At 39.7% G+C, this 530,724-nt stretch overlaps 2 protein-coding genes across 3 annotated transcripts; one reads left to right on the forward strand and one right to left on the reverse strand.

The window, feature by feature from the left end:
• The first annotated feature begins 3,500 nt into the window (after nt 1-3,500).
• COL9A1 (collagen type IX alpha 1 chain) lies at nt 3,501-87,271 on the forward strand. Of its 2 annotated transcripts, XM_060030641.1 has the most exons (38): nt 3,501-3,514; nt 3,986-4,059; nt 5,249-5,326; nt 5,462-5,594; nt 11,484-11,880; nt 25,547-25,630; nt 26,338-26,358; nt 27,811-27,885; nt 28,147-28,182; nt 28,318-28,380; nt 34,451-34,504; nt 34,769-34,804; nt 37,509-37,532; nt 37,896-37,949; nt 39,390-39,443; nt 40,086-40,118; nt 40,855-40,911; nt 42,321-42,374; nt 46,766-46,819; nt 48,119-48,172; nt 50,778-50,831; nt 52,218-52,271; nt 52,392-52,445; nt 52,569-52,622; nt 53,428-53,481; nt 54,509-54,553; nt 55,624-55,677; nt 55,782-55,835; nt 63,605-63,658; nt 64,273-64,344; nt 64,855-64,890; nt 65,578-65,622; nt 67,115-67,147; nt 70,203-70,349; nt 70,564-70,618; nt 72,047-72,235; nt 78,153-78,230; nt 86,355-87,271. In XM_060030641.1, the coding sequence occupies exons 1-38, from the start codon at nt 3,501-3,503 to the stop codon at nt 86,549-86,551; spliced, it is 2,778 nt and encodes a 925-aa protein (XP_059886624.1). In that variant the 3' UTR covers nt 86,552-87,271. The 2 variants fall into 2 exon arrangements, with proteins under 2 accessions (XP_059886624.1, XP_059886625.1); XM_060030642.1 differs by lacking the exons at nt 3,501-3,514; nt 3,986-4,059; nt 5,249-5,326; ... (2 more) ...; nt 25,547-25,630; nt 26,338-26,358 and adding an exon at nt 26,143-26,275.
• Nucleotides 87,272-94,313: 7,042 nt separating this feature from the next.
• Nucleotides 94,314-445,788, reverse strand: COL19A1 (collagen type XIX alpha 1 chain). The gene is made up of 51 exons (XM_060030452.1): nt 445,698-445,788; nt 432,592-432,666; nt 431,645-431,744; nt 401,059-401,182; nt 398,513-398,788; nt 394,334-394,414; nt 390,494-390,619; nt 389,385-389,447; nt 358,713-358,757; nt 356,071-356,115; nt 304,720-304,773; nt 288,035-288,088; nt 286,015-286,050; nt 248,530-248,583; nt 201,529-201,582; nt 183,535-183,588; nt 171,013-171,057; nt 165,126-165,188; nt 160,217-160,252; nt 159,272-159,307; nt 159,122-159,175; nt 158,384-158,437; nt 153,180-153,233; nt 152,391-152,480; nt 151,571-151,615; nt 151,387-151,464; nt 149,784-149,819; nt 149,615-149,668; nt 149,461-149,514; nt 148,360-148,401; nt 144,128-144,232; nt 143,993-144,046; nt 143,691-143,744; nt 138,904-138,957; nt 137,449-137,502; nt 135,104-135,148; nt 132,076-132,126; nt 131,946-131,990; nt 131,420-131,446; nt 128,319-128,372; nt 123,164-123,208; nt 120,023-120,067; nt 119,857-119,919; nt 115,624-115,659; nt 115,444-115,488; nt 112,676-112,846; nt 111,090-111,156; nt 100,856-100,984; nt 96,035-96,112; nt 95,738-95,854; nt 94,314-94,744 (listed from the first exon to the last, which is right to left on the reverse strand). Exons 1-51 carry the CDS (start codon nt 445,786-445,788, stop codon nt 94,314-94,316), a joined length of 3,843 nt encoding a protein of 1,280 aa, XP_059886435.1.
• Between the last annotated feature and the right edge of the window lie 84,936 nt (nt 445,789-530,724).

The following is a 530,724-nucleotide window of genomic DNA, read 5'->3' on the forward strand; positions in this document are numbered from 1 at the left end:
ATTCTCAAAGACAAGAAGTAACAAGTGTTGGCAAGGATGTGGGGACACGGGAACCCTCTAATACTGTTGGTGGGACTATAAATTGGTGCAGCCACTAATTCAAAAATATATATGTACCCTTATGTTTGTTGCAGCATTATTTACAATAGTCAAGATTTGAAAATAACCCATGTCCATCAATGGATGGATGGATAAAGAAGATGTGATATATATATATATTCCATTGTGTATATATATATATATATATATATATATATACACACACACACACACACAGAGAAGGAAAAAGACAAATACTGTACAATTTCACTCATATGTAGAATCTAAAACAAACAAAGAAACAAACAAATGAACAAAGAAAACAGAACAAAAACGAACTCGCAGATACAGAGACCAAATTAGTGATTACCAACGGGGTAGGGGGTTCGGGGGTCAGCCAAATGGGTGAAGGATCAGTTGTGTGGTGACGGATGGTAACTAGACCTTCATTGTTGATCATTTTGTAGTGTATACAGATGCCAAATTATAAAGCTGTGCACCTGAAACTTCTATAACGTTACATGCCAATTTTACTTCAATTAAAAAAAGAAAAGGTTTTTTAAATGAAAAATTTCCCAGTGTTCCTGGACTGAGTCCATACTTGTTTTCAGTGATGCTGCAGCCTCTTTCACTCGCTATCTTGCAGTCATTTTTATATTGGATTCCCCACTGGGCCATGGGCTTCCTCAGGGCAAGGTTGTGTTTATTCATCCTTTTGTCTCTTCAACTCCTAGCCCTTGGTAGCAGTGGCATATACTCGGGATACATAGTGATTCAAGAAGTGTTTGTTGAATGACTGAGTAAACTGAGTAAAAGAAAGCAGATGATCAAGGCATATGATTATTTGTGGTGATGTTCCCTGATTTAAACTGTAAATAAATAAAATTCTGGGTTTATAGAAGGGAAAATATTAGTATATATGTATGTTGTGTAGAGGACAGTGTGTCTGGGTGGGGAGGGAGTAAAGAAGGGTAAAAACCCAGTTACTCTGTATCAAATACTTTCATTTACAAAATGGATCATTTAAAATATCAAGCTGTCAGTGCATTTACAGTCTGATATGATTGACCAGATTTCATTTCCACATGGTTTTTCAGGATCTGTTAAGTAAGGTGAGGGAACAGAGTTAATGGTAAAAAATCTTGTGTGCCTATGATTTTAAGATGCAACCTGACCCAGACAGGAATAGCTTGGGGTTTGCACTGTTCCCTGTGAGACTCTAATGTCATATTAGGAAATATGATTAAGAGAAAATGGGGGTGGGGGGAGGAGAAAAACTGTCCTAAATATGTGTGTGAGACGAAAATATCTTGTTTTCTCTGGATTTACATTCTTCCTTAATAGAGTTGTTACTTGCTCTTTACCACCTTAAATAAAACTGCCAAGCTGGAAAGAAGCCCAACTACTTATAAACAAACCCATTTTCTTCTCTATTCTTTTATCTTTTATTAAAGTCTCTCCCTCACTTGTCTTCAGATCGTAGCTGGAGAGGATTCTTCAAAGTGGGGGGGGGGAGGCGAAAGCAGAGGTGAGATCTCTAAAACACTTAACAAAAAGATTTCTCGAACACTTAATTCCATAGGGAAATCTGCCTCTTCTTTCCTAGAGTATTAATATTAGAGGATCTGTATCGCAAATAGAGAACTTCAGTGGAGAGGGTCCCTTTGGAAAAGACCCTTTTCCCTGTGGAGTTAGGGCTGGCTTACCCTGTGTGATTTCAGGATGTCAGGAGGTCCCCAGCTGCACAATTTTTCCTCTGATGTCCTACCAGTAGAGGGTCAGTTCTTTGGGCTAATAAACTGCTCCATTTATGTAAGATAAGCTCTGGCTGACTTATAAGAATAAGCTAAGACCCTCTGTAATTCTGTGACTCAGCCAGAATGGCTGCCCTAGGAAACTGCAACTTTGATAGATGAAAGAAGAATGACAGGGCCGTGTGGAAAGCCCCAGACAACGTGACGAAATGGATGTCCCAACGCTGGGGGGAGACAGGGGTCCAACAGATAGGTCATGAACAGAAAAGCAATGGGGCACAAATGGACAGTGGAGTTTGCCTAGCTCCCAACTTGTCAGGCCAAACCCTCCAGTGAGCTGAGAGAGGCAGAAGAGGAAAGGATTTTTTGGGGGGGGGGGGGCACCAAACAAAACATAAGAAGCAACACTGCTTATTTTGCAGTGAAATAGAAAGTTTAATTAATTTAAAAATTAAAGAAACGTCAAGGAAGCAAAGCAACTTCATGCTAGATACCATGGACTTATTAGGATCATTGGATGCTCCGACCCTGAAAGTCCTTGATTTTGGGCTCGACCGTCCTGAGTGGGTGGCATAGGGACTTGCTCTCAAGCTGCTCAGGTTCTGGGAGAGGGTGGGTATGTGTGACACGGGGCTGATACAAATCTCTTTCTCCAGGTCTGTGCTCCTTGTAACTGGAACTCAACTTGTTTTTAGAGCATAATATGTTGCTGACTTCCGAGGATATTCTGCTCGGCTCTGGTGCTGTAACTATAGAGTTTAAGAAGAAATAAGACCTGGGCTTGATGTTCCATTTTATCAAGATTTCCAGCCATCAAGTACAGAGAGCTTGCAGTGTATTGAGTAACTTAGCTGTGCAACTTTGAAGTTACAAGTTACTTCATTTTCTGTGCCCCAGTTGTCTCATTTCTAGAATAGAGATCCTTTTAGTCTTACCTTATAGTGCAATGAGAATTAAATTGTTATCAGGCGTCAAGTACTTTCAATAGAGCGGCACACATGGTGAAGTGTTAGCTACAATGACAATGATTATGGGGAATAATGATGGTTTTCAAAGGCCAGGTGTGAGGCTCTTCTATTTTGTTTAATTCTTTAACAATCGTTTGGGGTAACTATGTTCAACTTGTATTGCAGTTAAGGCAACTAAGTTACAGGCAGATTAACTACTTTGCCTGAGGCCAACAGCTGAAGAGCTTCAGAACAAACCGGGATTCAAACCTAGGTTGGCTGGGCACCAGGGCCCCTGTGAATTCCCACATCCCTGCCTTCCAGGGAGCCCCTCTTTACCCAAGTCCTCCAAAAGCTTGCAGTGTATTCCTAGAGCAGTTCTCAAAGCTTCCACTGTATTCCTATAGCAGCTTGTCTGGATTTTTTCTGGTGAATTTCTCCACATCCTGATTTTTTTTTTTTCTTTTCAGCAAACGTTCCCTTGCTAATCCCTCCTTCAGTGTAACCTTGTTAGCTTTGGGGACACACCCCTGGCTAGGCCTGGCCTTACAGGGCGGCCTCTTCCCACCCCTTCCCTCTGCTTTGGCTTAAAGTGTCACCAGATGCCTCTGGTTCACTCCCTTTGCTTTAAGCCCTCACAGGGGCAGGAGGGACCAAGGCCGGCCTGGGGTGGCACTGAAGGGGTCTTGGGGGGGCACTGACTCCCCACAACCCCTTCTTCATTGGGACTGTTGGCAACAAAGGAAAACCAGTCGGGAAAATGAAGAACTTCTGGTAAGACCTTGACGCAGAAAAGAGTCGTGGGGAGACTGGGCTGGGGATCCTTGGAACCCAAGGTCTGTGTTTTTGCAGTGGTGGTAGGAGGGGAGAGGGGAGAGCAGAGAGACAGAGAGACAGATGACAGAGTGAGACAGAAAAGAGCAAAAATGAGAGACAGGAGAGAGCCAGAGAAAGAGGGAGAAAGAGACAGCCACCCAAATGGAGATGCAGAAAAAGGAAGATAAACGAAAGCAGAGACAAGGATATGGGTGTAGAAAGAGTGAGACAGGTAGGTATGGAGAAAGCGAGACAGAAATGTGAGAACTCGTTAAATCTCTTCGTCGGATTTAATAAAGAAAATGGAAAAAGTAAACTAGACTGAGGGCCGGTCACCTGCAGTCATCAGGTGAGCCATATCTAAAACAGTGACGCAGTCCCCATGTGGAAGGACTCCTGTTTGAGTCATTTTTCTTCTCTTCTCTTTAGGAAAATCCCATTTCTCTTCTTTGTATGCAGCTTTGTGGGACCTTGGGCATCCGCAACTGTCAAGCGCCGCCCAAGTAAGGGCCACAGTTTCTAGATTTCACAATGTTACTCGTTCTGGAAAGGATCAAGCAGGGCTGTGGCTGAGTGAGGCATCCAGGACCCTTCACACCCTCCTTCTTCAACCCTGCCTTGGCCGTGGGTGTGCTCTATAGCTTGTTTTCCGTGGTCAGTATTGCACATGGAAAAGTCCTGGCTGTGATCACAGATGGGCAGGAGACCTAATCTGTGGGCTGCAGTGCCTCACCCAGCGCCTCCCTGGTTCAGATGGTGATTGGTAATGATGGATGGATAGATGGATGGAAGCCAATAATCTGGGGTCAGGGGGCATATAAAGAGTATGTTTGATGTACTGAAATGGCCAGGCCAAAGCTGTGTAACTGGAAAACGCTTTTTCTGAAATCTAGGACGTGTCTGTCACCAGGTGAGGACCAGCAGGGCACCGGGGTTGGACAGTTACAAGAAGCCTTCTGTGTTGTTGAAAAAACTGTCCCCCCCTACAACATTTCACTTGAGTAAGGAGCACCCAATTTCATTCTAGGATTTCTCATCCTTCTTGTGATTGAGGGTTTAATTCTCACAATTCTTTTGTCTTGTCACTCTTCCTTATTCTAAGATGCTGGTCATAGTCTAGTTGGAATGCTTATTTGATCTCAGAATAAATTTATGAAATTAAGTGCATCCTCTATATTTTGTTTAGGGTTAATGAATCCTAAGACATCCTCAACTCCTTTCTCAACTTGACAAAGATTCTTAAGAACTTCACTTTTCAGAAGTCCCATTGAACTGGCTCTCTGGCTTCTCTCAGAATTTCTAAAATTTGTGGTGTTAAAGGAATATCTTCTAGCCCAAACCACCAGAAGTTTTCCAAACAGTCTTCTGACACTGTGCCATTCAGAACATCATGCAGCTCTGGTTCCAAAAAGAACAAATTCTGAACTTCCCCAAAGGGAACATTTTCCCAACACAAATTATTAAAACAACTTTGTGCCTTGCCTCACTTCCAGGATGGGTTGAAGATGAATAAATTATAATCATAGAGTCATAGAGTTAAAGCCAAATACACTACTTGTAAGTAAATATAGCATAGTTTAGTATGTTTTGTATAACTTTGTACTTTAAACAGTTGCCCAGCTCATTATTATTGATATATCCCCATGATCCCTGTAGGGGTTGAGGTAGGATGACATGTTATCTCTTTTGCAGGGTTCCCTGTTAATTCAAATGCTAATGGTGAAAATGAACTCTGTCCAAAGGTCAGGATTGGACAAGATGATTTACCAGGTGAGTATCAGTGTATCATATTGACAATGCATGTTTTCTATAAACCTACCTGATACATGTTTTATTTGGGAAAGTTGTGGAAAGGAATGAAACCAATCTCATTTTAGACTTTTATTTCGTGTTCTCTTTCTGTAGGGTTTGACCTGATTTCTCAGTTCCAGATAGATAAAGCCGCATCTAGAAAAGCTATCCAGAGGGTAGTGGGGTCCACTGCATTACAAGTGGCTTACAAACTGGGAAAGAAGGTAGACTTCAGGATTCCAACCAGGTAACGTAAAAAAAATACTTGATCTAATTGTCTGCCTCAAGCGCAACTTAAAAAATGAAAATCTAATCAGTCTTGAGAGTCATCTCCTGCTCAGTGTTTCTTGGATCATGATTTTATTTAAAGAGGAAGGAATTTATTTACCTACCTATCTTTAGTACCTGAATATGTGAATGCTCTTCATGTTTTCAGTACGTAATTTACTTTCCATTCCAGGAAAAAAGGATCACTGAGGCTATTATACATTGATTCAGGACATGTTCTTATTACTTTGCTCTCTGTTTTTCTAAAATTTGTCTGGTTTTGCCTGAAAGGACCCTCTGTGAAAAGTGCCAGAGGTTAAGCATAAAATTTTTTTAAGCATCTTTATTGGAGTATAATTGCTTTAGAATGGTGTGTTAGTTTCTGCTTTATAACAAAGTGAATCAGCTATGCATATACATATATCCTCATAACTCCTCGCTCTTGCAGCTCCCCATAAATTTAACTAGAAACCGCTGAGCGGTTAGAAGGCTCACGATGGCGCTGTTCAAGCATCCTGGTGCTGAAATAGATCCACACATCTAGTGCTTGGCTCCTGGCAGGAACCAAACAAAAGCAAAACTAGAATAATGATAACAGAAACAATGGTAGTGATAATACTTTAAAAATCCTGCATCTCCTTCTCTGGAACTAAGCCTTTTCTTCTAAATTATTATAACTGAGGTGGTTTAGTGCATGTGTAAGTTTTGAATCATGCCATTGTTAGGAATAAGCTTCAGTTTTATATCACCTAAAAACCTTAAATGTAAGGATGATGATGATGATTGACTGTTTTAGGGCACTGTAAAAAATGTAACTAAGATTCCTTTGGTATATGAATGAGAAAATTAGGGCTTTGATAGAAATTAAGATGTAAAGGTAAAGAATAATTTATAAGAGCACTAAAAGGATATCATGAGATTCTAAATGTTTATAATAATGAACATTTTGTTAAAATTAGAATATTCTGATATAGTGCCAGATTGCAGATAGAAATTCATGTTTTGAACATACTATATTTTATAAAACAAAATAGTGTACTGTGTAAGCTCTTTTTATAGATTTACTAATTAACATCTTCATTACAATTTTGTGGTGGGGACATTATTATCCACATTTCATGGAGGAGAAAACCGAGGCCAGAAAGTTTGTTACTTGCATAAGGCCACAGGGTTAGGAGGTGCTGGGGGGATTGAAACCCAGGGAGAATCATTTCAGAAGCTGAGCTTCTAACCACTATCCCATACTGACCCTGGAAACCAGTCACATTTGGAAAGATTAAAGGCATGATAGCAGCCATTGACTTTTTTCTTATATTGTCTTTTCATGTGCTAGATGTGTTCTTAAATAAGCTTTAGAATACTTTGGTTTTTCTTTCTTCAATAAAATAACTAAACATGACACGAGACCCTCAATGTTGACCTTTCTTCTCTATAATTTAAGGTACAATCTGGACTGTCATTAACTCTAAGTTCAGAGGTCGATAAACTTGAGGCCATGGAGCCTTCCTACCTCCTGCTCATCTTTGTTGTTGTTTTTCTCTAGGTGCCTAGAGTGATCATGAAATATTTTTCACAGGTGAAAACGTCCCAGGACATTTTTACTAATGTCCCGTATTTTCTGTCTCCTTGACTCCTTGCTCCCACAAGGACTAAAGGCTCTTGCTTTACTGGCAAGGTTTATTAAGATATGAAGAAAGAAGGAGGAAGAAATAGAAGAAGAGAGTAGCAGAAAGAAATAAAAAAGGAAGGAGGAGAGCCAGAGGGCTGAGATAGGTGGAGTCCCTTGGGCAAGTTGCTTAGATGGTCTTTGATTCTGTTCCCTCAGTTTAAAAGTAGGAATGATAATAATGATGCCATTGGGTTGCCATAAAGAGAAAACGTTAGTACACGGAGATGACGAATAAAGCCTGGTACACGGGTATTGGTGAAATGTTTATTGTAAGTGGTGGAGAGCAGCAGAAGAGAGAGGTGCAGATGGGGGTGGTTTCACCTTAGTGGATTCTTTCTTTGCGAGCTGCCCTCCAAGTCCTATTCACTCAAGAAAGGCAGGGACCTGAACTGCTCTCAAACCATGCATGCAGTAGACTGTCTTGGTTTTTAAGGGAATCTGTGCAGGAGAATATAGGCTCCGAAGGAGTGAAAGAAACTATTAGCAGGATCTTTTTGGGAGGGAGAGTATGGCATATGGAGCTAATGTGATAGAGTCACGATTCATCCTTATTTATGTTTCAATTTTTTAGAAATATTAGGAGCCACATAATTTTGGTGCTTTTTATTCTTTTTTTTAGGCATAAGAGTGTCACAATCTCAACTTGTACTTCAAATATATTACGTTTGTTTGCAGTAACAGTCCGTAGCTTTTCTTTGGGTTAAGGTCCTAAACAAATGTTCCAAGGTTCAAAGATTTCTTATGTTTTATTCAAACCCTATGGTTCTCCTTTTAAGGTATTCTGTGCAGATTGTAACATAATGAAGTAAATCATTTATAGATTCAGCTTCTTTTAAATTATGTATCCTGTCAAGTTTACTTATCGATGTGTAGAGCATAGTTGCCAGAAAAGAATCTCAGTTGTTCAAAAAAGAAAATGAGACTGACTGTTCTATAACTTAAACTTTTTTTTTTTTTTTTGGGGGGGTACGCGGGCCTCGCACTGCTGTGGCCTCTCGCGTTGCGGAGCACAGGCTCCGGACGCGCAGGCTCAGCAGCCATGGCTCACGGGCCCAGCCGCTCCGCGGCATGTGGGATCTTCCCGGACCGGAGCACGAACCCGTGTCCCCTGCATCAGCAGGCGGACCCTCAACCACTGCACCACCAGGGAAGCCCTATAACTTAAACTTATGAGGACTTTTAAATGGCCTTAGGTGTACACAAATAAACACACACACACATATATTTTATTAACTTGAACACTAAAATGAATTTTCTCTTCTCACCATGTTTTTCCTCTTACCATTCTCCTCTTCCCTTTTACTGCATTAACCTAGTTCGAAAGAGTAATAGCATGATAATCCTGATGACATTTGTGTGGACATACAAACACACATATTATACTCATATATATGGAGAAAGAGAGATGGCCGCTCTTGACTTAGCCACATGTTTATCATGAATTATTCTTCCAGCAACCTCAACCACCTCCCATTTTTAAAAAGTTTTTGGCATTACGTGAACAAGTCAGAAGTAAATGAAGACATTTTGTCATATCTTACCTTCAACACAATCACTTTGTTCACTTAGCAGGAGAGATTGGATGAAGCAAAAATTGGGAGAGATCCCTCTCTTAACCTCATAATGTCTTTGCAAAGGAGTCATGAGAAGTTACTGTGACTTCTAATATCAAAACACCTAGACTTGTTTTTCCTAGAGACTGATGAAATTCTGCAGGCTTGCTCAGTACATCTTTAAACAATATATAGGTGACACAGATAAGTTTCTTATGTTTTGATATTTTTTATTATTATTATTTTTTACACAGATATGTTTTTAAAAGCCTAGGAAATTAATGCTTTAAGGCAGAGAAGATAAAATATTAGGATTATCGTCCTTCTTGGAAAAACTCACACCTCAACAATAACTATCTTGGGCTCCCCCTAAAACTCTTTAAGTATCTAGTTAAATTCAGGTCATTGGTTGGAAAGAATAATAAAAAAAATTATAATTTAAATGGAGACTTGCCAAATTTCACCATTGAATAAGACTTTTAAGTTACCTCCTAGCTCCAAATTAATCAAGGTTGGTTAAATGAGATGTATAAACTTCCATAAGGTTTTACAATTACACAATAGGCAATATCTTTTTTTCACTGTTTACAATTACTATTTTATTGAACATTTACATTATTTCCAACTTTTTGTTATTACAAATGATGCAATACATGTTTTGTAAATAAAACTGTTTCACCGTTTTGTGATTACTTTCTTAAGTTTCCAAAATGAAAAGTATTGGATCAAAGGGCATGAATATTTTAAGGATGTGTGTATGGATCTAGTATTATCAATACTAACATATCAATATTAATTTAAAGTAGGCAATGTCTTATACTGTCATTAGTGAACCTTAGTTTCTTCTCTAGAAGATTCTGGAATAGGTGTAATCTGAGAAATCTAAAGTCAAAATGACAAACAGAATCTATATTAAAAACAAATATCAAAATAGATATGTTAGACATCCTTTTTCTGGGAAGATAGGATAGTAAATAGTTCTTGCATACGTTTTTTTCTTCTTTAGTTCCAAACTGAATCTTCTAAAATGTACATATTTAAACCTCCTGTACACTTGACAGACGTAAAATATATTTAGCAAATTGAAAGCTTTGCAATAAGAATAATAAACATCACCAGTAATCAATTAAAAATATGAACTGAAAATTGAATTCACCCAATGTTATAAATAAAAACTAAAGTCATCTTAGAAAATAATGGCTAAAGAAGTACTTGGATGATAAAAGAATACTCAGATGAAGCTTTCACATTTTTGTTATTTTTATAAAACTAACAAAGCAATGACATTTGTTGACATAGTTGACAGCTAGCTATGACATCTAAACATTTGGGGCTGAGGAAAATTTTGGTTTAGAACTTTTTGACCCCAGCAATATATTTTAAAGTAACGGGCAGAGTGCATATGCTAATACAATGAATTTTTATGTTATTCATATTAGGTTGTAACAAATTAAACCAGTACACACTTAGCTGTTTCTTCTTGCCTTTTCTTCTTTACACAAGAAGAGGGCCGTAAAACAGGAGTTTGACCTGAAGGAAGGTTATTTAGGACTTTGGATCCTGGTCCGTAATTGTTCAAACAAAATTAATTGGCATCTAGTTTTCCTAGGATTTCTCCTTTGCTTAGGAAATTTTCTATGCTTATAAGGAGGAAGGTAGAAGGAAACAACCTTCAAGCCCCTGAAGGTAAAGATGTAACGGTGATGTTTACATTTACTGTGTCCTGATTTTTTAAAGTTCGGTCTTCAGCTTTTAGCCACTTGGCATCAACAGAAGACCCAGGTAGCTGGTGCAGCTCCAGATGGCTACCTCACAGAGATGGGGGATGCAGGAGGAACAATGAAGTCTTATGCAGCCATTTAGAGCAGTAAAGGAAGTTGACATGATACAGATTTAACTGGCAGATTGAGGAACAACTGGGTTGGAGTAGAGAATTAATAACTGGTCACCTTTCCCTTGTCACGTGTCCAGTGACAAGCAACCAGCTGCCACTTTAACACACTGAAGTCCTTGGAAAAGACAGACACGCTCAGTGTGAAGGGGCTTCTCACGTCTGCAAGTGACCGATTCTCAAAGTACTTATGAGTCTAGGTTATACTTGGGGAGGGGAAAATCCAAGCAATTATGGAAATAACAAAAAATCCTAACATGTTACGTTAAAATAAAATTTCAAGAACCCGCTTTAATTAAAGGGTGTCCTAAACTGGTAGAGCTGCTTTGGATTCCAAATGATCTCTTCTCTCATTTGTGGAAGAATGTTGCCCAGAACTTTGCAAGAATGTGTTTTTGGCGGAATGTGTTTTTTGAGGTGGAATTGCTGAATAGTAGCTCTTTAGGTAGCATAAATAGTAATACTGTTGGGATTATGTGACATTTGGGAACACTCCTCAGCTATGAGGGAGGGTTTTTTTTTTAATGTGTATTTTAAGATTTTAAGATGTGTATTTTAAGATGAAACATTAATGTACATGAAGGAACTTCAGTGAAGGTCTTTATGAACAGTCATGAAAGAACAACTTGTACATGGTTTTTCACACTGGAGCCTTTCTGTAGGTCTAGAATCTAAAACAGCATAATTAGGAAATATGGTAATATGCTTGGGTACAGAAAACAAGCTTTATATTTACTGTCTTAAAATTTTGCTCAGGCAATTATATCCCAGTGGGCTGCCTGAAGAATACTCCTTTCTAACCACTTTTCGGATGACTGGAAGCACACTTGAAAAGAACTGGAGCGTTTGGCAGATTCAAGATTCCTCGGGGAAGGAGCAAGTTGGCGTGAAGATTAATGGCGAAACAAAATCTGTTGCGTTTTCGTACAAGGGACTGGACGGAAGTCTCCAAACTGTGACCTTTTCGAATTTGCCCTCCTTGTTTGATTCCCAGTGGCATAAGATCATGATTGGCGTGGAAAGGAGCAGTGCGACTCTTTTTGTTGACTGCAACAGGATCGAGTCCTTACCTATAAAGCCAAGAGGCCAGATCGATGTCGATGGCTTTGCTGTGCTGGGAAAACTTGTGGATAATCCTCAAGTTTCTGTTCCGGTAAGTATACAAACGTACATTGTGGGAGATTAAAACAAACCCAGATTGGTGAAAATTAATACCTCAGACATCTTTAAAAATCATTCAAATATCTTAAACAATGGACAGTTATTCGTCTTTAAAAGTCATCCAAGCAGTTTTGCAAAATGCCTTCAGTGCCTCTTTTGAGCAGAAACACTTGCCAGATGGAATGGGGAATCAGAGCAAGTTGAGTAGACGTTTCCTCATCCTAAGGAGCTTGAGGTCTACTTGGGAGATGCTACATGCCCCCCTGGAGCACCCAGAATCCTTTGAGGCAACTTGAAAGAAACCCATACTTGTGTGGTACATATTGCTTATAAATAATCAATGAGCATATTCAAAGTAAGGTTAAGATGAGTGGTGGATTCAGTTAGTCAAGAATCCCATGCTTCTCAGAAGCAATGAAACCTTGAAATGGAAGGATTTGAATTGGTAAAAAGAAGAGAAAGTATATTCTAGCTGAGAGAAAGAGCATTAAAGGAAAAAGAAGTAAGAGAGTAAGTAGGCACATTCAAAGATCTGGAGCCTGGCTGGTTTGGATGAAATGTGTGTGTGAAAATGTGAGTGAGTGTGTGTGATGGGGGGTGGTGAGGGCAGGTGAGAGGCAAGGTTAGGAGGCTCTATGGTATCTGACCCACAAGAATGAAAATCATGCAGACGGCACAGTATTTCTTTATTTAGAAGTAGGTCTCGCATGACATATTATGAAAATAAAGGATTTTAGAGCTCTGTTCGTGACTTTGCTGTAGAGACCCATGGATATAAAGGTAAGGAATTGTATGATGACACAATAATTGTGCCAACTAGTACCATATAGTTCTATCATTTTGAATCGTTAAACTTTCACTGAGCTATCCTTTAAAAGGATATTTCATAATATTGTTACAGGAATTTAAAAACTATATCTTACTGGGCAAGTGATCTGTTGGAAAAAACAAAAGAATTTAGAGCTCAATAAATAAACTATTGACTTCCCCCCCACCACCCCACTTCTGTCTCTCGTACAGAGCTGTTAAATTGTAGTCACAGAACTCATATCATGGAGGGTAGCAGAGGTGACACAATGATTTTGAATGGTTCCTGTGCACTTGTCCAAAGAAAGAAAGGTTATCGGGCATCTCAGTAATGGAATTGTTCAAATAACTTATTTTCAAGGGAAGAAGTGTGACTAGTGTGAAGGATAGTGTGAAATTTCTATATTCTGTGATGGACAGGAAGCAATTTTTAACTGCCACATTACTGCTCTGACTTGTAGACACTTGAGAAAGTATTCCTCCAAATAGTGAGTTATCACACTCAAGTGGCTGGGTTAGAAAGCCAGTGGGCCATCGTGATGCCATCTTGAAATTTTGTGCAGCAAGACCTTTGCAGTGGCACTGGGGTGGCTTTCAGACCACACAACCTCTGCCATGTCTGTGTCACTTCTGGACCATAGGTGAGGGAAGGAGACCTGGGGGTATGTCCTCACTGTGATGGATAGCAGTCAAGTACTTGTATAATTGATTTACTAATTCATTGCTCTTGAAAAACATTTCAAGTCATTATAATTCTGAATTCTGCATGCTAGGATGCTATTAAGTTGACTGATGGCCAGAGCAGTAACGTCTCAGTATTACTTCGTTATATTATAGTCTAGCCGATCACGTAACAGCTGACTGTAGGTTGTCTGCCAAGTGTGGTCTTACATCTCAGTGGAGACCAGTTGGGACAGTTATCTTCAATTTTATTCTGCCGTGTGCAGGAATGCAACTAAGATGCCGGCAGCTGGTGTTACATTTCACTTTTGTTCCACCAAGGAGCTTTTCAAAGTCAGCACACTGTCCATGTTAAAAGTATTTGGAACAGGCATGAACGATTTTTTTCTTTTGTACTGAATTCTGACTCTACCACGAGGAAACACAAAAGAGACTTGGGTCTAACGTGTCATTAAAGTTCTGTATTTGATGATGTGGTTGGTGGTGGTAACCATAACTAAAATAGATCAAGGTTATAGGTCCAAAAGTATCCTACTTACGTCCAAGGACAGACTGTGACAATGTCAAACTCAAACTTGTCACCAAAACATATTCCTCGACTTTCACCCTGTATAAGACAAAGAAGTAGAAAACTCTACGTAATTAAATCCCATTTATGCCTTTTTAGCATCTTAATACCCCTAATATACCAATGTAAAAGTTTTAAAAATACTTCTATTCCCATTAACTTACTTTATCCTTTCAACAATTTCATAAGAGAGCAAACACAGATTGGATTCTCTCTATTTTTCAGTTGAAGACATGGCTTCATGTAGGTTTCTTGGCTTGTAAGAAACAGTGTTAGGCATAAAATTTCTAATCTACCTTATTTTGTCTATGCCAACTAACTTTCCTTTGAGAAAAATAGAAACATATGTAATAACCACATATCTTTTCTTATAAAGGATCTCATCATTCTCATTTTGGAAGGTATTTGTGATTTGCATAGATTTTTCAGAATTTACTTTGCAGGACAAAATAAAATACATGTTTTTAAAAGAAGAAAAACTGTGCAGTATAAAACATCTCCTCAGACATTGGTCCTACTTGTTATTCACTTAGTGAGCTTTTGTTTTTGTTTTTTATTTACTTGTTGGCTGTACCGCAGGGCATGCGGGATCTTAGTTCCCCAGCCAGGGATCAAACCCATGCCCCCTGCATTGGGAGGGCAGAATCTTAACCACCAGACCACCAGGGAAGTCCCTAGTGAGCTTTCAGTTTTTGCCTCTATACTGGGTGTACAGAATTAAACAAGTCACAGGTCTTGTACTCCCAGTTCCTGGGAGGGTGAGTGGTTGAGATAAGTAAACGATGACAAAATAACACGATAAGGATCAGGAAAGTGGAGGGAGGCACAGGGAAAAGGCTCTTCACTCAGATGGGGGCAGGGAGGCATGGGAGTGAAGTCCAAGGAGGTTTCCTGTGGGAGGTGGCCTTTGAGAGGAATCCTAGGGGGAGAGGAGAGTTACCCAGGAGAAGATACAGTCCAGTGTTCTAGGAAAAGGAATTCTCATGTGGGAATTCCCATATCTGTGAATTCTTACCTTTTCTAGCTTTATTAGTTTTCCGCCACTGCTCTTTACTTTTCTAGACTAAGAATAGTCAAGTGCTCATACGAGTCCCCAGACAAACCCAAATGCCCATGAATTGTCCCTACGCCCTTGTTTTTATTTTGTGGCCTATGATCTCACGTTGGCTGAAATCTCAAGTTGCCATCAATGACTGAAGTGACTGTCTCTTGGAAGACTTACAGAGTGGTGAACAGCGGAATCTGTGTATTCTGAGTGGTAGAGGACGTATCCTGATAGGGCACTTTTCTCTTGATTTGGAGACAGCAAGTCTTCAGTATTCCTTGTGAGAGATTTTAGATTAAAATGAAATGTGCTGCTAACATGAAAGCAACAAGTAACAGTGTCGTTTTCTATTTTCTTTCATGAAATCAGATTCATTCTAATCTTTGACACTCCACATTAATTAAATACTTTTTTCAGGATCAGCACTTGCTTTTCTTTAGTAAAGCAAACGCCCCTTTTAAAGGTATTAACAGATGTCAAAAGGTAACCCTAGGAACTGCATAATAAAAAGGCAGTGGAACACAACATTTGATGGGGCGCTAACACTAAGAGACTCATTTATATTGTGCTTGTTTGTGATTTCTCCCGATCTAGCCCATCTTTTGTCTCTTTCCCTTTTCTAAATTGGAAAAGGAAACCAATTGCAAGAGGTTTACATAAGACTTGCAGAGCAGCTGCTCCCGTGCTGCACAGCTCAAACACCTTCGCATCATTCCTGGTTAGTTAATGGGCTCAGAGTATTTATATTTTCCCCAAAATACTGCTATAATACATAGTTTGACTCCAAAGCCATAAATTCCATATTTTCTATTCGTCTTTGTGCCCGTATTTTAGGCAAAGCTCAGTTTCTTGGCAGTATACCATAAAAACGTGACTTTATGGCAGGTTCTTTATTGTTCGTTGGCAACGTGGTTGGCCGGGAGAGTTATTTGGTACAGCTCCATTAGAAAACAAAGTAAGGCTTTCTACCTTTTCAGGGATGTACATGAGGGCTTGGGGCTTGTTTGAGGGAGGATGAAAGTATATATGGCTTTACAAATACATGATTCAAACCCTTTATCTTTTTTTTTACATTTGAATTTTATTTTATATTTTCTTATACAGCAGGTTCTTATTAGTTATCCATTTTATACGTATTAGTGTATACATGTCAATCCCAATCTCCCAATGCATCCCACCACCACCACCCCCGCTTTCCCCCCTTGGCGTCCATACGTTTGTTCTCTACTTCTATGTCTCTATTTCTGCCTTGCAAACTGGTTCATCTGTACCATTTTTCTAGATTCCACATATGTGTGTTAATATACGATATTTGTTTTTCTCTTTCTGACTTACTTCACTCTGTATGACAGTCTCTAGGTCCATCCATGTCTCTACAAATGACTCAATTTTGTTCCTCTTTATGGCTGAGTAATATTCCACTGTATATAGATAGCACACCTTTTTTATCCATTTTTCTGTGGATTAGCATTTAGGTTGCTTCCACATCCTGGCTATTGTAAACAGTGCTGCAATGAACATTGGGGTGCATGTGTCTTTTTGAATTATGGTTTTCTCTGGGTATGTGCCAAGTAGTGGGATTCCTGGGTCATACAGTAATTCTATTTGTAGTTTTTTAAGGAACCTCCATACTGTTCTCCACAGTGGCTGTATCAATTTACATTCCCACCAACAGTGCATGAGGAAAACCCTTTATCTTTTTACCTATGCATATTCTGAATAAACTAAGGCAGAACATGATTAATCAGACAGATATAATGCTTTTAAAAATTATATTTCAACCGTGTTGCTCTATGTTATTTTTTTCAAATTCAGAGAAAATGTGAGAGCAAATATTATAGAAAGAACCAGCAAAACCCAGGATGGAGAAGCTATGTCTTTCTCTCTATCCCACAGAATTGTCATACTAACTTCCCAGTGTACAAAGAACGTTTCATGAATGATAACATGGGAAAGATAAATTATGAGGTTGTGATTAATATTATTTCTGGTATTTGAGAAATGTTATAGGAAAGTTATGTTTTCAGTCATTTAAGAAATGCATATCTACTGTGCAAAATATCTAAACTATTGTTTGCTTATTACGTTGCTTTTGACAAGTGCTTTTTACAAATACTCTTTCACTAGGAAGTATTAAATAAATATGAAAGAAATGGTAGTGTTATCTGTACATATCCATAGAAAATACTTTTTATAACACTTTGGTGTGATTTGATCAGGTTATTTTTGAACGTTGACTGTTAGTCTTTCAGAGATAAAACCTAGCTTGCTACATCCGCTGGATCTTGCACTAGGTGGCAATAAAACAAGAAGAGCACAGAAAATAGAGCTGCTATCACAGGAGGAGCCATGATGGGGGAAGGTGCTAAGGACAACCAGAGTGAAAACTAAATGACGGCCAAACTTGCTTTTAATGGAAAATAGAAAGTACGAAAACTTCTATTGGCTTCAGCTGTGCCCAGACTGTTGCAATGAAAAAAAAAATCATTGCTATTAGTATTCTAGTTTTCCTAAAATGTATACAGACTAAGATCATAAAGAATCTTTGTTATGTAGACTGGGTGACTAGAAAGCAAGAGATTCATTCAACGGCATTTTCCCTTCTCTTCATGTTAATTTCTCTATTGTTAGTTTCTTTGGTTACAACATGGTATCCATAGAATCATGGGCTTTCAGAGCTATAGGAAACTAAGTCTATGTAGTTCCAACCTCTCAGTCTATACATGAAGAAATTAAAACCCAGACAGGGGAAGGGGCTTGCCCTGAGTTGTAATCAAACAAGAAGGCAAATACTAACAATACTTTCTTCATTATATTTCTTATCCATTTCTATGTATTCATTTATTAACACTCAGTAACTATTTACTAAACATCTGCTAAGTTATAGACAGAAATCAAAGCTGCAATGGTGCTTACATTCTTTCTAGGGAGAGGTGATGAACACAGATGAGTAAATCAATAGGTTTATAGTATGACAGGTGGTCATAACTGCTGTAGAGAAAAAAGAAGACAACTGGAGTGCCTGGAGAGAGAGCCTCCTTGAGAAAACAAAACAAAACAAAACATGAAGGAGTCGGGGGAATTAGCACGTATATACTATCTGGGGGAGGAGGATTCCACAAAGAGAGAGTGAGTCAAAGGGACTGTGTTAGTGTTGTCAGCTGTCTTTGAGGAAAGCATGGAGACCAGTGTAGCTGGGATGAGACGGAGAGAAGCAGGCTCTGAGGCTGGAGAGGGACCATGATGTGAAGGTGAGAGACACTGTCAGCACCCTGGCTTTCCTGTCATTGTGAGATAGAAAGCTATCAGATAATTGGGCTAGATAAACAACATGTTTTCTTTTTAAAGCATCTCTTTGGCTGAGTTTTGACAGTATATTGGAGGGGGAGATAAGGACAGAGCATTTAGGAGCATCTTAAGAGGAGACCTTTTTTTTTTTTTGAAGTATAGTTGATTTGCAATATTGCATTAGTTTCAGGTGTACAGCGTAATGATGATTCAGTCTTTTTTCAGATTATATTCCATTATAGGTTATTGTAAGATATTGGGTATAGTTCCCTGTGCTATACAGTAAATCCTTGTTGCTTATCTATTTTATGTATAGTAGTTTGTATCTGTTAATCCCATACTCCTAATTTGTGCCTCCTTTCCTCCTTCTCCCCTTTGGTAATCATAAGTTTGTTTTCTATGTCTTTGAGTCTGTTTCTGTTTTGTATATAGCTTCATTCGTATTATTTTTTAGATTCCACATAAGAGTTATGTCATATAATATATATTTGTCTGTCTCTGTCTGGCTAACTTCAGTTAGTATGACAATCTCTAGGTCCATCCATGTTGCTGCAAATGGCAAAATTTCATTTTTTAAAAGACTGAGTGATATTGCCTTGTATATATGTACCATATCTTCTTTGTCTAGTCATCTGTTGATGGACATTTAGGATGCTTCCATGTCTTGGCTATTGTAAATAGTGCTGCTAGGAACATTGAGGTGCATGTGTTTTTTCAAATTAGGGTTTTCATTTTTTTCTGGATATATACCCAGGAGTGGGATTGCTGGATCATATGGTAGGTTTTATTTTTTTTTAATTTTAATTTTTGTTTTTTAAAGGAACCTCCATACTGTTTTCCTTAGTGGCTGTATCAGTTTACATTCCCACCAACAGTGTAGGAGGGTTCCCTTTTCTCCACACCCTCTCCAGCATATATTACTTGTAGACTTTTTGATGGTAGCCATTCTGACTAGTGTGAGGTGATAGCTCATTGTAGTTTTGATTTGCATTTCCTCTAATAATTAGTGATATTGAGTTTCTTTTCACGTGCTTATTGGCCATCTGTATGTCTTCTTTGGAAAAATGCCTATTTAGTCTTCTGTCCATTTTTCAATTGCATTGTTTGTTTTTCCATACTGTATTGAGTTATATGAACTGTTTGTATATTTTGGATATCAATCCCTTGTCAGTTGCATTCTTTGACAATGTTCTTTCCCATTCTGTAGGTTGTCATTTCATTTTGTTGATGGTTTCCTTTGCTGTGCAAAAGGTTTTAAGTTTGATTAGGTCCCATTTGTTTATTTTTGCTTTTATTTCTTTTGCCTTGGGAGAATGTTCTAAGAAAATACTGTTATGATTTATGTCAAAGAATGTTTTGCCTATGTCCTCTTCTAGGAGCTTCATGGTATCATGCCTTATATTTAGGTTTTTAAGCCATTCTGAGTCTATTTTTGTGTATGGTGTGAGGGTGTGTTCGAATTTCACTGATTTACATGTAGCTGTCCAGCTTCCCCAGCACCACTTGTTGAAGAGACTGTCTTTTCTCCACTGTATATTCTTGCTTTCCTTGTCATAGATTAATTGACCATTAATTGGTTTATTTCTGGGCTGTCTATTCTGTTCCATTGATCTATGTGTCTGTTTTTGTGCTGATACTGTACCACACTGTTTTGATTACTGTAGCTTTGTAGTATAGTCTGAAGTCTGGAAGGGTTATATCTCCAACTTTGTTCTTTTTCCTCAAGACTGACTTGGCAATTCTGTGTCTTTTATGGTTCCATATAAATTTTAGGATTATTTGTTTTAGTGCTGTGAAAAATGTGATGGGCATTTTGATAGAGATTGCATTAAATATGTAGATTGCTTTGGGTATTATGGCCGTCTTAACAATATTAATTCTCCCAATCCAAGAACATGGGATGTCTTTCCATTTCTTTGTATCATCTTCAATTTCCTTCATCAATGTTTTATAGTTTTCAGAGTGTAGATCTTTCACCTTCTTGGTTAAGTTTATTCTTAGGTATTTTATTCTTTTAATGCAATTTTAAACAGGATTTTTTTTCTCTTTCTGATATCTCATTATTAGTGTAAAGAAACACAACAGATTTCTGTATATTAATCTTGTATCCTGCTACATTGCTGAATTGATTTATTAGTTCTAATAGTTTTGTGTAGAGACTTTATGGTTCTCTATACAGAGTATCATATCCTCTGCAAATAGTGACAGTTTTACCTCTTCCTTTCCAAATTAGATATACTTTATTTCTTTTTCTTGTTTGATTGCTGTGGCTAGGACTTACAATACTATGTTGAATAAAAGTGGTGAGAGTGGACATCCTTGTCTTGCTCCTGATTTTAGAGGAAAGGCTTTCAGCTTTTCACTCTTGAGTATTATGTTGGCTGTGGTTTGTCATAAATGGCCTTTATTATGTTGAGATATGTTCCCTCTATACCCAGCTTGGTGAGCATTTTATCATGAATGGATGCCAAAGTTTGTCAAATGCTTTTTCTGCATCTGTTGAGATGATCATGTGATTTTTATCCTTTGTTTTCTTAATGTAGTGTATCACATTGATTGATTTGTGTATGTTGAACCATCTTTGTGGCACTGGAATGACTCCAACTTGATAATGGTGTCTGATTCTTTTTATGTATTATTGGATTTGGTTTGTTAATATTTTGTTAAGGATTTTTGCATCTATATTCATCCAAGATATGGGCCTGTAATTTTGTTTTTTCATAGTGTCTTTGTCTGGTTTTGGTATCAGGGTGATGGTAGCCTCATAGAATGAATTTGGGAGTGTTCCCTCCTCTTCAATTTTTGGGAATAGTTTGAGAAGGATAGGTATAAGTTCTTCTTTGTATGTTTGGTAGAATTCCCCAGTGAAGACATCTGGTCCTGGACTTTTGTTTGTAAGGATTTTTAAAAAATTACAGATTCTATTTCACTTCTAGTGATCTGTTTGTTCAAATTATCTGTTTCTTCTTGACCCGGTCTTGTCAGTCTGTATGTTTCTGGAAACGTGTTCATTTATTCTAGGTTCAATTTGTTGGTGTTATTGTCACCTCCTCTCTTCAGAACTCTATCCTTCAACCTCCCCATCTTTGCTTATGAAAACCTTAAATGCCTTCAGGTCCCTCCTTATGTATTCCATGTTATATGATCCCCTTGTTGATGACCTTAGCCAGAAGTATATCTTTCTCATCTCAACTGCTGTCGTATTTATTTTCAAAAACATTTTTCAGCTTAGATACTGTCCTATACACTAAACATTTTTGTATCTTCCGTACTATCTTTCTTGAAGCACATGAATGTGCTGTACAAAGATATGCTGACTTAAAAAATGAGTAAATGACTAGTTGCCAGTCTGCTAACTCCAAGTCCACTGCTTTCCCCTTTCACCATTCTGCCTCTGCCTTTGGTGTGATTTGGATGAGTGTTGCCCACTCATATTTAACCACATTCTTGGCACTAAGTCTGGAACTGCATGGCCTAGTCTACACAAAGTTAGGGGAATTTCTGATTTTGTCACAGCTCAGAACCTCCAGCTCAGCAACCAGGAAGCTTCACCTAGAGGAGGTCCCTTATGATGGTAGAGAACAACATGTCATCATAAACTGAAAAGAAGGACGAGATCTGTGAATTCAAGTATTTCTTTAAATCTTTGTTGCTACTGACTAGACAAAAAGCTTAATGAATCACCTCTCCTATTAAAGAATTTATATTTGAAGGGCTAGTTTTTAGGCAATGTATATAAAATTTAATCATAATTCAGTTTGCAAAATATTAAGCCTTGTGCCATTCTCCTTAACATAGAGTCAAGTTCCATAGTTTGTCATTAAAATTCTCTCTCGGAGGAAAAGGTAGTTGTCTGCTATTAGTTTTTGTTTAGTTCTTCTGAATGGCTTAAGTACCTTATTAATATTTGTCAATAACCTAGCAAAGTAAGTAGAAATCTCTAGCCCTACTAAAAGAGTAGAGAGTTGGGGCCAAAATTCCTTGGTTTAATGTGTTGTCAGCTGGACCCTACTCTAGCTTAGGGGATAGAATTATACCTCAGAGTCCTATTGAAAAGAATTGGATAATGATGAATCTAGGCAGATGTAAGACAACTTATACTCACACAACTCAGTTTGCCTTGAAACAATGCAGAGGTATTTTACGTTGAGAAATATGGATTGTCCTAGGGCCTTTCATGTTCTGCTTAACAGATTAAAAAAAACCTTTAACTTTTTATTTCTCTGCTTGTATTTTTTTTTTCGTGTCACATACTGTAAGCCCATTATGGGGAGGAGAATATCTGGTTCCCGTAGAATATTTCCTTAGTGCTTGGCTTATATTGGGACTTGAAAAATGTTTGCTGACGGACTAAATTAAAACATTAGTCACATATGTTTTGTTCACAGGTATTCAAAGTGAAGAATGATTCCAGGTATGAAAATGAGAGATGTGTGGAAATCAGCATTTTAGATGTATAACGAGAGTGACTTTTACCAGGGAACTCTGCCAATCTTCCTTCAAAATAATTAGCATGGAAATTAGAATTCATATTGTATGCCCCCAAACGGTTGTCGTATAGATGATTATTAGTGCATAGGTGGTGTTTATGTGGAAGCACAGATGTGTTCAGAAACCTCTGATCTGGGTGACACTCTGTCACAACCCAGCCTGTATTCACAAGTGAATTCCATTCCATTCCCCCTTATCCTGCACCACAACTGCATCGTGCGTACTTACACAGGTGTACATATTTATCCAGACAGAATTACATTTTTGAGAAAATAGCTTAATGAATTACTTTGCATTTGCAATAAGTAACTTTAATGAACTATCTAAACAAAGGATATAGGTTTCCTGGTTAGCCATATAATTAAAATTTCTCAAGGCGGTTAAGGTATGAATTATTTTTGAGAATCAAAGAATCACCCACATACAATGCATGCCTAGTTTGATACCAGTTCACAAAGGACTTAGTGAATAACATTGTATGAGTGGTCTCTTTTATTTTGAGAGTCAGGGAAGGGGAGGCACCTTTTCTTATTCTGGTAAAACTTTTATCTGGTCACTGAGGAAAAAAAATCACATTTCCTATGTGATATTTTGTCATACACATGAATATGTAACTGCATATAGAAACGGCTGCCAGTTTTGGGAGGAACAGTAGAAAGTTTGCTTCTGGATCTGTTTCTATAACAAGCATGCAAGTAGGGTAAGTTTTGAGTTCTTATGAAAATTTATTAGTCGAGTTCTGAAGTTTTCTAGTACATGTAGGAAGTGAGTTTATGCAGTTTTAATTTCTAGGTCTGTCTTCTTTTCTATTCATCTTTAGTACAAATGTTCAATCACCACATGCATGGGTTACCTGCTTAGAAAATAATGATTCATTCTGGAGAGATGCTGCATTCTCCAAGGAGGCTGACCGGGATAGCAGAGAAAGTCCTTATTTTAGAGTCAGGAACATTGGGAATGTCAGCTCTGACGTTTACTAGCTGTGCGACCTGGCAAATGATTTAACCCCTCTGAGCCCCTTTACCCGTGTGTGACTGGCCTCCAAGAGCTGTTGGGGGCATGCCAGGTACTTAGTAGTCATTAAGGAAAAGGTTGTTCCATTCTTTCATTTCCTTTTACAGTTTCCTCTGCAGGTTGGAACAGAACCAAGATAAAATCCCTCCCAAGCAAACAAGACTATTATGATGCAAAACAAAGTGTTTGATTAAAGTGATTTCCTTAGCTGCAAGCTATTGTGTGGTTTGGAAAGCAGTTCTTTTGTAGGATGTCAATATGCAATTGTTAAATAATTCACACCAAGAACACGCAGATCAGCATAGTTTTCATACAATTTGTAGATAACTTTCCACCCTAAAATATGTCTTGATTTAGCTGCTCACTTTCTTTTCATCTCTCTGAATTCATTTTTCCAGTGTCCACATTTTCTGGAGAAAAGGCATAGTAGGGTTGAGGGAAACAAGAAAAATGGAGGAAGAGGAGAATTCCAGGGCCTGTGAGAAGGGGCACCAATGCAGGAATGTCAAAGCTTGATGTCTTATTTTCACCCCTTTATAAAATTTTGGTTAACTTTCCCTTCGTCTGTGGGGAGAAGGAAAGGACTTCATCTTTCATTCCTTCCAACTCTGACCTTCCATCCAGTAACTTCAACTCTGGTTGCTTCTGTAACAATGGGAAAAATGTGTCTAACTTGATTCTAGATCCAGTAGATGGAGTCATTTTGGCAGGAGGGATGGAGTGCAAATCACCATTGGATGAAAGAAAAGAGATTACCTTACATTAAGCTACTTTATATTTAGATGACATTATGTTTAGATTTGGGAACTGGACATGTGCAGAATGTCAGGAGAATCAACTGACCAAGAAACATGGATCCAAATAGAAATGCCTGACAAGGAACTTCCTCATCGAAGAGGGGCCAGAGTGGCACGTGGTGGCAGGCTTCCTGTGGGGTACATCTTTTTTTTTTTTTTTTTTTAACCTTCTCACCTGAGGCTTTCAGATTCAGACCTGGCCACTATTCCTTTGTTCTGTTTCTCTCCTGTTCTTCTTTCTCCCTTAACACCTGCTAAAAGGTAAGAAGTTGTCAAGACACACCTGACTTTCAATTGTCTAGGAATTTTATATCTCTTCAACCAATGAATTAGTTAAACTGAAATATTTTTTATTACCTTGTTTTTTCCTGAGTCCTAAATTTCTCTCATTCCCTCCAGTTCCAGACCTTCCTATTTCCATTTTAAGCTGTGACACTCCGTGGCAAATGTCTAGCGCGCATATTCTCCCAGGACCCAATTTTCCTTTCTCTGCTTTATTCCTGGTGCCGCCTCTGTTTCTAATCTTTTCCCGTGTGAAGTGTCAGTGCATATGTCCTCTGGGATCCCATCCAGACTCTGACACTTATTGGCTTGTGCCTAGGACAGTTTCCTGTTCTCTCTGAGACTCATTTTAACAGAATCTACCTCTTGAACGTTGTGGTGAGGACAGAAATAGAAAGTCAGTGCCAGTGATGGGTTTCCTGCCCAGGGCTGTGCTGGAGCAGTGCAGAGCTAAAGTCATCTACATCCAATGATAGGAGAAAAGTGGGAAGGGTTTGCAGCCCGTTTCTATTGGAAAAAAAATGGTATTCAGGAACAAAAGTCCTGGTCCGCTGAGGTCAACCAGTTCAAGTTGGTGACCAGACACTTAACCATTGGACCACACTTACAAACTCATCTCCTTTTTAAGCGACCTGCTTCTGTGCTCCAAAGAGACCTGAACTGACTGGCTGCTGTCTTTCCCCAGTTTGAACTCCAGTGGATGCTGATTCATTGTGACCCACTGCGACCCAGGAGAGAAACTTGCCAGGAGCTGCCAACGAGGGTAACAGCGAGTCCCTGGACCACCTGCAAAGACCACTTCCACCCCGCGTAGCTCTCGCCACCTCCTCAAAATCCCCCCCTCCCCACTCTCTTTCTCTAAAGAATCCAGGCTTTGCAGCAGAGACCAGATAGACAGTAAGGAAGCACCGGTCCCACCCACAGCTGGGCGGGTAGAAACCACCTTGGGGCGGGGGTGTCTGTTTCTACCTTGGGTGGCTTACGACCCTCCCTCCTCCCCTCGCAAACATCTCCGCAAGAACACTGCCGGTCGCAGCCCTCAGTGGCACGCAGGCCGTCGCCTTGGCTCCTAGGACAGCAGGATGCTGCCCTGGGGCGGGAGGGGCGCGTGCAGAACCGGCCTGAGCGGCCGCGGGGAAGGGGTTAAAAGGGACTGTTGTCATTCTATCCGTCCTGCCGGCCCCGCAAGCTCTCCTCCAATCCCCAGGACCCTCTCCGGGGCCACTCACAAACAGGAGGAATTTAGGCCTCTCTGTCTGGGGGCGCTCTTTGTGGGGACAAGCGCCACTGTGCGCGCGTGGAGGGCGGGCCCGGGGATTAGCGGCGCGCGGCGGGGATGGCCTGGTCGGCGCGGGACCGCGGGGCCCTCGGGCTGGGACTGCTGCTGTCGGGGCTCTGCCTGTGCGTGGCTCAAGTAAGTTGCGCGCGGGTTTAGGGGGACGCCTTCCCACTGTCTCCCCATCTTTTCTTCTCCAGCCCAGCGAGACCACCGACCTGGTAAGCCAGGGGGCGCAGCCGTCGGGGGAGCCTCAGGGAAGGTGCCGAGCACCCCGTGGGCTGCCGGGCCCCGCGCATCCTGCGGCGAGCACGGTGGGAGGCGGGGGCCCTAGGTGACCCCTACGGTCCCGGAAAGGGCGCCCCCTCGCCCACCGGGCCCCCATACTGCAGGCTCAGGCGGTGGAGGCCGGCGGAGGCTGGAGGCCGGGGTTTAATTTTCAGCCTGACTGCCCCTCCCCCCTTCCCCTGCCCCTTCCCCCTCCCCCCTTCCCTCCCCTCCCTCCTTCCCCTCCCTTCCCCTCCCCTCCCCTTTCCCCTTCCATCCCCTCCCCCTTTCCCTCCCCCGCTCCTCCCCCGTCCCCTCCCCCTCTCCTCCCCCGTCCCCTCCCCCTCCTGGCGCGGTCCAGGGCAGCCCAGCGTGAGTAGGCGGTGTTCCAGCAAACTTTGCATCCCGCCCACTGTGCCCGCTGGTCAGGGTGGACCCGCGGCCCGGACTCGCCTCGAAATTTCGGCAGCTTCCCGAAGGCTCGGCGTCTCCTCCCTCCGCCCAGGACAGGACCCCGCGGGGGCAGGGGAGCCAGCGCCGTTTGAGGTTTCACTTACAAAGACCCCATTGTAACCTGTCTGGTCCCCGGAGTTTAGAAAAACCAAGTTTCCTTTCATCAGAATGAAGCTTTTTTCTTTCTTTCTTTTTTTAAATTTAGAAGAGAGACAGAGAAAAAAAATCTCACATTCCCTAAGCAACGTGTGCAAACTATTTCAGAGGCCAGCCTTCCCTCTAACACCATCAAAGCTGAGCTGTTTGCAGCCGATAAAAGGGGTCACACCCTAGGGTCAGCCTGAAATTTGGGGTGTTTTTGAAGCGAGGTGCCCAGACCTCCTGCAAGAGAATCGCTGCAGGCGGATCTGAAAGAAGGCCAGGCGCTCGCTGGGTTCCACCGCTTTCCCCACCCACCCCCATCCTCTCTTGTCTTTCCCTGAGAGGATTCCCCCAGCTTTCTCCTGAGCACAGGAAGGTCTACAGAATGACACGGTAGTTGATCTGGGCTGGAGCGCCTCCGCTCCCACCTGTTCCACTTTGGCCAAAACACTGACCCGCAATCAACGATTAAATCGAGGTATTCAGTGACCACCAGCTTCAAGATCGAATCCCTTGAGGAAGAGGCCCCCTCTTCCTCACAAGCCCCCTTCGGTTGAATGCTCTGTAGACGTGAGGACTCCACCCTGGGGGCCTGGACTGTGCTCTAACCTCACTGTCAGCCTCACTGAGAACCTTGAGGAGGGGAAGAAGTTCCCTTGGAAGTTCGATCCCCCCGTGTTATGTTGGGTTCAAACCCCGGCCTCTGCAGGGCAATGCCTTTACCGGGCCACGCGGGGGGCCTTGGGCCCTGGTGTCCAGTTTTGCGTCGTTGCCCCACGTACTCCACTAATCCATGTGCGCTCTCTTGTCAGAGGGGACCCCCGGGTGAGCAGGGTCCTCCGGGGCCGCCGGGCCCCCCTGGAGTCCCGGGCATCGACGGCATCGACGTAAGTGTCACCTTCCCCCAGCGGCTCGGGTGGGTTCTTTGAGAGCGCACGGAGCCCCCCACCCAAAGGCGGGATGGGACGTGGGTGAGCCTGGAAGCCTGGGAATTTCGGAGGGAGGAGGTCACGTGTCCTGTGACCCCAGTTGGTCATGGACCAGCACCGTTTAGCCCGTCCCCGTCCCCGATTTGTGAGGGATTCTCCCGGAGGGGTCCCCAGCGCCCCCCTCTCACGGACTGCTCTCCCTTTCCTCCTGTCCTCCAGGGTGACCGAGGTCCGAAGGGTCCCCCGGGCCCCCCGGTAAGTGGATCAGCGCCTTGGCCCTCCACTTCCTTCCTTCCGACGTGGTCTGCAGCCACGTGCGTTAGAAGAGTCTCAACTCTGCCCCCTTTTCTCTCCTTTTTTCTCTCCCTGCCTCGCGACCTCCCTGCCCAGGGCCCCCCGGGAGAGCCGGGAAAGCCGGGAGCTCCGGGCAAACCTGGCACGCCGGGCGCAGACGTGAGTAGTGGGAACTGGGGGCGCGCATCCGGGCCCAAGGCGTGTGTGTGTGCGTGTGTGTGTGTGTGTGTGTGTGCGTGTAGAGAGGCGCAGGCTGCAGGGATGGGGGTGACCGTGGTCCCAGATGCAGCAGGGCTGTGGCCCTGAACTTGGCCTTGCGCGCGGGCTTGGCACGGACGTGGCCGTTTCTGCGCATGGGTCTTCGAGGGTGGAGGCTCCGCGCAGCTCCCTGGGGAGAGCACGCAGCGCTGGCATTTCCTGCTCTCGGAAAACATAGGTGGGTACCGGTTCCTGCCTCTAACCGTCCACTCCCCTGCTCAGCCGGTGCCGGGGAGGAGGGATCCGACTGGCCTCTGCAGGGGCTTCCCAGCAAGCCGTCTCTGCCCTTGCCTTCCGGCACCCCCTAAATGCATTTAGAAAAGGAACCTGCAGGGGAAGGTTCTTCTAAATCCCAAGGAAAAGAGAAGAGAAAGATGTTCTTGAGGGGAGGGTCTGAAGTGAGTGGGGGTGGGTGGAAGCAGGGCTGGGGCAGGGAACTGGTCAGTACACGTGGACACGTGGAAGAGGAAATTCAAAACTAGTCTTCTGTCTTTCCACGGGTGTTTTCTTGGCTGACATCACTGACAGGAATAAGCTGACTAGGGTTGCCTGAAGACCGGGAAGCAGCAGCCTCTCCGCAGCCTACCCCCCAGCACACCTGCCTCCCCCGCATAGGAGGGACGCTCAGATGCTGAGCTGTGTGATAAACCTAACACTAAGTAACATTTCTTCAGAGTAAAAGGACTTCAGGCCTCTCGGCTTCTCTGTCCGTACACTGGACTAATATTTATTGAGGTCTCACTGCAGGCCACTCCTTGACTTTGCCGCTGGATACGAAGTGACGTAAGACCCAGCACCTGCTCTCAGAGAACAGACAAGGCTGGGTCCCTCAAGTTGTCCTTCCAGTTACCATTTCATGTGGTTTCCCCGAACTAAGGACTTTTCTAAATCAAAAAAAAAGCACCCGAAAACCTATGATTATAGATTCCGAGAAGTTTTGACTGGAGTTTAAGACAGAGCCTTCATTTTGAGAAAAAGAAAAACCACACAGCTAGATGTTAGTGGTTATTAAGATGTGCTTTCTTTATCGAGATTAGCATAATGAAAATATTTGTCTATGCTATTCATCGCCTTAGGAGATATCGACTTTGTTTTATGCTTCAAAGGCCCTAGTTTGAACTTTCTAGGTATGCAAAGTGGCACTGCATGAGGTTCCCAGGGACCAATATTCGTATAATACAAACTGAAATGATATAACTCGTTGGCTATCAAGCTTTTCTTTGAAACTCCGTGAATTACTTATGACACATGATAACAAAAACGTCTGATAAATACAAGGCCACTAAGTAAACCAGTAGCCCAATACAGGTTGGATTTATTTCTGCATTCCTTTGAAACGTGGACCTTGTTTTATGTGAAAAGAAAATTGATGATTAAATGGCTATCATTATTATTGATTGTTGTGGCGGTTGAAGCATAAACCAATGGCCTGAAGTCTTGTCTCACTATTGAGTTGCCATAATTTCAGACAGAGGACTAGAATGATGGTGCTTTTGTAGCAGGTGCAACAAATTCTTCACCTGTAAAGAAGAATAAAGACAGTGCCTGGTTTTGCTTTATAAAGTAATTTCCACACTTAAACAGAAACTTGGGATAAACAAATGAAAGGTCTTCAAAATCTTCAGAAGTACAATGTAAATAACACCTACAAATAGTTTTTTTTTTCTCCTTTGTCTATAGTTGCAGTACCACAGTGCAGATTTCCAAAGTTAAAAAGTGTAAAATAGTAAGGTTTCTTATATCATAGAACTTTGACCCTGGAAGGTCCTCAGGGAGACACTGATGAGGACATTGAATCAATCTTCTGGGATTGCAAAGGAAAGCAAGAGAAAAAGAGAAAGGAAGGAGAGATAAAGTAAGAAAGTCGTGTATGTGCCAGTATTTTGGGCATTTTTAGAACTGAGCAAAAATGAACCGTACTAATTATGAGGACAAGTAGTTCCCCCAGGGGCCCAGAGTTATTCAGTGGCTGAGGTGGTGAAAGAAACCAGATTTCTTGATTTTTCGAGTCACTTTCTTTCCAGATAGCTTTGCCTCATGCAGATAGGAATGAGGTTCTTAAATAGATGAATATTTGGAGAAAATAGGGAGAAAAAGAATGATAGTGAATTTTTGTTATCTGAATTACCAACCAAGAAATATGATATTAAAAATTCAATGGATAGTAAAAATATTTTAATTGATAGTTTATAATTACTTGTAAATATTGGTATAAATTTCATGTTCACCACATTTTGAAATGGAACCACATGCAGCTTACAAACTCCTGACCTGAAAGTTTTTTTTATTCCACTCTTTGACACATTTGACATTTTAAACAGACCTTTTACCCTAAATTGAGAATAGACCTTGAGACTAATGAAATACCAGAAACTGGATCAGAGTTTGCTGTTTGTCTGTGGGCTTGAGAGCTAAGTAAGTGGGAAAGCGTAAGTTATCTTTCTTGGTAGGTGAACCTAAGTGTAGTGGTGGGACCTGAACCCTCCAACCTTGGTTCATGGCAAAGCTGTATTTTTTGGTAATGTTAACAAATGGTTAATCGATGGTGTTTGGAAGGATCTGAAAGGAACGTGGCTTCAAGGTAATTATCCTGAATCAAGTGGATTCGTGACAGAAAAGGTAAACGAGTCATGGCAGCTAATCTTGTGGGATTATGTGTTGGGTCTCTTGAGCTGAGTGGTTGGAATGTGGGAAGGAAATTACTGTTGATGGCTGGTGTGTTCCGCCAGACAGAGGCAGGAAGTTTCAGAACACAGTTGGCTTTAATATCGGCCCGTATAGAACTTAATCTGCATAAGCATTCATATGAAAGCAATTCTTTCTGCCGCTGGCAGTATTTTCCTCTAGTCATTTCTCTGACAAATAAGAATGATTGCAAGTTGGAGTTGTATGCGTGCATCTGTAAATGTGAATTGTAGGAGACTTATGTACATCCATATAAAATCCCTCCTATCCTGCTAAGACTTTAGTAAGTTGATTCTTTTCCCTTATAGACGTGTAAAATTAAAGAGGTCAGAGCTTGGTTGTAAGCTCTGCTCCCAAAGGACAGCTGTGCTGTTATCATTCATAACTTATATTCTTATAGGCACTTTTGCTGTGGCATGCTTAGTGAGCTCTGTAAAGCAGTATTTTTTTTTCATTCGTATAGCATCCGTCTCAGATACAGAGAAGAGGAATTAGAATGAAGTACAGGAATTATAGTTAAGCCATGCTACTTTTTACAGGAAAGAGGTTAGAACATCCTCTGAATGTATACAGCGATCATCCCTGATAGATGTTATATGATTAGGATAGTGAGTAATAAAGAAACTACTCTGAAAGGTCAGTGTAAGTGGAACTAGTCAGGCAGCAAAAAGAAAATGTGAGGGGCGCTGTGAAGCACAGTGCCCGTGGCTAATACCTAGAACTTTTTGCTTGTTTATTTGCAGAACCCCTTCTGAATGAGGTTTTAAGCTCCCAGAGGGCAGGAAACATCACTTCATGTGAACTCTTCGTTAGCATCTAGTGTAGTCTGACCACACAATGATGATGATGATAAGAGCAGCTAACATTAACTCAGTGTCCGCTCTGCCAGGCACTGTTGTAAACACGCTGTGTGTAATATCCCAATGAATGTTCAAAATTACCATATGAGGTAGATATTAGCATTATACCTATTTTACAGATTAGGAAACTGAGGCTACATACAGTTGAGCAACTTGACCATGGTTGCACAGCAATTAAGTGCCAGAGTTGGGATTTGAACCGAAAGTAAAGATGATGTGGAAGGACAGGTGTGAAATCCCTCCACCCAACACCCAAAGTAATTTATTCAGTAGTCGTGTACTGAGTGTGTGTTAGATGTTGGGACAATGTGCTAGGATTGTAATGGACACAGTCCTGTCCTCATGGAGCTTATGCTTTTCTACATGGCTATTTCATAAAAGAGTTCACTGGATCATCAGACACCAGAATATATTTTCATTCATTCAAAGAGCCTCCTAGTGTTTAGACATAGTTTATCATGTCTATGGAAGACAGTATAAATAAGAAGCGACTGGAAGCAGCCTCCAGGGTATCCAGCCATTCTGCTTCCTTATTATGGAGCTGAAGTTCTACCATATACAGTAGCTACTGTCCTCCAACCTTGTCAGTTATTTCAATCACTGAGTGAAGATGGTTAGCTGGCTGTATGTGTGGGAATTGACCAGGATTGGTCTTGGAGGGTATATGCATAGAGTGGACATCAGACGTCCCATTCGTCAGACATGCCCTGAGGTTTATACAACCCATGTGCCATATGTGTTACCAGAGTGCCCCTGCAGGAATGGTTTGTTTGCTGAAATACAAAAGCCAACGTTCCATTACCATAGGTGCTCAGCAACTAAGATGCTGGGACCTGTTCCCAAGTTACCAGCGTTACAGTTATACTGGGGAGATTGAAAATCTCAGCCTGTCAAAAACTCTTCTGTGTGTGTTTGATAACTTTATTCTTTGGTAAATTTCCAGTAATTAACATTTTCAACTCATTCTTTTCTGCTTCCTTTGATTCACTCTTTGGAGTTATGAGGGAAAATAATTGATGTAGAGAAATGTAAAAGTGGTGATCAGTGAAATAGTTTTCTATATAAGCTACGTGAATGCATCTTACTGATATTTATGCAGACTAGGACAGATTAAATATGGATTTTGGTGATTATTTTTAAGTAGGGCTTTCATATTTTCAAGGAATCCATCCCTCAATTAATATCATTTTAGCCTTTTTCAAAATCTTGATAATGTATAGGTTTTATAAGGTATTTATATTGTATATGCATGCATATATGTACATATATGTATGTATACATCTATAGATACACATACACATATTTGTCTTTAGCAAGGTATTCCCTTCAAGATTACATTATAAATGACAACATCTAAAAGTAAAGAAAAAATTACAAAGATAAAAATGCAGGCTTCCCTGGTGGTGCAATGCTTGAGAGTCCGCCTGCCGATGCAGGGGACATGGGTTCATGCCCTGGTCTGGGAGGATCCCACATGCCGCGGAGCGGCTGGGCCCGTGAGCCATGGCGCTGAGCCTGCGCGTCCGGAGCCTGTGCTCCGCAAGGGGAGAGGCCACAACAGTGAGAGGCCCGCGTACCGCAAAAAAAAGAAACAAAAAATGCATCCTTACCTGATGTGGAAATTTGGATGTACACGTGGTGTTATCATGCTTTGATATCTATTAAGTCGATTACTGTGAAACACAGTTATCACCATCATATGTAAAGCTAACGCGGCTATTAAAGCATCACTTCCAAACATTGTCATTTTCCCTACTAATTTTCAGTAACTGACTTAAATTCTACATACTGAGTGGCACACATGAAAATGTATACTTAATAATAGCCGTTTTACTAAGGGAGATCACCTAGAAACATACATGCTCTCAAGTGATTCAAAATTAAAAGTTAATGTATTCCATAAGCAGTCATCATTGCTAAGATGACTAGAGAGCTTTCGACGGTTCTAAGGCAATAATGCGATGGATTAGTTTTAATTACTATTGAAGGAACATTTTAACTCTCAAGACGTGATTCAAAAGCTACAGAGACATACAGTGTTTTTGTTTTATAAACGAAGTCAAGGAGGTACATAAATATGGCTAAATGGCAGAGACAAGATCCGTCATCGTATCAGACTTACCTGTTAGAACACTGTAACTATTAGTTTGCATTTTTCAAAGCAGAGGCAAAAGTACTAAATTATTGAACCCTGTGAGAAACAATGCATTTAGCAGGAAGTTAGAAATAGGATAGAATTTATATCAACAGAAAGTAACTAACAGGCAGATCTTAAACATTAGCTTTCAGAAAGAATATGCAAAGGTATTTCTTTACAAATATTTAGGCATCCATCCTGTATATAATTAACAAATTAAGCAAAATTATCCACTTAGTGGTTTGCCTAAGGATGCTGTATTAGTTCTAACATCATCTTGCTTTATTAGGGATTAACGGGACCTAATGGATCTCCTGGCTCTGTTGGACCGAGAGGACAGAAAGTAAGTTAGCCACCTGGTATTAATTGCTGGTATTAATTAAGTGTGGAAGCATAATTTCATTGTGGTGTTTCCATATCAACTAACAGATTAGTTGTGAAGTAGCTGAAATACACTTGTTCAACTAAAATCGTGTTTCAGTTGAATTAAATTACATCCGAAACACCAAGATGGAGTGTTGTAATGATCTCAATATTTACCCAGTTTGCATACTTACATATTCATTCTGCTAAAAGCTAAGTACAATGGAGCTATTTTTATTTTTAGGGAGAACCTGGCCTGCCGGGACCTCGTGGATTTCCAGTAAGTAAATGTAAAGTGACGTGGTTGATAATCTCCTATACTTAGGTAAAATTCTGCCACTGTGAAATTTTTCAATGTAGTTTTCTACATAATACACATCACAAAGGAGTTTATGACTTATCTGCTGTGATGAGCATTCTGACTCTGAGTAGAGAAATTTTAGAGCAATTTGAATGTATGGTGTAAAATACATACATCTGTTTGCAGGTAGCGTTTCCCAGTAGACATCCCCCTCTCTGTCCCCACTGATGGAAAATGTTTCTTGCATAACAACAGCAAATCTAAGTATTCAGTGTTTAGACCTGGGCATCACACCACTTTCTTCACAACTGGTTTTATCCCTAATGAAATATTGGCTGTCAGATATGTCAGATATTATCACCCACCTGGTTCCCTGGCAAGTCTTTTTCTACATTGCACAATCTGGCAGACTTGTGTTATTTCAGTCTACAAGAGAACTGGGTTCTCAGGCTGCTACCTTTTTTTCTATTCTGCTCTTCATTCCTCTTTTGTTCTTGTCATGAATCTGTATTTTTCCTCCTTGTTTTCTATTCTCACTGTTTTCTTTGCCTTATTTCAGTGTCTGTCAACTTTTCCATTATAAGTCTACCTGCAGAAGTGAATATCTTGCTGGCCTTTCTCCCATATTTTCAGCTCAGAGCTCAACATCTTATAGAGATGTCTTTTTGTTTTAGATTTAGTGAAATTTATCAAACCTCTAGGTCTCTGATAATGAAATAACTTATTGATTACTTTGGTTTTGCCAAGCAGAACATTTATTCCCCAAATTGATCCACATATTAAAATGTTCAAATAGAAGTAATTTTTCAAAGAATGGCTTAAAAAAAGTCCCACTTATCATTAAAACATACTGCTCATGTGAAATTCATACTTGTTGTGGCTGCCTAGATAATTAGAAATAATAGAGAACAGACTTGAGGATATGGGGAGGGGGAAGGGTAAGCTGTGACAAAACGAGAGAGAGGCATGGACATATAGACACTACCAAACGTAAGGTAGATAGCTAGTGGGAAGCAGCCGCATAGCACAGGGAGATCAGCTCGGTGCTTTGTGACAGCCTGGAGGGGTGGGATAGGGAGGGTGGGAGGGAGGGAGACGCAAGAGGGAAGAGATATGGGAACATATGTATATGTATAACTGATTCACTTTGTTATAAAGCAGAGACTAACACACCATTGTAAAGCAATTATACCCCAATAAAGATTAAAAAAATAATAATTAAATAATTAAAATTATTTATTTAATTAAATAATTAAAAAAATAATATCATTATCAGAGGATGTACACTGATTCCACTGGGTGCTTCATATAAGGATATTTTAGAGAAGGAGGTCTGGAAGTATAAGCTATCAGGAATATGGTATCAGAGACAGTTATGAATACAAGGGATTCAAGCCAACAGAGGAGAGGAAACCCAAGGCCGGGAGACTGACCCCGGAAAGCATAGAGAGAATAGGGGCTCTAGGTTGCTGACGCTCAGTTTTATTAAGTTCAACAAGCGTAGAATTAGAGCTTCTTATGTACTAGGCCCTGTGCTTGGAATCCAGGCTGCGAGGCTGCGGAAGGCGTGGTTTCAACCCTTGATTACACGCAGTTCGGTGTTGCTCAAGAGATAGAAAATGTAAAGGAGTGTGAGATGGGGTGACCAGCTCTAAAATAAAATTCAGCATACTAAATTAGGATCCATTGGAGGTTATTTCATGAGTGACACCGTTTCATTTTCAGTATCTAATGGATTTGGTGTCTGCATATAGCCCTACCTGTCGAAGGGTGTGTTTCTAAACCCTTTTCTTCTCCCCCGCCTCTCTGTGCTAAAGGGAGAGAACTTTAGGAAGTTCTCCCCTAAACTAGGGAGAGGAAGTTTGGGGAACTTCCAAATATCACATTAGAAACTTTAAAGCAGTATTGTATTGCTTTTAATGTAGGTTTCTTATAAAACATGACAAGTGATAACACTTATATGCAGAATTTAAAACATGATACAAGTGAACTCATTTACAAAACAGAAATAGGCCCACAGACATAGAAAACAAACTTATGGTTACTAAAGGGGGAAGAGGGGGAGGGATAAATTAGGAGTTTGGGATTAGTGTATACAAACTACTACATACAAAATAGAAAAGCAACACGGACCTACTGTATAGCACAGGGAGCTGTATTCATCATCTTGTAATAACCTACAATGGAAAAGAATATGAAAAAGTCTGGTTGTGCCTCTTTGTGAGTGACGGTATCTTGGTTTTCTTTAAAAAAAAGTTTTTAAATATTTAAAAAATATTACTGGTTAGCTTAGACATCAAAAGAATATCTGAGGAGCTGAAGCAAATTTCTTCCTTTAGAAGTAGAGCCGTGTTTGCTTTTCTTTACCCAGTCCTTTCTGTAGAATGAACATCTTATGTTTATTTAGTGATAAACTTTATTTATTTTTTTAAATTAATTAATTAATTAATTAATTTTGGCTGCTTTGGGTCTTAGTTGCGGCACATGGGCTCTTCGTTGCGGCACTCAGGCTTCTCTAGCTGTGGCATGCGGGCTCTCTAATTGTGGCGCGTGGGCTTAGTTGCCCTGTGGCATGCGGGATCTTAGTTCCCTATTGTTTATTTTTGAACTGAGTTATTTCTGTGTCTGTATTTACACTAAGTATGGGTCACGTACCGTAACAACTTTTATTTTCATCTTTTAGGGCCGTGGTATCCCTGGACCTCCTGTAAGTATTATCTCTTGGTTTGTTTTACATAGTCTACAAAAATGGCCCATTCCTCAGATCCCGACCCTACTCTCCAGCTAACACTGTACCCAGTGGCGTTTATAGTGTCCTACCTGAATGATCTTACGGGGCTACTATGACAGCACCCCTATTCTGCTAAAAGTATTTTATTAATTTAAGGAATTTCTGTTAATTTAATTAATTTCTATATAAGTAATTAAAATTTGGTCCAAATTTCTCGTTGGAAACCAAATCTTAGCCCAGATACGTAATTCTAAGTCAGCTTATCATACTTGATATCACTTGTCATAGATTGTAAAGGCATCCGTAAATCACCGTGTCCCTTTAATTTGTTGACTGCAGGGTCCTCCTGGGGGAGCAGGCCTCCCCGGAGAGCTTGGCCGTGTTGGACCAATTGTGAGTACACACACACACACACAGCGCATTGACAGACATTTGCTGATTTAACGGAAGATGTTACTAGGGAAGGCTCATCGCCCTAGCTGTATGCTTCCCCCTGCAAATCCAAGAAACGGCAGATGAATTTCATTCTGGTTTATAATATTGATGAAGACCAGGGTGATAATGCCCCCTCATTTTTGTAGAGTGATTTAAATTTTTTCCCTTAAGTTTTCAGCTAAACTTTTCTTCCCAACTTCTAGAATTAGTGATCAAGTGGAGAAGTGTCACCTTCGCTTTACAGACTCTCAGCCAGGATTGGGGTCCAGTGTCTCTTTTATTAGTCTCTCTGCAGGAAATGAAGTGAATAGTCTAAAATTACTACCATGTACACGTATGTTAGGATCATGAAATCATAATCGAACTGACAGAACTTAACTTTAGTCAGTAAAGAGCTGAACTGCATGGAAGAAATTGCTGGTGATGTGTTTGATGTTCATATTCAATAAATATTCAAAAAACGTTGAATCATTGACGTTCTCTGAACGATAGGTAATAGTAAATCCACGGAGAGGCTGTAGGTGCTGCTGTTTGACAAATTTATTTAGTGAATGATGAATGAATATGAAATGATTGTAAAATTGATTGTCAGATGCCTTTGACTTCTTATGATAGAACATTAGGAAGGAAAAGATGCGCCAGGAGTCAACTCTGGATAATAAGTCTAACTGGAGTCCATTTTCATCTGAATGGCTTATTTGAATTCAGCCATCTTGACCTTCCGTCCCAATGGCAAGAGCGTGCAGTGACAGACCGAGGGATAGCTTCTGGGTGAAGAGCCCCAGGGGTAGCTGGCCCTGCAGAGGTGACGACCTTCCCTGTTGCAGCTTCAGGCAGGCGCAAGCCTTCCTTGCTGCTGTTAGCTGGGCAGCATCAGCAGTGTCGGCTGTTCTGGTTCCCCTGAAAATCAACTAGAGAAATACGTAGTGTTTCCAGTTTGTTGGCTGTCCTGGTTCCCCTGATAATCAACTAGAGAAATACGTAGTGTTTCCAGTTTGTTCGCTGTCCTGGTTCCCCTGAAAATCAACTATAGAAATACGTAGTGTTTCCAGTTTGTTCGCTGTCCTGGTTCCCCTGAAAATCAACTAGAGAAATATGTAGTGTTTCCAGTTTGTTTGCAGAGTAGATAAAGTGATCATCCTATAGAGAAGGACTGGCTTTTTCCCCCAAGTCTCCCTCTGCCTTGTCTTACTACTTTGGTGAGACCGGAACTCCTTTATTCTTCTGGCTTTGTGGAGGTAGTTGGGTTGTGGGTCCCCCATCGATTTTGGTGGCAGGTCCATGCAGGCTGAGCTCTGCAGTGTTTCTAGGAATGTCAGTTTCTCATGCCTCGCCAGTTTTACGCACTACGTTTTGACATGTGTATAACCACTGTGTCACAATTTTCAAATAACTTAGGGTGACCCTGGGAGAAGAGGACCACCGGGCCCCCCTGGTCCCCCGGGACCCAGCGTAAGTTCTTTGAAGATTGAATTTCTCTGTGCCTGAGGGTTGGGATTAAAGAAACCTAAGAACCAAAAATGGAAGTACCTTTAAGTCAAGTCATTGTCCTAAAATTCCAGAATGGCTATGATTTTTTCACTCATTCAGAGCATGGTCTTTTTAGGCCAGAATAGTAGAGAAATCACAATAATTTAAAAGATGGTTTTCACGGGGACTGGTTTACTGATTGTATTTGAAGTGCTTTGAGGCTTGTGGTTTCTCAAATGTTCAAACCTTGGACATATAAAGGGAACATTTTCAAAGGAACTCGTTTTTACGAAGGATTTACAGTTAAGTACTTTTAAAAATGCAGTTAATTAGGAGATTATCCTTATTTTTAATTTACGATTTAGAGTTCTCCATATTTTCTATTCTCTCATTTTATTTCCCTTCAGTCCCCTGAAAGAAATAATCTACTGCAATTTAGTTTTCTCCAAACAGAAGAGGCCAAGTCAAGTTTTTAGAGTGTTAGCGTATTATATGCTATTTATTCCGTATAGGTTATTGAACAAATACATTGATTGTATTTTTGTCCAATGAACTTTCTGTTGTTAGTAGTTTGAATTAAAATGTTTCACTATATTCTTAACTTTAGTATTTTCTTTACTTTAGGGAACAATTGGCTTTCATGACGGAGATCCATTGGTAAGACGTTTTCCTTTGAACAAAGTACAGTTTAGGTCAAAGACCAGGAATTCTCTTTAAAAGGTGAATTCTCTTTAAAATGACCTCACTGGAATATGTTGTATTTCTGTCTTTTACTTTACTCAGATAGCAGAGCAGTCGGCCGAACTGGTGAACTGGTCGCTTGTGTACACTCAGAAAAACCGTTTTTCATTATAGAAATATCTTTTTTTCCATAATCTTTTTACTTTATGACTAAGACATGCTTTTTCACCAGAAGTCAAACAATCCGCTCTGAGACTTGTTTTCCTTATAGACTAATATTCAAACGATGTAGGAAAACTGCACTAAATGCAAGTTTGGTCCATTTGTTGGGGGGACGTGACCCTCAGGACAGAGCTGTTGGAGTGGGGGGCGGGTGGGAGGGGACAGAGGTCAGGTCCTGGGACAGTGGCCCGTCTGCAATCATTTTATTTCTTTAACAAGTTAAATCTGAAGTAAATATGGCAAAATAGTGACATTCATTAAATCTGGGTGGCAGATACGTGGGGAAAGGGTTTGTTATGTTCTCTGTACTTTTCTGTAAGCTAGGAATATTTCCAAGTTTAAAAATAAAAGAATAAAAAAGGAAAGGGGTTAGTCAGAGTTATTTCATTTTTATAATTGAATTGGGGTTCTGTAGCTGGACTCCTAAAGGATGTACCATTTTGTCATAAAGTAGCAGCTCTGGTTCACTGTCTCTCTGTCTCTCGGGCAGTGTCCCAGTTCCTGTCCACCGGGCCGCTCTGGATATCCAGGCCTGCCGGGCATGAGGGTAAGAGAATAGTTTCCATGCTGTATTCTGGTTTCTGTTTTCAAGAGTATTATCCACAGGAAAAGGAGAGCCTTTCCTTGAAGCACTGGCCTTTCTGGTGCGGAGTGCCCACTTTGATGGACTGGGCAAGTCTGTGTCGCTTATTCTGTGGTCCTTATACAGTCCTGGAGATTCCCGCTGGTACCCTGACAGACACAGATGCTTGATTATTCAGTGCTGTTCAGGGAAGAAATACCAGTGAAATGTATTGAATGGAGGGACCCTACAACACCAAATGAAGGTTCAGAAGTTTGCTCCAGTGATGAGAGATGCGGGCCAGGGACGGTACACATGATGTATGTGAAACTGGTTTAGTTAAAAAGAATTGGAAAAACTGTGCAAAATAGAGAAGAAAAGAGACTTTCCAAAAGTGTTTTTCTCTCACTCTGCCATCATAACTACTTCAAAATTGCCCATAAAAATAAGAGAATAAATACCAAAAGCTGGGGTTAAATGGCTTTCTCTCTCTAGTCCAGACCCGGGAAGTTCTGCCAAAGATCTCAAAGGCTCAAAGGCCTTGGGTTTCCCACTGTGATTTTCGTGGAGGTTAGCTTTGGGGGGTTCCCATAACTGCAGAGGACTTGGGCCTGGCTTGGTGTCTTGTTTTTCACAGAGACTTGCACCCTTGGTACAAGAAAGGTTCTGAGGAAGGAAGCTCTGACAGACTTAATTTCAGAATGTTTATTTCACACTTGCCCCATGTCCCTGACCCGAAGCGCACATATGCTTAGAACAGGTGGCTTGACAGTGAAAGATGAGGATTTCTGCACATGTTCTGCAACCTTCACGGGCTGCCGCTTATAGCTTGTCACCTGCACTTAAACTGTGTACAAGAAGAGGCAGAAAGTCGTGTGTCTGGGGAAGCCCTTCTTCTGCTTCCAGGAAGGAGATGGGCACAGAGGAAGCAGAGGGTTTTCAGGGGAGCCTCCAGAGAGCAGAGAGTAGCCCGTTGGGTGTGTCAGCCGTCACCTGTGGCGAGCGAGTTACTGATGCTGGAGAAGACTCCATGCCCTTCGCCCAACTGTGGGAGGGAGCTGAGGGGGGACGGTTAGGGACCGGCTGGCAGTGAGTCATTGCCCAGTGGCTGAACTAGGTAACGGGGTGTTTGCTATTCTCGAACAGAGTTTGTCTATTAACTGAAACTGATATTTATTATATACTGTGGTCATGTAGCCCACATGGTGTTATTAAGGTCTTCTAAGGCTGTCATTTCTCTGACATAACCTTTCGGTTAGCAGCCTATGGACATAGATTTGGGGGGAGCAAGGTCATTTCGTGAGCCTTCTGACCACTTTCTGTGCCAAACTCAACACGTTTGTTTGCTTGTCTATTTATTTATTTCTGTACTTATGTACTTTTGCATTTGTTAGGGTCATAAAGGGGCTAAAGGAGAGATTGGTGAACCTGGAAGACAAGGTCACAAGGTAAGGACAATGAATATTTAGTGGGAAAATTGTGATTAGGAGGTCGTGATCACTTTCATTATAAATAATTATAAGGGGGCTTCCCTGGTGGCGCAGTGGTTGAGAGTCCACCTGCCGATGCAGGGGACGCGGGTTCGTGCCCCGGTCCGGGAAGATCCCACATGCCGCGGAGCGGCTGGGCCCATGAGCCATGGCCGCTGAGCCTGCGCATCCGGAGCCTGTGCTCTGCAATGGGAGAGGCCACAACAGTGAGAGGCCCGTGTACCGGAAAAAAAAAAAAAAAAAAGAATTATAAGGGATAATAAAGGCATACTATTTTACCCTTCCTTTTCCAGTGATGATTAACAAGTTCTCAGTGGATGCAAGAATATTCTGATTAAGCATCATATTCTATCATTGTTCAGTTACAAAAAAAAGAACAAAGAAAGCGCCATACACTTTCATTCTTTCCTGTGTTGCTGCCCCTTGTACCCCTTGCTTTCCTTTTCAAATCAGTCACACTCAGCTCTTTTCCTTGATGGTTTTGATAGTCAAGTGTTATTCTAGCTGGTTGTTCCACTCCACTAAGCAAAATTTTTATGACAGGAGTAAAATTTCATGACAAGTGTTGCTGAGACTAGCAAACAGGGAAGTTGGTAATTGGCTCATAGCCTCTCATCTTAAGTTCTGAAATAATTTATCTGTTTCTGACCTAATTTCAGTGTAACTTAGATTTTGAGTAATCTGGAAGTTAGCAATTGGCACTTATATTATATTCTGGGTAGAAACTGAAATCCACAGCACAACTTGCATTGGGGCTGGCATGTCCTACGGAAAATCCAAGGCTGAAATTTAAAGTAAGGTGACCTATTTGCCTTTTCTTTTCATCCATTAGGATGAAATCTCTTTAGAGTAACTAAGAATTTGACTTCTTGTACGGTAGAATTTTAGTTCCGGTTAATTCCATAATATTTTACAAAGTCAAACTGTTCTTATCAATGTGGGTCTTCTAGACTTTGTTGAATATGTCCTTCTACACCATTATTGGATGGCAGAAGTCTTTTTCTTTAGAAGTTAAGAGCTTGAGAGGCAATTTATTAATACCTTCAGGCAGGCATTAATATTCCTTATTTTTTGGCCATGCCGCAGGGCTTGTAGGATCTTATTGCCCCGGCCAGGGATCGAACCTGGGCCCTCGGCAGTGAAAGCACGGAGTCCTAACCACTGGACCGCCAGGGAATTCCCAGGCATTAATATTCTTGAACTCCTTAGGTAAAGCTGTTGAACAATCTCAGATAATGAGGATAAATAAGCCAATTTCCAGTACCTTATTACAGTATGAACATTCATTTAAAAAGTCTTTTATTACTTAGGCTCTGAACAGTTAAGGCATTTTATTTATCTGGCATATAACAGCTGGATTCTTGATGTCAAATTGGAGAAAATAGAAAAAAAAATCAAGTACTTTGGAAATTTCTCTGTGTGCTCATTCCTCCATTGAATTTTTCAATTCGTAATTTAAAAAAACCAACAAATATTTATTAAGTACCCACTATGTGCCAGGGTTTATTCTAAGCGCTAACGGCACAGAAATGAAAAATGTCCAATATGGCTAAATTAAGTATGACATACCCATATAATAGACTATCATCTAACCTCAAAAACAAGTGTGTAGGAATATTAAATCACACCAAATATTCAGGAGGTAATATGCATAATAAAGCAGATTTAGTAGACTTCTGCTATTTTTGATGCCCTGCATCCCTTTCTTTTTTTTGGGGTGACCTCTTTTCTTTGGGGAACTTCCACTTCCCCATCCCATGGGATTTGGGAATGGACCTGTCAGTCAGAGTGTCTCTCCACTCTCCCGCGAAACTAGCATTTTTGAGACCTATACAAGTTAGTGATCTGGACTTTCAAATTTGGTTTGGTCTTCATTGGGGAACCTGCAAATTGTTTGGTGTGTTAGGTAACTGGCCAAAATTTTCATTAAAAGTTGTTGAAAACTCCTTTAATTTATTTCACATGTTTATGTCACTTAACACTTTCAGTGGTGTCTTTGAAAATCGGCCTATGAAGATAAGATAGCTCCTTGAACAATGAAACTTGAAAGGACTAATAGATGCTTTTAGCTGTAAACTGAAAGCAGAAAGATAAGAATTATGAGACTATAGGGGCCTGAAGTTTGCTTTCAGATTCACAGTTCTGCCTTGAGTTTACTCTACAAATTAATTAATGAAGATTTTAAAAATTGTTTATAAAGATAAGAATGAATAGTCAAAAATCTTTCAGTAAAACGGTAATAAGTTGCTATTCCTAAATTTGTCATTTAGCTTTGTGGTTATTGATTAGTTATTGTGTGCTATTCATCTGCTGGTGAAATATTTCAGTCAAATACATTACTCCAAGGTTTATCAAGAATCTATGGGAAAATACCCCAAAACCTGCTAATGAAAAATTACAATCACTGTTGTTTTTGTACTTACATGGGGAAATACAAGTAGTATTTAACCATACACATGTGTTGATTATCCGCTCCATAAACTAGCTTATTCACTGGCTTTCCCATTAGGACCATCTCCCTCCACTGTCAATCTTATGTTCTGATGGAATGTAATCTGAATATAATTACGAGACAAAGATACACTATGTAAGACTCTCAGAGTTCATTCAAACATCAAGTGTAAATTATTTAGGTATAGCCTAGTTCTTTGCACTAGATGCCCAAATGTTCTATATTAACACTGCTACTAAATTTTTTGTATTTCTTTGTGTGTGTGTGTGTGTGTGTGTGTGTGTGTGTGTGTGCAAAAACCTCTATGTATAAAGTATAGCATGTGGAGTAGGAAAATGGGTGAATTGACACATGTAATAAACAATAGAACTGGATTTTAATCTACCATTATAAACAAACATCAAAAACTAAGAATGTTTCTCATGATGAATTTCACAATTTAAGTTATTCATTACCATAGAAAATGTAGAACAGTATATCTATTGTGAAAAGCAAAACCTTTGTCAGAGAGAAAATAACTTTTTTCCCAGAGTCCATAAAGGAATCTTTCTGTAAGAAACAGTAGTTGGATTTCTGTTTAGAATATCCTAACATTTTAAAGTATATCAGAGATTATAAAATTAGTATCAAAAAGTTAAACCAATAATTAGTTAAAAAACATAATGGAAGAAGATTCCATTGGCAATAGCCACCAGGTAGTCTAAATACTTTAGAACAAACTTAAGAAGTATTCAACAAAATGAAAAGAAAAAAACTTTACTGGTGGAAAGAAAAAGAAAACGTTTTGACTAAATATGAAGATACACTGAGTTCTGAGATGGAAAGACTCAGTATTGTGAATATTCTAACTCTCTCTATATAATCTATTAATTTAATGAAGTCCTAATACAAAGCAAGCAGTGTTTTTGTGAAGATCTGCCCAACAATTCCAAAGTTAATGTGGAAGGGTAAACATTTAAGAAAATCTGAAAATAAGAGTAACTATAAATGAAAAATAAAGGTAAAGGAATTCTCCCAACCTGAGATTAAAATGTATTATAGAATTTCGATAATTAAAACATTATGGTATTGACAACATCATACAGCAGAACAGTATAGCTGAATAGGAAGGAAGTCCAGAAACAAGTATATTTATCAATTTAACATACATTAAAGATGAATTTTGCAGCCTGGGTGGAGAGAATCTATTATTCAATAAGTGATATTGGATAGAGTGCCAGTTATCAGGAAAAAAATAGATTTCTACTCTATATTTACATAAAAATAAATTACTGATAACTAAAAATTTCTATGTAAGAAATGAACTATAAAATTACTAGAAGAAAAATATAGATGAATATTCATATATTTTGGGGGTGTCAGAGAAGGCTTTTCCGAGCACCATCAAAGGTAGAAGCCATGGAAGAAAAGACAGATTTAGATTTAAGTACAATTAAAAAAAAAAAAACTGTGCATGGTACAAAAACTATAAAGAAAAAGTTAAAATGAAAACCATAATTTAAAATATTATAGTTTAAGGAAAAGTTTGCATAGTGTGATCACACTTTCTTAATAATACACCCACAACACACATACTTAGAACATGAATGCATACACTCCCTCTCTCTCTCCCCCTCTTCCTCTTTCCCTCCCCTCCTCTCTCTCTCTTTAGAAAAGCTTTGAAAGGATAGCATCCAAAATGTTACTGGTGTTTATAGTGGAAAGGTGGGATTTGGGTGACTTTATATGCATCTCTGTATTTTCTGAATGTTCTGCAATTAATATGGACTACTCCTATAAAATAATTTAAGCAAGTATAGTAGACTAATTCAGGAGATGCCAGATGAACTTACCACGTGCCAAGTTAGACCGAGTCCATTTCAGTGTCCATTTGGTGCCCTTCTCTCTGTTTTTTCAGGGTGAAGAAGGAGACCAGGGCGGAATTGGACAGGTTGGAGCTCAAGGACCTCCGGTGAAGTATTTTTAGAAACATATTTAACTATGTTGCGGGACACTGGTGATCTTTGGAGGATATCATTACTGCTTGCTGAACTTCTGGGGTTTGGGAGAGGATATGCCAAAATATTTCTGTAAAATTCACAGTTTTTCATTTTTTAAATATACAGCATCTGTCAAGGAATGCAAGATTTGTAAAAAGTATGCTTTTTGGAACACTTATGCACGAGCTCGGGAGACAACACATGTCATTCTCATGTCTCCGCTATTGACCCAAATATTTCTGGAATTCTTTTTTGAATTACCTTCAGAGTCAGAAAATAAGCCCCACAAGAATGAGCGGCTTTATTCTGATTTGGCCAGATCTCACTTTGTGTCCTGACTGGATCACCCTGGCCATGTGTATTTCAGGCCATTCCTAATTGATCTACAGAGAACCGGGACTGACCTGGATGTAAAACAAACAGTTGGAGATGCCCCCTTTTCTGCAGTGAGAGCATGGGGAAATGACTGGCCTAGAGCTACTTTATCCTAAGCCATTGTGGACAGTTAGCAAGTTGCCCAGAAGTGACTACCCCGCTTTCCTGATGGGGCGTCTGCCCGCTGCTTCTCCCCAGGGAGCATCTCTACGGCATCTGCTGCTGTGGGTCCAGACAGTCAAGAATGACAACACTCAGTGTTGAAGGGGGTCCTAGGATCGACGCCCTGCACCCTCATTTTGAGGATTACCCCCTCCTGTGCCCGAGAAGGGAGGAGATGGCTTCCTCCTGCCCCAGATTGGGATTCAGAATGCCTTTTATCGTAGAAATGGTGTAATGTAGAGTGATGGCAAGTGAATGATGGAGACCCCAGCTACACTTATAGGAAGAAGCTTTTGTGGGGACCTGTTGCCTTGGATGGCACACACTGGTGGGGAAAAATTAGTCCAAGGTTTAAAATCACGATCATGTGACCCGTAACCACGTTACAAACCACGAAGGAGGCAAAAGTGGCAGTGTATTCTGTGTGAGTTAAAAGTCAAAGGCTTTATCGTGATTCTTTGAGGCTAATGATACCTACTCTTTTGCCATCAGTCATTGTTCCGATTCCAGATTTGTGTAAGTCTTCAGAATTTTTAAAAAGGGTTTTAACATCAGAAGAATTCCTTTTGGATTTTTCTTGTAAACCAGGAAAGTTTGTCTGCAATATAATGTCACTTTTTCTCAGTGTTACCTTTGGTTATGATAACATCCTTCTTCTCGATCAGCATTTGTGATGACATCAAGGAATGTGCGCTTCAACTAAGAGAATTTACTTCTCTTTTTTACATTTCCAGGGAGCTCAAGGTTTGAGAGGCATCGCTGGCATAACTGGGGCCAAAGGGGAAAAAGTAAGATGATGATGGTGACGATACACTACGAAAATGCATAAATGTTTAAGCTTGGGGCCATTTCAAATATCTTCTTATCTTTAACAACGTCACTTTTTATTTCTTACTTGGTGCTTTGTAGATGTTTGGTTGGGTTCTTACTTTCTGTTATAAACGTAGATGATAGAAATGAGTCATACACAGGATACTTGTTATTATTATATATTTTAAATTATTTTGGGTAAATAGGAGTAAGCAGGGCTGTTACGCTTAGTCTCTTTTCTTTATCAGTAGTTGACACTGATAACACTGACACAGCACCTGGAGTGCCCGGCAAAAGCAGAGGAGGATGGAGAGGTGGAGCTGAGGATGACGCGTTGCCCTTGGTGGGGAGGGCAGGGCAGGGCAGGGATGGCTTGTCTGAGTGAATAGAAGAAGCAATAACAAGGCAAGCTTGAGCATTCATGATGAGCTCAGAAATATTTTTCTTGCTGTGCGTGTGTGTGTGTGTGTGTGTGTATGTGTGTGTGTGTGTGTGTGTGTATGAGTAGAGGGGGCGTGTCTAGCTTCTCTCAGATGTTAAGGAAATGGTCAGCACTTTGTATAAAGTTTGTTAGGAAAGCCCATTTGTAGGCTCCAGAGAATTAAAAACGGGGCTCTTTGCCCACCACCCCTCCTGACCCTCGCCTCACCCTCTGCAGAACCTCTGAGGCTAATTCATGTTGTTCTGCACAGAAGCACAGAGTCTTTCATTAGCAACCGGACAAGGATAACGGGCACATTGTAGGTGCTCAGTAAATGAAATTCAACCTTTTCAATAAAGAGATGCACACTTTTGTGGATCGAAGGAATTGCTTCATGAATAATTCCATCACTTTCATTTTTTCAGCTGCTTTCTCTGTCTGTCTAGGTTTTCTCATTGTGCCCGTCTCCCTCTTCTGTTTCCTATAGAATGCGGTTTCTTTTCTAAAAACACTGTATTTTTAAAAACATATTTTGCATTTCTGTACTCATGTTTCCTTAAGGAACATTCTGTGTGTACTCTTCTGTTATTAAAAAATAAATCCCATTTATTTTGAAGTTGCTGATACACAGGCTTTTGCTTTTTCTGGGTTTAAATCACTTCCTAAAATACGTGACCCTCACTTTGAAACCAATTACTGTTCTTGATATGCTCTTTATTTGAGGTATTTTGCTACTTGGTAGTTTTCAAAATTTCTCATTTCCTCTGATTTTTGTCCAATTGCTTTCATTAAAAAGAAAAAAGCTCTTCCGGTGAATTCAGACCTGCGGAATGGTTACCTAGTAACAGCAGTTAGGGTCTGAGCTGGTGCTGAACAGCAATAAGAGAGAGAGAGAGAGAGAGAGAGAGAGGGAAAGGGAGAGAGATGGGCAGCGTCCAAGCCATTTCTATAACTCGAAGGCTGGCTCTCCTTCCACCAGGCAACGTGAGTGACGACTTCAAGGGCTTTTTCAGGTCTCCCAAACCTCTTCTTCACTGGTGGAAGGAGAACGCCTTCTGCTCTATTCTAGTTTTAGGGATCAGAGGTTTTCAAGGCTCTGTGGTGCCTCTGCTTCTTTCTTTGATTCCACCCACGTCTGAACCTTCTAGCAAAGGTTTTCTAATTTTTAATTCTTACTGCAGACACCGTCCACCTGGTTTTCTTGGCCTGACATTTACCCAAAACCCTTTTGACTGTTTTCCATTTCTTTTATCATCTCCTCCTTGCAAGCCTGTTTGTCAGGAGATGGCTTGTTCGCTTCAGGTGCCCATCTGTCTTCTCGTTCCCCTGGTAGAGGAGAAGAAGTTTTAAACAGGGGAGTGTGTCTTGTCATGCAGCATATGTAGAGAGCACTGAAAACCCCATATTCTTGTTTTCAAATCACATTTTCATTCTTATAATGAAAATAGGGAGGCGATATGTGCAATAGATAACAAAGACAGAGATAGTTTCACGATGATTAGATGTATAAAACTCTGTAGTTTTTAGCCATCATCACTCAGCAGGGTAAATCTCTTGTGGAGAAAATAGATCAATCACTTTATACATACTGAACCTACCATCTATCCAGGATGGAAGAGGAGATGCTTAAATCCTTATTACAATTCGTTCCTCTGAATCACACGGCTGGACTCCTGATTCTAGGTCTGGGTGGGGATCTTGAGTCCCAGAAATCCCTCCCACTGGTGTGGTGGCTGTGGAGTCCACAGCAGCTACTGTTTGGGTGGCCCCTTCGTCTTCACCATCAATGAATTCCTGTAGGGATCCTGAGAACCCTGGAGTGTGATGACCAAACCTTTTCCAGTAGGCTTGCCAAGTTCTCTAAACAGGTAGCTCATATCAGCAATCAGGAATGGACGCAGTGTTTGTTAACTTAAAATATTCAGGGTGGTATCAAAGATTGGGTGTAGGTACTTTTGGTGGGATGAGAGAATGTAAACCAGTGTTTTAACATCTGAGGTTTCTGATTAAATACTCCTCGGGTTCACTGATGAATAGAGTGTATATTACAAAACACAAAACCTCCTTTTTATCTGGCTATTGAAGTTCTTTAGAAAGACTGGTGTGCCCTTTAGCATACATGGCTGATCTCAAGTTCATTTCTTTGTCTCGTTTATTTCCAGGGCGCTCGGGGCTTAGATGGAGAACCCGGACCACAAGGTCTCCCTGGTGCACCTGTGAGTAGTTTTCCTTTCATGGGATCCACTGATAGATTTTTTCGCAATGATCAATGATAGATTTTTTTGCTATATGTGTGTGTGTGTGTGCAAGTGTCTTTACGTGTGAATAAAGTGGAAAAATGGGCAATAGTTTCTATATTTATTTAAAATTTTAAAATTAAGACAAGCATCTCTTTTTTGTACAGAGAAACGTTCTTCTGACTTGTTATGGGTTTTGTTTTTCTCATAAGTATAGTCAAATTGTTAAGTTTTTATGCTTTTGCTGCGTTTTCCTTTTGCTTTGGTTGCTAGGACGCACAGAGTCACAGAAACTCTCTCACTTGAAGTTCCTGGGTAGTTCTGTCATTTTTCTCTCCTGTGATTTCTGATCTCATTATCTGATCTTCTGACGGCCGTGTGCACACGTGTCCTTATTGTGGACGGCCTCACACCTGTTTTGGAAGTAAATAAACCAAAGAGCTGTTCATTAATATCTCTCACACCACATTGAAAAGAAGAAAAGGTATAGTAAAGTAGAATTTCCAACTATCGAGGTCCAGTGGGAAGGACAGAATGTAACTGAAGGATGACATTTTAAGATCCACCTCCAGAACGTGTGGTGGAGGTAGTGCACCAAGCGGGCCTGAGAGGAAGGAGGGCCTGCAAAGCCGTGCTGGGGGGGAGGCGGGGCACAGGCGGGAAGAGGCCCTGTCGGGGTGATGGGGGTGTGTGCTGCCGTAGGCCCGGCACGGCCTGGGTGCAGAGCTCCTTTTGAGAAGATGAACTTGAATAGATAAGGTCGAAGCACATGATGGAGAGTGTGTGATGCCAATCTGGGCGATGCGAAGTGATCCAGTAGGAACAGGAAGCCATTTGAGGTCTCAGAGCAGTTAAGCAATTCAACAAAAGCTATATTTTAGGAAGACACCTCTTCTCGTCTATTACCGCCTGTACCGTATATCAACATTAGTTGGGTAATTGTGACAGAAATCATTATTATTGACTGGGGGAGCAAGTAATATGGAGAAAAGGTTGGCAACTCGTCCAAACCTCGACCCACCACGATAGTCAATGAGGCTAGAGGATGTGTAGATATAGTTACGGATGTCAAGGTTACCTGCAGTGCGGACCTTAATTTTATTATACTTATTCATCCAAAGAGCACAGAGCATTATGCCTTGACAATGAAATCAATAGACATGTACGTCTCAATTATCTTTATGGTAATATCAATTTTGAGGACCATATAATTTTTATAAAAAGATTTCTTGAGGCATCCATGATAGAGCAAAGCCATTGGGATGAAAGGGCAATAGTAAGGCAGTGTAGATGGTGTTTTATAATTTCGAAAGTCTATCAAAAAGTTACTTTGGTTTACTTAAACGCAATTTTATTTTCATACAGGGTGATCAAGGGCGGCGAGGACCTCTAGGAGAAACAGGTCCCAAGGGAGACAGAGTGAGTTTGAATTCGCGTTCATCACCGCGAGCATGCAGGTTGTGCTGGTCTCTTTGATGTGACCTAAGTACACGTGGTAATTGACTGTGTCTTGTCTGTCTTCTCCCTTCTACCCTGCAGGGGGCTCAAGGTTCTCGAGGAATTCCTGGTCTCCCTGGGTCCAAGGGCGACACGGTACGTGAGCTGTAGTCATCAAGCCCATTTTTCAAAGTGCTTATTTTAATAAAACTTTAGAAAGTGTTGAAGGGAAGAAGAATGTGTTTCTAAGAGACAGTGTGTTTCTTTGTGCGTCTTTAGGGCTTGCCAGGTGTGGACGGCCGGGATGGGATACCTGGAATGCCGGGAACAAAGGTAGCTGTGTGATTTAGTCTAAAGGTGGTGGAGTCGTCCCTGCCCGGGGCCAGCCAAGCACAGGGTTTCCATTACTACGTCATTGGGACTTTTATGGAGCTGGTTTTGGCTTTTTTCCTCCTTCTAATTTTTTCATCAAGTGTCAGTTCAAGATACTTATTAGAAGTCAGAAAGAGAAAGACAAATACCATATGATATCAGTTACAAGTGGAATCTGAAACATGGCACAAATGAACCTATCTACAAAACACAAAACAGCCTCACAGACGTAGAGAACAGACTTGTGGTTGCCAAGGGGAGGAGTTTGGGGAGGGACAGACTGGGAGGTTGGGATTAGCAAATGCAAACTATTATATATAGGATGGATAAACAACAAGGTCCTACTGTACAGCACAAGGAACTATATCCAGTGTCCTGAGATAAACCATAATGGAAAAGAATAATGAAAAGAAGGTATCTGTGTGTATAGCTGAGTCACTTTTCTGTACAGCAGAAATTAACACCACATTCTAAATCAACCACACTTCAATAAAAAAAAATTATTAGAATAGAATGTTTGTTTGCTTGGTTTCAGAAAGTCAGTAAAATTGCCCCATTGATGAAAGTAGGCAGAAGGAAATTATGTATTTTGATTGCATTTCTGTCCTAAGTCCTATCCCATCTCCCCGCCCTGAACTGGGTCATGCTATAAAAGTGCGAGTAAGGTCAGCTGTGCGGATACTCCTTTTACTTAGAAGGTCTTGGTCTTTCCTTTTCTTTAAAGAAGGATGGCAGTTCATACAGATTCAACAAAAATTTTTTTCAGGGTGAACTAGGGAAACCTGGACCTCCTGGGGAAGCAGGGTTGCAGGGGTTACCTGTAAGTATTTGAGTATTTAAATGTTGATTGGTTTATATACATATTTGGAAGATATGCACTTGGGGGAGAAACATGTTTTGTATGTAATTTGATAAGTTCTGGAGAAGAAATGATGCTTTCATTTTATATTTTTACAATTTTACATTGACATTTCTGTACTTTTTCTCTGAATAACTAGTTATTTCTCTGGTAACCACCCTGAGCTTTAACTTTATATTTTGCATCCCTCCTCTCTCTAGAGTTCACTAAACCTTCCTTATGTCGTTTCACTAACCCTGAGCTGTGGTCCAGGCTTTATACTTCCTCCTACTTTTAACCAGTTCTGAAGCTCTTGTACCAGGGTTGAGCCATAAGAGGTTGAGAGGATGTTCAGGGAACGATGTGAGATAATAAGATTTCATTGTTTGATCGTGTGCTATTTTGAATTATTCAAATTGGTGTTTTCCTGCATTAATGTGGCTGGAAGTTCACGTGGGTTATACCACGTGTATTCTTGGCCCTTTGGAGGCAAGTATTTCAAGTTAAAAGGGATACTTGGCAATGATGAGGGCTGCCCTCGGTTTATTATGATATCTGACACCTTAAAATAATCAGAGAAATCCGGCCTCCCAGTGGCACCAAATCTCAGACCCAGCATTCTCCTGCCATTCTCTCTTTCTACTTAAGGCTTAGAGTTTTTGATAGGTCCTTGCTTTGTATTCCACACATGAAATCATGCCAGGAAGAGCTCCTGTTGATCTGAAAATAGGATTCTAATTTGGAAGTTCATCCTTGAGAAGTAACTTTAGTTTAGAGCTAGAATTTGCTCTAAGGGTATTCAGACATAACAAGCCAGTTACAGTAAAGTTGCCTTCTCCACTGTGGGTAGGTCTATAACTGTTCAAACTGGGGAACTAGGAAGAATCTCCCTCTAAAGCTTTGAGGTTGTCACGACGCCCCCAGCCCCTCGGCAGTACGCAGTGGGCTTGGCATCTCACGGATTCTCAGAGGAGGTGATTAAACCTAAGTTCTCTGTGCATGCTTTCAGGGTATACCTGGAATTCCTGGCGCAAAGGGTGTTGCCGGTGAAAAGGTAAAAGATGCAAACTTTGTAATTAATATTTTTATCTATTTCTTTATTCTTTTACTAATATATTTTATTTATCATTTTATATATTTCCAACCTGCCTTTTATTTTATGTTTGACCTTAAGGAGAAATCAAAAAGGCCTTAAGGCTTCAGAAGCTAATCTCTTTCCCAGTTGCAGAAATAGTACTTTGACAAAGCGTTGCTGATCAGACTACCTTCTTGAAAGAGTCATCCTCTGCCAGTGTAAAACAGAGACAGTTTGATTGCTCTTTATGATTTACTATGAGGACGATATTAAGCCATAGAAAATGTCCGTGCATATTATTAAGATGACTTATCTTAAGCTAAAAGATACTAAGCATTTTGTTCACATAATGATCAGTTCTAAGTGCTATATCCTAGCACTTAAGAACAATAGTTGAAAGAAAAAGTTAAAGGGATAAAATATAGCGTTACTTTAAATAAAACAGATAAACTGTGAATAACGTAGAAATTGATTACTGTTAGATTACACAGCTCCAGGCCTCCGATCGTAGTGGCTCATGGAGTCTTGCGCAGAGATGTGCCCTAGTAAGCAGACCATGAGCCACTGATGGTGGGGTGGGGTCCCAGACACCTGCTTTCCCTGGAGCTTCCTGGCGCACCCCTTATTTCCTCATGTTGGCATGACCTTTTACAATTTTAATGGTGTCCGTGTCAGGTATCAATAAAAAGGCTCCAAGAACTGTATTAGAGGTGGAAACGATGAAGAAAGACATATACAATTCACATTGTAAAGAAAGAAAAATCCTCTCTTATTCTTGTCTGTCTAAAGACCTTCATTTCTGGACATCTGACCTTCGCTTTTAAACATTTTTGACATCTATATTATGCCTCTGGAAGTGACAAAACAGTATCCTAACCTAAATCTGAAGAACGTGGATGTACCCACCAAGAAAGAGAGTTTACATCTCAATGTAAAATCCGGAAAGTGACGCTATTTAAGTGTAAGAAATACCCAGCCTGGGTAAGACAGGTTGATCATTATGCTTATTTACTGCCTGAATTACTCTAAATATTGTATTTTACCTTCAGGGTAACACAGGTGCTCCAGGGAAGCCCGGTCAACTGGGGAATTCAGGCAAACCGGTAAGTTGCCATAGGTTACCTTTTCATACCTTGTAACCTGTTGTAATCACTAAGCAAAGGATTAGGGAGTTTAACTTTTTCTTCACCTGCCTTCCTTATAACAGGGCCGCCAGGGGCCACCAGGAGAGGTGGGACTCCGAGGACCTCGGGGCCTCCCTGTGAGTATTCCTTTTCTGTGGACCCCTCCCAAAGTGCCTTCCCCAGGCTTTGCTGGGTCTTCCTTCCCGCCTCTCCCTCCCTCCCTCCCTCCCTCCCTTCCTTCCTTCCTTTATTCATTCATCCATTAACTCATCCAGGAATGCCTTCTGACGTTTTAACATGTGATAATCCAGGTAAACAATGGAACAGGAATGCTACTTAGATATACAATATGCTTTTTGTCCCCTAGAAAGTAGAAACAAAAATGAAGTATTTAAAAAAAAAAAAACATGCTGACCCTTTCTGCTCTCATCCCATGATGTAGGAAATATTTTAGTGTGATTAAAAAAAACAACCTTATTGAGGTATAATTCACATACTATATAATTCACCCATTTAAAATATACAATCCACTGAGTTTTAGTGCATTTGCAGAATTGTGCAATTGTCACCACAGTCCACTTTAAAACATTTTCATCACCTCAAAAAGAAACTCTAGATCCACTTGCAATTCAACATTTCCCTGCCCCCACCCACCCACCCACCCACCCAGTCCTCTCAAACCTAGGAAACCACTCATCCACTTTCTATAGATTTGCCCATTCTGGAAATTTCATATAAATGGAATCATGCAGTATGTGGGGTTTTTAATGATTGGCTTCTCTCACTTAGCATAATGTTTCAAGGTTCTTCTATGCTGTACCATGTATCAGTACTTCATTCCTTTTTATCGCCAAATAGTATTCAATTGTATGGATGTACCACGTTTTATTCATCCATTCATGCATCGATGGGCGTGGGGGCTGTTTCCACTTTTTGGCCATTATGATTAATGCTGCTGTGGACGTTTTTCTACAAGTTTTTGTGTTGACTTGTTTCATTTCACTTGAGTACATACCTACGAGGGGATCGTGTGATAACTCTATTTTAATCTTTTGAGAACCTGCCAGACTTCTTTTAGTGTGAATTTATAAATGTGTCTATTTTGCAGCAAATATAGCTATGTATATTTTCTCACTAGATACACTTTAACCCTTAGAGAGAAACTGATTTGGAAATGAAACATGATGCACTCAAACTTAACTTTAAAAAAATTCTCCCTGGTCTTGATTTTAAGTTCTTATCTTCAAAGCCTGCCGGGTAACACAAAGAACTCCAAGTGAGAACACAGAAACGTTCCCAAATATCATTGTTACTTTTTAAAGAGCGTCTCTTGAGTATGTCGAGTGAGGATTTTCACGCTTCGGAAAAGTGAAATATCCCAGGTGTCTCGCGATATGAGAGTGGAGTGTGGAGTTTTCCCACCTCTCACCGCTGTCCGTCAGCTGACCTGTACCAGGCGGTGTCCAATACTTTCCCTCGACTGTCAGAGCAGTGAGGTCATAGCTGGATCCTATTTCTGAAGCAACAGAAAGACTGATCGGTGTGGAGGAAGGGCGCTGGAGCTTTGAGAAAATTGCCTATTTCATCTCGTACTCACGTTATAGAGCAGAAAGCAGTACAGTTGTAGGTCCCCCTGCTGATGGCAGGACCAGGTACAGAGCACAAGCCGAACGCGTGCAGTGGGCCCGGCCCATCCCCAGCTCAGGACTCGAGGCCGGCCTTCGCAAGCGATGGCGTGCGGTGGAGGCGGTGTTGACTTCGCTCACGGGAGGGCGGCGGATCCGAGGAAGTTACGCCTGCGCAGGGTTTTGGGCCTGATTCCGGTTTTGCTTGTTAGTTTCTGTAAGCGTCCGCGTTCTTCCCACTGTTGCCGTCACCGAGGCTCAAAGCCTTGGTGTCTCTTCTCCATCACGTTCCTGCCCCCAGGTGGACCTGCTCATCCTACCACGTCCTCTCTAAAGCCTCCTGTCTGACCCTTCTTTCTAAGCCCACGTCCACCCCCTGGCTCAGGTGGTTCACTGCTGCTTGCTGGTTGCAGTCATTTCCTGATTTGCCTTCCCTGCTCCCATCTTTCCTTCTGCTGCGGCTCGCAGCAGGGTACTCTCGGTATTCTGGCTGGGATAGCTCTCCGTTCTCCAGGACTCTTGCACACCGCAGGGTGTCCTGCATCCAGAACTCCAGCAGTGTCCCCGCAGTCCTGGTGACAAACGTAAATGCCTGGGGAACGGTAGGGCTCCAAGTCTGCACGTGCCTCCATACTGGTCTTTGCAAAGCACAGCATCCAGCATCATTTCTCGTCTTCATTTAAAAATCTTCAGTGGATTTCCACTGACAATAAAGGAAAGCCTGAAATCCTAAACTGTCTGTTTATCCCCTAGTTTTACTTCCCATTTCTGCCGTGCTAAGAGCCTGTGTTCCAGCCAAGCTAGACTTCATGCTAATTCCCAAACACTCTCTGCACTTCTCAGGCTGCCTGTTTTCTTTGTGATGCCCTGCAGCTGAGATGGCTTTTTCCTCTATTTCTGACTGGACATCCCATGTGCCCTCCTAGATACAATTGAAGTGTTAATTCTGCAATGGAACCATCTCTGATGACGCCCTACCCCCCAGATAGAAGTGATCTCTCCTTATTCTGAACCTGTAACCCTTGGTCCCTTTTTGCCCTGTGGTGTGGAAACTGCAGGAAGTCAGGAACACGTCTGATCCACATTTGTGTTCCCTACATCTCTTTCCTCGGGGCCTGCCGTAAGGTCGTGCTCAATAAATATTCCTTGAAATGCATTGGATGGGAGGTACAGTAAATCTTGCTATGCTGCCTCTGTTCATAATTGACTTTTCACCTACTATAAATTTTTCAGAAGAGTATCATGTGTGGTTATAAATATTATAGTTCTGGATCAGAGTTTTTACACCAAATGTACTTACTGAAAGATACATTTGTTCTTTCATTTTCCATCATTAAATTCATTTTCTTGGTACATTCACACATTGTCACCTATTCCCCACAAGTTTGATCAGTTCTTCCTGCAAATCTTAAATTGAGAAGCTGAGTAGAAGGAATGAAACCTATTTCTAATGTGTCCTGTGGAAGAATCAAGGTTAACCGTAGTCTGTCTTTGAAATTAAATTCTCCCCTTTCCTCACCGTTGTTCCGTCAACTTTCGCCAACGCCACGGCAAAAAATATTGGAGTTTTGGCATCTCTAGGGATTACGTATGAGCACGTATCTTTACCACTTGGCTTGTGCTTCCGGCTTTCTCTGTCACATTCCCCTGTGTTTACACCTGCGTCTGGGTGACTCCTGGTTTAGAGCCAGCAGGTGGCTGGGGCCTCTGATTTGGTCCTACCGTGTAGTCGCTCCGGTCCGGCTTCCTCTTCCAGGCTTCCCAGAACTTGCCAGGGCTTTTGTTGAGTGGGTTGTGTTTGCTCTGCTCTCGTGATTTCGACTGGGATGAGTGCCACACCGATCTACCCCCAGTTTTCTGAAGACTCTACACTCGTGGAATGTGGAAGTCTGTCTCCTCTCTCTTGAAGACTTCTAACCTGACCCCATCACCAGCAGCTTCAGCACAGAGGTCCCACATGCTGTGCAGTTGAGTGACCTAAGCTACCTTCCTACCCCATCAGACTCTGGAATATTCTTCCAGTCAACACTTCGTGAAGCAGCTGTGATGGTTATAGTGTAAACAGATTGTCATCTGCTTCTGTGTGAGGGGATATTTAAACCTACACTGGAGAGAAATACAAAGTACACAATGTTGTAAAATTGAATGAATCTTAAAAAATATTTCTGTGGCAAGCCTAAAAATCACCCCTGTAGTAGGACTAATATGCTCTGCCAATGTTAATATGAAAATGGGTTTGTAAAAGCAGCAATCTTTAGCAATCATAACTCATCTTCTGGGTTGAACATCCTTTTTGCCAGAAAGAGGAATTTAGTGTATACTACAGACTGAGTAGAGTGATTTATAATTTCCCAGTTCTGAAACTGGCAAGGTACTAAGGATAATGTTTGTTCTTCAGCTAGTTAGCACTTGGGGTTATCAGGCAAATACAACAACCACCACAATCTAGAGCACAGTGGAGTAAAGTCCATTTTTTTGGTAAAATAATTATGACAACCCAAGTATGATAAAATGCATTTTTCGGTGGTATTTTAGAAGTCTAACAGTTCCATTTTGAAAGGGAGACTTCCATATTGAAGTATTTGGATTTATTAAAATGAGTTTTACAAAATAGCTGCTAGGATTTCTTTATAAAAAAGGCGCCTTCTTAGTGATCTGACAGAAACTCGAGAAATGAGGACTAAAGACTTGTTTTTTCCAAGCATAACTCATGCTTTTAAAGAAATTTGGAAGATTTGAAGTGAAAAGAACATTTAATGGAACATTTGATTGAAAACCATCATTTTGACTGATGTCTTTATTCCTTGGATAAACATAATAACTAGCACGTCTGCAGTGCTTACTGTGAGCTGGACATTGTTCTAAGTACTTCATGTATCTATTCAATCCTCCCCAAAGCCCATTTTACAGATGAGGAGACGAGGCACACAGGGGTTGGGTTGCCTGCCTGGAGTCAGCTGGTGCCTGGCGGAGCCAAACTTCAGACCTGGCCTTGGGGCTTAGTGTCCAGGTCCCCATCTCCACCCTCTAATGCCTCCAACGTCAAGGTTCTGCTGCATGGTTTGTTTTTTTTTTTTTTTTTTTTTTTTTTTTGCGGTACGCGGGCCTCTCACTGTTGTGGCCTCTCCCGCCACGGAGCACAGGCTCCGGACGCGCAGGCTCAGCGGCCATGGCTCACGGGCCCAGCTGCTCCGCGGCACGTGGGATCTTCCCGGACCGGGGCACGAACCCGCGTCCCCTGCCTCGGCAGGCGGACTCTCAACCACTGCGCCACCAGGGAAGCCCCGCTGCATGTTTTTATTTGAAGTTAGCCTGGCAAATTCTAACGGCACAAAACACATTCAGCAAATTTTAGTATTTATGGAGCTTTCGCAGTGAGCATTTAACAAGAATCTAAGTCAAGCTGGTGAAGACAAACGAACAGAACACAAGCCCCAGTAATTTCCTGGGTCTTACCCCAGACCTACAGAATCAGGACCTGGGGGAGAGGGGTGGAATGCGGAGGGGAGAGGGGAGGTGGGGTGGTGAAGACACCACTGAAATATATTTCTCAAACCTCCTCAGGGGATTCTGATGCACAGCCAGGGTTCGGAATCATTGGTAGAGGGTCTGCATCTTTTGTTTTCTTTAAGCCTTGATTGGCTTCTTAGATAGAGACGAATTGGAAGATGTGTCTTAACATGTTGGAGATAAATATGGTGGCACAGAGCACCCAAGAGAAAAATAGAGCATTTTCTTATGGTCTTCGCATTTTCAGTGGTAGGATGTTGCCTTTTTCTCTGGTTCCTTCCAATTCTCTTGTTAAAACCCATAACTTCTGTCAAGAGGTTTGTAAATATCAGCCACGGGACAGAAGAGCCATTTCCCCACCAGCCTCCCTGGCCCACATCCGAGAATGTGGTTTCACCGTAGCTGTTGAAACAGAAGAGATTTATCATTTTTCTAGCACTCTTGTTGTTACCAGGTTAGGGTGAATTGCTCCCTGCAGGATGTATTTAGTTTAACCTGTGTTTTTTTTAGAGATTACTATTTATATCTCAATTTCTCATGTTCATCTTAGTTACAGGTGAAATTAAAGAACTCAGAGGAAGAATATGCTTGTTTTTAGAACACATAGAAATCATAAGAATGGCCATGAGAAAATCTCGCCCTTTCTTTTTTTTTTTTGGTAGCTGTTTGGTCCTTGTGAAAATAAACATTACCTTTTCGCACAGTGGGATGATTTCTATAGAAATACCTAAGTTCAGAATAGCCGAGGATTTATAAGCTAGACGTGAAATGAAAATGAGGACCCACACGCTGTCTATTTGTGCAGGGACAGAAAAGTGAATGCCCGTAATTTCACCCATCCCTCCCCTGGTCCTACATGTGTTGCCCTGTCATGGCTATAGGTCAGCAGAGCAGGCTGCGTACACTGGGTTCTGAGCCGTTCGTAGGTATTACCAAGGGCTGCCGGGGCTTGGAAAAGACTTCTGAACTGAATAATGAGAGCTCATGAAAGACAGAGAAAATAAGATTCCAGCAGAGAAAATCTTTGTCTTTGACTGAAAAGATAATTAATCTCTCCAAAAGTAAATGAAAGGTTATAGAGTCCTTTATTTTCATTTAGCCTTTTGGTTTGTGGAAGAGGAAAAGAGTATATTAATCATCTTTGTTTTGGATAAGATGGCATAATGGTTCATTTATTTAGACATGAATACTTGAGGTTGTGTCAAGAACTTTGCTTTCCCTTTCTGACACGATTAATTATGTTTCCCACCAATGACTGTTAATCGTTCTCTGAATTAAAGTCATTTTAGCTCAATGACATTTAGGATCTCAATCAGGATGCAGTTCAGAAATAATTTGAAAATGCCAGCAGAGCAGATGTACTGAAGAAAATCTATCTTGAACTTGGAAGTACTGGGTTGTATTAATGGAGTGAAACCCCATCTTTATGTGTAGAGACACATAGAAGAATCTCTCGTAAGGGCTGGTTTTCACCTGATTTATCAACATATCCTTCTAACATCCGTCCACATGGGGCACTGCTTCTGTCTTCCAAGCTGCTCACAAGCGTTACGTACCAATGTATTATTCAAACTCATGCATTAGACAGAACATTTATATAAAAGTTTTTGAAAAGCATTTACGAGTATTTTGTTTAAATCACCTGTAAGTCATGTGAAATTATAGCTAGAGACTTGTAATTTGGTATACAATTCTCAGTCCTCTAGAACAACTGAAAATGCAGAAGGTTTATAGACCTTGACATTTTGTTCTTTTTATAGATGAATGAATAACATATGGGTCAGATCAGGATAATCTTATCAGAAGCACTTATAAATATTAAACATTAATATGAAGTTGTCATGTCATTTGAAAGAAAAACAAACTCAAAAGACTGCCTTCATTTTGTGTACACCATCCAGGAAATGTGATTATTTATCCAGCAACCTCAGTGTTCAGCTTAGTGGAACTTGAGTTAGAAATGAAACAAGCTTTTGTCAGACTGCATTAAAGTGTATGAAGTTCTCAGAGAAAGAAACTGAAGAGTTCGTGGTGTTTCCTTTTCTCAAAGGGCTTCCAGTTTCAAATAAATTGATATTGGCTCACAAAATGAAACGAGAGTGTTGCTTTTGGTGTATCTACATTATAAATTGTACTTTCTAAAGTCTATGTAATCTTTTAAGACATGTTTAGAATGAGTAGAACAAAGACTTTTTCAGAAACTTTATACATTTCTACTATTTATGTCTTTTTGAAGTTACAGTAGTAATTTGAAGGCGAACATCTCTGTCCTGTGTCTTTTTCACTCTTTCGAGGTTCAAGATCACTTGCCAGATGCTGCTTTAAAATGTACTGTAGACCTGAAATTTACTCTGTGTTTTACACATTTATGTGGAATTCAAAATTTGACTATACCTATACCTCAAGAACATGTAGTCTAAATGAGAGGATAAAGCATGTACGCAAGTCACCATAATCTAATTTGGATGGTGAAGTAGATGCTGAAAATTCCTAATTGCCATTTCTTGTAGATGTATCAGGTATCATGTCCATCGAACAGTCTGTATTCACAACGAACAGCGTTAGGACTGTTAGAACTTGGGATGAACACTGACGAGGCTGCAGGCATTTAATATAAAGGTCTCTGCCTTCAGTTGAAGATGGGGAGAATACTTTGGTGACCTTTATATTTAAACAAAAACCTAGGTAGCATGTTACTTCATTGAAATAGTGATTAAACATTTACATTTCGGCAGACTGTCTGGTTGACCATCATGTTTGTGTGTTTCTAGGGCAGTAGAGGTGAAGAAGGACCAGTAGGACCCCCAGGACTACCAGGTAAACTGGTAAGTAATAGTTCTGGTCCCGCAGTTTATTTGCTTCATACAAAGCACAATACGTTTTTTAAAAGCAGCAAGGAGAGAAAAATAATTTACAAAGGGTAATTGCATCATCCTTACTTGATTTCTATTCCTATGTGAATGTGTGAAAATGTAAATGAGGAATTTCAAATTAAATCTAGGAGACCCTTAAAGGGTATTTTAATCAGTGTGGCTTGTAGCATTTATTTGAAAACTGGGAGAGATACAAAGTGCTACATTTGGCTCCTGGTTGTTCTTGGACTTGGAGAGCAAGTGCATGAATGCCGCCCTTTTACTTCTCCAGCCGTGCTTGTTTACACAGCCAGCGAGGCGGGGACTCAGCTCAAAGAGCCCACTGTTGGGAAGGGGTGCTAGCCCTGGAACTGGGGACCTCAGAGGTGGGATGGAGTCCGGGGTGGGGGTAGGGACTGGCTCTCTTCTCCTGGGAGTTGGGAGAGTGACAAATTTGAGAAGCAGAGTTAAACCAACACAGCACATTTATTCTAGACAGGAGTCCACACGCCCAAGGTTGTGTCTGGCTTATGTGCTTTCAGTGTTGCGGTAGCAGTGGTTCTGGGGACTCTGTGTTTGTCTTTCAGGGTTCTCTCGGCAGACCTGGCTTCCCCGGCTTGCCTGGCCCCCCTGGACTTCCTGGAATGAAAGGTGACAGGGTAAGATACCTAGCTGTCCAGAAAGTTCCTTATTTGGAAGGATGATTTCTACTATGTTGAGAAACCAAGGTCGCTTTTGGCCCAATGGAGAATTTTTCTAGAAATGACCATAGAGAGCTATCAAGAAAGATATCTTAAATTACTGAGAGTTGAGATTAAGAAACAACAACAAAAAATCTATTAATATAGTAATTTATCAGAAGGGAAAAATAAAAGCTGAGTAAAGTAAACATTTCAGCTGTAATCACACATCCTATGTAGTTCTAAACTTCCAGTCCTACTAGTTACATTTTACATGGATGTGATCAGAGGACACTTCAGGTTGCCAGTGACTTTTTTGGACAGCTGTCAGTTTCTCCAGGTCTGACCTGACTCTTTCTAGGTGGTGAGGTGATGAGGATTATTCATACTTGTTCCTATTCATCAGCCCAGTAAGGGGAGTTGGTTCGTTTTGAAATTATATAGTTAAAAACCTCAAAACACTGAAAAAGTATATTTTTTTCATTACAGGGCGTAGTTGGTGAACCTGGTCCAAAGGGTGAACAGGTAGGTGCCATGTGTGAAATGCAGCGCTTAATGTGCATTAATGTGCCTTACCAGCAGGGGGCACTGGCTGACCTGCGGTGTGGGTAAAATGTGGAGGCTCAATGTACTTCACAGTGAGTGAAACGCAGGGTTTAATTTGGTCTGTAGCCTTATCTACCATTTTAATAAGCCGGAGCGAATGATGGCTCTGCCTTCAAGAATACACATTGTCCTTCCTTTGAAAAGAATGGCCCTGTCTCTCTTACGCAACAGATTGCTTTACTCCAGTCTGATGAGGCCTTCCATAGCCGCATCATAATGTTTTGTTTTTTCTTTACCAAGACCTTAGCAAATAAACAATGCATGTGAATTAGAGTTAGTCCTTGCCCTGGTGTTTTTTTGTTTGTTTGTTTGTTTTTTTCTCAACTCTAAGAACCCTTTTTAAATATTACCTAATTATAAAATTGGTGGATATAGTCATTAATCCTTACCTTTAGCAGAAACTCAGCTTCACCTTCTGGCTTTTCTCTGGGCTGTTTTCTGGGTTGGACAAGCCCCTGACAGCTAGATAGGAAAACCACTGAGATCATTTCATATTTCTGCATGATCTTGGGGGCACTGCAGGGACTTTTGAATACTTCTCAATGTTGACTGGTTAAAATTGAGCCAAGGAACTAAGAACTTAAAAAATGTGATTTTAACTTTTAGGGTGCCTCTGGTGAAGAGGGAGAACTGGGAGGAAGGGGTGAACTGGTAAGACCCTTTTTTTTTCTGGTTATTGATGGAGACTCACTGATTTTTGGACTGTATTAGAAACATACGTACTTTTTCTTTTCTCTGACCTTGCTATCCTTGCTGACTTCTTTAAAGGTAATATGTTTCTTACATAAGCTAAAAAACAATCCCCGAGAATCGCACCCAAGATCAAGTAAAGTGGAGGGGAAACACAGCAACATCGATAGACGTGGCCTTAAGTGTTGGGAGGACAAAGCGTTCCCTATGGAGGGCATGTTTTCTTGTGGTTTTCCATGTAGACATTCAAGGTGATTCTTAGGTGGCTGTAGACAAGTCTATGAATAGTGCCCATCACGGAAACAAAATTAAAGCTTTATTATAGTTGGTATTATAGATTATTGTAGTTAGAGAATTGAGGCTCCCAAGTTTGACCGTGGGTATTCTCCACGGCCTTTTGGAGTCTAAGACCCTCCAAAGAAGTGATTCCGGGTCCAGGGGAGCCTTCTGCTAGATCTCCAGGAAGGCAGGGAGCAGAGCAAGTCATCACCTCCACAGCACTGCTAGGTCTGCTGGCGCATCCTTTATGGTCATGACACAACGTAAGAGGACCTTGTGTGGAAACTTATGCTTGGTCCTTTGGGGGGGTGTGTGCGTGACAGAATTCTCAGAAGATAGTTTCAGAGAGCTTTCAGTACAGGAGAAAATGCTGATAGTGTTTTATTCAGAGTTTTAGGATTTCAGTTAACATCTGAATGAGGCAAATCTTCCTAACTATTAAGTAAATTAGTAAAAGGGGGATTTCAATTTTATTTTCTGTTGAAACTGTTCATTTTATAAGCTAAGAGGATGTTTTGGTTTTTAATTTATTTATTTTTAAATTTTCGTTATTTATTTTTGGCCACACTGTGCAGCTTGTGGGATCTTAGCTCCCCTACAAGGGATCGAACCCGTGCCCCCTGCATCGGAAGCGTGGAGTCTTAACCAATGGACCTCCAGGGAGGTCCTTAAGGGGATGTTTTAAGTCGTCCTGTTTTGTAGTGGACATGCATTGACGTGCTAAGATGAGCCGAATTCATACCTAGAACTAGTGGTGGGAGATAGTCAGGGTTTTTTTTTAAGCATAAGAGCATTCATATTTGGTTTGATAAGAGTTTTGGGGTTGAGTTTAAAAATATTGTTAGAGTTTCAGAAATGAAGTCATCTGGTTTAAATGTCTATTATGTTTTATACCAGCATGCTAGCTTAATGTCTTTTGACTTGCACATTTCAGTTCTCCACACCTAGCATTTTAAATCTGAATGCAGCCTTGGAGAGCTGTGATTCAACCCTATTATTTAACAGACAAGTTAGCCAAAGGCTGGGAGGGGACCAGAATCCAAATTGTGAATCTAATTTTTTTCTGTGGTGTCATGGTTCTGTTCATGGTTTTCTATTGAGTTTGGCAGCATGATAAGCTTTTTAGAGTTTTTAGTAAACATTGTTCTAATATAATTTTGTTTTATTGATTTAGGGAGATATAGGATTACCTGGCCCAAAGGGATCTGTAAGTATAATGGACAGTAACGGTATAAAAAATAAAAATATGAATAAAGCTATAGAAAATGCAATGCTCTGCTTTATGAAAACATTCTAGAAAATTCAATTCTAAAAGGATTTACCTTTAAGGAAATTAACACCTACATTTATTCTCTGAGTAGTGGATTAGTCCAAAGAAAAAACCTCACAACAGTGTAAATGGATCTGCCTTTTGACCTAATCAGTCTAAAGGAAGTTTTTTTTTTCATATTAAAGTGGCTCACTGAATATACGTCGTAATTTCTTCCACAAATGGTTTACTTTATAAGAACCGACCTGTGCTTTGCAGTGACAAGAACATAAGTGAATTTCATTGTCAGTCATAGCATTGCAAATATTTCAGCAATTTTCCTAATCTTCTGTGTGTTCTCGTCGGGGAAGTAAGATATAGGCACGATACCTAAGAAAATACAGATAATTATTAGAGCGAGAAAATAACCATCTCATTCAATTTATCATTTTACAGAAACGAAACTGATGTCCTTAGAGATTAGATGCATTCAGAATTATAGAAACAATTAATAGCAAATCTAGAATGGCTTGCTAATTTGAAAGGAACACACGTCTAATAAAATAAGAAATTTAAGATAATACAAACAGAAAGGAGGAAGCTCAGACTTCAATCTCAAGTGCATCTATCACCAGTTTCCATGAATCTCCAAGTCTTCTTGTTTCTGGAATCCCCGCCCCTGACTTCTCTCTGTCCTGGTCCAATGTGTTATCCTCGTGACAGCCAATGTCATCTAGATGAGAAGATAAAGCCTACTATCTATTCCTCCTCTGCTTAAAACCCTTGAAGAACATTTTGTAGAATAATTCAGACTCTTAGCAAATGTATGCAGAGCCTTCGATGAGCCTCACCAGCCTCATCTCCGACCTCTCTGGAACGTCATCTGTCTGTGGTTCTTTTTGCTTGGCGCGTGCTGTTCAATGCCTTGTGCACTTCTTCTAGTCCTGGACACTTTCTCTTTCCTTAGAATAGCACCTCCTACCTAAGCTTTTAGCCCCATCCTCAGCTCAGCGTTCTCCGGGAGGACCCACCCAGCCTTGGTTACAGTGCCCTGCCCTGGGCTCTTCACACAGCACTGAGATGGAAATTGTTACGTTATATTATCTTACCTGTTTACATACTGCCTCTAAACACCATGTGACAGTCTCAAGCTTCAAATAACATCTTTATGCCTAAGAATCTTTGACAGAAATCGTTTAGGATTGAGAACAATGTAAAGAGTAAACCTTGATAGAATTCGGTAATGGAAATCCTCCTTCACTGTCTAGAAATAATCAGTAATGTTCAAAGGTGAGAATTCAAGTTATAAAAGAAAAAAGTAGATGAACAATGCAGGTGTGAAAATGAGTTAATTTCATTTAAATTTGGATATAATACGAGGAATTAGCTCTTGATTCATCACCTCCCTTCCTACCCCTGTCTTTCCTGACATTACCCAAGTAATACAGATGAAATTGAAGTGCACCGTCCCAGAATCAGGGGACAGAGTTACTAACAGAAAAGCTTTTCCTTTTCTGAGTGATTTCAGCAAGACAAAGCTGGTAAGTGGGTGAGGTCTGCACGCTGGTCTCTACATCAGCGTATCCCTCCTCAAGTGAGGAATTCTTTCCCAAAGACCCAGGGCCCTTGTGACGTCCTGGTCATGTTGGCCCTTGATCTCTTCATCAAAAATGCCCTGCTCCTTGTTCTAGCAACATTTCAGATGTTGCCAGCAAGGTAATACACTCCGATTCGGCCTCCTTTGTCTTCCACCAGCTCTTAGCGCATTCTGAATTCATCTTGGCTTCTCCTCTGGGTTTTTTTAGAAGTTGCTATGGTCTTGCATACCAGTCACCCGACAGTTCCCCAACCTTCGTTCCATAACACGTGCTTAGCTTTCCCCCTTGACCCTGACTCTGGAAATCTTTTAAGCCATAATTTCTTCATAGAGGCAATTTGGACAGGTTGACTAAGATGAATATCAATTTTTGTGTGTATAAAGCACACTCCGTGAGCTTTCTTTAGATGTGTCTAGCGAAAGCCTTGCTTCATCGCCTTCATTTCTTCAGTTTAAAACATTTGAGCTTTTGAACAAGTCGGCTTTTCCTAGATAAATGTTGCATATGAAAAAGAAGCAGACTTGAGCTGCCTTATGAACATTCAGATCTTGAGCAGTGGTGTTCCCTCAATGTCTCCTGTGCATTTATCTTCTTGTTTTTACTCTGAAAACAGCAGTCCACTGAAACTACTTTGCCACAAATTCCACCAGAGGTCGTTTAAGAAAAAGTGAATTAATTTAGTCTCTCTTTAAAGCAGTTTTTGTAGATGAGGACTTTAAAGATGCTTTTAGTGGTCTGCTTTCAGAAGAAAAATTTAATTGGTATACGCTTTTGTGCCAAGGAAATAATTGGTTTATTTTTAACATCTCTAATGTTTAGATTTTTAACTTCCTCAATACTTAGATAAACTGTGGACTCACTTTTCTTGTTCTGGCATTTTAAATGCATTGATTTAGTTTTATGTTAGTATTTTATAATTCCTGGATTCATCTGGCTTCTTCAAACTCTCCAAAGAATGTTATAAAGGCTAAATAACTTATGTTCTTGGAAATATCTTTATTTTATGCTCTCTATATCGGTGATATAGAAGGTGACGTGTCTTGTGAACTCAGTGGCCTTTCTGTGGCCAGAAAAAGTTAACACGTTTTATTAAAAATTAACGTGCTCTTAGAAGTGACTTAAAGTGTGAAGAATGTGGTTTTAAAATATATTCTTCCCATTAACATTTTGAAATAATAACTATACCCCAAAGAAAGATCTTTAAAACGTTTACTTGAGCTGGAATTCTAAGAGACTGGAGAGCTGCTGTGTGGTATTACGTGTGTTTACCTTGAGGCTTTGTAAGCTCTGAGCAAACACGGCTTGGGAGGCAGAACGTAAGTAAACCCACAATTTCATGGCAGCGCTTGTAGTAACATGAAGCAGACGCATTCCTTGTGTCTAGCCTGGACTAACAGTGTGCCCTTGTGTTCCAGGCAGGTAGCCCCGGGGAGCCTGGCTTGAGGGGACCCGAAGGAAGCCGGGGGCTTCCTGGGGTGGAAGGACCACAAGGACCCCCTGGCCCGCGAGGCGTGCAGGGAGAACAGGGCGCCACCGGCCTGCCTGGGATCCAGGGCCCTCCCGTGAGTGCTGGGCAGCCCCTGGGGTTTCCCTTTGGAGACTCCATCCCACGGCAGGGAGCGCGGGGGTAGGGCCAGACCTCAGCTCCTCAGCAGCATGGGGCCAGCTCTTCTGGTTCCAGCCACCTGTTTCCTTGCCCAGCCTGTCGGTTTACCATTGAACAATGTCCTCTTTGTGGTTCTGTGTACAAACTGGCTTTTGTCTTTTCTGTCTCAGGGCAGAGCACCCACCGATCAGCACATTAAGCAGGTTTGCATGAGAGTCATTCGAGGTAAATACATCATCGCCGCTTGACTTTTTGTGTGCTTTAAAGGCGGGGGATTTTGAATACTAGTAATTTCACATCTGTTCTATACAATTTGTCGCCATGTGCAATAGCTTATAGCCTCAAGGAAAAATAGTACCTTTCTGGGCTCGCCAGGATTTTTTTTTTTTTGCCAGTGTGGTTAATTTACAAGAAAGCATGCACACACACACACACACACACACAGATACAGACACCTTTTTTCCCCCTTTGGAACACAAATTCTCAGGCTCTTTCCCCTCTTACTATCCTACCACTTGGTGTGTACCTGGCACTGACCTAGGCTCTCTCTATAGATTATATGAGAAGTAACTGGCAGACTTCTGCCCATAAGAAGCCTATGCCGATTTGTTTATTATTTGTTTATTATTTGATTCTGGTTGGAACCAATTCTCTCATGAAGAAACACTCATCTTTTGTGTGTTCAGGAGATAGTATAATTTGTCTAGTAGAATCATAGAGTTTTTCAGCATGAAATGGTCCCCTCTATATTTGAAACCCAATATCGCAGACATCTTATCTTGAAAGGATATTTCCAGTTTAAACATTAAGTGTTGAGAAAATTATGACTTTATGTTAACTCTCACTTAAATAAGGCCAACTTAGGATACCTGCATTTGAACAATTTAAAAATCTTGTTGAGAAATGTGTTTCCAATTCATTTTCTCCTTCACACCCTAAATTAAAAAAAAAATTACACTAAAATATTTCCCCTATTTTAATGGGAGAATGTTTTGTTCTCCACGGTTTTAGTGGATGTTTCTTAATCTATTTAATGCTTCCTGAAAGAGCCTACACAGTTATGAGATTTTAAGACAGGCAGTGACCATTTCTAAGAAGCAGGCTTTCTTTAATGTCTGGTGTCTCTTCCAAGCGTGAAAAAACTTTTGAGAAGGAGAATGAATAGAAAGTCATGAATCCTCAGGGTATTTCATATTACTTAATATCTTCAAACTAAAACCGTGAGCCTAGGTCTCAAACGGTATCTCAGTACTAATTCTGGACAATGTCCTTGCATTTGAGAAGCTTCTGGGTGTCCACTTCTTCCTGTGTTGAGAAGCTCACTTTCTTTTCGTCCCGGGTTTTCAGGTAACCAGCCAGGTTCAGGTGACACACTCATCTCTTTGGACACCGCTCAGCCCTGAAGTTTAAGGTCTTTTATCCTCTTGTCTCAGAGCAGCAGGGTCCATCCAGGGAGGGCTGAACAAAGCAGCACCAGTGAAACCTCCTGGCAGAAAGCCCGTGGACAATGACCCAGCTCTATTCAGGCCTCACCAGCAGTTTGGAAGCTCTGGTGACACATTTAGAAAAAAGGCGCTTGAAATAGTTCTTTTTTCGTTCGAATCGCTTTCATATTTCTGACTCACTGGGACTGTTCTGTTTATTATCTTTTAGAGCATTTTGCTGAGATGGCTGCAAGTCTCAAGCGTCCGGACTTCGGAGCCTCGGGCCTCCCCGGGCGGCCTGGCCCCCCTGGTCCCCCAGGCCCCCCTGGAGAGAACGGCTTCCCAGGCCAGATGGGACTTCGAGGCCTCCCGGGCATGAAGGGCCCCCCCGGGGCTCTTGGTTTGAGGGGAGCGAAAGGTAAGGCATTTTGTCCACGTGGAACCAGGAACACACACTGGCTTTTTTTCAGATGGATTCACTTGTCCTAAAGTGCCAGGTGTCTAGGAGACAAGAAGACGGATTGTTCTCTTACTGTGGTGACGGTAAAGATTAGAAAACTATCGTTTGACATTTTCTTGGCCTTGGTGTGTGACGACAATAGACCCAATACTGGAATTAAGGTCCCTTGACTTGTGGTACCAATCTTTTACAGTTATACTGCTTTAATCATAGTTCAAGGTAAACTTTACAGGATCTGGTAAAGGATCTTTAAAGTTTTGTTTTTTGTTTTTTTTTTTTTGAGACCTTAATATCATTGTAGAACTCTTCTAAGATGGCAACTGGCCCTTGAATGTTATCTGTTACTTCAAGTAACAAAATTTGTTAGCAGGACATCAGAAAAATCACAGCATGCATCAAAGCCGCCTCCCTCTTCTTTTAAAGAGTGACATTGGATATCAGTTTTGCTGGTTTTTTCTTTTCGGCTCTGAGGTACAACTTTATTTCTTATTTAACATGTGAGAGGGTGTGAGGGAGTTTGTTTCTTCTCCTTTTATTTAAAGCAAGTTAAGCCCTGGAAACCAGTATTTTGTAGGCCAGCAGGATTGTGAGTGTGTTAGGTATTCTGCAGGATTTGCAGAAGAACTGGCTGCCTCTGATGGTGTTTGCTAGATGAGGTGAGTATGTCAGCATGGGGGCTGGTGGGCCTGGGATAATCGACAGAAGGGACTAAAAGTGCAGAGTTTCTGCATCATGATGAGTGACTGACAGCTCTCTGGGGAACTTCAGAAAAGTGTGGCATCAAGAACAAGAGAGGGACTGTTGTTTTTAGGCAGTGGTGCTCCAATTAGGGATAAATATTATGGTGCTAACGGTCAGAGGTCAAACAAGATGCCTTTCGGGATCTGTAGATGAATGCCTGATGTGTTTGGTTCACGACACTCTCAGCTGGAACAGTGTTGTTAATTACGTTTTTTGTTTTTGTTTTTTTGGCATGTGCAGAGCTGCATGTTAAAAAAAAAAAAAGAGCCCTAATTGGGGCCTCCTGTAAATCTGGCACGATTTTCATGTTTTTGGAGGCTGGACAAAATCATATGGAGAGAGCTCCGAGTTCACCTTAAAGAGAACTGGACCTCTTCTCTGAAAGAACCCCTTAGCCATTCATTCATCTTGGTCCTGCTTTGAGCTTGCATTCAGGAATCCATAGCGGAGGTGCTCTCCCTGTGGTCGGGCCCCGTTCACTCTGTAAACCATTCTAGGGAACTCCGTGCTGTGGGCGGACTGCTGGCTGAGCTCGCCCTGTTGTGCCCCAGCCCACGGATGACTCCTCTGCCTTGGTGAGTTCACTGAAGTGAACTAAAGTACAACGGTTCCGAAAGAGTGGTCCCTGCAGCATCAACATCACCAGAGACCCCCTGAGTCAGCAACTCTGGAGAGGGGCCCGCAGTGGAAATGCACAAGTGTAGGGTGGTCCTTACCCTACAGGCAAGGTCCCGCCTTCCCAGGGAAGGACCACCTTGTAGGGCTAAGAGGATCACAGCCCTGTTTTCTCTGGCCAAAAGGAAGTCTCCATATTTGGGGCTGATCTTGACTTTGAGTTAGTAAGAGCCCGCTCCTGAAGTCCCATCTTATTTCCTAAGACAGGAAAATGTCTGTGTACTCGCTCCACCAGGGGAGCCTGCCAAGGGCTGCCTTCTCCAGCCTGGGCTCCACATGGGACTGACCCAAGGAGCTTTAAACACTGCTCACGTCTGGGTCCCGTGCCCAGAGATTTTGATTGACTTGGTCTAGGCCCCAGGCTTTGAAAATATTCCCCAGGTTATCTGAACAAGCCATCAGGGCTGAGAAGCTCTGGAAACAAAGGTGACGTGATCTGGACACTTTCCGGGAAGCTGGGAATCGCAGTGTGGAATTGTGTCTGGGTTGCGCTGGGTTGACTCCAGCAGTGAACCTTATTTTGAAGGGAAGAAAAATATATTCCTATATTTGGAACCTGAGAAGTGTCTCTGGCACTAAGTTCATTCATCAAGCAGAGTTCGATGTTATAAGGGGCTTCCTTGTATTTTTTCTGCGGTGTTTATGACATAGCCTATAATCTAGAAGTGAGATAGTTATTTTCTTTTTTCTAAAGAGCTTTCTCACCCCGCCCTCCTCCATACCTTTCTTGGCATTGGGTTCCTTTAAAGCAGCATCTCCTCCGAGTTCTACTTCTTAAGATTTGGGGTGTGGGCAGAAAGGAATAATCAGATTTTCTATTTCAGTTGCTGCTGTCATATATTTGGAGATGTATGGTTTTAGGTCATTGGACTTGACCTTTCTTGTCCACCACATACATTAGCAGCCCTACTTAGTAGAAAACACATAGTGTTCTACTACCCAAAGGTAGTAAAACAAATATTCCTTGAGAATAAACACTCCACCATTTGAAACTTAACTGTTCCACCAATCAGAGAAGAGACGTGTTTCATTGTCACCTGTTGCTTTTTTGTTTTCATGCTTAACAAAGAAGGGATGGTGGAAGTCTTGGTTTGCCATAGAGTTGCTTTGAGGGTCTTTTTCCAGAGAAATTCCTATGTAGATAAGTTTTATTAAAACAAATAAGTTTTACTAAAGCTTTTAACAGTTCAGGCTATGTCTTAATCAAATCATTGTTTTCTTCCTAAAAAGTTACTTTGAAAAACACAGTGGAACATTTTTAACAGGAGCTAGTAGAAAAAAGCCTCAGACCGTACTGAAAGCTTCCATCATGTTTGTGTAGTTTTTGGTTTTCACCCACATGTTTTGCACACTTTTACACAAACGCATTAGAGCTGTGTGTTCATTTCATGTGACGCTTGAGCAGAAACATGAAAGGCACCTGACTGGCCCTGGGTCCACTTTACTTAGGATTAAGTCAGTCTTTCATGTCATAAATACTCTTTGTAAATGTTCATGGTTTGTTAATTTTAAGTCCCTTTGAGGAAGGCTGTGTGTATTTTTAGATCTTTTAGTGGGGGTCAAGCAGACGTGTCCCTGTGTTAACGCAGGCTGGGGAAAGTACACCGGGCATATCTGAGACTCACCTTTTCCAGTGTTAATCTGCTCACCTGGAGGTAGAGCATCAATTATAGCTTCCAAATAGATGAAATCGAGAGCAATTTTGGAGCAATGAGAATTTCTCTAGTTTCCCCAACTCTGTTTGTAAAAAGCTATTTTTTGATTCAAACTGCCTATTCCCTTCCTACCTTATCCAAAGCTTATTTTACAAGCTTTTTATATGTCTTTTCTGACAATAGGCTAACAAAGGTGGACTTGAGTTCCCTGAGCCAGGTTTCCTATGTCTTGAAGGAAGACGTGACCAGTGTTTGAAGAAGTAGATTAACCCTGGGGGTAGCAGAGCCGACACACGACGGCCGCTGCAGGTTGCAGTGTGGCTCTGTCCCGGGGCTTGTCGAAAATGTGTTTCCCCATGACTGATCACCAAAAAACAGTTTCAAAGTTAAGGCAGGGGTCTTTTTTTTTAATTTGGAGAAAATGTTATTCCATATATCATACAGTGCTGTTTATTACTGTCACCGTGCTGTCTGTCTTCCCTTTATTCTGCAGTATCCAGATATGCTGGCAATGCCATCCAATGAATTTTTACTTTCAGATCTTGTATTTTTCAGTTCTAGAAATACCATTGTTTTCCTTAAGAGTTCTCATATCTCTCCGGAAATTTCACATCACTTCGCCCATTATTTCCATCTTTTCCTATACGTTTGGTAACATATATTGATATATAAAATAGTCCTTTTAAAGAGACCGCGGTCTTATTCCTTGCAAACAACATTTTGAAGTTGGTGCGGCTTCATGCTAGAGCGCGCTTAACTGTCACTATCGCTGTGAAAGTTGCATTTTAATTTATAATCTTCACCTCATGTCTTCAGAAAATGTGGCACATTCTCACTGCCAGCCTCAAAAATTACGAGGTGACACATTTAAATTGCTAAGTTAACAAGAGAGCTTAAGCTGTTAGTTTTAAAAATGTTAATTGTCATATCTTCCTAATACAGTAAGGCCATACTGACAATGAGTGTAAGAAACAACTAGTTTATGTATGAGTTCAAGCTGAGCTGTGCATCCTTTCACAGTATTTATAAAATTTAAATTGATTTCAAAATGTAGTTCATTCACCATAAAAATGTTCACACAAGGACATTCACAGCTAAAGTTAAAGTATGGTAACTTTTAAACATTCATGTCACAATTTGAGATTTTTGACTATTTGACAAATGCACAGATGGTTGTATAGATATTCTTCCTATTTTTGTTGTGCACTTGTGACTTTGTTTTTTAAATTGTAACAAACCTGTCGATATTCAATGAGGTTGGACGAATATTTGGAAAAAGTGATTATGTATAGAATTTGTTGCAAAATGCTATTGCATCTTGTAACAATGTAGTAAAATAATGATATACTACTGTACTAATGGGATAGTAGAACTGGTCTTGTACCAGAAGCAGCGTACGTCATTTAGGACCAGTTAACTAAGGTATTAGGTCATCTTGTTAATGAGGCCAAGTTTCTAAGTTTGGTCTCTGCAGGGCCAGGATAATTCATGTAACTTTGTTCTGTGGCTGCCGAATCCCTGAATTCGATCAACTGTCTTGCAAACACACATGGTTGGTTGCAATCCAAAGTACATTCCCTATAAATAATGAGAAGTGAAATGGAGGCACTGATGACAACACACTTTAAATTTTGAAACTTCATTAATTTATTTTTGGTGATACTAAATTTACATTGTTCAAGAAATTAAAATGTCTAAAAAGATATTTAGTGAAGAGTGTCTCTCCCACCCCTGTCTCCCATCTGTCTGGTTTCCTTTATCCTTCTCATTAGGGAATCTCTATTATTAGTTTCCTACATACCCTTACCAGTGACGCTATAAAGGATCTATGAATATATTTATTTTCCCTACATCCTTTTAACAACAAATCATGCTGTCCTTTAGTAAGTGATCTGGGCCTTGCTTTTTTCACTTAACAATATCTGGGGATCATTTCAAAGACCTTTCTGGTTCTTCTTCACCTGTGCATAGTATTCTGCTCTGTGGAAGTACCATAGTGTATTTAACCCTTTAATGGATACTTAGATCGTTTTCAATCTTCTGTTCAATTTTTTTTATGTTGGATTTGCATATTTCTGATTAAACTTATTCCTAGTTATTTAGTAAGTTAGTTGCTATTACAAAGGGGATCTGTTTTCATGTTGGATCTGCATATTTCTGATTAAACCTATTTTCCTAGTTATTTGATAATTTAGTTGCTATTACAAGTGGGATCTTTGTTCACTACATCTTATCACTGATTGTTGTTTGTATATATGAAAATGATTGATTCCCATGTATTTTGTACCTTGCTAGTTTACTGAATTCTTTTATTGCTTTTAGTAGATTTTGAGTTGATTTTCTAGGGTTTAAGATAAGCAGTCATATCATCTGAAACTAGGGATGGCTCAAACCAAATAATAAATAATAATGATAAAGTGGGCATCTTTGTAATGTTCTGACTATAATGGAGCTGCTCTGTGTTTCTCGTTAAGCATTATGCCAGCTTCAGTGCTGAGATAGATATACTTTGTCATGTTAAGGAAATAGCCTGAGTCTTATTTTATTGACTGTTGTATCAGGGATGCATGTTTAATTGTCAAATATCTTTCCAGCATCTACAGATATGATCATTTGATTTTTTTCCCCCTTAGATCTCAATGTAATTAACTTGATTTTTGCCTTGCTACCTACTTACTACGACCTACATTGGGGCAACTTCCTACTTTTTGGTTTCTGAATGTAGGCTTTGCTTTAAGTTTAAAAATATGGAAGTTTATTTTTATAGACATATAGAAAAATAACATTTCTCTAATGAAACGCAGGTGACATGGGGGAAAGAGGTGATCGTGGACCCCCAGGAAGAGGTCCCAAAGGTTTGCCCGGGACTTCAGGTCTCCCAGGTAAGAATAAGCAGGCTGAGGTGGGAACTTGGCAGCCAGCGGGTGGTCTGAATTGGATCACATCTTAAAGAACTGCTCTTTGTTTGCCTCTGTTCATCATGTGATGTGCAGTGATGGCTGGCATGGCTCTTTCAGGACCAACTTTAATGAGGAGTTAAACAGTCTGTAAATCACGTCTGTATTCTTTGAGAGAAAATACATGTCAGGGCTTGAAATATTACTTTCTTTTTTTTTTTTACCTCTTTATTGGAGTATAATTGCTTTACCATGGTGTGTTAGTTTCTGCTTTATAACAAAGTGAATCAGTTATACATATACATATGTTCCCATATCTCTTCCCTCTTGCGTCTCCCTCCCTGAAATATTACTTTCTTGAATAAGTACTTTAAAAAATAGTGTCAAGGTCCAACCACAATGCACTCGTTATAAAATTCTGAATGAATGGGGTCCTGTCCACTTCTAGCCCAGTTGAGAGTTCCCTCTTCTTTTCCTTTAAACCAAAAAGTCAGAGCAGCAGGAAAACGAATCCACGTCTTCAGCTATTCGTGACGCATGGGGAGTAACTGACATCTTATTCTAAAAGCTTCTCCTTCAAACATCCAGACCCTCCAGAGGCCCACATCCCCAAATAAATAAACCTGAAACATTCCTACTCACGAAAGTCATGCCCAAGGATGCATCCCAGCTGGGTCGACCGAGGGGACAAAGTGGCCTCTGTGTGAGAGCCCGGGTCCTCTCACTGGCCGTCTGTTCTCTTTACACACTGGCTACTCTGTGGCCAGAGTCCAGGCTGCTGCACGTTGGGAATGACTGCCAGGTCCAACCACAGAAGCAGCCTCGCGGGCCGAAAGCCAGTTCAGTTGAAGAGCATGAATGGCCTGCAGTCTCCCAGCAAACGCTCTGATCACTGCTGGGCCAGGGCTCAGGAAGGGCCCCAAAGCTCTGGGGACACCAGTCGGGGGAGGGGGGCTTGTGCAGGGATGTGCCCCACACTCCCACAGTGGATTTGGAAAACTTGGTTGAGGGAAATCTAGCAAAAGAAATGATCGTTTTCTAATTCTGCCACAGGCTTACATAGCGGTTTGTGGCTATAATTGCAGCCTGAAGCATCATTGCTTTCTAATTATCCATTGCATTGCTTCTGGGTTTGGCTTTCTCATTTAAAAGAATTTTTAAAAAATGCGTTTGGAGATAGCTCAAACACTGCCTTTCTAAAACGGTGATTCATGGGCTGTCGAGATGTTTTCACAAACTGATGAATTTTTGTGATTGGAAAAGGAAGCCTTTATGATTGGAAAAGGACAGAAGACCTGGATGGAGTTCAATGGGACCCAGACAAGAAGATTTTGGTAAACAATAAAGTCTGGATTCACTGATGGATGTTTAGAAGAGAGAAAAGGAAAATAGAATTTACCGAGTGCGCTTCTCCTTTATCAATGGTAGGAATAGGAGGTTTGAAAGCTGATAAAATATCATCTTCACCATTTACTTAGTTATCTATGTATTTATAGGAGAGACTGACAATTTCTCCTTTGCGCATTTGGTTGACAAATAACAGTTCTTGGATAAGCAACTTGCACTATTAGCACGATTTTCCTTTAACAAAAATACATGATCATTTCTGGTGACTCTTATTTTTAAAAAATCTGTTCATAAACCCCATTTTGAGTTTAAAAATGGGAAGATCGAGAAAGACCAGCTTGGATTTGTGCAGTGTCCCGGGCTGCCACGAGGGGGCGCGTCATGCCTCACCTCGGGCTTGCCTGGTGCTCCGGAGCCCTTGCTCTGCCCCAGGGGGCTCCACAGGTTCGCTTGTTAGCACACCTGTCATCTGTGCGGGCGAGTGGTAAGGTAGGGCAAGGCGTCTCTGGCATCTCTGCCAGGCCTTCATTGCATTTCCTTTATGACAATGGTTCGATTTGTCGCAGCTGGTCTTGGAATTAATACTTAAATCTGATTTCTTAAAAAGCTTCGTGGGCTCCCCAGTTCAGGACCCTGAAACCTGCCCTTTTCCATTTCCTTTCTGCCGTTTCCCAGCCCTTGCCCCTCCCTTCCTGGTACCACTTGGAAATCTGGTCTTTCTTTTCCTGTGCTTTTGTTACATTTTTCACTGAGAGGATATTTGACATTATTTAGTGAAAAATCGGAGTTACAGATTATTCTTGAAAAAATTAAGGCCAGCTTTCTGAAGCGTGCTTTACCACACAGGCTCAAAGGGTCCAAATTTATCAGCCTCCTTGAGGCACCAGCTGAGCTGGGGCTTTGGTTTTGAGTCAGCTCACATCCCCTTGTCTACACCTAAACGTACTCAGATGACAGTTTCCCAAATCCATCAAGTCCCTGAACAAGAGCTTTTAGGGCCATTCCGCCTCTAAAGTGAGTCCTCTGAAAGTGGACTCTTGGGAGTGTGGGTTCCATAAATCAGACATCTGGGCTCAAATCCTGACTCTCACTTACTAGCTTTATGACATCGGGCAAGTTCTTGACTGCCCAGTGCCTGTTTCCCCACTTACGAAAGAGTGATATAGTCAATAATCACATCTCTCGGAGAGGCTAATTCTGAGAATTAAAGAAAAATCAATCCATGTAGCGTGCTTACGACAGCTTCTGGCTACAGTGGGTGCTCAAGAAATGTTAGCTATTGGTACTATTATTAACGTAACAAATGCACTTTTGCGTTTTGAGGTAGATGAAGGTCAGAGGTGGACCCTAGCTCAGTCCCTGTGGCTTCTCCCCTGGCTCTCAGTAAGAAGACGCTACTCTTCTGTCATCCGGCACCACCTCTGACACCTCGGACCTTCCCTCCGTGAAATCTACTTCAACTCCAAATCACAAATGCAAAGTGCTGGGTCACAGTAAATCATGTCATTAGTTCATTATCCACTGAGAGGCTGGGCCATTTTTCATTTCCCCCGTAGAGCACGGAATGTGATTAGGAATGTGATTTCTGGTCTCTCACAAACATGACCTTACGAGGACTTCAGGACCTGGGGGGACCTTCACCAGGGCTGTGTTCAGGAACTCGTCCGAAACCTTCTAGGTAAATATACGTCTTATGTAAAGGAAGGAGCCTGCAGAACAGGATACTCTGTGACCCCCTTTGTTGTCCCGATTGTTGGATTTGGGACTCGAATTCTCCTGAATGGAAAGGAGATCCTTTGGTCATTCTTGGTGCTAACACATCTGATATCCTTGGAAAAATGTTAACTAATACCTTCATGATCTATCAGTTGTCAGGATTGCTTTATTCTTTCTGGACTCTTTTAGTTCTCGGTCTCCCCTCCTTCTCTCAGCTTGTTCAGTGTTAAGTATTATGTGCCCTTCGGGTTTGTGATGGTACATCGCCTAATATGGACCATGGGTTATTATTATGACCGTGACATGGACTGTCATTTTGGCTGTAGTGCTCTGTTGTCTGAACGTAGACCTAAATCGTCTAGCTTGCTTCTCGCCTGCAGCCAGAAGCCGGCAGGGCAGGTGTGTAAGAAGGATGGGCTCCGAACGAGGCTGCCCTAGGGTGGGTTCTGCTGTGTCACTCCTTTTCAGCTCTGCCATCTCCGTGTGCTCAGCTTGTCCCCTGCACATGGGGGGTTCTACCCCTACCTGCCCTATGGACTCATCTAGGAGGGTCTGTGGATGTGTTCATACGTGGAAAGCACTTAGGTTAGTGCGTGGCTTATGGCAAACATTCTGCAATTTTAGCTCATTACTATTATTATTATTTTTCTTCCTTTTGTATTTGAAGAAATACAGACTTACAAAGGTCACAGGCCCTGACAAAGGTCTCCCAGGTAGTAAGTGACAGAGGCCAGTGTTCACACGTCCAGGTTCACGTCGTGGACAAAATGATTCACTGGTGGTCCGGGTGTATGCTGAGTCTATCTCGCCATCCTGGCATCTGACTTCGGCACGATCCCCTTTCTGCCTCTCTCGTGGAGCTGTGGGGACCACATTGAGCGAGACCCCTGGGGCCTTAGACCCCATCCCTGCCCCTACCTCCCGTCTCTTACCAGAACCCTTCGGTGGGTTGTTGGATGGGGCTGTCTCATCACCAGTATCTTTTTGCCTGCCTGGTCCACTGGGGACTAGTTCCTTGGCACTCTGGGGATTTGAAGAAAAAATATTTGAGAGTGGGTCTTCACTTCCTCTTTGTGCATCTAAACGCACTGGGGGAAGGAGGAAGTTAAATGATGGTCGTGTGTGAATGTGCCCGGGAGGTTAGAGCTGACCTGCGCTCATCATGCCAGGTTTCTTGTGCAAGATTTGCAGATAGGTGAGATTCACTTGTGAATACTGGGTGGAAAAAGTCCCCAGGCGCAAGGGGCACACCTGTTTTAGGCTTATGTGTAGCAGTGGTCATTTCTCCTCTATTTCCACTGCTGTCCTGTTTCCACTATTTTATTCGGTCTTGGGCATCTTATGTAAACAGGCCACTGTATACACCACATCCTTAAACATATGTGCTTTGTCAAACACCACGAAAGTTAGCTCGGTACGAGGTGAGAAATGTAAGAAATTCCCTATTTAATGCTGAAAATTATTTCCAGGTTTTGTTTTGTTTTTAAAGCCTGCCATGTACAGCCCCTTTTATTCCGTAGCAGGTATTATTTATTAGGTCCCAAAGAATGTTCCAGCCAGGTTGCGCCTCTGTCAGTGTAACACGACTGCCCTCTCCTGTCAGCTCAGAGAATGGCACAGACATTCATTTAAAAAAAAAAATCATGAAAAGTTTGGCAATAACATTTTACAGGTCCTTGAAATTTCAGAAAACGGTGTAATGATTAGGCAGTTAGTGTAGCTACAGACCTGTGAGGTAGGCAAAGCAGAATGAGAACCCTTCAGATCCGTGCTTTCTCTTCCTCATAAGAGTTGGAAAGTGGTTTATAAATATTTGCTAACGCAGCCGCTGGACTTCCTGAACGACTTGGTGTCACCCCCAAATTTGGCTCCCACATAATAGTCTTAGAGCACCTTGGAGGGTAGATGCCCAAGGTCAGGGCTCACCAAAAACTCATAAGCTGTTATGGGAAGGCTGTTTTCCTTTTCCTCTGGCCATTTCACCTCAGAAAAATAGCTTTAGTCACTTGTGATAGTTACAGAGTTGCAGAAGAATCGTTAGTCATGCTTGGCTATCGTGTCTCTTTCTGCCTCTCAGTCAATTCAGGCTCAATGAATTAAACCACACACACACACACACACACACACACACACACACACACGCACACATGCACTCATGGATACACCTTGTCAGAGTTAGCAAATCAGTAGGTGTGGAAGCACAGTTAGGATGGAGGAGGGGTCCAGGGCCCTCATTTCTAACTCCAGCGCTTTCTAGCCACGTGACTGTGTGACTCTGGATTTCACCTTCACTCTCTCAGTTTACACACCAGGAAAGTGGGATTGCCAGGGAGTGGCACAGGGTAAAGGGAATGCTGGTGGGCTGGTGAAGACTTACCCAACGCTCCAAAGGGCAACTTGCTGTGTTTGCCAGAGGAAGACTTGGGCTCCATGTGCTTAGAATAAATCCAGGGGAGACAGGACGGTTTCATCAACTCTTTCCTTGGAGGATACGCAGGAATCTGGAATAAACTCAGTCATTGAAAACACCCTCTCCTGGATTGTGTTAAAATGGGGGAGCTCAACTTGAAAAAAAGTTCTCCTTCTGCTTTTTCATACTGCTTGTGTAGTAGAAAAGAAACTCCCTGAAGTTTTAGGTCTTAGGCAGGAGGCTGGCGTTACACATGTTAAAAAAGTAAATTAGTGGCTAAAATAGGAAAGCTGTTTATTTAAAAACTCAGCTTCTGAGTTGCCCTTGAAATGACCAGAGGTCTGGCAGCCCTGGCCCGTGTTCGCCATGGCAGCGGGGACAGGCTGGCGTCCACTCTCCAGGTCACCGCATGCCTCAGTCCTTCCTGCTGTCTCCATAACCCTGATGTGTTACAGCTTCCATTACGTCTGTGGTCTCCCGTGTAGACAGAGGGCGGATTTCTTAATCCAGGGCAGTTTCTTTACTACATCAGGAGTCAGCAAACTTTTTGGGTAAAGGACCACATTCTTTGAGCTCTGCAGGCCAGGTGGCTTCTGTTGCCGCCGACACCTGTGCCCTTGTAGTGCCAAAGCAGCTGGGGCAACGTGGAAACTAATGGCCATGCTGTGTGGAGCTGCCCATCCCAACCTACACTCCCTGCCCCTGTGGTCACTGCGTGTGCCACCTCTCCTTTGGGCGTTTTCTCCCCCTAATCTTGATTTGATTTTTGTTAAGGCATCCTGGAATGTCTCAGTGGGAGCTCTGCAAATCAGCTTTCAAATGCATTTATATCTGACCTCTCTTTTTAATCCTTAAAAGATCAACTTAACCTTCAACTGTCCCAGCGCCCGGAGATCTGAACAGGCTCTGCTAGAGGCACGGTTCTGCCGAAGCCTTGTTGATGGGTGCTGCGGGTTAGAGGGAGACTTTCTCAGGTGCCTTGTCTTGAGAGGGAAACAGAATCATCTGCTTCATCACAACTTATTATAGTCAAGTGAAAGCTCATGGGATCAATGAAGGGAAATGACTTACATCTGCTTGTCTACAGCCTTGCGATGTATAGAATCAAAGATAATTATTCTCTGAAAACTTAGTAATGTTTTGTCCTGTAATGTTGCTTTGTGTGGGTCTAATTGTAGATAAAGCAGGAAAAACGAGGTGTTATAGCCAGAGCAGGATCTCTAACCTAGTTCCCTTCTGAAAGTGTGCGGGCTATGTAATAAGACAGCTTAATAAGACCAGGTCACTGTAATAAGACCAACAAAAACCACATGTAACAAGACCGCTAAAATAGGAAAAGAAAACTAAAAACCACCAAGAGAGAAGGAAAGGAAGTAAACCTACGTAAATATATAGCTGAACGTATAGATTTGGGTTTCAACTTTTTGGTTGAACAGCCAAGTTAAAACAGTTGACACCAATGAGGATCTGTGTCAGACCGTGTTATCCTGGCACAGACGATTCCTTTTACACGGCCGTCTTATTGCCCCCTTTGCAGTAATAGTATGTCAGCGCTGCTGGTGCGATGAAGTACACGTTCAGCAGAAATGTCTCTCGGTTACGGGAGCCGTGCCGCCGGGCCTCACTGGTTCGTGGGTGAACCAAACAACCTCTGGACTTGACAAAAGAAAGCGACGCCCCCGAGAAACCTAGGACACCGTGTAGTTCCGGCTGCGGTAAAGCCCCCGATGAGAGGACTTTCCGGCAGCTTTGCAGGGTGCATTGCACAGTCTTCTAAGAGACGTGAATCCTTAGCATTCTAATAGTCATTTATCGGGTGCATTCAGGCTCGGAACTTTATTATCAGGCAAGCATCATCTGTCCTGTAGAGGAAGAGACGGGGAGGTGAGTGCCTTGCTGACGTCACCTGACTCATAAATGGCAGAGCGAGAACTTCCAGCCACCTGTTTGCCTCTGCCCACCACCGAGCTGTACCTCTCCCTGCCCGGAAATTGGGAACCCGCTAGAAATAAGGGCAGCTGCTAGCGGAGTGCTGTTCAAAGAAACCCAACGTGAACCACATGAGTTGAGTGTATAATTTTAAATCTGCTAGTCGCCACGTTAGAAAAGTCCAAAGAATCAGGTGAAATTCATTTAAATAATATTTAATATGTATACTTAGAGTAGGATTTAATAATTATTTAACCCAGGGTCCAAAATATTATAATTTCATCGTGTAATAAGTACCAAAGTTATTAATGAATTATTAAAAAATCGAAGTCCAGACGTGTTTGGCACTTACGGTTCACCCCCCATTTGACATGGCCACGTTCCCAGGATCGGTAGGTGTCTGTGTAGAGAGGCTACCATACTGTGCAGTTCAGCTCCTCTGATGGAAATGGGGGTGAGAGAGGTGAGGTCTCCTAACACTTTTAATTTTGAAGCAACCCGGCTGCAATGAAGGAGTTTTATTATATCATCATTATCTTCATCATCATCGTCGTCTGCTTTAATCATCCTCTGTCATTTCTAAAAGCGTTTGTCAAGGGCCTCTGTACACGCTGCCGGGCAGTGGGCAGGGTGGAGGGTCCATTGCCTTCTGTGTCTCTAGCCGTGAGGGCACTCCTGCTTACACGTGCATCTTCTGTGTGTTTCAGGTGACCCAGGTCCTGCCAGCTACGGGAGGAATGGCCGGGATGGTGAGCGAGGCCCCCCAGGGGTGGCAGGCATCCCTGGTGTACCCGGCCCCCCGGGACCTCCTGGCCCTCCTGGTTTCTGCGAGCCAGCCTCCTGCACCGTACAGGCTGGGCAGCGGGCATTTAATAGCAAAGGTCCAGATCCATCAAAGGCTTAGTGCGGCACGGCTGTCTGCACAAACCACGCCTGGCGAAGGGCTTGGAGGAGAAACACCCCCAGGAGCCAGGGCCCAGGTGACGGTGCCTTACCTTCAATGTTATTCTATTGATAGAAGTCCCACCTGACCATCAGGTTTAGAACAATGGTGCTATTCAATAAATCCTCTTTCCTTTTCCTTGGAGAGGAGCCACAGGGTCATCGATCAAACTAACAAATAGAACTGACAGTAGTCCTGTTCCCAGGATTTTGAACTTCCACGTGCTATCCGTGTGTGTTACGTCATGGGCCACGGAGCCAATAAACAAAAACAGCTGTTTGGTTTACCTCAGTTGCGGCAGTTCTTTTCATTTTTTATTGAGAGCTTGTTCTCAGATGATAGTTTCAGCCCTATGATTACCAGACTGGTTATGAAGAAACCCCACTACCGTCAATAGAACTGGTGCTCAGAATCCCCCCATATCCCGGGGGGGCCAGGGGTGCTGTGCCGCTCGGCGCGGTTTCCATGCTGCACGTGTGGGTCCGCAGCATCAGCTTGCATTGTTGTGGAACTGTACTGTATCCCAAACCCGCTAATATTTGGGGCTCTTCTGTGTGAAAGCAAAGAAGGAATCTTAATATCCTGCCATTCGTAAGTTTTATCGATGAGATTATTTATTTTAAAGGTTTGAGGTAACGTCTCTGGTTGTACCAAAGAAGCAATAAATACGGTTTCTTGATCTCTTGCCATGTTTTCTTATAGTCATGTTCAATGAAAAAAAGTCACTGAGATTATTTAGATACTTAAAACTTTCCTCATTTCTGTAGGCTTATGTTTATAATGTTAGTGATTTCTTCTACAGAGACATTAAAATGCCCTTACTGCTCCCCAGAGGGTGTTGTTTTGTGACAGAGTTCTTCGTATGTATGTGTTCGGTGGGGGACTGGGGGGAGATGGGGAGGGCTTCACGGACCTTTCTGAAATGAAATGAAAACTATGAACCCATACCCCAGAAGGATGCACAAACGCATGTATGCAAATCTGCTCGCATGCTATGTCAGAGATTTCACGGGGCCCCTAAGCCTGGCCTTGCTTGGTTTCTAGGAGTGGAACCGCTGACTTCAATGGTGCGTTAGCGCCCTCCTGGTTAGAACTTCACTGATGCAAAAATGATTTGTATTTTGCCGTTTTTCTTATAAAGGCAGCTCAGCTGAAGCACTGTATTCTTATCAATAAGATAGGTATTGCCTGACCACTCAAGCCCTTTATTTCTACTTACGTAATCACATTGGCCTGCTGTTTCATCAACAACATCATGTTAACTATCGATCAGACTTAATATATTCATTTTATGTCACAGTGCCTACGACTGACTTATCCCAGGCCATAGCACTGCGCTCTGAACAGCCAATATCTTTTTAGTTTATGGCACTCAGTTCTCTCACGTCAAGGGGAGTGAGCCCCAATAGGATCTTTGATGCCATTTTTTTTCCCTCAGGTGTACTTTCTCTACATTTAAAAACTTTAGCCTGATTCGTTTGGTGAAATCAATCATTATATAGTCTGTACTCGGGATTCTTTTAAACTGCTCACGGCATCTAGTTCTGTGCTTCTGGTATGGACTGTGTTCAAGGGAAATAATTCCAACTTGGCCGCAATAGATCAGGGCCATTGACACCCTGGGAAGGATGGTCTTCCTTCTTGGGGAAGAGAGAATCTTTGGAAGCAGAGATATCTGTCGTAACTACTTAAAATTGTCTTCATATGAATGGCAAACCTTTTCAGGTACAGTGGCGTATAGTCAAATAAATGCAAAGAAACTGCCTTGTCTTTTCACCAAGGTGGTTTTATTTTAACTGGAGTAACATTGCCAAATACAACAAAAGAAAAATTAGATAACCAAATAAATACATTTCTCAGTTCTATACTTTCAGGTTCATAAGAAAATTAAAAAAAAATAAAATTTCAAAGAAAAGTTGAATCAACTGTTTTCCAAACTTGATATACGAAAGGCAGTACAGCAAGCTTCCCAGATACAGCAAGACCGGAAACAACCACTTACAGAGAGATTGGGCAAAATGAGCACATTCCAAATGGTGGGAACAATCCACTGTAAATCCAGTTCGGTCACATAGTTTACAGAAGCAGTAAATACTTGACTGAGAAATTGCGAAGAAAAGCATCTCACAGATCGTCTCCATGAAAGAGAGTTGATGAATACTGAATTAGACCAAATCTCTCTCTCTAGCAAAACAGAAATCTTCAAAACCTTTGGGATTATTTTTCAAAGTTGGATGAAGTGTCAGAGTTGCTGAGAAGAGCATGTGAATAATTACAGGTGGTTAGAAACGGGCATGTCACTTACCCAAGGGCAAATGATTTATTTCCAGTCAGTGCTTCTATGGCATCCTGACCTGGTTTTCATCCCAAAGATCTGACAGGTTGATTAAAAACTACGGACATCACTTCCCGGGGTGACTGAGCACATCAATTGCCTGGCATAGTTTGGGATAATTGACTTTGTCTAGCAGAGGAGTATGAATGAGTCCCATCAGTTTCATGACTGATTTGATTATTTATGGACACAATACTTCAAGCTGACTAAACGAATATTGCTATTCTTAAACATCATAAATCAAATCTGATTTACTTGCAGCCTGAAATAAGCTGAATGTAAATCCCTGCTTTAGAAGATCACCTCTGATTATAGTATCTAATTTTTTGGCTATTACAGCCTCTCTGATATCCAACATCTCTGGGTTTAGAAATAGATCAGTATGGGGCGAAGATCACTAGAAATACATAAAATCACACCAAATCTCAAGAAAATTGCTTTTAAACATTTTCTGGGAGCCCTGGCAAAAGGTGTGAAAAAGCAATATTAAGAAAAAAAAAAACTAGCCAACTAGTAATCCTGCCGTTTACAAACAGGGAATGGACATAAATTATTGAAAATATCTTTTTAGAAGGTTTGTGTTCAATAAATATAGGTCAAGTCTCTTTGTTTTTTTCCTAGAGTAAAATAGATACTTTTCAGTGGTGTACTGAATCTTTGTTAGCGAGCTTGTGATCTAGGACATGGCAGCATTAATGCACATGGCTCGGTAAATATTAAATCAAAATTGGTTTACCATAAGAATGTATGGCTATAAATACACATGCCCAAGTGCTCTTGAAATGATTAACTAGAGGAACTGTAATGTATTTGTTAGATCTGGTTATCAGAAAGAGGATGCTGACTGAACCTATTTTTAATCGTAATAAATGGGAATCCATGCTAACTTCCCCCTTAACAATGCCTTCACATCCTGCTCTTGACGCCAAGTTTTCTAAGAAAACCTACAGAGAGAACAAATGATGGAAACTGGCTCCAAGAAACTAACTTTTTTAAAGATTTATTTGAAATTGTCTCTGACCTCCAAGTTGAAAATTCTTGTATGAAAAGATCTGAAAATATCTTAGAGATATCTTAGCACACGGTCAATTTATATACTATGTCATAAGGGGACCTGAGGGTGAGGACAGTGAAGAACTACATAAATCATTTCCCAGTCTAAGCGGACATCTAAATCCACTGGCATGTTTTCGTGTGATTCATCTCAGTGAAGGAAACATGCTGTGTATTTAACCTTTCGTCGCCTATTGGCCTGTCACTCATGATGGAAGAGCTTATGTTTATGAGAAAAGTTAACTGTGACATTCTCGTCTCGCTCAAGCCCACGTGATTTAGTGAGCAGATCACTCTGTGGGACAGAAGTCACAAAGGCCTGGCTACTCGCTGACCTTTATTTCTGCTTTTAATTCTCATCTGAAATCATTAGACCAAGCTTTTTATGAGCTGCCCTGGAGATGGGCTATAAACTTAATTATTACGACCTAAGCATTGATTCATGTGACAAACATAAGTGTAATTACCAGCATGGTGTCGAGCCAAACCCTGCAACAGGCCCATTTGCTGGTTCCTCGGGCATCCGTGTGGCTCACACGGGGCATGTGAGTGCTTCCGCAGTTGCCCTGTGGTTGAGACCCATCAGAATGACGGAAATGTGAGCCTTCGGCCAAAGAAGAGATGCTGTTAGCAACGGCACCTCGGAATTCCCCGATTTAGGGTCAAATCCTTTATTGCTGAGATCACGGACAAGCTCATTATGCATCATGAACATACAGGAATCTAGGCCTCAAAGCATTATATCCATGTGGGATCTAGCAAAAAACGAGCGCCATTCCACTTCACATCAGTAGGTTGAATTAAAGAGCTTGATGAGGTAAGATAGGGAACAAACAAAATGGGCAAAAAATGCATCCTAAATCTTAAAAATAGTTATAAAATATGCCATAAAACAATCTGAATTTAAATACATTAATACACCAAAAAATATTTTTCCCTAAAATGTACTTTAAATAATACAGCCAGATAAAAAGTTGTCATGTAATTAGCATCTTTATAACCATATGCTTCTAATCGTCAAGCGACACACACCCTCCTGATAAACTCAAAGCTTATTGAACTACCCCCAAGTTTAGTGAAACCTCCTACTTTATTAGTATTCTCTTTTGACAAGTTCGTGAAGCAAGTAGGTAACTCTTTGAGTTGTAACCTGTATCACTCACTGCTGGCTCTGAACACGACATTTTTTCCATTTAGATTTTCTTAGACTTAGCTTGGTTTTATAAGCCTGCCTTATCTTCGAGGTAAGTTTTTGCTATTCTGGGTCTGCTTCTCTGGATGAGGTCTCTGTGCTCATCTGGTTCTTCATTCAATGTAACGAGCTTGACCAGTTACCCTGGCATGATTTTGCTGAGTGAAATGTTTTGGTCACAGCTCCAGCTATACCGCACAATAAAACTGAAGTTATCAATTTGTCTTGTTTCCTGAGACTGCTAGTAGTTAAACACACTTAATGTCATTAATGCTACCTTTACCTGGCAACTAATGAATGAATACAATTCAATGGGCTAAGTTGTTTTGAAGTAATAGGCATAAAAGACACAAATTCAATTCTGTCTGCACCTCCCCCTCTTGGAAGGCCGTGTAACCCGTGAGAGAGAGAGAGATAGGGGTATAAAAAGGGGTCTGATCCTTCACACTAGAGTACTGGGAAAGAACACGGGAAGCAGTGACACTTGTGTGTCTTAAGAAGGTGGACACGGACAAATGTGAAAAATAATTTAAAAACGAGAGCAATGAACAAACCTGCAAAACTATTCTGAGACTTCATTGGAAAAAACTTAAGCATATAACTTGACCTGGAGGTTCTCAGTATCAGGATATTATTACCAGTGTTAGGAAAATTTAAATGGTATTTTGAAAAATAGTGTTCCTTATCTTGCTTTTGTAAACAGTGATACATTTCTAGAAAAATATAATTATACAAATCTAATTGTAAAATTTTAAGTACTTTGAACAATGTGGAGATTTGGACATTGTCTGAGTCTGTAAATGGTCTACTTCTTGTGATAAGCCAGATTCTTTTTATTTGCCAAAAGAGACTTTCTCTTCTGTTTAGAAGGTAAGATGATTCCTCGAGGGTTTTCATGTTAATCACTAAAATAGGAGGGTAGCGTACAAACTAAAGTTACAAATAGTAACTTTGCAAGTTAACTAGGCATATAAATCCCCTGACGAAATAAAATTGAAATAGTCAACAAATCAAGAGTTACTGTGCCTGCTTCATAAAGATACTTAAAATGAAGAAAAATATAAATGAACAAAACAAGATAACAAAAGATAAATTAACAAGAAATTATTTACAAAAAGTAAAAAAGAATAAGTGCAAAAGCAAAGGTTCTGATTGAGTTGTTGCCCACTAAACTGTTTCTAGATTTGTATTTCTGCAAGTCTGTTCAGTTCTTCTGATACAAATTGCTTTAAACACCATCTTGTGGACAACAGGAGGTATATCACAGGTTCTCAACAGATTAGAAAGACTGCAGAAAGGCTAAATCTTATTTAACTCCTAAAACATATTCATAAAACATTATTTTATAACCCAAACATCAAATGGCATCTTTTACAGATAACACATCTTAAGATAATCACTGAAGTTCTATAATAAAAGTGACTACAATTTTAAAGTTTCAACAATGTCATGAAACATAGAAATAAGCTTATGGGATTATCAATACTTTAAAGTCATTAATCAAATTACTTTGATCATGAGGTGAAAAATTTCAAAGGTTAAGACTGGCTGTGTTTCTGTTATGAAAAAATGGTTAATGTCTTCAGTAGGAAAGAACAATGAACAAACTCATGAATTATTCTTCCTTTTTCCTTTAGGTTCCAAAGGCCATAAATATTAATTGAAGTCATATCTTGTTCTTTGCATAGAAGGATTTCTATCTGACAGTGTTAACTGACCTTGGTATAAAATGTTAGACTGGAAATCAAACATATAGGGTAAACACAATTTTAATATTTAATAGCCATCATGGCCAAAATTCTTTTGTATTTGAACACTTATGTTGTCTGGAGTCCAAAGAAGAGATAATTCAGGAAATGTGGTCATTCTTCTTCCCTGCTGTGGACACTACTGACATCTGTGTGAAAGTAAACAAAGGTTTTGGAATGGAAAAAACAAAAACAATACAAGAGAACTGGCAACCACCGAGCCAGTCAGGGGAAATTTTCACACCCGACTTTGGGGCCTTAATTATCCCCTTTCTTTTTGTTAAAAGAATCAGGCAACTGCCAACTCTCCGCTTTATTTGGTGTTGTGTTAGCTGGACTCAGGCTTTCTTGCTGCTTTTGGCCGCATCTCGTGTACAGAGATGAGACGGTGGACACACAGGTGGCTGAGCAGAGACTTGCTCCACGTGACACAGCCTGTTCCCCTGGGTACGCCCCAGGTAGATTGAGTCACGTGTGTCGGTTGTTAAAAAACAGGCTGTGTCATTGTGACAGCTCTACCTTGTAATGTGCACCAGCTCCTCAAACCAGCTGAATAAATCCAGATTCTTGAAGCAGGAATAAACCAGCCCGGCCTTAATGGAATTTAGAACAAGAAAGGTTCCTAAATATACCATTTGTAGGAAAGGATACATGACATATTCTCTGGAATTAAAATAAGCAGAAGTTATAAAACAAGAAAGTGAAGCGAGTCTTCTTATGTCTGAAGGGATCGACTCAAAGAAAACAAAAATACATTGATCACCAATAGCAAAAAAGTTCATGAAAACAGTAAAATGCTAAAATAAATACTTCCGGATTAGCGAAGAGGCAAAAGGAGAACCAAACTATTAACTAATTTGAAAAAATAATCTTTGAAAGCATATAAAATGTTGAGCTTTATGACAAGTTCAAGTAAATTTATGAGTGGCAGAGGAGTTGTAAAGCTTTCAGAAAATTCAACAAATTAAAGTTCCACAAATTAAAAGCTCAAGATATACACATAGCACCAGATTTTAGATCTCTGTACATTTTTTGGGGGCGGAGTGATACATGATCATTTTACTAAGAAAATGTGTATGTATATTCTGATGTGTCAAGTCTAAAACACAGCACCATTGTAGGTATTGCACAGGAAAGAAAGTGAAGAAGAAAATCAATTTAAAGTTAACAACACTTGAAATAAATAAAATGACCTTGGAAAAGAAAATAAATAAACTTGGAAGTGAAATATACAGCATCAGTCAACATGAAATAATGAAAAGGTTGCATGTACGCACAGCCACGTAGACAGTACCTGACCAGCAGTTCATCCGTCTACAGTGAAACCCAGTTCAAACCCTGGGTGCGTTTGAACGAAGCCGCCTTCATGTAGCAACGCTCCCCACGAGACCCTGCTCACAGCTTTCCCCAGCTTGCCCCGACGGCCTCAGGATGGGATGTCTGCAGCGGGAGGGCTCTGGGCGCTCTCGGCATCCCTGGGACCCACCACTTAGACGTCAGCGATATCCTCATGCTCGGTGCCCTAGGAAATCCATTGTTTTCAACCAACAGTTTCTCAAAATAATGTAGAGCCAGGCAATAGAAGAAGCGTTTAGCCCTGTGGTTGGCAATCGCACATTCTCGTTCCTGGCCAGAGGACGTGGTCCGGGCAGTGCCTGTTTCCCTGCAGTGCGTGGACTCTCTGCTCTCAGCGCCGGCTGCATGTTGGGTCTCGTGGCTTTCCTTCTCTGCCCCGCACCTCTTGCTGCAGCTTCTGAGAAACATCCTTCTCCACCAGAGCTTCTGGGCTTGGCAGTATGCGTCTGCTGACACCACACATTCATCTTCTAGGTCAAGGGGGTTTCTTTTCCAGTTGCTACAAGTCCCATCCTTTGTTCTGATGGCTGGTTCTTAAACTCTGAGAGTGATGAGGTCAGAAGGATAATGGATACAGGGGCCCAAAGATCTTGCGAGGCCCTTTAAGCTTCGAGAGTACCGAAGACAGCTTGGTGCCTTCACTACCAGATACCTTCTAGGGAAAACAGCTTTCTGTTTCCCAAATGAGAAACTCAGTGCAGGGCCACAGTGCTGGGCTTTGACTTCTTGCCTCCCTTCTTATGCAGGACATACTCATGCCGGTGGGATTGCTTTGAACGGAGCTCATTACACAGAATCGACAAAATCATTTCAGCAGTTGGCTATGGTAGGATTTTGGGCTCCCTGATAAAACGGCCGCCTGGGTTTTCTTCCAAAATATAAGTTATGAAGTGAAGGTCTTATTGCCTATCTATTTCTCTGCATAAGTAGAATGGATACAGGATGGTATAAGAATTCTTAAGCTATAAAAAGTAGTCAAAAAATATTCAGCAGGAACAATGCACTATATCAAAAAAGGTGATGAGATTTTTAGCAATGCTAGTAAATTTAAACACCAAGAAAACTTTCAGGTAAGTCTGAAACTGTAAAATTCAGAAATCAAAGGCCAGATACAAGTCGATGGGATTATAAGACGTACATCGCCGTCAGTCTAAATCATAAGATGTCATTTCCTCTTGAAGAAGAACTAATGATATGATTTGCTTGCATATTTCATAGAAAACTCTGAATAAAAATCATAATAATGGTGAAACAAGACACATGGAATGAATTTGGAAAAATTCTAAAAAGACTGATCTCACCATTACTATAGGAATAGGATTCCAATTTTTGCTCTTAATGTCTGGCCTACATCAAAAAAAAAGTCACCCATGAATCATGAGGGTCTGACAGTACTAAGAAAGCTCCAACAGCAGGAGGGATGGCTGGGAATCAAGTCGTCCTCAGGTACGGTTATTTCCCACCTGTCTGCTGACGGGCGTGAGAGACGGGATACAGGCAGTCTCCTGGGTTACACCTTCCACTGGGTCCTGGGGGGCCCTGGGGCCCTGGGGCACCTGGTGAGCCTGGCAGGCCCGGAGCTAATGAAATAAAAGACCCCATCAGAACATGGGTCAACATATGGCATTTGCTCCCTCCCTCCAACCAATGTGGGTCATTCAGTGTCACCTGCAGCGATACCTAAGGGCCATCGGGGAGCAGGCATGGCTTCTATTTTGGGAGGTTTGCTCATGTTGTGAAGATGATAATATCACTATTACCTGAGGTCCCGGGAAGTCCTGGGCTCCCTGGAAGCCCCATTCCCGGTTCCCCTCTTTCTCCCTTCTGTCCTCGGTAGCCTAAATGGGAGATATACAAAAAGAGAGACAAAAAAGTAAGCGTGTTCTCTGGCAACAGACTGATATACGTTCAGGAAATATTTTGAGGTGTATATTGAAAATCCACCCAGTGGACTATCTTCACACATTTATATCTGAAAACTATGTTACAGAGATTCAATACAATCCTAGATCCTAGAGAGAACAGTGGAGTGAACACTAAATAGATACATATTCAAGTTTAAAATATCACCAGGATTTCTTTTATGTAAGTGACCTTCATTTAACAAACGTGAGCAGTAAGGAGAAATGTTTGGACTTAGGGTCATTTGAAAGCACCCTTCCAAATCTATATCTAAACATTTCTGCAGGAAAATGACATTTACCACCTGAGGTATATTTAATAGTTCAACCCAGCTCCTGCTATTACAGACACCTCGTTAAGGTGGCTCTCAAGTCATCTCAGTGAGGGTTTAAGATCATAGGCTAAAAAAATGAGGAGGAACGAAAAATAAGTGAAGATACATGAACTTCCCATTAACAAGAGGGTTAACGACACTGAATGCAATTCCAAGCGAACAACGTAGGTGCTAAAGCTACGTATTTAACCTCAGTTCTCAGATTTCAATATAATGCAAAATATATCATTCCATATGGAGTTCAGTGCCTACGGCATCACAAAACAAGAAACAATAACTTGTGTATTTGTATAATAAGGTAACATTGACACGTGTCCTGTCAAATGTAACAACTCGTTTGTACAGATCTCTCACATCATTAGGTAAATACGGACCCACTTTTAACAGATAAAGATGTTGAAGTGGACAAAGCACATGAGAACTTTCTACTCTTAACTTTCCTAAAAAGGTCCCAAGCTCATTCCTTATGAAGTCTCCCCAGAAGCCTTAGGGTCTTATGTATTTCTTATTTATTTATTTTTGGCTGTGTTGGGTCTTCGTTGCTGCGCGCAGGAAATGTGGAAAATGCTGCTTTCTCTAGTTGCGGCGAGCAGGGGCTACCCTTCGTTGTGGTGCGCGGGTTTCTCACTGTGGTAGCTTCTCTTCTTGCGGAGCACGGGCTTTAGGCGCGCGGGCTTCAGTAGTTGTGGCGCACGGGCTTAGCTGCTCCGCGGCATGTGGGATCTTCCTGCACCAGGGATCAAATCCGTGTCGCCTGCACTGGCAGGTGGATTCTTTACCACTGCGCCACCGGGGAAGTCCAGGGTCTTATTATTATTATTATTTTTTAACATCTTCATTGGAGTATAATTGCTTTACAATGGTGTGTTAGTTTCTGCTTTATAACAAAGGGAATCAGCTATACATATTTTTTCCACAACAACACTTCAGGTAGGAACGCTAAAAAGGTCAAAAACAACGTCCCCATTCTCTAGAATTAAGCTTTTCACCCTTTGGGGTAGGCCTCTCTCGAAATTTGGAAAAGACTAAAAGGCTGGTCTATCTGCAAACAGACATGTGTTTTCTTGGCCCCTAGGTACAGGATGAGAGTTTGATATCAGTGTAGCTTACGTAGGAAAAAGTATAAAACAACAGCAGTGTCCTAATCCAAAGCACCTAGAGCTTCTCATCACTGAAGAACTGTGCTTGCTGGAGTTTTTAAGGTGTTAGACTTTATTTCCCTTTCAACACAAGGGATTTACTTCTAAAGCTGTAAATCAGGGCATTTATCTGCACGCTGGAAAAATGAGGTCAGAAAAAGAGTGTTACTGGCATTTGGGAGGATGACTCTTCATGTGGGACCTTACAAGCTGTCTGCAAGCCTTCCACATTGTCTGGCCTGCTTGTTCTGGCCCACTAATTGGCCACTGAACCTGTCACCATACTGACACACATATGCCTCCCATTTCCTAAGGCCCCTACTGCTAACAGATCTGAAGGGTCAAATTTATCTCAGTCACGTCAACTAGTCTATGGGCCACTGGCTTATACATAACAGGTGGTTTCTTTCATTACAAACCAATAACAGCTGAACTTTAGAAGTTCAAAAGTAAGAACCATCATTCCCAATACCACCCCTCCAAAATTGATGTGGGATAGAATGGCTGGATCCCTTTTCTCCTAGTAACCCCCCCAAAGCAACTCCCACTCTTGGGGGCTGGGAATAAAGGACCTCAAGGAAAGCACTCCTCCCACAGCACAGTGGGAAGGCAATAATCCGAAACCCAAAGGATGGTTAAAATCGAAAACTGTCTGGAAATGCTTTTGAATTAAAAAAAAGGCATCAACAATTGCCCTTTGGGGAATTTAGGAAAAGTGCAAACAAGGTGACCCAACTCAGAATCATATTGGCATCTATTCTCGCTACAAGAAGAGCAGGTGCTGAAAGGATGTTCAACAAGATTCATGTTGTTTTCATGCCTGCTAACACTACATCCATTCTGCAGCCCACGGATCAAGGAGTCATTCTGACTTTCAAGTCTTATTATAAACTCCCATATTTCATGAGTTTTATTTTTTGGCTGCATTTCTGGCATGTAACAAATCCTGAAAAGGAGATATGCAAACGTTGAGGAGACACCTGAGTTATAATCAAGATATGTCTGTTGTCAGAACCCTCTGGTGGGACAAGAGTTTTGTTAATTTTACTAAACATTCTTTTTAAAAACGTTGGAGGGCTTCCCTGGTGGCGCAGTGGTTGAGAGTCCGCCTGCCGATGCAGGGGACGTGGGTTCGTGCCCCGGTCCGGGAAGACCCCACATGCCGCGGAGCGGCAGGGCCCGTGGGCCATGGCCGCTGGGTCTGCGCGTCCGGAGCCTGTGCTCTGCAACGGGAGAGGCCACAACAGTGAGAGGCCCGCATATTGCAAAACAAACAAAAAAAAGAACTGGATCCGAAGCCCCATCAGGAGTGGAAACAGTAGATAAGGTCTCCTCGGCAGCACAGCAGATAAAACCCATAGAAATCTTTTGCGGAAGTGAAGGCCAATGAGTGGTGAACAGAGGTCTTGTTTCCAAAAGCTGCACGAACACTGCTGACCTGGCACGGCCTCTGCCCAAGAGCCTTCCAGATGGGCCTTCCAGGTGGGCCTTCCCTGCATGGGAGGGAGCCCGAGACAGGGGTTTGTGTGGACAGGTGACTCTAGTTCCAGAAGGGTTTTCTTTGCTATCCTGACCATGCATTGCTCTTGTCCCCTTAGATGGCCACTGTGTGAAGCATCTGTCCAAGATCTTTCTCCTATTGGTGTTAACAGTCCTGGTTCTTCACATGGTTTGAGGCATCCAACATCTTCAGATGGGCTATCAAGGTCTTCCTTCCCGTCTCCTACACTCTGAATTCACAACAGACCCAACTAGCAGAAGATGGTAATTAACCACCCTTTACACAATGGTACACACACAAGGCTACACCTGCTTCTACACTTGCTTCCAATTCCCTGCCAAAACTCTCTGTGACCTAAGAGAAACTAGGTAGAAAAGACAGTTCAGGGAAACTAGAGTGATTCACTGCCGTTGTTTTACACTGTGCTATAGCTAAACCAGAAGCCTTGTCAGTCTCAGTGGGAAGTTAGGACCCTCACAAACCCCATGACCGGGGAAAGCTGTGCCCCTTTCAGGGGAGGGAGGACACAGCAATCACCTCTGGGCCCTTCCTACAGAAAATAGAGAAGCCGTAGGAAGGAAAGTGAACTAGTGAAAGGGAAATAACTCTCCGCATATATAGTATTTTGAACTGTATTCCTATGTGATATTGGTGTTAACTTTCTCTTTTCTCCTTGATCCATTCATCTGTTGATGGACACTTAGGTTGCTTCCCTGTCTTGGCTACTGTAAATAGTGCTGCTATGAACACTGGGGTGCATGCATCTTTCCAGATTAGCATCTTTGTCTTTCTCCTTTACACAAGCTTTTGATTATTCCAAGGAGAGCCCTTGAGTTCCTCTATAATAATACATGAAAAGCAGTGTCTCTGGTCTTTCCTCTCACAGTACGTATGCATTGGATCTAATGCTTCCTTGTCAGAGCTGTGAATCTTCTAAACCAGGGTCCCCTTGGCCCCTCTGCTGATTGCCAATCACACTTCTAGAAATGCTCTTGCCAGCTAAATTTAGCCAAGCTACATTTAAGATCATGTCTCTTATCAAGTTATCATCAGTGGAGCAAATTTTGTTTTTGCCAATTTAAGTCTTGCTTTGAAAAATTTAAAAACAACATGAGAATTTTTTTTTTTTTTTTAGTTCAGAAGTTACCATCCACAACTTTTAGCAGAAGAAAAAGGATTCTAAAATTTCTCAAAAATATATTTCGGACCCAAATCACTAGTCATAGTAGCAGGTCTTAAGACTTTTTCCTCAGTTTCTTTAAGATACTAAGATACTAAGATTCTTGTTGTCTACTTACATTAACTGCGACGCATAAATGACTAGAAATTTGCAGATAATAATGATAAATAAGCACATTATTGCTGTTATTATCATAATAAGTATTGTTATTAAATACATTTAGATTAGCAGATAATTATCAGTCAGGTTTAAACTGGAATGAATTAAAAATTTATTTCTAGAATATCAAATATTAACAAGATATCCTATATTAAATCATTATATATACATATTTTTATATAAATTTATAAAACACATACCAAGTATATATATTATATATAATCTAATATACATACTTTTAATGTATATTAATATATATTTGTAATGTATATAAATAGATATAATTTTTGCCTTAACTGTGATTAGCATGTTATAAATACTGAGAGTTAAAGAGTTGGTAAACAAATATTGTCCTCAAAGACGTACCTTGGGGCCCAGGGTCTCCTGGTGGCCCAGGCAACCCATCCTTTCCTGGTGGACCAGGCCTCCCATGAGCTTGGGCAGCCAGCATTGCTGCTGGCAGCTTGAGCTGAGACAGGAACACAGCCATCCTCTCTTCATTGATGAAAGGGAAAATAATATGCATGTTATGGAAATACTTTTTATGTCAAAAGTTTTCAAATATTTTTACATAAAATTCAACAAAAAATTACTTGGTTTTCAATTTAAGCACATCTAATTTACCAACTGGTCTGAGCGTGGAGAGATTTTTTTGATTGTTCAAGTAGAACAGATTGTACAAAGTTGTTTGAATACGGATGCAGATGAGTTGTGTTGATCAGAGGACTGAGAACCTTCAGTGCTTCAGAGATGTTGCCCATCTAGAAGACAATACCCTAGAGCAGGGGTCCATGGCCCATTAGGAACCGGGCACACAGCAGGAGGTGAGCGGCAGGCAAGCGGGGCGAAGCTTCGTCTGTATTTGCAGCCGCTCCCCAGGGCTCGCATTACCGCCTGAGCTCCGTCTCCTGTCAGATCAGCTGCAGCATTAGATTCTCATAGGAGCACAAACCCTACTGTGAACTGCACATGCGAGGGATCTAGGTTGCATGGTCCTTATGAGAATCTAATGCCTGATGACCTGAGGTGGAGCTGAGGCGCTGATGCTAGCGCTGGGGAGCGGCTGCAAATACAGATCATCATGAGCAGAGAGGTTTGACTGCACAGAGACCCTAATAAATCAACTGCTTGCAGACTCATATCCAAACCCTATCAGTGAGTGGCAAGTGACAATTAAGCTGCACCTTATGGAGTAGACTGGACATAAGCAACACACATCGGGGGTCACTGTCTTCCATCACCCCCGGATGGGACCATATAGTTGCAGGGAAACAACAAACTCAGGGCTCCCACTGATTCTGCATTATGGTGAGCTGTATAATTATTTCATTATATATTACAGTGTAATACTTATAGAAATAAAGTACACAATAGATGTAATGCGCTTGAATCATCCCCAAACCACTCCCGTCCCCGGTCTGTGGAAAAACTGTCTTCCATGAAACCAGTCCCTGGTGCCAAAAAGGTTGGGGACCGCTGTCCTAGAGCCTAATTAACCTCTGGTAATGACTTGAGGAGAGAATTCAGGTTCATATTAAAAACTGGTTGTTATAATACATTTAAGCCACTTTCCAGCAGTGCTGTGAATGTGCAGTGTGGTGGTTTAAAATACGTGGACAAGGTCTTTGACACTCCCTTCCAAATGGAATTAGGTGGAGCCTAATCCCCCTATTCTGGAGTGTGGGCTGAACTTCCTTTCACTTCTAATGAATAGAAGAAAGGCAAGTGGGGACACTAAGTCATAAAGCCTCGTGGCTTCCTGGCTGCTTTCTCTCTTAGATTCTCATTCTGGGGGAAGCCAGCTGCCGCGTCGTGAGGTCATGAAGAGACCCACACGGGGGTGAGCTGAAGCCACCTGCCAACAGCCACGTGAGTGAGCCCGGAGGTGGATCTTCCCGCCCCAGCTGAGCCTTCAGAGGACGTCAGCTCTGGCTGACACCCTGAAAGCAACTTCATGACAGACGCCGAGACAGAACCACACAAGTAAGTGACCCTTTAAGTCCCTGATCCACAGAAAACGCACGATAATAAACACTGTTGTTTTAAGCCGCTAAAGTTTTGAGATATTTTCTTATGCAGCAATAGATAACTCATATGGTATATGACACTTTATATCCTTGAACAAAACTGCATTATTGAGAAGTTTATTTATTGAAAAGATGGGTCACTGGCTTCCTATTCATTATGGTTTCATGGCACTGTTTAATTTCTATACTGGGCTAATCCTTTACTTTGTCAACAATTTATGATTTTTAGAGAAAATGTTCTGTTATACACCCTCAATATTATTCTTTTTTTCTTTTTGTTTTTGGTTTGATTTCCAGTTAGTTCCATCAGTCAGCCAAGGTTTTAGTAGGAAGGATGTCTCATTTGGCCCAAGGGACAAACGCAGCATTGCTGTCGAGGAGTATGCGCCCAGGGAATGCCAACTGCAGACCGAGCGAAACCAGCAAAGTCTCTGTGCATTTCTGTGAACCTCAAGAAAACGCTGAAACTAAGAACACACGTTACAGGAAGTTGACAAGCTGTCCAGAACATTTAAAAATCTTTTGTCAGTGTGGAGTGATGTGACCTTTATGACCTGAATACGTCCTAAATCTTCTCAAGGACACATCACTGTCATCTGCCCTTTGTTCATCCACCAGGCTGCCTGGAGCCCAACCCTGTTCCTCTGGGTCCTAAAGAGAAAGTCCAGGGAGGGGAGGCAGGACTGGGTAAGAGTGCTACCTTGGGTGAGCTCGGCTGTCTGACCGTGAGTGTGTCCTACAGGGTACATCGAATGTCAGTGCTTAGGGTCAACAAAAAAGTGACTCTGCATCATAGGACGCTGGTGCATTAATAACTCCTAACATTTAAAGGGTCTGGAAAATGAACACCAAAAAATGTAAATATGAAAATATAAATTAAAAGTTTCACCCTAAAATTCCTAAACGAGTCAAATTATTAACCAAATTAAACATTCTCTATAAGCAGGGCTTTGCATTGGGCCTTTAACATTTTCTGCATTAAGTGCTCTTGTTCAGAAATCATGGAGAATTACTCACCCAAAAAAGAAACAAAACTGAGTTATTTGTAGTGAGGTGGATGGACCTAGAGTCTGTCATACAGAGTGAAGTAAGTCAGAAAGAGAAAAACAAATACTGTATGCTAACACATATATATGGAATCTAGAAAAAAAAAATGGTTCTGGAGAACCTAGGGGCAGGACAGGAATAAAGAGGCAGATGTAGAGAATGGACTTGAGGACAGGGGGAAGGGGAAGGGTAAGCTGAGACAAAGTGAGAGAGTGACATGGACATATATATACTACCAAATGTAGAATAGATAGCTAGTGGGAAGCAGCTGCATAGCACAGGGAGATCAGCTCGGTGCTTTGTGACCACCTAGAGGGGTGGGATAGGGAGGGTAGGAGGGAGACGCAAGAGGGAGGGGATATGGGGATATATGTATACATATAGCTGATTCACTTCGTTATAAAGCAGAAACTAACACACCATTGTAGAGCAATTATATTCCAATAAAGATGTTAAAAAAAAAAAGAAATCATGGAGAGAGCAGAGAGAGATTATCATTTCAATATTCGATAAGAATTATTATCCATGTTTTTATAAGCTCCGTGCACTATAAAGATTAACTACCAATAAGCTTTATTTTATGACTAGAAATCTGTTACATAATTATTCTCAGAATTACTTTTTTGAATAAGCAAATCCACGGTTACACTTATTATTGTAGAATTCTTGGTTATTAACCCCACATAGACTATTGTTCAGTTAAATTTCATCTCAAAAGCCTTTTCAATATTTTGCCACTGTATGGATAATTTTGGTAGTCATTAATGCAAATTCACCCAAAGTCCATGATAAATACAATGTATCACTGGATTCTGTATTTAAACTTGCTTGTTTTGTTTATATTTTATATAGCTCATATTTAAGAAATCTAATATATATGTAACTAGATTTAAAATAGAAAACTGGAGGAAGGCATATCCTTGCCATGACAAAAAAAAGTAACCACATTTTTTTTCTTTTCACCTATTTTCTTTAAAAAGCAAATTCAAATGATTTCACTTGTAAAACTAACAATTTTTCAAAGATATAGCTAGTAAGTAGTAAGAAATGACCCTTCCATGTGAAAAATTCAGCATAGGTTTGGTGCAGACCAATCTTCTAGAAAAATGTTTTACTGATTAAATTAGTGTTTATTCTGCAACTAAGAACCAAATGACAGTAACATATTAGAATCTATAGCTGCCAGTTAGAAAAAACAAGGGCCAAACCATATAGACCTTGTAAAGAATTACCTCAATTTTCTCCAGTCTCTTCGCTCAGTTTAATTCACTTAGTTGAACTTTAAAGACACTTTTCGCTTAAACAGGATGTGTATGTTTTACAAATTTTTGATAAAGAGCAAATTACTACTGAGTAAAACCTATTTTTCAATGGACTTTCAATAAAAATTTTGTTTAAAAACATGTAGGTCCCTACACTGTTTAGGAGATAAAACCAAAATTCTTTTCAAATAGAATCATTAAGGGAAAAGCCTCAACAAATGTGGAGTATTAGCTATAATAAACAAAAGAGTGATCACCCTACACTCACATTCTGAAATCACAAAGCAAACTGAATGGAAACATGCCAGTACCCAGAGGACCAGAATCTCTGATGTGGATTGATTGACAATGATGATGAAAACCAATGAGGGTCTGATGAGTCATCCGTAAGAGTGACATTAAGTCACCGGCTTTCCAGTAAAACTTTTTATTACCTGACTTTCCACCTGGGGCGTGTTTGGTTGCTGTTAATACATTTGTTTCCAGTAACAACAGATAAAACAAATTTGCAATTAATATATATAGTTTTGCAAATCATCACATTGAATCTAGATAGAATATCTTTATATTACGTCGTAAACTGCGTGTTTTATAAAAACATATGAAATTCAGTGATCACAGCTTGAAACTTTGCATATATATATTTCAGTACAGGTTTTCTTAATTTGAAACATACCTCTTTGAATATCTTCAATATCTAAACACAAATATTCATAGCACTGGTTTTCCTCTTTAATGTAGGAATTGAATTTGTAAGTAACTTGCTTTGGGTGCTTTTAAATATTTTTAGCAAAACAGAGAGTTCTTTTAAATAATTACTTCTAGCTGTAAATTATCTAGCTTTAAGATACACTCAAAAACAGTTATTTAGCACAGGGTAATTACCTCCTCTGAACCATACTCCAGTGCTCTATAATTTTAAATAATATGTTTCTGAGCTGGTAAATAAATTGTAAAGACTTGGATTCTTAATTGCATTTCCTCTGTTTTCAGGGATCTTTGGTCAATTAAACTGTTTTTGGCTGTGCTTTGTAATGAGGCAGGAAATTGAAGAGTTTGGAGAGGAGCTTGTGTAAACCAGACTCACACAGGCCATCTGCTGAGGCAACCCCACAGCAGTCATTCTAACAAACGACACCAATGGCTGGCCTTCCTTGGAGAATGGGCTTGTTAATATCATGCAGACATTAACATTAATGTGATAATAAAGTACATTCTACGGAGAAGGAAGTTTGTCATCTGGCCCACTTCTCCCTTCTATTTCACAGAATTTGTAAATACTTTCAAAGAGAGAAATTCACTTTTTTCTCCTAATGCCCATTCAAATGTTTAATTGCCCATTTTCTTGTTATAGTGTCAACTTATTTCCTTTTGTTACCCCCTTATGGAAAACAGAGAGTAGTTAATGAGTATTTCCCTTGGGAAATCAGCCATCTACTTGATAATATTGTTACCTCTTAGCCTTCAGGTTAAATAACTTTTACTCATAGGCTTGGTAATCTGTTCTGTAAGTCACTTTTTGGTTCCAATGTTCTGGGTTTTTTCCATACATCTCTTAAATGTGGAAGCAAAAATTAGATACAGTTATCTCTTAATGGGCAAAAATATCAGAAGAGTAATTTCCTTTCATGTCTTGAGAATGATTTTCTGGTTTCATTCTAACTGTTAATTCAACAGCATCTTTGGTGGCTTCATATTCATTTCGTGGCACATTATGGTCCAAGGGTTGTTATTGCTACATTTAACTCTGGCTCGATTCTTTGTCACCTTTGTTGCTTTGAAATGTTATTATGAGTAGAGACGGTAGACTGAACACATGCATCTGCTTTAACTCTTTCCTGAATCACTGCAAAACAATGGTACTTTTAAAGGCATAAAACCACAAGAATGGGAGAATGTGAAAGGAGACGACATTAACCTTTGGAAGCTGAGAACAAGATGGCAGAGTGTGGATGACTTAGCAGACTCAAGAAAACCAAATCTTTACACCAGGAGCTGAGAAACAGCCTGTGTTAAATCACAAAATCCTTAAAACGTTCGGGAGTTACATCTGGAAGTGGGGCTAAAGGAGGGGAACTAAAATAAGGGGGACTGGATGAAAGCCTGTTTAAGAAATGATCTGAGAAATCCCTTTCTCTGCTCTGTGCAGCTGCCTAGCTGCCCCTTCCTAATCCCAGCAAAAGGCGGCAGGTTTATCACCTGAAACGTGTAAATAGACCATCTCTGCACTGGGGACCCCAGACTGTGTTGAGACTCAGGCTTGCCTACTGGAAACAAGGAGAAGAAATGGGTATTGCCTTGTTGGAGCTGAGGCCACCACTGCCCTATCCGCCTACCTTGCTCCCCAAATGCTGGCAACCCGGCAGGAGATGCAAGTGTTTCCTTTGGGGAATCTGACCAGAATACAAGGAAAGACTTCAAGACAGTGAAGTTGAGGGTCCCTTAATTAAAAAAATAACAAACAAAACCCCCCAAAAACCATCCAGATTACCCGATGGTAAAGCTCGTTGTTGGCAAGGCCACCATTCACTCCTAACTTTCCAGCAGTTGTTTAGAACCCATGCTCTTGTATGAGCACGTGGCCAAGGATGGCTGGCACTGAGGAAACCCTCTAAGCTGAATGATAGACCCAAACAAACAGAAAGATGCAGGTTGGAAGAGAGAGAGACTACGATGTGGAAACTATTTTTAAAAACTATCTACGTCTCCAATTATGTGTATCTAGGAGAAGACTGTACATATACAAATATGTGTATACAAATACATATATAAATTACTATCTTCATTGTAGAGATGTTGCAGCCTGGAAACAAGAGGACAGGATTATCCATATTCATACATGTTCACGCACATGTGGATGAAACTATGTATGGAAAATGGAGAAAACATAGGTGAGGGGCTTTCCTGGCTCTGGCAATCTAGAGGCAGAAGCATTGCTCAGGGACACAGCCCCAATCCTCCTGTCCTCCCACAGACGTCGGTATGGCCTTGTCGCTTCCAAGTTTGTCTCAAGAACCCAGAGCGGGGCTTCCCTGGTGGCGCAGTGGTTGAGAGTCTGCCTGCCGATGCAGGGGACACGGGTTCGTGCCCTGGTCTGGGAAGATCCCATGTGCCGCGGAGCGGCTGGGCCTGTGAGCCTGCGCGTCCGGAGCCTGTGCTCCGCAACGGGAGAGGCCACAGCAGTGAGAGGCCCGCGTACCGCAAAAGGGGAAAAAAAAAAAAAAAAGAACCCAGAGGGCCAGACGTTTGTCCACTTGCCTGCCCAGGTTGGTAAATCCTGCCTGCAGGGTGATATAAATCCCCAAATATAATAGGCTGGTGGGTGTCATAGCAAGAATGAAGCTTCTCAGATCTGGCTGCAGAGCCCTCATCAAACAAAAAGGGGCTAAGCTGAGACACACAGCTTCTGTCCCCTTTCTGCGTGGCCACCTTGCATGCACAAGGATTTGAGCTCCTGGCCAATGAAATCAAGAATCTAACGCAACTTTAGATTGGGTGCATGTCTGTGCATTGTATCTGCCGGAAACCCGGACCTGGGATGGGTGGAGAACCATCTTTCTTCCAGCATGCTGGGTTTGGGACAGGGCATCAGGAAGTTGAAAGAGGGCTCAGTGGCCTGGGTGACAGTCCCAAGTGTGAGATCTGTGGGAGTGCTGTGTCAGCGGGGTCGCCTGCGAATCCCCAGAGGGGTTGGAAACCTCCATGAGGAGAGCCTGAGTTTTGGGGCCTGGTCTAGGGCCTTGCTATGGTCTGGATGATGACGCGGGACAGCAGGACTCCCCTGAGCCCCGCAGACGACCCGCGGTGGCTGAGCAGAGAGGATCCCTCTCGAGGCTGAGGACTTGCAGGGGTGAGTGGAGCAGAGGCGATCGGCTGCCACGGACACAGCTCTCTGTGAAGTGGTTCAGCCAGAGAGAGGCAGACAGGGGCTGCTTCACTGGAGCCCGTAACTGTTTTAACACGTGAGAATTCATCTTGGCTTTTACGGAGAAAGCTTTCTGAAAAGGAGAACTGTGACCCTGGAGCTCTAAGATTTGTGAAAATGGAGGATTTTGTTTTTCTCTTTTATAAATGGTGTTCAGAGGCAATGGAAAAGGTGACTTTGAAGTGGAAGATGACATGGACTGACCTGAAATAATCTTGGGACAAATGAACTAAAGTGCCGAATAACTAAATTCTGGGTTCCAGGTACAACTTTGTTCGGGAGAAGACGATTTTGTAGGGCTGGGGCCAACAGAGATAAAAAGAGAGGGGGGATCGCATTTGGAGTCTCAGAGTCTGGAAGTCTCAGGAAAAAATTTGCTTTGGGGCCACTTGAGAATATTGTCTTGACGCCAAGACATCTGGGGCCTCTGCGGGGGGCACTGACCACTCTACTGGGCCTCACCAGCCTGGGGGAGAGGGGGTGGGACAGATGGGTCGTGAGTGGCCCAGCTTCCGTGACCTCCGTCCTCAGGAGGCCGACAGCCCTTCCTGGGAGGACCCTCCCGGTGGCCTGAGAGGGCCGTGTGGCGCCTCCCCTGCTGGGCAGGCCACCAGGGCTCTGCCTTTATCCAGTGTCCCCAGGACTTGCAACACGGACACCTCCTGTATCTCCGCATGTCACGTTTTTCTGAGAGTGCCTGGCTATATTTTCTGACCTCCTTAACCAGCCTTTAAAAACTTAGACTAATTAACCACAGAACTATTTACTCTGTGTTTTTATGTAAAGTATTTTAAGAAATTGAAGCTCCCCGTTAAAGCTGCCTGAGATAAGAGATCACGGACGTGATAAAAGGAGATTCTAAAATGTAAGGGCAAAAGGAAAATTACAAAGAGAAAACTGGTAGCTCAGAAAAAAAAAAGAGCAGACAATTGTATTAATAAACTATCATGTCAGAGCAAGGTAAAGGTACTTCGCAGGGATCAATGTGAAGGGAAATCAACAGCATGAATTCATGACCTTTGAAAAAACATTTTTTTTCTATTTTGTCACTGAAGCTACCAAAAGTCCCTGGGCTAATCTGTTCTCTCTCAAGTGCTCACGTGAAATAAGATAATGTGCCCTCAAGCACCGAGAGATTTTTGGTCTCTAAATCTAACTACTGCTTAAAATATTCAGGGCTTCCTGGAGAGAGGCTAACTCCATGTTGGCAGTGAAAGATTTAAGAGGAAATCAGGGCATCTTGTAATCCTACTGCTTGCAAAATTCAACAACGCATTTTTAGCTTAGCAAAGGAAGGATGCTTTGCAAAAGAAGCGGGAACCACCAGCCAATGTAGATTTATTTTCTCAAATAATTCCCACCTTATAAGCTCACAGTTGAGGGGCGCGATCTTGAGTTTAGCAAATCATTTGATTAAATCATGTAATATCCTTGTGACTAAAGAAAGAGATGTAGAGTGGATTTTAAGACAGCTGTATGGATTCAGAACTCGTTAATACCATAGATTCATAGATGATTTACGAACGAGCAGGACAAACGCAATGGCATTTAGCCCTAACCCTCCTTAGTCCACATTTCTAGCAACAATTAGAATGATGACATGCCTAGGAAATTGAGAGATGACACGAAGTTATGCGGGTCAGCCAGCCTGCCCTATGAGACAAGATTCCAAAAGATATTTTCAGGTGAGAATGATGTTTGAACACCAACCACTTGAAACTGAGTAAGAAGAAACATAAAACCACACACTTAACGTTGTAAAAATGAACGCAGCGCGTAATGAGAAACCCCTGATTTTTAGAAGTTCGTATAAGGCACACAGAGGGTTGTTAGTTAACTGAAAACTCAAAATGAATCAACAGTGTGACATGGAGACTTTTTTTTTAAGGAATGCTATCTTAGGCTGCATTATTAAAGGATCTACATCAGGCGTCAGAAAACTTTCTCCGCGAAGGGTCGCATAGTACATCTTTAAGGATTTACAGGCTATACGGTCCCTGTCACATACTCAATCCTCCTGTCCAGCATGAAAGCAACCAGAGAAAATACATAAAGGAAGGAGTAGGACTGCACTCCAACGAAACTTTATTTGTGGACACAGATTTGAATTTCTGATCGTTTCCCATGTCATGCAATATTATTTTGATTTTTAAAAACCATTTAGAAATGTATCCTCTCCCTTCACCTTGCCCCCCCCCCCCCAACAAAAGGAAAAATGATTCTTTGCTTGCTGCAGCTGCACTGCCATCGTTGGAGAACGCTGCTAGAGGGACTCCCTACAGCTGGGGGGGGGGGGGGGGGGCGGGGAACTTCCGAAATGTGTATTAAGCAAATCTCACCTTCAAAAATCCTCAGAACCTCTTGATTAATATACTTCTTTATTTCTTCAAATGAAACCACATCAGCCTAAAGAGAGAAAAAAGGCCTGTTAATGCAGAACCTAGCACAAGTGAATAAAGAACAGAAATGCTGGGAAGAAGTGCATAACTACAGTGCTTTACAAGCTGTGGGCCGGCACCGTAACCAGCGATACGAACATACTTCCTATAAGATTTCACACGATTAGGAAAGGCATTTCCTATTACTTCATTTTCTGAAGTAATTTGAACCAGTGTTATGACGGGACCACCCCAGGCACATTCTTAACCTGTAACTAATCCCCGGACACTGGTAAAGTCAATATCTAACTGATTTTATTATGTATCTTCGAAGGAAGAGAACTCCAAGTACGCTGAATGATTCTTCAGCATGTTTTGTTCATGGGATAAAACTTACCAAGTTTTACCCATTTCATGGTGAAGTTTATTTGCAATCTGCACATCGTAAGCACACTTGTATTAAGCAATTTCCTTTCCTTGACAGAAAATGTAGCGGGAGCTGGTGAAGCGGAGGAGGTAAACGACGCCAGTTGAATTTTTAACCCCTTGACAAATAAATCTCCATGAATTCGACAAAGAACCTAACATTTAAAATGGTATCTCACATTTATAACGTAACGTTTTACTATAATACCTTGACATTTTTAAAAGGGAGCTATTATTTTTCATGATGGTTAGGGTTTCAAAGTATGTTGTTACTCATAAAGCGATGATTTCTGTGGGACAGAACGGTTCCAATTTCAATATTTTACGTTCACTGTTTATGGGGCAAATGAACTTGAACGAATGCATCTAATACCACGTGCTGACACAGCCCTGAGGGTTCACTGTAGAGGCTTCATTCACGCAGAGTGCAGGCAGAGTGGGTAAACAAAAGCACATGGTGGGAACGCCCAATTCGGCCCAATCTCTGGCATTGGCTGACTATCTGAGGACGGCATGTCCTTAACCCCCTGGCCTCACGCTAGGGCTCCCCTTTCTTCCTGATGTGGATATTTTCGGATTCAGTTCTCCGTGGAATGGCCATCCACCAGCCTCCTGACGATGCTCATAAGGACATGGGCTTCCTTAGCCGAACACTCTTTCTTGGCCTAACAGGTTTCCACTTCAAAGCACCGTACAGGGCAGATGTGTTGTTCTGATTGTCAACAGAATGGAGTGTTAACGTGAAGCAGACGTGTGTTTTCTGGGTAGTGTAAGGGGACATTATGGACAGTATGGAAGAGTGTGGGCTCAGAGTCGGTCAGGCCTGGGTCTGATCCACTGGATAACTGTGACGTTGGACAGGTCGGCACTCGGCTTCTGCATTCGTCAAGGCAGATGGACAGGTCACCTGTCCTCCCAGGTTAGTTGTGAGTCTCTATTGAGGGATGTTTAGTGAGTACTAAGAGGGGGAGTCCACACATAACTTGAAATAAATGACAGCTATTGCCACCCTTGTAGAAGCCAGCTTAGGTTCATTATATTAATCTTGAAAGGTTTATGACTGCTCTTGTTGTAAAAGGGACACGTGGTCAGTCCCAGCCACGAGTTCCTCGCCCACTTACCGGGGAGCCGGGGAGGCCTGGGTGGCCTGGAAGGCCTTGGTGCCCCGGGGAGCCCGGGGAGCCCTTATTTCCTGGGGGCCCCATAGGACCTATGGCTCCCTTTATGCCTGGAAGGCCTGGTTTTCCGCGTTCACCCTGTGGGCCTCGGTCTCCTGGAATTCCCTGATCACCCTGTTAAGGAGAAACATGAATAAGAATGAGCTCTTCTAGAAGCACGTTAGCTGTGGCTAAAAGCAGAGGTTCTGGATTCATACTGGCCCGTACTAGCTGTGAGGCCTGGGGTAAAGTGAATCGAGCTCGCTCCACCCTGCGTCCTCTCCCTAAAGTGGGGTTATTAAGAGTATCCACTGAATAGGCGATGCTGAGAAGTGAGTTAACTCAGGTAAAGGGCCTAGAACAAGCCGACACGTGGAAAGCACTCAGTTCAAAGTTAGTGACGATGTTACTTGTACCCGGGTGCCAGTCTAGAGTGATGCCACTTTTGAAAGTCAACAGCAGCTGTCACTTCAGGCTTGGGTCTCCTTTTCAATAAGGAAGGAAGATGGTTAAGAAGATTTCATCACTGAAAGCTTTCACTCGGAAAAGCTTCAGGACACTCAAAAGCTCTCCTAAATCATGTGTTTTTCCTTTTTTCTGCTTTTTCCCATATGCTTGGTCTTTAATAGTTTCTGTGGGTTGGTTTCTGTGCCCGTGTTTTACATGCACACGTGTATGTGTGTGTGTGAGTGTGTGCGTGCGCAGTGTATCTTAAAGAGTCAGGAAGGTGAGAAAGGGAGGCTTTGGGAAGGTTCAAAGTAGGTCACTGGAGAGTCATCACTGAGGTCATTCGTTCAATAATGTAAATAAACTGTAAGAGAATTCATTGATTAAGATGCATAATAAATTAGATGTGCCTGAATCTGAGAAGAAGTTTCGTTAGTGTAGACTTTGATCCTGCAAGGTGTCTACTACTGTATGTGTCCGTGCATGAGAGTATGAAAGAGGGAGGGGGTGAGAGAGAGAGAGAGAGGGGGAGAATGTGAATGAGAGAATACGCGTGTGTGACTGAGCAGGTGTCTCAGTACCACATTTCAAACATTCAGTTCCACAGTTCCAGGAGGTGATGATCACACTGAATGTGAAAGAATGGTGCATTGACCTGCCCGGTGTTTCACTGTATGATTCTTTTATTTGTGACTATTCTGCAGAAGTCCAAACTCTATTTCTCCTGATTTAAAAAATAATAAAAATGAATGAACAATTACAAAGATCTATTTGGTCATAAATGAAGAGATATAGAAAGAAGCCATGTAGAAAGAAGAAAAACAGTTGGACCTAATTTCAATTCTACTGTCTTGGTTATAAAAATATGTCTCATACAAGTATATCAACCCAGCTTGCATCTGGAGAAATATTGGAGATGACTAAGATTAAAAAAGAAAGAAAGAAAAGAACCACTAGCACACTTTGAGCATGCGCAAAATAAACACGAGTAAAATCATTTATACTTTAGGCACACGGATGTTCATTATAGTAAGGTTTTTTATCATGAAAATTAGAAAGATCCTAAATACCCAGGAAAAGGGGGCAGGGTATTTTCCAAATACCTTGGAAAAGGTATATCCAAACAGTGGAATAACATATAGCCACTAAAATGTCCACGTGGATCTAGATTTACTGACATGGAAAGATGGTCGTCATATATTAGGTGAAAGAATTCACTTACGAAACAGTATGAACCAATTTTTTGAAAAGTATATATTCACTTGTACCGATGCATTGAGCAAACGTGTATATGATGTATAACAGTGAGATGGAAATATGTCCAAAATATCTCTGTGTAGTGGGATAAGGTAGGCTTTTTTTCTTTATATTATCTCTATTTTTGTGTTTCCTTCAGTTAGCATGGATTATTTGGGTAATAATAAGTAAACTAGACACCAGTACACAAGAACGTGTGTGCACGTGCGTGCGCACGCGCGCGCACACACACACACACGCAAGCCCTCGCTAGAACCCCTCTGAATAACAATGCTCAAGGAACATGTTGCCATGGAATGAATCCATTTCTAGCAGAAAATGCTAAGGTTCCTTAGAGAAGAGAATGGGAAGCTGCAACAATGACATCAACAACCAAAACAATGAAAAGAAAAGCGTACGCCGTGACTGGCATTACTAGTAGCTCTATATGTTCATTTCCCCTTTGTCTTTCTCTCACCCCTCACCAGCCCCCCTTACTCAGCCTAGTATTATTCCCCCAGCTCAGGGGGTCTTGACAACTCCTCTGCTCCCAGGGAGGCATTTGGAGTTGCAAGGAGACATTTTTGGAGGGAGGTTGGTTGTACAGTGTCTAGTGGGTAGAGGCCAGGGATGCAGCTAAACATCTTACAAAGCACAGGACAGGCACCTGTGACAAAGAATTATCTGCCCCAGAGAGTAACAGTGCTGAGGTGGAGAAACCCTACTTCAGGTAAAGAACACACGGGTGATAGTTACCGTAGGGACAGGTGTCTGAGACAGGAGGCTGATAGAAGCTTTCCAAACTGGAACAGCAAACCAGATTTAGTTGTGAATAAAGGCGAACCAGGTAGGGGTATCTGCAATACGCCCTGATCCTGTTTCCCTGAATGGTCCCATTTTATGCCTGGCAGAGACCTTGGATCACAAATACCCCAGCCTTTTCATATGCGGAGATTTCGAGGGGGTCTACGACCATAACTGTGTAACTCAAATGAGGGGGCAGTTGTGGAGACAGACTTAAATAACAATCACAGTAGGAATGTACATACCCGTTCTCCTTTGGGGCCTCTCTCTCCAGGCTTACCCATGATGCCCTGAAAAACAAATGTCAGCGCTAAAAATCACTGTGTGCCAAGATTTCTCATCAAGCTGCTGGATCGGGAGCTCTGGCAGGTAATCTGGATGTAGTTTTGCATTAGAACATTTATTTTCAACAGTATTTTCCATACCTGCGCACCTGGTAATCCATCTTTCCCATTTATTCCCTGTAAAGACAAAAAATGATCAATATTTCTCATTCTGCATTAACAGACATAGTTAAATGCAACAAGAGGGTAAAGTTTCAAGCACTTATTTCTACTGAGATTTTGGTGAGGCAGTGCGGTGAAATGGAAAACAAAATCGATAGAGTCAGCCCCAAGTTTAAATTCTGACTCTGTCACTTGCAAGTTCCATTTACTTCAGACAATTTACTTAACCTTAATAACGTCAGCTTCTCCACTTATAAAGTCAGGATAAAATAAGGGCCTTAAAACTAAGGATTTAGGGAAATAACAGAAAATGCCTAGCTCACTGTAAATAGTCAACAGGGTTATTTTCCTTACTTATTCCATTAGGTACATTCTGAGAAATAAGAAGGTTCCCTATGGCACTGGTTGGCTGGTGTACGGCATTTATTGTTCCCTTCTAACAATTTTCCTACCAAAGAAAGTCATTCTCAGTAAATGGTCTCCGTTGCTGCTTGAGAAATCTCATAACATGGCCAGAGCCAGATGCCACTATGAAATAAACTGTCAGCCAGAGAACGATTGTTATTTTTCAGTTAGAAAATAGGAAAGGACAGTGAGAAATCCGTAATCATGTTTTCTGAGAGTATTAAATAGTGGCTTTTTCTTAGTAAACTGGAAGTTTCCCGAACTATACATGGCAGTTCTGGAGGTGGTAATAAAGCCCAATCCTGCTTACAGATTTATAAGCTTGGGAGGCGACCACCGACTGGGAGGCGTTAAGAAGGGTGAGCACCTGGGGTCCCATCAGATACTGACAGTGAGACAGCAGGTACGTTTCTGCGATTTGTTGAAGAGGGAGACCAAGGTGAGGAAATGATTTCTTAGCCAGCAGGCAGGTGCATGGACTTGCTCCTCTGAAAAGCCTGGGAGACTCTGATTGTGCTGGAGTGCAGTCTGCAAGGATGGACCTGCAGAAAGGTCTGTGTTTTCACTGCTGTAAATCACACTAACACCTGCCACAGTTGGGAACCCAACCAGAGTCCCTCGGCCTTCCTGAACAGCCTGGGAATTATCTAGGGCACTTTAACTAAGACCACGTTGCCCAAAGCATCAGGTTCAAAGGATTTATGTCATCCAGAAACACAAGCAAAAAAGGATGAAGCTGATGAAGGAGAGGATGTGAAAGAAACAACTGTGTTAATTGAATAAAAGAAGATAAAAAAATAAATAAAAAATAAAAAAATATATAAATAAATATAAATAAATATATATAAATAAAAAATAAATAAAAATATAATTCATGTTTTTGGTAACAATACAAGAAAATGAATAAATCTATAGATAATTTTTTGTCTCTTGTAATTCATCAATGACTCTCATGTGTGTTCTCTTTTCTATGAAGGCGTTACTAACTTATTCTCCACGGTGGGGGGGGGGGTGAGTTCTGCTTTCAGAAATTTTTACAAAAACCTCAGTGGATTTACCTCTATCCCCCTCGTCTCACTTATCTGCAAGAACCCTATTTTTTTCTAACTCAGAAAGTATAATCAGCTTTCCCTCCGCTGCACACCTGCGTCTGAGCAGCTGACTGTGGGTGAAGAAGGGTTACCCTCACTCAGGTGTTCTGATCTACAGGTATGGCAGCAGCTCCCAAGCAGCCCCTCTGCATCACCAGCCATCCTTCTGTATTTCCTGACTTGACTCCTTCTTTCCAGAAGTACTTGCACATATTTTCCTGTCTCACGAAACCTCCAGCATCACCACCCCACTCCTCATGGTCAACTGATGACTTCCGTCCTTCACTGAGAAAATCACAGCAGAGGACCCGCTCACATCCCCGCCGCCAGAGCCACGCACCTGTGCGCATGCGTACTCGGACTTCCGCCCGCCCCCTCCCCGTGAGAAGGTTGCTCTGCCCTGTTCCTTGTAAACACCAGTTTCCACTTGGGAGTCTTCTCTCCTCACTCTAAGTCCACTCTCTTGTATCTTCAAATGTCCCCTCTCAACGGGGTCATTCTTCATCAAGATCCTACCGTGCTGTACTCTCCCCGCAATGAGGTCCACATTTCCAAACGTGGGGGAGAATTGTCAGCTCCTTTGTTACTTTTCTGTTTGTTTTCCTCTCGTTTCTCTTCAACACTTACCTCCCTCCACATCCAGGAAACCGCCTTCGCCTGGTTTTCTTCACATCTCACTGGCTGCTCCTTCTCCGTCTTTCTGCCATATCCTCTCCTAACAGCCCTGTTCTCTTCCCAATTCGCAGTGACCCCACTGCATCCAGGCTCAGGTTGAAAGACCCAAATCAGTCTCTCCAGTCCTGGCCTCTCCATTAATTACAGAGGCACATATACACTGCCTACTTGACTAGAAATCCACTTGGATGTCTACTAGTGCTTCAACATGAAGTTTTACAACAGAGAGCTCAGTTTTTCCTCCCAAACCCACCCATGTCACGAAACATACCACCCTGACCCGGTTGCTCAGACCCCAAACCACAGCTTTGACCGGTCTCTTCCTCCCACTCTGCATCTGTCTGATCCATCAGCGAGTGTAGCTGGCTCTACCTTCAGTGCACACCCTAGATCTCCTCTTCCCACCATCTGTGTTTCTCATGGGGATTATGGCGACGCTTCAGAGTTCCGTTCCCTACGGTGTGCCCTCCGCACAGAACTCACAGTACTCCTTGAAATGCAGTCCAGTCATTTTCCTTCCCTGCTACAGATGCTCCAGTGGGTCTCCGTCAGACTTCACATGAAACCCGCCCTCCATTCCCGGCTTAGAAGTTCCTCGTGCTCCGCCACTGGCTGCCTCTCCCTCCGTATCTTTGCCCCTCTCCTTTAGCTCAGCTCACGCCTGCCTTCAGGCCTTCCTCCCTTCCTTCAACACGGCAGGCTCTACTAGCCATTCCTTTTTCTTGGAACAAGCTCCCCCTGCCTCCCCGCCCTGCTGACCTCCCCGTGGCTTGAGCTCTCCCGTCCTGCAGGGTTTGCTCGAGTGGTGGGCCTTTATTGACTGCCCTATTTAAATTCTACTCTAGGGCTTCACCCTGCTCAGATCATCTTCTCCCTGACTGTGTGTGTCTGTTTGTTGTCTTGTGTCCCTGTACTAGAATGTAAATCCGATGAGCTGAAACCTCCCAGTGCTTGGCATGTAGTAGGTGCTCAGGAAGTATTTGCTGAGTGAACAGATTGCTTTTTGCATAATCCCCTCGGAACTGGATGGCAAGCATTTGTGAGTGGCTTACAGGGGCTGGGATGGGGAGGGGAGGGAGGGAATGAGACTAATATTAATGGGGCGTCTCCCACGGCAGGCACTGGACGTCTTACCATATGTCACGTTGCTTAAGTGACTCACAAACCCTTTGAGTCATAACTCAAACCCAGATCTTCCTGACTCTAAATTGCGTACACTTCCCGTGCGTTCATGTCGCCTTCTCTGGGGAGGCTGTGGCCAGGGAATGCCCTTACCCTGTGGTCTCACCGATTCTGAGCAGCCTCCTGAACTCTGCGCTGCGCGGTCACCTTCAGCACCCCTTCTCCTAACAGCACCCCCTTCCCACCCACCCCACGGCGCAGAAACAAGCAAAGGGAGCAGGGACTTCTACAAAAAGCGCAACCGAGAGTGAGGTATGTCTATTCCTCTTTATATCCCCTCCCTCGGGGCCCAGCACATCCTTAGCAAACGGCAGGGATGAGCTGACAATATGTGGGATTGAGTTGAATTAGTAGGAATGGTTGTTACAATGTCACATCAATATTATATATCAGTAGCCAAGAGCTCTTCTAGGACAGGAGGGGATGATGTATTTGACAGCAGTGATTTATGAACGTGTAAGAACAAGGCCCACAGGTAAAGGAGGGAATCTGATACAAGAGCTTCTTTCCTCTCTAGCTGAACACACAGATATTACATCTGCGAGTCTTTGTATTTCAGGATATGACAGGCCATTTCATGTTTTAGCTCTGCTGAGGACCTCAGACCTGAGAAATAATGAGTCTGATTTCCTGACATTTGAAACAAAAGACCTCACTGTTCTCACTGTGGTTTAAGACATAGAGATACTCACAGAGAGCTGGGCACTCCGTGAGAACCACACCCCGCAAAGCCATTTGCAGACCTGCGCTTACTTACTTGGAAACTACTTATTCCAGTCTCAGACTTTCTGAAGAGAGAGGTAAAGAGGCAATGCTTAGAACATTTCTTAAACTGGCAAATAATAGATAAAGGACTTACGGGCTTTCCTGAGGGTCCTTCTGGTCCAGGGAAACCTATGTCTCCAACAGGCCCTCTCTCACCCTGTAGACATGGCCACAGACAAACATTAGCTGCGAAGAAGAGCTTTGAAGCTGCATACAGTACAACACAAGGACCACGGCTAAGTAAGGAATGGGCAACTGACCGGCTCTCCTGGAATTCCTGGAGGGCCTGGGGCCCCGGGTTTCCCCTGGGAAAGGAAGCCAAGGGGGAAATGTTAGGAGCCAGATTACTGAATGAGGCCACGTGCTTCCCTCCCCCACCTGTGCGTGCACCACCTGTGCTGCAGGTGCGGCTCTACCCCGACCTGGCATCCCTACCGGCCAGAGTCCCGGAAACCACACTGCACTGGGCAGAAGGGACGGCAGTCCCTCAGTGCACATAGGGGTGTGTGGTATGGGAGGGAGGATAAGCCTTTTGAAAATATTAAGCCAGTGTATCCTCATTTCTGGAAATCCCTCTTGATGGGCAGATCCTCTTTACTTTAGGGGGAAGGAGGGCACGGTGGGTCAAAGGAGTCCTTCCTAGATTTTGATTTTCACAAGAAGCTTTTTCAGTTCATAGTGAGATAGCCTGAAAAGAAGCATGGTTGGTTTGAAAGGCCGTTTTGTTGAAAGGAGAGGACAAGGTTGGTGTGACCCAGCGTACCGCAGCCTGGAAGACTGAGGACGGAGAAACCGTGGGCTAGAGAGACCACAGGAGGGATGAGAGAGGAAAATGCACCAGCAGAGACGGCAGTGGACACGAGCCCAAGCGTCCAGGCCAGGCCTAAGGATCCTGCCTTTGAGAAAGAGCCGCCGCCTGCACCTTGAACCTCTTGTGGTTGGAGATGCAGGTGTGGGACTGAGACCATGGAAATCCCAGTGGGTTGCAAGGGAATGCAGAGGGAGGCCATTTTCCGCACTTGCTGTATGGAACTCTGGGAGCAGACCGCCTGGCAGGTCAGCTACAGCTGAGTACCGAGGCGAGGCAGACACAAGGCCCCGAGATGGCATCCGGGCTCCCACCGCCCGCCTGCAGCAGGAGTGCCTGGAATCCCACGGACCTGAGTTGGGGGATGTGTTAGGGCTGAGAAAGCCAGTATCCCAAAGGGTCTTGGCATGGCCTCAGGGGTGCAGGGTGCTTGGGCCTGGAACTCCAGACAAAGATCCCAAAGGCTGGGGAGTGCTGGCAGGGACCTCGGAGGCCCCGGGGAGGGCATGCTGCCCCCTCTGCCCACACGCCATCCTGGGAGGGAGGGGAGGAAGAGCCCTGGGGAAGGCCCTGGAGGGCCTGAGTGCACTAGGAGGAAACAGACAGCTCTGTTCCAGGAAGAGCAGGACGGGGCCGCTTGGCTCTCAGCAGAGGCCTGTGATGTGCTGAGCAGGTAGACACATCCCTGCTTCAACCAGAACCATCACCTTAAAAGTCTTTTATTGTGGTGAAATATACAAAAGCGAAAGCTACCATTTTAGCCATTTTATGTGAACAATTCAGCGGCATCGAGTACATTCACACTGTTGTGTAACTGTCACTATTTCCAGAAGCTTCGAACTAATTCATTTTTCCGAGCCACAGTAAGGTCCAGTTATAAAAAAGAGAGGTGCACTTTTAACTACCCAGTTGTATATTTGCAGCGTGCAAAATGTTTACCCTTCCCTATTTCTGTCATTGTCAGTTAATCTTCTTAATGATGAGATAGGAAAGCTGCATTTTAGGTAAATGTATTACATCTTGGACATCCCAACAAGTGGCAGGCTAGCCTCTAATTTCCATCATGCTGCATCCTTCAAAGTATCCTTGGAATTCTTCATTTGGATCATCTTTTGATCCTGTCACTGATTTTCTCAGTACTTTCAATGGTTGCCAGTATCTTTTCTTTGAAGGTAGACTCAGTCTAGGGTAATGGCTGAAAGGAATTTATAGTTCCACCTGAGTGAGCACTGTGGGGCATTACACTTCATTATACCAGGTGGAAACAAACAGGCTGTGAAGGCACCCTGAGGCGGGTTGTAGGGGACTCAGGGCAATTGCACAAACAGCTGCGAATATGTTGCTAGGAGTGGTAGTGAGCAGGGGAAGGCGGGAGGAGGGGGACAGTGTGAGCCAGTCGTCAAGAAGAATGCTTTCGTGTACCAAAAATTCTGCAGTGCTTGCTAAAGAAAATATTTTCATGTTACTGTTTTTTTTTTTTGTGGTACGCAGGCCTCTCACTGCTGTGGCCTCTCCCGTTGCGGAGCACAGGCTCCGGACGTGCAGGCTCAGCGGCCACGGCTCACGGGCCCAGCCGCTCCGCGGCACGTGGGATCTTCGCGGACCAGGGCACGAACCCGTGTCCCCTGCATCGGCAGGCGGACTCTCAACCACTGTGCCACCAGGGAAGCCCTAAAGCAGCTAATTAAGGGGATGTTATCCTTCATACAGGATGCTTTGCTATGGAGTGTGGATGGGTTTTTATTTTTTTGTCGTTAGATTTAGCAACTAAATAGAGTGGCTACCCTCCTTTTGAAGGATGGGTGCTGCGGGGTGGTGGTAGGAGGGTCTGAATGGTGCTGGGTGGAGATGGTAGGGCCCTTTCTCATCTTCCTCATGTTCCTGTGACTGAAGCACACGGTTTCCGTTGACTTTCCTACCCTGGCCCACCCTGCAGGGGCAGCTAGCGAGGATAAGCGGGCTCTTATTCATCAAGCCTGACCACAAAGTTTTAATTAGAGCCTCATGAATGAAGATCAGAATAATCCCTAGGGCTCAGAGGAATGATTTTAACCTTTCCTGGAGCACTTCCTATTCATCTGGAAAGACCTTGATGAGATTAAAACACTGGACACATTAAAACATTGGACACAGAGAGCAACAAAAATGATTGAGAGGCTGGAAGGGCTAGTTTACGAGGACACATTAGCAGCCATAAAGCTCTGCTAATAACACCTGGCTGAGGGAAAACTCAGGCAGATGGCAGCTTAATAAGAAGGTCCTGAAGCACGTGCCTGAGGACTTTGCCTTTTGAGGATCAAGAAACCTTGAACTATGACAGGAATAGAGAAACCCAACAAGCTTCTCAGAGCTGTGCTATCTTAATGTGTTGACGCAGGTCACTGGGCTTCCCCTTCCCATGTGAAAGTGAGTTGGGGAGAAAAAAACAAAGAAAAAAATTTAAAAGATGAAAATAAAGAAAGGAGCATTCTTGAGGTGGGAGGGGGACGGATGGTTCTGCTTTTTAAACCGGAGGTTTAAGGAGTCACTGCGTGCTCCCAGCCCTTCTGACGGTCGGTGCCCGTGAAACCAACATGAGAGAATCTGGACTCACCGAGATTCCCGCCACTCCAGGGGGACCTGCCGGGCCTCGATCTCCCTGGAAAAAATGTACTATTTATAATGATATCTATAAAATCTCCACCGATGAAATTAATGCTCAAGTAATAATTTGGATTTGGTAAAGCTTCTCTTTGGAACTTATAAATGTTATCCGTATCAGCTGGGTGAAGCTAGAGCCCAGATGGGAAAAGAACAAGATGAAAACTGCAGCCAATGGAACCTACTAAAGTTCTCTCTCTCTCTTTTTTTTTTCCCCCATAAAACCAAAGCAAATAATAATCTTAATGAAAACGAGCATTCATGGTATCATTTCTGTGACCTATTCTTTTAAACAGAACCCCATCCATATTACAGGTAAAATCAGTCAACAGTTTTATTCCACATATTCAAAAGTAATTCATCACTAATACTTAAAAGCTAAGCACACTGAATGTCTTCTAAAAAGCTTTCGCTGTACTTGTCTCATTGGATGTAGGTTAGAATAAATGTGTTTAGAACTGGGGATGTTGTAGCTTCTCCTCTTTAGGCCAATAAGAAGAGCCCTGGAATTGCTCTGAACAGTGGACTGACTCAACCCTTTTTCCAAAGGCAATGTGGTATTTTAGATAAAGTCGACAAGGCTAAAAATACCTCTGATTATATATGGGGTAGTAAAATGGTCATTTTTTGTTGAGCAGAATCTACATTAAAAAACTTCCAAAGTTCCCTAAGGGACATAAAAGAAGACTTGATTAAATGGAGAGAGATGTTTTGTTCTTGGAGGGCATGACAGTGCTATAAAGGTGTCACTACCACCCAAACTAATTTATAAATTAATGCAATTTTTACAAATTGCGGCTTGATCAAATGATATTAAAGTTCACTTGGGATAATAAATATAGTCGAGGATAAGAGAAAAAATAAAAGAAGAATAATAAAGAGGTTAGCAATATCATATTTCAACATACCATAAAGCTATAATAATTGCAATAATGGAATACTGGCCCAAGATTAAGCAGTATATCAATGCAATATAACAGAAACCTCAGAAACAAACCAACATTTATAATAGAATTTTAGTAATGAAAGGGCTGTATTATTCAACAAATAGTGCTCATAACTGAATAATTTCTTTGAAAAAATCTGATTCCCTTCTTTGCATTATACTCCATATAAATTCCATATAGATTATATAAAAATAAAATGAATTAATAAGAACTAGAAGAAAATCAAGTCATATTATCTGATTTTGCTTGAGAATGAGAATGAAAGTCATTTAGTGCATAAAAGCAGAATAAGAAATCATAAAGGAAAACAGTTTTACATTTGACCACATAAAAGTTATATTTACATATAGAATAAGATTAAACATAAAAATGAGAGGCAAGGACCAACCAGGATAAAGCCTCCACCATATAAGATAGAAGTAGTATCTTTAATATATAAAGCATAGCTACAGTCCAAAAAAAAAAAAAAAGAACTAGTAGAAAAATGGGTGAAGGATGTAAACAGGGAATCCTTGTCAGTTCCACTCTGCCCTTTTTTAATTACAGGATTTTTACCCTGGAAATGAATATACTGGAGCTGTTCATTCAATGGAAACATTTGCATATCTGATAAAGGTGAATGTTAAGAGGGCTCCTCTCTGGTAAGATGTTCCTTCCAACAATCGGGTCTCACAGTTCTTTGAACCACTCTCCCCTAATGGTGGGGCCTCTTATTTCCATAGCTATACCTGAGACCTTGTCAAAAACAATAACTATATCCCTCCATAACCTCCACTGCACGCATTCCAACCTTGGACCACCATCTTCCATCATTCTAAACCACTCCCTTGAGTACTTTGAACCCCCAAAACTTTTGATGTCACCAAGATCTCTAATCCATCCATGATACAAATTTTTCATTATCCTTCATTGCCTAGATGGCCTCTCCTCCTTATTTATCTAGTTTAAATTCCACAGTGGCTTGTTATAATCACTCCCTTGTGTATACTGTTGGCTTCCTGGCCCATTCTTGCTTCTTGCACTCGCTTGTCAAAACCGGAGGCTTGTTTAAAGCCAGCTCCCCTCCTGTTCTGGGCCTTTGCCTGAGCGTATGTACGTGGTACATAATCTCACTTCAGTTCATGACCATGAACCTCTAGGGTAGCGGTCCCCAACTTTTTGGCACCAGGGACCGGTTTTGTGGAAGACAATTTTTCCACAGACCGGGGTGGGGGAGGGGAGATGGTTTCGGGATGATTTGAGCACATTACATTTATTGTGCACTTTATTTCTATTATTATTACATTGTAATATATAGTGAAATAATTACACAGCTCACCATAATGCTGACGGGAGGCGGAGCTCGGGCGGTACTACGAGCCATGGGGAGCGGCTATAAATACAGACGCAGCTTCACTCGCTCGCCTGCCGCTCCCCTCCTGCTGGGCGGCCCAGTTCCTAACAGGCCACGGACCCGCCGAGGCCCGGGGGTTGGGGACCGCTGCTCTAGGGGGTTCTGCTCAGCCATCACACTCTCTGGTCCCTGGATTTTCCCTCTCTCTGAGAAGACCTTCTCCTTAAATCTCCAACCTCTTCTCCCTACCACACTCTCAGATGATGACCTGGACTCCTCCATCTCTGAGAAAACTGAAGCAATCAGAAAAGAACCTCTATAGACTCCAACCAATTCATGGGCCCACATACCAGCATCTGTGCCCCTGTTCTCTGATTTCCCAACAGTTACCATAGATGAACTATCCATGCTTCTCTTTGAGGCCAAACCCTGCATTTATGCTCTAGGTCCCCTTTCCTCTTAGCTATCTAAGGATGTCATTCCAGCAATTCTCGCCTCTCCTCCTATCTCGTCATCCCCCTCCCCTTTCTTCAGCACAGTAACAGTCTGCTACTTCTGTGGTCTTAAAGTTCGTTTTAGCAAAGCTTGCCCTATCTTCTCCAGCAGCTGCTGGCCCATTTCTTTACTTTCCTTTGCAGCAAAACTCCTTAAGCACTGTTTAAACTGTATTTGCTGTCTCTAAATCTTGTTTTGTCATTCTCTCTTAAACCCATTCAAGTCCAGCAATTGGTCCTACCAACACAGTGAAACAGTAATCACTCCTCTGGTGATACGTGACCTCTATATTGCTGAATCCAATGTCAGTACTCTGCCATCCTACTTGACCCCATCCTACTTGACCTATCTGTAGGATTGAGACAGATTTTCACTCTCTCTTCTTGCTACGTGATCTTTGCTTGATTTCCAGGAAGCCAACATTTCCTCCTATTTCCCTGGTCACTCCTCCTCAGTCTCCCTTACTCATTCCCCCTTTTCTTCCTGATCTTAATGTTGGAGGGCCTCGGGGCTCAGTCCTTGACCCTCTTCCATTTTTTTGAGTGAATAAACAACACTCTTTTTGTTTTTAATTGTTTGTCTTTTAAATGAATTTTTATTGGAGTATAGTTGACCGATCCTCTTCTCTTTTAAAAGAATCTACTGTCATTCTCTTGGTGATCTTATCCAGCCTTCTGACTTTCAGACAGCATCTATATGCTTAGACAAGCAATCCATATCTTAGACACTTTATTATTATTATTATTTAATTTTTGGCCGCACCATGCAGCATGTGGGATTTTAGCTCCCCTACCAGGGATCGAACCCATGCCCTCTGCAGTGGAAGTGTGGATTCTTAACCACTGGACTGCCAGGGAATTCCCTTAGACTTTTTTTTAAACTCCATACTTTTATATTGTACTGCCTACTCAATACCCTCACTTTGCTGTCTAATAGATACTTCCAAACTCAGTCCCATGTCCAAAATCATACTCTGGATCATTGTCTATCTGTAGCTTTCCTCGTTTCTGTTGATGACGCCCTGCCATGACAGTTGCTCAGGTCAACACCATGGAGCCGTCCTTGACTCTTCTCTCAGACCCACATTCCATCAATCCTGTCGCTCTGCCTTCACAGCACGTCCATAACCTATCTGCTCCTCAGGACCGCCACCGTTTCTGCTCTTATCTGAGCCGACACCACTCCCCCTGTCTACAGGAACAGTGTCTTCCCTGCCCCATCCTCACTCTCCAGCTGTGGGCCCCATCACTCTACTACTCAGAAACCACCGCTGGCTCCGTATTCCCTCAGAGTGAAGGATAAAGTCCTTACAATGGCTGGTAAGCCTCTTTATTAATTAGTGCTTCTTAAACTACCTGTGGTGAAGGAGCAGTTTACTTACTTATTTATTTTCTAATGCATCATGATCCAAGGTGAGTCTACTGGTCACATGTCTGGATATCATGGCAACGTCAAAAGTCAAGCTGCCAGACAAGTTGCTTAAATGCTTTCTCTCCATCTCTGTGCTCACCTTGCCCCAGAGTCCATAACGAGTCTGCAGACTGGCACTGGTACTGCACCGGCCAGTGAGTAGCATTGACCTCAACATGGCGGGGCTGCTCCTAACTGCCACCCCACCTCTCTGACCTCATCTCCTACCATATCCCCTCGCTCACTCCCCGGGTCTCCTTGGATGTACCAGGAATGCTCTGCCTCAGGGCATTTAGACCTGCTGTTTTTTTCTTCTTTTAAAAAAAATTTTTTAGTTGTATATGTTTAAGGTGTACAGCATGATGATTTGATATACGTATACATTGTGAAATGATCACCGCAATCAAAGTAATTCACATCCCTATGACCTCACACAGGTCACTGTGTGTGTGTGCGCGTGTGTGTGTGGTGAAAACGTTTAGCAGATTTCAAGCGTACAGTTTAGCACGGTTACCTAGTGTCACCTTGCTATACACTACATCTCTAGAACTTATTCACCTTGCCTGGAACATTCTTCGTTCTGGCTTGAGGGGGCTTGGCTAACTGCCCCCTACCTCTTCCAAGTCTTTGCTCTGTTCTTGCGTTCTCAGACCACCTGATTTAAAATGATACCCTTCCCTTCCGCACTCCTGATGCCCTCAACCTGCCTCTACTTTTTCTTTCCACAGCACTTACCAACAATATTATTTCGTTATTTGTGTTTATTCTTTTAGTTTCTGTATCCCCTGCTTACAACATAATTTTTGTCTCTTTTGTTCCCTTATACATCCCCAAAGCTAAAACAGTTCCTGGTCCAGCAGTAGGTGCTCCACAAACATTTTTGAATGTTGAGTCAGTGATCACACGTCTAACCCTGCACTTACCTTTATACCAGGAAATCCTTCTAATCCTGGCAACCCCATCACACCAGGTTCTCCCTGTTAAATATGAACATAAGAACACAGAAGCAATGGTCAAAAGGTTTTTAAGCATTGATTTCAAAAGCAAAGATATTTTTTGCCTAAAAAATACTCCCTCAAACATCAATTGGTAATTTAGCAAGTAAATAGTACGCTCTATTTTCAAGCAACTGTATTCTTGCATTTGATATTTGGGAACAGTTTGAAAATAAAGCTATTCCCTGGAGAAGTATGAGTATCTTTTCTAATGAATCGTTTTTATCCTGATGAAGAATCTGCTCTGAACGAATCCCTCTAGTCAGTGATAACTCCAATTTCAATAAGAATTAGAAGGAAAGACTGGGCTTTAATAAACGTTGCCAATTTATAAGGTACCTAAGCCTTCTAGATGATCAGAAAACAAGACTGAAGTCTTTAAGAGTGGATGAAGATGGAGCTCTCAAAGTTTATAATCCCTCAATATTTCCTGGAGGTGGATGTGAATTGTGGATGCTTCCGAGGACAGCCCAGGAGCAGTTATTTATGATGGCTCACTGACAGGAGACAGGTAAGCATTTCTGCTAAAAAAAAAAATCTGTTACATATGCTGGTGTCTGGCCCCAGATGACTGGAACCTCTAGGCCCTCAAGGAACCCATTTAGAAAGGTCAGGGTGAAGGAAGCTGCCAACTTTGAACAATAAACAACAGGGGTTTTAAATTAAGAGAGATAAAGTGGGTAGTTGTTTGATACCTCCTTGTTAACGAATTAATGTTAACTGCAAATATTTTCTTAAGACACTGGATGTTTTCAACATAGTCACATAGAAAAGGTAGCTTCCCAAGGTCATTCTCTGTAAATGTATTTTTGCATGCCTAATTCTAATCTGCTTCAAAAATATTACCAACACTTAACTCCCATTATGATTTATGATATTGTCCTTATCACGGGATGCTTAATGAGGAAGCATATCATTTCATCCTTTCTTTGCTTCAAAAGCCTTTTTAAACAACTACCAATATGTAACCTGTCAATCAGGAAAAAAAGATGTTCAGATTCTATTCTGCAGGAAGCTCTGTAATGGAGGCTCTGGGTTATTGACAAAGGAAATAAGCTCTTTGATTTCCTTTGTTTATATTCTCAACTATCCTTAGGACAGAGGAATTGGCTGGACAGTGCTCAGCCGATCAATCAATATTTGTCTGAAAGTAGCTAATAATAAATATTTAATTGAAAGCCAATTATCAATTGAATACCAAGGGAATGAAATGGAGTGCCTCAGAAGATAATACATTCAATTAAGGGTAATTTTTATCTGTAAAGGTTCACTGAGAAGATTAGAAACAGTGGTACAGATCTGGTGTCCTGGGATTTGAAGGATGCTGGAAGAGTATATCTCCCCACACCTACCCCGATGGGACTTTTCCATTTTCTGCTCCGTGACCTGTGACTCCACCATTCCTGGCTTATCTATCTCTATGCTATGAGGAAGTATTTCTCTATTCAGGGCAACTGGTCGGAAATGAGTTGCCCGGTGGTGGTGACATGGAGCTCAAAGGAATAATCTAAAGTTTTATCTAAGATAAACCTGAAGGTTTACTCGGTAGTTAATTTCGTGATTCCACATTTCTGTTTTTGTGCTTCACCCACTTAATTCACATCTCTAAAAGCAAGGAACGTCGTCCACTTAGTTTTTATTCTTTATTCTTTGTTGCAGCTAAAAAATTTTGAAGCCTAATCTCTTCAAATTCTACTCAATGCTGTCTACATTTTTGTTGCCACGTGCTTTCGAATCCAAGTGAATCATAATTTATCCTTTATTATAATACTTTTTAAAAAGGTTTCTCACCTTAATCTACAGTTACTAATTTAAAAACTTGGGTGTTCCAGAAAAGTCAGCGAGACGCCTACGTGTCCCTGAATGACTCAGAGGGGATGCTTGTGTGTGTGAGTATGAGAAGGAAAGACGAGGAGGAAATTTTTATCAATAAGATGAAAGAAGATTCAGATTGGAATGAAGGATATGCGGGGGGAGGTGAAAGCATTAAAAAACGTTACAGATAAAGAAAGCACAGCATGAGTAATGAAACAACGGAAACTTCTAAATGACATATTTGGGGTTCGGAAAGTGCTACAAACTGGGCATTTCATAGGCGAGAACAAATTGGCTTTTAATATATATTGCCCAATAACAAAAAATAAGCTCTTTCATGCGTCTCCTTTGAAAATCTATGTAGATGTAAAAAGATTGCTTTTTATGGCTCTTCTTTCGCTCGTTTAAAACTTATTCATCTAGTTTTACCAAACTCCACTGTAATGAAAGGGCCTGCGACTTCCTCCCACGGCAACGGCAAGTGGTTTGAAAGTTTATTTCAGTTTCAGATACATCGGAGTTTCAAGTATATACCCAAAGGTTAAAGGACATAGAAATGAAATATGAAGGACAGGACACATGCCTGAAACGGACATGACAGGAAAACCTGCCAAGGAATAAAGGGAATCGAATTGCATCTGGCAGAACTTTTACAGGGCCGCTCCGTGGCTGCGAGAGGTGCGTAACAGTCATCATCCTTCGGAAGGCTGGGGCGCAGGACCTCTTCCCAGGCCGAGGGGCAGAACCTCCTGAAACATCGCTCCTAATAAGCAGGCTTATGACAGCGCACCACGTCGCCTCCAGAGCAACGGCCTAAGACAGTCAAAGCAAATAAACCGTCCCTGCCTTGTTGTAGTGTCGGTGGGGGAGATGACAGACCTATTAAGGAATTTCTTTCCAATAGTTTCCTCCCACGATCTACTGAACATGGAACCAATCATCAAAATAGTCCTATTGGAAGAAAGTGTCCTATTTCTCGGGAGCTTTCTATGCATCTTCCTCCAGCCCGGGGTGATTTTCAAAATCACCCTGATGGAAGAGCGTCAAGGGCAGGGACACATCAGGACCGAGGCATCCTGACACGAGGAGGTTGCCCGCTTCCTCCATGTAACCAAGGGACATCTCAGAAGGCAGGCATCTCTCCTGAAGGTCTTCTTTCAAACTCGAATAAAGATTTATTTTCTAAATGACACAAAACATGGGAATATACATACCACTGGGCCAGGATCACCTTTGGGGCCCTATAAGAAAAATATGAGAAGTCATCTTGAAAATAACGACCGAAGCAGACTTACAAACTACGAAGAATTTTTATCCAATTGGCTTTAATACACATAAAAATATCTGCTCAAACACTAAAATACTAAAAAACAAAAGTTTTGTTTTGCTATGGTTTGGATGTGAAGCATAATAAGATGAGGAAATATAACTTGATGGAACTCCCATGACGGTGATTGCTTGGACATTGATTTAGTTCTCAGGTTTCCAAAAAGTGACACCACTACACAGAATGCTGTTTTCCTTTATTTTGACTGTGTATGTTTCCCCAATGTTATTATAATTGGTTTCATTTATTTCCTCCTGCAGAAAATTTTCTTTATATTTGTAACACATACTTTTCAGTGAACTTAGGAGGTCTTTGTGTGTGTGTGTGTGTGTGTGTGTGTGTGTGTGTGTGTGTGCACGTGTGTGTGAGGCTGCTCAGCTAAAATATGCTTGGTGATAAACAACTGTACTCACAGGGGGGCCGGGTGGCCCTGGAAAACTGGGAGCGTTCACACCTCCCTTCAAAAGAAAAAGACAAAGGTGAGAAGAATTTGTAGTAACCCATAGCTGGAAAGTGATTTTACATAATTAGAAAAGTAAATACCTGGATTTTATATAAACTGCTCATTCCATTTCCTTCATTGAATGGTACACCCTTAGGAAAGAAATGAAACATGGAGTTATCCTTTGAAGTTAATAGTGAGCATCTCTACCTTTTGTTGTTTCACCAAATGATATTTTTCCTACTCCATTTTAGAAACTGAGTTTAATGTTATCGGTAAAAATAATAACGTTCCCATTTTTGGTTCTTCTAAAGCAAACGTAGAAGAAAAAAACCAGAAGGCGTGTGGGCTTCACCTGGAGCACGCGCACACACTTTGGGTGGGGCTGTGATGAATGTGCCGGCTTGACAGATGAGACACTAATGCATTCAGAGGAAAATATTATTTGCTCATTAAAATTCAGTTTCTGAATTGCCAATTTATGCTAACTGTTTACAGCCTGCTGACCTGCAGGCCATAACACAGGAGTGCTGATGAAGATGTGAACAGGGAACAATTTGGCTGCTGAAAGGTAATTTTTTTCCACACTCTCTTCATACTAAATAGAAAATTAAGGGAAATGGGGGAGATGTTGTTACTCACAACCCTGCATGGATGTTTCTACAAAAACATATTCTTTAGAACGATAGGGAAGAGGAACTTCCTAATAAATTGACCTGTGAATGCAAAGTCCCAGCAACTAACACTTAAAGAGAACTAATGTGAGAGGCTTTCAAAATCGTACATTTTGGCATTCAGGAAAAAATTGCATATGAAAATTTTAGTTAGGATCTCCTAGCCTTCTTTTTAAAAATTCCCATAGAATCATAACCTGCGTTTTCCTTTATTGTGATTTCCACGCTTCAGCTGCAAAACTGAAGAGCCATCATTGCCGTTTTGGGACCACGGCGGTCAGTGGTGCTCAGGGCTCATGCTTTGCATGCATCTTCCAAACACTTGTGAAGGAAGGAAAAATGCTCTGTTCGTTTATTCCTTCAGTATTTCACTCGTTCATGTGACAACTGCTGAATGTCTACTGTATTTAGTCCTGGAGGGGGAAGGATACTTTTGTCTGAGATTTCCAGGGCCGCAGGGGGGTGCTTCACAGAAAAGACAACATTTAATTTGTTTTGAAGAATAAATAGTTTTGGAGAATCGGGCTGGGGGGCAAGGGAGATTTCTTAAGCCCATCGTAAAACAGAGGTCCCTTTTGGGAGCTCATGTTGTATTTTGCTGTTCTGTCCACTGGGGAGGGAGGGTATTTTAGTGTTTGAGCCTCAAATGCTGCCTGCTCTGCTTCCTTGTCAAGGGAGAAGGTAAGTAAAACAAAAATGAAGAGCACGTTTAGGGAAACCGAGTGCCAGTGTATTCACTGATGTGCGCAAACGTGCGATTGCATGCAGACTAGCGATGTATCTTTGTTGTCTCCAGCATCTCAAGAAACTCTTACCAGTGGAGAAAGCTGAGACGTGAAACTGCACAGCAGCCATACCCTTCCTTTCTCTTGTTTTTAGATGAGGATGGTACTTAAGGTGAGGACTTGGGCCATTTCAGGGCGTTACTCAGTTTTCCTGGATGTCTCCCTTGCATATAGGAAGCGCACATGTTATTAAACTTCTGATTGTGTTTCTCCAAAAAAAAAACAAAGTCATGGATGAATTCTGCCCCTTCTGGGGGAGTCTGGCTTCTTCACCTCTCCCTCTGAGGCAGGTGGGAAAAAACGCTTGGCCGGCCGGACGCTGTGATGCTGTTTGAGCGAGACCCCACTTGAGGGCAGACTTGCTCCAGAGAGAGGCCCCTGTCCTCCCCAGCCTCCCGACAATGTGCGCGTCTGTCTCATTCCCTAGCACGAAAGCAGCGGTGGCCCTTGTACGTTTCATTCACTAGGCGCCATAGAAATAGAATTTCCTTGCATCTCGGGCATCATAGATGGTAACGAACACACACAGCACAACACAATTTTTCTACCAACTCACACTGCCGGAAGGGATGTCTTTTTACAGCCCCTGTCTTTTCTGTGAACGAGGCTCATTGAGGTTAAATGACTTTCCCAGGGTCCCCCAGGCAGGAAGTGGAGAGTAGGGGTGCACACCCACCTGAACTGAGTCCACAGCAGGGAGGCCCACAGTCTGCAAATCCGAGCAGTGTGCCTCAGGGCTGAGCTAATGAGGGAATCAGGGCTCCCCTAAGCCACCCTGGCTGTCATTCACATTTATACATAAAACTCAGATGACTTTTATCCTTGAGAATATCTAAATGTAGTCTGACCTCTGAGTCATAAAAGCTTTTTTTTGATTTCAACTACAGGACATTCTGAAAAAGGCAGAAGTATAGAGATAGTAAAGAGACCAACAGTTTCTAGCGGCTGGAGGGACAGGGAGGTGAGCGATGAACAAGTGTAGCACAGGACGTTTTCAGGGCAGTGAAACTGTTCTGTGTGGTACTGTAATGGTGGATACAGGAGACTATGCACTTATCAAAACTAATGGACCATACAACCGGAAAAGTAAACCCCAGGGTCAACTATAGAGTTTAGTTAATACTAATGTATCAATATCAGTTCCTCAACTGTAAAAAATTCTACTCTAAGAGAGAAATTATATTACCTGGATAGTTAATGTGACAAATAATATTTCTCGACATATACTTCATAATAATAATTTTGTTATACATGCCACTGAAAAATCATTATATCAGAATTAGAAGGAACTTTATACATATGTTTTTGGTTTTTAAGCCGAGATAAAATTCACATACCATAAAGTTTATACTTTCAAAGAGTACAATTCCACACTAATGTAAGATATTAATGATAAGGGAAACTGCGTATGTGTGGCAGGACCACATGGGAACTCTTTGCATTTTCTGTGAAATTTTCCTGCAAACATAAAAAATCATCCAAGAAAAATAGTCTATTTAAAAAAACAACAAAATACAAACAAAAAAAGTAAAATCCTTTTTTTTCCTTTTCCATTATGGTTTATTACAGGATATGGAATATAATTCCCTGTGCTATATAATAGGACCTTGTTGTTTATACAAGTCTGAAGTAGATGCATGAATTTATGTTTTAAACCTGAAACAACTCACAGGTGGTCCAGGTGGTCCGGGTCTCCCAGGGGGTCCCTCGCTGCCCTGCAAGGGGGTACACAGACCAACATCAACGGCTTAGACATTTCTACTCCAGGTTTATGGACCCGACTGCGCTTGCTCCGAGAGCCACATTCTGAAGTCAATATGACTTGTCATTTTGTTCACCCTTGCAAAGTCTTATTCAGCGGGGCTTTTCCCTTCACCTGGAGAATTAACATTACTAGACCGCGGGAAAGGTAAATGCCTTTCCCCACAGGCATTCGGATCCTCACGGTGTGAGCACCAGGGATGAAGCTTATTTTTAGATGGAGCCAGACAAGCAGGTGACCAGGTCCTGGACTTCGAGTGCAGCTGGGGGAACTCTCCCCACATGGGGGTGCAGAGCACACTTCCTGAAGGCTGGGGCAGCTCAGGGACACGGCTCTTTGGGTCAGACCCTCGCTTCTAGCCTCACCTCCACCACCTTCATCTTTTGGGAACCAGAGAGGGCATCCACATGCTCTGACTAAAGTAGAAAAGCACAACCTGTGTGTGTCTGCAGGAGGAAAACCTTCTTTCACATCCTAAGTGAATATCAGGCATGTCCCACTGAGCAGAAGTGACTGTGGTACAACGCTGTATAAGGGAAATGTTCTTTGCAATGTAAACAGCCTCAGACATTCTGCTTCCAGGCAAAGCAGACTGAAAATGAAATGTGTGAGAAATGCATTCAAGTTGAAACTTGAAAAACGGGATTTCATCTATATTTTGCTAAAACATAGGATGCTTATTGGTCCATGATAAACAGAGGTATGATACTCCTTTCGGTGCCTTTAATCGGTTTTTCCTGTAATTGCTTTTTTTTTTTTTTTTTTTTTTTAGAATAGTAGCCTCACAAAATCTTTTGGGTCCCTCAATATCAGGGGCGATGGCAAGAAATGGTTCATTAAAAAAGAATCCAGAGAGAGTAAAATTCCTACTTTAAAATGCCCAAGAATTTTGAGGGATTTTAGTCTATTTTCATAAATTTGATGAAGGATTTCATTCCAATCTCCCCATTTTTTCAGTAACCAAAGAACCCTAGAAACCTTTTGATTGTATCTTTATCAATAAAAACCAACTGTTAAGTTTTTCTTGCAATGTATCTGTCTGAGAAGGAGTGACCATGAGTATACTGTATGTTTTCCCAAACTGCTCTGCTGGCGGCTCTCTCTCTAAGACGCATGGGGCTCTGCTGGCGGCTCTCTCTCTAAGACGCATGGGGCTCTGCTGGCGGCTCTCTCTCTAAGACGCATGGGGCTCTGCTGGCAGCGTCCTTCAGAGAATCATGTCATGATTCTCATGAACTGTGAGAGGACGACAAACAAGGAAAATATGCGCCTATTGAAAGGACTTTTTTTTCCTGGCACAATTAATAGTCGTATTTTCATTCTCGATTGTGCCCCAAAGCTCATCTCAGTGTGGAATTCCCATTAACTTCAAAAGGCAAATCTCTGACTGAATACTTTCCGTCAAGAACAAATCAAAAAGGCTGGTGGAGGTGGGCAAGCTCCCTGGGATGCTATCAGGGAAACTGTGCTGAGACTGTCCAGAATAAGCATGTTGTTGCCTTTCAGTCTGGGGGGGTTCCTTTGCTCCTTGATGCCATTATGCCCCACTGTGGTCATTTTGGGGTAGAAGCCGCTTGAGTGGCTCACATGGCCTCCGGATTCTTAAACTTCTCATCCAAAGAGTTAGTCCGTGTGACTCATGTGCTGGCTCTATCACACTGTGGGTGACACTTTAGATCCTAAATGGGGTAACTGTGATCTTCCTGCTGAGACCTCCTTTGCTGGTTCTCCCTGCTGACCACAGCAACCCATCTGTCCTGTCAACCGGACCCCCCAGGAAGCAAGTTGTGCTGCTTCTTTCGCGGATCTCCCCTACGACCCTCTAAGGACAGATCTTGCAGATTTTCTCAGCAAGCACGTCATTTACTGGGATCCTCGTTGGTTCTGAGAGCGAGCCTCCTGTCGGGAGCCTTGGCACCTGCGGCTGGACTTCCAGATACAAACTACCTTCCTGCACCTCATCGGGAGGCGACCCTCACCCCACCCTTCCCCACGGTGGATGCCCAGGACCCTGAGTCCAGCTGGGATGTTTGCTGTGTGGCACCTATGTGCTGTTCATCCTCTTCCCTGGGAACATATCTCTTGTCTTCAGACCAATTTGGGGACCTATGTCTTTCCAAGCCCACTTCCCTGACATCACTCCTATAGTACTTTGAGGCTTTGCTTGATTTTATGGATTTCTCTGTAAGTAGGCTCACCTTGCCCCTACCCCAAGCCCCAATCTGGACAGTAAGAGAGGCTTTCCCTCTGTACCTTGTTACCCTTTGTTCCCGAGGGGCCAGGATGTCCCGTTCTTCCCAACAAGCCCTGTAAAACACAAAACTAAGTTTGTCACAGAAACAACACCCAAACGGCCAAGGGTATTGGAAGTTGGTTGCTCAAACTGATACACTTTGAAGGTCATTTGATCCTAATTAAAATCAGTCCTATAAGCTTATATTTCTTCAGACTGATACAGCAGCTGTATCCTGCTAATAAGCCCTTGGAAGGATAAAATTTGTATTTGCGGTCGCTTTTTCACCTTGGCCAACCACATTTAATGGTCTTAACTGGAACCTCTTAATACATTTAAGAACTTAGCCTTGCTGTTTAAATGGCAATTTACACAGCATTACGCCTTCCTAAATGAGCTACAATTTTGGTGGTGATCACCATTTTAAATACTTCACAGAGCAGAATTAACAAGGTGGGTTATGCGATCTGCATCTTACCAATGGAAAATAAAATTTAGTTTAAAATCTTCTTTGAGCATAGAGTTAGCTATCATTTCCATGGCTCCTTTCACAACTCTTCCTCTTAGCTTTTAATTTTAGTGTACAATTTAGAGCCAGGTTTGTTCTATATAACTGTGGTGAAAGCATGAAAGGTAACGTTTTCATTCTGGCAAACCCATGATTCAAAACATGAAAGAACACGATTACATTCCTACAGACCCTTTGCCGAGGCACTCTAAGAAGGAAAGAGTTAGAAAAATTGAGGCTTCAGAAGGGTTGCTAGATTTAGCAAATAACAATACAATATTTGGGACAAACATGCTATGAAAGTATTTATTTACATGAAATTCAAATTGAGCCTCATGTCCTGTATTTTAACAGGCAAACCTAGATTTGAGCTCTGCTCTCAGGATAGACTGGGTTTAGCAGGTGGGAAAGGAAAAAACATTGTTTTAAGCAAACAGGGTAACTGAAGACAAAAAGGCCCTGATGCTGCGCTTGAGAGAGACAGCGGAAAAAAGTGCCGACTAAAGTAGAGGGTATTTTAAGTCAGAAACAGGAATAAAAGTAAATTGAATCTGATCGTCCCTGACCCGTTTTTTTTTTTTTTTTCTGTCTAGAGAATAAATTCTTAGTTTATGGCGCTTAAAAATGTAAGGATGTAACCATCTGAATATCTGTCCCTAAGGTTGATGCCAGAAAAATTATAGCTAAAGAAGATAACGCTCCTCTACATCCAACGTCTATTCAAATCGACTTGCTTCATCACAGTCTGCTTTCCGGTCTGGTAGAATTTTCACGACAAGTCTCCACAACCCCAAGCAGCCTTAAGGAATACTAACAAAAGTCTGGGATGTTGGATGCTACTTTCCCCAGCAATAGCTGCATGCTCCACACAGAGGAACAGAACAACAATCAATAAAGAATGTTAGTTCACTTTGCGTCATACCAGCAGATATGGGCTCTGAGTGAAACCATTTTAGCAAATACTTACAGGGGGTCCAGTCGGGCCAGGAGCACCTGGAAGGCCCGGAACGCCTTGGAGACCCTAAAAGAGATAGTTCCTACCATAAAATCTGTTATATCATTGGAAACAAAGCATTTTAGTTCATCAATTTTTTTTTTTTTTTTTTTTTTTTTTTTTTTTTTTTGCGGTACGCGGGCCTCGCACTGCCATGGCCTCTCCCGTTGCGGAGCACAGGCTCCGGACGCGCAGGCTCAGTGGCCATGGCTCACGGGCCCAGCCGCTCCGCGGCATGTGGGATCTTCCCGGACCGGGGCACGAACCCGCGTCCCCTGCATCGGCAGGCGCTCTCAACCACTGCGCCACCAGGGAAGCCCTAGTTCATCAAATATTTTGACGATTGAAAACTACCCATCTTTGCTGGCTAATCAAGAAACACATTTGTCATCTGCAAACACCCGTTTTCTAAGAGTAAGGATGGCGAGCTAAAATGCCACGACATGGAATTCGTTACAAACATAATTTAATGTGTTGGTGATTCACAGAACATTTCTGATCTCACAGAGCCCCTCCGTTGACAATAGCCAGCTCTGAGAAGCCGGCACTGCTAAAGTATGAAAATACAAATTTCAGATGAGCAGAATGCCATCAAAGAAATACACGGTTACGCTAATGCTTCTTTCAGTTGGTGGAGCAACGGACTCTGTTTTATGATACAGTATTTAGTTTAGCCGGCCAGTTCATTATAAGAAATACAGCTCATCGGCGAATTTAAATTTATAACCCTTTAATGGCTTAAAGGTAAAAGTGAAGAGATAGCTTCTTAGGCCCCGCCTAAGATTTGTAGTGTCATGCTAATTATACTGGATACATTTATATATTCAAAGAAGAATTGGTAAGATTAACTGATAACTCGTGTAATTAATTTGTTCCTTTACCAAGTAAGTCAGCAAAAGAATATTCGTTAAATAAGTTACATAAAATCCGTAATATGAAATATTTTGCAACTGTTAAAATCATGTTTCAAAAGCTATTGAATAACAAAGAAAAGGAAACGTTGCAAAATGTTACATAAAGGTCCAAATTATTAAAAAATTAGAAATGCACTTCATAAAATATGAGACTGGTAGAGGCTCATAATGCCTTATCTGGAAACTTTAGTGTCAGGTGTGTTTCAGGGTTCTGAATTTTCAGATTTGTTTCAAAGGGAACACAGTGCTCATACTGGATATCACATAACACTCCCATGGCACCTGAGGCAGCACCTGCTAATAAACACACGAATATTTCTATAGCAAAACGTATGATAGTCTCACCAAGTGAGATAAATAGACTAGCTCCATATGACTTCAGGTTAGACTTTGCTGCCAAATAAATTTGCCGCAAACTTGGGAAAAATTTCCCGGGTTTTCAGAGGCATTTGAACTTTGGAATTGTGGATGAGGGGTTGTGGACAACAATCTGACTTTTACCAACAGTCGGAGAAGTACAAATAGGAATAACTTTTGTCTTTTTAGTGTTTTTGTGTATTTCTCAAATTTTCTATAAGGAACTCAGATGATTTCTACAATGGGAAAAATATACTTTTAAATACCCGTTTATTATTTCACGTAACCATATGACGTGCCAAGTTCTATTTTGAACGGTTCCACTTTTTCAGGATTGAATTTTCTTTACTGAGTAATCCTTTTAGAGTGCCAAACCATTCATTGTTATAATAAATTCCTTTACCCTTTACTGTGATGAAATATGCATTTTATACATATTATAAATATCAGGTGAAGTGGCCATGGGAAAATTGCTACATAGTTATCTATGGGAGCTCTAGAGGAACAAAGTTCTACAGGATCAAGGTTCTTTGCATCAATGGGATTAAGGACCAAACTCTGTCAGGTCTGTCCATCTAATGGGACATCTAATGGGATCATATATTCCTTCAGGTTTTTCCATGTGATGGGAGGTGAAGAAATGCTGGAAAGGCTCTCCTTGAAGGTGCCGAAATTCCTCATGTAACAAGAGTCTTGAGTAAAATCTTATGTATACTTGTGTTAATGTGGACATATACTCTCTTCAAGATGGTATCATCCTCACCGGCAACGCTCAGTGTGTGTGTGCGTGTGTGTGTGCGCGCATGTGCATTTGTGGGCGGTACACATTGTCATGTTGTATTGACTCTTTTTATTCCCCCACCATTAACTTGTATATGGGGTTATAAGTGGAAAGGAAACAAATTTCCTTCTGGAATGGATCTCTAAATGTCTGGAGATTATAAATGCTATGCCACAAATTGCTTTATCTCAAAACACCCACATTTCCATAAAATTCTCTATGTACGTGTATAAGATATGTGTGTTCATATGTATTCTTTTTTTTTTTCTGCTACTTTTAGTCTCAACACTGAATCAGTCTAGAGATGCTGAGTGAGTCTTTAGGTAGTCCAGTTTATAAGCTTGGGACTCATTAACCTTTGATGACCACATTAAACTTTAAAGTAAACCTCAGTCCATAAATAAAAAGAAATCCTTCTCAGCCATCTTTCTCTGAACAAGCTGAAATTCTGTAGTAAGGGTAAAAGTTACTATGGATGTATAAAGGGCAAGCAGGTAATTTTACAAGACAAGAAAGGTCATTAAAGAAGACAAATACCTATTAAAGAGTAGGACAGTCAATTTAGCATATTGTACCAAACTAAAATACAAATTAAAATTTACTGCATAGTCAAGGATCATTAGAGCTAAGTTCTTTCCCTATTCTGGTATTTTGATTTTGCAAGTCCTACCTCAGTTGCTACCAAGAATATTTATTTTTCCATTGCTACAACTTATGGCTGACAGTATTTTTCCTGTCCTATCTATCAATTATTATTCTAAAATATTGTAGAAAGACCTGTATTCCAAGCAAGAATTCCCTCTGACTATGAGAGGTAAGTCTGTGTTCTATCAGCATCTGCTAATTTGCTACCTTGCATTGTGAAACAACACCTGTAAAAACCGTTGAGGGTAATGTCACTTTCGTAAGCGCAGTAAACCGAAAGGCAATTCCTCTCTTTAAGTTCCCAAATGGATTAAATCGACCATTGGATAATTATTAAATAATAATTGGGAATTCCTCAAAGAGACAGGGTGTCCTTCTGCATCTTTTCCACTAAGGGTAGAACAGACATCTTAGATTTTGTATGATTAGATATTATATGCATATTAAAATAGTACAGTTTATTGGCCAGCTGGAAATACATATGTTCTTGGGCAAAGTTTCATTCACTTAAACAAATCAACAGATTAAAATTTAAGCGAGTATCTGAGTCCAAGTAGAAGACAAGATAATATTCAGTATTTCCCACCTGCCTGAGAGGGACAAGCTGCCTTGCCCCGTTACCCCCCAGAGGCCCAACTGAGCTAGTATGTTACTTCAGGTTTATTCATACTATTCATGTGATGTGAAGAAACAGTGGAGAATCTCCTCCTGAACTAGCTGGAATTGTCTAAGTGTCTTGTGCGAAGTCTGTGTACGCTGTGTTAAAAACCCAGCAAGGTGTACTTAAGGAAAAGCACACTAAAATAGTGATTAAGGAGGGATTTCAGTTCACCAGGAGTGCTAAGGATTCTGAAGAATCAATAAAAGTTAACTTCTAATAAATTTAATTCAGAGTCACTTATGAAAAAGCCTGAATTCCAATTATTTCCTGATCTTTTTGTTATTACATTCTCAATTGCCTTTAAAGCCTACTTCTTGAGCTTAGGCAGTTAAAAGCTGTTAGACTATTAAAATCAGACAAAGTGCAACTTTCTGTGGAGCATGAAGACACAAAAGCTCAATACCTCTTCCTTATTTAGAAAATAAAATGCCTTTACTGTTTTATTTACAGATGAAAAGAAATGTTGTTGTATTTCTTTGCTCTTCAATTTTTAACTTGGACAAAACCCAAGCCAATCCTCACAGTTTTCTTGGATAGAATCCATGTTAATTAAAAACAATAACAACGATGATAATTTATAATGTGAAATATATAACTTCAACTCAAAAAAAAGATCGACTTTATATCATTTTGATTTTCTGCACTAACATCAAGGTTACTAGATGGCTTACTTACTTTCATTAAGCGTTATTAGTATCAAAACTGTTTAAACTAACAAGAATTCATCATCCTAATTGGTTTTTCTAAGAGTTCATGTGAATTATGCAGGAAAGAATGCTATCCTGAGCATCAGTGTGGCTGAGAGTCAGAAAATTATGCCACCATCTCAAGAGCACATTTGACTTTGAACCTTAGTGGGAGGGTGGGCAGCTGATTTAAACCAGTCCAAGCAGACCCATTTGATAGTTTTTTTTTTTCTTCCTCCCAAGAGTTTGAAAGTTGAGCAGAGATACAAACAAACCAAGGTCAGTGAAACTGAGTCACGTTGCAGCAGCGGCCCAGGGAACTTCTGCTGAGTTCTGGAGCTGCCCCTATCCCTAGGCTGGTTGCTAACTATCCCTTCAATTCTATGAGCTACTTTGGGATTCTTTTCAGTAAATCTCCTTTTCCTCTTTCTTCTTGCTTTTATCTTGAGAGAGCTGGAATTGTTACCTGCTATGAGAAAACAGAAACGTAGTAACTGATATGTTAACTTTGTGTTTGAATTCCCTTGTCTCAGAAACTGGATCACTGAAAATAAGCATCGACGTATTATTTTTAATGTGTTAACACTTGGAAAAAACCTGTCTTTGTTTCTATTTGTTTAGCATCAAACATGAGATATGGAAAATTGATGTCCTTTTGTTGTGTCACATGGAAAGAATCAACAGTAGGGCTGCATGATCAGAGAAGAGCCTTTTACCTCATTGCCTTTCTCCCCACGTATCCCGGGGTAGCCTCGCTCTCCTTTGCTCCCCTAGAGACACAATACATTTAGTTAGTACACTCAGTCATTTTGTCATCTTTTGGGAAAATGAACATATCTCTTCTCAGGACACTTGGGGCATGTCATTTGGACAGAATCGGGGGAAAAAAATAAATGACATCTGCAAATGGCTTTTACACCACTTTTTCAAAATAGTTTTAGAAAAAGGACTGTATTTTAAAATGTATTTCTTTTTTTTACCCTGAATTAAAGGTTGCACAGAGGAGAGACTTCCTTACCTTTGGTCCCTCTCTGCCTGGGACTCCTGGAGGACCTCGTGGCCCTACATCGCCCTAGAGGACAGAGCAGTCACAGCTGAGAGAAGGCACCATGTGTCACCTCCAGGGTCCACCAACACTTAGCCCCCTTCTTACCTTCTGGGCTACAGAATCAAACTGTCCAGGCTCACCGGCACCTGCTTCTTCTCCTTTGTTGCTTTTCAGCCCAGGGACACTGGCTTGGCAGTTGCCACAGAAGTTCTAATGAAGACAGAGATAAGGTCACTGGAGATTCATTATTCACTGATTGGATTTGAACTTCTATTTGAACTTTTGTGAGAGTTGAGTGATAGCCATTGGTATGTCATTCTACTTTCAGAAACTTAATTTATTCAATTTGAAAGACTACTTTTGGGGAGGCAAAAACTATTTTAAAAGATAAACTCATAAGTCAAGAACACAGAGTTTCAGTTGCTTAGCAGCACGTTTAAAAAGAGAGGTGGCAATAAAGTTTGGAATAACCAGCAAGATTACAGAGCTCATAAAACCAATAGCATAAATCATAAGAAAGAAAGAAAGGAAGGAAGGAAGGAAGGAAGAAAGAAAGAAAGAAAGCTGTGAAGAAAGGATCTCCCCTTTCGAGAGCCCAATCAGTTGGAGAGCCCTAAACACAGCTTACTAACCTTTTATTTGTTAGGGGAAACACTCACGCGGGAAACAATTATTTGAGCGACTGGGACTTGACTTCTAAGTCAAATCCAAGTGCAGATAGGAAATATAAGTGGAATCACCTTTCCATCGCCTTCTCTGTAATCTTTAGCTGATCTGCAAAGGCTTCAATTTAGGTATCTGAGCTCACAAGATAAACTTCTTATCACATAAAGCCTACAGAGGCTTATTTTTAAATAAACTGTTATAAAAATATGATCAGGAAAGGCATAAAATAGGGACTACTGAGTGGGGGAGACAGCTTAAGTTTAACAATTGACCAAAGGTAGGACAATCTAAGTCTCAATTCTTCCATCTTTTTAACCAAAGGGAAGAATCCTTAAACATGAAGAGGGAATGGAAGCTTGCCGTTGATGGGAAGCTGGCAAGAAAGCCCATGAAGTTCAGTATTTTTGACCCAGTGTATATCAGCACAAGTTTGATTTCCAAACATATGCTCCATGGAGGACTAATTTTGTATGATATTGAAAAGGTTCTGAGGCAATTTGCCTAAGAAATGCTGGGTCAGAACAGTTCTCTTTGTGGTTGTCCTTCTTAGAGCTGGACTACATGAGAAGGAGTTGGAATGTGCAAAGTTTCCCAAACTAATTTTACCACTAGGAGCATTCCGCTGAGCTAACGTGCTGGTACAGGAGTTAAGAAACACGTACATAATTGTAGAACCACCCCTACTCAATCTGAAAAACTGTGACGGTAGAGACGCTTGAGGACTTCAGAGAACCAAAAAGCTTTCCATATTTCAAAAAGTATAAAGAATGTCTACTGTATCTGTAGACATTATAACATGGCATATCAATATATAGTAACATTTTAGAATGGATTATTCAATTGATTGCTTTTTTACTGAAGTATAGTTGATTCACAATGTTGTGTTAATTTCAGGTAAATGGCAAAGTGATTCACTTATACATACATATATATCTTTTTTTCAGATTCTTTTCCCCTATAGGTTATTGCAAAATATTGAGCATAGTTCCCTGTGCTACAGTAGGTCTTTGTTGGTTATCTACTGCATACAGTAGTGTTCATATGTTAATCCCAAACTCCTAATTTATCCCTTAGCCCGTTTCCCCTTTGGTAACCATAAGTTTGTTTTCCATGTCTGTGGGTCTATTTCTACTTTGTATATAAGTAACATTTTAGGATGGATTAGTCAATTGATTTTTATTGAAGTATAGTTGATTTACAATGTTGTGGTAGTTTCAGGATTGTTTTAATAAAACATAAAAAATGGAAATAATTACGAGTCAATAGGATTTTCTAGAGTCATTTCAAACTGACCTCATCTTCTTTAGGTTAGAGTTACTAGAATGGTAAATGAAGGAAAAGTGGATTTCATTAAGGTTCTTGAAAAAAAATCTTTTAAGATTTTTCTCACGGAGAGGATAAAGACGCAGTTATTAGCTAATACACAAGCTCGTTCAAAGAAGGACTGATACACAGATTAACCTGGAGGAAGGTCTTTGAAGGTATACATCATTCGGGCTGGGAAATATGTCAGTTCTTTTCAACACTTTATTCAAACACCGTTTTTGAAAACAGAAAGCAGGACGATCAAGTCCACTAAAGACTTTAAGACAGAGTGGGACAGTTAATGTACTGGATGACAGGATTAGGATTAAAATTCCCATATGCTTTGGGGAACTACATGCTTCTCTTCTACTGAATACAGCTTGCTGGGACTCAGTCAGGGGTCCTGCCCACCTCTTGCCAACTGGCTCCCCTGAGACTCAAAACCTCCATGAGGTGATGCTGGGTCTGGACCCCGGCAAGGGCATTTATTAAGGGGATGCTGCCCTGGTGAAACTGTTGACTACTTCCATGTCTGAGGCCATGTCTGAGGCCATCGGAGCCCTGGTTCTTTTCCCTGTCAGAGCCTGTTTGCAGTCTTTTTGTCTGTAGTGGGAGCTGCCACAGCCTATCAGGATAGTCAATAATTTTTTTTGATCCTTAAAGAGCCCTAACTGTTCCGCAATGATATAACTCCTACAATCCTGCCATTTCCAACATCACTGCCCTCGTAGAGAACATGAGACTGACTGTCTGAGGACCTGCACTCCTGTGTTAATGTCACACTTACTGGCTGTGTGACTCTGAGCAAGGTACTTAACTCCTCAGAATTTAGGTCTCTCGTGTACAGAATGGGAAACTCCACAGCCTGAACTCATAGGATTCTTGCGCAGGTTAAGTGAGATGATATAAGTAAAGCAGTGTGTTGCCTGGCATGTAATCATAACTCAATAAACATAAGATCCTCCTGAAGCCCCCATAAATACTATTTTTTAAAAAAATAGGATTTCCTCTTTTTTTTCCTTAACTAATTAATTAATTAATTTATTTAGGGCTGTGTTGGGTCTTTGTTTCTGTGCGAGGGCTTTCTCTAGTTGTGGCAAGTGGGGGCCACTCTTCATCGCAGTGCGCGGGCCTCTCACTATCACGGCCTCTCTTGTTGCGGAGCACAGGCTCCAGATGCGCAGACTCAGTAGTTGTGGCTCACGGGCCTAGTTGCTCTGCGGCATGTGGGATCTTCCCAGACCAGGGCTCAAACCCGTGTCCCCCGCAATAGCAGGCAGATTCTCAACCACTGCGCCACCAGGGAAGCCCCTATTTCCTGACTTATGAGAAAATGTTAGTTTTGAAAGTCTTAAAACCCCCCTCTATATATTTATATTTATATCTACATTTACATTTATATTCATATACTATTCTCAAAACCTTTATCACCTGACAAATATATTTACTAGAATTCTAGTCTTGTGAATTCAATTCAACAAATATTCCTGCCTGCCTACTATTGAGTAAGTCGTTGCAGGAACCATTGGGTTAAATGCTGGGAATATAAAATAATCACATATACACACACATAGCTCGTGTGTCTGTGTACAAATATATTGTCCATTCATACATTGACAGATACGACACATGAGGTCTGAGTGGAATATAAAGGGACTGACTTTCATTTGGGTTCAGTCTTAGCATTCCACAAAGAAACATGCAAATACACAACCTCCAGGTGTCCTATTATCAACCTCCCCCCATCTGTTTTACAAACAAAATAGAGGAAAGTATTAGAGAAAAAAAACGGTAGCAAGATTAATTCCCTGTGAGGTGGATAATAGGTAGAGATCATTTTTATTTAACAGAGTCACAGGGCAATTGTCAGCTATGGAATTTTGTAACTCACTTTGTAAAATCCCATGACATAAAATTGCAAGCTAGCTGTTTATTGAGCAGCATTGCTTTGCATCCTGGACTGGCCAGGGCAGATACCGTGAGGAGGACTGGGTTTCACAGGGATGAGCCTGGGTGGGTAAACACCATTAAGAGAAAGCTATTGCTGCAGAGAGAAAACATCTACTCAAGGGTGCTAATGACACCATTCCTCTCCTGCAGCTCATCTCAGAACTACCACCTCCTCCCCTGCCCCCCTGTTCCTCCACACCCAAAATGAGAGGCTGGTAGAGAAGAGAGTGGGGAATTAGTGTAAGTGGCACTAGACATATACAGATACGTGCTCCTTTTTCTATCTGAAAGATGCTCTGCCATTAAGAAACTGAATTTTAATTCAGGCTAAGCAATTAACTCCAATTCTTGTAAAGATTTCCTTTCTGATTTTTCCCGGAAGTTAACACATAATTTCTTACATAGCCACAGAGTACCTTGAACAAGGCCCCAATGTCTCCCAAGAGAGGAAGTGCAATCTGTGGATAAGGAGAAAAAAAAACCCCAAGGCATGTAATTATACATATACAGGCACACAATACAATACAAACATAATGAATGTAGATGTTTTCCCTCAAAACACCAGGCCAGCTGAGATTTGTCACCATGGTGACAAATGGTAGGGCTTAGAAGAGCCTCACCATGAGGATGGTTGGCCAACATGATGCTTCCTATCCAGAAACAGACACAGGACTCGGGCAGTGCGTTGGTCTCGTGTCTTAAAGCGTCCTTTCAGAGAGACACCGTAGACCCCAGTAATGCTTTGAAGGTTCCCAGTCAATACACGTACACACATGACTCACTCAGCGAGGGAGTTAAAGGCCAAGATACGCCTCTGCATGTAACTTATAACGGCACATGAGGCTCAAACGGTGTAGGAGGACTTGTGAGACTCAGAACCGAGAGGCCAGATTTGGGTTTTATTATACAACATTCTTAATACAATGTCATATACCATATGGCTTCTTAAATTATAACTGCCAATTTGGAGGCTATTTAAAGGGATTTCACTGTCACTCAAAGCAAGGTTTAACCTAAAATAAAACTTTGGAACACCCATTTAGTGCCTAAACCTGTTCTGAAAAGCCTCCTCAAGCCAGTTTTGTAATTGAACCATTTCAGCATTCTTAAAGCCACCGAATCAATAGATATGTACCATATTGTGGGAAACTTACCCGCAGACTTTCATTTAGAAAAATGAAGTTCATTTTGTCACTAGCATTAGAAAGAACAGAATCCGTGGCTATGTATTTTAACTCAATTTTCCATGGGATTGAGACATTATACACCAAGGTTCAGCTTGGGGCAAAAAATTGCACAGCTGAATTATACCCTCGGGAAATAAGTATTCGTCACACACACAAAAATGCTGATGTAGCTTGAATTTTTTTCCCCTCTACAAAAAAGTGGGGATAAACAAAATCACTAAGCAGTCACTGAACATTCTAATTAGTCCGGACAGCAAAACTTGCTTGGTAGGCTGTTAGGCTGCTGCGTGCATTAAAGATACATAAATCAGGCACAGTGTGTCAACATACCGGGTCACCTGGGGGGCCTGGCAGACCTGGCTTTCCATCCCTCCCGGGAGCTCCCTGAAAACAGAAGCAGCATGTTCAAATCTTTGCACCTCGGCACAGGTTCAGATTAAAGCAGGTGTGGGGGAGAGGGGAAGTAGGTAAAAACTGTCCTTACATCATTCCCTGGGGTCCCTGGAGCTCCTGGCAACCCAGGGAGACCTCGAGGACCCTGGCAAAGGGGGAAAATAGTTACTTATAAGGATAGTCTTTTAGTAATTGCCCCCATCCCCCCCCAGTCAGCAAGATGGATTTGCTGTGCCAGATAACTTGGTTAAGTAGCTTACCTGAATCCCTGGCTCTCCAGCTGGGCCTTGGGAGCCCTGAATAGAAGGAGATTCAGTGATCAGAATTCTGCTGGGAATGTCCATAGATTACCCAAGTGGGATAAAGGGCCAAGTACTATAATTTACATAGTGGACAACAGGGCTTGCCACCCTGCACACCCTGAAAACTCTCTGCAAAGCTGGCCAAGAGTTCTGGGTGGCAGGTGAACACCTGACCAGAGGCAGTGCTGGAAGCACCACCGTAACTGCGTTCAGACGCCTGGGCCACCCCTGAGCCCGCCGTCGGTCCCTGCCCACTCACGGGCGCACAAACAACACGCCCAAGTTCTGTCTGCTAGACACTGGCCGGCCACAGGGTAACCGGCTTGGGGCTTCCTCTCCTTCCTGCTTTTTACTGGGAGTCATTTCTCTGAAGAAATTGCCAGAACCAGTGTTCAGTGATGGGAACTGGAAACAAAACTTCAGTTATTCTTTTCTATGTTAGAAAACTGGAATTGGGGGTAACTGAAATGAGGCTGGGAGATTATCAGTGAACCTAGTGATGACAGATCCATCCCTATCTCATGACCATGGACCCCTGGATGAGGAACTGACTGATCACCTGGGTGAGTAAAGAGCTGGGGTCTCAGCACCTGGCTTCACTACCTGCTCATTGCCTTTTCCCTTCTTACTTTTAAATAAATATTCCTATTGTCAAAGCTACCTTTTGCTTCCTTTCTATTTATACCGTGTGCTTAAGTTATTTTTGGTTTGTTGGGTTATTTTTCGCTTCAACCTCCTTCACTCCCCTAATAATTTCCTGACCTACTTTTTTACTTTGTTTAATCTCCCATCTCCAGTGGTCTTTATATTCTCACCCTGGAAAATCAAACACCAACCACACACAATATAACCATTCACTATTTACATCTTCTTTTACCTCTCATGATAATTTCATTTCAAGGCCAATCCCCAAATTAATGTCTTTGGGATAACCATCTCTTTCACTTTTCTTGTCCCAAAATCTTTTATCTTTTTTCAGAGCAAATAAAAAGTTTTATCTCTTACTGCTATTTAGTCCACAAGTATGCATACAATGGTCATTATTATCATTATTACCCTTATAGCTAAAACACGTCAAAAAACTTTCTATTATGTGTCTTAACTATCAAAAACGATCTCTATTCTCTCTTCTCTAAGATATTACATAGAGATTTTTGATATCATCTCATTTATAGGCACTCCATTCACTTTAAAAGTAACTTTTCATTTTATTCTAATTAAAAACAAACAGTAATATATAATATCCTAATATTGGGCATTCTCATAATCTTACACTCATTTGTACTTTTAAATATATAGAATGGAGGAATAAAGTGTTAAATAACTTCTTCTAATTCAAAATCAGTGTACGTGTGATTAGCATCTGTAAGTCAATAAACAGTGGGTACCTTCTGTGCTTAGGATATAACCACAAAGCCCATTAATTCTTGCTCTCTGACTAGCACTTTTTGTATCTCCTCTGACCATTTCACTCTTTTCTCCATATTCAAATTTGTTGCTGGATTTTATTTCACAACATTGGGTCAACAGGGTTTCAAAAACTTGATTGAATTTCACTTACAGTTCGGCCAGGAATTCCTATCCCTGGGGGGCCTATGTCACCTGGGGAGCCGTGGATACCTGGCAGTCCTCTTTCTCCCTGTGCAATTAGATGCTTCTGTTAGTGTGAGGCTCAAGGGACATGGATTTTCCAGTTATATTTCGTTAATTATTAATTCTTTAAAAATTATCTAAGATATTTTTACCTTTGGCCCTCGCGGACCAGGTGCTCCAGGATTTCCATCTAACCCCTAAAAGAAAAAGAAGAGAAAAGGAAGTGAATATATTTCTTTTCCTAAAAAGGTTAATTACATCTTAGAAGTCATAACTCAAAAATATTTCATTGCTCTTCATCTTTTTTGAATAAACCTTTTCTGTAAAATAGTAAGGAAGAGGGAACACAAATTTCACTAGGCTGCAGATTTTGTATAGTTACTTTAAAATATAAGATGTTTTCATCTTTAAAATGAGGCATCTGATATTGAGAATTATTTATTACTATTCATATACAAGGTCAAAGGGGATGAGAAAAAAAGGCAGATGAAACAGCCACATGGGTTGGATTTTCCAGCTATCCAGTTTTCTATGTCCTGGGATTAGCCCAGGCCACAAGGACATTTTTTAAAGATGACCACCTATGGCTATATATGCAGAGCCTCTAGAAGGGAAATTTCAGGCAGTTCTTCTGTTTTAAGATATTGTCCAAGGAAGGTTTATGGTTTAAAACTAGCAAACCTTACTAGGCTTCATAGATCCCTAAATAGTCCCTGCAGAAGCTTCAGGGGCACCTGTGAATCTCCCAAAATTGTATGAAAAATGGTGCATGTGTGTGCATTTTCTTCAGATGAGAGCTCTTTGCTTGCATCAAATTTCCAAAAAGATTAGACCTCTGATCTAAAGAATAAGATGAATACTTCTTTTTCTGCAGACCTAAACATTCCTATGCCTGTGATCTGAAACTGGGAACACACAAACAGTAATTAATCAACTTTCAAAGGAAATGTTAGTAAAAGGATTGGTACTTACTGGTTCCCCTGGCAGGCTTTTTCCTGGAGGACCAGCCTCACCTTTTGGACCTGGAAGTCCAGGAGGGCCTATAATCCCACCTGGGTCTCCCTGAGGGAACAAGGTAAGATTCTCACTTCATCACTCAGGTTCATGGTGGGACATGTAGAGGCAGCAGTTTCCATAGTATTAAGTTGTCACCATAGCCAGTCACACTGCATTCTCTCACCCATTCACTTCACTCATTCCACTATATGTACTGAGTGTCCAATCCATGCGGACACTGTTCTGTTATCTTAAGTGCACCTAGATCTTGCGGTGAGCTATGTTACAGTAGGTTTACAGTATCATGAAATGTATGTATGTGTATAAATAGATATGCAAAAAATATAAAAATCTATTCATATAGTTCTTTAGATGACCTTTATGTTTTCTTTAAGTTATTTCCAAGTAATGGTTCAGTACTAAAATACTATTTCCACATAGACATCAAGAAACAGGTACTGAGAGATTGAGACTTCTTAGGTCTATACCTGAGTTGTTAGCTGAGCCTGAAACAGGTTTTTTGAGTCCTGAGATCTTCAACTCTAAGGCAGTTCATTTTGTCACATTGCATTTTCAGTGCCAGAACCTGGGCTGCCACAGTGTCCAGGGATGACGCTCATGCCATAGTTTATGCGAACATCTATCTCCTGCACAATCCCAGCTGCCCTGGCCTGTCCTTTCACTCCCTCAGTGTCCTTATGACCCTCTGTCTCTTCCTCCTACCCAGCTACTTAATATACAAAGTGAGTGAAACGGAAGCTATACCTTTTCTCCCTTAATGCCTTGTTTTCCTGGGATACCGTGTTCTCCTGGCAATCCCTAGAAAATTCAGAATAAAAGGGAGAGAGCAATTAGAAAATCTCTTATTGTAATAACATTTCTGTCTGTGAGTCTTTCAGGAGAACAGAATTTTAACATGCAAACTACCTGGAAACGTGTTGATTTTGGTCTGCTGGAGAGAGAAAAACCTTAATGAAAATATGTGGCTTGTTGTTTCAAGTGAGGGAACCTGAATGTAATGAGAAAGAAACTAAATAAGGGAGACCTGAACGAAATGCCCCATCCATATTACTGCCAAAAGGCATGGAAGAACGGCTCTTGGTGGCATCACACGATGACTCAGAGAGACAATGGGGTAAATAGAAAATATGCTTTTACTATGATTTGGCAAGAAAGGCTCTTTTATTTTAGTCTCTATTTTAGCTCTAGCCACTATCACTTAACGTCATTTCTTGGGCATCTTGTGGCTCCACCTGTGCCACCAGCATTATGTTTCTTTTGTAAGATCTCTCCATTAGGTACACCTTCAATGGTTCACTAAATGGCTTGGGGGTGCAACAAAAAGATCTGCTTCATGAAGTGAATGTTCTAAGTACCAAGTGACCAAACGTGCTGAAAGATGAACCCCTGTAGGCTCAGTCAGGGAGCACAGAGAACAGAGCAAGATGTCATGGGGCTGCTCCCGAGCTGATGGGAAAAGGAGAGATTCTAACAGTTGCATGGAGGGTACTCAAATCATGGCCAGATAGAGATCAGTGTTAAGAAGTGATGGTCAAGCATTTTTCTCGTTTTGCTCAAGTGAGGATTGATAGTGAGGTTTTGGCTCCCAAGATGTCAGAAGGCCAGGGAGATTGTCCAAGGGACACAAAGCTGACATGGGGGAATGGATAGGAAAGTGCATTTATTCAATCAAAAAACAGAAGAATACACATTCTTTTCAAGTGCACATGGAATGTTCTCCAGGATAGATCACATGCTAGGCCACAAAACAAGTCTCAACAAATATAAGAGAACAGAAATTATATCAAGCATTTTTTCCAACCAAAATAGTATGAAACTAGAAATCAATTACAGGAAGTAAAATGGGATAAACACAAAATTGTGGAGACTAAACAACATGTTACTAAAAAGCCAATGTGTAAATGAAGAAATCAAGAGGAAATCAGAAAACACCTCAAGACAAATGAAAATGGAAACACAACTTTCCAAGATCTATGGGATACAGCAAAAGCAGTTCTACGTTTATGGTCGTATAGGCCTAACTCAATAAACAAGAAAAAATCTCAAATAAACAAACTAACCTCCCATGTAAAGGAATTAGAAAAAGAAGAAAAAACAAAACTGAAAGTCTGAAGAAGGAAGGAAATGACAAAGATCAGAGAAGAAATATTAAATAAAATAAAGACTCCCAAACCCCCAAACAATAGATAAGATCAATGAAACAAAGAGCTATGTTTTTTGAAAAGATAAACATAATTGATAAGCCTTTAGTGAGAGCTCATCAAAAAAAAAGAGAGAGGACACACATAAATCAAATAAGAAATGAAAGAGGAAAAATGACAACCATTACCACAGAGATGAAAAAAATCATAAAAGAATACTAGTTATATGCCAAAAAATTGGACAACATAGAAGAAGTGGACAAATTTCTAGAAACATAAAACCTTCCAACACTGAATTAGAAAGTAATAGACAATCTGAACAGGCTGGTCACTAGTAGTGAAATTGAATTTGCAATTAAAAAAAACCCTACAGCAAGCAAAAGTCCAGGACTGGAGAGCTTCACAGGTGAATTCTACCCAACATATAGTGAAGAGCTAATGCCTTCCCTCCTCAAACTATTCCAAAAAGTTGAAGAGGAGGGAACACTGCCAAATTCATTCTATAGGACCACCATTACTCTGATACCAAAACCAGACAAAGACGTTACAAAAAAAGAAAATTACAGGCCAATATCTCTGATGAATATAGATGCAAAAATCCTCAACAAAATGTTAGCAAACTGAATTCAAGAATGTATAAAAGGGATCATACACCATAATCAAGTGGTATTTATTCCAGGGATGTAAGGATGGTTCAATATCTGCAAATCAATCTATGTGATGCACCACATTTACAAAAGGAAGGGTAAAAATTATGATAATCTCAAAACATGCAGAAAAAGCAATTCACAAACTTAAACATCCACTCATGATAAATGCTCATCCAAGTTGGTACTGAGGGAACATATCTCAACATCACAAACTCCATTTATGACAAACTCAAAGCTAACATCATACTCAGTGGTAAAAAGCTGAAAGCCTTTCCTCTAAAATAAGGAAGAAAACGTGTATGCCCACTCTCACCAGTTCTATTTAACATAGTATTAGAAGTCCTAGCCACAGCAACCAGACAAGAGAAAGAAATAAAAGGCATCCAAATTGGAAGGAAAGCAGTAAAACTGTCACTATATGCAGATACCATGATACTATATATAGAAAGCTGTAAAGTCTCCACCAAAAAACTATTAGATGTAATAAATGAATTCAGTAAAGTTGCAGGATATGAGATTAATATACAGAAATCTGTTGCTTTTCTATACACTAATAATGAAACTATCCAAAAGAGAAAGCAAGAAAATAATCCCATATAAAATTGAATGAAAAAGAATAAAATACCTAGGAATAAACTTAACCAATGAGGCGAAAAATCTATAGTCTAAAAACTATAAAACACTGATGAAGGAAATTGAAGAAGATATAAAGAAATGGAAAGACCCTGTGTTCATAGATTGAAAGGATTAATACTGTTAAAATGTCATTACAACCCAAAGCAATCTACAGATTTAATGCATTGTCCAATGCATTTTTCACAGAACTAGGATAAATAATCCTAAAATTTATATGGGACCACAAAAGACATCACATTGCCAAAGCAATCTTGAGAAAGAAGAACAAAGCTGGAGATATGACACACTCGTACTTCAGAGTATATTACAAAGCTACAGTAATCAAAACAGTATGGTACTGGCACAAAAACAGACACATAGCTCAATGGAACCACAGATAGCTCAGAAATAAACCAATTATTGGTCAATTAACCTACGGCAAAGAAAGCAAGAATATAGAGTGGAGAAAAGACAATCTCTTCAATAAGTGGTGCTGGGAAAACTAGACAGCTACATGTTAAACAATAAGTTAGAACATTTTCTCACACCATATACAAAAATAAACTCAAACTGAATTAAAGACCTAAATGTAAGACCTGAAACCATAAAACTCCTAAAAGAAAAAATAGGCAGAACACTCTTTGACATAAATTGTAGCAATATATTTGGATCTGTTTTCTAAGGCAAAGGGAACAAAAGCAAAAATAAATAAATGCAGCCTAACTAAACTTAAAAGCTTTTGCACAGCAAGGGAAACCATTGACAAAATGAAAAGACAATCTACTGAATAGGAGGAAATATTTGCAAATGATATGACTGATAAAGAATTAATATCAAAAACATATAAACAGCTCATAAAACTCAATATTAAGAAAAACAAACAACCTGATTTAAGAAATGGGCAGAAGACCTGAATAGACATTTTTCCAAAGAAGACATACAGATGGCCAACAAGCACATGAAAAGATGCTCAACATCGTTAATCATCAGGGAAATGCAAATCGAAGCCACAATGAGGTATCACCTCACACCTGTCGGAATGGCTACCATCAAAAATTCTACAAATAACAAGTGTTGGAAAGGATGTGGCAAAAAAGGAACCCTAGTGCACTATTGGTGGGAATGTAAATCGGTGCAGCCACTAGAGAAATCATTGTGGAAGTTCCTCAAAAAACTAAAAATAGAGTTACTTAGTGATCCAGCAATCCCATGCCTGGTTATATATTCAAAGGAAATGAAAACAGTAATTCAAAAAGATACATGCACCCCAATGTTCTTAGCAGCATTATTTATAGTTGCCAAGATAAGGAAGCAACCTAAGTGTCCATCAATAGATGAATGGATAAAGAAGATGTCATATACATGCAACTCAGCCATAAGAAAGAATGAAATTCTGCCATTTGTAACAGTGTGGCTGGACCTAGAGGGTACTGTGCTTTATGAAATATGTCAGATGGAGAAAGACAAATATTGTATGTTATCACGTATATGTGGAATCTAAAAAATAAAACAAATGATTGAACATAACAATATATAACAGACACACAGATATAGAGAACAATCTAGTGGTTACCAGTGGAGGAAAGGGAAGGGGGGAGGAGATAGGGGTAAGGGAATTAAGAAGTGCAAACTACTGTGTATAGAATAAATAAGCAAGTAGGATACATTGTACAACACAGGAAAAATAGCCATTATTTTGTAATAACTTTAAATGGTATATAATCTATAAAAGTATTGAATTACCATAATGTACACCTGAAACTAATATAATATTGTAAATCAACTACTTCAATTAAAAAAAAAAGTACATTTAAACGGTGTGAGGGTGTGTATGTGTGTGTGTGTGTGTGTGTGTGTGTGTGTGTGTGAGCTGAGTAAAGCTAGGTTTAATGCAACCGGAGGACCTTTCTCCAATTGCATTATATAAATATTTTCAGCCAAAAGACTTGCCCTTTTTGGAGAATGTTGCAAGAAGACAACAACAGAAGCTTTGGAAGTATCTTACTTGGATGGAGAATTGAACCAAAAGCCATTTATAATGATGTATAATGGAAATGCTAACTTGGGTTTCAAAGACTGATTTCTTAGGCTAATATTCAAAAGGACCTCGTATGACTATATGAAGATACTAATGTTCTCAATAGCCCCTGACATTAGGTGTGCTCAGTTTTATTGGTAGAGATGACCCATGCCTTTGGAAAATGTAGTATAACTCGGTCACATGAACAGATGTTGATGTTCTTTAAAACATGCTTTAGGGGGCTTCCCTGGTGGCGCAGTGGTTGAGAGTCTGCCTGCCAATGCAGGGGACGTGGGTTCGTGCCCCAGTCCGGGAAGATCCCACATGCCGCGGAGCGGCTGGGCCCGTGAGCCATGGCCGCTGAGCCTGTGCATCCGGAGCCTGTGCTCCGCAACGGGAGAGGCCACAACAGTGAGAGGCCCGCGTATCGCAAAACAAACAAACAAAAAAACAAAAAAAAAACATGCTTTAGTCTCAATTTAATTTCCAAATATCAAAGACACATGCATCTACTATACGTACAGTATCTCCTGGTGGTCCTCTGGGTCCCATAGGGCCTGCGGGTCCTTGCTGACCCTAAATAGAAGGTGATATGTACTTTAATTTGATAAAAATTAGATGGTACCTGAATATATGTAAAACATGGTGTGACCTTTATCTATAGAAAGATCGACTTTCCACCATCCAGCCTCCTCTATATAACACTGAAACGTGCTTTGGGCCTACAAAGATAGTTTCAAGATGTTGTCACTTAAATGAGTCTGTTCTCACCAGTAGGTGAGGCCTGGATAACTTGCCTTGCCCACTGGTGGGGGCATATCACACGAATCTCTCCAGCACCTCCCAACAGCTGGTCTTCTTTGGGTCGCTCCTGTAGAGTCCTGCATGGGCAACTCAAACACTTCTGGGCTGCATCATTTTGGATTAGGAAATTGAATCCTGAATCCTGTTCTCTTTGAGAATACAGCTCAGGGTCATAGACATGGCTCACACTGTTTACTCTTAAAGCTTTTAGGATGCTATCGTGAATATGGTCTGAAAAGAGCTTAAAAATCCCATTGTGATCCATAAGGCCCAGTTACCATGTAGGTAATAAATGCGGCCAATGTGGGGATCGGGGAGATCACCATGGAAACATGATAAAGTCTCTGAGAACATTTGTGATGAAAATGAGTGGTCCATCAGAGTTCCTTGTTTTACACAGAAATGGCTATAACTTCAAAATAATATCCTCATTCGTCTCAGTTATTTCTTATATACCTTTAGTCCTGAGCTTCCTATTACACCAGGGGGGCTAGGATCTCCAGGCTCGCCCTAAACATATGGGTGGGAAGGAAAGTGAAATGGTTATTTTAATGTTTCACAATCTCATTACATCGGAGATGCAAGAGAAGGGGGTCAGGGGATTACCTTTATTCCCTGTGATCCTCTTATTCCAGGTTCTCCCTGTAAATGAAAGAAGGACCATATGTGTAATGTTTAAATATGGATGGAGAAGAGCATCTCTAATGCTGCAATTCATCTACTTCCCCACTAGCTGACATACAATAAAGGGGAAAATTATGGAAGACATGGTGAAGTCAAGGAGGGTTCATTCTAAAATATGATTTAAAATAATTATTGCTAATACATAAACAATAATTTCCTATTTTTCTTTCTTGTCTGTAACAGTTTTTTTCCCCAGTGTCACTTTTGACACTTTAACCATCATGGTCCATTAGCGGTCACTGAGTTCCCTACTTAGCTGACATTGTTATAATTTGCTGCCAGTTCATCTTGTATCTCAAGAGAACTAAAACTGCAGATGAGGGCGAAAAAGAAAGAGTAAAGTTTAAGTTGATATGTCATAGAGATTCTACTTTCAGGTCTATGTATTTAATGGAACAAAAAAACACACAAAAATTAAGGTTACACAAAAGAGGACAACATTGGCTATAATGAGTTTGCTTTTCTTATTTTCCATGACTTATTGATCCTTTCTTGTTTGAGAAATCCAATTTGTATCATTAACAAAATTTTTGAAAAAAATCTGTATCTTACATATTAATTTTGTATTTTAAATATCCTTAGTGTATACCTTTCATCACGTTCATGTCCAGTCACAAATAGTAATGGGTTAAAGAAAATATACACTACCCAAAGCCAATGTGGAAGTGTCATCACATGATAACACTTAACAAGGTTTAAAATTTCTCATTTATCAAAATAAAAGAGTCAAAATTCACAGAGGAAAAAGTAAAATGCTCAGGGAGCTGACCTTATCAAATGTATTAGACTCCAAAGTAAACATACTAGAAATCAGAGAGAAAGAAAATGAAGTAGAAAACCCAAGACAGTGATAAAACATCTACTTACTCTATCTCCCTTTTCACCTTTTGTAAAGGGTTCACCCTAGGAAAATGGGTGGAAAACAGAATCATTTATAAACACTTTTAGGAATAATCTCTCCAAACCTGGATGTGGGTAAATCCTGCAGGCCAAACTCAGACTCCATTGCAAACATGCAGTGATCCAGAACGTCACATTGTCTGCCTATGCAGCTTAGAAGGACCATACGAAAATGAATTTAAAAACCGTTTCATATCTCCAAATGAACAGTAAGTTAATCATTTCAATGTTATTTTGAGAATCCTGAGTGGTTGACAAATTACAATGCGGTCCAAGGCCACAGCTTCCTCTTGCATGGTTCAGATAGAAGATGGTCACACACACACACACACACACACACACACACAGACACACACACACACATCCAATCAGAGGCAGAATGAATGTGAAGATGCCAGAGTGATCGGTGGAAGGACATTCATTTGAATTTTTCCAGTTACTTCAGTTGGTGCTTAAAAATACAGAGTTTAAATTAGTGTTTAAAAATGCAAAATCATTATTTTAAAAACACTTTACTAATTTTCATTTTTCTTTTAATGAAAATGGCTTGAAGCAGTTAATTACTGGGTGAGTAACAGTACAAGTCTGTGGAACTGATACTAGTTCTTGTTGGGTCTAGGTATGAAGGTTCTGGGGAGAGACAGAAGCTTTGAAGGAATGTCCCTTATTAAGTAACACTGCCCCTGTTGTCACTGTGTTACTAACACCACAACCCACCCTTAACACACACACACACACACACACACACACACACACACACACACACACACACGGGGAGGCTTCCCCTTATTAACTTCTGTTCTTGAAGGTATGTATCATGATGTCATTTAACCTTCACTACAGGGCTGTGAGGGAGATATTGTCCCATTTCAGGAATGAGGAAAGAGACTCAGAAAGTTTCTGAGTAACTGAGTTACTTCCCCTAAAACAGCATTCGTCCACTGTATGTTCCCTTGTCTATCTTGCCAATAAACTCTGTGAAGGTAGAGATATAATTCATCTTGACTATCATAGCAACTCTGAGGTACACTATTGGTGTCGAACAGAAGTTTATTAAATTAGGGAATTTAAAGTTTTACAGATGTAACAATAGTAGCTGACATGTATTGAATAAAACACTTATACCTGTTTTAATCACTTTCTATACACTAACACAGTTACCCTCTTGTGTCAACAGGCTGGGTACGATGAGTACACTCATTTACAGAGGGGGGATCTGAGGCCCAGAGAAATTAAGCCATTTCCTCAAGGTCACAGAATCAGTAAGAGGTCACTGATGATTTAAACCCAGGCACCCTGACTTCAATCCCAGGCTTTGCTTGCTCAGTCTGTTTGATTTGATTTGAAATGTAATCGATTTATTATTTGAATGGAGTGAATTGACCATAAGATGGATACCACACATTTTTAGTAACTTAGTAATTTTAGTAATTTTCTTTTGCATCTGAAAGTCAAGGGCAAGTGTGAGAACCACTATGGTAGGTACTGCTGCTCTCAAAGGTCCTCTTAGGGGCTTGACCTTCAGGTCACGATCGGGAGGGGTGCGGTTACTGAACAAGCCTCGTGTCCCGTGACCTGGACACTGTGGGCCCCCATCTTCTCCCTGACGTTTCCAAGCTCCCTGCAGTTATGTGAGGCCAGGCAGCTAGTTCTGACCGTGAAATGTGTGCAGAAGTGATGCATGCCGCTTGAAGGAGCCCATTCATCATCCTCCAGTCCTGCTTCCCTGGCAGTGGAGGCTGAGAAGGTGGCACCTAGCAGATGGCGTAGCTCCTGGGTGCCAATCAGCCTGGTGACTGGTCACTGAGGGTCGTGTACAGCAGGACACCCACTCCTCCCGGCCACGCTGGGCAGGCAGCACGAGCAAGAGAAAACCTTTCTTGGGTTAAAACCATAGATATTTCAGGGCTAATTTGTTACTAGGCATAACCTACCTACTCTGACTAATATGACCCATATCTATCCAACATCATTACATCTCTTATTATTGGATAATTTCTATACATTAGGTTAGGGCTTTATATTTTTGCTTTTCAGTCTTAATTCTAAAAATCAATTTGAGTTTTAAGATAGGAGACGAAGTTAATTAGATGTGAGCAATGGGCAACATTGCTTTTGTAACTGCTTGTTTCTGATTATAGCACATTGCTTATCTAGAACCTCTGTCAAGCCACACTGACTAAAGTAACTGCTTGTAAAAGAAAAAAGAACCAAAATCAGGAGCCTGGTTATCTAGAGACCTGATATTTCGTCCTAGTTCCAATGGCTACCATCTGGGACAAGTCTTCTACATTTTAGAACCTCTTTTTCCTTATCTATAAAATCCTGGGGTTCAACCAGACGATATTTCAGCTCTGATGTCTAACCTGGTCCTGTTCTAAATTTCCTATAATGGGGAACAAAGTGCCCTTTTAAAGTACCATTCAGGCTCCTAATTCAGATCTGGATGAAGACTATTGTTCTGTTCGGGCCTTCTGGTTATTATGCAAAGTGAAGTCCACATCCTGTTCTGTATTAAAGAGGTTGAGATCACAAAGAGCTAAACTGCTCTGCTAATAATGTGAAATTTGTGTTTTTTCCTGTGGCGGGGGTGAGGAGAGAGGCAGGCAAAGACGTGTAAGGGGTGTGGGATAATTCAGGGATTCAGAGGGAACTGACAAGGAGAAGAACTGAGAGGAAAAGAAGCTGGTTTCTCCTGGGTAAGGTAGATGGGGCGACAGGTAGTCTCAGGGGGTTGGGTCTTGGTGGCAGGACGGAGAACCACAGGGAAACCCTTAGGAACTGTGACATCCTCCAGCGCTTGCTACGCAAAGCATGGTCTAGGGACCCACAGCAGGAGCACGGCCTGGGACTTTGAGAAATACAGCCACTCAGGCTGAAAGCAGCTCTTTTGTTCCTTTCCTGTTTGCCCATTTCTGTTCCCTTCTAAACTTAAAAGAACCTAAATATAAAAATGAGATCACTAAGCAATTGAAACTAACTCCTGACTTGTGCTGTCCTGAATGCACCCCATGCCTTGTCTAACCTGTTGATTCTTTTCCTAGATGAAAAGAAGTAAGAATGAAGAATTAAGCAGTTAAAATATGACTAACTCTCCTGCTGGCAGATCACGCGGGCAAGATAACATCTGAAGAAAGAGCCAGCCAGTCTGCATGCAATGGAGAAAGATGCAGAACCCAACCTCCTGCCTCAATGATTCACTGAGATTCTTCCCCCATTTTTCCCTCTAAAAACTGTCACGGCTGAGCAGAGTCTTTGGAGTTGGTCTCTTGACACAAGTCCACCATCTTCTCAGATGGCTGGCTTTTCTGATTAAAGCATCTTTCCTTTCTACTGACATTTGCCTCTCGAATTATTGGCTTATGAGCCATCAGCAGCTGAACGTGGGTTTGGTAAAAAGCCCAAGCCAGACCTGCTGAACTAGCATTGGCATTTCAAAATGATCTTCAGGTTATTTAAGTTCACACTTAGTATGAGAAGCACTGCTCTAACCCGTTCAGATTTCTCTATTCTGCTCTACAAGTCCCAGCTATCCCAGTAGAACTGTAGTAAATCTTAGGGACTGGTCTGTTATGGGTCACGTGGAAATTAGGAGAAGGTGAGTGTCAGTGTTCCAGCATGGAGGGGAGTCAGTGGGGACCCAGAGAGGTAGGTAAGAGGTGGGAGACGTGCCCACAAGTGTGGAGTATCAGGAGTGAGCGGGCAGATGGACGGGGCAGCAGACACCAGACTGGATTTGTGGGACACATGAGATTTCCCAGAGAGTCCCAGGAAGGGCTGTTACTGGCCTGGATGGAATACTAAGGGCAAGCATGATTCCTGAAGTAGGAGAACTTCAGAGTACATGAGTGACAGCACTGATTCTAAAGCTGCCTGAAAAATGACTGCCATTGCCAAAGATGCTTCATTTTTTAAAAAATTAATTAAATTATTTTTGGCTGCCATTAGGTCTTCATTGCTGCACACGGGCTTTCTCTAGTTGTGGCGAGCAGGGGCTACTCTTCGTTGCGGTGTGCGGGCTTCTCATTGCTGTGGCCTCTCTTATTGTGGGGCATGGGCTCTAGGCATGCAGGCTCAGTAGTTGTGGCACGTGGGCTTCAGTAGTTGTGGCTCACGGGCTCTAGAGCGCAGGCTCAGTAGTTGTGGCGCATGGGCTTAGTTGCTCCACAGCATGTGGGATCTTCCTGGACCAGGGCTCGAACCCCTGTCCCTTCCATTGGCAGGTGGATTCTTAACCACTGTGCCACCAGGGAAGCCCAAAGATGCTTTTATTATTCATTTGAGCTATTATGTTTAGTTATAGCATGGCAGCTTAGTGATTTTTTTTTTTTTTTCTTTTTTGCCACATGCGGGCCTCTCACTTTTGTGGCCTTTCCCGTTGCGGAGCACAGGCTCCGGACGCGCAGGCTCAGCGGCCATGGCTCACGGGCCCACCCACTCCGCGGCATGTGGGATCTTCCCGGACCGGGGCACGAACCCGTGTCCCCTGCATCGGCAGGCGGACTCTCAACCACTGCGCCACCAGGGAAGCCCAGCTTAGTGATTTTTAAACCCTGGGTTCTGGAATCTGCCTTCCTAGGAGTGATTCATGGTTTCAATACTTCCTAGCTGTGTGAACTTACAGAAGTTACTTAACCTCTCTGTGCCTCAGTTTCCTCATCTGAAGGATGGGGGTGATTTTTTAAAAAATGAACTAAGTGAGGTAATACATGTAAAAAACTTAGTACCTTGACTAGAGTGCATGCTCAAATATCTGATCTATTGCTCCCTATGGCAGGGGCAACCAAGGTGCATGGAATTGGGGCTGATTAAGAAATATATTTTTAATTCTATCTTTTGGATATTCTTCCTCTGCTCTCAAAGCTAAAATACTTACAGATTCTCCTTTTTCACCTTTAGGGCCAATAGAGCCTGGAAATCCTGGTGGTCCAATTTCACCCTTTCAAGAAAAAGCAGAAGAAAGTTTTTGCAGGAGGCCAGGTGAGTCCTCTTGTGACTGTCAGGGTCAGAGCATTGCCTGTGCCCTTTCTAACCACGGAAGTTATCTCTTATCCTCCAAGAGGCAATGTGAAGTTCTGAATCCAGTTAGGCTATTTGCATAATAATGTTTGTCAGTGCTCCACGATGCCTTTAGGTCTTTTAGAAATCCATAATATTCATTAGGATCTTTAAAATTAATGTGAAACAAAAGTCAATTATTTTTCAAGGAAAGAACATTTAGAGGGAAAAAATTATAATTTCGCTCTGCTGTATTTTGTTTTTGCAAAAAAAATTTTTTTTGTTGTTTTAAAGACATGAGATAATTTAACTGACACAATAATCCAGACCCATTTTATTTCAGACACTTCTTTCTTTTTTCAGGTTGGGGGAGGTGGAGGGGTGAGGAGTCACAGGAAGAAAAACACATCTCTCCACTGTTTCCAGCACTTATATCACCACTTAAATGTTCGGCTGTGAACAAAGAAGGCATTCTTGTTGATGTGAGGACAGTAGCAACTTAGAAATGCCTAAGAGGTTCTGGTCAAAAATCTTGAGAAGGGATTTGTATGTGACATATAAAGGGAATTTCGAGAAAATAAAATTTTAGAAATAATACTTGTGGCAAGGAAATGTATCGTTAATTAGACTTCAGGGATGTCCCAGCATTGTGCTTCCATTTAAATGTTAACCAGCATTCCCGAATACCAGACAGTTGTTAAATTAAATGCAGCCACTAGAAGTTATGTAATGTTGGTTATTTTCCAATCTCAGGAGCATTTTTGCAAAACAATATTCACCATTGCACTTCCAAGTATATGCCTTTTTTGCCCATCTTGTTTTTTTTTTATTTTGAAAAAAATACAAAACACATAAAGTTGAATATGTCAAACCTCCATGGACCACACACCCAAGATGGAAGAAAGAAAAAAAATTTATAACCGAAGAAGTTTCAAATTCTCTCTCTCTTCCTGTCCCAGAGAGAGCCACTGTCATGAATTTAGTACTTATGTTTTCAGTCTATATTTTTGCACTTTTACTGCATATGTGGAACCATAAATAATATGTTATTTTGGATATTTAAAACAAATTCTATAGAAGCCATTGTTTGATCTTGTATATAATATTTTGTGACTTTTTTCCCTACTTAATGTGGTTTTTAATATCCATCCTCTATTAATAGATATATTTAGACCTAGCTCATTCATTGAACCCTCAGATAGCATTCTACTGTGTTAATGTATCGGGGTTCGTCAAAGCCCTACTGATGGGTATTTGGTTGCCTCTAGCTTTTCTCTATTATAAACAAGGCTGCAATGAACATCTTTATACCTGCCCCCTGTGTGGATATGTTTATGTGTTTATTTTTTTATTTTTAATTTTTTTTGCAGTACGCGGCCTCTCACTGTTGTGGCCTCTCCCGTTGCGGAGCACAGGCTCCGGACACGCAGGCTCAGCGGCCATGGCTCACGGGGCCCAGCCGCTCCACGGCATGTGGGATCTTCCTGGACTGGGGCACGAACCCATGTCCCCTGCCTCGGCAGGCAGACTCTCAACCACTGCACCACCAGGGAAACCCTATGTGTTTATTTTGAATCCTCAAACAACAATCTACCCAAAGTATTTCAAGTACTAGTTAATTACAGCCCTAAAACATTGTTTTATTTCTATATTTCTATCCTAATCAGTATCTTGTGATTTTAGACTAGAGGAAGAGGGAGCCTGTCATATATAATGGACAGACAAATCCATGTTTTTATTAAGGTGGTGTCTAGATTTGTGGAATATATTTTGTAAATGTAATCTTGATTTTATTAATACAAGTATTTTCCTTTATAGTGTACCACCCAAACATGTAATGTACCATCAGTTTTGCACTTACCATATTGTAGGAGAAGCCTTTTTTTTCTACAGATATTGAATTCTATCCATAGTACAAAGAGGAAGAAATTGGTGGAGACATTTAAGGGGCTGATTGCTGTTGGTTTGAAAGGATAAATAAACAATTGGCCTTACACAAGTGTTAGGCTGTACAGAGTGACCTTCCTATTGCCCATTTGATGGGTGCCAAAAGCCCCAGTGCATAGGTGCGATAGAAAAACTTATGCCCAGTAAGTTGCATAAAGTAAATGTAGAAATCAAGGAAAGGGTCTAGAAATTACTATAAAAGTCACATCTGCTCAATACCAAAGGTAAGGGGAGGGGCATATACTTGGAGGAAGAGTACCTATGTTCACAGCTGCTAAGTATTTGAAGCAATATATACAGGTCTCCATTGAAATGCAGAGGAAGGACCCAACAGAGGCTTTGGTCCATCTCTGACTGGTACGAAGGGGTGTCTGGGCTTGGAGGAAATCTAAGAGTTCTGTTCCCGTATATAAAACTCTACAAACAAAAGCATTTCACACCTGAAGCACAGACACGTATGCTGTTTTTCATAGTGAGAATGGGTGTTCAGTGAGTTATCAGTGGCTATGAGCTGAAAGACAAGTGATGAGTTTATTTAGCTTCAGGAAAGGCTGTCATTTAATTTGACACCTTGGATGCTATTTGAAAGGTCTGGTGGTGTTGAGCCTCCATCTTTCCCCTCTGACAACTGCCCTAAAAGACACCGCTAATTCCTCAGGAGTCCTTAGATATTCTGTCACCTATTCCACCGTCTCTATAAAGGAGCAGTTCTCCCCGACTGACCTGCAAACACAGCATCATCCCCTCACCAGATCCCATCAGTCTCAGGTCGTCATTTCAGTCCTGGTAGACTGGTTACTTGGATATCATGGTCTCCATCGCCATTTACCATTAAAAGCCGGTAGTGTTGCTTGGTGTTTCTTCCTGTATCCCAGTGTTCTTGATACAGGACTTGGCTGCTAACCTAGGAGTGATTTGTGTGTTCATCCTACTGCTGTTTTGCATCTGTTCTGGTGCTTCACTGGAAGGCTGGGTTCCAAATGGTAGGCTGGTTTTGTGATTCTACTCTGCCAGCCGGTGCGTCGAGGAGTGATGTGTGATACAGCAATAAGTCACTTATGGGTTGAAATTGTACTTCTCGTTCAATCTTTTATTCTACAAGATAAATTGAGCCTCAACATTGTGGTGGGAGAAGCAAAGATGATCAAGACCGGGTGTTAAGGATGGTAACAACTAACTATTAATATCAAACAGAGATAAACGATACCTTATGAGAATGAAGAAAGTTTGGAGTGGATGGATAGGAAGGCGTGAAGCATTAGTGAGGGCTTCATATGTGCCAGGTGTTGTGCTTCGGGCAAGTTCATCTCATCTCATTTGATTTCAATCCTGCCATCAATTCTCTGTGTAGATGTGACTGTGTCCATTTCACAAATGAGGAAACTGGCACTCAGAGAAATACAGTGTCTTTCCCAAGGAGACAGAGTCGTTAATGGCACAATCAACTTTTGATGCCAAAGCCCAGGATCTTTTTAGCACTCAGTGGTTCTCCACCCTGGCTGCCAGGTAGAATCACCTGAAGCTCTTTTAAATAATAGCAATATGGACCACCCCCCACTCTGCCGCCACCCCAGATCCACCATATACATGGGCTCTGCCCCACATCAGAGTATCTGGAGATGGAACCTGAGTACTGGTACCTTCTAAAAGCCCTCAGGGGGTTCCAACGTGCAGTTGGAGCTCTGAAGCACCAGAGTCCACCACAGGTTCAAGCAAAGATCTGAAAGAGCAGCTTGAAGGAGCTTTAAATTCTCACTACAGTGACCCAGGAGCAGCATTATAATTTTAAGAACAAAAGTATAGATTCAGGGCTTCCCTGGTGGCGCAGTGGTTGAGAGTCCGCCTGCTGATGCAGGGGACACAGGTTCGTGCCCCGGTCTGGGAAGATCCCACATGCCGTGGAGTGGCTGGGCCCGTGAGCCATGGCCGCTGAGCCTGCGCGTCCGGAGCATGTGCTCCGCAACGGGAGAGGCCACAACAGTGAGAGGCCTGCGTACCGCAAAAAAAAAAAAAAAAAAAAAAAAAAAAAAAAAAAAAAAAAAGTATAGATTCAGCCCAGGTACTAAGTGAGTGTGTATAGGTAGAGGTGATTCTACTCTTCTAGCAAATGCGGTGCTTATGTTTTTGAGTTTATCATATGCATTATTTACAGGCAGAGTCTTTCTCCTTTTAATTAGAATTCTTACAAATCATTTCATGTGGGCGTTTATATCAGGTTCTCTGTAGACTCTTCTGGGTTATTTCTTTGGGCAGGAAGAGGCAACAGTCATGCCACTGGCTTTTTCTAATTCCACTTAAGATTCTGAAGCAATTAGAAAAGATTTTGAGCCATAGAAAGGGTCCTTAGAGTTTGAAATACACCTGTTTGACAGAATCAAATTTCTCATCATTGAGGTCTTAAGAATTCCTAAGTAACATATGTTTCCTAATGAACATAGCAAAACCAGGGCCAGCTGTTTTGTTTCAAGAAGTGAATCATCATTTAAATACTTTAAAAGTGCCACAACTCTCTTTGCTCAGCTGTCCTAAGTGACAAGCTTTGTGGCTTTCCTTTTTTTCCTCCTTAGTCTGCATGTGTCCAGCAGTAATTGCTTAAAATATAATGTGTTCCTTATGGTGGTGTAGGAATTCCGCAAGCTATTTGGTTACAGGAAATAATGCTAATGTACTAGCAGTACAATCCAAGACACATAAATGACCTTATTGCTGGATAATCAATTTCTGGGATGCCTTTTTAAGAATGTCAAGGTTTTAGTTGTTTACTTATTTGCAGGAAATTTCATTTTCAATGGTCAGTCTATAAGAAGCCCCTACTTTCTGTTGAGACTATCTTGTAGCAGTTTTTTCTGGTTACGGAGGTATGATCTTGTGAATAGATTGGCTGCACTGATTTATAAGGCACAGAAGTCATATTTTCTTGGATTCATGTCGAAACACCCTGCCCTCAATCATGAGAATTTTTACTGGGTGAATGAATGAAGAGAGAACCCCCAGGCCATGTTCCCGCAGAGTAGTTCCAACCCACTTGCCTCTGTCTGTGGATTTAACGTGCATTTTTTCCCCCTTTTTTAAATTGAAGTATAGTTGATTTACAACGTTGTGTTAGTTTCAGGTGTACAGCAAAGTGATTCCATTTTACATACATATATATCTATTTTTTCTGATTCTTTTCCCTTATAGGTTATTACAAAACATTGAGTATCGTTCCTGCATTTTGTTTTTCTTGACAATGGCATGTTCCCACTGAATCCAAGGTCATCCCAACTGCAGGATCGAACAGGAGTGAAACATCTTTTTGACCAGGCAAGGGCATCTGTCATCTTCACAGCTAATATAATTAAACCCGTGAATGATGATGAGAAGGCAGTGCGAATTCGTCAGTATTTTAACTGTAAAGCTATTTTGAAATAATTATTTGGTTAAACCGAGACTGTACATGATAAAACCCCACCCCAAAATGCTCCCATGATAGTTTATGTTTGGACGCTTAAGAAAACACAAAAATAGCGAGCCTCGGGCATCGTGTCAAAGGGCCTTTCAGATGGTTTTTGCCGTCTACATGGATCCATGAAACATCTAATTAAAAACCGAAACCTGTGTCCTAATTTCATTTACCTGTGACAGCTATTTCCCCTCGATGTGGATGTGTTCCCTTCCTGTAGTCAGCTACTCAGGGCCTTCTCTTGGAGGCCAGGGAGGCTCGTGCCCACTGCAGGCTGACTTGGAGCCCGCGGGGCAGCGGGACTGCCCTGATGTGTGAATGGGTGTGAGTTGGTGTAAGATGTTTTTACTCAAATTTACTTCACAAATTTGATTACCTTCTCTCCTTTTGGGCCACCAGCTCCATGCTCACCAAGGTTTCCCTAGGTAAACATAAAACAGATAAAAAGACAAAAATCCATTTATTTTTAATACATTCAGTCCCTAATTAAGCATAGAAATAGTGAGATAACAGCACAGTAACAGTTTTTTATAGATATCATTTTAATCCCGTTTGCCTCTCTCACGTTCTGTCAAATACTCCTGAAAAGCTCTAATTATTGAGACCCTAGCTATCCTTGCTGTGACATCCCCCCAGGAGGTGACGCTGGAGAAATACACGTCTCCAGGGGTGAATTAGCAATACTTCAAATTAACGCCCGGCAGCCTCACTCGGTGTCCATCCACTCCACGGATAGGACTGTCTAAGGCTAGCAGTGATATCCTTGCTGCTCAGTGTAATGGACATTCCTTTCACTGCCCTCTTGGCTGCACTTGGCACGTCGTGACTTGCATCCCACACATTCTCCTGTTTCTCTGACCTCTCCTCCCACACCATCTCCTAACTGCTCAAGGTTGGACCTCCTCAGGACTGGGTCCAGCTCTCTTGTTGTGACTTGACATTTGGTCCCAGATACTCTTATCTACCCCGCAGCTTAGGCATCACCTACACCTACACAGACAAATTTGTAAACCCAGCACATGTCTCCCTTCTGGGTTTTGACACCTATATCTAATTTTCTACTTGACCTATCACTCGTAAATTCTAGAAGAGATTTATATTTGACAAGTTCAAAACTGAATTAAAAAATACAACAAATACAGGCGATATAAGTGAGAAAGATGAGAATATCACATTGTTAACATTTGTTAGTCCAGAAGGGGGAGAATGATAATTAACTTCTTCCTAATATATCTCTGCGGTTTGACTTGTTAAAATGAGTGGTAATTTCATTGTATAATTGAAAAAAATCAAGGAAAGAAAGTCTGAATTCATCCTCTCCCATCTGTAGAGCTCTTTCTTCTTCCATCTGGGTGTCGTCATTAACTCTGCCCTCCTCTGTTCCTTGAGGACAATGTCATCCGGCCTGGTTGCCTCTGTCCCCAAATCTCTTCTCTCCATTCTACTCACCTTCACTGGGAAGGCCACCATCACATCTCGCCAGGATCATTGCAATGGCTCCCTCATTGGCCCTATAATCCACTCTTCCCCCCTCCCCACCATACATTCTCTATAGAAGGTCAGAGAGTGATCTTCAAACGACATTCTGACCTCCTTCCTTCAAAACCTTAGCAGAGTTGTATTAAGGTCTTCTCTCAGCTCTTCAAATGGACCGAGATCCTTCCTGTCCCTCCCTGTAGTTCCCCACCCTGTCCTCACTTCTTTGGTTAGCAACCTCTCAACCCTCAGGGCTCAACTACTGAGATAAAATGCTTCCTGTGGGTCTCCAGACACGTTCCCCTCATAGGTTCCCATTGGACATGGTGTTTCTCCTTCATAATGCTAACATTGAAAATGTTGTGTTTGTTTAAAAATATTTGCACCTCTTGCATTGGCATGTAAGGTCCATGACGGCCTGGAACTGAATGGCCGCCCCACGCCTAGTGCCCTACCTAACGTATAGGACGCACTCAACAAGTATTTGTTGAATAAATATGCCAATGATTCTGACTTACATGATTTTTTCCCATTAACGTTTTTTTTAAAATTAAAAATACATATGTTGGTAGAGAAAATTCAAAGTACAGAAATGCTTAAACAACAAAAATACGCAGAGGCACTGGTTCAGATCACTGTTGCTACAGTTTAACATTTTAAATGTGCCTCCGTGTTACTCATTCTACTCCAATTAAAAATAGTTTATAACTGCTGTTATTACTGGTCTTGTGATATTCTCTCATTTTTCCTACTTAACTTTGATCCGAGATGTCTAAATTGAAAATAAAAATTGTCGTCTCAAAATCCCGAGCTATAAATTATTACAGGGACATATCTGAAAATGAGGTATAACACTCCAAGGCTGCTCATTGCAAGAATGAGCAGTTAGAAAATGGTAGGTTGTTTGAATGCAATCTGCACAGAAACACAGAAACTCTAGGAATTTCCTGAAAATACTACCACCTGGGCCTGGAGCCAATGACTAGGCACAGCCCATCAGAGTCTCTGCCTAGCTCTGCTTATGCCGTGACATGTGGGGAAGGCGGAACATGCTTTGGTCTAAGACACAAGTTGTCCAGAGGTGGTCTTTGGATTGGGAGGCCCCATGCTCTTGGCTTGCAGAGCAGAAGAGCACCCAAAGTACATTTGCTGAGAGCATCTCACAGTGTAGCACCTTGGTTTAGATTCCCCTCCTCCTCTGAACCTCGGCAACCTAAAGGGCATCAGAGATGCTTCAGGGATGAAGAAATGCTTCTGCAGCACCAAGTCATATTATTCTATCCATAGGCTGTATTGTTCTAAAATCTTGATTTTTCTGGAGGCTTTCCTATCCAGAGAAACAACATGGTATTTACTGCCTAGCAGAGTGCCATATGTTGGCTTCACTCCATAGCTAGGTCAGGAAACTCATCTAATCAAGGACCCACAGTGGCCTCTGTAGGTGTTCTCCACTCTTGGGCTAACAGTACTCAAGGCAGAGGCAAACTGGAACTTCAGCTGCATTTATTTGTTGGCATGTGAGATTCTCCTCTCCGCTTTCTCCAAGTTAATTGTACCGGATAATTACTTGGCTCTACAGAAATAATGAGACATCGTCCTTGTGTTTCTGGAGCCCACGGTTCTGCCTCAGATGTTATTCTAATTTTACGAGGTCCTTTTGTGCCTTGCTGCCATGTTATCTGAATGGTTCTCATAAACCTTTTGAGTAGCTATAATAGCTGTACCCTCTTGAGTGTGTTTGTTGAAGAGTTTCTATAGTGCAGCGGAGAAGGTTGTTGTGTGTGCTACTCAGCCTGCACGTTTCAGGAATTCTGGGGAGACCAAGGTGGCAGAGTAGGAGGAGGCTGAGCTCACCTCCCCCCACAAACACACTGGTAACACACCCACATGTGGAGCAACTCTCACTGAAAACAAACTGGAGACTGACACAGAGACTCTTATACAATCAAGACTGTAAGAAGGATCCACACAAAATCTGGTAGGAAGGGAAGAGAAGCGATCAGGTTGGGACTTGCACCCATAGCGGGGGACACAGAAGAGAAGGGGGATTACATGGCCTCAGAGATCCTCCCTGGGAAGCAAGTGGTTTGAACCACATTTTGGGTGCTCCAGCCCTGGGGTCTGACGTCAGGAGGATGAGTCCCCTTAGCTGGTTTGCAGACCAGTGGCCCTGACAGCGGGGCTGTAAGAAACCTCGAGTCTGCTTGTGAAGCGTGTGCGCACACTCGCTTACTCCCAAAACAAGGCGGAGGGAGCAGATGAAAACTACCCAGGACCCTGGCTGGTTACCTGTGGCCATGCCTGCAGGTTCCCCAGCCCAAGTTGAGCACCTGGACCGGCCCGCTGGCTCTGTGGTGCAGCTCCACACTACAGCAAGGACTGCCATGGCCAAGGGGGGTGCGCAGTTGTGAGGCGATGGAGCTGCCTTAGACCTGGCACAGCATCTGAGTGGGGGGACAGTGGCCATTGCTGTCACCCCTGGAGGCAGCAGAGTGGGGGCCTCCCAGAACTCTAACGGTGCCAGGAACACCACAGCCTGCACCTTGACCCACACTGAGCAACCACTCCAGGCCCTCTTGCTCCAACACTGCTCCCCTCTGGGGCAAGGGTGGTGGTGGTTGGAGAGGGGAAAGCACACTCTTGGAGGGAACAGAGCCATCTCAGACCTGACGCTCGCGGCTTCTGCTCCAGCAACCAGGAAACTGCCCCCACTCCCCAGTGGGGTGGTGATGGTCACTAAGCAGAGGAGAAGCCCTGAATCACACCTGGCTCCAGCTCTAGCACCTCCATCTCCAGCCCCACTTCCTACCAAGGTAAGAGCGGCCAGCACACCCTGGAGGAAGACGTGCCTCAGGCTCAGGTCGGATCCAGCTCTCCCTGCAAAGCCACTGGGCACATGCAGACTGTAGAGGGAAGCTCCCACAAAAGGACACCCCTTCAAGACCATATAGGTAACTGGTTCACCTAACAGAGAAAGTTAGCAAAATGAGAAGACAGAGGAATTTGGTTCAAATGAGACAAAAGAAAACCCCTGAAAAGATAAGTAATTAAATAGAAATAAGTAATTTATCAGATAAAGAGTTCAAAGCATTAGTAATAAGAATAATAACTGAATTAGAGAAAACAATAGATGAACACAGTGAGAATTTTAACAAGGAACTAGAAAATATAAAAAAGAATGAGTCAGAACTGAAGAATACAATAAATGAGTAATGAAGACACACACTAGAAAGAATGAACAGCAGACTAGGTGATACAGAAGGACATATAAGTAATCTGGAAGATAGACTATGAAAATCATCCAATCAGAGCAGCAAAAAGAAAAATAAATTCTAAAAAGTGAGAACAGTTTAAGGGACCTCTGAGACAACGTTAAGCATACCAACATTCATATTATAGAGCACACAGAAGGAGAAGAGAGAGAGAAAGTAGTAAAAAAATGTATTTGATGAAATTATGGCTGAAAAATTCCCAAACCTGAAGAAGGAAAAAATATCCAGATACAGGAAGCATAGAGGGTCCCAAACAGGATGAACTCAAATAGACACACACCAAGACATATCATAATTAAAGTGGCAAAAGTTAAAGAGAGAATTCTAAAGGTAGCAAGAGAAAAACAAAGAATCATATACAAGGCAACCCCCATAAGGCTATCAACTGATTTTACTGCAGAAACTTTGCAGGCCAAAAGGGAAAGTGCTGAAAGTGAAAAACCTATAATCTAGAATAATCTACCCAGCAAGGTTATCATTTAGAACTGAAGGAGAGATAAAGAAATTCTCGGACAAGAAAAAACTAAAAAACTTCATCAATACTAAACTTACCCTAAAAGAAATGTTAAAGGGTCATCTCTAGGTGGAAAAAAAAAAGGCTACAGTAAGAAGGAAGAATCTACAGGAAAGGAAAAATCCCACCATTAAAGGTAAATATATAGTAATGGCTGTGAATCAACAACTTAAATAAGCTAGTACAAAGATTAAAAGAATTGTAAAATCAACTACAATAAACAGTGAAGGGATCAACATGAAGATGGAAAATATGACCTTAAAAACACAAAATGTGGGGGGAGAATAAAAAATGTAGATCTTTTAGAATGTGATTGAACTTAAACGACTTTCAGTTTAAAACAAGTAGAAATAGTTATAGGTCATTACATATATGTAACAACAAATCAAAAACCTAAAATAGATACACAAAAAACTAGAGAGAAAGGAACACAAGCATACCACTAAAGAAAATCATCAAACCACAAGGGAAGAAACTACAGTAACAAAAGAACAGAAAAGAATTACAAAAACAACCAGAAAACAAGTAACAAAACAGCAGTAAGTACATACCTGTTAGTTCACTTTAAATGTCAATGGACTAAATGTTCCAGTAAGAAGAAATAGGGTGGCTGATTGGATAAACAAAACAAGACCCATCTATATGATGCTTACAAGAGACTCACTTCAAACTGAAAGTGAGGGGATGGAAAAAGATATTTCATGCAAATAGAAGTGACAAGAAAGTGGGGGTAGCAGTACTCATACTAGACAAAATAGACTTTAAAACAAAGACAAAAGAAGGGCATTATATAATGATGAATGGATCAATGCAAGAAGAGGATACTATACTCGTTAACATATATGCACCCAATACAGAAGCACCTAAATATATAAAGCAAATATTAACAGATAGGAAGGGAGAAATTGACAGTACAGTAAGTCCCGTACATATGAACGAGTTCTGTTCCAAGAGCATATTGGTAAATCCAGTTTGTTCGTAAGTCCAACAAAGTTAGCTTAGGTACCCAGCTAGCACAATCGGCTATATACTGCTGCTTTTACACTTGCTTCCAGACATGCTGGGCTTGAAATAAAGATACTGTACTATTGTACCCTATGCAATACTGAACAGTGAAGTACACAAAAGCTCAACCACTCGTAGAGGATGCATGCACATGACAACATATGCCAGACAAGTGAACTAACTTACCTGATCAGACATGCGAAGGCACGTTTGCATCTTTGAAAGTGCACAACTTGAAGGTTCGTATATAGGGGACTTGCTGTACAATAATAGCAGGGGACTTTAACACCCCACTTACTTCAATGGACAGATCATCCAGAAAGGAAATCAATAAGGAAACAGTAGTCTTAAATGACACACTAGACTAGTTGGACTTAATAGATATCTATAAGACATTCCATCCAAAAAGAGCAAAAGAAACATTCTTTTCAAGTGCACATGGAATGTTCTTTGGGATAGATCACATGCTAGGCTACAAAACAAGTCTGAATAAATTTAACAGGTTAGAAAATATATCAAGCATTTATTCCAACCACAATGGTACAACCATTACAATCAATCAATTACAGGAAGAAAAATGGGAAAAACACACACACGTGGAGACTAAACAACATGCTACTAAGAAATCAATGGATCAATGCTGAAATCACAGAGGAAATCAGAAAATTCCTTGAGACAAAAAAATAAATAAAATAAAAACACAACCTTCCAAAATCTATAGGATGTAGTAAAAGCAGTCCTAAGAGGGAAGTTCATAGTGATACAGGCCTACCTCAAGAAACAAACAAACAAACAACTTTCAAATAAAAAACCTAACTTCTCATCTAAAGGAATAATAAAAAGAAAAACAGCAGAAGGGAGGAAATAATAAATATCATAGAGGAAATAAATAAAATAGAGACAAAAAGAAAAGATCAATGAAACCAAGAGCTGGTTGTTTTAAAAGATAAACAAAGTTGATAAGCCTTTAGTGAGGCTCATCAAGAAAAAAAGACAGAGGACCCAGATAAAATAAGAAATGAAAGAGGAGAAACAAAAACTGATACCACAGAGATTCAAAACATTTTAAGATAATACTACAGTTATAGGCCAACAAATTGGACAGCCTAGAAGAGACGGACAAATTTCTAGTAAAATACAATCTTCCAAGGCTGAATAAGGAAGAAATAGACTAGCTGAACAGATCAATCACTAGTAGCAAAATTGAATTTGTAATTTTAAAAAAAAGCTCCAAGCAAACAAAAGTCCAGGACCAGACAGATTCACAGAGGAATTCTACCAAACATATTAAGAAGAGCTAATACCTATCTTTCTCAAACTATTCCAAAAATTTGAAGAGGAGGGGATGCTCCCAAATTCATTCTACAAGGCCACCATTACTCTGATGCCAAAACCAGATGAAGAAACTACAAAAAAAGAAAATATCTCTGATGGACATAGATGCAAAAATCCTCAACAAAATATTAGTAAACTGAATTCAATAATATATAAAAGGGATCACACACTATGATCAAGTGGGATTTATTCCAGGGATGTAAGGATGGTTCAATACCCATAAATCAACCAATGTGATACACCACATTAACAAAGGGAAGGATAAAAATCACAGGGTAATCTGAACAGACACAGAAAAAGCATTTGTCAAAATTCAACATCCATTCATGATAAAAATTCTCATCAAAGTTGGTGTAGAGGAAACCTATCTTGACATAATAAATGACATTTATGACAAACCTATAGCTAACATCTTATTCAGCAGTGAAAACCTGAAAGCCTTTCCTCTAAAATCAGGAAGAAAACGTGTTTGCCCGTTTTTGCACTTCTATTTAATATAGTATTGGAAGTCCTAGCCACAGTAATCAGACATGAAAAAAGAAATAAGAGGCACCCAAATGGGAAGGAAAGAAGTAAAACTGTCACTTTTGGCAGATGACTTGATACTATATATAGAAAACCTCAAAGTCTCCATCAAAAAACTATTAGAACCAATAAACAAATTCAGTAAAGTTGCAGGATGTGAGATAAGCATACAAAAATCTGTTGCTTTTCTATACACCAATAATGAACTATCTGAAAGAGAAAGCAAGAAAACAATCCCATTTAAAATCAAATCAAAAAGAATAAAATACCTAGGTATAAACTGAACTGAGAAGGTGAAGTATCCATGCTCTGAAAACTCTCAAACAATATTCAGGAAATGAAGATGATACAAAGAAATGGAAAGATATCCCATCTTCATGGACTGGAAGAATTAATATTGTTAAAATGGCCATGCGACCCAAAGCAATCTACAGAGTTAATGCAACCTCTATCAAAATATCGATTACAGTTTTTCACAGAACTAGAACAGATCATCCTAAAATTTATACGGAACCATAAAAGACTCTGAATAGCCAAAGTCATTTGGAGAAAGAAGAACAAAGTTGGAGGTACTACAAGCCAAGGAGCCACCAGGAGCCGGGAGTGAGGCCTGAACACACCTCTCCCGGAAGCTCCAGAGACAGCGTGGCCCTGTCAACACCTCCGGAGCTGTGAGATCACACATTTCTGGGGGTTAAGCCAGTCACTTTGCTTCATTACAGTAGCCCTAGTAAGTTAAATAGAACATGTGGCCTAAGAGGGCTGTGCTCACTTGGAAATAAGGCCCAAGGCTGGCACCAAGTCCAGCTTCTCAAGTGCTCGCGGGAACACATTTCACCAGCTCCGAGTGTGGTGGGCCACAGAGGGGAGGGGCCGGGCCCAGGTGAGTTTCAGATTTCTCTGTAATACTGCTAAAATCCAAAAATCCGTATGTCTGTGCCTAAATCCATGATGTTTTCCAAAGCTAGTGGATCCTGGGGCACTGGGAGGGGAAGACAGGAAGTTAGGACTTAAATTTTATTTCTAAATCTTCCAGGCCCACAAGGCTTGCCTCCAGTGTTTCCAAGGAGGCCTTCACTTTCTGTGCTATCTTTGGGTTTAACTTACCGCTTGGAAAGACCTTGAGTGTTTGATTCTGGAGAAATGTTTTCTGTCCTTTCTAGTCTGTGCATATGAAAATGAAGTTGCGGTTTGATACTTGAAAGGAAAAACAGATTATTTTGCTAGCAAATTGGTTTTCTTGGATCAACAATTTGGAGAAGTGAACACTGGAACTGGTTGCAGGGAGACACAGCCTCAATCTCCAACAGATGAGACTGATTCTCAGCAAATTGCACCGAGGGTGGTGATGTTAAGATGACCAACTACACGTTTTCCACATGCATCTTTAAAAACCAATATGGAATGTAAAACCTGCAAGTACCTGGCCTCCACAGAGAATGCTTTTTTTTTTTTCTTTCCCATCTAGATTGGTGTAAGGAGCTCTGGATCTGACCGCTTTAGCAGTTGACAGAACCTATCAAATTTTTCTTAAAATCCCCAGAGCTGGAGACAATGCAGAGCAGTTTGCTGGATGGTGAGAAGGTTTTCCTTGAGGGGAAGAATATGCTCGGCATTGTTGCTCCTTTGCAACCAGTCTTGCAGAATAGGAGCAGCTGTTCTGCAAATTATTTTTGTGATGGAGAGGGGAATCTACCTTTCATTCTTTGCATCCTCAAGTGGGCATGCAAAATACACAGAAACATACTTAGATAACTGTCTTGACCTCCCTCCTTAGTCTCTCTTTTCCTCACCTCCTTTTTTTTCTTCCCCAATTCTCTTTTTGATTTGTGCTGTGAGAGGAGAGGGCTTCTTATGCCTGAGCTTCTTCCTCTGATGACAAGGAAAAGTGTAGGGGAAAACGATCAACTCTTGTACAGGGGCCAAAGGCAATTACTTTGCTTTGAGGATTCCTGGGATGAGGGAATGAGCCAGGAGCTCTTTCAGGAGAGGAAGGGGAGGGGAGGTGTATGAGTGGTCTGCCACTCGTTCTCCCAGGGGCAGCTGCTTCCGCAGAATCCAGGCTGCAGGACGGCTGGGCTGCTGCGAGCTGAGGTGCCGAGGCCCAGGACTCAAGTGCAGACATTACATAAATCAATGCCAGTTTAAACGGGAAGATTATTTTAACCTTGGAATGTCACTTTATATGTTTCAATACATGGTCCATTATTTACTCTCCAGGAAAGTTTCACTCAGGGCCCCCTTCTCTCTGTGCTTATTTGCGACGGCCAGACCATCAGGCATGGGATGAACTGCAAATCGAAACAAGCTCAGCATCCCAAAGCTGTGGGGGTCGTGACCTGCGGGGGACACGGCCAAGTGAAGACAGGCATCTCATTCACCATGGCACGCTTGGCCCTTTCTTTTGTGAAGCCGAGGGTGAAGAGGTGGCGGTTACAACCCAGAAAGGTGCTCAGTGTAGGTGCTGAGAAGGTGGGCCCTACCCCTCCATCCATCCTGGTGGGACCTCCATGGAACAGCCCTAACTATTCTCAGAAGGAAACAGAGTCAAGTATTTGGAAAGTTACCTTCCATTAATTCCCAGGCGGGTCTAAAGCCTTCTGATGTTAACTGGCAACGGTGTTTCATTTGGGGAAGAGAAGCTATGGTCTCCCCTCTTTACCCAGCGGTGCTCCAATTCTGAAGTCACCTTCTGAGCACAGGTGGACTAAACGCCTGTGAGCCTCAATCCCGTGGTAACAACGGTAGTAACAATAGCTGGAGTTCTTTTAGGTGAGTCAACAGCTAAATTCAGAGAACTGGTTTGCTGTTAGCAAGACTCCACCCACCTTCTCCGGTCAGCCTCGTTTTGGGGGAAATATAACCTTAAAGTAAAAAATTTATGTTCTCAACTTCAGATTCTAAAATATAAATGCACTATATATCTTCATTTAAGGGAAAACTGACTCGCTGGCAAGATAAACTATACACAGAAGTAATGCTGAGAGACTTGCAAAGAGATGAGCATTAAAAGTTTTGCAAAGGATGGCAAATATCTAAGTAGCTGAGTAGCAACTTGGTAAATTTTATACCAAGGGTGGTAGTAACACACAATATTCTTTACGTTTTTTTTAGCTGACACTGTTGGATCAGAGCCCACTCATTCTCATTATTTTGAAGCATTTATAGTAAATCCTATTTTGTACCAGTAGATGTCATTACAGAAATGCAGTGTATTTTAACTGAGTAATTTTAGATATGCTTCTCTTATGTTTTTTCATGTGGGCCAAGCCTTATGGTTGTGAAAAAGTTGGTACAGAGAGATCTCTACAGAAAATGTTTACTAAAGGATCATACAATATACCTCATACGTTCCTCCTAATACAATATTCCCTGGAAGATCTAAGGAAATGAGAAAAGTTAAGATAGGATCATGCAGGAAGTGGAAGAGACTTTCCACACTTCTGATTTTAAATTTATCAGCCACGAACGATCCATGTCTTCATGTTGAACTTAATCTGATGGAAGAACTGGGGTTTTGAATTAATTAGCTTGTCATTTTCTGTGCACCCGCTGCCTTCAAGGCCTCTGCTGGCACAGAGTGTTTCTTTGGGTTTTTAAACAGAGGAACAAAAGTAGCCAGAGGAATCTAAGAAAGGGAGACCAAGAACACAGGACAGACATAAAGGGGAGTTTCTCCAAATTTGCAGCTTATCAGTGATAAACCATGATGTAATAAGGGATCCGAGTCAGTGGCCAGAATGCCCCTCACAAAGCGATCAGACCCCAAACATGTGCTGAATGGTGAGCCAACCAATGGTCTCACTTAGGTCTCTGAGTCACACTCGGTTGCCCACACCCATTCTTCTCTGTCTGCTGTGCTTCCTTGTAGAATTGGGGGCAAAACTGTCTTGCCTTTTGGCTGTCAGATCCTTCCATGTCATACTCCATCCAAACCAATGGGTAATTAAAAATCTTGGTGAAGTTAAAGTGGCTCCTTCCTGAGAGGTGGGAGACTTCAGTCTTGACCCATAGTATGTAAACCTTTGCTTGAGATTTTAGTGTAGCACCTGTTAGTTTGGTAAGAAATCTATCACCCGTTGCAGTACCCAGAGCTCTAAGGTAGCAAATCATCTCTTTCTGCCTTCAGGGAAACCACATATATGATGCTATCAATGGTGAAACCTGTTTTTTATGTTAATTTTTTGTATGAACTTTTGCAAACTTTGAAATAAACTTTTAAAAAGTAAAGATAGGGACTTCCCTGGTGGCACAGTGCTTAAGCATCCACCTGCCAATGCAGGGGACACGGGTTCGAGCCCTGGTCCGGGAGGATCCCACATGCCACGGGGCACCTAAGCCCGTGCACCACAACTACTGAAGCTGGCATGCCTGGAGCCCGCGAGCCACAACTACTGAAGCCTGCACGGGCCTAGAGCCTGTGCTCCGCCACAAGAGAAGCCACCACAATGAGAAGCCTGCGCACCACAACGAAGAGAAGCCCCCGCTTGCCGCAACTAGAGAAAGCCCGTGCGCAGCAACGAAGACCCAACCCAGCCAAAAATAAATTAATTAATTAAAAAATAAATAACTAAATAAAGATAAAATCCTGGTTTTGTAAAAAGATGCTGATCAAAATACTTTTTTGGAAACATTTTCATTATGGAAAGATGTTAAGTATATGTGATTATGTTTCAAAGTCTGAGCAGTTAGCAATTAAGTTCATTTTATTTTTCAAAAATACCATCACATAAAATCTCTGTATACATGATGTGAGTGAAAGAAGCCATACCTTGTGATAATATCCATCAAGAGGCTGTTGCATTCCTTGTATTCCAGGAGGTCCCTGTATTAGAAACAAATCAAAGACATACGTAAACATTTACCAAAACAATGTGTATTTAAATAATGTATCTAAGAGCTCTTAAAATCTCACAGGTAAGAAGAAGGAAGTGTCTGTTCAGTCAAGTATTCTAATTAATAGAGAATCACATGGACATTAGCTTATCTGGTTCTTAAACGTATTTCTAGGTTAAAGCCTGCATGAATCCAAAGAAAGGTCCTAACCGGGAACACGTAACATTTTACTAAAAGGTCAGCCACCAGCATATTCCTTATTAAAAGGAATCTTACCCATAAAACTCCTCAAGGCAAGAGGCTGAAGAGCTTCAGTTTATGTTTGACACTTCTTAGAGGGCTTTTATCAGTGAATTACGGAAGTGTATGCCCACGTGTTATTACCTTAAAAAATAAGGGAAACATATTGTTTTGTTATTGCTTTACTTATTTGAATTAGTTGGGTGAACATGGGCTTCCCACGGACTTTCCGGCCAGAAAAAGATATCTGCGGTATAACCTTGGGCTTAAGACCTTTAAATACATGTAGTTTTCAGATGATGTGGAAATATTCACGAAGCACTCTGCTGAGCTTTGGGTGGGTAGGAAGGAAGTAAAGACATTTGTCTGTCCCTAAAACTTCCAGGAAGAGAGGAAGAGAAGCGTTCTCTGAGTTTTTCAGGGATTAAATTTTGGGGAAAGGGGTGTAAGAAAACGCAAAGATTAACGTGATTTTAATTTAGGTAGTTCAGCCAAAATAGATTCAGCTGTCTCAGAAAAGAGACTGCATATTTCATCCGCACCTCGAGAGCTCCTAGGAAGAGAGAAAATGTTACAGAAGCGAAGTTCTCAGAAGACAAGACACCGAAAGATCATGATTCAGCCAACCAAAGTCACTATTATACAAAGATGATTATTTTAAAAAGCAAACGAAAGCTTTGGAAAGTGAAGAAACATTTTAAGGAACATCTGCTAGCTGCGCTCACTGATATAGGTAACGCCTTAGGTTATCTTGGAAAGATTAATGTTGGTCAACAGTTATGACGGGTGTTTCTTAGGAACGGCCTGTGAGAGAAGATCTAACATGAAGGCTTTACTTTGTGCCGTTAAATGTTGAGGACAGCAAGATGTAGTGATGGATGATAGAAGGAGGCAGATATAACTCGTGAGAAAATAATAGGCCTTGTGCGGAACAGAGCTGACGGTGGTTGGAAAGACAAACGACGCTGTTACCTTGCTGGAATCAAAACAGAGCTAATGTCAGAAAATAATTCTCAAGGCGCTATTATTTTTCAGGTTCTTTTTCCATCAGCCAGCTTTGTGTGACGTATTCCAGGTCAGGTAGTTGAAGCGAAGAGGAAAGCAATTACTGAGTTGGGAGTTGTTTCACAAAGTTTCCGGCCAAGAAGGTACGAGCTAGGAACTCATTCCTGAAATTCAGGAGACATGAGACTCCATACACATTGATCCTTCTGCAACTATTTTTAACAAGGCAAGGAGAAATCTTAGATGCCGTATGTAGTAGCATCAAAGGTAACTTAGGGGTATCTGCATAGCAGGCATTGGGTGACTGGTGAATGTGTATTGATCATAAGGTCAATTAGATCAAAGACTAGTGATGTGGTAGGTACACTTAGCTTCAGACACATTCGTCTTAGCTAAAAGGGAAAGGCTTAACAAGTGGGGCTCCTGAATACAGCGGATCAATTAATAACGTCTGTCAACTAGAGCAGAAGAACCCACCAGATAATAACGGCACACATTTAGGTGGTGTGTATCGTGCGCCAGGCATTACACCGAGGGTTTCAAATAGACTAGCTCATTTCATCTCTACAATGACGCCATGACGTTATGTACCATCATTATTTCCAATTCAAAGATACAGAAAAATGAGCGTTTGAAATAGTTAACTGGCCCAAGGTCACACCCCTGGTACGTGGCAGGGCTAATATTTAATGGAGGCAGCCTGGCCCCAAACTCACTTCTTAGTTGCTCAACTCTTATAACTTAAAAGCAGATTCTCAGCCTAAAATAATTTTTGCAGGAAATTTTAAATTATGGTTATGGAAAGGAAAACTGTCCCAGTATCCTGCTCCTGCAGCAGCCATACAGATACCACGGCTTTGCTCTATTTATGTTGGGCTGGGAGACACAGGACACCCGAGTTAATGGGATAAGTAGACAATTACACAACAGCTGTAAAATGCTCATGAGCTCCGGGGAGACACACCTGTTCATAACCCAACTGTGCTCGCATGTAATTACCGGAGCAGTCCATCAGCCTGGTGTGGGGAGAGACCCTGATGTTGTCTCCTACTGCAAAGAACCATGCCTGGTGTGATGAAGGGAATTAAAGATACATTCATCTTGGGAACATATATGCTCGGTAATAGTTTAAAGCATTTAAAAAGGGGTTTTTTTTTTTTTGGCTAAAATCTTGCTAGAGGTGTAAGACAGAGAAATACCCTGTCTGCCACCAGCGTCATCAGATGCTAGTGTGAAAATGATCAACTGTTTGCATTATCAGCTCCTTAGATTTCAGTTTGGGCCACAGATTCCCAACGTCTAAAGGATGGGAAGAGCTCTGTGTTAAAGCTTCTTCGGTCCTGGTCTTGGCCGCACTTTCATTTTCCAGCCAGTTCACGCAGTATGCGGAGCTCGAAGAACCCACTTTTGCCTTTTTCCCTTCCCTGGTCTTTGCTGCGAGCTCCCTGTCACCGTCAGGGCTGGGCCTTTGGGTCAGCTTTAGCGCACCCTTGATGTTCTGAATCAAGGTCTCCGTGGCCCCTCAGCCACTCTGCTCCCTCTCTGGCCCTCCTTCCTGAACTGTCTTCCTTCCTCCCTCTTCTCTGAAAGCATCCTTCAGCTCCCCGTAACTGCTGACTGAACGTCCGTGCGCCATCTGGGTACCACTCATCTCCACACACCAGCACTCTTCATTAGGAGCTCTCTCATTAGGGGCTCCTTTCAGGATTCACAAATACATATTTTCAGGTTGTACACAACTGCCTTCTGGCCCCGTGGGTTTCCAATTAACTTTGCTAACAACCTTTGAAATACCAAAAACCTCTATGAAGAAAGTTGCACTAATCAACTTTTTTCAAAGCATGCTAAAAAACAGCTTTGCTATAAGAAGAGATAGAAAGTTTGTTATTGAAAAGTCATTTGGGCTAATTTTCAAGAAATATTTCTAACTTTCTAATGGCTAGTAGAAAAGGCAAAGACCAGTAATTATTTTTCTTATATTAAAAAAATTATTAAGAAGCCTAACCTCATTCATAGAAATGGTAAGATGAGGCATGTTTCAATAATACAGTAATTGCTGGGAAGGTTAGTGTCAGAATGAGCTTTTCTCTTACATATATATATTCCATCTATAACATTATATATAACTTAGTGAAGCACATTTATACTGATTTATGTTTTTTTGTGTGTGTGTGTGTATGTGGTACGCAGGCCTCTCACTGTTGTGGCCTCTCCCGTTGCGGAGCACAGGCTCTGGACGCGCGGGCTCAGCGGCCATGGCTCACGGGCCCAGCCGCTCCGCGGCATGTGGGATCTTCCTGGACCAGGGCACGAACCCACGTCCCCTGCATCAGCAGGCAGACTCTCAACCACTGCGCCACCAGGGAAGCCCTGATTTATGGTGGTTTGAGTACATGTCTATCTTTCCAGTTGGAATGAAAACGCCTTGAAGATAGGAGTTTCAATCTTTTTTATCTTATCATAACATATAGTACCCCCATCCCAGTATTTGCTGAATTCAATAGAATCTTTTGCAAGAAAAATTTTGAGGGTATAGCCAATTTCTTGTTCGTTCGTTTTGATTTCAGTTAGGAATGGTAGCAAACCGAGCAGGGGTCTTGCTGCTTCCAAACTCACAGAAAACAGGGCCAACAGATGCAGATTAATCTAAGAATCTGGCTAAATAACTGAAAACAAAGCTGCAGTGAGCTCCAGTTAGTAGAAAAGAGCTTATGGATGGATTTTTGACCAGAATTACAACATGGAAAGTTGTCTCCAATTCTGAGAGAAAAATCAATAGTACTCTTTAGAAAATATTTGGGAAATCAATTTCTTTTTCTTTTAAACACAGATCCTTTTATTTATCTTAAACATTTGCTCTAAATGAGTTTTTTCATTGTCTCTTGGGATTTAATTAACTTAAACAGTTGTAATTTTAGAATAGATTGTTTTTCAGAGAACGTTTCTGCTACAAAGTTTTAGTGGCTAAGGAGATACCAGCACTCCAACCCCTCCCCCCCAAAATTGCTGAAAACTCTCAAATTGCAAAATACGATTTCTGAAGCAAGGAGGGGATTCATTAAGTGTTTATACTGTGGTTATATTTCAACACAGAGACCTCAAGTTCTCCTTTATGGGATTACAGTGGGGATGTGGGCCAGATAGCATGTATTAGGTGAAATTTAAGGTTCCTGGGAAGGGGCTCTTATTTCTGAAAATGTCTCACCCACCTTCTGGTTTATGCCTGCCTAAAACTTCATATAGAAAGACTGGTTTATTTGGTGTTGGGTTTTGGGAGATGTAATACTAATGTTTCATATTCATACAGCTCAGCATGATTCTAAATACGTTTTCACTTATATTTTCTTAGATGGCAGGGTAATGTGACTGCAAAACACATCATCTTATTTGATTCTCATAAAGACTATGTGAGATGGGTATGATTATGTTCTCCATCTGACAGGGAAAAATGGATAGATTTACCCCCAAATCACGCAATAAACAAATGGTAGAACCATGTATAAGAGTTGTTCCACTTGAATATATTCTTATGAACCATTCAGTAAGTATTTCCTGAGAGCAAGTTGGATGGGACAAAAAAGATCTTGAAGACTGTGGCTTCGCAGCCCCCCAGGCCTTTGGCACTCACTTTCTGGCATGAGGCTCTGAGAAATGTAGTTAAGTCTTAAGACGAACTTTGATTGTAAAAAGTGGGACTCAGAGGAGAAAGCTATAGGAGGATGATAATCAAAGAACTTGGAAAGGTATCAACACTTTTGCTTTAGAAATGGGAGGTCCTGGATTAAATCCTGGGAAAGAAAGTAAAACATAACGAGCGGATGGAAGAGAATGATAAAATGGGATAATGATAAGAATATTAATAAATGGCAATAGTAATCCTTGGAAAGTAATAACTGTGTGGCAGGTACATATGTTATTGCATTTTGCTTTTACAGCAGTCCAATGAGGTAGGCATTATCCTTATTTTACTTATAACAAAAAGTTTACTATCTTACCCAAGGTCATACAACTAGCAGACAACAGCTAGATTTCAACCCAAGTCGGCCTGACGCTGTATCTTTGATATTTTAACTCTTTCCTTTATCTGCCTCACAGTGAGAGGGATGACAGATAGAGAAAAAAAAAAACAAAATCAATCATCTTAAAGCTGGTTAAAAACATCACGTAGGGCACTCAAGGGTAAAAGACTGCAGATCTATTAATGAGGGACAGAATCTACGAGGGCCAAGCACAGGGAGCTCCGGGACGCAGCGTAGATGCACCTTTTCAAAGACTGGACAAGAAGAGATCAAGAGGAGAGCGACCAGAATGGGAGGAGGGTGAGGATAAGCGAGAGGAACCACAGGCAGATACAAGAAATGTTAAAATCAAGGCGGGCCTGGATTAGAGAGAGGTGAGAGGGAGACTTCTGAGAGGGAAAAGGAAAGAAGTTGGCAATCTTGATCGGCACCTTAAGTAACGTTTGAAGTTCAAATGATACCAAATGAGGGGTAGAGTCTTGGCATTTAGGAGATGGTAGAAGAAAAACAAACACACAAATGGTCAGAGTTGGTGGGAAAAAGACTAGAAACGAGAGTAAGATTGCTTAGGGATCATATTGATAGGCTGAAATTCCTACGAGCGTGAAATTGCAGTGGATGAACAGTCATGGGAAAGTAGTCACACTTAGTAAGAAGACGAGATACCCTTCAAACAAAACTACAATTGTGCCATTGTGTTCTTGTGGAAGAGAGATTTGTGTATTGCCATGTGGGATCTGAAGGAATTAAGTGATACAGCAATACACTGGTTCAAGCATTGGTCAAGGGCATCTTCTGGGGACTTCCCCTAAAAAAGGTAAGAGCAGTTTTTGTTAGAAGTCAGCAGCCAACGTTTATTCTTGGTGAAGCTCTGGAAATTCTGAGCAGCAGTGATCGTCTCTTGTCTCAGCCAGGTCCCCCTTGCCCCACCCCAGTGGCATACACGTGCACTCTACTTTGAAAGATCAGTAGCTCCTAAGTATCTCCGTATGAGATATTGCCAGCAGCCCTGGTTCAGAAGTTCAGAAGCAGCGTGATTAACAGGTGAAGGATTGCAGCGAAGCAGCGCTTCTGGGTCTTGAATGAGAAGTTTTCACATCTGCCACTTTGGACATTTTTCAAATGCATCCCTCTGTGTATTCCAGAAGTGCTCACTTGAGCTGGGCTTGTCTCTTCTGGCCTGCACACTGAGCTGTGTAATTGAGGGAACTCAAGCAGAGGCAGTTTATGGTTATATGAATAAGCAAAATACTCAATATGTGACCTGATTGTTTTCCAAAATTACACAGTCGCTGGTTTCACTTGTCATTTTGGAACAGGGGTGGGAGGATGAGGCTGTGACAGTGAATGCATTCAATGGGTGTAATTAATCCATTTCATAAAAGCAGATTTTCTACATTATGCTGTGAGGCTCAGAAGTTTTTAACACTTTACTTTCCAAGGGAGAAAAAAAAAATCATTTTCTAAAGGAGCTTATTTTCCCTGATACCATGAAACAAATCCATCTAATTGGTTATAAAGCCCATTGCATTCTTGATAGAGTGCCTTGCTGGGACATTGATGACTAATTTCCATGGCATGACAGTCAGAAAAAAATGATTCCTCCGCTAACGCTGCGATTCTGCTTATCCATCCATAAAATGTTTCATACTCATTTCCCCTCAGTATGTCCTGCAAAAGCAAAAATGTTACGTGTCAGCTTCCTGTAATATAAGGGGCAGCAGCAGTCTCTACAGGGGCCTTGCCTCCCCACTGAAGCCACATCACTGACCCTGCATGAGGTGATTAAAGCCAGCGGGGCATGAGAACTAGTAAGGATGGAGATTGTGAAACAAATGATCTGTATCCAGTGGCATCGCCCAAAGTTCACCATCAACAGAAACCATACCTGGGGAACAGCTGAGCTTGCACTCCCCTGTCTGACCTCAGGAATCTCTCAATACACCTCTCAAATCTGAAGGGAGGTTGGCTTACACAGCCTGCACCTATCAGTGCTTTGAGATTCCACTTATGTAACTGATAATATTCACTCTCTTTAAAAGTGTTGGTACATGTCAATCCCAAACTCCCTAACTATCCCTTCCCCTCACCATTTCCGCCGCCCACCCCTGTAACCATAAGTTCTTCTCTACGTCTGTGCTCAATAGTATGTAACAACCTAAATGGGAAAAGATTCTGAAAAAGAATAGATACATGTATATGTATAAGTGAATCACTTCGCTAACACAAAGTGTTAATCTAACACAACACTGTTAATCAACTATGCTCCAATATAAAATAAAAAAGTTTAGACAAACAAGTGTTGGTAGGATGACAGTGCTTCCTAGACAGAGAAAACGTGATTCCCAGGCAAACCGCAGAGACTTCAGACAGCCAGGCTGATGGCACTGGCTTGCATGCTGCCAAGTTACGTAGAGGCCAAGGGCATGTACACAACTCGAATGGTTGGGGACATTCTGGACAAAAGCAAAGTGACGTTTTATTTTGTGGTGATTGGAGCCTCCACTTTCAACTTAGATGTCTGCCATCAAGGTTTCCTTCTGATCTGTAGGTCATACTCATGATAAATATGCAAGTGACATGTCTTCGCTCAACTGAACCGCACGGTTACAGAGGGTACACTCAGGGAAGTTCTAGAAAAGAACACCGAATGATTTCATTTTTAAAACACTTTGCCCCATTCTACAAAGGATTTCAGGCAAAAGAGAAGATGCTGACACTCTAGGCCGGTGAAGAAGTAATTAGTGATATTAACCTCAGCCCATCCCACAGGATGCTTTTCCTGTTTTGTCAAAGAAATTTGGAATATTTCAAGCAGTTGAAAAGTACAGAATATAATAGGATAAATCCCCATGAATCCACAATCCAATGTTGTCAGGTCCTAACCATCTGCCATATTTACTTTAGATCTCTTTACCTTTTAACGAAATTACAGATATAACTGAAGCTCCTTCCAGGCTTACTTTCTACAGAATTTCCTCTCATGTTTCAGGTTCCCCGGATAATGCTGAAAACTTGTTGCTTCTCTACTCACATAACTTCTTTTAGTCTCTCCTTTGATGGAAACAATTTCCTACCAGGTTGTAGCTGCTGTGAAGAGAAAACTGACTGAAGGGGTTTAGCTAAGCCCCTTACTTCTGGAGGCCCAGACTTTTCTTATTGTTAAAATGGAGATAATCTTTTCTTGCCTGTTTCACAGAGTTATACGGCGGTAAAATTAAATGCTGTATGGAGATATTTTTGTAAACTATATCAGCAAATACAAATTATAAGATCATTTAGGAAACAAGTCTCCCTTTTTGAATATTTCTCAAAGGCCAATCAGATTGATTAAAACCTTACTGTTTACCTCCCACAAAGAATCAGTATTGAAACTATGCACTGGCCCAATAACAAGTTTGGTGACTATATATCAAGGATTTCAAATATTCTGTCCCATCATTGCTATACACGACGTCTGTCATTCAGAAGTCTTAATAGTTGGTTTCAATAACACGACCCCAAATGAAGAAAAGGAGTCAGTGGCTGTAAGAACATAAAATCCTTTTCTTCCCAAGTGTATCTATAATTAGTAAAAAACTCAGGCAGTCAGAAAGTGGCTAATAATGTCTCACTGCTGCTGCTCATTGGGAGAAAAAAAAGAGAAGTAATTAGGGAGTGGAGCCCAAGTGCTGGTTTTCACATTCTCCACCTGAGACCCCAGCTGCCTCACAGGCGTGTCTACGGATTCCGTGGCCACACAAGGTGACACTGGAATGTTAGTAATGTTGGCAACAGCTGTTTTGTCTGGGACCATGGCCCCAGTGGGGGACGAGTGGCAATAAAAATGATTAACTGGCCATGCCTCCATTTTATAGGTCTTAGGTATCTTTATTTTTAACTCTGAGGAAGTCATCTTATTTTTATTATGAATAAAATTACTATTCCCGTTGACACAGATAAATGGTTAGGTTCTTTTCCTCTGAAGATATCAGTACAGTACATGGCCTTTAGCCATTAAGAGACCAAAGAGACTAAAGTTCTTTGCTGAAAGGAAAACTGAGAAACAGAAAACCCTGATCAATTCAAAGCTTGTAGACGGATGTTCAGACTATGAACTGGATTCCCACTGAGACATGATGGTTCTCAAAATGCATATAGTCACACAGAGTATTTTAGCAAGAAGTCAAATGTTTTAATTGGACATTCTTGTCATCCACTTTATTGAGCAGTCCAAAATGTGTCTTGGGGACTAACTTCCCTTAGGGGTGGGCCTTGCTAACATTAACTTTGCACCATGGGTCCTCAGTGCATAGGAAATAAGGCTGGAGATGAAGACGGAAAAGGTGGGGATAGTGATGGATAACAGGGCACAGATGCAGGAAGGCATTAGTTCCACGGTGTTTCCAGAGCATAGACTTTCATAGTTATAACTGCTCATATCAACCTGCAGCCTATCAGAAAGGAAGCCTCAGGTGTAGCTGTGGGGAGGAAAGAATGAGACTTGTATGTGATGAGATTCTCCGTCTCCAAGGAAAAACATGGTGTCCCCTGGATTCAGGCTGGGCTGAAGTGAAATGGGCAACTGTCAAAGCTTTGTCTGTTTCCTTCTTTTCTCAGCAAACAAGTCTGTTCCCTGTCCATGCAAAGACTAAAAACGATATGCTACAATGATGCTGCCTTTAGAATTATCATTAGGAATAATAATTTCATCACATCAAAATAAAAATCTAACCGCCTGAGATAAAAACACAAAGACCTAAAAAAGGGAGATGTGACCAGTTGATTATTTTCCTTGCCACTTATTCTCCCCCCGACCCCGCTCCCCAATTCCACTCTCATAAGGCTAAGCCCCTCAGCTCCAAAGCCTCCTCTGGCACTGTTCTCCCAGCTCCTTTCTGTTTACTGAATCCAGCAACCTCTCTCCCACCTCAGGCCCTTTGCACTTCCTGATCTTTGTGGCTGGAAAGTTCTTGCTCTGGGCCTCACACTGCTGGCTTCTTCTCAAGTAATGTCACCTAGATGCTCAGAGATGCCACCTGGACCACCTTAACTAGGGCAACAACTCTTCCTCCCAAACCACTCTCACACTACCCAGTTTATTCCCCTGCAGCACTGCATATTAAGCTGAAATTGTTTTGTCTACCTATGGAATTGCCTCTTCACCATCGGTCCCTCACCCTACACACACATGATAGAGTGTAAGTTATTGAAGGTAGAGACCTTAGCTTTATTTTTTTGTTTGTTTGTTTGTTTTTGTTTTTTATGGTACATGGGCCTCTCACTGTTGCGGCCTCTCCTGTTGCGGAGCACAGGCTCCGGACGCGCAGGCTCAGCGGCCACAGCTCACAGGCCTAGCCGCTCCGTGGCATGTGGGATCTTCCCGGACCGGGGCACGAACCCGTGTCCCCTGCATCAGCAGGTGGACTCTCAACCACTGCGCCACCAGGGAAGCCCGAGACCTTAGCTTTAATTTGTCTGTTTTTTTTTTTTTTTCATAAACCACTGTATACTCAAGGTTTGTAACAGTCATTAACACATGCTAGGTGATCGAGGTAAGTATGTGTTGGATAAATGAATTCAATTTCACATCCTAAATTCACTCTTTTAACCATGTATCCTGCTCTGTAACCACAACCTTCAGGACTGAGCAATGCCTCATGCATTAAAGGTGAAAGAAGTTCTACACTGAAATTAAAATGAAAATGGAAACAACATGGTTGTATATGTTTTCAATCTTATGGTTCCTTTAGAAAAGAAGCACAAATTCCACCAGAGTCAGCTCCCACAAAAACTCACGCTGTAGAGTTTTATCAGCGTGTTACAATAAGTCAGCATTTTAGAGAAAGCTAAGGGCTTTCACTTCTAGAGGGCATCCGGTTGACATTGAAAATGACTGTCGATGAGCTAGCATTTGTATTTAAAATACAGGATAAGCATAAGATGCAACAAAATCCTGAAAATAAACTTTGAAAATCATGTAGATTTATAATGAAGCCTCGAACACTGAGCAATCTCCAGACCCTGGACAGCCTCCTGAGGGCTGAACAGTCATTCTTCTAGAGCTTTCCCAGTGGAAACAGTAGAGGGAGCTCCTGGTCCACATTACAAATTATGTGAATTTCTGTGACACACGTGAGCCCCACCGCTCAATTCTCTTACTGCAATAATGAAACAATGCACAAAAACAATGCCAGAGAAAAAAAAAAGAAAGGAAATCAAGGGCCCTGCCTGCACCAGAAAGGAATAATAACACATTTTCCAATTAATGTGGTTTTTAATAAACACGTTTGCAGGGATGATGAATGAGAAGTGATGGAAGTGTCAAACGGGTGGGCTAAGACATGCCGCCTTTAATGGCTCATTAGTTAAACTCTTCTGTTCCGCCTCATTGCCAGCTGCTCTGCTCTCCCTTCTAAAGGAATGAAAACCTGGAATACTCTGAAATAAACTAAGGCATTTCAAGTCCCGAGACTCTCGAAGCCTCATCATCCTAACACGAGGCCACTATTTTCCATTCCTTTATGCTACTCAGATAACTGGAAGGCTTGAAAGACAAAGAAATTTTTACTGGAGAGTGAGTGAGAGAATAAAGGTGGGTTTAGCGGTCCATTCCTGGGTCTCAAGTCTACAACCCCTACTTATACTTGTGTGATCCTGGGCAAGTTACTCGATGTTTCTAAGCAACCTTTACCCCATTATAAAATGAGCATCATTTCTACTTCTCGTGATAGTTGTGAGGATTACATAATGCGCTGGCAGTGGAGCACCGAACACAGAGCTAGGGCTGTAATCACCTCTCCCGGTCCATTTCTCTCTCTTCGGTGGAATATGTTTCCTCAGGAGTTACTGCTATTTCCTTCCCCAGGGAGAGGCTTAATGCTCTCGTGCTTCCTCTCTGAAAACTGCTCTCAATCATAATCTTAGGGGCTTCCCTGGTGGTGCAGTGGTTAAGAATCCGTCTGCCACTGCAGGGGACACAGGTTTGAGCTCTGGTCCGGGAAGATCCCACATGCCGTGGAGCAACTAAGCCCGTGTGCCACAGCTACTGAGCCTGCGCTCTAGAGACCACGAGCCACAACTACTGAGCCCGTGAGCCCCAACTGCTGAGCCCGCGTGCCTAGAGCCCGTGCTCTGCAACAAGAGAAGCCACTGCAATGAGAAGCCCACGCACCACAAGGAAGAGTAGCCCCTACTCACTGCAACTAGAGAAAGCCCACGCGCAGCAACAAAGACCCAATGCAGCCAAAAATAAATAAATAATTTAAAAAATCATAATCTTAGTGTATTTGCAGGTATTATCAGTCCAAGACATTGCTACTTAATGGTTTCCCTCCAATGAAGAATATTCATTCAAAACAAGATGACAGAAGTTACTTGGGGGAATTTGGGAGCTTTTCCCTTTGTATAGGTAAGATCAGCTCTGCTTATTAACAGGAAATTGGACCAATACTTTATAAAAAGTGATGAAGGGTTGTGGCCAGCTCTGTGAACCAGTTAGTTGCCCCTCAATTACCAGCATCTCAATAAGGATAATTTTATGTATGCAGATTACATGTGTCTAAGTTTCAACTAAACCTTCCTCAAAGAGAGGAAAAGTTGCTGTTAAGTATGGGAAGCTAAATTGGAGTAATATATATGACTTTGATGAAACAATACTTCATAAAGAAAATCTAATAACATTAGTTCAAAGATCTACTTTTAGTAAATATTCCTTTATTAGATTCTTTCCCCTAGAGAATGTACTCTCTCAGGGTGAAAGAGATTGTCCTTCCACACACACAAAGTTGTGGGAAATTCTTCTTTGTAAACAACTAAACTTTTTGGTACCAATGTTTCTTAAGAAAGTGAGAAAATACAAATTTGGCTTCAGAACAATCACAAATAGAATGGTTGGTTAAAATGTTTTAATTATTTGAGTTGCTTCAGGCCATTAGAGATTTCTTTCTTCTATTTTTTAAAAATCTTCATTGACACTCCCCAGAATAACAACACTACCTTTGATGTAGGGAACATCTCTAAAGCCCTGGAGGGGAGAACATTTTCTTGAAGAAATTGAGCAAAGTATGCTGTTATCAAAGGATCCATGCCTCCTAAAAACTCCTATTCCTTGGTTCTTTTCAGACAATCCCACCGGTCAGAGTAAATCAATAAAAAATTTTCCCTTAACTTTTCTGAAGGCTAATTGCTCAAACATATATAGTAAAATTATATACTATTCTGTTCACTCATTTGAGGGACATTATGTATTATTTGATTATTGCTCGATAAGAGAGAAAATTAATATTTTTTTATAGTTCACATTGTCATAAGACATTCTAACACATGCTTTAGGAATCTCAGACGCCAGCCAGTAGGGTGAGTCAGACACCATCTCCCAGTCTCAGTCGGAAGGATCTTGGTGCCTACCAACCTTTCCTTCTTTCTCTTGTTACCTTCCTTCCTGTTGTGAAGGGGGGAGGGCTCATCTCACATAAGGTACAAAGTGGAAGAAAACAAACAAATGAAAAACAACAACATTTTGATCTAAAAATGCCCACAAGTAAAGGGCGACGTCTCTTAAGCTCTACGTCAGTTGTAATAAAATACAAATGACTAGTAAATACTATGATAGCTGCGATGGATCTCACTCTCTCTCAGCATTCCAACTACTGTGTCACTAGAGAGACCTATCAGGAAATCTGGCCCTGGGACTCTCCACTCAGAGCTCTTCACAGATTGTCCTGGCTTCTCGGGACATGTGGACCTCATAGCAGTTCTGCCAGGACGCTGCCCGGGCTGGACCCGACGTGTCAGTGCTGTGGTCAGAGCTGCCTGGCCGCCGCCTGCCCCACTCCCCGGGGCTCAGCTTTTGTTCAGGCTGCTTTCCTCTGTCAGCAGCTCCTAGCTTGCTCTCTCCTTCCCCTCTATTTGCTTTACTGGACAGACCTTCTCAACTTTTATAGAAACAGCTTTATTGAGGTATAAGTGAGACACAAAGAATTGCACGTATTTAATGTGTACAGTGTGATGAGTTTGGACAGATGCAAACACCTGTGATCTCATCACCACAACCAAGGTAACTGACATACCCAGCACCTCCCAGCCTTCCCTTGTGTCCCTTAGTGTGTGCGTGTGTGCGTGTGTGTGGTAAGAACACCTAACATGAAATCTACCCTCTTAACAAGTTTTGAAATGCACAATAGTGCATGGCTACCTATAGGCACTATGTCGTAGGGCAGATCTCTGGGATGTAATCATCCTGCATAACTGAAACTTTATACCTGTTGAATAACACTCCCCAGTACTCCCGCCCCTGTGTGTTCTCTGCTTCCATAAGTCTGACCATTTTAGAAATCTCAAAAAGTGGAGCCATGCAGTCTTTGTCTTTCGGTGAACTGGCTTATTTCTCTCAGCATAACGCCCTCCGGGCTCATCCATGTGTCATGATGGGCAGGAATTCCTCCTTGTTTTTAAGGCTCAAACTTTATGCTTCAGTTGTCAATTCCAGAAGAAAACCACCCTGGCGTTATCTTTTCCAAGTTTTCTTCCTCTATTCACATTTTCTGTGAGTTAAACTTAAATACTTGAAGGGCAAGGACCACATCGTATTCATTTTTGCAAGCCTAGCTCCCAACAGTGTTAGGCACGTAGTAGGCCTTAAATAAATGTTTAATAGTTTGTGAAACTATTGAATGATGTGAATTAGAAGCAGGTTGATTTTTGTATAAGCTCATTTTCTTAAAGTGTTGGTTAACATGATCTTGAAAGGACTGATTTTGAAGAACTCTGTTCATTTCTAACCATTTGGGAAATAGCAGTCCTCTTGCTAAAGTACATTATGTTTAGGGAAATTAAACATGAAGGTGGCATAGAAGAATGTAGGGAGCCAGGTATTTCACCTTTCTTTTCAATGCTTCCCTTAACTAATTCCTGTAAGAATGACAAGGTGCTTCATAGGACTTTTTGCAGTATGGTGGTATGCATGTCATCTATTATGTGAATAACTTAAAAAAATACAAAAGCTGATGAAAAATGTACCCCAAGATAGAGTTTTGATAATACTTGTATCAGACAAAAGATATTTAATCCACTAGAGGAGTTATCCCACAATCAAAAAGACAAAGAGTTTCCATAAACCACAATTCTTATACAAAAATGAGCGGATGATATAGTCTACTAATTCTTTTTAAACAAGAGCTGACCTATGAATAAAAACCTTTTCTTTTTTGCATAGAATTTCCCCCCTTTTCTGGTAGTCTAACAAATTGGTATTTTATTATATTACAAAAGATAATAAACCACTTTTCTTTTAAATACAGTGTACTCAGGATTTAATGAACACTGTGTGTCAGACCCATAGCTGAGTTTAAATTCTAAATCTAATACTTGAAATAAAATAAGTACCTCTCTCTCCCAAACACCCTGGCAATCAAAACCTGTGGAATTGAATATTATAAACTCTTTCATATGGTCGCATATTTCTTAATCTTCTAAATTCTTCAGTAAACTCATTTGATCTACAGCTGAGGACTCATTCCAGGATGTGGTGTAATCCTCTTCTCTCCTAGACATTTGGCAAGCCTGTCATAAAGGCCTTCATCATTCAAATTCCTCCTCTGAGACAACAATTACCTTGTCTTGAAAGCAGCATCATGCATTTAGAAAACTATGGGAAAGTCTAATCTTGCCTGTTAGCTTGTACCAGCTTTTCTTGTTTATAGCACGAGACAATTACCGAAAATCCTACAATGAGCTCTCTCTTTTGCCAGGAAATTTGGGATAAAAATCAGCAGAGCTGATTCCTTTAAAGACTGGATTCCAGGATGTCCAATTGATGCCATTTTCCCCCCAGTTGTTTCATAACCAGTATCAACTGACACCAGCACATTGCTAAGAGAACAATTTACTTGAACGGCTAAATAGATGAAATGAGATCATTGACAGAGCAGCAATCTTTTTCACCTTTGGCATGTGGCCACACCCTAAGTGACTCCTAAGGAGCTCAGTCTAGAGCCCTCTAGTGGTGGCGCAGGTGGTTCTAGCCTTTAAAAAGTCACTTCTTCTCCCGTCTTCATTTTCTCATCGATGAAGTATATTCATTTGTTGACTCATTCATTAAATAATTAACAATTACATGCTACATGCCAGAAACTGTGCTAGACAATGATGATAAAATAGAGGTTCAAAAAATATTCACAGGGCAGTGGTCAGAAAGACAAGGAAAATAGGAGTCACAAAACAACGTGCTCTGTCTGCAGGAGGCATAAGCTCATAGGATTGCGGAGGATGACACCTCTCGTGCTGTGCCGAGAGCACCGGCAAGGGCTTCGTGGGAGACCTGGGGTCTGAGCTGAGTCCTGCAGGTGGGGAGGCTCACCTGGGCCTTGGGGAGAACATTTGCAATGTGCGGCATTTTGAGATCATAAAGGAAGATGACACTACAGGTTGCAAAAGAAGAAAGGGCACAGAGGAGGATAGACAAAGATAGGAAAAGGACAAACTTTGAAGGGACTAGAATGGCTGTAGAAGATATGGAATCCATCTGGAAGGAAAGGGAAGTGATTAAAGAGTTTTCAACCAAAGAGCTACGTGATCAGAGTTATGATTTAGAAATACTACCCCACTTGTAGAAGGTAGAGGCAATGAGACAGCTGGGAGAAGGCTATAAAAATATAGATACAAATTGACAAGGGCCTAAATAAGGAAGTGGTATGAGGAATGAGAGCTAATGGGAAGTAGAATTGACATGATTTAGGAACTATTTGGATGTGGAGGATGAGAGAGAGAGAAACAAAATCTAGGGTCATTTTTAGAGTTTAGTTTTGGACAGGCTATGTTTGTAGTACATAGGAGACCTCCAAGTGGAGATACTGAGCAGGCCGTGGGGTGCAGGAGCCTGGAACTCAGGAGGAATGTCTGGGTGGAAATAGAAGACTGGGATTCTTTAAACCATACAACGTATAAATAAGGGAAGGGGGAACAGCTCTACGGAGGAGACAAAAAGGATGTCCTCAAAGGTAGGAGAAAACGATCAGCGTCAATGAACCAAGAGAATAGAGAGTTTCAAGGGTAGAACAGTCAACAGCGTCAGTTCCTATACAGCAGTGAAATAAGGTGAAGCCTGAAAGGCACTCAGGGAGTCTCATGACTCAGAGATATTGGTGATCACGGAGAATGCAGGGCCAGCGGAGTAGCTTGGACATAATCCAGACTCTAGTGGGTTGAAGAGTTAGCAGAGCCACAAGAAATTGCACACTTCCTCTAGAAGCTTGGGGTAAAGGATGAGATCAGCTAATTGGCTACACGATCTTTATGGCTCTCTTTAGCAACAATAGTCTATGAAATTCTACTGGCAAAATAGCTGTGTCAAGAAAAGTAGGCATGCTTCCCCAGATGTCTGACTGACCACCAGCCTGGATGTTAAGAAATTGAGGAGATGGGGCTCAGGTGGGTTCAGCACAGGGTTTGCTGATCTGGGACTTGGCTTGGGGCGCCCATGCAGGCAGTACACTTGCTCCTGTCCAGGAATGAAGTGGGCAGGGGGTGCAGCTGGCCACCAGCCTCCCTGATCTCTTGGTTGGTGGTGGTGGGAGGTGTAGGGAGCACAACCATGTTAAACAGTGGAAAGATGGAAATTACTATCTACAGGGGATGAACACACAGCAGTACAGAGGGACTCATGAAATACCCTACTGTTTACTCACAGGTGGTCCTGGAGGCCCTGGTTTTCCTGGAGGACCTGGTTTTCCTCGTCTTCCCTAGAAACCAAAGAGAAACAGACAACAGCTACTGTGATTCCATTTTATTTTAAGATGAGACAATATTAAATGGCAATTTTAAAGACTAAAAATTAACTAAAAGTTAAAAAACAATTCCAAGTCCACATGACCTTTAAAGACCCGTGAAGTCTAAAAGCTCTGAGACAATTTTTAACAGCCAAGATGAGAAAAACAGTGCCTGGAACGAATAAACTGTGACTCTTATGAGCAGCCCTTTAAAGGCTGTCTACTTTGGTACTCTAGCAAAGTAATATAAAGTATCTGAAAGATGGGCTAAGATGGGCATTTTATCTGATAATTCAGTGGGTTCAGGTGCAATAATAAATGCATTTATCATCTTAAATTGGTATTTCTCAAAGACTGATCTGAATTCCAATTTTATAGGAGCTTCCTGAGGGTGCTATCAGGTATTAAAAATACACTTTTCTGGGCTCCATCCTGGACTTACTGGTTTAGAATCTCTGGGGAAGGGATCCATGAATATGCATTTAAAAAACCCCTTCAGGTAATACTCATACTCACTGAAGTTTGAAAAGCACTTCCGTAAGCCATATTATAATTATATATGTTGTGAAAAGCACATTAACTAGCTCTTTTCTTCCCTTTGGATGATTAAGCTGTTTTATAAGTGAAATAAAATGTTCACTCCTTGCTTATTAATCTTCATTATTGTAAGTGAATGTTAACTCCCCAAGTTCACAACTAGCTAAATTCCAATTACAAGAGCCAGAATGACATTTCTAAGTACCTGTGTATCTATATCATTTAAAAAACATTGATTTATTATACATTTATTTTCTTAATTATTTTCTTTCCTTTATCATAGAAGGAAGCCAGCTTAGGTATGGATAGCACACATTTTGAATGAGAAACATTTCTGAGCAGGTTTTCTAATTCTGTTTCATTGTTACTAAGAACTTTATTTTATTACCATATTGGTAGTATGTTAATACATATTAAGGCTTGTTGTTACTTAAAAGGTAGAAGTATTAGGCTGATCTTTCAACTCTCTTTGGGGAGAACTGTAAGCATAAACACGGAAAGGCCCATTTCACTGACAGATTTTCTTGCTCTGAAAGAGTCAGGCTTGATCTTTCTGGCCTTCAGCTAAGCTTGGAGTTGGGTAGGAAATGCAATACCCACTGAAGCAGCAGAGTAAGGTCTGGAAGGTAGGTAAGCAAATGCGACACTGTGATTGGGTGGGAAATGCTTCCATTAATTGCTGAAGGCAAGTTGAGTACCTACTGTCAAGGACTCCATATAAAAATAGCAGCTGTATTCATAAAAACTCCTGGCTAACAACTACAGAACAGATTTTTTTTTAAATTTCATTAAAACCAGAAATAAAATGAGTAGTTATTTTCATGTACCTTCTGTTTTAGAGATCTGAACCTTGGATTTCCTTTGGGGGGTTGTAAGATTGGAATGAATATATAATTTAATATTCTGTATACTAAATAAAAGTTACACACTTGGACATAATTTTCTTGTTTTGCAGTTTACACATTCTGAAAATCAATATATTGGGTCTTTTAGTAAATGCAAGTCAATCAGCCCCTGAGGATTAATCAACGATACAACGTTTGTTTACTTGGAAAGTGGAAGCACCGTAATTTATTCATTTACAAGAGCACAAAGAAACAAAATCGGTGACATTGGAGTAGGTGATTGGTTCTTTCTTTTAGGTTGAGGTAAGTTAAAACCATAGGATAAACTTTGTGTGCAGTCTCCTTTCCTTAAAGGAGACATATATATTGATTTGGGCAGGAAGTGGAGAAAATGAGGTTATTGATCAACTTTTATCACAGAGTTAATGTTTAAGATAAACCAAGTCTCAGATATTGTAGCATAACATTGTCATGTCTTAACATGAGGAGTAGACGCATTCATGGTTCAGTATGGTACGGGCAAGCTTCCAAACTCTTGCACGTCGCTGCTGATTTACATCATTGTTCAAAGCCTTGCAACTGTCAAGAGTGTGCGGATGTGTCTCTGGAAGAGCACAGGGGAACGCTGACTGTCTCTATGCCTCCTTGCTAACGGTAGACATGCAGGTAAGATGTTTTTGAGGACCGTCAAATTATTGGAACATACTGTACACAGCTGACTTCAGCCAGCACGTATTTTCAGTTTAAATGTGGTTTCTAGGCTTGAATTTCTAGTAACATCCTGAAGCAGATTTGAATACTTTTTTCTTTTTCAGCTTTACTCAGATGTAATTGGCATGTAACATTGTGTAAGTTTCATGTGTACAAGTGATGCCTTCATACACTTATATGTTAGGAATAAAGTTAGGGAATACCCCCGTCAGCCTACATAATTACCATTTGTGTGTGTGTGTTGAGAACATTTAAACTCTACTCTCTCAGCAACTTTCAATATTGTTAACTATAGTCACCATGCTGTACATTAGATCCCCAAACTTATTCATCTTCTAACTGGAAGTCTGTGCACTTTGACCGGCATCTCCTCATTTCCCCTTCCTCAGCCTTTGGCAGCCAACATTGTCTCTGTGTCGACGAATTAGGCTTTTTTAGATTCCATACTCTGGGGCTGGGGCTGTGCCTGGGAGGGCCAGGGAATACCCTCCTGACGTCGATAGAGGGGCTGTTTTTGCGTGTTTCTTTCCACTTCTGTCTCCTCTTATTTCAGACCCACTTCATTCCTCTTCATTCTAGACCCACTGTAAAGTGAGACAAGAAGTGGGCACTCGGATGTGGGTTGGGATGAAAATCCCAGCACATAACAGAAAAATGCTGAGCTGGGTGCGGCCTTCCTGGCTAGGGTGCCTGGTCCCAGGTGGCCATTTGTTCAGAAGCAATTGATCAGTTGGAGTCTGGCTCAATCTCCAAATGGATGGTTTCAGCAGCATTACAATTGGGCTAAGCCAATACTTTTCTGAAAATTGGGAGTATGAAGCATAAAAGGCAGATTTACCATATCAGGTTGCCCTGGAAACCTCAGAGTGCTCAACACGTACGTTTCCTGTTTGGCAACAGTGTAAAGGTTATCAGACTGCAGCTTAGGTATTTGTCTAATGATTTAAGCCCAGGGGTGCTCTAACCCCATCACACATCAGCATCCTCGGGAGACCTAGCAGAAACAGATTGCTCTCCCCACTTCCAGAGTTTCTGACTCAGCATGTCCGGGGTGGGACCCGAGAACTCACATTTATAACAAGTTCCCAGCAGTACTGATGCTACTGGCCTTGAGACCACACTGTGAGAACTCCTGTTCTAAACCTCAACCTCTTATTTCATATTTAAAGTCAGGCAATCTTGTATAGCCCTTAATCTTGTAAACCTCGTAGCTCAGAACAAAAGAGCTGGGTTGGTTTTGTGACTGCGTGGAACTTTAAGAATAAAAACCCCATTGTCAACTTCAGGACCGCCTGGATTGGAATCCCAGCCTTTTCTTTTATGGAAGGTTCTTGTGTCAAGATGTCCTTGCTGTAAAATTGGTACTTACCCATTGAAGCCTGTTTGTGAAGAACTAAAAAAGAGATCATGTGTAAAATTCCTGCCACGCACACACCCATTAGGATGGCTAGTTTCAAAAAACAAAATAAGCGTTCGTGAGGATCTGGAGAAACTGGAATGCTCGCGCACTGCTGGCGAGATTGTAGAATGGAGCAACTGCTGTGGAAAACACTGCGCAGATTTTTAAAATAATGAAAAGTAGAACGACCATGTGATCCAGAAATCCCACTACTGGGTCTATATCCAAAGGAATTGAAAACAGGGTCGTGAAGAGATATCTGCACACTATGTTCATACGTAGCACTATTCAGAATAGCCAAGAGGCAGAACCAATCCAAACGTCCATTAACAGATGAGTGGATAAACAAAATGTGGTACATACGATGGAATATTATTCAGTTTTGAAAAGGAAGGACATTCTGATACATGCTACAACATGGATAAACCTTGATGACATCATGCCAATCAAAATAGGCACAGTGAAATAAGTCAGTGGAAGACAAATACCGTATGATTTCGCTTATATGAGGTACTTAGAGTAGCCAAATTTATAGAAGCAGAAGGTAGAATGGTGGTGGCCAGGGGCTGGGGGGCGGGGGATAGGGGAAGTCATTTAATGGGAGCAGAGTTTTAGTTTTACAAGATGAAAAAGTTCTGAAGATCTTTTCACAACAATGCGGCTGTACTTAACACTAATGAACTGTACAGCTAAAAATGGTTAAGATGGTAAATTTTATGCTATGTGTTTTTCTCCACAATTAAAAACAACAACAACAACACTCCTACTATAATATCTGACACAGTGGGAATAATAAATGTTAGTTTCTTTTCTCCCTGCCCTTCTACCACCCTTTATCCAATTATCCTTTTCTTTTCCATTTAAAAATGTTGATAATATATCAAGAAAACCTTCTAAAATCTGTGTTGTGCATCAGTTAAAAAACGTAACCAACTGTCAACCTTGCATAGGGGATTTTTTCATCTAAAACAACAATCAAGATGCCCATTAAGAGTAGAAATAGAAAAAGTAAATTGTAGATTATTCATACAGTGGAATACTATACAACAATGGAAATGAATGGAATACAACTATATGCAACAATATGGTGAAATTGTGTAAACACAACGTTGATCAATTCATATAAGGAATAAAAGCAGGCAATACTAAGCTAAGCTGTTAGAAGTTGCAACAGGTCACCCATGTGGGAGTGGGGAGCGACTGAGGTCATCAGACTAAGATGCGGATGTTCTGTTTCTTGAACTGTGTGCAGGTTACAAGCGTGTTCTTGATTTGTGAAAAATCAACAAGTGGTCTCCTTAGGATACATACATTTTTCTGAATGTTTGTTATACTTCAATAAAAATTTTAAAAAAATGAAACCAGGAGATTTCCACGATGGAGTGATTTTATTTGAATTATCAGATGACTTCATCCATCTGCATTTGCTGTGTACATGACCACAGAGGGTCAATACTGTCAGGAAGGAAAAAAAAAAAAAAACCCAGGCCTATTTAAATAAATGACATCTACAAATTTTCAACAGTAAAAATAACTTGATGCTTCCAGGATGACTTGCAGTATGAGAGCACATGTATCTTAAATTAGCCACTTGATTTATAAACACTTGACCATCCAGGAGCATTAAGAAGGGAAGAATGCAAATAATGGGCGACTGGTACTTATCTGTCAGATGGTTTTTGCTGTTGATGATGACGACGAGGACAAGTTACAGTAGTAATCGTACCGAAATAAAGGGTGGTATGCAGCCCTCAAGCCCACAGAGGAGACACGTGTGTAAGTAATCTCTCTAAATTGCCAGGTCTTCTAATGCAGCTGGCTCCTCTCCAGAATTCCCCTGTTCCCATGTGTGTATTCAGCACAGTCTTAGGCATCAACTCAGCCTGAACAAGGTACCAAGGAGATGTCGAGGAAGAGGAGACAGGGCCTTGACTGGCACCCACAACTGTGAAGTAGGTGTTAATTACACAGGAAAACATTACAGACCATCTGGGAAGTTTAGTTTTCTTTTTTTACATTGTGAACGGAAATAAGATTAATGACTGATGTAAAAGGTTAGCACATTTTGAAATCAACGATATGTGAAAGAATGGGAACGGAATACTTACATGAGGAATGCATAACATCTTAAGTGAATTTTATTTCTTAACATCTTTAAAAATACATCTAAGACAGCAATGAGGCTAGTCATAATGGTCTCCTTATTTCAGGGATCAGACAAGTGGCTCTTGTAAGGACACGGGAAGAGGATGTAATTCAACATGAACAAAGAATCTGAAATAGGTTTAGAGCTAAGGGAAGATGAATCCATATTGTGATGCTATTCCCGATATTGCTTTTCTCATTTAGGTTGGGATCTTAAAATTTCTAAATCATGTCACAATTTCCCCATCTCTCTGTTCCCTTCCTTTTTTTTTTTTTTTTTTGGCGGTACGTGGGCCTCTCACTGCTGTGGCCTCTCCCACTGTGGAGCACAGGCTCCGGACGCGCAGGCTCAGCGGCCATGGCTCACGGGCCCAGCTGCTCCGCAGCATGTGGGATTTTCCCGGACCGGGGCACGCACCCGCGTCCCCTGCATCGTCAGGCGGACTCTCAACCACTGCGCCACCAGGGAAGCCCTGTTCTCTTCCTTTTTTCCCCCTTTGGATGGACTCTACCAGTAACTAATGTGGCTTTTCAAAACAAGTTAGAAATGTGACAATATTAACTAAACCCCCTCAGCTATAACTGAATAAATGATAATCTGAATAAACGGTAACACTTCATCGAAGCGCTGGACTGTGCCAGGTGGTCTGGTCTGTGGTCAGCGTGGTCTACAGTCACTGTTTAGCATTCCTATGATGTTATCATGGCGGCACCAATTTGGTCACGAAGATAAGTATAATTAAGGTCTGACCTCGTAAGTCCCTTCTGACTGGATGAACCCCAAATCACCTTTTCCTTGTGTGCTCCAAGCTGTGCATGTACCAAGAAACATAAAAGCCTATGACAAATGATTATTAAAATGGTTACCATTGATCAGATGCTTGCCATGGGCCAAGCCCTGAGTGCTAAGCATGGACTTACGCTATTTCATTTAATCTGCTCCAAACTACTGTGGGTGAGTGATACTGTTCCCATTTTACAGAGAACGAAAGATTAAACATCTAGCTCCAAATCACCCTGCTCTTCATTGGTGGGGCTAAAAGTTAACCCCAAGTGTGTCTGATCTTAAAACCCGTAACCCTCAGGATGAAGGTATCCTTGGGGGGGCATATCCTGGTCATTCACGATTTCAGTTACTTTGCCGCTCTAATTGTTGAGTTTCTCTTGTTTTCTCACCACCAAGACAGATTTTTCAATGTCCCATCGCCTTACGACTTTGCCCTTTGGGGAATTCAGGTCTTTCTAGTTCTCTCAGCTGCCCCCCTGATGGCTGCTTGCCTTTGCCTTGCGCCAGCAGGACAACCACAACCTTCCACTTAGACTGGACTCCAGACGGTCTTGCCAAACCACCAACTCTCTCTGTCCCAATCGCGGGCTCTGTTTTCTATCCTGCCATTGCCAACCTCAGCCAACGCACTTGGTTCATCCCGGCTCAGGGGTGGGGCACGGTAGGGCATGGCTTAGCTGCTTCCTGACCCTCTGTGATACATTTTATTGTGCGGCAGTGAGAGGGGGGACGCTCCCTCCGTATTTGGAAGTTCGCAGGGGGATGCTTGCAGGCCGGAGGAGGAGAATCGGGCTTGGACTCTGCCTTCCTTGTCCGAGAACTATGCCCATGCCCTGGGGTCCCCATCTCCAAGCACTCATAGGCCTCAAGCATCTTTCATTTTTATTCAGGAAACTGTTACATTTTTAGACTTAGAGAGTGGATGAAATCAACACGTAGAGGGACAAATAATGCACATAAACTGCTAGTGTCTTATTTAAAAGAAATGTTAACATGAAAACGATGTGATGAGGTTCCTCAACAAATTTCAGACGGGTCAGAGCTTGAGCCAGTGTATAAGAAGGAATTCAGCCTTACCAGTCAGCACTGGAACAAAGAAATCATTAATGACATTTCATATCTTGATTTCAATGAAGCTAAATTTATAGAAGTGCATTTTCAGTATTTTTGAGTCACATACTTTAACAAATGAAATGTACCCTCAAGGGGTGGAATTTTAGAACTGCAGTTTCAAAGAGAAAGACTGAATTGAGCAACAGCAAATAAATTCATAGGAATACATTTTGCAGCTATTCAATAACTTCCCGTAAACAGAGAGAATCCCCAAGGATCCGTAAGATGCAAGTATGAAGGTCACCCAATTTTCATACAGAAGAACTTTCAGTGCATAATTCTCAATCCATCAACTTAAATTTAATGGATTAAATCCCACTTGGATATTTAAATGCCCACTTCAAACCCTATCCAAAAAATGAGTAAATGTATTCAGCAGAAATGTACTGTCTGTGTTTTACATACTGTTCTAGGGGAAAATATATGAATAAGGCCTGGATCTTGCTTTCAGGGTAGAAGAGGAGGGACAGCTATTGACAACAGCTATTTGGAGAGTGTTGTTCACTTGGTTGTAGGTAAACTCAGGAGTTCTGGGGAGGGAAGGTGAGAATTAAGTTGCCTCCCAAACCTTTCAGTAACTCTCTCAGCCTTTCGTTTGACAGGGGAAGTGGCGGGGGGTTGGTCACCGGGATGGGATGGGAGGGAAATGCGGGTGGAGGAAGCCGTCTGCACCCCCTTGGCAATGAGATGGGGTGCTAGACCCTGAAGAGTCCCCTCAGACAGGAACAGCTTCCATGGACACTTGTGCCCCCATACAGATGTGTCCTCTTTGGTCCTTTTGTCCTCTGATACTTATTGCCAACCTTTCAATCAACTGGGCTTGGAAGGCATTTCCCGCCACCACTCCTTGTGCTTTCACGATGGACTTAAGTATTGGGACTCTGTATTGATGACCTTCAAAAACTGAATGCTTGTGGACCTGCCATTATGTAAATACTGGGTATGTTTTTTCTTGACTTGAATACTCTTTTCATTTCCTTAAACCTGACACCCAAGGTCACTTGCCAGTGTGACTGGGTAAGAGGAACTCTGAGTCTGACCTCTTCCAGCTGCTTTCCCACAGTCTCTTTCTCCTTCAGCTCCGACCTTTTCCCAGAGTAAGGTTAGAGTGTCTTGGGAAAGCTGGTACCTCAGTTGGCCCTGCCAGCCCCAGCTGCAGGTCATTTGCTGGATTCTTTTTATGTTCTCCTTTGACTTCTCAGTCCCCTTTAGAGAAGTATCCTTCAGGCAGAAACCACAGCTACATCTTATGCTGAGCGTCCTGCTACACAGGACGTACATCCATCCATCCCTATACAGACATCCCTAAAGCCTAACCAACACCTACTCACAGGACTGACCTTCCTACGTACTTGCCCCAGGCCCCAGCGAGTGACTGTCCTTGTCAAAGGGGTGGTGAGGGGCCTGTGTCCCTCTGCTGGTTTCCCTGGTAACCGATGAGCCCACCTGACGTCAACTCCCCTATAACTGGAAATCCCTCCAGGACCTTGCTTCAGACGTGTAAGCGCCCCGATCCATAAAACCACTGATGTCTCTGTTGCTGACTCCGGGCTCTTTCTTTGGTCTTAAAGCTGGGCAAATGCAGGCCTTCTAGGCCTGCAGCCCAACAACCTACCACCTCTTCACTGTGTTTTTGTAGAACATATTTCCCATTCTCAGCTGGCATGTTCCCAGATTCCTTCATTAATTCGTTCAACAAACATTTAATGAGTCCTTACTGTGGGCCAGATCCTTCTCTGTGCTCTGGAAATACCCTGAATCCATTCTGTCCTCAGAGAGCTTATATTCTAGCGGAGACAGTGATAGAAATAGATAGCACCTGGTCCTTTCTCTCTGCCAGACACCGTTCAAAGCAATTTATATCTACGTATTCATTATATCTTCAAAGTCCTCGTAATATCTTTGAGGTGTCTCTGTTTTACGGATGAGGCAACTGAGTGACAGAGCAGCTTGCCTGAGGTCACACGTCCAGATAAGCAGCAGAGCTGGGACTTGAATTCAGGTAACCTGGCTGTGTCATCCCTGATCATCCCTCCCTGTTATACTGACTGCGTATCTGATAACGACACGAGTAGAGATATAAATTCTGGATAGCGACAAGAATCATAAAAAGTAAAGCAGGGTAAAGGGATACAGAGTTAGATAGGGTGGTGTGCCATTTCAGATAGAAAAATCAGGGGAGGTCTCAGCAGACACCTGAACCAAGCGAGTCCGTGGGCTGTGCACGGGCTGAGAAAGGACACCCAGCAGACAGAACAGTGAGAACAAAGCCCTGGGTGGCTGCAGAAGCGCAAGCCCTGGGTGGGTGGCAGGCAGGGCAGATTAGCTGAGCCTTGAAGACTGTGGTGAGGGCTTTGTGTTTTCTTCCTCTGATTGTCTTGGGAAACCATTGGGAGTTGTCGTAAAGGGGCCGCATCATGGGGTTGACCTAAACACTGGCCTGTGTAGATTAGCAGCCACTAGGGTAAAACTGCTACAGACTGATCATGTAATTCAGGGGCTCAACAGAACTGATGGTAGCTTATCTGATTTAGGTCGCTCGCAGGAACATCTCCTTCCATTTGTGCAGATAATCAAGAGTTGAGTATCTGTATAGCATTTTGTGGCGGTTAAGTTTATGTGGTGCCCAGATATTTGGCCGAACATTTTTCTGAATGTTTCTGTAAAGGTGGTTTTTGGATGAGATTAGCATTTAGATGGTGGATTCTGAGCACAGCAGGCTGCCCTCGAAAAGGTGTGCGGGTCTCGCCAATTGGTCCAAGGCCTGAATGGAGCAAAGACTGACCTCCCCAAGGCAAGAAGGAACTCTGCCTGCAGACGGCCTTTGGACTTGAACTGCAGCTCTTCACTGGGCCTCCAGCCTACCAGACTACTCTATAGGTTTTGGATTTACCAAGACTCTACAACTGTGTGAGCCAATTCTCTCTGTCTCTGTCTCTCTGTATACACATCCTGATGCTTTCATTTTTCTGGAGAACCCTGACTAATACCCATTTCCATTTATAAGTACGAAGTATTTTTTACCTTCCTTTAACATCTTACGTTACTGAATATAATATCTATTATTCTCTGATATTTACCCAGTCCATTGTTTTTGACTGAAAAAATGATATAAGGAAGTGAGATCTATTTCATCCTTCACTGTGAACAATGGTTTTCAAATAGAGAATGCTGCATTGTTTAAGTAATCCTGCAAGACTTATATAAAGATATTTATAATTTAATGAGCTTGTACTCAAGGGAAAAATATGTTCTTGAAACATGTCAGGATGAATTTTCAAGGGAAAGACCTAATTAGCAGTGTCTGAAGTGTATGTCATCACATTTAGAAAACAAGGACTGGTCCCTGTAGACAGAATGGTGAGTTAGACTTTAAAGCTTTAACTACTCCGTTAATATGTATGATTAATGAGCAGTCTGTCAGTTGGTTGCCCTCACTAAAGCAAAAGACCTTGCAGGGGGGAAAAAAAGGATGTTTAAATTAATGGACACAGAAATATGCAAATGCAGTTTATAATCTTTTTTATATTATGATTAATTAATAGCTTTAGAGTCTTTACTGCGAAAGGATGCCATAGCTTGAACACCTTTTAAAATATAGAATCAAAGCTATAAAGATGTCTGAAAGTAACAGATGGCCACAGGTCCCAGTGACTTTACAAATGAGAACTCTGGGAAGCTAATGAAAGCAAAAAAACTCTCAATGTTAGATCATGGCTGAGAAATCAAAAGCTGGGGAAAAAAGTATAAATGGAAGTAGTTATGTCATTATCTTTTCCTTACATATAATAAAATATTTTTATCTGATGATTATTTGGAGAAAATCATATCGAAGAAACAAGAGTTAAGCCCATTTAAAGGAGAGAACATAGGCGGTGGGCTCTATTTGATGTCAAGATCTTCAGAGGCAAAGAGAAAATCCAGTCATGTGTGTAAATGATTCTAAACATAAAATTATTTGGTAATAGTTGCATGTTCATTTGGATATCTGGGTTTCTGAAGACAGAACCTTAATTTAAATCCTTCAGAAACACTGATAACTAAAACTACAAGAGCTAAGGTTGAAAGCAATCAAAATTACAGATCTGGGGCTTCCCTGGTGGCACGGTGGTTGAGAGTCCGCCTGCCGATGCAGGGGACGCGCGTTCGTGCCCCGGTCCGGGAAGATCCCACATGCCGCGGAGCGGCTGGGCCCGTGAGCCATGGCCGCTGAGCCTGCGCGTCCGGAGCCTGTGCTCCGCAACGGGAGAGGCCACAACAGTGAGAGGCCCGCGTACCGCAAAAAACAAAAACAAACAAACAAAACTTACAGATCTGTTTTGTACCAAAATGAGAAATCAACTTCCAGAAGAACATAAATGAGTGGGAAATTCAGTAAACAGATAACCTTGCGTCAGTGATAAGCATTGCTGCATTTATTAAGTGCTTACTATATGAATATTGGAGATTAAAGAGAAAATTAGACACAGATCCTACCTTTGAAGGTTTGGGGGGCTTTTAGTCTAGTATTAATTTCTCTTCTTTCCTGTCTACCAGATTTTCTCCACACAAAAAATCAAGGCTGCTTAAAGACATTCAAGAAAAGAGAACAGTAGCTTGTAACTATTTTCAAGAGCTGGAGGTTGCATTAAACTTGGCCAAAACTGATATTTCTATTTTGGCATACTTTAATTATGTGGTGTACTTGCCCATGGTCATGCTTTTTCTGTACAAAGGTAGAGGTGAATATAGATTTTAACTCATATATTTATGACAAAATAATTGATCATTGATTAACAATAAAAACAGAATGGAAAAGTGCACTGTACTAAGAAGGGAGAGACCTGGCCATTAGTACCATCTCTTGTATTTATCAGCTAAGCAAACCTGAGCCAGTTATATCATCTCTCACCCTTAACCGTTTATTTATTTATTTTTTTAAAAAAGGACTAATAACATACCTGCCTAAAAACATTGGGCTGGAATATATGAGCACCTGGGAAATATTTACTGTAAGAGAAATACCAAGGTTTGAAAAGAGCTTTCTATAATCTTTCCCCATAAATTTTCTTGAAGGCAGAGGAATGGTGCCTGGCTCCATCGGTGCCCACCCATCCTTCTGGACAGAAGGTTCCAAGCTTTCCTGGCGAGGTTACACTGCGTGGGGACATGCGGAAGGTGGTCCAACACATTCAGATATAGAGCTAGTGGATCAATTACATTTTTGGCAAATACCAAGGAAAAATATATCCCAAATACTCATTTTAAAATTTAGTCCTTTGAGGCTACCCTCCTGGCCTAAACCAAAACTTTACGTAGAATGTGCTGTCTGACACTAATATTTCAGCCTGGCTGACTCATGGGTAAGATATGTCTGCAGAAATGTTTTTCAAATAGTAATAATATTCAGCCATCAGCTAGCCTGTTCTCTTTCCTGAACACTGGTCAGAATTGGCAGGATGGCCAGTCGGGTTAGAACTGAAATTTTCAAATGTAAATAATATTTTGCCTAAAAATGTGGTATCCATAGCTTTGGCCTCACTCTTGGAATGAAATTAATATTCTAGATTTTACAAAGGACAAACTAGGGCCCTTACTAAGAGCAAAAGCCCAGCTCCTTGCCACGGCCTGCAGGGCTCTGCCCCACATCCGCTGCTCTCACACCCGGCCAGCCACACAGCTTCCTGCAGCTCCTTGAACTTTCCACCTCAGGCCTTAACACTGTCTGCTTCCCCCAGATTTCCACAGAGCTGGTCCCTCACCTCTTAGATCTTTGCTCCCAGGTCATCCTTGCAACGTGGCTTTCTCTGACCTCCTCACAACACTCCCTAACCCCTTCCCCTGCTTTCTTATTCTCAGTTGCATGTATCACCACCAACCATTCTAAGACATTTATTTTGTTACTGTCTGTCTTTGTAATAGATTGCAAGCTCCATGAGGGTAGAGGTTTTTGTCTATTGCAGGGGTTGGCCAAGTTCTCCTGTAAAGGGTAAGAGAGTAGATATTTCAGTCTGGCACAATACTCTGTTGTTGTAGAATAGTCATAGACAACATGCAAGCAAATGAGCGTGGATGTGTTCCAATAAAACTTTATTTACAAAAACGCATGGACCAGATTTGGCCTAAGGGCCATCTTTTGCTGAGTCCCAGTCCATTGTTTTCATTGGCTATCTCCAGTGGCTACAATAGTGCCTGGCAAATTGTAGGTGCTCAAGAAATACTTGTTCTAATTTTTGGCCTGAGCTAACAATTAAAATGGAATTAAGTGTAACGCTTTGAAAAGGTACCAGGCAAATGAAGAGCCTGTACTAATGAGGAAAACAGTGTGATCTCATTCATTACTGTACTTTTAGACAAGGATCAACGCCAAAACTGCGGGATTAATTATGTCTCAAAAATTCTTTAGGATCTGGTGATTTTTTTTTTTTTTTTTTTTTGGTGGTACGCGGGCCTCTCACTGCTGTGGCCTCTCCCGTTGCGGAGCACAGGCTCCGGACGCGCAGGCTCAGCAGCCATGGCTCACGGGCCCAGCCGCTCCGCGGCATGTGGGATCCTCCCGGCCCGGGGCACGAACCCGCGTCCCCTGCATCGGCAGGCGGACTCTCAACCACTGCGCCACCAGGGAAGCCCTGGTGGTGTTTTTAATCATTATTTTTGTTAGTGTTGTTGTAGAGAACACAAGACAAAAATTTCATTAGTACTTTGAAATTATTTTGCTGAAAAATTTTTTAAAATGCAGGTCTATAAAAAGAGTAACATAACAAATGATTATCTTCCCACAGCACAGAATTAACAACTGGTAGTATTTTGCAATATTTTCTTCAAGTCTTTTTTAAAATAAATAAAATGTTACAGATTAAATGGGAGTCCTTTCTTGTAGTCTTGTTTCCCTCACTCCTCCTGAGGTGTAACTACTCTCACGAATTGGATGTACCAATTGTGTATTGGTTCATGTACTCAATAAACACACACACACACACACACACACACACACACACACACACACACACACATATACACATACATATATATACACATATATTTATATATATGAATAACTAAGTAGTGCCCAGTATTTTGAAAGTTGTAAAAATTATTTTTTGTATGTATCCTTTAACAAATTTTTTTGTACTCAATATTATGTTTTTAAGATCTATCTTTGGGCTTCCCTGGTGGCGCAGTGGTTGAGAGTCCGCCTGTCGATGCAGGGGACATGGGTTCGTGCCCTGGTCTGGGAAGATCCCACATGCTGTGGAGCGGCTGGGCCCGTGAGCCATGGCCACTGAGCCTGTGCGTCCGGAGCCTGTGCTCCGCAACGGGAGAGGCCACAACAGTTAGAGGACCGCGTACTGCAAAAAAAAAATGATCTATCCTTGTTGGGAATGTTTGAGAGAGAGAGAGAGAGAGAGAGAGAGAGAGAGAGAGTGTGTGTGTGTGTGTGTGTGTGTGTGTGTAGATAACATTTCCAAATAAAAATATTTCCAAAGTAGCAAAATACGGAAGTACAGAAAATGTAATGCTATTTACTTTATTATAAGGCACTCTCCATTGCTTTTTTCAGGTTTTCTGTATTGGGGTTTAGTGTTGCTCAAGTCTTTCACCCAAGAAAAGAACCAACGGCCCAAGGAATTCAGGAATTTAGCACCATTTCATTTTTCTCTCGTGGAAAACCTTTATCCTGTAAAATGTCAATTCAGTTATTAACATACGATCAGTGTTTCAACAGCGTAACTCACTTCCAATATTTCAATGTATGCAGCTAAATTTTAAAACACCTAGCTGGGGATAAAAGACTTCCGGTTACACAAAACATTAGTGGTCTCTGTAACAGCACGATCATGAAAAATATTTTTAAATGGAGTTTAAAATGGAAACTGAGCAAAAGCCGAAATTAAATCTGGGTCTACTGATCCCAAGTATCAGTTTCTTAGAGCTTTGAAATAGAGTATTCGTTTTCAATAAGCTAGATATATGGGGACCTTAAAAAAGCCTTCTGTCATATTTCATAACATCAAGGAGTGGGAGGATAACGAATGAAGAATCCTTTTGAAACATCTGCAGTCCATAAAACACTTCAAAAAATGTTGACCTATGTTATAAATAGTTTAGCCCTGATGTGCTGCTTGATAGTACGGCGTCTGTATAACAAAGAACCTCTCACAACTGTTCTGGAATACCAAATATTTGGGGGGACCCATTGCAGTGAAAATGTAGTCATCTAGCACTTTATTAAATGGGAAAGTCCACTGAATGGTACTTCTAGCTCCCACACAGTAGTGCTGACTTTGATGACCCAGAAGATGGGCCATCAGTGGCTGATCCAGGGCTTTCGTGCAAAGGAGAAAAAGGTACCCTTCCTCCTGGTGGCTGCAGCCCTACACTGGACACACGGTTGGTTCGTGGGTCACAGGCTGGATTTCAGCCCCTGAACATCTGGTGACTGGTTCCTTTCTTCAGGCCAAAACTATGCTAGGTGACAAATCCACAAAAGTGTCTGGGATTCTAAAAGAACCACTAAACGGTTTCCGTGGCTTTAGTGCTAGTGGATTTTGTTGTGCTCAAAGACTTGGAAATTACTTTTGTAAGTATGATGTCATAGATAGTGGTCATTGAGCCCTTGTTGTGTGACAGGCCCTGAACTGGCTGTTTACACATATATTTTTCTAATCATCATTTTGGGATAGGCATCATTAACATCATTTCCATTGTATAACTGAAGAGACAGAGGCTCAGAGAAGGTGGGTAGCATTCCCTGGGTCACAGAGCCAGGGTTTACCCAGGAATCTGCATCACTCCAGAACCTGTGACCTCCAAGGGTTTTCACTGATGAGGTGACGCAGAGTTTAACATTTTATTAATACAAAGTTCAAGGAACCAGATCCCCACACGAGACATTAACCAATCAGATGATAAATGGCCCTCCTTCCATTGGCTGGGTTTGTGGGTGGCCTTGACTACCACCACTCAGGCCACTCTACAACAGGAGAAGCATCTCCCCCACCAGCTAACCTTCACGTGCACGAGTTGTAGTCAGGGAGAGCAGGAAAGGTGAAGGGGTTGGGAGGGAGTGAATCAAGGCAGCCGCAGACTGAGGAGGGCTGGGCAGAGAAAACAGGCAGAATAGCTTCTGACACCACCCACTTTCCTCAAGATTGATTAAACTGTTTTGTATATTCTGTTGTGTCCAATTCTTTAAAAAACAAAACAAAACTGATTGTGCTCCATTAAGCCAATTTCCGACCTGCTGATGGATCATGACACAAAGTCTGAAAAACGGCTATTGTGGGACCAGGGTTTGGCAACAGACTTCTGTTAGAACCTGACTCTAAAAATTTCTTGCTCTGTGATCCTGAACAAATCACTTTAACTTCTTTAAGCCTCACGTCCTCATCTGACAAGTGGAGAGAATAATCCTTAATACAGGAGGATGTTGTGAGTAAACAGGGTAATACAGAATTACCATACGTATTATTTTTATTGCTACAATAGTGCATATATTATTGTTATCACTGTAATATAGCACCAACAGTTGATGAGATGGTCCCAAATCTGGCAGTTTTGTGATCAAGTCAGCTTTAGCCTTTAGCCATGTCAAAATTAGTCATCATCTTACCCAAAGAACGCTGGTCAGTGTGAGCCTAAGCTGGGCATGACAGTTAGTTCTCTTCCCAGACCCTTCCTGGGCTACCTTCAACGGTATCTTCTTGTTTGCCTATCTATACACCTATATCCATCATATTGTGTAAAATGGATGTTCAGATCTTAAAAAGGTAAGTCAGACTCTTGGTCACACTTTACCCATTAACTTCCATTTTATCTTCTTCCCGGGGGGAAAACCAAGAGTGAGAGAGGAAGGCACTTTCCTCTTAGAATGGTTTCTCAGAGACCCCGTTTACAAAAAGACTCCATTTACAAAGTCACTTTTAGCCCCACTAGTTGTCTTGACCTGCACAGAGATTCCAGGAGGACTAATTTAGGCGTCAGGAATAAAGCGGAGCAGGCGGTAAAACACATCACCCTCTCGTACTTTATACACAATACAGCTGCTAGCATAAGTGCATAGCTGAGAACTCACTGCATATTTGCATAGTTGATTCCTACAGTGGACCTGGCTAAATGCACATTTCTTGTAATTATTACAAGGCTAACTAGTCTTACAAGCTTAATTAGCATTACTTAAATAAAATAAATTCTCTCTGCTGGTAATAAAGTGTTTGTTATTATAGTTTTTGCCTGTAGTCAGTGTAACTCACTAAGTCAGTGGTTCTCTAACTCCGTGGTGGAGGACTGGTTTGTAAATTTTCCATTTGTTGTAGACTGGTACTTTTATAAACTACAGTAAAACTGAATTACTAGGGAAAAAGAGATAAGAACATGCAGAGTATAAGTCCTAATGTTTACTATTGGATTCGACAGACATAAAATTACACTTTAATAAATATCAAACTAACAATGGAGGGGAAAAAGAACAAAGTACAAAACTGTACAAACTGTTGAAAGTGAGTATATATGCTGATAAAAAAAGATTCACTGTTATACTTGGAACTTTTTGTTGTTTTGCAGTTATAATAAAAAGTTATGAGCAAAATAGTGATTCCATATATTAAATGTCTATATACATTCTCTGAACAAATAAACACCATTATATCAGTGTTTAAAGTTTTTAATGTAAAAAAGTGAGCTTGCTTTTTGCTTGTTAACATATCTAACCTAGGTTGAATTGACAACAATGCTACTTATGTAAATCACTCCTTTTCCCACAGGATATTTGACATTGAGGAATTGTAATAGGGAAGGGCAAATCTGATTCCATACTGGCTTTGTCTCTTTTTCTTTAACCTTTGTATTCTATTGCTTTTGCTACAAATTAGGAATGTTGCCTATAGCCTGAAATGTACAGGAGAACCCATTCTCAAGGCTCTGACCTTTAAAGGTTGCAGATCAGAGAATAACATTTGTCTTGTTGGAGGTTTATGGGAATACTATGACCAGACTTACGTGGACAGCTACAAGAACAAAGAATTCTTGCACCAAGAAGTTTACAGCAACCAACCATACCTCTCCACCCCTTTTATTATGGAAAAAAGCCTGAATTTTAACTTGGGGAAGATGGTTCTTTGGGACATTAGTCCACCATCCTCTCGGTCTGCTGGCTTTCCAAATAAAGTCGCTATTCTTTGCCCCGACAACTAGTCTCTCGATTTACTGGCCTGTTGTGCAGCGAGCAGTGTGGGCTTGGGCTCAGTAACACTTGTAGTGCACATCTATACTGCTTCATTTTTTGTTTGAATGACTTTCAGTATAGAAATCAGTTTAACACAGGTATGTTGAGAGGAATGGACTAAGACCTTTCAAACTGGCTTCAGCAAACTCAGAAGAAAATCAACATCATAACTTCTTTGATAATTGTTGTGAAACTATGGGAATACATTGTAACAATCTGCAGAATCTTCAGTTTTTAACTCTTCAAATTTTTTTGGCCATTGGAAAACAAATTGCATTCTTTCTTTGCATGGAAGTATTGATATTATTAAAAATACTGAAGATATGAGACAAAAAGCACATCTGTCTGTCAAGGTTTCTTTTTGTATTTTTTTCTTCTCCCAATTCCCCCATCTCACAGTCCCTGGTAATCACCATTCTAGTCTCTGTTTCTATGAGCGTGGCTGTTTTAAATTCCACATATAAGTGATATATGGTATTTGTCTTTGTCTCTCTGACTTATTTCATTTATCACAATACCCTTAAGCCCAACCATGTTGTCCCAAACAGCAGAATTTCCTTCTTTCTCAAGGCTGAATAATATTCCATTGTATGTGTGATACATCTGTATCTATAAAATATCTTCTTTATGCATTAATTCATTGAAGGACACTTGGATTATTACCATGTCTTGGCTATTGTGAATAGTGCTGCAGTGAACATGGGGTGCGTGTATCTCTTTGAGATCCTGTTTTCATTCCCTTTGGATATATACCCAGAAGTGGAATTGCTGGATCATAGGGCACTTTTACTTTTAATTCTTTTTGAGGAGCCTCCATTCTGTTCTCTGTAGCGGCTGCACCACTTTACATTCCTGCCACAAGTGAACCAGGGTTTCCATTTCTCCACATCCCCTCCAACACTTGTTATCCCTTGTCTTTTGATAATAGCCATTCTAACAGGTGTGATGTGATATATCATTTTGGTTTTGGTTTTGATTTGCATTTCTCTGGTAACTAGTGATTAGTTTCTTTTTTTTTTTTTTTTTGTGGTATGCGGGCCTGTCACTGTTGTGGCCTCTCCCGTTGCGGAGCACAGGCTCCGGACGCGCAGGCTCAGCGGCCATGGCTCACGGATCTAGCCACTCCGTGGCATGTGGGATCTTCCCGGACCGGGGCACAAACCCGTGTCCCCTGCATCTGCAGGTGGACTCTCAACCACTGTGCCACCAGGGAAGCCCTAGTTTCTTAACTTGCAGAAACAGTGATTTGATTCCCTAATTTTAACATTCCTAAGTTGTTCTCCTTGATAACCATCAAAGTACCTCACTATGCAATAATTGTTGTTTTGACCGTTTTCCACATTATCTCAAAAATTTTAAATCTCACATTTGGTGTATTAATCTTTACAAATTCATAATTTTTACCATGTCATTAAGCCTATTGTGTAGTTCAGCTGACATTCCTTTGCTAGCAAGACTTTCTTGATGAAGGAAGCAGAGTGTTGGTTTATATTCTCCTGTAAGCTCCCTAATCTGGAAAACTGCTCCAGAATAGTTCCCTACCATTGCAGCTTCACCATCAGAACATATTCCTGTACAAAAATTGAACTCCAAACCATGTTTTGTTGACAATATTTTTGCATAGTTCAATAACTATGTTCATAGGTTTTTTTTTTTTTAACAGCTCACAGTTAGCTATATTTGTGGGCAAAGAAGCAGAAGAAAAAAATTCTTCCTAATATTACTATCATCTGTAATTGCACATTTACCAAAACAATTGCAATATGGGCATTACCTGTGCATTTGTCAAGATGCAGCAAAAATGTTTTGCTGGTTTTGTTTGCTCTCTGAGTTGGTATTAGCTTGTTTTTTAAATATGTCAAGCAATGGAATCATTGTCACATATTCATTCAATATTTCCAAGCAAGTATCTCTGACGTCATCTTTCACTAGTGCCTTCACAATTGCATGTTTATTTTCCAGCCTCAGAAATCTAAAGTACTACTTTAAAAGACATCTCCAAAACATTAAGGTTTAAATATGAGTCACTGAACTTTGCTTCCGTTGCCTTTTAAGTCAGTGTTCATGCTTTCAAAATTGTTTTGGTTTTGAATTTATTTTTGTTTCCTGTGTAAATGTTGCTTATGTCTTGATGATTTCATTGCTTCATTAGCCAGTCCACGTCTGCCCAGAACATGCAATGATTTAATACTTCACCTTCAATTAGCTGAACTCAGTATATGAGTGATCATACTTCCTAGTAAAACTAGTATCAATTCTTTTGGTCTTTGTTTATTTGCAGTCACTTCCATGGACATCAGGTAGTTTGCTTCTACTGAAAACATATGTCCAAAAAAACCCATGAAGCTTGTTTTGCCATTAGTTCATTAGGGTTAAAAATGAGTACTATAAATTTTACTTCACTAACGTAATTTAAGTTAAAGTAATAAAAACTCATAATAGAAAGTAAATGATTTGGGTTTCTCAGACTTTTGTGGATTATAATTGACAAGCTAACCTTAAAATGCCTCGTGTTGTGGTGTGACCCTACTGTTCACGACCTGTAGGCAGCTAGCACCCTCATGACTCTGCGTGTTTGTTCAACACACCAACTCATCCATAGCCTGCTCTACCTGCTAAGTCCAACAATCACATGCTTGTTAAATTGTTATAGAACTTTCTAAACACATATTTTCAATTTCTGTGCTTATCATGGTCCAGTAACACTTTGAGCACCACGTCTGAGTAGCATCGTATTACACAGCATCCACGGTTTATTAATGCTTATCTCTTTTATAAGGACAACTTTTTCAATTCTTCTCCTTTCTTTCAGGTCCTTTTAACTAGGTGCACAGTAGTCTATGCTTTAAAGGAAAGCACACACAAGGCTAGTTTTGAGGAAAATACAGATAAGGTAGGGTCTGTTTTATCTAACTTTGTCTCCTTTCTTCTCTCTCTATCACACAGCTCTCCCAGGGATGCTGTAGGCACATGGTCCATGACAGTCTTTGTTTCATTGGCTGACTCTTCCCCACCTAATTAATCATCTGTCTTAGTGTTGGTTTAGCTCATTACAACGTCTCTGGAAAGTGATGATGCTGACATTTTTGTACCAGAATCAAATTGAGGTTGATTAAGTAAAACAATGCTAAGTCACAGAATATTTTCCAAGAGTGTTCTAATTTGGTTTTTCAGGGGAAGACTTTCAAAATCTGAACATGAACGGTAATAAGATCTGAGAAAGTTTCATAGATTTGTTCAACTTTGTAATTATGTTATTGCTAGAAAATGTGTCTAATTGTTGGAAATGATGTGGCAGAAAAAGAAAGCAAATAAATTGTTTTTGAGAAAACTCATTAAAGGTAATTAGATTTACAATTGAATAGCAAAATATAAAGAAGGAGTATGGAGGTGGAGCATAAGGCAGATAATTAGGAATGCTGTAAGTCTTAAGAAGAAAAGATTTAAAATAAAGCCTCATCCCACTAAATGCTGTGGGGGAATTCACCTTTTTCATTTTTTTGTTTGTTTTAGTTTTTCTTATATAGACATTATCTAATAAAAGTATATTAGACACACTCCTGTCATGCAATTTTGACAAAATAAAAGAGAAAGGGAGTAGGGCACCATTTTCAATATTGAATTAGAAGCATAACTTCTTTTGAATTAGTAATTTTTATGCCATCTCTTGTTTTACCTTGGAGAGGTTTTATCGCTATGGCAACAACTGCAGAGAAATACACCATATTCATTTCCATCAGCTCCCAATGAAAAAGATTTTAAGCCCATAGAAAGTTAGCAGGATAGTATACAAAAATTTATAGGTATAACCACAAGGATTTATTGATAAAAAGACACAGGCAGAACTACTTATATGGTAAACCATACCCTTGACATTTCCTAGATTGGGAATTATGCTTAATTAGCATGCTTCAGAAATTTTATATCATTTGCAAAAAAAAAAAAAAGAATGACAGTTTCCAGAATGTGTACAGAGATATAAAAAGTGAAAATTGCCAAAATCAATAAAAATAAGAACAATTTAATTTTGGCGATATTTTACTCTGACATCATTTACCTTATATCAATAAAATGAAGTTTTCCAAGGAGTTAGGATTGTATTCTAGCAAAATGGATTTATAAAACAAAATAAATGAATTCAGACAAATGGCTGATAACAGAAATGTTCTCTTAAGATACCACTGGTAATTTACAAAGGAAAATTACAATAGACTTTTTTTTCTCCTAATGCCCTGCCCACCCGACATCTATTTTAGTTCAGTTTCCTCTAACTTCTATATTTCTCTCTGCTTTTACTTGATTGAATTGGGCTTGCTGTTCATGGAAGAAGGAAGTAGTAGGTGTAAATCTCTGTGGCCTGAAAACAATGAACAGTCTTGAGACCCTTGCCTCTTATACACAGCAGAAGTCTCATGAAATTATATCTACGCTGGAAAATCCTTTTTGTAAGAGACACATAATGCCTTGATTCCTACTTGCCCCACAAAGTGAGTGTCCACGCCCCTCCTCTCTTCCCATACGTTCTCATCTTGTGTCTTATCTTCCAACCTCCTCTGGTACTTCTGGATTGCTTATTACTATAAGTAATAATCTTTGTTGCTTGCAACTTCAGCTTCCCCCTATTTACTGACTTCCTTGCCTCAGTTTGCAAATGTACTCAATTAAAAAAAATCTTTTTCTTGTCCTCTCCAAATGTGATCTTACACCATCTCTCTTTACATCTCACCTTCTGAAAAGAATAGTCCATAATCCTGTGGACAAAGAATGTCATCTCTATTGCAATAAACAACAAATGTTGCCCTCCATCAAGCCATCAGCCCTGAGGGGAACACAGGATAGAGAAAAACAGGAAACATTCTGTATTGGATACTGGCCGTAGGTAGTTACGATGCATTACCTTAGGAGTAATTTCAATGAGCCCAGATTTTTGCATCTTTCCATAAACAGAAAAGCTCTAAAATCATTAGTTTGAGATGTCTGTTTTTTGTAATTAGCAGTAATCTTTTGATTTTGGACTACATTATTTTTTTCAGCAAAAACTCCTATATATCTTGATTCCTCCCTTACCTCTTTGGAGCAGTTCCTCCTCAGAGCTATCTGAGAGGCTGTCTCCCAGGCTGTAGTCCTTAGTAAGGTCACCCCAAAAAACGTAACTTGCAAGTTTTAGGTTGTGTGTTTTTTTTCAGTCGACACCTCCCCACTCTGACTTTCTCAATACCTACTACACTCCCAAGACCTGTGAAAAGTCATGCCTATGTCTTCACAGCACAGCCAGTCTTAGAAACCAGCCTCATCCAAGGGCATCAATGGCTTTTCCTCAGCCCTCATCTGCCCTGATGCATTGGAAGCACTTCCCATCAGGTGATCATCTCCAGTCTCTTTCAAAACTTTCCTCTAGTTCTATTTCTCTTATACTTTTGACTCTCTCATTCACCTAACCACCCATTCTTACATATAGGCTTATCCTAATTTCAAAGTCTACCCTCAGTTCTTTCCTCCCCACAGTCTCCTCCTTGGTCATCCTACCCACTCTGATGGCTTCATTTATCACCCACACGTTGATGACTTTCTAACAGTAAACTTTGTCCTTTTTCTTATGATCTTGATTCAAGTTTTAAGGGGCTGGTGCATTTCCATTTTCAGAGCCTTTCCGCAGCTCTAATGCTTTAGGCTTCAAACTGACTCATCTCCAAAAGAATGTTTTCCTCCAGCGTTTTCTACTTTGGTCTACCACCATTTCAGATTTGGTACTTCAGTAAACACTTTGATGCATAAATCCATTGCCTTGTTTCTACTCATTCTCTCTCCTTGATGTCTGTCCCACCTGGTCATATCACTTGTTTTTACAAGCATGATCTGAGTTTAGCCTTTTATTACTTATTGATTAGACTAAAAGAATAGTTCTATCCTCTTCTCAGAATTGCTGGTTTTGATATTATGTTTATGTGCAGATGATTTCCTACCTATATTTTATGTTTGCCTTTACTGGTGAGCTTTTCCATTCGTAATTTTCTTGTTTCCAGTAGTGGCCTTTTCTTTTCCACTTAGAGAAGTTCCTTTAGCATTTGCTGCAAAGCTGGTCTGGTGGTGCTGAATTCTCTTAGCTTTTGCTTGTCTGTAAAGCTTTGGATTTCTCCATGAAATCTGAATGATGGCCTTGCTGGGTAGAGTATTCTTGGTTGTAGGTTCTTCCCTTTCACCACTTTAAATATATCATGCCACTCCCTTCTGGCTTGCAGTTTCTGCTGAGAAATCAGCTGATAATTTTACGGGAGTTCCCTTGTATGTTAGGGTTAAGGTTAGGGTTAGGGCTAGGGTTAGGGTTAGGGTTGTTACTTTTCCCTTGTTGCTTTTAGTACTTTTTCTTTGTCTTTAATTTTTGCCAGTTTGATTACTATGTGTCTCAGCATGCTCCTCTTTGGGTTTTTCCTACCTGGGACTCTCAGCGCTTCCTGGACTTGGGTGACGGTTTCCTTTCCCATGTTAGATAAGTTTTCAGCTATTACCTCTTCAAATATTTTCTCAGGTCCTTTCTCTCTCTCTTCTCCTTCTGGGACCCCTATAATGCAAATGCTGTTGTTAATGTTGTCCCAGAGGTCTCTTAGACTGTCTTCATTTCTTTTCATTCTTTTTTTCTTTATTCTGTTCCACAGCAGTGATTTCCACCATTCTGTCTTCCAGGTCACTTATCCGTTCTTCTGCTTAGTTACTCTGCTATTGATTCCTTCTAGTGTATTTTTTATTTCAGCTATTGTATTGTTCATCTCTGTTCATTTGATCTTTAGTTCTTCTAGGTCTTAAACATTTCTTGCATCTTCTTGATCTGTGCCTCCATTCTTTTTCTGAGATCTTGGATCATCTTCACTATCATTATTCTGAATTCTTTTTCAGGTAGGTTGCCTGTCTCCACTTCACTTAGTTGTTCTTCTGGGGTTTTATCTTGTTCCTTCATTTGGAACATATTCCTCTGCCATCTCATTTTGTCTAACTTTCTGTGATTGCAGTTTTCATTCCACGGGCTGCAGGATTGTAGTTCTTGCTTTTGCTGTCTGCCCTCTGGTGGATGAGGCTATCTAAGAGGCTTGTGCAGGTTTCCTGGTGGGAGGGATGTGTTCCTGCACACTGGTGGGTGGAGCTGGGTATTGTCGCTGTGGTGGGCAGGGCCATGCTCAGGAAGACTTTAAGTAGCCTGTCTGCTGGTGGGTGGGCTGTGTTCCTGCCCTGTTGGTTGTCTGGCCTGAGGCATCCCAGCACTGGAACCTACAGGCTGTAGGGTGGGGCCACTTCTTGTGGAGGAAATGGTGGCCTCCAGGAGGGCTCACGCCAATGAGTGCTCCCCAGAATTACCACCACCAGTGTCTTTGTCTCCACAGTGAGCCACAGCCACCCCCACCCTCTGCAGGAGACCCTCCAGTACTAAGTCTGTCCTGGTCTCTTATGAGGTCACTGCTTTTTTCCCTGGGTCCTGGTACACACAGGACCTTGTGTGCACCCTCCAAGAGTAGAGTTTCTGTTTCCCCCATCCTGTGGAATTCCTGTGATCAAACCCAGCTGGCCTTCAAAGCCAGACTCTCTGGGGGCTCCTCCTCCCATTGCTAGACTCCCAGGCTGGGAAGCCTGAGGTAGGACTCAGAACTTTCACTCCTGTGGGAGAACTTCTGTGGTATAATTATTTTCCAGTTTGTGGGTTGCCCACTGGCGGGTATGGGATTTGATTTTTTTGTGGGGTGTGCCCCTCCTACTGTCTCACTGTGGCTTCTTCTTTGTCTTTGGATGTAGGGTATCTGTTTTGGTTGGTTCCAGTGTGGAGTTTTTTTGTCGATGGTTGTTCAGAGGTTAGTTGTGATTTGGGTGTTTTTGTAAGAAGGGGTGAGCTCGTTTCCTTCTACTCTGCCATCTTGCTAGCCAATCCCAAGACAGTTCTTTATGAAACATTAGGCATGTCCTTTTTTGCCCCTTTTCCTTCGTGCTTCATCTAGTTTCATTTGCTCTTAAGGTGTAGCCTAGAGGCCTTGCACCTGGTGCTTCAGACCAGAGTTCCTAGTGCAAAAGGGTGGTGCCTGGCACCTCAGCTCAGCCTAAAGGAATAGTTCTATCATCTGTTTCAACATAAAACACACACTCTCTCTCTGTCTCTAGGTCGCTGTCTCTCTCACTCTCATGGTGAGGTCACTATTATCAAAGTTTTCATCATGTCTTCATTTCTGCTCGAAAGCCCTTGAGGATTCTGCACTGGTGATGAGTATGGTCTTTTATTTCACCTCTGGTGCAGGTGCTGTTGGTGCCAGGCTTGGTGTCCAGCTGCCATGGGTGTCAGCTGCTAATGGCTTCTGCCAGTGCCTTTCCTAGAGGTTTGCTTCACTCTATAGGAGCTAACTTGCCTGGAGATACCTGAGAAGTTACTGTACATTTCCCCACCTTGTGTGGTTGGTGGGTATCAAAACGTGGCCCCTAACCCCAGCATAGGACAGATCCTGTGGTGCTCCAGAGTGCCTCGTGAGATAATGCTGAGACTAGACTTGTGAAACCACATTTTTGCCTGCACTCTTCCTTTTTCCTGCTTTCCTCACTCTCTTAGAGATTTCTTCTGAAAATCACATGCACAGGAATCCCATCTTAGAGGCTGCTTTTGGGGAAACCTGATCTAAGCCACCTTCCACGGTACCTCAACACAAAATAGGCACTCAGACATTTCTTGAATAAATAAATAGACTCTCAGATCTCTCAGGTTTTTGTTCAAATGTAGTTGCTTCCCTCAATATAGGTCTTTCCCCTTATTTTCATCTTTTTCCTACTTTTTATTAATTATCTCTTGTCTTCTCCTCTTAGTGTACAGATTTTGGTTTGATTGGATTTATAAGACCCTCAAATTCTTCTGAAGATAAACTATGAACACAATTGAATAAGTGCACAATTGAAATGTTTAATTTAAATTTAAACACAATTTAAATGTATGTTATTGAAATATTTCTGCAAAAAATTTGGAACATTGTAGAAACACATGGCCAATGGAGAGTTGAAGTGACAGCCTTCAGTACGGCAGAAAAGTGTAAACGTTTTCTTCAATGGTATTTAGCTCTTTTCATTATATTTCTAGGGTTAATTTTATTAAGACGCTATTACTATTGAATAAAAATATCATTATTATTGAATGTGTATAAATGATATGTGTTTACAATATCAAATTGTATGTACAATCAAGGCACTAAATATATTTTTAGATATTCTTTTTCATTATCTCATAGACACACTGTAAACATCTCTGATGATACAAATACAAATAACAATCCTTGTTCACGGTGTGCATTGTTTAGTGATTTTAGAACCACAAGTCACAAAGAACACAGTATAGTGGTCCCAGCATATGTTGTATGTAATTATGAATTTGAAAAGCACAATGATAACACCTACATAGATATACACATATACATGTAGGTATATGTTTGTGCTGAACATATTAAAAGTGTCAAATGTATCTATAACAATTCATGAAAAAATCCAGTCAAAAGTTTACTGCTTTTAAAGGAAAATGAGGAAAAGTAGGGTCTAAGCTATTTCTGCAGAGCTCAAGAGCTACTCTGAATACAACTGTTTCAAGAAATTTAGAAGTGAGTACTGTGTAGTCTACTTATATCCCATAAAAGAAAAATTTCCAACTTTTCTTAGGACTGTTACACCACATTTATTTTGCTATATCTCTGCTCTCCCCTGAGAATTGAAATATAACATATTGAAAAAAACGAAAGTGTCATAAAGTTAAACTTACTTTGAGAATTCTGTACTATCATCTAAGGTAACTGAAAATACTACGGAATTTTACAAAGATGAGGTCTTGTATTATTTATTAGGAACATAATTTGCTGACTTTCAAGTCATTAGGCCATAAAAATGTTTCACGTTGCAAAGGTTTTGCATTTTTGAAAACATGTAAGTTTGTATTTCCCAAATTGATTAATAACTTGTGATTAATTCTTGGTTTTGGCCGCCACCCACATAGATAGTCACTGTGTCTCAAATGGATAATTTACTTTGTACTTGACACTTCCAATGGTAAACGGACCAAATAGCTGCTAAGGGGTTCAGTGTGATCTTCTGAAGAAAGATACTGATGCGGGAGCATTAGCATGTCGCCACCCTGGCAGAAAGGGCCTCCCCCTTTTCCATTCTCTTTCAGTGTTTCTGTGGCTGAGCAGGTAATACTTATAAGACTCTTTCAGAGAACACTGGTCGCCAGAGTCCATTCAAAGTGCCTCTGGCTTAATCCCATAATATAACTGAGAGCTAAACTATGATGAAACAGATTAGAATCTTGAGTGATTTGCCTGCAGTCACAAATTAATCTGGAAAAGAGCAGCTCGGACTTCACTGACCAGGCAGTGCAGGTTCCCCATTCTGCTGCAAGGTAAGCAGGACTCAGGGGCAGAATGTGCAGGTTTTACAACGTGTGGAGACCACGAAAGGACCAACTATACCTATCTACATTTGTCCCTCATTACGTGTGGTCTTAATTAGAGAAATAAAGTGGCTTTGGTTAAATTCTCAACACGCAAATCTGGATTTTGGCATGAAGCCACCAAACAGACAGTGGACGCTTCTTACACAGAACAGTTAAAGAGGATAATAGCCGTCCAGACTTGGAGAACTGCTAAATATTTCTGACCCTCAGTTTCCTTAATTGGTGGACTGGAATGACACAACAGCCTCCTTTCAGCTCTAAAATGTGACAGTTTGATGTCCCTGAAATGGGCCCGCCCCCCCAGACCCATTCATCTGAAGTGGCTCCCAGTCTCTCTGGGACTCAGTTTCTGAGTGCCTCCAGTTTGGAGAAGTCCCCATGAGATGGTGATCTTCTTCTACAGCAGAGACCAGCCCTTGGGTGTAATCGCATAAATAAATAAGACTTTTAGAGCAGGATCCGATTTGGAACATATAAAACATTTCCTCTTTACTAATGCAAATAACAGAGACAGCTTATAAAGCCATGCTGCTACAATACAAATACTGTCATTTGACCCTTCATTTATTTTATTTTATTTTATTATTATTATTATTATTATTATTTGCGGTAGGCGGGCCTCTCACTGCTGTGGCCTCTCCCGTTGCGGAGCGCAGGCTCAGCGGCCATGGCTCACGGGCACAGCTGCTCTGCGGCATGTGGGATCTTCCCGGCCCGGGGCACGAGCCCGTGTCCCCTGCATCGGCAGGCGGACTCCCAACCACTGCGCCACCAGGGAAGCCCTGACCCTTCATTTAAATGAATAAGAACCTCAGCTCGTTGTGGCTTAATGATCTATGCGTGTATTACTGTAACGAAACCACTGGTTACAAGCTCGTTCTTGCTGCAGGCTCCCCAGGGCACTCTGTCTGCTGCTTCAAGGGCACAGCAGAGACTCCCTACATACAGTGAAGTTCACCACAGGTTCACTGTCATTAACCAGCTGTGATATTTAACTTTAAGGGGTGGCCTGGTCTCGCTAAGACAGGGTTACATCTCTACTGTGTCTCTTTTTTACCGGATTCTAATTAGACTGAACTACAAGTTGTCTCCCAACAGCTTGTTCCACTGATTTATCTTTCCTACCAGTCCTAGTGTGAGGCAAAAGTGGGGGATTCTTTTTCTGGCCACACGACTCCCTTGGAGACATCTGTTTGACATTAATATATATTAGCCTCTTTTCCTTCTTCCTGCCAGCTCCATTGCTGCAGCAACTCTATCTGAGGCAGTTTTGGAGACACCCAGCTAGAGTGGGCAGGAGTACCTGGGGGGCAGGATACTAGGAGAAAACGGTGAAGCACAAATTTTCAGAAAAAACAGGCCAGTGTCATTCCTTAAAATCTTTTTCAAAGTTCTCTGAAATTCTGATGTTATATCTTGAAGAACATCTAACGGACAAGAACTCCAAAACGCTATTAAGAAATCTCCCAAACGTCGTCACACCTTATTACGTGAAGGAGTTGATGGTGAAGCCACTTGCTTAATAAGAAATCACATGCTGTTTGGGGCCTCATCAGTTACGACAAGCACAAGAAGCTAATATGCGAAGTACTGAATGATATACTATTGCTCCGAGAAATGCATCACATGACAAAGGGACGAAGACTATGCAATTTCTACAGTCTATGCTGATTCCTCACTGAATCTCTGAGATAGGGACTAATGTGATGGAAGACTTTATATTTACTTATTTATACACATGTACAACAGATAGCCCCCAGAGCACATAAAAAAAGAACTGAAAAATGTCAGATGACAAATGCGCATCATTCAGATATGTGATATATAATATCACAGATACTCAACAATGTTTGAAAGCTTTATATTCCTAGTAGAAATGGTACCTCATATGACGAGAGTAAGAGTGCAAAATAAACTCTCACTGGGGAGGAGATCACGATGGCAGAGGAGGAAGACATGGAACTCACTTCCCCCGACAGACACATCAAAAATACATCTACATGTGGAATAATTCTCACCGAAAACGAGCTGGAAACTGGCAGAAAGACTCCCGTGCAACCAAGGCTGTGAGAAAGAGCCACACAGAATTGGTTAGGAATGGAAGAGAAGTGATCAGGTCGGGATCCGTGCCCGGAGGGCTGACACAGATGGAGACCCTCCCCTGGGGAGTGAGTGGTGAGAGCTGTAGACTGACTGCCCCAGTCCTGGTGTCCCACGAAGGGGAGACAAGTCCCCTTGGCTGGCTGGAGGGCCAGTGGGACTGACAGGAGGGCAGTGGGAAGCCTGGGCTCTGCTCAGGGGGAGTGCGTACATGCTTGCTTGCCCCCGAAGCAGGGTGCAGAGGGTGACTTGAAAATGCATGGGTGGCTGCCCAGTTTCCTATGACTGCCCCAGCTTGCACGCCCAGACGGAGCCAAGTGAAAGCTCCAGCCACACGTGCTTCATGACACAGATCCACACCAGTGTGAGGGCTTGGCTGTGAGGCACAGAAGTGGCTCAGACCTGAAGCGACCTCTGAGCGGGACAGAGGTCACCATCATCAGCACCTGCACCAGCAAGGCATCAGGAGTAGTCTGGGTCTCTGAGCACAGGGGGCTCACCACGAACCCCGCCGCGACCCATGCTGAGTGCCCACCCCAGGCGCTCTTGCTGCAGCACAACAGCTCCCCTCTGGGGTGGGGATGCCAGTGCTGGGGCGGGAGAGCACACGCTTGAAGAAAACAGAGCCAACTCACACCCAAACCTCAGGGCTTCTGCTCCAGCAACTTGAGACCAGACCCACCCCTATGGGGCAGTGATGGCCACTGAGCAGAGTGGAAGCACAGGCTCAAACCTGGTTCTGGCTCCAGCCCCTCCAGCTCTAGTGCCTCCTCCTACCAATCTGATGGCTGTCAGCACGCCCTCAGGAAAGATGTGACTTCTGTTCACATCAATCCAGCAATCCTGCCAAAGCCACAAAGTACATGCAGGCTGTATAGGGCCACTCCCACGTAAGGGCATCCCTTCAAGACCACCATAGGTAACTGTTTCATCTAATTTCATAGAGACAGACAAAGTTAAGCAAAATGAGAAGATAGAGGAATTTGTCTCAATTGAATGAGGAAGAGAAGATCCCTAAAAAAATGAAATAATGAAACAGAAATAAAAAACTTACCAGATAAAGAATTCAAAAAATTAGTAGTAAAAATGCTAACTGAATTAGAGAAAATAAGGGGTGAGCACAGTTAGAATTTTAACAAGGAACTAGAAAATATAATAAAGAATCAGACAGAAGCAAATCATTCAATAACTGAAATGAAAAACACACTAGAAGGAATGAACAGCAGATTAGGTGATATGGAAGAGCACATAAATGATCTAGAAGACAGAATAATGATCATGACCCAAATAGAAGAGCAAAAAGAAACAAGAATTTTAAAAAGAACAGTTTAAGAGAGCTATGGGACAATATCAAGCATACTAATATTCACATTATAGGGGTCCCAGAGGAAGAGAGAGAGAAAAATATATTTGCTGACATAATAGCTGAAAACTTCCCAAAGCTGGAGAAGGAAAGAGGTTTTTAGGCACAGGAAGCACAGAGAGGCCCTAACAAGATGGATCCAGAGACCCACACCAAGCCATATAATTAAAATGGCAAAAGTTAAAGATAAAGAGAATTTTAAAGGCAACAAGAAAGAAACAAAGAGTCACAGGGAACAACCATAAGGCTATCAGTTGATTTTTCTGCAGAAACTTTTCAGACAAGAAGGGAGTTTCATGATATATTTAAAGTTCTGAAACAGAAAAACCTACAATCTAGGATACCCTACCCAGCAAGGTTATTATTCAGAATTAAATGAGAGATAGAGAACTTCTCAGATGAGCAAAAAAACTAAAAAGTTCACCAATACTAGACTGACCCTACAAGAAATGCTAAAGGGTCTGCTCTAAGTGGGAAAGAAAAGACTACAACAAAAAGTGAGAATTTAGAAGAAAGGAAAAATCTCACTAGTAAAGACAAATATATGGTAAAGGCTATGGATCAACCACTTAAATAAACAAGTATGAAGACTAAAAGACAAAAATTGTAAAATCAACTGCAGCTAACAAACAGTGAAGGGATAGACACTAAGATGTAAAATATGACATAAAAAACACAAAACATGGGAAAGAGGAGTAAAAAATGTCATTAGAATGTGTTTAAACTTAAATGTGTATCAGTTTAAAATAAGTAGATTCAGTTATAGGTCAACATATGTGAACCACATGGTGACCACAAATCAAGAAGCTACAACATATAATTTCAAGATATTCTATGGAATTATATAGTATAGGCAATATTTAAAAATACTTTAAATAGTAATTAGGGTAATTTTTGTAAAATGAACCTTTAGCAGTTTATTGCACAACTATATGCATGCAAACTGTCAGAATCAGAAGTGTGTCTACAGTCTTATCATTAAATTTTTTTCATGCCTCCAAAAGTCCATTTTGCAAGCATGTTAATACTGGGTATGTTGTGGCATATGTTAAATAATGTTGATACATAAATTAATAAAGGAAAAAGCTTATAATTAAAAAAAAGAGAACCTACAACAGACCCATGCCCTGAGCCCTGCAGCCTGCAGCCTGTATCCTGTGCCAGGCCCAAGCCCCCCACCTGCCACCATCTCTTTATACCCACCACAGCTCTGGGGAGGCAAACCCCAGATTCCCAGAGCACCTGCCGTCCCACCCTCATACCCTAACAAAGACCGGGATGGGGAGGAAGGTGCAAGGGAAACCCTCATCATCTCTATCCTGGGTGAGAAATCCTTTGAAACCAGCTAGGAAGAGCTGCCCACAGCTAAGTTAAGTTAAGGGAGCATCCTCTCTGCCCTCCTTGACCTCCAGCCTTCCAGGGAAGACCCAGGGTGAGGAATCCCTGGGGAAAACACTGAAAGGCGCTGCCTACAGCAACTGAACTTTGGGAAGGACCATCTCTACTCTCCCTTTTCCTCCAGGGAAAGACTGAGGGTTAAAAATCCCATGAAACAAACAAACAAACAAAGGGACCTACAATAGATACACAAAAACTAGAAATAAAGGAACACAAGAATACCACTAAAGAAAATTATCAAACCACAAGAGAAAAAACTAAAAGAAGAAGAAAAGAACAGAGAGAACTACAAAAACAACGAGAAAACAAATAACAGAATGGTAATAAGTACATACCTATCAATAGGCACTTTAAATGTCAATGCACTAGATGATCCAGTAAAGTCATAGGGTGGCTGGTTAGATGAAAAACAAGACCCATCTATATGGTGCTAACAAGAGACTTACTTCAGAGCTAAGAACAGACAGACTGAAAATTAGGGGATGGAAAAAGATATTTCATGAAAATGGAAATGACAAGCAAGTGAGGATAGCAATACTCATATCAGATAAAATAGACTTTAAAGCGAAGTCTATAATAAAAGACAACAAGGATATTATATAATGATAAAGGGATCAATACAAGAAGAGGATATCACACTTGTTAATGTATAGGCAACCAAAACAGGAGCACTTAAATATATAGAGCAAATATTAACTGACATAAAGGGAGACATTGACAAAAATACAATAATAATAGAGGACTTTAACACCCTACTTATATCAATGGACAGATCATCCAAATAGAAAGTCAATAAGGCAGCCATGGTCCACAACCAAATGGATTTACAGATATATAGAGGACATTCCATCCAAAAGCATTCTTCTCAAGTGCACATGAAACTTCTCTAGGATAGATCACATGCTAGGCTACAAAACAAATCTAAATACATTTAAAGGACAGAAATTACAACAAACATATTTTCGTGACCACAATGATATGAAATTAGAAATCAATTACAGGAAGAAAAATTGGAGAAACACAAACAGGTCGAGACTAAACAACATGCTACTAAGAAAAACCAGTGGGTCAATGAAGAAATCAAAAAGGAAATCAGAAAATACCTCAAGGCAAATGAAAATGGAAACACAACACTCCAAAATCTATGGGATGAAATACAGGCCTACCTCAAGAAATAAGAAAAGTCTCAAATAAACAACCTAATCCACCATCTAAAGGAATTAGAAAAAGAAGAACAAACTTCTTCCCAAAGTCAGAAGAAGGATGGAAATAATAAAGATCAAACAGGAAATAAATAAAATAGAGACCAACAATCAATAGAAAAGATCTAAGAGACCAAGAGCTGTTTCTCTTCTTTTAAAATAATCAAAATTAATAAAACTTTAACTAGGCTCATCAAAAGGAAAGAGAGAAGACTCAAATAAATGAAATAAGAAATAAAAGAAGAGAAATAACAACTGATATCATAGAGACACAAAAAATCTTGAGAATACTACAAACAGTTATGTGCCAACAAATTGGACAACCTAGAAGAAATGGAAAAATTTCTAGAAACATACAACCTTCAAAGACTGAATAAGGAAGAAATAGACAATGTGAACAGATTGATCACTAGTAGTGAGATTGAAGTTGTAATAAAAAAATCTCCCAGCAAACAAAAGTCCAGGACTGGATGGCTTCACATGGGAATTCTACCAAACATACAAAGAAGAGCTAATACCTATCTTTCTCCAACTCTTGCAAAAAACTGAAGAGAAGGGAACACTCCCAGATTCATTCTATGAGCTCACCATCACTCTGATATCAAAACCAGAGAAAGACACTACAAAAAAAGAAAATAACATGCCAATATCTGTGATGACTATAGACGCCAAAATCCTGAACAAAATATTAGCAAACCAATTCCACAATATATAAAAAGAATCACTATGAATACTATACACTATGCTCAAGTGTGATTTATTCCAAGGGAGCAAGGATAGTTCAATACCCACAAATCAATGTGATACACCATATTAACAAATTGAAGAATAAAAATCACATGTTGGTTTCAATAGATACAGAAAAAGATACCAAGAAATGGAAAGATATTCCACGTTCTTTAACTGGAAGAATTAATATTGTTTAAATGTCCATACTACCCAAAACAATCTACAGATTTAATGTAATCCCTATCAAAATATCTGTGACATTTTTCACAGAACTAGAACAAATAATCCTAAAATTTATATGGACCCACAAAAGACCCCTAATTGACAAAGCAATTTTGAGGAAAAAGAACAAAACTGGAGGTACCACACTCCCTGACTTCACACCCTACTATAAAGCTACAGTCATCAAAACAGTACGGTACTGGCACAAAAACAAACACATAGAACAATGGAACAGAATAGAGCCCAGAAATAAACCCACACACTTATGGTCAATTAATCAATGACAATGGAGGCAAGACTATGCAATGGATAAAAGACTGTCTTTCCAATAAGTGTTGCTGGGAAAACTGGACAGCTACATGTAAAAGAATGGCATCAGAACATTTTCTCATACCATACACAAAATTAAGCTCGAAATGTATTAAAGACCTAAATGTAAGCCTGGAGAGCATAAAACTTCTGGAAGAGAACAGCAGAATACTCTTTTGACATAAATTATAGCAATATTTTTTGGATCTATCTCCTAAGGCAAAGGAAACAAAAGCAAAAATAAACAAATTGGACCTAATTAAACTTAAAAGCTTTTGCACATCAAATGAAACCATTGACAAAACAAAAAGACAACCTACTGAACAGGAGAAAATATTTGCAAATGATATGACTGATAAGGGGTTAATATCCAAAATATAAATACAGCTCATACAACTAAATATCAAAAAAATCCAAACGACTCAATTAAAAAATGGGCAGAAGACCTGAATAGATATTTTTCTAAACAAAGCATATGGATGGCCAACAGGCACATGAAAAGATGCTCAACATTATAGTCATTGGAGAAATGCAAATCAAATAAATATCACTTCACACCTGTGAGAAGAGCTATCATCTAAAAGATCACAAATAATAAATGTTGGTGAGGATGTGGAGAAAAGGGAGCCCTTGTACACTGCTGGTGGGAATGTAAATTGGTGCAGCCACTGTGGAAAACAGTATGGAGGTTCCTCAAAAAACCAAAAATAGAACTACCATATGATCCTACAATTCCATCTGGGTATACATCCAAAGAAAATGAAAACACTAATTTGAAGAGATACATGCACCTCAATGTTCATAGCAGCATTATCTACAATAACCGAGATATGGAAGCAACCTAAGTGTCCATAACAGATGAATAGATAAAGAAGGTGTGATATGTATATATACACTGGAATTACCAAAGAATAAAAATGAATGAAATTCTGCCATTTGCAGCAACATAGATGGGCCTAGAGATTATTATGCTTAGTGAAATAAGTCAGACAGAGAAAGACAAATATTGTATGTTACCACTCATATGTGGAATCTAAAAAATAAAACAAACGAATGAATATAACAAAACAGAAATAGACTCACAGGTATAGAGAACAAACTAGTGGTTACCAGTGGGGAGAGGGATGGGGGGACCACAAGATTGGGGTAGGGGATTAAGGGATACAAACTATAATGTATAAAATAATAAGCAACAAGGATATGTTGTACAGCACAGGGGAATATAGCCATATTTTGTAATAACTTAAATGGAGTACAATCTATAAAAATATCAAATCACTATATCGTACACCTGAAACTGATATAATATTGTAAATCAACTACACTTCAATAAGAAAATATACCAACATATGATTATATCATAGAAATTATACCACAGTATACTTTTCTCACTAAGTGGTTGATTTAACTCAGTGTTTTCTCAATTATGTAATATTGACCTTTTATAAGTGTTATTTTTAATAGTCTTATAGATAAACTGTGAATAACTAGATAATCCTAAATGATAAGTGAGGTTCTAGAAAGAAAGCCAAGTAAAGGCAAAGCTGGCAGCATCAGGTACTGAAATGATAGTAACAGCTCCCCAAAGTCAGGTACAGAACTCTGCATACAGGAGTCAGGTATGGAGATCTGATGATTTCTGTCCTCTGAGTCTCATGTTGGTTTTGCACATTCACGAAAGGAGTTGGAGGAAAGCAGCATAGCTCTCTGGACCTGAACAGGGTACACACTTTCCCAGTTCCCCACCTAAATGGCAGATGGCATCAAAGATGGATGGTATCTCTCCGAAACTCTCTAATCCTTAAGAAGAAATCCTCAGGGGCTTCCCTGGTGGCGCAGTGGTTGAGAATCTGCCTGCCGATGCAGGGGACGCGGGTTCGTGTCCCGGTCTGGGAAGATCCCACATGCCGCGGAGCGGCTGGGCCCGTGAGCCATGGCCGCTGAGCCTGCGCGTCCGGAGCCTGTGCTCCGCAACGGGAGAGGTCACAACAGTGAGAGGCCCGCATACCGCAAAAAAAAAAAAAAAAAAAAAAAAAAAAAAACAGAAAGAAATCCTCAGGAAATATCACAGGAAGTAAGTGGGAAAAGATGTCATCTGAATGCCAGGGAGTTTAAGACGTGCGATAAACACAAACCACTAGTTATAGGACGCAAAACCTCTAAGTTGCTCTTTACAACATGTGTGTTTACATATTTATACATGGATCCCAAGCAAAAAAGATGCTTTCCCTCCACATTTATGTTCTACATGGGACCAGGGTTAAAAGTATTATTTAAAATAATGTGTTGACTTTTTTCTCTTAGCAATACTAATCCTTGGTACAAGGGTACCAGGCATTGATTTGGGGGCTGAGCAGAATTACGGATGCACTCACTATGCATTCTAAAGGGCACTATCGGTTTCAACACATAAAGATAAGAAGACAATCTTATATTCTCCTCTCACCTTAATGTGCGACTAACCAAATTACTTCCTGAAACTGAAAGTTCATCACTATCCCTTCTTTATAAGTCTCCTCTCCCATGTTCAAGCACATGTAAAATAGTGGAATTACAACTACAGAAAATCAGAGTGGTTTCCCCAGGCCCCGAACTCACTTCATTGAAACTCTGAGGTCATTCTACAGCTCTGAAGTCAGCCCCCTCCTAAGCAAGAAGAGACGCTTGTGTTGACCACACTGCGAGGCAGTTCTGACCTGCTTTAGTGGGTTTGTGTGTGTTCTATTTAAAGCTGCCACGGGTCATGGCCAGGCCATAATGGCATAATTTCACTTGAAAAATACGTCAAGCCCCATAAAAACAATTCAGCTTAAGGAAAATTTTACTTGGATGAGTCCTGTGGTGTGCGTTGATTTCACAGAAGCAGTGATTTTGACATCCTTTTTCCTGAGGAGATGGATATAACTCACTAATTATGAGAACATAATTGATGTTACTTGTGTTGCCTTAGGTAATGCCTATAAGCCAGCTCAGAAACAAACAAGCCAAAAGAAGAACAAGTGGCTTTTCCATGAATGCCTTAGTGAACTTATACATGAGCGGCACAAATTTGTTCACAAAACAAACATTAAGGTCTTAGCTACTCCACAGTGAGGACACTCATCTCTGCTTCTTCAAGGAAAACGACTTAATCTACTCGACATTTCCAAACTTGTTAATATACTTGTTTATTGTGAAACTGGATAAACATTGGGCTTCATAAAGCTTCTGGGGCATTAGAACATGAGCATGGACATCCAAATAAAGTAGGAATTCAAGTAAAAGTTAAATAAAATGGGGCTTCCCTGGTGGCACAGTGGTTGAGAGTCCGCCTGCCGATGCAGGGGACACAGGGTCGTGCCCCGGTCTGGGAAGATCCCACATGCCACGGAGCGGCTGGGCCCGTGAGCCATGGCCGCTGAGCCTGCGCGTCCAGAGCCTGTGCTCTGCAATGGGAGAGGCCACAGCAGTGAGAGGCCCGCGTACCGCAAAAAAAAAAAAAAAAAAAAAAAAAAAAAGTTAAATAAAACGAGTTCAACGGAGTGGTAGTTAAAGCAGTCATTTTACTTTCAGTAGTTTTTCTTGACCAATTAGACATTCTCTTTAATCAAGTCCTAATACTCTGAGTTCACATACTTCCTTTCCCGTCTGCACACAGCTTCAGATCCGCAGGTCGCAGGTGAGAATCACAACAGCTAACCCCTACCTGGCACACTCCTTTCAACAGCTCTTCCAGGTAGGTAGGGGTTATTAGAATCTCTGTCTTCTAAGTGAGGAAACAGAGCGGCAGAAAGGCTGAGGAACTTGCCCAGGATCACAAAGCTAAGAGGTGGTGAGGCTCGGGTTTAAACCCAGGTGATCTGAATTGCCTCCACATAATCCCCTATGTTGCTTACACACTAAGAAGCCAGCAGACACACGGTCTGCCCTGTCCTCTGTGCCTTTGCAGGACTGACCATCAGACTCCCCCCTCGTGAAGGAAATATGACTCAGTTCCTTTGCCATCAAGTCTGGGCTGGTGCGGAAGGACACACCCTGATGGGACACACGCTAAGTAGGGTGAGTTCTCCATGCTGTTTAGGACACAAGGAACCCTGACCCCAGATGCAGGGTTCAGGGTGGCTTGGAGCAAGCACTTCAAGGGAGAGTAAAAAAAGTAGAATCTGCACAAAAATGTTAAAAGGAGGAAATTAAATGGATGGCTTCCTGGAAGGAATAAAAATGAAAAAAAAAAAAGGACAAGCACAGGCAGAGAAGCTAAACTGACATAGCAGCACTATTTACAATAGCCAGTACATGGACGCAACCTAAATATTCAACAGAGGAATGGATGAAGAAGATGTGGCACATATATACAATGGAATATTACTCAACCATTAAAAGGAATGAAATTGCGTCATTTGTAGAGACATGGACGGACCTAGAGAGTGTCATACAGAGTGAAATAAGTCAGGAAGAGAAAGACAAGTATTGTATTTAAAGGCACATATGTGGTATCTAGAAAAATGGTATACATGATGTTATTTGCAAAGCAGAAATAAAGACACAGACATAGAGAAAAAAATGTACGGATACCAATGGGGAGGTGGGAGGAATTGGGAGATTGGGATTGACACATATACACTATTGATACTATGTATAAAACAGATAACTAATGAGAACATACTGTATAGCACAGGGAACTCTACTTAACGCACTGTGGTGACCTAAATGGGAAGGAAATCCAAAACGGAGGGGATGTATGTATACGTATAGCTGATTCATTTTGCTGTACAGTAGAAACTAACACAACATTGTAAAGCAACTGTACGCCAATAAAAATTAATTAAAATAAAAGACATGGGGTGGCTTGTAAGGCATTTAAAACATAAAATTTCTATTCAGGATCAAAATGAGGATCCAGCAACAAAGAATGCAAGAGTGTGGTGTCATCTTGGTCCAGCCGAACAAACTTCTGGTCGGGGCAGTCGCTAGCTGATTCACCAATAAATGCTCTTTCAGAGACCCAGAGGGACTTTAACAAAGGCCTTGAGATTGTTCAGACATGCACTTTAATGTGACTATAAAGGAGAAATCCAAGGTTACATTAAAATGATACTTATTTTTTATGTTTTGGGTATTAGGAATATTAGGAAATCCTATAAGGAATCTACATCTTAGAGGGGATTTTTATAAATGCCAGTTCTTTTGAGATGTCTCATGTAAACTTCCACGAACATGCTCAGCCGTCTGAAATATTCCACTTTTCATCAAGACACCTTCCTGGGCTCACATCCAATTCCCGTCCTTCTCTTTTTCCCCGATTCCCCACTGCTGCCTCTCCTTCCTCACAATTCACCCCCTAATTCCCCCACATCTTTTCTTGCAATTTTTGTGTCTAATGCTCTCCCATTTATTTATTCAACTAAAACTTCTCTCTCAGCTGGTACCAATTCCAGCCACCTCTCCTTTTATCCAGTATCTCTCCCCCAAATTTTTTCCAAATTTTAATGCTGTTGAACCCTCCATGCATCTTGAAACGCCCTTCTGTTGACTTCCTGGCCCTGCAGTATCCCAGTCCCCCTGCTGGTCTTTCTCTGCCACCATGGGCTGGACAGCCCCTTGGTGTCCAGGCAGGTGGTCCCCATGCTGCTTTCCCTTACTGCTCCCTGACACACTCTCACCTGCGGCTCAGGGTCAATATTCAACATTAGCTGAATTTTTAAAATTGTGTTAATCTATAAAGGATGTGAGATCCCAAAATATGCCAGCCAAATGTTTCACTTGTAGGACTTCAAAAAGATAACAAACGGAAAAAGCAATGGCATATAAGAGATTCAAATAAGGAGGTTAAGAAAAAAAAAGGCCACAAATCTCAGATATATATCACCACCAAACACTGTTATGGTTAACAGCAGCTTTTCAGTACAAGAATCATACTACTACTATGTTTTATTAAATGAACACTTATCTAAAATTTAGTAGCTTACAAGACAATAAAGAGAAGAAAGTCAACTAATGAAAATTTCAAACAGAATTTTGGTGTGGTACTTGGTAAAAAATAATGTTTTTATCGTGCTTATAGAAAACTCTTCCCAAAGGGTTAAAGAGAAAAAATTTTTATATTTATCATATTTATTTAAGCCTTAATAAAATAACAGTGGTATTATTAGTAGTATTATTAACATTTTCTATAATGTTTGGTATGCTTACATGTGACAATTATGTTTGAAACTCACCATAATTGAGAGATATTAGTAGAATACAGGATAGTCTCTAATCATTGAGGAAAACCAATAAATCAATGATTTCTTCTACTTTCCTTAAAGACATTATGCCTAGGAGTAAGGTGCATAAACTTGCACATATTTTATATTTCATTTCAGTAAACTTAGCGATAGTCAATTCATTCCTGATCAGACACATGTAATCAAAATATGCGTTTTCTTGACAATGGGTCAATAGAAAAGAATTTTAAATTCCTAGATTTTTCTGTTGTTTTCTATTGCAAAGTTCAGTGAAGTGAAAAATGACGGGTCTTAGCTTTCAGTGTGTGTGTGTCTGTCTGTGTGTATGCACACACACACATGCACACGCATGTACTTTGCATGTCCAAAAGAGGTGAGTGCTGCCTAACTCTTGAGCAGAGAAGAAATGGTGCCACTAAGATGGGTCTAAATGTAAATATGTAAGAATGCTTTTTCCTTCAATCTGCTTCACTTTTAAGTAGCTGAAAAAGCAGAATAAATCCCTGAGTACATTTGGAAATAATCATTTGTAAATGTGTATAATATCAATCATACCTGATCTAAATGCTCTCCTCTATAAATATGGCATTTGTGAAAGAGCAGTAATATTGATAAACCTTGCCTTACATTATCTACAAAACTCTATTACATTCCTTAGTTTCTGACACTGTTACTTGTTGATAAGTTACAGTAAAAGTAATATAAAATTATCTGAACTATACATATTTATAAATGGAGTAAATTTGCATAATATAGTGGTTGAACTTTACAATTTGAATACGTTCCTCCAAAACTGTCATGAAGACTACATAAGTTTAATTTATTCTTTAACTCACCTTCTTCTGAAATGTAAGCTTCGCTAGGGTACAATTTCAAGTTGAAGCATTACTATTTTCAAAGAGCCTCATCTGAATATTTTTTATTTCAGCTAGTCTGACAAAGACTCTCATAATTATCTTACAAGCCAAATTAAGAAATGTGGGTTGGAAGGAGGGAGAGTCTGAATGTATTTGTACATGACTTGTATCATGTCACATGAATATCAATGGTAGACAAGATGGCAGCTTTGCTGTTGTTAGAGTTTTCAGGCCCTGTTCTGCTCAGGATTTATTAGTGATATGAATGAAGACTCAACGGGTAGGCTTATCAAAATTTAAGGTGATGTAAATCTGGGAGCTATATCACTGGAAAAAAACACAATAGAATGGTATTAGAAACTAAAATCCAGAAGATGAAATTTAACAATCACAAGGGTCAATTCCTACTCTGTGATAAAGAAAGGCAATGCACAATCGCAGGATGGATGAAGATCTGACTGGGAAGAAGTTTTCTTTAAAATAAAGGAGGAGGCACCTTGAATTGACCACATGTCAGTACAAGTCAGAAGTACAATTTCCTTGTATGCTTAAAATTCGTTAAGAGAGATGATCCATGTTAAATGTTCTTACCACACAAAATTAAAAATAAAAAAAAGCTCTGCCACAGGGGGAAGAATTCAGACATACTGTCTAGCTTCGCCCACCTCACTCCATAATTTCCATCTCAAACCACCTAGGGTTTTTTACTGGAGTTGAAATTAAAAACCTATTTATCGTTGTACTTTACTGAGTTATTGTTGACAATTAAAATTTTATATATTTAAGGTATACAACTTGATGTGATATACTTATGCATTTTGAAAATCACCACAATCAAGCTAATTAACATATCCATCCCCTCACAGTTACTGTTTTTTGTCATGAAAACACTTAAGATCTACCCTTTTAGCCAATTTCAAGTATACGACACAATATTAACTACAGTCTCATTGCTGTACATTAAGTCCCCAGAACTTATCCATCTTGTATAACTAAAATTCGTATCCCTTGACTGACATCTTCTCTTACCCCCTTCTCCCCTCAGCCCCCAGTGACCACCAGTCTACTCTGTTTCTATGGATTTTACATTCTCAGATTCCACATGCAAAGGCGTATTTGTCTTTCTGTGTCTGGCTTCTTTCATGTAGCATAAAGTCCTCCAGGTTCCTCCATGTTATCGCAAGTGGCAAGACCTACTTCTTTATTAAGGCTGAATAATATTCCACTGTGTGTGTGTGTGTGTGTGTGTGTGTGTGTGTGTAATCACATTTTCTTTATCCATTCATCTGTCAATAGACCTTTAGTTTGTCTCCATATCATGGGAGTACGCATATCTCTTCGAAATACTGACTTCCTCCCTTTAGATATACACCCAGAAGTGGGAGTGCTGGGTCGTAAGGTAGTTCTATTTCTACTTTTCTGGAGGAACCTCCATACTCTTTTCCACACTGGCTGTACCAGTTTACATTCCCACCAACAGTGCACGAGGGTTCCCTATTCCCCACACCCTGGCCAACACTTCTTATCTCTTGTCTTTCTGATACTAGCCATTCTAGCTGGTTTGAGGTGACGGCTCACTGTGGTTTTGATTTGCATTTCCTTGATCATTAGCTACCTTTTCATATACCTGTTGTCCATGTGTATGTCTTCTTTTGAGAAGTGTCTATTCAGGTCCTTTGCCCATTTTTAAATGGGGTTATTGGGGTTTTTTTTGCTATTGAGTTGCATGAGTTCCTTATGTATTTTGGATATTAACTAGGGAGTATAATTTATCACTCAGTTTCCAGGAAGGGGTAGTTACTAGAAGGAAAATGTTCCCTGGATGCTGCAGACCGAAATTAATTCAGAAACATGGTCCTAGATACAACAGACATCTTGGTCATTACTGTGAGAAAATAGAATAAGAAGCTTGGAAATTAACTTCACATGATCATTTCATCTAGTCCTCTGCCCCCAGTGGGTGAAAACGCTTAAGGCAGCCTCAAAACCATAGATCTAGGGAAGTAATCGTCTATGTTTCCCCAAGGCTATTTAAAACATTGATCAGGTGGATTAATGAACTCTTGGATAGAGAGGGGCTGGAGAGCTAAAAGGGGAAACTACAATTGTACACACAGGTGTTGAGACTAGAACCCAAATGTGACTACTTTGTAAATAATTTTAAAATACCAGCAGAGTCCACTTTCTAGCAAAGTGTTCGAACCCAGTTTTCTCTGTGAGGGCTACAGTAGAACTTACTTCCCAGAGCTATTGTGAGAAATAAATGAAATATGAATCATTTAGCACATTGTAGGCAGCTGATAAATGTTAGCTATTATTCACAACATTTTCCCTTTTATTTTCTTAGCCATCAAAACTTATTAAGCCCTTTTATGTTCACTGAAATAGCCACTGGGAATAAAAACTGGACACAGAAATGTTCTAACTGAGAAAACTTAGACATCATCTAGTCCAGTGGGCAGAACTGGGAATGATAAATTTAAATGACTGAAAAGAGATTTGGGGTTAATAGACTGAGACAGTAAAAGAGAACATGGTATCCAAAGCCAGAAGCCCCAAATTCAAGTTCTGGCTCGACTTTTTAGTAGTTCTATGACTTCAGGCAAGTCATCTATGCTCTGTGAGTTACACAACTCTTATCCGTAAGGTAACAGAAGTTCAAAATACTACTCCTATAAGAAAGCACACATAAAATGTCTGGAGACTTCAACATGATTTGAAAACAGTTAATAACAATTAGCGACAAGAATGGGGTGCCCCCTTGCAGAAAGTGTTCATGCAGAGCTGACCAGTTATCTGTCACTGCAGGGGTTCCTTTTAGGGGGAGCCACTAAGCCTAACTGCCCTGGAAGGTGATTGCTATACTCCCAGGCAAGTACAATGTATCCACATATTACATACTTTATCTCAAAGGCAGGAGAGTAACTACAAAGAGTCACTAATGTCAACAATTTAATTTGGCTAAGGAATGTAGTTAATATCCACAGTCTTTACAGGATTCATGAACAGGCTAGAACTCCACAAATAGAACCCATCAAACTTAACTCTGCAAAGATGAGCTTAACTCAAAAACCCCAAAAGAGGACCAACGTGCTCCAGATCAAATTATGGTTAATTCATTTCACCCAAATTATATTTCCACATTCCACAATCTGGAAAATATATAGAATTTTCTGGATTGTAAAAGCGCTGTCAAAATCTCAAATTTCGGCTTTCAGGTAGTTGATATTTTCCTCAAGCCCATCTGCTTGCTGGATTTTGATTTTATTTTTATAAGTGTTCAGAAACAAGTAACCCCTGAGTTAGTAATGCCTGCCAGTTGTTCTGTGTCTACTTACCCTCTGACCCTCTTTCCCAGGTGGACCTTGGGGGCCTTGGATCCCCAGGGAGCCCTAGGAGGAAAACAACACCTATTAATAGATTGTTTCAAGTATACCTGCCTTGCAAAGAACGTTGTGAAAATTAATACCTATTTTATTGATTATAGACAACTTTTAAAGTGATTCGAACTCTTCCAAGCCTAGCCTAGCCTACCTAATACATTAATAATGCTGAATTGTCCTTTGACTGGTTTATCTTTGGAGTTAACACCAGAAAAGAAAAGAAAGGTGATTCCTAACCACGTGGGAGGCGCAGTGTTCACCCCCAGTGGCGACTCCCATATGACTGGAACCATGTTTTATCAAACTGCCATCAATAAATGGTAACAATATTTGCAGGCAGAAAAAAATGCTGCTTCATATACTTAAACTCTATAAATGCAATGGCATTTTTGGTTGAGAGTGGCTCTGTGACTATCCACTGAGAGAACACCTAGTTACGACGTTGGCTTCAACATTCACCTACTCCTAACATTTAATTTTTAGCATCATAGACATTATTTAATACTTTCTCATAACATTGTCAAGTGGTAGAAAAAATAACCTTTGTTTTTTTTCAGTTATACAGGAGGCCCAGGAAATCCCAGGTGCACGAATCCGAAAGTCAATCCCCTGGTTCTCACAGACAGTTACTATTACACAGGAATTCTCACTCAGCATGAAAAGCAAAATGATGACACGGCTGATTTTAAAGTCTCTGGCATTGATTGCTAGTTGTTACCTCTCTGAAAGCGTCTTAGTCTCCCCTGCTGCTTCCTCCTTCCCTACTCAACCTTTCAGTGTGAGTGTTTAGGCCCGTTTTCTTCCCAGTCTACACTCTCCCACCATGGTCTCATATACCATGGGCTTTGGATTCTCCAGGCCAATGATGCCAAGATTTATAACTCAGTTTATCTCTGGGTTGCAGGTCCACACATCCAACTGCCTGCCTAACACGCCCACTCCGCTCTCTCACCAGCATTTGAATTTAGCACACTGACACCACATCTAGGACCCTCCCACCAAAACTGGGTCCTCTTCCAGCACCCCCCAACTCTGTAAACCCACGCACCATCCTGCTAGGGCTCCTGCCAGGAATCTATAACTCGTCCTCCATACCTGCCTCTCTCACTTCTCTTTCACATCCAGTCACCAAGTCCAATTGCTGTAGCTCCACAAGAGATTTGGATCCATTTATTATCTCCCTTCAACCTTCTGCTCCATCACCCTTCTTGCTTGATCATCTATGAGAGCCTCCTTCGTGACACTAGACATGGTGGACCCCTCCATCCTACACAGCACAGCCAAACCCGAAAACCCAGCCTGACCTCCTCTGGTTGTCCACATGAAGAGATGAATGCCTTGTTTCATCAGTCGTAGGGTGCCTTATACTTGTTCTTTAAAGTACTTATCATAAGTCTACTTAAAAGATTATTCAGGTAATGATTCACCAGGCTCTAAGGATAACAGGTAGAATCAGTGTCTTATTCAACTCTAGGTGCCTGTTAATGTCTGAGTGAAAAAAAAATCATAATGGGAAATCAATTCACTGTAAAAAAAAAAGAAAAAAAAAAGGTTTTGGTAAGCCAGTACTGTTCAAAGGGTTTTAAAAATATGTATGGTTCAAGATGGCGGAAGAGTAAGACATGGAGATCACCCTCCTCCCCACAGATACATCAGAAATACATCTACATGTGGAACAACTCCTACAGAACACCTACTGAACGCTGGCAGAAGACCTCAGACCTCCCCAAAGGCAAGAAATCCCCCACGTACCTGGGTAGGGACAAGAAAAAAGAAAAAACAGAGACAAAAGGGTAGGGACGGGACCTGCACCAGTGGGAGGGAGCCGTGAAGGAGGAAAGGTTTCCACACACTAAGAGTCCCTTCGTGGGCGGAGACTGTGGATGGTGGAGGGGGAAGCTTCGGAGCCACGGAGGAGAGCGCAGCAACAGGGGTGTGGAGGGCAAAGCGGGGAGATTCCCGCACAGAGGATCGGGGCTGACCGGCACTCACCAGCCCGAGAGGCTTGTCTGCTCACCCGCCAGGGCGGGCGGGGCTGGGAGCTGAGGCTCGGGCTTTGGTCGGAGCGCAGGGAGAGGACTGGGGTTGGCGGTGTGAACACAGCCTGAAGGGGGTTAGTGCGCCACGGCTTGCGGGGAGGGGGTCCGGGAAAAGTCTGGACCTGCCAAAGAGGCAAGAGGCTTTTTCTTCCCTCTTTGTTTCCCGGTGCGCGAGGAGAGGGGATTAAGAGCGCTGCTTAAAGGAGCTCCAGAGACGGGCGCGAGCCGCAGCTAAAAGCGCGGACCCCAGAGACGGGCGGGAGACGCTAAGGCTGCTGCTGCCGCCACCAAGAAGCCTGTGTGCGAGCACAGGTCACGTTCCACACATCCCCTCCTGGGAGCCTGTGCAGCCCGCCACTGCCAGGGTCCTGGGATCCAGGGACAACTTCCCCGGGAGAACGCACAGGCGCCTCAGGCTGGTGCAATGTCACGCCGCCTCTGACGCCGCAGGCTCGCCCCGCACTCCGCGCCCCTCCCTCCCCGAATCAGCGGCTCTTTAACCCCGTCCTGTCTGAGCGAAAAACAGACGCCCTCCAGCGACCTACACGCAGAGGCGGGGCTGCAAATCCAAAGCTGAGCCCCGGGAGCTGTGGGAACAAAGAAGAGAAAGGGAAATCTCTCCCAGCAGCCTCAGGAACAGCGGACTAAATCTCCGCAATCAACTTGATGTACCTGCATCTGTGGAATACCTGAATAGACAACAAATCATCCCAAATTGAGGAGATGGACTTTGGAAGCAAAGATATATATATTTCCCTTTTTCTCTTTTTGTGAGTGTGTATGTGTATGCTTCTGTGTGTGATTTTGTCTGTATAGCTTTTCTTTTACCATTTGTCCTAGGGTTCTGTCTGTCCTTTTTTGTTTTCTTTTCCTTTTTTAGTGCTTGTTATCATTGGTGGATTTGTTTTTTGCTTTGGTTGCACTCTTCTTTCTTTTGTTTTTAATTACTTGAAATTTTTTTTAATAATTATTTTTTTATTTTAATAACTTTATTTTATTTTATCTTCTTCTTTCTCTCTTTCTTTTTTTTCTCTCTTTTATTCTAAGCCGTGTGGATGACAGGCTCTTGGTACTCCAGCCAGGTGTCAGGCCTGTGCCTCTGAGGTCAGAGAGCCAACTTCAGGACACTGGTCCACAAGAGACCTCCCAGCTCCACGTAATATCAAACAGTGAAAATCTCCCAGATATCTCCATCTCAATGCCAAGACCCTGCTCCACTCAATGGCCAGCTCGCTACAGTGCTGGACACCCTAAGCCAAACAACTAACAAGACAGGAACACACCCCACCCTTTAGCAGAGAGGCTGTCTAAAATCATAATAAGGCCACAGACACCCCAAAACACACCACCAGATGTGGACCTGCCCACGAGAAAGACAAGATCCAGCTTCATCCACCAGAACACAGGCACTAGTCCCCTCCACCAGGAAGCCTACACAACCCACTGAAACAACCTTAGCCACTGGGGGCAGACACCAAAAACAATGGGAACAAGGAACCTGCAGCCTGTTGAAAAGGAGACCCCAAACACAGTAAGCTAGGCAAAAATGAGAAGACAGAGAAACACACAGCAGATGAAGAAGTAAGGTAAAAAAAAAAAAAAAAAAAAAAAAAAAAAAAGTAAGGTAAAAACCAGACCTAACAAAGGAAGAGGAAATAGGCAGTCTACCTGAAAAAGAATTCAGAATAATGATAGTAAAGATGATGCAAAATCTTGGAAATAGAATGGAGAAAATACAAGAAACGTTTAACAAGGACCTAGAAGAACAAAACAGCAAACAAACAGTGATGAAAAACACAATAAATGAAATTAAAAATTCTCTAGAAGGGATCAATAGCAGAATAACTGAGGCAGAAGAATGGATAAGTGACCTGGAAGATAAAATAGTGGAAATAACTATTGCAGAGCAGAGTAAAGAAAAAAGAATGAAAAGAATTGAGGACAGTCTCAGAGACATCTGGGACAACAATAAAGGCACCAACATTCGAATTATAGGGGTCCCAGAAGAAGAAGAGAAAAAGAAAGGGACTGAGAAAATATTTGAAGAGATTATAGTTGAAAACTTCCTTAATGTGGGAAAGGAAATGGTTAATCAAGTTCAGGAAGCACAGAGAATCCCATACAGGATAAATCCAAGGAGAAACACACCAAGACACATATTAATCAAACTATCAACAATTAAATACAAAGAACAAATATAAAAAGCAGCAAGGGAAAAACAACATACAAGGGAATCCCCATAAGGTTAACAGTTGATCTTTCAGCAGAAACTCTGCAAGCCAGAAGGGAGTGGCAGGAAATATTTAAAGTGATGAAGGGGAAAAACCTATAACCAAGATTACTCTACCCAGCAAGGATCTCATTCAGATTTGATGGAGAAATTAAAACCTTTACAGACAAGCAAAAGCTAAGAGAATTCAGCACCACCAAACCAGCTTTAAAAGAAATGCTAAAGGAACTTGTCTAGGCAGGAAACACAAGAGAAGGAAAAGACCTACAACAACAAACCCAAAACAATTAAGAAAATGGTAATAGGAACATACATATCGATAATTACCTAAAATGTAAATGGATTAAATGCTCCAACCAAAAGACATAGACTGGCTGAATGGATACAAAAACAAGACCCGTATATATGCTGTCTACAAGAGACCCACTTCAGACCTAGGGACACATACAGACTGAAAGTAAGGGGATGGGAAAAGATATTCCATGCAAATGGAAATCAAAAGAAAGCTGGAGTAGCAATTCTCATATCAGACAAAAATAGACTTTAAAACAAAGACTATTAGAAGAGACAAAGAAGGACACTACATAATGATCAAGGGATCAATCCAAGAAGAAGATATAAAAATTGTAAATATTTATGCACCCAATACAGGAGCACCTCAATATATAAGGCAAATACTAACAGCCACAAAAGGGGAAATCGACAGTAATACAATCATAGTAGGAGACTTTAACACCCTATGTTCACCAATGGACAGATCATCCACTATGAAAATAAATAAGGAAACACAAGCTTTAAATGACATTAAACAAGATGGACTTGATATTTATAGGACAGTCCATCCAAACACAACAGAATTGTCTTTCTTCTCAAGTGCTCATGGAACATTCTCCAGGATAGATCATATCTTGGGTGACAAATCAAGCCTTGGTAAATTTAAGGAAATAGAAATTGTATCAATTATCTTTTCCAATCACAACATTATGAGACTACATATCAATTACAGGAAAAAATCTGTAAAAAACACAAACACATGGAAGCTAAACAATAAACTACTTACTAACCAAGAGATCACTGAAGAAATCTAAGAGGAAATCAAAAAATACCTGGAAACAAATGACAGTGAAAACACGACGACCCAAAACCTATGGGATGCAGCAAAAGCAGTTCTAAGAGGGAAGTTTATAGCAATATAATCCTACCTGAAGAAACAAGAAACATCTCAAATAAACCACCTAACCTTACCCCTAAAGCAATTAGAGAAAGAAGAACAAAAAAATCCCAAAGTTGGCAGAAGGAAAGAAATCATAAAGATCAGATCAGAAATAAATGAAAAAGAAATGAAGGAAACTATAGCAAAGATCAATAAAAATAAAAACTGGTTCTTTGAGAAGATAAACAAAATTATAAACCATCAGCCAGACTCACCAAGAAAAAAGGGAAAAGACTCAAATCAATAGAATTAGAAATGAAAAACACTCCCAAACTCATTCTACGAGGCCACCATCACCCTGAAACCAAAAGCAGAAAAAGATGTCACAAAGAAAGAACACTACAGGCCAATATCACTGATGAACATAGATGCAAAAATCCTCCACAAAATACTAGCAAACAGAATCCCACGGCACATTAAATGGATCATACACCATGATAAACTGGGGTTTATTCCAGGAGTGCAGGGATTCTTCAATATATGCAAATCAATCAATGTGATACAGCATATTAATAAATTGAAGAATAAAAACCATATGATCATCTCAATAGAGGCAGAGAAAGTTTTCGACAAAATTCAACACCCATTTATGATAAAAACCTTCCAGAAAGTAGGCATAGAGGGAACTTACCTCAACATAATAAAGGTCATATATGACAAACCCACAGCCAACATCATTCTCAATGGTGAAAAACTGAAACCATTTCCTCTAAGATCAAGAACAAGACCACTTTTATTCAACATAGTTTTGGAAGTTTTAGCCACAGCAGTCAGAGAAGAAAAAGAAATAAAAGGAATCCAAATAGGAAAAGAAGAAGTAAAGCTGTCCCTGTTTACAGATGACATGATACTATACATAGAGAATCCTAAAGATGCTCCCAGAAAACTACTAGAGCTAATCAATGAATTTGGTAAGGTAGCAGGATACAAAATTAATGCACAGAAATCTCTGGCATTCCTATACATTAATGATGAAATATCTGAAAGTGAAATCAAGAAAACATTCCCATTTACCAATGCAACAAAAAGAATAAAATATCTAGGAATAAACCTACCTAAGGAGACAAAAGACCTGTATGCAGAAAATTATAAGACACTGATGAAAGAAATTAAAGATGATACAAATAGATGGAGATATATACTATGTTCTTGGATTGGAAGAATCAACATTGTGAAAATGACTATACTACCCAAAGCAATCTACAGATTCAATGCAATCCCTATCAAACTACCACTGGCGGCCTTCCCTGGTGGCGCAGTTGTTGAGTCTGCCTGCTGATGCAGGGGACATGGGTTCGTGTCCAGGTCCAGGAAGATCCCCCATGCCACGAAGCGGCTGGGCCTGTGAGCCATGGCTGCTGAGCCTGCGCGTCCGGAGCCTGTGCTCCGCAACGGAAGAGGCCACAACAGTGAGAGGCCCATGTACCGCAAAAAAAAAAAAAAAAATTCCACTGGCATTTTTCACAGAACTAGAACAAAAAGTTTCAAATTTGTATGGAAACACAAAAGACCCCAAATAGCCAAAGCAATCTTGAGAAAGAAAAATGGAGCTGGAGGAATGAGGCTCCTGGACTTCAGACTATACTACAAAGCTACAGTAATCAAGACAGTATGGTACTGGCACAAAAACAGACATATAGATCAATGGAACAGGATAGAAAGCCCAGAGATAAACCCACGCACATATGGTCACCTTATCTTTGATAAAGGAGACAAGAATATATAGTGGAGAAAATACAGCCTCTTTGATAAGTGGTGCTGGGAAAACTGGACAGCTACATGTAAAAGAATGAAATTAGAACACTACCTAACACCATACACAAAAGTAAACTCAAAATGGATTAAAGACCTAAATGTAAGGCCAGACATTATAAAACTCTTAGAGGAAAACATAGGCAGAACACTCCATGATATAAATCACAGCAAGATCCTTTTTGACCCATCTTCTAGATGAATGGAAATAAAAACAAAAATAAACAAATGGGACCTAATGAAACTTCAAAGCTTTTGCACAGCAAAGGAAACCATAAACAAGGCCAAAAGACAATCCTCAGAATGGGAGAAAATATTTGCAAATGAAGCAACTGACAAAGGATTAATCTGCAAAATTTACAAGCAGCTCATGCAGCTCAATAACAAAAAAACAAACAACCCAGTCCAAAAATGGGCAGAAGACCTAAATAGACGTTTCTCCAAAGAAGATATACAGATTGCCAACAAACACATGAAAGAATGCTCAACATAATTAATCATTAGAGAAATGCAAATCAAAACTACAATGAGATATCATCTCACACCAGTCAGAATGGCCATTATCAAAAAATCTGCAAACAATAAATGCTGGAGAGGGTGTGGAGAAAAGGGAACCCTCTTGCACTGTTGGTGGGAATGTAAATTGATACAGCCACTATGTAGAACCGTATGGAGGTTCCTTAAAAAGCTAAAAATAGAACTACCATATGACCAAGCAATCCCACTACTGGGCATATACCCTGAGAAAACCATAATTCAAAAAGAGTCATGTATCACAGTGTTCATTGCAGCTCTATTAATAGCCAGGACATGGAAGCAACCTAAGTGTCCATCGACAGATGAATGGATAAAGAAGTTGTGGCACCTATATACAGTGGAATATTACTCAGCCATAAAAAGAAATGAAATTGAGTTATTTGTAGTGAGGTGGATGGAGCTAGAGTCTGTCATACAGAGTGAAGTAAGTCAGAAAGAGAAAAACAAATACCGTATGCTAACACGTATATATATGGAATCTAAAAAAAAAAAAAAAAGGTCATGAAGAACCTAGGGGCAAGACGGGAATAAAGATGCAGACCTACTAGAGAATGGACTTGAGGATATGGGGAGGGGGAAGGTAAGCTGGGACAAAGTGAGTGAGTGGCATGGACTTATATACACTACCAAATGTAAAATAGATAGCTGATGGGAAGCAGCTGCATAGCACAGGGAGATCAGCTCGGTGCTTTGTGACCACCTAGAGGGGTAGGATAGGGAGGGTGGGAGGGAAGGAGATGCAAGAGGGAAGAGATATGCGGATATATGTATATGTATACCATATTCACTTTGTTATAAAGCAGAAATTAACACACCATTGTAAGCAATTATACTCCAATAAAGATGTTAAAATATATATGTATGGTCAACCTATTATATATTAAATGCCTTAAATGCTTTGGAATATGAGAAATCTATTCAAACATATCATTCCAGGATAAACATTCTTTTATTATCTAATTTTAGAAAATTAGGATTCTTTTTTATACTGTGACTATTTCCTTTAAAAGTCATGACTACCTTTAAACTAAAACATCAGGTGTGTTTGTGATGACCTATAATTATTTATTATGTATACATTTTTTGGTTTTTCATAGAAACTAAATTTTCATAAATGTCATAACATTAAGTTCACCATCTAATTTTATTTAGAATAAATAAAAAGGTTATAGATATACTTTAATTTTTCACTCAGATAGCTTTCCTTTGATTAAAATTGTCAGAATTTAGTGTAAATCACTATAAGTAATTTTAAAAAAGCGTTAGTACAAAAAATCCTGGATGTATCACCCATCCTCAGTGTTCCCCAAATCTTTCTGAGTCTTTCTCCAAAAAATATTCATAAAATATATTTATTTATTAATTTCTTTTACCTATTTTTGGAACACTTTGTTATAGGGGCATGTAGAACCTATGTTTTATGATTTACACAGGAATAAAAACCAGGGAATGAAAAAGGTGATCAGTTCTGTTTATTTTTACCAAAAGCACCTGCCAAATGGTATATAACCAAGGAAATTGGCTAATTAGGCCAACTTTAGGATGGTAAATTCCTAATGTGTATAAGAAAAACAAATTTTACAATCCAAATGTACCAAATATTAATTACAAGGTAATTACAGGGAGTTGTGTCCTTTTTAATAAGATTGACAAAATCTTGGCTCCAGATTAAACTCTTTCTCTTTGCCCTTAGGAAACTATTTTCATTTCATGAATAGTCAAACTTATACATAATATTTTTGATATCCATCCAAATGTTGACAGCTCTTTCAGTGTTTTTAAACATGAGCTACTAAAACATACACACACCAAACATTCATCAAGGGAGTACAATTAATTCTGAGCCACATGTAATCAAAATTCCATTCTCTTTACTAGTTTGCGAAATTATATGGCAAAAGTGTACATAAGACAAAAATATTAAACTTGATTTGGAATGTATTTGATGGATTCAAAAAAAATTTATGAGAACCTTTTGTGTGAAAAGTCCAAAAGTAAGACATGATACACTCACACACATAAACCCACTAATATGCCTCCTGTACGGTCATGATTCTGAATAATCCTCCCCCACCCCTTACCTTTGCTAAGTCTGGGGCCCAGAAAGGAATTTGATAAAAAAGTAGGATTATTCTTAATCTCCAATGGATTATTCACTATTTGAATTATCCATGACCAGGTTTTAATCCTAGCTATATTACATTAATATTCAGAATATTTTTGATCTGACTTTATTGAATATTACTACTTGACATTTACAAAGAAAAATGATATCAATATTGTCATTAGTAAAACACAGGTCAACCAACTGTGGAAAAATATTTTTTCCCAGAAATAAGAAATTAAAATTTGGGGATGATACATTATTTACAATTCTCCAGCTAACTACTCCTTGCATTTAGTAAAGTCAAACAATGGATTAACCTTCCACTTAGCATAAAAATTGTAGATATACCTAGGCTGATGCTCTTCAAATTAAACTTGGGTAGAGCCCAGCATTTGTGTCAGAACCCTTCCCGTAATTCCTTCCTACTCTGACCTTGTAAATGCCATATGTGTGTGCTTTACTCATCCTCTCAGTTGATTATGAGTTCTAGAGAACAAAGAATCATTTTTTTTCTATCCTTTACCACACTTACAGAAGAGACTCAATAAGTACTTACAAAGTTGGATCATAAGGAACTAAATGGAGATAGAATAACACTGAGCAGTGATAGTGGTAGCAAAAGGTTTCTGGTCTACATGTAATTATATTTATTTTCAAAACTTGGCCTTGGACTTAAATACCACATTGGTGGACTTTCAATTTTGTCTGTATTTCTCATCTAAACTGATCATTCCACTCTCTGATGTCTAAGAGTAAAACTGCCTTATAGTTCATTGAAGAATTAATCATCTACTCTTATTGTAATACAGAATCAAAAAACCAGGAGAGTTTGTTCTGATTCTTGATCTGGATTTTGGTATCATGGTTGTGTTCAATTGCTCTGATTCTTGATCTATTTGTTGGTAAAGTGGATATATTCAATTTGTAAAAACTCCTTTGAACTACATCTTGTGATACATACTTTTCTGTATATATGTTATATTTCAATAAAGAAAAAAATCCTAAAGTCTGTGAAGGCTCAAATTAAAAACAATTAATCATCTACCATTTTTGACATCATCTCCATTATGGAACTTATTTAAATCTTTGACCACTATTTGATGTTTTACAGATTTATACCATTTTTCTAGTTAGAGAATCATATTTAAGTATCTTTGTGCACATGACATCTTTGCATAATCTGTGCATTATTTTCTTCTTCAGTTTAATGTGGTGAAGAATAATACCTAATCATTTTTTTCTTCTTTTTCCATCTACTTCGGCTGCTATGAAAATAACTCTAAATTGTTTTATTCCTAAAATTTCACAACCATGAAGATTTATTGCTTTTCTGAAAGAGAAGCTTAAGAATGTATTTAGGATATTCACAATGTAGACATCTGCATACGTCTATACAAGCATTCATTTTTTAAAAAGAATTCTGGACATTAAAAACGTTGACAAGGAAAGGAATTCCTAAGGCTGTTACCCCTTTTAGCTAGGATAAAAATATGCAAAAAATAGTCCCAGCCAGCTAAACCATTTTAAGTCCCAGTGGATCGCTATTACAGTGTGTTACACTGCACATAGCTCTCTCTGGACAATCTGCTGATTGTTTAAGACAGGCGAGAGTTTATCATCATGGAAGCCCATGTAAATATTTAACTGAGAAATTACTTAGAATTAACTGGTTCAGAGCAAAGTTTTGAAGTGTCTAACAAATACAGCAGATGTTTAGTAGAGTTAATAGGGTAGATTAATTGCATTTGAACACATTTTCATTTGTGAAATGAAGGCAAGACATATTCATAACTTCTCAGTCAAAGCAAGAAGCTGAAGTAAAAGACGGAAGTTTCATTTTAAAGTATCCTTTGTACTCCCTTGCCAGGAATGTTGCAGAACATATGATCCCACTTCAGCAAAAATGTTATGCAAGTAAGTGTATTTTAAGTGTTATGATTATTGGTTTAGAATAAGCTTCATAGGTTTGAAACATAAGATTAAGCAGAATCTGCATAAATTCTTAGAATTCCACTAGGGCGTTTTCTGTGTTTCAAATAGCATGTAGAAAATTAAGACGGAAAACAGAGTTTATCTGTCTTTATAGAAAATTTCATGCCTTTAACATGAGAACAATTCGAACAAATCTTATAAGTTGGAGGTATCAGAACAAAAAACAAATAAATAAAAAATATAATAGACATATAGTTCAGTCATGGGAAGCGATTTTCATGTTAGTTCTGAGAAGCGGCATTTAAGAATATTTATGATGATAAATTAAAGGAGTGACCAGTTTTATGCTATTTCACAGAATTGTCAGGATGCAAGAAATAATTTCCCTTAGGGAGTGTAAGTATTTGGAAAATAAATTCTATGTTATACATAAAAAGCCTATCATTTTATCATAAGCAGTTGTCATCACACACTAAGAAATAGATGTTTTTGAAATAAAAAACAATAGAATCTCTTCTATACACTAAAAAAGCCCTTGCAAACCTTTGCAGTAACACTGACAAGAGAAGGATAAGAAGAGCTGTCACCAGAAAGAAAAGTCTATGAAATATTTGTGTGGACAGGAATGTTTCAATCATTCTCAGTTACAGTAAACAAGTTCCATAATTGGATGGACAATTTTATCTTACTTTCAACAATTTAAAAAATAGAGGTCATTCGTAGTGCTTTCAAAACTTAACAATTTCATTCAAAATCTCTGGCAGTATTTTAGACATGAGACATAATGAATTATGATTGTTCTTTGTGGTTGCAGGGACAAATTTTAATACTAATCTTTTTCTGTGTTTTCTGAACTCAGAAATCACATTTCTTTTTATTATATAGATTCTGAAATAGCACGTTCTCAGTCACCATTGATTTAACCAATAAAACTAGAAATATTATAAATTAAATAACAGAACACAGTCTGTGACTCTAGAATGCTGTGGGACATCCGTAAGTCCCACAGAGTTTCCCCTAACAATGACCTTTCCTCCTATTATGAGGCATTCCACTTCACAAATTATATATATATCCTCAGTTTCGTTCCCCTTTGCATCTTATCTAGCAAAATGGACTGCTTTCAGTAGGTGCTGAATGGACGAATGGCTGCTAAGATTCTGATTCTTTACACTTCTCCTAGTACTTCTGCTGTAGTGAGGATATTAATTGCCATAGCTACAGAAATTCCAGTTTAGAAACCTATATTCTTCATATACAAATCCCACTTGATACCAAAATAATCCAAGTTATTTAAAATTCTTACGTGGTAGTACTGCAGAATAGATGCTACACTTCTATCTGGAGGAGTTTGCCCTTCATCAGAAGAAGAAATATAAGCTCTGTCTTTAATTTATCTCACACTGATGAGGATTAAATACTTACTTTTTAAAAAAACAACATGAACTGCAGTGATTAAAGTATCTATGTAAACCATTAATTACAAAGAAATAGATCCAATCAAATTATTTAAAATGCTTATATCACCTAAAATAATGTAGTTTCCTATTTGGCAATTATTCTTGACTCACTTTCATTTATTTGTCGTAAGTAATTTCATATTTGTAATTATTATTGACTATGAAAGTCTTTAAGTAGATTTGCTTTATATCGGCCCTAACTTAATAAATCAAATAGTTTGATTTCAGTTAACTCAAAGCTCTGTTGACAAGTAAAAAATCTTTGGGCCACGGTCTGTCAAATCCATTTGTATCATCTGTCTTAATGACTTATGTGAGGGAGAATATGATTGTTTCAGTTTTAATGATTAGTCTGATCATCATAACAATCTGTATTTTGGATTGGCTTTGCCATAAGTCAGTGGAACATGGTTCCACTGCAGAAAGATGGATAATCTATACATAGGTTGTCTTTATACCTCTTCCATTGTCTTCTGAAGAATGGACAACCTGATAGAGATGTAATTCCAAATGTAACAGCATTAATAATGTTTGTATTTCGGCTATGCAACATAAATAACCAGACTGAAGGTAACAAGCTAGTAAACTTAGGAATAAAATGTAAATCAGAACAGAGATATTCACACACCACATGAGAGACCTAGATATTTAATCAGATAACTGAAGATGGTTTATACAATATCAGGTTAAGTGAGTGGCAATTGAGTAAGGTGGTGAAAACCAAACTTCCAAGGCGGGGGGAAATGCTCCATATGGTAATAAAGAACTTTAAAAAAATATTTAAAATATATATTGAAGACTTTTCACTTTTTAACCTCTTTCTACCTGTCAGAGGTATCCATTTTCCTCAGGAAGATTAAGATAATAATAGCAAAAGTGTAAAGACAATGGAAGAGTAAACACAGACACAGGGGGCTGGAAATTAGGCTCTGTTAACAGAAGAGTGTTTTTAAACGTCAAACACCTTATCACCGTATATCGGGAGATGTTCCTATAGATCATAAAGTTTAACTATGAATCACATGGCACAGAGGAAGGAGCAAATGCAAGGGCAATTCTAACCCAACCGGAAAGAGAATGGAAAAAATGTAGCTTCCCTCTGTTTCCCTGAATGAAGAATTTCGGAAGAAGAATGGTGAATTAATCAGATACTAGAATCCTTGCCTTCTCTAGAGTTCATAAGGCATTAGATTTCTCAGGAGCAACATTGATATCAGCTAAAAGACAACGATGCAAAATCATTATAATTCTGATGGAAAGAGTTTTGAACCTAGAATTCTATACCAAGACAAGCTACCAATCAAGTGTGAGAGTAGAATAGAAACATTTTTATATTTATTTATTTATTATTTTTTTGGTGGAAAGGAACCCTTGCTTTATTTTGGATGCTGGCAACCAGAGATGGAGGTGGAGGCGGTGGATGCCTGTCCAAAGGGCAACTCCCTGCCCCTGTCCCACTCCTGTGACAATCCAGGGATAAGAGTTTTTATAGGTGAAGGGAGAGGGCTACATGCAGTACAGCACAGTCAGCTCTGACAGTCACCTTGAAATTGGTCATCAGCGGTCTGACTAGTGTCACCCTGATTGTTATAAGTACAATTAATCTTCAGTTCCAGGATTGGTTGGTTTCCATTTCTTTTTTTTTTTTTTTGAATTTTATTTAATTTTTATACAGCAGATTCTTATTAGTTATCTATTTTATACGTATTAGTGTATACATGTCAATCCCAATCTCCCAGTTCATCCCAACACCAACAGCCCCCTCCCTGCCACTTTCCCCCCTTGGTGTCCATACATTTGTTCTCTACATCTGTGTCTCTATTTCTGCCCTGCAAACTGGTTCATCTGTACCATTTTTCTAGGTTCCACATACATGTGTTAATATGCGATATTTGCTTTTCTCTTTCTTACTTCACTCGATTACAGTCTCTAGATCCATCCACGTCTCTACAAATGATCCAATTCCGTTCCTTTTTATGGCTGAGTAATATTCCATTGTATATATGTACCACATCTTCTTTATCCATTCATCTGTCGATGGGCATTTAGAGGTTGCTTTCATGACCTGGGTATTGTAAATACTGCTGCAATGGACATTGTAGTGCATGTGTCTTTTTAAATTATGGTTTTCTCTGGATACATGCCCGGTAGTGGGACTGCTAAGTCATATGGTAATTCTATTTTTAGTTTTTTAAGGAAACTCCATACTGTTCTCCATAGTGGCTGTATCAATTTACATTCCCACCAACAGTGCAAGAGGGTTCCCTTCTCTCCACACCCTCTCCAACATTTGTTGTTTGTGGATTTTCTGATGATGCCCATTCTAACTGGTGTGAGGTGATACCTCATTGTATTTTGATTTGCATTTCTCTAATAGTTAGTGATGTTGAGCAGCTTTTCATGTGCTTCTTGGCCATCTGTCTGTCTTCTTTGGAGAAATGTCTATTAAGTTCTTCTGCCCATTTTTGGATTAGGTTGTTTTTTTAATATTGAGCTGCATGAGCTGTTTATATATTTTGGAGATTAATCCTTTGTCCGTTGATTCATCTGCAAATATTTTCTCCCATTCTGAGGGTTGTCTTTTTGTCTTGTTTGTAGTTTCCTTTGCTTTGCAAAAACTTTTAAGTTTCATTGGGTCCCATTTGTTTATTTTTGTTTTTATTTCCATTACTCTAGGGGTGGACCAAAAAAAATCTTACTGTGATTTATGTCAAAGAGTGTTCTTCCTATGTTTTCCTTTAAGAGTTTTATAGTGTATGGCCTTATATTTAGGTCTTTAACCCATTTTGAGTTTATTTTTGCGTATGGTGTTGGGGAGTGTTCTAATTTCATTGTTTTACATGTAGCTGTCCAGTTTTCCCAGCATCACTTATTGAAGAGACTGTCTTTTCTCCACTGTGTATCCTTGCCTTAGTTGACCATAGGTGTGTGGGTTTATCTCTGGGCTTTCTGTTCTGTTCCATTGATCTGTATTTCTGTTTTTGTGCCAGTACCATATTGTCTTGATTACTGTACCTTTGTAGTATAGTCTGAAGTCAGGGAGTCTGATTCCTCCAGCTCCGTTTTTTTCCCTCAAGACTGCTTTGGCTATACAGGGTCTTTTGTGTCTCCATACAAATTTTAAGATTTTTTTGTTCTAGTTCTGTAAAAAATGCCACTAGTAATTTAATAGGGATTGCATTGAATCTGTAGATTGCTTTGGGTAGTATAGTCATTTCCACAATATTGATGCTTCCAATCCAAGAACATGGTATATCTCTCCATCTGTTAGTGTCATCTTTGATTTCTGTCATCAGTGTCTTATATTTTTCTGAGTTCAGGTCTTTTACCTCCTTAGGTAGGTAAATTCCTAGGTATTTTATTCTTTTTGTTGCAATGGTGAATGGGATTGCTTCCTTAACTTCTTTTTCTGATCATTCATTGCTAGTGTATAGGAATGCAAGAGATTTCTGCGCATTAATTTTGTATCCTGCAATTTTACCAAATTCATTGATTAGCTCTAGTAGTTTTCTGGGAGCATCTTTAGGATTCTCTATGTAGAGTATCATGTCATCTGCAAACAGTGACAGTTTTACTTCTTTTTGAATTTGTATTCCTTTTATTTCTTTTTCTTCTCTGATTGCTGTGGCTAGGACTTCCAAAACTATGTTGAATAATAGTGGTGAGAGTGGACATCCTTGTCTTGTTCCTGATATTAGAGGAAATGCTATAAGCTTTTCACCACTGAGAATGTTTGCTGTGGGTTTGTCATATATGGCCTTTATTATATTGAGGTAGTTTCCTCTATGACCACTTTCTGGAGAGTTTTTATCATACATGGGTGTTGAATTTTGTCAAAAGCTTTTTCTGCATCTATTGAGATGATCATATAGTATTTATTCTTCAGTTTAATATGGTGTATCACATTGATTGATTTGCATATATTGAAGAATCCTTGCATCCCTGGGATAAATCCCACTTGATCATGGTGTATGAGCCTTTTAATGTGTTGTTGGAGTCTGTTTGCTAGTATTTTGTTGAGGATTTTTGCATCTATATTCATCAGTGAAATTGGTCTGTAATTTTCTTTTAAGTAGTATCCTTGTCTGGTTTTGGTAACAAGGTGATGGTGGCCTCAAGGAATGAGTTTGGGAGTGTTCCTTCCTCTGCAAATTTTTGGAAGAGTTTGAGAAGAATGGGTGTTAGCTCTTCTCTAAGTGTTTGATAGAATTCACCTGTGAAGCCATCTGATCCTGGACTTTTGTTTGTTGGAAGATTTTTAATCACAGTTTCAATTTCATTACTTGTGATTGGTCAGTTCATATTTACTATTTCTTCCTGGTTCAGTCTTGGAAGGTTATACCTTTCTAAGAATTTGTCCATTTCTTCCAGGTTGTCCATTTTATTGGCATAGAGTTGCTTGCAGTAGTCTCTTAGGATGATTTGTATTTCTGCGGTGTCCATTGTATCTTCTCTTTTTTCATTTCTAATTTTATTGATTTGAGTCCTCTCCCTCTTTTTCTTGATGAGTCTGGCTAATGGTTTATCAGTTTTGTTTATCTTCTCAAAAAACAAGCTTTTAGTTTTATTGTTCTTTGCTATTGTCTTCTTTGTTTCTATTTCATTTACTTCTGCTCTGATCTTTATGATTTCCTTCCTTCTACTAACTTTGGGTTTTGTTTGTTCTCCGTTCTCTAGTCCCTTTTGGTGTAAGATTAGACTGTTTATTTGAGATTTTTCTTGTTTCTTGAGGTAGGCTTGTAGTGCTATAAACTTCCCTCTTAGAACTGCTTTTCCTGCATCCCATAGGTTTTGAATCATCATGTTTTGATTGTAATTTATGTCTAGGTATTTTGTGATTTCATCATTGATTTCTTCAGTGATATCTCGGCTATTTAGTAACGTATTGTTTAGCCTCCATGTGTTTGTGATTTTTACGTTTTTTCCCCCTGTAATTGATTTCTAATCTCACAGTGCTGTGGTTGGAAAAGATGCTTGATATGATTTCAATTTTCTTAAATTTACTGAGGTTTGATTTGTGACCCAAGATGTAATCTATCCTGGAGAATGTTCTGTGTGCACTTTAGAAGAAAGTGTAATCTGCTGTTTTTGGATGGAATGTCTTATAAATATCAGTTAAATCTATCTGGCCTATTGTGTGATTTAAAGCTTGTGTTTCCTTATTAATTTTCTGTCTGGATGTTTTGTCCATCAGTGTAAGTGAGGTGTTAATGTCCCCCACTATTATTGTATTATTGTCGATTTCCTCTTTTAGAGGTGTTAGCAGTTGCCTTATGTATTGAGGTGCTCCTATGTTGGGTACACTGATATTTATAATTGTTATATCTTATTCTTGGATTGATCCCTTGATCATTACGTAGTGTCCTTCCTTGTCTCTTGTAACATTCTTTATTTTAAAGTCTATTTTATCCGATATGAGTATTGCTACTCCAGCTTTCTTTTCATTTCCATTTGTATGGAATATCTTTTTCCACCCCCTCACTCTCAGTCTGTATGTGTCCCTATGTCTCAAGTGGGTCTCTTGTAGACAGCATATATATGGGTCTTATTTTTGTATCCATTCAGCGAGTTGTGTCTTTTGGTTGCAGCATTCCGTACATTCACATTTAAGGTAATTATTGATATGTATGTTCCAATTACCATTTTCTTAATTGTTATAGTTTTGTTTTTGTAGGTCCTTTTCTTCTCTTGTGTTTCCCACTTACAGAAGTTCCTTTAGCGCTTGTTGTAGAGCTGGTTTGGTGGTGCTGAATTCTCTTAGCTTTTGCTTGGCTGTAAAGCTTTTGATTTCTCTGTTGAATCTGAATGAGATCCTTGCCAGGTAGAGTAATCTTGGTTGTAGGTTCTTCCCTTTCATCACTTTGAATATATCGTGCCATGGCCTTCTGGTTTGCAGAGTTTCTGCTGAGAAATCAGCTGTTAACCTATGGGCATTCCCTTGTATGTTATTTGTCATTTTTTCCTTGTTTCTTTCAATAATTTTTCTTTGTCTTTAATTTTTGTCAATTTGATTACTATGTGTCTCGGCGTGCTTCTCCTTGGGTTTATCCTGCCTGGGACTGTCTGTGCTTCATGGACTTGGGTGGCTATTTCCTTTCCCATGTTAGGGAATATATCAACTATAATTTCTTCAAATATTTTCTCGGGTCCTTTCTCTCTCTCTTCTCCTTCTGGGACCTCTATAATCCGAATGTTATTGCGTTTAATGTTGTCCCAGAGGTCCCTTAGGCTGTCTTCATTTCTTTTCCTTCTTTTCTCTTTATTCTGTTCTGCAGCAGTAAATTCTGCTGCAGTAAATCCACCATTCTGTCTTCCAGGTCACTTATCCGTTCTTCTGCCTCAGTTACCCTGCTATTGATTCCTTCTAGTGTATTTTTCATTTTAGTTACTGTACTGTTCATCTCTGCTTGTTTGTTCTTTAATTCATCTAGATGTTTGTTCTTTAATTCTTCTAGGTCTTTGTTAAACATTTCTTGCATCTTCTAAATCTTTGCCCCCATTCTTTTTCCGAGGTCCTGGATCATCTTCACTATCATCATTCTGAGTTCTTTCTCTGGAAGGTTGACTATCTCCATTTCATTTAGTTGTTTTTCTGGGGTTTTATCTTGTTCCTTCAACTGGTACAAAGTCCTCTCCCTTTTCCTTTTGTCTATCTTTCTGTGAATGTGGTTTTCCTTCCACAGGCTGCAGGATTGTAGTTCTTGCTTCTGCTGTCTGTCCTCTGGTGGATGAGGCTATCTAAGAGGCTTGTGTCAGAAACATTTTTAGATATGTACAATCTCGGAAAATTTACCTCCTTTTCACATTGTCTTAATAATTTGCTTCAGGATGTGTTCACATAGAAGAAAGAATAAAACCAAGAAAGGAGATGACAAAGAAAAGAAGCCCTGGAATCAACCCAGGACAAAAAATAAAGGGAGTCACAGAATGAGAAATTTGTAGTTGGCTTAGAAAGCTTGTAGTAAAGGATGGAGTAAGAGGTCTGAAAGAGACTCAGTAAGAGAATTTGAAAAACATGGAAGATAAGTGCAGGGAAAACAGAAATACAACTAGAAACACCACAAAACAAAACAACAGTAACAACAAACCTATTCAATAAAGGAAAGTATACCACTTGGGTCTGCAAACAGTAATATTTATGCAGTCATAAAAAAGTGAACATTTTCTATTTTTAGAATAATGAGAATAATACTATAACTCCATTCATCATTCACCTGCGCTTGGCACCGAGATTGTTTCCATTCTTTTACTATTTCAAACAATGCTGAAATTTTAGCCTTGTATGTGCACAATTTCATAAACGAGTGACAATATCTCTATTTATATTTTCTGGTTCAAAGAAAATGTGAAATATTGATAGACAGTATCAAATTATCCTCCACAGAGATTGTATCTAGGCATTCTTCCCTCAGAATGTATGAGTGTGTTCCTCTACATTTTTGCCCATGTACTATACTGTCAAACTTTTAGACTTTTGCCTATCTATTTTTCTTATTGTGGTAAGAATTTTTTACATGAGGTCTACCCTCTTAACAAATTTTTAATTGCACAATATAGCATTGTTAACTGTAAGCATAAAGTTTTCCAGCAGACCTTTAGACCATATTAATCTTGTATAACAGAAACTTTATAGTTTTCACAGCAGCTCCATAATTTCCCCTACCCCCAGCTCCTGGCAATCACTATTCTACTTTCTATTTCTATAAGCTTGACTATTTTAGATACAAGTGGAATCATGCAGTATTTGTCCTTTTGTGACTGGCTTATCTCACTTAATGTCCTTCAGGTTCATTCATGTTGGTGCATAGGGCAGGGTTTCCTTCTTTTTTAAGGCTGAATAATATTCCATTTTATAAATACACCACTTTTTTAATCCATGTATCCATCAATGGACATTTAGGTTGTTTCCATATCTTGGTAATTTTGTCACAGACATATGAAAAGATCTTTAACATCAATAATCATCAGGGAAATGCAGGTCAAAAACCACAATGAGATATCACCTCATACCTGTTAGAATGACTACTGTTTTAAAAAAATAACAAGTGTTAGCAAAAATGTAGAAAAATTGGAACCCTTGTACACTGTTGGTGGGAATGTAAAATGGTGCAGCTGCTATGAAAAACAGTATAAAAGTTACTAGAAAAATTAGAAATACAATTATCATACGATCCAGAAATCCTACTTCTGAGTATATATCCAAAAGAATTGAGAGCATTGCCAATCTTGCAAGAGAAAAGTAGTATCTCAGAGCCATTTTAGTTTACATTTATTATAAGTGAATTTAGATGTCTTTTAATATGTTTAAGAGTGATCTTATTCTTTCTTTTCTATGAACTCTGTTCACATCCTTTCTTTAATCATCACTTTGTCTTTAGATTCAACTTTGTACTTACTGATGGCAAAACAAAGGAGTGGCCTTTAAAGATTAAACAAGCCTTGTTATTTCTGCAGAACACTTGAAAAATACCAGGGTGGTTGCTTTAATATTGAATGGTTAATTCTTAATTCACAAGATCAGTGAGAACTCCCTGGGAATTAAGAATTAACTATATGGTGCATTTTAGTAATTTGTGCACTAATGGGTAAAGTAGTTGCCTTGTCTGTTTATTGGTTTTTTTGTGAATGTTAAGTGAGAAAGTGTGTGCTAGCAGTTTTTATATTGAAAAAAAGACTTATCCTTGAAAAATATTAGAATCCTGAGACTTATTTAAATACATTTGAGAACTGTTTCTGTAGAAATTATGCTGCAATTCAATGGACGAATCTGTCTATATATAAATACTGTTTAAAACACAACCTTTTAGAAGTGGGATCAAACACTTACCTTACCTAATCACATTTATTTTATAGCCTGAATTAATTAAGGCTGTGTCAGTGTAACTCCAATTCAGTGCAAGCAACATCGAGATTAGTTGTGATGTGTCACATAAACCCCCCAGGATGTTGTTCCCATGCCACTTTTTAATCTTCTGAGTTAGTAACATGATGTGTCTTCTAAATAACCAGATTGTGATACTATCAAAGCCAGGAACAAACCCCTTAATTTTCAAGCTACCAATCAAACACTAGAAAGTTGGCATGAAGGTTAATTATAATTAATGTTTTCTTAATATTTCAATGAAATGGAGCACGCAAAAAGTTATTTTCAAGCTTCTGATAAAGAGTAACTAGTGTATCAAGTGAACAAATCAAGATAATTTGAGAGTCGATGTACTAATATAAAGCTGTAACAAGCAAACAATAGTAAGTAAAAGGACAGGTGAACAGGATAGAAAAAGACTCTCCTGTTTGCACAGAACCAAAAGGCAGATGCGCTAGTGCAGCATTTCAGCATCATTTCAACAAACGCTTTGATGACCTCCACACACTCACAATCATAAATTAGGAAGAGTACCTGCTCTTGCACCAGGAATTCCACTAGCCACTTTAAGTGATTTTATTTAATTCTAACAACCCTAAGAAATATAATTTCGCCCTTTTATAGATGAGAAAAACAAACTTCCTAAAGATAACACTGCAAATAAGTGAGGGACCTGAGCTCTAAACTTAAGTATGTCTGACCCCTAAACCCTATTCTACTTCGAATATATTCTACTTCTACTTCCAAAGAATTATCTGGAGCATATGATTTATTTGAATACACATAATCTTCATCCATGAATTGTGTTTCAGGTCAATGGTATCATATTTGAGACCCGCAACATTTTTGATATATGAAGATATTAAACTTTCCAGAATATATTATACTGGGAAACTGAGAGTGGTTGTGAAACAGGATGGCACGCTATTAAAAAACAGAATGAAAAGCGAACAGCATAGACTGAAGGGAAGTTAAGAACAGCAAAGCCCCAAAAGGCATCTGAGGATTAGAACTGGTCAGAAGCTGGAGGAGGCAGCTGTACAGTTAGCAGTGCTGTGGTAAATAAATGAGCAATCATCTGCCAGGACTTGCCTAAAAAAAGATGCACTACACCAGGGCTGGTGGTTGGAGAAAACTCTCCATGAAGCTTGTGCATTTCTGCTTGTGTTGTGAGTGAGGTGCTAACCGTTCTATGTTCTGAACTACCTTTTCACACCCTTCAGGTGGTGGCCTAACCAGAAGGCGACCTAGAGAATTCAGATTTCATTCTGGCTCAGCCACCTAGATGCTCTTGTTGGCTCCATGTGGTTCTAGATCAGAAAGATAATGGCCACTGATCACTCAGCACCCTTATGACAGCCCGCCCAGCTAAAGTGACACACACAATGGGTCTCTGTAAGTTTTATTAAAAATGTGCGTGTCCTGCCTGATGTACCTGGATTAATTCTTCAAGTCAAGGGGAAAGGTCAGCTCAGAAACTTGGGAAAATCATCTGGTCTCCTAAGACAGACTTGGAGGCTACAGGGGATTTGCTTAGCTGGTTGGGTGTGGGATTCTAGGGAACATGGTTGAGATCAGCACTACAGGTTGGCCTCATCTACTTGCTTGGAGTCTTGTTAATAGTAGCCCTTGTTAAATGCTATCTGAGACAGATTGAAAGTTTGGTCCCAGCCTCTTTTGGTGAGGCCAATCCGAGAGGCTGAATGAGTGGTACACTCAGGAAAATTTGCCAGAAGCTCAGATAGTAGAGCAAGAGGAGTGGCTGTTTCGGGGAGACTATGGGTCTTCCCATGGGTCTTGCATGTTTCTGTGTATCTTGTGAGGGAAGTACTAACTGCCCTTTCATTCTGAACTATCTTTTTAAGGATGTTTGTATAAGAAAGCCCTTCCTCTGGGGCACAAAAACAGTTGCACCTTTCAGGATAGATTAGGGTTTCTAGGCTCCACCTCCAGTGTTCCTTTACTTCTCAAAAGTTGACTTTAATAATGGATTAGAATATATAAAGCTTCTGTTCATGTCTGCAGTATAGTGAACAGAAGGTAGAATTCTTCAACTAAGGTGATAATTCCAGCTGCCCACAAAAAACATGTTTCTCAAACTGAATTAAAAAAAAAATCAGGGACAATAAGTGATATCAGAACCGCCATTCTGAAATTGAAAAATTTCAACATGGGAGGAGAATCCCTGCCCTAAAGTAATTAGCTTCAGCTGGAAAGAGAGAATCTATTCTTCATTATGATGTTCAAGTTGATGATTTTGTATTTTCCTATAGATATTTTAACTGTAGGATTTGGTGATATTTTGTTTTCATAATATGTCTGTCAATGAAAAATATTTGTTTCCTCTGCCTATGAAGAGGAAATATTTATTGGGTCCCTACACTGCACCAAGTACTTTTAGTCTCTGGGGCTACAGCTGTATATAAGTTAGACCAGGCTCTGTCCTCATGGAGGTTTTACTAGAGGTAAAAAAGAAAATAGTTCAATTTAGTTTATATTTACTAGTTTTCTCAAGATGAAAGGATTCTACTCATAAAGATGACTATACAAAAGTTCTCTTTGAACATTTCTCAGCAAGTACTTCATAAAGGCCTCATTCCCATTGATGTTCATTCCTATTGATATTTTTGCCACTGAATAGTAATATAATAGTGATAAGAATACCTGCTAAAAGTTAAACAGTACTTACTAAGAGCCAGTCATTATTCAAAAGATTTTACATGTACCATTTAATCTAATCATCACTACAACACTGTGCAACAAGAACTATTATCTCATTTTTAGAGGATGAAACTAGGGCACAGAAAATTCAAGTAACATGGTGAGGTTCAAAGCCACTGTCTGGATCCAGCGTCTGCATAACTCTTAAGCTATAATGCATGGATTTTTGGTTAGCTAAAACCAATGGAATGGTTAATTGTAATGAATATAATTCAAATACTTTTAGAGAACAATCATTTTAAAATACCACCTTATAGATCAATGTAAGGTTTCTACCAAATTTTTTAAAATGTTGAAACAGAGTAGAATTGAATTAAACTAATTTCTGTGTAGATTTATGACTTAAGTACATGTTTTTCTGCATATAATTTTTCAAAAGTCTTATCCATTTTATAATTTTCTAATGGCATTTGAGATACATTTTAAGGTATTTTTCTAGGTTGCTGAGCATCTCAACTTGAAATAAAATAGCTCTTTCATAACAGTACTAAATTGCCAGTGTATAGCACTTTTAGGAAAGAAAGTTTTACTGTTGAGTTTTAAAATGCATAATTTAGAATTTTGGTGAAGACAATTTGAAATGTTTTTTGAAACAGAAGCAAACTATAAACAGAAGGGCAGAAGGAGTTATTCTCAAACCATTCATCTAATGAAAAATACATAAATCACCTCCTTGTCAAATGAGCTGATGGTAGGTTTTTCCAAAACATAAATCTTCTCTGAGGCTAAACATAAATCTTCCTAGGGCCTTAAGCATCAACTCCCCTACATTTCTGCACAGAGTCAATAAAAATAGATTTATAGTATAGAAACACCCTCTATTGTAATCAACTAATTTATTTATGTAAGCCTTTTGCCCACAAATTTTAAAAAGCATTAATTTAAAAAAAATATTTCAACTGCCTTCTTTCTACTGATCCACTAGTACCCTAAAAATCCCAATATTGGCCTGGATCACCAGTTTCAGAAAGTTAACAAGAATTAACTATGAATTATGTAACTTTACTAGATTAATATTATTAATTCAAATTCAGGCAATCCATAGAAAGACCATATAAATAACAGATTTTGAAATGTAAGGAATTCAAAATAATCTTAACTTGAATTGCCTGTCACTTACTATGCTATAGTACATATTTTAATAGGTAAATATAAATATGTATAATTCATAAATGCTATAGAACATGTATTTATTCTGATAAGAACAGAAAGAGAAATTATGTTCTATGGGCATTTAACAAGAATTTTTCTACTTCATTCACCTAAAAAGAAATAGTTATAGTTCCTTAGCAATTTTAATAAGAAAGCATCATTTAGTAGTTGAGGCTGTGATTTAAATGTATTCAAAGTAAATAACTTTAAATTACAGCATGAAAATTCTAGCAAAAAAATTACTTTCTCTGAAATAATGTTTTTGTGTAGGGTCAACAGAACTACTGTTCTGTTGTGTACCAATACTTGTACACTATTTGTATATTAATTGCAAACGATCAGTTTATAAAATGATCAGCTTTAACCATCTGGTTGCTTTTTCTTAAACCAAATAGGTCCCAAGAAGGCAGTGACAATGAGTATTTCTGTGTCCCCAGATATCTAGTGTCTGATATATAATTAGCATTCGAATAAGTAAAAGTAGGTAAAAAGGGAAGGAGAAGCTAGGGAAGGGACCAGGTCATCTACTGAACTGATTTTGTATCTTGTACACACTAATTTAGAAAATAGCCTTATTCCTTAGGTGAATACTATATGATCTCTTGTGCATTAGGGACATCTGTTAATTTGTGTCATTTGATCTATAAATGACCAGCTGAGATTGTCTCTCAGTTACTTTTGGTATTTAAGGTAGTTTTTATAGGGTGAAGTCTGTGCCCCGCCCCCGTGCCTATAACTCACATAAGCTGGATTTATCTGGGCCCCAGGGCTGCATTTAAAGTATCATTTAGTGAGCATGCCTAAGACACTTCTGCTGTTGATTGACTTAACCTTTGGCTTCTGTGTAAACATTTGGTGCCATCTGGGTGAGAATTTAATGACTCCCCAAAGGGACATGGCCAGAGCCACACAGGCATTTTCCTGGGAACTAAAATAAGTGGATACATTGAAGTGGCACTGCTGCACCTTCCTTCACCTGTCGCTTCTGACATGAGGTGCAAAGCCCAGAAGAGACAAGAAGGAAGGAGACAGAGGTGTCAGCCTACTGCCTCATTTCAGTAACAGTCGCTGCCTTGTTTCTGGAACTTCAGCAAAACTTACTGAAAAAACAGTAGTATATTATCTAGTGGAGGAGAAGTTGGTAATAGTAAGAATATAAAACATACACAACAATTTTTAAAAGTTATATATAAAGACGTACTACATTTACACAAAATTAAGATTTTAACAACAAATGATGAAGAATAAAGAAAATGCACTTTTTATACCTGCATATTTAAATGTAAGGGTTTATATCTAATATTTAAATGTAAAGAAAAAGCTAAGGTAAAATGTCATAATTCAAATAATGTGAATAAACCATAAAATACCTACCTTTAATAGAGGATTATTAGGTCAAAATCTTGGTGATTTCAGAATAATTTATCAGAATCTATTTTTAACATAAATTTGCATTATGCTCTTAGAATAAACTGTATTTTGATCAAACAAGTTTAGATGTTATTATAATAAGTTTTCCTTATTCAGTGTTGGTTTTAACTCACATAAATACATATCTTCTTTGTAAGTTATAAATACCAACAGAAGAGACATTTCAAATTCATCAGTAACTCACTTTTCCCCCCGGATTTATTGGGATACAATTGACATATCACACTGTGTAAGTTTAAGATACACAACGTGATGATTTGAGATGCGTATCTATAGTGAAATGATTACCACAATAAGGTTAGTTAATGCTCCATCATCTCACATAGACACCCTTCTTTTGCACGTCTGGTGATAACATTTAAGATCTAGTCTTTTACCCACTTTCAGGTATATAATATAGCATTGCTAACTAGAGTCACCATGCTGTATATTAGATCTCCAGAACTTATTCATCATAAAACTAGAAGTTTGTACATTTTGACCAACATTTCCCTATTTCCCCCACCCTCCACCCCTCCCAACCACTATTCTACTATCTGCTTCTATGAATTCAGCTTTTTTACCTTCTGCATACAAGTGGGAACATATAGTATTTGTCCTTCTGACTTATTTCATTTAGCATAATGACCTGAAGGACCATCCATACTGTCACAAGTGACAGGATTTCTTTCTTTTTATGGCTGAATAATTTTGTAAGTGTGTGTGTGTGTGTGTGTGTGTGTGTGTGTATCTCCATGTTCTTTATCCATTCATCCCTTGATGGACACTTGTTAGGTTGTTTCCATGTCCTGGCTATTTGTGAATAGTGCTGCAATGAGCATGGAAATGCAGATATTCCTTTGAAATACAGTTGACCCTTTAACAACACAGGGGTTAGGAGTGCAGTCAAATATCAGTGTATAACTTTACAGCCAACCCTCAGTATCCATGGTTCCATATCCTTGGATTCTACCAACCATGGCTCATATAGTAAATTCACATATAAATGGGAATTCATGCAATCCAAACCTGGGTTGTTCAAGGGTCAACTGTACTGACTGCATTTCTTTGGGATATATACTCAGAATTCAGATTGCTAAATCATATGGTAGTCTTATTTTTAATTTTTTTAAGGATCCTCCATACTGTTTTCCATAGAGGCTGCACCAGTTTACATTCCCACCAACAGGGCACAGGGCTCCCTTTTCTCCACATCCTCGCTGACACTTGTTATCTCTTGTCTTTTTGATAGTAGTCCTACTGACAGGGGTGAGGTGATATCTCATTGTGGTTTTCATTTGCATTTCCCTGATGACTGGCAATGTTGAACATCTTTTCATGTACCTGTTGGCCAAATGAATGTCTTCTTTGGGAAAATATCTATTCAGGTCCTTTGCTCATTTTAAAATGTGATTAATTTGGGCTTTTTGCTGTTGAGTTAAATGAGTTCCTAATATATTTTGTATATTGATCCTTTGTCAGATATACGGTTGTAAATATTTCTCCCATTCCATAGTTGCCTTTTCATTTTGTCCACTGTTTCTTTTGCTGTACAGAAACTTTTGAGTTTGATGTAGTCCCACATTTCTATTTTTGCTTTTGTTGCTGTACTTATGGAGTCATAGTCAAAAATTCATTGCCAAGACCAATGTCAAGTAGATTTTCCTTATGTTTTCTTCTAGGAGTTTTATAGATTCAGCTCTTACATTTAAGTCTTTAAATCATTTCAAGTTAATTTTTGTGAGTGGTGTAAGATAGGGGTCCAATTCAGTCTTTGGCATGTGATTATCCAGTTTTCCCCCAAATCATTTATTGAAGAGACTATATTTTCTCCAATGAGTGTTGTTGGCTCCCTCATCAAATATTAGTTGACGGTATATGCCTGGATTTATTTCTGGGCTCCCAGTTATGTTCCAGTGGTGTATGTGTCTATTTTTGTGACAGTACCATACTGTTTTGATTAATACAACTTTGTAATATAGTTAGAGGTCAAGAAGTGTGATGCCTCCAGCTTTGTTCTTCTTTATCAGGATTGCTTTGGCTCTTTACAGTCTTTCATGATTTCATAAGAATGTTAGGATTTTTTTTCTATTTCTATAAAAAAATGCCATTAGAATTTTGATAGGGATTGCACTGAATCTATAGATGGCTTTGGGTAGTATGAACATTTTAACAATATTATTTCTTCCAATCCATGAACACAGCATGTATTTCTATTTGTTTGTGTTTTCTTCCATGTCTTTCACCAAAGTCTTGTAGTTTTCACTGCACATATCTTCTTCCTTCCTTGGTTAAATTTATTCCTAAAATGTTATTGTTGTTGATGCTATTGTGAATAGGATTGATTTCTTTTTCAGATATTTTGTTAGTGTACAGAAATGAAACTGATTTCTGTGTGTTGATTTTGTATCCTGCAGCTTTACTGAATTTGTTGATTATTCCTAACAGTTTTTTGGTGGAGTCTTTAAAATTTTCTATATGTAAGATCTTGACATCTGCAAATAAAGAAAATTTTACTTTTTCTTTTCTGATTTGAATGCATTTTATTTCTTTTTTCTTCCCTAATTTCTTTGGCTAAGACTTCCAGTTGAATAAGAGTGGGAAGAGTGGGCACACTTGTCTTGTTCCTGATCTTAGAGGAAAAGCTTTCAACCTTCCACTGTTGAGTATGATGTTTGCTCTGGGCTTGTCATACATGCCCTTTATTATGTTGAGGTATGTTCCTTCTATAGCCAATTTGTTGAGGGTTTTTATCATGAAACATTGTTGAACTGTATCAAATGCTTTTTCTGTATCTATTGAGATTATCATATGATTTTCATCTTTCATTTTATTAATGTGGTATATCACACTATTTGATTTTTGTATGTTGAAATATCCTTGCATTTCAGGGGTCACAGTGTATAATCCTTTTAATATGATGTTGAATTCGATTTGCTAATATTTTTTTGAAAAGTTTTGCATTTATAATCATCCAGGATATTGGTCTGGAGTTTTCTTATAGTGTCCCTATCTGGCTTTAGTATCAGGGTAATGCTTGCTTCATGTTATGAGTTTGGAAATGTTTCCTCCTCTTAAATTTTTTGGAACAGTTTGAGAAGGAGTGGCATTAATTCTTTAAATGTCTGGTATAATTCACCAGTGAAATATCTGGTCCTGGACTTTTCTTTATTGAGAGGTTTTTTATTACTGATACAATTTTTTCACTCATTATTAGTCCATTCAAATTTTCTATTTCTTCATGATTCAGTCTTGGTAGGAATTTATCCATTTCTTCTAGGCTGTCTGATTTGTTGGTGTATAATTATTCATAGTACTCTCTTATGATCCTTTTTATTTCTATTGTATTATTTGTAATGTCTCCTCTTTTATTTCTGATTTTATTTAGTCTTTTCTCTTTTCTCTTAGTCTAGCTAAAAGTTTGTCAAAAACCAGCTCTTAGTTTAATTGATCTTTTCTATTGTTTTTCTGGTCTCCATTTCATTTATCCCTGCTCTGATCATTGTTATTTTTTTGATTCTGCTAACTTTGGACCTTGTTTGTTCTTCCTTTCCTAGTACATTTAAGTGTAAAGTTAGGTTGTTTACTTGAGATCTTTCTTTTTTCTTAATGTAGGCATTTATAGCTATAAACATCTCTCTTAGAATTGCCTTTGCTTCATCCCATAAGTTTTGGTATGTTTTGTTTCCATTTTCACTTGTTTTAAGATATTTTTATATTTCCCTTTTAATTTTTGACCCATTGGCTGTACAGGAGTGTGTTGCTTAATTTCCACATATTTTTTAATTTTCCAGCTTTTCTATTTTTATTGATTTTAGTTTCAGACTGTCTTTTCTCCATTGTATATTCTTGCCTCCTTTGTTGTAGATTGACTGTAGGTGTGTGGTTTTATTTCTGGGTTCTTTATTCTGTTCCATTTGCCTATATGTCTGCTTTTGTGCCAATACCACAATGTTTTGATTACTGAAGGTTTGTAGTATTATCTGAAGTCTGGGAGGCTTATGCCTCCAGTTTTATTATTTTTCCTCAGGATTACTTTGGCAACTCTGGGTCTTTTGTGGCTGCATATAAATTTTAGGATTATTGTTTTTAGTTCTGTGAAAAGTGTCATGGGTAATTTGATAGGGATTGCATTAAATTCGTATATTGCTTTGGGTAGTATGGCCATCTTAACAATACTAATTCTTTCAATCCAAGAGAAATGGATATCTTTCCATTTCCTTGAATCATCTTCAATTTCCTTTATCAATGTCTTATAGCTTTCACTGTATAGGTCTTTCACCTCCTTAGTTAGGTTTATATCTAAATTTTTTTTTGACGTGATTTTAAATGGGATTTTTGTTTTTTTTTTTTTTTTACTTTCTTTTTCTGGTATTTCATTGTTAGCATAAAGAAATGCAATATATTTCTGTATATTAATTTTGTATCCTGCAACCTTGCTGAATTATTTTATTAATTCTAATAGTTTTTGTGTGAAGTCTTTAGGGTTTTCTATGTAGAGTATCATGTCATCTGCATATAATGACAATTTAATCTCTTCCCTTCCAACTTGGATCCTTTATTTCTTTTTCTTGTCTGACTGCTGTGGCTAAGTCTTCCAATTCTATGTTGAATAGAAGTAGTAAGAGTGGGCATCCTTGCTTGCTCCAGAAACTAACAGGAAGGGTTTCAGCTTTTCACCAGTAAGTTATAAGTTGGCTATGGGTTTGTCATAAATGGCTCTTATTATGTTGAGATATGTTCCCTCTATACCCACTTTGGTGAGAGTTTTTATCATGGATGAACGTTGAATTTTATCAAATGCCTTTTCTGTGTCTATTGAGATGATCATGTGGTTTTTGTCTTCTCTTTTGTTGATGTGATGTAACGCACTGGTTGATTTGAGTATGTTGAACCATCCTTGTGACCCTGAAATGAATCCAACTTGATCATGGTGTATGATACTTTTCATGTACTGTTAGATTCAGTTTGCTAATATTCTGCTGAGGAGTTTTGCATCTATATTCATCAAGGATATTCCTCTATAATTTTCTTTTATTGCAGTGTCTTTCTCTAATTTTGGTTTCAGGGTGATAATGGCTTCATATAATGACTGTGGGAGCGGTCCCTCATTTCATTCTTTTGGAATAGTTTATGAAGGATAGGTATAAATTTTTATTTGTGTATTTGGTAGAATTCCCCAGTAAGCCATCTGGTCCTGGGCTTTTGTTTACAGGGAGGTTTTTTTTTTTTTAATTACAGATTCTATTTCACTTCTAGTAATCAGTCTGTTCAAATGATCTGTTTCTTCTTGACTCAGCTTTGGCAGGCTATATGTTTCTAGAAACTTGTTCTTTTCTTCCAGGTTGCCCAATCTGTTGGCATATAACTGTTCATAGTATTTTCTCATGATATTTTGTATTTCTGTGGTATTGGTAGTTATCTCTCCTCTTTCATTTCTCATTTTGTTTACTTGGGTCCTCTCTCTTTCCTTCTTGGTGAACCTGGCTAGAGGTTTGTCAATTTTATTTATCCTTTCAAAAAACCAGCTCGTAGTTTTATTGATCTTTTTTATTGTTTTTTATCTCAATTTTATTTATTTCCCCTCTGATCTTTATTATTTCCTTCTTTCTCCTGATTTTGGGTTTTGTTCTTCTTTTTCTAATTCTTTTAGGTGATAGGTTAGGTTGTTTACTTGATGTTTTCCTTGTTTCTTGAAGAGGGCCTGTATCACTATGAACTTCCCTATTAGAACTGCCTTTGCTGTATCCCATAGATTTTTTAAAAACATCTTTATTGTAGTATAATTGCTTTACAATGGTGTTAGTTTCTGCTTTATAACAAAGTGAATCAGTTATACATATACATTTGTCCCCATCCCATAGATTTTTGTAAGGCTATGTTTTCATTGTTGTTTGTCTCAAAGTATTTTCTGATTTTTTCATTGACCCACTGGTTTTTTAATAGCATGATTATGATTAGTCTCCATGTAATGTTTTTTTTTTCCTGTTTTTCTTTCTGTGGTTGATTTCTAGTTTCTTACCATTGTGGTGAGAAAAGATGCTTGAAATAACTTCTATCCTCTTAAATGTGTTGATGCTTGTTTTGTGTCTTAGTATGTGGTCTATCCTAGAGAATGTTCCATGCACGATTGAAAAGAATGTGTATTCTGGGGTTTCTGGATGTAGTTTCCTGTAGATATCAATTAAGTCCAACTGTTATATTGTGTCATTTAGGATCTCTGTTGCCTTACTGATTTCCTGTATGGAAGATTGGTCCATTGATGTCAGTGTGGTGTTAAAGTATGCCACTATTATTGTATTTCTGTCAATTTCTCCTTTTATGTCTGTTAGTATTTGTTTTATACATTTAGATACTCCTATATTGGGTGCATATATGTTAATGAGTATAATATCTTCTTGTATTGACCCCCTTATCAATATCTAATGCCATTCTTTGCCCTTTGTTATAGACTTTGTTTTAAAGTCTATTTTGTCTGATATGAGTATTGCTACCCCTGCTTTTTTGTTGTTTTCATTTGCATGAAATATCTTTTTCCACCCCCTTGCTTTCAATCTGTGTGCCTTTCACCCTAAAGTGAGTCTTTTGTAGCAGCATATTATAGATTCTTGTGTTTTTTTATCCAATCTGCCACTCAATGTCTTTTAATTGGAGCATTTAGTCCATTGACATTTAAAGTAATTATTGATAAGATGTATTTATTACCATTTTAAACCTTATTTTCCAGCTGATTTTGTAGTTCTTCTTTGTTCCTTTCTTTTTGGTTTTCCTTTTGTGGTTTAATGGTTTTCTTTTGTATTATGTTTGAGTGCCTTTCTTTTTGGTTTTTGTGAATCTGTTGTATGTTTTTGATTTGTGGCTACTCTGGTTTTCAAGTATGTTAACCCAGAACTATATTTACTTGCTTTAGACTGATAGTCATGTAAGTTCAGACACATTCTAAATATATATATATATATATTTTTTACTCCCCTCTTCTGCATTTTGTGATTTTGATGTCCTATTTTACATCTTCATATTTATGTTTTTGCTGTTAATTGTAGTTATAATTGCTTTAACAACATTTTTTTATTGTTTTTTAATCTTTGCACTGGCTTATTTAAATGATGTTTAATCATTTTATATATTGGCCTATCCTATTGTGTTTTTCCCTTTCCTATAGATTCTTGCTTCTTTTATATTTAGAGAAGATCTTTAAACATTTCTTTTAGGTTAGCTTTAGTATTGCTGTATTCTTTCAGTTTCTGTCAGAGAAATTGTTTCTCCTTTCTTAAATGATAATATTGCTGGGTAGAGTATCCTAGGTTGCAGATTTTCCCCTTTCAGGACTTTGAATATATATTGACACTCCCTTCTGGCCTGCAAAGTTTCTGTAGAGAAATCAGCCTATGAGGGTTCCCTTGTAACTGACTCTTTGTTTTATTCTTGCTGACTTCAGAATCCTCTCTTTAACTTTTGCTATTTTAATTACGATATGTCTTGATATGGGTCTGTTTGGGTTCATCTTGTTCAGAACCCTCTGTGCTCCCTGTACCTGAATATCTCTTTCTTTATTTAGGTTTGGGAAGTGTTCAGCCATAATTTCTTCAAATACAATTTTTGATCCCTTTCTCTCTCTTTTTTTTTTCCTTCTGGAACTCTTATTACGTGTAGGTTAGCACACTTTATATAATACCATAGATCTCGTATGTTTCTTTCATTTTTAAAAAATTTATTTATCTTAGGCTGCGTTGGGTATTCATTGCTGTGCGTGGGCTTTCTCTAGTTGTGGCAAGCGGGGGCTACTCTTCATTGTGGTGTGCAGGCTTCTCATTGCAGTGGCTTCTCTTGTTGCGGAGCACGGGCTCTAGGTGCGCGGTCTTCAGTAGTTGTGCACTAACAACAGGCTCTGGGGTTAGGTCTGGACTACACTCCAGGCCCTGGGGGCTGTCTACACACAGCTAGACCGAGTCCTCTCCCAGCGTTCGTCCACAGAAGCCCAAGTTTCAGCTCCTACCTCCTCTGTATTCTAGCAGCTCCACCCAAAGTGCGTTTCAGGCTGGGAGGTGGGTAAGGTGGCAGCCATCACTACCAGTCTCTCTGTGCCCTGACTGCTAACAAGCCAGCACACACAGACTCCTCGTGGGCAGAGTCCAGGCCCGCTCCAGCTCCTCTATCTGTCCCGATGGACCCCCCAGCTAGTGAAGGGTTTCCAAGGGCGAGGGGCTGCCCATGCGGACCTTTCCTCTTTCACAGCTCCCTCCCAGGGGCACCTGTCCTGTCCCAATGCCTTTTTTATTTTGCGGGAATCTTTCTTCCAGCTTTGGCTGTGTAAGAGATCTTCTGCTAGATTTCAGTTGGTTTTCTGTGAGAATTGTTCCACCTGCAGTTGTATTTTTGATGTGTTTGTGGGGGGAGGTGAGCTCCACGTCCTCCTAATCTGCCATCTTGACCTCCTACTTTAGCGTCTCTCTTATATCTTTAGATAAGTGTAAAGATCAGCTTGTATTCCTTTGGTGTCTGCCAGCTGAACAGGGCAAAGGGACATCTACAAGGTGCTACCTGGCAGAAAGATGTCAGCTGTCACTAAAAATCCACAAGATAGATAGAGTCCAATATAATATTCTGGCTGAGGGGTCAAATTTGCTTATCGGGTGAAATGATACAGATAGAGATTGCATTTTGGTCTTCAAACACAAGTTGAAAACAACTAGGTAATCAGATAGCTACGTGGAATGATTGAGCACATAACTCAGTTGAAGAAAAGCAAGCATGTGATTTAAATAAAATGAGCAGGCTTAACTCGAAATCACTGTCAAATAATGTAAGAAATAAACTCCACAAATTATAAAAAATTGAATAATATGCATTTAAAGTCTCCTCTCAAATAAATAGTTTTTATTTCCATCTTGAAAATCAAAGCTTCAAGCAGAGAATTCCAGTGTGAATTGAACTTGGATAGTCCTAAGAAAGTCATTTGTTTGGTTCCTTAGATTTTCCACTTATGAAGAGATATTTGCCCTTCAAGTGAGCATTGCAAAGATTGTCTGTGTAAGACATTATTAATATAGTGTTCATAATGACATTTTCAAGTACAAAGATAAATAGGAATGTTATCAAAGTCACACAGCCTTTGCGAGTCCTATGCTGCTCCGCTGGAAGACCCCCATCCAGATGCTAGACTTCTTTATACCTAACCTTCTATGATCACGACAGGTCTCGGAAAACTGATGATTTAAATTCTTAACTTATGTCATTAGATGATAGCAACATAAAATTCAAGAGACCTCAGGCTACACATGATCTTAATTAAAAGCTTTTCTTCTTTTCCATTAGGCTTAGTGTCATTCTCAGACCAAATCTTTAAGTTAAATGAGAAACCCTAACGGACGACGAAGAAAATCAGTAACAGCAAATTGTATTCAAATATAAAATCATTACATACTTATGATTAAATGTTTAATAAATGATGAACCATTTAATTGAGAACAATCCCATTATGTGCACATTATAAACTTTTCTCATAAATCTGTTTCTGAAATACTGACATTTCATCATGTGCAAATCTTAGAAGCAACTCACATAGGAAAAAACAACAGTCTTGAACAGGTTTTGGAGAATGTAACAGTTTAAATAGGTAGCTGTATTTATACGTTGGGTGATTATAGTTTACTTTGTTCTTTTATAGTTTTTAGAGTAAATAGAACTGTCTCTGCTTCCGTTAACTTTAAATGTCATGTTAAGGATGTATAATCAAACTTTTAAGGGGCAAAATTATGAACCACATGGAGGGTGGAGGAAATTGCTTAGGTTAGGTACTGCTTCCAGGCTTTTCTAGAACTACCTGCATGACCTCGGGTTAAGCCCTTCAGTGTTGTGGGCAGATGCCTCATCTTTAACATCTGGAGGTTTGCCTAGATCTACTCAAGTCACTTTCAGTTCTCAAAATATCCAGTGGCTTAAATTCTGGTTTAATAATGATGTAATGTGAATAATAAACAGGTTTAACGTATTTGTTTTGAATTTTGACTTCAAGAATACTTACAGTTAAGGCTGGCGGTCCTGGAGGTCCCAGATCTCCCTAAAATAGATGAAAGAAAAGCTGCAATTACCAATAGTCCCTTTTTGCTCATGTTATTTATAAATTTTCTGAATGGATCAAAGCAATATCTAGATAAATCTGGAAGAAAAGTAGAATTTTACCTTGATAAAGGTCTCTGCACAATGAAAAATTGATCATGTGCTTTTAGCTCTCATGATATAAATATCGCCTTGTGCATCCCCATGCTTTCTGCAGCGGCAGAACTTGTTTTGAAAAGCTAAAATAATCTAGTTTCTATTCTTTTGTCTACTAATCCAAAATTAGAATATCTCTTCAAATATGGTTACTTGCCAATGGAGCAGCTGGAAATTGTCACAACGACAGATTATATTTCTGACAAAGTTAGCATGGGGATCAGAAGAAATAATAAGTGGGTCTCCCCACTTCATGCCTTCCAGCTGCAAGAGCAGTCCCACTGCCTCTTTTAAAGCTTTGCTGAACTGGCCTTGCACTTGCCAACAACGGTATGAGGCTTTGCCTATATTCATGTACTTTTAAATACTAATATTGCTTTGCTGACCTATGTGAATACAAATTACCAGGTGGATATACTGACAAACTATTCAAAATCTAAAAAATATAGTTAATCTAAAAGTTTATCATTTTCCAATTTATAAATATGTCACCTATATGCTTTATTGTATCAGCATCCTTATTTATTTCATGAGAACTCTTAGTCATTAAGATCAAGCATCACTGGGAAAGGCAAGATAGGGGTAAATGATTAAGAAGTACAAACTACTAAGCATGAAATAAATAAGCTACGAGGATATACTGTTCGGCACAGGGAATATAGCCAATATTTTACAATAACTTTAAATGGAGTATAATCTATAAAAATTTTGAATCACTATGCTGTACAACTGAAACTAATATAATATTGTAAATTAACTACACCTCAATAAGAGAAATTAAGTTTTTTTAAAAGGCAAGTCTTAGAATGTTAAATTTTGACAGACTCTTAGGGACCCTCCATCTCAACAAAACTCCTCATTTTGCAGACAAATAAATTGAATCCTGGAGTGCCGTTGGTGAATTGAATAAAGTCTTGCTTAAAAAAAAGTCAAGCATCACTGCCATAATCCCCCTTCAAATGGACCTTGTGGAACCAACACCATGTGGCATGGGGCACTGGCACGCTGTATGCTCGTGTTGGGAGTATCTCTATGACGTTCTCTTTTTTCATCTAACATAATCACCTCAAAAGTGAGGACTTAGCCTTGTGTAATCATTATTTTGGGAACAACTGAATAAAAATAACCGATAGCTGTTAAAGAACATCGATGGAGCTTAAATCAGTCATTGGGGACCAATTCGCAAAGTCAATTTTAATGTAGAGGTAAATATTGAAGATAGACAAAGATTTCTAAATGGGCTGAGAATGGAGAACAAAATACAGTGCAAAACGTCTACATGCACAATTGTCATCAAACTAGTATCATCCAAGGACCTTACTCAAAACAACTTTTGCTTTTTACTATCTCATAATTCTCTTTTCAAGGTCCCTGCCAATAGGCCACTATAAAATGACATATGAGGAAAGGTGTTAGGAAACGGGGCATTTAGATTAAGACTGAGATGCACAGTTAGCCTCCTTTCCCCCAAAGGTCGCCTGCTTCACCATTGTGGTAGCAGCTCAGTGCTATTGGCAAAGGTCTCCAGTACAGGACATGGCTGCTAATTTGGTGATGCAATACTTAATGCTGTTAAGCAAGGGAGAGAAAAGGGAAATCTTATAAACACAAATTAATGTCGACTAGCAATTGTGCATTTAATCTCCTCAAACTAATTAAATGAACCAAAAGGCTTTTCTTCTTGTTCAGATGCTTTTAACATAACAGCCTTTGGTTAATTTTAACAAAATTAACTTTTGGCAGTTAAACAGTATCAATGAAAAGTCACTTCATAGGTTCTCGGGGTTTTCTTAAGGAAAGATTGGCACTTTCCTGGGTGAATACGGTACCTTTTCTCCTTTGGGGCCAGGTGGACCACGCGGACCCACGTCACCTTTCAAACCCTGTGCAAAGAACACAGCCAATGTGATTTCTATATACAGTTCACAGAAAGCTGCAATTTCGAACAAGTCATTAGTCGCAAAATAAATCATAATTTACTGAACTCCCAAATCTCATCTTCAGTGTGTAGTATAGAAAAACTGGCTCTAAAATGATATACCACATCTGCGCTGTGGTGGGTACAGATACATTAAATCAGTGTGAGGCCGCAATACTGCATATTTGTGCAACTTTGCTTCCTGCTAAAATTACATTAATTCACCATCTGGGAGAACATCATTTAGGTCTATATGAGCTTCTAAGTATCCACTTGGGCTTAAATTCGTGGATGTTGTAAATACCTCTGATTTAGCATTGATTTGGCCTTTATAAAGCTTGCCCCCAAAATTCAAGATTTAAATCAAAAACATTTTTTCGTCTCTATCGAGAAATCTAATTGTGGGGAGGGGAAGGGATGAAGGATGTATTCTTTTCCCATCCCTCACAAAGCTGGAGCTAAAATGCAATCTCTCTCCTGTTTTAAAGTCTGGTTTAGTTTTCTAGCTCCTATTTCTTTTTTTTACCTGGATTTATAAAGCTATCAAATAAAACTATATAAGACATAGAGAGCATATCAGATAAATATATTCATGAGTCTTCTGAACTCTTGGGTGTTTTAGTAGGTATTTGGTTGATCCGATTCAGAAATGACAGCTGTGAGGAACACCACAGTAGATTTCACTGGAGGAGATCAGTGCTACAGTTGAATGTATTCACAGTGTAAACAGAAAGAAAATTAGATAGACACGTCCCAACTGTATGGTAAATAGGAATAAATATCTCTTCTCAGCCTTAATTTAACACATTGGGTGAGGGAAGAACAATAATGGAAAAAAGAAATATTCTGAAGCCACAGAAGGCACAGTAAATCCAAGCATCTTACTGTTCCTAGCTGAGGCATCCAGCTCTTACTGTTCTGACATTTTGTGGTGAATAAACAATGCCAAATGCCATCACTTGTAGCTACTCGATGTAGAAGCTGAGGATGAATTTAAAGCAACAAAAGTAAACGAGATATTTAAAATAATCTTGTTACAAAGAATATGTGAAAACTGTAGCCTTATACTTTAAGAAAAAAAATTTAATGGGTGAAAACATCTATTCAATCATTGGTTAAAACAAACACCTTTGTGGTGCATAAACAACTTTGTGGATAAAATTCATAGCTATGTTCCTTCCATCATTACCTCCAGGTATTTATAGAACAAGGATGAGTGAAAAATTAAATCATATTTGAGATGTGATATTCTCTTTATTATTTGAAATACCCATTCTTTCCCAAATCAAGCAACACATACTCTATTTATACATGCCTCTGGAGTAAAACTTGGCATCAACATATTCTGAACACTTGTGGAAAGAAAACAGCTATTTCTGTGATTACGGTTTATTCTTAGTTTGCTCATGCATTTATTCAGTAGACATTTACTGGATACCCTCTGTGCAGTCACTCCTACAGTTGTCAGATCTGTACTGCCCGATAGGTGGCCCTGGGCCTCATGTAGCTTTTCACCCTTGAAACGTGGCTAGTCTGAATGGAAATGTGCCGTGAGTGTGCAATACCATCGGGGTTTCAATATTTGGTACAAAAAAGAATGTACAGTAGCTCATTAATAATTTTTCTGTTGATTACGTATTGAAAAGATAACATTGTGGATATGGGATTAAATAAGATATATTATTAAAATTAGTTTCACCTGTTTTTTTACTTTTTACAATGTGGCTATAAGAAAGTATAGTATATTTACCTTTGTCTTGAAATTATAATATTACATTTTAAAATATAATATATTATACTTTATTGGTATTAGAGAGTGTTATTGAGAGACACAAAAAAGAACAGGAAGTTGACAAAGACCCCCTCCTTAACGAAACTTGAGCCAGGACTCAACTTCGGCCCCATCCTGTCTGTCCTTGGCTTGCTTGGCTCAGTTTTAGCAAGAATCTTGTTAAGTCAGTTTAGAAAGAATTCCCCAGCCTTGATACCTGATCAAGTCCCTCATCCCCCTCTTTGATGCATAAGTCTTTGGTGTGCCTTTAGCAAGAATCCTCTTAAGGCAGTTTAGAGAAAATCCCCCAGCCTTGATGTCTGCTCTTAGTAATATTCCATTCGCTGACTACATCGCTCTACTCCTTTGCTATAAATTCCCACTCATCCTTGTTGTATTCAGTTGAGCCCAATCTCTCTTCCCTATTGCAATACTCATATTGCAATAATCTTGAATTAAAAATCTTCTTTACCATTTTAACAAGTATCATAATAATTTTTTCGATAACAAAGTCAGGATTCCTGCCCCAATGGAATTCACGTTATAGAGGAGGGTGACCGACAATGAACAGGTCCACGGGCTGAATGTGATGAGTGTGGGGCAGACGCTGCTATTTCAGTGAGGGTAGTGGTTGGAAACGGGCTCTGGGTGGAGGAGATGTTTGTTTCACAGGATCCAGTCATGCAGTGATCCTGGAAAAAAGTGTTGGGGCAAGCGGAGGGACGGGTGGGTGAGGCAACAGCAAGCACAAAAGCCCTCTAGGTGGAAGGAGTGTCATGAGCTGGTAAGGAGGTAAAGAGCAGGAGATGAAATCAAGGTTAGTCAAGGGTCACAGCACATAGAGAACTGCAGGCCCTGGAGAGAAGCATGGGTTTTGTTCTAAGTGCAAGGGGAAGCCACTTAGGGTTTTAGCCTAGAAATGGCATGATTTGACTGTGTTTCCAAAAAAAGATAGTTTTGGCTACAACATGAAAGTAGATTGTACACAGCAAAAGCAGAAGCAGAAAAGGGGGTCTTGCAGCTTTGCAAACAAGAGAGCAAGATGGCTGAGGATGGACTTGCAGAAGCGCTGGAGGTAGGGCCAGGGAAAGGGAGGGACCAAGGCTGATGTGTACTTGGCTTAAGTGACTGGCTATTCCACTCACTGACCACATCTCTCTATTCCTTGGCCATAAAACCCCACTCATCCTTGTATTCAGAGTTGAGCCCAATCTCTCTTCCCTATTGCAATACTCATATTGTGATAATCTTCAATTAGAAGCCTTCTTTACCATTTTAAAAAACCCTCAGAACAGGAGAAAGTGTTTGCAAATGAAGCAACTGACAAAGAATTAATCTCCAAAATGTACAAGCAGCTCATGCAGCTCAATATCAAAAAAACAAACAACCCAATCCCAAAGTGGGCAGAAGACCTAAACAGACATTTCTCCAAAGAAGATATACAGATTGCTGACAAACACATGAAAGGATGATCAACATCACTAATTATTAGAAAAATGCAAATCAAAACTACAATGAGGTATCACCTCATACCAGTCAGAATGGCCATAATCAAAAAATCTACAAACAATAAATGCTACAGATGGTGTGGAGAAGAGGGAACGCTCTTACACTGTTGGTGGGAATGTAAATTGATAGAGCCATTATGGAGAACAGTATGGAGGTTCCTTAAAAAAGTAAAAATAGGGCTTCCCTGGTGGCACAGTGGTTGAGAGTCCGCCTGCCGATGCAGGGGACACGGGTTCGTGCCCCGTTCCGGAAGGATCCCACATGCCGAAGAGTGGCTGGGCCCATGAGCCATGGCCGCTGAGCCTACGCGTCCGGAGCCTGTGCTCCGCGGCGGGAGAGCCCACAGCAGGGAGAGGCCCACGTACCGCAAAAAAAAAAAAAAAAAACTAAACTAAAAATAAAGTTACCATATGATCCAGCAATCCCACTCCTGGGCATATACCCTGAGAAAACCATAATTCAGAAAGAGTCATGTACCACAATGTTCATTGCAGCTCTATTGACAATAGCCAGGACATGGAAGCAACCTAAGTGTCCATCAACAGATGAATGGATAAAGAAGATGTGGCACATATACACAATGGAATATTACTCAGCCATAAAAAGAAATGAAACTGAGTTATTTGTAGTGATGTGGATGGACCTAGAGTCTGTCATACAGAGTGAAGTAAGTCAGAAAGAGAAAAACAAATTCTGTATATGCTAACACATATATATGGAATCTAAAAAAAAAAGATTCTGAAGAACGTAGGGGCATGACAGGAATAAAGACGCAGACGTAGAGAATGGACTTGAGGACATGGGTAGGGGGAAGGGTAAGCTGGGACCGAAATGAGAGAGTGGCATGGACATATATACACCACCAAATGTAGAATAGATAGCTAGTGGGAAGCAGCCACATAGCACAGGGAGATCAGCTCTGTGCTTTGTGAACACTTAGAGGGGTGGGATAGGAAGGGTGGGAGGGAGGGAGATGCAAGAGGGAGGAGATATGGGGATATATGTATATGTATAGCTGATTCACTTTGTTATAAAGCAGAAACTAACACACCATTGTAAAGCAATTATACTGCAATAAAGATATTAAAAACAAAAAGCCTTCTTTACCATTTTAACAACGGTCAGAGTGCCATTTACTGCTGAGAAATTTACTAAAAAGAGGTATTCTCTCTTCTTGCTGGTAGAACATCATCCCGAGAAAAAACAAACATGAAGAAAGAAATGGTGGAGAAAGACATCAACTTTCTATTTACGCAACCAATATTATGGAACATCTACACACATGCAAGACTGAACCCAGTACTCCTACGAAGAGATAAGTAGGAAGTCATTGTTTTATTTATTTACTTATTTATTTTTTGAATTTGATTTTTTATACAGAAGGTATCTATTAGTCATCCATTTCATACACATTAGTGTATATGTGTCAATCCCAATCTCCCAATTCATCCCACCACCAGTGCCCCCCGCACTTCCCCCCATGGTGTCCATACATTTATTCTCTACATTTGTGTCTCTATTTCTTCCCTACAAACCAGTTCATCTGTACCACTTTTCTAGGTTTCACATATATGCGTTAATATACAATATTTGTTTTTCTCTTTCTGACTTACTTCACTCTATATGACAGTCTCTAGATCCATCCACGTCTCAACAAATGACCCAATTTCGTTACTTTTATGGCTGAATAATATTCCATTGTATATATGTACCACATCTTCTTTATCCATTCATCTGTCGATGGGCATTTAGGTTGCTTCCATGACCTGGCTATTGTAAACAGTGCTGCAGTGAACATTGGGGTGCATGTGTCTTTTTGAATTATGGTTTTCTCTGGGTATGTGCCCAGGAGAGGGATTGCTGGATCACATGATAATTTTATTTTCAGTTTTATAACGAACCTCCATACAGTTCTCCATAGTGGCTGTATCAATTTACATTCCCACCAACAGTGCAAGAGGGTTTCCTTTGCTCCACACCCTCTTCAGCATTTTCTGTTTGTAGATTTTCTAATGATGCCCATTCTAACTGGTGTGAGGTGATACCTCATTGTAGTTTTGATTCGCATTTCTCTAATAATTAGTGATGTTGAGCAGCTTTTCATGTGCTTCTTGGCCATCTGTCTATCTTCTTTGGAGAAATGTCTATTTAGGTCTTCTGCCCATTTTTGGATTGGGTTGTTTGTTTTTTTAATATTGAGCTGCATGAGCTGTTTAAATATTTTGGAGATTAATTCTTTGTCCGTTGATTTGTCTGCAAATATTTTCTCGCATTCTGAGGGTTGTCTTTTCGTCTTGTTTATGGTTTCCTTTCCTGTGCAAAAGCTTGGAAGTTGCATTAGGTCCCATTTGTTTATTTTTGTTTTTATTTCCATTTCTCTAGGAGGTGGATCCAAAAAGATCTTACTGTGATTTATGTCAAACAGTGTTCTTCCTATGTTTCCTCTAAGTGTTTTATAGTGTCCGGTCTTAGATTTAGGTCTCTAATCCATTTTGAGTTTATTTTTGTGTATGGTGTTAGGGAGTGTTCTAATTTAATTGTTTTACTTGTAGCTGTCCAGTTTCCCCAGCACCACTTATTGAAAAGACTGTCTTTTCTCCATTGTATATCCTTGCCTCCTTTGTCATACATTAGCTGACCATAGGTATGTGGGTTTATCTCTGGGTTTTCTATCTTGTTCCATTAATCTATATTTCTGTTTTTGTGCCAGTACCATACTGTCTTGATTACTGTAGCTTTGTAGTATAGTCTGAAGTCAGGGATTCTGATTCCTCCAGCTCCGCTTTTCTCCCTCAGGACTGCTTTGGCTGTTTGGGGTCCTTTGTGTCTCCATACAAATTTTAAGATTTTTTGTTGTAGTTCTGTAAAAAATGCTGTTGGTAATTTGACAGGGATTGCATTGAATCTGTAGATTGCTTTGGGTAGTATAGTCATTTTCACAATATTACTTCTTCCAATCGAAGAATATTGTATATCTCTCCACCCGTTGGTATCATCTTTAATTTCTTTCATCAGTGTCTTATAGTTTTCTGCATACAGGCCTTTTGTCTCCCTAGGTAGGTTTATTCTTAGGTATTTTATTCTTTTTATTGCAATGGTAAATGGGAGTGTTTCCTTAATTTCTCATTCAGATTTTTCATCATCAGTATATAGGAATGCAAGAGATTTCTGTGCATTAATTTTGTATCCTGCAACTTTACCAAATTCATTGATTAGCTCCAGTAGTTTTCTACTAGAAACTACTAGTTTTCTAGTAGTTTTCTAGGTGGCATCATTAGGATTCTCTATGTAGAGTATCATGTCAACTGCAAGCAGTGACAGTTTTACTTCTTCTTTTCCAATTTGTAGTCCTTTTATTTCGTTTTCTTCTCTGATTGCCACGGCTAGGACTTCCAAAACTATGTTGAATAATAGTGGTGAGAGTGACATCCTTGTATTGTTCCTAATCTTAGAGGAAATGCTTTCAGGTTTTCACCATTGATAATAATGTTGCTGTAGGTTTGTCGTACATGGCCTTTATTACGTTGAGGTAGGTTCCCTCTATGCCCACTTTCTGGAGAGTTTTTATCATAAATGGGTGTTGAATTTTGTCAAAAGCTTTTTCTGCATCTATTGAGAATATCATATGGTTTTTCTCCTTCAATTTGTTAACATGGTGTATCAAATTGATTGATTTGCATATATTGAAGAATCCTTGCATCCCTGGGATAATTCCCACTTGATCATGGTGTATGATCCTTTTAATGTGCTCTTGGATTCTGTTTGCTAGTATTTTTTGAGGATTTTTGCATCTATATTCATGAGTGATATTGGTCTGTAATTTTCTTTTTTTGTAGTATCTTTGTCTGGTTTTGGTATCAGGGTGATTGATGGTGGCCTCATAGAATCAGTTAGGGAGTGTTCCTTCCTCCACAATTTTTTGGAAGAGTTTGAGAAGCATGGGTGTTAGCTCTTCTCTAAATGTTTGAGAGAATACACCTTTATGCCATCTGGTCCTGGATTTTTGTTTGTTGGAAGATATTTAATCACAGTTTCAATTTCATTACTTGTGATTGGTCTGTTCATATTTTCTATTTCTTCCTGATTCAGTCTTGGAAGGTTATACCTTTCTAAGAATTTGTCCATTTCTTCCAGTTGTCCATTTTTTTGGCATAGAATTGCTTGTAGTAGTCTCTTAGGATGCTTTGCATTTCTTTGGTGTCTGTTGTTACTTTTCCTTTTGCCTTTCTAATTCTTTTGATTTGAGTCTTCCTTTTTTTCTTGATGAGTCTGGCTAATGGTTTATCAATATTATCTTCTCATAGAACCAGCTTTTAGTTTTATTGATCTTTGCTATTGTCTTCTTTGTTTCTATTTCATTTATTTCTGCTCTGATCTTTATGATTTCTTTCCTTCTGCTAACTTTGGGTTTTGTTTGCTCTACTTTCTCTAGTTCCTTTAGGTGTAAGGTTAGATTGTTTATTTGAGATTTTTCTTGTTTCTTGAGGTAAGCTTGTATAGCTATAAACTTCCCTCTTAGAACTGCTTTTGCTGCATCCCATAGGTTTTGGATCGTCGTGTTTTCATTGTCATTTGTCCCTATGTATTTTTTCATTTCCTATTTGATTTCTTCAGTGATCTCTTAGTTATTTAGTAATGTATTGTTTAGCCTCCATGTGTTTGTGTTTTTTACGTTTTTTTCCCTGTAATTGATTTCTAATCTCATGGTGTTGTGGTTGGAAAAGATGCTTGATATGATTTCAATTTTTTTAAATTTACTGAGGCTTGACTTGTGACCCAAGATGTGATCTATCCTGGAGAATGTTCCATGCGCACTTGAGTAGAAAGTGTAATCTGCTGTTTTGGATGGAATGTCATATAAATGTCAATTAAATCTATCTGGTCTATTATGTCATTTAAAGCTTGTGATTCCTTATTTATTATCATTTTGGATGATCTGACCATTGGTGCAAGTGAGGTGTTAAAGTCCCCCACTATTATTGTGTTACTGTCGATTTCCTCTTTTAGGGCTGTTAGCAGTTGCCTTATGTATTGAGGTGCTCCTATGTTGTGTGCATATATATTTATAATTGTTATATCTTCTTCTTGGATTGATCCCTTGATCATTATATAGTGTCCTTCCTTGTCTCTTGTAACATTCTTTATTTTAAAGTCTATATTATCTGATATGGGTATCGCTACTCCAGCTTTCTTTTGATTTCCATTTGCATGGAGTATCTTTTTCCATCCCCTCACTTTCAGTCTGTGTGTGCCCCTAGGTCTGAAGTGGGTCTCTTGTAGACAGCATATATATGGGTCTTGTTTTTGTATCCATTCAGCAAGCCTGTGTCTTTTGGTTGGAGCATTTAATACATTCACATTTAGGTAATTATTGATATGTATGTTCCTATGACCATTTTCTCAATTGTTTTGGGTTTGTTTTTGTAGGTCCTTTTCTTCTCTTGTGTTTTCTACTTAGAGAAGTTCCTTTAGCATTTGTTGTAGAGCTGGTTTTGTGGTGCTGAAATCTCTTTGCTTTTGCTTGTCTGTAAAGCTTTTGATTTCTCCATCGAATCTGAATGGGATCCTTGCTGGGTAGAGTAATCTTGGTTGTAGGTTCTTCCGTTTCATCACTTTAAGTATATCATGCTACTCCCTTCTGGCTTGTAGAGTTTCTGCTGAGAAATCAGCTGTTACCCTTATGGGAGTTCCCTTGTATGTTATTTGTCATTTTTCCCTTGCTGCTTTCAATAATTCTTTGTCTTTAATTTTTGCCAATTTGACTACTATGTGTCTCGGCATGTTTCTCCTTGGGTTTATTGTGTATGGGACTCTCTATGCTTCCTGGACTTCGGTGGCTATTTCCTTTCCCATGTTAGGGAAGTTTTCGACTATAACCTCTTCAAATATCTTCTCAGGTCCTTTCTCTCTCTCTTCTCCTTCTTGGACCCCTATAATGCAAATGTTGTTGCGTTTAATGTTATCCCAGAGGTCTCTTAGGCTGTCTTCATTTCTTTTCATTCTTTTTTCTTTATTCTGTTCAACAGCAGTGAATTCCACCATTCTGTCTTCCAGGTTACTTATCCGTTCTTCTGCCTCAGTCATTCTGCTATTGATTCCTTCTAGTGTAGTTTTCCTTTCAGTTATTGTATTGTTCATCTCTGTTTGTTTGTTCTTTAATTCTTCTAGGTCTTTGTTAAACATTTCTTGCATCTTCTCGATCTTTGCCTCTGTTCTTTTTCCGAAGTCCTTGATCATCTTCACTATCATTATTCTGAATTCTTTTTCTGGAAGATTCCCTATCTTCACTTCATTTAGTTGTTTTTCTGGGGTTTTATCTTGTTCCTTCATCTGGTACATAGCCCTCTGCCTTTTCATCTTGTCTATCTTTCTGTGAATGTGGTTTTTGTTCCACTGGCTGCAGGATTATTGTTCTTCTTGCTTCTACTGTCTTCCCTCTGGTGTATGAGATTCTTTAAGAGGCTTCTGCAAGTTTCCTGATGGGAGGGACTGGTGGTGGGTAGAGCTGGCTTTTGCTCTGGTGGGTAGCACTCAGTAAAACTTTAATCCTCTTGACTGCTGATGCGTGGGGCTGGGTTCCCCCCTTGTTTGTTGTTTGGCCTGAGGTGACCCAACACTGGAGCCTACCTGGGCTCTTTGGTGGGCCTAATGGCGGACTCTGGGAGGGCTCATGCTAAGGAGTACTTCTCAGAACTTCTGCTGCCAGTGTCCTTGTCCCCATGGTGAGACACAGCCACCCACCGCCTCTGCAGGAGACCCTCCAACACTAGCAGGTAGGTCTGGTTCAGTCTCCTATGGGGTCACTGCTTCTTCCCCTGGGTCCTGATGCACAGACTACTTTGTGTGTGCCCTCCAAGAGTGGAGTCTCTGTTTCCCCCAGTCCTGTCAGAGTCCTGCAATCAAATCCCACTGTCCTTCAAAGTCTGATTCTCTAGGAATTCCTCCTCCCGTTGCTGGAACCCCAGGTTGGGAAGCCTGACGTGGGGCTCAGAACCTTCACTCCAGTGGGTGGACTTCTGTGGTATAAGTGTTTTCCAGTCTGTGAGTCACCCACCCAGCAGTTATGGGATTTGATTTTACTGTGATTGTGACCCTCCTACCGTCTCACTGTGGCTTCTCCTTTGTCTTTGGATGTGGGGTATCTTTTTTGGTGAGTTCCAGTGTCTTCCTGTCAATGACTGTTCAGCAGTTAGTTGTGATTCTGGTGTTCTCTCAAGAGGGAGTGAGAGCATGTTCTTCTACTCATGTTCTTCTACTCTGCCCTGCCCTTCATGGTTCAGGCTCAATAATTGGAAGTCATTGTTTTTAATAATGGCAGGGAACGTGAAACACAACATTTGGGAAAATGGTTAACTCTACAGTGGGCATGGCATTAGGTTGAGCTCTGGGTAGATCAGTGTTCCAGTTACTTCTATAATTCATAATCATCATATATGTGACATGCCACGAAAATATTATTTGAAGCATAAAATAATACATTAAAAACTTTAACATTCCTGCCTGACAAACTAACCCTAACTGCACCTTCTGGAGGAGGGACTTACTTGCTGATGTGTCAGATAACTATCCCTGGTTTAATCAACTGCTCGGGGAGGAGGTGGGGTAATAAAGCCACCAGCTGCCGGTGGACGTGAGCAGTGAGGACTATGATAGACATGTGCACAGCAGGCATGACGGGAGCAGGTCTCGGAGACGCCTCATTCTCCTGGAGGTGCTCAGGACTTCAGACACGTGGAGTTCAGGACAGTCAGGAAAGGACTCATGCATTATCATGGGTGCATTATTTAAGCTTCCCTATACAATAGGTATAAATAATAGCTGTCTTCATGGAAACAACCTAAATGTCCATCGACAGAGGAATGGATAAAGAAGATGTGGTACACGTATACAGTGGAATATTACTCAGCCATAAAAAAGAATGAAATAATGCCATCTGCAGCTACATGGATGGACCTAGAGACTATCATACTAGGTGAAGTAAACCAGAAAAAGACAAACATCATATGATAGTGGTCCTATGTGGAATCTAAAATATGATGCAAATGAACCTATTTATGAAACAGAATCACAGACACAGAGAACAGACTGGTGGTTGTCAATGGGGAGGGGTTTGGGGGAGGGAGGGAATGGGAGGTTGGGGTTAGCAGACGTAAGCTTTTATATATAGAATGGATAAAAGACAAGGTCCTACTGTATAGCACAGGGAACTATATTCAATATCCTATGATAAACCATATGGAAAAGAATATATATAAAAAAGATTGTGTGTATATATATATGTATAACTGAATCAATTTGTTGTATAGCAGTAATTATCACAACATTGTAAATCAACTATATCTCAATAAAAATTTTTAAAAATGCAAGCTGAAAGCTGAAGGACAGTATCAAAACTAAAATTATAAAAGCAGGTAGACCATGAATTAATTTTTATTGGAGGACCTACTTACTGGTGGTATGCAGCATCTTTAAACATCATTTGATACAAGGTAATGTTATTTTTAAAAATTTTTAACCCATCTATTCATTATTTTCCCCATCTTCCACCCACTGCATCTTGTTCCCTAGCAATGGCACCAGCTGTCACCAGCCGATATCGCAGCTTTGTGATTCCAGTATTTTTGTATTCAGTATACAGATTGCATTGGTGTAAGGAGATTAACGTGACCATTTTAGAAACATCAGATGCTGTAATTCTGATAAGAGTTGTTTGAAAAACAATAACAAAGATGCAAAGGAGAAGACTAAACTAAATAATTGAAATCTACTTTTCCAAGATTACACAACCCCACAAAAAATAAATTAGAAGATCTATCTATCTACCTATCTCTATATTAGAGAAAATGTGCTTTATTTAAGTTTCTAATAATAGCAAATGTTTATATAGCTCTTACTGTATGCAAGGCACTGACCTAAATGCTTTATGTATGATGACCCCTTTAATTAAAAAAAAAAAGACTATGAGTTAGTGCTATTAATATTATCATCCTATTGTGCAGATGAAGAAACAGGCACAGAGACAATAAATAATGTACTAATTAGTATGCCAGTTGGGCAGTGGTAGAGCTGGGATTTGAGCCCAGGTAGTCTGGCTTCGAAGATCATTTTAACAACTTTCTAAGATTCCCCCTCAAGTCTGTTTTAAGGTGCCACTGTTGAATGCATCTCATAGTAGGTCACAGTCAAAATCACTTAATTATAAACTAGAATATGTGAAGCTGAGGTCTTATATTTTGAAGGCTAAATTCTAGTAACTCAAAGTTTTGACAATTTCAATATATATTTGGTATGCATTATTTAAACTATAAGGGAAATATGAGCATGTATAGTCCAATACCTTTAGTCCAATACCCCAGTACCTTGAAGATCAATCAAAGTTTACACACACACACACACACACACACACGGATGCATTTAGAAAGATATCAGAACATTTTTTTTTTTTTGTCCTAATGACTAAGATCTGCTACTGGTGATTAGTTGGTGAGCCTCAAGGACACTATGCATTCTGCTCTTGCAAGATAGTCCCACGTGGCAAAGAACCATCATGACCAAAATGCCAAGAATGTCCCATTAAGAAAGCTGAACTGGCATACTTCCCTTTAAAGGAGGTTTACATTTTCTGAAGTGAGCTTGTCCACTTTGCAGGAAAGCTGGCACAGATGAAATTATTAGAAGATACATTTATATCAAGATATATTTAATATATAAGAATAAAGACTATGAAAAGGCTTTGAATCTGTTTCACAGGAATATTAAATTCTTCCAATTTTCTCTGACTTGGAAAGTAGCTGCCATGACCTGGCCCACTGAGGTTATTCACTCTGCATTCCAATAGAATGTTCCTGAAGTTAAAATGTCCATCGTGGCTTGACTTCAATGCAAGCTGAGACAGCTATTATAATGCCCTTCATTCCCTAAGAATGTGTACCTGCTCTTACCGAAAGGCAGAGCAAACTGTCATAAATGCTGAATGATTTTGGTTCGTGGAGTAAGTTTATTTTACCATTGAAAAATAGACAATGAGAAATGTGGCATGACTTAGTGGGAAGATTAAGAGACTTTTCGGTCAAACAAGGGATAAAGGCTGATTTTACCATTTTCTAAAAGAAAATTTCTTAATTTCTTAAGCTCTTATTTCTTGCCTCTAAAAATAGGGATGCTATCACCCCTTGCACCTTCTACCCCGTAAAGCTGGGGTAAAGACTGAATTTCAAATTCCTCATGAAAACAGTTTTTTGGACTATGGCACAATATTAAAACCATCACCGATGGAATAAATAACAGAGCACGTGATTCTTTACCCCTAGTAAGAGTAGAGGGGTAAAAAGAGAACTTTCATCACTTTTTCTTATTTCTCCTTAGTCATGACCTCTGAATACCTTTGGCAAAATTAAGGGAAGGAATATTAATTAAGTAACCAAGTGAGAAAACTTAATGTGCTTTGTCACGCTTTATAATGTACCTAATGAGCTATATGAGACAGTGATGGTGCTAAAGGAATAACACACCCGTGTGTGTGTGTGTGTGTGTGTGTGTGTGTGTGTGTGTGTGTGTGTGTGAAGGACTCTTCCCAGCAGACCCTTGTCAAAGAGGAAAGGTCACACTACCCACTAGACTGGGGGCTCTCTCAGCAAGATGGTCTTTAGATCTGGGCAAGTAGAAGGCACTCATATCTATGTGTGTACAACCTGATTAATTCTAAAAAGCCAAATCACCTTACCTTCATAAGGTAAGAAAAGTTTCCAAATCTCTAAGTTAATGTGACTATATTTCAGGCTCCAACCCCTCAAATCTCCTTCCAGTTTTACTCGAGTGTTTGGATAAATCCTTTCTCTATTTCAGTTCTAACACTATCTTAATTAACTTCTAAAAATCCTTGGTTTGGGAATCCCCTGGTGGTCCAGTGGTTGAGAATCCATGCTTCCACTGCAGGGAGCACGGGTTCAATCCCTGGTTGGGGAACTAGGATCCCGCATGCCGCGAGGCGCGGCCAATAAAATAAAATAAAATAAAATAAAAATCCCTGTTTTGCTCCTGTATCTCGGGGAGCAGCATACATGCAGCTTGGTCATCTTTTGCAAAGTTGTAGTTAATCTCTCTCAACACTCTGACATTTATCATGAGATAATATCCTTCCTGTAACGAATGGTCAAAACCTTGGGCTATTTTTGAGTTTTCGCTGGAATCAAGCACCAAGTTGCATGTATTTTACCTCTGCAACATCACTGTGCACTCCCTCTCACCTCTGTTTTCCTAGTTTAGATTCTAATTACTTATATTTTAGACTATTATAATAATCTCTCAAGTTTTAACATGAAAATTTAGCAACTAATTATTGAGAACTTACTCCAAACATCTACTAAGTACTAGCGACTCCAAGAAATGGTCTTTGCTCTCATAAAGAATATGATAGAAAGGACAAAAGCACAGGCAAAGGCCTCAATTCTATGCATTTTGTAGAACACGCTGTGAAAGGAATCTTGCTTTAAACACAACACGAACCACATCACCCCACGCACCCAGCCAGAGGAGGAAGTGCTCACACAGAGCACTGCCCATGCCTGGGCTCCAGCTGTATTCCCATCGTGTTTTCCCTACATTGACTAACATGCATCTGGAAGTCCAAACACCTGAATGAATGCTTCAGGTTTCATCGTGCTTTTCAAGACTGTAATCCTAATTAATCTCAGTAATCTCTTTGTATTAAATAATAGGGCATTGCAGTGATGGGGACTTTAGAATCTATTCTAAGGCTATCACCTTACAGACTCTGACAAGTGATTTCCTCAACTAGTGACAGAACGGGGACATACACTGGGCTCTGACTTCTCACTGGAGATCTCTTCCCACGACACCAGGATCTCCCGTGACAGGGTTGGGGGGTGGGGGGAAATTACATGCTCTATTAAGTGTATGGGCCAATGGTCAGGACATTCAGCATCCTGATGTACTGTAAGGAGGCAGAGAAAATGCAGAGACTCCCTTAGCTCCAACCATTGCTGCAGCTCCCAGTCTCTGGTGGAGAAAAATCCCTTCGAAGAAGACAGAAACAAGAAGGATATCATATTAAAGATGCGAATGGGGCTCCTAAGGAAGTAAGAGAGTAAAGCTGTGGGGGGCTAGAGCCTCAAGCTGGAGTAACTCCTGGGGTGTTTCTCTCCCGCTCCCAGAATCCCTCTTACTTTGTCCACAGGCCCCAGGGACTACAATGTTCAGCCCCCCTTCCCACTGTGTGCAACCACCTACTGCAGACCAGGTGGATTTCATAGCACCTCTAGGGCATTAGGGAACTGGATCTAGCTTCCTTATTCTTTTATCCAGAAAGTAAGTAGTATGGTCCTTCAGAACCTTTCTGAAACACTTTTATGCAGATGCATAAGGGAAACTGTGAGGAAAAAAATTTTTCATTGTGGATACCTGCCTTAGTAAAGTTAGTATATCTACAGTAAATGGTACCTCTGATGTCCTGAAGGGGGAGTAATTTACACTTAGAGGAAAGCCCAGATTTGGTTTATCCTCCGAACTCCATCATAAGAACCCACGTGAAGCTCCGGGGGGACAGCTGTCCTGGGCGGGGGTCGGGGGCAGGGTGCAGGAGAGGACTCAAGGATGTTCCCTGGGACAGGGACAGGAGCCCTGAGGTTGGGGAGTAGGTGCAATGGAGGGGGAGCGACACAGATACACATGGTTCCCTCCCTTCTGCCCTTGCTTCTCATCACTGAGATCGACCTCTGCAGACCCCTCAGTAGATGGAGATTGGGGGTAAGATGAAAAGTAACCTGGGTAAGAACACAGGTCACAGCAGAATACAGGCAAGAAGAAAAAAGAAAGGGAAAGGAAGATAGAAGAAATGCAAGCCAGAAATAGCAAGGAAGAAAGGGCTGTGAAGGATGAGTACACGTACAAGGCATCTAAAGCCAGGGAACTACCTGGTCATTACGAAACTAAAAATACTGGTGCCACATGTGTCCTTCAGCCATTTCCTAAGAAGGTCCTCGTTTTTCTTTAGCACCAGAAGCTGGCTGAGGACCACATAGCTCTCCCTACCTGGTCTGTTTCATGCTCTTTGGCCCTCTTTTGGGCAGGACAGTCACTGTCTCTGTAAAGTTTTTTAAATCAATAAAGTCAGTGGCCTTTAAAAAAAAATAAATACTGGGGCTCCACTGAGCCACGTAAAAGACGACCTTGATTCTTGACTTTGCAATGACTGTGGCTAGTTCTTCCAAGCATAGTCAAGTCTCAGTAGCATTAGACAGTTAGCACATTTCAGCGGCAAAATGTTAACAGAATGTTAGAAAAAAAGTTAGGCTTACATCTTGCCCATTAACTCCGGCCAAACCTGGATCTCCTTTTTCTCCTTGTGCACCCTAGAAAGAAACAATTTATACAATGAAAAATGTTACAACTGAAAACCTTTACTAAGAAAAAACAAGGGATTGCATTGTTTGGCTATTTATAACAACATGATTACTTCACTAATCCCTTGAAAGAAACATTTATTAAAAAACAATTCTGAGTCCTAAAACCGAAGAGAAGTTTAAAGGTTCAAAAAAAGTCGCATAAAAGTGATTAAAGAGTATAAATAGAACAAGGATTATTTTTTTTTCTATAAGCAACAAAGAATTTCCTGGAGGGCAATTTGGCAATGTATATCAAGGGTCTTAACTCTGCTCATGTCATTGGGCCCAGTGATTTTGCTGCTAAGAATGTATCCTAAGGAAATAATCAGAGATGAAAAGTTTTAGGCAGTAAGATGTAGAGTGCAATGCTACTTATAGTAGTAAAAAGAGAAACATACTAAATGTCCAATAATAGGGAACTGGGTAGATAAATTATGGTATATAGATACAGTGGAATAAGCTGCAACCATTAAAATCACGTTCATGAATTTTATTTTAAACTATAGGAAAGCTCTCACAATATAAAAAAGTAAGATACAAGTATCTGATTACCAAATTTAGTGAATAAATGTTAATCAATATCTATTTTTATTACTGTAAAGTTACAAATGTTCAAAATGGCCACTAATGCCATTGCTGATGACACATCTCATAGCTCCATATATTTTTGTCTGATTACTATCTGAAAGGTATATACTTTTATTGGTTCACCCTGCATAGCTACAGTATAATTCAAAAACTTAAAAAGAAATGCTTGTCTACCTGAACATCCACCTACCTACCTGTGCATAAATCTACCTATGGGTCTTAGAAATGCTATTGGAAGAAAACAAATCAGAAAAATAAAAATAAATAATCTATGCATGCTGTGACTATGGACGATTTTATTTCCTTCAGTATACTCTTCACTGTTTTTCAATTTTTAAACAAGAAACATGTATTATTTGTATAATATGTAAAGTGTTTAAAAATAAAAGAATATATTATGTGTAGAAAGAACTCATTCAAGTTCCAAGTGGATCACACATCACTCTGTGTGTGTATAGTAGTAATAGTAGTAGTAGTAGTTATCTCTCTCTGCTTTGTGCCACTAGGGTGATTTTATTCCCTTCTTTATATATTCCTTTGCTCTTCATTTTTTAAGGCAATAAACATTATTATTTTTATTTGCAAGAAAGAAAAGCAAGCGCCTCCTGGGCCAAGATGGTGGAGTAGGAACATGAGCTCACCTCCTCTCCTGGGTACAACAAAGTTACAACTATTTATAGAGCACCTACCAATGAAGACTAGCAGAAGGGGTCTTCTACAACTAAAGATATAAAGAAGGAACCAAAACAAGACAGATAGAAGGGGTGGAGACCCAGACCCATACCCCTGGGTAAGTGACCCACAAATGGGAGAATAATTACAATTACAGAGATTCTTCCCAAGGAGCAAGGGGTCTGAGCCCCACGTTGGGCTCCCCAGCCTGGTGGTCCTGCACTGGGAAGACGAGCCCCAGAACATCTGGCGTTGAAGGACAGTGGGGATCACGTTGGGAGAGCCATGGGGGCTGTGGGAAATAGAGACTCCACTCTTAAAGGGTGCACACAAAATCTCACATGATCTGGGACCCAGGACAGAAGCAGTAACTTGAAAGGACCCTGGGTCAGACCCACCTGCTGATCTTGAAGAGTCTCTCAGAGGAGAAGGAGGCAAGTGGAGCTCACCCTGGGGACACAGACACCGGCAGCAGTCATTTGGGGGAGCTCATTCTACCATGTTGACACTGGCACTGGGAAGCACAACTATGGAATCCTCCTTCTAGCTTATTAGCCCCAGGACCCAGACCCACACTGGCTCAACAGCCTGTAGGTGCTAGTGCTGGGACACCTCAGGACAAGCAACTAACTGGGTGGGGGCAAAGCTCACCAGCAAGCAGGCTGCCTTAAGACCCCCTGAGCCCACAGCTGCCCCTGGACACATCCCTGCCCACCAGAGGGCTGAAGATCCAGCTCCACACACCAGTGTGCAGGCACTAGACCTGGGACTCCCGGGGCCCTGCAGCCAGAGACCTGGGGCCTGGCCCCGCCTACCAGCCAGCCTGCTCTAGCTTCAGGACCAGCCTCACCCACCAGTGGGCAGACACCAGTTACAGGACACCCTGGGATCCGACCCCACTCACCAGCAGGCCAACACCAGCTGTGAGACACCATGGGCCACTCAGCCAGCTGCCCCAGGATCTGACCCCACTCACCAGCAGGCTGAAACAAGCTTCAGGACACCGCAGACCCTAAAGCCAGCTGTGCCAGGAATTGGCCCACTCTGGGACGCCTGGGCTCTGCACTTAGAGACCCCAAGACCTGGCTCGGCCTGCCAGTGGGCAAGACAAGGGTATGGGATTAAGAGATACAAACTACTATGGGTAAAACTGAAAAGCAACAAGAATATAGTGTACAGTACAGGGAAATATAGCTCTTCTTTTGTAATAACTTTAAGGAGAATATAATCTGTAAAAACACTGAATCACTATGTTGTACACCTGAAACTAATATAATATTGTAAATCAACTATACTTCTATTAACAAAAAGGAAAGCTGGGGTGGCAATAATTTTTCAGACAAAATAGACTTTAAAGCTATAAACAAGAGACAAAGAAGGACATTACTTAATGATCAAGGGATCAATCAAAGAAGAAGATATAACAATTGTAAATATATATGAACTCAACATAAGAACACCTATATACATAAAACAAATATTAACAGACATAAAGGGAGAATTGTAACTAACACAATAATAGTAGGGGACATTAACACCCACTTACATCCATGGGCAGATCACTCAGACAGAAAACAATGAGGAAACACTGGCCTTAAATGACACATTAGATCAGATGAATTAAACAGATATATACAGGACATTCCATTCACCAAAAAAAGGAATACACATTATTTTCAAGTGCACATAGAACATTCTCTGGGATAAATCACATTCTAGGCCACAAAACAATAATTTTAAGAATGAAATTATATCAAGCATCTTTTCTGACGACAATAGTCTGAGACTAGAAATTAACTACAAGAAAAAAATACAAAGAAACCACAAACACGTAGAAGGAAAACAATATGCTACTAAACAACCAATGAATCACTGAAGAAATCAAAGAAGAAATGAAAAGATACATGGTGACAAATGAAAATGAAAACACAACAATCCAAAAATCTATGGGATGCAGCAAAAGCAGTTCTAATGGGGAAGTTTATAGTGATACAAGCCTACCTGAAGAAACAAGAAAAAGCTTAAATAAACAACCTAACCTTATACTAAAGGAACTGGAAAAAGAAAAATGATCAAAATCCAAAATTAGCAGAAGGAAATAAATCATAAAGATCAGAGGAGAAATAAATGAAATAGACACTAAAAAATAATAGAAAATATCAACGAAATAAGAGCTGGTTCTTTGAAAAGATAAACAAAATTGATAAACCTTTGGCCAGACTCATTAAAAAAAACCCAAAAAGATGGAGGTTCTAAATCAATAACATCAGAAATGGAAAAGGAGAAGTTACAACCAACACCACAGAAATATAAATAGGATCATAAAAGATTACTATGAACAACTATATGCCAATAAAATGGAAAACCTAGAAGAAATGGACAAATTCCAAGAAATGTATAATCTCCCAAGACTGAACCTGGAAGAAATAGAAAATATGAACAGACCAATTACCAGTAATGAAATTGAATCAGTAACAAAACAAAACAAAACTCAAGTTCAGAACCAAATGTCTTCACAGGTGAATGCTACCAAGCATTTAGAGAAGAGTTAACATCTATCCTTCTCAAACTATTCCAAAAACTTGTAGAGGAAGGAATGCTTCCAAACTCATTCTATAAAGCTAGCATCACCATATAAAGATATCACAAAAAAGAAAGAAAACTACAGGCCAGTATCACTGATTTAAAAATCCTCAACAAAATATTAGCAAACTGAATCCAACCATAGATCAAAAGGATCATACATCATGATCAAGTGGGATTTATCGCAGATGAAAGGATGGTTCAGTATTTGCAAATCAGTGTGACACACCACATTAACAAATTGAAGAATAGAAATCATATAATCATCTCAATAGATGCAGAACAAATTTTTCAAATTCAACATCCATTTATGACAAAAACTCTCCACAAAGTGGGAATAGAGTGAACATACCTCAACATAATGAAGGCCATATATAATAGGCCCATAGCTCAAATCATACTCAACAGTGAAAAGCTGAAAACATTTCCTCTAAGATAAGGAAAAAGCCAAGGATGTCTTCTATCACGACTTTTATTCAAGTAGTATCAGAAGTCCTACCCATAGCAATCAGACAGAAAAAGAAATAAAATCATCCAAATTGGAAAGGAAGAAGTAAAACTGTCACTGTTTGCACATGACCTGATACTATACATAGAAAACCCTAACGACACCACCAAAAAACTACTAGATCTCATCAATGAATTCAGTAAAATTTCAGGATACAAAATTAATACACAGAAAGCTGTTGCATTTCTATACACTAACAATGAACTATCAGAAAAAGAAATTAAGGAAACAATCTCATTTACAGTTGTATCAGAAAGACTAGACTACCTAGGAATAAATATAACTAATGAGGTAAAAGACCTGTACTCTGAAAACTATAAGACACTGATGAAAGAAATTGAAGATGACACAAAGAGATGGAAAGATATACCACGTTCATGGATTGGTAAAGTTAATATTGTTAAAATGATCATACTACCCAAGACAATCTACAGATTCAATGCAATCTCTATCAAAATACCCAGGATATTTTTCACAGAACTAGAACACCTAACCCCCAAATTTATATGGAATTAGAAAAGACCTCAAATTGCCAAAGAAAGCTTCCAAAAAAAACAAAGCTACACATATCACATTCCCTGACTTCAGATTATACTACAAAGCTACAGTAATCAAAGCAGCATGGCAATGGCACAAAAACAGACACACAGATCAATGGAACAGGACAAAAAGCCCAGAAACAAACTCACTAACCGATAGTCAATTAATCTATGACAAAGGAGGCAGGAATATACAATGGAGAAAAGACAGTCTTTTCAATAAGTGATGCTGGGAAACCTGGACAGCTATTGTATATGTAAAAGAATAAAGTTAGAACATTTTCTCACACCGTATAGAAAAATAAACTCAAAATGGATTAAAGACCTAAATGTAACTCTGGAAACCATAAAACTCCTAGAAGAAAACATAGGCAGATCACTGACATAAATAGTAGCAATATCTGTATGGATCTGTCTCCTAAGGCAAAGGAAACAAAAGCAAGGGTAAACTAATTGGAACTAATTAAACTTAAAAACTTTTGCACAGCAACAAAAACAAAAAAACAACATAATGAATGGGAGAAAATATTTGCAAATGATATGACTGATAAGGAGTTAACATCCAAAATACATAAACAGTTCATATAACTCAATATCAAATAAAAAAACAACCCAATTAAAAAATGGACAGAAGACCTGAATAGACATTTTTCCAAAGAAGACATACAGATGGCTGACAGGCAAGGAAAAGATGTTCATCTTTCAATGAAAAGATGTTAGAAAAATGCAAATCAAAACTACAATGAGACATCACCTCACACCTGTAAGAAGAGCTATCATGTGAAAGACCACAAATAATAAATGTTGGCAAGGATGTGGAGAAAAGGGAGCCCTTGTACACTGTTGGTGGGAATGTAAATTGGTGCAGTCACTGTGAAAAACAGTGACTGTATGGAGGTTCCTCAAAAAACTAAAAATAGAACTACCATATGAGCCAGCAATTCCACTCCTGGGCATATATCTAAAAAAACAAAAACACTAATTTGAAAAGATGCATACACCCCAATGTTCACAGCATTATTTGTAATAGCCGAGATATGGAAGCAACCTAAGTGTCCATGAACAGATGAACATATATAGAAGATGTGGTGTACACACACACACACACACACACACTGGAATACTACTCAGCCATAGAAAAGAACGACATTTTGCCATTTGCAGCAATATGGAGAGGTCTGGAGGGCATTATACTTAGTTAAATAAGTCAGATGAAAGACAAATACTCTATGTTATCACCTATATGTGGAATCTAAAAAAAATAAAACGAATGAATATAACAAAACAGAACTAGAAAACAAACTAATGGTTATCAGTGGAGAGGGAGAGGAAGTAAGGGCACCATAGGGCTATGGGATTAAGAGGCACCAACTACTATGTATAGAACAAATTAACTACAAAGATATACAGCACAGGGATATATAGCCATTATTTTGCAATAACTTTAAATGGAGTATAATCTATAAAAATATTGAATCACTATGCTGTACACCTGAAACTAACATAATACTATAAATAAATTGTACTTCAATAAAAAAAAAGAAAAAAGAAAAAGAAAAGCAAGCACCTGATTTTAAGAGATAATATTTTACAAGGAGAAATACACATGTACAGTCCCAATTAAGTGCCAGCAGCACAAACCACCCCAAAATGTGCCACTTTGGCATGTGGACTGCATTGAGCTAAAGGCAATTAAGCCCCATAAGACTCCGGAACAGCATTTTTCCCTCTCCCTTAATTGCCTAAAAGAATTTAATAGGGGGCTTGGCCCAGAAACAGAACTATTACCAGGGATAACTTTGTATCTAAAGAATTGTCTACATGATTGGCAAACATCTGCTTACCACACATATGCCCTTCTCGTCCTTCGGTGAGTTGTCTTCCTCCCCTTGCAAGCCTGGCCCGTCCCACTCCTTAGGTCTGATGGCGGATAAGCCTCAACTGCCTGACTGCCTTTGGGTGTCATATTTTTATGGGGCTTTGGTACTAAAACTTTCTTTTTCTCCTGTTAGTCTATCATATGTCAATTTAATTATTAGACCCGTCAGAGAACCTAGAAGGGAAGAAGGGAAAAGTTTTCTATCCCTACGCAATCATCTAAGACTATGTGTTATTACCATATTGAAAACACAGGAAATGAAGTAAAAATAATTTGATTACTTGCAATACAAGAAATACATATAATATATAGGATAAACAAAAGGCCACACAAACATATTCAGTGAAATACATTCAAGAAATAATGAAACTGAAGATGTTAAACTGGAAATGGAGGGTAAGGAGATGCTGCAGAGCTGGCTCTCCAGGCTCGTAGCCGCTGGCCACACATGGCTATTTAATAAAATTTAAAATTCAGTTTTTCAGTTTCCCTAGCCACATTTCAAGTGCTCAGTAGTGCCGACTATATTGGACTGCGCAGGATAGAATATTTACATCACCACAGAAAATTCCACTGGACTGTACTAATCCAGAGAGTGGCATATATGACAGAAAGCAAAATAGAAATTAAGAGGTTCAGAAATACCCAGAAGAAAATATCTAGTAAGGGGATCCAAAACAACACAGTGTCTAGATATCGATATAAAATGTATTCCGCACAAGTTAATAGAATAAACTGAATTCTTTGACACAAGAAGACAAATATAATTCCATAGATAGCATCATTGACTTTCAGAATGTAACTAAAAATGAATACAGTCTTTATTCAAAATTAATGGTTCTCATAGACAGAAAGCATAAGCAACTGTAAATATTAAAGAGATATGTGTCTACAAGGAAACGTGCAACTTGTCAGTTATAGAAGTTAAATAATAACAACAATAATATAGAGAACAGAGCCGATAGTCTGATGGGGTTTATGCGGCATGGCAAGGGCACAAGAAATGTGGCAGATGGCTAAAGAAGAAACATGCCGCTTCAAATTGATCAGTGGCAAAAATGCAATCAATTTTAAAAAGTATTACATTTATTTATTTATTTTGGGCTGTGTTGGGTCTTCGTTTCTGTGCAAGGGCTTTCTCTAGTTGTGGCAAGTGGGGGCCACTCTTCATCGCGGTGCGCGGGCCTCTCACCATTGTGGCTTCTCCCGTCGCGGAGCACAGGCTCCAGACGCGCAGGCTCAGCAGCCGTGGCTCACGGGCTTAATTGCTCCGCGGCATGTGGGATCCTCCCAGACCAGGGCTCGAACCCGTGTCCCCCGCATTAGCAGGCAGACCCCCAACCACTGCGCCACCAGGGAAGCCCAAAAGTATTACTTTTAATATAAGAAGTAGGGGCCATGGTGATCAAATAAGGTTCATTAAAAAAAAGTCATTTACTTTATTATTATCACTGTCACCAACCCTTCTATAATGTTTACTATGTGCCAAGCACTGCTTTAAGCATCCTGCAATTCTATGACAATCTGGGGTAAAGATACGATTAGTACCCTCATTTTACAGGTAAGGGAACTGAAGACAGAGAGGTTAAGTAACTTGCCCAATGTCACACGACTTAAAAGGGGCAGGATCCTGATTCAACCCAGGCACTATGGCTCCACAATCTGTGCTCTAAAACTATTAAGCTCATTTGTTTTTAAAACAGACTGGGGATAAGCAAAAATACAATGCAGAAATCTGGTTTTCTGCAAATCAGGAGGCAAAGACTCTGACAATGCCCCTCAGGGTAGGAAACAAGTATCAGCCAGGTACTATCACTATTGATGAGCTTGTAACTGGCAGAGGACCTCCCAATCGATCTCTCTCTCTCTCTCTCTCTCTCTCTCTCTCTCTCTCTCTCTCCCTCTCTCTCTCTCTCTCGCTCTCTCTCTCTCTCTCTCTCTCCTCTCTCCTATCAAGATCTCTTACTCTTGGCATCATTGACAATTCTTCCTTGCGAGGGCTCTCCTGTACCTTATAGGATGTTTAGCAACATCCTGGCCTCTATTCACTAAAGGCCAGTAGGTAGCCTCTCCTGCACCCTACCTACCTTCAGTCTTAACAAATAAAATATCTCCAATATTAAAATATCTCCAGATATTGCCAAATTTCCCATAGAGGGCAAAATTGTCTTCAGCTGAGAACCGCTGATATATATTATGAACATTTCATTTCATATTCATGATATGAAATGTTAGATGGAAACAATATGCTATATAAACACCATGGACTTTATTAGGAGTAAGTGCAATCTTGCATTAAAGTGAATTCTGGATGGGTTAGATAGCCCACTTAAAAATAAAAATGTTAAAGGAGCAGAAGAAAATATAAGTGAAACAGCTTAGAACTCATGGTGAGTAAGGTGTCTCTAAGTATAGAAACAAAAAAAAAGAAATTCATAAAAAATAATACATTTGACAAAACACTAATTATAAACTTATAAGGCAAAAAGATAAACTAAACTAAAGGGCAAGTGACAAAATGGGGGAAAAAAGCATCATATGGTGGCTTAATGCTTAACATCATTAATACACAGAGCTTTTATCATTCATAAGAAAAAGAATAATATATCAATTGGTAATTGAGCAAAGGACACATCAGGCAATTACCCATGAGGAATACAAAAGAAATGCTAGATGACAATTACTAATATTTTAACTGGTATTAATTCATCAGGTTATATACTGGGACTAGGTGAGCTCTAAAGCTTCGTTATTGTAAATTCTATCATTCTTTGAAAGCAGTGGGAGTTCTATATCCAGACAGAAAAAAAAAAGATATTCAAGCATTGCATACTTAAATCCCAAACAAAGTTGACAATAGTAACCAGCTGTTCCTTTTTTGTCCATTGAGAAGAAAATGATTGAAAACAAAACTATAGCATTCATAAGCCAGAATTAAAGAAAATTTATTTGACATCAGAGGTTGTTAGAGAGTAGTTGCATTTAGATTGTTTGTCAGTGTTAGGATAAATTCAAATGCAGAAGATTCAAAAACAAAACCAGTAGAACATCTCTGGAGATTTCTTTGAAAATACGATCATTCTAGTCTGACAAAACTTAAATGCAATCCCAACCAAAGGAAAGAGGATAAATGGAAATCAGATTACATTTAAGATTCTTCCCATACCCATTCTTTGATGAAACTATTTTCAAAACTATACCAAAATTTATGAAATAATGCCATTTGCAGCAACATGGATGGACCTAGATTATCATATTAAGTGAAGTAAGTCAGACAGAGAAAGACAAATATCATATGATATCACTTATATGTGGAATTTAAAAAAATGATACAAATGAACTTATTTATAAAACAGAAACAGACTCACAGACTTAGAAAACAAACTTACAGTTACCAGAGGGGATAGCAGGGGTGGGTACCGGGAGTAGATAAATTAGGAGTTTGGGATTAACATGTACACACTATTATGCATAAAACAGATAAACAGCAGGGACCTACTGTATAGCACAGGGAACTATATTCAATGTCTTGTAATAACCTATGATGGAAAAGAATCTGAAAAAGAAGGTATATGTAACTGAATCACTTTACTGTATACCTGAAGCTAACACAATACTGTAAATTAACTATACTTCATTAAAAAATGGTTTAAAAAAACTATACCAAAATTTAATACCCTTCGAAACAAAATCACAATGCCTTGGTATGCAAAATATTGTGTTCAGGAAAGTAGTGAAACTCTTTTACAGAGTTTGGATTAATCTATTATTATCCACAATGCAGGTAGTTATTAACATTACTGATATTTCAATAGATAGTAGCAATAATACACTGGCTTCTATTCTGTGTGCTTTACTATATGCCAGGCTCTGTGCCGCGCACTTTACATAGAAAGGGCTTGTGGTACTTGTAGCAGTAACTCTGCAAGTTGCATGTTCTCATCCCCTTTTACTGATGATAAATCAGTAGCTCAGAGGACATATGTAACTTTCACACACCCAAAGAACTCCTCCTACTATCCCAAGTTATTTACTGTTACTCTGACCTCATAGGGACTTTCCTTCACTTGGTGTAATTTACCTTGTACCACATGCCCTAGCTCAACTCTCAGCTGAAACTGTGTTCAGTTCCTATGGACTCTTAGATACTGTCAGCATCTAAGGGGGTGGGGGGAATTCAAGAGCCCTTGAAGCAATCCTCCACCAAAGGGTAACTGGAGTTGATGGATTAATGTGTCAGCTTCCTGTCCTATAGAGAGACAACCGTAAAGCACATTCTACAGGATTCCTCAGGGATCCCCAGCACGTCTCAGCCTCAGTTGCCTACAATGATAAATGGCTAAAAATGTCCCTTTTTAAATTAGCTTTTCCCGATCCCTTTACTCCTGCTTCTTGAGACCCCTGTTAAATAAACTACCTGCTTCTAAGTCAGGAGAACCCAAGTGAAAACAGTGTCCATCAGACCCCAGTGTCTTCATTTCTGTCTGCATTCTTACTTCATCCACTCTTCTACCACTACTCTGAACACACTTGTTCTCCTGTCTCTCTGACGGAGCCAACCTCGAGTCCAACTGCCCACCTTCTCTCTTGTTCCTCAGCTGCTGAACAATCCTAGAGAAAGTCACACAACTGGGCCGGTAATGCCATTATAAAATCATGATCACTGACCTCATTCTAGGTCCTTACACTACTCCGTTTCCTTCAAACCCTCAGTATTAAGATTCCTGATCTTACCCTCGGGTGAGCATGGTGCCCAAGGAGAAAACTGACGCTGTCACACAAACTTTCCCTTAATGCCTTGAAATCTACAAATTCACTTACATCGATACCGTCCTCTCCTCTATGCTAAAGCATGGAAGAATTGTTTCATCCTCTGTTCCATCCCCCTGCTCCCACAGAAAGAGGTTGTTGAATCTTCTATTAAAACAAAGCCTCTCACTTCCCTCTCCTGTTGGTTTCTGCTTCATCTGCTCCTTCTATTTTCAGATAAGCTTTGGAAACAGGCTTTGATACCTCTTGTCTGCATTCTGTTCCTTCTCACTCACTTTGCAGGCCACTCCAGATTGACTTGGACCCTCCCTGTTACTCAAAACCCGCTCATGCCAAGGTCTCAGGTGACCACCAGATGCCATACAGTCTTTTTTCTCCTTTGACCCATCGGTAGCATTTGATATCTTTTTGACCAAACCCTCCTAGAAATAACTGCTTGCTGAGACACTATATTTGTTTGGTTTTTATTCTACTTCAGTACCCACATTTCCTCATTTTCTTTTTTTGCTGCATTGTCTAAATGTTGCTCTTCCACAGGGATCTGCAGAAAACAGCTTCTTCTGTTTTCATTTTCAGCAGACTTTCCCGGTATAATCTCTACTTTTATAGCTAGAGTCACCATCTATATGCTGATAAGCCCCAAATTTCTACTTTCAGCCTAAATATCTTTTTAACAGATTTATTAAGGTATAATTTATACACCATAATATTGACATGTTCAGTTCACTGAATTTTAGTAAATTATATAGTTGTGCCATCACCACCACAATTCAAGATTAAAACACCCTCATCCAGAAAAGTTCCCTTGTACCCATTTGTAGTCAGTTGCCCATCATAGCTACAGCCCAGACAACCACTGATGTGCTTTTTGTCTATATTTTTGCTTTTTTTCTAGAAATTTCATATAAACAGAACAGTACCATATGGAGGTTTTTTATTTTTTGGTCTGGCTTCTTTGACACAGCATAATTCTGTTGCTACATGGAAAAGTAGTTCATTTCTTATTTCTGAGTAGTGTTCTTTGTACGCATATATCACATTTTGTTTATCCACTCACCAGTTTCCCGTTTTTAGCTATTCTAAATAATTCTGCTATGGACAATGGCATAAATATCTTTGTGTGGACTTGGTTTTTATTTCTCTTGGGTAAATACCTAAAAGTATAATAGCCAGGTCACATGGTTAAGTGTATGTGTAACTTTTTAGGAAACTTCCAAACCAATTTCCAAAGTGCCTGTATCATTTGCCATTCCCATCCTCAGTGTAAAGGTGTCAAGTTACTACTACTCCTCACCAGTAGTTGGTATTGTCAGTCTTTTTAATTACAGCCATTCTAGTCAGTGCATACAGTTATCTCATGTGGTTTTCACTTGCATTTTCTCAATAATTAATGATTTTTTTCATGTGCTAATTAGCCATTCATATATATATATATATATATATATATATATATTTTTTTTTTTTTTTTTTTGCAGTACACGGGCCTCTCACTGCTGTGGCCTCTCCCGCCGCGGAGCACAGGCTCCGGACGCGCAGGCTCAGCGGCCATGGCTCAGGGGCCCAGCCGCTCCGCGGCATGTGGGATCCTCCCGGACCGGGGCACGAACCCGTGTCCCTTGCATCGGCAGGCAGACCCTCAACCACTGCGCCACCAGGGAAGCCCACATATCTTCTCCAGTGAAGTATCCATTCAAATATTTTGCCCATTTTTAATGTTTGCCTGTCTTATTACTGCATTTTAAAAGTTCTTTGAATGGTACATATTCAAGTCATTTATCAGATACAATTCGCAAATATTTGCTCCCAGGATGTGGTTTGGCTGTCTATTTTTGTCAAGGCATTTTCAAATTTAAAAGCTTTAACATCTTTATTGAGGTATAATTAACATACTGCACATATTTAATGTGTGCAATTTGATAAGTTTTGACGTATGTATACAGCCATGAAACCATCACAACAATTAAAATAACAAACATTTGTGTGCTCTTTTAAAATTTGGTTTTTGTTTTTGCATTTCGTTAGTGACTATTGTGAGCATTTTTCCTGTGTTTATTTGTGATCTTTATTGTCTGAGTGTCCTTTTCAAATAATTTATTCATTTTAAAATTTGGATTGTTTAATGTTATTTATATATTTTGGATAAAATATATAAATTTATCTTTATCTTTACCCTTTATCTTATATGTAATTTGCAAAGATTTTCTCCAGTGTGTAGCTTGTTTTTTCATTCTCTGAGCAGAGTCTAAGAGACAGTTTTAATTTTGATAAACTCTAATATAACAACTTTATCTCTTATGGATTGGACTTTTAGTGTCATATCCAAGAATTTATAAACTTATTTATAAATAAATGGATAAATGTAATAGATAACATGGAAGATATGGATTGAAATTCTTCCTTTTTGACATGAATATCTAATTGTTCCAAAGGTTTTGTTGAAAAAACTGTCCATTATCTGCTGAATTGTTTTTGTACCTGTGTTGAAAATAAGTTGTACATATATCTGTGGGGTTATTTTTGGATTCTATACTTTGCCATTGGTCTATTTGTTGGTCATTACACTAACACTACACTTTCTTAATTACTTTATCATAAATGTTGAAACCAGGTAGTTTTAATCATTCCGTTTTTTTTTTTCTTTCCACTGGCTATACCAGGTCATTTGTATTTCTGTATGACTTTTAGATCATGTTTAATGTAATTATCAATAATTACATCCTTCTACCTTAGAGATGTATTTTATGTTTCATATAACATAACCTTGAACAGCACAGGTTTGAACTGCCTGGGTCCACTTATACGCAAATTTTTTTCAATTGTAAATATGTACAATACTACAAAACCTGTGGTTGGTTGAATCTGTGACTGAGGAAGTGCAGCTACAGAAGGCTGACTATAAATTTATACCAGAATTTTCAACCGCACAGAGAGTCGGCACCCTTAACCCCTAGAGTTTTTCAAGGGTCAACTCTGTGTGTGTGTGCGTCAGTGTAAACCTTTAACAAAATAAACTTAATATGGGGACTCTCTGATTTGTGTTATTATCTGGTCTATTGAAATGGAGATAAATCTACTCAATATAGGAGAACAGAAACAATTAAACACACTTCTTTTGTGAATTGTTAAGGCTCAAAGGTTTCAAATAAATTTTCAATATAATTAATTTTTCAGTTATTTAAACCGTTAAAATATCTTGTTTTCCATTCACTATTAAGAATCAGTAAGTTAAGAAATATCATTTTAAGCAAAACCCCTTTGCCTAAATGTTGTAAATTTGAAAATTAAAAGAATACACCTGCAGCATTCACTTGACTCTTGAACAACGAGGGAGTTAGGGGCACTGATCCTCTGAGCAGTGGGAAATCCACGGATAACTTCGAGTTGGCTCCCCATATCTGCTGTTCCTCCATATCTGAGTTTCCGCCTCCGTGGATTCAACCCACCACAGATGGCATAGTACCATAGTATTTACTGTTGAAAAACTCCGCAAGTAAGTGGGCCCACACAGTGCAAGGGTCAACTGCACTACTAACTCACATATATATATAGATTAGTTAATGAAAGGCAGTTAAGAAAAAGAACTTTTCTTTTCCAAATAAGACATTCTTTTCTAACTTAAAGATATCTGTGACTTATCATCTTAATATAGCTTACAATCAGTACTAATTTAGTGCTTTGTTATTAGGGATAATGAGGATGATAAAGATGTGACTGATTATGTCTCTAGCAGCTAAATATATACTGAGAAACGTGATAGATTCTCAGAAACTGCCAAGCCAGAGCTTAATGTTCCAATTGTGATCTAGTGAAGTGAGTCTGGTGCTAGGAAACAGGAGGCCTGAGTCTAATTACACGTGTCTCTACAGCTGTGTAAAGTCTTTACCGTTATTGGCTTTTGGATTTTTAACTAGGAAAAGCAAATAACTTCTAAACCTACCTGAATACTACTGCTGCAATGCTGAGATGGAAGAATGTATACGTAAAGTGTTACATTATGAACTACATTCCCAAGATTCTTTTAAAATAATGACTTCCTGAGGCTCTAAGAATGAATAGAGATAAAGGCTGAGACAACTTCTCATTCAGAGACAAGTGGCCCTGCTTTTCAAAGTCTCAGAAAGAGTCTGTCTTGATAAACTTATTTGTTACGTCACAGATTGTTCAAAATTCTTTTATCTAAATGGATAGGAGCCAAGATTACTCACCTAAGTGCATTTGTCACATAAACCTAATTATGTTATCTCTCCAAGGAGGAGAAAGAACTTAATCTGACAAAATAACTTTTATAAAATCAGCTTATATCAATTTCCTTTAATAACTAAAAATGCAGATCTATTGATAATTATATTGTAAATTTAATTTGGCTCATATGTCATATAAGAAGAGCAAATCCTCTTTCAAGAAACACTCTCACTGATGTATCACAAACCATTTCCAAGGTCTAGTTGACAGTCCACTATTTCAAATAATTTTAGACACAAAATGTTAATATAATTAAAGAATCTAGATGGTCCTTGGAGTTCAAAATAGCAAGAAGTGGTCTATGCTTTGATTTACTAACAAAACAATGGCATAATTCTGGTTAAACAAACATGGTTTTACACGAGCTTAAGTCATCCATTATTAAGTTGCCTTAGCCGTGGCTGCCCAGTTAACTGGCTAATTGCTATGGTAGGAAAGCCACCCAACTGACATTTGTATGAGGTCTAAATTCAAGACTCTCTTCTTGAAAGCTAAATCTTTGGAAAATCTACTACTAGGCAGTGGTGTTTATGTTTGCTAATGTAGCCTCTGAATTTCCAAGTTTCTTAGAAACTGATTCTGTGGTACAGGGACCAAGGAAACATTCAAAGAACTGTTGTCATGACTTCTACAGATACTAACATATGACAGTAAACTAAAGCATCTGTAGAAATGGTCCCAGTGTACCATGATGACAAGATGGTATGCCACAGCCCACCCTTCCCACTGTGCCTAAAATTGTGGTGACTACGTTAGGAATGACCATTAAGAAGACACAAGTTATTCTCATATTGACTGATGGGGGTTGAGGGGGAGGGGGAGGGGGGGAATATGAATGAATTTGATTATAAAGAGGAGGGAGGCACCACAGCAGGAATAATCCTGGGTGATGTGACATACCAAGAGGTGTATCTTTGGGGAAGCCAGGCATGAGGTGATGTGTGAGCAGGTGGACAGAGCATAGGCAGAACATGAGGCTGGGTGGGATGGGAGATGGGCCCAAACTGAACGGCCTCGTCTCAGATGCCCATGGGCAGAGGCACACAGTGGGTCTCCCACAGATGTCTCCCAAATGAAGTATCATCAGGAAGAATTCTGAGTAAAATAATGGCATTTTAAATGACAGTCTCTAAAACTGATTTGGAATTCAAGTATAATGAATTCTCAAAACTGCCACATCATCTGTGTGTTAGCATGAAAATTTCCAAATTACAGCAATGTCTGCAATAGTATTACAGGCCTTTTCAAAATTCTACATTTCATTTCATTTTGCTGATGAGGAAAAGAGCTGAAACTTTACACTCATCTGGGAGAGACAGCTCAGTCCATTGCAGCTGCTTCCTGGGAATCCAGTGAGAATGACAGATCTACAAGGAAACCCTCTACAGTCATCACAGGCAAATCTCAATCAGACCAATGAATCACTGCTCCCATGGCTGTCTCTACCCCGCTCTTGGTCTGACTAGGATGCAACCCTTCTTTGCTTGTTTTGGAAGTAGATCTTCTATAAACTTTTCTAGGAAGTCTCACTTAACTGGAGTTAGCAAGACATAAAGCGCAAAGAACTAAACATCAGCAAAATTATAACCTTTCTGAGCTTGTTTCTTTATCAGCAAACAGCCTAATAGTATCTTCTATCTCTTGGCATGATGTTGAGCTGCTGCCTGCAAAAGGTGCTTACAAACTGCCAGTAAATGTTACTTAGTTTTCTTAAAATCTACACATGTAATAAATTAATGTAAACATATGAAACTGTTACTTGTACTGTGGTTATATAAGAGAATGTCCCTATTCTTAGAAACTACACAATCAAATATTTAGAGTTAAGAGGCCATGATTTAAGTAACTTATTGTCAAATCATATGAAAAAAGCTATATGTAAATATTATTATATAAATATGTATAATATACAAATATGTATGTTATGTATAAATATATAATATAAAACACATAATCTATTACCTATATATTATATGTATTATGTATATTATTATGTAAGATAATATATGATATTAAATATGATGTTATATATATTTTATAGAGATACATATTATATGTATATTTTATAGATAGGTGGGTAGGTAGATAAATATGAAGAGAGAAAGAGAGAGAGAGAGAGGAAGAGAACACAAATGACCTACCATATGAGGTGAAAGATATATGGGTGTTTTCTGTACTGTTTTTTTTAATAATTTTCCTGATATTTTATAAAGTTTGTGGTTTAATGTTACTCATTGAATCTTGACTGAAGAAAGCACATCCAATAATACACACAAGATCAGAAAACTACTTGGTTCTCAAATCCCACAATACGCAAGATTATTCCCATTAAATTCTTGAAGGGTTACGTAACTTTAAGTCTACTTAACAAAAGCAACACTAAGTAATCAAATCGATTTCATCAGGACCTATGTGAGGCCTTCTTCCAAGCACTGGGGACCTGAAGACTGAACGTTGCCGTCTGGGGAAACCAGCCTCTGATGACTGGCAAAGACCCTACAACTTTGAGGCTGCAGGGCTTCAGTGGTGAGGTGAGGACTGTAAGCAGATGTGGGCAGGAAGCCTTCAGGTTGGAGGTAAAAACTAAGGCCCTGCAGCATGGTTAGGACTTAAATCATACGCAGGAGCATGGAACATGTTATCCACGGAAGCTGTCCAAGATGACTGCTTCACATCAGAGGGATTAGCAGGCTCACTGGAGAGGTTCCTACTGACTACGAAGAGGACAATTTGAGAATCAATAAGGGTAACTACAATGGAAGAAAAGCAGGTTCACAAAACTGAAAAAAACAAACAAAATAAAACATAAGTGGTAACCACTGTAAGATACTAGAGAATCAACTCATTATTTTGAAAAATGGTATATAAATGGAAAGAATCAAGCATTTAGCAGGACTTTTCCTATGTGAACCATACCACTGAGTAATCAGAGAGCAGATGAGGGGAGGTTCTTCCCTATAGAAATATTCCAGCCAATAAATGTAGAGGGGATGAGGAAATTAAAATGGTACCATTTTGAAACCCTAAATGAATTAATGGGTGTAGGTATTGATGATCAATGGCTGCTATCATCACAAAAAGAGAGATTTCTGGACATTAGGTCCCTTCTGATAGAAGAATACCACACCACTTATGAAGTGATCGTGCCCAGAACAGCATACCTAAGGCTTATCTAACTCCCCATTTAAAGGGAACACAGAGGAGAGAGGAACATATTAAATTACACCACGGAGATGTAATCAAATCCACACTGGCAAACCCTTCGGTACAAACAGCCCCGCTTCCTTAACAAATAATATAATGAAAACAAACAAAATAACAGAGAGATAGAGCGGAAATTACAGATTAACACACCTAAAAGCACAGCTACCAACTGGAACGTGTGAGCCTTTATTTGGATCCTGACTAAAGCAAAATGTTAAAAAAAAAAAGTTACGATTTTTATACCATTCTTGAAATCTGAACACCATGTGATTACCTAATGACGTTAAGAAGTTATTGTTTAAAATTTTAAGTGTGAAATTGGTATAGTGGTCATGTTTTTAAAAAGTTCTTCTTATTTGGAGACACGTACTGAACTGTTCATAGATGAAGAATAGGGGTCACTCCCACAGGAACACGGATGGGGTCGAGTGGAGACAAGATCGGCCGGGAGTTGAAGCCAGCTATCCACATGTAGGTATTCACAAGTCTCCTTTATTGTCTTTTGTGTTTGTTTGAAATTGTCCTTAATAATTTCTTTAATATGCCTGAGCACTAGTTCTTTATTTTACCTGAAGGTAAGCGAAGTGTATTTTTCATGCCCACGATTATAGAGATAAGTTATACACACATATTCATTATTAAACTTTCTGATACCTATACAAGAATCTGCTTAAAGGGTAAAGCCCTAGAAATGAAGAAAACAGTTACTCATTCACAATTGGTGTCTAGCATTTATATAAGATTTTACATGCATGAGACACTATTCTCAGAGCCTTAACTTCAAGTAAATAAACTTCACCACGGCACCATGCATTAGATGCTACAGTTTTCCCCATTTTCTAGATGAGGAAACTGAGGTAGAGAACGAGTATCTTCACACACCAATAAGTGGGAGAGCCAGGGTTTGAACCCCGGCAGTTTCATTCTAGGGCTCAGGCTCTTCAACTTTAGTCTGTATTTAATTCTGTCCCTAATTCCCGGCAAGTTCTCATGTTCTAGGCACAGTCTAGATCAAAAGAAATGAGGGGAGGCTATTCCAGAACAAGGAAAAGGTAGAAGTAAAGGCACAAATCTGAAGGGCCAGCAAGTTACTTGGTTTCAGTGAAGCACAGGATTCTGCACAAGAGCAATGCTATGAAAAGAAGCCGGCCGACAGGGAGGATTAAGTGTGAAGGACCGTGATGGGTAAGTTAGGGAGCGAGGACGTCCTCGTGTAGCCATGGCGGAGGCACTGCACTTCTTGGAGATGAGCGGAGCGAGGCCTGTAGGACACACTTAGGGGAGGGGAGAGGTTAGAGGTAGGATTCAGTTAGGAGGCTATGCCAGCGGTCTAGCAAGAGTGAGGAGGGCTGGAACTCGGGACGATGGCACGGGAATGAAAACACAGGGCAGCTACGAGAACTGAGATGCGACCGAAGAAAGAGAAATAAGAGTTAACGAAAACTACAGGTTTGGGCCTACGCAAAGCTCGGGAGGCTGGTGAGGTCATCACCACAGGCAGAAAAGGGCAAGTGCAGGAAGAGGGGCAGACAGCAGAGGCAAGAGGGAAGGGGATGGGTTTCGTTTGAGACACTGACATCCAGGAGGACGGGTCTCGGGTAGTTTGGAAAGGGAAGCAAACTCCAGGAGAGAACTCAGGTGCAGGACACAGGTTTGGGAATCATCCTCGCGAGGGGTGATGGTTGAACTGACGACAACTGGAGTCTGCCGAGGGGGACAGGAGGTAGGCTTGGTTTGAGTCTCCAGCAGTGTCGTGAGTCTCTTAACACATGGGTCTTTTTCCTTCAGTTGTTTTTATTGAATGAGTCTTTAAATTATATAGTGTTTTACAAGTTTCAAAAGTTTCACACATATGATTTCATACAATTCCATAATAATAATTTTTCCTACCCCTATCGTGCCCCTCCGCCCTTCCCTCTCCCCACTGGTAACCACTAGTTTGTCCTCTCCATCTGTGAGCCTGCTTCTTCTTTGTTTTCTTCACTAGTTTGTTGTATTTTTTAGATTCCATATAAGTGAAATCATACAGTATTTGTCTTTCTCTGTCTGATAATACCCTCCAAGTCCATCCATGTTGCTGCAAATGGCAAAATTTCATTGTTTTTTATGGCTGAAACAATTCCATTGTGTGTGTGTGTATTAATTACATCTTCTTTATCCATTCATCTATTGATGGACACTGAGATTGTCTCCATAACACATATATTTTAAAAAATTCCTCTAAATCATCTAGCACAAAACTAAGCAAACTCTCTTGTCAGATTCATGAGAAGATATAAGAGGTGCTAGGAGTCTTCTCATAATCAGAGTTCTGATCTCCCAAATGATCCCAGTACAGCATTTCTTTATTGGTAGTGAGGATGGTGTTTTCCTTACTGTGTCATCTGGGAACAAACTAATAGGGAAAGACCAAATCCCAAAAGCAAACTTGTAGCGGAGGACTAAGAATTCAGACACACAACTCTGCTCTAGACTGAGGATCTAGATCTTCATCTTCCGGCCTTTATTACTCAAAAGCCGTTCATGTCAGGATTCACTATTGAATTGTTAGTCAAGTCCAGTCAGTGGGAAAAGTAGATGAAACGATGTACGTTTTCACCTGTCTCTAATGGAACAAATCACTCACAAATAAGACTGCAGTTAGTTGAGAACGAAACTACAGGAATGAGAGAAAACTGTAAATCATTTCTGCACATTTAAATCATTTTTAAGTTTAAAAACATTAAAAACTCAAATAAAGTTGTTTCTAACAGCAAGGCCAACAGCATATCACTTCTGAGTGTTTCCCAGAACCTACATGAGCCAGATAATTTCATTTAAAGCTCTAAAGAGACAAATAATTATCTTTATTTTTTTCACTTATTCAGTTTATTCTTCCCATGTCAGAACTCGATGTTCATACTTAATTTCAAACTTTTCACATTTTCCATTTACTGCAACCTTGGGCTAAGCAAGTTCACGACTTCACAAGATTTTATGGGGCACTTTTATGGTATTAATAACTATATTCCGGTAGGGGTTCTCTACAGGGAAACGAAGAGTGTTAGTCAGAGGGCTCCTGAGTAAGCACAGCTGGGAATCCTTCTCCACAATCAAGAACCCCCACCCGCCCCCCCCAAGGCCATGAAGCACAACCGGGAGGCATTTTGTTCCATCCAAGTCCTGGAAGCCTATGAACTGAAGAGCTTTGATACCAATGGTGGTGCTTACGACTCTAACTTTTAGAAAACTTCTCAAGCACATAAGCACCTCTAGATGATTCTATGTGTTACAACCGCTTTGCTGTGAGTGAAACCAGTAACCAGGCAATACTTTTAAGGACTTTAAGCCATTAGTGTGAGATTCGTTTCAAATTTATTTCAACTACTGGAGTTGATACTTCTCGGTAGCACATGAAGAATTTTCCTGCAATGCAGCCTTGTAGCTGGGCCACAGATAACTGCAATTTTCACTGGCTCAAGAGGCTACTGTCTGTACCTCTAAAAGAAGAGAAAATAGTGAAAAAGTTTAGAGATAGGGTTATTCGTTATTAATATAGTTCTGTTTTTGAGGAAGACAACAATGAGACAATACGACAGAGGGTTTTGTTTCGTTGTGTTTTTGGTGTTGGTGGGTCCAGTGTTGTGCTGTAGGTGAGGGTCAGTTACTATCACTGAGCATCCCTAGGCCTTGAGTGGTTGATGGCTTTAGATTCTGAACAGTCAACATGATACGTATTCCTTGAAGAACGTTTAAGGAGTTATAGCATACACTGCGCGGTTCGAGTGTACACCCAGGCAGCAGGGTTCAGTCTAGATAGGACTCCAGGATTTGATTACGTTATAGGTTTATAGATGAAAATTACTACTGCTCTCAAATTTTTCTTGGTGTGCAAGAATCTGTGAGGGAGCTGATTAAAATGCAAAAACCTAGGGTGGGACTCAGAAGCAGGCATTTTAAGCACCTAGGAGAATCTGATGTAGGTGGTTTGCAGACCACATTCCGAAAAACACTGGATATAATTTACACTCAGTGCTTTTCATTAAATATATCTGTTGATAACTAACAATTAATAACCTCAGCTTAACCAGAAACACATGTACCTTGACATTTCTGACACAAAAATTTTTTTTTTTTTTTTTTTTTTGTGGTACGCGGGCCTCTCACCGCTGTGGCCTCTCCCGCTGCGGAGCACAGGCTCCGGACGCGCAGGCTCAGAGGCCATGGCTCATGGGCCCAGCCACTCCATGGCATGTGGGATCTTCCCGGACCGGGGAACAAACCCATGTCCCCTGCATCGGCAGGCGGACTCTCAACCACTGTGCCACCAGGGAAGCCCGGAAGACTTTTTATACACAGTAATTTGTAAGTCATTAAAAACTTCTACTGGCAGCTATTATTCTTAACTGACACTTTTCTCTGTATGTGATTTGAAACTAAAAACAATTCAATTAATTGCAAAATTTGCTTTCTTCCTGACTTAGTAGACTGTCTCACTGAAAAAAACTTACTTTTCAATTTTTATTTTTAATTAAGCAAGACAAACACATTCAAGCTCTAGGTTACTAAAGCAAATTCTCTAAGTAGAATATGACACCAAGAGAATATATGTTTTAACAAGACCCTGAACTATGTTTTCCTAAGACCCTACTGGTCCCACTGAAGTTGTTACAATCTATTAAATTCAATTTATGTAAGTGGAAGCTCCTTAAATATGCATTTTACAATAATATGCGTTTTAAGATGTCCCTTGATATATATTATACACACTCCTAGACCATAATGGCTATAAACTCAGTAAAATTAATAATATGCATTTTTAAATAGCCTGAACTTTCAAAGACTCCCAGAAGAGACTTTTTTGAGCGAAGTTTTTGAAATAAGGTAAATTTTTACAATTTTGTGGACAAAGAAACGTTTCAGGAACTTTTGAAGGTGTTCCGTGATGGTGAAGGGAACGCAGGCTCCAGGGCCCCTGTCTCCACTCTCCACTGTCTGCACTCACTTAGCAGTGGTCCAGGTTCTTCCGATTAAGCTCTCTCTCCAACCGACCTAACTGCAAAGTCTCTGCGTCTCCTCTCGTCCTCCTCTTCTTTTCTAACGGTGCTGAACTCACACTGGACCATGGAACCATGGGTATCTGGAAGGGTGTTTCTACTCAGAGGAAGGAGTAAAGCAGTGATTGTCATGCCTCCATATTTGGCTTTAGTCCTTCCCCACTGATTCACTTGGAGGCTCTTCCACTGAAAGCTAGAACCTGGCTACAAGTGGAATCAGTAAGCTAAAGATTCCAAAACCCTCCCACACAGCAAAACTCAGGTTAAATATATCTTTTAACCTTGTACTATCAAAATTTTAATAGTGAGGAGTTCTTTTTCAAGTATTATAATGCCCAGGGAAAAAAATATCTTCCCTAAAAGACATGTCTGAGGTATACTTTATGTTCTGACCCCAACTCCTCAGGTAGGGAGACTTTTTGTACTTAGCCGAATTAAGTCTAAAAAAATCAATTTCCCTCAAATGCTACCAGCTCTTAAATGAAGCCCTTAAATTACACATTTGATTATTGTATTTGCATTAACTCCTTCTTTAAAGTGAAGAAAATTATCAATCTCCTACAAAAGGTTTTAGGCTGGTCACACATAACTCCACGGCAGCATTCAAAATTCAATGTTAGTAGCAATGGCTAAAATGTCCCCCAAGGAAACAAAGAGTGTCCCAAGAACTATAAACCCAACTAAATTGTCATTAAAGTATAAAGTAAAAGAAAATTTGTGGTGATCACCACGTACTCCATGTGTTTTTTTTCATAAACTTTTTGAGAAGGAACTACTAGAAGACAGACATCACCCAACTGAAAGAATATAGAAGCTGTAGGTAAAGGACTAACAATGAACACAGATTCCATTTAGCTGCAGGACTGAAATAAAAAAGAAAAATTATGAATTGTGATTAAAGAACAACATGTAATTACTATAAATACATGTTGAAAAATGTTGAAATTGTACATCTAACAAAAATTAGAAGAGAGAAAGAGAATGGTAACATGGGTGTAATAATTCCTTTACCTTTTGTGATGAGGTATTAAAAATTGTCTTTAAAGCTAAAAAATTAACAGAGATAAGCAAATCAATAATACCAATGTAAAAACTAAGAAAAATAATAATTCACTGAAGTCAGACAGTGGCAGGGATAGAAGTGGAAATATATTAATTCTGCCATTCCAGAGAAGGAAATCAATAGATACTGAGTAGAAAAAGAGATATCATAGTTTATGAATATAACCACTGGAACAAAAGTTTTCCAAATTTTGAGGAGACATGCAAAACAAAGCAACTAAGTAATACAAAATCACTAAACCCATAAATTAAAATATTTCACAAAGAAATCTCCAGATCCTGCTGGCTTTTCTGGTGAATTCTTAGAAACATTTAGGAAGAATTAACACAAATAGTATACATACTCCTTCAGAGAACAGAAATAAAGGTCACAGTTTTCATCTCATTTTATGAACCCAGCATAAATCTCATACCAAAATCTGACAGGGAAATTACAAGGAAAAACCTCTCAAGTTTTCATAAGCACTGCTTCGAAAATCCTAAAACAGATATTAGTTAATTGAATCCAGTGATATACAAAAAGGGATAATATATCATGAACAAATGAGTTTTATTCTAGTAATCCAAGTCTGGCTTAACATTTAAAAATCAATCAGTGTAGAAAAGAAGGAAAATCATAGTATCATCTTACCAGCTGCTAAAAAGACATTGTAAAAATTAGCTATCTGAATGGGTATTCAGGAATAAGCCCAGAAAACTATATTCTTGATATTCTTATGATGATAAAGCATCTCTACAGAAACCTAAAGCATACTTAATGATAAAATATTGAATTCTTTCCCCATGCATTCAGAAAAAAAGACAAAGATGTCCACTATAACCACTTCTATTCAATAGTGTACTGAAAGTCCTAGCCAGTACAATATGACAAGAAAAAGAAATCCAAGCGATAAAAACTGGAATGGAAGAAATAGAACTATTTATTCACATACAATATAATAATCTACAAACTAATAGAATTTAAATTAGTTAATTAAGCAAGGTTGCTGGATACAAGGTCAATAAACAAAGATCAGTGTATTTCAATATTCTAGCAAATATCAACTGGAAATTAAAAATCTAAAATTATCAAAAATAGTATTAAAAACATCAAATACCTAGTGATAACAAAAATTATGTAAGAAGCCTACAGTGAAAATTAATTACTACGAGATGATTTGAAAAACCTAAATAAACAGATATACTGTAGATTTGATGACTCTATTATTAAAAGGTAAACTCCTCCCAAACAATCTATAGATTGAAAAAAAACTAAGTCAAAACCTCAGCAGGTTGTATGTATGTGAGTGTGGAAATTGACATGTTGATTTAAAAATTAATATGAAGATGCCAAGGTCCTAGGTTACACAAGACAATCTTTCTATTTTTAACATCTTTATTGGAGTATAACTGCTTTACAATGTTGTGTTAGTTTATGCTGTATAACAAAGTGAATCATTTATACATATACATATGTCCCCATATCTCCTCCCTCTTAAGTCTCCCTCCCTCCCAAACTCTCTATCCCACCCCTCTAGGTGGACACAAAGCACTGAGTTGATCTCCCTGTGCTATGTGGCTGCTTCCCACTAGTTATCTATTTTACATTTGGTAGTGTATATATGTCCAGGCCACTCTCACTTCGATCCCAGCTTACCCTTCCCCCTCCCTGTGGCCTCAAGTCCATTCTCTACGTCGGCACCCAAGACAATCTTAATAAGTAAGTTGAAGGACTCACACTACTGGTGCTTTCAGTGCAATACTTACTATAAAATGTCAGTAATTTAGGCAGTGTTGTACTTGTACAGGGGTAGACAAACAGACCAACGGATCAGAAGAGAATCCCTCCTCCCTTCCCCCACTCTTCTTTCTTCGTGTATTTTCTTTTTTATTCTAGTTAAATTGCCCCTGTTCTGCCTGATCCTGCCATTACCATTATCATAATCCTAGTTCAATCTTATTTATGTATTATCGTAGCAGTTAGCTAGATACTTTTCATTCTTCAATCCATCTCTCTTGTACTTGTTTTTTAAAATTAAAAAATCACCTAAAACTTACAGAAATTTTACATAAATTCCTAAACATAATCACATAAAATATATATTTTAGTAGATTTTTAAATGTTGTCTTATAAAATATTTGATACATTCTCAAGAATATATGTATCTGTAGATTTATATAGTATATGAATATATTTATACATATATCTTATGAATGTAAAATTAATGAATATGATATATTAAATTCATAAATATAAACTATTTCATAGATAGAAATTTTTTTAATATAAATATATATAATGTAAGTAATGAAGCATAACAATAAATAATACTCTTCTTCCCATACTTTTCTGTTTTTACCCCTTTTCTGAATGCCAGACCTTCGTTATCAACTTTGTAGGTATCCTTCCAATTTTTTCTCCAAATTCATATAATCATTGCTGGATACACACACACACACACACACACACACACACACACACACACAGAGTCACACACACACTATGGATTTCTTTTTTTTTTTTTCTTTAAAAATTGGTTATATCATAGTCTGAAGTCAGGGAGCCTGATTCCTCCAGCTTCGATTTTCTTTCTCAAGATTGCTTTGGCTATTTGGGGTCTTTTGTGTTTCCATACAAATTGTGAAATTTTTTGTTCTAGTTCTGTGAAAAATGCCATTGGTAGTTTGATAGGGATTGTACTGAATCTGCAGATTGCTTTGGGGAGTATAGTCATTTTCACAATATTGATTCTTCTAATCCAAGAACATGGTATATCACTCCATCTATTTGTATCATCTTTAATTTCTTTCATCAGTGTCTTATAATTTTCTGCATACAGGTCTTTTGTCTCCTTAGGTAGGTTTATTCCTAGATATTTTATTCTTTTTGTTGCAATGGTAAATGGGAGTGTTTTCTTAACTTCACTTTCAGATTTTTCATCATTAGTGTATAAGAACACAAGAGATTTCTGTGCATTAATTTTGTATCCTGCTACTTTACCAAATTCATTGATTAGCTCTAGTAGTTTTCTGGTAGCATCTTTAGGATTCTCTATGTATAGTATCATGTCATCGGCAAACAGTGACAGCTCTACTTCTTCTTTTCCAGTTTGAATTCCTTTTATTTCTTTTTCTTCTCTGATTGTTATGGCTAAAACTTCCAAAACTACGTTGAATAATAGTGGTGAGAGTAGGCAACCTTGTCTTGTTCCTGATCTTAGTGGAAATGGTTTCAGTTTTTCACCATTGAGGATGATGTTGGCTGCTACAGTAATCAAGACAGTATGGTACTGGCACAAAAGCAGAAATATAGATCAGTGGGACAGGATAGAAAGCCCAGAGATAAACCCACGCACATATGGTCACCTTATCTTTGATAAAGGAGGCAAGAATATACAGTGGAGAAAAGACAGCCTCTTCAATAAGTGGTGCTGGGAAACTGGACAGCTACATGTAAAAGAATGAAATTAGAACACTCCCTGACACCATACACAAAAATAAACACAAAATGGATTAAACCTAAATATAAGGCCACACACTATAAAACTCTTACAGGAAAACATAGGCAGAACACTCTATGACATAAATCACAGCAAGATCCTTTTTGACCCACCTCCTAGAGAAATGGAAATAAAAACAAAAATAAACAAATGAGACCTAATGAAACTTCAAAGCTTTTGCACAGCAAAGGAAACCATAAACAAGACCAAAAGACACCCCTGAGAATGGGAGAAATATTTGCAAATGAAGCAACTGACAAAGGATTAATCTCCAAAACATAGAAGCAACTCATGCAGCTCAATATCAAAAAAACAGACAACCGAATCCAAAAATGGACAGAAGACCTAAATAAACATTTCTCCAAAGAAGACATACAGATTGCCAACAAACACATGAAAGAATGCTCAACATCATTAATCATTAGACAAATGCAAATCAAAACTACAATGAAATATAATCTCACACCAGTCAGAATGGCCATCATCAAAAAATCTACAAACAATAAATGCTGGAGAGGATGTGGAGAAAAGGGAACACTCTTGCACTGCTGGTGAATGTGAATTGGTACAGCCACTATGGAGAACAGTATGGAGGTTCCTTGAAAAACTACAAATAGAACTACCATACGACCCAGCAATCCCACTACTGGGCATATACCCTGAGAAAACCATAATTCAAAAAGAGTCATGTACCAAAATGTTCACTGCAGCTCTATTTACAATAGCCAGGACATGGAAGCAACCTAAGTGTCCATCAACAGATGAACGGATAAAGAAGATGTGACACATATATACAATGGAATATTACTCAGCCATAGAAAGAAACGAAACTGAATTATGTAGTGAGGTGGATGGACCTAGAGACTGTCATACAGAGTGAAGTCAGAAAGAGAAACACAAATACCGTATGCTAACACATATATATAGAATCTATAAAAAAAAAAAGAAAAAAAGAAAAGAAAAATGGTCAGAAGAACCTAGGGTCAAGATGGGAATAAAGATGCAGACCTACTAGAGAATGGACTTGAGGATACCAGGAGGAGGAAGGGTAAGCTGGGACAAAGTGAGAGAGTGGCATGGACATATATACACTACCAAATGTAAAATAGATAGCTAGTGGGAAGCAGCCGCATAGCACAGGGAGATCAGCTCAGTGCTTTGTGTCCACCTAGAGGGGTGGGATAGGGAGGGTGGGAGGGAGGGAGATGCAAAAGGGAAGAGATATGGGAGCATATGTATATGTATAACTGATTCACTTTGTTATAAAGCAGAAACTGACACACCATTGTAAAGCAATTATACTCCAGTAAAGATGTTAAAAAATAAAATAAAAGGATGTTACAAAGGGAAATAAATTGGTTATATTATATACAATTTTCTGCATTTTTTTCTCCCCCAACATTACTTTCCATAAACCAATTTAGATTACCCAGTATAGTCCTAGTTCCATAATATTCTATACCATAGATGTACCATAATTTGTTCAAGTGTTTTTCTGTTAATGACTATTCTGTTTCCACTTTTCTAAAAATTATGCTGCAATAAACATCATGCATGCAATCTACTTTACATAGATCAGAGTCTTAAGATTATGCATTAAAATTTTGTTTTAAATAGATGTTGCCAAATTGCTTTCCACAAGAGTCTGTAGCTCTAAACATCCCACCAGCGATGTATGGGAATGCTTTGTCCTTGAATCACATAGAGCAACAGGTGTCAGGCTGATGGTGTGAAGTCATAATTCCTAATTGCTTTAAATTACATATCACTGCCTACTGGTGAACCTGAGCCTTTTATATGTTTGTTAGTATTTTGAGTTTTCTCTTTACTAAACAACCTGTTCATACACTTTGTTCACTTTTAAAAATTAAACTGTTCATCCTTTCTCATCCATTTTTAAAAACTCTCTGAAAAGTACAAATGTTAACTGGCTGCCTGCTAATTTCATTATAATATTACCAGAACCATCATCTTCTAATTGATTTTTTTTTTTTTTTTTTTTTTTTTGGTACACAGGTCTCTCACTGCTGTGGCCTCTTCCGTTGCGGAGCACAGGCTCCAGACGCACAGGCCCAGCGGCCATGGCTCATGGGCCCAGCCGCTCCGCGGCATGTGGGATCCTCCTGGACCGGGGCACGAACCCACGTCCCCCGCATCGGCAGGTGGACTCTCAACCACTGCGCCACCAGGGAAGCCCTCTAATTGATTTTGACTATAGTCCTTCACCATTGAAATGTTTAATCTTTATGTGTAATATATTTGCCTTTTATTTTTTAGTTTCTGGGTTTAAAATCTTGGTTAGATATAGCCTTGTCCCTAGGTTGTACAAATACAAAATATATATTGTTTTGTTTTGATTTTTACATAAATCCTTTGTCCATCTGGGATTTATTTTTGTATAGGGAATAGGGTATTTTTCATATGTATAGAGTCAGTGGTACCAGAACATCTATGGAATAATCCATCCATTTCCACTGAATTGAAATACAATATTTATTAAATTCTCATAAATTCAGGGGGTCAATTTCTAGATTCTCAGTTTTGTTCTATCTTTATACTATATGTTATAACATTTATATTATTATGGTTATTTTAGAAGATGGTATAATGTCTGGCAAAGCAAGTCAACACTTACTATTGTTCTTGAAACATTTTTGACTCTTTTCAGGTATTTATTTGGCCCTATAAATTTTTTTTTTTTCGGTACGCGGGCCTCTCACTGCTGCGGCCTCTCCCGTTGCAGAGCACAGGGTCCGGATGCACAGGCTCAGCGGCCATGGCTCACGGGCCCAGCCGCTTTGCGGCATGTGGGATCTTCCCGGACTGGGGCACGAACCCGTGTCCCTTGCATTAGCAGGCAGACTCTCAACCACTGCGCCACCAGGGAAGCCCTGGCCCTATAAATTTTAAGCAATCTTATCCGACTCCAAAACAAATTTTAAAACAGCTCAGCATTTTTATTTGTATCGCATTAAATTTACATATTGATTTTGAATTACTGAACTTTTAATATTGAAGCTTTTTAAGGAAATAGTTTGTATATTCATTTAGATCTTCTTCATATGCTTTTTCTTTGTATACACCATATTCCTTTCTTATTCAAAATTTCCCCAATTTTGGGGCTTCCCTGGTGGCGCAGTGGTTGAGAGTCCGCCTGCCGATGCAGGGAACACGGGTTCGTGCCCCGGTCCGGGAAGATCCCACATGCCGCGGAGCGGCTGGGCCTGTGAGCCATGGCCGCTGGGCCTGCGCGTCCGGAGCCTGTGCTCTGCAACGGGAGAGGCCACCAGCAGTGAGAGGCCCGCATACCGCAAAAAAAAAAAAAAAAAATCCCCAATTCTTATTGCTTTTATAACTTACATTCAATATTAATAGAATATTTCCTATTTACCTTGCTAGATGTTTATGGCTAAGATAAAGAAAATCTATTGTTCAATACATCTCTGATATCTAACGCAATTCCTCAAATCTCTTAGAAATTGAAAATTTTTTCCTAGCAAAGTCGCTTAGGCTTTCTACCTATGCAATCCAATAAAAAGGTATAGGTTTACCTCTTTTTTCCAATTCATACAAGTTATTTAATTTTCTTATGATGCAATGGTGATGGCAATTTTACCTCCTTAAGTCTTAATTTTGCTTATTTAACAATTTCTAACATAGTTTTGCCTTTTTTAAGAATAATATTTGTGGTTGGATTTTAGTAAAAATATTCCATCAGTTCCTGTTTTCCTTGAAGATTTGATTATGAATGATCATTGCATTATCGTGTATTATCAAAAGCTTCTGCATCTATCTATATGATCACAAAAATTTTACACTTCACATGGTTGATGTCATGTAGTATGCTGATAAAATCCCTTAACTTGAATCATCCTTAACTTCCTAGTATTGAACTTCCTTTTGCTGAACTGTTGAATTCTATTTGCTAATATTTTATTTTTTAAATATATCTATATTCATAAACAAAATTCGGTTACAGTTTTCTTTTTGTTTTTTATTAGACCTGGCATTAAAGTTGTGCTGACATCTTAGAAGCTGTCCATCTTTTTTCTTTCTTTTTTTTTGCAGTACACGGGCCTCTCACTTGCTGTGGCCTCTCCCGTTGTGGAGCACAGGCTCCAGACGCGCAGGCTCAGCAGCCATGGCTCACGGGCCTAGCCGCTCTGCAGCATGTGAGATCTTCCCGGACCGGGGCACGAACCCGTGTCCCCTGCATCGGCAAGCGGACTCTCAACCACTGCGCCACCAGGGAAGCCCCCTGTCCAACTTTTCTTTGGTCTAAAATACTTTAAACAACATGAGCTAGGTAAACCCTGCTGAGAAACCACTTAGTCCTTGTCCTTTTTTCGGTGGTAGACCTTGAATCATCTCTTCAATTTCTTCCACAAAATTAGTGAAGTCATATTTTCCAACGATTCTTTGTCTATTTTTTACATTTTTGGGAGGAAATCATCTATCCTTCTAGGTCATCAAAATCCTTTCTTTAGAATCACACATAGTAGTCTCTCGGAATCTTTTAGCCCACACACTATCTGTGGTCAAATTTATGTTTATAAATTTCTTTCTTCTTTCCAATTTGTCTCATTTCTAATTTTTATTTTCTGTTTCCTTAACTGAATTTTATTTATTTTATTGGCCATTTTATTAAACCAGATTTTGGATTTGTTTATCCTTTTAACAATTTTTTAAAAAAATTCTGTTGGAATGAAATTCTGCCATTTGCAGCAGTGGGGACGGTCTTAGAGGATATTATACTTAGTGAAATAAGTCAGAGAAAGACAAATACTTTATGGTATCACTTATATGTGGAATCTAAAATATAATGTAAATGAATGTATACAGCAAAACAGAAGACTAACAGACATAGAGAGCAAACTAGTGGTTACCAGTGGGGAGAGGGCAGGGGGGAGGGGCCAGTTAGGCGTATGGGACTAAGAGATAAAAATTACTATGTATAAATTAGATAAGCAAAAATGATATATAGCACAGGGAATTATAGCCATTGTCCTGTAATGACTTTTAATGGCATATAACCTGTAAAAATACTGAACCAATAGGCTGTACACCTAAAACTAATGTAATATTGTAAGTCAACTATACATCAATAAAAAAATTCTGTTTATTTTATGATTATACTTATTAATTCTCTTCTACTATTTTATTTTGGTTTATTTGTTGCTCTATTATTGTATGAGATAAAAACTTATTCCCTTTCTTTTTATATTTTCTCCTTTATACTTAAACATGTTTTGCACTGTATATTTTCACCCACAGTATAGCTTTTTCATGCTCCATTTATTTTGATATAAAGTATTTTCTTGTTCATTAATTTCTATGAATTCCCCTATTATTTACTCTTTGGCTCAAGGGTTATATTTAGGAGTATTTTTCTTGATTTCTTTATTATTGTTTATATCCAGGAATGTGTCTTGCAAGAGGTCTGCTTTTTAAACTTATTTGTTTTCCCAAGGAATCATAATTTTTTCTAAATATTCTATGAACATACAAAATAACTGTCTATTGGATAACTGATTCTCCCCCTCTGTCTCTCTGCCTGTCTCTGTCTCTGTCTCTCACTCTTTCTTTATAGATACCAGCAATCAACCTAAGTGAATGAGATACAGCATAACCTGCAGGTGCCAGCTCAAATGAGACCTGAAATTTCTTCCTCTTCTTCTTCTCAAGAACCAAAAGAGGGAATGGCAGCATTAAGGCCTGCTGCTGACACACACACTGATCAGAGGTAACACACACAGAATCCCTGAGAATTCTTGTGACAACTTGAGGAGGGAGATTACAAGAAAAGACTCAACATCTGGCTAGTAATTATTGGAATTCAGATCAGTAAATTGGGTTCTTCTATAAATACGACCGTTTTTTTTATTTGTTACCACATAAAGCCAGGAATTCACCCCTTAGACGTTATGATCAAATTCTAAATCTCATCTGACTCATAAAAGAGGTGGCTATATTTCATGCTCTTTTCTTTCTTTAATTAAATAAAGGATAAACTAATTCAGATTAAGTAGCCTTAGGACAGCAACTAGCAGAATAAACCAAGACTACAGCTCAAATCCATTTTCCCTCTTGGGCTAAAATTTTCAGTTTCTATAAACCGCAAGAATAAAGAAAATAGAGAGCTTCAGAAATTCCTAGTAAATGCCAAGCAAAAGGCAGAACTAAAGTCTTATTTAAGCCAGCCTGAGTCTTTCATAGGAACACTGGCTTTCAGATGGGTTTTCTTGTGGGATGACTCTTCCAGAATATCAAGGTTCTCTACCTTACTGACTGCTTGCTTGGGGGTCAGGTGGTGCCCCTACCAGGGGAGAGCGAGCTGAACTGGCTGCTCAGAGGGCACCTCTTGATATTCCTTCCTCGCAATTCTCCTGAAGGGTGCTCTGCCCGAAGCTGTACTTCAGTCAGTTTTTTGAAAGTTCTTTCCTTCTTTTTCCCCCTGGTGGTCCCTGCTTTTCATTTTGTTGTACAATACACTCCGTCTGGTTCCCCGTACAGCTCATACTTGTCTTACTCTGTGCCTTTGTAAGTGGACTATTCCATTTGCCTCTCCCTTGTTCTGGAGAACTCCTACCTATGCTTCAAAACTCACTAAGGAGCCCTTTCCCAGCTCACTTCCCTCTGCCAGGCAGAGTTTTCAATGCCTCCTCTTCCTTCCCATGGCACCCTTTACAAACCATCCAACACCTCACGCATGCTGTCTGAAAGAATGTTTTCTCTTTCATCTCTGTTACACTAGCGCTGCACAGTGTCTGGTACAGAGTAGATAGTAAATGATCAAGTAAATGGATGCCTGAACAAGCGTGTTCTAAAACCTAGCACGTGTTCAGAAGGAAACTTCAGTATCAAGCTGGGTTCTAGTTGGCATCAAACTGCTTTGAAAATAAATTCAAGGCTTTTTATTTCATTGATTCTAGTTAACTACCCTTGAGACAAAGACAGACGTTAAGATAGGAGAGGACAGATTAAGCACAGATAACTAAGAGCTCATGGAAATTAGCCACTCAGGTGAATTTCTGAGAATCTCGGAGAAGAAAAGGCCTAGATCCAACAATGTTTCCTCATTTAAAGAATACACATGAGTAATGAGTAAGCTGAATATCGATCCTTGGCAAAATTCTACAATCAGTTATTAAGCAAATTGGTTTTATGCCCTTTGTAAAGAAAAAGATGATTATCAAGAAGGTACCTCATGTCAAAAAACAAAAATCATTCAAATGTTATGAGATTGGTTTATTTCATGCAGTAAGACATTTAACAAAATTTCTTAGCATGTGTTAGATAAATGTGGGTTAAACTGCAGTGAAGTAAGTGGTTAAATATGCTAATTTTATATCCATTTATGTTTAGTCATCATAGAAAGATTTCTCCAAGGGTGTGCCACAGAGCTGTGCCCTAGGCCTTGTCTTATTCAATATTTATATCAGTTACTCAAAGACTCAGAATTTATGTATACAAAATTTGTGGCCGTTAGAAAGCTAAAAAGTGACTGTCGTAATAGATGTCAGAATCAAGGGTTAAAGTTTCCAAGTAGAAACACTAGGGGAAAACCCCACAATAAAAGTTGGCACGTATAAACGTCAATGCTTACATTCTGATTCAAGGAAACAACTGCCTGACAATAGTACAGACCTATCATATTTTGAGATTCATTCTAGCTCTGAACATTTGTGCTTCCAGAGGTAATCTAGCCTCGCCCTCTCCTTTTACAGATGGAGATTCCGAAACAGCCATGCAATCAGCTAAGCTGGAGCCAGGATTAGGGCTCAGCCCCACTAAACCCCCTTCACTCTATTATATTGCCTGCATTATCCACTCCTCAAACGCACCAGAAGATCTTGCCCACTTGTGAGCATCCCACTAACAGCACCCTGATACGCTGGCGCGTCACAAGATGAAGTCTGTGAGGACCAGCAGGGGCCTCTGCATCCACGAGGCACAACAGAAACACCTGAGATCCTAGCGTGCAAATGTTCAGGAGAAGACATCTGCCACTGTCAATGCTCCAAAAGCCTGTCAGTCACTTGAAGAAGGAACAAGCCGAGAAAGTATTCTTCCCAAGGGGATAAACTGGTCAAAATAACAGGGAATAGATTTTGACTTAAAACGAAGAACTTAGAATTGTCTGGTATTAGCATTAGTGAGCAGACCCTGGAAGCTGTCAAAATCCAAATAACAGATGTGGGTCAGCGGAGATGACCTCCTGAGTTCCCTCTAAAAGGAAGAGGCCTTGGTTTGACCTCTGTCTCCTGGGTGCTCCTGTGTGACTGAGCCCTCGATTTTCACCAGGACGTCAACGCCATGAATCATCTGTACACACAAGTAAACCTTAAGTGGGAGAAAGGACCACTGCCAGTGGTCCTGGAACACGGACAGCAGGTGATGCCATCTGCATCACCACACTCCACCCCAGGGCGGGACAAGTGCGCGGACTTAAAGTAACATTCCACAAAATGTTTGCCCAAAGCGTTTGTGCTTTACCATTTTGTCATTATTTTTGATCTCATGGTATGATGACCTCATGATCAGCGGGACACAGAGAACATCACGGAAGAATGCAGAAAAGATGAAGCCAATATTAACTGCTTTCTGTGTCTTGCCTCGTTCCTCCTCTGTTGCTATTAGAACAGGTGGTGGGAGTTACTTTTATGGCTTAAAGAAGATTGTGAAGATTAGCAAGCAAAATAAGGCCCCAAAATAAATTCTTTAAGATATTAAACTAAGAAGCAATAGACGATCCTAAGTCCAGACAGTAACTTGTCACACAGGCGGTTGTTTGTACAATGTCCACTAGGACAGCAGCTGCATCACACCTCTGCTTTCTGAGCAGTGGAATTTTGCTATGTAAGTCTGGCGGGACACTTGTTCAGCAAAGACTATACAGTGAATTGCTTTTACATTGACTGTGAAGGAAGCTCACATGCCACTGGGCTCTAAATAAAAATGATGCACCTGTCATCTAATATTTGGTGACCATGAATTAATGATTCCCCTACCATCTGGAATCACCTCCAACAAAGAGATGCGGTTATGTGAGGTATATTTATTAACTGAGATCTAGTGAAAACAGTGAGATATAATGAATATTTGATGATTATATGAAGAAGAAGCAATTGCCAGATACATTTTTAAGTCCATTTATTTTTGTAATTTTTAAAAACCACATCTTTTCATTACACTAAAATCTCTGTCACCAAACGTGAGGGTTGCCTTTACCTTCCTCTTAATTTAAAACTCAGTCTGATTCAGGAATGCTCTCATGTGAGAGGGGAACTGCATAACAGATCTCTTCCTTGTTACTGAGTCCACAAAATACTCAAGTCACCTGTTCAGGAATTTTTATGTTTATATTAAAATTTATCTTTCCTCCTCAGAGCTACCTGAAATAAAAATGGAAGGAAAGTAACTAGAAAAGGGAACTAGGCTTGGATGGGATGAAAGCAAAAGAGCTGGGAAAGAAAGCCGGAGGGGCGGCAGGATTACCAAGAGGCTGTGGAAAAAGGAGCCCGGGGAAAGTGGAGAAGACTAAGTCTATAGCAGAGGGTGACCCTGAGCAAGGCGGAGGGGACTAAAGCACAGGAGTGGGCACCCGAGACAGCGCCGGAGACTGGAATGAAGAAAGAGGGTAACTGGAATAAAGGTCAAAATAAGAGCAGAATTCAGACAAACTGTAAACCACCCTTTGAGAATACTCAGCCCCTACTAAAGAGAAAGCTAACCACAGTCAAGTTGTCTTAACAATCATGTGAATGAGGGTCGTGACTCTTCTACTTATCTCTCATTATGTGCCCCGAATTTCCATATTTCTTTGTCCTTAAATTACATAAAATAGTTACTGAATAAATTTCCATGCAAAACCAACCTAAGGTTACTGCTGTCAATAGTTCCAAAAATTCCACTGTAATTGCAACTAAAAATTATGACAGAAGACTCAATAGATGACCCTTCACACTACCACAAAGTTAAAAAGACACTGTGTAATATCTGGTATTAAAAGAACTGTATTATTTTGTTTTTTAGAGTAAGGAACTGAATAGTGGCTTGCCAAAGGCAAGGTCCTTCACAAGTAATGAAAAATGGAACTATGTTAACCGATTATTACTTCTCTGCACATTTTAGTATACTATTAAATATAGTTTACTATTAAATATATGTTTTATATATTGTCTTTTTTGAAACAAAACTTATTTTTTAAAATTTATTTTATTGAAGTATAGTTGATTTACAGTGTTGTGTTAGCTTCTGGTGTGCAGCAAATTGATTCAGTTATATACGTATACACACACACATTCTTTTTTCATATTCTTTTCCCTTATGGTTTATCACAGGATACTGACTACAGTTCGCTGTGCTATACAGTAGGAGCTTGTTGTTTATCTATTCTATATATTACAGTTTGCATCTGCTAATCCCAAACTCCCAATCTATACCTCCCCCTACCCCCCGACTTGGCAACCACAAGTCTGTTCTCTACATCTGTGAGTCTGTTCCTATTTCATAGGTAAGTTCATTTGTGTCATATTTTAGATTCCACATATAAGTGATATCTTTTCAAGACAAATATCATATGAAACAGAATTTCAAGGATCATACATGTGAAACTAATTTTGATCTCTCACTCCACCTCACAAATTCAATAGCCGGAATCTGCAAAAACAGGGTTGATACTGAGTTGAATAAATCAAAATAACAATTATCGAATACTTCAGAAGGTTGAAAAGAAACACTAAGCCTTGTCTACACTAATCTCCTTCGGCATTGAATTAATCAATTGAATTCTTCTATGTGCTCGGCATTATGTTGGTTTTCTGAGATAAAGACGTAAACAGATACGGTCCCTGCTCTTATGAAGCTACTGTTCTACTGGGGGAAATAGAAAAAAAAAAAGTCAGTAAATTTATAATTATAAATTGTGATAAGTTGTATAAAGGTGAAGTGTAGTATTAAAGGTACAATGAGAAATTAAACAAAAGGAACTGAATTTGATTGGAGTATCAAGAAAGCCTCCCCTGAGAAAACGACTTTGAAGATGTAGATAGAGGTTAACCAACGGAAGGGAAAGAGTGTTCCAAACAGAACCAACGGACAGTTCCGAGGCAGAAGACAGGCTGGCGAGTTCAGGGAACTGCGGCAGGAGCAGAAGTACAGAAGGGGAGTGAATGAGAGATGAGAGGCAACTACAGGGACTGGGGATTTTCACTTAATGGGAAGCAGCTAAATATTTCAAGCACAAAGAGCCCATGAGTAGTTTTGTAAAGATTCATCTCTATAATTGGAGGATGGATGAGAGAAGAGAGAGAGTGAAAACAGGAAGATTAGGCAGGAGTTGATAATAAATGATTACAGTTTGGTGGTATTGGGGGCTATGGAGAGAAACAGATAGATGCAAACTATAATTTGGAAGTAAAACTGACACTGGCCGGAAATTTCAGAACACTGTTAAATAATAATGGTGATACCTTTGTCTTGTTCTTGATTTTAATGGGAATTTCTTAAATATTACATTATCATTGGCATAAGTCTGACATTCCTTAGGAAATGTTAGACATTTGCAGCTCTCTGCATGAGCTTGGTCTGTACTATTCTTTGGGGGTCTATCTTTTTTTTTTTTTGGCTGCAGTGGGTCTTATTTTCGGCATGTGGACTTCTTTTTTTTTTTTGCGGCACGCGGGCCTCTCACAGTTGTGGCCTTGGCCTCTGTCGTTGCGGAGCACAGGCTCCGGACGCGCAGGCCCAGCGGCCATGGCCCACGGGCCCAGCCGCTCCGTGGCACGTGGGATCCCCCCAGACAAGGGAACAAACCCATGTCCCCTGCATCGGCAGGAGGACTCTCAACCACTGCGCCACCAGGGAAGCCCTGGGGTTCTATCTTAATCAAGAAGGTTTTGCTCTCAAGGACTCAAGCTTGCTTTGGACGTTGGCGCATTAAAGTTTCTTCTTCTACAATCCACACCCCTTGGCTACGGCTGTGCCCCCTCACCCCTCACAGATGGTTCTTGAGAGGGTTCTCTGCATGCTCTCTTTACTTGTCCGTCACTCTTCAACATACTGCACTTGATGTCTACCCTTATTATTCCACCAAAATGACCTTTGCCAAAGTCACCAGTGACCCATGGCAACAATTTTACTTGCTCATCTAGGGAGGCAGTGAGTTAGGGCTCTGGTGTTCCTTCTTAATTTTTCACCTTCTGCCCCTGTTTCCTCATCTACAGAGTGGGGATAATAACAGCAGAGAGATGCTGGGAGGATTAAATGAGGTAATTCATATGAAGCTCATAGAAGAAAAATGGCTGAGCATAGTAAACGTTCAACAAATATTAGCTACCGATATTGCGATCCCATTTGACTGCTAAGCGCATTTTGAACTTGTAAACACTCACTTTCTTCTGCTTGGCAACACATTCTACTGGTTTTCGCTGCACTTCTCCAGATGCATCTTCTCTATGTTCTTCTTCTTCCTCTACTCAACTTCTGAATGTTGAAGCTCCTCAGTTCACAGGCCCAGGCCTTCTCCAACTTCCAACCCCTCTCCTTATGCAGTCTCGCCCACTCCCATTGCAATGTGCTGACCACCCATCATTTGTAACTGGAGTACAGACTTTTTTTTCTGAACTCCAGGCTCAGACCTCATTAGATGCCTCACACAACCTCAAACTCATGGTATAAGCCCCTACCCAAATTTGTTCCTCTTCCAATGTACAATGGCCAGAATGTGACAGTTATCTCTTATCACCACCTTCTCTCTTACACCTACATCACTAAAATCAGTTGGTGCTATCTCCAAGTTATATGTGAAATCTATCCACTTTTCTCCACCTCCAGGAAAATTACAAGCTGCAATCATCTCTTGCTTGACTACTGCACAGCCTCCTAGTAGGCACCCTACAGCAAGACGTGACACATGAAGAGAGCTAAAGCAATTGGAACAAAGAAGCCAGAATGCACATTTCCTATGACACCGTCATATATAGCCCATTGCTTTCAACGGAAAAACTAGCAGAATTAATAAAATTAGGAACTAGATTCAAGAAAAGAATTGGGTAAAGTGACTAGATACTAAATAGAGATACAAAAATCAAGAGCTTTCCCATATACCAGCAATACTCACAGACTTACGGCTGCTTTTTTTTTCCTCACCCCCGTACCCCTTCTTATAAATCCCATGCACTCTGTAAGTCAGCTGAGTTGGCCGCAGGGCTTTCCAGACTCAGGTGATGGAACCAGAGGTGAGTCAACTAGATTCTCTGTACTCGGAATGTGGGTATGACACCTGGTGATGGCAGTGTGTTATTGGCATTGGGATTATGAAGGTGTGCAAGCTGGGGACAAGGCTGCCACTCTGGTGTGGCCTCCTAATACTAAGTTTACCAATGAGCAAGCAGAGTCAGGATGTCACACAAGAGAACAGAGCGGTTTCACAGAAAAGAGAGATCATGTGGCAGAGAAGAAAAGAGAGGATGCAGAGGCGTCTTAGTTCCTGAGTCCACTCCTCTGAGGCTCAGCCACACTCTGCTCTATCCCAAGGCAGTGTGTAGAGTTAACATAAAACCAACTGGTAGTTATACCAACAGTAATATTGATATTGTGGAACTAGGAGAACTAAACTAAATTCATAAAGAAGACAAAAATAAAAGCAAACGGGGCTTCCCTGGTGGAGCAATGGTTGAGTCCGCCTGCCGATGCAGGGGACGCGGGTTCATGCCCCAGTCCGGGAAGATCCCACATGCCGCGGAGCGGCTGGGCCCGTGAGCCATGGCCGCTGAGCCTGCGCGTCCGGAGCCTGTGCTCCGCAACGGGAGAGGCCACAGCAGTGAGAAGCCCGCGTACCGCAAAAATAAATAAATAAATAAATAAAAGCAAACACTTTTTCAACATCTTACTCTATGCCAGGCACTTGTTTGGATCCTTTGATGACAACATCATTTAAGTTTGACACAAACCCAATAAAATCAGTATCATTATTATTCTCGGTTCAAGGATGAGGAAATCAAAGAGTGGGTAACCATCCAAATTTAAACATGTAGCAAGTAGCACTATAAGTGGGTAAAAGTATGCAAGAAAACATTTTAAAAGAAGAGTAATGAAAAAGTGTTCCCAGTGCTAGATGTTAAAATGTATTATAAGAGCTAAAATAATTAAAATAATGTGGCAGCAATACAGTAATCAATAGACAGAATACATACCCCTAAAATAATCTTGGTTATAAGAATTAGTATATGATAAAGAAAGCATCATGAACAAATGTGTAAGGAAATTATTATCAGACACGGTTTTGAAAGAAAAGTCAAGTTTCATCTCATAACATCATCAAAATACATTTAGGTGGAAGAAAGGGTTACAATGTGTAAAAGCAAAACTAGAAGAAAATGTGAGTGAATATTTAACTGATTTCTTGAAAGCACAGGATATCAAAATACAGAAGGAATTAAGGAAATCATTAAAGAAACACCAACTGTCAACAAAGAAATTTAGAATTTCTGTATATCAATTCACAGTAAACATTAAAGACAAACCTTAAGATGAAAATAATATTTATAATACCTATGACAGAATTGTGTGTATAAGTGTTTAAGGTGATATAGTTAAAGAAATACAAGAAATAAAGAAATAAAATTTTAAAGGGAAATAATGTTTATTGATTAAAAATTGTAAACATTTGAAAAACTTAATACTTAAAGCTAGTGAGGGTGGAATAAGGATGCAAACACTACTTACGAATGTGTAAACTGATTGAAAAAAAACTTTGGAGAGAGTAATTTGAGTATATGTATCAAGAATCTTAAAACTTTCAATACTCATCAACCCAATAATTTTAATTCCAGAAATCTAGTTTAAAGGAAGAACAAGAGATATATTTAAAGATGCTTATCAAAGTATGCTGAGTCTGCATTACATGTACTAGCTAAAACATTTAAAACAACCGAAACAAAAAAGAAACAAAAACAAATAAGAAGGACTTAAATTTCCAACAAGGGAATGGTCAAATAAAATATATATCCATACAGTGAAATATTAAGCAATTATTAAAAATAATAGTTTAAAAGACTAACATTCATGAAATAGTACAGCCCTTGATGGTTATTCTCCTCTTTTTCATGTCTCTTTGTTTGACATTTCACTTTTTCTATAACCACTATTAAAAGATGTAGCAACATATTTGACATAATCTAGAGTTATTCACTAGCCCCGTAAAGAATGAAGAAAATGACACACAATCAGTGAAGACTAACGTTAAGCCTCCAGCTTGGCTGTGGGATTACCATTACACTTCCCCACTGCCTGCTACCATGGCTAATTGAAAGTTGGCATGGCTGCTCCCATACCAATTGGCATTGGCCACAGATAAATTGCTGTGTATTTTGAAATCATAGTTATTATTCTACTCCATCTGTTCTCTTCATTTTTCAAGTCAACTGTCAAATTAAACAAGTAAGCCCTTCCTAAAAGTTGCCGAAGTGTTACATGTTACCAGGGTAAATGAAACAATTGTCCAATGCGCTGATCTTCAGCAAATTCTACAAGGGGAACCAAGAGAGAATTCACAGGAAGTGAGGTGACATGTCAACAGTTGTTTTAAAGTGATGATGGGAAATGCTATATTTATAATAACAGTATTTAACATTCTTGCATTCATTCTGAATGCTAAGCATAATTGCCCAGAAAGCTTTAATAGTGAAATCCTAAAAATACATTTCAACTCTGACCTGCTTTTCCCAGTTGTTCTGGTCTCAGTATTACTTTAGCTAAAATTAATAAGCACATGGGACTATGTAAAAGTACTAAGTCATTCCTTGGTTTAGCTATTTGACACCTTGTATCTCTCCCTTCCCATTCTAATTGAGAATTTCATCTTTCTATAATATTTTCCTATTACACACAAAGCATCTCTACCATTTCAAATATGGAAATATCTTTTGACCCGGTCTCTGAGTCCCACTATGTAAACATAACTTTAATGATTACTATGCAAGTCATGGGAGAAGAAGGGGAATGAAGTCGCTAAATTATTCACCCTCTTTGCTCTGAAGTAGAGTTCAACTGTTATACTAAAATAAGGAAATTTTATCTCATTTGTGTTCAATTTATTACAAAAATGGCCCCATTTTTCACCCCTCTATGTAGCCATACCCCTTGCAGTGAGACTTTGTCGCTATCAAGAGGTGGCATTTGTTTTTCCGCCCCTTGAATCAGGGGTCGGTTTGGGACTTGCTTTGGCCAACACAATGTGGCAGAGTTGATGGCATGCTGGCTCTGAACCAGGGGCCTGGAGAGGCCTTATGTGCTTCTGCCTGCTCTCTTTGGACCCCTGCCATTACCTTGAGAACAGGGCCATCGTTGGAGGATGGGAGACCACCTGAGTAGACATGCTGTCCATCAGAGCCCGACCTAGACCAGCCACCCTCAGCCAACCCATCAGCTGAGCACAGATACACAGCAAACCTAGACAAGACCAGCTGGGAGCAAAGTCACTGAGCTAATAAGCCCAGTCTAAACTGCTAAACCACAGGAGAACAAGCTAGACAAATGAATGTGTTAAGTCACTGAAGTTTAGGGTGATTTGTTACACGCCAGTAGCTAACTAACATATCCTCTCGTCTTTTGCTTACTTATTTAGAAGTAAAATTAGGAAGTAATACTAGGCAAATAAAAAATTAGACATAGTAATTATATCAAATCTATTTTCCTCAAAATATCAATATTTACATTTTGGCTGTTGGGGATATTAACATTTACCGAGCACCTTTTAGTTACTAGGCACTTGTCTTACTCCCACAAAAATCCCATAAGGGGGCTTCCCTGGTGGCACAGTGGTTGAGAGTCCTCCTGCCGATGCAGGGGACACGGGTTCGTGCCCCGGTCCGGGAAGATCCCACATGCCGCGGAGCGGCTGGGCCCGTGAGCCATGGCCGCTGAGCCTGCGCGTCCGGAGCCTGTGCTCCGCAACGGGAGAGGCCACAACAGTGAGAGGCCTGCATACCGCAAAAAACAAAAAACAAAACAAAACAAAAATCCCATAAGTATGAATTATCTTTATCTTATAGAAAAGGAGAGTAAGGTCAAGACAAAAAGGAACATGTCCAGGGTCACACAGCTGGCATGGCAGAGCTGGATTAGAACACGGGACACGGGAATGTGAATCCACTTATCCTACGATAGGCCACCATCAGTTCCACAATGAACTGTTAAGTCTAGGCTCTCCCTGGAGTGGTTCTCCAGAAACTAGGAATGCGTGTTCCCTGCCAAATGACCAAGATGCTACCCCAGAAGGTTCTGAAGAATAACTTACGCATATTATAGAGGCATACTCACTTATGCTTTTTCTCATTCTCCAACAAAATTTAAATGGCAAAAATACCACAGCTACGCCTTCAAATTCTCAACTCAAGTTCTATGTGCAATTACCATAACAACAATTGGATGGAATATTGACTAACGAAGAGTGAAAATATCTTCCAGTGTAAAAGGTCTTGATTTATTTGAAGGCATAATTGTTGTTTCTAGTAGCACATGATTACTATTGATTGCCTTATTGACTATAATCTCATGATATTTAATGCTAGAAGGCAAAAGGCCACACATCATTCATAAAATCAACACTAAGCCTAAATGTATACTTTATTCTAGGATGGCCAATGAAAATTGGAGTTATGTCATCTGAAAATTAAGAAATACAAATGATCGGATGCATGCCTTAATTATAAATAACTGAGACAGTTTTGGATTAGTAAAGCGTACTTGTACTTAACCATACATTAGAATAGACATTTTAATAATTCTATTCATTTGAATATCACATTTTCTACAAAACTATATTACAGATTATACTACCTTATATTGCAGTAATACAATACAATAATACGTGGTTAAATAAATCAACTAAATAGGCATCAGTTAGGTGTTTTTCCAGTGGATTCTGTCAGGTAAAGTATTTGCAACAGCTATAAAACCAGAGTAATCAATATTTAAATATAATTTTCTGATTTAAATAAATATATGGCATTTCAGGACCTAGGCAACACTCTGGTAAGAAGACAATAAAAATCACAAGTCACTGGAAATTTATAGCAACCAGTTTTCCAAAGTTTTCAGAGATAAATTAAAGCAGGAATCATATGCATTTGTTAGTGTTATGGTTATGGTTATTGTTATTAGTTTAACTCAGGGTGAAAGAAAAGATCATTGATCAAGATGATGAAAGTAGGTAACGCCCGTAAGTCAGAAACTGTTGAAACATGAACACTCTAGACTATAGAACACGTGAACTGTTGCACACTGTCCACATCTCCTGGAGCCACATGGTTCATGACAAAAAGCAATTTGGTTGTTCTCTTTTCTTTTCATTAAACTTAAGAGATCTTGAAGAGACCAGATAATCTCAATATCAAATGGAAAAGTTTCACAGTTGCTGAAACATCTTAGATTCCTGTAAAGATTTGCTGCCATGTGTGCCCATATTATCTTAAATGTCACTCTTGAATGAACCAAAATCGACAACATTTTAGCTAGAAAATGTCAGGAACACTGTGGCGAGAGTAACAGTTGCCACTGGATGTTTCTCTCTCACAAGTAAATGATATGTTAACAGTAAAGTGCAGCAGAATCAAGTTTAATGCTAAAGAAATTAGTTTTTAAACTTTAAGTCAGTTAGGGTTTGATTGACAACATACAAGAATGAGAATTTTAAAAGCAAACTAAATTACATGATCTGAAGCAATTACTTAAAATATTGAATTCTATTATGAAGCAGATGTTTACATTTGCTTTTCTATTTGCTCCTTTTCATAAACGCAACCGAGTAATACTCCTATTTTCACAAAGATCTAAAGTAAAGATCTGGGCTCAGCATTTAGGAATGGTGATCACTTCATTGAACCCCTGCCAGATGGCCTTTTTCTAAAGTCATATTCAGAGCCTAGCTCTTGCATCTACCTTGGTTGTATAACAAGAGTTGGTTTGGCTATGTCATTATGAGGAAGGCTGACAGTGGGGATAACTGTCATCAAGAGTGGACTCTTGGAGCCTGTGCTCTGCAACGGGAGAGGCCACAACAGTGAGAGGCCCGCGTACCGCAAAAAAAAAAAAAAAGAAAAAAGAGTGGACTCTTCACCAGTCAGAATGGCCATCATTAAAAAATCTACAAATAATAAATGCTGAAGAGGGTGTGGAGAAAAGGGAACCCTCCTACACTGTTGGTGGGAATGTAAATTGGTGCAGCCACTAGGGAAAACATAATGGAGGTTCCTCGAAAAATTAAACATATAACTACCCTATGATCCAGCAATCCCACTCCTGGGCGTATATCTGGACAAAACTATAATTTTAAAAGATACACGCACCCCTATGTTCACAGCATCACTATTTACAACAGCCAAGACATGGAAGCAACCTAAATGTCCATCAACAGATGAATGGATAAATAAGATGTGGTACATATATACAATGGAATACTACTCAGCCATAAAAAAGAATGAAATAATGCCATTTGCAGCAACATGGATGGGCCTAGAGATTATCATACTAAGTGAAGTAAGTCAGACAGAGAAAGACAAATATCATGTATCACTTATATGTGGAATCTAAAATATGACAGAAATGAACTTATCTACAAAACAGAAACCGACTCACAAACGTAGAGAACAGATTTGTGGTTGCCAAGGTTGGGGAGAGGGATGGAGTAGGAGTTTGGGGTTAGCAAAGGCAAACTGTTATATATAGGATGGATAAACAACAAGGTCCCACTGTACAGCACAGGGAACTACATTCAACATCCTGTAATCAACCATAATGGAAAAGAATATGAAAACGATTGTACATATATGTATAATTGAATCACTTTGCTATACAGCAAAAACTAACACAACATTGTAAATTGACTCTACTTCCATAAAATAAATTTTTAAAAAAAGAAGAGCAAACTCTTCATTTTGTTTACTGCTAGTAGTAGCCATATAACATCTATAGTAATACTGAAGGAACCTAAGGAAAATCCCCCAAAGAAGGGATGTTTAAGACCACTCCTATAGAAACAGAGAAATCAGAATGTAGACCTCAGCTGGGGGTCTATTCCTCAGCCAGAATACAGACATCCCCTCTCCTGCCTCATGGGCTACGCTGTCAGGGATCCAGGGATCCCTGAATGATGCTCCAGCCAGTAACAGGTCAGTGGGGTGAGGTCGTTCCTAAGCTCAACCAGAACATGGCAAACCTGAAGACAGCTGTCCTCTGGGAGAGTCTTGCCAGCATCAGAAACTAATCTTTGAGAGAAAGAACCACCCCTTCAAATACTTTTCCCTTTAGGACTGACTTGGCTGAACTGTGTTTGCTTAGGTAATGAGGCGTGAGTTCCTGCCCTGTAATAAGTTGCTGTAGACAGACTCAGGAACATGCTTTCAGATGAGGTCCGCTATACTTGCTCTAGTTCCATGGGTTCTTTTCTGGAATGAGGGCAGCATCTTCAATACACTGAGGAGCCCCGTGATAGTCCAGCTTGGGTCAAGCTGGCCTGAAAGCTAGTTTTCTAGCCATAAAGAGAAGCAGCAGATTTCTCTACGTGGTTTATACTGGATTACAGAAATATCATCTGAAAACCATCATATGGTATTTTCTCTTTGACAGTTGATAAACTTCCTTTTTTGGTCAGTAGCCACGTGGCTTTGGTAGATATGATCTCTGAACAACAGCAACTTCCTGAATTATTTCATTTTGCAACTCGTGAATTTTGTCATTTATAACAGTCAAATTTTAAACACAGTAGAGCCCACATTAAGGTAATTAAAGAAGAAAGGTGAGCCTTATTTTCACTATATATTCAGTTTTCCACAAAGAATTGAAATTCAAATGAGATTGTCTTTATATAGAAAACAAATTGTGTTGCAAACAGTCCAAGAATCTCATTCTGGTGTCACACAGAGATGAGTGCCTCACATATTTTTCTTGTTTAATCTAGAAACAAAAAGTTTCTAATCTAGAAACGAATACTTGGATATCAACTATTTATCTTATGGAAAAATACGTGTGGTCATGTGTCATAATACACAGCATGTAACACTGAAGAAACCCAAACATCCCATATATGGTAAATAAAAATCAAAGCAGAACATATTTTTAACATAAGCGTTGTCATGTGAATCTTACATTTGACTATAAACCATTTAAGCTGTAATTCTCATTCAAGACATTGTCTTTTCTACTTGGGGCTTTATTTCTTCCTGATAACCATATTCTCCATAAATATTTTCACCTCTCGGTGACAGGGACTATTTGAAGGCAACAGTTAACAGATATGAGGAATTAGAAGGGAAATCTTTGAAGCCAGATATACTGAATGTTTTTTAATACCTCATAGCCTGTGAGAATCTATTTATTACTAAGCAATACCAACCATATATCTAAAATACCAAAATAGCCACTAAGATTCTAGTGAGATGGCAACTTTAAATTACAGAGAATATATCTGTTTTCCTTGCTTATTCTTACTTGTTCCTACAGGTAAAGTCCCATTAATAAAGCAGGACTATGTAAAGCATTTATTTAAAGCCATGGTCTTGCAACGATGGTTATTCTAAAGCAAAAATATTCAAGAGCTTCCTAAGAAGGAGGATCCACTTAAAAAACAGTCATCTCTCAATGGACTTCTCTTCAATTATACGATAATTACATGGCTATCCTTCCTTCCCCCTCACTGTTCTGTGAGGAAAAGTAATTAGCAAGTAGCTTACAACATGTGTAATTTGTCTTATAATAATAATAGATGCTCATTCTGTCTATAAATACCTACTGAAGAAGCAAGTATCTGACAACAGCTCAGCAAACTCAACACAGGCCACACAATCTAATTTGAGATGATCTCCTCTGGTTGTCCAACTACATGGCAGGTTATGAAACAACGGAATGGTGCTGTTTTTGTTCTATTTGAAAATAAAACTAGACACGTGAAATGCAGAAGGATGCAGATGATTGTGTGAAGGGAAATTCTAGATGACTAAGACAGTTCTGTCCTCTACACTTTGAGTACAAAGCTGTGAATGTGTGAAACAACTGCTTGAATGGACGGGTGAACAGCTTCTCTCAGCTGCAACCTGCAGCCCTCCCCACGTGGCTTTCTTTACCTCTGAGTCTGGTAACCAGTAACCTGGCGGGGTTTAAGGCGTTCCCTATAACCCAGTCTGGAATATTGCACAATCCTTACGGTTTTCCTAAATGTTGCCCCTGCCTTTTAAACATTCCCTTTATTCAACTCTTCCACACTATTCTATTTTGAATGTGCCATCCCTTTTCTGTTGGACCTTGACTATTACAATTAGTTCTACTTATTTATTTCCTCAGGAAAAACTCCACTGATAAACTAGGTGTACATATAAACAAAGCATTTATTTAGACTTGGACATTTCATGAGCACATCAATGACGTTGCAGCACAAAAATATAATGCTTAATAAATGTCTGAATTATTTATGATTTAACTAGAAATATGTAGAAATAACTACCACCTAAACAAGTGTAGAAAGATTTATGACAGTCATCGATATGGTAAGTCTACCTTAGGTGAAGCACATATTTTAAATTATTTCTATAAAATCATTGAATTGCTTTTATGGAAAGCACAAAAACAAGTTAAATATTCTAGTTCAAAATATTTTCAAGAACACAATTCAGTTTTACAAATGAGTATGAAAAGTGATCTTTACCTTTCCACCAATTTCTCCTTTGCTACCTTCGAAGCCTTGCTCTCCCTGTAGAAGAGGAATGTGACGTGTATAATAACAGGCACTACTTTTAACACAAGTAATAATAATAATCGTAGTTTCTAATATTGAAAAATCAATAATTGTATATATTAAAACCATTTCTGAAATGTAAGCTCGAAGCCAATATTAACTTATACAAAATTTAAACATTTCTAAACACTGAAGGAATAATTTTTTAGGGTAAAACCTATATAGCTTCACTACTTGCAATGCAATTTAATCTCCACAGACCGGAAGTTCTGCAACCAAAGTACCTTTCTCATAGGTGTTTTGAGAACTGAATGCATCAAATAGCGTGCCTGGCACAGACTCATTTAGCCATTACTGTTGTTATTACTACCACTATTTATTCCACCAGATCCAGGAGAAACATCCTTCTCAAGCTGACTTCCACGGAAGACCGTCCCAGGGACAGGTGCGTGATGAACGAGGCCAGGGTTCGGGCTCTGGCTCTGACAGCGGCGCCAGGCTCTTTCCCACCCAGATGGCCCGCCTCTCCAGCACAGAACCGGTGTGGGCTCTCACTCATCATGTTGTTTCTGAGAGGTATAAACCCCCTGTTCTTCAAGTAAAACCTCTCTGATCTGACAAGCTTATTTTCCCACTTAACTCTGCACAGATATTTAGAGTACTGATGTTTCATTCATACGATCAACAAATATTCATTGAACGGCAAATATACATCAGGCACTCACAACAGCGTAGCCGGCAAGGGAATGCTGGGGGTGGGTCATACCCACCCCTCCACCCACAGGAAGCGGTCAGTAAACCGAGACGAGGGATGGAGGGTTTCTTATCTCCAGTTTTTATCTGCAGTGCTTCAAACAAGGTGACACTTAATGTAATTAAAATTTGTATGTAAGAAAAGGAATGCCTGCTTTTTTACTATGTGTGTATTATACATGTACTCATACACCCGATGACACATACACACACACCCGATTAAGTCATTACTTCTGGGGCTTCTGGTGGCGCAGTGGTTACAAATCCGCCTGCCAATGCAGGGGACACGGGTTCGAGCCCTGGCCAGGGAAGATCCCACATGCCGCGGAGCAACTAAGCCCGTGCATCACAACTGCTGAGCCTGCGCTCTACAGCCCGTGCTCCGCAACAAGAGAAGTCACTGCAATGAGAAGCCCACGCACTGCAATGAAGAGTAGCCCCCGCTCGCTGCAGCTAGAGAAAGCCCACGCGCAGCAACGAAGACCCAACGCAGCCAAAATAAAATAAATTTAATTTAAAATAATAATAATAATTACTTCTGCTTTATCTACCTTCAAAAAAGGTACAGGAAAGAAAGTAAGTTAGTATTTGGGTATATTTGCCACTGAATGTGTGGTCTTTTTCCTACCACTTTTCCTAAAATATAGCCTTTAACTTGATCTGTTAATTCAAGCTGACACAAAGCTGCTGAACACCGCAGTACATCGGCCACAATGCCAGCATGAGGCAGCCACCATAAACCGCTGCTGGAAGGTCCTAAACTGTTTCCCAGAAGATAAATCTACACATCCCTTGGCTGGCAACTCGACTCACAGATGCAGCACCCGCTGTCTCAATGGGTTTTGTCTAGAACTGCTGTGAAGAAGTGCAGAAGCTTGCCATTTCATCACTGCCAGTTCAATCTTAGTATCTTCATCAAGTAAGTAAAGGAAGATTTTTCAAAAGCTGTAACTACAAATACGCGCATATCTTTTTAACGGTAATTTTTAGCTACAGAGCAAAACCTAGATGTGACAGTAACTTCTGACTTCCTGTTGCTAAGATCTGTAAAACTTCTCCAGAGCATAGAAATGATATGCTTGGCTTTGGTGGGCATCTAATATCGCACCAATAATGCTCTCCCCTGTGGCGGGATTATCTGGGTGGCGTCATGACAGCTGGCACCGCCTGAAGGGGCTCCCCATCCCTTCAGGAAACTGGAATAAACCAGTCTCTGTGTTTCCAATAATGCTGGTCACCTACAATCATATTTCTTCCCAGGAGGAAAAATCAGCCCATGGACAATAAAGGGGTGAAATGAAGTTTACCTTGGTAAGGAGAAAGATTCTAGGCCCAGAAAGAAGCATCCTAGCCAATGCAAAAATCCCTACTGATTATGAATTTATCATTCTGAAAGAATTTTTTGAAGAGATTCGTTGTAGCATCTTTGTAAGATTTAATGTTTTATATCATTGCAACCATTATGTTTAGCTCAATCTGGGAAATACGAAAAGGAAAAGAAGTAACCACACACTGTCAAAGGTAATAAAGCCTGTTCCAGTCTTCATTTTAGACTCAACAGTAAAAACATTCCCAGAGCAGCTGTGCTCACTCCCCGGGCCCCCATGAAGCATCATTGCCCACTTCTCCGGAGAAGCATGTGGCTAAACCTCTCCGATAAAGCCCCCTCCTAAAGTAGGTCCTTTGAGAAGGGATCGCTTCCATGGGCTCTCTTTGGAAAGGAAGTTCAAGTGCTGGTTGACTCAGGGAATTCAATTTCATCAAACACATTTTCTAAATCTTCACTATATTTATGTACACATTCAACTTTCAAGATGTTAAAGTTCTTAACTAATATGAAACATTAAAAATCTCTTTACCTTTTGACCAGGTAAGCCTGGAGCTCCATGTAAACCATTTTCACCCTAAAAGAAATACACAGAATAAATTTTGTTAGCCACAAAAAACAAGTGAATAAAGAAATTTTTGTGTTTTTTTAACAACTTGTTCTAGGCTGGGAAAAAAGGCAGCCTAATGCTGAACGTGTATCAAGTACAGGGGTACAGGGGGCTTCGCACCCATCCTTCATCTCCCAACTCCAGGACTAGTACTTGCATTCAGAAAATAAGAAAACAGAGGCTCTGAGCAGTTCGGTAGCATGCTCACAGTCACCAACTAGGAGCATCCCCTAAGATTTGAATGGAGGTCTCTCAGACTGCACAGCCCATGCTTTCCCACATGCCACTTAGTGCCCTTCATCTTATTTTCTCTCTTTTAAACCTCTGGGCATAATATTAAAATCCGACACAGGCTGTCTATGGGCCAGGCACTGTTCTCACAACAAATCTATCAGGTAGATACAACTATTATGACCATCTTCTTACAGATGATTACACAATCGGGATATAGACCTGGAATTCAAGTTCACCTACTTCATCTCTGCACACCTAATCACCCACCTGCACTGTCTCATGGAAAAGATTTCATTCTGGCTTGTAAGTGACCTCTTATCTAAAAACTATATATATATATATATTTTTTTATTTATATAAAATATTTTTATATATATAAAGCATATCTACTTTCTTTCTCATTCCCGTTGATTGCCTTTAGATCAGTTTTGAAGACGTGCCCAATGCCGTTCTACTTGAAAGAGTTACTTGGGACAATTTTGAGTTCTTTCCATCCATCTGGTTCCTGTGTTGGGTACAAAGGTTTTCAGCAGATGCCTATCAGTTTCCATTGCTGGAATTCATGGGCCATCTCTTTGAAAAGTCTGGTTTGCAAATGGCACACAGCTAGAACAAGATACTCCTGGGAGGATGTGCACATTCCCAGTGGAGCCTCAGGAATTCTGCTGCTTCAAGGATGTGACTTGGGCTCCCAAATTTCCAGGTTTAGAAAGCTCAAAATAAACTAACAATTCTACTGACCCGCTTTATTTCTAGCAAACATTTATGAAACAACAGCTTGTTTTTAAAGTGTTACCTAAAATGAAGTTAGATACCACTTCTTAGAGTTTTAAAAATAAAATTCAAATATATGAAGAAAAAATCATATCTTCAAATTTTAAAATAGCAATAATATGTTCTGTTTAAGCCTAAAGAGATCGTTATCGTTTCATCAATTAATAGATTTTTGGAAAGGCTTAGTCATTTTTGCCAGCAGTGTACTGCTATATACACAACATATTTTAAAGACTAAGGCTTTTCTTTGACTAGATTAAATTATCTGTGCTGCACAGTGTAACTGCTATCATCACAGAATATACCAAACACTAAAGGCAAAACTTTGTGGCCAAGTGTTGAGGCATCAGTAAAATACAGTGTACTTATCTATGTAATAAATATATTTCTATCATTTAAAAAGTTGCTATAGTTCTAGACCTGAGGCATCCCACAAATATATTAGAAACTTCCCATTTCGCTTAATAAAGTGAAAGTCAAAGCACATTAAGTTTTTGACACCAGGGAACATTCTATGGAAACTGAGCTGTTACTCATCACAGAAGTATGTCCACTTGTCCATGAGGAGCAGAATTATTTTCACTGGTTGGTCTAATATAATGTTTTACACCATATTACAAGTTACACACAATAACAATATATGGTTTGTAATCCGGTAAGGTACATTGACACAGTCTACACTGCCAAAAATACTTTTTGGAAAAAGGAAAGCAATGTCAGTAGCTCCTTCCCTTTTTCTTTGCTCACAGCTCACTCCTATGTGTCATGTGCTCCAAAGACTGGCACCTAAAGGGCCACCTCTGGCACATGTCAGGTTAGGGTCACACCCAGATGCACTGTCAACTGGGTACCATTCTTCCTTGACAGGAAGAATGTTTCTCTCTTTAATGGACACTGGTTTTATGATTGTTGCAATTAAAATGTTTTCCTATGGCCAGTGTTAATTGGTCTCTGCTCTTTCCTGACCCAAAATTTGTTTTGTAAACATAATTCTAAGCTCCATGGATAACCCAATGGACACCACTGATTACTCTTCCAGGGAATGAGTTGGCTTCACGTGACACAACAACATATGAAAGATTTTGAGATACTGGGGAACTTCTGAAGCTTAAAGTCTGTAACTTTGGTATTCAGAAACCAATTTATTTTCTTCTCACAGATTTTCTCAGTTACCAGGGATGTCTGACATAGAAACTTATAATCATGTAAAATCATTTGTCATTTTTCCAGTCCGAGGGATAACTTAGCATATTCGTTTCTGACTATATCTCAAAAAAAAAAAAAACTACCAAGTAGCATAACAACTAAAGAAGAATATAGTCTTAAAGAGCAAAATTTTGTTTAACAGATTAACAGACTATGTTTCTCCTGTCAGGACTTTATCTAAAACCTAATTTATGTCAACAGAATGAGCCCTTCTTTACTCTGAATCACAGTTTCAAAGCTCTGGTGCCCATGCAGCTTGGGGTCAAATTGAATTCTATCCAACAAATAAATGCCTGCCTAAAATTACTGGATGAGCAGACATTAGCTGTTTTTTCTAAACTCTTGGTATCCCTCGGTGCTCCCAGTCTCAGCACAGGAGGAAATAAGAAGCCTCTTTTTTGGCTTCCCATCAATACTTTAGCCCATTATTGAAAGAAAATTATAATCAATGTTTCCTGTATCTACTATAACTTTCAAAATTTGTTTCTCCGGCATATACTTTCCATTACAGGTTTTTCCATCAAAGGGCCTGCGTCCCTTTCGCATTACAGATCGAAGCTCCAGATGGGCACTGTATGAATACGTGTAATATAAAGCAGGGCAACATCTAACACTGCTGCTGATAGCGTCGACGCCATGGCAGTAGTGTGATACAGAGCGCGTCTTCAACTTCACAGAGTAACCTGAAAAGCCCTTTCCAGAATCCAAAGTAACCTCTTTGGAAAGCTTTTGGAAAAAAACTTAAGTGTGATTTGGGAGCAGCTGGTGGCTTTCTGAAAAGCTGATCAAAGGATTCATTTTACCTCCTTTTTATCACTGCTCATTTCCCGGAAGTAAGCACAGCTAGGCATACAAGATAAATTATTAGTTTGCCTGATTTCTTTGACATTGGAATCAATGTCTTTTCTTATGCAGGAAATACATGCTGTCTGAAAGACATTTAATAAAGAATCACACTCCCTAGGGCTGTAGTTTGCAAACCTAGTACCAAGGAGACCAAGCAAAGAAAGGCAGATTAAGCAGGTAAATGAAAATTCCCTTATAACTAGACCCAAGCCTGGAAAATAGAAAGTTATATACTATGTTTTGGCGATTTTTTTCTTTTAAAAGTTAGGCGTCAGACTTTGATTAAAAAGTCTGAGATCCTGGGGCTTCCCTGGTGGCGCAGTGGTTGAGAGTCCGCCTGCCGATGCAGCGGACACGGGTTCATGCCCCAGTCCGGGAGGATCCTGCATGACGCGGAGCGGCTGGGCCCGTGGGCCATGGCCGCTGAGCCTGCGCGTCCGGAGCCTGTGCTCCGCAATGGGAGAGGCCACAGCGGTTAGAGGCCCGCGTACCGCAAAATAAAATAAAATAAAATAAAATAGAAAGTCTGAGATCCAGCAGATGTAGAGAATGGACTTGAGGACACGGGGAGGGGGAAGGGTAAGCTGGGACGAAGTGAGAGAGTGGCATGGACTTACATATACTACCAAATGTAAAATAGGTAGCTAGTGGGAAGCAGCCACATAGCACAGGGAGATCAGCTCAGTGCTTTGTGACCACCTAGAGGGGTGGGATAGGGAGAGTGGGAGGGAGATGCAAGAGAGAGGAGATATGGGGATATATGTATATGCATAGCTGATTCACTGTGTTATACAGCAGAAACTAACACACCATTGTAAAGCAATTATACTCCAATTAAGATGTTAAAAAAAAGTCTGAGATCCCATTTATAACACTGTTTCCATATTTAAAAATGTAATTTGACCTATCATTTTACTTAGAGCAAGTTTCCCAGGAACACAATCTTCTGTTTGAATTTACTGTACGCTTGGAAGTATATCAATATTTTCCCACTAATTAATTCATATTCATTAAGAGTAAATTTACTTAAATTGAGTTTTGAGTGAAATACCTGGAACAAATATCTGAAGTGGAATGCCAGAATCCTAGCATGAAAACCAGTAAAGGAAGCAGCCAAAAGTAAATCTGGTTATGATTTTGTGTATCACTAACTTGACCTCTACAATTCTGACAACAGGCATGCTGTACTCAGGCCATAATCTTTCGGGATTTAATTTTTGTATGGTTCTAAATTCCTGCCACTCAACTAAATATTTCAGGAAATAAAACATATACCTCCTATATTTTTTCTGATATCTCGTCCAATCAGAGTCCTTTTATTTCAGGGAAGAGTATTTTTTCCTTCTATATTCTGGGACTTCATTCCAAGAAATAAATTGTTAAGTAAAAAAACTATGTACTTCATAGGGTTTAAAACTTCAAACTTTTTGAATTCTTTGTATTTGTTGGATCCTTCATGCAGCTAACACATGGGGATATATTATCACATGAATGCTCAGAATAAGGCAAATTTAAAACATTCTTAAACAAAAATGAATGAGACCCTATTATTACTTATTCTTATGGTCATTTCAAAGACGAGAAAGCCAGCCCACCATCAGTAATACATGGTCAATACATGTTTTAATCATAGTAATATAAATGTGGGGAGTTAGCAGCAGCTGAACCCAACATCTACTTTCTCAAAAACTATTAACCTGAGTGTATCTGTGTGCACACAAGTACGTGCAAGGGCACACACCTAGAAAACAAGCAGGGTGGGTATTCTTAAATACGGGGACAGGTGTAAATTTATACATTTGTATCCACCAGCTCCACCAAAGAATCTGCTAAGGCACTGACCCTATTGAAAGCTTCTTAAAGTCAGGCTAGTTTGCTGTTTAATTTGCATTGTGGAGAGCAAAACAAAACAATTTGATGTACGGATATTGAAACAATGCCTTCTGAACCCAAATTAACCTTTCCCAAATTTCTGCCCATTGGTCTTATTTCACACAGGACAAATATCATATGGGACTTATACATGACATCCCTTTGTGTCACCATTAAGCCTATTCAGTAATCCAATCATTTTTCAAATGATAGTTTGGAGTCCCTTAATAGTATAGTAACTGTTCCATGGGCACACACTGTCCTTTAAAATGTGGCACTGAGAATTCAGCACATCACTCCAGATATGGTCTCAACCACACAGAGATGAGTACTGGCATACACACACATACACACACACACCTTGTTCTGGATACTATACAATACCAGCATTACTACAACTTGCTTTTTTTAAAGCTAAATTGCTTGTGCATACATTGAACTTGTAGTCAACTAAAACCATTAAGTTTTCCTTTCAAAGAGGATATCTTTACAATCCTCTTTCAAATTACTGGAGTGCAAATTACGCTGAGTTATTCAAATAAAAAACAAGTAATTTTGAAATGGTTTGGGGACGTAAACGTTTCTTTCCACTTACAGCAAAGTTAGGGAATTGAGCCTTGGCCAATGTTGTAAGACCACACGACAAAATCTAGTGTCGTTTTCAGTAAGGTTTTCAAAATCAGTGATTTTCAAAATCAGTAAGGTTTTCTTCAAATGGATCTGTTAAGCATGAGCGTGTGGGCTTTTCACTTTCTTGTGAGACTAGCTGGAAGGCAGTCTTTAGGCAAACTTGAAGCTTCACAACAGTACCAGGGAAACAGAAGACATTTAGTGTAGATCATCCACTGAACTATCTAGAGTGGAGTAACTGACATCTGAATCAAGTATTCTAACAGGAGATAATTGAAGATATAAAGAGAAGGACAGTGTCATCAGTAAGCTCCTACTTGGAGACAGTGAGACACCGGTAACTGCAAACTATTTCTGGTCCGAAGTAGTCCTCATGCTGAGTAATTTAGAGTTCTACTCTGTATCAATTACTTCTACTGGAGCTTCAATGCGTTGAAGGCATCGGTTACTTATCTTTAGACCTGAGATAAATGGCTGTGAAGGTCTGGAGGAAGAACACGCCTTAGCAACGTTGTAAGAAAGTCAGGAGATTTGCAAACCTAGTACGGAGGACAAGGCAGCAAAATCACCTAGAGATTTATGCTGGAGAGAGGAGGGAGAGCATGTTGTCTCCAAGGGAGATGGGAAGCCAGTTCTGGGGCTGCACACTCTTCCCTCTATTTCTGTTTCACCCCCGAAGCACCCCTGTCAGCTTCACCAGACATGGGAGAGTCTCTGGCCCTCCTATTCCCTGAAGTGCGCGTCTGCAGATAGTACAGGAGATTTGGACCGAAGCCTCGCGGCTTTGGGGGCCTTTCCAATCCTCCCTCGGCATGGTTTTCTAACAGTCATCCTCTGTTTCTCTTCTCTATTGACTTGAGCTCTGAACAGCTCAACAAACATTATGCAGAACCAAGGAGGTGCCACGCGCTGGGCCACGTGCTGGGGTGAAAGGTGTGAGAGGGATCCCCGGCCCTTGTTCTCCAGGAGGTCACAGTGGGGACCAAGACACACAGACAAAGCGCTACACGAGCAGAGTGCAGGGCTGCTAAGTCTACCTGGTGGCCAAGGAGAATTCATGAAATAGATGCAATTTTTCTTGAGCTGTGAAGTCAGTGATCTGTGAAAATGCAGTGACGGTGGGAGGAAAGAAAGATGCTGACTGTGGTCATCCTCTCGAATCTTCTTCTCTTACCCAACAAGCTCGTGCATGACCGTCCACAGGCTATGACAACCCTGACTAGGCTGCAAAAAGCTCCTTTAGACACAGCCACATTAAGAAAATTCTATTATCTGAACTTGTAGACGTCTATATAAACTAACAATTACACCTCTAAATTCCCTATTGAGTATCTCAGTAATCTACACCAGAAATAAAATAATTAGGACAAAACTATAATAAGAAAAGATACACGCACCCATATTTTCATAGCAGCACTATTCACAATAGCGCCAAGGCATGGAAGCAACCTAGACGTCCATCAACAGATGAATGGATAAAGAAGATGCGGTATGTGTGTGTGTGTACACACACACCCACACACAGGAATATTACTCAGCCATAAAAGAGAATGAAATAATGCCATTTGCAGCAACATGGATGGATCTAGAGAATATCATACTAAGTGAAGTAAGTCAGAAAGAGAAAGATAAATATCATATAATATCACTTATATGTGGAATCTAAAAATATGATACAAATGAATTTATATACAAAACAGACATAGATCCACAGACATAGAAAACAGACTTGTGGTTGCCAAGGGGGAGGGAGGAGGAGGGAGGGAATGACTGGGAGTCTGGGATTAGCAGATGCAAACTATTGTATATAGGATGGGTAAACAACAAGGTCCTACTGTATAGCACAGGGAACTATACTCAATATCCTGTGATAAACCATAATGGAAAAGAATATGAAAAAGAATGTATATATGTGTATAATAAAATCACTCTGCTGTATAGCAGAAATTAACACAACATTGTAAATCAACTCTACTGCAATAAAAATTTTTTTGAAAAGATTAAAATAATTAGTCACTAAACTATGCAGAGAAACAGAGACTGCGTGATCTTTTGACGGCAATACTTTAATATTTGTGTGCTTGAGTCTCACAGTGCATTAAACCAAATAGGAACATTAGCAGACTAGCTTCTTAAAACCTGGCTAACCGTTTAGCAAATAAAAGTCGAGTGCCGGGGTGCCAGAGCCACGGCATGTGTTGAGCCTGTCATCCATCTGTTGCGTTCTCTGCCAACTGCTCCACTTGGGGTGCGAGTGGAAGGCTTTAGGAGGGAATAAGAAACCATTAAGAAATAAACTCAACTGCAGAGTGAGCAAGCCTCTTTTTCTTTTTCCTATCCTTCTGTTACTTCTGTCCTTCTCGGGTTTCTGCTTATTTTAGTGCTATCTTGTATCAATATACTGCCCACAGATAAGACAATTAAATGAGACTTACTCCACGTAAAGGCAGTCATTTTTCACTGATAATTCAAGTATCATTCTTGTAACTGTAGTAAGTGAGGTCAAGAAGCAGGCTGACAAAACTGTTTTCTTTGTGGCCATTTTAACCATGAATAGAAACTGGTTATAATAAAAAGTTCAATCCTATGTCCAGATTTGACTATACCTTTATTCACTGCAGGATTTTCTGAAATACAGGAGTATGTGTGTGACTCTCTGTTTAAGAGGTATCTTCTCCTAACATGGAGCTCATACTTGTTTTATAAACCTTGACAATTTCACAGAAAGGAAATATCCCATTTTTAGAAGAAAGCTGTGTTGTACTTTTTTTCCTCCTCATTTAGTGTTGCAATTTGGACAATAAATTGTCACATACTAATAGATATTTTAACTTTTTTGATCTTGGGAAGAACTCTGAAATTCATCTTAATTCTGAATTTCACTGGCAAACTGGATGAAACTAGATAATGCAGGGAGAAAGCCAAATGACAAAATAAAAATTCTTCAGCTTTCTCAACAAATGCCTGTAAGTTTCGGAGTAGCTGAGGCATTAATGCTACATCTGGACCAGGGCTGTTGCAGAGTTCATTATAATTCACAACAGCTACCGGCCTTGTCTGCGCTTTCATAAACTGTAACAGCGTCTGCCTTTATTTCCTGAAGCTGCAGTCTTCTCATAAAATGTCTTTTTAAGGGAAAACCGAGATTCAAAGATCACAGTCATTTCATTTTCCAACAGGAAAGAAATATAAAGACAGTTAGGGAACAATGGATCTGTCCAGTTTGCTCTCACCCTCCTGCAAAGAGCTGGGGCTTCAGAGTTGACGGTGCAAAGACCCGGTACACAAAGCAGCTCTTAATGAGGACAGTTAGCCCAGCTATTTTTAAGACATGCAACTTGGCAACTCTCTCACCACACTATCAGACACACTTCTTAAGCGCCTTAATGCATGTGGCTTTTTACCTCTAGAAGTTTGATTTTTTTAAAAAAAGAACATCACGGTACTAGATGAAACACTTGTATTTTTGATCACGTAAATATACAATTTATAGATATATTTGATCAAATGAATATAAAATTTACACATATATATATATATAAAATATCAAAAGCATATTTGGAGAAGAGCATAAATAGAGAAGTTTCTAGATTAGACACTGAGGTAAGGTTTATCTGGACAGTGTGGCCATGATGGGCCTGCCTGGAGGTCAGACAGGATCTCCAGAGAGTCAAGTTTGGGAAGTTTGGAAACATATTTTAAATATAATTTGGAATTAGGAAACCAGACAAAATAAAACTGCATTGTTTTCATAATACTTATTTCAGAAAGTAAAGCTAGACACAATCCTTTCATTTGGTGAAAAACATATGATGATGATTTTCAAGAGATGGACACAATTTTCTGAGGCTGGGAGAATTATCTCTAAGGATAGGCAGACATTAAAAGGGTCCATAGATTTCAAGACAAGGGACACAGCCCTCCCTGGAGCAGGAAGGAAGGAAGTCCCCTGTGCAGTTCCCTCTCTTGCCTGCAGATAAATGAATTTAAGATCTAATTCAGAACTGTCTGCAAAGGAAATGTGAGCACTCGAGGGACGCTTCAGACGAGGTAATACGGTAAAGGTGCCAGAGCCATGGATTCACGTGGGTAGAGATTCAAATCCTGACTTCACTAGTAGTTAGCGATGAAACTTTGGGGAAGTTTCTCCATCTGTGAAACAGTGATGATAAATCGTACTTCATAGAAATGCAAATCAAAACTACAATGAGATATCATCTCACACCAGTCAGAATGGCCATCATCAAAAAATCTAGAAACAATAAATGCTGGAGAGGGTGTGGAGAAAAGGGAACACTCTTGCCCTGTTGGTGGGAATGTGAATTGGTACAGCCACTATGGAGAACAGTATGGAGATTCCTTAAAAAACTACAAACAGAACTACCATAGGACCCAGCAATCCCACTACTGGGCATATACCCTGAGGAAACCATAATTCAAAAAGAGTCATGTACCAAAATGTTCATTGCAGCTCTATTTACAAAAGCCAGAAGATGGAAGCAACCTAAGTGTCCATCATCGGATGACTGGATAAAGAAGATGTGACACATATATACAATGGAATTACTCAGCCATAAAAAGAAACGAAATTGAGCTATTTGTAATGAGGTGGATAGACCTAGAGTCTGTCATACAGAGTGAAGTAAGTCAGAAAGAGAAAGACAAATACCGTATGCTAACACATATATAAGTAATTTAAGAAAAAAAAATGTCATGAGGAACCTAGGGGTAAGACAGGAATAAAGACACTGACCTACTGAAGAACGGACTTGAGGATATGGGGAGGGGGAAGGGTGAGCTGTGACAAAGCGAGAGAGAGGCATGAACATACATACACTAACAAACGTAAGGTAGATAGCTAGTGGGAAGCAGCCGCATAGCACAGGGATATCAGCTCGGTGCTTTGTGACCGCCTGGAGGGGTGGGATAGGGAGGGTGGGAGAGAGGGAGACGCAAGAGGGAAGAGATATGGGAACATATGTATATGTATAACTGATTCACTTTGCTATAAAGCAGAAACTAACACACCATTGTAAAGCAATTATACTCCAATAAAGATGTAAAAAAAAAAAAAGAATAGCATCTGAACCCATCTGACAATGGGTTAATATATGTAAAGAGATCTTGTAAATCAATAAGAAAAACAACAACAATCCAATGTAAAGAAAGGGCAAGGGCATTTCAGAGAAAAAAATTCATATATAAATGACTTATAATCTCTCATACTTTTAAACATGGAAAGTAAAATAATAATGTGGTATAATGTTTCATCTATTAAATAGAAAATGGAAAAACTCAATAATGTGTGTTGTTGAAGAAGTCATGTGGAAATAGGTGTGTGTCCCACTGTTATGGAGTAATTGTCATGTGGCAAAATTTTTCCAATAAATACTTCAAAAATTAAAAAAAGAATCATACCTCATAGAGATACCGTGGGGAATGAATGAAATAATGTAAAGAAGTTTCTTGATAGTATTTAGCACATAATAATTATAAAGTAAATGGCCACTGTTATTATTATTGTAAAAGTTTGTACTCATATTTTTTGGTTAGGTTGAAAATTCATTAGATTCCTAATATCCAGTTTGTCTTAAGAAGTCAAAGTTTTCTAAGATATGTGACTTTTATTTTAACGTTTCCATTCAATATATTTTGAATAAATAATATAAATTCCCTCAAATGAGTTCTAGTTTAGTCTCTTAGTAAGCCAGAGTTTAGAATAAGAGAATCATTAAACTGTTTTCTTTTAAAATTATATCTACTGTTTTCCAAATATTTATTTATCAGGCACTGAGCTGGCAATCTCATGAATTATTTCATCTAATCTTTAAGACAAAACTAGAAGTAGGTACAATATAATTCCCATTTCATAAAAAGAAAACTTAGAAACTGTAAGAGACATGTCCCAAATTACACAGAGTAAGGATCTGAGCTGGGATTCAAACCCAAGATGTTTATAACTCTGGGTATTTAATAATTGAATGACAGAACAATGAGGGCTATCACTTACTGCACACCTACCCCACGAAAAGTGAAATAAATTTATCAAAAGTTTTCCCACTAAAATAAACACTTTAGGACAAATTCTAGGTAATTCAGCAGATTGAAAATTGGTTTTAGCATAAATTAGGCTCATTTTATTTAATTTTTTACTATCACATTAGGGTTAAGATTATTGGAAGATAATTATTCCTATTTTAAAAAACTATCCCTACTTCTCAAAAAACATATCTGATACATGACATACACAAGTGAAATAGGGAGTGAGGCCATTTTTTATTTGCAATATTCAAGCAGCAAATGCAAGCATGCTTTGAGTGTGAAGTCTGGAGGTAGGGCAGTGGGCAGGATTTGCTCCAGGGGCCCAATCTCATTTTCCCACTGCGCATCAGGAGGATGTGAGTTGTGAGCGCCTGTGTGTGTGTGTGTGTGTGTGTGTGTGTGTGCGCATGTGTATGTGTGTATGCCCTTGTGTGATCTCATGCATTAAGCCACTCAGTGCTCTTGGAAACTTAACCATCCAATTTACTTGTTTTGACTGACAGTGGCTTCTGTCCAACCAAGCTGACCGGAAGTCACCAGTGACTAATATCTAAGAACCCTTGCTACATAGAGTAGATTTTCTTATTTGAACCCAGAACAGAAAACTTACCAAATAGCTTAGGCAAAATCCTAGCTGTGCTGAGTAAACGCAAAGGGGACAGTTATTTTTCTGTGGTGTGTTGGCAGTAAGGCTATGTATCTATCAGGTTAGAAGGCCTATGCAAGTCTGTACAAGGTGATGCGTATTATAATTACAAAAGAGCATAATTAACTGCTATAGTTCTTCATCTTCAAAGTCTCCATGATTCCATATTACATAAAGTCTCCTGGGCCTCAGAAGAAAAATGCCACCTCAAGAAGCTAATACTTTGTTCAGGGCCTTGACTTAAAAATATTTACTGCTATCACCTCGACAAACTTCGAAGTGTAGGTTTATTTTAGGATAATGGGATTTATATGCAAATCACTTAATTTATTACTGTATCACATTGTATGTAAGTATAAAGTGCAGTTAATATACAAATTCTACTCTACTCTGCTCAGAATAGGCTTCCCTCCATGCATATAAATCGGTTTTCTAGTTTAAATATTAAACCTAAAAAAAAACCTTCCCTTTGAGAATATTTTACCTGAGATATAGGTTCTATGGCACTTTGCATATGTCCTTCTCCAAGTGAGCAAATTCATCTTTTTTTATTTTGTCTTTTAACAGAGCTCTTAAGCACTTCTAATTCTAAGAAAAGAACCCCAAAGAATCACAACTGTTGAGCAGCAGAATCCAGGCCCAGCTCGGGGATGCTGTCTGCATACTCTGGGAGACACGGCTCTGAGGATACATAACATTTTAAGAGTAATTTTTCTTTGGACACTTAGAAAAATCAATCAAGTTATTTTCATCATAAAATAATGGAAGTACTATACCCCAAACATAAGTGCCCATCTTTACAACTATAATTTAAAATTTATGAAATTTAAAAAATAAAAAAAATTGATGTATCTTCATTGGAGTCAAATATTTAAAACTTATAAAGCATGCCAATAGATACATAGTAGCTTTCTTGTTATTTTCATTTTGTGTATATTCATTAGAGATATTTTAAATAAATGGTAACCTGTGGATTACAGAAGTGAGAAAAATGCTCTTGAGGTGACATTTCTTCACTGATGAGTGTTATATACCTTTAACAGCTAAATGAAGTGACAAGTTAGAAGTAGACCTGGCACCACCAGTGACTGTGCCCTTGAAGAGAGGATACGGTCAAAGACTTGGTGATCCTACAGATGTTGGGAAGGTCCCTGAAGATGCCTGAAACCAGGACCCAAGAGCTAAGTGCAGCCTGATACCATGGTTAGCACCACAGGAGGCTGAACAAATTCTCTGATTGTCTGTGAGGCTCTCTGAGAGCGACTCAAGTAAATTAAACTTGTGGAGACTGCTTGGGGAAACATGAGAGAGAGTTTGCCAGGACAGTGTGCATTGGTTTTAGAGTACCATGGATATGGCCTCTCCTTTACCACGTTAGCTTTTTTTTTTTTAACATCTTTATTGGAGTATAATTGCTTTACAATGGTGTGTTAGTTTCTGCTGTATAACAAAGTGAATCAGCTATACGTATACATATATCCCCATATCCCCTCCCTCTTGAGTCTCCCTCCCACCCTCCCTATCCCACCCCTCTAGGTGGTCACAAAGCACCGAGCTGATCTCCCTATGCTATGCAGCTGCTTCCCACTAGCTATCTATTTTACATTTGGTAGTGTATTTATATGTCCATGACACTCTCACTTTGTCCCAGCTTACCCTTACCCCTCCCCATGTCCTCAAGTCCATTCTCTACATCTGTGTCTTTATTCCTGTCCTGCCCCTAGTTTCATCAGAACCATTTTTTTTCTTAGATTCCATATATATGTGTTAGCATATAGTATTTGTTTTTCTCTTTCTGACTTACTTCACTCTGTATGACAGACTCTAGGTCCATCCACCTCACTATAAATAACTCAATTTCATTTCTTTTTATGGCTGAGTAATAGTCCATTGAATATACGTGCCACATCTTCTTTATCCACTGATCTGTCGATGAACACTTCAGCTTTTAAGTTCCCTGGAGACAGTGTCTTCACACAGATCTTGTGAGACTCACTCTTGTCACCAGTTTGACCAAATGGGCCCAAAGGGCTGAGGGTTTCCATTCCCAGAATTACTACATCCAAGTGATTCACTGCTAGCTAGTATATTCCCTTATATCTACTGCAGTTTTACTTTAAGTGGAGTGTTGGATGAATCAGCTCATGAAATTCTTTCTACAGATCTGGGCTTCTAGGAAAAGCAACAGCATCTTTAATTCTGAGTTGTGTTTGCCTGGAACACCACATCTTGCTCCAGCTCCTTCACTCAGCGCAAAATGCCCTTGCTTTTCTAAGAAACTCTATTTTTTTCTGGAGAATTCCTTGGCTTGCATGTTTAACTTCCCACCTGCTGCTTTCTTACTCTCACGGTCCTTGATGAAGATTGATTTGATCAACGTCTGCAGCAGCTGAGCCTCTTGATTACTCTCTAGCTCCTGTACTGAGTCCCACCTGCGGAAAACTCCTTTTCAGAGCTAAGAGCCTTCTCCACAGCCAGTCAGTAGCACCTTAGGCCTGGTTTCCACAAATAGGATCCAAGAGATGTCACCTCATTGCACCAAATTCAATTAACAGTATTTATTTTTAGACTCATTTTATGTATTTATTTATTTTTTGGCTGCATTGGGTCTTCATTGCTGCACACAGGCTTTCTCTAGTTGCAGCGAGCGGGGGCTACTCTTCATTGTGGTGCTTCACCTTCTCATTACGGTGGCTTCTCTTATTGCAGCACAGGGGCTCTAGGTGCCCTGGCTTCAGTAGTTGTGGCACACAGGCTCAGTAGTTGTGGAACACGGGCTTAGTTGCTCCGCGGCATGTGGGAGCAATTTCCCGGACCAGGGCTCGAACCTATGTCTCCTGCATTGGCAGGTGCATTCTTAACCACTTCCCCACCAGGGAAGCCCCAATTAACAGTATTTTATACCAATCTCAGTAAATTCTGTTTTAAAATATAACAGGAGAATTTTATCCACTTTCCCTTTATTCATTGTGTAAACCCAATTAAATCTTATTTTACACCCCACAATAAAGAAGTCTAGACCAGAGGGCAGACAGCAGAAGCAAGAAGAACTACAGTCCTGCAGCCTGTGGAACAAAAACGACATTCACAGAAAGACAGACAAGATGAAAAGGCAGAGGGCTATGTACCAGATGAAGGAACAAGATAAACCCCCCAAAAAACAACTAAATGAAGTGGAGATAGGCAACCTTCCAGAAAAAGAATTCAGAATAATGATAGTGAAGATGATCCAGGACCTTGAAAACAGAATGGAGGCAAAGAGCGAGAAGATGCAAGAAATGTTTAACAAAGACCTAGAAGAATTAAAGAACAAACAAACAGAGATGAACAATAAAATAACTGAAAGGAAAACTACACTAGAAGGAATCAATAGGAGAATAACTAAGGCAGAAGAATAGATAAGTGACCTGGAAGACAGAATGGTGGAATTCACTGCTGCAGAACAGAAGAGAGAAAAAAGAAGGAAAAGAACTGAAGACAGTCTAAGACACCTCTTGGACAACATTAAACGCAACAACATTCACATTATAGGGGTTCCAGAAGGAGAAGAGAGAGAGAAAGGACCCAAGAAAGTATTTGAAGAGATTATAGTAGAAGACTTCCCTAACATGGGAAAGGAAATAGCCACCCAGTCCAGGAAGCGCAGAGAATCCCAGGCAGGATAAACCCAAGGAGAAACACGCTGAGACACACAGTAATCAAACTGGCAAAAATTAAAGACAAACAAAAGTTATTGAAAGCAGCAAGGGAAAAATGACAAATAACATACAAGGGAACTCCCATAAGGGTAACAGCTGATTTCACAGCAGAAACTCTACAAGCCAGAAGGGAGTGGCATGATATATTTAAAGTGATGAAAGGGAAGAACCTACCACCAAGGTTACTCTACCCAGCAAGGATCTCATTCAGATTCGATGGAGAAATCAAAAGCTTTACAGGCAAGCAAAAGCTAAGAGAATTCAGCACCACCAAACCAACTCTACAACAAATGCTAAAGGAACTTCTCTAAGTGGGAAACACAAGAGAAGAAAAGGACCTATAAAAACAAACCCAAAACAACTAAGAAAATGGTCATAGGAACATACATATCGATAATTACCTTAAATGTGAATGGATTAAATGCTCCAGCCAAAAGACACTGGCTTGCTGAATGGATACAAAAACAAGACCCATATATATGCTGTCTACAAGAGACCCACTTCAGACCTAGGGCCACATACAGACTGAAAGTGAGGGGATGGAAAAAGATACTCCATGCAAATGGAAATCAAAAGAAAGCTGGAGTAGCAATACTCATATCAGATAAAATAGACTTTAAAATAAATAATGTTACAAGAGACAAGGAAGGACACTATATAATGATCAAGGGATCAATCCAAGAAGAAGATATGACAATTATAAATATATATGCACACAACATCAGAGCACCTCAATACATAAGGCAACTGCTAATAGCTATAAAAGAGGAAATCAACAGTAACACAATAATAGTGGGGGACTTTAACACCTCACTTGCACCAATGGACAGATCATCCAAAATGAAAATAAATAAGTAAACAAAAGCTTTAAATGACACAAAAGGCCGGATAGATTTAATTGATATTTATAGGACATTCCATCCAAAAACAGTAGATTACACTTTCTTCTCAGGTGTGTACAGAACATTCTCCAGGATAGATCACATCTTGGGTCATAAATCAAGCCACAGTAAATTTAAAAAAATTGAAATCATATCAAGCATCTTTTCTGACCACAACACTATGAGGTCAGAAATCAATTACAGGGAAAAAAACGTAAAAAACACAAACACATGGAGGCAAAACAGTATATTACTAAATAACCACGAGATCACTGAAGAAATCAAAGAGGAAATCAGAAAACACCTAGAGACAAATGACAATGAAAACACGATGATCCAAAACCTACGGGATGCAGCAAAAGCAGTTCTAAGAGGGAAGTTTATAGCTATACAATCCTACCTCAAGAAACAAGAAAAATCTCAAATAAACACTCCAACCTTACACCTAAAGGAACCAGAGAAAGAAGAACAAACAAAACCCAAAGTTAGCAGAAGGAAAGAAATTATATAGATCCGAGCAGAAATAAATGAAATAGAAACAAACAAAACAATAGCAAAGATCAATAAAACTAAAAGCTGACTCTTTGAGAAGAGAAACAAAATTGATAAACCATTAGCCAGACTCATCAAGAAAAAGAGGGAGAGGACTCAAATCAATAGAATTAGAAATGATAAAGAAGTTACAAAGACCCCACAGAAATACAAAGCATTCTAAGAGACTACTACAAGCAACTCTATGCCAAAAAAATAGGCAACCTGGAAGAAATGGACAAGTTCTTAGAAAGGTATAACCTTCCAAGACTGAATCAGGAAGAAATAGAAAATATGAACAGACCAATCACAAGTAATGAAATTGAAACTGTGATTAAAAATCTTCCAACACACAAAAGTCCAGGACCCGACAGCTTCACAGGTGAATTCTATCAAACATTTAGAGAAGAGTAACACCCATCCTTCTCAAACTCTTCCAAAAAATTGCAGAGGAAGGAACACTCCCAAACTCATTCTGTGAGGCCACCATCACACTGATACCAAAACCAAACCAAGATACAACAAAAAAAGAAAATTACAGACCAATACCACTCATGAATATAGATGCAAAAATCCTCAACAAAATACAAGCAAACAGAATCCAAGAGCACATTAAAAGGATCATACACCATGATCAAGTGGGATTTATCCCAGGGATGCAAGGATTCTTCAGTATACACAAATCAATCAATGTGATATACCATATTAACAAATTGAAGAATAAAAACCATATGATCATCTCAATAGATGTAGAAAAAGCTTTTGACAAAATTCAACACCCATTTATGATAAAAACTCTCCAGAAAGTGGGCATAGAGGGGACCTACCTCAACATAATAAAGGCCATATACGACAAACCCACAGCAAACATAATTTTTAATGGTGAAAAACTGAAAGCATTTCCTCTAAGATCAGGTACAAGACAAGGATGTCCACTCTCACCACTATTATTCAACATAGTTTTGTGCGTCCTAGCCACGGCAATCAGAGAAGAAAAAGAAATAAAAAGACTACAAATTGGAAAAGAAGTAAAACTGTCACTGTTTGCAGATGACACAATACTATACATAGAGAATCCTAAAGATGCCACCAGAAAACTACTAGAGCTCATCAATGAATTTGGTAAAGTAGCAGGATACAAAAGTAATGCACAGAAATCTCTTGCATTCCTATACACTAATGATGAAATATCTGAAAGAGAAATTAAGTAAACAGTCCCATTTACCAGTGCAACAAAAAGAATAACATACCTACGAATAAACCTACCCGGGGAGACAAAAGACCTGTATACAGAAAACTATAAGACACTGATGAAAGAAATTAAAGAAGATACCAACAGATGGAGAGATATACCATGTTCTTGTATTGGAAGAATCAATATTGTGAAAATGACTATACTACCCAAAGCAATCTACAGATTCAATGCAATCCCTATCAAATTACCAATAGCATTTTTTACGGAACTAGAACAAAAAATCTTAAAATTTGTATGGAGACAAAAAGACCCCGAATAGCCAAAGCAGTCTTGAGGGAAAAAAACAGAGCTGGATGAATCAGACTCCCTGACTTCAAACTATTTTACAAGTAATCAAGACAATATGGTACTGGCACAAAAACAGAAATATAGATCAATGGAACAAGATAGAAAGCCCAGAGGTAAACCCACGCACCTATGGTCAACTAATCTATGACAAAGGAGGCAAGGATATACAATGGAGAAAGACAGTCTCTTCAATAAGTGGTGCTGTGAAAACTGGACAGCTACATGTAAAAGAATGAAATTAGAACACTCCCTAACACCATACACAAAAATAAACTCAAAATGGATTAAAGACCTAAATATAAGACCGGACACTATAAAACTCTTAGAGGAAAACATAGGAAGAATACTCTTTGGCATAAATCACAGCAAGATCTTTTTTGATCCACCTCCTAGAGAAATGGAAATAAAAACAAAAATAAACAAATGGGACCTAATGAAACTTCAAAGCTTTTGCAAAGCAAAGGAAACCATAAACAAGATGAAAAGACAACCCTCAGAGAAAATATTTGCAAATGAACCAACAGACAAAGGATTAATCTCCAAAATATATAAACAGCTCATGCAGTTCAACATTAAAAAAACAAACAACCCAATCCAAAAATGGGCAGAAGACCTAAACAGACATTTCTCCAAAGAAGACATACAGATGGCCAAGAGGCACATGAAAAGCTGCTCAACATCACTAATTATTAGAGAAACGCAAATCAAAACTACAATGAGGTATCACCTCACACCAGTTAGAATGGGCATCATAAGAAAATCTACAAACAACAAATGCTGGAGAGGGTGTGGAGAAAAGGGAACCCTCTTACTCTGCTGGTGGGAATGTAAATTGATACAGCCACCATGGAGAACAGTATGGAGGTTCCTTAAAATACTAAAAATAGAATTACCATACGATCCAGCAATCCCACTACTGGGCATATACCCAGAGAAAACCATAATTCAAAAAGAGTCATGTACCACAGTGTTCATTGCAGCACTATTTACAATAGCCAGGTCATGGAAGCAACCTAAATGCCCATCGACAGATGAATGGATAAAGAAAACATGGTACGTGTATAATAAAATTATTTTTAAAACGGAATATTACTCAGCCATAAAAAGGAACGAAATTGGGTCATTTGTAGAGACGTGGATGGATCTAGAAGAGACTGTCATACAGAATGAAGTAAGTCAGAAAGAGAGAAACAAATATCGTATGTTAACGCATATATGTGGAACCTAGAAAAATGGTACAGATGAACTGGTTTTCAGGGCAGAAATTGAGACACAGATGTAGAGAACAAATGTATGGACACCAAAGGGGGAAAGCGGCAGTGGGTGGTGGTGGTGCTGTGATGAACTGGGTGATTGGAATTGACACGTATACACTGATGTGTATAAAATGGATGAGTAATAAGAACCTCCTGTATAAAAAAGGAAAAAAAGATTTGTTCATATGGTGGTATAAGTAATCCCTCTCTTGTATGTACGTTGTAATTATCTTTTCTCAATTTGTCTTTTCTATTTTGCCTGGCATTTTACTGTTTCTATAATCATATGTATGATTTGATTTTTTAAAAAAGTAGCATAACTCAGCTCTAAGATATACGAAAAAAAAAAAAAGAAGTCTAATAATCTATTTTATAGTCCAAGTTCTCCAATGATTCTGTACTTGGCAAAGAAAAAAAAGAAAGAGTTCCCATATTCAAGTAATTTTTAAAATCCCAATGATCTGAAATCTAGACAATCTGAACAATATATTTTAGGAAGAGATTGGTGAAATGGGTATATAAAGTAAATTTGGACGGGGCAATCTCTTCAAGAGTTAGGTGATTAAGTAGTATTCTCTTGGGGAAATGGCATTTTGAAGGATTCAGACCTTTAAACAAGTGTCTGAAGGAATTTTTACTTATTGAAGTGTCTTCGTTTAATGTCATCAGAAAGATTAAGCAAGAGGACAGCAGCCCAAATAATCATTAGCTTGCAGCAATGTATCATTGTTTACAAAGTTTGCTGGGTTTTACTGAGTCTACCATTTACAGGAGCAAAGAATTTGCATATCAGGCTGAATAATTTCTAAAAGAAACAGAGCAACATCAGTGAAGCAGTCAGATATCAGAGACACGTTTAAGAAGGACTCAGAAAATAAGTTCTGAACCTCCTACCACTTCAGCTTCAGTTCCCCTCGTGACAATGATAGCTTCATAACCACAGGGGTCATGACCTCTAGATAGTGAGGCAAAATGGACTCACTTGATAATTAGTGCAGCTAGAACAGCTACGAAAATTTATGCTAAATTTATTTTAGTGAAGAAGAGAATTTTCTTAGCATCAATATGTAAAACTCTAATAATTCAACAATCTAAGTGAAAAATAAGACAAGATAATTGCTGTCTAATTTACAAATATAACAATTTTTTTAAGTTTCCTGAATAAGTATGCTAACCTCTTGTGAGTGGATTCATTATTTAGAATCATCTTTACAGTATTAGAGAAGACAATGTGAAAATCATTTTATTGATGGATTGAAATATATTTCTTGTATTTTTATTTATCATATTTCATGTGATACTTTATTTTTAAATGTTTATTTATGTCGGCAGTGAAATACATATTAAAAGATCCTATATCATGTGGTCGCTTATTTGTGGAATCTTAAAAAATGATACAAATGAACTTATCTACAAAAACAGAAACAGAGTCACAGACATAGAAACCAGACTTACGGTTACCAAAGGGGAAAATGGGGGAGTGATAAATTAGGAGCTTGGGATTAACAGATACACACTACTATAAATAAAATAGGTAAACAACAAGGGCCTACCGTGTAACACAGGGAACTATATTCAATATCTTGTAATAAACTACAAGGGAAAAGAATCTGAGAAAGAATAGATTTATATATATATATATATGTATAGCTGAATCACTTTGCTGTACACCTGAAACTAACACAACCTTGTAAATCACCTAGACTTCAATTTAAAAAGAAAGAGAGAAAAGATAAACATATCAATAAGTAACCCTCCCCCACAAGAAAGATACTATACCAACCATAAAATAGTGAAATTAAGAAACTTTGGGTCTCTTAGAATAATGACTAATGTTCTGAAGCAAGTGTTTTCTGCAAAGGACCAGACAGTAAATGTCTTAGAATCTCTGCCACAATTACTAGACACTGCTGTGTAGCACAAAAGCAGCCTTAGCCATCATGAAGACCCATGAGCATGGCTGTGCTCCAGTAAAACCTGATTTACTAAATCATGCAGCAGGAATTTTTGGCAGCCCTCCTGCAGGGTCAGAGTTCGCTGACTGCCCCCCGCCCCCCGAAATACCAGACTTGTTCCGTGTACTTTCCCTTCCTCTCTGATACAACCTGGTAAAATAGCTACAAAGCTTAATCAAGGGTCTGATCCACATACCTTTTCCCCAGGAATTCCAGGAGCACCCAATTCACCTTTAAGACCAACCGCACCCTGAAATATAGAAATGCTCATTAGGAGTTTTTTCAAAGGTGTATTAATTGCTAAGGTTGTCATACATGAGTTGCTTTTGCTGGCACCAAAGTGTGGGCCGTTAAGTTTTTTTTCCCTGTTATTCACAAGTCATTAAACTATACTTTTGACAATTAATAAATTATCAGAAAGTTAATAATAAATATCAGAGTGCTAATCAAAACTCAAACTAGACATTCTCCACACAGACATATGCAGTACAGCTTTCTCATTTCTTTTATATTTATCAAAGGTTAAGGAATGATTCTATTGCTGTTACTTCAACTAGTACCTGGTACTTTCAATTCAAATAAGTCATGAAATTTCAGACTCCAAAGTACCCATATTTTTATATTTAGTGTGCCTGACCTTCCATTACATCCTCCAGGAAAACATTCCGAAGCTGGGTCAATCCTTTTGTCAATTTCCTTGCTCATCCACGTTAACCGGAAAAATCTGCTCAGTGAAGCTGATGGGCTACCTTTATCTGCCTTTATGGCTCTTTCACAAATTCAGTCTAATAAATTTATCCTTGAGACAGTGGACAATAATGTAAACTTTCTGAATGAATTTCTCTATGACTAATGCTTGGTAGAGATTAATAAACACATTAGAATTCTATGAGTATATAATACCATTATTACCCTGATACTACCTGTTAATTTCAGATTTAAGGCATACAAATAAATGTCAACTTCAAGTTCCTACAGATTAGATGAGATTGTATCAGATGGAGTAAAATTACAAAAACAAACCTGTCAATTAATCCAATATGCTCAATATTGGATTAGAAAGGATGAAGAAATATTCTTTAATTCTCATATTGACATAGACAAAAATTCAAAACCATAAATATTAAATCTTGCTTCTTTGCGGTTATTACTAAGGGAAAAATATTCCTTCTTTTAAAAAATTATGAACATATTTTGATTCAATTATTTTTTATTGGTGTGGTGTGTCTTCAGAACGGGCACATGAGTAATGTCACACTGGAAACAAAATAAAGGGAAATTCACTAGTAATCTCTGGGTTAACACACTAGACCACTCAAAATGGACACTTCCATACAGTGAGATTGGAGAGTAGGGGTAGTAGAAAAAAAACAATACCAAAGTTTTTGACTATAGAGTCAAGTAAGTTAACATTTCATCTTAAATTATTTTGATTTTCTCTAAAAGTATACCTACAAAGCAATCATTTCATAAAGCCTACACTTTTCGGGAAATTAACTTGATATGGAAGGTAATAATACAAAACTAAACTGGAAAATTATTCCCCAAATAGACCTCAGATCATACTCCTCCTTAGGTTCAGGAACATTGAAATTGAGCTGCTATGTTATAAAACTGAGGGAATTTCAACTCTGAAGTGGGTGAAGGTATTAGCAAGGGTATTAAAGAACTGAGAAAGTAATTGTAGTTGCTAAGTAATTAGGCTGCTAACCACATCTGCTAAGAAAAGGGAATTAAAAGATTCAGAAAATTACAATCATTGAGTCTAAATGAAAGAAAAGTATTAACTATTATTTCAAATAATGTCATCCAGAGTTTAGTCTTGGACAGAGGGCATGGTTAGGATGGTCTGATTGGGTGGCCTGATACAGAATATTCATCACAGCTATCTGTTTATAAGCAGTGGTTGAATCTCAAACTCTCTCCAAGAGAGGGGGTCATAAGCTCTATGAAGAAAAAAGCAGTAAATCAGACTAACGAAGCATCACAGTGTGGATGAGAAAATAGGCAAATAAACACTAAGTCATCCCAAAACTTGTGACTTTTCTCCAAATATTTCTGATTCATCATTAACTAGTGGGTAACATCAAGCTAAAACTAATCAGGTCACTAGGTAAATTTTTTTAAATGCTTTTGTTTGTAAAGGAAAAAGTGTAGTAGAACATTAGTGAATAATATAACAGTTCTTAACGATTTAGCTTATCTAGCTCCTTCTCTGCAAACTGACTCTTCGCCCTGCTTGGCAAGGTCCACTGGGCAACTGGGGCAGAGAATTCACAGGTTCTAGAAACAGATGAGTTGATGCCTTAGACTTTCCTTGTGGTAGAATATTCATTAATTCAACGTATTTTTAGCTCCTATTGTGTGCTGTTCTATGTATGGTGCTCAAGGAACTCATATTCTAGTGGGGGAATAAATGGAGGTATAATGATAACATGTCAAGTGACGATAGAAGTGCTAAGAAAAGAAAGAAGACAGAGGTGGAATGAAGGGATGCTTTTTACACAGAGATGTCAGAAGAGGCCTTTCTATTTTTTTTTATTTAATTAATTAATTAATTTAATTTTTTTGGCTGTGTTGGGTCTTCATTTGCGTGTGAGGGCTTTCTCCAGTTGCGGCGAGCAGGGGCCACTCTTCATCGCAGTGCGCGGGCCTCTCACTGTCCCGGCCTCTCCCGCTGCAGAGCACAGGCTCCAGACGCGCAGGCTCAGTAGTTGTGGCTCACAGGCCTAGCCGCTCCGCGGCATGTGGGATCTTCCCAGACCAGGGCTCGAACCCGTGTCCCCTGCATTGGCAGGCAGATTCTTAACCACTGCACCAATCAGGGAAGTCCCCAGGCCTTTCTATTTTAAAGTGATTTATGAGAGAGAGCCTAAATTATGTGAAGGAAAGAGAAATGTGAATATCTAGAACATTCCAGGTATATGTAGCCTGGTGCAAAGACCTTGGAACAGACATGAACAAGGGGAGAGTGTAGGAGCCACTATAGGGAGGGGTAGCGGGGTAGGGAGAGCTCTACACATTATGGGAAGCCTTGCGGCCCGTGGTTAGAGCTTCAGTGTTATCTTGAGGGGAAGAGGAAGCCATGGGTGGGTTTTGACCAGGTGGGACAAGATTTACTTACAGGATTATTCAGAACAGCTGTCTAACTCATAGTGTACAGGCATAAATAAAGTAAAATTTGCTCTTTATAAAGCTGCCACAGATGACAGTAAGGATTCTCAAAACGTAAGACCTGGGCTTCCCTGGTGGCGCAGTGGTTGGGAGTCCGCCTGCCAGTGCAGGGGACGCGGGTTCGTGCCCCGGTCTGGGAAGATCCCACATGCCGCGGAGCAGCTGGGCCCGTGAGCCATGGCCGCTGAGCCTGCGCGTCCGGAGCCTGTGCTCTGCAATGGGAGAGACCACAACAGTGAGAGGCTCACGTAACGCAAAAAAAAAAAAAAAAAAAAAAAAAAAAACATAAGACCTTCAGAAATATTGTAATGAGTAATACATAACTTGGAAAGAGATTTGGGAACTGTATTCTCAAAACTTTTCTCATTTTATCTCATTGGTCCAAAAGTAAAATGAGAAAAATGAGAATGAGAAAAATTAAATTTCAAAAACTAGCACACTATATCTAAAAAAAGTCTTGTCAAATAAGATTGGGAACAAAAGACACAGATTTGAATGAAATACTTAAATCACTGAGTGATCTTTTGAAGAAATGACTGTCATTAAATTATTAATATTTACTATGAGTGGAATATAACAACTCAAGGTTTTTATAACCTAAAACATGTAATCAATTGAAAATTCTAAGGAATTATTTCACAAAATGAATATGTGTTTGGTTTTAATCAAACCACGTATGAAACTCAACTCAATCTAAAAGGATTACCCTCTACCTCTCCTTCAACACATGACCATGGATAAAAAAGTAGAGGAAACATGCATTTGCTAAGTATCTACTATGTACCAGTTCCTGGTACTAAGTATTCCTTCTTCACAATAAGCTGTTGACTCAGTGTTATTAAGCATCATTTTCAAAGCAAGTAAGAGGTGGACAGGATTCAATCCCAAGTCATTCAGGCTCCAAAGTGGTACTCCTTCTAATATACTGTCCTACAGCCCCTAAATATACTCTCTTGGTCTTACACACCAAAAGAAAAACCTTGAGAGCAACATCTGGTTGCCTTAGTAACACTGCACTTCTGATCATTTCACAAAATCAACTATTCAATATGCCTTAGAGCAAAAATGACTTTTGATCTTCAAACTGTGCAGGCAGTATTTTGTGCACCTGCTCTAGTAATGAAACTTATATACAAGACTCAAACACAGGTGGAAAGCCATCTTTATTTACTGCCCATTAAAGTTGCAGGATCACGTAGTACAATAAGAACAGAAATGTACTCATCAACTCCTCAAAAGGAAAAATACATCCATGTTTATTAAAAAAAGCTGATCACATTCATGGCCATGGTCATCTGAAGTTGTATTTGCACATCAAGGATTATGCTGGTTTAATTAAATGCTGGTGCATGTACTGAAACAATAAAGGAAGTATAGTGATTATTTGCCTTCTTTTGTAGGTTATCAATTTATTTTATCCCAGCTGTCATGGCCTTGCCACTAAAATCTCTTGCCATTATGAATTTTGTGTAGTCTGGAAGTTAAAACAAATGTTATTATTTTTTAAATGTATCATAAATGGGAAATTACGTAATACATTATAACTCTAAGATACATTTTGTATAGTTTATAGATTTGGCATACAATAAATTTTCTAATAATTATGATCTTTTTTATTTCTGTGGTATCAGTTGTACCATGCCCTCTTTCATTTTTTATTGTTTATTTGAGTCCTCTCTTTTTTTCTCGGTGAGTCTAGCTAGCTATAGGCTTGTCAATTTGTTTCTCTCTTCAGAAAAGCAGTTACATTGATCTTCTCCATTGTATTTTTAGTCTCTATTTCATTTATTTATGCTCTAATTTTTTTTTTTTTTTTTTTTTTGGCAGTACGCGGGCCTCTCACTGTTGTGGCCTCTCCCGTTGTGGAGCACAGGCTCCGGACGCGCAGGCTCAGCAGCCATGGCTCATGGGCCCAGCCTCTCCATGGCATGTGGGATCTTCCCGGACCGGGTCACGAACCTGCATCCCCTGCATCGGCAGGCGGACTCTCAAACACTGCGCCACCAGGGAAGTCCTGCTCTAAATTTTATTTCCTTCCTTCTACTAACTTTGGACTTCATTTGTTCTTCTTTTGCTAGTTCATTAAGGTGTAAAGTTAGGTTGTTTATTCGAGCCTCTGATTGTTTCTTGAGATGGGCACTTATCTCTATGAACTCCTCTCTTAGAACTGCTTTTGTTGCATCCCACAAATTTTGGTATGTTATATTTCCATTTTGTTTTGTCTCAAGGTAATTTTTAATTTCTTTTTTGACTTCTTTTTTCACCCACTGGTTGCTCAGTAGCATGTTGTTTAATCTCTACATTTGTGAATGTTCCAGTTTCCTTCGTGTAATTAATTTCTAGTTTCATACCACTGTGGTCAGAAAAATATGCTTGATACAATTTCAATCCTTTTAAATTCATTAAGACTTGTTTCATGGCCTAAAGTATGATCTGTTCTAGAAAATGTTCCATATATATTTGAGAAGAATATATTCTATTGCTTTCAGAGGGAATGTTCTATATATATCTCTTAAGTTCTTCTGATTCATCTGTCATTTAAGGCTAGTGTTTCCTTATTGATTTTCTGTCTGGATGATGTATCCATTGATGTAGTGGGGTATTAAAGTTTCCTACTATTATTGTATTACTGACTACTTCTCCCTTTAGGAATGTTAATATTTGCTTTATATATTTAGGCACTTCTGGGTTAAGTGCATAAATACTTACAAATGTTACATCCTCTTGTTGGATTGACCCCTTTATCATTATATAAAACCCACCTTTGGCTCTTATTACATTCCTTGTTTAAAGTCTATTTTGTCTGATATAAGTATAGCTACTCAGCTTCCTTTTGATTTCCATTTGCAAAAGATTGGAATATCTTTTCCAATCCCTTCACTTTCAGTTTGTGTGTGTCCTTACATATAAAGTGTATTTTATAGGTAGCATATAGATGGATCTTCTTTCCAAACTATATTATAAAGTTATAGTAATTAGAACAGTGTGGTATTGGCATAAAAACAGACACATATATCAGTGGAAAAGAACAGAGAATCCAAAAATAAACCCACACATATATGGTCAATTAATTTATGACAAAGGAGTCACAAATATATAGTGGGGAAAGGATAGCCTCTTCAATAAATAGTGTTGGCTATTTACAATAGCCAAGACATGGAAGCAACCTAAATGTCCATCGACAGATGAATGGATAAAGAAGATGTGGTACATATATAGAATGGAATAATGCCCATAAAAAAGAATGAAATAATGCCATTTGAAGCAACATGGATGGACCTAGAGATTATCATATTAAATGAAGCCCTACAGAGAATGACAAATATCGTATGATATTGCTTATACATGGAATCTAAAAAAGAATGATACAAATGAACTTATATGCAAAACAGAAATAGACCCACAGACATAGAAAACAAACTTATGTTACCAAAGAGGAAAGGAGGGAGTGATAAATTAAGAGTTTGGGATTAATATATACACCCTACTATATATAAAACAGATAACCAACAAGCACCTACTGTATAGCATGTGGAACTATACTCAATATTTTGTAATAATCTATAAGGGAAAAGGATCTGAAAAAGAATATATATAGATAACTGAATCACTTTGCTGTACACCTGAAACTGACACAACACTGTAAATCAAATATACTTCAATAAAAAATAAATAAAAATTTTAAAATAAATAAACAGTGAGTGCTGAGAAAACTGCAGAGCCACATGCAAAGAAGAATGAAACTTGACCAATATCTTATACCATACAAAAAAATTAACCCAAAATGGATTAAAGACTTGAACGTAAGATCTGAAACCATAGAACTCCTAGAAGAAAACATAGGCAGTAAGCCCCTCAACATACATCTTGGTGATAATTTTTTTGAATATGTCTCCAAAAGCAAAAGTAACAAAAATAAACAAGTGTGATCTCAAGGGCAAAAATAAATGCCCATCCCAAACCCAAATATTTCTTCTCAAGCACTTGCTTAGGTGCCAGAAGTTCCCATGGAAGGTACAATGGTGGACCCTCCTTTGGGAGTCAAAAGACCAAGGACAGCTTGGCTGAAGCTTGCTGTGCAACTTTGAGGGATCAGTCATTTCACAAACTTCAGTCTCTTACCTTTTAAAATAAGGAGTCCATGTAGATTATATAAATAATTTAGAACCATGGACTTCCAAGTTAAGGCATGAAAAGAATTTAAATCTGTTCTACCTTGGAAAGATAGTAAGAACATAATCAACTCCTAATCTTAGCAGGAATTAATCTACCTAGTTAGCTAACAAAAGACGTGACTCATAGAAAACAAACTTATGGTTACCAGAGGGAGATGGAGGGGGAGACAAATTAGGAGTTTGGGATTAACATATACACACTACTACATGTAAAACAGATAACCAACAAGGACCTACTGTATAGCACAGGGAACTATACTCAATGTCTTATAATAATCTATAATTGAAAAGAATCTGAAAAAGAATATACTTATATATACAGAGTCAGTTATATATATATATATATATATATCGCTGAATAACTCTGCTGTACTCCTGAAGCTAACAAAACATTGTAAATTAACTATACTTCAATTTAAAAAATGGTTAATAAAAAGACATGACTCAAAGAGTGAGGAATAGACAGCTCTGTTTTGAGAAGGACAGGGAGAAAGGAAAAGCATGGATCCTGGCTAGACTCAGATCTGCACAGGTCCAGGTCACCCACCATCTTCTCCAGCAAACTCTCTCCCCAGTCTCCCCAAGACTGTTACCTCAGGGCCCCTGCAACCCTCCTACAGCACCTAACTGGTGTGGCCTTGTAAGGTCTTCTATCTCCTTCCAGATGTAAACTCCTGGAACATAGCCTGTTCCTTCTATCCGCTCTAACACCCAGCACTAGGCCTTATGCAGAGCAGGTGCTCAACAAAGGTGAGCTGTATGAATAAAGGGTGGGGAAGAATCTTCAGTGGAGCCCTATCAGCAGACAGAGAAACAGGAGTTCGTCACATATCTGGGGAAGAAAATGCTAAGGAAGGCTAGAGCCCAACTAAAAGACACTTTCTTGCTTCACAGTTTTGCTTGTGGTTTACAGGTACATTTTAGGCCAGCCTTCCAGTTGGAATACAAAAGCAGACTTACATGCCAATATAGTCTTCCTTATTTCACTGATCAGCACTTAAATACAGCCCTCGATAGCCTTTCACAGAAATGTGCATTTGTATGGGACACAGAAAAATGAGGTGGACACAATTGTGAAGTCACTTTTGGACGAGTCCTCTTTTGTCCCGACAGCGTTGGCTGGTGTCTTACCTGCTCTCCTTTGTCCCCCTTCTGTCCAGGTGAGCCTGGAACTCCCAGTAATCCTGCTTCTCCCTGAGCAGAAATGAATTTTGTGTTATCAAATATTCTGTCAGGTTGAACTAAAACCCCATAGTCTATAAATAAGAAGTTGACAATAGTAAGACAAAGCTTTGCTTTCCTGGGAGCTGATGCAGGTCCCTCCGCTGGGAGGCCCTTCTCCCCTCATCATAAGGCTCATACCCCCTATTCCAAACGCCCGCCAGCATCATCTCCTCCCCGAGACCTTCCATGGGCTGGAACGTGCGCTCTCCTCCACGCACCCTGCACCTCGTACTAGCCTTTAGCACGGAGCTTCCTGTGCAGAGCTATTCACTTGAGGAAATGTAAGCTTCCTCTAAACTCCTACCTCACCCTCCCCCCGACTACTCCAGCCCGGAAGGGAAGTGGCGCAGGATGCCCTAAGCCTAAGCGTGCATCCAGTCATGGTGCCGGGGACCTTCTGCTCTAGAAGCTGGGGCAAGTCTCCCTTGCCTTTGTACTGGTGTAGAGGAAAGCCATCAGAGATCACTCAGGCCTCTGAGTGCCATTAACATCCACAAAAGACGTTTGTGTAGCCCAACGGGCCCAGGCTTCCTGACCAGGAAGGGGCAAGCAAAACAAATTCTTTGGGCAATAACAGAGCTCCTCTGCACTTCCTGTACAACTCACTGCAGAAAGGAGAGCTGGGTGGATATTTGGGATACTGGACAGACACGGTCCCCACACTACGTAGAGTATCTTTGGGTATGTGTTGAAGGGCAGGCACTGCGTTTCCTTCATCTGTGAATTTGCAGAATTGAAGCCTATTCCTGGCATGTGTTATGCCCTTGTACTTAGCTGCTGTACAGGTGGCTCCTCCCTTTATTTTCTTCTACTTCCTACCCAGGAAAGAAGGTCAGATGGCCTCAGAACTCTCCAGATCGAAATCCAGGAGATCCTATCCCCAACCCCCTTCTCTTAACCCACCCAGCAACTGAGAGGCCCAGGCACACTAAAGGGAAAGACCAGGGCCACACCCGCAGGGCCTGGCTCACTGTGTGGCGTGGCTTTTCCGTGGGCATAGGGGAAAGGGAGCATACCTTGTTTGGAATGCACTGGCACTGGTCTGTAAGTTCCTGCTTTGTTGGCAGAAATGCAGACATTCTACTGGCATGAGCGGGTACCAATGATGCTGCAGTACTTCCAAAGCTATGCTGCTCTGGGCACTAAAATCCAGAAAGAGGCTTTAGGATATGGGGTCAATTCCAAATGCGGTGACATTCCCAGCACTGACTCTCACCAAACTAGACATGACTGGAGGTTCTTGCAAGAACTTCCTTCTAATAACCAAAGGTTGACACCAACCTGTGAAAGTTCATAATGACTGCCTTTTCACTAGACTCCTACGTTTTTATTACACTGACAACACACTAGAAATGCATTAAATTGTTGGTTTTGGTGAGAAATTCGAAAGCTATTATAGGTGACTTTATGACAAGTACAGTAATATCAAACGTTTACCAGAATTACAATTGTTACAATAAAATACTTCATACAAATAACATTGGTATATGTGTTTCGGGAACAAATTTTAAAATAAAAGAATGTAATTTGAACTTTTAGAACATCGTTTAGTTCAAGAAGATGATTATAAAGGCATGTAAAAGTAGAAAATAAACTCTTTTTATGCTCTAAGGTAGTATGTATTTAATCAAAGTATGTATATCTTATTCCAGTCGATTGTTCTTTATTCAAAAGTCTCCACTGTAACAGACAAGTGATGACTTTTATAACTTATCCAGTGTGTTCAGAACATGTGGGGATGGCCACATGAAGTGAAATTTGGTTACAAAGCAATGAACTTTTTTTCTGTCAAAAAATAAATCCAGATGGCCATCTGAAGAAGATAAATGCATCCTTTCCTCTCAATATCATTTACCAGAGTCCTTACCACGGTTTGTAACTCTGAATTTGCAGTTTCATGAATTTGCAATTTCGTATCTCTGAATTTGCATTTTAGGGGGAAGTGTTCACACGTTACTTTATATACTACAAATTATATATGCCTGGAAAAATACTGTCAGGATACAAAATTAAAATATTGTCTGCGGTTATTTATTGCAATGAGATCATGGTTGATATTTATTTTCTTCTATGAAGTTGGCTGTATTTTCCAAATTTTATATAGTAAACATACATAACTTTTCAAACAAAATAATATTTTGAAAAAGTGTGTAGCATTCTAATGCTTGTGAGCACAGTAAACACGGTAAGAAAAATAGCTCCCAGAAAAACTGGGACTAGTTTCCTGTCTTTACCACTAGTTCTATCACACTTACTCTCTGCAGATTTAATGATTAGCTGTTTAGTTATCATAAGTTTCCAAGTCCACAAGTCTAAAAATTACATTAGAATGAAACACACAAGATTATCACCAAAATGATCCATTTATGTCCTATGATTTGATATGATTTTCCAGCCAGTTCCTGCCCCGTGCCCCATGGGTTCAGTTAGATAATCAAGACCTATTCCGAGCTCACAGTTTTGCTCTGGATAACTGATTCACTACTTTAAGACTTTAAAAGCATGTCTCAGGCTTCACTATAAAACTGCCCACACTTTCCAAAAAGTGCCTACAGAGAACATAAGATGTACAAGTAAGGATCCCCTGCTTCATAATACCTCTGGTTTTGATATGACACATATTTAGTTAATAAACCCTCAAAATCTTAATCATCTTTCTCCTTTATTTTCAACAAATGTTGCTGCTTTTCTCCTCTCTTCCTCTTTATTCTTCATTCTCTGTGTCTAGGTCTGTAGTCATGAAATCTGACTGCTTCAGAAAGAGAAACCCTAATTAATAGCAGCAAAGAAGTATATTTATAGATTATCCTGAATAAATTTCACTTTTGAAATATGCTATAAAATATTATTAACAGAAAGGATGTCTGATTTGAAATTACAGGACAAAATTAGATTTTTAAGCGAGTACATTAAAATTTGCTGAGTTCAAATATTTTTCAAAAAATATAGTTGATACCAAAATTACAACAGATGCACTTAAGTATCTTTTATATAACTATTTACCTTCCAAAATATATATTTCCATTAAATGTAAATATAGCACATATCCATTTCCTGTTAACGATTAACAGAATGGTGATGTCCGCCCCCAAATACTTATCAGCAGGAAAATAAGCAGTCTTTTGTTATTTTTTTCCAAGGTTGGAGATGATTTCCTACCTTATTTTTCTACTCTTTAAAACCAAATCTTTTTCAAGCACGATTTAAAATTTTTTTTCATGATGTGTGGGGTCATGTCACCGCTTTTGATTATCGAGCCACTCCATCGAATCCATCACCTATTTCCTTAAACAGTTTTCTCATAATTCAAGCTGGAGTGACTATTGGTCAAGAGTGTAATATTTAGGTACCTCAAAATATCATGTTGTTACTTTTCAATCAGGGAAAATTCGTACTTTAAAAGCTCTCACATAAAAGAAGCATAATTAATTAAAGAAAAACTTCTGGAGAATTCACAACTTCAAGATTTAAATGTGTGCCTCTAGGAAGTCTAGGTGTTTCAAGTCTGTAGATTGGCATTCTAAATTACCTTTTCAGATATTTATAGAAAGATATCTGGCTGGCTTTCCTTGCAATGAGAGCCATAAGCTGGGTTGGAGATATGGTTTATAAAACCAAGTTACATTAGCAAAACATATAATTTTTACAGACTTAGCTATGCTTTGAGTCAGTTGATCACATTATTATTCTACTACCCAAAGTGAGTGATAGAAGTTAAAAATACTTTTGAACTACTAAACTATGGATAAATATTCTTACAATTTTCAATGGTAAGTTTAGAACTTCTGGGAAATCTGACCCGAAGAATAACATTTTCACCTTTTACTTTTCATATGTTCTTTCTGTAAGACTTTTCAGAATTAATCCCTTTCAAACACCAGTCAACAAGTCAAGAAACAATGTTTTGACACCTTTTACAAACAAAGCACTAATCATAAAAGAAGGGTACAAAAGTGCAACTCCCCTCAATGAGTTTCAAAGGTAATTGAATAAATTAAAAGCAAATACAACTATATCTAATAATATAAGACACACACATGACCATTGCAATAAGAGATGCAGAAAGTACTGAATTTAGTGGGGGTTTTTTAATGGAAGGTTGGTACAAGAAAGTAATAGTTGTAGAGTTAGGTTGAGAATATTAAGAGTGAGAGACTAAGAAACTGAATTTCTAATTTGTTGCAAACAGGGAGTAACCAAAGGCTTTGAAGGTGAGATGAGCAGAGGACCGGGAATGTGCCTTATTCACGTCAGCCAGCCTTGTTGCTTAGCACAATATCTAGAAGATCAGTGTTTCTGAATAACAGATGTTTAGTGGAAGAAGGTAAATGAACCTACAAAGCAGTGATGCAGAGACTTATTCTGGCTATGTGGGGACAGGGAAGGAGGATGACACAATAATGCGACGATCCAAGCACGAGGTAAAGGTGGACCACGGCGCTAACAGGAGAGGGGAAGATGCAGGTGAAAAATCTCTCACAAAGGAAAACTGGCCAGGAAGGGTGACGGCTAGGAGGGGGAAGTGAGTGAGAATAACGTACAATCACAGACGTAAAACCCCTGTAACTGGAAAATGCTGATGCTACCGTCAGAGCGTGGTTTAGTGAGAAAGGCATAAGTTCTCTTTTACTCATGTGGAGTCCAAAGTGAGGCCATATCTTTCCTGAAGTTCAAGATGAAGCACTGGGATTAAAATTGTGACAAGAGACGATGGGACAGCCCCATGAGGGGTCTCTTGCTTGGAACTGTTTCCTCGCCTGGCTTCAAGAGAAGACGTTCAGTGCTGCCCTACACGTGACTCTACAGCCCAGGCAACTGGCCTTCTACAGTCTTCACACACCAAAAACTGAGCTTACCTTAGGGTCTGATATCTCACAACACGTTTCTTGAGCTATGAAGTTCGAGTTACAGTAGATTTGAAGTTGGTGAATTTCAACCTATTAAAAAATTAGTAATAAGATATATCATTAGTATTTTTCTTTTTGAAAATCACATTTAGGCATTTGAGAATGATGGTAATTTAACTGGAGAGAAAAAAAGAAGCTAATATTTATACAAATAGATCACTGGCAGATATTTTGGTTTTTGTTTAATTTAGGATTCATGATGTTATGGACCCTTTGAGAAACAGAAATGGATTCGGCTGTTGAGATAAATCTATATGTAAAGGAAATCAAGTAATAGAGCAATTGCAGATCTTTGCTGCTTGTTTCAAACCATCAAAAAGAAGTATTTAATTAAAGAGAGGTAATGCACTACGATAAGAAGAAAAAAAAGGTATTTAGTTTTTATCTACTTTTCATGGATACTGTCTAATACCTAAGGATTTTATGTTACATGGCATACTCTTGAGCATGACTCACAGTATTTTTACAAAAATAATTGATTCTTCTATTTGCTCAGCAAATCCACATTTGTTGGCATTCGGACATGAAATTAAAAGTAGTTTCAGGAAAGTACAATCATGTCTTCAAGTGCAAGATCAAACAACCACATCAGAGAAAGTAAATGGTACAGACTATTGACAAAATTTCAATATGACAGATGCACAGAGAGGCTGCTTCAAACTAGTTTGTGGTTGTAAATTTAATAATTTAATTAATAATCTTATGATGATTTGACATATAACATAGGTCAGGAACAACCTCTTTCCTTCCCCTTCTCCCCGCCTTTCTCTCTCTTTCTCTCTCTCTCCTCTTTCCCCATCTTTCTCTGTCTCCTAGTGTAACAGAGCTAGATTATGTATTTCTTTGAGGTCAGTAAGTACTTTCTATAGTAAGACCCAACTATAATAATATAATAATCCTATGGTAATAGAAAGCAGATATCTGAGGTTAGCTCTGAATCTCTAACCCAACACCAACAAAGCAAGAAAGGAGGGGAAAAGCTGTAACTATTACTCTACACTGAGATGAACAAAATCAATTCAGCTCACAGAAAGCATTAAGAATTCCAGACATCTTTTGGCTTCATGAACAGCCTAAGATTTGCAGCCAATGCAAAATTCTGAGATGAAGTGAAACTTAATGATTTCTCTTCTATAACTTTTTGCAAGGTTACTGAAGTAAACTTTTATTTATAAAGTTTAAATACACTGTCTTACATAGTCTAATGAAACACCAGGCAGTAACATACCCATTATGTAGAATGAAGAATGCAGAGACTCCAATTAATTAATATTCTCCTTAACTAAAACTAATTTATCATCAACACTGTTATCTAAATAGTCAATAAATACTGAAATTCTATTATGTATCATCCACTGTGCTAGGGCCTTCATATGAATTATTTTACTTAACTGAAGATAGATGATCAATTTTTCATGGATTAGAACCTAATAAAGTACCCATGACACTGAAACTACAGCCAGCCTAGTTTAATTATGCTTTTTTAATTCATTAGTTGCTTTAGAATCCTTCACTGACATAGTGCTTTAGAATGAGAATGCACTGACCCTGTCACACAGAATTTTTTTGTTAAAAAAAAAATTCTTTTATCAGTTTTGTCACCTATTTCTCTGCACGAAAGCACACGGGTAGTATATGTAAAATAAAACCTAATCATTAGAAGGTTTTATCATTACGTTCTGAATAAACAAAACATTTTCATGTTACAACAGATCTTATAAATCACAGAGCTTGTATGGAGATAATAAAAATATTAGTTTACTTAGAGTTTTAGTAGGACCAAGAATCTTTAAAAAATAAAATATGTATTTTATTTGTTTGTTTAACTTAAACAGTGACTCCTCTAAAGCTCCATCATCGTGACATGGCTTTAATATTATTTCTTAAGTGAACTAAGATTCCACATTAAACTATGAAAGTGTGGTAAGACTATAATTTTCCCATTGTGCTTTTCATCAGGACTCACAGTGATATTCTTCAGCCTCGGGTTGTTCCCTTGAGTAAAAAGTTAATTAGACACAGGACACAACACTCAACCTTGAGACGGGAGCTTGGAGTCAGGACCCCACTCTTGGAATAACTTGCTCCTCTCTCATTGTCATCTCTCCCTCAAAGGTTATGAATTTATCTTAATCCTCATGTGCTTTGGTTCTTGCCATTCCCCACTTTGCCCTCGCTAGTCCTGCAGGAGATCAGATTCCAGTCAACAGCAGGGCTCCAGCGAGGGCTACCGCCACCCCTACTCCTGTTACTAGAATCCCCTGAAGATCACTTCCCGTCTGGAAGTCACACGTCTGAGGTGTAGCTGCTGGACTCCACTTCCTCCCTTGACTCTGGAGAGACCTTTCTGAAAGGTCTGTCTAGGACTATTGTCACTACAATTAATACTGTGATTATTATTGGCAGCCACCATTTACTGACACATACTGATCCATCTTTCTGACACAGACTGAGCCTTTAAGATCTTTGAGAGAGGCGCAGATTTTGTTGTTGTTTTCTGCTCTTTTATGCCAGGTTGAACGGCATGTCTGGCCCTAAATAAATAAATGAATACACAGAAAACTGACCACATACTATGCACTATGGCACATACGCCATGCAATTATAACTATCGAGTCTACCAATATTATTTTATAATTTAGGATACCGAGACTCAGATAAATTAAGAGTGAGCAAGATAAATTAGCAGATCATAAGAATTAAGTGGATGAGCTAGGATTTACAATCACATCTGTCTGATCCCCAAGCAAGCTCACTCTCCCTGATGCCATGATGTCTTATGTCCAGAACTGGCTTCTCCTGCTCTGGGGTATCTTGACAATCATCACTGAACCCTCATTATGACACTCTCACTGATTTGTTCATTGTGTCTAAGAGAAGGCAGTTTAAAAATAATATTTTATTGGAGATATATATATATATATATATATATATATATATATATATACACACACACACACACACACATATATATATAATATCTATCTATCTATCCATCTGTCATCTATCTCTGATGCCTTCCACAGGGGCCTTTAGAAATAATATGCTGGCCAAACATGTATGTGCACAGAACCGTACTTTTGAAACAAAATTGAACTGTTAAGGGCTTTGCATTAACAATTCCTATTGGTGTCCTGAATTCAGATTATTTTTATGGGTTTTCCCATCATTCCACCCATAAGAAAATGTGAAGTCATCAAATTTAGATATATCCCCCTTTTTAAAGATTATAGGCCTTTGGGAAATTAATAATAAATCTGTACCATGTGAGCATCAAATATAATTTTTAAAGAAACTTTTCATCTGAAAGGGTTTTACTAGACAATTGTTCTCATCCAATGACCTACTGTTGTGTTTCAGTCCAACAGAACTCTAAAGAAACATTATAAGCTAATGAAAAATAGTCTGCAGTACAAACATTTGTGATTCTGAGGATGAATAAATAGCCTATTGTTCTTGAATGAAAACACCAAAACCATTTAACTTAAATTTCATCTTTTTCCAGTCCTTTCTATTCAAGACATAGGAACTTAGACCAAGCTTACTTTTGTATAATATTTTCAATTTTTACTAACATTTAATTTTAATAACCTTATTTTTTAAGGCATAACCTAGTTCTTTTAAATTCACAGGCTAGAGAAAAATGGGTGAAAATAGATAGAAAATAATATATGTAAAAATATAGTTGGAGAGCTTCCCTGGTGGCGCAGTGGTTGAGAGTCCTCCTGCCGATTCAGGGGACACGGGTGCGCGCCCCGGTCCAGGAAGATCCCACATGTCGCGGAGCGGCTAGGCCCGTGAGCCATGGCCGCCGAGCCTGCGTGTACAGAGCCTGTGCTCCGCAACGGGAGAGGCCACAACAGTGAGAGGCCCGTGTATCTCACACACACACACATACACACACACACACACACACACACACGCACGCACACACACACTATGTGTATATATATATATATATATATATATATATATATAGTTGGAAATACATAGCTATGCTTCACACATCTGATAGCAAATTAATTTAAACAGTGTTGAGAAGGGAATATATTATACAGTTATTAAAGGAAAAAGGTTTTAATAAGATATTTTATTTTAATTTATAAATGTTACTAGTTAACAACTCACGTCCACAGGCCTGCCATCTGAAGCTCGGGTTGCAATAACAGTCCTTCCGTGGAAGTCCACAGTGCCCTTTCCATCAATATGCCGGCTTGCAACTAAGTTACAGTCCGTATAGACCGAAATGGCCCGGGATTGTATACTGAAGCCAAGTTTATGCCACTGACGATCAAACAAAGGACGGAGTTCTCGATTTTTAAAAACGTAGTTCAACACATCTCCCTCCACAGCTTGGAACATAAATTCCACCATCTTCTTTCCACCATCAACTACTATAGAAACCTGCAAAAATGCAAATGATCTTTAAATGTTTGAAATTCAGTTTTAAAAATTATTAAAGCACACAAATCAAAACTCAAGGTGCTACCATAGGACCCAGCAATCCTACTACAGGGCATATACCCTGAGAAAAGCATAATTCAAAAAGATACATGCACCACAATGTTCACTGCAGCACTATTTACAATAGCCAGGACATGGAAGCGACCTAAGTGCCCATCGACAGATGAATGGATAAAGAAGATGTGGTACATATATGCAATGGAATATTACTCATCCATAAAAAGGAACAAAATTGGGTCATTCGTAGTGATGTGGATGAACCTAAAGTCTGTCATACAGAGTGAAGTAAATCAGAAAGAGAAAAACAAATATCGAATATTAACGCATATATATGGACTCTAGAAAAATGGTACAGATGATCCTATTTGCAGGGCAGGAAAGGAGACGCAGACGTAGAGAAAGAACTTGTGGACACACAGGGGAAGTGGAGGGTGGGACGAATTGAGAGAGTAACATTGACATATATACACTACCATGTGTAAAATAGATAGCTGGTGGGAAGCAGGTGCATAGCACAGGGAGCTCAGCTCGGTGCTTTGTGACCACCTAGACAGATGGGATAGGGAGGGTGGGAGGGAGGCTCAAGAGGGAGGAGATATGGGGATAGATGTATACGAATAGCTGATTCACTTTGTTGTACAGCAGAAACTAACACAACACTGTAAAGCAATTATACTCCAATAAAAAAGTTAAATAATTGAAAATAAACTCAAGCTGCATGTTAGTAGAACTGAGGTACTCAGTAAAATATTTTAGATGATACTTGTGTCCGTTGGATTTGTTAACATATAAGAACAGCAGGGCTTCCCTGGTGGCGCAGTGGTTGAGAGTCCGCCTGCTGATGCAGGGGACACGGGTTCGTGCCCCGGTCTGGGAAGATCCCACATGCCACGGAGTGGCTGGGCCCATGAGCCATGGCCATAGAGCCTGTGCGTCCGGAGCCTGTGCTCCACAATGGGAGAGGCCACAACAGTGAGAGGCCCGCGTACAGCAAAAAAAAAAGAACAGCAAACAACCGCTACGAAAATGGTTTAAATATGGGATATCTGATGAATGTAATATGCTCCTTTCTTGAGAGGACATCTAGGAGTGTGTGTGTGTGCGTATGTGTATGTGCGTATGTGTGTGTGTGTGTGTTTATCTATGTATATATATAATTCTGTATGAGTGATTCAAGAATTAAATGTTACTAATTTAAAAACAATAAGAAATAATCACTACTCTTAGCATGGAAACTGAGATCAACTTCTTTAACCTTTGATGCTTTGCATGGTGCAAAGAAAATACATTTTCATAGAGAACATGTTCTTTCTGTTCAAGTCATATTTCCTTCTTAATACTGTGACTATATAATAACATATTAAAAGACCAGTGAAATGAAAAACATTTCAATGGATATGTACGGAAATAAACACAGATGGATGGTGCCCATAAGTAATTGTGATGTTTACCTCCCCTCCCTGGAGCACCTGCGTCCCCTCCTTTCTGCCCAAATGCCACATCTCCCACAAGTACTCCTAGACCCCTGCTCTTCTCATGTCCCATCTGGGGGAGCCGTCCTTTCCATGCTCGCACAGTCCCCACCCAACTCCGAGCTGCCCTCGGCCACCTCACTTGTCACCTTGTGGTCATGCTCCAATAGGCTGTTCTCATACATGGCATCCCCAGACCTATGTGCTCCCTGAGAAAAGGAATCACGCTTTGCCAGTCTCTTATCTTTGTCACTAACTAGCATCTAGCATGTGTTCAATTATTTTTATTGATGGAATCAATATTTGTATCTCATCTCTTAATTTACTAAGGATTTTCAGAGGAAACAATGAACAGCTTTAAAATGATGTATAATATCAGAAATAATAGGAAATGAAGAAGTCGTCAGTGAGTGGTCTTGGTGTCAATGAAGCAGTTGTAAAGGAAGGGTAGTTAGAGTGTCTTCAGACAAAAATATGAATCTAGTAGAAAAAAACAAACAGAAAAACAAAACAAAAACAGAAAACAAACTAATCTTGCCTCACCCACCAGGCTCTCCCATTACAAATCTCAGCAAGATCCTTCTAACTCTGAGAATACTTGCATTTCCCTGTGGGTGATTCCACTAAAAGAATAGTCGTGCATGAGGTCTGCTCCCAAATTTATGCCCACAGATCCAAGATTCACCTGGCCTAATCCCACCAGAGGCCACAGATCAGTACATCTCTCTGGTTCCTTACCTGTGGCATATTCTGCTGGTTTAAAACCTGCCACAGAAACCACCGTTCCTTTTTGGTGCTTCTTCGTACCCGAAACACGGCTGCTATGGCGAACTCCTCAGGAAGGCCTTTGGGAAACACCTTACTGTGGGAGAAAAACAAAGAACCATCGTGGGAAAACTGAAGGCAAGGACACAAAATCTCGGTATGAAGGTCTCTGCAACACAACATCTTAGTCACATTTTCTCAATGAATTTAGAATTCATTATGCATGTTTACAGCATTCTACCAAATGCATACATGGACACATCCACGTCTACTTTTACCTATGGAATTTGTATCCTTGTTCTTTCCCTTTTAAAAAATTTCCCGGGAAGTTGCTGTTAAAGCTTGAGGTGTGTAAAAGCGAGTGACTAGACTATAGTACTATGGGGCGATATTCATTTACTGAACAAGATGTTCCAACAGAATTTCAGAATTCACTGCAGTCTGGCACACGGTAGACATTTATAAAGGAAATAAATAGTACCCCTGGGCTTTATTGGTAGACAGAAGTACAGAGCATTTCAAAGAACACTGCTAGCAATTAAATGTATACTTCCAAAGAACTTCTGTCATATTAAACCCTTGCAAAATGAACTCCTAATTCTGATTTCCTAGTAGGTATCAATTTAGAACTGAAACGAAATATAATAAAGACATTTTAGCTTATTTTTTATTCTTACAGAAAATAAGTAAGTTATTTCTAGGCAGCAGAGAGAAGCCTAAAGACAGTCCAAATATGCTTCTGTCTCAACCTTGTTTCAAAATCCTGGTCTCACTGGATCCATGAAGAAACTTAGGGAGAAAAATTCACCATGAACATAAATCATATTTAGACTTTCATTGGAAAACATGGAGAGATACATTCCTCCAAGTTGACTTTTAAAGTTATCTGCATTGTATGTAAAAACTGCAAGGCAGGAATCTTGCTTTTCTTTTAAAAATCATGAGGAGTAGTAGGTAAGAATTCTCTTAAGGACTAACATAGCCAGAACTTGTTTATATAAATAAAACATCATACATTGAGATGGTTAACTACTCACTGAGAATATCACACCAAGGTCCACTGAAACTGACAACCAAACTCATGGAGAATTCTGAAACTTTGGTTTTACACTTTGTGTTAGAGAAAAAGTCACAAGTGGTAGGGAAATCAGGAACAACAACAAAAAAAAAGATATGCTGGCCTAAAGTTCTTAGTTGGTTAAACTCACGCGCGCGCGCACGCACGCACACACACACACACTCACTTACGTATATACTGTATAAATGTAGGTATATGTACATAAGCATACCTCAGGGATATTGCAGGTTTGGGGCCAGCTCACTGGAATAAAGTTAGTATCACAATAAAGTGAGTCACGGGCTTCCCTGGTGACGCAGTGGTTGGGAGTCCGCCTGCCGATTCAAGGGACACGCGTTCGTGCCCCGGTCCGGGAAGATCCCACTATGCCGCGGAGCGGCTGGGCCCGTGAACCATGGCCACTGAGCCTGCGCGTCCGGAGCCTATGCTCCGCAACGGGAGAGGCCACCACAGTGAGAGGCCCGCGTACAGCAAAAAAAAGAGTGAGTCACACGAATTTTTTGGTTTTCCCGTGTGTGTAAAAGTTGTGTTTACACTATGCTGTACTCTATTCCATGTGCAACAGCATTATATCTAAAAACGTACATACCTTAATTTTTAAAATGCTTTACTGCTAACAAGAAATATGCTAACCATCATCTGACAACCCAGGGTTGCCACAAACCTTCAATTTGTAAAAAATCCAGTATCTATGAAGTGCAATAAAGTGAAACACAATGAAAGGAGGTCTGCCTCTAAATATATATAAACTCTAGTTTTACCTTCTTCACTAACCTGCTTACCCCCAGTCCGGAGGCTTTCTGGCTCTCAGCTCTTGTCTGGCTGGATGAAGAAAGAGGAGGCAACCTGGGGCCTCATTTTCATCACACACACACACACACACACACACACACACACACTCCCCTCCAGCCTCCACAGAGGCTGGCTGGTGCCTCCCCGGGATGAGCCTCTCCCGTGCCCGGGGAGGTAGCCCACCCCACGTGCCAGCAGCACCCCGCCCTGCGGTTCCGAGGTTCTAACTTCCTCCTTTCTGCTGCCTGTGACCCCACTGCTTCCCGTCTTCTAAGAATGTATTATGCCTGTCTCTGTGGCTTCATCTCCCACTCTACAGTCATTTTTGCACTTTAGAGGATAAAACTCCATTTCCATCTCCCACCTCTCCCTCACCGATGCCCCTCTTATCTCGGTTTACAAATGTATGCATATCTTCACCCTCTCCCCTGCTGTAAAACAGACAAAACTCCCTCCAAACTCGATACAGCATTATATTACCCTTCCAGGTATCCACCAAGTTTCTTAAATGAAGACTCTGAACGTCACACTGTCACAGCCCTCCGCCCTGAGCCTTCCTGCATTCTAAAATCAATCCCGTGGGCCCTCGCGAGGATGCTCACGGTGCGCCCCTCCTCCCGAGGCAGGCCGTCACGTGAGCGGTCTCACCCAGTCGGCAAGGGGGCCTGGGGCGGGGTTGGGGAGCCGCGGTTCCCGCCCGGAAGGAGCGCGCAGCTGCGGGCGGGAGGGGGAACCGCAGCGGCCGCCAGAGGGGAGCTCGAGACGCCACAGGGCAATGTTGGAGGAACCCGGGCAGCGGCCACAGCCACGATGGCAAATACAGCCTAGCTTACCGAGTCAAGAAGTTAATACAAGAACCGGATGGGCTTATCTCCAAATGGGATTTCCACCCATAATGAATAACTCCGGGATTTGTACTGGGGATGGAGAGCAGATCAGAAAATGTGTCCTTCGGAATTCAGGCAATATCCCTGCTGTGGAAGCTTGTCAGTTTTTTTTTTTTTTGGCTTTTGCTTTTAATTAGGATGTTGGAAAATAATGAAATAATGAAAAGATAACCCCTTTTTAAACTTAAGGAATTCCCCCCTCCCCCTCCGCCAAGCACTGCAAGGTCTATCATTTCTGGAGCATCTGGAATGTTGAAGTACCGACGGTCACTCTTCATCCTCGCCCTAAAAAGACGGCCTCCCTCTCTTTCGGTTTCCGCCCTTCACGCGCCTGAATCTCGTCCCGAGGGAGAAAACCCACGACACTAGGGGCTCTCAGAGCACACCTGCGCCGAGACAAGTCCCCGAGTTCGGAACCCCTTAGGACCACTTGGAGGAAAACTGTCATATGGGTTCCAACACCGATTTTAGGCCGAAACTTGGTGACGGGAAGGGCCCCTTGGGTACCTCTTGAAGAAGGCGAGTGGAAACCACTATGGGCCAGGCCGTGGTCATCATCGCCTGGACGGAGGGCTCGAGTGACCCACCAGGTGGCATGGCGGCTACAGTGAACTGCATTCTGCAGGAGGATGTAACTGGGTCACAGAAGAGGCCGGAGGAGACGGGGCAGCTGGAGGCCGGTCCGAAGGCCGAGCTGGTGAGTCTTGGGGAGGCCCTTTCGGAGGCTCTGCACCGAACGAGGAGGGGGCACTGAGCCCGGGCCGCAGACAGGCGTGGACGTGCGGGGCTGCCCGGGCTGATGGGGGCGGAGACCGCACTCGCAGGGGACAGGCCTCAGCGGGACTGGCATCCTGTCCAAGGGATGGTGCCTGCGGTCGCCCTGCAGGATCTCCTGGGGCCAAACCCAGGCCCATCTCCTCCCGCCACACCTCCGGGCCAGGCCGGGCCATCCGCGAGTGGGACACAGGGTCCAGCCCCAGAGGACTGTGTCCTGGGCCACTGTCCCCGGAGTCCAGCCCCAGAGGACTGTGTCCCGAGCCACTGTCCCCGGAGTCCAGCCCGAGAGGACTGTGTCCTGAGCCACTGTCTCCGAGCTCGTCCTCCCCTACCTGTGCTCCCACATGGCCCCTCCCACCTCCATGCCATACCAAGGGGAGTATCTCCCCAGAACCAGTGCTGCTGGAATCCAGAGGCCTCTGCATCCGGCCCTTCACTCACCCAGGGACACCATCACCCAGATGGCTAATGGCGAGTGAGTTGGGCTGCGGGCCAGGTCCTGTGACTTCCGATGCAGAATTCTTTCCAATATGGAAAGCCGTTAGGGGTATTCAGTCCCGCGTACCCTGTGATTTGCTGGTGGTTCCGTGAAGTTCCGGTGTGTCACTCCTGCCCTGGTAGCCTTGTTCACGCCTACTTAACAGTGCTGGTCACCTTAGCCATGTAGTGACTATTGGGTGTCAGTGGGCGGCTGGAACCCTTGGGTCAGCCTTCAGCTCCCTGCCCACCTCCTGTTCCAACAGACACTCCAGGGACGTCACTGGTAAGCAGTAAGGTTGGTGAAGAGACCCCCCAGACAGTGGGAAGCATAAAAGGGGGCACTCTGTAGGGTCAGCTCTGGTCAGCATGGCCACCAGACTTAAAAACCTCACCCAGAGTGAGGAGGACAGGCGAGACCTGGCACCATGTTTAAGAACCCAGAGGGTGACTTTGGAAATGTCTGTTTTTGTTATTGGCTTCTGATCAGCACAAAGACAGGTTCTGTCTCTGTGCTCATCTGTTATTAAGGTCCTGTGGGCAAAACTGATAAGAGCAGTCAAAATAAAATAAAGTAAAATGAAATGAAATAATATAAAATGTAAACTAAAATAAAAGTATTCCCAATCACCTAATCCCCTGGCCTCTTCTAAATCCTCACTCCCCTTGTTCCTTCTGAAGGTTTTAACACTGAAGACATCCTGTCTTCATTGATATAAACCAAGAGTCACAACCACATGGCTCTAGGGCCCAGGCAGGAAACTGGAATGTAAGCTTCCTAAGGTTCTTTGTCTATCCTATTCACCAGCATCTAGAGCAGTGCCTGCACAAGGTAGGCACTCAATAAATATTATTAAAGAATCAATTAATGAGCTGAATTCGGATGTAAGAAGTCTGTAAACTAAAAGAAAAATAACATATGGCCCCCTCTAAGTCTAGCTTTAGTTTGTCTGTCTTGGATAGAAATGTGCATGTAAGAAATTTTCACTTTCCTCTTAAGAATTCTTTAGTAAAAACAAATAGAGCAAGTGAGTTAATAACAGCACTGTTACCCATTCTCATGTAGAGGACACACACGTTAGACTAAGGGAAATGCAGAGCCCAGCCCTTCTACAGGGGCAGCTGCTAATTAGCTCCAGCGAACTCTTACCATATGGGGAAGTTGGTCCAGGGTTGCCAGTTCATCCCATTTTTCAAGACAAGCCAAATACCCAGATTTTTATCTGAAAAGTTTAGAGTTTTAATTTTGGCAACTATTTCAGATTTTTCATAAACACTGTCCAGACCAACATTGTGCAAAAGCAAACAAATCAGTGACTGCTAGTTAGCAAAGCTGGATCTACACAAATGTTTGCTGAATACCCAGAGAGGCTTACAAAGATGGAAAAAGAAGATTCCTGCCCTAATGAGTTCTTAAAATCAGTTAGGAGAGGAAAATTAGAACTCAAGGTTATGAACGGAAAACCTAGTATTAGGAATGGGACTGCTTTTAAAATCCTATAACAGCAGGAAAGTTTCAGTCCTTTTAAATTTGTTGAGACTTGCTTTATGACATAACATATGGCCTACCCTGGAGAATGTTCCACATGCAGTTGAGAAGAGTGTGTATTCTGCTATTGTTAGGTGGAATGTTCTACGGTCTGTTAGGTCTAAATAGCTTGTAGATTTGTGCAAGTCTTCTATTTCCTTACTGATCTTCTGTCTAATGTTCTATCTGTTTTGAAAATGGGGTACTGAAGTGTTGAATTGTCTACTTCTCCCTTCAATTCTGTGAGTTTTTGCTTCATGAATTTGGGGGCTTTGTTTTGGGGTACATATTTGTGATTGCTCTATTGTCTTGATGTATTGACACTTTTTAACTTGTTTTAATTGAAGTATAGTTGATGTGCAATATTATATGTTACAGGTGTACAATATAGTGATTCACAATTTTTAAAGGTTATACTTCTTTTATAGTTAGTATAAAGTGTTGGTTATATTCCCCATGTTGTGCTTAGCCTTGTAACATTTTTTTCCATTGCCATCTTTATTTTTTTAATTTTATTGAAGTATACTTGATTTATAATGTGTTAATTTCTTCTGTACCGCAAAGTTATTCAGTTATACATATATGTGTGTGTGTATATATATATGTATATATTCTTTTTCATAGTCTTTTCCATTATGGTTTGTCACAGGATATTGAATGTAGTTCCCTGTGCTATACAATAGGACCTTGTTTATCCATCCTATATATAATAGTTTGCATCTGCTAGTCCCAGTCTCCCAATCCTTCTCTCCCCTACCGCCCATTCCCCTTGGCAACCACAAATCTGTTCTCTATATCTGTGAGTCTATTTATATTTCATAGATATATTGATTTGTGTCATATTTTAGATTCCACATGTAAGTGATATCATATGGTATTTGTCTTTCTCTTTCTGACATCAATTAGTATGATAATCTCTAGGTCCATCCATGTTGCTGCAAATGGCATTATTTTATTCGGTTTGATGGTTCAGTAATATTCCATTGCACATATATATATACCACATCTTCTTTATCCATTCATCTGTTGATGAACATTTAGGTTGTTTCTATGTCTTGGCTATTGTAAATAGTACTGCTATGAACATAGGGATGCATGTATCCTCTTGAATTATAGTTTTGTCTGGGTGGGATTGTTGGATTATATTGCAACTCTATTTGTAGTTTTTTGAGGAACCTCCATACTGTTTTCCATAGTGGCTGCATCAATTTACATTCCCACCAATAGTGTAAGCGGGTTCCCTTTTCTCCACCCCCTCTCCAGCATTTGTTACTTGTAGACTTTTAATGATGGCCATTCTGCCTGGTGTGGGGTGGTACCTCACTGTAGTTTTGATTTGCAATTCTCTAATAATTAGCGATGTTCAGCATCTTTTCACGTGCCTGCTGGCCATCTGTATATCTTCTTTGGATAAATCTCTGTTTAGGTCTTCTGCCCATTTTTTGATTGGGTTGTTTGCTTTTTTGTTATTGAGTTGTATGACTCAATACAACTTTTTGTATATTTTAGAAATTTTGTTTGTTTATTTTTTTGTATATTTTAGAATATTTTTTGTATATTTTAAAAATATATATATTTCTAAAATATATATATTTTGTATATTTTAGAAATTAAGCCCTTGACAGTTGCATCATTTGCAAATAATTTCTCCCAGGCTGTAGGTTGTCTTTGCATTTTGTTTATGGTTTCCTTTGCTGTGCAAATGCTTATAAGTTTGATTAGGTCCCATTTGTTTATTTTTGCTTTTATTTCCATTGCCTTGGGAGACTGACCTAAGAAAACATTGGTGTGATTTATGTCAGAGAATGTTTTGCCTATGTTCTTTTCTAGGAGTTTTATGGTGTCTTGTCTTATATTTAGGCCTTTAAGCCATTTTGAGCTTATTTTTGTGCATAGTGTGAGGGTGCGTCCTAACTTCATTGATTTACATGTGGCTGTCCAGCTTTCCCAACACCACTTGCTGAAGAGACTTTCTTTTCTTCATTGTATATTGGTGCCTCCTTTGTTGAAGATTAATTGACGGTAGGTGTGTGGGTTTATTTCTGGACTCTCTATTCGGTCCCATTGATCCATATGTCTGTTTTTGTGCCTGTACCATGCTGTTTTGATTACTGTAGGCTTGTAGTATTGTCTGAAGTCAGGGAAGGTTATGCCTCCTGCTTTGTTCTTTTTCTTCAGGATTGCTTTGGTAATTCTGGGTCTTTTATGGCTCCATATAAATTTTAGGATAATTTTTCTATTTCTGTGAAACATGTCATGGGTAATTTAATAGGGGTCACACTAAATCTGTAGATTGCTTTGGATAGTATGGCCATTTTAACAATATTAATTCTTCCAATCCAAGAGCATGGGATATCTTTCCATTTCTTTGAGTCATCTGTAATTTCCTTTATTAATGTTTTGTAGTTCTCAGCATATAAGTATTTCACCTCCTTGGTGAGGTTTATTTCTAAGTATTTTATTTTGGGCGGTGCGATTTTAAAAGGTAATGCTTTTTTACTTTCCCTTTCTTATATTTCATTGTTAGTGTTAAGAAATGCAACCAAATTCTGTATGTTAATCTTGTATCTTGCTACCTTGCTGAATTCATTTATCAGTTCTAATAGCTTTTGTGTGGAGTCTTTAGGGTTTTCTATATATATATTATTATATCATCTGCATATAATGACAATTTTGCCTCTTCCCTACCAATTTGAATATGTTTTATTTCTTTTTCTTGTCTGATTGCTGTGGCTAGGACTTCCAATACTATGCTGAAGAGAAGTAGTGAGAGTGGGCATCCTTGTCTTGTTCCAGATTTTATCAGGAAGGCTTTCAGCTTTTCACCATTGAGTATTATATTGGCTGTGGGTTTATTGTAAATAGCTTTTATTATGCTGAGATATGTTACCTCTATACTCACTTTCATAGCGATTTTTACCATGAATGGATGTTGAATTTTATCAAATGCTTTTTCTGCATCTATTGAGATGATCTTGTGGTTTTCATCCTCTCATTTGTTGATGTGGTGTATCCCATTGACTGATTTGCGTATGTTGAACCATCCTTATGACCCTTGGGTGAATCCTTGGTCATGACCCTTGGTCATGGTGTATGAACTTTTTTGTGTGTTGTTGGATTCAATTTGCTAATATTCTGTTGAGAATTTTTCAGTCTATAATCATCAAAGATATTGGCCTGTAATTTTCTTTTTTGGTAGTGTCTTTGTCTGGTTTTGGTATCAGGGTGATGGTAGCTTCATAGAATGTCTTTGGGAGTGTTCCTTCCTCTTCAGTCTTTCAGAAGAGTTTGAGAAGGATCAGTATAAGTTCTCCTTTGTATGTTTGGTAGAATTCCCCAGTGAAGCCATCGGGTGCTGGACTTCTGTCTGTAGGGAGTTTTTTTATTATAGATACTATTTCATTTCTAGTGATCTGTCTGTTCAAGTTATCTATTTCTTCTTGATTCAGTTTTGGTGGGCTGTATGTTTCTAGAAAGTTTTCCATTTCTTCTAGGTTGTCAAATTTGTTGGCATAGAATTGTTCACAGTATTCCCTTATAGTTTTTTGTATTTCCACGGTATCAGCTGTGATTTCTCCTCTTTCATTTCTTATTTTGTTTATTTGGGTCTTGTCTCTTTTTTCTTGGTGAGCCTGGCCAGAGATCTGTCAATTTTACTTACGCTTTCAAAGAACAAGCTCATGGTTTTATTGACTTTTCCTAATTTTTAAATCTCGATTTATTTCCTCTCTGATCTTTATTACCTCCTTCCTTCTGCAGACTTTATGTTTTGTTTGTTTTTCTTTTCCTGATTATTTTAAGTGGTAGTTTAGGTTGTTTATTTGAGATTTTTCTTGTTTCTTAAAGAAGGCCTATATCACTATGAAATTCCCTCTAAGAACTGCTTTTGCTGCACGCCATAGAATTTGTATGGTTATGTTTTCATTGTCATTTGCCTCAAGGTATATTTTAATTTCTTCTTTGATTTCATCACTGACCCATTGGTTTTTTAATAGCATGTTGTTTAGTCTCCATGTAATTGTTTTTTTCTTGTTTCTTTTTCTGTGGTTGATTTCTTGTCATGCCATTGTGGTCAGAAAAGTTCCTTGAAATAATTTCTATACTCTTAAATTTGTTCAGGCTTGTTTTGTGCCCTAGTATATGGTCAATCCTAGAGAATGTTTCATGTGTACTTGAAAAGAATGTGTATTCTGCTGTTTTTCGATGTAATGTCCTGAAGATATCAATTAAGTCTAACTATTCTATTGTATAATTTAGGATCTTTGTTGCCTTGTTGATTTTCTGTCTTGAAGATCTGTCCATTGATGTGAGAGTGGTGTTAAAGTTTTCTACTGTTATTGTGTTCCTGTCAATTTCTCCCTTTATGTCTTAGTATTTGTTTTATGTATCTGGGTGCTCCTATATTGGGTGCATATATGTTGACAAGTGTAATATCCTCTCCTTGTATTGATCCTTTTAGCAGTATATAGTGTTCTTCTTTATCTTTCTTTATAGCCTTTGTTTTAAAGTCTGTTTTGCCTGCTATGAGTATTGCAACCCCCATTTCTCGTCATTTCCACTTGCGTGAAATATCTTTTTCCATTCCCTCACTTTTAACCTATATGTGCCCTTTGCCCTAAAGTGGGTCTCTTGTAGGCAGCATGTTTTAGGCTCTTGTTTTTTTATCCAATCTGCCACTCTGTGTCTTTTGATTGGAACATTTAGTCCATTGACATTTAAGGTAATTATTAATAGATATGCATTTATTTCCATTTTAAACCTTGTTTTGCCATTGATCTTTCTTCTTTGTCCTTTTCTTTTTCTTTTTGTTTTTCCTTTTGTGGTTTGATGATTTTCTTTTGTATTATGCTTATGTTCTCTTATTTTTGTTTTTTGTGACTCTATTGTATGTTTTTGATTTGAAGTTGCCCTGTTTTTCACATATGTCAACCCCTTCCTATATCTACTTGCTTTAGAGTGGTAGTCGTATAGGCTCAAACACATTCTAGAAAAAAAATCTACATTTTTTACTCTCCTCTCCCACATTTTATGACTTTGAAATCCTCGTTTGCATCTACATGTTCACCTTTTTGCTGTTCACTGTAGTTATCATCACTTTTCCATAAATTTTTGTTTTGCGGTTTTTTTTTTAATCTGTGTACTGGCTTATTTAAGTGATTTAGTTTCCAATTGTGATTTTCTCTTTCCTATAGATTCTTACTTCTTTTCTATTTAGAGAAGACCGTTCAATATTTCCTTTAGGATAAGTTTAGTATTGCTGTATTCTTTTAGTTTTTGCTTTTCTGAGAAATTCTTTATCTCTCCTTCTATTCTAAATGATAATCTTGCTGGGTAGTATCCTAGGTTGCAGATTTTTCCCTTTCAGGACTTTGAATACAGCTTTCCACTCCCTTCTGGCCTGCATCATTTTTGTAGAGAAATCAGCTGATAACCTTATGAGGGGTTCCCCTGTAATTAACTCTTTGTTTTTCTCTTGCTGCCTTTAGAATCCTCTCTTTAACTTTTGCCATTTTTATTATAATATGTCTTGGTGAAAGTCTGTTTGGATTTATCTTGTTTGGGATCCTCTGTGTTTTCTGTATCTGAATATCTGTTTCCTTTTTTAGGTTTGGGAAGTTTTCAGCCATAATTTCTTCAAATACGTTTTCTTTTTTTTTTTAACATCTTTATTGGAGTATGATTGCTTTACAATGGTGTGTTAATTTCTGCTTTATAACAAAGTGAATCACTTATACATATACATATGTTCCCATATTTTTTCCCTCTTGCGTCTCCCTCCCTCCCACCCTCCCTATCCCACCCCTCTAGGTGGTCACAAACCACCTAGCTGATCTCCCTATGCTACACGGCTGCTTCCCACTAGCTATCTATTTTACGTTTGGTAGTGTATATATGTCCATGCCACTCTCTCGCTTTGTCACAGCTTACCTTCCCCCTCCCCATATCCTCGAATCCATTCTCTAGTAGGTCTGTGTCTTTATTCCCGTCTTGCCCCTAGGTTCTTCTGACCTCTTTTTTTTTGAATTCCATACATATATGTGTTAGCATACGGTATTTGTTTTTCTCTTTCTGACTTATTTCACTCTGTATGACAGTCTCTAGGTCCATCCACCACACTACAAATAACTCAATTTCACTTCTTTCTATGGCTGAGTAATATTCCATTGTATATATGTGCCACATCTTCTTTATCCATTCATCTGTCTATGGACACCTAGGTTGCTTCCGTGTCCTGGCTATTGTAAACAGAGCTGCAATGAACATTGTGGTACATGACTCTTTTTGAATTATGGTTTTCTCAGGGTATATGCCCAGTAGTGGGATTGCTGGGTTGTATGGTAGTTCTACTTTTAGTTTTTTTAAGGAACCTCCATACTATTCTCCATAGTGGCTGTATCAATTTACATTCCCATCAACAGTGCAAGAGGGTTCCCTTTTCTCCACACCCTCTCCAGCATTTATTGTTTGTAGATTTTTTGATGATGGCCATTCTGACCAGTGTGAGGTGATACCTCGTTGTAGTTTTGATTGCATTTCTCTAATGATTAGTGATGTTGAGCATCCTTTCATGTGTTTGTTGGCAATCAAACTGGACAGCTACATGTAAAAGAATGAAATTAGAATACTCCCTAATACCATACACAAAAATAAACACAAAATGGATTAAAGACCTAAATGTAAGGCCAGAAACTATAAAACTCTTAGAGAGGAAAACATAGGCAGAACACTCTATGACATAAATCACAGCAAGATCCTTTTTGACCCACCTCCTAGAGAAATGGAAAGAAAAACAAAAATAAACAAATGGGACCTAATGAAACTTAAAATCTTTTGCACAGCAAAGGAAACCATAAACAAGATGAAAAGACAATTGTCAGAATTGGAGAAAATATTTGCTAATGAAGCAACTGACAAAGGAGTAATCTCCAAAATATACAAGCAGCTCATGCAGCTCAATATCAAAAAAACAAACAACCCAATCCAAAAATGGGCAGAAGACCTAAACAGACATTTCTTCAAAGAAGATATACAGATTGCCATTTGTTTATTTTTATTTTTGTTCCTCTTCCCTGAAGAAACACAACCAGAAATTGCTAAGACCGATGGCAAAGAACATACTGCCTGTGTTTTCTTCCAGAAATTTTATGGTTTCAGATCTCATATTCAAGTTTTTAATCCACTTTCAGTTGATTTTTGTGTATGTAGTGAGGTAGTGGTCATTTCCCTCTTTGGCACGTGGCTGTCCAATTTTCTTAACACTAATTATTGAAGGGATTATCCTTCTCCATTGTATATCCTTTGCTCCTTTAGGTGAGAATCCATTTTTATAATTTCCTTTAGTTCGTTAGACAGCTTCCTTTTGTTATTTGAACATAATTTAAATAGCTGATTTAAAGTCTTTACCTAGTAAGTCCAATAACTAGATTTCCTCAGTAACAGTTTCTATTAACTGCTCTTTTCTCTGTGTGTGGGCCATACTTTGTTTCTTTGCATATCTTGTAATGTTTTGATTGAAAAGTAGAAATTTTAGGTAATATAATGTGGCAATTCTGGGAATCAGATTATTCTCCATCCATCAGTGGTTTGCTGTTGTTGCTGTTTATTATTTTTGTCATAATTGTTGCTGCCGTTGTTTGTTTTCTTAGTCACTTCCCTGAACTAATTTTGTAAAGTGTGCTTTCTCTGTCATGTGTGACCACTGGAGTCTCTGCTCAGTTAGTTTAGTGGTCAGCTAATGGCTGAACAGTTAAGTGCCTTTGACCTATAAGCATCCACGCCTCTTCTGAGACACTATGTGCATGTTGGAGAATGGCTTCAATGCTCAGGCAGGCAGTTTACAACTCTCCTTAGCCTTCTGTTTTTGCTTGTGCAGAGTTTCAAAGTTGGCCAGGGCAATGAGCGTAGGGCCTTTTTGGAGGTTTCCTGGGTTTCCACAAATCCCCGTGCCTACACATAGGTGTAGATCGCACAAACACGCTGGAGGTTTCTAATGCTTTCTATGGACATCTCCTCCCCCAACTTTTCCTTTTAATTGTATTTGGTCATCTTCTCATTTGTCCCAATTGTAATTGCTGTCTTGGGTAGCTGCAATGTTAAACAATTACTATTGATTATTTTCAACAAATGCCAGGGGAAAAAGTCTGTACTTATTGAGTGAGCTGAGTCAGGTCAAATAAAGACAAGCCCTGTGAGTTGGGGTTTCCAAGGAACTACCAGTCAGGTAAAATAACGACAGCTTTCTAGAAATAGGGTTTTTGTTGACCTCTAAACCCATTCTCCTCCCTTCAATGGCTGCTAGGCTGCTAGTCTGCCCTTGTGATTATAGAGCTGTTGGTTTGCAAGTCAACCATTGTGGGAGAGAGAGGGAGGTGAATAGGACAAGTTTAAAATGCCACAAAGCTAGCTATTCTTACCAAGGGTCAGTCTTTTTCTTGAATAAACACCCATTAATTGTTGCAAGCCCTTGGTTAATTTCCAGAGTTCTGAAATATTGATTTTGACCATTTATCCTGTGTTCTTACTGTTTTTATGGATGGGTACATTTTCTGGGCTTCTTACTTTGCCATTCCTTCTGGCATCATCAGTAATATCTTCTTGGATCTTCCAGTTCAGCCTGACTGCAAGTTTAATGCAGCTCAGTGACCTGAGTGAGCATCTCATGAAGCAGAACCATGTGGATAAATCCTGTGCCTTTTTCTAACTCAGAAAATCATGAGAAATAATAAATTGTTGTTTTAAGCCACTAAGTTTTGCAGTGGTTTGTTACAAAGCAAAAAATAATAAAAACTGGACTTCCCTGGTGGCACAGTGGTTGAGAGTCCGCCTGCCGATTCAGGGGACACGGGTTCGTGCCCCGGTCCGGGAAGATCCCACATGCCGCAGAGCGGCTGGGCCCGTGAGCCATGGCCGCTGAGCCTGCGCGTCCGGAGCCTGTGCTCCGCAATGGGAGAGGCCACAACAGTGAGAGGCCTGCGTACCGCAAAGAAAAAAAAAAAATGAAAACACCTTTTTCCTCACTTTCTACTTAGGATTATAGTCATATAGGTACCTGTCACATTTCATCATGAGATTGCAAGCTCTTTGAAGGCAAAGACAACATTTAATCCATCTTTGTACCACCCACAAAGCATAAGTACAGTGCCAACAGGGCAGTCTATAACTATTTGTTAAATGAGTGGAGTGAGCGATCCAGCAAATGAAACATTTTGATATGATTCCTTAATCCTTCATAAATAAAACTAAATATAATTATTTTAAAAAATTAAAAATGTAACTCAAATATTGAAAATATTTTATATTCCATGAAAGGTTTCTTCTGTGACAAAAATAATAAAACAAGATAATATTATTAATATTAATAATGTTTTAATAAACATAGTCTTAAAATAATACATTGACATAAATTTAGTTATGTTTAAAGAAAAATTATTTTTTCTTAGTCTAAGTTTATAATGGATGAAAATCCTTATAATTACTATATTTCCCTTTCAGAAATTGATATTCTGCTTTTGAGGCCAAAAATGATTTTGCTTGCCTAGACTGTAATTTTTGAAGAAAATATTTTGTATTTTAAAAATAATACAACATGTATCTACTCTTACAGACTATGTTTTTTGTTTATATCACACAAGCACAAACACTTAACGTGACACAGAATAATTTCTCTGCATCTTGCCAAAGTTTCTATTATAAAAGACACCATATTGGATTACTGGTCTGTTACCAGAGAGATAAAATGACAGCTTGCAGTGTCTAAGATATCCATGCTTGAATATTTTTGAATAGAGTGTAATTTCCTATAAGAAATTCTATCCTTTGCTTATTCAGTGATACTCCCATTAAGAAAAATACTGTTGAGACTTACTTGCCAAAGTCATTCATAGGTATATTGGGCTAGAAATTCTCAATGGGATATTTCCTACCTCCCTCCATTTTATACACATTGTACCTAGTTCAAGACTGTAAATGAGAAGTTCATCCACAGAAATTATTATTAACCTACATTTGAAGAGCTCAAAGTTTAGTGAAATATAAGTATAGTTAATCCTTTATTTCCCATTGTCTACTTTTCTTCACGTTAATGAAAGTCACCTAAATATTCATGGACAGGTGAGAGCAGAGGTATGCCAAATTAACAAAATGTTCAATGTAAAAACAATTTTTACAAAATATGACTAAGTAAAAGTCGTAGAGAGCCAAAGTAAAGTCATTCCAAATTACCCACAGGAGCCCAGGACACTTACTGCCTCTGGAGTCTTCCTTACACTAGCCCACTGAGAGTTCTAGATATAATCCGGAGTGTCTCTGAAGCCTTGTAATTCACATATTTTAGACTCTTTTGAACCTGTAATTTATTTCAATGTTAAGGAAAATCTAAAATTTAGTTTCCAACAGCTCTCTGATATTCTCTAGTAAAGCAGCCCTCAGTTCAATCGTAAAATAGAAGGAAATGCTCTAAAACTATAGAGGAAGTGGTGGAGGATCAAAAGCGGGGCTCCTTATAATGACCAGCTATGGAAGAATGCCCAGATCTGAGACTCTGACCTCAGTACAAAATTTCATAAAGGTCCTTACATTACCGTGCTTCCCTCTTGGTATTAAAATTAAGAGGTTTTTATGCAATCAGCATAAATTGTAGGAGTGATTTTTTTTTTTTTTTGAAAGCACTACTATTTTCAGTTTAGGAAAAAATAATACTAACCTTTAAAACAACCTATAAATTAACCTTATATTCTTTTTTTTTTTTTTTTTTTGCGGTATGCGGGCCTCTCACTATTGTGGCCTCTCCCGTTGCGGAGCACAGGCTCCGGACGCACAGGCTCAGCGGCCATGGCTCACGGGCCCAGCCGCTCTGCGGCATGTGGGATCTTCCCGGACCGGGGCACGAACCCGCGTCCCCTGAATCGGCAGGCGGACTCTCAACCACTGCGCCACCAGGGAGGCCCCCCCTAACCTTATATTCTTAAAGGACAGAGATGAGGGAGAATTAACACAAAAACATTATTTTTACTACTATGGGAGGTTAAAAATAAGTCATAAAATCTATAAGTCCCAGCCTATAGCCTTCATAATAAGTCACTGAGCTGTTAAGTAAGAGAAGATGAGAAACTTCAAATGAAAATACACTTTTTCCAATACTTTCTCCACATGCTTCAAACAGAATATTTAATTACAAAGTACTAGTAACTATATTTGTGGAGTCAGATGAAAATTAACATCTTATTAACCATAGGGATTTACTGTATAGGACTCTAAGAATGGATTATATTTGTCTAAATAGCATAATAACTACATTCTCTAGATCTTTTTTTCCCACTTGACTAACGAAAAATACTTTCCTGATCAGAATTTATTTAAAATCATTAGAAAATACAAGGATTTCCCTGGTGGTTCAGTGGATAAGAATCCACACTTCCACTGCAGGGGGCATGGGTTCAATCCCTGGTCAAGGAACTAAGATCCCACATGCCACGTGGTACAGCCAAAAAATAAATAAATAAATAAAAGCAATAGAAAATACAAATAAAACGATGATGTCTATAAGGCATCTATATTACAGGAAAGATCTTGGCCTAAGATGAAGTATTTAATCACTGTGTGTGTGTGTATACTTGTTATTAAATATTCAATGGAACTCTGCATCTGCTGTCTTTTGTATATGTGGTATGGACTCAGAGATACTCACATTCTCCCTAACTATGAAGTACTTTCACTGACAAGCCCAAACACTTAATACTCTACTGTGAGAGAGCTTTCTTCCTCTCTGGAAAATGCGTTTTATAAACACAAGCTTGGTTACCATTAAGATAGTCCCTAGAAACCAGTCACACATTACTTAACAAATTGTCTAATAATTAATCCTGTCCTTGGAAAGCAAAGAACAGGGAATCTCTGGGGATTGCTGTAAAGCATGGAAGTTTAAATGGGGAAGGCACAGCGAGGGAGGAATAAGGTCAGAGCAGGAGGCACCCCTAAGTCAGGCCGACCAAGATGAGATGCCACTGTTGTGAGCCCTGGGCAGCAAATGTGTCCCGTGAAGGCACTGAAGGTTTGGGAGGAAGGTTCCAGAAAGAAGGAGGTGAAAAGGGGAGAGACAACCAAGATAAACCTTGACTACTGCCCTTACCTGTACTGTGGACTCACACACCTAAATTGCCACTTGTCATCTCTACCTGGATGTTAAAGGCAAGTCTAAATAAATAACTGAAATTGAACTTTTTGCTTCCTACCAAACACATCCCTTTACAAGGATTCCGCATCTCAGTAAAAGACATGACCATTCACCCAGGTGCTCCAGCCAAGTACCTAAAAGGCATACCTGATTCTTGCCTTTCCTTTATGAACTCCAATCCCATCCAACTCATCAGCAAGTCTTACTGTGTCTACCACCAAATGGATCCCGACTCTGTCCACTTCTCTCCAGCTCCACCTTCACTCCCCATCCCAAGCTGCCACGTCTTGCCCCGGACTCTTGTTACACGTCCTGATTGCTCTCCCTCTTTTCCCTCCCTTGAAGTATAGCCTGCACACAGCGGTCAGAATGAGCTTTTTAAGTGAAAATCAGACCAGGTCCCTCCCTTACTTATCACCTTCCTACAAGGCCCCATGGCTCCTAGAATGATACGCACATCACTGATGACGGCTCACAAGGCCTAGTGCTCTGACCCCTGCCTTAGTCTGCCACATCGTGTCCTATTCCAGTCTCTGTGTGGCACCCACGCTCCAGTGGCAGTGACCTGAATTTTGTTCCTTGAACACCTCATTCTATTGAGGTCTTGGGCCTTTGTACTTCCTGATTCCTTCCTGGGAAGGTTGTTCCCAGGAGTCGTCACATGGACGCTTCTCCTCACTATTCAGGTCTCAGCTCTAATGTCCCTTCTCTGAAAGGTCTATAGTAATACAACACTTGCTCTGTTTTATTTCCTTCATAGGTTTATAAAAGCCCAACTTTTTAAAAAAAGGTATTAGTTTCCACATGTATTGCCTGTTCCCAACCACTAGAATGTGATTTCCATGACAACAGGGGCTCCGCCAGACCCGTTGCTCTAAATCAAGCATCTAGACCAGTCCCTGGCATATAGGAGGTGCTCATAAAAATGTGTTCCATTCATGGAAAATCCATGATGATGCCTATGACTGGTCCTGGTAGATATCAAACACTTGTATTCAGTACGAAGTCTGTGTCACCCTGCACAACACCTTAAAAGTCAGGGCCTTATGAGACTGGGCTACATCACATTCATCATGAAAAATGCAGAAGGAAAAACCAAGCCCTATGCAAGTCTAAAGCAGGTTAATCAAAACGTTTGACACAAGACAATTCCAGGAACAAATACAATCAGTATTCTTACTTTCAAAAAGAAGTTTAAAATCTCTACAGACTGTAGCAAAATAGAATCTCTGCTCCAAGAAGATTTCTCCAAAAGTGTCTTTGAGCAGAAGTCTCCCCATCCTTGGAAATATTTCCGTTATAAAGAAACCACACATGACAATTTCCTGTAGTCCTACACTCCTAAAGCTGAAAGGGACCTTAACAGTGATTTAGAGCAACATCTCCCTGGATAAATGAGAAATTAAAGCCACAGAAGTTAAATAACTGCCTCTGTTAAATAGCAAAGGTCAGGATGGGACTTGAACTCGGGACTCTTAGTTCCGAGGTCAGATTTTTCCAGTATATCAAGTTGCTTGCGTCCTCTGGGCTAAAGATAAAGTTTCCCTCATCGTTACTGACCTGACTTAAAAGTAATGTTTTGGGACTGTAAGGGAGAAAAAACTATTTTCTGAGTACTGGGTGGGGCAGGGTCGGTGTAAATAAATATAAAATATTAACGTCAAGAAATGAAAAAATAATTAAAATGCTTAACATCATACTATAATATTAACGACAACAGTAAATCACATTTGGGGCTCCGAGCAAAGGATTCATGATGACGTTTGCACATTCTAGGTGACCAGTAGCCCTGAGGGGTAGATTATTACAGTTCCTTCTTCTAATGATATTTTGAGCACAGATCAGGAAGTATCACAAACCACATAGTAATATCCTTAAAATGGGCATACTGTCTGTTGGGTTTTAGGAAAGAAATGTATGCTATAGAAGGTGATAACCAATCAGGAATATTTGCCCTGTATTCCTTAGAGATCACTTATTAGAGGAAAAAAAATAGGATTTTTCACCAAGCATTTTCTTTAAATGAGTACAATTGGGGGTATGTAGTGAAAAATATGAGAACAGTGTATATACTAATAACTATGTAATGTGAAGAAAAGTATGAAGCGTCTGATAAAAACTGCCTCCTTTTTTATCCTACTGGTGAGAAGTTATAAGTTGGGATTTTTAATGCCTAAGGAAGAACATCAATAGAAAGGTTACCTAACTAAAAAACAGGTAATTCCCTGAGATGTGAAAATAATGATCATAAATGTGCCTCTTTCAAGTGATTATGGAAAGAGAGAGAACCCTTAGCACTGACCCTGGCCCAGGGGTCAGTGGAAGCTTCCATCCCATTCACCCGCTGAGCTGTGGAATCCATGACTAACATAGCTATACACAAAGTTACCTTAATGAAGGGGAGCTGTCTAGTCTCTCGGGGACAGAACAATGTCAGCTGAACAAATAATGGGCATTCCTGGCTGTCCAATTAATGAGAAACCAATAAGCACTGCCTTAAGAGGATGAACTCTGCTTTTCCACACTCCCTTCCAGATAGGGAGTACTGCAAGCATGGAAGAGCCAGGGAAAATCATAAAACTTAAAAATAATGCACTCTTGGATTTCCCTGGTGGCTCAGTGGTTAAGAATCCACCTGCCAATGAAGGGGACACGGGTTCGAACCCTGGTCTAGGAAGATCCCACATACCATGAAGCAACTAAGCCCATGCGCCATAACTACTGAGCCTGCAAGCCACAACTATTGAGCCCACACGCCACAACTACTGAAGCCACGTGCCTGGAGCACGTGCTCCGCAACAAGAGAAGCCACTGCAATAAGAAGCCTGCACACAGCAACAAAGACCCAATGCAGCCAAAAAAATTAATTAATTAATTAAAAAAAATAGTAATGCACTCTTTTAAAGTAAGTACATGCAAGTATTTATTGATAAAGTTGTTTTATGGGGAGATGGAATTAGGGAGTGGATCTCATTTTTTCCCCACTATGCCCTAGTAGTGTGTCAAGAAAAATAAAGACCATAATGAAGCTCATAAATTTGTTTACTCCTTAGTATATTAAGCAATTGGCAATTTCATTGTACAACAAGTTCAATTTGATGTATCTGTTCAGTGTTCCTAAAAGAACCTTAGTTTGTCATGTGGCAAGTAATATCTCTGTTTCATGTATAGAAAAGTAAAGAACAAAACCAAACTACAGAATAAGAGAGGATTAGAAAGAAAAACCCATGACTACCAGTTTCTTTTCTGTTCTTTTACCTAACTAAATAATAAGGAATTTGAGGCAAGGAGTGCAATGTAAAAAGGAAAAAAACAAAGATGAACAAACTTACTTTCACTATTACAGTCCTTAGAGACTGAAAAACAAGATGGCACAATTATTCTGGAGAAATTTCCTTTTGTAAGTGGTGTTCCAAAAGCCAAGTGTGATATACACTTAGAGAACAAAATGTTTAAAAAGTTTAGTTACTAATTACAGTGATTCCAGGGCTAATTCCACCAGCTCATAGCGCAAGCCTTGAAGCGAAGCCCTTTTTTTAAAAGTCTATTTTGGTAGAGCCAAAGTGAGTTTTCCAGATCATATTTAGCAAGACCAACCTTTATTTTTCTGCTTTAAAAACGAAACGGCTAAATGGAAAAAAATCTATTTTTAAATATCAAGAACTGGCTTCCAAATTAATTCTTCCATTCTAAATAAGCGTGAGGCAGGCTTTATGAAGAACTTCCGTATTTACAAGTATCAGTGGGGCCTCTGACTTGCTGAATATCTTCCAGGAAGAGAAATCTGATACAAGTTACATTTCCTGAGAGTGAAGTGAGAGATGCTTGGAGTTTATAGTAAGTCATTTCTTGCCCAGCTGACATTCACCATCACCTGTCACGTTACAAGCAGTTTGGCTCGCAGGGCCTGAAGGGTTTGTCTGAAATGCCTTCACCCCGCCGTGGGGGGCTGGGGGGATGATGTCTGAGTTCCATAGTCACAGAGACTCTGAAATCTTAGCCTTTCTGTGTTTGTCGGGGGATTCAGCCACATAGGTTGCTAATGGGAAAAGAAAGCTTGGATGGCTCTCTAATAATCTTACGCCTGTTACGATTAGCATTTGTTCATTGTGACGTTGTAAATGACTTCCCCTTGAAAATGAGCCCTCCTACTAGATGGCATTCTGATAACAAAAATCGAGGATGGACCAGAGAAGCTGCTCTTCAAAAAGGTTTTTTCACTGTCCCCCACCCCCCCAAAAAAGATAAAACAAATCCCGGGTCAAACCCCGCTCCACCCCCAAGAAGTCCTCTGAATTGTGAAGTGTCCTTCTGAGTCTGGGGGCTTGGCTTCTAATTCAGGGTCAGCCCGGGAGTCCCAGGTCGCTACCCAAAGCTGTGACTTTCCCAACGGCATATACTCAGCCTTTTTTTTTTTTTTTTTTTCTAGAATGGAACGTTATTCCTCCCACACCTTCACGCTTTTGAACATGGCTTTCTTGTGGTATAACTGATACACTCGGGTTTCTCTTCAGAGCCCAGAAATCTTTCACCTTTTACTTTCCTTTTTTACATGAATAAAGTTCTAACCCCTTAACCTGGCACGTAAGGCCTTTCAGAACAGCACCTCAGCTGCCCCTTCAGCTTCCTTCACCACCAGACAGTCTCTCCCCTTTGTTTACTAAGCACACGGGATTTCTCACCAGTCTGCAAATTACGTTGACCTTGAAAACCACCATGATGCCCCCTCCAACTACCACCCGGCAAATTTGTGCTCATCCTTCAAGCCTTTTTTCACATCCCCTATGAAGTTTTTCCTGGTTCCTGGAAGGGTTCGTCCACTCTTCCAGAGTTCATCAGACCTCATATCTAAAGATTGCTACAAATTCCATAATTCCCAGACAGAAATAACTAGGACGCTGTCTTTATTTATTCTTAAATCCTCAGTGCCTGGCACATAGTGAGTATTCAATGTCATTTGGGAATTGAGTGAAATACTTGGTTAGAATTTCTTCTTTCATTGGCATCAAAGCTGAACTTAGAAATAATGGTGACTATATCATGAAATATTTTTTCCTACATAGGTCTCCTAAGCAAAGGGAATTTTATTTTCTTATCCTGGGTAAATTACAAGAGAGCTATTATCTGTGAAGATAGTAGAGAGGATTGCCTATATCCGTATCGACGAGCTTTAGAGCCCCACAGAGGAAGGAGTGCCAAGAGTTAGTTGTTAAATACAGTGTGAGAGGGAATTCCCTGGCGGTCCAGCGGTTAGGACTCAGCACTTTCACTGCCGTGGCCCGGGTTCAATCCCTAGTCGGGAAACTAAGATCTTGCAAGCCGCATGGCGCGGTCAAAAACAAACAAACAAACAAATTACACTGTGAGGCTCTGTACCCAAGCAGCACTGCTCTGGAATCCACGGGACAGCTAGAGGGTCACTGAACCCATGCCACCACCCTCCAAAGCACACACACACAGAGCAACTTTGGCCTTGAAGGCTGAGGATAAGCAGCCTTGAGCAGAGGTTGGCTGGGTCCCAGGAAGAAGCGTTTTCATGGAGGGGACCCACAGCAAAGGCCGGGTGACATGCACTGACAAGGAGATTAGGACCCAAGAGCAGAAGCATACTAAGTGAAATAAACCAGACGCAGAAGGACAAGTATTGGATGATTCCACTTACACGAGGTCCCTAGAAGAGTCAAATCACATAGACAGAAGGCAGAAGGGTGGTTGTCAGGGGCTGGTTGTAGTGCCGACCAAAATGAGGCCATGAACGAGGCGCTACCAAGCTGATGTGAGTCACATACGATAACATACGCAGCTTTGTGGCCACCATGCTTATTTTCTGATTAGCCTTGATGGCTCAGTTGAAAGAATTGAGATGATAATAAATTAGTGATTTATTAGCTGACACTATTCTTCTTGGATTCACAGACGTTTCAGAGTTTGTCAGTGAAATCATAATTGCATCTTCCTATCTGATTCTGTCTGAGGATGAGGGTTAGACTATCCAATGCTATTTTATGAAACATGGAGTCCTGTCGATCCACAAGAAAATCTGTAGAGCTGCTATAAAGCTATTCTTGGGCTTCCCTGGTGGCGCAGTGGTTGAGAGTCCACCTGCCGATGCAGGGGACGCGGGTTCGTGCCCCGGTCCGGGAGGATCCCACATGCCGCGGAGCGGCTGGGCTCGTGAGCCATGGCCGCTGAGCCTGCGCGTCCGTAGCCTGTGCTCCGCGACGGGAGAGGCCACAACAGTGAGAGGCCCGCGTACCGCAAAAATAAAAAAATAAAGGTATTCTTAAGCACTAGTATAACGAAACATCATATATTACTACGGTCGATGCTCTGGTTAATTCATCAATTTAAGGTCATGCTTAAATTTGGGTTTACAACCATTATAAAAGCAGCACATTTGCCACCACTGAAGGTTAATAGCTAATTAATCCTCATAGCATTTTTATGGGGCAAATAAGATTAAAGATGACTGAAGTGTGTGTTTCCATGCTTTCTTTCTTTTGTATATTCTGGAAACCTGCAGTGCACATTCCACAGATACATACATATAACCCGCACCCAAGCAAAACCTCTGCTGTCTCTTATAAGATTTGATTCATAGGATAAAAAGACAAGTGAAGAGAGACAAAAATGTAATATATAATCCAACCATAGGAGTAGATTAATTAATGCCTGTCAAGCTGGCCTGAGTAATTACCAAAATAGGATGCCTTAATTTTATTACTTTATGATGACATCGGCATTATTATGACTCCTAAGTAGTAGACTTAACTGGTACTTCACTTCTCTCAAGGTAACTGGCATCAGGACGTTTTAAGAAAAGATAATTTACATGTAATTAGCCATAATTACAAAGAGATCTGCTGTATAACATTGCATTTATAGTCAGCAATGACATATTATTCACTTAAACATTTGTTAAGATGGTAGATATGTTGAGTGATGTTTCCAAAATAAAATAAAATAACATAGATATGAATGTTGTAGAATCTATATACATAAAATCAATTACTGATACTTTTTACTTCTCCCTCCAAACTACTGAATTATATGAAATCTGAGGGAGGAAAATCACAACTTACTTAAAATTGTTGATAATATTAAATGCTTCCAAAACTGTTAAATGAAACTACTGAACTGATAATATTTCATATTATGTTACATTTTAGAAGTATTGGAGGAAGTCATTGAGAGGATTTGCCCACCAGTTGACCTGTGAGCTGGACCCGGGCAATCAGAGGTTCCAAACCTCCTCCCCTGTCCTTGGGATGTACTTTCTGCCCACCATTCCCACGTTAGGAGTTGTTTCAAGGATGCAGCCTTGAGAGAGTAATGTGTAGCTGAGACCATCTGGACAGTGTACATGACTGACCCCCATTAAGGCCTCTACATAAACTTCTATGATTACGGTGGGTGGGTGCAGAGATTTACTGCTCTTGCCGTGCCCAAGACAAGCCTTGTATGTACGTTCCCTTGCTCAGTAAACCTGCCACCTACCAATCTGGGGGGCTCTGTCTCTTTCTTTGGTCTCTCCTTGCCCTCTGTGTATAGGGGCCAATTTCAGGTTTCACCAGGGGAACTCCCGTGGTTATGAACAAACAAGTAGCCATTTCAACCTAAAGCAATTTATTATTGGAACATATTAACATCTCTTAATTTTCTAGAAAAATATAAAAGAGGTCCTTATGATAGAGAAGTAAATATTTCTGTGCATTCTTAAAACTGTATAATACTCTTAAAATTCTTTTCTATCTAATATATAAAATTTGGCTAAACTGAATAAAAAAGAATGAAATGATGCCATTTGCAGCAACATGGATGGACCTAGAGAATATCATACTAAATGAAGTCAGAAATAGAAAGACAAATACCATATGATATCACTTATATGTGGAATCTAAAATATGACACAAATGAACATATCTACAAAACAGAAAGACTCACAGACATAAAGAACAGACTTGTGGTTGCCAAGGAGGAGGGGGTGAGGGAGGGATGGGTTGGGAGTTTGGGGTGAGCAGATGCAAACTATTATGTGTAGAATAGATAAACAACAAGGTCCTTCTGTATAGCACAGGGAACAATATTCAATATCCTGTGATAAACCATAATGGAAAAGGATATGAAAAAGAATGTATATATATGTATAATCGAATCACTCTGCTGTACAGCAAAAGTTAACACAACATTGTAAATCAACTATACTTCAATAAAATAAATGTTAAAAAATAAAACTAAAATAAAACTTCGCTAAATTATATGATTTAAAAATTTTAGGGCTTCCCTGGTGGTGCAGTGGTTAAGAATTCACCTGCCAATGCAGGAGACATGGGTTCAAGCCCTGGTCCAGGAAGATCCCACGTGCCACTACTGAGCCTGCACTCTAGAGCCTGCAAGCCACAACTACTGAGCCCACGTGCTCAGAAAGTGTAGCTTTTATGAGAGGAGCTGTGGGCTTTGAGTCCTGCAGCCTATGCTCGAATGATAGGAGGGACACAGCTCAGTTTCTTCTTGGATCAAGGCAAGAGCAAAGTGTAGCTTTCCCTTGCACTGTGTATCTCTCCAGCAGGCTTCAGGAAGGCAAGATGAGACCCACACTTTTCCACCAGTGCAATCCCAGAGCTTAATAAAGTGCTCAGTCCATAGTAATCTCAGTAAATGTTGAATAGAAGGGTGAGCTCTGGACTAGACTGAATTCATTTCAGTGACTTATTGAATGCTACCTCTTATTCACCCTAAGCGGAACAGAAAATTCCGGGAACCCCTAAAATACTTATATAGTAAGCCACAGCTTTTATTTGTAATTGTTACAAGTTTTCAGTTAAAAACACAAAACTTAATAACAAAATTTTTAAGTATAATATCCAATGTTACTAAGGAAATTGGGTAATATGCAGAAGAGATGGATAAAACAATGATGGAACATAATTAGAAGTATATTACCAAGATCTCTAAAAATGAACTTGTAATTCTACTTTGAAAAAATCAATCTTATGAATTTTTTGGGCTCAACAAGTGTTTACTGAATGAACGGACACGTGAAAAATAAACAAAGGAGGTGATGAGTAAGTGGTGAGTCTTAACTGGCCTCTCCAGCCAGAAAAACAGAGGAAACAACTTTCCTGTATATTGTAGTGTTATTTATAATAATAAAAAGCTGAAGGTAGTGTGAAGGTCCATGTAGAAAAGACATGCCCACGGGGTGAATCATTTAACAGGAGCAAAGACCAGGGCTGATGATGCTGTGATACACACAACAGCTTTCCCCATATTTGGGAATATTTCCAAGGGAACTGTTAAGGTCCAGAGAACTTTAAAATCTCCTAAAAAACGCTATATATCTTCTAAAGATTTAGAAGGATTGCTGAGGATTATTATGTACTACAAAACACAAATGAAAAGGGCTTCTACCAGCTTTTTTCTTCCATGTAAAGCCATGAAACTAAAGAGCCCTTTGCTTCCAGAAAGCAACCACCAATTTAATGAAAGGGACAGAGAGACAGCTCCTCTTCACTGGAGATTTATTTGTTTGTAACAAAAGCAAAGAGGACCATATCTATCAGCTATGCCACTGTTTCTAGCTACACTATCCAAGCTCATAAAATCTTAGTAATCTGTGTTGATTATTTTTTCACACATAGTCTCATTTCCCCCCATTCTTGGGAACTGCTGCAGCTGCAAAAGCTACCCGGTCACAGGTGTCATCCTAAATCAGAGAGGCTACAGACTAGACTACAGACTACAGCCCTCCCTTCCCCCCTCTTTTCACGAATGGGCCATAGCACTCCAATCTGCTGAACTCAACAGGGCCTCAGAAGCCTTCTCAACACAGTATTCCAGATAGACATAGAACCTGAGAGATAAGGCTCTTTACCGGCCTTGAATTCAATAATAAATCAGGAATTCACTTTTCTGTGACATTTCAAATTTATATATTCAACTACTAACACATTTTTATTTAAAAACATGTTTATATACAAGCAGCCAATGAAACATAAGAATTATGTTATACCAAGAAAATAAGGCGCTCTGTACATGTTCTGTATATGTTTTCTCTCAAAACTTCACCATTTTGCCCTGATAATTGCCAAAAGACAATTTAAAGGTAATCAGAGTATGATCACCTGGGATATTGCTTTCAATCTGTAGAGAAATAATTATTTCTTTCACATGACCAGAGATACTTGTAGATACATGAAGCTGAGAAAATTTCCTCTAAAATGATGCTAGAAAATTCTAGAAAACTGGGTAGCATGCCACCCAGAATCTTTGAAAGCACCCAAATACTTACCATTTGCTATCCTAAGGAATACTAAAGAATGGACATGAAGAGAAAAGAAAACCAAACGTAGAAACCTTGTCAGATGTTCCCTGAGCCTGTGCCACCTTTTTGGGTACAACAGTGTTTATCTGAAGGACCCTTGCAAGAGCTGCCTTTGGGTCCTCACATTAAGCCAGGCTCAAGGCACTAAGTGGGTACCTGACCAACAACTCATGAGATCTCTCCCCTCGTAACCCTCACCTGGAAGATGGCAGAACAATAAGAGCAAGCTCAGGCACAGAAAGAGTCTCAATTTCCATATAAACTAGCATCTGCCTTTTCCCATGCTGATTCTGCAAGATGGCTCATTTACAAATATATAAATAGCTGCAACTTTACTCCAGTCTCATTGAAAAATCAGAACGGCATCATGTGAGAGAAGCATCCTAGCATCCTTGGCTCACGGAGCGAAATGTAAGTGGAGCTGGGCCAAGCTACTTGACACTAGCTAGTCAGCTTAACCAGATGCCCTCCAGTTTCCTGCAGTGGAGGGACCGGGTTCTGCTGGCAGAGCCTGAGACTTCATGCACATCAATTGCCCAGCAGTCGCACCGTGATTTAGAGCCAGAGGTCGGAAAATAAATTTCAAGTAGTACCTAATATTTATTATCACACATATTCAAAAGAGAATGGCAATGTCTAAATGTGGCAGGAAGTTTTCCAATGTAGCTACTTAAAATTCGCTACGTCTTCTTACACACAGGCTCGATGAATTTTCAAAGATTGTCTCTCCAGTACTCTGGCCACCTGGCCAGACTTAGAGGGGTTTAAATCATCAGGAAAAGGGCAAGAGAGAAAATGCATTTTAATTTTTGGAAGAGAATTTATTGCCTTGCTTAAATTCATTAATTAAAGTTATCTACTGGTAGTTAAGAAACATCTAAACCAATATATATGAAATACAGATGAGATACATATTGACTTTTCTTTGCTGCATATGAATACCCAAATAGGAAGCTGTCAAGCCCTGAGGGTTTAATGCCTGCATGTGAAGCCACCTTCAGGCTTAAGATACCCACAATAGCATAGATCTGTACAGTGACATCTGCTGAAGTTCTCCACCAGACAAATCACCCATTACATCCCCTGGTATCAAATTACCCTCTTCCTTAGCCCTCTGATTTCTTACCAATTAATGAGCAGTTTACTTTTTTTAAATTTTATTTTGCGGTACGCGGGCCTCTCACTGTTGTGGCCTCTCCCGTTGCGGAGCACAGGCTCCGGACGCGCAGGCTCAGTGGCCATGGCTCACGGGCCCAGCCGCTCCGCGGCATGTGGGATCTTCCCGGACCGGGGCACGAACCCGCGTCCCCCGCATCGGCAGGCGGACTCTCAACCACTGCGCCACCAGGGAAGCCCCCAAACAGAATTTGATGCTTTATTCATTGCAGTGTATTCACACCCTGAAATGTTCATCTTGGACTCAAAGGCTGAATATCAGGACCATATATGCTATATTTGCCTTCCTGATGACTCAAGCTTTCTGAATTACTATTGATCCATCCTCCAATTACATATAGCCAACCATATGGGGAATTATTATTGCGTTGTATAATTGCTGACAAATTGTCAGTATTTAAATGGCAAGTCATTCTTTTTAATCTCATATTTATCAGAAGAAGAAATATAGTAAAGATAACAAACCAACAATTAAAAAAAAAACCTTCAGTAAATTCATTTTGAAATGAAATGAGTAACAAGACCAAAAAAAAAGGCTTTTCTTTACTATATACTCTACACAATATATAAAATGAATATACAGTAAGGGCTAAGTTCTTTTATTTTCATTTACCATGGAGCTTATCTATATGCATGAAGCATGTAGAAATAAATATCACTCTTTTGTCTCTAAGTCTACATTTTGTCTTAGTTTAAAATTCACATTTTAAAATCTAATTTTGGTTATGTCTATTTAAACATAAATAATATTTCTTCAAAAACAAATTTACTTACTATTCTCTAAAGATTATGCTGCTATCGATACATGTAAATTTACGCTGTAGAACAAGATCAGTTTGTAAAGATTACTAAAAACCACAAATAATCAAACAACACATTTACCACAGCATTCAAGTGATTGTGTTACTGTTGACGAGACTTTTTATTTTTAAACAAATTATTTGGAATCTCTTTAGAAAGTAGTTTATGTTGTATTATTAAAATGTAAAGAAGGGGCTTCCCTGGTGGTGCAGTGGTTAAGAATCCACCTGCCAATGCAGGGGACATGGGTTTGATCCCTGGCCCAGGAAGATCTCACGTGCCGCGGAGCAACTAAGCCTGTGTGCCACAACTACTGAGCCCGCGAGCCACAACTACTGAAGCTCGCGCACCTAGAGCCTGTGCTCCGCAACAAGAGAAGCCACCGCAGTGAGAAGCCTGCGCACCACATCGAAGAGTAGCCCCCGCTCACCGCAACTAGAGAAAGCCCGCGCCCAACAACGAAGACCCAACACAGCCAAAAATAAATAAATTAAATAAAAATAAATAAATTTTTTAAAAAGTAAAGAAAAATTATTATTTTACTTACATGGTGTCTCTAATAAGACGTGAACTTCCCAATTTGATACAAGTTTTATCACCTTCACAAAACACACGTCTCAGAGAAAAGCGCTCTCCTAGGTCAAAACCTGTGGAATGTGACAAATGATTTAATCCAGCAGTTTTATTAAATTTAGTAAATTCACAGAGTTACCAACTTTTAAATAGGATTTTTTGTAGTCCTTATCTGTAGACTGACTGATTTCAAGTTAAATCTGCTCTTTACGGGATCAGCAAAATTTCTTGATTTCTTTTCCCTCTGTTTAGGATATAGGAGGATGAAATATATGTCACAAGATTCAAGTATTATTTTTCTTTGACCTAGGAATTATTCTAAATAAGTAAGCAGAGTAGTTTATTGTAGCAGCTCTGATAGCTAAAGACAGAAAATTAGTTAAGTAAAAAATACTACAGCCATTCAATTGAAACCGAAGCAGTCTTTTAAAAGAAATCGTGCTTTAGAAAAATATATGTTGATGTGGGGAAATGCTCGGATTTCAAATGCAGTATATGTATTATGATTACGTGTGCATATATGGGTGGGGGAAGGGTGGAGAGAGAAAACGGAGGATGAAGGGAAAAAAGAGAAAGAGAACGATAAGAATGTTACAAAAAGGGAATCATGACTGTATTTGGGTAGTGAGATCTTCTTTCTCATACATTTTCTTTTCTTTTTTTCAAACTTTCTACAATGGATACAACTTTTAAAATTTTAAATAACTTTTGTTCTCCGAGAGGTTGAGTTGTTGGGGGTCCTAGGTTAAATGATGTAGAATTCTGCGCTCAGAAATTTTTGTACATCTGACTTCTTTGCTTTTAATTTTTTAGTATTGGTGTTATCTTAAATTACAATGTGAAGGAGTCACCTACAATACACTATGTGTTTGGTGATAATTTTACACAAAAATGTTCTTTGTGAAGAACTGTAATGCTTACCTGAAACTTCAACTTTATCTGTGTAGTCTGTTGTAAACTGGTGTCCCTCTTTCCTCAGTATAAGACATTGTTTCTCTATTAAAACAAAAACAAAAGGTTTTGAGAATTTTCATTACATTGTCTATCATTTTTTTCAAATAAATTTGAATCATACAATACAATCGGAAATGTAAGATAAAATGGAAAGAAATTAAACCGTTCTATTAAATTCCTTTTATTTTATTTATTTATTTTAGATGTTGGGGGTAGGAGTTTTTATTAATTAATTAATTTATTTTTGCTGTGTTGGGTCTTTGTTTCTGTGTGAGGGCTTTCTCTAGTTGTGGCAAGCGGGGGCCGCTCTTCATTGCAGTGCGCGAGCCTCTCACTATCGCGGGCTCTCTTGTTGAGAAGCACAGGCTCCAGACACGCAGGCTCAGTAGTTGTGGCTCACGGGCCTAGTTGCTCCGTGGCATGTGGGATCCTCGCAGACCAGGGCTCGAACCTGTGTCCCCTGCATTAGCAGGCAGATTCTCAACCACTGCGCCACCAGGGAAGCCCAATTCAATTCCTTTCAAATAAAGATAAGAGTATTACCCACCTCACAGTGTGTTCGTGAGGAATACGTGTGGTTATGTATGTGAAGTCCCTGATACACAGGGAACGCTTGTCAGTGTTAGCTACTATTTGCTCTAATGTTCTAATTGTCGCTCTATACTCGACATTAGGAAATTAGCTAGCTTTAATATCGTTAAGTTTTCATATTCAAAGTATATTCTAATGTTAGAAGAAGTGACCTACTACTATTTTCACACAGCTTGGATTCAGGTTTAGGTATTAGTGATATTAAACTTTAGAACAGGAGGAGACTGCATGGGACTAAATGTACCCCTCCCTAAATTCATATGCTGAGGTCTTAATCCCCAGTGTGGTGCTATCTGGAGATGGGGCTTTTGGGAGGGAATCAGGTTTGGATGAGGCCCTAGGGGTGGAGCCCTGGTGATGGGATGGATGTCCTTACAAGAGGGTAGAGGAACAGGGACCCTTTCTCTCTCTCTCTGCCTTGTGAGGAAACCAGGAAGAGGGTTCTCATCAGAACTTGGTCAGGCTGGCAGCCTGATCTTGGACTTCTTAGCCTCCAGAACTGTGTGACATAAACGTCTGTAGTTTAAGCCTCCAGGCCTATGGTATTCTTGTTGGAGCAGCCTGAACTAAGTTATTAAAATAAAACTAAAAAGCAGAAGCAAAGACCTCTGCCATACCAAAGTGGCCTATAATGAAAAATAAATGAGATAAAAATCATCGAGAAAGTATTAATTATATGCTAATGCTAATTAACGATGTTCAAAGAAATAAAAGATAAAGTCTGCCTCCACTTATGGTGAATTTGCATACTCACTGCACCACAACACAGTAATATAGTAATGTACATACATACACTAATTTCTTATTATCTGGGGTTTGTTTAAATTTAATTCAGGCTAGATTCTAGGAAATTAATAGCCAATCCGGACAATATTGCAGCTAGTTTTTATAATATGCCAACTGGACAACTGGACAGTTCTTGAGCTAAATTGATGAACTATTTTGGCATCATGCAGTCACAACCTTAATTTTCTAAAATGTCTAAAATTCATGTTTGGGTATAATGACCTCAAAGTTTTTATGACAGAGAGGAGATAAACTGCTGAAAACCACACTGATCTCCTGCTCTATGGGAAGTGGAAACCATCAGTTCTCCTGGTCAACCGCTCAGCCTTTCAGCCCTTCATTTAACAAATGTGTCAAAGACTTCAAGGGTGGTGACAGGGCATCAGCTTAATATATTTAACCAGAAGAATAAATCGGATTATAAATAGTGCTACCACTTAGATTTAAAAGCTGCAATCCACACAATTAAAATATATAGCACTGAATATTTTAAAGATTACTTAGTTACTCTGGAAATTCCTGTCTCAGAGATCTTAACATGATTGCAGGTCCTAAATAATAATAAAATCGGGTCTTTTGTAAACACTACCCATTTTTTGAGAAAATTGAAATCATACCCATTTTTTATCTGAGTTCATCATCATGTTTATAAAAACCAAGATCTCTGCACTGAAAACTAGAGAATGTTGCAGAGAGAAATTAAAGTCCTAAATGACTGAGTGGATTAAGCAAGTATTTAGACTGGAAGACTCGGTATTGTTAAGATGTCAATTCTCAATTTTATATATAGACGTAGTGCAATAACAAATAAAATCCCAAGAGGTTCTGTGTGTGTGTGTGTGTGTGTGTGTGTGTGTGTGTGTGTGTGTGTCTTTGAAAACTGACAAGCTGATTCTCAAATTTAAGGTGAACTCCAAAAATACTAGAACAGCTAAGGCAAAACTGAAGAAGAACAAGCCTGAGAACATGTACTATTGGACACCAGGGATTTTTATAACGTGATTTTGGTGCACATATAAATAGATTAATTGGACAGAGAGTCCAAACACAGACCTGTGCACATGTGGTCTCCTTATTTACCACAAAAGGGCCACTGCAATTCGATGGGAAAAGGATGGTCTTTTCAGTCAGTGATTCTGCATCAACTGAATGTCCATGTAGAAAAACACTGGACTGTGACCCTTACCTCAAACCATGCAAAGAAATTAATTAGAGATGATCTTAGACCTAAACATGAAACGTAAAACAATAACGAACTACAGAAAAACGTAAAATCTTCCTGAACTGAGGGTAGCAAATATTTCTTGATAGGGACACAGAAAACACGAAAGGTTGATAAACTGGACTTCATTAAAATCTTAATAATCACAAGACAACATTAAAAGAGTGAAAAGGCTAGCCACAGACTATTACAATACGTATATCCGATCAAGCATCATATCCAGAACATACAAAGAATTCTCACAAATCAACGGGGAAAAGATTGAAAACCCTATTTTGAAAATGTGCCGGGGCTTCCCTGGTGGCGCAGTGGTTGAGAGTCCGCCTGCCGATGCAGGGGACACGGGTTCGTGCCCCGGTCCGGGAAGATCCCACATGCCGCGGAGCGGCTGGGCCCGTGAGCCATGGCCGCTGAGCCTGTGCGTCCGGAGCCTGTGCTCCGCAACGGGAGAGGCCACAACAGTGAGAGGCCCGCGTACCGCAAAAAAAAAAAAAAAAAGAAAGAAAATGTGCCAAAAAGCTAAGCACTTCACAAAAGAAAATATCCAAAATGCCAACCCGCATATGAAATAGTGCTTAACATCATTAGTGATCAGGGGAATGCAAAGTAAAACCACAATGATATACCACTAAATGGCTAAAAATTAAAGAACTGACAGCATCAAATACTGTTGAGGCTCTGGAGCAAAAGGAAGGCTCGTCTACGTTGCTCGTGGGGGTGAACAGTGCAACCACTTTAGAAAATTGTTTGGCAGCGTTTCCGAAAGCTAAATATTCATGAACTCTATAACCTGGAAATTCAATGACCCAAGAGAAATGAGTACAAAAATGGTGTAAGTGGCTCTTTTAGAAGAGAATATTCCTCGCAGCATAACTCATAATAATCCAAAACTGGAAACAACCCAAATGTCCATTGACAAGAGGATAAATGGACAAATTGTGGTAAATACAATAAAAAAAAGTATAGAAAAAAGAATGAACTACTGCTACATGCAATGACCTGGATGAATCTCAGAGATACAGTGGTAAGTGGAAAAGAATACCGTTCCCCAAAGAACACAAACTGCAGAATTCCATTTATGTGAAGCTCAAGAGATTGCATGACTGATCTATGTCAGAATACTGATTGGCTTGGCAGAGGGGTCAACTGGGATAGTTACAGGAAAGCCTTCTGGGGTCATGGAAAGTTCTATATTTGGATCTGAGTGGCAATTTCACAGATGTGTAAATACATATGCAAAAATTCATTACACTGTGCACCTAAGATCTGTGGACCCCAGTGTGTGTCATACAAAACAGCATGTCTGTGAGAAAACACTTTAAGCTCAAAATAATTTTTGCAAAACACCCAAACTGTGATCAAATTTTTACAATGACTTTGCATAACTATATGACTGTAGAAAATGAGGTTAACTTTAAATTCTTCACAACATATATAGGGAGACCCCAATAGATGATTGGCAAAGCAAATATCCAGACTGTGGAAGGAACTTCCTACTGTGACACTTTGGTAATGAGTGGAAGCTATGTTAGCTTATTGCCAAGTTGGAAACAGTATATATCTTATTTAAATTCTTCTGAGGATCTAATGAATATATGATGATGTCAAAGTAATAAACCTGTCACTTTGAAGTGAAGAAAATTGAACATTTCCAGCAATATTTATGAAAGTATTTCTTCACTAAAGTCTTTAGTTTATGAAAATCAAATACAGCTTTGTATCTCTAGAATATGTGCTCTGTTATGAAAAGCTGAACAAAACAAATGAAAACTAAATGTTAATTTAAGTGAAGTAAGTCAAAGACAAATATCATGATATCACTTTATATGTGGAATCTAAAAAATGATACAAATGAACTTATTTACAAAACAGAAATAGACTCACAGACATAGAAAAGGAACTCACGGTTACCAACGGGGAAACGGGGGAAGGGATAAATTAGAAGTTTGGGATTAACATATACACACTACTATATATATAATAGGTAAACAACAGGAACCTACTATATAGCACAGGGAGCTATACTCAATATCTTTTAATAACCTATAATGGAAAAGAATCTGAAGAAGAATATATATATATATTCAATTTTAACTCAATTTTATTCGACTTCAATTTAAAGTTTAAAAAAACAACTAAACGTTAATTCTTTGGGGGAAGACTCAAGGCACAAGAAGCTGAATGCATGAGTCTCATGGTCCACTGCATAAAAATGGCAACACAGGAGAAGTGGCTATTAAAAGTTGGATATGTTAATTGCATTTTAACATAAAGTAAAGCATACTTTTTGCGTAAATGTGCGTGCTATCTTGAAGAACTACTGATAAGACCCAAATATCCAAGCATCCTGTCAGGTAGTCAGGAGAATCCCGGCAGCAGTGTCATTTCAAAGGCTCTTGGGAACCTTTCAAAAGTAATTACTAAAATTTCACCACAAAAGATGCACTATTTAGGGGCCCTTAATCAACAGACCTTTTGAAACATAAATGCAGAAGTTTTTGACAAATTCATGCTAAGATGCTGTCAGTGATTTTCAGACCCACTTTCCTCCTGACTTAGCTTGAAGGATCTGGGCAGCTTATAGGGTTGGAAGGATATTGAAAGGGGGTAAAGGAACCAGAAAAGAAGACAACTAGGTCAGATTTGGGGAAGATTTTACCTAGATTATCTACAAAAAATTACATACATTTTACAAATGTGTGTAATTACATACATTTTACCCTTCTCTCCCTCTAAAAATTAGAAACCTGATGACCTACGAACAAATCATTCAAGAGAACTTATGTGATTTTCCCCCAGATCACATAGTAACTCAATGGCAAAGCTGAAATAAAATTCGTTTCCCATAGTCCAGCTTTTTTCTCTATACTGAACATCCATCTCAAAAACATGTTCTAGGGCTTCCCTGGTGGCGCAGTGGTTGAGAGTCCGCCTGCCGATGCAGGGGACGCAGGTTCGTGCCCCGGTCCGGGAAGATCCCACATGCCGCGGAGCGGCTGGGCCCGTGAGCCATGGCCGCTGAGCCTGCGCGTCCGGAGCCTGTGCTCCGCCACGGGAGAGGCCACAACAGTGAGAGGCCCGCGTACCCCCCCCCAAAAAAATGTTCTAAACAAAATAATAGAGTACCTATGATACTCTCTTCATTCGTTAGTGGAAATATACTTTGTCCCCACTCTCAGTTTGAAACACATGCTTAAAAAAAATCACTTGTTCCCTTAATCTCTAAATCCTCATGCTTGTTTTCACCTGCTGACTGGGCCTCCTATTATATTGTTAAGCATTCTAGTCTGGAGATTATATCCCATGTCTTTTAAAACATACTTTTCCTATCATTGTTCTGGTCTTTCTATACCCACTCATATGTAAAAGTCTTCAGTTTAATGACGGAAGTCGTGTTCAATTCCTTCTTTCTCCTCTCAAATAGCGAAAAAGCCCAGAACAGTTAAATCCATTCTTTTAACTTTCCATTTTTCCCCTGCTGATTGAATACCTAAAAGATGTGTGTATTTTGCTGGTGCTCATGCAGAAAACGCACCAGTCACTCTCTGTGGCCCCAGAGGCCTCTGGCCTTAGGAGAAACCAGGAGTGAAGTCATTCCTTGTGCACCACAAAGACAAGGGGAAAAGTCAAAATTAAAGGCATCCTGAAAAATAAATGTATACATGTTCTATTACACCTTTACAATTTGTAGAGGGTTCTTAGCATTACTTAAGCTATTAATATACCCCTTTACTGATTGCAAAGAAAGGAAATATATCATTTGTCTAGTGGGTATATACTTTATATTTTAACTTTGCTAAGTGTACATGTTTCCACACATTTGTACTTGAATGTATCATGGATAACTCCTATTACAATATTAAACTACCTGTGAATTAAGGCTTGTTGAGAGGTCTTTAGGGAAGATATGTGACTGAAAGATATAAATTCAGAAGCCTACCCGTTGGTACTCCTAGAGAGCAAGGTTTTAGCATCTCCCAAGAGGCCTCACAGGGCAGTGTCTGCTGCTCTGGTGAATTTTACCAGAGTCCGAGGTCTAGCCTTTGAGCTTGCAGGCTCAGAAATCAGCTGCTGACAACACATAAAGTACAGATGCATTTCTGAGGGGCACGTGCCCTTCTCCTCCTCACTCACTGGACTCCAGTCTCCCTCTCTGTCTCGCTTCTCCTACATGCTGAGCACACCCCTGCCTCGGGGCCTTGGCATGCGCTGCTTTCCAGGTGATCACGTGCTTCACTCTCTCACTACCTTCCTGTCTCTGCTTAACTGCCCCTCGATGAGGTCAGCCCTCCCTGACCACCCTGTAAATAATGAAACACCCTCTCCTCCCTTCATACCATGTAGGATTGCCAAATACAGCAAATAAAAACACAGGTGCCCAATGAAATTTGAATGTCAGATAAAGAACAAAAATATTTTTAGTATACGTATTTCTGATGCAATATTTGGAGCATACTTATACTAAAATGTTTTCATTATTTGTCCCACTTCAAACTTAACTGGGTGGCCACTATTTCATCTGGCACCCTCACCCACATGCTCATACTCTTGGAGGCCAGGTATGGTGGTAACTTAAAGAGGTGACACTGAAGATGGACAAGGGGGAAGGAACTGAGACACAAGAATGGACAGGATGAGGACTTTGCTGGTGGCGCAGTGGTTAAGAATCTGCCCGCCAATGCAGGGGACACGAGTTCGAGCCCTGGTCTGGGAAGATCCCACGTGCCACGGAGCAACTAAGCCCGTGCACCACAACTACTGAGCCTGCGCTCTACAGCCCGCGAGCCACAACTACAGAGCCCATGCGCCACAACTACTGAAGCCCGCATGCCTAGAGTCCATGCTCCGCAATAAGAGAAGCCACCACAGTGAGAAGCCCACGCACCGCAACGAAGAGTAGCCCCCGCTCGCCGCAACTAGAGAAAGCCCTCACCCAGTAACAAAGACCCAATGCAGCCAAAAATAAATAAATTAAAAAAAATTTTCTTGTAAAAAAAAAAAGAATCAACAGGACGTGATAACAGACTGAACGTAGGGAGGAGGGGGAGATGCCTTGCTCAGCTGGGTAACAAGTGAGTTTACTGAAATGAATGCCACTAGAGGAAGAAAAGGAATTGTGACAAGGAGTGAATTCAGCTGCGGTGGAAAAGCCACGGGGTTAGAAATGTCAAGTTCAAGGTGCCATTAGGAAATAAGGGTATGGAACACAAAAGAGGGGCGGGCTGTGAGGTAAATTTGGGAGTGACTGACATACAAACCATACTTAAAGCCACAGGGATGGATGGCATTACACAGGAGGTAAGGCCAGAAGGGAGGAAGGGCAACAGCTATCTCCTGAGAAATTGCAATATTTCTCTCTCTTGTCCATTTCACCTGCTTTATTTTTTCTATTTCTTCATATCCTCTGGAGTCCACATAACATATTATGGAATTATTATTACCTGTAAAATCACAGTTAAATCTGCCCAGTTTCACAGGTGTTCTATTTATCACTCTTTTTTTTATTGAGGTATATTTGATATACAATATTATATGTTTCAGGTGTACAACATAGTGATTCAAAAATTTTAAAGGTTATACTCCATTTATAGTTATTATAAAATATTGGCTGTATTTCCTGTATTGTACAGTATATCCTTGTGGTTTATTTATTTTATACATAATAATTTGTATCTCTTAATCCCCTACCCCTATCCTGCCCCTCCTTCCCTCTCCCCACTGGTAACCACTAGTTTGTTCTCTACATCTGTGAGTCTGTTTCTTTTTTGTTATATTCACTAGTTCATTTTATTTTTTAGTTCCACATATAAGTGATAACCTACAGTATTTTTCTTTCTCTGACTTATGTCACTAAGCATAACTCCCTCCAAGTCTGTCCATGTTGCTGCAAATGGCAAAATTTCGTTCTTTTTTATGGCTGAGTAATTTTCCATTGTATATATACACATCTTCTTTGTCCATTCATCTGTTGATGGACACTTAGGTTGCTTCCATATCTTGGCTATTGTAAATAGTGCTGCTATGAACACTGGGGTGTATCTTTTCAGATTAGTGTTTTTGTTTCTTTCGGGATATATATCCAGGAGTGGGATTGCTGGGTCATGTAGTAGTTCTAGTTTTAGTTTTGTTTTGTTTTGTTGCAGTACGCAGGCCTCTCACTGCTGTGGCCTCTCCCATTGCGGAGCACAGGCTCCAGACGCGCAGGCTCAGCGGCCATGGCTCACGGGCCCAGCCACTCCGCAGCATGCGGGATCTTCCCAGACCGGGGCACGAACCCATGTCCCCTGCATCGGCAGGCGGACTCTCAACCACTGCGCCACCAGGGAAGCCCTAGTTTTAGTTTTCTGAGGAACCTCCATACAGTGCTCCACAGTGACTGCACCACCAACAGTGGTTTACATTCCCACTAACAGTGCACGAGGTTCCCTTTTGTCCACATCCTCTCCAGCATTTGTTATTGGTGGTTTTCTTGATGATGGCCACTCTGACAGGTATCACTCTTGTTTTCTAACATGCATTAGGAAAATTGTTTTCTTTACCTTTAGTGACAAAACTCATGACACAGCATTTGTCTCAAGATCAGGGTTGGGGAAGTTGAAGAGCAGTAATTTACCACAGACATAGAACTAGTTTGTTTTCTTCTCATAAATGGATCAAAATAACAGCCTTTAGGTGTTTTGTTTTGTTTTTTTTTAAAGGCTGACAGACTTCCCATTGACAGAGGCCTTTCATTTAATTGTTACTAGTTGCCCTGGGGACTCCTGTACACTTCATACTTTGCTAATACATCTGATGAAGGATTACAGAGTATCCTAGGTTGGGAGAAAAACAATGGTTAACAACAAGAGGTTAGCACCTTGGACCAGAATATAACAAAAAAAATACGGAAAAGTGACAAAACGAGAAAAAAATGGGAACACAGCTATACTAACAAAGAGGTAACGAGGGGTCACAGAACCTTCACTGCTAATTTTTTATCCAAAACTGTTCCCCCAGAGGAGTATACCAGGTTAGGAGCTATAACCTTTATTTAATAATTGTGAAGCTTTCCTGCACTTTAAAAATTTAGGAGTTACAAAGTACATTTGTCAGCAGTAGGACTCTTATCTGGTACCATACTGAACATGAGGAATTCTTCAAAACACAAAATAAAACTCTCTATATAATAGCATACTTCGACCCTGAGTTTAAGAGTGCAGCGTGTGTCGATTAGTAAAAGCCAAATTTCAGAAGAATAGTTTTTCCTTATAATCAATAGAAAACTAGTTTAAAAGGGTGTATGTGTATAGTTTGGGGCCTAAGTTTATAATCAATTCCATCAAGACACTTAACCTGAAGTTTTACCATAAGTGAAAGGGATGACATTCTATTATCTCGTTATTGAGTCTGGCTTTTCTTGCTGCTCTTTCTTACCTTATTTTCTGTTTTTATTACTTTTGATGATAACTCAGTACTTTTGCCTTAGAACAGATTAAGGGAAATGCGTGAGACATAGGAACCATTATGAGACACAAGCTTCTAACATAGAGGAAAGTTTTAAGAAAGTAATTAAAGCAAGTTTTGAAGTGATCTCTGTGATGTATATTTATTAATACAACTCTCTTCCCCAGCCTCTTTTGACAACTAAACTGAAACGGCCACATTCGAATTGTTTATCTGCAGTGTGAAAATATGCAAACATGCCTTATGTCATAATTTCAACATAATAGTAAAACTGATGAAAGAATATGGAATAGCTAATTCTGAATAGTTTCGAGATTTTAATATTAAAGGTATTATCGAATCCCTCCATATTACTCTTGAATTCCATCCCAACTGGCCCAACATTGCAAGCAATCATTAGGCACACCATTGAGTTAAGTAAAGCAATTAAAAGACTCGATTTATCCTTCGTGTATTTAAGTTTAACAGCAGATTGTTGACAACTTCACAGACTCCAGAGCTGAAACCCTAGCCTCTCCCTCAGATTTGTTATATTTTATTTTTAGGCTGTAATCACTTCCCTCCGGTAAATGGTTAGTGACCACAGGCACAGGTCTGCACATGAGGAAACTAAAAAGGGAACTTTGTGCTATGAATCAGACACACAAGACATGAGAATAGCCCCTGCCAGGCCCGAAATGTTATACTCTTCAATAATACTTATGACAGGGCTGTGCTGACATTTTCAATGAAAGCAAACGATACTTGCAGTTAAGCAATTTCCATGGCACGTTTAGTGTGGGCTGTTTCACAAGCATCTCCTACCAAATGCCCCGATAAAAAACAACCCTTCATTTTTTTTCTTTAGGAATTTCCCTTAGTGCTTCAGGTTACGTGAATCTTACTAGAGTTCCAATTAATTTGGAATTCACACTCTTAGGAAAATCTTTCAGAAAGATTAATTTGGTAGGGTAAATTGGGCTAGAATATATGCATTTCAGTCTTCCTGCATACAATATAACCTGATTAAAGAATTGACATAGCCAAGCTACAAGAGCAAAACATTCAGGGGAATCCCAAGATGGAAAAGTTTCAGTTACGCAAGATGATCAGTACTGTACGCAAGATCTATAGCGAACAGTACTGTATTATACACATAGAAATTTGTTACCAGAGAGGAGCTCATGCTAAGTGCTCTTACCCCTCCCAAGAACGTTATTAAAGTCTAAATAAATAAACAAATGCAACCTGGTAGTGTAAGGTGCAAGACAACCAGCTAAGAAAAAATAATAACAATAAAAAGAAATAGTTAATCATCCCAAAGGTGAGTGTTCCTCTGTTTTCCGCAAACATAGGCATTAGATTCACGTGGGGAGCTGGTTAAAGATGTAAATTACTGAATCCCACCCCATGCTGTCCCGCATCATAGGAATCTTTGGGAGTGGGACTCCAGAATCAGTACCCCAGATGATTCTTGCTCACACTAAAATTGGAAAACCATTTATGTAGATCCTTCAAATCAATGTCATCAGGAACATTTATTTATTACACACTAGCATGTGCCTAGAAACTGATTCATTCTCCTTTCAAACCAGAAAAGTCCTATCCCCTCTGATTAAGTAGCAAATTGCATTTCCTGCTACGTCTCTTAAAAGGAAGAGATGTAAAAAAGATTCAGAAGAGGGACTTCCCTGCTGGTCCAGTGGGTAAGACTCTGTGCTCCCCATACAGGGGGCATGGGGCTCGATTCCTGGTCAGGGAACTAGATCCCTCATGCATGCTGCAACTAAGAAGTCTGCGTGCCACAACTAAGAGCCTGCATGCTGCAACTAAGAACTGGCGTAGCCCAAATAAATAAATGTATATTTTTTTTAATTCAGAAGAGTAGCAACATTATCAGAATAAACTCCCTGCCCTAGGGACTTCTTTTTGCCATGAGTCACGCCCGACTTTTCTGAAAAAAGATTTTCCCCCAAAAAAGTATGAAAGCCACAGGATGTCATTTGTACAGTGTTAGAATATTCAAACTTTCATGTAGATTATTTTATGAAATGTAACTCCTGCCAAATTAGTAAAAAATCATAAAGCCTTACAAAACACTGTGACTCAGATATGTTTTGATTTTATGAGTGCTTCAAACTCAAAAGTCTCTACTAGGGTATGTTTATACCTGTTTAGCAAAAATTCTGAAAGAAACATTCAAAAGAATAAGCACAATAAGACTCATAGTCTCAGGACACGTTATCATATGTGACCAGGGTCAGAATATATCATATGTGATCCTTTGCATAGAAGGTGAGTTGAAGTTTCTCTTTGCTCAGCAAATGGCTTTTCAATGTGTCTAGTTCAACTTTGGAATGCGAAGTACATTGAGGTCAGTAACTTAACGCATACTCAATCTTCAAGAAGAGCCTTCCAAATTAGCCACCGGATCATTTTTAAAAATCAGAAGTGGAAGTGAATGTTTCAAATTGCCTTCAAGTCCTTTGGAAATATGTATGAGGTTGATAACTGAACAGTTGCAAATAAATATTATCTATTTAGTTCAAAAAGTGCTCTCACGACTGTTAATCTTTCGTTTGCCTCATCTGAGATACTACAAAATTGATATATAATTAAACTACATCTCCTTTTCTATTTCTTATTCTGTTTTTCACTTTTCTGTAATTAACATTAGCTATGTCCTTGGTTAATCCTAACTGAGGATGGGTTTCTATACTTACAATTTGAATAACTTGAAAAACTTCATTAAAAGGGGAAAAGGAAAAATAGACACACACAGAGATGTACATACATATTTATATTTGTAATTATCAGTGAGAGAAAGAAAAGGCTATTTAGACTAATATAATATGCATATAAAAATGTAATTTTAGACATTCTCAATGTGCAATGTGAAGGTCAATGGGGAAAACAATAAATTATTATCTATTTTGTGCTAGTAGATTGAATCTATGGCCTCTTCAACCCTAATAAGATTTATTTTAATATTTTTTTTAAAATAAAGACTATAAATAACATTTGGAGACCGGACAAGAGGTGGCCTGGATACCTGGCTTGTCCCTGCTCACCACGGAAGCGGAAGCAGGAAGCAGGAGCATCGCTGCCCAGAACCAAAGCTTCCAAGAGCCAGCGGGTCTCATGGCGCCTCAAAACCATGGGATCCAGTGGCCACAGACCTGCAACAGAACAGAATATCTGAATTGAGCTTATTGCATACAGTTCCCTTCATCATTATCTCCAGAAAATCCTCGTCACCAAAGAGAACACAATAGAATTTTACAATATATATAATTATAGAATTGGATATCTGCATATACATGTAATTAGACATTATATATTAATATACACCTTATTATGCATGAAGGCCTCTGAAAGTATTTTCAGATTAGTTCCTAATTAGTTATCAATGTCTATACAGCCTCATATAACTTAAATTTCTCTTCTAAATTTTTTTAAAGCCACGCTACTTACGATGATTTGTATATATCTTTATTTTTAATCCTGGTAAAATACGCATAACAAAGTTTACCATCTTAACCATTTTTAAGTGTACAGTTCAGTGGCATTCAGTATCTTCATGCTGTATAATCACCACCACCACCTGTCACTTTTCATCCTGCAAAACTGAAACTCTGTATCTATTAAACAGTAACTCCCCATTTCTCCCACCCCAGCCCCTGGCAACAACCATTCTGTTTTCTGTCTCTACAAATCTGACTGCTCTAGGTCACATGCACGTGGAATCACACTGTATTTATCCTCTTGTGACTTTATTCACCAGGCATATCGTCCTCGAGGTTCAACCATATTGTAGCATGTGTCAGTATTTTCTTGTTTTTTTTTTTTTTTTTTTTTTTGCGGTACGCGGGCCTCTCACTGTTGTGGCCTCTCCCGTTAGGGAGCACAGGCTCCTGACGCGCAGGCTCAGCAGCCATGGCTCACGGGCCCAGCCGCTCCGCGGCACGTGGGATCCTCCCGGACCAGGGCACGAACCCGTGTCCTCTGCATCGGCAGGCGGACTCTCAACCACTGCGCCACCAGGGAAGCCCTATGCCTTATTTCTTTTGAACTCTCTCATCCAGCTATGGTCATAATCCTCATCTGACTTTGGAAACTTATCCTAGCTCTTATTTCAAGGCCGTTGGTAACTGTTAAAGTAATTAATTCTATTTCAAATAAGTGAACTCACAAATATGGATCTAACTTTCAGAGAGATTCTTGATTGTTTGCATTTTTAACCAAACTGATTTTTATGAGTTGATAAGTTAGCAGTATAGCACAGTGGTTAAAGCTTCATGCCTAGGTTCCACCACTCATGAATGAGTTACATGATTTCTCCAAGACTTCATTTATTCATCTGAAAACTGGGAATAATACTAGCAATAAATTGTTTAATACCTGGAAAGAGTATAGCACAGGGCATTGAATACAGTAAGTGTTCAAAAAAGTATCTGCTGTTATAATTGTTTGCTCCACATATTCATAAAAAATAATTAGTAAAAATGTAGTTATGTTTATCTATTCATCCTGAGGTTGATAGTGATGTTTGAACAATGGAGAAATGCCAAAGCATCCTAAAAATTTATGTTCATTGAAGCTTTGGTCCCTGTTTCGGCAACAAAGAACCAGACAGCTATATAGCCGTAAGCATATGAATTCACACTTGAGGTTTCCCAACTATTTCTTTGAGTCACTTAGAGGATAAAAGTACTTAACTTCAAAATGTTTGAAGAATTGATGTTATGGTTAGTTGACTAAATGTTCTAGTTACAAAAGAATTGCCATTCCACCACTCTACTGAACTGTCTCCAGCCAAGTTCAGCAAAACTTGAAAGAAGGACCCTTTTCTCTTTGCATCTAATTCAACTCTCCGTGGCATTTCCAGCAGCTGATCACGCCCTCCTTCTTGAAACCCTCACTCTCACTGGCCCCCCTGCCCTCACACTCTCTGGTATTTCCTTCTAATTCCCCTTCTTAGATCTTCTTTCTACCTGATTTCTTAATGGTGGGCTCTATGGGTCCTCCTCTCCTCTCTCTTTATAATGTCTCTTAGGTAATCTTACCAATCCTCTCGGCTTTAAGCAGTATCTGTCAGATGATGGGTCTAAAATTTACCTCTCCAGTCTAATCCTGTTCTCCTAACTTTAGACTTTGCGTCCAGCGGCCTACTCGCTATTCCCTCTCAGACATCACGGAGACATCTGTAACCATATACAAATCGAATGCTTGGTTCTTAACTACACCTTGCACCTTCGCGTTCTTCCCAGTCTCCATGATTAGCCCCCATCAAAGCGCTCCAGCTAGACACCCAAGCATCGCATGGATTCTTCCACCTTCTGTACCCCCATCTCACACATCCCCATCAACAAGTCGCATCTCAAACCCACTAACCATTGCTCTCCTCTCCTCTGCCACTGGCCTAGCTCAGGTTGCCCTGGTGTCGACTCCTCCACAGCTTCCTAACTGATTCCCTATCCACGATGGGCTCCTGACCGAGTTCACTCTCTACGTAGCACTAGACAGCTTTCCTTAAAGTCAAGGTTGGATCACGTCACCCCCTATTTCTAACCCTTCAATGGTTTCCCACTGAACTTCGAATATAATCCAAAAGGCTTTCTATGGTCCAGAAGCCCTGAGTAAACTGGCTCCTACCCGCCCTCCTGCTGATGTCCTGTTCCTCAAATTCCCTCACTCTTTCCACCCTCAGGGCTTTTGCACATGCTGTTTCCTCATCCAGGAACATGCTGGGTCCTGTTCATCCTGCATCCTTCCATGTAAATGTTACTATGTGGAAGAACCCTTCCCTGACCAGTAGACGCCCTGGCCCCTCTCTTCTCTAGCTCAGACTTTTCTGTCTGTACACATGTTTATGGCCCTCACTCAACTCTAAGCTCCTGAGGGCAGGGACTGTGTGTCTTGTCCATCACTGTATCCTGGTGCCTGGCATGGTACCTGGAAAAGCAGGACTCAGTAAATATTCTTTGAATTGCAAGGGAGGAAACTGCCAATTTGTAAATCTTGAGACACAGTGAAGTGTACTTACGTTTGAATCTGTAGTGACAATAGTTTAATCATTCAGAATTCTTAAGGCATTTCAGAATCTTATAATATTTTAAGGGTCATTGTAATGTACATCCTTTCTTTTTGTATGTTTCGAAAACGTGTTTGCTATTGGAAGTTTCCATTGTTTCAATCCTGATTAGACATGTACGCAGCTATGAGCATCTGAAAAAACTTTTTACACGGTCTCAAAAGGAAGCCTTGTTTGTGTTTTAAAAAAAAAGACACCTTTCCCAGATATTTTCCCTCTGCTGCAGGCAATTTCAGGGTTGACCCCAACAAAAGCGTCAAGGGCAAAACTTCCCTTGAGGTCTTCCTGGACCTCTCTCCCAGATCCTTCCCACAATCCCCAGATACTACCTGCTGTCCTCAGGCTGCTTCTAGCTGTTCTCCACCCACCTCTGGTGCCCTCCCTGGATTTCTCAATTCTGGGCTTTTTCCACCATCCAAAAATCTCCTTCCTCATTGAAACTTGCCTGTTTTCTCTCCTGTCCCCTCAGATCCTAGCTCATGACTATCAAGATAGTTTTACAAATGAATCTGAGCCAATGTTATCACAGTGCAATGTGTTGTTCTTTCCAGGTAGGATTTAAACTTTAACCTTCAGTACTTTACCGACTGAGTGACTGATGGAGAACCTCAGGGTAATATATGTAGTTGCTGAGGTTTCTTCGGGCCCCCAAATCACCTTTTTCCAGACTTATACAAAGATGGCTCTTGATGCATTTTAAGAAGGATACGGAGATTACCGGCAACATACTTGGTCTCCTTTTCTGAAGCAGAATTTCTTTTATATATGGTATTTTATTTAATATTCATAATAAGTTGAGAGGCAGGCATGCCTGCTCCTAACATGAGCAGGGTACAGGGCAAGAGCTCTGCATTCCATATGTCTAAATATTTAAAAGTTAAAAATGAAGCTAATAAAACTGATAAGAAGTATATATTTTCTCCTTTCACCTTGACAAACTTTCACAAAGACCTAAAAGCAAAGATCACGTTCAAAATTGAACAGAGAAGGCTGCAGGGGATGCAGTGGCCTCTGGACTAGACAAAGCTCCTCCCGTACTGTTTCCCATTCCTGGTTCCATCTGCACCATGAGGGGCCTCACTCACACATGTGGGAACACGCCCGTAAGCCCAAGCTTTGTCCACAGCACCTGCAAACTTCTCTCCTTGACCACCCCTTGGGGTTAGGATCGTTCACACCAGTGGCTTGGTCTGTCCCTGTGAAGATGGACCCAAGGAAGAGGTGTCCAGATCCTGCAAGATGACTAAAGGTCATTTGGTCAGGGAATGTCAGGATCTTGGATTCCCACAGCCTACTTTAGAAGCTCTGGCTTTGGGTGGGCCGGTCCCCTTACCTCTGTGGACTCTTACCACCGAGAGCAGGTGCACAGACAGAGCAAGACCTTCTAAAATGTAGAGCCCAGAGCAGGGACCTTCTTGCCTGGTACAGACATGAAACATTAAAGCTCATAGAGAGGATCCCAGAGCCTGGGGTTCCGGTTTAGGTCTGCTTGACTAAAAATCCTCTGCTGTTACCCCATGATGTTTACTACCAGGGTGTGGGACAGACCTATCACATCCCTGTAAGCTTCCTTTTCAAATTTCAGCTAATCTCCGTCAAGATTCGAGCCAGACCCTCCACAGTTCCTTCCCAGTATGAAAGTCACTGTCGTGAGTATGCCCAGCACTGGCCGTCTTGAGCAGACAACACTCCTGGAGACCAGGAACCCTCTAAGGTCATCCAGACAGCCCTGCCTGCAGCTGGCTTCTCATTGTCTGAACAGCAAAGAGAAGTCGGCTGCCTGAAGGCTGGCCTCTGACCTCTACCAAAACCCATTATTCTCACCATCCTTTGCCAACCAGAATATCTGTGGAGACTGGTTGGGCTTAGGGAATTTTAAAGAGCCACTGTCCTTTAAACTTCTTTAATCCAGTTCTTGAAATCTTAGATGGCAACTATAAAAACTGAGAATATTTGAATTAGGACATAGATTTTTTAAATTTTCTTATTAATGTGTATTTGTGTACAGAGACCACAAAGAGGACAGAAAGAAATATTGGGAAATCTTAATCTTTCATCCCATCGACAGGATGTGGTCCTACTACGTACACTGTGGACACCAAAGCAGTGAGCCAAACAGTCCCTGGGTCACTCTGGTCAGGGAGATGGCAAACAAACAGACACATACGTCATCTTTTAGAGACAGACACTAGGAAGCAAAGGAACGCAGAATCAGTAGACAGAATGATGGAATGGGGGCTGCCTAGATAAGATGGTCGGGGGCCATCTCAAAGGAAACCAAGCCCAATCTGCCTACAGAACATGAATAATTTGATTCTATGCCATCAAACAGTTAATAATGCTCATTCTGCATCTCTGAAATTTGAATTTGGTCTTCGGTAAAGGGGCAGAGCATTAGATCTAATACCAACTAGAAAATAACATGCAAAAGATAAGTGAAAGGAGAAAATAGAAAGGCAACATTGATTCGCTTTACGTAAGCTGTTAAATGAGCAACGCATGTGGACTTTAAAAAATAGGCTTGAGTTGTTAAACGGCTGAAAGAACCCAAGTTTTCGGAACATTTATTATAAAAAGAAATGCCATGTGAGTGGGTAGAGGGTTGATTTTTAAATCAAACTTCCTTGACTACCCTCCAATGCGCCTGTACATAACTCCACCAAGGAAATCTGGCCATACTGTTATGAAGTGACACATCTTGTAAATAAGCAAAAGCAACAGGTGTTACACATCTGTTCTTTTACCAATCTTTAGAATCTATCTTTAGTGAAGCTATAGTGGAGTCTATAAACTATTGTAAAAGACTGGCTGGAAAGTCACGCCTATGCAGTTAAAAATCCAAGCCCACAACAGGAAAAAAAGTATCCTCAAGAGCTCAGGACTCCATCCAGCATTATTTCATCATTGTGCTATTGACCGTAGTCATGAAATTGAAGTTATTCCGCGAGGTCTTTTGCAGCTTCGGCAATGTTTCTGCCCTTGTTATATTCTACAGAAACCTCCTGATTTTTATCTTTTAATTACAGGCATCATCTTTAACTTAGGAATCCAGGCTAGAAATTTCAAAATCATCTTGAATTCATTCTTCATCCCCCATATAAAATCTCTTTCAAAATCTGTCAAATCTACTTTTGAAATGGTTTTTGAATCCATACCAACCATCCTCACAAAAGCTGCCTTACTTCACTTCCCTACAATTTTGAATCTGGAAAAGTGCGACTGACTCCAATAATCTCCTCTCCCCCAGGACTGTTCCCTGGAGTTCCATCTCCCTACTGCCCAGGAATTCTGTTTCTAAAGCAAAGACCCGGCGTTCGTGTTCTGCCTTCTCAAAGCCTCCTGGTGCCTTCCATGCCCACTCCTTAGGGCAGCAGGCACTCAAGGCTGTGTTACATCAGGGCCTCCACTCATCTGACCAGGCTCATGTCCAAACAAACTCTGCTCCATCAAACTATTCCCAAGCCCCAAAATGTGCCAGGCTTCTGCACATGCTGGAATGTTCTTCCAACTCTCTTTGTCTAATCTGCCCTCCACGTGTAGCTCACATGCTGTGCCCTCTGTGACGTCTGCAAGCCCCATCTCAGAATCCATTACTCACTGCCTTGTGATCCACCAGCGCTCAGGATCCAGCCCTGCTTCAGCTTGGTCTACCCTGCATCGTAGTAACTTGTGCGCGTTCTGTGTCCTCTCTATACTGAATATCTTGGCGAAAACAAGTTGTATCTGATATTTGCATTTTGTTTCAACTTGGCATTTAATAGATCCTCATTTGATCAACGTGTAGGATGAATATAGTCTAAGGCAATCCTATGTGGACTAAAATTAAGCAAATGAAAGGTTGAAGCCAAGTAACGTATTCAGATAGGAACTTAACAATTACAAAAAATATGGATGAAGTGAAGAGTTACAGAGAAATAGAGGAAAAACTACTAAAAGAAGGCTCAGGGAACATAATTTCAGTTATTTAGTGAGACCAAAAAAATACTATTGAACTTTTCTTCTTTTACCGAAAACATACTTCCTGGTTCTTAATGTATATAGTTCTCTAAAACTGATCAACACTATCACATTTCCTCAAAGTTCTGTTATTTCTCCTGTCACTGCAAAACTAGTGTCGACTTCCCAGGGGGTCACCAGGCTTAGGTTCCCCTTGAGCAGGTTTAACCAACTCTCTCCACCCTCAACAACCCGTTTCTTTTATTGACTCACTTCTCTAAAAGACAGCTGTCACCATCAACTTTCTTTCTGGATGCTATTCTCAGTTTCAACCACCATGACCGACCTATATTTTGTCAGATTTTAATTCTCTAGCTCGGCCTCCACAGGTATTTCTATATCAATGACCCAATGCCGCTTCAAATTTTAAATAAATATTGTATCTTTTTGCCTAATCTATCAACTTTTCCTGATGTTCCCATTTGGAAGCCTCTTCTAATATTCTGATCGAATAACCTTGCAATCTCAGGATTATCTTTGCTTTCTCTCCGAGAGGGATCAGAGGCGCGTTGGGCCTCGCAACCTCTGCATGGATAAGAGAGGCCTATCGTTCCACTCTTTTTTTTTTTTTTTTTTTTGATACCATGCTTGCATTTCGCATCTTTCTATCATTTCCAAATTCGACGTGCAACTTCCTCACCTGGTTATCTCGCTCGTGGCCTGCAGAATCACACCCTATCGAGCCCCTGGCCCTTCAGCTCTCCTCTCCAATCTTTCCTGGGCAGGTGCTATCTGATCTCCTCATCTCTGGTTTCACCCCAGCTTAGATTCTCCAACTTACCAGGCACATGACGGCTCACGCCCACCTCTAAGCCTCCACACGTGCCTTTCCTTCTGGCTGGAAGGTCCTCTCTCCTGCTGTGTTCTGCTAAGCCTCCTTATTCTCTGCCTCTTTAAGATATACTCCTCAACGTGGCCCACCTCAAATATTTTTTCCAGCATCCTCTCCAGGTTATATATTGCATCTCTCTAGCTCTGCTAGTTCATATTCCTGCTAATTTTTCATTCTTCACTTGAATTTGTATTAATGCTGCCAACTGGCCAGACAACCATGGTCTCTATCTGCATATCTTCTCCTGCCTTTAAACCATCCATTCTGTGTACCCACTGGGCATTGCTGTCTGCTGGGGAAAAAAATGAACCAAAATTGCAGCAGGAGAGATTAAACTGAAGGACCAGAAAGTAGATGGGAACTTTCTATTTCTGGACAATACCACGGGTTTCCATCTGTTTTAGGTGGTTTCCTTGGATGATGATGATTCAGGCACAGAGATCACGTCCCAACTGTGAGAATGAATAATCACTCTTGGTTTCCTGTCATCTTTTTGCTCTTTCTCTGACCTTTTTTTTTATCAGGTTCAGGCTCTCTCCCCTACTCTATCGCCCACCTTCTCCCTCCTTTCTCATCAAACCCCACTTAGATTCCTGACCAGTTCTAGAGATCAGGCTGGACAACACATTATAGAAGCACCTGCCTGTAACTTTCTCCATTTTCTAACACCCGGGGAGAGAATGAACTTTCCACCCTGGGCATCACCATCCTCTTTTCCATCCTGAAGAGCTATTCCTCAGGAAGGGGTTTTAGGGACATGTTGCACCATCTGAAGACCTAAACATCTCTTCTCTTCTGCAGGCACACGTCAAAGATCTCTACTTAGGGTCCCACCGTTTTTTCCCCATGGACCAGAAGGAGATGCTGAAAGACTGTCACTCAGTTGAAGCGGTTTATTAAATCCCTTAAAGAATGACAGTGGCACTTGTTTTGGGGCAGAAGAAGCACCATTGCTCTCTCCCTCTCTTTTTTTTTTTGTCGGGATGGGTGGGAAGGGGGCTGTTGGAGAGGTTTTATCTCCTCCGCTCTATTATCAGGCAGATACAAAACGCTTTTGCGCGTCCGGACCATCCTCCCATCTGGTTTCTCCTCGGCCCCCTCCTCCAGGCAGAAGATGGAACCAAGTAGTCTTGGAACGGGGGGGGGGGAGGCAGCTCAGTGGTTTCCTTTAAGCTCCCATTTCCCAGCCTCCAGCAGTGGCTCCGGTCACCAGTTCCTGGATGGTTCGATTAAAACGATGCATTTGCGGGAATCTGGGTCCTCCTCTTTTTACCCCCAGCCTGCTGTCCCCTGAGGCTGGCTGACCCTGCGATCTGGAACTCTGCTTCTCCCCACCCTCTGCCAATCCGCATCTCTGCGCCTCTGAGGCTGCTGCAGCCCTGCCGGTCCACCGGCTCGTCTGCCCACCGACTCGCCTCGCTTTTCTCCCCCTCCCTCCGTAACCGACTTGAGGCAGCTTTCGCGGCTACGCCGCGCGCCCCGGAGGAGCTGGAGAGCCCGCGGCCGCGGCAAGCTTGATTCCGGGCCAACAAACTTCTCCGGGACCCTGCAGTGCCCGCCTCCTCCCCGCGGCCGCGGCGGATCTGGCGGCGGCAGGGGACGGCGGGGACCCCGGCGCTCGGCCCGGCCTCGCGGCGCCGGCTGCGGGGCAATCAGGGCGCAGGGCCGGGCGCGCCGGGATGAGCCGGGCCGGGGAGGCCGAGTCCCGGGATCCCCGCCCGCGCCGCACCCCGGGAGCCGCGCTCGGAGAAGCAGCCTCGGGTCAGAACGGTAGGGGAGGAGGCGCCGCAACCCCGCGTCTCCCAATTTATGTCCCGTAACTGTCTCCTCGCTTCTAGACAGAAACCAAAAAATAAGCTCTAACGGCTTGAATTTCTATTGAGTGGGTTTGTTTTGCGCATTCCACCCCAGGGATCCTTGTTTCCTCTGTGTTCGGTGCCTGTTCTCACAGCATCAGCAGGGGTCCTGGTTCCGCTCTACAAACACACAGAGCCGGCAGAACCACCTAGAACTAAAGTATACAGCCCGCAGCCTGCATTATGGGAACACAGGAACACGACCTACGGTCTACGCAGCGTGCTCCAGTGGCCAGATCGTGCCAAACGTTGCGGGTCCCAGGGTTAAGCTACCTATGGGAATGCGCAATTGCAGGTGTACGTTATTTATCCACCCAAACCCACCTACGAGGGTAGCGCCGTTTTCAGATTTTCTGGAAAAGCGGATGCACGCGAAGGAGCCCGAACGCGAGCGGCGACCCGGAGCCGCGTGCGTGCGAGGGAGCGGGCGACGGGCAGGGTCGCGGCGCCGCGCACTTACCTTGACCGCGCGCGGGGCCCTCGGAGGCGCAGCGGAGACCGCGCGCGGCTGCAGCACCGCGAGCACTGAGCGCCCTGCGAGTGGGGACGGGGGACGCCTCGCTGCCCTTATTAGTCTCTCCCCGTGTGACCCTCCCACTCGGCGAGGACCGAGGACTCCGCCAACTCAGGCCCAGGTTTTCCTGCATTACAGCCACGTCGCCCTACAGCCGGGAGTTATGCCTTTCGGGTTGCTGTTTTATTCGCTGGTTCCCAGATAGAAGGACGGGTGGATGCAAAGGCTTCAGAGTTTCTCACTCCTGATTGCGAAGTGTCATCAAAGTATTGCATGCGGCGAGCACGCACAGGTAGATAATTGGCTTTTTAACAGTTGAGCTAAAGAAGGACATCGTTTACGTTTCAGTTTGTGCTTTTCCGTCAGTTTAGATGAATTTGGTCAGCAGAGCCCGCCAGCCTTCTAATCAGGCTCCTGTGTACAGGCTTGCGTGACACGGTTTTGTCTCAGAGTCCACAAAACTATTTTGTGGTTTTAAATATTATATCTTTCTATGGATTGGTACTGCAGATCCTGGGTTTTGAACGCTTTGGGATCCCTTCGAACCTGTGAAGGTGACATTTTTCTGCAGATCAGTGTGTGTAGAGACAGTATATATAGACGGTATGTATGTATACTTGTAGGTATATATACATATTGTATAGACATATATACATATAGACATATATATATATATATATGTTTGAAAGAAAAGTAGAACCATTATAGAATTCGGAAAAGTAAGTCAGGCATTAGAAAACAGGTAACTTGGTTTAATGTTCAGTATTGCCACAATTGGCGAAATAGGATAAATTATACTATTGATCCATACTGGTGAAAATCATTAAGCTTAAAAGTTATCTTAAACCATAGCAATAGGCTTCACAAATGTCTGCGCTCACAGATCAGGAAATAAAATCAGGCTGGCAAAAAATTTTAAGTGTTAAAAAAAATTGTTAGCAGACAGCTCATTTCCACCTCATTGAAGTGAAACTGTGAAAGAGTCGACTGGTAGTTTTTAAACCTGTCTTTCATCCTGATCAAAATCCCTGTAGTTTTAGAGTCTTGCATCCATAGTGATGCAAACCGTGTTTACATGTCAGGACTTAAAACCTCCTGATGTGTTTTCTTCTCCTGTGATTTTCATCACTGGTTTTTGGTTGACTGTGGAAAGAGGCCAAGGAGGGAGGATGTTACATGAGTCACGCTGCCCAGATGGCCATCCGAAAAACAGGGTTCCCATACCTGCATCAGACTGTGGTGACCTTTCTCTAATTTTCTAAATAGTATTACCCCTCTTTGAATATTTTTTCCTCTCAAAGCAATTGTACTTTACCTTTTAATTGAAATGAAAGCATCCAGGTTTTATTTCTCCCATAGACAATTAACTTTACATTGACATTTAATTGGTACTATTTAAAATAAGCCTTTAAAACTACCTAAAAGGAAGCTTGAAATTTTGCTTCTAATTTGTGCTTTAATACAAGTAAATCATCTTCATGTTAGCATTATTTTCATAAATATTTTAATAATTTCATAGTCTTTAAGAGGTTTTGGAACTAGCCAAACACTGTAATATTTTTGTTTCTCTTGAATTGCTCATTTTCCTGCTCAAAGTATTGAACTAGATAAGAGTTTGGAAGAAAGTGAAAAATAAAGAAATACAATTAAAAGTTATTATCTACTGCTTCCTTTGTCCCTAGATACACCAGCATCTCCAGATCAGTAAATCCTCCTGTGTTTTGCTTTCAGGAAAGTGTTCAAATGTGGGCTGGCTTCATGATCACGAACTATCAGATCCCTGGGATTTGGTCCTTTATCCAGTTCCTTTCACTGAATTTCAAAGTGACTTCAAGTAGAGAGATCTCCTAACCAAGCCCATTTTATTTATCTAACCCCAATACTGTTATAAACTTGCATTTTCCCACTTGCTTCTGAAGCTACCACTGGTGAAGGAACATCTGAAAATTACAGGGGAATGTGAAAGGACTTTGAATTCTGGCAAACAGCTTGGAGGGCTTCTAACACCCAGTTTAGCTGTATCCATGTGTGACAAAAAAAAATTTTTAAGATTTCAAAAACAAACAGTTTTCTACTTTTCTCCCATGGGAGACATGTTTAACTAGTATTTTTTATGCCTTAAGTGGGCTAAATTCCATTTGAAATGCATTTTAAAAAACTGTTCCATATTTTTAATGCCCCACCTACATAATTTAAGCATTTAAATTAACACTGAACCATATTTTGATAATTGCCCCATAATAAATTGAAAGAATGCGTGTGTTCTAAACCTCACTTCTCAATCGCTTCTGTTTTAACATGGCAACTTCTTCTTCCTTTCCTTCGTTTTTGTGTACTTCTGTACTCCCGGCCATGTTGCTTTACTTTTTCCCTTTTGTAATTTCTTTCACTTTTTCCCCCCTTCATAGTTTCCATTTTCCAAGAAGAAAGAATTTCAGCATTGCCCCCAGCTAGCTTCTTGGTTAACAAGCCATAAGAGTGCTCATTCTCTATTGAATGGAGGGGCACAGGCATACATGACTCCCATACAGACCCCATGGAAATTCTTCAATGCATCCATAGAGGAGGAACAGACGTCACTGTCAGCTGTAATTACCAACTCTGACTTGTCATCGAGAGCACGTACTTCCCTTTCTATTCCTTTTTAGGCCGGTACTGTGTCTCGTATTCGTATCATACAAGTAAGGGTAGAAAGAAAGTAGTCCTGTTAGTTCAAAATGTTTGGCAAAAGTAAGTTAGGGCATTTAAAATTTTTAAATGCTATTTTTACCCTTGTTTCAAAAAATAATTGTCCTCATAGAGAAAATAATATTCCGCTGGTGGTTACTATGTTTGCTTCTGTTCCTGGAAGACATTGAGCTCCTGACATTGACTCAGCTTAGGAATGAGAGGAAGAGGTGATCATGGATCTGACTCTCACTTAGCTTATTAGACCCTTTTCCTAGGGATCGGTGATGCTGAAAGGAAATATGTTAAAAGACAAACGCCTGACTGGGAAAATGTTTATTACTACACACCCAGCTCTCAAAAATCATTTTTTAAAAAAGGAGAGAGATACGTATCCCAATTAAAAAAAAATAGGCAAAAATGTAAAGAGGCAATTCACAAAGGAAATACAAATGGTCAGTGAACACATGAAAAAATATTCAACTAAATTACTATGCAAAGAAATGCAGCTTGATAAAGGGGTGATTTTTCCTCCACCCATTCTGACAGGATTGATATTCTTGACCTCAAAAGAAGGGGCACCAAATAGTTGCCCTTTGTAAAAGGCAAATTAGCCAAGTGTATTAAACAGTTTAAAAAATGCATGTTGAATCACTAATCATTAGAGAAATGCAAATCAAAATCACAATAAGGTATCACCTCACACCAGTCAGAATGGCCATCATTAAAAAAATCTACAAACAATAAATGCTAGAGAGGGTGTAGAGAAAAGGGAAGACTCTTGCCCTGTTGGTGGGAATGTAAATTGATACAGCCACTGTGGAGAACAGTACGGAGGTTGCTTGAAAAACGAAAGATAGAACTACCATACGACCCAGCAATCCCAGTACTGGGCATATACCCTGAGAAAACCATAATTCAAAAAGAGTCATGTACTACAATGTTCATTGCAGCTCTATTTATAATAGCCAGGACATGGAGGCAACCTAAATGTCCATCGACAGATGAATGGATAAAGAAGATGTGGCACATATATACAATGGAATATTACTCAGCCATAAAAAGAAACGAAATTGAGCTATTTGTAGTGAGGTGGATGGACCTAGAGACTGTCATACAGAGTGAAGTAAGTCAGAAAGAGAAAAGCAAATACCGTATGCTAACACATATATATATGGAATTCAAAAAAAAAAAGAAAATGGTCAGAAGAACCTAGGGGCAAGACGGGAATAAAGACACAGACCTACTAGAGAATGGACTTGAGGATATGGGGAGGGGAAGGGTAAGCTGTGACAAAGTGAGAGAGTGGCATGGACATATATACACTACCAAATGTAAAATAGATAGCTAGTGGGAAGCAGCCGCATAGCACAGGGAAATCAGCTAGGTGGTTTGTGACCACCTAGAGGGGTGGGATAGGGAGGGTGGGAGGGACGGAGATGCAAAAGGGAAAAGATATGGGAACATATGTATATGTAAACTGATTCACTTTGTTATAAAGCAGAAAGTAACCATTGTAGAGCAGTTATACTCCAATAAAGATGTTAAAAAAAACAAACAAAACAAAACAAAAAAATGCATGTTGAGTCTGCTTCATAAACTCCTCTGAAACAGTAGCTGTGGTTACTTCTGAGTTAGGATATGGGAGATTCTGATTTCTTCCTTTTGCTTGTCTGTAATATATACATTTTCTACAGTGAACATGTATTGCTGTTGTAATAAAAAGTACAACAAACATGAACAAGTGTGGTGTTTTATATATCGCCAACAAATTAACAAAGCAGTGGGTTTAAGAGAACTGAGAAATTGGCCTTTCAGGTACCCCTTTCAATGATTGCCAGGAGGAATCTTCCAGATAAAAATTAGGATGCAACTTAAAACATTTGAACTTAGCCTAGTGGTTTCACTAGGAAGCTAATACTATTTAAACCGTTTATTCATTTGCTATGTATTTTTGAACGCTTCTTAAACTAAGCACTGTAGGGTATACACAGATAGGTTAGACATGGGCCCCACCTCCTGGGGTTTAACATTTGGTAAGAAAGAGATGTATATGTGTATAATGATGATCTGAAATAAAAATACGGAATGTAATAAGCAAAGTAGATATAAAATGCTGGGAGAGTTCAAAAGAGGGGGAAACTGTATTCATACGTGAAAGCGTCAGGATCAAAAGATTTCAGTGAACAAACTTCAGCTGACCCTTGAACAGCACGGCTTTGAACTGTGTAGGTCCAATTATACGTGGATTTTTTTCCACTAAATACGTACTACAGTACTACAAAATCCCATAGTTGGTGAATCCGTGGTTGCAGAACCACAGACAGCTGACTGTAAAGTTATACTCTGATTTTCCACAGCGTAGAGGTTCAGCGCCCCTAAGTCCCTCACATCCCAACACACACATGGTTCAAGGGTCCATTTTTTGTCGTCTCAGTAAATATATTTACAAATCGTCAGAGCATCCTAGTGGGCACTTTCACTAAATAATTACATGTGAAATGATGAGTTTACTGTTTCTGTCATAAAGATTTGTTGAAAGAATCAACAGGGAACAAGCTCACGTCTCCCCTTATTCAGAAGAGGAAAGTGAATTGTCTTGTTTCCTACTGAACTAAATCCTTTCCCTGGAATTCGAGGCCCTAAACCGAGTAACCTCCACCCCGTCACCTCAGTTCCCTTAAATGCGCATGACGCCATAACCAGGTTAATGACCTGTGACCACAGACTGAACAGCCAGTGCTTTCTCACACTCTCTTGTTGTAGCCGCCAACTGAAATGCCAGGTGGCTCTTGAAATCCTGCTTATTTGAGGTGTTTTCTATCACACAGTTCCTTCCCTGGCCTCTTCCCACCTAACAGACCCTCCCTGCCTCTGTATGGTGGAGCGCAATTTGCACTTTTTAATGACAGTCTACTTGACACCTTGTTTCACACACATTTCTGTATTTGGCCCTGACATGACTGTAAACGCCTTGAGGGCTGGAACTGTGTCTTTTCCTTTTTTAAGGATACCCAGAGCATCTAAGACAATAAATTATTTTTCCTTAGTGTAATCTTCAAGTATTTTTTGAAATGAGGCCTTGGGGGGTTAAGTAACTAAGGACATACAATTTTCTAATGACATCGTATAGACTGAATCTCAGAGTTGGTACGGAAAAGCGGCACGTTCGTTTGGTATTTACGTCTAAGGGAATTAAATTACCATATTGCCAAAATAATCACAGGATAACTTGCTCTCATCTGTAAAAGACCCCAGCGCAGAGGCTCTGAGGACAGCAACACATCAAGACAACAGATTCTTATTAGTCGAAAATGTCCTCATCCTATGTCCTCTTCACTCCTTTTCCAAACCTAAGGAAAATTTTCATTATTGAAAATGAGAACACAACTTTGTTTAATCTCTCACTATTCTTAGAACAAGAATCTCTAATTATTCTCTAATTAAACTTTGCACTAACTCCTGAATGTTTTTAAAGAACCAATCTTATATGCATCTAAAAAAAAATTCAGTGCTGACACATCATAAATGATAGGTTGCCTAGAACATTATGTCAGATTTATGTCTATAAAATTGATTCTTTTCATTGTAACCTCCTTCTAGAATATTTATTTTCAATTTAGAATATATGTAGCTTATGATTCTCATGGAATCACTTTAAAAAATCACCATGTGGGCTTCCCTGGTGGCGCAGTGTTTAAGAATCTGCCCGCCAATGCAGGGAACACGGGTTCGATCCCTGGTCCGGGAAGATCCCACATGCCACGGAGCAACTAAGCCCGTGCGCCACAACTACTGAGCCTGTGCTCTAGAGCCCGCGAGCCACAACTACTGAAGCCCGTGTGCCTAGACCCCGTGCTCCACAACAAGAGAAGCCACCAGAATGAGAAGCCTGCGCAGCGCAATGAAGAGTAGCCCCCGCTTGCCGCAACTAGAGAAAGCCCGCGCACAGTGCTTCCCTGGCGGCGCAGTGGTTGAGAGTCTGCCTGCCGATGCAGGGGACATGGGTTTGTGCTCCGGTCCGGGAGGATCCCCCATGCCGCGGAGCGGCTGGGCCCATGAGCCATGGCCGCTGAGCCTGCGCGGCCGGAGCCTGTGCTCAGCAATGGGAGACGCCACAACGGTGAGAGGCCCGCGTACCGCAAAAAAAAAAAAAAAGAAAGCCCGCGCACAGCAACAAAGACCCAACGCAGCCAAAAACAAAATAAATTAAAAAAAAAGAATCACCATGTGTGGGACTTCCCTGGTGGTCTAGTGGATAAGACTCCACGCTCCCAATGCAGGGGGCCCAGGTTCAATCCCTGATCAGGGAACTAGGTCCTGCATGCGTGACACAACTAAGAGTTTGCATGCCGCAAATAAGAAGTCCACATGCTACAACTAAGAAGCCCGCATGCCTCAGTGAAGATCCTATGAGCCACAATTAAAACCCAGCACAGAGAAAATTAATTAATTAATTAATTTTAAAAATCATCATGTGCTAGGAAGGGTACTAAGTGCTTTACATGTTTTATCTTTTTTAAATCATTCAACAACCCTATTGCCCTATTTTTACAGCTTAGGGCTAAGGCTCTGAACCCATCCCTGACAGAGCCAGTATTTGCACCCAGATACTGTCTCATTCCACAGCCCAGGCTCTCAGCCACTCTGCTCTGGCAACTTTTCTTCTGCAAACACCCGTTTGCAGCCCTACATCACCCAATAGACAGGCTAAAGGGGAACTCAAGACAAAGCAGGGTCCTCAAAGGTACATAGTGACAACATAATCCCCTTACAAGACAATGTGAAATAAACCTATAAGTCTCTGTTGTAAGACCGGAATCAATTTTAATTAAGAGAAAGCCATGAACTAAATTGTTTGGTCTTAAAACTACTTTATTTATTCAGATGCTGTGTTGCAACACGCTTTAGTCTATGCTGACTTAAAAAGAAATTCCAAGATAGTGAACTAGACAAAGTAATAGTCAACTAAGACAAGGTAAGATGAATTTGACTAGTTTCTGTTTTCTATCAAAGGTGACAGATTTATCTGCTTTTCTGATACTCAAGGACATTCTTGCTGTCAAATTATTTTACCATAAACCCATTTTTATCCATCTTTTTTTTAAACATCTTTATTGGAGTATAATTTTTATCCATCTTAAATGTAAGCTCTTATGTTTATAAAGCCCCTTTCAAGTAATTATGAGAAGTCATAAAACATAGCTAGTGAAGGAAATAATGATAGTTCATAAATCTACACTTATTTTTAAGCATGTCAGGTGTTAACCAAACTCTACAGAATATTTTTTTTCTTTTCCTATACAGAACAGTTCTTTATTTTTATAAAAACCTCACAATAACTTTTAATGTTTTGATAGTCATATTAAAACCCACTATTGGGCTTCCCTGGTGGGGCAGTGGTTGAGAGTCCACCTGCCGATGCAGAGGACATGGGTTTGTGCCCCGGTCCGGGAAGATCCCACATGCCGTGGAGCGGCTGGGCCTGTGAGCCATGGCCACTGAGCCTGCGCGTCCGGAGCCTGTGCTCCGCAATGGGAGAGGCCACAACCGTGAGAGGCCCGCGTACCACACAAAAAAAAAAAAAAACCCACTATCTTGTATCTAAAGACTTGCTTGCATGGGCTTCCAGACAGATGCTTTGCGCTGAGCCTCTCCCTAACTGAGGTCAGTGCTCAGCTGGTTCTGCTGTGGTGCTACCACCCAGTTTTGGCCCCAGCCTGGGGATGCTCGTTCCGTCAGGAGACAGGGACTATGTGAGGCCAGGAAGGGTCTGTTTTCTCCATCAAGGTCAGTCTCATGTCAGTGGTTTGTGTCAGAATGACAATCTCACGGCAGGTGACACAAATGGTCACGGGCAGCATTCAGCTTCTTTACTCCACGTATCTTTAGCTATAATAATGGATCCCAAAACTCAGTAGCTGGAAGCATAAGCAATTGTCATTGCTCACGGGTCTGCTGAGTGAAGTTCATTTGTCTGGGCTCAGTGTGACTGCTCTCAGCTGGGCTCTCCCCTGTGTCTGTCGTCAGCCGGCAGGTCGGAGGAAGATTGGCTGGTAGTAGGTGTTTCAGCTGGGACAGGTCATCTCTCCTCTATGTGCACCCTCCAACAGGCTGGCCTGATCCAGGAGGTCACAGGGGTTCGGGACCAAGTGGAAGCTGCAAGGCCTCTTGAGCTTAAACCCAGAACTGGCCTCCATCACTTCTACCATATTCTATTGGCCAAATCAAGTCACAAAACCAGTTAAGAGTCAAGGTTCCATCCCTTGATGGGAGAAGCTTCCAAGTCACATTTCATCATAAGAAGGTGAAGCATGTGAGTCACCGGTAATTTTCCATGGTTAGGAGGATGCACAAAGGGCATCTTCACTCACTCAGCCCCACCAGGGCAATATCCCACATCCTCCCCTGGATCTTTGTTGCCTCTAGAACTGCCGCTAACCAGCTACGCGTGCAGCTCTGCAGGCCCTGTCCCTCACTCAGCCAACCCAGCCCCTCTCACTGGGGATCTTCTTCAGAAAGTCTCACCACACCTCCAGGGGATCGACCCAGCACCCCAATAAGGTGAGGGGGAACAATTTGGTAGCTCTTTGTTCTCTTTCTTGCAGAGGAAGCCCTCTTTCTTCTGTAGCTCCCATGGCTTTGCTGGTGACACGCTGTCAAGCCAGGTGAGCCTTCTTCAAACTGAGAAGGACCTGGGAAGCTAAGGGACCGGGGCCTTTCTCCTTTTGCACCTGGCCTTGGGAGTTTGGCATCTTTTTTTTTTTCTTTAACCGTTTGCTCTCTCTATAATAATGTGGAGGTGATGTGATAAAAAAAAATTACTAGGCGAGAGTGCAAAAGACAAATATAGGTGGGATAGCCCTAGAAAGAATCTCTAAGGGGTGATATTAGAGCTGAGACGTGAATGCCAGCTCCACAAAGATCAGAGACAGGAGCAGCCCGTGCAGAGGTTCTGGGCGGGCAGAGCTGGGCCTGTTCATGAACTTAAAAAGGCCTTCTTGCCTGGAACGGGTGGCAAAAGAGGGTGTGGTCAGAGATGCTGGGGTCCAGGGCCAAGTCCTGCAGGACCTCTGAGGCCCCAGTAAAAAGGGTTTGAGCATGGGAATGACATGAACTGATTTTCGTTTTGCAAAGATCACTCTGGCTTTCCCGTGGAGAATGGGAAAGTAGAAATGAAGACACCAGTTCTGAGGCTGTGATATCCAGGCAAAGGATGACAGTGGCTATGATGAGGATGGTGGTTGTAAAAGGAAAGAAGTAAACAAATCCTAGGCACGTTTTAGAGGTGAACTTGACAAGACTTGCTGAAGGCTTGGATGTAAGGGCTGAGGTAAACAGAGAAACAGAGAACAAGCCTGTATTTCGGAACACAAGAGACCTTAAACATTGCTTGGACCAATCATGTTTCTATATTCATTTTAATCAATTCAATTAAATGCAAAGTTGCTTTGTTTTCAAAAGCTCATCCTTTAGGCAAAAGGGGGAAAGGGAGAACTACGTAATAAATGACAGACAAGCCCTGTGTGTCGCAGTTTGTGTTTGAGTGTGGAGGAGGGGCATAAGCCCTCCTAAGCGATCCCCTGTCACATTGCCAGGGAGAAGGGGGCCAGGCGTGGAAGGAGGTGACCTAGAATCACGTGAGCTTCTCCAAGATTCAACAGATTGAAGCAGCAAGTTCTGCACATGAAGCCAGATTTTCCTCACAGAAGGTAGTACATTAGTATTTGTTTTGGTCCTTGAACGTGGACAGGAGTTGCTATAGACCTGGATGACTCCTGTCCAACCACCTTGGAGAAATTGAGGGAAAAAGGAGAGAAAGAGGCAGTGGGGAAGAGGAGGGGGTGCCGGGGAGAGAGAGAGCCCAGAAACAGACTGCTTTCTTTTCATGAACCCTAATTATCATTGTGCAGCAGAGACACTTGCAGATATGCAGAAGTGAAAGGGAAAATTAAACACTGTATTTTATGGACTTGGTGAAATAAATCAAACTTAAAAATTCTGTGTTGAGCTAGTTGTTTAGGTTTCCTGGCATAAGACTTGGCAAAACACTATTTTAATAATCCAGTGATTTAAATCTTGAATCTGTTTTTTTAGCTATGTAAATGACCGCGTGCACTCACATAATTCCCTAATAAAGCAGGGAAGTTAAGTATGTGAGTGGCTGAGGGCAGGCTACTGCTCAACACAGCACCCTTGGTCATCTTAGAAGGACAGGAACCCCTATCATGTCATGTTGTGGTCAGTGGGAAAAAATAGTAGGATGCGATTTCCTAACATTTCCTCCTTTATTTAATAATCCTTCGATATTTTGGAGGATTTATTTTTGGAAAAAAGAAGGAAACAATAACCCTGTTATGAAAAACTGGTATTCATGTAATTTTTTTAAATATTGGAGTCCCATTAGGTTCATATGAGCAAGGTCGAATTTAAAGTAAAAATTATTCATATTTTAATATAATTTATATATGCACAGGAAAACATAATTTTGAAATTATTGACAAACAGCAAGATGTATTCTTTAAATGATCAAAAGTAAATCAATTCTTAGGCTTTTCTGTTCCTTTCATCTTAATGAATCTCTTCAAGGGTATGGTCTGCAAGGAAGACTCTGGATAGATACTGCCTATGACAAGGAATCTTTTCACTTTACTCAGATGGGTTTGAATAGGATGACCAGATCATTTCTTTCCAAGCAGGCACATTTTCAAGAGTGAAAGGAGGCTCTATGACTATTATAACAGGACAATGGGTATAAATGCCTGTGAGACAGCCCCATATTTAGCACATACAGCAAACAAACAAAGTATCGATAGAAGGACAGGACTTTACATATAGATCCTTTATATTTAGGATTGATTTCTAGGGATCAGACTGGGACCGATGTAACCATGGCCCAGTGAAAGCCCCAGATCACTGCTGCAACACTGTAAGCTTTCCTAAGAGCAGTGTTAATTGGCCACCTTATCTTCAGGGCCTGAGGCTCCCTCAGTGCCTGAGCTGTGTATCTTCTAAAATAACTCTCATGATGCTTGTAGGAGTTAATGTGCTTGTCTAAGCGCCTTTAACCAGAGCGTGACTTGTGCTGGGTTCTAGGCAAAACTGAGTCTCCTGTTTCAACATATGTTTGTTACGTATTTAAGGTAAGGTTATAGTTCCTAGTACTGTTGTCCAATTTCTTCATGGTTTTATATTGGTCCCCATATAAATGAATTAATTAATATCACAGGTATCTTTTCATAAATAAAATAGAAAACTTCAATCATATAATATGTAGCCTCATGCTGTGTAAACATAATGGAATTTTAAAATGAATACGTGCGTGTGTGTGTGTGTGTGTGCGCGTGTGTGAGCTTCAGAGAATGTTGAAAGCATTGTTGGGCCTTAGGAGTCCTCGTAAAGATAGATTAAAAAATGGATGTATGACCTAGAGAGATCAAATGCTATATAACACTAAGGAGAACACATGCCCAAATTGACTTCTTATAAAAAGGGACATTTGTAAGTTGCAGCTGGCTTCCCGTTAATACCTTGGTAATTTACAAGGTTGGAGCATTTGACTTTGTGTTTTATTTGAAGATGCAAGAGAAAATAGAATCTTTCTTCATCAAATAATCAAGAGATTCTGAAGACCTAGAGCTTTATACACTGTAGGATAATACATAATATATATATATATAAACACACACATATATATTTTCTAATAAATATATTTTTAATACAAAAAATATTTATTGAGCCCCTCACACTGTTTTTACTTCTCGGGAAACAACCATTAACAAGACAGATAAGATTCCATGTTCCTTACATGAATTGTGGTGGAAAAGTTAATCGAGATGGGGATAGCTCCAAATATTTCCATCAATACTTCTGGTTTAACCAGTTGCAGATATGTTTAAGGATTCTTCTAGATGAGATGAGATGAATGCATAGCAATTTTTCATATGCCAATGCTATGTTCTAACTGGAAGATTAGATTTAATTTCTGTGAATAATTATCTCCTAATGGCTTAGCTGGATTGAAAACCTTCTGAAAATTCTTCACAAAATATTGTGTATTCAATATTCATTGATTCAACAAATACTTATAGAGTGCTACCACGTCTGAGGCACTGTCGAGATACAAATGAACAAAATGAATTCTCTTCTCTCATAGGATTTATATCCCAAGGGAAGTGATGGATAGTTACTTCAGAAATTAGTGACTAATATATGTCAGATGGTGACACATGGGATGGACGAAAATAAAGCTAGGAAGGAGATATTGCCAGAGTGGGTGCTGAGGGTAAGGCAGAGCGTGTGTTACTCTTTTATAAAGAGAGGTCAGAGGCCTCAATGGAACGGTAGCATTTGAACAGAAACCTGAAAGAAGGAAGGGAGTGAATTATGGAGACACAGCAGGTAGACTGGAGACATTCAGGCAGAAGGAAAAGTTTGTGCAAGAGTGCTGAGTTAGGGGCTTCCCTGGTGGCGCAGTGGTTGGGAATCCGCCTGCCGATGCGGGGGACATGGGTTCGTGCCCCGGTCCGGGAAGATCCCACATGCCGCGGAGCGGCTGGGCCCGTGAGCCATGGCCGCTGAGCCTGCGCGTCCGGAGCCTGTTGCTCCGCGGCGGGGCGCGGCGGGGCGCGGCGGGGCGCGGCGGGGCGGGGCGGGGCGGGGCGGGGCGGGGCGGGGGGTGGGGGAAGAGTGCTGAGTTAGGAATGTGCTTAATGTATCCAAGAAAACCACAACTGCCAGAGATGCGAGGGTCGAGGAGGGAGGTGGGGGATGGAGTCTGAGAGCTGGGTTGCCTCTAATTGCTGCGTGTAGCCAACCTAGACAGGAGACGCTGGCAATAGAAAGGTGCTCATTTGAAGAACAGTGGACACGTTAGAAGCAACTGCTCGACTCTCTTTTAGTCTGTTTATCCTATTAAATTCTTTCTAGGCTTTTCCTTTATAATCCTTGTGATAAAAATATGTCAGCTTGGGCTTCCCTGGTGGCGCAGTGGTTGAGAGTCTGCCTGCTAATACAGGGGACACGTGTTCGAGCCCCGGTCTGGGAAAATCCCACATGCCGCAGAGCAACTAGGCCCGTGAGCCACAACTACTAAGCCTGTGCGTCTGGAGCCTGTGCTCTGCAACAAGAGAGGCCACGACAGTGAGAGACCACGACAGTGAGAGGCCACGACAGTGAGAGGCCCGCGCACCGCGATGAAGAGTGGCCCCCGCTCGCCGTAACCAGAGAAAACCCTCGCACAGAAACGAAGACCCAACACAGCCAAAAATAAACTAAAAAAAAAAAGTCAACTTCAGGGCTACGGACATAAAATGAGATTTCTGAAATAACTTTGCTCTCCTGAGGGCATTTTTTTGGCAAACAATACAGCATCCACTCACTGAAGTGTCATTCAAAAAATAATTTATGAAAAATAAAGCAAGAACATTTATTCCCAGTTCTGGAAATCAATGGTCTGTTAAGTTACTAGACAAATGAAAGATTTTCTGGCCCATCTTCTGTATGTGTAGCTGTGTATATGTAATATGTATATTTGTATTTTTAAAAATCTATTTCTAGTACATGAAGAACCTAGCCCTAACTCAAACTGTATAAAATTTTTAAACACTCTCATTGGCAGGTGGGTTATGGATTGGTGGGGAAGATATTGGATACTTCCTTACAAGTTTAAGAAAAGTATCAATACCAAAGAAGAGGAAAAAAATAAAACCTCCAGAAGCAAGGAATAGTTCTCTCTTTTAGGTATGTTAATATATATCTTCATCTATCTATCTATGTGTATATAACTAGGTTCATATATTTTTAATTGCCTGTGAAAAGACATTTTTTCTGTCCTTATGCTTTTTATGTCCTTATGATGCTTGGGCATCATAGTGCAATGATTAAAGGCTTTGGGGTCAGACATACCTGAGTCTGGATTCGATCTTTGCCACGTTCAGGTAGGGAACCTAATCTCACTCTAAATGCCTGCCTCACAGAGAAACTGTACGTGTTATCCGACATAATATGTATGCAACATTCAGAACGGTATCTAACATGCAGGAATTGCTCAGATGAGCGTAGGGATTCTCACTTCTTAACTCCTCCCTCTTCTTTCGGTTCCTATGTTCAGTCAATCACTTTTCACCCTTCAAGAGAAAGGCTGAGTTTTATCACTTTATCTGTATTTCTTTTTTTTTAATTTTTTTAAAAAAATTTATTGAAGTATAGTTGACTTACAATGTTGTGTTAAGTTCTGCTGTACAGCAAAGTGACTCAGTGAACATATATATATTCTTTTTCATATTCTTTTCCATTATGGTTTATCACAGGATACTGAATATAGTCCCCTGTGCTATACAGTAGGACTTTGTTGTTTATCCATCCTATATATAAGAGTTTGCATCTGCTAATCCCAACCTCCCAATCCATCCCTCCCCCACCCCCCTCCCCCTTGGCAACCACAAGTCTGTTCTCTATGTCTGTGAGTCTGTTTCTGTTTCATAGATAGGTTCACTTGTGTCATACTTTAGATTCCACATATAAGTCTTTTGTCTGTATTTCTAATACAATTAACTCAATCACTCATTTAGTCATCCAACCAGTACTTACTGAGTGCTCCAGGCACTGTACTGGGAAACAAAGAGTGTGCTGAAAAAGACAGAGAATTGTCATAAGCCTTTCAGTCTAAATAGTACTACCTTGAGTATTAAATTCAGATCAAATATCCCCTCAGTATCTAGCACAGTGCCAAACATGAGAGCATTCCAAAATAACCTTAGACTTAGTCTTGCAGAATTAGAGAAGTACCTAGAGATAATCCTGTATAAACCCCTTACTTTTATTTATTTTTTTTAAACATCTTTATTGGGGTATAATTGCTTTACAATGGTGTGTTAGTTTCTGCTCTATAACAAAGTGAATCACTTATACATATACATATGTTCCCATATCTCTTCCCTCTTGCGTCTCCCTCCCTCCCACCCTTCCTATCCCACCCCTCCAGGCGGTCACAAAGCACCGAGCTGATATCCCTGTGCTATGCGGCTGCTTCCCACTAGCTATCTACCTTACGTTTGTTAGTGTATATATGTTCATGCCTCTCTCTCGCTTTGTCACAGCTCACCCTTCCCCCTCCCCATATCCTCAAGTCCGTTCTCCAGTAGGTCAGTGTCTTTATTCCTGTCTTACCCCTAGGTTCCTCATGACATTTTTTTTTCTTAAATTACATATATATGTGTTAGCATACGGTATTTGTCTTTCTCTTTCTGACTTATTTCACTCTGTATGATAGACTCTAGGTCTATCCACCTCATTACAAATAGTTCAATTTTGTTTCTTTTTATGGCTGAGTAATATTCCATTGTATATATGTGCCACATCTTCTTTATCCATTCATCCGATGATGGGCACTTAGGTTGTTTCCATCTCCGGGCTATTGTAAATAGAGCTGCAATGAACATTTTGGTATATGACTCTTTTTGAATTATGGTTTTCTCAGGGTATATGCCCAGTAGTGGGATTGCTGGATCATATGGTAGTTCTATTTGTAGTTTTTTAAGGAACCTCCATACTGTTTTCCGTAGTGGCTGAACCAATTCACATTCCCACAACCCCTTACTTTTAAATAAAAGTTTGTGGCTAAGCACAGCTTAATATTGTAAGGTGATGCTTCGAGGAGTATGAACAAAGTAGTTTTGTTTATCACATTAACAGACCTCTTTATTTGGTAGATGAGAAACAGTGACATTAGGACTTCATATTTTCAATGCTAGAAACGTTGTTAGAATCAGAGGTGGGACTGGAAGACATTGTTAAACACATGAACTTTAAATTAACTATGAATAACATGGCCAAGAAATTAAGTGAAAAGATGGAGAATTTTTAACAAAAACTTAATTTAATGAAAAAGAATCAAGTGGAAATTATAAGTATTAAAAACACACACAATAATTTAAGTAAATAAATGGATTTAACAGTAAATTGGACACAGTAGAAGAAAAGGTTGGTGAAACTGAAACAAAAGTCAGTAGAGGGGTTTCCCTGGTGGCACAGTGGTTGGGAGTCTGCCTGCCGATGCAGGGGACGCGGGTTCGTGCCCCGGTCCGGGAGGATCCCACGTGCCGTGGAGCGGCTGGGCCCATGAGCCATGGCGGCTGGGCCTGCGAGTCTGGAGCCTGTGCTCTGCGATGGGAGAGGCCACAGCGGTGAGAGGCCCACGTGCCGGAAAAAAAAAAAAAAAGTCAGTAGAAATAACTAGCTGGAAGTATGAAGACCAATGAGTAAAAAATAGCCAGAAGATCATCTGAACAAAGTGAAATATCTACATATGTATAATTAGAGTCCCTGAAGGAGAGGATGTAGACAATAGGTTGACAGTACATTTGAAGAGATAATGGCCAATATTTTCCCCAAGATTGATGAAAGACATGAAGCTACAAATTCAAGAAGTGCTATAAATCTAAATGGGATAAATGCAAAGAAAACAACATCTATGAACATAATACTAAAGCTGCAGAAAATTAGTAGCATTTGGAGGAAAAAAGAGACATTTTCAAAGGAGCAGCATAAGATTTACAGCTTAATTCTCAAAAGAAATAATGCAAGACAGAGGCAATGAAATGAAGCCTTTAAAGTATTAAAAAGAAATAACTGCCAATCTAAAATTTCAGACCTCAAAATTATCTTTAAAGCAAAGAGAAAATAAAAGCATATCCAGATAACAAAAGTAAGCTATTTCATCACCAACACATCCTAAAAGAAAACACTAAATATAGTTTTTCAGACAAAAATAAAATAATTCTAAATGTCAGCACAAAATTTCAAGAAAAAAGGGAAATCAAAGGAAAGGATAAACAAATGGATAAAGCTAAACAGATTTTGACGGACAAAACCAAATATAATGAATTTTTGAATTTAAATTATATGTACAATTATATATATATTTATCATGGAAATAAATGCTTGATTAATCTGAAGAAGGCAAGAATAAAGGACATAAGGTTTAGAAAGAAAAAGTAGAACTCTCATTTTTCATAGAAAACGTGTTGAATAATAGAAACTTAAAAAGAATTTTAATACTACTAGAATTAATAAGAGAATTCAGCAATGTTATAGATCAGTATATAAATATTATCTATATTTCTTTACTAGCAATGTTTAATTAGAAAATGAAATTTTCTTTTTTAAAAAACCATTTACAACAGCACTAAAAACAAAATAAAAGGAATAATTTTAATAAGGTTGTGTGACTTCTAAACAGAAAAGTATAAAACATTATAGAGGTCATTTTAAATAACTAAATAAGTGGAGGCATTTACTATGTTTGTGATTTGGTAAATTTGCTATTGTAAAGGTACCAGTTTCCCACAGATTAATCCATTTCAATGCTATACCAATCAAAATATCAGAAGTTATTTTTAAAGTATGTATCAATCAACATGTAGATTCCAAAATTTTTCAATTTATTTTCAATAAATAATGCAAAGGTGCATGTCCTACATGATACCATATTTTTAAAAAAACTCAATTCCAACTGGATTACTGATGTAAAAGTAAACATAAAAGCACAACTTTACAATATAATATAGCAAAATATACTCATTAACTGATGATAAAAAAACATTTTAATATAGAACCCCAAAAATATGCTAATCATAAAATGAGTAAATTTGTTTTAAATTTATACATTTATATTTAATGTAACTTATCATTAAAAATTTTTTCTCTCTAATTAGTTTCTCTATATTTTTTACTACACAGTGCTTTGCACAAAATATATATTGTTGAAAATCTTGTTGAGTGTTGATTATTTAATCTTATGCTTTTGTTTAGTGACTCTTTTTTTTATAACTTTTCCATAACTCATGAAATATTTTAAGCATGTAAAAGCTTTTAAAATGCATTATTTATATTCTTTTTTATAAGCTCCCCTGCTGGATAGTAATGCTCCATTTCCATATCATAATGGCAACAATATTTTGAAAGAAATCTGAAACTATCTTTTTATGCTCATTATTTATAAACTATAGATCACAGAATTTTAGAGTTTGAAAGACTGGAATAAATGGATTGCATTGGATAATGTCTGCAGTGAAGAAAACTAGAGTCCAGAGATGTTCAAATCCATCAGCAACACAATTACTGTCATAGCCAAGAGAGTAGGCAGGGTTTTTCTCACCCAGAATGATGCTTTCTTTCTTTATATGTTTTAGCCATTAATAAAAATTCCTAACTACATAGTGGGTATTTGGAAAACAGAAAAATAATGCCTGAGACTCCTACTATTCTGACATAAGCATATTTTAGATATACACTTGTTATTAGATATAATAATAACATACCTAAAATCTTTAAGTGGATTTTATTCTTTAAGCATGAAGACAAACATTTTGTTTTGGTTCTAGTAACCTGTATTCACAATGCCTGCATAATATTCAGATGATTATGATTAGATGTAGTTAATCATTCTCCCACTTTGGAATGTTTAGGTGGTTTCATCTTTTTTAGGGCTAAAAACCATGATGAACATGTTTATGAATCTAGAGTTTTCTACATTTGAGGTTATGTATTTTCTTAAGTTATTGGTTCCCAAATTTCAACCTTCTTATGCCTCTTGATATATACTGCAAAATTACTAAAAAGCTTACAAAATCACCAGCAATATATAACATGCTGTTTCAATAGTGAGAAAGGGTCCTTTTTTTATTTATACAAATCATTTATATGATTTGTCTTCACTGAAAATAAACATTTTCCACATATTTCTTTTTGTTTTTTCTTTTTTGTAAATTTTCTGTCCCTATCCTTTTCCTTTGTAAATATGTACTTTAGTGTTTTTTGTGCCCCATGTACTACCTACCTATTGACCAATTGATCAATCGATCAATCTATCTTCTATAAATAGGATATTAATTCTGTATCTGTTATATTTGCTAAAATTTTTTTCGACTTTCTCCTGTAGCCTCTACTACTATTTCCATTTTCAAATAATCGAGTTATTTAAAAAATTATAAGCCTTCCTAAATCTACTGAGAAGAAAGGGTAACTAATCACTCGTACGGCTAGTAGATTTTCCTTCCTTTTCTTATTTTAGACAATGATCTGAAGGTGTTTTTGAGTGCTCCTTTTCATTATGAAGGTATCGTCCTTCCATTGGGTCATAGTAGGGTTTATGAGGCTCAAGTTTAGCCTTCTATGGCTTTAACATCACACAGAGATCCCAGGCAAATGTCCATGGGGAAATTAACTGGTCCTAAAGCTAATTCCTTATTTTGTGCATCAGGATTGCAAATTTATATATTCCACAATTTGGATGTGCATATAAATGTAACTCCATTTCTCTGTAACTGACCTAATCTTCATGACCCTACCTACTCACTAGGAAGAAGGATTGAAATACCAAATTTATCCCCATCTGACTCAAATATCAGGGCATCCAATGATCTGGACAGATTATTAGCATAATCCTAAAGTAACCCTGCAACAATGCCTCATTCTCCATCCCCTATTTCTCTTCAAGGTGGCATTTGGATGTGTAGGAGGGAAGTGTAAATCACTGCATGGCATTGGGGGAGAGGGAGGGCCAGCCTCACGCTGGTCCTGGGATATGCACGGATTGGCCAACCACGAACATTTGATTGTCATTTATTGATTGTGATGGTAAGAACTTTTTTAAAACCGGCACAACAAGGACACCTAAGAAAACAGACGCTGGCTATAAACAACAAGTACAGTCATACTACGCATGCTGGATGAATCACAGCTCTGCACCTGCTCTGCCTGATGCTAATAAACCGCTGTCTGTCCCCTCTCGGCTCAGTCAGGATCCTTTGGCTTCTTCCAGCTGACTAGGTCTCTCCAGACTGGTACTGGAGATCACTGTCCTGCCTTTGACTCCCCAGTTCCCCGCACAGCCCTGGACAAAGGGGCAGGCTTGCACTACATCCTAACCTCTTCCTTCCAGAGAAGGCCTCTCCCTTCCTCTATCTCTTTGCCTGGAACTGTAATGGTGACCTTCATGTTGGGAGAAAAAAACAGCTTACCAATAAGGAAAAAACTCAGGAATTTGTTTTAAAAATAGGTTATACTTGTATCATATGCAATGACAAAATAAGAAAAGGGTTTTATAAAATACTACAATAATAGAGCTTAAGGTATGCTTTAAAATAATGGATTAAGGTACTTCAAATCCTTGCTTCCTTCATGTTGACCCAAAGCAACAGATAATTCCTTGTAAGCTTGCTTCCAGATGCTCTATCTGTCCTTCATTCTGATACCATAAAAATCAAGATGAACCCACATTCTTACTGCTAGTCGTTTCAAACTCAAGTCAAGTATCATATTAGGAAAAGACAATGAGTCAGCAGGAGTCATCAAGCAGTAAGTGGACCAAAATGCCCTACACTTGAGAGTAAGATAGACATTTATTGTTTTTTCCTATTTAGCATCTTTCTTCGGTAATATTGTATGGTTTTACTCCTAGGAGCCACCTCTGGCTCATGGACAGTCTATGTGGCTTGGCTGGAACTGACAGCTTTGTGACCTCCCTGGACACAGTGAGAACATTTCTCCTCCCTTGCTTCAAGGATGTGTGCATGGTCCAAGTCACCCCAGGATACCTAGAGCTGGACTTTTATTGGAACTATTGAGGAGAGAACTCTAGTTTTAACACTGAACCTAGAGCTTCTGGAGGCCACCTTATGTCAATGACTTGCTTGAAAATTATAACCAACACAAGACAAATGATATCTGGGAAATGAGTGGGAGATCTCTTGAGCATCTGAATTTAGCAGTCCCCAAAGCAGAACCTAACCCTCAAGTTTTCCATAATGTTAGTCAATGAATTCCCTTTTCTGTTTTAGTCAATTTGAATTTAAATTTATATTACTCATAGACAAACAAAAAAAGCCCTGCTGAATAATGTAGAACTGCAATGCTTCTACTTTATACCACACCATTGCCAAGAATTTATCTGCCTCTCTTATAGTTTAAGTTCTTTCCAGAGGACTAAATTTAGATTTATAAGGAAATATTTTATATGCCATTGCTCCATGTAAGAGAAATAGAGTTTCTGTTTACTATCTCTCAAGAGATATCATTCTAATTTGGTAAAGAATAGTGCCTTGCAAACTGTGCATGTATAACAATTAAAAACAAACAAAGAAAAAAGCAAGCAGTAACAATTTGACCAGAAAGTACATATTAACCTCTGCCAGCAATGTCATTTCAAGTGCCAAAAGGCAATTTTTCTGCTACTTCAAATGTAAATGAAAGTATAGGGAGAGAAATTCCAACGTTACCAGGAATAATTAACTACAATATTTTAAATATGATGGTAAAATGTAAATTATATCTAAAATATGTGATTGCAGACTGATGGATGACTTGAAAGCCTTTAGTAATATTTTGCTGACAAATTATTTTAAATATTATTCTAGAACATTTTTATATATTCCTAGAAGACTGTGGACCAAACTTATTAACTTTTAACAACAGAAACAACTTTTAACTATTATAAAAATGGCCTTTGTCTATATTAGAGTTTCTACAGATTCTGCAAAAGCCAAGATTCTCGTTTTCAATAATACCATCATAAAATCATGTGGGTCTTCCAGTTCATAGATATAACTATGAGCAAAATGTTAGGGTTCTGGAGTATCTCAGAAATAATTATATTTATCTTAAAAATAGACCATGCTTTCTACCTTTGGGGTTTGTTTTTTGTCAGAGTGGGCTGGGGAGATAGTGTATCATTACCAAAATTTTTTCGCATTCACCTGTAACTGTAACATGTACATCATGTATTGAACCACGTACACTCTGCTTTGAAAATTAGATATGCTTGACCTTTTCAAAGTCTGCTTTATGTAAAACAATTCTGAGTAGTCTCAAAAAAGAGAAATTTTCATAGCTCCTTACTGCTATTTATATTATTGAAATTAACCCAAGAAATCAAAGTTTTAATAAAATGGAGACTGAGTAAGCTATCTTCAAAATTTTAATATGAGAAAGCTAGTAGCTTTATAAAAATAAACCAAGTTTGAAACTCAGTCTTTTATTATTTCAAGAAGTATGTATATAAACTTGGACTAAACACTGAATGTCTGAATTCATTAAGAAAGAAACACACTGCTTTCTTTTTACTACATGTAATTCAGTTGGCAATTTATGATCAACAATAACCTTGTATCTTTCTTTAATAAAAATTAACTGTCAGCGTTGGAACTTTCTTTTCATGAATAATTGACATAAACCACTCTTTGTGACTTACAAGTTATATTCTATTGATGCAGCAAAATTAATACTACCTCAAATTTTAAGCTTTCTTTAAAAGGAAAAAATTTAGAAGACACAATAAAATATAGCATTTTTATTTGTATGGGGTTTTTTTATGTGTGTTTTAAACACTATCCTGAAACTTTTAATAAAAATAAATCTACCTGATTGGTTTATATCCAAGTCAAAATGTTAAATGAAACAAAACATTTCAACAAAACTTGTTTCTTTGGCTGCACTTTTAGCAGAAGTGTAAAGTGAGAATCTTTATCTCTTTGTCTAAGATGTTGTTGACAGCATTTTATTTTTTTTAGTCTACAGAAATTTTCCTGATGTCACCCAAACCTCTTTGACTTACAGGAAGGTCTCTGTCAATGCATAAAGAGCAGGGATCTGGGGATTCCCCCCTCACTGACACGACTGCTCTCTTCCCTATGTACCCTCTTGGTATTATGTTTACTTTCTTTTGTAATGTTATCGCATCCTTTTAATTTATTTTTTTAATTAATTTTTATTTTATATTGGGGTATAGTTCATTTACAATGTTGTTCTAGTTTCAGGTGTACAGCAAAGTGATTCAGTTATACATGTACACATATTCACTCTTTTTCAGATTCTTTTCCCTTATAGGTTATTACAGAATATGGAGTAGAGTTCCCTGTGCCATACAGTAGGAACTTGTTGATTATCTATTTTATATACAGTAGTGTGTACATGTCAATCCCAAACTACTAATTTATCCCTCCTTCCCATGTTTCCCCTTTAATAACCATAAGTTTGTTTTCCAAGTCTGTGAGTCTGTTTCTGTTTTGTAAATAAGTTCATTTATATCATCTTTTTAGATTCCACATATAAGTGATATCATATGATATTTGACGTTCTCTGACTTACTTCAATTAGTATGATAATCTCTAGATCCATCCATATTGCTGCAATTAGCATTATTTCATTCCTTTTTATGGCTGAGTAATATTCCATTGTATATATGTACCACATCTTCTTTAACCATTCCTCTGTTGATGGACATTTACGTTGTTCCATGTCTTGGCTATTGCAAATAGTGCTTCAATAAACATTGGGGTGCATGTATCCTATCAAACCATGTTTTCCTCTGGATATACACCCAGGACTGGGATTGCTGGATCATATGCCAGCTCTATTTTTAGTTTTTGAAGGAACCTTCATACTGTTCTTCATAGTGGTTGTACCAATTTACATTCCCACCAACAGTGTAAAAAGGTTCCCTTTTCTCCACACCCTCTCCAGCATTTACTGTTTGTAGATTTTTTGATGATGAGCATTCTGACTAGTGTGAGGTGATACCTCATTATAGTTTTGATTTACATTTTGCTAATAATTAAGAATGTTGAGCATCTTTTCATGTGCCTGTTGGCCATCTGTATATCTTCTTTGGAGAAATGTCAATTTAGGTCTTCTGCCCATTTTTTGAATGGGTTGCTTGTTTGTTTGATATTGAGCTGCATGCGCTGTTTGTGTATTTTGGACATTAATCTTTTGTCAGTTGCTTAGTTTGCAAATATTTTCTCCCATTCCGTGGGTTGTCTTTTCATTTTCTTTATGGTTTACTTTGCTGTGCAAAAGCTTTTAAGTTTAATTAGGTACGATTTGTTTACTTTTGTTTTTATTTTCATTACTCAAGGAAGTGGATCCAAAAAGATCTTGCTGCAGTTTATGTCACAGAGTGTTCTGCCTATGTTTTCCTCTAAGAGTTTTGTAGTATCCGGTCTTACATTTAGGTCTTTAACCCATTTTAAGTTTATTTTTGTGTATGGTGTTACAGAGTGATCTAAGTTCATTCTTTTACGTGTAGCTGTCCAGTTTTCCCAGCACCACTTACAGAAGAGGCTGTCTTTTCTCCATTGTATATTCTTGCCTCCTTTGTCATAGACTAGTTGACCATAGGTGTGTGGGTTTACCTCTGGGCTTTCTGTCCTTTTCCATTGACCTACATTTCTGTTTTTGTGCCAGTACCATATTGTCTTCATTATTGTAGCTTTGTAGTATAGTCTGAAGTCAGGGAGTCTGATTCCTCCAGATCCATTTACTTCCCTCAAGATTGCTTTGGCTATTTGGGGTCTTTTTTGTCTCTATATAAATTTTAAGAATTTTTTTCTTCTAGTTCTGTAAAAATGCCATTGGTAATTTGATAGGGATTGCATTGAATCTGTAGATTGCCTTGGGCAGTATAGTCATTTTGACAGTATTGATTCTTCCAATATAAGAACATGGTTTATCTTTCCATCTGTTTGTGTCATCTTTGATTTCTTTCATCAGCATCTTATAGTTTTCAGATTACAGGTATTTTGCATCTTTAGGTAGGTTTAACCCTAAGTATGTTGTTTTTTTATTGCTATGGTGAATGGGAGTGTTTTCCTAATTTCTCTTTCTGATCTTTCATTGTTAGTGTATGGAAATGCAACAGATTTCTGTGTATTTATTTTTTATCCTGCAACCTTACCAAATTCTTTAATGAGTTCTAGTAGTTTTCAGGTAGCATCTTTAGGATTTTCTATGTGTAGTATCATGTCATCTGCAAACAGTGACAATTTTATTTCTTTTTTACCAACGTGGATTCCTTTTATTTCGTTTTCTTCTTTGATTGCCATAGCTAGGACTTCCAAAACTATGTTGAATAAAAGTGGTGGGAGTGGACATCCTTGTCTTGTTCCTGATCTTAGAGGAAATGCTTTCAGCTTTTAACAGTTGAGTATGATGTTACTTGTGGGTTTGTCATATATGACCTTCATTATGTTGAGGTAGGTTTCCTCCATGCCCACTTTCTGGAGAGTTTTTATGATAAATGAGTGTTGAATGCATCTATTGAGGTGATCATATGGTTGTTAACTTCAGTTTGTTAATGTGGTGTATCACACTGATTGATTTGCAGATATTGAAAAATCCTTGCATCCCTGGGATAAATCCCACTTGATCATGGTGTACAATCCTTTTAATGTATTGTTGGCTTTCATTTGTTAATATTTTCTTGAGGACTTTTGCATCTATGTTCATCTGTGATATTGGCCTGTAATTTTCTCTTTTTGTGGTATCTTTGTCTGGCTTAGGTATCAGGGTGATGGTGACCTCATAGAATGAGTTTGGGAGTGTTCCTTCCTCTGCAGTGTTTTGGAATAGTTTCAGAAGGACGGGTGTTAACTCTTCTATAAATGTTTGATAGAATTTACCTGTGAAGCCATCTGATCCTGGACTTTTGTTTGCTGGAAGTTTTTTAATCACAGTTTTAATTTCAGTACTTGCGATTGGTCTGTTCATATTTGCTATTTCTTCCTGGTTCTGTCTTGAAAGATTGTAACTATCTAAGAATTTGTCCATTTCTTCTAGGTTGTCAATCTTATTTGCATATAGTTCCTTTTAGTAGTCTCTTATGATTCTTTGTATTTCTGTGATGTCAGTTGTAACTTCTCATTTTTCATTTTAAATTTTATTGATTTGAGCTCTTTCGTTTTTTTTTCTTGATGAGTCTGAAAAAAGTTTATCAATTTTGTTTATCTTTTCGAAAAACCAGCTTTTAATTTCATTGATCATTTCTATTGTTTTCTTCATCTCTATTTCATTTATTTCTACTCTGATCTTTATGATCTCTTTCATGCTACTAACTTTGGGTTTTGTTTGTTCTTCTTTCTCTAGTTGCTTTCAGTGTAAGGTTAGGTTTTTTATTTGAGATTTTTCTTGTTTCCTGTGTAAGATTGTAGTGCTATAAACTTCCCTCTTAGAGCAGCTTTTACTGCATCCCAAAGGTTTTGGACGATCATGTTTTCATTTTCATTTGTCTCTAGGTATTTTTTTATTTGCTCTTTGATTTCCTCAGTGATCCATTTGTTGACTGGTAGCATATTGTTTAGCCATCACTTGTTTGTGTTTTTTACAGTTTTTTCCTTTTATTTCCAGTTTCTCTTGATTTCTAATCTCATAGTGTTTTGGTCGAAAAAGACGCTTGATATGATTTCAGTTTTCTTAAATTTACAGAGGTTTGCTTTTTGGCACAGCTTGTGATCTATTCTGAAGAATGTTCCATATGCACCTGAGAAGAATGTGTATTCTGCTGCTTTCAGATAGAATGTTCTATAAATATCAATTAAGTTCATCTGGTCTAGTGTGTCATCTAAGGCCTGTATTTCCTTATTGATTTTCTGTCTGGATGATCTGTCCATTGATGTAAGTGGGGTGTTTAAGTCCCTCACTATTATTGTGTTACTGTCGATTTCTCTTTTTATGGCTCTTATGATTTGTTATATATTGAGGTGTTCTTATGTTGGTGCACATATATTTACACTTGTTATATCTTTTCTTAGATTGATCCTTTGATCATTGTGTAGTGTCCTTCTTTGTCTCTTGTAACAGTCTTTATTTTAAAGTCTATTTTGTCTGATGTAAGTATTGCTACTCCAGCTTTCTTTTGATTTTCATTTGCATGGAATACCTTTTTTCATCCCCTCACTTTCAGTCTGTATGTGTCCCTAGATCTGAAGTGGGTCTCTTGTAGACAACATATATATGGGTCTTGTTTTTGTATCTGTTCAGCCACTCTATGTCTTTTGGTTGGAGCATTTAATCTATTTACATTTAAGATAATTATTGATATGTATGTTCTTATTGATAGTTCGTTAAGTGTTTAGGATTTGTTTTTGTAGGTCTTTTTTCTTCCCTTCCTCTTTTGTTCTCTTCTCTTGTGATTTGATAACTATCTGTAGAGCTGTGTTTGAATTGCTTTTTCTTTTTTTGTGTGTGTATCTATTGTAGATTTTTGGTTTGCAGTTACCATGAGGTTTTGACATAGCAGTATATATATAATATATATATATAAAAAATATATATACAATATATTATATATATAATATATATACAATATATATATATTATATATATATATATGATTGTTTTAAGTTGCTGGTCTTTTAATTTCAAATGCATTTCCAATATCCTGCATTTGTACTCTCCTCTTCTCATGATTGATTGTTTTGATATCATATTTGTGGGTGGATGATTTCCTACCTTTACTGTATGTGCCTTTACTGGTGAGCTCTCCCATTTGTAAGTTTCTTGTTTCCAGTTGTGGCCTTTTCTTTTCTGCCTACAGAAGTTCCTTTAGCATTCATTTTAAGGCTGGTTTGGTGGTGCTGAATTCTCTTAGCTTTTGCTTTTCTATAAATCTTTTGATTTCTCCATTGAATCTGAACAAGAACCTTGCTTGGTACAGTATTCTTGGTTGTAGGATTTTCCCTTTCATGAGTTTAAGTATATTGTGTCATTCCCTTCTGGCCTGCAAAATTTCTGCTGAAAAATCAGCTGATAACCTTATGGGGATTCCCTGTTTGTTATTTATTGCTTTTCCTTTGTTGCTTTTAATATTTTCTCTCTGTCTTTAATTTTTGTCAGTTTGATTACTATGTGTCTTTGCATGTTCCTCCTTGGGTTTATCCTGTATGGGACTCTCTTTGCTTCCTGCACTTGGGTAACTGTTTCCTTTCCCATGTTAGGGAAGTTTTCAGCTATAATCTCTTCAAATATTTTCTCAGTCTCTTTCTCTCTCTCTTCTCTTTTTGGGACCACTATAATGCGAATGTTTGTGTTTTAGTGTTTTCCCCAAAGTCTCTAAGACAGTCCTCATTTTTTTTTCAATCATTTTTCTTTATTATGTCCTGCAGCAGTGATTTCTACCAGTCTGTGTTCCAGCTCACTTATTCATTCTTCTTCCTCATTTACTCTGCTATTGATTCTTTCTAGTGTATTTTTCATTTCAGTTATGGTATTGTTCATCTCTGTTTATTCTTTAAATTTCTAGCTCTTTATTAAACAATTCTTGTATCTTCTCAGTCTGTGCCTCCATTCTTTTTTCGAGATCTTGGATCACCTTTACTACCATTACTCTTAATTCTCTTTCATGCAGATTGCCTATGTTCACTTCACTTAGTTGTTCCTTTAGGATTGTTTCTTGTTCCTTCATCTGGAACATATTTCTCTGTCATCTCATTTTGTCTAAGTTTCTGTGTTTGTGGTTGTCATTTCTCAGGCTGTAGGTTTGTAGTTTCTCTTGCTTCTGGTGTCTAGCCCCTGGTGAGTGAGGTTGGCCCAGGGGCTGTGCAGGCTTCCTGGTGGGAGGGACTGGTGCCTGCCCACTGGTGGGTGGGGCTGGTCCTTGTGCCTCTGGCGGGCAGGGTCATGTTAAGGGGTGTGTTTAGAGGCGGCTGTGCACTCAGGATGACTTTATGCAGCCTGTCTGCTGGTGAGTGGGGCTGTGTTCTCACCCTGTTGGTTGTTTGGGCTGAGGTGTCCCAGCACTGGAGGCTGCAGGGTGTTGGGTGGGGCCAGGTCTTGATGCCAAACTGGTGACCTCCAGGAGAGCTCACATTGATAAATATTCACTGGGTCCTCCACCACCTGTGTCCTTGCCTGCACAGTGAGCCACAGCTAACCCCTGCTTCCCCAGGAGACCCTCCACTATCCGCAGGTAGGTCTGTCCCAGTGTCCTATGGAGTCACTGCTTTTCCATGGTCCCAGTATGTGTGAAACCTTGTGTGTGCCCTCCAAGAGTGGAGTCTCTGTTTCTTCCAGTCCTGTTGAGCTCCTGCACTCAAGCTCCACTGGCTTTCAAAGCCAAATGCTCTAGGGACTCCTCATCCCAATGCCAGACCCCCAGGTTGGGGAGCCTGACATGGGACTTAGAACTCTCACTCCTGTGGGAGAAACTCTGTGATATAGTTTCCAGTTTGTGGATCACCCAGCCAGAGAGCATGCAATTTGATTGTGTCACGAATGTACCCCTCTTACCATTTCGCTGTGGCGTCTTCTTAGTATGTACGTAGAATATCTTTTTTAGCAGCTTCCAGTCTTTTTTGGTTGTTCAGCATTTAGTTGTGATTTTAGTGTTTTCATTAGAGGAGGTGAGCTCAAGTCCTTCTATTCCACCATCGTCTCCCTCTCCAAATTTGTTTTAATTTCACAATTCAATATTAATTTTCAAGTTGAGCTCACTGGGAAGACATGCATGGCACAGACTAAGGACAGAAGTGTCCTGTAAATGTCTGGAACTGTGAACCCCAGAGGCAACATGTCCAGTCTCACCAACCACTTCTGAGCAGGCTTCTCCTGCCTCTTTCCCAGTTGGCCACCTCCACCCTCACCTCTATCCCATCCTTTTAAGTTTGTTACACAAGAACCAATCTGAGAACAAAAAATAGTTTATTTACTTTGCATTCCCGATATTTTGTAGTCCCAGGTCTATTTTAATACTTGTAAAAGGAATGAATAGGTAACAAAGGTTAGAAATAGAAAGATCAACAAAAATGTAGAGTCCAGGTTTACACTCTTCCCTCTGTCACTTACATGTCACCAACATTGGATAAAGCATTTCAGCTCTCTGGGTCTCAGTTTCCTAAATGGTAAAGTGATAGAGTTGGACTAGATAATATCTGAGCTTTTCCTGACCTAAAACTTCTATGAACCTCTGAGAGGGCTACTGTCTAGACACCTTTGGGACAAACATTCCTAAATGTATACCCTATTCTAATGTCTTATAGCTGTAAGAAGATAAAACTCCCTGAACTTAATATCTTTTCTCTCCTGTTTAAAATCCATCAATATCCTCTATATCTTTTTTCCACATCTATGTGATGCCAGTAATAAATAAATTTAATATCACTGTGAGCTCTGGAAAGGCAGATTTCATTCAGGTTTTTATATCTTCCTTAGTGATTGCAAATAATATGGATTCAACACCTGTTTATTGAGTAAGTTGTTAAAGAATGCTGATCTTTAACCTTTTTCTTTTTATAAAATAAAATAATAATAATTTATTTATTAAACTTATTTTTTAATGTTTTAACCTTTTTCCATTTTCCCTTTTCCACTGATTCCAACTATACAAGGGTCCTGCATGCTGAATCTATATCTTTATCAGTAATATAAAATTTTAAAATTTTAGTCCAGATAAATATTGACTCATGAGCCTTGTAAGTAATCATTGTCTACTCTCCTAAATCAAGTGTACCAGCATAGGGTGAGTAATTAGATTTTGGTACCTAATTCTTGCCTTAGCATAACTAAGCCTACCCACATCTGCTACTCACAGATGAAAAATATAGAAAATGATTAAAAATAAGAGTGAGGAAATCAAGAAAAAACAATCTGAGAAGAAATTCAAGCAAGAGAATTAAGACACCATTGGCAGTTTTCTTTTAAGATTGAAAGGCATAAAAAGACACATATAGTAAAAAGAGAAAGATACTACAGGAAAAAATTGATGCTGTGAGAAAGGATATGATAAAAATGTTTCTCAGGTCCAACCCTAGAAACCTAGGTAGATATTTCTATTGGAAATACTTGCCTTAGTCCAATTTTTTCTACATTTCTTTTCATGCATCAAAGCAATCAGAGGATGTGAAAGTGTTTTGGATTAATTAGTAATCAATGATTTTGAAATGTTTCTAAACACAGATTCTTAATTAGAATGGGAAAAACGTACTAGGACGTCCTGTTAATGGAACTACTGACTAATTGAGAAAAAAAGTGAGCTAGAACACTAAGACTAGGAGCTTTCAGGGTATATGGAGAAGTTCAAAGTACATAACCTCAAAGTCAAGAATATGGAAGGATAAGAATGTTTTGGACATATTTAGAAAACTGAGATAGGAGAGGAGGTAGTTCTGTGAATAGCAGGTTGAAATATAAGTAATTCAGAGCCTGGCTGATGCAAGAGAGAGAGAGAAAGAGAGAGAACGACAGATTGGATGTGGCAGCCTGCTTACATTATGGAAGTAGAACAAACACACAGAAGAAACAAGAAAGAATTCATCCTAGTAAAAATAGGTGGCAACGTAATAGAGAGTTTTCAAGCACAGTATCACCAAAATGACCTTGTGGAAAGATCTTAGCTCTCATGGGAATTCAGAGGGCCTGGTTTTGAAGTCTCAGCCTCAAACCAAAATAGCTGAGTGACCACCGGCAAGGTATTTCTTATCTAGGATCATTCAGTGGTATACACTTCAGCTTGCATTGACCCAGTTCTGAGCCAGGCACAGCCAGAAGTGGGAGGGGCACGGCTGTGAGTGAGGTCTGACTTTGCCCTCAGGGAGCTTAGATTCTAGAGGAATAAACCCGATAAGGGCTTTCTGGTTCAGAAGAGAAAGATTGAGTGTTAACTAACACACTGTGAATCTTGAGAAAAGAAACAATTATTCTCCCTTCGGGGAGCAGAAGAGAAATGTTTAAAACTGGCTTAAAATACAGGATAAGCAAAGGCTGAACGTCATTTCAGGGCTCATGAGCAGACTGATGTCAACTGGAGTGTGGGTTGTAGTGCAGATGAGTCTGGAAAGTTGTTAGAGATTGGGCCTTGCAAGAAATGTCATGTTTTGATCTTTTGGCAACTGACTGCAACTACAAATTTTTTTCAACATGCATAATCTGATCTAACCATTAATCTCAAAAATAGTTTTCAAAATTGGCTCTTTCAACAGCTAAATGTATGTCACTAGCTATTTCAAAGGCCATTTAACCAATTGTGTGGCCATTTGCAAATTGAAAGTTAATATAGCACATTGTTTAAGGACAAACTCCAGAGTTAGACACTTGGGTTCACATCTCACATCTGCCACTTATTAGGTGTATGAATTGGGCGTGATACTTAATCCCTCTGTGTCTCAGTTTCTTCACCTATAAGATACATGTGCATGGCATATAGCAATCATTCCACAACCGTAGGCTGTATGAAAGGAAAGACAATGACCATCACAATGATATGAAAGAGAGAAGGAATAATGAAGGTCATGTGCAAGTGAAAAAACCCACTGGGATTAACCAATGAATTCTGTAACGTTGCAGGATATCACAATCAACATATAGAAATAAATTGTGCTTCTATACACTAACAATGAAATATCTGAGAAGAAATTTTTAAAAATCTCATTCACAACAGCTTCAAAAATAATAAAATACTTAGAGACAAGTTTAACAAAGGAAATGAAAGATTTGTACAATGAAAACTAGAGGACTTTAGTGAAAGAAATTGAAGAAGACATGAACAAATGGAAAGATACCCTGTGTTCATGAAGTGGAAAAAGTAACATTGCTAAAATTTGGTCTATCCAAAGCCATCTCTAGATTCAATGCAAACCCTATCAAAATTGAAATTATATTTTTCACAGAAATAGAAAAAAAATTCCTAAAACTTGTATGGAACCACAAAAGACTTTGAATAGCCAAAGCAATTCTGAGAAAGATGAATAAAGTCAGAGGCATCACACTTGCTGATTTCAAAGTACAAATCTCTAGTAATTAAAACAGTATGATACTGGCAGAAAACCAGACACGCAGACCAATGGGACAGAATAAAAGGCCCAGAAATAAAGTCCTACATATATGGTGAACTAAAACTTGACAAGGGAGCCAAGGACACTCAATGGGGAAAGGATATTCTCTCTAACAAATGGCATTGGAAAAACTGGATAACCATATGCAGAAAAATGAAATTGGACCCCTTTCTTACACCACTCACAAAAATTAACTTGAAATGGATTAAAGACTTAAACGTAAGCCCTGATACTGTAAAACTTCTAGACGAAAATATAAAGAAGCAGCTGCTTGACATTGGTCTCGGCAATGTCAATTTTTTGGATATGACACCAAAAGCACAAGCAACAAAAGCAAAAAATCTATAAATAGGACTACATCAAACTGAAAAGCTACAACAGGGCTTCCCTGGTGGCGCAGTGGTTGAGAGTCTGCCAGCCGATGCAGGGGACGCGGGTTCGTGCCCCGGTCCGGGAAGATCCCACATGCAGCGGAGCGGCTAGGCCCGTGAGCCATGGCCGCTGCGCCTGCGCGTCCGGAGCCTGTGCTCCGCAACGGGAGAGGCCACAACAGTGAGAGGCCCGCGTACCGCAAAAAAAAAAGAAAAGAAAAGAAAAGAAAAGCTACAGCAAAAGAAATAACTCATAAAATGAAAAGACAATGTACAGAATGGGAGAAAATATTTACAAATTGTATATCCAACAAGTGGTTAATATTCGAAATATATAAAAAACTCATACAACTCAATAGCAAAAACAAACAAGCAAACAAACATTTAAAGTGGACAGAGGAACTGTATAGACATTTTTCCAAAGAAAAAGAACCACAGGTCCAAATGGTCCACAGGTACATGAAAAGATGGTCACTATCACTAATCACTGGGGAAGTGTTGATCAAAACCACAATGAGATATCATCATTAATTGTTTTTCTATCGCTTTTAGCATCTTGATTTCTTATCAAGAAAAGCAAAAATTCAAGAATTTAAATATATATTATTCGGATATATATTATATATATTTTTTGATCAAGAGCAAACAAGTAAATAAATAGCCCTTTTTGCATGTATTAAAGCAGTGATTCTTGACACGTGGTCCCCAAAGCAGCAGCAATAAAATCACCTGGGCCTTATTAGAGATGTAACTTCTCTTGCCTCACCTCAGACTTACTGAATCAGAAGCTCTGGGGTGTGGGTCCAGCACTAGGTGGTTTAACAAGCTCTCTGGGCGATCCTGGTACACACTGACATTTGAAAACCACTACGAGCTAAGGTTTTGCTCTACCTTGTAAGGAGCTTCTAGGGGTACTCAGGGAGAGGAATCCTCACCCCTTCACTGCAAAAGTTTATGCAACCTAAGTAACTGGAGTAGGTAGAGCTTGCTCATTTGAGAACCCACCTTTTGTCCCAGGGAGGAGACACCATGCCACTCTGGTAGTTATGTCAGGTGTATTTGCATCTCATCTTCCCTAGGAGACAGGGCAATGTTTCAAATGGGAATATACTTTTAATCATGTATGCTCTTTTTAAGTTCTCAGCTAAGTTCCTTATAGTGCCAAAGAGAACTTGAGGTTTGTGCTGGGGATGAGAAAATGTTAATGCAAAATAAATCCATGAAGAAGATAAATAAACAAAAAGAAATATTAAAATGACCACGATGGAAAAAAATTCTAAAAGTCAGCAAAAGCAAGCAACTTTAAAAATTTCTCTTGCCTTTTAAATCTTAAAGCACAAGTGGAATTTACCAGCTAGAAGACACTGAAGCAAATAGTTTTGTGAGAGTGAAAAAAACGACATTTATTTAGCTAAGCATAGAAATAGCAGTTACAGTACCCTAGATAAAATTACAAGGACTGTAAATCTTTATCCTTTAGGGTATACTGCTGGGATTAGGAAGAAAACCTACTTACGATTTATACTTTTAATAGTTCTGAGATTTCTAAGGGTCTTTCCTTTTTACTCCTTATATCTGCTTTGCCCAACCTTCTACGGTATTTGGAGGATACTTTCTATAGTGCAAATACACTGTATAAGCATGATCTATGGTCAGTGTCTCAGTAACAACGACATCTTATTAATGCCTATTGTCAAGATACAGTGTCTTGTCGAAAAAGTTTTGAGTCCAAATTCTAAGTATTTCAGAGCAAATAGCGTCAGGAAATGGAAGAAAATTCAGTCAGCTGTGAATTTGGACTGAAGGGTTTTACCAGCCTGGTGAGATTGGTGGGCTCAGCTGGGAGTTCCTAAACACAATAGCCAAGCAACCCCTGTGTCCTCGGCTTACATACAGACAAAGCACAGCATAGGTGTTTCAAGAATACAGTGAGAAAAAGGGACATTTTCTCTGAGACTATAAAGAGCCATGAAGCTCCATCCACAGAGAAACTCAGTGCTGAATAAAGACAAGGATCTGGATAGACTGAGCAATAATGGTTTAATTTTTTAAAATTATTTTAGCCTTTATTATCTAGTTTGGTTGTTTATATTGATCAGATTCACCAGGTAATCACCCAATTCCCCAGACAGCTTTGAGTTATAAAATGGACAGAAGCTGTTTACCCAGGGCAAAAATAAATGGGACCCACCTAATAATTCATAATGGAGTTGATCAAAACTAAATATCCTAAAAACCTTGATGCAAAAGTATTGTCAAAAGTTGCAGTGACACACGAGTGTTTTTGGAGATGATGCGAAAAACATCTAACCTAAAGAGAAAAATGAATCTCTTGGTGAAACTTTAAGATTTATGGAATTGAATGGAAAAAAATTGTTTCTTTAAGTTTCACTATAAGCCTCTTGAATTTCCAAGTAGGCAACTTGTAAAGCCAATCTTGATGAGAAGGTGATAATTTAAAAACAAAGACAGAAGTCGAGTAGAATAAAAATGATATGGAATGGACCTATGACCTACAGTTATTTATGTTTCCTGCCCTTAACTTTCTGATCTTGATTCCTTAACCACCTGGAGGAAATTCCAAACAGGAAGGTGGTAAATGCAGGGAAAGCTACTGACGGCGCATATTCTCTGTTGAATACATAGCCTTATACTCACACTTTGACCTGGCTGGGACATGCCTCACCAATATAATATATGCACACTTCCTTTCTGATCCTGAATTTCTCAGCTCTCCTGAGGAGAAGATAGCTTTGATTCCCTACAAAGAACCATGATATATTTTATCCTATTAAATCCTAAAACCTCTGTGAGATGCCAAAGAGGTCATCAAACCCGTGGCGCTCTACAAAGAGAGTCAGCAGAGTTCAGCCCGAGTTTGCAGCCAGGTTCTGTCCCTTAGTAGCTGTGGGAATTTGAGAAGTCACTTACCCTCTCTGTGCCTCAGTTTATTCATCTGTGAAATGGGGACAAAAATAGCACCTCCCTCAAAGCGTTGTTGTGAGGTTAAAATTAGTTAATATTTACATGTAAAGTGCTTAGAGTCCTGCCTGGCACGTAACAGGTGCTAAACACACATGAGCTGTTTGTACTCGATTTAGAGTCAGGCCTAACTGTGAATCCCAGTTTCATGGGACCCACTGGCTGTGTACCCTGGGAAAAGTCCCTTTATTCATCTGATCCTTGATTTCCTCATGGGTAGTTTGGAGGTTACAAACTAAAATCAAATCTCACAGAGGTGTTGTGAAGATTTAAGGGGATAAAATGTGTCACAGCTCTTTGTAATCTGTAAGACTAAAAACTGACCAGGACGGTTGAGGAGTTTTGGTGTCAGAAATCAAATGTCCACGCGTGATGCTGACCGAACTAGACAGCCTGTTTGCAGACCCTGACTTGGGGAATGCAGTCCAGACAGGGCTGGTAATACACGAATGTAAAATTGATCCCAATGCATCAGGCTATCAAAGCCGCACCTACCATAGGAAATGAAAATAGTAAATTTCACCTCTTACACAACGACCATAGCTTTCATTTCAGTGTGAGCATGAGTCCCACTTACAAGACAAGTGTGTAATCAAACAATTTGTGTAATCAAATGTTGAGAAAAGCTAATGAAATACTACAAAATGTCAACTGTAAAATTAATTTCAGTGGGTCAAATTTGAGAATTAGAAAAGGGAAGTTGGCTGGGAGTAAGGTCATCCTGATAATTAGCCATCAGAAAAAGTCTCGCTGAGCATGACTGAGGTCACACTGAGGTTAGTTGCTAAGCTTCTGAATTATCATGAATCAGAAAGTGAATAGTAATCAGAAATCAGTGGAGAAACAAAAGACTTTCAGCTATGCAACATAAACAATAGAGGTTTACACTTTGAGGATAAACACTTTCTTCAAGTCTCCAAATACAAGGCAATGGTGACAAGCCAGGCAGAAGTGGGTGAAAGATTGAGGAGGGAAGGAACACAGCTTGACTTCTGGTGAAGGGGCCATTTTAAGGGTTCCTATACAGGTATGGGTTTCCTCTAAACCAGGCAGGAAATGAAAGTCTCATCCCAAGGCCAATGGCATTTTTTCCACATGGTAAGTGATTTCCTCATAATTGTGTCCAGACAAACACACCCATGACTGGTTGTGGTGGTACCTGGTGGGTCCTGTCCCGCAGTCCTCTTGGTCAGGGGCTCTGACTGCCTGCAGTACTAATTTTGGATGTAGCTGTCAGTAAATAAATGTGTAATGAATAAATTTTATATATGTTTTACCCAGTAATTTATTAAGAACATAAAGGAAGGAATCATGTCTTCTATTTATATTCTTTATAGTGTATTTGGCATAATTAAACATACTTGTAGGCAATTGTTAAAATTTAATTGAAGACCAGCAAGGACCTACTGTAGAGCACAAGGAACTATACTCAATATTTTGTAATAAACTAAAAAGGAAAAGAATCTTAAAAAGAATATATATATGTGTGTGTGTAACTGAATCACTCTTCTGTACACCTGAAATGGAAACTAACACAACATTGTAAATCAACTATACTTCAATTAAAACAAAGAAAAACAATTTAATGTGTCCTATTTGTATTCTTAGGGAATTACTTTATGGTCATAAAAACGTTATTGATTGCTCATTGACTAGCAAAACTGTGAAACAAGATAGTTTATGGCAATTATATGAAATAAAGCAAACATCAAAAATATGTGAGTTGACCATTTTCATGTACTTAAGTTTTATCTAAAACAGAAATTAATTATCAGAGGACTTATATTCTTATCTGGTATTGCCACTGACTGGCGATCTGAACTTGGAAATTTCACTTTCTATTCACAGTGCAACAGAGTTGGCTATTATATTAAATGAGATAATAGATAGGATTGTACATTGCACGGTATTGACCTGGAATTGTGGCTTGCTCACTGTAGACGGAGTGTAGAAAAGAGACAATTACCAGTTTTCTTGGATGCCTTAATTACAGTTGTAGAAAACCCCATTGATATTCCTTGATCTGCCATTTATTGACCTTGGGGAGTTGTTCACCCGAGCGCCAGATTCCTCATGAGTAAAGGAGAGATCATTCATTCACACTTCCTCTGATTGCTTCAAAAAATGAGTACGGAAACACATGTCAAGAGCTCAGCTCAGTGCCTGGCACACAGAATGTGCTTCTCTGTGAGCTTTTCATAGTCCTTCTCTCTTCCTCTTCCTTCTGCTGCTTCTACAACAGATCCTCAGGGTGGAGGACAGGGGACACTGAGGTGATTCAGGACGGGAGTCAAAACAACTGTGTGTGATGATGGAAGAAACAGCAACAACCGGGTCTCACCCCGACTTTTCTAACTCCTTCCCATAAATGAATTCGGTCTTCCTGCCCATACTTTTTCTTCTTGTTAGGGAGGTGGCTAGTCTTGATACTGCAAAGCCAAGAACATTAATTCTAGCCAAGAGTTTGGCTAGCTGTGCAACACAGATTTTCCCCTTAAATATTACTGTAGGGCTTAATTTCTTTATCAATATGTCTGATGATTTTACAGGTGTTGAGTAAGGACTAAGAAGTGGGGCAAAGAATAACTAAGGCAATAAACAGAAGGAAAGCATGTCTCATACTCCCTAAAAAAGTCTATAGAGGGAAATATACTCAATATTTTGTAATAACCTATAAGGGAAAATAATCTGAAAAAAATTGGACGTATATGAATGTGTAACTGAATCACTTTGCTGTACACCTGAAACTAACACCACATTGTAAATCAACTACACTTCAGTAAAAAATTAAAAACAAAGTTTAAAAGGTCTATAGAAGAAGAATAGGAGATGGTCAAACCTGAAACTCATCCTTAATTAAGTCATAAAATACATCCTTAATTAAACCCTTGATTCCAATGACAGTAAACCTCTGGAAATTGACTTGATGCACTGATAATTGTAGAGCGCCATCTAGTTTTGGCGACTAGAACTGCAACTGAGTCTTCTGATTCCCTAAGGCATGTGAAATAAATTTTCTGAGGGGTGGGGACAGGGAAACATTTTCCTGTTTTGAATTTTTTTAATTATTAAAATCCTAAATTACATCCATTGATTCCCTATCAGCTCAGAAAAATAAGCATGCTTTGCAACAGCTGTTTGTTGACATACTAGAGTTTCTAAGGAAAAAATAAATGACCCATAGGTAAATATGATACCAAACAGATCATAATATCAAAGAATTGTGTATATTTTAGACAATGTCAGCCCTTCCAATATGAACTTTTTTTCCCCACAGCTTATGGATCAGCTGCGTAAATTTACAGTGAGTGTAATCTAGTGTTTAATGAACTCAAGCATATTTTAGGAACAAATTTTTAATAAAATCAATATTTTATAAAAAGAACAAGATTTCACTTAACTCAGCAGTTTTGGTTTCAAAAGTATATTTTAATCTTGAATGAAAAATTAAGTTATCGTTCTCTGAAAATATTTTAAATCAGAGAATGCTCTTGCTGTCTTCATTTTTCCTTGCCTTAGAGATTACATTATTCATTTTGGCTAATAATATATATTACCCTTTAAGGTCAACTTAAACACTTCTCAATTGGTTTTTTATTTTTGAAGAAACAATTATTTTTATTGAAAAATGTGAAATTGAAATATTATATTTATTTTTTTTTTAACATCTTTATTGGAGTATAATTGCTTTACAATGTTGTGTTAGTTTCTGCTGTATAACAAAGTGAATCAGCTATACATATACGTATATCCCCATATCCCCTCCCTCTTGCATCTCCCTCATTTGGGTTTATTGTGTATATGTAACTAGTTGGAAATAATTTAAAGAAATGGAATGACAATTTAAAAATGTCATTTTGAAAGACATTTTAAAAGTAGGATTTTTAAAAGAAGAAATCCTTTTAAAAGAAGGACTTTTTTTAAAAGAATCAGAATACAGGTTGATTTAACTAAGATGAATTCCATTTATAAAATATGCCCTTTGTATTGGCAACTCACCATGGCATTCATGTTATATTTCTACATAAGCTTTAAAAATATCCATTAGCTACAATGAGGTTAATCATCTATAGTCTGACAAAAATCTTTCAAAAAGAAAGATTACTATAGGAAAAAATATGACAATCAGTGCTTCAAAACCATAATAGTTTGAATTTATATAGCATTGTGGTAGCTTAAAACAATATTTAGGGGCTTCCCTGGTGGCACCAGTGATTAAGAATCTGCTTGCCAATGCAGGGGACATGGGTTTGATCTCTGGTCCAGGAAGATCCCACATGCCTCAGAGCAACTAAGCCCGTGCGCCACAACAACTGAGCCTGCGCTCTAGAGCCCACAAGGCACAACTACTGAGCCAGTGCACCACAACTACTGAAGCCCATGTGCCTAGAGCCCGTGCTCCACAGCAAGAGAAGCCACCGCAGTGAGAATCCCGCGCACCACAACGAAGAGTAGCCCCCGCTCGCTGCAATTAGAGAAAGCCCCCGTGCAGCAACGAAGACCCAATGCAGCCAAACATAAAATAAATTTTAAAATAAATTAAGTAATTAAAAAACAATATGTAATAAATCACTCATCAAAAAGGAAGGATTGTTTCTCTGACAGAACAATATGCTTTGTGTGAGAGACCACTTTAACCTTTATATTTTCTATTCTTCAGTTATTCTATATACAATTAATGAAACTTCTGGACGTCATTCTTTTGTTATTGGAGTTAAAAACGTGTTTGTTACTCCAGGAAAATATTTAACGACCTGGTGCTGGGGTTCAGTGGGTATTGGGAGAAGTGAGGTCCCAGCGTTCAAGTTACACAGCTTTGAAGCTTCTCAGAAGCTGAAACAATCGGGTAAAACTGATCCTGACGAGAGGCAAAATGAATCCCCCTCAGTGTAGTAGCTTCTACAGTCCCGATGAATTGCTTCCCCACCTCCTGATCCAAGCACGCAGTGCTCTAAAGAGGATTCAACACTTCGGTCAGTTTTTCTTAAATAATCACCTTTATTTAAGGCCAACCCTTCAAGATCATATCATATTTTTAGTTTCCATGGAAATCATATTTCCCATCTTCTCCCAAATATTGCTTAGGGTTCTAACCCAAAGCAAGTATTACTGAGTCAGTTTCGGGTAAAAAAAATTATACATAACGATGATCAGGAAGTAAATTCAGGGGGACAGGTAAGAGGAAAATGGTCAAATCGCTGGCTTTCCAAACAGGACAAAACTCGAGTTTTAGTAAGGGACAAACTGTGGAGTGATCAAGTTTGTCAAAATAAAATCAGAATGTTTGGGACCTCTGAATGAAATTTGCAGATATAGTTACATTTTTATTTTCAAGTTAGTTTTTGTTACTCAAAGCAAATATTTGAAATGTCAAGGACTAAAAGTATTTGTAAACAATTTACAAGCATGAACATATGTCTTACTTTTGCAAAGAATTGTCCAATTTTTGAAAATATAATTTAATTTGTAAATATTCTTCTCTCCAAAATAGAATTGCTCTATTCTTATGCTTTCCTGCAATTCAGGAACTGTCTTTGAACACATAACTGCCTAAAATTTATTACTTAAAGTTTTTATTCATATAGATAGAAAATTCAAAAATGATACTTGGAACTATACTAGAGTCCACCCATGTAATAAGTGCTCCGAAAGAGTGTATTTCTCAGAATCAGTAGAAATACAAAACTTTTTAAGTCTTCTGTAAGAAATTTGGGAAAAAAAATTCTCATCTTTATGGAAGGACTGCAGCAGCTGGCAATAAGACAAAAAGGATCCATCATGAGAACCAAATGCACAAAGGCATGGGCTTTGATCAGTTATCTAAGATTGATTCTCTCGGGATCATGACAAGTAAGCTTATGTCATCTCACCAGAAAGAATCCTAAAGCAAGTATTATGTTTTAGGAACTTCTTCCTCTTGCTTTGCAAGTTGGATCACGTCCCTGGTTATTGCTGTAAGGAGTTTTCTCTAACCCCAAATTTCCCTGGGGTTAGCAACATTCTATTAATAAAAATGTCAATTAATTGCCAATGGTATCTTGAAACTAAGCAGGTTCCATGATAAATGTGTGAATTTTATAACAGTATCACCAGTCAAGTCTTCAGTTATATGGAATCTTGTCATTTAGTGTTGACTTGCTATCAGAAAGCGACCAGACAGCGGGAAAAGGAAGAGGTGAAATCGGGAAGGAAGAAATAGAGTTGTATGCGACAGAGTGGCCAACCTGAGCAGCAGGGCAGGGCTGACAGAATGGGTAGAGTGCTGGCTTGGCAGGAGGTGACACACCTCTCACATCTCTTGAGAAATACGACAGCCCCATAGTTGTAGCATCAGTTTCCCATTGGCTCTGTTTTTTCCCTTCACCTAGAATAGAGATGGCTAAGAGGCACATGCAAATATGTTCAACATTGCTGGTTATTAGAGAAATGCAAATCAAAACTACAATGAGATATCACCTCACACCAGTCAGAATGGCCATCCTCAAAAAATCTACAAGCAATAAATGCTGGAGAGGGTGTGGAGAAAAGGAAACCCTCCTACACAGTTGGTGGGTGTGTAAATTGATACAGCCACTATGGAGAACAGTATGGAAGCCCCTTTAAAAAACTAAAAATAGAGCTAGTATATGATTCAGCAATCCCACTCTTGGGCATATATCCGGAGAAAAACTTGGTTCAAAAGTATACATGTACCCCAATGTTCATAGCAGCATTCTTCACAATAACCAAGACGTGAAGTGACCTAAATGTCCATAAACAGAGGAATGGATAAAGAAGATGTGGTACATATATACAATGGAATATTGCTCAGATATTAAAAAGAATGAAATAATGCCATTTGCGGCAACATGGATGGACCTAGAGATTATCATACTAAGTGAAGTAAGTCAGACAGAGAAAGCCAAATATCATATGATATCACTCATATGTGGAATTTGTATCAAAGATACAAATGAACTTATCTAGAATAAAGCTGTAGTATTTGATCAAACATTTTCCCTAGTATATTTATATTTGTCATGAAAATAAGTTCAATCAAACATAAAAAATAGTCCCAAAACATTGACGTTAATGGAAAAAGTCAAATCTATCAAGTGAAATTTAATCCTTCCTTGATTTATATTCCTATTGTAACAATTGGAATGTTCAGTGATTCCAGAATTTAGGCTGACCTAACAATGATGGAAAGATTGATCAAACTGCCACATCATCTCTATGATATTTTTGATCCATTCCTCTGTCATTTTAAAACAAGAGACCACATTTTTTCATTTTGTTCTGTTATAAATTTATACAGCAAATGGAGCTTTCCATTAATTATAAGATATAAATAATTTAAAATTAATATACATACTAATGCATACTCTTAAAGACTGCAGACCTATTACAGTTTCTTTTGTCTGCCACAGTATAAGCTGAAGATAACGTTGTGGACATTTTTATTCTCTCTGGCCGTCCAACACGTGAATTCCTTTTCCATGTTTGGGGAATTCCCACCACACAAGGCTGAACTCCTCCCACTGTAAAGGCTGAAAATATGAGATAGTCTCTCTCCCAGCTAAGTGCACAATGAAGGAAGCAGTGGCGTTTTCACCAGACTATTTCTGTGCTGTGACTTAGTCACCGTTCCTTGTTACAGCTAAGTGCACAATGAAGGAAGCAGTGGCGTTTTCACCAGACTATTTCTGTGCTGTGACTTAGTCACCGTTCCTTGTTACAGCTAAGTGCACAATGAAGGAAGCAGTGGCGTTTTCACCAGACTATTTCTGTGCTGTGATTTAGTCACCGTTCCTTGTTGTATAGCCACGAAGAAGTTGGGTGAGTTACCCTGTATCTGTTTAACAAAACCATTTTCTGCTTCCATCAAGCCGAGTTAGTTTCATTTGCTGAGCGGTAGAGTGAATGAGGAGACATGGTTGCAGACCACGATCCGTCATGGGAATAGGAGGGCCTGCCTGGAATTGAGAGCAGTGAAAATAGAGCTTATATTAACTGATGGAGCCTCAGGAACTCAGAACATCAAATTATTTACTAGGTTATTGAGATGAAATACCCACTGAAGACAAGGCTTTGGGGAACTAAGTGGCCAGTCTTCTGGAGCAAAATGAAGGACATAAAGAATTAAAGGGCTACAGAAGGGACCGTTATTTCTAACAGCACCGTAAAGTTTTTACATAAAGAGAATGACAAGGTCAAAGCAGATAGCCAGGGATAATTCTGCTTCTTATTTATGGAGCAAATTTACGTATTTGCTTGACTTTGTTCCCTGGACATGTATTTCCTTCAAGGAAATTCATAGTGGGATGGGTACCTGATAAAGCACTAATATTGACTAAAGTCAACTCCTTTGACAAGATCTTTAACATGAATTTTGCATTACGTTTCCCTATATTGGAAAGTTAACTGATACCATTAAATGATAATTAAATCAAACATAGGTGAGGAAGTAAGAACACATGTAACCTTTACCTGTGTTCAAATATCCAGGTCCAGATAAGTGAATTAAGTCATTTATTAGGTGGGTTAAGATATAAGGCAGGTTTCAGTCCCTGAAAATGCAGGGCAGTTAGGAGGAAGGAGTGAGTAGGAAACTGAATTTGAGTATTCAAGGTTTGAACACTGGAGAAAGCCCATCTGACCACCAAGATTAGCCCCAGGGAGAGGAATAAGTGTTCAAAGTTGGCCCCGGCAAGGCTCCAGCCAGCGTTGACACAGAAGATTTAATTTTAGAGGCAGGGTGAAATAGCAGGGGAATCTGGTTAGTTGTCCAATTCAGAAGTAAGCAGAATCCCCACCCCCTTGACATTCCCTAGGGAAGGAGGGCTTACAGTAATTAGCTGTGTTCAAGCTGATGTCTCAAGAGGCTGTATTAGTTAAGAAAACAAGAGAACTAAAATAACTAAGGGTTAATATACAAGATATGAAGGTGGGAACCCAGCCTGGTAATCCAGACCTGTACAGAAGCTGAGCAGGGAATATAAAGATTTAATATTACCACAGGCAACTGATAACACAGTCTCAGAACAGCACAGGAGTTACGGCAGTGCATAACTGATACAGAAAGCAAGGCTATTTTCAAAGCCCCAAATGACAAAATTCCCTGCCTCGGCTGTAAAAATGGACTCTTCAGGAGGTAGATTGATACTGATTTTTAAAATTGTGTGGCATCAAGATGACTGAAGAAAACAAAACAAGACAAGGTTTGAAAAACTACCTCAGAGATAAAGCTTGGAGATTTTGTCATCGTGTTTTAGAGATCATGGGAAATGGGAGTGCTGCAGAAGAACAGAGGTGAGTAAGTACAGCCTCAATTTCCAAAAAAGAAAAATAGATAAACCACTTAAAAAATTTTAAAGTAGATTTTAAAATAGAGGTATCAAGAGAATGAAAAAGACAAGCCACATATTGGGAGAAAATATTTGTAAAAGACACATCTCATAAAGAACTGTAATTCAAAATACACAACTCTTAAAGTTTGACATTAAGAAGACAAACAGCCTAATTAAAAAATGGTCAAAGTCCTCAACAGACACCTCATCACAGAAGATATACAGAAGGCAAGTGAGCATATGGAAATATGCTTCACATCATATGTCACCAGGGAAATGCAAATTAAAACAACCGTGGATACCACTACACACCTATTAGAATGATTGAAATTCAGAATACTGACAACACCAAGTGCTGACGAGGATGTGGGGCAACAGGAACTCTCATTCATTGGAATGCAAAATGGTGCAGCCACTTTGAAAGACAGTTTGGCAGAGTCTTACAAAACTAAATAAACTCTTACGATGTGCAATCCAGGAATTGTGCCCCTTGGAACTTACCCAAAGGAGCTGAAAATTTTGTCCACCCAAAAACCTGCTTTATTCATAATTGTCAAAACTTTATTCATAATTGTCAAAACAAGATGTCCTTCAGAAGGTGAACGGATAAACTGTGGTCCATCTAGACAATGGAATAGTATCCAGATAGAAGGAAATGAGCTCTCAGCCATGAAAAGACGTGGAAGAACCTTAAATATATATGACTAAGTGAAAGAAACCAATCTGAACAGGCTCCATGCTGTAGGATTCCAACTATCTGACATTTTGGAAAAGGCAAAAGTATACAGACAGTAAAAATATCAGGATTTGGGGGTTGGGGGAGGGATGAATAGGTAGAGCACAGAGGATTTTTAGGGCAGTGAAAATTCTCTGTATGGTACCGTAATAATGGGTACATGTCATTATAGCTTTGTCCAAATCTATAAGATGTACAACATCAAAAGTGAACTCTACTGTAAACTATGGACTTTGAGTGATAATGGTGTAGCAGTATAGGTTCCTCATTGTAAAGCTGAGAAATTGTACCACCTGCTGGGAGATGTTGATAATGGGGGATGCGATACACACGGGGACAGGAAGTTTATGGGAAATCTCTGTACTTTCCCCTCAATTTTGCTGTGAACCTAAAACTCCAAAAAAAAAAAAAAAGTTGTAATAAGAAAGATGTTTAAAGTAAATCTTGAAAAAAAAAATAGAGGTAGACCTTGCTGCCTGGGGAAAAATGTTCATTTGGATCATTAAATAGAGGAATTATGAAGTTTGGGAAAGTTGTGTAGTAAATACGAAATGAATTAGTGAGTCACTTAGATAAGATATGCCAAGAGAATATCATTTCCTTTAAAAAAAATAGGGTTTCTAGACTGGTGGTAAATAAAGAACCAAATGTACAGTGTACCTTGAACTGAGCCAAAGTATTTGATTTAAACCTTTTTTTTTTTTTTTTTTTTTTTTTTTGCGGTACTCGGGCCTCTCACTGCTGTGGTTTCTCCCGTTGCGGAGCACAGGCTCTGGACGCGCAGGCTCAGCGGCCATGGCTCACGGGCCCAGCCGCTCCGCGGCATGTGAGATCTTCTCGGAGCGAGGCACGAACCCGTGTCCCCTGCACTGCCAGGCAGACTCTCAACCACTGCGCCACCATGGAAGCCCTTAAACCTTTCTTGATAGGCCCATAGAAAAGATGATGACATGTCAATTGAGTAATAGTGTAAATATTTACAGTGAAACTTGTTTGGAAAGATGCTACACATTGGATATGAAGTTGAAACATTTTTTCTGACTATAAAGTGTCCTCAGATAGTAAGGATATTAATTTTTAAATTTTTTATGAAAATATAACCGGTCAGAAGGCTTACGATGGAGTTAATGCAATGAATTTAAAAGTATATATAATCATCAAATAACTCCATATCTTCCCATTTTTTCATAATTTTCACATCTTCATCACAGTTAGTTCTGTCAAGTAGGCTTTGATGGGGGAGAGTCAGATGGAATTGAGGTTTTTATCTTGCCTTGGCCTGCATTTCATGGCACCCTTGTGTTCTCCTTGTTAGATGTGATATAATGGATAACAGTTTTTCCAACATCATGAAATTCCTCCTCTGAAAACAGGACCACCTGGGATATCTGCTTTCTCTTTTTACAGGTTCTGATAAGAATGAATCCTGACGGCACCTCCTCTATTTCTGTAGATGGTTTGTGACCCAGTTGCTCCTCTTGCTTTGAGGTGCAGACATTCATCTTGAGAAGTGAATCTGGAATACAGAATCTTTGGTGCGTGGGGCTTTCTGAAACTTTTGTTACTCTTGCTTTCCAATCTCCTAAAAGGTGGGTCTGCCCCCAGGAACTGTCCTTTGGTCTCATTTTTCCTACTGGTCAACCCTCTGCTTTGATGGTCTTGTCTAATCTCCTGTTTCCTACCATCTCCTCTGTGAGAATGAATCTCAACTCCCTTTTCTAGCCCTGACCTCTCCTAATCTCCAGATTTACAGTGTGAATGCCTGGGTAGCTTTACAGAATATCCAACTTAACATTTCCAAAAATTATTCTTTACTCCCATACTTTCATTTCTCAGAAAAAGAAAAAATTTTGCTTTTACATGAAAAAAATGTTAGCAGTGCCATCACTAATACTATATTCCCGTGCATTAATCGTGAAAGAGCAGGTCTTTTCTTTAACTTCTTTGTTGTAGACTATGTTGCCTACAATAATACATTTTACTTTAATAACTTTGTGTGTATATATATATATATATCTGCCTCCTCATGTTTATTCTAAAGCTACTCTGTTGTTCAGGCTCATTTTGATTAGACTATTTCAATAGTTTCCCACTGGATTCCCACCTAGAAGGCATGCTATATATTGTTGCAACACAGATTCTTGAAGCATAGGGAAATGCAAATCAAAATTACAATGAGGTATCACCTCACACCAGTCAGAATGGCCATGATCAAAATATCTACAAACAAGAAACGCTGGAGAGGGTGTGGAGAAAAAGGAACACTCCTACACTGTTGGTGGGGATGTAAATTGGTGCAGCCACTATGGAGAACAGTATGGAGGTTTCTTAAAAAACTAAAAATAGAATTACCATATGACCCAGCAATCTCACTACTGGGCATATACCCAGAGAAAACCATAATTCAAAAAGACACGTGCACCCCAATGTTCATTGCAGCACTATTTACAATAGCCAGGACATGGAAGCAACCTAAATGTCCATCAACAGAGAAATGGATAAAGAAGATGTGGTACATATATACAATGGAATACTACCCAGCCATAAAAAGGAATGAAACTGGGTCATTTGCAGAGACACAGATGGACCTAGAGACTGTCATACAGAATAAAGTAAGTCAGAAAGAGAAAAACAAATATCGTATATTAACACATATATGTGGAATCTAGAAAAATGGTACAGATGAACCTATTTGCCAAGCAGAAATAGAGACATAGACGTAGAGAACAAACGTATGGACACCAAGGTGGGAAAGGGGGGTTGGAATGAATTGGGAGATTGGGATTGACATATATACACTATTGATTCTATGTATAAAATAGATAACTAATGAGAACCTACTGTATAGCACAGGGAACTCTACTCAGTGCTCTGTGGTGACCTAAATGGGAAGGAAATCCAAAAAAGAGGGGATATATGTGTAAGTATAGCTGATTCACTTTGACGTACAGCAGAAACTAACACAACATTGTAAAGCAGCTATACTCCAATAAAACTTAATTTTTAAAAAATCACGATATTAAAGATAAGGGGCTTCCCTCGTGGTGCAGTGAATCCACCTGCCAATGCAGGGAACATGGGTCGAGCCCTGGTCCGGGAAGATCCCACATGCCGCAGAGCCACTAAGCCCGTGCACCACACTACTGAGCCCACATGCCACAACTACTGAAGCCCGTGCGCCTAGAGCCTGTGCTGTGCGACAAGAGAAGCCACCGCAAGAAGCCTGTGCACTGCGACAGAGTAGCCCCCGCTTGCTGCAACTAGAGAAAGCTGGAGCAAGGCAACGAAGACCCAACCCAGCCAAAAATAAATAAATAAATAAATTAATTAATTAAAGAAATAGCCTTTAAAAAAAAAGATAAGGAAGCTGAACAAATGTACTCTTCTTCACTTATTATAGTTACCTCTGGTGCCTTCATCTGACACACCAAACCAAAGAATAAAAAATATAAAAAAATAAATTAAAAAAAGCATAGAGATAATCATGTCACTTTCCTACTTATAACTCTGAATGTCTCCTCGTAGTTTACAAATCAGCATAAAATCATCTGACATCTTGACAGTCCCCCTTATCCTACTGTTTAAAAATATTGTTTTAAACTTTTTATACAAGTTTTAAAGGTTAATTTCTATTTACAGTTATTACAAAATATTAGCTATATTTCCCATGTACAATATATCCTTGTAGCTTATTTTACACCTAATAGTTTGTACCTCTTACTCCCTTCCCCCTATTTCATCCCTTCCCCCCATTCCCACTGGTAACCACTAGTTTGTTCTCTATATCTCTAACTCTGCTCCTTTTTTGTTATATTCACTGGTTTGTTGTACTTTTTGGAATCCACATGTAAGTGATATCATACAGTATTTGTCTTTCTCTGTCTGACTTATTTCACTTAGCATAATACTCTACAGGTCCATCCGTGTTGCTGCAAATGGCAAATTTCATTCTTTTTTATGGCTGAGTAATATTCCCTTGTATATATGTACCACATCTTCTTTATCCATTTAGCTGTCAATAGACACTTAGGTTGCTTCCATGTCTTGGCTATTGTAAATAGTGCTGCAATGAACATTGGGGTACACGTATCATTTCAAATGAGTGTTTTGGTTTTTTCGGGTACCCTCACCCTGACTTTTGACTTCGTCTTCCACCATTCATCCCAGAGATGAGTGACGATGTCTCTGTAGCACTTGCATTCAAATCCCTGGATGTTTTGTCAAAATTTGTATTGCTGGGGCCCAGTCTACTTACGGAAGCTAAATCTCTAGGAGCACAGGCCTGGAGTTTTCAGGTTTAAAAATCTTGTTCCATATTCTAAAGTTTTAGAACCATTGTCCAAAATTCAGACTAAATTGACTCTTTGCATTGACTGTGCATTCGTGCCTCTTTCTCTTGTTCATGCTCTTCCCTCTTTCCAAATGCCCTCTTCCTTCCAAACTCTACCTATTAAATCTTACCCATTCTTTGAGAAGTACGCATACCACATGCCAGGCTCAGGGTAGGGGAGTAGGTCAATAGATATATTTACTATAGGTCAACAAATACATGACTTTCCTTCTTGGCAAATTCCTCAACTTCTCTAAGTCACAATTGCTTCAGTGTCAAGAAGAATGTGTTTAACAAAATGACCCCTAAAGTAATGGTAACCCTCTAAATTATCATTCCTATTCTTACATTTCTTTTGATGCTTATCATAATCTGTCTAATGTTATTTTTATACTTGTCTTTTCACCTTTATACTATAAAGGTCTTAAGAATAAAAACTCCATCTGTTCCTATCGATGCCCTGCACTGCTTTGCAATATTCTTGCCACACAGGTGACATTCAAAAAATAACAGATTTGGGCTTCCCTGGTGGCGCAGTGGTTGAGAATCTGCCTGCTAGTGCAGGGGACATGGGTTCGAGCCCTGGTCTGGGAGGATCCCACATGCCGCGGAACAACTAGGCCCGTGAGCCATAACTACTGAGCCTGCGCGTCTGGAGCCTGTGCTCTGCAACAAGAGAGGCCGCGATAGTCAGAGGCCCGCGCACCGTGATGAAGAGTGGCCCCCGCTTGCCACAACTAGAGAAAGCCCTCGCACAGAAACAAAGATGCAACACAGCAAAAATAAATTATTTTAAAAAAATAACAGATTCATTGCATTGCATTTCAAGGAGGTAAATAGATATTTAAACTTTTGCTATGCTTTTATATCCTGGGTTTTCCTGCCTTGACTATAATAATTGAGGCATATATACTTGATTTATAGCAAGAATGAATCTGAATTCCTTCCAAAAATTAAATTACTTAGTATTTATTAAACAGTGCAGTGTTAATGGCATTTAGTGTCGTATTAACATAAAAGACGGAACTGTGAGACATGGAAATCAATATTCCATTAGAAGAAGTGACATTTTTAAGTTCCCTTCAGAAGCATTTTGATAGTTCCATGTGTTTATGATTCTAGTGGTTCCTTAATATGCATAATGAATAAAGGGCAATGCAATGTTAGCAAAGAAAAGCCTTGATTTGAAAGAAGTTAACACATATAAGTTAATTACATTGAGTTCTGAAGTGCGAAAATGCCAAAAGAGATCATGTTTTATATCAAAGTATTTTAAGAAATGTGTCTGAAGTTTAGCCTGCAGATAGGAGGCTGTCAAGGGATTTGACAATTTCTGGAAATTGTATGCAGATGTATGCAGATACATCCTCTGATAATGAGTAAAGATTTCCACTGGAGTAATTCAAGAAAGAATTAAGTAAGCTTCAGCAGGAAGACTGAAGGCTAGATATCGGGCAGAACTTGGGAGCACGCTGAAGTCTATAGAGTCCTAGCAATAGTATTAGAAAAAGGAAACATGGAGGCTCTCCATAGAAGATGAAAAGATCACTACCTTTTCAATCTGGTTTATGCAAAGCGGTCACAAACACACACCACCCAAACCATGTGTACAGACATAAAATAGGGCTTATTAGGGGGAAATGTACCGATAAAGAAGTAGCAGAGAGCACACACCACTGAGCTCTGCTTATCCCAAGGCCTGGGCTGGGTGCAGTTGGCAGGCGCCAGGCCTAACAGTCCAGAGGAGACTCTCTTGCTTGGCTTCGTGCATATTTAATAAGGTAGGGGTCAGGGGACCTCTCCGTGATCACGTAACCGTGGAGGCTGCTGTTTGAACAAGTGGCCTTGGTAGAGCGGGGTGACCTTGGAGCCCAGGGGCTGGTATCGGCTGCGCTCACTCTCCCTGCAGAACCTGCTGTCTGATGCGCCACTGAAGGGGGAGGTGGTCAGCCTCCAGGACCAGTCGGTGCTGCTTGTCTCCAGCCAGTGCCCTGGCTCCCGGGGGCCATTCCATCTGCACACCTCCCTCAGCTCCCGAAGGCTCTGGGTGTGGTGTTTGCACGGTGTCCTTGGGAGCGTGGGTTCTGTGGCACAGTCTGGAGCGAGGCATCATTTCGGACCCTGTGCCAGACACCAGTGCAGGCCAGATGGAACAGCCACCTCTCGCATCTCTCATGGATTAGAACCAGGCAATGGACAAGATATTACAGAAACTACCTGAATACTGAACGGCAAGCAGATCGGGGAAGAAAGACAAAATCTGAAGAATGGCTGGGAGAGTGAAGGTAAGTTTTCTGGTTTTCTTCTTCCTCCCTCCCTCCCTTCCTCTCTCTCTCTCTCTTTCTTTCTTTCCTCCTTTATCTCCTGGTGTTGATCCTGGGCCGGGCAGAATCAAGTGGAAGCAAAACTAAAAACTTCAAGAGAAACCGTCCTTCTACACTAAGGGCCAGCGAAGTCTCCTGAAACCAGTGCTAGTTGCAGAACTGAATTGCCATTACTAAGGAATCAGTGATAGTGAAGAACTTCCTGTCACTGTGAAGTGACACGCCTGTGCTCATGGCGGGTACCACGCACCCTGAGAATCTGGATAGAGGAACTGGGTGAAGGGCAGGAAAGCCACCTGTTGTACAAAGAATAGAGGGTGAACATCCTGATTATTTTCTTTTCTCTGTTCCCTTGAAACCTCACACCAAGGGTACACACAGATTGCACAACAGCATAGGGGACTAAAACTCTGATAGAATCCAAATTTTTTGGCCAGAAAAACCAGGGATGTCCGGGAGCCAGAGAGCAAGGGACAAATTCCAGAGAGTAGAGAGCTAACTAATGTCATTTGCAGGTTCCCCCAAACTGAGCTTGTACAGAACACAGCCAAAGAAGAGTAACAAGGGCTTTAAGAACTAAATTACGAGCTAAGCCACCATTCACATCCCAGACTAGACTCTGAGTGGCTCAGATGTGGGGCAGAGCTTTGCAACTGAACCTACATTGCATCCGTGTTTGTTCACAACCTCGAGAGCCTCCTGGTGAAATCTGAAACTGGTCCCTGTACACAGAGGGCAAGGAGAGACCAAAGAAAGAGGCTGACCACACCGAATGGGTAGGTGGCAGGTTTACTGAGCAAGGGAACTTACTTCCAAGGCTTGTCTCGGGCTGCGGTAAGACCAGTAGAACTCTGCACCCACCCACCTGAATGGCAGAAGTTTATATAGAGGCCTGAGCAGGGTCAGTCACATATATCATCCAGGGAGTCTCAACACCACATTTCTGTCCCAAGGCTGCATCCTTGAAACGGCTCCTAATACGGGAATGGTGAACGGAATGCACATCCTAAGGATGGGGGAGGGGTGAGGAACCTCTGATCACCTGGGTCTAACTCAAGGGTCCACCATTGATCACGCCCTCTCAGTGACCTCCTCCAACAATACAGAAGATGAGCTGGAACTTTGGTCACCTGTGAGAACAACAAACAAACAAAATCAACATTCTTCAGAGAATTTTAAGAGGATCCAGAATTTCAAAGTTAATGTTAAAAATGTCCAGGATAAAGTAAAAAATTACTTGACATACCAAAAATATGATGCATTTTCAAGGGAAGAGACAACGGACAGAAACTCCAAGATGATCTAAATTTGGAATCATCAGGCAAAACCTTGCAGTAGCAGTTAGAACCCTCTTCACTGAGGTAAAGCTGAACACCTCTTGAGATGAATGGAAAGCTATAAGTTCTCAGAAGACACAGTTTTGTGAATGTTCCCTATGTATTCAGAAAGAAACATATTTTGTGTTTGTTGGTCACCATGTTCTGTACGTGTCCATTTGCTCAAGTGTGTTTCCTACATTCTTTAAACTTCTGTATCCTTATTTTTTATTTTTTATTTTTTTCAGTATGCGGGCCTCTCACTGTTGTGGCCTCTCCCGTTGCGGAGCACAGGCTCCGGGCGCGCAGGCTCAGCGGCCATGGCTCACGGGCCCAGCCACTCTGCGGCACGTGGGATCTTCTTGGACCGGGGCACGAACCCGCATCCCCTGCATTGGCAGGCGGACTCTCAACCACTGCGCCACCAGGGAAGCCCCTGTATCCTTATTGATTTTCTGCCTGCATTTTATAAGAATTTCTTAGAGAGATTTGATGATTTATTTAGATACTATTTATAGCTTCTTGAGATTCTATCAATTTTGACTTATAAATTTTAAGCTCTATGAAGTGTATACAAATTTAACATTTGATATCTTGTTTAGATATTAAATATTTACCATTATGAAGTTACTCTCCTTATCCTCAGTAAATATTTTAGAATTAATGTCTATCTTTTATATTAATATACAATATTAATTATATTAAATATATATAAGCATATATTTTACATATTAAATTTACAGTATTACTATCTCTCTTTCATTTAGATTGTGCCAGTTGATGGATTTTTTTCTTCATGTTTCACTTTAAACCTATCTGCACCTTGAGTTTTTATATATGTCTGATGTAAAGAGCATATAATTAGAATTTTAAAAATACAATCTGGGAATTCCATGGTGGTCCAGTGATTAGGACTTGGTGCTTTCACAATTGTGGCCCCGGGTTCAATCTGTGGTGGGAGAACCAAGATCCCACAAACTGCACAGCACACACACAAACACACACGCACGCGCACGCACACGCACACACACACACACACACGCACACTCACACACACACAAAATCGAATCTGACAACATTTGTCTTTTACTGAAGCATTTGGCCTATGTACAAAAAAGAATAGTTGGACTTTAATCCTCCATCTTATTTTCTGCTTTTTTTTGTAGCCTGGTCCATGTTTCTTTCCTCTTGTTCTTTTGAATTATTTTTAGCATTTCATTTTTTCTTACTACTAGTTTGAAAATTATATACTCTGTTTTTTCCTTTTCAAGATTATCCTAGAAATTACAATTATGTATTACTTCTCAAGGTGTTCATGAATATTTTTATTCTCTTCACAAATAATACAGGTAATACCAAGATTTACAACACTTTATATTTATCTGATATTTGACACTTTTTCTAACATAACTGGTAATGTTACTTATGTGTTCACATAGTTGTTTGTAAATACTACTTCAGTAGACACTATGTCTTTTTTAAATTATTAAAATTTTTTATAATTATGAAATATATCAGACATAGGTGAGTATGTGTATTGTCTAAGTACATTTTAAAGAATTATAGTAAAATGAGCACTCCAACATCCCTGAGCCTATGAAATAAAGCTTTGAAATTGTGTTGAAGCTTCCTGTGTTCCACCCCTCACAATAGTTTTCTTTTTCCACAACAAAGGAAACCACTGTTTTTATATTTACCATGCCTTGGCTTTGTTGGCAGCTTTACCACATTTGTAACCCTAAAGAATATATTGCATAATTTTACCCATTTTAAAGTATTATAGTGACAGAATTATACTGTATGTATTCTCCGATAACTTGCTTTTTTTGCCCAACATAAATAGAGATCTTTTCTAAGTGATGCATGACGGTAGTTTACTTTCATTACCACATGTATTATTTCATTGTGTAAATGCTCTACAACATATCTATGTGAGGGGAGAAAGATTGGGTTGTTTCCATCAAATGTTATTATTATTAATGTTGTTATTATTTTTTAAATGCTGCTAAAACATTCTGGAATGTGCCTTCTGTGAACACATGCAGGAATGTCTCTCAGATATAAATCTCAAAGTGACAGTGCTGGGTTGTATCATATGTGCATGTTTAACTTTACATAATAATGACATTTTATTTTCCAAGATGGTCATATTTCCCAAGATACCTCTAAAACAGCTTTCACTGCTTCATGTCCCTGCCACCACTTCACTCTTCAGCCTTTAAGATGCTTCCCATTGGGTGATGTGAATAGTTTCTCAATTGTTGGTTTAATTTGCATTTCCCTGATTACTAAAGAGTCTGAGCATCCTTTCATATGCTACTGGCCGTATTTACTCTGTGGGTCTTCATATAATAAGGTCAAAAATAGGCAAGATTAACCTGTGGTGACAGAGGTTAGATTAATAATGACCATAGTGATGAGGAGATGGGTGGTTGCTGATTGATAGAGACCACGGAAGCTTTTTGAGGCACCATATACATTCTGCAGCATAATCTGGGTGGTGGTTACAAGGGGTCTTCTTAAGTAAAAAATCATCAACATATAAACTTAAAATTTGTGCACTGTACTATAGCGGTTATATAGCAATAAAAATGAAAAAAATCTCCGAAGAAAGGGGAGGTGTACATGTAATTACAGAATTTCTAAAACAATAATGAAAGTATTACATAAAAGAATCTTTAAGGTACAATTAAAATAGCAGTTTGAGGCAAAAGTTATAATCTTAAAGCATATCATAGAAAAATAAACAAGAAAGATAAAAGCAGAAATTAATGAAATGGAAAAACAGTGAAACAAATCAATCAAAATATTGGTTCTTTACATAGGCAGAACACTCTATGACATAAATCACAGCAAGATCCTTTTTGACCCACCTTCTAGAGAAATGGAAAGAAAAACAAAAATAAACAAATGGGACCTCATGAAACTTAAAAGCTTTTGCACAGCAAAGGGAACCATAAACAAGATGAAAAGACAACCCTCAGAATGGGAGAAGATATTTGCAAATAAAACAACTGACAAAGGATTAATCTCCAAAATATACAAGCAGCTCATGCAGCTCAATATCAATAAAACAAACAACCCAACCCAAAAAAGGACAGAAGACCTAAATAGACATTTCTCCAAAGAAGACATACAGACTGCCAACAAACACATGAAAGAATGCTCAACATCACTAATCATTAGAGAAATGCAAATCAAAACTAAAATGAGGTATCACCTCACACCCGTCAGAATGGCCATCATCAAAATATCTACAAACAAGAAACGTTGGAGAGGGTGTAGAGAAAAGGGAACCCTCTTGCACTGTTGGTGGGAATGTACATTGATACAGCCACTATGGAGAACAGTATGGAGGTTCCTTAAAAAACTAAAAATAGAACTACCATACAACCCAGCAATCCCACTCCTGGGCATATACCCTGAGAAAACCATAATTCAAAAAGGGTCATGTACCACAATGTTCACTGCAGTACTATTTACAATAGCCAGGACATGGAAGCAAGCTAAGTGTCCATCGACAGATGAATGGATAAAGAAGATGTGGTACATATATACAATGGAATATTACTCATCCATAAAAAGAAACGAAATTGAGTTATTTGTAGTGAGGTAGATGGGCATAGAGTCTGTCATACAGAGTGAAGTAAGTCAGAAAGAGAAAAACGAATACCGTATGCTAACACATATATATGGAATCAAAAAAAAATGGTTCTGATGAAACTAGGTTCAGGACAGGAATAAATACATAGACGTAGAGAATGGACCTGAGGACACGGGGAAGGGGAAGGGTAAGCTGGGACGGAGAGAGTGGCATGGACATATATACACTACCAATGTAAAATCGATAGCTAGTAGGAAGCAGCCACATAGCACAGGGAGATCAGCTCGGTGCTTTGTCACCACCTAGAGGGGTGGGATAGGGAGGGTGGGAGGGAGGCTCAAGAGGGAGGAGATATGGGGATAGATGTATACGTATAGCTGATTCACTTTGTTTTACAGCAGAAACTAACACAACATTGTAAAGCAATCATACTCCAATAAAGATGTTTTAAAAAAAAGAATATTGGTTCTTTAAAAATCAGCAAAATAGGGAATTCCATGGAAGTACAGTGGTTTGGACTTGGTGCTTTCACTGCTGGGGGCCCAGGTTACAAAGATCCTGCAAGCTGAGCAGCTAGGCAAAAAAAAAAAAAAAAAAAAAAAAAAAAAAAAAAAAAATCAGCAAAATAGACAAATATCAAGAACACAAAATAAAAATAGGTAGGAGAAAATGACCACTGAAAGAGAGGTATTTTTTTAAAAATGAGACTACTTTGCAGATAACTTTGCAAATAATTTTTAAAATATGGATTAAGTGGATAATTTTCAAGGAAAACGCAAATGACCAGCATTGACAACAGTTTATATAGAAAGCTTTAACGTGCTATTTTCCATGGCATAGAGAAGTTGTTTTAGCTGTCTCTACTAAAGGTAGACATAATGTACCATGAGATAAAGTTCTTGTTAAAAAAAAAAAAACACAAAAAAATACAGTGTTATTTTCATAAGGCAATTCTACAAAATCTTTGAAGTTAATAATTGAGGGATATTTATTTTAGAACGTAGAAAAAATAGAGAAAACTTTCAAATTATTTTTAATGAAGCAGGTATAAAATTAAGAAATAGCCTTAAAATGCACACACAATAACCAGTTAGAATATATAATGTAAGAGAAAATCCAAATTATAATCAAGACAAAAAAGATAAAAATACTGAGCCCTAAACTCAACAAGAAATATGAGAAACTTTAAACATTCCTAGAATATTGAGTAGACTTGAAAGCTGAACACACAGAAACGTTGTATATCTATATAATTACCAACAAGTTTTATTTTCTGAAGCCAATTTTAAGTTCTCAATTTTAAAATTTAAATATGCAAGAATATCTAGAATAATCCTGCAGAAGGAGGTCAATGAGGGCTGTATTTGTTTGCTAGGACTACTGTAACAAAGTACCACAAACTGGACGGCTTACAAAATAGAAATGTATTGTCTCAAGTCTGGAGGCTAGAAGTCCAAAATCAAGGTGTCAGCAGGGTGAGTTCTTTCTGACGGCTGCAAGGAAGGATCTGTCACAGGCTCTTTCCTTGGCTTGTAGACAACCATCTTCTTCTCATTGTCTTCCCCCTGTGCATGCCTCTGTGGCCAAATTTCTCATTTCTATAAAGACACTAGTTATATTGGATTAGGACTGATGCTAATGAATTCATTTTAACTTGATATCTCTGTAAAGTCCCTATATCCCTATAAGGTCATACTCTGAGGCCCTGGGGATTAGGACTTCAACATAAGAATCTTGGGAAGACACAGTTCAACCCATAACAGGTGGGAACTACCATTGCTGCTTTCATTACATGTTACACACATTACATATGCTGATTAGAATAGACTGACCTGTACAACAGAATAGTAAGTACAGAAATAGACCCAGGTATGCAAGAAAATTTAGTATATGATAAAAGGTGGCATCTCAAGTCACAAAGGAAACAATGGTCTTTTTAATAATTGATATTGGACAGCTGATAGCCATGGAAAAAGGTAAAACTGAACTTATATCTCACACCATATACCAGAATAAACTACAAAGGGATCTGAGATGTAAATGTAAAAGCCAAAACTGTACCAGTAATAAGGAAATACATGGGGGAATTCTTTTATAAACAGAGTGTGCCAAAACCCTTTTAATTCTGACTTTCTTTAAAAAAAAATACTGATAATGCAACTCTATAATATTTTGTAAAATTTACTTGGCAAAAAAGCACAATAAGCAAGGTCAAAAAGAAAACAAAAAACCAACAGACCTGAAGAAGAGAAAAGTATTACATATATTACAGTTTGGTCAATATCCTAAATATCAAATCATTATGTTGTACTCCTAAAATTAATACAATTTTATATGTCAATTATATATCAATTTAAAAAATCAACTCAGCCATTAAAAAGAATGAAATAATGCCATTTGCAGCAACGTGGATGGGCCTGGAGATTATCATCCTAAGTGAAGTAAGTCAGACAGAGAAAGACAGATATCATATGATATCGCTTATATGTGGAATCAAAGAAAACAAAGATACAAGTGAACTTATTTACAAAACAGAAACAGACTCACAGACTTAGAGAATGAATTTATGGTTACCAGTGGGAAGGGTGGGGGAAGGGATAGATTGGGAGTTTGTGATTGTCACGTACACACTGCTGTATTTAAAATAGATAACCAACAAGGACCTACTGTATAGCACAGGGAACTCTGCTCAATATTCTGTAATAACCTAAATGGGAAAAGAATTTGCAAAAGAATAAATACATGTTTGCTATACACCTGAAATAACACAACATTGTTAATCAATTATACTCCAATGTAAAATAAAAATTTAGGGACTTCCCTAAATCAATTATACTCCAATATAAAATAAGAATTTAGGAACTTCCCTGGCTGTCCAGTGGTGAAGACTCCATGCTTCCACAGCATAGGGTGAAGGTTCAATCCCTGGTCAGGATCTAAGATCCTGCATGCCGCATGGTGTAGCCAAAAAATATAAATAAATAAATAAAATAAAATAAAAATCAATGGGGAAAAAAGACCAAAATCAATAGAAAATGGGTACCAATCAAAACAAAGCAAAACCCAAATAGATCTCAGAGAAATTGTAATGGCTCTAAACGTATAAAAACAAGGCTCAATCTCAGTCGTACAAAGGGAAATGCTAATGAAATTTGTATTGATATATTTCTTACTTAGATTTGTAAGCATTCAAAGAAGCTTGACTACTCATTCTGTTGACAAAGCACTCTCATTGCTGGTGGGTGTGCAAAATGGTAAATTCCCTCTGGAGAGAAATTTGTTATTATTTAAGGAGAACTGCATACGGATGAGATGTAAACTCAACAAGAAATATGAGAAACTTTAAACATTAAAGTTTTTCAAAAAGTAAATATATTTTTTGACCCCAAACGTTCCACTTCTGGAATTCACTGTGAAGATTAATTAACCCCTACAAATATATAACAACATATGTACAAGGTTATTCATCATAGCATTATTTGTGAATGAATGAATAGTAAGGCCATTAACTCATTGAGAATAAGGAGCAGATTTCTGAGAGAAGATGATGAGTTCAGATTCAAATTCAAATATGTAATCTTGAGATGGAGATGCTCCAAACAGAATATCCACAGTATATATCTTTTCTTATTTTTATTTTTGGCCACACTTTGCAGCAGGTGCGATCTTAGTTCCCAGACCAGGGATCAAACCCGTGCCCCCTGCATTGGAAGGCGGAGTCTTAACCACTGGACCGCGGGGGAGGTCCCTCCACAGATTATGTCTAGAACATCATAGAAACTTTTGAGGAGACTGGCACCAGCTGCCACAGTGCTTGGTGCCTTGCACTGAACTTGAGAGTGTAAGAAATACAGCAACTATTTCACTTCCGCCCTCCAAATCTTATGCAAACTATCTTCTGTGGCTGACACTAGCTGGAACTCTGAAGGTTAGGGGATTCTAGGAGGTGTAATTCCAGTCTAACAAAGGCAACACAGTACAAGACCACAAATGATAAACTGAACCTCTGAAGGTTTTAGTTTTGTATGCAAGAGCCCACTGCAAGTGGGCTGTATGCTATTCGATTCCAAAGCTGGTGTTCTTTCTGGTATGTTAGACTCAAATTTTTACCCCGGGCTGGCTATACACAGGTATGGGGGAAAAGACCTGTACATGGAGGCCCTTTCTTTGTGTATAATCATGCCTCCACATAGTGGAATGCGTACCTTGCTTGTGTGAGTAGACACAGAGCAAAATTGATGAGACGTGATTGGAAATGTTGCCAGTGAAGATGCTGGAGAGCCAGCTGCTGCTCTCATGGGAGAGATACCTGTGCCATCTCTGCTCTTTGTTCCTGGAGCCACCATTAAGATATGAGGGTCCCCAGGCTGCTATAACAAATACCACCGACTGAGTAGCTTATAAACAATAAGCATTTATTTCTTGAAGCTCTGGAGGCTGGACGTGCTAGATCAGGGTGCCAGCATGGTCAGGTGAGTGTCCCCTTTGGGGTGGAAGACTTCTTGTTGTATCCTCACAGGGTGGAAGGGGCTAGGGAGCTCTGTGGGATCTCTTTTGTGTGTAAAGTCTTTTGATTTTTTTCCCCGCTTTTACTGAGAAATATTGCACGTACATCACTGTGTAAGTTTAAGGCATACAGTATGATGGTTTGACTTATATATCTTGTGAAATGATTATTGCAATAGGTTTAGCTGACATCCATCATCTCATATAGACAGAACAAAAAGAAAAGAAAGAGGAAAAGAAACAAGAATACAAATGTTCTCCTTGTGATGAGAGCTCTTAGGGTCTACTCCCTTCACAGCTTTTCTATATATCATACAGTACTGTTAACTACGGTCATCATGTTGTACATTACAACCTTAGTACTTATTTACCTTATACCTGGAAATTTGTATCTTTCAACAACTCCCTTCAGTTCTCCCTCCCCCCACCCTTTGCATCTGGTAATAAGATGTCTGATTTCTTTTTAAGATTCCACATATAAGTGAGATTATACCATATTTGTCTTTTTCTGTCTTAACATAATGCCTTCAAGTTCCATCCATGTAGTCACAAATTGTAGGAATTCCTCATTTTTTATGGCTGAATAACTGTCCCTTATTCCATTTTGTGTGTGTGTGAGTGTGTGTGTATAATCTCACAACTTCTTTACCCCTTCATCCACTGGTGGACATTTAGGTTGCTTCCATGTCTTGGCTATTGTAAATAGTGCTGCTACGAACATGGGGGTGCAGATACCTTTCTGAGTTACTGTTTTTGTTTCCTTTGGATATATTCCCGGAGGTGGAATTGCTGGATCATATGGGACTTCGGTATTTATTGTTTTGGGGAGGCATCCTCTGTACTGTTTTCCATTGAGGCTGCACGAATTTATAATCCCACCAATAGTGCACAAGGGTTCTTTCTGTGGGATCTCTTTCATAAGGTCACTTATTCCATCCTTGAGAGCTCCACCATCATGACCTAACCACCTCCCAAAGGCAACCACCTCCTAACACTACTGCATTGGGCATTGAGTTTCCAGTATGTGCATTGTGCGGGTACCAGCCCTTCAGACCATAGCAGGCAGAGAGAGGAATGATCCCCAAACACTACTGGCAAAGGGAGGCCATTCATAGAGCTACCAACTTGTCCTTGGACTTGTGTTTGGATGGACAGGATTCCCAGAGGACAACAACGTATTTTATCTGTTAATGTGCTTTGATAGAGAGAGACGTGTAACTTCTGCCAGGCGGATGAATGGACAAGCAAAATGCTGCTAAAGGGTACAGTCAGGGTCCGCTTCATGGGAATGTAATCATATGGACGACACCATGCTTGGTCTAATGACCTATCGTCAGTATTCTGCAATTACAAATACTTATACTTTTAATTTGTTTGCAGTTCGATTCAAAAATTGTAGTTTTGAATTTTTAAAGTGACGTCCAATGGGGAAGTGGAGTGTATGCATTTAGGAGAGGAGAGAAGTGGAAGAAACAAAAATACTTTGTATTTTAGTGCCTTTAAAGGCACTTTTGTCCTGCTTTTAGAATAAAGAGTACCTCATTTTTATCTTTCTCTGGGTCCTGCCAATTATGCAGCCAGTCCAGAGTATAGTGGTAATAGGAAACTTGCTCCCTCCAAAATGAATGAAATAGGCATTTTAAGTATGCGTTACAACTGACATCAATAATTAGGAGGTGAGGGGTGTGGCCCAGATGGCGGAGTAGGAAGACCCTCTACCTGGACCTGGGATGACTTCAAACGCTGGATAAACCATTAAACTTAGCATTACCTTCATGATGTGAAACACTTTTTTTTTTTTTTTCTGCGGTACGCGGGCCTCTCACTGTTGTGGCCTCTCCCGTTGCAGAGCACAGGCTCCGGACGTGCAGGCTCAGCGGCCATGGCTCACAGGCCCAGCCGCTCCGCGGCATGTGGGATCTTCCCGGACCGGGGCACGAACCCATGTCCCCCTGCATCGGCAGGCGGACTCTCAACCACTGCGCCACCAGGGAAGCCCCGAAACACTTATTTTATTTTATTTATTTTCACTCCTCCCTCAGGCATACCAAATTTACAGCTAATTACAGAGCAACTTTCAATGAGAATGATCTGAAGATAAGCAGAAAAGACTTTTCACAATTCAAGACATAAAGAAGGAGACAGGTAAGAGGGGCAGAGACATGGTCTAGGCAGGCCCCACACTTCTGCATTGGGGAACCACAAACAGGAGAAACATCACAAATGCAGAGGTTCTCCCCAAGCCAGAGAGGGGTCTGAGCCCCACATCACGCTCCTCAACCCAAGGGTCCTGCACTGGGAGATGAGCCCCTAGAATGTCAGGCTTTGAAAAACAGCAGGGCTTGCTTTCAGGAGAGCCAAAGAGCTCTAGGAAATAGAGACCCTGCTCTTGAAGGGCACATGCAAAATCTCACAAGCTCCAGGTCCCAGTGCAGAAGCAGTAATTTGAAAGGACCCTGGGTCAGACTCACTTGTTGATCTTAGAGACCCTCCTGGTGGGGCAGGAGGCAACTGGGACTCCCTCTGGGGACAGAGACCTGGCAGCATTCACTTTGGGGAGATCTACTGCAATAACACCAGTGCTGGCAAGCACTATTTTAGAATTCTCACTCTAACCTAATAACAGCAGGGCTTACCCACCCACTACTGGGACAGCACCAGCCAATTCAGGAAGCTGTGTGGAGACCGGGGTCCATCCACCAGCAGGCAGGCACCAGCCCCACAGACCCCCAGCCCATGCAGCCAGCCATGCCAGGATTGAGTCCAACCCTCCAGGAGACCCATAGTCACAGAAGGAGGCACGGCCTTGTAGACAACCAAGCCAGAGGCCAGCCCCACCTATTGCCTACTACCTACAGTAGTCAGCCCTGCCACAACAGAAGGGGGCACACAGCCCACATAGGGGGCACCCTGAGAACCTATTGATCTGGTAACCAGAGGGGAGTGTGCTGTTGGGCCCCATGGGACATCTCCTACATAAGTCCACTTCTTCAAGATTGGGAAACGGAACCAACCTACCTAATGCATAGAAATAAACACAGAAAGTGAAGCAAAAATGAGGAGCTAGAGGAAAATGTTCCAAATGAAGGAACAAGACAAAACCTCAGAAAAAATAAACAAAGTGGACATAAGCAATCTACTTCATGAAGAGTTCAAGGTAAGGACCACTGGGAGTTCCCTGGCAGTCCAGTGGTTAGGACTCGGCACTTTCACTGCTGTGGCCCGGGTTCAATCCCTGCTCAGGGAACTAAGATCCCAAAGCCTCGAAGCACAGCCAAAAAAAAAAGGTAATGACCATAAAGACGATCAAGAAACACGTGAGAAGAATGAATGAACACAGTGAGAATTTCAACAAAGACTTAGAAAATATAAAGAAGAGTCAGAGCTGAAAAATACAATGACTAAAATAAAAGCTACGTGAGGAGGAATTGAGAGTAGATTAGATAATAGCAGAGTAACAGATCAGTGAACCAGAAGACAGAGCAGCAGAAAGTACCCAAGCTGAGCAGAAAAAAAGAAAATAGAAAAAAAAGAACTGAAAATAATTTAAGAAATCACTGGGACAACATCAACAATACTAACATTCTGATATAGGTGTCCCAGAGAAGAGAGAGAGAAAGGGTCAGAGAATTTATTTGAAGAAATAATAGCTGAAAACTTCCCTAACCTGGGAAAGGAAAAAAAAAAAATTCACGTCCAGGAAGCAGAGAGAGTCTCAAAAAAGATGAACTCAAAGAGGTCCACAACAAAATACATTATAACTAATGGCAAAAATTAAAGAGAGAGTCTTAAAAGTAGGAAGAGAAAAGCAACAGTTATATATAAGGGAACAGCCACAAGACTATAATATGACAGGACTTCCCTGGTGGCGCAGTGATTAAGAATCCACCTCAAAATGCAAGGGACGTGGGTTCGATCCCTGGTCAGGGAACTAGATTCCACATGCATGCCACAACTAAGGAGCACGCATGCCACAACTAGGATCCAGTGCAACAAAAAATAAATAAAGACTATCAGATGACTTCTCAGCAGAAATTTTTCAGTACAGAAGGGAGTGGCATGATATTTTCAAAGGGATAAAAGGAAAACAGCTACAACTAAGAATATTATACTCATCAACATTATCATTCATATGTGAAGGAAAGAAAGAGTTTTACAGAAAAACAAAAGCTAGAAGAATTCAGCACCACTAAACCAGTTTTACGCAAAATGTTAAAGGGACTTCTCTAAGCAGAAAAGAAAAGGCCACAATTAGAAACATGAAAATTATGAGAGAAAAAAATCTCACTGGTAGAGGCAAACATACAGTTAAGGTATATCAAATATGTATAAAGGTAATAGAAAGGTTAAAAGACAAAAGTAGTAAAATCATCTACATCCACAATAAGTAGTTAAGGGATACACGAAACAAAAAGATGTAAGATATGATATCAACAACATTAAACATTGGAGAGGGAGTAAAATGTAGAATTGTTAGACTGCATTCAAACTTAAAAGGTCATCAACTTAAAATTATCACATGCATACAGCTGTCCCTAGGGACCATGGGGGTATTGGTTCCAGGACCCACTGCATTACCAAGATCCACAGATACTCAAGTCCCTTACAGTTGATCCTCTGTATCCGCAGGTTCTGCACCAGCAGATACAGATGGCCAACTGTATGTTTATTGAGAAAAATCCATGTGTAAGTGGACCTGTGTAGTTCAAACCCATGTTGTTCAAGGGTCAACTGTTCATAGGTTGTTATATAAGAACATCATGATAATTTCAAACCAAAATCCTATAAAAAATACACATTAGAAAAGAGAAAGGAATCCAAACTTACCACTAAATATAGTCACCAAATAAAAAAGGGAAGAAAGCAAAAGAAGAAAGGAACAACAATGAAAAAATTACAGGTCAATATCACTGATGAACATAGATGCAAAAATCCTCTGCAAAATATTAACAAACCAAATTCAACAGTACATTAAAAGAATCATACCCCATGATCAAGTGGCATTTATCCCAGGGATGTATGGATGGTTCAGTATCTGCAAATCAATGTAATACACCATGTTAACATACTGAAGAATAAAAATCATATGATCTCAATAGATGCAGAAAAAGCATTTGACGAAATTCAATATTGATTATAATAAACACTCTCAAAAAAGTGGGTGTAGAGAGAACATACCTCAACACAATAAAGGCTATATATGACAAGCCCATAGTCACATCATATTCAATGGTGAAAAGTTGAAAGCATTTCCTCTAAGATCAGGAACAAGACAAGGATGCCCATTCCTGCCACTTTCATTCAACATAGTTTTGGAAGTCCCAGCCACAGCAATCAGAGAAGAAAAAGAAATAAAAGGAATCCACACTGGAAAGGAAGACGTAGTACTGTCACTGTTTGCAAATGACATGATAATATACATATAAAATCCTAAAGATGCCAACAAAACTATGAGAACTAATAAATGAAGTCAGTTAAGTTGCAGGATACAAAATTAGTATACAGAAATCTGTGACGTTTCTATACACTAAAAAAAAAAAAAACTATCTGAAAGAGAAATTAAGAAAACAATCCCATTTACAATTTCATCAAAAAGACTAAAGATACCTAGGAATAAATCCAACCAAGGGGGCAAAAGACTTATACTCTGAAAACTATAAGACATTGATGAAAGAAATTAAAGATGATACCAACAGATGGAGAGATATACCATGTTTTTGGATTGGAAGAATCAATATTGTGAAAATACCTATACTACCCAAAGCAATCTACAGATTCAATGCAATCCTTATCAAATTACCAATGGCATTTTTTATGGAACTAGAACAAAAAATCTTAAAATTTGTATGGAGACACAAAAGACCCCAAATAGCCAAAGCAGTCTTCAGGGAAAAAAACAGAGCTGGAGGAATCAGACTCCCTGACTTCAGACTATACTACAAAGCTACAGTAATCAGGACAATATGGTACTGGCACAAAACCAGAAATATAGATCAATGGAACAGGATAGAAAGCCCAGAGATAAACCCACACACCTATGGTCAACTAATCTATGACAAAGGAAGCAAGGATATTCAATGGAGAAAAGACAGTCTCTTCAATACGTGGAGCTGGGAAAACTGGACAACTACATGTAAAAGAATGAAATTAGAATACTCCTTAACACCATACACAAAAATAAACTCAAAATGGATTAGAGACCTAAATGTAAGACTGGACACCATAAAACTCTTAGAGGAAAACATAGGAAGAACGCTCTTTGACACAAATCACAGCAAGATCTTTTTTGATCCACCTCCTAGAGTAATGGAAATAAAAACAAAAATAAACAGATGGGACCTAATAAAATAAAAAAAGCTTCAAAGCTTTTACACAGCAAAGGAAACCATAAACAAGATGAAAAGGCAACCCTCAGAATGGGAGAAAATATTTGCAAACAAATCAACAAACAAAGGATTAATCTCCAAAACATATAAACAGCTCATGCAGCTCAATATTAAAAAATTTTTTAAATATTAATTTTTTTTTTTTTCGGTACGTGGGCCTCTCACTGTTGTGGACTCTCCTGTTGTGGAGCACAGACTCCGGACGCGCAGGCTCAGCGGCCATGGCTCACGGGCCCAGCCACTCCGCGGCATGTGGGATCTTCCCAGACTGGGGCACAACCCATGTCCCCTGCATTGGCAGGCGGACTCTCAACCACTGCACCACCAGGGAAGCCCCCAAAAATATTAATATTTTTTATTAATATTAAAAAAGCAAACAACCTAATCCAAAAATGGGCAGAAGACCTAAATAGACATTTCTCCAAAGAAGACATACAGATGGCCAAGAAGCATATGAAAAGCTGCTCAACATCACTAATTATTAGAGAAATGCAAATCAAAACTACAATGAGGTAGCACCCCACACCAGTTAGAATGGGCATGATCAAAAAATCTACCAACAATAAATGCTGGAGAGGGTGTGGAGAAAAGGGAACCCTCTTGCATTGTTGGTGGGAATGTAAATTGATACAGCCATTATGGAGAACAGTATGGAGGTTCCTTAAAAAACTAAAAATAGAATTACTATATGATCCAGCAATCCCACTACTGGGCATATACCCAGAGAAAACCATAATTCAAAAAGACATATGCACCCCAATGTTCACTGCAGTACTATTTACAATAGCCAGGTCATGCAAGCAACCTAAATGCCCATCAACAGACAAATGGATAAAGAAGATGTGGTACATATATACAATGGAATATTACTCAGCCATATAAAGGAACGAAACTGGGTCATTTATTGAGACGTGGATGGATCTAGAGACTGTCGTACAGAGTGAGGTAAGTCAAAAAGAGAAAAACAAATATCGTATATTAACGCAGATATGTGGAACCTAGAAAAATGGTACAGATGAGCTGGTTTGCAGGGCAGAAATTGAGACACAGATGTAGAGAACAAACATATGGACACCCAGGGGGGAAAGCTGCAGGGGGTGGTGGTGGTGGTGGTGTGATGAATTGGGAGATTGGGATTGACATGTATACACTGATGTGTATAAAATTGATGACTAATAAGAACCTGCTGTATAAAAAATAAATTAAATTAAATTAAAAAACAAAAAAGAAATTGAAGATGACCCAAATAAATGGAAAGATATACTGTGTTCATGGATTGGAAGAATTATTATTGTTAAATTGCTCATACTAACCAAGGCAATCTACATTCAATGCAATTCCTATTAAAATACCTATGACGTTTTTCACAGAACTAGAACAAATTATTCTAAAATTTGTATGGAAACTCAAAAACCCTGAATAGTCAAAACACTCTTGAGAGAGAAGAAGGAAGCTGAAGGTATCATCTCCCCTGATGTCAAACTATACTACAAATCTACAGTAAACAAAACAGTATGGTATTGGCACAAAAACAGACACATAGATCAATGGAACAAAATAGAGAACCCAGAGGTAAACCCACCCTATCATGGTCAATTAATCTATGACAAAGGAGGCAAGAATGTACAATGTGGAAAAAGATAGGCTCTTCAATAAATAGTGCTGGGAAAACTGGAGTTATATCCAAAAGAATCAAAGTGGACTACTTTCTCACACCATATACAAAAATAAACTCAAAATGGATTAAAAACTTAAATGCAAGACTTGAAACCATAAAACTCCTAAAAGAAAACAGGCAGTACACTCTTTGACATGGGTCTTAGCAATATTTTTTGGTCATGTCTCCCCAGGCAAGGACAACAAAAGTAAAAATAAACAAATGGGACTACATCAAACTAAAAAGCTTTTGCACAGTGAACGAAACTATCAACAAAATGAAAAGGCAACCTAATGAATGGGAGAAGATATTTGCAAATGATATATCCAATAAGGGGTTAATACCCAAAACATACAAAGAGCTCATACAACTCAACATCAAAAAAGCAAACAACCCACTTAAATAAAAGGTCAGAGGACCGGAATAGACATTTTTCTAAAGAAGACGTACAGATGGTCAACAGACCCGTGAAAAGGTGTTCAACATCCCTAATCATCAGGGAAATGCAAATCAAAACCCCAATGATATACTACCTCACACCTGTCAGAATGACTATTGTCAAAAAAAGTAAGAAAAATAGGTGTTGGCAATTATGTGGAGAAAATGGAACACACATGCACTGTTGGGAAGATTGTAACTTGGTGCAGCCACTATGGAGAACAGTATGGCTGTTCCTCAAAAAATGAAAAATAAAACTGCCATATGATCCAGCAATTCCACTTCTGGGTATTTACCTGAAGAAAAGAAAAACACTAGTTTGAGAGGATATATGCACCCCAATGTTCATAGCAGCATTGTTTACAATAGCCAAGATATGTAAACATCCTGTGTCCATCATCAGATGAATGGATAAAGAAGATGTGGTGTATATAGACAATGGAACTATAAAAAGGATGAAATCTTGTCATTAGCGACAACATGGATGAATCTAGAAGGTAATATTCTAAGTGAAATAAGTCCGCCAGAGAAAGACAAATATCTCACTTATATGTGGAATCTAAAAATCAAACAAACAAAACAAAATGAAAACAGATTCATAAATACAGAGAACAAATGGGTAGTTGCCAGAGGGGAGGGGTGTGGGCATTGAGTGAAATAGGTTAAGGGGATTAAAATAAATAAGCCACGGGGATGTAATACACAGCATAAGGAACTTGGTCAATTATATTGTAATTACTTTGTATGGGGACAGATGGATACTAGACTTATGGTGGTGATCATTTCATAATGTATGCAAATGCCAAATCATTATGTAGTACACCTGAACTAACATAATATTGTACGTCATTGATAGTTCAATGAAAATAGTTAGGCGTCAGTGAAGAGACCATGCTGTCGTGAAGCAGGAGGTGGTTTTCATTTAGAAAATAATGGCTTTATTCACAGGATTGAACTACAGAATATTAATTTTTTTAGATTGGTTTCTGTTTAACAATGTCTAAAATGTACTGTTAAATCCAATGTTAAGGTTACTTAGTAAAATTCAATCTCTTCTTGGCGAAAAGCACACAGCACTTTGATTTCAAATATAATCTGAGAAGCCCAGAAATGAGGCAAATGGAATCCCACGATGGAAAAGAATAGATGCTGGAGTCGCGAGAGGAGCCCTATTACTAGAGAAAGGAGCAGCCTATGCTACAAATGAAAAAATACATGCTTCCTTTGTTAAAATTATTCACCGTGCTATGGGTCACTTTTAAACACCATAAATTTAAAATCAGTTTTTATTGTAATTTCCACTCATAAACTGACTTTGACATTACTTTATGTTTAAGTTGTATGACTAAATTTATTTCTTATACCTTAAAGTACATAAACACCAGGCTTGGGAATTGACACAATGAAAAACACTTGAAGGTATTGATATTACATGATATTTTAACATGTCTAGACTATGAATAAATCATTTCTTGCATCACCAGAAGAAAAGTCTTAAGACGAAAACTAACTTGGGTCACCAGTTCATGTGAGAATGTTTGTTCCATTAGAAGTACACAAATGGTATCCATTAAGAGTTTATAATTGCAGAAATGTGGAAATGCGAATTTCACAATTCACATTATGATACTGTGTGCAGTCTAGTTTTAGAATGAGAAACTGGAAAATTGCCTCTGTGTCCACAAATCAAAAACACTCAGATATTAACATTTCAGTGTCATTTTCGTTTTTGTCAGTTTTCTACACAGTGCAATAGGTGAACCACGTTTTTTGAGTATAACATATACTTTGGGACTCAAAAAAAAGCTCTTTTGATTTTAAATGAAGAAACGGAGAGCATAGACTTCTCATTTTTCATGGATTGGCTCTTGTGCAAAAACCTCTGCCCCCCCCCCCCACTGGTTTACATACAAATGAGCAAATGTTCTAGCAGAACCAAATGGGCTCTCAACCATAGGTGCCAATTACCTTATAAACATACTGTAAGCACTTCCACAAAGAAAAGAACTTCTCAGGGTTGTGATGACCAATTCAGCTGAATGACAGTGAAAGGGGATTACTAGCATTGGGAGGAAAAGGCTTGATCAAACTTCCTCAGGTCCACGGAAACGTTCCCCCTGGATCATTGTTAAATCCTTTGGACGGAAGATTACGTGTAGACACAACACGGAGCCCAACAGAGAGATAAGTTCTAAATCAGCACGCAATGGAGCAGGACAGACATGTGCAAAGTCACTGGGATCTGAGGCCAGAAAGGCTTAACTGTAACCTGACTGTAGGTATTAAAATAGCAAGAGAAGTTATTTGTCAGTCAGAAGGAGGATTATCGGTTAGCAAGAGAGGGACAGAAAATAGGACAAGAAGACAAATTTTGAGGGTTTTCAAGCGCCTTATTTGGAAGGACAGTCTGATATTTTAAATTTCCAACAAGGTAATAAAATTTTTTTCAGTGATGTGTAAAAAGCAGCTATTTTTGAAACACAACATGTTAAAATCCAGTGGTGTAATACACACAGTTAACCTGGATACATAACTAGATTTCCCTATGGTCTAAATGTAATTTCAGGGTGCAGGCCATAGCAACCTGTACAGTTACCATTACGCGGGTAGGTTGACTCTGCTGGGCCTAAGGCCTGCAGTCATTGCGATGGGACTCTTACATTGCTGACCCCTCCACAGCCCCTGACCCTCAGGTGTTTCTGACTCATTCACCCTTCTACTTTCCAGTTCTAGGCCAAGTTAAGCCTCTATATCCTACTTTTTTTTCTTTCTGTCCCATTGGCATAAATTTTTCTTCCAGCCTCTTCTTCTTTCCTTTGAATGAAAACTTTCAATTTTCTTTTTGTCTTTCTACCAATTCCTATGTAAGATTATTTCTATAAATTCTACCTCACAGTACATGTTTTTTCATTTTGTTTGTTTTTACCATTAATTTTTTTTTAATTGAAGTATAGTTAATTTACAATGTTGTGTTAGTTTCTGGTGTACAGTAAAGTGATTCAGTAATACATATATATATCCATATATATATCCTTTTACAGATTCTTTTCTGTTATGGTTTATTACAGGATATTGACTATAGTTCCCTGTACTATACAGTAGGACCTTGTTGATCACAGTACTTGTCACTTGATCATAATCCTATCTTTGGTTATGGACCTCGTAAGGACCTCGTAAAGGGAATGAATGAGAAACCATTCTCGTGCCTCCCGTTTCCCACACCTGCCCCCCATCCCCCAGCTCGAGGAGGGGAGCCTCTTGAGTGCCGTTGGGATTGGGCTGAGAGGAGTGATGGTTTGTGCTTCATGAGCTCTTTTTTTTTTTTTTTTTTTTTTTTGCGGTACACGGGTCTCTCACTGCTGTGGCCTCTCCCATTGCGGAGCACAGACTCCGGATGCGCAGGTTCAGCGGCCATGGCTCACAGGCCCAGCCGCTCTGCGGCATGTGGGATCCTCCCGGACAGGGGCACGAACCCGTGTCCCCTGCATCGGCAGGCGGACTCTCAACCACTGCGCCACCAGGGAAGCCCTCATGAGCTC

Source organism: Delphinus delphis, chromosome 14 (genome assembly GCF_949987515.2).
Source record: "Delphinus delphis chromosome 14, mDelDel1.2, whole genome shotgun sequence".
Classification (NCBI taxonomy): domain Eukaryota; kingdom Metazoa; phylum Chordata; class Mammalia; order Artiodactyla; family Delphinidae; genus Delphinus; species Delphinus delphis.

Excerpts from the sequence above, each read along its gene's own strand:
- COL9A1 (XM_060030641.1), top strand. Across the intron at positions 25,631-26,337 it reads AGCTGCCAACGAGGGTAACA|CCCAGCGAGACCACCGACCT; the intron begins GCGAGTCCCTGG and ends TTTCTTCTCCAG. Across the intron at positions 54,554-55,623 it reads AGGGTGTTGCCGGTGAAAAG|GGTAACACAGGTGCTCCAGG; the intron begins GTAAAAGATGCA and ends TTTTACCTTCAG.
- COL19A1 (XM_060030452.1), bottom strand. The coding sequence starts at position 445,788 with ATGAGACCCGCTGGCTCTTGGAAGCTTTGGTTCTGGGCAGCGATGCTC. Across the intron at positions 135,149-137,448 it reads CGGGAACAAAGGGTAACAAG|GGCAGCGAGGGACCCCCTGG; the intron begins GTACAGAGGGAA and ends ACCCCCTTGCAG. Across the intron at positions 128,373-131,419 it reads AAGGTGATCCTGGCCCAGTG|GGAGAACCTGGTGTGATGGG; the intron begins GTATGTATATTC and ends CATATTTAACAG.